The following is a 571189-nucleotide window of genomic DNA, read 5'->3' on the forward strand; positions in this document are numbered from 1 at the left end:
CAAGTCAACATCAATGGAGAATTGCTCTCAAAACATCATGTTATTGCAGATCTCAGATGCCACTGACAAGTGCTGATCCAATCTTTAGATTTACCTGATGAGCAATGGCCGCTATCACAATCGGACATCAAAACAGCTTTCAAAGCTATCATCACTTTTATTGTGAAGAAGACCCTAATTTCGTGTCACTTACGGACATACCACAGACGGTCCATTGTACTCTTGATGACCAGGTAGTGGACTCTCCCGTAGCAAACACCTCCACTGAAGATATCACTGATGCGATCGCCAAGAGGGCTCTCAACCGATCGCCAGGACCATACGGACAGCCATTAGAATTTTATAGGATCTTTAAGGACTTGATGCTACCGTGATGGACGGAAATATACCAGGAGCTACAACCCTTTATGATGGCACCACCACTGGAATTTCTGGAAGGTCTAATTATTTCGATAACCAAATCCTTTGGAGGCACGTGATCTGACAGCTGTCAGCTGATAACTTCACTCGTCTCAAATTTTAAGATTTTTACGCGCTCTTCGTAATACAGCTCAGATGAGTATTGTACTAGGTCCTGTCGCCCTCGCAGACGTCCTTGGGCGGAGATACTAACGTACAATCAATGATATGTGATTATAGAGACGTCATCACCATGCAACAGTTGTCGACTGCAGGTATCGCGTGAACCACATCTTCCACGTGAAAGTGATGGAACGTATGGCTTTTCCACCTGCCTCTCCTCGTAATCACGAACCTACTTCGTGATGCTTCATCAAGGAAAATGGTCAACGGACGGGTGACGACACCAGTGATAATTTACACCATCGCACTAGGACCACTTCTCTGCGGCATGCAACGTCGTTTATCGGGGATCACCCTGAGGGGACACACATTCAAATGCGTCTATACAGACGAACTCGTCTTCATTGTACGTGCAAACAAAGTAGGTTCAAGAGGTAACACAATGGATCGAGTAGTATGGTAGTGGAGTGGCGGCCATATGAACGTCACCATATCCTGTACGATGACCACTGGAAGCGGACTTCTAGATGAAAGTATGGCCCCATTCAGGATGATAGAGATTCTGTGCTGTCTAGGAAGAGTTTTCACTCGAGACATCCATTGCACCAGATCGATCAATTTTTGGAGACTTCTTCAGAACATCTGGACAGTCATCCCAAGTCAGTTGTTGCAAGCAATGCACATGTTACAAACGGTTTGTTAAGATTTATATGAGATCCCGCATAACATAAATCACATAAATTTTACCTCTCTTTACAGAGTTGGTGTGTCGGATCCAAGCGATCTTCGGTTATCTTTTCAAAACTGGTCACATATTGGAGGGCAAGTATGACACCTTCATGCTCCCTAAGACAAGAGGGGTCTAGCCCTAGTCAATGTCCATGCACACACTAGGACTCTTTACATACATGAAAACTTGAAGTTATGGATCAACACCCTGAGTAGTATCACTGGGATTTTTGGTCGACGAACTTGCACCTAGCCCTGGCCCACATTGCACCAGTGCTACCACATATCAAACTTTTTCTTTTTGAGTCCCACTACGTGAGATATTTATCGCCTCTTAATGTGGGCTCACCCTCAGAATGCTGTCGAAGGACGTCACCCAGATGTTAGGTGGCTGGCGATGGGGCGTGCATTTCATCAACCGTACTTCACCACGGAAACAAACACTATCTGGTACATCTTCGTTACCAGTAAATACCTGACGTGACGTAAACTCCGTGCCATCACCCCTGTAGACACCCCCACCCCCTGCCTGCCGTGTAATACGGAAGACACGGACGAACAGCGTCTCTTCTGCGGCGCGGCGACGGATATATGGTTTCTTTTCCAGTAGATACTGGCTCTTTGTCTTCAAATGCCAATGCACATAATTGTTACCAATATGTTCCTCTATCTAGACGCATCATATTTCCCACCATCAAAGATGCATGCGGTCCCCTGCATATATGATATGGCTGTCCTTTACCTTTTCAGAGATGGACCCAAGAACGTGATCGATACTTGAACGTTTTTCCTAACACGACACAAAATAATGAGACAACACGTCAAATACTAGTCCACTTTTGCTAACTACTTAGGGAGCATTTTTTTAATATCCGCCCCACAGTTGGAACCTTCCCAGTGAGCGGGGTTGAAATGTGCAACTCTGTTCTCACGACCATCGAAAGCTCAGAGTTGCATCGAGATGGCATGTTTCCAACCGTCGTCTGGCGTCTTCAAAACGAGCGGCCACCGATTTGTTTTCGCACATAAGGAGCATCTTGGAGTTATTTTTTCCTGTTTTCTACGTTAATGAAGGCAGTTCTCTGTTATACTTTTACACTGTATAGTTTGAAAAAAGAACACAAAATTGTTTTATTAGTTACTTGTATTCTGCACTTTCTAAAAAAAAAAAAAGACAAGAAAGAAAGCGGTTAAGTGGGAAACCCGTGTTCGAGTCCCGGTCCGCCACAAATGTTCATTATAGTCAAACTGCGAAAACATTTCATGTCGATAGTTAAAAATATTATTGTATGGAAAGATATCAGCGATATTCCCAATCACGGGTTAATATTTCAAGAGAAGTTAATGTTCAGTAAGACCACGTTTTCTAATATGTTCAGCACCACAACCGAGTTACTGAAATATTCTGTCTGTAGCTCCATACGATACAAAGTCTGGAACACTACGGCAAATATTGAAGTCACAGAGAAAGTACCAGAAAAAATCAAAATTTATACACGTTAACCCACACTGCAGCAAATTTAAAGTTCACAAACTGTCAATAGCGCTATATTCTGTCAGTCTTCAAGTTCCACAGTGAAATTTTCTAAGTATTGTTGAACAAAACAGTACCAATAATCGTTCTTATCATAATAAATATTACAATAAATTGTTGGCTATTTGTCATTTAGTAAAATTTTTTGTCAATTAAAAGAAACCTGGTAATATACGGGGTGTCCGAAAAGTCTTTCCCTGATTACATATAGCCGGCCGAAATGGCCGTGCGGTTAAAGGCGCTGCAGTCTGGAACCGCAAGACCGCTACGGTCGCAGGTTCGAATCCTGCCTCGGGCATGGATGTGTGTGATGTCCTTAGGTTAGTCAGGTTTAACTAGTTCTAAGTTCTAGGGGACTAATGACCTCAGCAGTTGAGTCCCATAGTGCTCAGAGCCATTTGAACCATTTTGAACCTGATTACATAAATTGATAACTCAGGCTAGAAGTAAGATACAAATATGAAACTGGTGTCCAATTGTTTACAGTCTATCAAAGTTTTTTTCACACATCAGTAAACTTCCACATGAGCACCCTTGGTAGCACGTAGCACATCTAGCCGATATTCAATTTCCGTCCACACATTAGCCAACATCACTGGAGGGATCGATTTAACGACTGTGGTTATCCGTTGCCGCAGGGTTTCAAGACCTGGTACACGTGTTCGGTAGACCTCGTCCTTGACATAACCCCATAAAAAGAAGTCTAATGGGGTTATGTCGGGAGAGCGTGGAGGCCAAACCGATGGCCCATCACGACCAATCCACCGCCCAGGAAAGGTCATATGGAGATAGGCACGGACGTCCAGACCCCAATGAGGCGGTGCACCGTCTTGCTGAAACAAGACATCGGGGTGATACTGAAGCAGCTGAGGAACAGCATACAGTTGCAACATGTCCAGATACACAGCAGATGTGATGGTAGCCTCAGCGAAGAAGAATGTCCCGATAATTCGATCGTGCAATAGCGCGCAACAAACATTCACCTTTGGACCGCCTCTGGTGCACTCCATGACCTCGCCAGGGGGTTGTGAACCCCAAATGCGCACATTATTGCGATTCACTACTCCACTGACAACAAAGGTCGCTTCGTCGGGAAAGGCAATTCGTCCTCAATACGTGATAGCATTTCGACCGCAAAGTCATATCGACGTGTAGTCATTCGCCAACAAGGCCTGAACGATTTGCACTTTGTATGCACGAAACAATAAACGTTTGTGTAAAATGTCATGGAGAGAGCTTTTTGGCATCTGTAATTCACGTGAGGCCCTGCGCACCGATTTCTTCGGACTTCGCAGAAAATACTGCCTTACAGCTTACACCCTTTCTGCTGAGGTTCTTGGTCGACCAGACCTCGGAAGGTCAGCAATCGATCCTGTGTTCTTGAACTTCTCATACCAGGCTTTAATGCTCTTGACATCAGGTGGATTCCTTCCAAATGTTGTCTGGAAGTGTCTCTGCACTGTGGTTGGTGATCGTGTCTCATGGTACCACAGAACACACTGTGCCTTCTCCTGATTGGCTAACATGGCTTCTTGGGCACTGCATCTCATCCTCTACTTACGTACTGCGAACCTAAAACAGAAAAAAACTTTGATAGTTGTAAGCAATTCGACACAAGTTTCATATTTGTATCTTACTTCTAGCCTGAGTTATCAATTTATGTAATCAGGGAAAGACTTTTCGGACATCCTGTACTATCATAAGAATGGAATATGGTATGAGATTTCGAAAGGTTGTGAATTACTTTTTTCGAATTGTGCTCAGAAATCTCCTAATTGGCACTTTCTGCCCTCTAAATTAATTACTGTCATAAAGCGTCCAGAGTCAATAATTATGTTAAAAACATGCAAATCTATAAATCCAATGCCATGTTAATTTAAATACGTACGAATCATATGGCATATGGTTGCGTGTTTGTGTTTCTATTCTTAATTGCTTGGGAATTAGTGGCTAAAATTCATTAGAGGTGTTGTATCTGACTGCTAATTAAGATAGCTCTCTGCAGACCATTAGACGGCGCTTGAGGAGCATTATCTATTGATATCTTCCTGGTCCCTGAATGAGTCTGGCGGATATTCATGTTTTTCTGTTTTTTTTTTTCGTAGCCCAACTGGTGTTGGTAAATATTATTGTTACAACTTCCTTATAGCGCCAATTTTTCTCCAATCTCACTGTCCAACACTAAATGCCGCTACTATATCACAGTCAGCGTTAGGCTATGAAATTCTCGTTCTCAACCACGCGACCACCTCTCTTTCCTGTTCAACCCTGCCGATATCGTCCCGGTAGATGACACCGTCCCCCATCTACCCTGCCATGCTCGACATTGTTTTGTCACGTCGTGAACAGAACCAACTGGCCACGCACACTATACCACTAATGAACTACACTTAATCCCAACTATCCTGCGCTGCAGTGGTATTGTAGGATCTGCAGTAGAGATAGGAAAATACTAGAACGGTTCATACATACAATACCAAGAACAAAAATTATCTGCACAAGGACTTAAAAGCACTTACTTTAGTTCAAAAAGGGGTCCACTACTCAGGAACACTCTTCTTCAATAATTTGCCAGCAAACATCAAAAATTTAGTTACAAATAAAGATCAGTTTAAAAGGAGCCTAAAAGACTTACTAGTGGCCAACTCCTTCTATTCCATTGACGAATTTTTTAATAGAAACAAATGATGTATTGTATATACTCATACTACGAGGGCAGTTCAATAAGTAATGCAACACATTTTTTTTCTGAAACAGGGGTTGTTTTATTCAGCATTGAAATACACCAGGTTATTCCCCAATCTTTTAGCTACACAACACTATTTTTCAACGTAATCTCCATTCAATGCTACGGCCTTACGCCACCTTGAAATGAGGGCCTGTATGCCTGCACGGTACCATTCCACTGCTCGATGTCGGAGCCAACGTCGTACTGCATCAATAACTTCTTCATCATCCGCGTAGTGCCTCCCACGGATTGCGTCCTTCATTGGGCCAAACATATGGAAATCCGACGGTGCGAGATCGGGGCTGTAGGGTGCATGAGGAAGAACAGTCCACTGAAGTTTTGTGAGCTCCTCTCGGGTGCGAAGACTTGTGTGAGGTCTTGCGTTGTCATGAAGAAGGAGAAGTTCGTTCAGATTTTTGTGCCTACGAACACGCTGAAGTCGTTTCTTCAATTTCTGAAGAGTAGCACAATACACTTCAGAGTTGATCGTTTGACCATGGGAAAGGACATCGAACAGAATAACCCCTTCAGCGTCCCAGAAGACTGTAACCATGACTTTACCGTCTGAGGGTATGGCTTTAAACTTTTTCTTGGTAGGGGAGTGGGTGTGGCGCCACTCCATTGATTGCCGTTTTGTTTCAGGTTCGAAGTGATGAACTCATGTTTCATCGCCTGTAACAATCTTTGACAAGAAATTGTCACCCTCAGCCACATGACGAGCAAGCAATTCCACACAGATGGTTCTCCTTTGCTCTTTATGGTGTTCGGTTAGACAACGAGGGACCCAGCGGGAAAAAACCTTTGAATATCCCAACTGGTGAACAATTGTGACAGCACTACCAACAGAGATGTCAAGTTGAGCACTGAGTTGTTTGATGGTGATCCATCGATCATCTCGAACGAGTGTGTTCGCACGCTCCGCCATTGCAGGAGTCACAGCTGTGCACGGCCGGCCCGCACGCGGGAGATCAGACAGTCTTGCTTGACCTTGCGGCGATGATGACACACGCTTTGCCCAACGACTCACCGTGCTTTTGTCCACTGCCAGATCACCGTAGACATTCTGCAAGCGCCTATGAATATCTGAGATGCCCTGGTTTTCCGCCAAAAGAAACTCGATCACTGCCCGTTGTTTGCAACGCACATCCGTTACAGACGCCATTTTAACAGCTCCGTACAGCGCTGCCACCTGTCGGAAGTCAATGAAACTATACGAGACGAAGCGGGAATGTTTGAAAATATTCCACAAGAAATTTCCGGTTTTTTCAACCAAAATTGGGCGAGAAAAAAAATGTGTTGCATTACTTATTGAACTGCCCTCGTATTAGTATTGTTATCTCAGCTTTAAAAAAATGATGTATTATATATACTCATACTATTAGTATTGTTATTTCAGCTTAAAAAAAATTGACTTGTTCCACATCCACGAGGAGTTCCTCAGCACGGATCTTTGGAACGAAAAACTAATCTAATCTAATCTATTTTAATAACTTTTTATCACTTCTTCTATTATATTAGCAATAAAAGTTGCTTCTTACGGTCTTACATTGCTTCCTCTTCACGGCAAACACTGAGAGATGTTGAGAAAGTAGAAGAACTTTTAGGCATTAAGTGTTCATTGGAATATACATATTCATCATACTGACAACATAATGTAGGATGTACAAGGGGAAGGAAAATTAGGATGTAAACTTCCTGTCGACAAGGTCGTTGAGGACGGAGCACAAGCTTGAATTAGGCGAAGAATGGAAAAGAGAATTAATCGTGGACTTTTCGAAAGAACTATTCCGGCATTTGCCTTAAAATATTTAAGGAAACCGCGAAAAGCTAAATATTGCTGGTCGGCCTAGGATTTGAACCGGCGTCGTGTCGAATATGAGCCCAGTGTCTTACCACTGTGGCACCACGCTCAGCCAGCAAACATAAAAAATTATAGAGGATCCTCTTCCATATCAGAATCTTCATTTTATTGTCTTTTTTAAATTTTGTTTGGTGTATTCAGTGTTCTGATAGGTTTGATGAGACTCGCCAAAATATCAAGTCCTGCACCAACTTCTTCATGTAAGGGCAGCACTTATACCGAACGTACTCAGTTATCTGTTGGACATATTCCAGTCTCTGCCTTCCCCAACAGTTTTTACCCTCTACAACTCTCTGTAGTGTCATGGAAGTTATTCCCTAATGTCTTGACACAACTCTTGTCATCTTGTCCCTTCGTCGAGTCAGTGGTTACTGCATATTTCCATCCCTGCCAATTCTGTGGCGAACCTCGTTCTTTCTTAATTTTATCAGTCAACTTAATTTTCAACATCCTTCTGCAGCACCACATTTCAAATGCTTCGATTCTCTTCTAATTCCCCCACTCCCCCCTCCCACATACTCACAGTCAATGATCCGCAACCACAAGAGTGTTATGGTGCAGACGTACATTCCCAGAAATTTCTTGCTCAAATTAAGGTCAATGTTTATTGCTAGCAAACTTATTTTGGTCGGAAATACACTCTTTGTCTGTACTGGTCTGTTTTTTATGTCCTCTATGCTTCGTCGGTCATATGTTACTTTGCTGCCAAGGCAGCAGAGTTCTTTTATTTCGTCTACTTCGTGCTTCCCAATTTTGATATTAACTTTCTCACTAATCTCATTTCTGCTACTGCTCATTACTTTCGTCTTTCTTCGGTTTACTTTCAGTCTATATTCTGTGCTCAGCAGAGATTGCATTCCATTCATTCTTCCTCGCTTTCAATGAGAATAACAATGTGATCAGCGAATCTCGTCAATGATCTTCTTTCACTCTGATATTTAATCCCACTCCTGAACCATTCTTTTATTACCGCATCGCTTCTTCGATGTACACATTAAACTGTAGGGGAGAAAGGCTGCATCCCTGTCTCCATTTTAAACCGAGCACTCTCTTCTTTGTCTTCCATTCTGATTGTTTCTTCTTGGTTCTTATACATATTGATTCTTATCCGTCTTTCCTTGGAGATTACACCTATTTTTCTGAGAATTTCGAATATGTCACACCATTTTACTTTATCGAACGCTTTTTATAGTACGAGGTCTCCTAAGAAGATGTCCTGATTTCTCTTAAGTGTTGCTTCCATGATCAAACGCAACGTCCCAACTGCCTCTCCGGTGCCTTACCTTTCCGAACTGGTCGTCATCTAACAGGTCCTCAAATTCCTTTTCCATTCTTACATATATTACTCATGTTAACAATTTGGATACAAGAGCCGTTAAGCAGATTGTGTGATAGTTCTCACGCTTTTCTGCTGCTGCTGCCTCCGGGATTGTATGGATAGTATTTTTCCGAAAGTTTGATAGTATATCCCCACCCTCATATACTCTACAAACCAACTTGAATAGTAGTTTGGTTGCCACTTGCCCCTATGGATTTACAATTCTGAAGAAATGTTATCTCTGCCATCTGCCTTACTTAATTTCAAGTCTTCCAAAGCTCTGTTAGACTGCATCCTCCTAATACTGAATCCTCTATGTGTTCCATCCAGACCTCCAGTTCTTTTTCTGTCACTTCGTCAGACATTTCCTACCCCTCGTAGAGTCCTTGAACGCACTCTTTCCACCTATCTACTTTTTCCTTTGTGTTTAGCAATAGAATTCCTCTTGCGCTCTTTATGCTGACGCCTTTTAATTTCACCATTTTCACTTTTCTTTACGCTAAGTTTGTTTTCCGATGACGTTTCTTTGTCGATTTTTTCACGTTTTTGCCGTAGCCATTTCGTATTAATACTGCGAAATGGGAGATACGATACTGCGTGAAGAGTTTGACAGAGCACTGAAAGACCTGAGTCGAAACAAGGCCCCGGGAGTAGACAACATTCCATTGGAACTACTGACGGCCTTGGGAGAGCCAGTCCTGACAAAACTCTACCATCTGGTGAGCAAGATGTATGAAACAGGCGAAATACCCTCAGACTTCAAGAAGAATATAATAATTCCAACCCCAAAGAAAGCAGGTGTTGACAGATGTGAAAATTACCGAACAATCAGTTTAATAAGCCACAGCTGCAAAATACTAAACGAATTCTTTACAGACGAATGGAAAAACTAGCAGAAGCCGACCTCGGGGAAGATCAGTTTGGATTCCGTAGAAACACTGGAACACGTGAGACAATACTCACCTTACGACTTATCTTAGAAGAAAGATTAAGGAAAGGCAAACCTACGTTTCTAGCATTTGTAGACTTAGAGAAAGCATTTGACAATGTTGACTGGAATACTCCCTTTCAAATTCTAAAGGTGGCAGGGGTAAAATTCAGGGAGCGAAAGGCTATTTACAATTTTTACAGAAACCAGATGGCAGTTATAAGAGTCGAGGGACATGAAAGGGAAGCAGTGGTTGGGAAGGGAGTAAGACAGGGTTGTAGCCTCTCCCCGATGTTATTCGATCTGTATATTGAGCAAGCAGTAAAGGAAACAAAAGAAAAATTCGGAGTAGGTATTAAAATCCATGGAGAACAAATAAAAACTTTGAGGTTCGCCGATGACATTGTAATTCTGTCAGAGGCAGCAAATGACTTGGAAGAGCAGTTGAACGGAATGGACAGTGTCTTGAATGGAGGATATAAGATGAACATCAACAAAAGCAAAACGAGGCTAATGGAATGTAGTCGAATTAAGTCGGGTGATGCTGAGGGAATTAGATTAGGAAATGAGACACTTAAAGTAGTAAAGGAGTTTTGCTATTTGGGGAGCAAAATAATTGATGATGGTCGAAGTAGAGAGGATATAAAATGTAGACTGGCAATGGCAAGGAAAGCGTTTCTGAAGAAGAGAAATTTGTTAACATCGAGTATAGATTTAAGTGTCAGGAAGTCATTTCTGAAAGTATTTGTATGGAGTGTAGCCATGTATGGAAGTGAAACATGGACGATAAATAGTTTGGACAAGAAGAGAATAGAAGCTTTCGAAATGTGGTGCTACAGAAGAATGCTGAAGATTAGATGGGTAGATCACATAACTAATGAGGAAGTATTGAATAGGATTGGGGAGAAGAGAAGTTTGTGGCACAACTTGACCAGAAGAAGGGATCGGTTGGTAGGACATGTTCTGAGGCATCAAGGGATCACCAATTTAGTATTGGAGGGCAGCGTGGAGGGTAAAAATCGTAGAGGGAGACCAAGAGATGAATACACTAAGCAGATTCAGAAGCATGTAGGTTGCAGTAGGTACTGGGAGATGAAGAGGCTTGCACAGGATAGAGTAGCATGGAGAGCTGCATCAAACCAGTCTCAGGACTGAAGACCACAACAACAACAACAACAACATTTCGTATTAGCTCCCCTGCACTTCCTATCTATTTCACTGCTGAGTTATATTGCTATATTCCTGTCTTATCCGAAACTTTCAGCACTGTCTACAACCCAACAAAAGGCATCATCGATGCTGAACACTCCATCTAGATCCTTCCATTATAAAGCCTGTTACTACCACGGAAGACATTAGCAGATGGTTTCAGGGCATATGATAATTCTTGCACGTTTCATGGTTCAACGACGGCTCGCTAGAATATCTCGGGCCTTACGCAATAGCAGATCAGATGCTGACACTCAAGTTTTGTGACGCAATTATTTAGACCTTTCCACTACATACATTGAAGGTATGAAGAAGGTGTTGTACCTCTAGGAACAGCATTTACGAACAGCTGGTAACCCAGAAAGCTTATTTCATAAAGTATGTTTTGGATGACTTCAAATGGTTCAAATGGCTCTGAGCACTATGGGACTCAACTGCTGTGGTCATCAGTCCCTAGAACTGCTTAAACCTAACTAACCTAAGGACATCACACACATCCATGCCCGAGGCAGGATTCGAACCTGCGACCGTAGCAGTCGCACGGGTCCGGACTGTGCGCCTAGAACCGCGAGACCACCGCGGCCGGCTTTGGATGACTTCCTGTCGAAAACATCCCACCTCGGAACACCCGCTGAATTTTTGACTTTACCGCAACACAGTACAAATACAACGCAGAATAGATAAGAACTTCGTAGATGGATAATAATACTGAGATTTTGGTCTTAATTGTAGCTAATCTTCCATAGTTTTTTTTTCTCAAAAGGTTTTAGCTGAAGATAGTATTTCTTTTCCTAGACATGTTTTGATCTGGAGAAATCACACTTTTTTGAGATGAGACAAACTATGTTTCTCATCGTGTGAAAAGTGTTGTGTCCATCAAGCGTCCAAGGATTAACATCGTATTACCACAAAGCAATTGCCCATGAACTTTCAAAGACTGTCTCATGATGCCTGATGCTTCAACACGGATAGCCCTAATACAAATTGGAAGACATCCCAATCTGTCACGTAAGACTTACCGGGGCCATATTATTTGTAAATCTGGCTAGTTGTATACTTCAAAAAGAACTGGCCACAAAATCGTATCGGATTCCTGGCACAGGCAGGAATATTCTTCAGACTAGGAGGTACGTCTTCGAACAGTTCAGACTGCAGGTGTAGTGACTGTCAAAGACAACTTCTGGAAGCCATACTATCTTTAAACAGGTAATGGCAAACCTACCTACAGTGGTGACAGAAATGAAATTATCCTCACTTCACTCTTATTACTATGGGTACCAGAGGTGTACTTTTTTCCGTTTGTAAAAATCCTCATGTTGTGCCTTCAGCACAACTTCAATGAAAGCACAATGAGTGTCAGGAACGAGCTCCCTATGTCCACTCAGAAAACAGTCTGATGGTGAGTAATGTGTATGAATTAAACATCTGAAACCTTATGTCTCTGAAAATAATTTCAACTGCCTCTGAGCTGTTTAACGACGTCCCTGCTTCTACAAAGACTCAGACATGAATTTGTGGCCCTTTTTTTAGCATACAGGTGTCCATTTTGTGTGGTTATATGGTTATTAGAGTGACGCTTCCAAACATTCTATGAAGTATGGACTTTTTTCAGAACAAAAGACGCCTTCTGTCCAGCAATTCATCCCGCGAAAATTCACACTACTCATCGTCATTCCCAAAATAAGAAAAATTGGCTGCAAGGCTGCATCCATTTCAACAAGACATTTTGAATTTAAAGCACATTTATCAAACACATATAGGAACTGATATGTCCTTCAATGAATTTGTAAAGATTTGTGGAGATTGCTCGAATCACACACAGTACAGTTTTCTTGTTACTGATATAACAAGAAAATTGAATGATGGTAGATATAGGCGCAACTTCCAAGAATTTCTACATATATAGCTATGAGCAGTTAGTATACATCACACCGTGAACAAGTTCACAAACATACCGGATACTCCATCTAAGAGGCTATATATACATAGACACAGAATACGTCTATACATAGATGAAGAATTTCAGCCTGTTGAACGCAATGTTAAGGACCTAGCGACATATATCCAGATCATTCTGAGACTGAACAGCGAGTTAGATGCTAGGGTTACTCCACTTTAAAAGAATATAAATGACTTAACTGTAAGGTTGATGGGATTGAAAAGAAAGTACATGACTTTACTGTAAAGGCTGACGGAATCTGGCGAAATGAATATAAGGTGTAGCTTCTGAAGCAGCCCTCTTAGTATATAGCAAGATGTTGACAAAGCATGAGGTCAGCGGTGGACAGTAGGCAGTCCTAGATAAGTTACAGCTGCTAAGGCCAGGCCATTTGGATAGAGAGCAGACACTGAGAGAAATCTGTAAACGATTTACTGGATCTTTCGACGAACTCTCAGCGAAATTACACAACGACAACGGAGTTGCTGATTTCATTAACCGCCACATTGACATTAGGATAGACAAAATATTTGATGTCAGTGGCGGAAAATCATACATTTGAGGCATGCAGCCATGATACTTTTAGAACCAATTGATATAGCGCTGGCCACAGTAAATATCCCTCCACTAAATATTTGTCCAATTCGACAGTTGCTGCATTTTCCGGGTTGTGACTTGCTAGAAGTTGACTGAAGTTTCACTGAACTCCTACCAGATTTTAGAAGTCTCATGTATCATGGTGGTAACTGGTTAAGACATGAGCTCTGTTTTTCTCGTTGAACATTCAGTGCTTTCATTTCTACATAGCCTTCTTGTAGCAGTCTTGAAATGTTTTGTCCTCTGAAAATCCTTGCCTTTGAATTGGGGGTTCAGTAATGTTGCCTGACTAATCATTTCGTTGCTGGAGATGACACCAAACCACTCTGATAACGCTTTAAGCAAACTATCGACCAGTGACTTTGTTTCTTGAGGATATTCTTTATTTTTGTCTTCAAAAGATTTTAATTACCATTCCTTTAATCTTGGCAAGATTTTCATTATTCAAAGAGCGACAGTTTTCTGTGAGGACACCTCTTCGGTTACCTCACCAAAAACTTTCAAAATCTGTAAAGCCTGTTGCCTTATCTCCCAGTCTGTATCTTTTTAGTTTAAGGTGATCTATTTTCCATCCAAAACAGCGAGGTAAGAAATTATGAGATCTTTATTTAAAGTAAGTCTTTTCAACATTTAGTAAGCAGTTCCACCTGATTGGGACATATTGTTACAACTTCATTTAGTCTTTTTTCATATTTTCTTGCATTTCAGCAAGTTTGCTTAAAGCAAAGGGTTTCTCCTTAAGAAACACAACTCATTTGTACTCATCAACAGTTTTCTGTTTAGGCTTCTGAACGGTGTGTTGTGCAGTGGGGTTTAAAGAATGTGTAAAGCATGGGATAAGTGGAAGTTTTTAAAGCATGGCGGTTAATTTCGTATCTGACGCATTTTCTGTTATTATGGAAGTCATATTAAAATTGATATTGCATTTGGGATAATAGACCTTACCTAGTTTGATATGTTTCCTGCAATCTATCTGTCTTCGAACTATGAGCACTCTAAAAGGTATGACTTTAGTTCACTCTTCTCAAACTAATGTTACTTACACTCGTCCATGCATCACACATAAGGCAGACTGCCTTTATGGTGGCCGAAAAATTTTTAATTTTTACTGCAAATCATTTTTAAAAGATGTACATCTAATGGCACATATTTACTTAATGTGAACGACTTTACAGTATTAAAAAAATTACTTATTCTTTGTTGTAAATGAAAAGCAGTTGAAGATGAGGGGACCATAAACGAGGTAAATCAGGACATGGTCGTGAACCTGACGACACTGATGAGCTGGATAGCGCTTGAGACTCAATTTGCCTTTTTTGGAGGAAACAGACGTCAGTGAGGACAGTTCACGAGAAATGATTTATCGAATTTCTGCACCGATTGATAGTGATCTTCATCGGCTTCCTGACCCACATTGTTCCAGAGGTACTGTAGGTTGCTTCGATTTTAGATATCTCTTGATCAGCCAGAAGCCATGACAATTATCCGTTGATAGTAGTGGCGTTTTCCTTTTACTTCCATTGTGGTAAAATGGTACCGAACATCGCCTGTAATTCTTCTAGGCGAAGACAATGGGATAACATATTGTTCTGCAGCACGGAAAGTACACTGGTAAAATTAAAACATTTGCTATTACCATAGCCATTTTACATTTCAAAAGCTTAAAGTGAGAACAAAGATACATGCAACACATTCTATAATCTGAAGTTATAGATAATGATGTAGGGAGTTGTGATATGCGAAACCTAGAGCCACAATCGTGAAGTTTGTATCATATACAAAATGGTGTCTACTGAGGTCGAAGTAGAGTGTGATTGTGAAGTTATCTGGACACGTTTAACAGGGCTATGGGAAATAAAGTTAATTTCGGGGTGTTATTACCGGCCACCAGGTTCCACCGTGACAGGTCTAGAATCATTCTAAGGAAGTCTACATTCTGTATGGCAGAAGTACCCGGATCCTGCTATATTAGTCGGAGGCGACTTCAACCTACCTAGTATAGAATGGGATGTCTATGGATTCATTACAGATGGTACAGACAAGCCATCGTGTGAATTACTTTTGAACACATTATCCGAAAACTGTCTTGAGCAGCTAAATCGACAGCCAATGCGTAATGGAAATATTTTAGATCTGGTAGCCACGAACAGACCAGACTTCATTAACGGTGTCAGTTTTGAGACAGGGATTAGTGATCATGATGTTGTCAATACGACTATGTTTACGAAAGTTAAAAAGTCAGTCAAGAAGGCTAGGAGGGCTGGCTCTGAGCACTATAGGACTCAACTGCTGTGGTCATAAGTCCCCTAGAACTTAGAACTACTTAAACCTAACTAACCTAAGGACAGCACACAACACCCAGCCATCACGAGGCAGAGAAAATCCCCGACCCCGCCGGGAATCGAACCCGGGAACCCGGGCGTGGGAAGCGAGAACGCTACCGCACGACCACGAGATGCGGGCGGTTAGGAGGGTATTCTTACTAGAAAGAGCAGATAAGCAGTTGTTAGCATCCCACTTAGTAAAGGAATCGACTTCATTTACTTCCGGTACGATGGACGTGGAAGAATTATGGGCAAATTTTAACTAAGCAGGTTTAGAAGGATGTAGGCTGCAGTACACACTGGGAGATGAAACAGCTTGTACAAGATAGAATAGCATGGAGAGCTGCATCAAACCAGTCTTTGGACTGAAGACCACAACAACAACATCTTGACACTTGTATCCAAGGTTCTCGGGTGTCCAGCCGGATCCGTTCGTCGAAGTTCCATGATATTTCGGCGGATAACCGTTCCGCCATCATCAGGTGGTGCTGATGGAATCACCACCTGATGATGGCGGAACGGTTATCCGCCGAAATATCATGGAACTTCGACGAACGGATACGGCTGGACACCCGAGAACCTTGGATACAGCACATTCGCCGGGAAAGCCTGAGATCTCATATCAACTTGACACTTGTTAAGATTTTCTTGTTTTGAACAGTTTTTATTCATAGGGTGACACTAGCGATATCTGCCACGGGTGCAACTTAGCCAGATGAAAGTAAGCAAGGGTTATAGGTCCTAGATTACAATAAAAATACAACAGTTTCAATGAGACGACTGTGCCTGTTTATTTATTAATAATTTGTCTAATCGTAGTTCTATATTTGAGACACCAATCACCAAATCATTTTCTAGTTGAAGTCTATTTCTCTTCTTAGCTTTTATGTTCACCATTAAAGAGAACACTAATTCACTAAGGTAGGAAGTGGCGAATGGCGCTAATAATTTCAAAGTTTCCTTTGCCAGCTGTGGATACTCTTCTTTTTTCTTCATCGAGAGGACGTCAATCCTTTGCGAATTAAATTCCATTTTAAGCATCCCATCAGCTGCTAAATCTGTAAGTGTTTCTTTCGTCATCGTGCTCAGATCAGCCAATTGTACTGGCATATCTAAAAAAGGATTTAGTATCCATCGATGATCGTTGTCAGCGTCAGAGTTCAGCTCTGGAAAGTAACTTAACAGTTTCTCTTCCAGATTGTGCAAGCTCTGTATCATGCAAGGAATGTGAGAACTTAGTACAAAATTCACAATTTTGATCACCTCTTTAAGCACATTTTTTTTTAAATTAGAGTTTAAAATTGTGGCTGTCAGAGCTTGCCAATGAAAAAAGCAGTGTGTCCACGAAAAATTTGGCATTATTGATTTTAATTTCGCGAAGAGCCCACTTTTACTGCCAGTCATAGCTTTAGCACCATCACCACAAATGGTGATATATCTTGTCCACTCAATCTCGAAGTTGCGATCTAAAAACATGTCATACGAACACTGGCCAGTAGGGCTCGCAGGGAGTGCTTTGCAAAATAAAATGTCTTCCATGATACTTTCATCTTTCATCTACTTCAAAGCGCGCAAATACAAAAATTGAGCACAATCTGAAACATCAGTAGATTCATTAAACTGCGAAGCAAAATGTGGGCTCGTCTTTAATTTTTCGACCAATTGTTCTCGAATGTCACCGGCCATATCGTTTATTCTGCGATCAGTGCTATTATCAGAAAGTGGTTTGCTTTTTATATCTTGCTTACCAAACATAATTTCAACCATATCAGCGCCGCTGGCAAAATAAGATTCTCTGCATCTTTATGCGGCTTCCCTGCTTTAGCGACTCGAAATGCGATTCGCTTTCTCGTTGACACTGGATGCCTAAAATCAGATAAAAAAATTGTTAAATCAGAAAAACGAATAAAAAGGCAGAAACATTAATACTATTTCAAATCGACAAATAACACTATTATTTTATTATTTGAATCATAGTAGTTTGCTGCTGTTTAAGTGGTTTCAGTTTCCTTTCGAAGAAACCCAACGGTTTATCAGCTTCCTTGGAACGTTTAGTTGAGATGTGATGCAGAAGCTTTGATGGTTTCATACTCTCACGTGATAATACTTCGACGCAAATTACACATTGATGTTTATTGTTCATGACAGTAAAACCATACTTCAGTTAACTGTCATCATAAAGTCTATTTTTTTCGATTTTGATTCGCTTCCTCCACTTGTACAAGACGTGGAGGGCTGCACATATCTTTTAAGAAACTTGTCCATTTTATGCTCGCTCAGAGCGAAGCGCGAATACAATAATCACGTCCGCACTTGATGGCGTACTCGGACAACTGATTGTAGTGACCGAAAACGCGCGACTATGCCCCCGCTGATCCCTTCTCATCCCTCACGCCTCTACCGGGCAAAGAATGTAATTATACCTCTGCCCGCAGAGCACTGCGACCTCTTTTCACATTGCGCTTGTTTTCTCGATCAGTATATTATCAATAGAAAGAAATGTAAATATGTTGCCTTTGAAATCGTTGACATACTTTTATTATGGATCTGGGGGGGGGGGGGGGCGCCTGAATACGAGGGTGAGTCAAATGAAAACCTTAAATTTGTAATAACAAATCGAAATTTCGCGCCGTTACCCTGTAAGTTGGTAAGCGTGCTACAAACAGCGTGCAGAATGGCCTGTAGGTCGCAGCATAGTACAGATGCACACATACCGTCGCAGTATCAGTATAAAGATGGCCACCCCACTTGCGACTTGCACCAGGGAAGAACAGCGTTCTGTTATTCGGTTTTTGCGTAGTGAAGGTGTGAAACCTATTGAAATTCATCGACGAGTGAAGGTTCAGTACAGTAATGCATGTTTGTCACAGCAGCAAGTCTATTAATGGAGTAGAAAGTTCGCAAATGGTGTGACTTCAGTGGAAGATGCTCCTCGTCCAGGTCAGGCACAACGAGCTGTGACTCCATAGAACATTGCAGCAGTTGAAGCCATAGTGAAGGAAAACCGCCTAGTGACACTGAATGACATTGCAGTACGTTTACAGATTAGTCATGCGTCATCACACCACATAGTGCATGATGTTCTCCAGTTTCCCAAAGTGTCTGCAAGATGGGTGCCATGGCAGCTGACTCCTGAAATGAGAGAACAACGTGTTGATGATTGAGAAGAACTTCCTCGGCGCTTTGAACGAGAAGCTGACGGCTTCCTTGCAAGAACCGTTACTGGGGACGAAACCTGGGTTCACTTCCACCAACCGGAAACGAAGAGAGCGAGCAAGAAATGGCGCCATTCCTCATCACCAAAACCAAAGAAGTTTTGAACAGAACCATCAGCAGAGAAGGTTATGCTGACTATTTTGGGATGAAAAAGGCGTCATTTTGGAGCATTACATGCCTAGAGGGAACACTGGCACCAGTGCATCATACACAGATCTCCTAAAAAATCATCTGCGGCCTGCAATCAAATCAAAGTGACTTGGATTGCTGTCAGCAGGTGTCCTTTTTCAACATGACAATGCAAGGCCCCACACTGCCCATATAACCGTTGCAACAATCGTAGACCTGCATTTTGAGTATCTTCCTCATCCACCATACTCACCAGACCTTGCCCCAAGTGATTTCCATATGTTTGGACCACTCAAAGACGCATTGGTAGGATAGAAGATCTGTTCTGATGAAGAGGTACGCCACGCGGTGCATGAGTGTTCGAGCAGACTACCAAAAGAATTTTTTTCTAAAGGAATGTGTGCACTTTGTAAGCGCTGGATGACTTGCATTGAGCATGGGGGAGATTATGTTGAAAAGTGATACAGCTCTGTACCACTTCCGCACAATAAATAATATTTAAAAAAAATATTTAAGGTTTTCATTTGACTCACGCCTGCGAAACAGGTCGTGTATTCAAACAGGTTGAAAATCAATGCTGTAAAGCATAGTTGGCCATCATTTTCATCTCATTTCGACGGACTCCGCTATATGTTTCAAAATATCGACATCCATGTTTTTATATCCCACCTGGATAGGCGGCGCGTGGATCTGCTCCTGTGAACTGCTTCTGCAAAATAGGCCGAGAGTGAAGGACGCGAGTAGGAGCAGAAAAAGGTAAAGTACTTCAGTACTGCCTGTAGATTTTACAAGTTTACTACAGGCAAAAATATGAGTACATAAATGGTTACTTAACTGTGGCTGAGATGAGCACGTAGGTGCGAAGCTGTACAGGTATAAAAGCTAACAGCTACTAGAAGTTACAAAGGCAAAATCTGTAGTGGCTCCCCCACCATGAAATAGAAACAATGTTACTTGGTCGCCTACTCGTGATCAAGTGGGCTGAATGAGGAGTGGCGCTCGTCGAGCTCCACAGCGTCAGCTAGAGGGCGCTGTGGTCAGCGTTGTTTGTCTGCTCTCATAGTGCCAACCTACAAGAGCACACCTACATTGTGGCATCGTAGCTATCGATATCACACGTCTTTCTTCTACGAACTTGGACACATGGCTCAAGCTAAGCGTACTCTCCAGTTCCCTAAATATAGACTCCACTGTCCTAAGTCATCAAAGAAGTAACAGATGAGGAGGTGGAGTAGTGGCATAAAAACACTTTGACTTATTACTGAGCATGCTACTCACACCCAGTACTAATGAAGACAAACAAGACAAATATATGTTCGTAAATATCAAATCCCTTAAGAAAAGTTGCCTAATGTGCATCTTCTACAGACATCCGAAAGTAGGCGGAATAACCTGTTTCAAAACTAACCTTTCAAAAATCGATTCGACTTATGATCATAAAATAATGCTAGGAACACTAACATAAGTACTCTGTCCTTCGCTGTGAAATTCAAATGTGTAGTTTCTTCTTCAAATGCAACAGTTTCTCAGCTTGCACCTACCCATAATGCAGCCTACAGTCGGGGCCCCATACATATATTTCCTACGAAAACCACAAGCAAAGAATTTCGTACCTGGAATATCAGCTCACAAAATCATTACCAAGTTAACTCAGTTACAAAGTAAATATACTCCCCAAAGATTGGAAACACGAAGGAAAAAACCTGCACCCTGGCTAACGGAAGAGGTAAAACAAACCATGAATGTCGGACACACTGCACATTGGATTCACAAACGACCTCCTACCCTTGAAAACAAAATTGATTGTATGCAGAAAGCGAACACAATCAATCAAACTGAGAGAAACGATGACTAAGACATGCCAATATATTAATCTCAAACATAAAGACCAAATGCTCTATGGAAAATCTTGTGTGATCTAGGGAAGAGTAGGCAAAGTAGAAGCTGCAGCTGATCCCATTGTTCCAGCTGAGGAACTAAACCAGTATTTGACTTTAGCGATAACCTTCATTGAACCATAAACAAAACATAGACTACTGAGTATTTCGCAGAGGTAAATGGCGGTAATTGCGAAAAATTCTTTCTTGAGCTGATAAAACAGTCGAAAAATCCTTCAGCTCAGCATTTACTGTACAGGACTGCGTTGCAGTCCAAATACTCCAGCTTATTGTTGATCCACTGCTGCTCATAATAACTATTGCTCCCTAGACCTCGAAGCTTTTTCCTGGACAGCACAGTAGAAAATCTCGTTCCATCAGAATACAAACACTAGCAACCCGATTGCTAACAAGGGAACATCCCCATCGCACCCCCCTCAGATTTAGTTATAAGTTGGCACAGTGGATAGGCCTTGAAAAACTTAACACAGATCAATCGAGAAAACAGGAAGAAGTTGTGTGGAACTATGAAAAAATAAGAAAAATATACAAACTGGGTCGTTCATGCCTAAGATAGGCAATATTAAGGGCGATGTCAGCCGAGGAGTGCCGTGGTCCTGTGGTTAGCGTGAACAGCTGCGGAATGAGAGGTCTTCAGTTCGAATCAGCCCTCGGCTGAAAATTTTGCTTTCTTTATTTTCGCAAAGTTACGATCTGTCCGTTCGTTCATTGACGTCTCTATTCACTGTAATAAGTTTAGTGTCTGTGTTTTGCGACAGCACCGCAAAACCGTGCGATTAGTTGACGAAAGGACGTGTCTCTCCAATGGGAACCGAAAACATTTGATCGCAAGGTCATAGGTCAACCGATTCCTCCACAGGAAAACACGTCTGATATGTTCTATACGACACTGGTGACAGCATGTGCGTCACATGACAGGAATATGTTGTCGACCCACCTAACTAGTACACTTGGCGAATGGGGAAAAAGATTCTTCTACCTTGCCCGATTTAGGTTTTCTTGTGGATGTAATAATCACTCCAAAAAAAGTGATGAAAACATAAGGGTTTGTCACATAAACTGAAAATAAAAAGTTAAAATTTTCGGCCGAGGGAAAATTTGAACCAAAGACCTCTAGACCTGCAGCTGTTCACGCTAACCACAGGACCACGGCTCTCCTCGTCTCACACTGTCCTTAACATTACCTATATTGCACATGGACGACCCAGTTTGTATATTTTGCTTATTTTTTCATAGTTCCACACAACTTCTTCCTGTTTTCTCGATCGATCTGTGTTCAGTTTTTCAAGGCCTATCCACTGTGCCAACTTATAACTAAATCTGAGGGGGGTGCGATGGGGAGGTTCCCTTGTAAGAAGAGTAGCTGTGTAAGATCTGTCTATGGGGAGAGTGAATGTAGACATCAGAAAGAGCTGAGAGTGCAAAATTTAAATGAGCAGATTAAAGAATGCAGAAACAACTGGAAGTATTATATCAAAAGAATGGAAGACAACAGATTAAAAAATTCGTGATAATTATTACCTAGGGGCAGAAGATATTTAGGAAGCTAGAGGAAAATCAACATTTCAGCCAAGAGGACGTAATAGGCAAATGCCTACTACATGCAGAGAGAAGAGGAAGAGATATCATATTAAAAATAATGATTTTTTAAGTAACTGTGATTTTAATAAGTTTTGTAATTACATTTAAAATTGCACACAAAACTCTGGTCTGAAGTAAGAGGACTCCCGAGAACTTTACCCTGTTCGGGTTAAATGAATAAATAAAAAATTAAGCATAATATACAGGTTGTCCGAGGATGAATGGTCAATATTCATGGGTATGACAGGAACGATAATTTGCAGCAAAAAGCTTCGTGTGGACATATGCACTCTCCTAAATGGTTTCCGAGATAAAACATATTTAATCTACACTGTTACTTATTTTCTTTATTATGCAGTACATTTTCATTGTTTGCAATGTACCATAGTAGTGTAGACGAATTTGAGATGAGTAATTTGGTACAGGACACATGATCTATCAAGTCGAGAAACTACCTCAAACTGGCTTACCTACATCTCAATGCAAGCGCATTGCGCAAGAATTTCTGTATTCTCTCGCTCTCTTCATGCAACCTAAAAGTCCTTGAGAAAAAATGAATAAGACCCTTTTAAAGGAAATTTAGTGTAGTCTAATTTTGTACTGCAACAAGTTTTCGCTAGAGGCTGCGGATTTAGTGACATTCAAGAAAAACATTCAAAAGTAACTTTAAATATGTTTCGTCACAGAAACCATTTGGAATAGGACATAAGTCCATACTTAGTTTTTCGCTTCAAATGATCGTTCCTGTCATATCTCTGAATACTAACCATTCCTCCTGAGACAAGATGTATACATGGACCATCATGTATGTTAAAATAGTGATGTGTTACACATGCTGTTACATTTAGTACCCAATCCACTCAAAGTAATTAAAAGATGCATAAAGGCAACCGACATACTGAGCAAAAGCAACTATAAATGCAACAGACATAGTGGAAGACATATTGGTACACCTAACAAGACCACTCACACAACAACAAAACATAAGAGCAACAACTCAAGAAGATTACAATTAGAACAGATCAGACAAGGATGCAAAGAGTTAAGAGTTGACTAAGGTGGAGACATGCTCAGTCAAGAAAGCGAATTGCAAGCTGTTTCACTGTGCCAAGCGCACAGAGAACAGGGTGATGCCTCAAGTCACCGTGTGGTCTGCTCCATGCAATTTCGTTCACGAGAGCTAGTTGCCTTGGTGGGGAGCAGTGAGCTAGTTCGTATCCAAAAAATGGTTCAAATGTCTCTGAGCACTATCGGACTTAACATCTGAGGTCATCAGTCCCCTAGAACTCAGAACTACTTAAACCTAACTAACCTAAGGACATCACACACATCCATGCCCAAGGCAGGATTCGAACCTGCGACTGTAGCGGTCGCGTGGTTCCAGACTGAAGCGCATAGAACTGCTCGGCCACACCGGCCGGCTTTGTAATCCAATCCTTAAGAATGGTGGAGAGCAGTTAGCTAGTGAGCTACCTTGCAATACGATCCCTGAGAGTGGTGGGGAGCAGTGAGCTAGTGAGACAGCCTACGGTCCAATCGGTGAGAGTGGTGGGGAGCGCTAAGCTATTGGGAGGGGAGTGCTGTCTGGATCACTTCATGACATGCTCCGAGTGCAAGGTGACCGAAGGCCACTGCTTCTATGATCCTTTTCAACACATTACGAGCACACTGCTAAGCCAAAGAATAAGAAGTAACAACTCACTCAAAAGCATGTAAACGTTTATTGAGCTTCTGAAATTTGAGATACTCATTTGAAATCAAAGACCGAAACACGCGGGACGTGTTTTCTGCTTTAATAAATTGGTCTGAAAACCGTGATTTATGTCTGCCTCGGTAGCTGCGTGGTCAATGTAGTGTACTGCAAAGTGAAGAGGCCCTGGTTCGCCGGCCGGAGTGGCCATGCGGTTATAGGCACTACAGTCTGGAGCCGAGTGACCGCTACGGTCGCAGGTCCGAATCCCGCCTCGGGCATGGATGTGTGTGATGTCCTTAGGTTAGTTAGGTTTAATTAGTTCTAAGTTCTAGGTGACTGATGACCTCAGAAGTTAAGTCGCATAGTGCTCAGAGCCATTTGAACCAGCCGGGCCCCTGTTCGATTCCCAGTAAAATCGAATTTTTTTCAACTCACAGACCAGGTGTTGCGTTGTGCTTACTTTCATATCATCATAATTAGCGTTGCTGTTGAAATGGCTGAATTTATACTACCCGACAGCCAATAAATTGGAAAAAATGGAGCTTTCTTTATTTCTTGTTTTCATGGATGAGAAAAGCTTTATGTACTAATAGGTTTTCAGATCCAAATGTGCACATGGTTTACAACACATTTTTTGTAGCTTGGGAAACGTTTTCTTAAGGATGTGATATTGGGCTCCATTGCACCAACCTAGAGCAGAATTTTCTTCCTGCTCATTACAGCCACCAGAAATACAGTTTGAAATCAGATGAGCTACCATACATTTTTTTCAAGTCATCCATTATCCACTCTGTAGAAAAATCTGGCTCTTTGAATCAATTCAGGAGCAGAGTGCTCATCTCTAGTCACGTGCACTATAGGACCCAATGGTGCTGCTGCCACTGCTGGTGATGACATGTTGAAGGTCGCTGCCGACCTGAACACACTGGAGGCTGTTGAACAAAGAAGAAAAACAATAAGAATCCCCAGACAAAGACATGGAACTAAACAAAGGCGTGGAACTAAACCACAGGTACTTATTTTTATGCTTAGTCTGTGGAGTGAAGGCCAATGAAGATATTGGTTGCTGTTTTTGCTTCATATTATTCCATTGACTGATCGTGATTGAGGCTGGTGGGTGAGAGGAGAATGCTGCATTTATATTGCTTCCTGAGGGACATGACATGGAAAAAACCTTAATTCAAATGCTCTGTGTGGCAGTAATATGAACTATATCAGTTGAGGACTCTGTACCAAGATGAACACATCTGGTTCATTTTGTCTGGGATTGTGGAATAGGACGATGTTGTCCCTTGTGCTGCAAATTGACTGGGCATTTCAAAAAACACAAACAGTTCTAGCACAGGCAGTTATCTCTATGAGTTGCAAAATGCATATTCAGCCTATCCTGCTGCATCTCCATTATTTTCTGAAATGTATTCACCCCAAACTCGTCCATTACTATCTCCTTCCATTCCTCATGTAGGAGGCTATGGATTCGGTCCTCATTTGTATTGTTTACTGTTAATACACTTATTAAATTTCTCTGTGTCCAACACCAACATATCCTCAACTGAACACATTATGTCAGTACCTTCTCAGGAGGTGACTACATGCTGAGACACTGCAGTAGCATAGTTCTGAAATGAGCTAAACTATCCAGCAAAATACTTACTATACCACAACATATCTCTTTTTTATTTGTCATCATAACACATTCACTTCATAGTGAGATCCTTCCTGTCCAACAGCTCAACATGGACTGAGCAATTTAGGAGTGGGAGCCATTTTGAATGCTGCTGTTGCCTGGCTGTGGCGTGTGTAACTAGAGCCTCAGTAGTGGTCTGATGTACACAACATGTAGATGCATGCCCAGTGCCTGGCAGATGCCATCCAACCCCCGCAGCATGCAGGTGCACATGATCGGTACTTCATGACCCGCCTGGCTGACATACACACGGGTGTCCCAAAATGGCAGTTAGTATGCTATACTTCATTCCACTCCTCTGTGCTTACAGCTGTTATGTCATGGGAAGGAGGGGCATTAGGGCACAGACATGAGCCCCATCCAAGTGGGAGACCCCTGTCCCCCATCAGAATAATCAAATTGAATTTAGCAATGTATTACCAACATTGATTTGAACTTCACATTATGAGATCATTCCTCTACAGCTCAGACATGGTTCTATTCTCGGCAATTCACAAGTGAGGGACGGAAGGGGATGTAGGAGAAGGAATAAGGGCTTGGGGCGGGGGAGGGCTGGGGGATTTCACAGGAGGGGGAAAAGTGTCTCAGAACCAAACTGGGGAGGGACTGACTAGAAAAAATACCCCTTTTCCCAGAGGTCTGGGGCCCAGGAGGGGGTGGGGGAGTGGTGGGAGGAGGTCACCACTTAGCAGAACAATATATTAAGGAAGTAAATCAATCATCTGTCACAGTTTAATTAATTTGGATATTAATTTGATGTCAAAAGTGTGCCTGAACCCCCTTTACCCTGCTACTGTAGCTCAGTGACCGATTCTGATGTCTTGCGACGTTTCTTGCAGTGTTCGGGCGACTTTTGCTTCCAGCAATGTGTGTCAGAGTCTGAGAAAGGGAGAGACTCACGTCATTCTGGTACAAAAGCCATGAATGATATAATGTGCTCATCAATCTCCATAACTCTCGCAGGTATCCTTGTGAACTTCGAGCATAGGTCTGTCCAGGTGGAAACCACATTTGTCAGTGGCACTACTGGCGGAAGGGTGTCAGTTCTGGGAGAGGGTTATGAACATCATCGTGTTAGGGAAAGGCGATTGTGTCTATTGTTGTTTGTGTCAACATGCCATAGTTATGTGATGCTGCATTGCAGGCATTTACTAAAGACAAGGCCATCTCTGCCGCAAACGGAACATGTTCAAGGTTGTCTCTCATAAATCATAACTGCTCGATATCTGCTAACAAAAATGTATGATGGGACATAGCGTCTGAGCTCTATTCGGACCTCTCTCACATCACTGAGCACCTAGTACATTGTAAATTATACTCATGTCTCGGCTACATGACTGTGGCCTTTTACATATAGGCTTAACACCGTGGTGATTTTGTCTTCCTGTACCTTGAAAGGCAGGTCAAAAACACACATCGTTTGAAGGCCAAGTCCAATGTTGCTCACGTCCACTGGCCTGATGTTGGCATTGAAGTGTCGAAATTTGAATGTATCTCGTTGCAGGTAGCAGCAGAAGTCACCTTAACGTACAGGGTGGCGCACGAAATGTGTTACCATTTTGTTTTTGAATATAAACTTTATTGTCAATACAAATGAAAGAAACATATACTACAATGAAGAGCCGTCCATGCACATTTGTTCTAACTCAGCACATGCTCAATATGCCCACCATTTCGTTTCCTAAATTCCTTCAAACGACCACTGAAGTTAGTAATTACCCTACAGCACATGTCTTCCGTAATTTCACTGCAAGCTTGAAGAATAAGTCTTCTGAGCTCCATTAAATCACGTGGACGTTTCGGGAACATTTTTTCCTTTAGTACCCCCAAAGAAAAAAGTCACATGGATTGAGGTCTGGACTATTGGGGACCCAATTTGGTCCACCATTGAAGCGACCTGGAAACCTGAGTGAAATGATCTGCATGTCGAAATGCTCGTGCAAAAATTCCAACACAGTGTTTGCAGTATGTGGCCTTGCTCCATCTTGCAAGAACCACTGCGTATTGAAGGGCAAGGCAGTAGAAAGAAGCTGTGGAATGAAGCTATTGCTAAGCATGCTCAAATAACGCTCGCTGTTCACAGTTTCTTCAAAGAAAAAGGATCCAATAAGTCCATGAATGGAAACTGCTGCCCACGCTGTAATCCTCGGAGCATAATGTTGTCGTTCATGAAGCACTTGTGAGTTTTCAGTGGCCCAAAAGCGTATATTTTGTTTGTTAACCAAACCGTCTAAGTGAAAATGTTCCTCGTCCGAAAACCAAACGTTGTTGAGAGTTTCTTCCCTATCCTCCGCCCACTGAGCAAACAACAGTATCAGCTGCTTGTGTTCTTCAGTGAGCTTCTGTGCACAGGTCATCTTATATGGGTGCATATGGAGGTCACTTTTAAGAATGCGTTGAACAGAGCGTCTGGATATTCCCAGTTGTACTGCTGCCTTTCTACACGATTTCCCGGGACTTCTCTGTACAAGGAACTCGTACCGCTTCAATATTCTCCGGTGAACAAACAGGCTTAGGCCGAGGTCACTTCGCTTCCAATACTGTTCCTTCCTGTACAAATTTATCATATAACCTGTGGATGTTCTTCTTGCAAGTGAAAAAGACGCAGGATCACATTCGCATTGTTGCTGCTCTGTCATGTGTAAGTGACATACTTTGTTAAATATCACGATGGGCACCAAAAATGAGTCTTAAACTCAACCTTAAGAAACCAAACGTCATCCTCATATCAAACCGAATGTTGATCAGGGAATGTAATGAAACAATTCGTCCTATGTTCCTTTTATCCTATCAAAAAGATTTCCAGATAATCTTGAATGATAATTCAAACTTGGAACAACAAGCTACCGTAGCGTATTGGAACTCCATCTTACGTACATACATTCTAATAGCTTAAACAAATATTTTCACTCAAAATAAATCAGTCCTTAGTGCTGCCTGAATCTTTGCCATTACATATTACGTATTTCAACACGGCACAAACAATGAAAGTTTAATAAGCGACGTGATTTTCACACACCGTGCCTCCCTAGATTTCGTAGTCACTGATGTTATCAGTAGAGACCGGCCTTGCCGTAGTGGTAACACCGGTTCCCATCAGATCTTCGAAGTAAAGCGCTGACGGGCTTGGCTGGACTGGAATGGGTGACCGACCGTGTCTGCCGAACGCTGCTGGCAAGGAGGGGTCCACTCAGCATTTGTGAGGTCAGCTGAGAAGCTGGCCCCTCCATATCCATGGAGCGGCCCCTCCATATCCACATGCAGGAACTCATGTCAGTTACAGATATCACGGAGGTTGGTCAGAACCGTAGGACTTTCCGAGACATATTCAGACGGAATTTAGTAGCAGTAGTAGTAGTAGTAGTAGTGTTGTATCTCAGTAACGAACTCGGAACATTTAGTACAGGAGAGGAGAATGTAGAAGAGCTGTAGCTCAGGTTTAGCAGAACAGTTGACCGTACACTTCATAAATATGTACCTAGTAGAACAGTTCGTGATGGAAAGGACCTCCTATGGAACACAGTTGCGGCGGCGCGGTTCTTTCCGTCCCTTTTGCGGCGAACTTGCACCTACCTGTGAACATTGTCTCAGCAGATGATCAGTAGGGAAGCCGAGCGAAACCTACTGTACTTCGACGTGAACCAGGCTGCAATTGGCCGTGCGGTTCTAGGCGCTACAGTCTGGAGCCGAGCGACCGCTACGGTCGCAGGTTCGAATCCTGCCTCGGGCATGGATATGTGTGCTGTCCTTAGGTTAGTTAGGTTTAATTAGTTCTAAGTTCTAGGTTACTGATGACCTCAGAAGTTAAGTCGCATAGTGCTCCGAGCCAGGCTGCAATTAAAGTCACTAATCTACGTTTCGGAAGAAAGTTTTCACACGAAATGAAAGGTTGGAAATTTTGTCCTCAAGTAATATGTTCTGAAACTTGGGCGAACAAGTATCACTGCCAAGCCCGTGATAGTCTTAATCAAGTCATTCACAATCCCTTTCACTCACGTTAGCAAGTTTATGGTGTTGCACTTCCCGAAAACGTAATAGCTACAAAAATACGTATTGTTTTTAATTGAGAATGCTCGCCAAATATTTTTAGCCACCGACCTGCTCAATACGCCACGCGGAATATATGTCTTTTTTCGTCACAAAATTCACTTAAAAATTCCGAAATTTCTACACACCCATCGGAATAATTATGCCGTCACTTTACCACACTTTTGATATATGTAACACTGCTAGATCCGGCAACTTATCATTTCCATCAGAACTACTACTACACACATCCCAACTGTTTCGTGGCTAGGCTCCGACTCTTCTCTAGAATACTCTGTCTTCTCTACCAGCAGAGAAAGGCGGGCGAAGAATATTGCTTTACCATTGGTCAGTTTACTCAACAGCCAATAGCAAAACAACATTCTCAAGCATCAGTCCGCGCTTTTCATCAATAACCAATCGCAAAATAGTAAACCTAACGACTGCACTTTTTACCGACGTAATATCTAATATGCTGAAGTTTTGTTTATGCATAAAGTTATTTACTATTGTTATTTATACCTGAATTAACTTTCCTTTACCATAAACTTACTTTACAAATCTATTCTACAAAAGTCCCCTTTGTCCACATCTATACTTCTTCAAAATGTCCCCACACTAAATCCCACTACATAACTCGTTAAACAATTATCTTCATATTAACCTTAAACCACACTCACACATAATTCATACTGCTAAAACACATTTATAACATTTTACATACACAAAAAGACATACTAACACTTTATGAAAATACTAGAACAGTTTATGAAGAACATTCTAGTACTTCAGTGCACTCTAGTGGGCACAATCGAAACTAAATCAGTCCCCTATCCAAAATAGTCCTCTATCGGCTGATACATAAACTACGTGAGCGTCCAGTCTCGTGTCACCATGTCACTATCCAGGTCCGAGACACATCTCCCACTTAACCGCCTCCAAGGCAGGATCGGTATATGGCGCTACGCCTCACAGTCATTATAGAGAAACTTCTAAAGAAACAGACGCTGCTGTGTGGTAGGTGTAAAACAAAGCGCAGGACCAGAGAAAGGGAGATTCTGAATGAAACGGATTTGGCTGTCAATAGGGCAATATGTGAAGCTTTCAACGATCATTTTAGCAGATTATTATCGAAAGATCTTTCACATAAACCAAATAAATTCTGGTCATTTGTAAAGGCTGTTAACAGTACAAAAGTTCGTGTCCTGACACTCATGCACGAGGCAGGGGCTGAAACTGAAGGTAGCGAAGCAAAATCGGAAATTTTAAATTGCGTTTTCAAATATTCTTTTACAAATGAAAGTCGTCGCGTATTGTCCCAGTTTAATTCTTGCACCACTGTACAGACGAGTGATATAGGTATTAGTGTCACTGGCGTTGAGAAACATCTGAAATCGCTAAAACTGAGCAAAACTCCAAGGCCAGATTCTATAACAAATTTGCAGCTGAGTTAGCTCCTCTTTTGGTCATATTATACTGAACGATTCTAGAACAAAAAACTGTGCGTAGTTGTTCGAAGAGAGCACAAGTCACACCCATCTACAAGAAGAGCAGCAAAAGTGATCACAAAATTACTATCTAGTATCCTTGACATCCATTTGTTTTAGAATCTTAGAACATATCGTTAACTCAAATATAATGAGGTGTCTCGAACGGAATAGTCTCCAACACACAACCAGCATGAATTCCGAAAACATCGATTGCGTGAAACCCGACAAGCACTTTCCGCGTATGACAATCTGGAAGCCTTGGATCCAGGCAGTCAGGAACCAGTATATCAAGCGAAATTTCTGACAGGATTGAGGATTTATTGGTGGGGCCTCAGAGAAGTGTATTGGGACCAATGACCACACAGACAGTATTAATTGTAACTTAAGACTTCTCATTGGTGATCTAGTTAGCTACGAGGTGCATCCAGAAAGTAAAGCCTAGTTTACACGACGAAATTGGGTTGCGCCACTCGTTGCGTGGAATGAGTTGCACGCAAGTGGTTTCATATATGACTGTAGACACGGCGACACCAGTATACACTTCAGTTTCGTCGTGTGGGTCCCTGAGTCGTGTCTGAAATGAAAGTTTTGGCAGCTGCACGTTGCACGAGTTGTGATGGAGTTAAAGCTTGTTGCGTGGAATCACTGCATAAGAAAAAAATAAGAGACTTATTTCGATTCGTGACTGGATGAAGAAAAGACGTCAGCTCGGTTGCTCAGCATCCTTGCTGAAATAATTTATAACGGAAGATCCAAGAAGTTCTTTTAATTGTCTTAGAATGTCACCAGAACTGTTCACAGTTCTTATAAATAGAGTTAATTATGCGATAAGGAATAAAGGTAATGTAATGCATGAAGCACTGTCGCCAGAACTGAAATGACATATTATATTACGTGCATTACAATCGAGAACACTCGCCATGCCGTAAGCTTTAGTTGGTGATGACACTATTCCATTAACACCAATAATTATTAACAGTAACAGTAATAATTATTAACGTTAGGAACAATAATTATTCGAAGCAGGACGCATTAAGAAGAGAATGGTTTGCAAACTACTCTCTTGAAGATAGATCTGAACAGTGGCAATATCTCAAAATTCTAACATATGTGAATGGGAAGCACTTCAGTGACGTTTTAATTAGATGAATACTGAATAAAGAATGCAGTTTCTTGAATTTGTATAGCCTTCCCTCCCGTCAACAATATTCCTATATGGTTCGCTAAATCGAACGATGGGATTTCAATCTTGTAGACGAGAGCATTGCCACAGCTAGAATTACGCTTGCTTGTATTTATCTTAATTCAGTTGTATATGCGCTCCTAACTCAATAAATTTTGCCCTACAGCTCATATATTCTCAAACCATCTAAGTTATGATCGCACATGACGGTCTCAGCGGCAGCAATATGTTACTTATTTTTGTAATCACGATCACTGAAATCCCACAAACACCCATGCAAGGCATAGACATCCAAAACGTGAACATTATTCTCCGTCCCGCATTCATATTTCAGTTTACCTACACTCTACGAACACACATAACCTCAAAACTCATGCCACTAGTGTCGTCAAAGTTGGAACAAGCCGAAAGTGTTTAGTTTCACCAACGAGATGTGCAAACGCGCGGCACGCATGCGCAGTGGCCGGTAGCGCAGTTCCCTGCTACCTAGGGCCTTCGTGTAGACTGGGCTTTACTGTGAAACCATGGGAAACTGCAACATGCCAATCAGAACAAGGAGCGTGGAATGCTTACTGCAGGTGTTGTGCTGCTCCATGACGATCCTCACCGCCATCCGGCTTGGCGCACAGCAGCTGTTCTGCAGAAGTTCGGCTGGGAACTGTTTGATCATCCAACATACAGTTCTGATCTTGCTCCCAGTGATTTCCATTTTTTACTTGCACCTCAAGAAATTCCTGTCATCCAGCCAGTGTTGTGACAGTGCCAAAGAGCTGAAGACGACTGTCACACACTGGTTTCATTCTCAGGCAGCAGACTTCTGCGACACAGGAATACAAAGCTTGATCACACTATGTGACAGGTGTCTCAATTCTGTTGGTGACTATGCCGAAAAATAGCTCAAACACTGCTGTACATATTATCAATAAAGTTTTTCATGTAGCTGTGTTGTTTTTGTTTTTAAAAAATAAGAAAACTTACTTTCTGGATGCACCTCGTGTAATGAAGTACTGTTTGAAAAAAAAAAAAACTGGACAAATATTCAGTCACACCGTCATAGGATTTCCGAAGAGTTACAACTTGCTTAAAATGTTAAAAAAACGTAATATCATGTATTTTCAAAAAAGAAAAACGTAGTGCCCAGCGACTACAGCATCAGCGAGCATTTGGAATCAGCTAACTCGTAGAAATACTTGGGTGTAACACTTTGTAAGGATACGAAATCACATAGGCTCAGTCGTTGGTAAAGCAAGTGGCCAAAACACTAAGGAAATGTAGTCTTAGAAGACTGCTTACAGATCTCTCGTGCGACCCATCCTAGACTATTGCTCAAGTGTCTGGGACTAATAGTGGATGTTGAATGAATACAGAGATGGGCACTCGAGTGGTAACTGCTTTGTTTGACCCAGAAATGCTTAGGAAACTGAACTGACAGGTGCCTGATAACAAACGCAAACTAACTCTTAGGGATAGTTAGGACAATATTAGATTGATTCAGATCCGGATCTAGCGGAGGGGGGGGGGGGGGGGAGGGCAATTTCAGGGAGTACCAAATTCATATTCTTGAAGAACAAAACCACGTTTCATAAAGTGCTTAGCATCCAGCACACTTTGGTCTAGCGATTATTCATACGATTTTGAAATGCATCCCTGCTGGTTTTTGAACATATTCTAGGTTGATTTCTCAACGAATCGTAAGTTGATTTTTGAATGCATTCATAGTGTACGTGATGTCTCTGCCAGGGAAATCCCCGTCACATCAACAAACAAAAAACTTTCCCGCAGACAAAAAGGAACGGGGCTATACGAGATGAGCTGAATAAACCCAAACGGGTGAACGCCAGTCGCTGTTCATGTGGATGATTAGATGTGCAAATGGTCAGCGTTGTTGGTAAGTATTAGTGAAATCCGTAGATTCACACTACCAGAGTGGAAATAAACGACTAACGGGAATAACAAGTAAGAAAGATTACATGTTGTCTTCCTGGTGTATCCAAGAAAATGAAATTTTTGACAGAAAATTTTTGCCAGATCGCTACACTACCAAGGGTCAGTTGTACAGTCCTGGTTAGCAGCCGCTTAAGTTCTATTCTCGGAACAGTGCAGAAAACGTGTTGTACGAACACATAATAAAGCCTAACCGGAGAATAAAAGCGAGATAACTAAACCGGTGATTCAGGCAGGGTTAATGAAGTTAACCAGAGAATAAGTTTTAACAATGCCATGAATAGTGACAGAATTAGTGATGACAAGACTGTTTGTCAGAATGAGGAAGGAGAAGAAACGCTTGAGAAACTGGAGTGTATGAGTGAAACATGAAATTATTTCCTAACACAAAACTTTTTCCTTGTAGTAGGTCTAAATAGGCATCTGGCATTGGAACTTAATGAATTATATTATGTCGTGTTATGTGTGTAAATGAGGTAGATAAAAATGACCATTCGTGGCAAAATAGTCTCGCTTATTTGGCGTGTGTTACAATTGCTGCACTATTAGAAAGGCCTACTTCGTTTTATCTAGTAGACAATGACTAAATAGAAGCAATCAAATTGAGAAACCACACTAATCATGGGTACTATTATCATTAACAGCTTTTTCAGTATTAGACAACGACATTTTTATTTTTCTTGTAGCAAAACATTAGACGAACTTTGACAAGGTGTGATGAGGTGTAAATGCCGTGTAAAGATGCAGCAAGATGACAGAGAAAAAATTGTGGGACTAACGATTGAAGAAATGTGTACTGCCTTGCTTGTTCTTGTCTTTACTTATTTTATGTTTCCTATGCTTAACCTTACGACACACAAAAGAGAAGGTTATTAGTTAATAGGCAATAAAGAGCGCTAATTTTCTGAAAAGTTCTTATTCTCCCGGTTACAAATAATCTCACACAGTATTAATTGTGATTTTTCTTAAGAGGGAGGGGGGGGGGGAGGGTAGGATGTCATATAGGCCGACCAGGAGCAGGAGAGGCACCAGAGGACATTTTAATTCCCACTGTCATGAATGTATGTTTGATGACCTCCATTATAAAATATTCCACACAGCGAAATACAGAGCCGTGCGATAGAAGAATGGTGTGTGAAGAGGAGTGGCATTGCACTTTGGCACACTTACGACCAAATAACAAGTCTTACATTTCTTCGAACATATATGTTTTATGTATCAAACTCTTCAGAAAGATGTGCGATACAAAATGAATATATTGTTGAAAAATCTATTTTTTTAAATTTATGATGTCCTATCTCAAACGCTCGAGCGGTGAGCGGCGAGGAGGGAGGGTGCCACTATCAATTTTTGCACCGCTTCGGGAATTTTATAGATCCGGGGCTGGATTGATTACCACGTTCACACAAGCATTTAAAGTTTAAATAGTCATTGCTCCTGCAGTCCATAAGTGTATGGAGTGAGAAGAAGCCCTAATAACTGTTATAATGAGAAATACCCTCTGCCATAAACTTCATGGTGGTTTGCAGTGAACTGTGTAAATTTACTAGCAATTTCGAACTCCAAAGTGAAACGTTAATATTGAGTAATGTCGGCGGCCGTCCATGTGCAGAGACATTTGCGCAGATGTCGGATGTGGACCGGCATAGACCTTTCAAGAACATCGTCTGTGAATCTGCAAATTGATTTTTTTGTTCAGCCTATTTCTCGACGTGTGTGAATTATAAGCTTGATAATTTCCAAGAAATCTTCGGTATCGAAGTCGTACCCTCAATGCGAGCGATATTTATCGAACATCCGACTGTGAGGCACACTGAGTAAGTGAATCATTGCTTTTCTTTTAAATTAATTCATGGGAGAAGGTAGGTGGTTCATTTATAATAGAGTCGCACGTTCGATATATTAATCAATATGGGTCTACCTACGTTCTCCCATGATGTAATTGAAAAATAAGGACATTGATCCACATACCTCACCCATGATGTAATTAAAAACCGCGACTGTTAACAACTTTATACCATATTTTTCTCTGTCAATGCGCAAAACAATATCCAAACTTCCTGCTCGACAGTTGGGCACACCATATATGTCACCCGCAGTGACGGTGCGATTTCGATACCCAAGGCTTCTTGGAAACTGCCATAAGCTCTGTATATACCTGAACGCTTTTATACAATACTGTCAAACAAGCTTTTCTTTTTTGCCTGCGCCATTATAGAAGGTATATGAAAGATTGTAATAGTCTCATCACTTTGCAGCATTGCCAGTTGCAGAGCGTGCCACATGCGGCGGTGCCACATGCGGCGCAACTATCGCCAATGTATGTAGTTTGTCTACAAATGATATCTCTGCTTTGTTTGTAAATATTGGAGGATGAAGAAAGTACATGTCAAGCGCGGGAAGCATGGAGATATGGGGAAAGGTAAACATAATCGCAAGGTTAAATCGAGAGAACTTGCCAATATAGACGATTCAAGTGATGTCATCGCCTCGAAACTGAAATTAGAAGATACTTCTTCTGACAAAGGTATTATATGCTTGTTGCGAACTTTTAAGTTATGCTATCGCAAATTACTTTAGTTCCCGTCACACCGTGAAGTTTAAACATATTAGTAATCATTAGCGTTGCAGTAAACTCTTTTGAAGTGCAGAATCTATAAAAAGAAGTGTACCTAGAAAACTATTAAAATAACGGAGATAGATGTAGGGTAGTACCATACTTGTTTTCCACAGACACGAGTGCATCTTCGGTAGAAATGCCTAAAATGTAACTTACGTTATCATAATAATGTTTTAGGTAGTAACACCTCAGAAGATGAATGTTCCGAAACTTACTTGTCTGAAGCACCCTTTCCAGTTGGTATGTGGGATATGGAACATTGTGATCCCAGAAAATGCAGTGGAAGAAAACTGTCTCGCCATGGATTGATCCAGACTCTACGCCTGGGACAGAGATTTAATGGCATTGTTCTCACTCCTGTAGCGGAAAAGGTGCACACTTACATCTACACATTAATTTTCGTATTTTTGTTTGAATCATATGGCCGGCCGGTGTGGCCGAGCGGTTCTAGGCGCTTCAGTCTGGAACCGCGCGACCGCTACGGTAGCAGGTTCGAATCCTGCCTCGGGCAGGGATGTGTGTGTTGTCCTTAGGTTAGTTACGTTTAAGTAGTTCTGAGTTCTAGGGGACTGATAACCTCAGATGTTAAGTCCCATTGTGCTCAGAGCCATTTGAATTATATGTGATTGTTTGACATTACAGTCTGTTGCTCCTGATGATCGACATATTGTTGCTGAAAACGGTGTGGCTGTCGTTGACTGTTCCTGGGCAAGACTGGAAGAGACCCCTTTTTCTCGGATGAGAACTGCCAATCCTAGGCTCCTGCCCTTTTTAGTTGCAGCAAACCCAATTAACTATGGCAGACCATGGCAGCTCTCCTGTGTGGAAGCTCTGGCAGCAACATTTTTTATCACAGGTGAGAAATGTACAAAAACAAAAAGGTAAGAGAGAGAAATAGCAAGAAAAAGACCAGAAATATTAATGGGAAAAGACTTTGCATGATAATTCGTATTTTCTGTGTGTTAGAGATGTATGAAGGAAGGAACTGTTAGGTCTGAAAGCTAGGATTGCATATCAGTAGGTTTATCTGATTTGTTCAATTGTCAGTGGGTAGTACTAGAATTTTGCATGCTGAAGGTAACTAATGCTAATTGTCTCTCGTAATTCTGTTATTCTCTAGAGTGTATTCTCTATTTGATGTGTATGACATGTTTAAACTAATGATATATGTTTAACAGTCAGTATACAGTGATTAGCAACTTCGATGCACTAAGAATGTTGTCACTGCGTTATTGCCATTTCTTGATTTCATAGATAACATTATTGTGCATTGACCCATTGCAGTTATTAATATCTGTAATAATACAGCAACATACAGTAGGAAATGATGGTCTCTATTCATGCTCATGTTATACTAAATTTGTAGTGATAGTTACTTTTTGTAGTATGTTATCAGCATTTAAAATTTAGAAAATTAAGGTTTTAATTTGTTTATTCATAGCCTGCTAATTGTATCAAATTGAAGGGAAGCACATTGTCTCCTGTCATATTCTGGCAAAATGCCAGTGTTGCACACTTCTTATGGTAATTCAAGTGACTCATATGATCACATAGTATTGGACCAAATATTTTAACACTGCGTATGTCAGCAACTTGATCATGCTAAGTACAGGTCATGATGATATATCCTGCATGTGCCCTTTTTGAAACTATAAAATTTGCTGCATTTTTGCCTGCGTTGGTCAAGTGTTTGATCGGAGTGAAACATGGGACAACATCCAGACTGATGCAGTGTTGAATGAAAGCCAGATTGCAGAGGAGTTTCGACTTCATTAGTTGTAGTTTTTCAGTTTTACTTAGTACCAGTGCACTTGACACAAATATGGCTGATGTAATTTGAGTGAAGTTGTGGACAGGATGCTGTTGCAATAAAATGTACTTTCTAGAATTATACATACATCCAGTAGACTGGCATGGACAGTTTTCCAAAAAGATTTGACATTCGCACAACATGATTAGGCTACCTTCTTATTGTCATGATGTAGACTATCCATTCATTACAGTTCCTCAGAACTATCATGTCCTTCTTGAGTAGTCACCAGTAGTTCACTTTATGCTTCTGGAGGTTTTGTTCTTTTACCCTGACACCATTGATATTCTATTTATCCCCTGGAGATAAATAAAAATACCTTTGTTGGAATTGAAATCACCCTTTAACAAGAGCAAGTGAAATTAATTTTAGTGAAAGTGCTTTGTTATGGCTCATATCTGTGTTTCAATGGAAGCAAATTGTCAAAATGGAAAGAAGCCCTCTCTCAGCATCAATGTTTTTCAAGCCAAGTTGTGTAACTGTTCATGTAGGTACAGTCACTGTATGTTATTAGCCGTGACTGACATTTTAACATTTGTTCTGATTTTTTAGGAATTTCTCATCTCTTTTTTGCATCTATTTCAGGTTATAAGGATGTAGCATTATTATACCTGAGTAAATTTAAGTGGGGTAAGCATTTCCTTGAATTAAACAGTGAATTGCTAGAAGCATATGCATCTTGCAAGTCCAGTGCAGAGGTAGTTGCAGTACAAAATAAACACCTTCAAGAAGTCGAGGAAGAAAGACAGCAAAGACGAAGTAATTATAAAATTCTCTGTGCTTTTCTCTCTCTCCCTCTCTCGAGGTCCGAATATGTGACTGTCATGTGTTAATCTCAAAATTCTTTCAGGGATTTCTGATTATCCACCATCCACCAGCAGTGAAGATAGTGATGTGGAAAGCAAATGAACTGAGTTGTGATGGTATTGACACACATGCTTGTGGGTTTACAAAGTTTGTTGTAATAAATAAATGAGCATATGTTAAATAATTTTCAATTAAAATATTTTATTTTATTATCTTTTCCTAAATTGCTTTGGTGATTCACATAAAATAAGTAGGTTACAATAACAGTTTTCAGTTTACTGAGGGTCAATTGTATAAAGCATTTAACGATGGGTTAAGACTGAAAATGACCTTAGATCGAGCTTAACCTGGAAATCTATATCACATAAACATTAATCATAGATCATATTGCTGTGAAGTTGGAACATATTTGACTGACAAAAATTTTCGATTCAAAGACAGGTTCAGCTCTAGTCGTCAGTTTGTAATGTAATGGCACTATGGCTCATCACTTTTGTTTTTGGCAGGTAGCAATTGCAATAATAAAAAAGTTGTTATTAACACAAAAAATGGCAAGTAAATGTATGACTACGCTATTCCCACACAGCTAGTGCTCGAAATACTTTTTTTGGGATCTGGAAGGTTAGGTTAAGGAAATTACCAGCTACCATGTCTTTATGATCAATTTCATAACAGCTCTTGGGAGGTGACACATAATTCATGTGATTGGTTCAGAGGCATTTTATAGACACTTTACAGTGGAGTAAGAAAGAAAATTCGAAATATTTGCAGTGAACAATATGGGAATTGTGGCAGCAGCCAGTAACAATTCAACATCACTTATATGTGTGCTCTTTCAGCCTGAGTGGCAGGAACAATGCAGTTTGTATTAAATTTTTAACTACCGAACATGTCCTTAAACTGCTGTGACAATTCCATATGTTGTTGATAAATAGAACATAAGTAAGTATTTGGAAATATACTAACCACATAATACTGTCATGTTCATTTTGGTGGCTCAGAGATTGTGTTGTTAACTGCAGCGCAGATCATCATATGTTCGAAGCCACGTCAATTCTTGAATTTTTTTTCCATTTGTGACTACTTTCTCAACTTTATTAGTTGTAAAGATAATCATAGCAACATTACCATGCCATTCCATACCGTTGAAACCATACCATACTCTCAATTTTCTGAGTGTTCTGGACCACTGTCGGCAAACTTCTGTGTGCAATAACCGTATGCAATGTGAATTATATTGTTTCCTTTCATTTACTTTACAAATATGTGAGCATTCATACGTGTCCACTGAGGACAGGGATGACAAGAGCCAACGAGCTCCTCGCAAGTCCTGTGTAAGGGTGAACCCACTCTTGGAGTTAAATTAACAAGTCATTTAAGCTGAGGTTTCGTTTGGAGAACAGTACTGCAGAGCAGTTGGAACTAAGGCTCAGAGACTTTATGATGAAACCAACCAAAAGAAACTAACTGCTGGCTGCAATGTATATGTTGCTGTTAACCTTAAGATTTTACTCCACAGAAACCTTTCAAATAGTGGTTGGGATCTTTTTAAAGAAGGCATAGCAATAGTTTGCAGAGCTGTCCATAAGGTATCAGCCTTGCGAGAGAATTAAAGTAAACAACTACTTCTTTCCATGCCTTTACCTTGTTGGCCACAATGACTTTATCTCTTCCACATTCACGGGTTATTGCACTTACTAAAAAAGGCTTATGGCCAACTGTATAAACAACACTGACTGGAGATCAAATTTGACATAAGATCAGAAACTAAACTATGTTCAGGACTCAGCTCTATTGTATAATGCCAAACTGGGCTCCAGTGAAGCAGGTTCACATTTGATATTAGGTCGAATGTAACGTGCTTGGCAACACGGCTAAAAATGGCTATCAACACAATTATTGTGCTTCAACCACTGATATTTATCTTACACTGTAGATGTGCAGTATTTATTCTTGAATGTGTCCTACTACAAACGTGAGCATGTTATATGTACGATAAATATCTGTGATTGACTCACAATAATTGTGTCGATAGCCAATTTTAGCCGTGTTTACAGCATGCTACCTAAGTCAAGATCAAATGTGAACCTACTTCACTGGAGGTAAGAAGTGAGTCCTGAATATAGTTCAGTTTCTGATCTGATGTCAAATTTGATCTCCAGTGAGTGACGTTTAGACAGTTGGCTGTAAGCCTTATTTTAGTAAGTGCAATAAGCTATGAATGTGCAGGAATTTGCATCTGATAGTCTCTCTAATAGAATGTATGTATTTTGTGTATGATATTAATGTTACTGAGAGAATAATTTCATATTTAAGTTTGAAAAAAAGAAAATGGTTGAATTGCACTTACTGTGTTATCTCTTCCTCTGCATGCTGCTGTTGGTTGTTTGTTTCCATTGGTCATAGGCAGTCGGTTGATAGTGTACAGTAACTAGTGAGACTTGCTGAATATAAAGGCTTGTTGTGGTGGTCGATACGAATTCATTCCTTTTGTTTTCAACTAATCTGGCTATTATGGATTATCAATTTGGCTACTGGTTTTTGTATTTATTTTTTGTTTTGCATGGGTTTTTTAATTATGGCAGGATTTCTTCGGATATTGTGTCATATTCCAATGTTATGGTTTGGTTGTAAGTTGACAAAGCTAATGAATGTGAACGGAGGAAAACTGGCTGTGGTAATGGTCTTGTCTGTAAGGTAGATAGATGTCTAGGTTAGGGTGAAATGTTAGTTCTGTTGTGGGTTAGCAAAACAGTGAAAGAGAAGTAAGAAAACTGGTTGTGGTATCAGGCTGATCATTAGCGTAGCTTGATGTATAGGTTATGTTGAAATGTTGCAGTGTAGTTGTGAAGTGGTTATGCCAATGGAAGTGGTTAGAGGAAATGTGGGTGTGATGATGGTTTGATCCTTACCATAGCCCAGTGATCACTTCAAAAACTTTGCAGGGTATTTTCGAAATCTTCTGATTTCTGATGTTCTGGCTTTGCAGGAACCTAAGAGTTGAGTTTACATTTTATAGACTATTCTGTTTTATTTGACAGCATTCTGCACATTGTATTCCATTATCCCACCATGTAATTTCATACGCTCCACATCATGATGATGATTATTGAACACCTTTTTCTCATTGGTTCTACTATCTTGTCCAGTCACCCAACTCATCATTTGTCACTGCTCAAACAGTTACCAACTGTAGTGTGCAGTAGGAACGCCACTAATACTGTAAGTAGACTGTTACCAAGAAAAATAATTGCTTTTTGTTCCTACTAATTGTTTATTATGATCTTGTTTTAGTTTTTGGCTTATTATATCGTCAAGAGGTGACATTCTGTCAAGTGTGTACTGAGGATACTAGGCAGTTGTCACATAATGATAGCCAAATAAACCGAAAACTAGTTCGTAATGAACAACTGTTAGTGGAACAAAATTCAGTTTGTTTGCATTTCAGCCTGAAGTATTGTGTGTCTTGAGTTATTTGTAAGAATGATAAAGGTAAATTTCGTCAACAGTGCTAATAGGATTAGGCATATGTTCTGTATTTATCTATTAAACAATAGAACATCTAGGGTGGTATATGAAAATGAAAAGACTGTTACACACTGAGCTTTCAGCCAAAGCCTTCTTCAGAATCTGTCTTCTTACTACTGGAGGTGCTACTCCCATGATTGGAAAGATTTCGTCACCTGGAGTTGGTCTTAGGCACCTTGTGACTATGCGGCCTGGCTCGTGAAGAGCCAAATCAACTTGATTAACAAGTGCAGAGTTCCTCTAGACTGAAGCATTGTACTGTTAATTAAATGATGCACAAATATTATACCTAGATCAGAATTACATAGTCATTGACAGCTAGTTGTTTACAGGATAGTTACCATAGCAAAAACAAATACCAAGCAAGGTGATACAGTGTTTAGCACACTGCACTTGCATTCGGGAGGATGACTGTTGAAATCTGCATCCAGCCATCCAGATTTAGGTTTTCCGTGATTTTTCTAAATTGCTCTAGGGAAATGCCAGGGTGGTGCCTTTCAAAGGCCACAGCAGGTTCCTTCCCCATCTGTGAAATATTCCAAATTTGCACCCCATCTCTAAAGACCTCAGTGTTGGCAAGACATTAAACACTAATCTTCCTTCCATCCATTTTTGCAACAGCCAATCAGAGAATGAGTTTGTTCATAACTTCTGTTACGTTCATCATTATTAGACTGCTCTGTTAACTCAGCTGCCAGGTGCCACAGGCAGTTGCAGATGACACTTGTGGCCGGTAATGTAACAGTTGTGATTCATTTGTATTGTTTTTGTTGTTCTTTGTATGGCATGTTTTGCTTATGCTGTAGAATGTCCTAAACCAAATATGAAAGTTAGCAGAAAAGTGATGAGACTCTTGCCAAACACCTAAGCAAAGGGGGTGCAGACAACTATAAATGACTTAATAATTTGCTCAAAGAATAAGTCCACGAGCTATATGGGAGACTAATCATTGGATTACCATACCTTTTTTCCCCTCTTTAGGTAACAGATAAGACAGCTTAATATTTGAATATGAAGAAAGTAACCTCAAGGTACTCTAATATTAGCGATGGTCTGTGGACCAAAATTCCAAACATAAGATTCTGCTAGATATTATAACTTATCAGACTAAGTTCTTTGTAAGATGTAGACAAAACACACACAAGAGCTCAGGTGCAGATGCAGTGAGACCTTAGTACCTGGACATGATAGTGGCCATGTGTGTGTGAATTTTGAATGTGTGTGTGTTTTGTCTACATCTGACAGATTACTTAGTCCAATAGCCGATAATACGTAGCATCCTTTTTTTCAATGTGCCTCTCTGCCACAGAACAACACCTTTATGCAATGAGTCCCAACCTGTCCATTTCATGTTGTTGCAATTTAATCCCAGATTTCCCCTTGTTTGGGAAATAAAATTCTCGTTTTCATAGCTTGGCAGCAGATGTCAAGAAAGTCAGCCACTTCTGAACACAGTATAAAAGACTGGGAGTGTTATGAGCCATATGGACCTTGATGTGTCAGGATGGGTAAATACCCCAGACCCAGCTAACTCCACACATTAGTAGTATGATTAGCAGTAAATAAAATTGCTGGGCATTTTCTGCTAACTCTGTTAGGAAATACAGGACCATCAATAGCAATAACTTAATCTCATCACCAATTATTGGACAAATACTTCTATTTATTGTAGATTCAGCAACAGCTATAATTCAAGCTTATGTTTTCTCAATCCTAAGAACTTTATATTCTAGGAAAGTATACTAAACTTACATTAACAACTCACTCAAACTACCCATTTCTCCTAGTTGTTTATAGATCTTGACCATTAACAGGAGCAATTGGAGCAATAGTACTAGTATCATGATTAGCAAAATGATTTCACCTATTTAATATTAATCTATTTATCATTGGTTCTGGAATCTAACAATGATTCAATGATAACGAGATGTAGTAAGTGGAGGAATATACCAAGGATTACATACAGAATTTGTCTCTGTTGGATTATGATGAGGAATAATTTTATTTTTTGCATCAGAAATCTTATTTTTAATGTCCTTCTTCAGAGGCTTTTTTAGTAGAAGATTAGCCCCAACAATTGAACTAGGGATATTATGACCACCAATGGGAATTCAACCTTTCAATCCTGTACAAATTCTATTACTTAATACGGAAATTCTTCTTGGTTCAGGAGTAACAGTAACATGAGCACACCAAAGACCTATAGAATCTAACCAGACCCAAGCACTATAAGGATTATTCTTTAGTTTACAGTTCTATTAGGATTATACTTCACTTTACTTCAAGATTGTGGGTACTGAGAAGCACCTTTCATCATTGTAATGCAGTCTATGGATCAACATTCTTTGTTGCAAAGGGAGACCACGGGTTTCATGTAATTATTGGAACAATTTTCTTAACATGTTTACTTCAACATTCAATAAATCAGTTCTCATGAAGACATCACTTTGGTTTTGAAGCAGCAGCATGATACTGACACTTTGTACATGTAATATGACTATCCTATATATCTCGATTTATTGATGAGGTAGATAACTGTTTTTCTAGTATAAGTAGTACATTTGACTTCCAGTCAAAAAGCTTGATGTAAATCAAGAAAAACAATCCTAGTATTATCTACAAGAATTTTCATTAGATTTATTATTCCAATAATTGTTATTTCTATAAAAAAACTAATTAATGGCCGAGAAAAAAGCTCACCACTTGAATACGGATTTGATCCAAAAAGATCAGCACAAATGCCTTCCCCTCTTCAATTATTCCTAATCACCATAATTTTTCTAGTCTTTGATGTATAAATCGCATTAATTCTCCCAATTGTAATTGTCATAAAAACATCGGACATAATCTGAACGGTATCAACAGTATTCTTCATCCTAGTACTCTAACGCTGTCTTGGATGAGAAGAGACAGTGCGGTGTTGGGGTGCACGACTTGCACGTCTCTTCCAGTTGACTTACACATTGTGCGTACAGCCGATCCTCGTCTTTGGGTTATCAGCTACGTCGCTCTTGCTGTTTAATTCTTCTCCGAAGACTGTATCAGATTAAGGGGAATATTATTAACCAGCTCTATATTCTTGCAATAAATTATGTACTCGTTGGCTCTTGTCAGTTAAACAACAATATATTTTCGACTCTTGTCCCAAAGTAACAATTATTATGTACAAACTCCAGCAAGCCAACTGGTTCCAGGATAAATGTTAGTATCTACTATACATTCATACAGTTACATATGTTCTGCCTCATGCAGAGCTAAGACATGAAGTAAGACTTTCTATATAACACACTCTTCATCTGTCCCTCTAACAATCCTCATGACACCACACACCATGGAACTTGTCCAGATTCTCTTTGACTTTTTAATATAACTTCTAGGGCACTGCTTGTAACCGCTTGTCGGGGCCATTCATGTGACACCGCTCCTGGCTCCTCATGACAGCTGTCCTTCCCGCACACACAGACATGTGTGGTGCGGTAAAAAGGCTCTCTCACTCTTGTCATTAAAATATCGGACGTTTGAGACGGTGGAGAGCCAAGTGTTTGTAGAATTTACCCTGAAATTCTCAAAGCACTACAAGTGGAAGGGCTGAACCAAAAACTTCAAAAGTTCTGTGACAGTCTAGGCTGCATCTTCCTGGATTGAGACCTGTAGAGTCTTCCTAAAGGAGTCAGGTGTGCACTACACATAAAAGGCTGCTGCCCAGGTAGCTGATTGTTGTGGATTGCACATAAGAGCTTTTTCTTTTTTTTTAAATTAGGTGATTCCCCATCCATTACAGATAACAACAGCTATAGGAAACCCAGAAGTCTCAGTGTAAGTTGAAAGAAATCCATCCCACTGGTGAGAGTATTAAAATCTTAGTGGTTAACTGCTGAAGCATTTATAACAAAGTGACAGAGTTCGAAGTGCTCCCAAAAATCAGTTCACATAACACTAGATACAGAAAGCTGATTGAAACCTGAAAGTGATAGCAGTGAGATTTTGGGGGGAAAATTTGAGTGTATATAGAAATGATAGGCTAATGGGAAATGGAAATGGTGTATTTGTTGCAGTAGACAAGAAACTTAAATCCAAATAGAAATTGAAGCTGCATGTAAGATTGTCTAGGCAAGACTTAGTGTCAGAGGCAGGCATGAAATGGTAACTGGATCCTTCTATCACATGCCAGAGCACCTGCTGATGTAACTGAAAACTTTAAAGAAAACCTCAGTTCACTTGTATGTACATTTCCCAAGCATGCTGTAATCATTGGTGGAGACTTTTGTCTTCCAAAAACCAGTTAGGAAAATTACAGTTTTGTTTGTGGTGGATGTGATATGACATCCTGTGAAACATTACTAAATGCCTTATCTGAAAACTAACCCCAGTGATCATTACATGGTTGTGGCAACAATGATTACCAATGTACAAGGGACAGCTAAAACAAGCAGAAAGGTATAAAAGTTCAGTAAACCAGATAAAAAATCAGTAGTGTTATATCTAAATGAGGAATTTGAAACCTTCAGCACAGGGCAGGAGCATGTACGGGAACTATGGCTCAAGTTTAAAAAAATAGTTGACAGTGCACTGGATAGATATGTACCCAGTAGAACAGCTCATAACGGGAAGGACCCTTCTTGCTATACAGTCACTGTAAAGAAACTTCATAAATAAACAGGCTACTGCATAATGGGTGTAAAACAAAGATAGGTACATGCTTAATGAAATGCATTTGGCTGTCAAGAGAGCAATGAGTGAAGCCTTCAGTGACTACCGTAGAAGAATATTATGAAATGATCTTTCACAAAACCCAATGAAATCCTAAAGGCTGTTAGTGGCACCAAATTTAGGTGTAGTCTCTAGGAAATGAGACAGGAACTGAAATTGAGGGGAGCCAAGCAAAGATGAGTGAAATCAAGCTCAAGGGCCTAGTGGAATCCCTATCAGATTCTATTCTGAATTTGCAACTATGTTAGCCCCTCTTCTAAGTATAATCTGTTGTAGATCTCTCAAACAAAAAAATGTGCCAAGTAGTTGGAAGAAAGCACAAGTCACACCCATCTACAAAAAGGGTAGTAGAAGTGATCCACAAAACTACTGTCCAATATCCTCTACATCTTCTTGTTGTGGAATCTTAGAACGTATTATGAGCTCAAACATAATGAGGAACATTGAACAGAATGACCTCCTCCATGCCAACTAGCATGGATTCCAAAAACATCAATCAAGTGAAAACCAATTTGCACTTTTCTCAAATGACATACTGAAAGCTTTGCATCAAGGCAATCTGAAAAGCATGTTACTCAGTACCACACCTATTCTTATTGTCAAAAGTTCAGTCATATGGTGCATCTAGTGACATTTGTGACTAGATTGAGGACTTTTTGATAGGAAGGACACAGCATGTTATCTTGGATGGAGAGTCATTAGAAGCAACTTCAGGTGTGTCCCAGGACATCCATGGTGCAGATTAGGTGGCAGGTGCCGTTGCTGATAGCTGAGACTCGCAAAGGGAGCCATCTGTGGTTTGGCGAAAGGGGGGCACGAGTGGTGGTGGTTACTGACCTTGGAGTGCCGGGATGGCATATACGAAGCATCGTCAGTAGGAGATGGTTGGGCATGTGGTGCGGTAGCTACGGAAAGCGAGCGATCCCGCGAAGTGGGGACATGGACATCCGAGCCAGGCCAGTGTGATGTGGGTGGGGCCCCAGTGGGAGACGGCGACCGTGGGCATGGCGTGGCGTGCGGTGACGTCAGGCATGTAAGAATGTGCAACCCAATGCATATGAGCTTTCGGAGTACAGTTCTCAAATTGCGTCTGCACATCGAACCAACTGGAAGGTGACTGCTTAACCAGAGGGTGAAACACAAGTTCCTTCTCATGATTATCATTTACTATGTTGGTTATGGACGTGCACTGTTCGGGCGGCAGGCTCTGCTGTGTAGTAACATTTGACAGAGGCCATGTTGGGCCGTCAATGGTTAATTGGCAGCTGCCTGGCGTGGCAGGGGCCAGAAAATTGCTCATTAGGGGCACTATTAAAAACAAAAGCACAGTTGCTAGGGTGCGACGCACTTGCACAAAAACGACACTGGTAGATCCATTGTTTTCAAGACGGGGGATGAAAGCAAAAGTGAGGTAGAAATGAAAGCTGCAGGATCCATGCAAGACATGTTTGAGTCAAGTGAAATCATAGGCAATAGAGAAACAGTAAAGTTTGCAGTTAATTTTGGCAAAACTAGAGAAAATGGAGACAGATAACAATAGTAAATTTTGTGCAGTTAATGATCAGTTAACGGAAATAAGAACAGATAACAACAGCAAATTTGCTTCATTACAAGGACAACTAAATGACTTGAAAACTGAAAACAATAGTAAAATGGACGGGGTACAAGATCAGATAGGTCAACTTAGGAATCAAGTTTCAGAGTTAAAAAATGGATTGTCAGGGGGTTAAAAAGTGTGAATGAAAAAGTTGATGTTTCAGGAAATAATAAATTCATTGTTTTATAAAATGAGTTTGTAGCCGAGACAGCAAAGCAATCAAATAATGTTGATAACATCAGAGTTGGACAAAAGGCTGTAGTGGAAAAACTGTGCAAGTTAGGAGTTACCACCCTACAAAATGTCGCCAATTTAAACCAAAGAATTTTAAATGTAGAAAACAATGTGCAAACAGTTAAATTTGCTAAAACATTTCTTGAAGGTGAAGCTCTAACAAGTGTAAATTTAAATTTGAGTAAGTGGGAAACATATCAGAATTTCGAGAAAAGTTTTTAAATAAATTTTGGTCAGAATCAGAACAGGGGAGGATAAAAAGTGAATTTTTGAGTTGTCCTAATTATAGGAATAGGGACAGTATTTTGAAAGAGCTTTGTAAGAACCAACTTAAAAAATTAACACATCTTGTTAAAACATTGGACGAAATGACCTTGATTGATGCATTTAAAAGGAGATTACCAGAAAGACTGCAGTGGGATTTGGTACACGAGCCTGAGGATTGTCTTGAACAGTTTTTATGATATGTTGACAGGCTGGATAGTGCAGTAGAAAGAAGTATGTACCATAATAACAGGAATGACAGAATTCACTTGGCTCAAACATGTCGTGACTAGATCCTGCAGCTTTCATTTCTACCTCACTTTAGCTTTCATCCCTATTCATTTTGTTAACAAACACACAAGTCTACAAACAAATTAACTTCACAAATAATTGGAACTTGGCTTTCCTTTTTGATGTCCCTGGATTTAGTTGTAAAGTCCTCTTCACTTTCATTTGATCTGGTCCATCATTATTGGTAGTACACCATCACTGTTGGTATAAAGATCCTTTGTTGGACACCCTTCAGTTTTGTTCCATGTGATCAAAAATTTATTCATAGATAAATTTCAAAAATCAACTAAATAAAACAATTTCTGCAAAGATAAAACTTCATTATTGGTCAACTGATCACGCATGATGCCCAGCCTTATTATCTCCCCCCAACTTCCTACTTCAATGTATTGTCCACATTAAAGTCTTTATGAAGATTTGAGAGGAGAGAAGATTACAACGAACTTTCATGTTTGTCTAGGAGTCTGATTCGAAAGCTGAAAATCTCACATTTTAGTTCCTCACAGTTGCAATGAAGTAAATAAATTTGGAGACTGTTGTTGCAGAATTTTTGTTTTTATGTAAATATGGGAGTAATCACTGAAATGAAGTGTCAATAGAGAGAAATTGTGAACATCACCAGGATAGGAATAATGGGAATAACCATGCGCATTTTAATGGAAGAAACAATCACAGAAGTAACTATTTGGGATATGGCAGTTTGACTCAATGTGAAGGTCCACAGTTTTGGGGCGAGGAAACATAACAAGCACAGAATGCCTAAGTTACACTTGCAATTAGAGTGTAATAATGGTGTTAATGATATGGCACATGTATCTGAAATTGAACAGAAGGAATATCAGACTTCTCATTTATGTTTTGATCAAAAGTTCTGGGATACCATGTTTAATTATGGTGATGTAAGTGCTAACGACAAGCCAGAATGTGAAAGTAATGAGAATTTTGTTGTAGTATGCACTAACGATTTCTTCTCTTGTCCGGAAAACTGTGTTGTTGATGTACGTAAATCAGGTGATTACCGTATTGGATCTGAACTAGGTGGTATTTTTGATGTAGATGTGAATGAGAGCTGTGAAGTAACTGAGGTTGGTAAGTCTGAGACTGGTGGCTTATTGCAAATGAATGTAGGTGAGAAGTGACTTTGATGGAGATGATGATGATGATTATGAGTATCTGGTGGAGTTTAAGAATAATGAAGTTTCAGAGTTATTTGTAAATTATGTTGGCAATACAGGTAAGGTAAGTGATGTATGTGATGTTGTAAGTGAGGGTCATGGAATACCAGTCCAGTGAAAACACTTTTTCATTAATGTTGTGCAGAGTAATGATCCAACAGTAAAGGCGAAAACTTTCTGAAGTTTGTTTGGGACCAGATTTATGATAACTTAGATAAAGGTGCACTGTGGTTAGTCAGAATTTGTATCTCAATTGGTAGAATGAAGTGAAAGAGGATCTGAGCAGGAAGTGTAATTTTGACAGTAATGTGTTTTGTGTACCTTCTGTAACAAGTGATGTTAGCTGTGCTACGGAATCTATTCACTGTGTTCAATCTTTACCTGTGTACACAAGTAATCAAAGTAATGTTATGACACATGTAAAGTTGATAAAACCTTGTGAAGACAGCGTGGGTATAGCATTTGATGAAACAAAGTCATCTTTTGCATGAAGTGACAACAGTGAGGATGATTCAGATTTTAGATGTCCTTACATTAAAATTAAGATTGATCAGTGGGAAGGCAACTGTTTGATTGGTACAGATAATCCAATTTGTTGTATATCTGAACAATTTAAAGACAAGATCAAGTATAGTAAGAATTTTATGTAAGTGCCCATCGGAGGTGTAAGGATAAGAGGAGCTACAGGTAAGCAGAGCAAATTGCTAAATTCTCGGATACTTTTAACTTTTAGTATAGAAGACAAGACCTCTGAACATGGATGCTTAGTGATCCCTAGCCTGGATTATTCTCAGTATGGATTGGATAATGATAGTCGAGGCTTGTTTTGGATGGAGTGCTAAAGAGTTATTTATTTTGGAACCTAAGAGTAATACTTATGTGAAAACTAATTTCTGTACTTTAAACTATGGGAAAAGTTGTAACTATTTGCAAACCATTGTGAACTGAGGTGAGTACGTTTATGAGCATTTAAATTTTGACAAGACTGAGGATCAGGATTTTGAAAGTGTAGTAGATTTTAAAGTAAGGAAAGCTAAAACTGTTAATGACCAATAACAGGAACAACTTAGGAATTTGTAATTGGAGTTTAGAAACGTGTTCAGTGAAAGACCAGGGAAAGTGAAAGACTGTCATGCATGCTTTATCTTAGAGATCATCAACCTTTCTTTCTCAAGCCATATAGTATACCATTTTCAAAAAGGAAAGATGTAGGCAAAGAAATTCAGAAAATGGAAACATGGGGAGTAACTGAGAGAATTAGGAGTGATTACAATAATCCTTTAGTTGTGATCAGTTAGAGAAATGGTGGAGGGAGAATTGTTTTGGACTCTAGACACTTTAATAAGTTTATTCTAAAAGAGAATGACCATTCTGAGAACATGAACGAGCTGTTACATAAATTTGATTATGTAAAATTGAAGAGTAGTTTCGACTTGACCTCCGGATTTCACCAGATTCCACTTGAGATTAATTCTATAAAGTATACTACATTTTTGTATGGAGGTAAGTGTTTTCAATACTGTGTGGTGCCATTTGGGCTAAATGTATCAGTAGCTGAATTCATAACAGCTCTGGATTCTGTCTTGGGAAGTGACGTCAGTTCAAAATTAATTGTGTTTGTTGCTAAATTGAAAAGATTTGGGAACAACATTTGGATATGTTAAGAGATGTGTTTTCAGAATTGTAATCAGGAGGTAGGACATTGAAAATAAGTAAGTGTAAATTTGGTGTAGAAGAAGTAAAATTTTTAGGACATGTATCTGAGAAAGGAATTGCAACTGATAAAGAAAAACTTGATGCTATTGTTAATTTTCTTGCAGCTTAAATCATTTTTTGGTGTAACTGGGTTCTATAGGAAATTTGTAGCAGAAAAGGTTTGAATGCATCATGCCTGTGTGAACTTTTGAAGAAGAATACTGTTTGGGATTGGAATCAGAAATGTTGGGATGCTTTCAATGAGACCAAAGGACAGTTGTGTCCAAGTCAGGTATTGTTCAGACTGGATGTGTCTCTTCCTTTTTGTATTATGACAGACAGTAGTGATGGTTTGGGTGCTCATTTATTTCAGGAAGTTGAAGTTGGAGGTGTTATTGAACACAGATCTCTTGCATTCACTGGTAGAGTATTGCAGAAGCATGAAAAGACATACACTGTAACTGAGAAAGAACGTTTGGCTGTACATTGGGCATTCAACAAGTTAAAAAATTATCTATTAGGCCACAAAGTCATTATCTATACTGATAACAAAGCATTTGTTATCTCCAGGAGTGTAAGCTGTACCGTAACAAAATTGCTTGTTGGGCCTTGTTTTCACAGTAGTTCAGTTATGAAACCAGATACATTAAGGCACAGACAATGTAGTTGCTGATTCTTTGTCTAGGCTACCTTTGGTGAATGAATCATCTAACAACTTTGCAGGAGGAGAGAAAGAGTTTAAAATTATGTACTTGAGAGGTGTGAAAGGGGGAAAAGAGATCTTGAAAATTTGCGAAGACATCCGTAGGTATCAAAATCATTATCGAAACTGGAAATTGGTTAAGAGCATGTTGGATAAGAAAGGAGGAGAAAAGATTGAACAATATTATAAGGTACACAAAGGTATTTTATTCAGGAGACATAAGACTGACTCAGATGTTGGCCGGAACAGTGTATTGATACTTAAATTACTTACACACATGCGAGTTTTGGTCATTTTGGATCCACCAGTGCACCCAAAAGATTCAGGACACCATCTATTTTTATATCATAAGAAGGAGAGTCAAGAAGAAGAATGCCAGTTGTGACAGATGTCAAAGAATGAAAGTAAGTAACGAAACAAGTTTCTAACCGCTGCTTCCCTTTCATGTCCCTCGACTCTTATAACTGCCATCTACTTTCTGTACAAATTGTAAATAGCCTTTCACACCCTGTATTTTACCCCTGCCACCTTCAGAATTTGAAAGAGAGTATTCCAATCAACATTGTCAAAAGCTTTCTTTAAGTCTACAAATGCTAGAAAAGTAGAGGTCAAATGTAAAACATAGTGCCCAATAGTAACCTAGACCTCGTATCTGTGGATGTCTGTGGACCTTTGCCTAAGTCTAAGAATGGATTTTTTTATGTTTTTGTGTTGGTTGATGTATTTTCGAAGCTAATAAGTGTTTCCTCTTAAGAAAGCTACCACGAAGCAAATTATTTCTAACAATGTTAGAGAAGGAAATTTGCTACTCACCATGTACTGGAGATGCTGAGTTGCGATAGGCACAACAAAATGATTCACACAATTACAGCTTTCGGCCATTAATGCCACTGTCACCAAAACACACACACACACACACACACACACACACACACACACACACACGTCTGCAGTCTCAGATAACTGAAACAAGTATGATAACACACATTTTCATCAGGTTGGTATTCCAAAATCAATTTTATCTTACAATGGTTCTCAGTTTACATCACAAGCTTGGAAAGATTTTGTTGATCATGCTAAAATAAGGCACATTCTAAACTCTGTGTACCATTGTGACGAAGCAAGCTGAAATAGATTTACTTCCCCTCTTGTTTTGCCATCTGCCTCCTTAGAATTCATTTGTTCACTTTTAACTAAGTACTATTAACGTACATGAGCATAATCTGCATTTTCATAAAAAAGAAAGGATGGCCCTCTGTTTTAAAGAATATAACACGAGATCTAATTTTGTACGTAATTTTATGTGTGTAATTGATTTTCTAATTTATTTCAACTATTCATAGTTAGTATCTTTCATTTTAGGGTGAAATCAGTAATTGTTTTGTAACTTAAATTCTATTGTTGATTTATAAACAAATATAAATTATACAGGGTGTTACAAAAAGGTACGGCCAAACTTTCAGGAAACATTCCTCACACACAAATAAAGAAAAGATGTGATGTGGACATGTGTCCAGAAACGCTTAATTTCCATGTTAGAGCTCATTTTATTACTTCTCTTCAAATCACATTAATCATGGAATGGAAACACACAGCAACAGAATGTACCAGCGTGACTTCAATCACTTTGTTACAGGAAATGTTCAAAATGTCCCCCGTTAGCAAGGATACATGCATCCACCCTCCGTCGCATGGAATCTCTGATGCGCTGATGCAACCCTGGAGAATGGCATATTGTATCACAGCCATCCACAATACGAGCACGAAGAGTCTCTACATTTGGTACCGGGGTTGCGTAGACAAGAGCTTTCAAATGCCCCCATAAATGAAAGTCAAGAGGGTTGAGGTCAGGAGAGCGTGGAGGCCATGGAATTGGTCCGCCTCTACCAATCCATCGGTCACTGTATCTGTTGTTGAGAAGCGTACGAACACTTCGACTGAAATGTGCAGGAGCTCCATCGTGCATGAACCACGTGTTGTGTCGTACTTGTAAAGGCACATGTTCTAGCAGCACAGGTAGAGTATCCCGTATGGAATCATGACAACGTGCTCCATTGAGCGTAGGTGGACGAAACTAAAATGAGCTCTAACATGGAAATTAGGCATTTCCGGACACATGTCCACATAACACCTTTTCTTTATTTGTGTGTGAGGAATGTTTCCTGAAAGTTTGGCCGTACCTTTTTGTAACACCCTGTATAATAATTATGGATGTTTGGAGGATGAAAACCTAGGATTCTTTAAGTATTTATTTGGCTCTATTCACAAACATGTTAGTAAAACCAGCCCTCATTAATTCCAAAGTAATTAACAGTTTTGTCAAAAGTATTGTTTACATAACTATATATGTTAATTTCATCATTTAAACAAATAATTCGGCTTAAAGCTTGTAGTAGAAGAAACTGTTAGAAGGAATGAATTTTTTTTATGTATTCAGTTAATTTAATGAGTTAAGTTGTAATTGTAATTTTTGTAAATTTAACTTTGAACAGTGTGTAGTTTCAGCACCTATTATTGTGAGGATATATGAGGGCCAGTGCACTGGCCATATATAACTGTATTATTGGGCGGTTGTAAACAGTGAAAGTAAACTACTGTAAAAGGCAACTGTGCATCTGTTGGCTAAATCGTTTACTGTAGACAGTAGACACCACCTATTTTTTCAGCCAGTACGTCGACACCGAGGACAACAAACAAAGAGATAAACAAAGTAGGCAAGAGTCATCACACCATCCATCGAATAATCCTACAGATAGATATATGAGAGAAATTGGAACACTGTTAAGAACAAATTGTAGAAATAATCATACTAGTTGGTTAGATTATATCAGTGATTTTGAGGATATTATGAACAGCTTAAAACATTCTTCAAGAGGTTTTTCATCATATGGAACATGTTTAATCACAGACGAGCTCTCTTTAGTTCTGAGAATGTTGAGTTTCCACCATGTAAAATTCTATCACTGCAAGAGAATGAAGAGTGTATCAGGGAGATGATGAAAAAGCAGGGCTTAGGAGGAAGCAGGGACATGGTGGTAAAGACAGATTTTCTAACTTTGAGGTAGCAGATCTTGTTTTTGTGAAAGACAAAGAGAAATCTAAAATGTTGACATCTGAGACAAAGAAATTCTTCGATATTTATATAGGACATTCGAAATTCTTGAAAATCCGTATGATAATGCATACAGACTTGTGTATCCTTAATCTAAGAAGGTGTCTGGATTACGCAATATCACTGACCTGAAAGCTTATAGACAAGATAACCTAATTTTTCTTTCTCCTTTGTCAGGAATGTAGTATGTAAGAGAATGTGATTTCTCAAGTACTGTATTGTCTATTGACTGAGTTTAAGTCGATGCTGCATTATATTTGCAGATTCATACAACTATATAATTCTGTTACGCAATAAATTTGTGCTTTAGATTTTGATACATGTATGCCATGTGACTAAATGGGTAGATCCTTTTACAATTTTGAAATGTGACAATTCCATTAAATATCTAGTGATAGATTTCTAATTTTACAAGGCTGTTAGTGTTAAATATCTTGTGTATTCTGCAGAAAGTGATTTAATTGTCATGAACTCTTTTGGGTAAAGTCATGGGTGTTGTGGTAAATTGAGTGAAGACTCATTTTATTGATGTGTACTGTAAATATTAGGAATAGTAGCTTCAAATTTCACATGTGCAAACCAAATACATGTGTATGTTAAACATAGAATTCTTATGTCAGTACATCATGGACTATGGTGCATACCTCATTTTGCAGGCATTTGTCAGATGCTGCGTCAGTGCTGTCCAACTTGTCTTGCTTGTGTACATAATTTCTTTTAATCTGCTAATTGCTAAGTAAATGTTACTTTGAGATATCTTTAGTGTATATTACCTTACTAGTTCACTTTTTTCATTGCATTTAGCTCTGTTTATTAATGTACTGTATCTGTGTACACTTTTTAATCCATTCTGACGTAAACCCTGAATATCTATTTTTTTTTTCAATATAGATAGGCAAAACATATGCCATGTGATGTGAGGGAGGTATTGGACAGCACACTTAATACACAACACAATGTTTCAGGGTTCGATGTGGAAACTACACAGAAAGTTATCTCTCAGTTGGAGCATGTGATAAGAAATCTAGGGAGGAAACTGAAAGATGTGGGTAGATACACTCCCACACTCCTGTATGGCTGCACCCTTGTTGGTACGGTCTACTTTCAAGAGATCATAGAAGCTGTGTAATGTACTCGAGTATCTGTCAACTACATCAATCTTGTGACTGAAACTTGTAAATTGCTAGCCAAGAAATTAACCTGTACACAAAATTCTTGTATTTATATAAGTTTCAAGGGACTAGTTGTTTAGAAAAAAAGTCACTACTATGGACAGTGTTATTCCACATAAATGTATCTTTTTTCAAGTGGGAGGATTAACTTCCCAACACATTATGTAACTTTAAATCTTGTTTGTTTTGGTCTGATGTTCCATGACTAATGATTTGTTATGTGCAACAAAGAAATGTGAAACTTAAAAAGTTCAGGAGTATATTTTATGAATCATGTTGTACAAAATAATTATCAGAATCTGATAAAATTAAGGACTGTTAGGTTAGTAGTCATACATTTCAATGAATTTTGCAGGTTAGTTTGTATGAACAATTAGCAAATAGTGTGGAAGACATTTACATTTGTAATCATAAATTGTGTATAGATTATACAACAAAAGTATACATTTCTGATTTCACACACTGATTTTGGTCCTCATGCTCCTAAATTGTCATCATTTCAGGCTATTAATGACTCTGATCCAGTATTTATCCTGAATAATGCATTATTGTATCTCATTGGAACTTGACTTGTGTGCAAACTCATGCTTAACTCTGTTTTGGGTAACCCTGGTCATCATGACTGTAAGTGTGTACTCAAGGAGAGAGTGCAACTATTGATTGAGACTAGATGCTTCCTCTAATCATTCTTTCCATATGATTGAACTTATTGATATATGATTATGAACTTTATTCATTTTGCTGTGTCAAAACATTTCTGCTGGTGTGTACCCAGTGTGGTTGGGATTCATGGGTCAATCCCCACATCGTAAGCATAGGCCCTAATATTTTTTCATTATTGTCTCTTTTTTATGAGTCATCATATCCTTACATGCTCTGGTTTATGTGACTGATTTTATGCTATACTCCTACTTTTAATCGAGTATATTCTTTTGGTCTCTACTCTTAGGCTCTGAATTGTTTTTTCTTCTCTTTTGATGATTTTGAAGGTGTGACTTTATAGATGTAAACTTGCAATTTCTGATTCTAATATTTTACTTGCTAACCCATACTTATATTCAAAGGGAAGTGATGATCATACAACCCAAAATTTTCTTGCAATTTTGGAGTTTAACGTTGATAATCCATATTTAGTCTTTTGGCATCATTTTGTACACCATTTGGCAAACCTTATAGTAGGCCACAAAATACTGTAAACACATTGTTTCCATATTATGTGAGGGGGTGTTGTAATGGAACATACTCCTCTAGCATTACTTTTTCTCAACAGTAGTTGTCGATACCAGTATTATTTTTCGAATTTTGGACAGGTCAGTGTTATTTCAGTGCTTTTCTGGAAACTTTCAGAAAATTTTATGCAAAGTATGTTATATTTCAAAATTCATGGAAAGGATTCACTTTATAAAATATTTTAGTTTCTATGTTATAATCAATAAGTACTAGTTCTGAATATGCAGATAAAATTACTTTTTTAGAATCATTTGAAATTACAAATTATTGGCACTCTTAAAATTTCCATTATTAATTATGCAATCCTGTACTACTAACTATATTTATTTCTGGATTCATTTATGAAATAACAACCGAAATGAATAATGTAACAGAGTCTAGAAGAAATTAATTCGTTAAGAAAAATTGTTAACCCTTTGGAATTGCGTTATTTCCCCAGATTGTGAGATTCGTAAGCATGCCTCTGATGTGACTGGACATATTTTTGTGTGAACACTGTAATTTCGGCTTTGTTAATGTGAAAAATCAAAACACTGTACGATATATTAAAGTGTGAGAAAATATATTTACGTGAAAACCAACATTCTGCAACAATCTTCAAATTTATTTAGTTCAGTCGAACCATGAGGACCTAAAACGTGAGATTTTTGGCTTCAAGAATCAGACCCCTACACAAGAAGAACTGGAGCCATCTCTACATGACAAGCTAAGTAAATGTGAAAGTTCATTGTGGTCTTCGCTCCTCTCAAATCTTCACTAACGATTTTAATGAGAACAATAGATGGAAGTAGGAAGTAGGGGGGAAATTACAAGATTTTCATCTAGTTTTGACCAACACTAGCTTCTGTAGGAATATGTGACACTTTTTTAAACAACCTGCATGTGCATACCATTCACTTACCCACACTCCGTTTTTGCTGGATGACCATAATTCACAAAGACAGATTCACGACTACCTTATCATCTATAGGCCACATCAAGACAGGCCTGTTGTATTACAAGTTACAACATTACGAACTCCTGGATCATGAATCAGTTGAAGAACACCAAACAAAGAGCTTTTTGTTCTTCCAGTATATGTTTATCTACCTTGTTCAAATTAATATTATTAATATTAATTAATTAATTAAATTATTAATATTAATTCTTAAAGACAGCTCTTAATCCAACCTTTGGAAATGGGCCCATTTCAACTCCAAAGCTGATAGTGTAAAATCTGACACAGGAAGCAGTTTTATTGTTTTTGTTTTTAAACTAAATCGTGAATATATTTTCAGGCTTTTATGTTGAAATTTTATTACTGAAATACTTGTAAATTTCAAAGGCTAATTATTCCTTCTTCAGTTCATGATCAACATTATTTCACGTAAATGATCAGTAACCAAACATAATGGAAATAAAGCTATTTACATATTTTCTGTATTAAGCATAATCAACATAAATTGTTCAAACTGCAATTCTGCTCATAACTTAAGTAATTAGATTCACAGAAATTATAAAAGAATACATTGTACTGTATGATCTTCTCACAACATAAGTTTAGAACTACATTTAAAACAAAAATAGCAATTTTTAATTAAATGAACTGTTAGAAGAAGCTCTATCATATAAATATCACTATATAATTTCACAGTATTTCTATTACAACAGTGAGTGACATAATAACAGTAACAATAGTTTTTCTTACATTATTGAGTCAGTCCATTATAATGTCCTAAATGATAAACATGATATAACAGTGGATGGAAAATATCTCAAAAGTGATACATGCATTACGCATGCCATTTGCATGTGCAAAGGACAGGTTTTTCCTTGATGTACTTGCATGGTACTGTGTCACAGTAGATTCTCAGAATCATCCAGTAGCAGGGACTTGTGTTCTTGTAACCATTCATTTATATTATGGGCTATTGCTTTACATCTCTCTGGACCTTGCAAAAATGTTTTATGGTTGCCTTCCGCATATTTTATATCAATGGGTCCAGCCGTTAGCTGTCATTAAAGAAAAACATATAAATTGCCTGACAATGGCTTAATATCTCTTAATTAAAATATTAGGTTTAAATATGAATATCAACTGAAACACAAATTACTGTAACCAGTCAAGATTTGTATTTTGAAGGATTTTTATCTGAAACATCAGGTGGCTTTATTTCAATAATAAGCAAAGATGAATTGTATGATAGCAGAGTACAAAACGCTATATTAGTACAGACTTCAAAGTTACGTTCATGTGTGATTGCATACGTGAACAGCAATGCAAATGTAAATATCTACCACATACTAATTTCCCATTCGTGTTTGCATTATATCCACTCTCTATAAACAGCTGCAGAAATAGCTCTGTACAAGAAACATGTCCAGTTTGATTTCAGACAGTGTACAGACATCACAAGAATGTTTTAAACTTCACTGAGCAATTGGAGATTGTAATACTAAAACTTAATACATACATATACAGGTAAGTCGTGTAGAGATTTTAATACTGACTTCAACTCAGATAGCACTAATGAAGGGCATTTAGAGCGACTAAAGTCCAGCTGTGGCTTATTATCCATAGTAATACTCTCAGCAAGGATAGTAAGTCATAGCATAACAGCAATTGATACTTTATTTTGTGAATCCTACAGTAAATGGTTTCTCTAATGGTCTAATGGCAGCAATGAAGTATCACCATAAATGGGGTTTAACTAAGAAGAGAAAAGGACAGCTTCATGGAACCATAAATGCTGACTCAGTAACACTTTTCTGAGGATGTTTACTGGATGAACAATGGAAAGAAGTTTGCCAAGGACACATAGTATATGATAAACCAAGTTATTTTCTAAAACTTTTCTTACAAAACTATGTTCCTGATTTATGGACACTAATATAGATAGCTGAAGCCCTGTTGAAAAGTTGTTCCTGTCTGGCCTATGTTTGGCAGTAAGGGCAACTGGTTCATAGGGATGATTGAAGGATTGGGGGCATGAGTGGATATGACACAGAAGATCTGTTTGCAGACTTGGTTTGGAGACAGTCTATGTTTGAAGGCCTTAGTAAGACCTTCAGAATACTGAGCAAGAAAATGCTTGTCACTACAGGAGTGACAGCTACAAGGTTGTACGGAAGAAACTTTTTAACGTAGAGGAGAAGGCAGCTATCAGAATGGAGGTACTGTTGACGGTTAGTGGGATTCCTATGGACGTAAGTTTTTAATAAGCCATTACAGAGGAGGAGGAGGAAGACCATATTAAGCAGATAGGGGAGTAGGTACTGATGCAGTAGAGGATTCAGTTTAGAGTGTCTTGACCCTGGATCTGGATGATAAAAATAGCATTAATGAACTGAACAAGACAAAGGATGTATGATCTTGGGTGGCTAGAAAAGGTTCATCTAGATGACTCATAGACAAGTTTGTAGAATGCATCTGTGAGCCATCAGCTGTAAAAATACACCTTTATTGTCTAGTGGTTGCGATTAAATAATCATCTTCACAGGAGGACTGTAAAATATAGAAACAGAAAAAAAGTTGTGTACACAAACAAAAGAAGCAATCAGTCACGAATACACTAGCTTCACAACTACAATCATACGTACATACAACTGCTCCATAAACTCAGATGAACTAAAACTGTTTCTTCTGATGCAAAAGAAATAGTGTATAAAATAAAACTTAATCGTCAGCTGTTGCAACTGATTATTTCAAACTCAACAATGTATATATTAAAGTTCAATGTCAAATACAGTATTGTCAAAGATTATGGGGCAAAATCATAATAACAACAACAACAACAGTATTATTAATAATAATAATAACAATAATAATAATAATAACAATAATAATAAGAAGAAGAATACAAAGACACAAATACAGACATTAGACCATTCTTGCATAGACCGCCAAATAACCCACAAGTCGAAACAACAATAAAAACTATCAACACAATCATACACAACAAAATAAATGAAAACACAACTATGGAAGAGTTACAACTACTGGTTTATATAGGAGCACTCACTACATTAAATATACACACTAGGCAGAGATCAGAACCAACCAACACACAGAAGAAACCCACAAAACCAGCATGGCAACACAGGCTACAGATCAGAATAGAAAAACTGAGAAAAGACATCGGACAGCTAACACAATTTATAAGAAATGAAATGTCAGAAAAAAAAACGAAAAAGGTTAGGTAAAATCTTACAACAAGAAGCAATAGAGCAATTAGATGAAAAGAAGCAGAAATTACAAGCATTGGCCAAACGACTTAGAAGTACAAAAAAAGTGAAAATAGAAGGAAACAAAACGAAACATTCAACACAAACCAAAATAAATTTTACCAGACAATAGATAACACACACATTAAAATAGACAATCCACCAAACATTACAGACATGGAACACTTCTGGAGCAACATATGGTCAAACCCGGTACAACATAACAGGCATGCACGGTGGATACAAGCAGAAACAGACACATACAAGATGATACCACAAATGCCTGAAGTGATAATTTTGCAACATGAAGTCACCCAAGCAATTAATTCTACTCACAATTGGAATGCCCCTGGAAAAGATTAAATAGCAAATTTCTAGCTGAAGAAGTTCACCTCAACACATTCCCATCTAACTAAATTATTTAACAGTTACATTGCAGACCCATACACATTCCCTGATACACTTACACATGAAATAACTTATCTGAAACCTAAAGATCAGGCAGACACAACAAACCCAGCTAAATATTGCCCCATAACATGCCTACCAACAATATACAAAATATTAACTTCAGTCATTACACAGAAATTAATGACACATACAACACAGAACAAAATTATAAATGAAGAACAAAAAGGCTGTTGCAAAGGAGCACGAGGATGTAAAGAGCAACTGATAATAGATGCAGAGGTGACATTTCTAGCTAAAACTAAACAAAGGTCACTACACTACACATACATTGATTACCAAAAAGCTTTTGTACCCCACTCATGGTTACTACAAATATTGGAAATATACAAAGTAGATCCTAAATTGATACAGTTCCTAATATAGTAATGAAAAATTGGAAAACCACACTTAATATCCAAACAAATTCAAATAATATCACATCACAGCCAATACAGATTAAGCGTGGAATATACCAAAGAGACTCATTAAGTCCTTTCTGGTTCTGCCTTGCTCTGAACCCACTATCCAACATGCTAAATAATACAAATTATGGATACAATATTACTGGAACATACCCACACAAAATGACACATTTGCTATAAATGGATGATCTAAAACTACTGGCAGCAACAAATCAACAACTCAACCAATTACTAAAGATAACAGAAGTATTCAGCAATGATATAAATATGGCTTTTGGAACAGACAAATGTAAGTAAAATAGCATAGTCAAGGGAAAACACACTAAACAAGAAGTTTACGTATTGGATAACCACAGCGACTGCATAGAAGCGATGGAAAAAACAGATGCCTGTAAATATCTAGGATACAGACAAAAAATAGGAATAGATAATACAAATATTAAAGAAGAACTAAAAGAAAAATATAGACAAAGACTAACAAAAATACTGAAAACAGAATTGACAGCAAGAAACAAGACAAAAGCTATAAATACCTATGCTACACCAATATTGACCTACTCATTTGGAGTAGTGAAATGGAGTAACACAGACCTAGAAGCACTCAATATACTGACACGATCACAATGCCACAAATATAGAATACATCACATACATTCAGCTACAGAAAGATTCACATTAAGCAGAAAGGGAGGAGGAAGGGGATTTATCAATATAAAAAGCCTACATTATGGACAGGTAGACAATTTAAGTGAATTATTTCTAGAACGAGCAGAAACTAGCAAAATACACAAAGCAATCACTCATATAAATACATCGGCTACACCACTGCAATTTCATAACCACTTCTACAACCCTTTAGATCACATAACATCAACAGATATGAAGAAAGTAAATTGGAAAAAGAAAACACTACATGGCAAGCACCCGTATCATCTAACACAGCCACACATCGATCAAGACGCATCCAACACATGGCTAAGAAAAGGCAATATATACAGTGAGATGGAAGGATTCATGATTGCAATACAGGATCAAACAATAAACACCAGATCTAACAGCAAGCATATTATTAAAGATCCCAATACCACAACAGATAAATGCAGACTTTGCAAACAACAAATAGAAACAGTAGATCACATCACAAGCAGATGTACAATACTAGCAAATACAGAATACCCCAGAAGACATGACAATGTAGCAAAAATAATACATCAACAGCTTGCCTTACAACATAAACTTATAAAACAACATGTTCCCACATACAAGTATGCACCACAAAATGTGCTGGAGAATGATGAATACAAATTATACTGGAACAGAACCATTATAACAGATAAAACAACACCACATAACAAACCTGACATCATACTCACCAATAAAAAGAAGAAATTAACACAACTAATCGAAATATCCATACCCAATACAACAAATATACAAAAGAAAACAGGAGAAAAAATTGAAAAATACAGCCAACTGGCTGAGGAAGTCAAGGACATGTGGCATCAGGATAAAGTTGACATTATACCAATTATACTATCAACTACAGGAGTCATACCACACAATATCCACCAGTACATCAATGCAATACAGCTACATCCAAACTTATACATACAACTACAGAAATCTGTAATTATTGATACATGTTCAATTACCCGAAAGTTCCTAAATGCAATATAACATATACCGTACAGTTAAAAGGAAGTCACACTTGATCAAGGTCTGCTTCACTTTCCATTTTTGACCAGACATAACGTCTGAGAAAAGAAAGAAAATAATAATAATAATAATATATAATTCAGAAAAATATAGGATTCCACTTGCACACATTATGAACACATCAGGGTGGTATCTCTTATTTACCCAAACAACAGCTGCAATAACACAATTGGCACATTGAACTCGCATTTGGGAGGACGACGGTTCAACCCCGCGTCCGGCCATCCTGATTTAGGTTTTCCGTGATTTCCCTAAATCGCTCCAGGCAAATGCTGGGATGGTTCCTTTGAAAGGGCACTGCCGACCTCCTTCTCCATCCTTCTCTAATCCAATGAGACCGATGACCTCGCTGTTTGGTCTCTTCCCCCAAACAACCCAACCCCAACCCAACACAATTGGGGCCACCACAGACATCAACATTCATCAATGCAAAATCAAATTTTACACCATTACAAACATCAGGATCATGCAACATTTGCTGATAAGTAGAGATAGTGATAGCAATCTTAATGTGATTCCTACATCATAAAGTTGTTTGTAGATGGTTGGATGCCACCTATACATATGATGAACAGATTGCACTATCTATTCAGCACCCACAGGGGTGGGGGGTGGGGGGGGGGGGGAGGGGCAGGTCTTCTGTGATGAGCATGAATAAATAACTTTTCAGCTTTTGGTATGACCAATGTGTAGTTCATTTTTTTAAAATTATGTGTACACAGTACAATCATCCATTAATGTAAATTAAACAATCCTACCATGTCCTTTAATCCAAATACATATAATGAAGATTTAATTTGTACCTACATCTAGTATGAATACAACAGGAACAGATGAACTTGTAGTAGCCAAATAGCACTACACAGTGTCAGACAACATTAAAATCTTGTAAGCAACAATGGGTATATGAATAAAACAGATAATGTACCTTATTTTTGGAATTTCAAGAAACAGTCTCATGTTCACATGAATGAAGGGGGTTGGAGAATATACTTCAACTGACAATTTTCTTAGCTTGAATAAAAAGGCAGAGGAAGTTGCTCAACATGAAGAACATTCTCCAGTCCAAGCTGCTGGAGAAGGTGGTCACACTTGTGTGAGGTGTGCTTCGTTGTGTGAATGAATGTGTGTGCATTTACTTTTCTGATAAAGCTTTGGCCAGAAGATAATGTGTAAGTGTCTCTTCATTGTGCTTGTCTGCAACTTAGTGTATCATCTTTATGGTAAGCAGCAATCTATCTTTTCTTCATATTGTTAATATTCTCCCATTTCATTTGAATAAAACTAGATTTGTTTCTCATAACCAGAGAACGTTTTCTGGACTCTGAGGTGAGCTTTGTAGCATACTTCAAGCTGAATAAGTTCTGTTGATGTTAAGTTTTCCTGAGTTTGTTTTTGGTAAAAATGGCAGAATCTATGTTGCTCAGAAGGCGAAACATGATATACATATTCCAAAGAAACACTGAAGAGAGAAACTGTAGACATTTATACAGGTTTAACAATAAAAACATTTTTTGCCTGGGGAACTTCCTTCCTAAAAATCATGAAAGAAGAGGGGGTGACCTTTTAAATGAAGCAAAATTGAGAACATTTTTGTCCTATTTAGCGCACCCATGTTTTCAGACAGGTGCAGGGAAGACTGAGGTACACACAAAGCAACCGTGTCACTGACATTTTCAGATGTTTTTCATCATGTTTTCTCACAGCATAGATCTTATATTTTGTTATGTTGGAAAAAGTAGACAATAATAATAACTGATTTGTTACAAACCTAGCAATCTGTTTCTCGTAATGAAATGACACTTAAGTGACGCACCTTATTTAACCAAAATTATTTCGTGTTAGAAAACCTTGAAAGAGTTCTGGTTTGGAGTAGATAAAAAATGTGATGTATTCTTAAGATTTCATTCACATAATGTGACTGCATAACTTAATAACAAAAAATATTTTCAAATGTCAAAAATTCTGTAACATCATCCACAATCATCTTAATAATTTGTTTCTGCACATAAAAGTAAAATAAAAACATAGTGCAACTCTTCCAGAACACATTGATGCCATTTACATATTTGTACACTGAATAGTTTGCCTGTTTGAGTAAGCTGAATGAAATGTTAGATTATGCATATGTTCTGTCCTGGGTGTGGCAAGATGACACACCCCATGAACATTCTCAAGGAGGAGGGGCAAGTAGAGAAAATAACTCCATCATTAGAGAATATGCTCTGAATTTTTTATTCATACAAAATTGAGAACTTTCTCACAGAATGTTCTTTTGCTCTGATCATCTCCTCCTCACTACCACTACTTATCAGAAACTATCATGGTCCTTCTGTAAGCCGTGGCATAAAATTTTATTTTGTATCGATGAATACTGATATTCATGGTGGCCAGAACTTGGTTACTGTAGCCTTTGTTTGTGCTGATAACAGTAACACTGCCAGAATTACTGCTTTGGAAAACTTTCCTCTCTGAGATGTCATCACCTCCAAGATTTTAATACTGTCTGAGACTGTGTAATCAAATACTGCTACTATTAGTCCATCCATTACTGTCAACAAACCTTTGTGTATTCCTTCTAGACTTAGTTGCAAGTTGAGTCTTGGTGATATGTTATGAATTTGGATTGAGGAACATTGAGATAATGCTAAATTTGCTTTAATAAGTGGCAGTACTGTGTATACATCAGTTGAAAATAAAGATTAATATTTAAAGAATCTTTACTTATGATACACACCACCTCAGTCATTGGTTTGTATTGTACATCCAAGAATCATAGTCCTTCAAAGATGCATCATTTGTTTGTTGTGTGTTACTTTTGCTCCTCATTATCAGGATAGCTGCCACGGGGCTCAGATCCTACTCTTGGAGGATAATGTATTTTCAGAATGCTTTGTGTTGGCTATCATTCTTCACAGAAGCCCACTATCTTTACTGGAAAACAAACAGTATTTTTAGAAGACTGCAGACATTGTGTTGGGACAGAACAAAACTGTACAGTTTGTCTTCTGCCAGCCTTCTCCAATTCCATAATTCCAACTTTCTCAGATCGGTCTCCACATAATTCAGCCATCATAATCTTGGTTTGCCCACTGAGTGGCTAGCATCTGGTTTTGCAGTTAGCAACTTCTTTGGCACTTGCTCTTCTTCCAGTCTCTGCTCATCTCAGCCACTGCAACCTTTGTGCCTTTACATCTACAGTGATTGGAGGATTTTTATTGGGTTGATACAGTTCCGTATTGGTCCTAATTTTCCAAGCACATTTTTCACATACTGTCCCATATTCCTTTTGCAGTACTTTGCATTTCCATGCATCCAAGGCATTTTTGACCTGGTGTTGGTTTTACAATTATTTTGTACAGTGTCATCTTCAGCTGTCTTGCAATGTTGAGAGGATCACAACATGTTAAGGAAGCTGTAATAGCACCTGTTACCTGTAGCTCTTCTCATGTTTACCTCTGTTGGTACCGTATTATGTTCCATAACCATTCCCATCCCCCCCAAATACAAGAAACAGATTTTAGATTACCTGAAGGCTCAGGATGTTAATTTCATCTCCACCACTAACAATGTTGATTATCTGAGTATCAAAGCACAAAGTTCAAGAGCACTGTACAATATACTTTAGACAGGTATGTGTTGAGCAAAGTTGTGAGAGATGGAAAAATCCTGCTGTGGTCTGCCAACCATGTTATAAAACTGCTGTAAATGCAAACAGAGCTTCAATACAAATTTAAACATAGCCAAAGCCTCACAGAAAAACTAAAGTTATACGAACCCAAAATTAGTTGGTTGGTTGGCTGATTTGAGGGAGGGGACTAAACAGCAAGGTCATCAGTCACATTGGATTAAGGAAGGAAACAAATGGAAGTCAGCTGTGCCCTTTGAAAGGAACCATCTCGGCATTTGCCTGAAGCAATTTATGGAAATCATGGAAAACCCAAATCAGAATGAGCAGACACACAAAACTATTGGCCTATATCTCTGACATTGATCAGTTGTAAAATTTTGGAACATATTTTATGCTTCCATAATTTGACATCTTTGGAGACCAAAATTTGATCCGAAGGAGCCAACATTGGCTCTGAAAACAATGACAGCTTGCTCTTTTTGTCCATGAGACCCAGAAAGCAGTATATATAGGCACCCAGGTAGACACTGTGTTGCATGAATGTGGGGAATATCAGACCCGCTGTAGGATCAGATTGAGGAGGTTCTAACAAACAGAATACAGCCTGTCATTCTTAGTGGGAGAAGTATTCAGTTGAAAAATTAACTTTGGTCATGCTGTAGAGAGTGTTATAGGACTATTACTTTCCACAATAATTATAAATGACCTAATTGATGAGGTTTCCCACAGATGATGCTCTTGCATACAGAGAAGTTACAACTCTAAAAAATTATTGCAAAATTACAGAAGACCAACAGAGGATCAATGCTTGCTGCAGGGTGCGTCAATTGATCCTCAACACAAACAAATGTAACGTACTGCATACACATAGACAGAAAGACCCTTTGTTATATATTGCACAATTGCAGAACAATCACTTCCATAAAATACCTAAGAGTATGTGTACAGATTGATTTGAAATGGAGCAACTACATAAAATTAATCATGAGTAAGGCAGATGCCTGACTGATATTCATTGGAAGAATCCTCAGGAAATGCAGTCAGTCAACAGAGGAAGTAGCTTACAAAACCCTCATTTGAATAATACTTAAATATTGTTCATCAGCATGGGATCAGTACCAGATAGGACTGATGGAGGAAATAGAGAAGATCCAAAGCAGAGTGGCACTTTTTGTTACAGGTTCATTCAGTAAACACGAAAGCATCACAGATGACCGCTGCAAGAGAGACATTTTGCATCATGGTGTGGTTTATTGTTAAAGTTCCGAGAGCGTTCCTTCCTTGAAGAGTCAACAAATATATTGCTTCCTCCTACATATATCTTGCAAAAAGGCCATGAAGATAACATTAGAGAGATTCAAGCCCACTTGAAGGTTTACTGGCAATTGTTCCTCCCATGAACTATTCGCAACTGGAACTGAGAAGGGGAAAGCAATGCTGGTTCACAAAGTTCCCTCCACCACACACTACAAGGGGGCTTGCAGGGTATAGATGTAGATGTAGATGCACTTAAACTGTGTCAAAATTTTCAAATAAATTGGCACCTCTCTATCTTTCGGTGCTGAAGAAGGAAAAAGAGCAACTTTGATGTTAGAAGAATGTTTAAGGAATTAAAAGAGATACAGCAAAGATGACAGTATGTCTGAGAAATATATATTTCTCTCACTGTACACTTGACAATGAAATCCAAGCTTGGTAATACTACTGACTTGCTTGATTTCAATAAGGGGTAAGACTGGCTTACTTCTTTTATGTAATAGCAATGTACTTTAAGTTGATCTTCCTGTTACGTAGCAGTGGCAACTGATTTGTAGATATATGCTTTGTTGCCTACTAGAAGATGAGAAATAACAGTTCTCATTTATGACAGCACCTAGTGAATTAATGAGAAAAAGAAGGAAAATACAAGGGTGGTCCAGAATTTAAACATACAAAGGAGTACTGTTTTGTATTAATTCGATGTAGTACTGAACATACTCATGCCATTTATTCAAAACGGATAATACACTTTTTTAAGAGAAGGTAAGAGCTATTTTTTCCAGTGGCATATAAGTTTTCATCTGCACTCCTGACACAGTCATCAATGCCTAATATATCTATCTCACTGTCATTGATAATACTATTTCCATAGGTGTGTTACTTTGGAAATGAGGTAAAATCCATTGATGTGAGATCTGGATTATCAACAGATGCATCAAAATTTCACACACAAAGATCAGCAACATCTCTTGTGTAGCACAGTGTGAACAGTCATTGTAACACTGCAAGGAAACTTTCATACATGCCAATTTGATTTGGTGTACCACAAGGAAAGATCATGATTCCACGTTCACATTATTATACAGAGGTGGCATGAACACACGGCTGACTTCTAGACATACTATACTATTTACTGATGACTCCAGTATTCTGATAATATCAGCCTTTTTATTCTATGAGACCTATTGTATGAAATATTAATGGTTTTTCCCCATTCCTGTTACGTACATAGTCAAATGGTTACATGTCTCTGTGCACAATGTATGTAATCTAATTTTGACATTGTGGTCACTGTAGGAGAGATATTTAGGGTGTTGTAGTATATTACTAGATTCCTCTCTTAATACATGATAATCAGGCTTTTGCAGGATAGCTGGCAGTCTAACTTCAAGTGCCTGCCAGTTCAGGTATTAAGGGCAACTCCTGTGAATCAGACAAATTTTGTAATATTCATATTGTCCTACTTTACCTGCATTCAGTATCCCCCTGTTAGTCCTGTCTGGCAAGGGCCCCACACACTTAAGCAATACTCTACAAGGAGTTGCATGAGTGTTTTGTGAGCAACATTCTGTACAGATTGATTACATTTTCCCAATACCCTAACGATAACTTAAAGTATGCCACTTGCCTTGCCTATTACTGAGCCTATGTGATCATTCCATTTCATATCCCCACAAATTGTTGCTCTCAGGTGTTTGTAAGAGTTGACTGATCCCAGATGTGACTCACTGAGATTGTTTTGTGAAGTGCACAATTTTGTATTTCTGAACAATTAAATCAATCTTTGCACCATTTTGATGTCCTATCAAGATCTAACTGGATAATTGTGCAGTATTTCATCACAGGTACCTGTATCATATGCAGAAGGCTTCTCTTAATATTGTCTGCAATGTCATTAATGTACAACATCAACAGCAAAGATCACAAACACATCTCTGGCGCATGCCTGAAATTATTTCTACAGCTACTGATGACACTGTATTCAAGGTAACAGCTGCAGCCTCTCTACCAAGAAATCTTCAAGCCAGTCACAAATTTTGTTTGATACCATATATGAACGTACTTTTGTTAGTAAGCATTAGTGGGGTACTGAGACAAACATTTCTTGGAATACAAGAAATACTGCATATGTCTGGCTGTTTTCAACCATGGCTCAAGATTTTACACAAGAAACACTCGACTTGTTTTTCCCGACTGATGTTTTGTAAATCCATGCTGGTTCGTGTAGTGGGGATCTTTCTGTTCAGGATATTTCATCGCATTTGACCTCAGAATATTGTTTTAAGATTCTGCATTGGTCTGATGTCAATGGTGTTGGATGGTAGATTTGTGGATCACTTCTGCTACCCTATTTGCAGACAGGTATGACCTGTGATTTCTTCCAACTTCTGTGCACTAATTTTTGTTCATCACATCCGCAGTAGGTTGTGATTAAAAAAGGGGCTAACTCAACTGCAAATTTTGTACAGAATCTGACTGGAATTCCATTAGGCCCTGAAGATTTGCTTAATGATGGCAATTTCAATTCTTTCTTAGTGCCTATATCACTCCTCTTTCAGTGCTGCAGTAATTAATGTGTGGCAGTAATCTTGAATTTTCCTTTGTAAAAGAAGATTTGAAAATGGACTGTAACATTTATGCCTTTGCTCTGCTACTCTCAGTTTCAGTTCCTGTCATCCATGAGTAACTGAAATTAATATGGTGCCACTGACAGCATTTGCATGTGACCAGAATTTCTTTAGGTTTAGTGAGAGGTATTTTGATAAGATTCTGCAATTGTTGTCACTGATGACTTTGTGCACTGCTCTTCTAACAGCAAAATTTGTCTCATTTAATATCTCTTTACATATACTCACATACTTTCTTTTATGTGTATTGTGCAGCAGTTGCTGTTTCTTGAGAAGTTACTTTGCAGAGACCATGTAACGTAGAAGGCCATTCCCATTACAATCTGTTAAATTAGGCACATTATCTGTATAGAGCCCAGTCAAGTATTCTTGTAATCTTCAGCCACAGTTCCAGTTTGCACTCTCCTCCCCAGAGCTAAATGCTTCAATTTCCTTGTTGAGATATGACAGGCAAGTGTCTTTATCTAGATTACTGAATATTTAAACCCTTCTACTTTTTTTAGTTGCCCTTTGTAGTTTGGTAATCATTGTTGCTACAACTGACTTATGGTCACTGACACCAGTTTCAATGTGGTCATTATCAAAGAGATCTAGTCTGTTTGTTGCCATTAGTGGACATTTGAACTATCTTTTCTAGCTAATTTTCAGATAAAGTATTGTTTCAAGGGACGTCTCTTCATGCCCAGTGCTCACAAAACCACAATTAACTTAATCTATTGTTGCATGTCTAGAGAACATATGTACTAGTGAGCTGAAGGTTCCTCTAGAGTTCTCAGTTACATCTGGAGGTTACTCTGGCCATCAACAGAAAGATCAAATTACACACAGCCTGAAAAAAAAGTGAACCACCAAGAAGTGGAGGAGGAAATGAAATGAAACTTCACAGCTTTCAAATAAAACAATTGTCTGCACCTGTCACTTTTTTTTATTTCATCCCAGGGCACATTTTGAGAATTTACACACTCATCTTCAGATGGAACAATGGTATTGTGTTAATATTTGCTAACTAGATGCACCTAGTTTTTTGTTGTGGTTTCATTTCACTACAAAAATGTATAACAGGCATTTGTTAATGTAATATGGCACTAAGATTATACATTTTAATAGTGATAGAGTTACTCATAATCTGTTCCAGAGCACAGAACCCTGAAGTTCATCATAAAAAAACATCTTTAACTAAATTTTTTCGCATAACATGAACCAAAAACATAAAGAAACGAAAGATTATTATGATGTAAAGATATAGTGCCTTGACTCAGACATCATTCATTACTAATTGACACTGTGAATCATAGGTACCTATAAAGGCCCATCCATCCATGACAGTCAGTCTGTGCAAATGTCTGTACATGCAGTAGATTGCTGTAAATGTGGTATGATCAGGCGACACAAATTCCAATCTACTGCTTGCGTGCCATCTATTGATAGGACTGTTTCTGAACACAACTTGAACTGTTTGAACAGTTTACGTCACAGTTTGGGAAATCTTGAGTTCTGTTCGATCTTTCAATTAGCCCATGATGTAGTGGCTATTGTTGGTACTATGTCCGTGGCCAGTCTTAAGTCTTTTTAACACGCTGTGGATTTTAATGATAAACATAATTGTGAAAAACAGACTAAAATATCTTCTAGGGCACATGTCATATGTAGCAATGGCGACTAATAAATAAATATGAGACTGCAATCATGATTCTATCTGATTTTTGAGCTTTCACTTGTCTTATGAACTAGTGATGTCTGATGGTACTATCTCCAAGACTGGTCTCATCATTGTAATTTATTCTCGCGACAGCTAATTCAGTCAGTTTACCACAATACGTTTCATTTGTTACATATAGTACAGAAAAAACTTGTGTGAGGAGAGCAATTTCTCCATGAGTGATTGATAGTGACATTAAGATTCCTGGAAATAGGAGCTACAAGAATCTAGAATTTGCTACTGCAATTTCGAAACAAGCATTGAGTGAAATTATACCCAACATAAGTGAGGTATTCTGAAGGATGATTTCATGAATGTATGTAAGGTACTGTACCTCAGTTCTGACATGTTACAGATCAAATTTTTACAGTTTGAGACACACTAAATTCTTAGAAGTTACACGTGTGGCCAATGAACTATAGCTGAGTTTGTTTCTAAGTCCAGATTTTCAATTTCCTGCCTGAAGACTATCAGCAACTTTTGCACCAGAATATAAAATTTCATTCTGAACTCTAGACAGGGATTCACAAAAATCTGGAAAGTTTCACTTGTAGTATTGTGGCAGTGAATTCTGTTGTTCATCTTTAAATCACTCTTGGTATGAAACACAAATTATTTTTTCTTCACGTACAGGTCCACAGCCTCGATGTACATCTAAATGATGGAACCATGTTAACCACTGCTGGCTGTCAGTTTTATTCCTTTAGTGCACCATTCATAAAAATTACATTACTGGCCAGTTTCAGCCCTAGGCCATTATCAGATGTATGATATTGGTGTTGTGTGTGTCACATTTGGATGCATTTTGTATTAAAGGAATAAAACTAGCAGCCTTCAGTGGTTAAAATGGTTGCATCATTTAAACCTTAAATTATATTAGGAAGTAAAAGAAATGTAGTAGTAACTGTGTCCCTGAAGGTACTGTTCCAAGATGTCACAACTCACATTAGATTATGGCATATGACAGTACTGAGTGAAAGTATGCTAGCAATCCCCTAGCACCAGAATGAATACATTTTGTCACTTTGCTTAGCTCTTTGTGGTAAACAGTCCACAATGATTTTTTAAATTATGTATCATTTCTCTGTATAGGGTCAACCACTCATAATTTCTGTCTTAAAGAGTTATAAGCAGTTGCCTTCTTATCCCAATTATTGTATTCCCTACTTTTAATTTTCCATAAACCTGTACACTGATGAGCCAAAACATTATGACCACCTACTTAAGTTTGTTTGCCCATCTTTGGAACAAAATACATCACTGCTTCTGCATATCAGGGATGCAACAGTTTATTGGAGGTTTGTGGAGGTGTGTTACATTAGACATCTATGGACAGGTCATGTAATTCACCTAAATAACGCACTGCTGAATTGCTTATGTGGTAATGGCACCCGATAGCAACCCAAATGGATTCCATAGGATTTACATCAGGTGATTTTGATCACTGAAACATCAAGGCTCCTCAAACCGCAGTAGCATGGTTCTGGCTCCAAGACATGGACAATTATACTATAGAAAGATGACATCACCAACAGGGAAGACATCAAGCATGAAACACTGCAGGTGGTTTGCAGCTGTCAACCTGTATTCAACTGCTACAACAGGTCCCATGCAAGCACAAGAGAATGTCTCCCCTAGCATAATACTGATGTCACCAGCCTGTGTCCATGACATGCTGCATGTTTCAAGCCCCCTTTCATCTGGATAACAGCATTTGTGGAGTCAATCATCTACCTGATGTAGCAAAAATGTGATTCACCCGAAGAACCAAAATGTTTACACCGACTGACGGTCGAATCCCAATGGTCACATGCCCACTGAAATTGCAACTGACAATGTCAACATGTTAACATGTAGGAGTTGTTTGCTGTGGAGCTCCATGTTCAAAAATGTGCAATGAATACAGAACACTTATGCATGCACCAGTATTGTGCTGTATTGGCAGAGATGCCACAGATCACCATCCATCCTACTTTACAGAGCAGGCATGCCTCTGAACCCCACATTCTGTGAAGAGTCATGGACACCCAGTAATTAAGTTCCTAGTGGTAGTTTCACTGTTCTTCTACCTTTTTCCGTAGAAGCTCATGACAGTAGCACATGAACATTTGACTAGTTTTGCAATTTTCAAGATACTCATAGACAGGCTCTGCACAATAACAATCTGCCCTTTAACAAAATTGCTTATCTTAATGGATTTCCCCATTTGCAGTGCATATCTTCTCTAGGGTGATCCTCCATTCCTGTCTGTTCCGCTTACATACTTTTGTTACTGCGTCATATGCCTGCAACACCACCAGGCAGCATCCAACATTGCAGTAGGCAGTGGTCATAATGTTTTGGCTTCTCAGTGTATGAGGCCTATATATTTCTATAAATTCAGCAGTGAACTACCTAGATCACTGATGTGCATCTGACATTTTAAAATTCACACTGAAGATACTGACAAAAATACCTGAGTGAACAAACAGGTGAATGTGTCTGCACAAATGTGATTTGAACCCACAGATTTGAGCAGTTTCACTCAAACCTCCAACTCCAATTTTCAGGTTTACACACGTCTCACCTCTGTGCAAATCTCCTGTCCACACACAATGATCTTTCTACACTGATGTGATGTGCACAGACATTTGTGCAGACAGGTTGTTGCATGTGGGTGAACTTTAACAATTATAAAATTGTTTCATTCTTTACAATAACTTGTTAAAAGTAATATTAGTGCAAATACATGACAGTAAAGACACAAATAAAAATAAAATTATAAACAAAAAGTATAAAACATACAGATTTAGTATCAACACAGTCTAATTCTTACTGTTTCTGTACAGTGCTTTGGGTATTATCTTTTGTTAAGGTCACTCAGGAAGTAAAAAGCGGGAAGAGTTATCATGCATCATCTAGTACATCTGTGAAGCTCTTAAAGAAGCTCACTGCCATTACCTCAGCTTTTGATTTAGTGTGTTCTGTCCATGTTTTCTATTGTGAATGAAAATTTCCAATCGTTCATAAAGTCTCAGTTTGAGGCTTTTGTTTATGTTTGTGAAGAACTGGAAATTTTCATTCACAATAGAAACTTCATAAAATAAACAAAGGCCACAAACTCAATTTTTATGAAGATCTGGAAATTTTCATTTACAGCAGAAAACATGAACAGAACACACTAAATGAAAAAGCTCAGACAGTGGCAACTAGCTTCTTTCAGAGCTTCGCAGATATATTAGACAATGCAATACAACTCCTTCACTTCCTAAATTCCTGAGAGACCTCACTAAAAGATAATTCCCAAAGCACTGTACAAAAATAATAAGAATTAAACTATGTTAATATTAAATTTGCAAGTTTTATATTTTTATTTTTTATTTTATTTTTATTTGTTTCTTTCCTGTTATGTATTTGCAAATGGTAATACTTTTAACAGGTTGGTGTAAAGAATTAAACAACTTTATAGTTGTTTTGTGCCATATGTTACTATGCCTAGTTAACTAAAGTATTGGAATTTAATAGTTTTAGTAAAATCAATCCAGGAGTTTTGCTAGCTTTTATTCTATCTATATGTACATATATAATTTTATAATCTAATTAAGCAGAATAATATTTTTGTTATAAAGATGTGTTGATACAAATTATAAGATTTTGTCCATGCTGTAAATATGTAATATTTTATACTGTTCTGCTCTTTGATAAGTCCTTTCTTGAATGTGATAATACGGGCACTAAATAAATAAATAAATTTATGGTAATTTATGATTTGATTCCCCCCAAGAACCATGGACCTTGCTGTTGGTGGGGAGGCTTGCGTGCATCAGCGATACAGATGGCCGTACCGTAGGTGCAACCACAACGGAGGGGTATCTGTTGAGAGGTCAGACAAATGTGTGGTTCCTGAAGAGGGGCAGCAGTCTTTTCAGTAGTTGCAGGGTCAACAGTCTGGACGATTGACTGATCTGGCCTTGTAATCGTTATCAGGAGAAAGAAAACTGACGTTCTACGGATCGGAGCGTGGAATGTCAGATCCCTTAATCGGGGCAGGTAGGTTAGAAAATTTAAAAAGGGAAATGGATAGGTTAAAGTTAGATATAGTGGGAATTAGTGAAGTTCAGTGGCAGGAGGAACAAGACTTCTGGTCAGGTGAATACAGAGTTATAAATACAAAATCTAATAGGGGTAATGCAGGAGTTGGTTTAGTAATGAATAAAAAAATAGGAGTGCGGGTAAGCTACTACAAACAGCATAGTGAACGCATTATTGTGGCCAAGATAGACATGAAGCCCACGCCTACTACAGTAGTACAAGTTTGTATACCAACTAGCTCTGCAGATGACGAACAAATTGAAGAAATGTATGATGAAATAAAAGAAATTATTCAGATAGTGAAGGGAGACGAAAATTTAATAGTCATGGGTAACTGGAATTCGGTAGTAGAAAAAGGGAGAGAAGGAAATGTAGTAGGTGAATATGGATTGGGGCTAAGAAATGAAAGAGGAAGCTGCCTGATAGAATTTTGCACAGAGCACAACTTAATCATAGCTAGCACTTGGTTCAAGAATCATAAAAGAAGGTTGTACACATGGAAGAAGCCTGGAGATACTGACAGGTTTCAGATAGATTACATAATGGTAAGACAGAGATTTAGGAACCAGGTTTTAAATTGTATGACATTTCCAGGGGCAGATGTGGACTCTGATCACAATCTATTGGTTATGAACTGTAGATTAAAACTGAAGAAACTGCAAAAAGGTGGGAATTTAAGGAGATGGGACCTGGATAAACTGACTAAACCAGAGGTTGTACAGAGTTTCAGGGAGAGCATAAGGGAACAATTGACAGGAATGGGGGAAAGAAATACAGTAGAAGAAGAATGGGTAGCTTTGAGAGATGAAGTAGTGAAGGCAGCAGAGGACCTAGTAGATAAAAAGACGAGGGATAGTAGAAATCCTTGGGTAACAGAAGAAATACTGAATTTAATTGATGAAAGGAGAAAATATAAAAATGCAGTAAATGAAGCAGGCAAAAAGGAATACAAATGTCTCAAAAATGAGATCGACAGGAAGTGCAAAATGGCTAAGCAGGGATGGCTAGAGAACAAATGTAAGGATGTAGAGGCTTATTTCACTAGGGGTAAGATACATACTGCCTACAGGAAAATTAAAGAGACCTTTGGAGAAAAGAGAACCACTTGTATGAATATCAAGAGCTCAGATGGAAACCCAGTTCTAAGCAAAGAAGGGAAAGCAGAAAGGTGGAGGGAGTATATAGAGGGCCTATACAAGGGCAATGTACTTGAGGACAATATTATGGAAATGGAAGAGGATGTAGATGAAGATGAAATGGGAGATACGATACTGCGTGAAGAGTTTGACAGAGCACTGAAAGACCTGAGTCGAAACAAGGCCCCGGGAGTAGACAACATTCCATTAGAACTACTGATGGCCTTGGGAGTGCCAGTCCTGACAAAACTCTACCATCTGGTGAGCAAGATGTATGAGACAGGCGAAATACCCTCAGACTTCAAGATGAATATAATAATTCTGATCCCAAAGAAAGCAGGTGCTGACAGATGTGAAAATTACCGAACAATCAGTTTAATAAGTCACGGCTGCAAAATATTAATGCATATTCTGTACAGACGAATGGAAAAATTGGTAGAAGCTGACTTCGGGGAAGATCAGTTTGGATTCCGTAGAAATGTTGGAACATGTGAGGCAAATAAGTCGTAGGACTTATCTTAGAAGCTAGATTAAGGAAAGGCAAACCTACATTTATAGCATTTGTAGACTTAGAGAAATCTTTTGACAATGTTGACTGGAATACTCTCTTTCAAATTCTGAAGGTGGCAGGGGTAAAATACTGGGAGCAAAAGGCTATTTACAATTTGTACAGAAACCAGATGGCAGTTATAAGAGTTGAGGGACACGAAAGGGAAGCAGTGGTTGGGAAGGGAGTGAGACAGGGTTGTAGCCTATCCCTGATGTTATTCAATCTGTATATGGAGCAAGCAGTGAAGGAAACAAAAGAAAAATTCGAAGTCGGTATTAAAATCCATGGAGAAGAAATAAAAACTTTAAGGTTCGCCGATGACATTGTAATTCTGTTAGAGACAGCAAAGGACTTGGAAGAGCAGTTGAACGGAATGGACAGTGTCTTAAAGGGAGGATTTAAGATGAACATCAACAAGAGCAAAATGAGGATAACGGAATGTAGTCGAATTAAGTCGGGTGATGCTAAGGGAATTAGATTATGAAATGAGACACTTAAAGTAGTAAAGGAGTTTTGCTATTTGGGGAGCAAAATAACTGATGATGGTCAAAGTAGAGAGAATATCAAATGTAGACTGGCAATGGCAAGGAAAGCGTTTCTGAAGAAGAGAAATTTGTTAACATTGGGTATAGATTTAAGTGTCAGAAAGTCGTTTCTGAAAGTATTTGTATGGAGCGTAGCCACGTATGGAAGTGAAACATGGACGATAACTAGTTTGGACAAGAAGAGAATAGAAGCTTTTGAAATGTGGTGCTACAGAAGAATGCTGAAGATTAGATGGGTAGATCATATAACTAATGAGGAGGTATTGAATAGGATTAGGGAGAAAAGAAGTTTGTGGCACAACTTGACTAGAAGAAGGGATAGGTTGGCAGGACATGTTCTGAGGCATCAAGGGATCACCAATTTAGTATTGGAGGGAAGCATGGAGGGAAAAAATCGTAGAGGGAGACCAAGAGATGAATACACTAAACAGATTCAGAAGGATGTAGGTTGCAGTAAGTACTGGGAGATGAAGAAGCTTGCACAGGATACAGTAGCATGGAGAGCTGCATCAAACCAGTCTCAGGACTGAAGACCACAACACAACATGATAAACAATGTAAGATAGTAATGAATGATCTCTGAGCAAGACAGTATCATCTGTACATCTGTTACATCAGTATAATCTTTGGTTTTGTTTTGTTTTTGGTTCATGTTCTGTGAGAAAAAATTAAGTTAAAACCGTATTTTTATGATGATCTACAGGGTTCTGTGCACTGGAACGTACTGTATGTAAATCCAACCCTATTTAAAATTTTAACAAAGGAAAATAACATTGGGTTATGGCATGGTAGTAAAGGTGTTAGGCAAAATCACACACACACACACACACACACACACACACACACACACACACACACACACACACACACACACACTACTGTCTCTGGAGGCTGAGGTGCCTGTCTGTGACTTAACTTCTCAGTTGTTTAAAATTTCTAATCTTACTGCCATATTACACTGACAAATGCTTGTTATATGTTTTTGTAGCAAATGAAACCACAATAGGCAACTGACTGGATACAGCTAACAAATATGCAACACAACATCAATATTCCACTGAAGATGAGTGTGTGTACTCTTGAAATGCATCATGAGATGAAGTAAAAAGAATGACTGACACGTATAATTGTTTTATCTGAACATTTATTGCCAGATTGTCAGTCGCAGTTCATAAGTGATTCTAGAACTCTATTATGTAAAAAATGCAGATTAGTCATCTCAAGACTTGCAGTATTTAGCAGGTAGTTAACACATAATGGCCCCAGGCTGTTCTTTACATCTGCCGCCACCGACATTCTGCTTATGTCATCTGCTCAGATTCCCTGAGCGCCATCCAGAGCCTCAGTGATCCGTACCCGGTTCACCCTTTCGTACACCGGATCCAACGCTCTCTTCAGCAGCTGGTGGACGTCGGTTCTCCAGTTAGCTTTATGTGGGTTCCTGGCCATGTCGGTATCCCTGGGAACGAAGCTGCAGATGCCGCGGCCAAGGCTGCGGTCCTCCAGCCTCGGACAGCTTTTTGTTGCGTCCCTTCGTCCGATTTTAGCAGGGTGATTTGTCGGCGCATCTTATCTCTGTGGCATGCCGATTGGGCTGCACTTACCGACAACAAGCTTCGGGCCTTAAAACCTCTTCCCGTGGCTTGGACGTCCTCCTCACGCCCTTCTCGGCGGGAGGAGGTCGTTTTAGTCCGGTTAAGAATTGGACACTGCCGGTTCAGCCATCGCCATCTGCTGACGGCTGCGCCGGCGCCGTTCTGCCCATGTGGGCACTTGCTGACGGTTAGACACATTTTAATGTCCTGTCCAGATCTTAACACACTGCGCCTTGATCTTAACCTGCCAAATACTTTCGATGCCATTTTAGCGGATGACCCACGAGCAGCTGCTCGTGTTCTTCGTTTTATCAATTTAACAAACCTCGCTAAGGACATTTGATGATGCTGTTTTTTAATCCTATGCCTGTCAGTCTGTCTTTTATCGTGTTTTCCCTTTTAGTTGTTGTGGTCAACTTGTGCCTCGCGGTGTATTCTTAGAGTAGTCAGGGCGCTAATGACCATTGAAGTTGTGCGCCCTAAAACCACAAAAAAAAAAAAAAAAAAAAAAAAAAAAAAAATAAATAAATAAAAACATAATGGCCACTTAATGTACAATTTATAGACAAGTTCTTGTAGTTTCAAAAAGTTCTGAATGTTATGCAAATTTGTGGAACATTTTCTTTGTGTGAAAATCCATTATATAAACAGAAGTGTAGTGCTCACAAATTTTCTTGCAAAGTATATGCATTCCAAAGCACCAGAAGAATCAACATTATGAAATGTGTATGAGCCTGCATGTCATGATGAGATCCTAAAAAAGATCAGAGCACAGCAGAATCAGGGGGGGAGGGGAGGGGGGTGGACAAGTGGCAAGTGTAGTGGTAGGTGTGCTACAAAATGATGAGATAGTTTTCAAGTGATGTTTTCTGTTAGCATATAAAGAAATATCAGCATTGAATTATGGAACAATAGCTTGCTTATTCAATGAAATCTCTGCAGTTATGGCTGAATGGGGTGAAATTTGATGGTGTTTTACATATAGATGCTGCTCAATATATGAAGAAGGAAGCCATAGGTATTTCTGTAAGTTTCCCAAACTTGATATACTTAACTTGTATAGTACATGGTTTACACAGAGTATGTAAGCAGATATGTACATTGTATTCTAACATGGAAAAATTGGTCTCAGATGGCAAAAAGGTGTTTGTGAAAGTGCCAGCAAGAATTGATTTGGTCAGAGCCAAAAATCCAGATCTTGCTCTTTCACCTGGACTCATAGTCAGTTGTTGGGGGACATAGTTGGAAGCAGCAGCATATTATTCAAACAATTTTGAAAGTTTTAAACAAGTGACTGATGAACTAAATAAGGATGATGCTTCTTCAATTGAAATCCTTCCTAACATACTCAATGATATTCACTAAAAAATGAATTGTTTTACATATCTGCAAATTCAAGTTTTTTGATTCACTTTATCAAAAAATTAGAAACATCAATCAACTCATTAACTGAGGCATTTAAAGAAGTGAATGACACTGAGAAAAACATTAATTCAATCAAAAGTCCAAAACTGGAAGCTAGAATTTCAAGGTACGCTAAGAAAAATTGTGGATATCATAGTGTGTGTAAAATAACCATGATTTTGGAAAGGAAAGTAGAGTTTGGTGAAATTGGAAATGTGTATGTCAGTGACATTCCTTTGATGAATTATGCAATACTATCATCATGTGTTGTTGGAATATGCTTTCCCAGTATCATACATTATTTTGAGACAAGTGACATTGGTTTGTGGTTGGATACTTGGAGAAAACTTTTGTGCCTCACTGTCACGGTGAGTTGTTTCAATCCTCCATTGCATCAGCATGACTGGTGATTGATTTTTTAATATGAGTGTTTAAAGTTTTGTAATACTGAAACTAAATAATTTTGCATTTTTATGCATATTTTTTATATTTTTCCTACATATTTTAAAGTTTTTTAGCACATAAAAATCTGCTCTCTACATATTATCATCTAATTAATTTAAGTGTGTATGTAATGTAATGTCTGTCATTTACTTTTTTTTTTAATTGCACTGGTCTCCACACAAATAGCAAACTTTTCTCTGACAAGTCCAGCATTATTTCTTGGCTCAATACAATATGAAGTAAATACTGGAAAACAGTATTTCCTGTCATTGCACTAAAAAAAAAAAAAAAAAAAAAAAAAAAAAAAAAAAAAAAAAAAAAAAAAAAACCATAACGCATTTTGTGAATTACTGCACTGCAGAGATCGTCACTGACAATCTATCCCTAAGCAAGAAGTTCAGTAATTGTTGCTTTGCATTTTACAAGTTATTTATGTTTTAAATTTCTTCTTCAATAGCGAGTATGTTGGGTACAAATCTAGGTTGGTGCATCAGTTTGTAGAGTTTTTCCATAAGTTTAATAAATACTACAGAGATTTTAGTCATCAATAATTTATTCTCCTTCACTATTTACAACAGACTGCCAACACTGGGGTAACTTTTTGATTCCGTGACTGTAGCAATGACATGGTTTTGTGATGAAGAACTCGTTGAGCTATGTTCAGAGCACATTTTCATCCAGAAAGGAATTTCCTTAAAGATTGTTCAATAAAGAGCAGAAAAGGTGAAAACCTGTGGCACTAAATTAGGTGAATAAGGTGGGTGAGGAATCACTTCCCAATCCAACGCCTGTATATTGTTTTTTGTCTGTCTTACCCGTACACCCAGTTTTTATGCCTTACCCACTGCATGAAAATGTTGCACAATCATAGAAAGATCACAGTTCATCAGTTTGCTAGTGCAATGACATGCATCATTGTGGATTAATGTGTTTAAACAATCTTCTTCAAATCCTGAAGGTGCTCTTGAATGTGGAGAGTCAATAATGTCAAAACCATTTTCTTGACATGCACGGTGCAAATGCTTCTGGCTGCCTCCTCTGTTGTCATCCCTCTATTGAGCTCTAACAGAGGAATATTTCAGAAATGTTCCAATTTCTCCACTTAGCACTCCATTCTCTAGCATCCACAGCTCTACTTACTATCTCCAAATGTCAAAGTTCAAATAGCAACAATGAACCACAAGTAAAAAATGACAATCTATAAATAAACCAATACCAACTGAAATACCAATATGCAAAACAGAATTACTATGAACTTATGCAACAACTTAATATTATTGCCATTTATGACTACATATGCTGTAGGCTACCCGCTTCACCACTAGCACACTTTAGTCCAGAATATATTTTTGAAAATAACAAAAAATATTATGTCCTCCAATCAGTATTTTTGGTACCCAGCATCCAGACAGGTTGCACTAACTAAATCTGTCTATATGGTGAGTGCTATCCTTACTTAGATTTACGTATTCATTAAATTTTCAGTATAAACAGATATGTGTTGATGCTTAGCAACTACTTCCTCTATTTCATCTGGAAAATTATCCACAACCCAAACTTTCCCATCTGCAGTATGTAGAATTGAATAGGACAATTTTTATCACAACAGTGCTACACTTGAGGTCAAATGAATTATGATACATGTTAAGACAATAGAGGAAACAGTTGTTAAAACACATATTCAATTTTTAATAAACTTAAATTTTCATTTTCTTCTTAATACTTTTAAAACAAATTGATATATTTTTGTAGAAAGTCTTGAAAGTAAAAATAAATACGTATTAAGAAATTATGTAACTGATGTAAGCATTTCCATTTGGCACTACTTCAGCAGCTTGCAGAAAAATATAGAATATATGAGGTTTCACAGCAAGACAAGAAATATAGGAATGCAATCTCATGTTTCAGTTCAAAATTAGTTACCAGCTGAGGACACTTACAATTTACAAATTTCATTTACTTAATGTTATTTAACAACCATTGTAATTAAAAATTTGAGCCTACCTTTTGAAAATTATACCGTTTGTTTATTCTGTGCTTAATGATCCCATCAGTTGCTGCTATGAGCAGGAGAGGTGATCTTAGTACTTTGTCAGATGGAATACTGTATTCAATAATGGCTTTTAGAAGCCAGTGACAGTTCTGAAGAGCTGCTTGAAGGTCTTTGGGATGGTGTGGGCCAACAAGGTGAAGACAGTACTCAAGCCGTGCACACCAGTCAGGCAGAGCAAATAGTTTTGATTTGAGCTATAACAAAAAGTTAAGTCCTAATTAAATATTTTGTCTTGTTGCCAGCTATAACAATTTCTTACTTATGAATGAAAAAAGAAATTGTGGATGTTTTACAAAGGATATTTTTTAAAAAACTAAGATTCATTTTCTCATAAGAAGAAAAATACTGTAAATATCAATTAAATATATTTTTTCTGCATTCTACAGACTTATCTAAATTTCTACATAATTCGCTTTGTTGTTCAAGCATTTGTCATACTGCTCATCAAGGTTTTTAAATTCAGTATCTGAGAAATCTGCCTTGAGTAAAGAAACCCAATCCATGTCTGGAATTTTCACTTCTTCATCATTTCTGAACCACTGACCACCAAGGAATTCCTTTAGGTACAGAAACAAGTTAAAATTACTAGGTGCCAGGTCTGAATTGTAAGGTGCATGATCCAATTTTTACTACCAAGAGACATGCTCAGACCTTGTGTTTGTGCAGTTTTGCAGAAAGGTGTGGCCTTGCTCTGTCATGCAGGAGCATCCTACCAGAAGACAGGTGGTCATGTCACATGGCTTGTTTTGTATGGCACAATGGAGTTTCTTGCACTCAATAATAAAATTACAGAACATATCTCACAATCACCCTGGCAACTCAATTTCCTTCAACATTATAAACATCTACAGCTCAGCACATAGGCAGATGAAACAGCTAGCTGCATTTGGCATCTAAATGTCTGGAAAGCATGCTGGGTACAGACACATGCATACACTGTGGCGATCATGTCATTCTCATTCTCAATATCCCTCATACAATATTTATTTCCTGACGATGTACTGAGGGGAGTTCACAGCAAAAAAGGTCACCCATTTGGCAAACAAAGAGCAAAGCTCAATTTTTTTGGAAGCACTTGAGAACAACAAACACCTAGCAAATGGCCTTAAATTGTAAATGATTAAAATGAGCTTAGAGTAGCCCATAACATTAAGAAAGCATTCACTAGAACATAAATACTTCTGAGCTAAGCAAAGGACACTTTTACTTAACAACTTAATGAGCTCCAAGAATAAAGAGCATCCAGAGCTGTATGTTGACTTGCAGCTTCTAATAGAGTGAGTCCTTTATTGCTCTTCAGTACTTCCCCAGTCCAGAACTTGAAGCTATCATATCAACCATTTATCAACATTCCCCTTACTGTCTTTTTGAGTTACTTGTCCACTTTTCTTGCATTTAAAACTACTCTAAATTGTAAAACAAACTGCTGTTTCATTGTTTGTACATTATCTGGGTGGTTCTATTAAATCTTCATATTTGTTCATTAAATCTACAATATCATCTGTAATTTATTGCAGCAGTTAAATCATCAGATACTAATTTTAATTCAGATGTAACCTATGATAGAAAAACGTCATGCATGACCAGGAGACAATAAGACCAATAACAGGTCTGAAGATAATACATTGTGAAACCATCAATAGCAGTCACCACCTTCTACTAGGTAGAGGGATTAGAGAGGAAAAGGTAGCATAAAGACAGGAAAGATTACAAATGTGGAATTTCAAAGAACAGAAAAGCAAGGAAGAATTATTTCAGAAGATAGTAAAGAAAAATGTAACAAGAGATACAATACTGTCAGTAGAGGAGGAATGGGGAAAGTTCAGTATAATGATGGTGGAAGAAGCAGAAAAAGAATGCAGAAAAAACAGTCATAAAAAAAGGCTAAACGTATGGGAGGAAAGTATTGGGACAGTATGGGTTGAAATTCAGTGCAAAGACATGTGAAGTAATGGTGACAATAAGGAGTAAGATGAGAGTAGCAATTGATATAAGCACCAGAGGACAAGTACTAGAAGAAAGTGGAAAGTTTCAAGTACCTGGTGAGTATAATAAAAGACAGTCCAAGGAATGATAAGAAGATTAGTCAAAGGGGAAAGCAAGCACATGGATTCCTGCAGAGAGTAAGAAGCCTATAATGGAACAAGATTGTACCACATAAAAGCAATCAAAGCTCCTGTACACATGTTGTGTGAATCAGAAACGTGAGTAGTAAAGGAAAGGAAGATCCATAAATAAAATAAAAATAATCTCTTGTTTAACTGCCTGTAATTCACTTTATTGGCAACTGACAAAATATTTTCGTAAGTGATTGTCATTGTTGACATTTCATTGCTAATATATTTGTCTTTGTTGTAATCTCATTTCCCAATATTCTAATTTTAAATTTGGTCTGTCAAGAGGCCCATGTATTTCCTTATCTCTTCCTTTCTTGAATTCTCTTTTAATAACAATTGATTAATCAATGCTTAAGACTATAATTTTATTCTGTTTTGTTATTAAATCATATTATAATTTTATTTGTTCTCACATGCCTTGAACTCAATAGTTATTAAATCCACATATCTGTACTTACCTTGTCTTCATCAAGATTGGAAACAAAGTGTGATACTGTTTGTGTCAGAAAACCAACTTCCAAAATCGAGAATGTTTTAAAACCATTTTCCAGTGGATTCAGTAAGAAATCTAGTGTAATCAGAAATACTGTTTCTTCAGATGCTTCCAACTGCCTGGCCATTTCAATACCAATGGCAACGCCCGCAGAGTAACCAAGAAGTATATAAGGACCAGTTGCTTGCACTGCACGCATTTGCTGCAAAAGGATAGACATTGGAACTGAGCTTTATTTATTTGTATTTCATTTGTAAATATTATTTGTTTCAAATAGAAAAGAAAAGAAAAAAAAAAACATTTGTCTGCAGAAGGCGAACTGCCATGTTCTTTAAGTCCAAAAACCTTTGTCCTCTGTTTCAATCCTGCATTCATGTTAGTGCTCTAAGACTTCAAGGCACATAATGATTCTACCATTTCTCTGACATCTTTCTTTCCAGCTTGTATCACTTGACATACAAACTTAACTAAAGTGAAGAGCCAGATAGAATTAGTGATAAGCAATGTACTGGAAGGTAATTTAGCACCTACATGGCACTGTCCTAGCTCTTACAACTGACAGTTCCTTCCTCAGGGGGGAGAGAAGGATAGGTCATAGAAGCTTAAAAATGAAGGGTCCAGGATGAGATGGACCCATCTATTGCAAGGATGAGGTAAAAGTCAAATCTTTGTCTCCCTCATCCTCACAACAGATAGGTCTCTCCTGTCCTGAGGACCCCTTCCTTCTCCCTAGGAAAGGAACTACTAGTTTCAAAAGCTAGGAAAAGTGTCACTTACTTTTATACGTGACTATCAGCAGTACTTGTATTTCAACTCCTGTAAGTAAGTACTGGGCAACAATTATGTCATATACTTTTATAGATTTTTCAAATGATTTTTTTTTATTTTCAGCACTATAGTTGGCTACTACTCTGCTCCTTGTTCAGCTAAATACTTGTGTCTCACAAATGGTCTCACTGTTGTGAGGATGTAAAAGAAAGGGAGATGGGGAGGGGAAGAGGGGGAGGTGAGAGAAGGGGAGAGGGAGAGATAAAGGGAAAGAAAAGGGGTGGGGGAGATTTTTGATTTGCCAGTCAAGTTGTATGAATCTTCCTCCTAATACCAGCACTTCAGAAACCCGCAAGTAATTGGTTCTCTCAACCTCTTCTTCCCCCCAGCTTTTGCCTATTCTTGCTTCTCTTTTTTTCTGCCTTATTTCCTGTATTACCTCTTCTGCGAGCTGTGCTGTTCCCTCTTTCCAATCTAACATCAGACTTATGGCTCACTATTATTAAATATGTGTTGTTTTAATGTATTTGTTAAATTTGTCAGTAAATTCATTAAATTATTTTGAAATTACACAGTAGGACAATCAGCAGCATTAAACATTTGAAATTTTGTACCTCTAGTTTATATATGAATATAATAGAAAGAAACATTCCACATGGGAAAAATATATTAAAAAACAAAGATGTTGTGACTTACCAAATGAGAAAGTGCTGGTAGATAGACACAATTTAAAAAAAAAAAAAAAAAAAAAAAAACACACACACACACAAATTTCAAGCTTTCGCAACCCACGGTTGCTTCATCACAAAAGAGGGAAAGAGAGGGAAAGACGAAAGGATGTGGGTTTTAAGGGAGAGGGTAAGGAGTCATTCCAATCCCGGAAGTGGAAAGACTTACCTTAGGGGGAAAAAAGGACAGGTATACACTCACTCACTCACACACACACACACACACACACACACACACACACACACACACACACACACATCCATCCACACATATACAGACACAAGCAGACATATTTAAAGGCAAAGAGTTTGGGCAGAGATGTCAGTCGAGGCGGAAGTGCAGAGGCAAAGATGTTGTTGAATGACTGCTAATTTCAAGTTGCCGCCTCTCATACCTCACCTGTCATTCAACAACATCTTTGCCTCTGCACTTCCGCCTCGACTGACATCTCTGACCAAACTCTTTGCCTTTAAATATGTCTGTGTGTGTGTGTGTGTGTGTGTGTGTGTGTGTGTGTGTGTGTGTGCGAGTGTATACCTGTCCTTTTTTCCCCCTAAGGTAAGTCTTTCTGCTCCCGGGATTGGAATGACTCCTTACCCTATCCCTTAAAACCCACATCCTTTCGTATTTCCCTCTCCTTCCCTCTTTCCTGATGAAGCAACCGTTGGTTGCGAAAGCTTGAAATTTTGTGTGTGGAAGGAGAGGTAAAGACGAAAGGATGTGGGTTTTAAGGGAGAGGGTAAGGAGTCATTCCAATCCCGGGAGTGGAAAGACTTACCTTAGGGGAAAGAAGGACAGGTATACACTCGCGCATACACACACACATATCCATCCGTACATACAAAGACACAAGCAGACATTTGAAAAAATGACCAGCGTTTTTGTTTGGTGAGTCACATCATCTTTGTTTATATATATATATATATATATATATATATATATATATATATGTTTGGTGAGTCACATCATCTTTGTTATATATATATATATATATATATATATATATATATATATATATATATATATATATATATATATATATATATATATATATACACAAAGATGATGTGACTTACCAAACAAAAACGCTGGTCATTTATATATATATATATATATATATATCACATAAGATTTTTTACAAGTGTGCTATTTCTATCTTACTCACTGTGACATAAAATGTAGCAAGCTCTATAAGTGTTGTGCGTGGTGATCCATAAGAAAGTTGCAGTCCATAGACTGTTCTCTTCATGCTCTGTGCAGTTTCTTGTAAAAGTCTGCAAGTTCCATCGATTGGATGCACAAAGAACATGGGTGTTGCCTGACAACAAGTTTCATTGGCAAGCATCACCAGAGTCTCTTCTGGAACAAGTGGAGAAGCACTGAAGTCCAAAAGTACAAACTCCTTTTCAGCTGCATTCGAATGTTTGTCTTCTGTCCTTTCCATTTGGAAATGCTCCATTTGTTTTGGTGCATCGGCTGCACTAATGGGACTTGTTCTGTCACTTGGTTCTGATGTGTATGCTCTGTCAAAATCAAATAGATTCTGAACAGTGAGAGTGCGAACTTCCTCTGCACTAAGGGATTTTCCATAATATTGCTCAATGCAGAGACGTATCTCTATTTGCATTAATGAGTCCATGCCAAGTGATTCTAACGTCATGTCTGGTGATAAGGTGCTACTGTCAGGTAGTCCTGGAATTGAAAATAGACATATGAAAAGTTTTACCTAATCTTACATTTCACATGCATTTTCAGAACACTGAATGGAATAGGATATTTGACTATTATCTGGAAATAGTCTTAAATGATTAATTATGTCATTTTATTCTGCTAATGTGCTTTTTTACCTCTTAAATTTCAGTATTCTTTTATAAAAACAGAAATGAAATTCAAATAATTTGAAAGCCCCCTAAAACACTCAATTCGAGTCATGTGATGCCTGTGACATCACTGGCTAGCTCGCTGCTCCTACTGTCATAATGCTACCTCACAATGATGCATTGTTTTGCAATCTACGTTTCATAAAATGTGTTACAAATGGTGTGTAGTACCACACTGTACAAATACATCTATAAAAACTCCTGAAATGTGTTTTTGAGTTTCACAGAGAATGAGAAGATGTGTAAAATGGGGCTGCACTGTACCAGCAAGTTGCCACCATGTTGACACACAAGTTTAGAAACTTAATTAAAAATTTGTAGTACTGTGAAGTTAATAATAACTTACCTCTGAGATATGTTCTCCCACTGTTACACTGAAGGATAGCGTCATTCAACAAAATTATACGCCTAGTGAAAATTGTCATTTAACCCAGCCGTACCTTAATTATTTGATAGGTCAGTTGTTAAGAGTGATAAACCATCAAATTTTATAAGATTATGTCCATAAGTCGCTGGTTTGAATCTAACCTTAATGAACATTTTAACTTATTTGTAAAATGACTCAATAGTCCTCTCATGTGAAAACCAAATCACTATTACAAAACTTCACGTTACCAATCAGAAACAGAATATCATTGTGTTTCCCTTGCTTTTTCATGTGCTTACATTTGCAATCACTGTTCACAAACATCTTGTCCAACAAGATATTTTCCAGTTAATGTGACCACACAATTTTACCTTATTAGAAACAATGTTTTTATCTCTGTACTATACAGCTAGGATCCTTATTGTTTAAACTTTTGCACTTTCATCATCTTACATAAAGATGAAGTAAATCTGCTTCAGACACTAACGTTAGTTTACACTCACAAACATCACAGCCTAAATGTTTGTGTCACCTGCATGCTGTACACGACTTATATCTCTCCATATAACCTCACCATCCTACACTTCATTGTACTGTGAGCGTATGGTGATATCTTCACTATTAGCAATGCTTTCCAAAAATGTTTATTTGCTTGTTCACAAAGTAAATGCGCTTATTCTCTGTTGTCTATTTCTCACACTAGGACTTATGTGAAGTTACATGTAATATAAACCACAATCAAAACAACTGCTACAATAAGTTCTTGTTAATGCTATTTTAGTATTTTCTGTAAAACTTTTAAAAACATATGACTCTTCCAGGACTTTTTTATTTTTTTCATTTTTTGAATGGAAAATGGGTTAGATCATGGGATGGCGGAGGCAAGGTGGGCAGGGGTCGCAACCCGAGGCCTGGTCACAATGTCTCCTCCCCCACATTCCTGGGAATGTGTTACAAGGAATGCAATGTTTTTATCATTTTGGATGTTTATTTCCATTTATTTTTATTTCATTAGTTGTTTTTTTGTTTTTTTATTTATTTAATTATTTCTTTTTTTAAGCAGAAAGTAACTGAAAATTATAAGAGCACTCGTTGTGTTGAATTGGGGACGCACATAACTGAAAACATTATTGATAGTTGCAGCAAAGAGCAAAAAGAAACACAGCAAAGTGTGAGGCTAAGGAAGCCATTAAATAAAATCTAAGGTTGTAATCTGTACCACCATTAACCGGTACTACATCTTCCACCGGATGTTTTCTTTCTTTTTTTTTTTTTTTTGTCATCCAGGTTCACCACGGTGGCTGTAAATATGTTCCCAAGTATTCACCCTCTGCAGGCCTCGGATTAGTGTCTCGAGTTCCGAGAACAGCTTATGTCGTGGGAGTTGGTCTCTGGTGCTGGTACGCAATTGTAGTCACTTCCAAACACCAGATGGTCATGGTGGCCTTGGAATAGTGGGGCTATGTCTTCTGCAAAGTATTGTGAATGTTCGTGACGTATGTCCATCCTGGAAGGTGCGTAGGTATTGATAAGGTGGACACCCAGTACTGTGAGTGCCATTCCTCTCACCCCAGGCAGAAAGAGGATATCGTCCACCACTATCCCTTCCCAAAGAAGTACAGCGACGCCGCTGCCTGTGGGGGAAGCTGGAGAGATGCAAGCGTCATAACCGGACATGCCTGGGAAGTCGACGATGTACACCTCCTGGAGAAGGGCTATATTGATGGAAGCAGAATTCAGCATATCCAGAGGCAAGGATAACTTCACGCATCCATATAGTGTTGATGTTTATAGCACCCGTGTTTGCCCTCAAACTCTTGTAAGGGATGTGTGCACATGACGTCAAGTTGTCTCATCGCTGACACTGTTGGTGGATAAGGGTGATCAGTGGTGGGGCAAATTCCCTTGTGTGTTGTCCAACATGATGGTCAAGGAGTTTTCCTCACCGTCGTCCACCCAGTCGCCATGAGATATCATCGGCTGTTGGAGGCTGTTGGTGGTTGGTGGAGCACTCGGCACAGACTCCTTCAGTGCTACTAGCTGGTAATCGACAGTGATTGTCTGCATGTGATCCTGCTGTTCTGTGGGGTGGGGGGGGACTGAAGCCATCACCATGGCGATCTGTTGGATGGGATGTTACTGTGGCCTCTGTACCACTGGTTCCATCGTCGGATTGTACACAGTCCATGTCAGACGTTTGATGCAAGCATTCGTCCGATGGAGCATGTCGCCGTCTCTTGTGTTTCTGCAGGGAACACTGTTTATGGACGTGTGTTTCAGTATCCGAATGTGGGTGGATCTCTTCAGCTGCTCCGGTGCCTGGAAGAAAAGCCACTGTTGACACCATGGGTCAATGTCCTTCTTGTCATCTGTGCTTTCTTGCAAGGTTGGTCGGTGATTGTCCTCAGGAGGGGGCGCCATTGTAGTGGCTGGATCCGGTATTGCAGAATCTATCATGGCCTCGTTATCGGGAGTGGCTATCAGATGAATGTGGTCGGTATGGGAAAGGGTGGCTGCGTGCAATCCTGGCATAATTGAGAGGATAAGTCTTCACTATAGAAGGAGTCATAGATTCACCTGTCGGGATCTGAGCAAGCCACCTTCAGAGACAATCCGGCCTGACGTGTCCTTCTTGGCCACAACCAGAGCAAGTGCATGGCTGTCCATCATACATAATAATCGCCCTAAATCCGCCGATGACAAGACAGGATGGTACAGTTCAATTTTGATCTGTTGTACCATGTTAAAAACCTGGTACATTGTATAGGTGGTCCATTTTTTGGCCATGTGGCTGACCACTCTGCCGTAAGGCTGGAAAGCTGTGGTGACTACATCTGGTGGTACTTCAAACGGGAGTTTGAAGACTTGTATCGTACAGTGGCCAAGCCCCGTGTGATCAATGGAGACTGTTCCAATATGACCATCAGAATGTTTGAATTTAAGATCATTTGCATGTGTTCGCATGATTCTGTTGCACACCTTGTCACTTACTAACAAAACGTAGACAACACTGCTTGTGATACAGAGATGGATACCAATTATGTTCTGTGGTTCAATTTTAACATCGTCACATAGAAAACATTCCACTTCAAAAGCTCGTGGCTGTGCATGATCGGGTTGAAAACTGATCTTGATGGTGGTTTGTCTGTATGAATGTGCCATATTACATATTTAGTGATGGACTCTAAACTAATGATGACGAAGTAGTAAACAACTTCGGGCACTCAAGACTGTGCGGATGGGACATAAACAGGACGTCCTTGCCGCAGCACTGCGGAAAGCAGACTGGATTCGAACATGTGACCTCTGCATCTCCAGTCAGATGCACTATCCATTGTGCCACCGAATGCCTGTTCTGAGCAAAAGTGCATGTTCTGAGCAAAAGCTCTGCTGAGTGTCTTCTACTGAGGAAATCAGCACTAAATTTTACCAAGAATAATTTTATTATGCTTTGGGTTGTAGCTCATGACTGACAGTTGACAATCTAGTCATAATATATGGACCCATTTGCAAAAGTTCTACAAGTCCTTAGTTTTGAGCAAGTTTAATGAAGTTGCAGGGACCAATGAAAAGAATGTCCATCATTGCACATATCGCCGCTCTAAATGGATGGAGCATAAACGTTTCAGCTTTTGTAAGGCTTCCACTATCAGCGACCACAAAATTCGTTTCTATTGTTACTTAAATGTTGTAATTGTGTTTCTGCAGAACAAGTATTTAATGCTCCGATAACACACATATGGCTTCAGCTTACTCCTACAGAGTGTATACACGGACAAGGAAATAAAATTCCCGGATTTCCTGGGCACAAATAGAATTTTCTGGAGTCAAGTGACTGTATACTTTCCCTTTGAACCATAAAACTTATCAATCCTTTGAATGGTTAAGGTTTTACACATCAGTGCAGAACTCCCAGCACTTTAGAAAACATAAAATGGCAAAAAATTAGTTTTGGAAAGATCTCTGACGTGCAGCCACATGTACCCTGCATATTTTCATATTATGATATGCTGCACATTTCATATTATGAAAGTATAAATTTAATTCCTCCAAAAACAGCACATCAGTTTTTGAAGCATTGAAATCGAGATTGGGACACACTTTTATAAGCCAATCATAGCTCGTGTCACATGATCTCACCAGGCGATGACAGCAAGTATTCATAGCATACAACACATGATGTAATCAGCCAGTAGCAACATCACTGTTAAGTAGCGTGAATGCACAAATAGGAAAAGTTAATGATATAAATTAATATAAGTAGTGCAGCTACAAGCAAAGCTAAACTTTCATATATGATATTCACCTCAAAGATTAATAAGCTACAAGAGAAGCTAAGCTTTTACAGTTGATACTGGTCTTTTCTGCATGTGTTACACTTTAAGATACATCACACAAAAGTGCCAGTAAAATTTTAAATGACAACATAAATGTATGGTCTTTTGGGCTCAAAATTCTTCTACGTGGCTGGTCCTCAAAGTATTAAATTTTAAATGAAAAGCAAATGCTCTGTGATTTAAGAAATTCATCACACATGCTCACACATAACATAATTCATCTTGCGTATAAGGAAATCTACTTTGAAAGTAACGCTTTTCAAACCACCATTCGTAATATTTTCCTGCAATGTGTTAGAAATAATTTCATTTCAGCCGTTACTATTGCACACCAGAAAACATGTGTTACTGTGTGTGCACAGCTACATTGGCATAGGAAGCCTGTATGTTCAAACATATGAAGCATTAATATCGTACATTACACCATAAAATAAACAGGACATAAGAGGATACTGCAAGATCATCGAAAACCATACTTAAATGCAAGAGCATCAAAAACCATACTTAAATGCATAATTCGGTTTAAAGTGTAAATTCATATGTAAACCTCATAGTAAGCTTTTCCGTGTGGTTTTCAGGACATAAATTTTCTTAGAGTTCCAGTACTGTATTACCTGATGTTTGATTCTTTAACATGGCATAATGCTATACATGCCAGAGGATGAGGATATGCAGTTGAAATTCAGTGAACAGTTAAAACTAGCCAACAGTGTGGAATGAAACACTTCATTTCAAATAAATTGACTACCTCAGTGGAAAAGATTAACAAAAGCCAAATTTCTTTACCATCTCAGATCTTTAGATCTGTGCCTCGGGACTGCAGTAGGGTTTCATACAGAGGACATGGTGATCGTCTTGTGTGTTTTGTACTTTTGACGAAGGGTCATAATCCTCAACTTAAGTGTATGATGTCTGACACAAAGGATACGAGTCAGGCCAGAGTAGTGTTTTATTAAATTTTCTGATAATCCCTCTTTCTGCACAGATGTACAAATCCATAAACAAGCCTCCTGGGCTCTGTCTCACTAGCTTGTGCTTGGCATTATAGTGCTCTCAGTTTGTCTTCTGGACATCCCAGGAGCTAGCTGTTTTGCTTCCTTGTCATCCTACAGTCATCCTGAGTGTTATCTGTTTAAAACAGGAAAAGCATATCCACTGTCATTTTGGCTTTGCAACTGTGAATCAGACAGAATAACATGAAGCCTATAGTGTCTTGCTTCTCAGTTTTATATGCAAAGGTCACAATGTGCAGTTTTGTGTCCCAATCTCTCTGTTTACCGTCAGCATACATCAAGAGCACATCTGCCAAAATGCATTTAAAGCATTCTGTGAAGCATTTCATCTGCAGGTAGTTGGCATTTGTCAGTCTGTGGATGATGTTGCAACATGAAATTCCCTCTGATATTAGTTTCACCTGGAAAACTTCTCCACTATCAGACATCATCACACAAGCTGCTCCGTGCTTCAAAATAATGTCTTTTACAAGAAACCTTTCAATTTCCAGAACATCAGCTGTCAGCAAAGCTTTGGTAACAGCATAGCAAGTAAGGTAGTCTATGACAACAATGATTTCCAGTTGCTGACTTAAGAAAAACCCCCAAAAGGATGATTCCAATTTGGTGGAATGGTGCTGTTGCACACAGAATTAGTATTAAATGCTTTAGAGATAATTGCAGCATATGCTACCATCACTGGAATTCCTTGCTGCAGCTCACATAGCATTTAATGTATCAGCAGAGACCTGTCTAGTGATCTGATCTGCATCTGATTCGGTCTAGAGTCTTCATGAATCCTAGGTGACCAGATATTGGTGCATCATGGAAATACTTCTAGATAGCTGGCCATAGATGAGCTGGGAAGACTAGCAATCATTTCTGCCCCTTCATATCATAGTTCCTCATATACACTGTTCCATTTAGTAATTGAAATCCTCCTGTGGTCATTTCTTCCTTCTTCAAGGCTTCTATGGTTTTTAGTAATGCTGGAACATTCTTCTGTTCAGCTGGCATGTCTTATAATGCAGTAATGACTGAGATTTCATCCACGCTGTTGTGTTCTGCCAAAAGATTCCCTAAAAAGCAGTTGACTTCTTTGTGTTTGCATCTGCTTTTGTGTACCACTGTGACATCCTCCTGAAGCCTCAGTGCCCATCTCACCAGATGACCTGACAGATCTTTCAGGGCAGTTCATCTTGAATATGGAAGAGAACTTTGAAGCATACACAATCACTTTTATGGTACATGCCTGAATTTCCACTAGAAGTGCACCTATTTCATAACCAATAGTACTGATATGAAGTTCTGTCTCATAATTCTCATCGTACAATGGTAGGACTGGGGAAGACGTTAAAGCCTCCATAAGGACAATGTCTTTCTGATATCTTTTTCCAGGAAAATTTCTCATCTTCCTGTAGTAGTTCTTGCAAGGAACATGTCTTAGTACATAAGTCCTTTACACATTTCTGGTAGTACATGCACATTCCAAGAAAATTTTTCACATCACAAATGTGCTAAGGAGATGGAAACACTATGACTGCTCTTATTTTCTCTGAATTGGGATGGACTCCATTGTCATTAACTAGGTGCCCAAAATTTTTATTTGTTGGTTGATGAAGAAGCACTTTTTCATATTCAGGCCACTTGGTCTGCCCTTTCTCCATTCTGGTGTTGAAAACATGCAAAATCTGGCACTGGAGGGTTAACACTCACTGACATTTTACCTCAGTCAGGCTAGATCCTGTTGAGAGTTTGAGAGTAGCTTCTTCCACTACTGATGTCTGTAGTGGTAATGGAGAATGATTCTTCATCAGTGGCACTAAGCTGGCCATCCTGGACTGGTTTTGCTGTTCCTGCACATATATCTTTATGGATGAGTGGTGACTCCTGGACCACCTAGCTGCACAGATACATAGATTTGTTTTGAGAGCCTGAGAAACTTTTTGCAATTGCCAAAACATTCATAGTTGAACTGAGCATCTAGACTGATGATGGCAGAGTAACAAGATCTTTAACAGCAAACTACTGCCCAGAGCGAACTTTGTTAGGTACACATGTTGGAATATCTTTGTCAGTCTGGAGCTCTGATCTTAAACAGTCTAAGACTGCATGTGAGGCCTGCAAGAAGTCCCACCTGAGGAAAACATTATGACTACATCTGTTAAAACCATGAATTTGAAGGTCAGTGTTCTGTCATTGATAGTTATTCTTCTAATACATGTTTCCCATTTGCAACCTTCAGCATGATTATTTTCATATTGCAGAACATAGTCTTCTTCAGCAAGTGATAGCAAGTATTCAACATTACAGAACAAGATGCACCTGAGTCGACTCGTGCCCAGATTAGTTGGTCACCAGTGATGACTTCGATGAGGTTTCCTGATGTCTTGTTAACTATTGCCCATGGAGGATTTCAATCTGTGATGACCTCACCTCCATAGAGGCATTTAGTTTTCCTGGCATTGGCAGCTAGGCACGAGGCTGGTACCTCTGTACAGTGATGGGGAACGGCTACAGCATGCTGAGGAGTGATCTTGTCCAGGGTCTGGCAACAGGCTTTCATCCCATAGGTCAACCAGAATCATTTGCAATTGACTGGCTTGTATAGGACTTTGGTGGTGATTAACATCTTGTGGTGTACTAGTGATTGAACACTCCATTTTTTTCCTCTACAATAGCATAGATCATGCCAAGACTATTGACAGAGGAAGATATCAGCATGTTGTTCTCCATCCTCCAAATATCTGTTCTTTTGTGAAGTGTTATGCTTGGTGGAGAAGGTGGATGTGCATGTTTGTTGGATTCTGGGTTGCCTGATGGCTGCCAGCATAAGTCTGAGTTCCAAATTCCATTCTTCATAGTGCACTTAACTGGTGGTAGGAATGATAATGATCAGTACACCTCTGTTTCAACATTCTCTATTTGTTCCTGACATAGGGTGTTGCCATTCATGGCTTGCATATCTTTTTACTCAGTCTGACATTTCTGGCTGCCATAAACTGCTACATCTCTTATCTTAGTACATGGCTTACAAGAAAGGCAAGATCATGCTGTTCTTCCACAGCTGCTATAAGGACCACATTTGGGAGTTGCCCATACATCTTTTGCCCGAAGAGACTGGTACATGACTTCTGCAAATCCTTTCATCAAATGTGAGATTTTGTTGGTTTCTGTCATATTTGGATTCACAATGTGGCATAGTGCCAAAACACTCTGTATGCAAGAATTGTGTTGTTTGCTAAGCACACTTCCTACTGATTGTCACCAAATGTTTTCTTTAGTTCTACCTGGTATTTGTTCTACCTAATGAGGTTCTCTTCATTGTTCTCATGCCAACTAACTGGACTGTGCTGTCCAAACAAAAGTGCTCATTTGTTAGGCAAGTCCCACCACCCCACCTGATTTAACTGGCAATGCAGTCAAATCTTTTCAGCTGTTTTATCGGGTCCTGACCACTGTTTCTAAAAAACACAGATGGACACCTGATGTGTAACTGATTTACTGCTGTTTTGGAATCCACTGACCTCCTGAATATGTGGACCTTAAGAGCACAGTACTGCTTATACTCCAGTTCCTCCACATTCAGGTGAAGACTTTAACACTGGCTAATTAGAACCTTGCTGCTGCTACAGATGTTTTTTACTATCTGGTGTCTACATCAAAATCACATAATAACCACAATCAAGTCCTAATCAGAAAACAAGTTCATCAATGAAACATGACACTCAACACTGAAAGTATGTTTATAACATATAGCAATGTATACAGAGATCAGGATTGCCTCCCTGGAGAGAGAGAGTTCTACTACTTATGCAACAAATTTTCCAGAATATGCAAGCATCACAAACATGAGAAATTTGGAGAACCATCTAGAAATGATTAATACTAAATATGAAATTTCTAATGATATTTAGATATGAACTGGCAACCTGCAGCACACCACCCATCCATAGTAAATGCCGCTCTACACAATGCATGCAGTACAGTGCGTGGCAATAGGATATTACTTTTTTTGTAATTTTACACTTCTGAACATTTAAAGCAAATTGTTAATCTTATGCACTATTTTGAAATCTTATCAATATCCAGTTGAATACATATGCAACTTTTTCAGAGTGAACTTCATTATAGGTGAAAGTGTCAAGTTCACAAAGTGCTGTGAGGTTGCTACTAATATTGTCTCAAAGCTAGTTATCATACAGCATGAACAGTTAGGATCCCAAAATACTTCCCTGGGGCACACCTGAATTTACTTTTACATCTGTTAACTCTTTTAACACTAGCACTCCCCAAGTCCCATTAACAAGTCTATATTAGATGATGATAAATAGCTACATCTTCATAAGTCTGATGTTTTATTACTTTTAATTTGATTGGATGCATAATAAATCTATTCGCCAACTGGCACCAGAACACACACATAAAAGATGGTTGTAATTAGGAAGATCATCTTTCCTTCTTATCCTGTGCGGTAAGTCTCTCCTGATCCACAGTTCTGGGTGATTTTCCTGAAATCTACCCCTTTTCCTAGAACTCTCCAGTCCTTTTCTTTCACCCCACTTCTTTCCCCTTCAACCCTTCTGCCTGAGGAAGGAGCCGCTGGTTCCAAAAGCTTGCCTAATTACAATCCTCTTTTATGTGTGTGTTCTGCTGCCACTTGGTGAGTAGATTTTTTTATCTATCCAATTAAATTAATTTGTCAAAAATTAATTGTTTTCATTGTTATGTTTTTTTATTTTTGCCACATCTGACCAGTACAAGTTCCTTTATTCCTTTTCATATATTTTCATTATTTCTATGAAATTTTCTGCATCTTGCCTTCATTTTTATCCAAAAAATAAAATTTCATTCATTATATGTTGTTATACTTTAATTACAGCATGTCCAACACTGTATTCTTCCTATCAGGAAAACCTCAATCCAATCACAAATTTCACTTGATATCTCATATGATCATACTTTCAATAATAAACATAGATGTGGTACTAAAGCTTTTCGGAAATCAGGAAGTACTGCATCTGCATATCTGCCTCGATCTATGGCATTCAGTGTCTCAAGTGATAAACAAGTAAGTAAGGTTTCACATGATCAATGTTTCCAGAATCCATGTGGTTAGCATGGAGGAGGTCATTTTGCTTTAGATAGCTCAATGCATTTGAGTAAAGAATTTTTGTGTAGGTGCTACACAAATGGATATCAAAGACATTGGATGGTAGTTTTGTTGATCATGTCTGCTGTCCTTCTTGCACATGGGTGTGACCTGTACTTTCTTTTAAGTACTGGGAAAGGTTATTGTCCAAGGGATCTACAATGGAATGTGGTTAAAAGGGGGCCTAACTCGGTATTGAAAATGATATCGATTCCGTCAGGCCCTCGATTGTTGTTCAATATTAACGATTTCATCTGTTTGTCACTGCTACAGACACTAATACAACTCATCTTTCACAAAACCAATAGAAATCCTTGTCACATGTAAAGACTATTTGAGGCCCCAAAGTTAGTGTCCAGTCCCTAGAAAATGAGACAGGAACTGAAACTAAGGATAGCAAAGCAAAAGCTAAACTGGCTAACTTTGTTTTCAAACCCAGGAGAAATGTTCCAATTTAACTGTCATACCACTGAAAAATGAACAAAATAAGTATTATCAGTGTTGGTGGTGTTGAGAAACAGCTGAGATCATTAAAATGGAACAAAGCTCCAAGGCCTGATGGAATCCATATCAGATTCTGTACTGAATTTGTGGCTGAATTATTCACTCTTCTAACTATAATATATCATAGATTCCATGAATAAAAAACCGTGCCTAGTTTATGGAGAAAAGCAAAGGTCACATGCACCTACAAGAAGTGTAGTAGAGGTGATCCACAAAATTACTATCCAAAATCCTTGACATCGGTTTGCTGTAGAATCTTAGAACATATTCTGAGCTCAAACATCATAAGGATTTTGAACAGAATGACCTCCTCAATTCCAACCAGCATAGATTCCGAAAACATTGGTCACATAAAATCCAAGTCACTTTTGTCACCTGATGTTTTGAAAGCTTTGCATCGAGGCAGTCAGGTAGATACAGTATTTCTTGATTTCCAAAAAGCATTTGACTCAGTACCACACCTATGCTTATAGTCAAAAGTATGGTAAGTATGGTCCTATGAGCTATTAAGTGAAATTTGTGACTGCACTGAGGACTTTTTGCTAGGGAGAATGCAACATGTTATTTTGGATGAAGATGTAGAAGTAACTTCAGTTGTGTCACATAGGTAAGTGTGTTGGGACCTTTGCTGTTCATTTTGTATATCAATGAACTTGCAGAAAATATTAATAGTGACCTCAGACTTTTCGCAGATGATGCAGTTATCTATAATGAAATATTGTCTGAAAGAAACTGCATAAATATTTAGTCAGATCTCGATAAGGTTTCAAAGTGGTACAAAGATTGGCAACTTGCTTTAAACGTTCATAAATATAAAACTGTGCACTTCACAAAATGAAAAAATACAGTACCCTATGACTATAATATCAATGATTTACTGCTGTAATCGGACAGCTATACAAATATCTAGGCATAACACTTTGCAGAGATATGGAATGACCACATACGTTCAGTCGTGGGTAAAGGAGGTGGTAGACTTCAGTTTATTGGTAGAATACTAGAGAAGTGCAATCAGTCTACAAAGGAGATTGCTTACAAGTCACTCATGGGATTGGTTTTAGAATATTGCTCAAATGTGTGGAACCCATACCAAATAGGACTAACAGGGGATATTGAATGTATACACAGAAGGGCAGCATGAATGGTCACAGGTTTGTCTGATCCATGGGAAAGTGTCTCAGGGATACTGAGGACATTGAACTGGCAGAATATTGAAGATAGATGTAAACTATCCTGAGAAAGTCTACTAACAAAGTTTCAAGAACTGATTTTAAATGATGACTCTTGGAATATACTAGGACCCCTTTGTATTGCTTATAAAGAGATCGTGAGGATAAGATTACAATAATTACAACACACGCAGAGGCATTCATACACAGAGGCAGTCATCTATCATGCTTCATATGCAAATGCAACAGGAAGAAATCCTAATAACTGGTACAATAGGACAAACCCTCTGCCATGCTCTTTACAGTGGTTTGCAGAGTACAGATGTAGATGTAGATCTTTGCAGTGGTGCAAAAATTGAATGGAGCAATATCACTGGATTGTCCTTTGTAAAGGAACATTTGAAAATAAGAGTTCAGCATTTCTGCTTTTGTTTTGCTACACTCAATTTCAGTTCTACACTCATTCATGAATATCTGAATACTAACTTTGGTGCCGCTAATATGGTTTACATATAACCAGAATTTCTTTGGGTTTTCTGAGATTGATTGATAATATTCCACTAAGGAAGTTGTTGAAGGCTTCACACATTGCCCTCTTGACAGTTAAACATGTTTCATTCAGTATTTCTCTATCTGTTGGCCTATGCTTTGTTTTACACCTATTAAGCATAGTCTTCATTTCTAAAGATGTTTCTTTGCAGTGACTGTATGAGGTGTGATTAAAAAGTAAAGGGACAGTTTGTTTTTCTTAAAGAATTTTTATTTATTCATCAACATCAACTTTGACCTCTTCAATGCAATCCCCCCCCCCCCCCCCCCCCCCCCCCCCCCCCAGATATAATACACTTGTGCCAGCACTTTTCCCAATTTCAGAAGCACTCTGGAACTCACTTTTCATTGTGGTGTTCAGCTTTTTCAGAGATTCTGTTTTTATGTCATCAATGGTGGCCAAAGCTGGTGGCTGGTGGCTGAAGAAACATAATGATTTTGTTTTTTGCCAAAAAACCATGAACAAGTATTGAGGAGTGAACAGAAACGTTATCATGAGCAGTTTAATCAAAATTCTTGTTATTTTCTTTGGGCTGCTTGATGCAAATGGTGCATAGCTTCTAGGTAATATTCCTTATTGACCATACAACCATAAGGCACTATTCCATTTTAATCAAAGAAAACAGTGAGAAGAACCTTCACATGTGATCAAACTTGTTGAATTTTTTTCTTGACTCTTCAGGCAGTTTCCACTGGGACGAATGGGCTTTGGTTTCAACATCATACACGTATACCCACATTTCTTCACCTTTTATAAACTTCTTTAGAAGTTCTGGATCACTGTTAACTTCATTCAACAATTCGTTTGTGATTTCTACATGAAAATGTTTTTGGTCAGAATTTAACAATTTTGGGACACATTTTACTGATACATGTTTCATGCCCAAAATATCCCAAAACTTTGATTGGCCTGACACAAAGGATATGTTGACATTATCAGCAATATCTCTGATGGGGATTTTTCAGAACCATTTTCTTTACTTCTTCCACATTGTCATCAGTAATTGATGTGCTATGGCACCCAGGGTGGTTGCCTTCTTCAGCATGTTCTCAACCATATTTGAAATGTTTATACTGCTTGCAAACTCTTGTCTTACTTATAGCCTAGATTTTCCAAAAGCCACTGTCAATATTTTGAATGTTGTGCTGCACTTTATTCCATTTTTCAAGCAGAATTTTTACTCACAGTAGATTTACCAAAAGCCACAGTCAACATTTCAAATGGTGGCTGAATGTTATTCCATTCTCCACAGAAAATTTAATGCAAAGTCTGTGATCCATCTTCTTTGAAAGTAAAAATTTGGCTAGCACTCAAAAACACATGTAACCTTTTTGATTGTCAACAATAAACTGAATATTCAAAACAGTTGAAAATCCAAACATACACCAGGAACATGTTTACCAACAGGATAAAAAAAGCTTTTTTGAAAGTCAAATGTATAAAGCCTGTGAAATCAAAAAAAAATTCCATTACTGTCTGATTACACCTCGTATACCATGGAGGGTCCATCACACCATGAACTCTTCTGCTATCAATCAATCAAGTGCGAAGTCACCAGTGTCATCAAAAACAGAAGCAGTAGCTCATCCCTCATGCAACAGAAAAGTAACTCAGCATTTTTTTTTATAGTGAGTCAGGTAAGAGTAAAGCAGTCAAAGCTAAGTGAAATGTCTCTCTTGTGTATCCAAAATGAGCCTCCAGTGCTCCAAGTAGAACTAACAACTAGAGTATCAAGAGGAAAGGCCCCGAACAAATATCATACAAATGCAATGTTGGACAAGACTCGAGCATTGTCTGTTTTTCATCAAAATATAAGAGGCTTGAAGAATAAGACAAACCAACTGCTAATACATTTAAAAAGTGAAGAATATGGAAGTGAACCTGATGTACCATATTTCTCAGAACATCATGTTATGAACAGAATCCAAATGTCACAGACTGAAAACTTTTGTTTAGATGCTCATCACTGTAGATCCAGTATGGGAAAGTGTGGAGTTGCAATATTTGTCACAAATAATGTAGTGTATAAATATCTAGATTTAAGCAAATACTATGCTGAACACCACTCAGAGGTGTGTGGTGTCAATATAACAGCAGATAATACGACAGTTATTGTGCTGTCAATTTACAGGGTACCTGCTTTCTGAGACTTATTGAATCACTCTTATTCCACTTGTCTATAAAAACTGAATCATTCATTACAATGGGTGACTTTACTATGAACTTTTTGACACACTGTAGAAATGGAATAGACGTTGAACATCTGATGTTCTCTTACTTAGTATCAATGGTATACATTTCAACAAGAGTACCACACAGTTCTAGTACACTAATAGATAACACATTTATAGATAAGGACATATTTGATAATTAAGCTGTGAAAAATATTACAAATTGCCTCTCTGATTATGATGCACAGTTCCTTACCATAAACACAAGGAGAAGTTAATTTCATTTAGAAAAATATGAGGATTATAAACAGACACACCATGGAAAACTTAAATCATCATCTATAGCTTGTGGCCTGGTGTCCTGTATATGATGCTGTTGATGATCCCAATACGGTTAGGCATTACAAACTGTACGATACAATTCTTAACAAGATGTTATCAGCATTGAAGAACATATTCTTGAAGGCAGAAACTGGTAACTCAAGCAATAAAGTAAAAACTATCTTGAATTTTGTAAAGAAGGAGAGAGGGAAAAATGCACTTTACATTGAAAATGTCTAAATACAGAATAGAGGATCATCTTGTTAGTTATCCAAAAATTGTTGCCGATATATTCAACAAACATTTTTAGCACAACAAATAGGACTGCATGACTCCATAAATCAAGCCATGAATTTTACGCATGCTGAGTGCAACATATCCAAATAACTACAGCCACTATTCTGGAAACTGAAAAGTAAAATCCCTGCTGGATGTGACAACAACTCTAGCAGATTTTTAAAATCTTGCTCTAGCTATGTAAGTAAAATCCTTGACACATTTTTTATGCATTACTTAAACAAGGAATAGTTCATGAAGAACTTAACCCATTACTGGCCAAAGCTCTATCGGATCATTTTTTGCAAACTTTTATACATGAATACGTTACATTGAGTGATTAATTGAATAAAAAGTTGTTTTGAAAATTTTCAGTTTATTAGAACAAAAACTATAGACCGTCCCATTTTTGGGACATTGGCCAAATGTGCTATCCAAATTCACAACCTTATTCTCCATGCATAATATTGTAAGAAACAACACAAACAACAAATAAAGAATGTTTTAATATTATTGAATGTCTATTCAGTATGAAATGAAGCAAAACACTTGTCGTGTACACCAACATTGCACCTATCACAAATTTTTGTTGTTTTTTTTCTTGCAGTAAGCACATCTCTTCTGTGTTTTACTTGGCACAATGAAATGATTTCCAAGATCTAGTCGTACATCTGTGCTCACCCATCCTCCCATCAATTTGCTTCCTTGTGGTCCTCTGCATTTTGGTACTTATCCTGTTTTCTTTGATAAGTAAAACATCACTATTCTCCGTCAGACATCCAAAAGTGAGAGCTTCTCTTTAGAGTTAGCAATTTGTAATGACGCCATATGTTTACTACGCAGATATCTATCATATGTATGGATAATGGCCACCACCATTTCTTTGACCTTATCCTCATCCTATGAAGTGATATCTGCTTGTCCAGTAGCTCTACGCCACCCATATGGGCACATCAACAATAAATGATAGTGTAACATGCCATTGTCCCATTATTGGGACGCATAAAATATATCGATATTTCACTTACTTGAAAAAATCTGAAGTATATGTAATCTTACACGGACATCCATATGTTCATAACAAACATGCCCAGACAACTAAGTCACAGCTCATTGTCGTCCAGGAACTACCAGCAGGCATAGTGTAACATGCCATTGTCCCATTATTGGGACGCATAAAATATATCGATATTTCACTTACTTGAAAAAATCTGAAGTATATGTAATCTTACACGGACATCCATATGTTCATAACAAACATGCCCAGACAACTAAGTCACAGCTCATTGTCGTCCAGGAACTACCAGCAGGCATACAGTGCTGCCAAGTGCGAGAGCAAAAAATCGGGAAGTTTATAATTTTCCGGACATGAAGTACTTAGAAAAAAATTATTTATTTTACATTTACAGGCATTATAGCAGTTAGTTGAACCTACAGGTGCAACAATAAAGGCTAAAGGCTCCATTGCTTACATAGAAATAAGTAAAATATACGCGTCCCAAAAAAGGGACAATGGCCAGTAATGGGTTAAGTATACAATTGTAAAACCTTTGTATAAGAAGGGAGATAAGATGAATACTGCAAAATATTGGTCAGTCTCTCTACTGACAAGTTTTTCCAAGATTTTAGAGAAACTAGTGCATGTAAGTATTGTTACGCACCTTAGTGAGCATAATATCAACAGTAAAAGTCAGTTTGGATTTCAGAATGGGTTTTCAACAGAAGGTGCAATATTTGCATTTGCTGCCAATATTTTGGAGCCCATCAACAAAAGTATTTGTAACCTAACAATATTCAAGAAAGACAGTAATAATAATTCACTAAATTACATATCTACATCATTAACATTGATTTGCAGCAGGATTTTGGAACATATACTGTGTTCAAACAAAATGAATTACCCGAAGGGAATGGTCTATTGACACACAGTTAACACAGATTTAGAAAAATTGTTCTTGTGAAAAACAGCTAGCTGTTTTCTTGTATGAAGTTTTAGTGCTAGTGACACAGGATTTCAAATTGATTCCACATTTCCATATTTGCAGAAGGTTTTTGACATTGTACCTCACAAGCAGCTTGCTGTCAAATTGTGTGGTTATGGAGTACCATCTCATTTATGTAACTGAATTCATGATTTCATGTCAGAGAGGTCACAGTTCATAGCAGCTAATGGGAAGTCATTGAGTAAAACAGAAATTATTTCTCGTGTTCCACAAGGTAATGTTATTGGCCCTCTGCTGTTACTTATATATATAAATGATTTAGGAGGCAAACTGAGTAGCAGTCTTAGGTTGTTTGCAGATGATGCTTCCTTTATCGTTTCATAAAGTCATCAGAAGATCCAAACAAAGTGATATGATTTAGAAAAGATATCTGTATGTTGCAAAAATCTGCAATAAGGAAAAGTGTGAGGTCATCTGTATGAATGTTATAGGGAATCTGTTAAACTTTGGTTACACAAGAAATCAGTCAAATATAAAGCCTGTAATTCAACTAAATACCTAGGAATTACTGTTACAAACAACTTAAATTGGAAAGAACACATAGAAAATGTTGTGGGGAAGGTGAACTAAAGACTGAGTTTTATTGTCAAAAGACTTAAAAGATGCAACAGATCTACTAAAGAGACTGCCTACACTACACTCGTCCATCATCTTTTGGTGTACTTCTGAGTGGTGTGGGATCCTTACCAGACAGGATTAATGGGGTACATTGAGAAAGTTCAGAGAAGAGCGAAATGTTTTGTATTATTGAGTGGTAGGGGAGAGAGTGTCACTGACATGATACGGGATTTGGCGTGGACATAATGAAAATCAAGGCATTTTTTCATTGTGACAGAATCTTCTCATGAAATTTCAATCACCAACTTTCTTCTCTGAATTAAAAAATATTTTGTTGATGCCACCCTACCTAGGGAGACACTATCATCATAATAAAATAAGGGAAATCAGAGCTCGCATTGATAGATATAGCTGTTTGTTTCTTCTGCGCACTGTTCAAGATTGGAATAACAGAATTATTGTGAAGTTGGTTTGATGAACTCTCTGCCAGGCACTTAGGTGTAATTTGTAGAGTATCCATGTAGATCTAGATGTGGATGAACAAAAGCATTTTACTGTGTCAGTCACTAAGGCCTTTAAACAAATCTCCATACTTAGGTATAAGTGGTGCGCGAGGGAAGTAATTTGATTCGTATCTTTCAAACAGAAAACAAAAGTTGTACTGATTAGTTAAGAAAGTATCTCAACATCATCAGAATGGGGTACCATCAATTGTGGAGTGCCTTAAGGCTCAGTTATGGGCCTCTACTTTTTATTAATGATCTACCACTTTGTACATAACATTGCAAATTTACCATATTTGCCAATGACACTCTGCTACTTATTAATAATTCATTAGAGAAACTTGAGGTTTCAGCTAATAAGGTTTTCAGGGATATTGTGAACTGGTTTTACATAAATGGTCATTCTGTTAATTACAATAAAACAAACCATATTGAGTTTCATATAACCTCTAAAAATGAAGAACTTGGATAAAACTTGATGACCAGCAGATGCCTATAGTGCATAGTTCAAAATAGCTGGTCTTGCATAGAGGTAGCAAACTAAACTGGTCAAATCAAGTTCTGGATCTGTGCAAATGACTGAATTCTGCAACTCACACTGAATGCTTTATTTGCTTTTATAGAAATATGGAAACTATTCAGTCTGCTTATTATGATTATTTTCATGCCATTATGGCATATGGAATCATATTTGGGGAAATCAGTCACTGGCTAGAAAAGTACTGTATAAACATAAGAGTCATGAGTGGAGTCCACCCTAGATCCACATGCAGAGATATTTTTATAAAAAACCTGAAATCCTCACAGCCACTGCACAATATATGTTCTCCATGATGTGTTTTGTAATAGAAAAATACCCTTTTTAAACCTAATAGTATGTATCATAGTCATGATACTAGCAGAGGAAGAGATATCTAATCTCGAGAACACAAGACTGAGCATAGTACACAAGGGGGCCATTTCAGTAAAAGCTTCCTTCATTAAAGCTTCCTTCACAAATTGTTTCTTATGTTACATGTCTTCACAGCATAGATCACCAAAACACAAAATAAATAAAATAAAATGTAACAATATTATGAAAAAGGAAGTTGGTACTCACCATATAGTGGACATGCTGAGTCAAAGATAGGCCTATCTGTGACTCAGCATCTCCGCTGTATGGTGAGTAGCAACCTTCCTTTTCATAATATTGTTGCATTGCATCCTGGATTTTCCACTGTTTGAAATAAATAAAATGACTATTCTTCGAAATCTAAGCCATAGTTCTTAGCTGCAAGTTCCTCTACAGAGCTAAGTATTTCAAGTTCCTATTGAGGTATGACACCACTGCCTCTTTGTCAAATCTGTTGAACATACAAACTGTACTGCTTGTTTTAGTTTCCCTTTGCAATTTGGGAATCATTGTAGTTGCAACCATCTCATGGTCACTCATACCAGTTTCAATGTGAACATCCTTGAAGGGGTGATGTCTATTTGTTGTTACACATACAATAGATTTCCATCATGAGTGGGCTTCTGAACAATTCCCTTTTTTATTTAATGTTTTGACATTAAGAGTTTTTTTTACTACCACACCATTAATATCTAAGAAACCTGTATGTGACAAATACAGTAATAATATTGTGTTCTGAACTCACATATTTGCTGGGATGACACAGAGAAAATACTATACAATGTGCAATATGTGAAAGTAAATTTGTTAACTAACCAAGAACTTTAGTAATGTTGGTCAACAGGTCAGCACTTCTTTGATGTCCTCTGATGGAAGAACAAGTATTGATATCATTGCTGATCACCATGCATCTTGCTACACTTGCTTCAGGGTTCAGCATTAGCTTTTCAAGTTCCATCATGCAAGAGGCTATTGTCTGGTGTTTTACTCCATATAGAAATTCAATATCTGCTGCACGTCCAACATCAGCCACTGGTCCCCACTGAATAGATAAGCCAGGGAATCCACATTCTCTGCGGGATTCAACCTAAGTAATGAAACAGTTGTAAAGAATTAAAAATTTGGTGATAATTGTTCACTGAGACATATTCTATTCCTTTAATGAAATTGATACTGATTATATTTGATTAACATGTAAAAGTAAATGCATTCAATTGGATGCCATGAATGTGATCATAAGACACATGAGAGGAAAAGTTATTCAATAGTTTGTAGACTACCAGTCTGGCTCAATGTCAGGTGTATACAGAATAGTTCACATCAGTTACACAAAGCCCTTTTCAACACAGATAGCATTTTAACCCTTCAGGCAGGAACTCAACAGCATGTACAAGGTTCGCACAGGTTCCAGATACCCTCCTGGTAGCCATATGTCCTGCTCGCCTCCACTTCATTTGCATATCGACATAATTTCGCCATCCACTCTGCTCTGTTGCCTCATCCATTTCTTTGATTTCCTGTCTCTCCTATTACAGCATGCACCTCATCATTGGTCACTGAGCAATATTAAAGTTTTGAGTGGTTTTGCATGAAAAATCCATGTCTCACTGTAAGATGTGCAAGCTGGTAATACATACTGATTGCAAACTTATCTTTCCAGACTCATCAGAAGCTTGATGAAATAAGCAGTGCAATTGATATGCAAGCCAGAGACATAAAAAGGAATCCACCAGGCTGGTAGCCACATACCATTTATTTTTATATAGTCTAGGTATGTATTTATACATTATATTAGTTGAGGTGTCAGTGGTGTGTGGAATGAAGTCAAGGTTGTGCATTTCATTCAAATTCAATACAATGAACAGCTTAACATTCTTATATTACAATGGAAATTAATTATAATATAAACTAAAATATTATTTTTAAGAACTTTTGTGAAGTTACTCTTCAATGGAGGACGAGGAGTTGCCCAACTTAAATTTCTTCAATTCAGTCTTAAACTTCATCATGCTTCATTGTATATATATTCTGTCATGTTGTTGAATACCAGTGTACTCACACAGCTGACCCTTTTCTTTAATAATATGAGGCCCTTTGAAGTCTTTGTAGAGTTTAGTTTTCATCCTACGATTCTACATCTACATATATACTCTGCAAGCCACCATACAAAGCAAGGCGATGGTTACTTTAAATCACAACTAGTCATTCCCTCCTGTTCCACTCACAGGTAGAGCAAACAAACACCAACTGTCTATATATCTCCTTGACCCAATTTCTCATATCATATCATAACTTCGAGGTCCCTACACCAAAAGAATGTTGGCGGCAGTGGCAATTGGATCATTCTGCAGTCAGCTTCAAATGCCAGTTCTCCGAACTTTCTCAGAGTGTGCTTCAAAATGCATGTTTTCTTCCCTCCAGGGATTCCCACTTGAGCTCCCGAATCATATCCGTAACACCTGCAAGCTGACTGAACCTACTGGTAACAAATCTAGCAGCTAATCTTTGTGAAATGCTTCAATGTCTTCTTTCAGTCCCACCTGGTGCGGATCCCAAACATTCAAGCAGTACTCAAGAATAAGTTGCACCAGCACCCTATATGTGGTCTGCTTTATAGATGAACTACACTTTCCAAAAATTATCCCAATAATAAAATCATATTTCCCTGGGGCAAACACTTTTCCTTATATTTTTTAGGAAAAGAAATACTGGTCATAACTATGGCTCGAATGAGAAGATTTTAACCTTACAGAACCTACAAAGGACTAAACTACACTTAAAGGGCTAAATGGTACAAAAGAAGTAGGGACTAAAACATGGTTTTTAAATTGATTTTCCAAGGTAAATTAATAATGTGAATTTGCACACATTAAGGAAAAATATAGTAACCACATTTATACACTGTACTGAAATCAAGAATGTGTATAGCACAGTGTTGCTTGTCTTTATAACTCGATAATGAGACACTATTGGTGGCACTTGAGTTAACTTATTTTTGTAGTTCTGAAGGTATAAGAAATATAGCAGATGATCTCTGAGGCGCAGACGCATCTGGAGGAAATACCTTTTTCAGTGGGTACAACACGCATTATTATTTTATAGAATAACAATATAATGAAAAGGAAAATTGCCACTCACCATATGGCGGAAATGCTGAGTTGCAGGTAGGCACAACAAAAAGACTGTCACAAATAAATAAAGCTTTTGAGCAGTAAGGCCTTTGTGAAAAATAGACAGAAACCACACTACGAGCAGCAGCACCAGTGTGTGATGGGTGGCAACTGGGTTGGGGTAAGGAGGAGGCTGGGGCGGGGAGGTCAGTTACTGTCCTCACCCATCCAGCCCTTTCCCTGTTCCTGTTCCAGCACTATACAGTTGTTGTTCCACCATCACACCCAGTCTTTTTACTTCTCTCCTTTTCCACTACTCCCGCCCCCCCCCCCCCCTCTCCACACCTCTCCTGTGCCCACCATCTAACCTGTAGCACTACAATGTCCACCACCCCTGCCACACTATCCTTCCCCCTCTCCACCCCAGCCTGCTCCTTACCCCCACCCAGTCACCAGACGCTCACAGTGTGGTTTCAGTTGCCTGAGACGCGTGTGTGTGTGTGTGTGTTGACAAATGCCTTACTAGCCGAAAGCTTTATTTATTTGTGACAGTCTTTTTGTTGTGCTTATCTGTGACTCAGCATCTCCCTCTATGGTGGGTGGCAACTTCCTTTTTCATAATATTGTTACATTCCATCCTGGATTTTGCATTGTTTTATTTTATAGAATATTCTTCTGAGGAATCCTGGATGTGAAGAAAGTGTCCACTATTACCCTGGGGGGAGAAGTTCAAAGATGTATTGTACTGTGGAGAACCGACAAGCAGCTGTGTCAGTGAAATATGTATCATTAACCACTTGTGCTGTAGAGAGACCTTACTCAGGCTATAAAAATGTACTAACAGGCAATATAAAAAGTTTCACTACACAAAACATATAATTGTTATTAATTATATACCAAAACATAATATAAAACTTCTTGTTAGCTGTAGTTTTAGGCCACAAGTTCTGGTCGTACATAGGTACACATCTTACTGTGTGTGTTTTCATGTGAGTGACACATGAAAAGACTTTTCACAGTAAAAGACTTCTCAATAAAATATTATAAAAAGAGAAAATAATTGTAGCATGAGTAAATATCTCAATTGTTTATGGATTTTTTTGAGTGCTAATACAATGAAAAGTTAATTATTTATTTTCCATAAAGAACTAGAGTCACTATGTCAAAATTATAATGAAATGTCCTATGTTAATATTAGTGTTCTTCATATTTTATTTATTTTATTTTATACATAAAGTTCTGTAGGACCAAATTGGGGAGCAGATCTCCATGGCCATGGAATGTAGCAATATATGAAATTACAACAGAAACATAGTAAGAGATAAAATAAAATGTTCATGAATCCTCAAAAGATGACAAGCTATACATTTATATAAATGCACTCAACAAAGTGACACAGGAATTAGCTTAATTTTTCAAGGTACTCCTTGACAGAATAGAAGGAGTGACCTATTAAGAAACTCTTCAGTTTGGATTTGAAACTGTTTGGATTACTGCTTAGATTTTTGAATTCTTGTGGTAGCTTATTGAAAATGGATGCAGCAGAATAATGCATGCCTTTCTGTGCAACAGTCGAGATGCAATCCAAATGCAGATTGGATTTCTGCCTAGTATTACCTGAGTGAAAACTGCTAATTCTTGGGAATAAGCTGACATTGTTAACAGGAAATGACATTAAAGAATACATATATTGAGAATCCAATGTCAGAATACCCAGCCTAATAAATAGTGGTCGACAAGAGATTCTCAAACTTACACCACTTATTGCACGAACCAGCTGTTTCTGAGCCAAGAATACTCTTTGAGAATGGGAAGAGTTACCCCAAAATATAATACCAACATGTTAGTGAATGAAAATAAGATAAGTGGACTACTTTTCATACCAACCTACCACTAACTTCTGAAAATGTTCTAACAGTAAAAATGGCAGCATTAAGTCATAGAACAAGATCCTGAACATGGGATTTCCATGACAGTTTACTATCTATCTGAACACTTATAAATTTGAACTGTTCAGTCTCACTAATCATATGCCCCTTCTATGCAAGCAGAATATCAGGTTTTGTTGTGTTGTGTGTTAGAAACTGTAAAAACTGAGTCGTACTGTGATTCAGCTTCAATTTATTTTCTGCAAACCATGAAATTATGTCTTAAACTGCACTATTTGAAACAGTCCCAATGTTTCACACAACATCCTTTACTACCAAGCTAGTGTCATCAGCAAACAGAAATTTAGAAATATTTTAAAATCACCTGTAATACTAGAAGGCATATCATTTGTATAAATAAGGAAGGGGAGTAGTCCCAGGCATGATCCCTGGGCACTCCTCATTTGACCATGTCCCACTCAGACTTCACATCATAGCCATTCTCAATACTGTAGAGAATGACCAGTTGCTTGTTCTTAAAGTAAGAGGTGAACCAATTGTGAGCTACCATAATGGTACAACTTCTAGAACAATATTAGTTATTAAATCAAAAAAGATGCCTAGTGTTTGAGACATTTTGTTTAATCCATCCAGTACCTCAAATAGAAAGGAAAATATAGCATTTTCTGTTGCCAAACCACTTCTAAAACCAACTCTACATTTGACAGCAACTTATGTGAAATGAAATGATCCATTATTCTTACACACAGCCTTTTCAACAACCTTAGCAAGGACTGATGACATAGAAATAGGTCTAAAACAGTTTACATTATACCTTTCTCCCTTTTTATAAAGCAGCTTTACAACTAAGTACTGCAATCACTCAGGAAACTGATCATTTCTAAGTTATATGACGCCCTTTAGTAACTAAGTTTTTATTTAATTCACCACTATGTTCAGAAAGTGATTGTCAACTTCTGTACCTAAATCTGACTTATCATAACAGAAACATTTTTACTATGTACTATCTTTACTGACTTTGATATCATTTTAATTTTACCCTGTGAATTAGCTATTCTATTTGCTTATCACATACAGTTTCCCTTCCTAGTAACATTTTTAAGTGCCTTACTCTAGAGGAAACACAGGTAACCATGGCTGATAGTTGCACAGTCGGCAGTGCAGACATGGGTAGACTGGTAGTGGGGGTGGGAGTGGGTTTATGGGTAGGCACTATAGGGGAAATGCTGAGCATTGTAGGGTAAGTGCCACTCTAAACTGAAGCCTATGCTTACATTTTTTGTAAATATTAAGTGAAGCCCCTTCACACCCACAAGTGCATCGTGACCATTCAAAAAGATCTGCCATCTCTGCATTGTTTAGTATCTAACAAGAATTGTACTGAAAATGCAGCAATTTGTTTTCTCTTGGCTTGTTAACTATTTGTAACTTTCAGCGAAGCACCATGAGTGGCAAATTTTGAGTAAAACCTACACATTTTTCTTGTTTCCGTATTAAAATTTGCTTCTTTTGTCAAAACACAGCAGAGTTTACACAGTGTCATTGCTCTAACATGTTGTGCAGATGCAGTTGTGAGAGAATTCTGAAAGAGTGGTTTATTAAGTCATTAAGTGAGAAACTGAGGAAGGTCACTAGCTCATTCAAAAAACATATCCTCATTACAAAACAAGCTTGTAATGTCTTCATTTGCGTTGTTCCAAAACTCATAGCATTTCTCATTTCACCAGCTACTGATAGTAGAAAATGAAATTTTGCATAGCTACTGTATGGTAAAATACTCTCCTCTTTGTGTGCTATTATTTGGCAAAATATCATTTCAGTATCTCACACCATTTATGAAATATGTGGAATGTTATGGATATTTCACTCTGCTTTTATCACTGGCATAGCATGATACCAAATGAGTGTGCTACATCAGATCAAGATTGTGACCTCCACCCAAGTCTAAAGAAAAATTTGATATGTTATCTAAATTTCACATGCAGCAACATATTATGTAATTTGCACCAAAAGCAAAATCATAGTAACCACCATTTTTCATTGTAAACTTTTTCAAATTTCACACAGTGTGTTGCTTCCATGTAAATATCACAATACTTATGACCATTAATGAAATGATGGGCACATCATCATGAACTTGAGATATTAAGCTATAACTAACTCAAAAAAAATTTTTTTTCTTCAGATAGTTTCTGTAAAATCTTGAGACTGCAGGGCATGCACCTCAATTCTATAATTGCCACCCAGCCAAAAGGTGGCAAACACTTACATCATGAACTTGCTCAGCACTTCTGATGAAAATTTGTCACTGCAAATCAGCCACCTTATCTTGTGCAGACTACACTGTTTGTAATGGGCTACTGTAGCTCAATTGTGACTACTTTTAATTTTTTTTTAATAATTCCCACTTTGTTCTACATTATATTATTATCCACTAGTCAGCCACTCATGCTGTCTTTTACTGCTAGTACCCAGTTTTGAACATTCTAATGAAAAACAACTTTCAAAGAGCATGACAAATATGTTACTGAAAGCATTTTATTTATCATTTATTTTATCATAACTACAAACATCCTGCCTCTCTTGTTTTTTAATGATGCTTAAAAACTCTCTGTCGCCAATGGATTCGCTTTTCCACATAGTTTGTAATTATATATAACATCTGTTTGAGTACAAAAACCTTATCATGATAAAATTTGTGCATCATTGTCTCAAAGCCCATTCACTCTTTTACTAATAGAATGTCCATCTAGCAAGGAAGTATGAATAAAAATATTGTCTATTGTTGTGCTACTGTTGCCCTGCACCCTGGTTAGAAAAAATACAGTCCAAATCAGGTCATATGAACTGGGAGATCATTCAACATTCTTTTTCTTGCACTGTCACACACAAAATTAGTATTGAAGTCACCACATCCAACTAATTTTTGGTACTTCCTATAAAGTGAATCAAGAACCTCCTCTAGCTTGAACAAAAGTGCTCCAAAGTCAGAGGACCTATAAACAACTATAATTAAAAGTTTAATTTTACTAAATTCAACTGCCCCTGCACAGCATTCAAATCCCTGTTCAGTGCAGTGCTTTGATACATCTACAGACACAAAAGGATATGACCACTTCCCCACTTCTCAAAGAAATCCTTGAAGAACGGTCAGCTACTCTGTATTGTGGTAAAGGAAGCCTCTTAATTGTTGTATTATTTAAGTGGTGCTCTGGAAAATCCAGGAGTCATGAGATTGCAGTCATGTGTGTGAGTTGTGTTAGTGTGAGTGTGTATGTGCGTGTTTGTTGTCTAATTTTGATGAAGGCTTTACTGGCCGAAAGTTGTATTTGTGACAGTCTTTTTGTTGTGCCTATCTGCAACTCAGCATCTCTGCTACATAGCGAGTAGCAACTTTCCTTTTCACAATGTTGTTAAGTGTTGCTCTGACATACCAATAATGTCAGAGTCAACATCTATGAACAGTTCACTAACTTTATCTCCAATATCTCTTATATTTTGATGACATATGCTATTTTCTGCACAACTTGGATACCTGACCTTCTTTGAAGGTGGGTCCTATGTTAAAGAGACTTTCTTTAAGTAGGAATACCTATCAGCTTACTTCAGTCTAAAAAAGGTACAGATCTAACAGCAACTATTAAAGAAATTTTCCCATGGGTGATTCCACCACTGCTCACTACACCGTCACCTATAAGCTTTGCCAACCTCCCCTTCCCATACACATTGAGGTGCAGGCCATGGCTAGTGAAACCCAATCATTCATAGACTCAACTGGTACCACTACAATGTGAGCCATGCTCTCCATCATCAGTGCCTTCTGAGGTCTGCTGTATGTTTCCTACACCCACAGCTACAAGAGGCTCCTCATCTCTAAACTCTCACAGTTAGTAAAATCTACTGCTGCAAAATACAACTGACAGGATATCTTCTCCTCCTTGTAGCATTCTTACCAACTGTCAGTTCCCATTCCCCATCACCCTTCTTCCTCCTCATCTTATCTAGTTACTCCTTTGTGTTTTGTAACTGCAGCGGCAGTGCGCTTATCCTGGCGTCACGCTGAGGAGCTCTAGGCACGACGCCAACTGGGTGGGCGGCCTAACAACAAGGGGACTGGGCACTCGAGATATATCAAGATATTAGAGTCTGGGATGTTTGGGATGGGTCATTCATACTGACCCAACAGGTTTATGCTCCTGCTCCTCTATTAGTTATTTCTGATAAATATTCTGCATTTCCAGGAGAAGATCTCATTAGAAATCCCACTGGCTTGCCCATTGCATCCCTTCTCTTAGTGGAAATACTATGAACAAATCTCACACCATAACCCACTACTCACAAACCTACAACAAAGCCCACACTTCTCGTACATGGTAAGATGTTAACAATTACTGAAAAACTAAACACCAACCTTCCATAAGTTCAGTTACTATGGTAGAATGATTTAAAGAACTAACAACAGTAATTTCAAAATTTGCTCTTGGCTAAGAAAGCAACTATACAACTAAACCACAACTAATATCAATACCACAAAAACTTGACACAATTTCTTGTCTAAAACCAAACATTTAAGTGTCCACTGAAATAACACTCAATGAAAGTAAACACAGTGAACAAAAGTTTTTATAGAAACACTTTGCCATAAACAGCAAGAAACACTGGCTGAAAATTACCATACTACATTTAATAAATGACTACATTAAGACTCAAAAAGGCTAAAATAGCAAACATTCAAAAATCCATGATGGGATGTAACAATATTATGAAAAGGAAAGTTGCTACTCACCATATAGCGGAGATGCTGAGTCACAGATGGGCACAACAAAAATACGGTCACAAATAAATAAAGCTTTCGGCCATTGCGGCCTTCGTCAACAACTGACATAGACACATAGACACACACACATATACATGCAAATAAACACAAAAGCGCAAATGCAACTCACACACATACGACTGTAGTCTCAGCCAACAGACACCAATTCCAGTTGCCTGAGACTATGGTCATGTTTGTGAGTTACATGTGTGTGTGTGTGTGTGTGTGTGTGTGTGTGTGTGTGTGTGTGTATGTGTGTGTGTGTGTGTGTGTCTCCGTCTACATCTATTGTTGAAGAAGGCCTTAATAGCTGAAAGCTTTATTTATTTGTGACAGTCTTTTTGTTGTGCCTATCTGCAACTCAGTATCTCCGCTATATGCTGAAAGGCTAAAATAGCTTGTTTAAACCCGAAATGGGGTATTCCAAGAAAATAAAGGGAAGAAACTCACTTTATAAAAATTTAAAAATCTGTGCCCAACTCATAAAAAAGAATATACACAAATATCTGCATTGTGAAGCTCTTATCAAAATATCAGCCTTTTGGGAGAGTCCTCTGCAGGATGTTTTAGAATAAACACCAGATATAATACTTATAATATGCTTCCATATTCTGAAAACCATAACCTGTAAGTCAAATTAAAAAAGAGTATTGTGTGTGTGTGTGTATGTGTGTGTGTGTGTGTGTGTGTGTGTGTGTGTGTGTGTGTGTGTGTGTGTGTGTGTGTGTGTGTCTATATATATAGTGATGTCCACAATAGCAAATTTATAAGTAAAACAATAGGAACATTTGTATGTCATATACTTACGAGATGCTCTACTGCAGAATTGGCAAATGCATAATTTGATTGCCCAGGAACACCACATGGTCCAGATCCACTTGAGAAAAATACAAAGTACTTAAGATCAGGGCATAGTGTTCTAGATTCCATATCTAACCAGTATGCTGCTGAATATTTGGGTTCCCATACTTCACGGAATGTTTCCGCTGATTGATTTTGTATGAGGCCATCTCTTAGCACCTGTTAGCAAGCAATGGAGCAGATTTGTTAGCAACATGATCAATGTAAATTATATTCTGTGAGTACATATTGCGCAAATTAAGCCAATAAACATTGACAATCCTGGGAAGGTTTTGAGGCCACACTTCGCTTGAGAAATGATGGTCATGCAAGAAAAATTAATTTCAGAATACTTGAAATTGGAAACTCATCCTAAGTCAGTAAAGAAGTATGTTATTGCACTATTTTCTATGAATTAAATGAAGATGACACTTACTCTCATGTATGCCACAGTATGTATTCATTCAGTCACTATGTTCAACAAATCCAAACCCATGAAAGAGGAGAGCCTTCAGGGAAGGGGAATGAGATAAGTTAAAACAAAGTGAAGAATTTCATTAATAATTAACAACTGTTAACTGACTATTGGCAGTTGTTGGCAGTTGTTACAAGGGAGGCATTGTGCATCATGGAGAGATTTACTATTGAAAGTTCGAGAGAGCACTTCCCGGGAAGAGTTGGACAACACGTTACTTCCCCCTACATACATCTTGCATAATGATCATGAGGAGAAAATTCGAGAAATTAGAGCCAATAAAGAGGATTACTGACAGTCATTCTTCCCACATGCTATTCGTGAGTGGAACATGGTTGGAGGGCTCAGTTAATAGTACGAAAAGTACCCTCCACCACACACCATTAGGTGGCTCTTGGAGAATGATGTAGCTGTAGATGTTGATAAACTGTGCTTATTCAAGCTATTTTTCATGCTTATTCAAGCTATGTTTCACATAGCAAAACTATCAGGAAAGGAGCAATTTTGAAGATTCTCATTGCTTAGAGGAGGGACCTGTTTGCGTTGCAAACTACCCTTTTCACATGCAGTAACCAAAGCAATATGCCATAAAATATCACTCGTAGGTACTAGAAATCAGTTTCCACTAAAGGAGATGATCTCTCCTCCTAGATTATACTCAGATATTCAAAAGTCATCTTAGTGTTTCTGGATCAGAAACTGACCAACTGCTTCTTGCTTACATTTATGCCTATTTCACTTATGTTTATCACTTCTCCATTGTTGCAAGATGACCTGAAGAATTGCACAATCTCATAACTGCTTAATTCTGCAAAATAGCATTAGATTACATCTAACATTAGAATGAATTTCTGTCATATGTAATCATATGTAATTTATATGTATTATAAACAACAGGGATCCCAGCACACTTCCGTTTGACACTTTTGACAATATGTCCATTTTCTCTTTGGTATCTTTGCTGACACTTACCCTATGGTTCTGACCTGTAAAAATATCCTTCCTTAAGCTCATGTCAAATGGGAACTTATTGGAGACATTTCCAACAGATTTAAGAACCTTGCTCTGATCACTAGTCAGTAAGGTAAAGTCTGCATGGAAATTATTTTTTCTCTTGTGCTGTGTTTGTCAAATACAATAAAACTAAACTGATTTTCTTAGTTGCAACAAATACCATGTTTGGAGTAAATTTTTGGAATCTGGGTGTGACAGTTCCAATATTTTTCAAAATATCTTATAAGATATTCAGTTATTTGCTTTACATTGCTCACTTTTGTTGAGATAACACAAAATGAGAGCTGCTCATAGAGCACACGTGATGCATACTAACTCATGAGACAGGAAGATGGATTGAACCCATGTGGTGGACTTGCAACAATTAACATTAAGCAGTAAATCTACTGGAAAGTAATTAACATTAAGCAGTAAATCTACTGGAAAGTAAGTGTGGCAGTTGCAATATCTTTGAAGAGATCTTACAAGCAGCTCAGTTATTTGATTTACATTTTATCTTTATTGCTCATGTTAACACAATACAAGCTTTGCTTATATAGTTTACAGTGAACTAGGTTTTGAGACAGTAAGATGAGCTAGACCTGGATCGAATATGCGTAGCGAATTAACAACCATGGCTGGTTGCACTGGCCAGCCTGTGTGTGGTTTTTTGGCTGTTTCCAATGCTCCCTTAGTCAACTGACGGGTTGGACCCCAATTTACAACTCATAAAAAATAATACACAAACAGCTAAAATATGATTACACACAGAACAAAGTTTACACAATTCACAAACAGCGGGCACAAATGATTTCCCTCCCTTAGTTAACTGATGACTGCAGCAACAGAAAGGGCATCCGGCTGCAAATTTAAATAAAATAAATTTGCCAGACCTTGAGTACAGTGGACACTATACAATGCAAAATTAATGCTACGAAGAAGAAGAAGAAGAAGAACAACAACAACAAAAGCAACAATGTTGCTTAAGCAAGATATGAGTACAGAATGTGGGTCTCCCCTTGTCTTCAAATTTGTTCCCTCACATCCTGGGGTCTGAGTGACCTGCCCTTCCTTTTTAACCTCCCCCAACCTATCCTTCTTTCCTTTATGGAGAAGGAACTAACAGTTCCAAAAGCAAGGGTGGTTTTGTGTTCTTCTGTCTTTTATCTTTGTCCACTAGCAGCACTAAAAAAGATTTCTGGTTAATTGTGGGTTAGAAGGATGAATGCTTTTGCTGGACCATTAGTTGTGGTTAAATGTCTCTTCCCTCACCCCAATTTAATGTAGTGTTCACTCAACAGAATGTAGAGGACTACAGGCAACACATTTAACTATTTAAGTCTTGGACTAATAGCTGCTCAGGTTGAAGCTTGTTTCTTAAAAACCTGTCTTGGATTAAAAATGTGTTTTTGTGTGTTGTGCCTCAGAAAGAAATGGTGTATAAAATGAGTGAATGTGCCAGGCTACAATAAATAGTTTTCAATGTATTTATGTCACATATCCTAAAAGATATTGTTCAGCTTCTATGGGAGTTTCTCTGTATGGAGAATAAAGGTTGCAATATTTATGACCGATGCTGCCATTTATCCAAAACATATTAAACTTTTTCATGTCTTGTATTCTGGAAACGTCAGTATTCAATTCATGGTTATTTTAGAGATCTTTTAAAACTATTTTGACTCTTAAATTTTTCTAGTCATAAAAACATACAACTGTATATAAGCATTCTACGTTAAGAGAACCAGATGTGAATACAATAATTAAAACGACAACGGAGGTTTCCAGAATATTCTGAAGCGCACATTTAGATTACAGGTAGTAGTTGAAAACATGCCAGAATTTAGTTCTATGAAGATCGTTCTAGAGTTCAGTTCACAATTTGCATTCCCCAGAGACACATCATTTCTACTTGATATTATTTTTGCAAACAATTCATGGTTCTTTAGTTCTCTGAAAATTCACATGAACTGAACTTATTTGTACAGGTGCTCTCACTTTGCATCACGTGTAGCATGGTGTGATTTTCTGATATGGTTTGGTGGGAAAATGTGAAGTCACTGTTAATGTGATCTCCTTTTGTGACATTTTACTAATTTCCCATGTTATTAATGAGTAAAACACGAACTAATCTCTAAAAAGAAGTGATGGTAATAACTCCAATGTGCAAATCAACACACATCCTTTCTACAGATAAAACCTGTCATATTTCCTGGGCAATAAGCAACATTTCAATAGAGAACCACAAAAAAACTGAGTATATTACATTTCAAATAACAACTCGTCAACTGCTAGAAGAATGCACAGTAAGTCACACACAATTTCCAACTTTTACATCTCAGCAAAAGAATAAATTTGATATTTATGTGAATTAGGCAAGAGAATGGTTACACTATGCAGCACAGATACTTGGAACACATTCAGCAGAGGATGAAATTTTCATAATTCACTTCTATCTGTCTGGCACTACTGAACCCGTTCAAGTTCAAGTTTGAAACTGTAAGAAATTGTATTAAATGGAAATTTCATGAGCTGTTTAACTGACATCATTCTGTGATACTAGTGTATGAAAATTATCAATTTGACATTGATCTATCATTGAGCTATCACCATAGATGGTGCTCTGAGCAAATAACAGATTTAGAGTGTAAGTGCATGCAAGCAGCACGTATGCAATGGACTATAACATGCATGTGATGTCGGAGGTGGGTCTTGTATAGAGGAGCTCAGTTCACACCTGAAGTGGCCATAACACTCTGCATCAGCATATAGTGGCAGAAAGGTACCAACAAACAGCAGTTACCTTAAAATTTAATAGCAACATCTATATGCCACCAAACTTACACGTGTCACATAAAAAGACATGAAAATGCAACATTGAAAGGCAACTGTCAAAACAGTTATTAGCTCAATTTTTGGAATAAAAGTGCACTATGGCTCACCACTAAAATGAAATAGAAAAGCAACTTCTGCTCTTCACTGTGCTAATCTCTTTCTTACAGTACTTAGTATAATATGCTCTGTTTTGAGTAAGTTATTTTTTCTGATTTATGTTAGACCAGCACATCCTCCTCTCTTAAGAGAGTCTCCTTGAAAGAAACGAATATAGTTCTTATTTAAGCTTCTGACTTTTCAGAGTTTCAATCCAATATGTTTCTGTATTGTCTTATGGAACCAGAATATCATTGTATACATAGTATAAAAATATGCTTATCATACCTGGTAACTATCTATCATGCTGTAAGCGGTTTCACTTAAGAGAAAAAGTGTGTTACTTACTACAGCCAGGTGAAATATTGCAATGACAGTGCCCATTTTATTTGCCTGGTTTATAATACTTTTTGCTCCATCATTTGTGCACATATTATCCACAGCAACATGCACTGCCACACCCTTTTTCCTCAATCTTTCCAGACAAAGCTGCTGATATGCTGTGCATGCACCTCTTCTAGATGTAATGACCAACTGTCGTAGGCCACGTGAAACTAGCCAGTTTGATAGCTGGAGGCCAACTCCTCCAAGACCACCTGTGTATTGCAGTTTTGTAGATAATTTTGCTACAAATATGAAGTTACTATACATGTAAATGTCTTTATTTTTGCTATAGTTATATACCTGTAACAATACAGACTGCATTATGAGTGAAGCTAATCCTAGGTTTTGCCTGTACCATCAAGGGCTGGGATATCTTGGACTCATTGTGTTTTTCTTCTTCCCTGATGCAAAGCAGAACTTTTCCTATATGATGTCCACTAGCCATGTACCTGAAGAAAGATGGCAGTAAATGCATTACAAATTATAACAAACAGCATTTATGAATACTGAGGTATTTGTTTGTTGTAGTGATTGGACTTGACACTGAACATTTTATCTGAACATACAAAACTAGTCTACTTTAACAAAGAAAGATAACAGGAAAGTATACAGGTTAAAATTATCAATTGATGAAGGAGCTGAACAAAATTAACATACTAATACAATGAATGCATTCAAGCTAATCTTCCCTTCCTTAATTTCGTATAGGTTAAAGCTGGTGTTAGTGGATGACAATGAATACAATTTCAATAAGTATCTACATGTCCCACAGTTTTTACCCTTCACTTGAGTTTCCTTCATGCACTATTCCCAATGTTCTTTCTCCTAGATTTGAATACCAATATCCCATGAAAATTGCACCACCCAGAAAGAATGATTTGAATGAATCCAAACAACAGAGAGTGTGCAGAAAAGTGTACCAGCAAAAGTGATGAAACCTGCATCAAATGGCATACATGTATGCCAATCAGCATCTACATCTACATCCATACTCCACAAGCCACCTGACGGTGTGTGGCGGAGGGTACCCTGAGTACCTCTATCGGTTCTCCCTTCTATTCCAGTCTCGTATTGTTCGTGGAAAGAAGGATTGTCTGTATGCTTCTGTGTGGGCTCTAATCTCTCTGATTTTATCCTCATGGTCTCTTCACGAGATATACGTAGGAGGGAGCAATATACTGCTGGACTCGTCGGTGAAGGTATGTTCTCGAAACTTTAACAAAAGCCCATACCGAGCTACTGAGCATCTCTCCTGTAGAGTCTTCCACTGGAGTTTATCTATCATCTCCATAATGCTTTCGTGATTACTAAATGATCCTGTAACAAAGCGCGTTGCTCTCCATTGGATCTTCTCTATCTCTTCTATCAACCCTATCTGGTACGGATCCCACACCGCTGAGCAGTATTCAAGCAGTGGGCGAACGAGTGTACTGTAACCTACTTCCTTTCTTTTCGGATTGCATTTCCTTAGGATTCTTCCAATGAATCTCAGTCTGGCATCTGCTTTACACATCAACTTTATATGATCATTCCATTTTAAATCACTCCTAATGCATACTCCCAGATAATTTATGGAATTAACTGCTTCCAGTTGCTGACCTGCTATTTTGAAGCTAAATGATAAGGGATCTATCTTTCTACGTATTCACAGCACATTACACTTGTCTACATTGAGACTCAATTGCCATTCCCTGCACCATGCGTCAATTCGCTGCAGATCCTCCTGCATTTCAGTACAATTTTCCATTGTTACAACCTCTTGATACACCATAGCATCATCTGCAAAAAGCCTCAGTGAACTTCCGATGTCATCCACCAGGTCATTTATGTATATTGTGAACAGCAACGGTCCCATGACACTCCCCTGTGGCACACCTGAAATCACACTTACTTCGGAAGACTTCTCTCCATTGAGAATGACATGCTGTGTTCTGTTATCTAGGAACTCCTCAATCCAATCACACAATTGGTATGATAGTCCATATGCTCTTACTTTGTTCATTAAACGATTGTGGGGAACTGTATCGAACGCCTTGCGGAAGTCAAGAAACACGGCATCTACCTGGGAACCCGTGTCTATGACCCTCTGAGTCTCGTGGACGAATAGCGCGAGCTGGGTTTCACACGACCGTCTTTTTCGAAACCCATGCTGGTTCCTACAGAGTAGATTTCTAGTCTCCAGAAAAGTCATTATACTCAAACATAATACATGTTCCAAAATTCTACAACTGATCGACATTAGAGATATAGGTCTATAGTTCTGTGCATCTGTTCGATGTCCCTTCTTGAAGACGGGGATGACCTCCACCCTTTTCCAATCCTTTGGAACCCTCACCTCTTGTGTGACCAGAAACATCAGTGTTATGCCAAAGTCATTCACTGAGTAGCAGTACTGATGATGTAATAATAGTATTGAACCAAAATGCTGCTATAATTGATGCTGTTTTATTGCTGTAATTTATAAGTAGCAATAGGCCTATTTTAGCACAATGACCATCTTTAGGCTACTGTATATCCATATTGTATTGTGACGCTGTCACTGTCTTATAATCTTATTGCTGCAGAAGGAACTTCAGTTACAGATTAATTTTATTTGTTAGTCATTTAATGCAATTTTCACTTATGATTGTTGTAGATGGGAGATGTCTGCTTAAGTCTTCTGTTGGTGCTATATGCTATTGTAGTTTTTACAGCTAAGATTGACAGCTAATCTAGCATCACATTTTTACAATGTATAACCCAATCAGAATTTAGAGCTTCATTCCATTAACATTTGGTTTCAGCCAGGTTCTTGTCCCTAGTATTATGTGGGCCTTATCACCATTTATAAGTAAGACTAGTTCTGGGTCCTTCCCATAAATGCACCTCCTGTTAACTAATACTATATTAACGTTTTCTTTCTCCACTCTGCCAAAACAAATGCTGATCTCTTTAATTAATGGGAATACTAATATTTCCTATATGACATCAGAATGTATCTTCACAGGGCCCAAAAAAACCCACATGTGCATGCCACACATACACTACTACCCTAGTACTACTTCTTGCATATAGAACACGCTTGAAGCCTGTCAACTGAGGCCAACAGAGCTTCCAGCTGTTTACAGGGAGTGGCCAATTCCTTGTGCATCCATAAACAACAGGTGCACTCCCCAGCCATCTCTAATCAATATTTGTGTATGTCAAAAGGAATATAACATTAATCCAAGCAGTCACTGGATGCTATCTAAGTACTGCTGCTATGCTATTTCTGGTTTTTAACAACATTCCAAAGTCAGCTCACAGAACAAAAATTCGCTAAAATTGAAGCAAAAACTAAGAATAAGGTAGTACACACTAGTCAACATAGTTAAAGATTCAAATACTATTCACTTCTTTGCAGAAGAATGGGGAACAAAAATATAGCTAAATCATGTGTATAAACAGAAACTGCTGCTGCTCTTGGCACATATGTTCAACTCTGTGGCAACAGCTGCACTGAAAATGCAAGTACTGTACACAATGTTTGCAAGATTTGTAGAACTGGGGCACAGATTGGTTTTTGACCAACATCATACACAAAAATTTAAGCAAAAATTTTTCAGTGAATGAATGACGGGTTCTTTTTTGATCTGCAAATTCACCAGATATATTGCTAGCTGAACATGTCTGCAATATGTTTAGCCAAAAACTTGTTTGGCATGATCCTCTTGCAGTTCCTGTGTGTAATCAACTCTCACAGGTGAATTGTGTAGAGGGAGATTCCTCAGGAACATATCTAAGTCCTCTTTGATTCTTTGTTACAATACTTGAAGATTCAGATTTCAACATGTGGAGACTTCACATAATACAGAACTCTCAATACCTGCTGTGATATATAGTTTGAACATATTAATTATGTTTGCACAGTAATGTATTAGTGTGTAGTATAAAGGTCATTTCAATCAATCCTTCTTGGTATTGCAGTTTTGAGAAACATTAGTGTGCATGCAAGGAAACTGATGTCTGGCCATTAAGTGCATATGTAAACTAAAGCTGTCATCAATCCAAAAGTTGGTTTGCATGCAGTTATTTATTAGACATGTTCCCATTGGATATGGTATGACTTTGCTTTCCTGCAAATTTTTAACTGGCTTTTCCATCCAGTTATTTGGAGACTTACAGTTAAAAGTGGACTCTGAACCACAGTGTAGCTCATCATAATTTGTCTTATTAACAAATTAGTGTTGGAAAAAGTTCTGAGACTGACTAAGGATCAAACTCTGAACTTTTGACTTGTAGCCTGGATCTCACCAACTGTACCATGAAACTGTAATTCAGTGGACACTAAAATGATGGAAATATGTTGGTGGCATGGTTATCCTTGTGATGCAAAAGATTAAGTATGTGGGTAGCCAAGCAGCTACATTTTAAATGTTTACAGTGTGTTCTTGTACGTACTATGGCCTATTATGCAACTGAATTGTTAGTTTAACTGAACTTGTAACATTTCAAGTTTAAATAAATGATTATTGTAGAATCATCATCATCATCTTCTAGAACAGTTTCCAGACCCAGGTTGGATCTGTTTGGAACATAAGCCTCAACATCTAGTCTTGTTTTACTACCATCTTTCTGTATTCACCCTCGTCCAGTTCTCTTTTCTCTACACTGTCTGTCCCTTGGCCTTCCTCTTGATTGTTTCCTCTGCATCTCTATTTCATGTATCATCTTAGGAATATTCTCATTTTCCATTCTTTTTAAATGCCCCAACCATCTTAGTCCTCATGTTTCTATTCTTCTCTGCAAGGGTTTCTCTTCACTATTTCCATTACCCTTTCAGTCCACATCCTATTTTTCATTGTTACTCCTAGCCTACTTCTGATGAACTTTATTTCACATCACTATAGTCTGCTGACATTTCTTTCTTCATTACCCATGATTCTGATGCGTAGGGCAGTATTGGGTTGCAGTAACTTCTATATATTACTTCCTTGACTTTTTGTGGGATATCTTTGTTCCAAAATAGTCTCCTAACACTTCACAGGAATGCTTCTGCTGTCTGCCAAGTTCACTAAGCTCTTTCTCACTTCTTCCATTTTCCTATGCGTACTATGAGTACTTCACAAGTACTCAACACATTCCACCTTCTTCAATTGGTCAGCTTCAATACTTATTCTGCTAGTTGGTCTATCTTTCTTTCTAGTTGTAACCAGAATCTCACATATGTTGACACTAAAAGTCAAATCATATGTCTCACATTTTTCTTCTCAAGCATACAGCAGTTCCCGAATCTCCTCCTCTCTGTTTCCCCAATCATCAAGCCATCAGAAAACACTGTTGCTTTCATCTTGTATTTTCCAGTTTTCTCTGCCTCCTTAGTCAATATCTCATCCAGGACCACAGTGAAGAGGAGAGGTGGCAATGCACTGCCCTGTTTCATATCACTTGTCTGTTGGAACAGATCTGCCCTTTCGTTTCATATTTTTACACAACTCAAACTTTCACAGCACATCTCCTCCACTCTGCTTGTTGTCTCCTTTTCCAAACCCTTGTTTTCTACTGCTTCCCAGACCTTTCTTCTACAGACGCTATCAAATGCCTCTTCTATAGCAAGAAAGGCTATCACAACATCTTGCCCAAATTTATAGTGATGCACCTGAAACTGTCTCACTGCAAATATGAGGTCAGTTGACCACCCAAATATGAAGCCATGCTGTTCCTCTCTGAATTTTGTCCTTATCATCCTTGTTCAGATTCTACTCTCCAGGATCTTTTCATATATCTTGGCACACTGTGATATCAGTGTGACTCCCTTATAGTTTCTACAATCCTTCCTACTCCCTTTCTTGAATACAGGAACAATTAATGCCCTCTTCCAATCTTTTAAATCATCTTTTCATTCCATACCACCCTCCTCTCACAAGATACAGCCACTGTTTCCCAACATCCCCTGCTGCCCTCACCATTTTGACACTTACTTTGCCTTTCCCTAGTGCCATTCCTCCTTTCATTTTATCCATTGCCATTTTCATTTCTTTCTGTCAAGTCTGCACACCTTTTTGTGCAAGAGTAAGTGACTTTAAATCCTTGTGAAGATTATTCTTATTTCTAGTATTGAATCCATGAACTGAGCCATTGATTTGAAAATGTGATATATTTTTAATGAAACATTTAATTAAGGAATGAATATATTAGGAAGCAGTAGTTAGTATCCCTAGTTCCCTAAACAGGCCTCTGCAGGGTGTTCTCAAATTCACACCACATATAACTCTAATTGCACGTTTTTGTGCCCAGGAAACATTAGCTTGGCTTGATGAATTACCCCAAAAAATAATCCCATATAAAATTATGGAGTGAAAGTGAGCATAATATGCCAGTTTTTTCATTTTTATATCCCCTATGTCTGACAGAATTCGCATTGTAAATAGAGATTTGTTTAGACGCTTCAGGAGTTCTGTGGTGTGCTCCTCCCAGTTGAATTTATTATCAAGCTGTAATCCACAGAATTTAACACTGTCCACTTCCTCTATCTGCTTGTTATCATATGTTAGGCATATACTCGTGGAACACCACTTACAAGTTGTGAACTGCATGTAGTGTGTTTTTGGAAAGTTTAGTGACAAAGAATGGTCAGGAACCACTGATTAATGTCCGCAAAATGTTTTATTAGTCAACCTTTCTAAGACTACACTTGGTTTGCTATTTATTGCAATGTTTGTATCATTGGTAAACAAAACAAACTTGGCATCTGGGTTGTTACTGATATACACAAGAAAAAGTAAGGACCCTAAGATGGAACCTTGTGGGGCCCTACATGTAATTAGTTCCCAGTAGCTTAACATATGTCTCTTTCCTAATAACACCCTTTGTTGCCTGCCAGAGATATAAGATTTGAACCATTTTGCAGCATTTCTTGTTAAGTCATAATATTCTAATTTACTTAAAAGGATATTGTGATTTACACAGTCCACAAATCACACATCACAAAATATACCAGTTGCCTGCAATTTTCTGTCTAATGTCTTAAGTACATTTTCTCTGTAAGTGTAGATAGCCTTCTCAATATCAGAACCTGTTAGAAATCCAAAATGTGCCTTTGACAGTATGTTATTTGTGATAAGATGGTTATAAAGCCCACTGTATCTTACCCTTTCTAAAATTTTTGAGAATGCTGGCAAAAGTGAAACTGGATGGAAATTTGATGCTATTTGTTTGTCTCCCTTCTTAAACAGTGGCTTAACTTCAGCATATTTCATCCATTCAGGAAATATTCCACCAATAAACGACTGTTTACACAGATAGCTTAATATGTTACTTAACTCAGAATCACATTCTTTAATTAACTTTGTTGATAATTCATCATACCCACTAGATGTTTTTGATTTTAAAGATATTATGATGGACATTACTTCTGCTGAGATAGTGAGGGTCAAATTAATATTACGGAAGTTACTTTAAATGTCTTGTGTGAGGTATCCCAAGGCAGCATCTACAGAACCTGACAACCCCATATTTTCAGTAACAGTTATAAAATGTTTCTTAAAAAGTTCTGCAGCATCTGTCCCCAACGTATCATTTACTGTTATTGCTATTTGCCCCTCTTCATGTCTGGTTCTACCAGTCTCCTCCTCCTCTATATCCCATATTGTCTTTATTTTGTTACCTGATATGAATATCTTTTCCTTGTAATATATTTGCTTTGATGTCTGTATTACAGCCCTTAATATTTTGCAGTATTTCTTGTAATGTGCTATAGCAGACAAGTTGCAGCATTAGAAAATTGCAGCAAAATGCAGGAAGATCTGCAGCAGATAGGCACTTGGTGCAGGGAGTGGAAACTGACCCTTAACATAGACAAATGTAATGTACTGCGAATACATAGAAAGAAGGATCCATTATTGTGTGATTATATGATAGCGGAACAAACACTGGTAGCAGTTAGTTCTGTAAAATATCTGGGAGTATGCGTACGGAATGATTTGAAGTGGAATGATCATATAAAATTAATTGCTGGTAAGGTGAGTGCCAGGTTGAGATTCATTGGGAGAGTCCAAAAAATGTAGTCCATCAACAAAGAAGGTGGCTTACAAAACACTCGTTCGACCTATACTTGAGTATTGCTCATCAGTGTGGGATCCATACCAGGTCGGGTTGACAAAGGAGATAGAGGAGATTCAAAGAAGAGCTGCGCATTTCGTTACAGGGTTATTTGGTAAGAGTGATAGTGTTACGGAGATGTTTAGCAAACTCAAGTGGCAGACTCAGCAAGAGAGGCACTCTGCATCGTGGTGTAGCAGGCTGTCCAGGTTTCGAGAGGGTGCAATTCTGGATGAGGTATCGAATATATTGCTTCCCCCTACTTATACCTCCCTAGGAGATCACGAATGTAAAATGAAAAAAATTCGAGCGCTCATGGAGGCTTTCAGGCAGTCGTTCTTCCCGCAAACAATACGCGACTGGAACAGGAAAGGGAGGTAATGACAGTGGCATGTAAAGTGCCCTCCGCCACACACTGTTGGGTGGCTTGCAGAGTATAAATGTAGATGTAGATGTAGCATCAATGTCAGAACTGTTTCAGATTGACAGATACACTTTTCTTTTTGTTTTACAAGATGCCTCTATTCCTTGAGTAATCCAAGGCTTCTTTGTAGATTTTGATCTAACCTTGGTTAATTTTGGGGGAAAACAGTGTTCAAATAAGTTAAGCACTTTATTAGCAAGAGTGTTATATTTTTCATTCATGTCATGAGCACTGTAAACATCACTTCAGTGAATGTCTCTGAGGAGTGTCCTAAAATAATAAATGTTTGGCTTATAGATTACCCTCTTGAGTTCAGATTTAACAGATTTTATATCCTGTTCGGTATAAACAATTAACAGAAGGAACTGCATGTCATGGTCTGGTTTTGTAATATAATTTTGTTCATTGGACTTTTCTCTAAAGATATTATCAATGGCTGTTTGGGAGTAATTTGCTATCCTAGTTTGGAACTTTACAGTGGGAATTAAGTTGAATGATAGCATTACTAAATCAAATACATTCTTATTGGGAGAGTCTTTAAGGCAATCTACACTGAAGTCACCAGCAACCACTATTTCTTTGTTTTTGGTTATGGGCCGCTACAGCTTCAATGTGATTTATGAACAGATTAAAATTACCTGCAGGTGCTTGATATACACTTAATATTATGAAGGATTATTTATGAAATTCTTCTTCTGTTGCACATGCTTCCATATGCTGTTCTAGGCAAAATTTATGAATGTCTATGTTCTTAAATTTATGACAGTTCCTAATGAATATGCAACTCCTCCTTTCTCCATTTCTGCTCTAAAAATATGAGATGCTAACCTAAATCCTGTAACACTTAAAAGTTCTATACCAGTGGTCACACGATGTTCAGAGAAGCAGATTATGTCAGCTGGGTTTGAGGACTCTTAATTCATGTATGCAGATAATTAATTCATTAATTTTATTTCTCAGTCCTCGAATATTCTGATGCAATAAAGATAGCTGATATTTCACAATGACTGAGCTAAAATTGGGTAGAGTTGAAATTACCACTGATGCTGAAAATTCTTAACCAACAGCTGTGTATGCTGATGTAATAATCTAGAATTATGTTTTTTGGTTTCTTTCTCAAACTGAAGGTTTGTCTCAATCATAACCTCTCTTAAATCTTGGTTTCTTTCTGTCCTCCCTACCCTAAAAAAGGGCCTTTTCTGAACCCTATAACCACTGGTATTTTATCACCCATGACAGTGCCTCCCCCCTTTAACTTTCCTGCTATTTTCCCAGCCAGTTTACCCTTTCCTCTCCTGGTGAGGTGAAGGCCATGCCTAGTATTCCCACTTATTGAGAGAATCAACAGGAACCACAACAAAATGTGACCCTGCACCCAATATAAAGCAGCAGTTCTAGCTCAAAATTAACTATCCTGATAAAGGAGTTCAAATGAGGTCGGTCATGGCACCCAAGAACAGGTACAAACTCAGCAATAGTATGCTTCAATGTTGATGCAATCTTTGCCAGGTCACACTCTATACTGTACCCAGGATCTCTGTCAACACTATTACCTGGCCCACTCACTATAACCATGGTGTCTTCCTTCGTGAAATCTTTGAAAAGTGATCCTAAATTCTCTGTCACCTGCTCCAAACCAGCATAAGATTTAAAAAAAAATTGGTGACCTGGTATTCTGATCCTAGTTCATCCTACAAAAGTTGGCCAACACCTCTTCCATGGGAACTACCTAACAACAACACTTTCTTTCTCTTTACTGATTTCCCTACATTCTCACTTTTCAATTTGCTGCTGAAAGATTTTTGTGCCCCATGTACACCTGCAACTGCTTGTGGCTCACTAGCTTCTAACTGAAGCAATAGGTCAAATCTGTTTCCCATATTTCACCACAAAGCTGTCAGACAATGTTCTAGGCCTGTTCCTCCTGTTGCCTGTTGCCACTTCCCACCTCTCATTGCCGTTCTACCTCCTTAACCTGTCAAGATCTCCCCTGGCCTTGTCTTCCTCAGCCCAAAGGGCAGCAATTTTCCCCTCCTGTTCTAGTATCTTCCTGTCTCTACTACATATCCAACAAAACCACTGATGAGTCTCATTTACTGCCCCTACTTCCATGCCACTACAGTCACCCACATGGAAAAAACTACAGCACCTGTCACACCAAAGCCCCATCCTAGCAGGTCTATGGCAAGTCAAGCACTTTTCACTCATGATAAACATAATAGTTTATTAAGAATAAGTGAGTTGAATTACAGATAAACACAAAAATATGATTCCACAAATTTGGTCTATATGCAACTGTATGTAAACAAAAACAACAGTGCAAAGTTTCTGAAACAACAACTTAAACTTTATCGATGGAGAGAGCAAAAAACAATTAAATGAAATTGTGTAGATTTGCTGTGACAAAATGTAAAGGGAAAGTATGACTATAACCCAACTGTACAATCTTTTCACATTTTATGCTATATTACGTAAAGAAAAATGAAACTCTAATTCTCCTTTCCTGGTTCTCTGTCTTCTTTCATTCCTTCGTGATTCTTATACTCATCCCTAGCAGATGGCGGTTGCCATCTACTGCCCCAGGAGGTGGTAATGTTACATCTGTTACAGCCCTATTTGTTTCATAATTATAGAGAATGTAATCCATCAAAGATTTCAGCAATAGATTCCAGCTGTACCATGTTACTTTGTGGCTCTCTTTCTTCCAAAATCAGGAGTTATATTTCACTACACCATTTCTCTTGCAGAATTCCAGCACTCTCTTTCCTTCTTCCTTTCTATTTCCCTATCCTTCTTCCTTTCTACTTCCCGATCCTTCTGCTCCCAGGACATTTTCATACCCTGATCTTTCACTCCCTACATGTGAATTCAAGTATCATTTGTCCATTCAACTGCTTTCATAGTTCTGCTTCAAAGCTTTCCTCCTCTTGGTAATTATAAAAGTTTTACTCAAATTGTAACTGAACTGTAGAATACAGTATGTAATTGTTACTGTATAATCAAAATGTCAAGGCCTATATGTAATGACACAACATGTATGAATTAAAATATATCATATGTCTAAATAAATAAATAAATAAATTGCTTCAAACATTTATTAACTGCACTTAAGAATTTTATCTGTTGGTGCTGTGGAGAAATATCTACAGAGGAAAAATTCACAGTTCAAGTGAAGTGAGATTGTAGTAAGAAGGATGATCAAAAAGGTATATTTCTTGTCAGGAATATTTCAAGCACTTTCTCATGTGACAACTGCTTCACTAATTTTAAAGACTTTCTAAATCTAACAAGTGACTATGAAATAAAATTACATTCTTCACCCGAAACAGGGCTATATATTCATCAGCAAAGAATTAAGGAAACTTTCTTTTTAATTAACTCTCATAAAAGCAACCACACAGATATGCCAGTGTCTCAATGTGACAAAAGACAAGTTTAAGATACAAGGGGCATGTTAAAAAAAAGAATGGCAGTTGGCTGGGTACTGAGACATTCACACTAAATGACAATATGAGGCAAGAGACCAAGAGGAAGACTTGACAGACAGGTGGATCATTGGAATAAAGGATAGTGTGAAGAAGATAGAGGCTGCAGATGATGATGATGATGATGATGAGTGTGAGAAAATGACAGTTTAATTAAACACTTTCAGTACAAAACTGTGACAAAATTTAAGTAAATAATCATAGGATTCACCTAAAAGCCTCTTCTGCTTGATTTCTTGAAAACACTTTCCTGGGTAAAGGCTTTACAACACCTTTTCTTAATCCTTCCTCCATTAACTCTTTCAGCTGATACAGTTCATCATCATGATGAGATCCAAAAAGTACATCCAGACGGACTCCATGAAATGAAATATTTTTCAGAAACACACCAAGACCTACAAAAAAGTCACTAACTTAAAAAATTAGCAAACAACTTAGAGTTTATTGTAAAAAAATATGCAATAAAACCACTTTTATATTGTTAACAGAATTCTCTGTGTCACTGAGATTAGCTGTTAGCACCTTTGACTTCTAATGTTTGATTTTGTTATATTATCATCATAATAAATAAATACACATTGTGCTGGCTAATTGCACGTGATAAAAGTTAGAATGTGAAATGTTCGAAGTTTCATTGTGGTAGGGAAATCGTAATAAAGTGATAGGATTATTTCAAAAGTACTGAGGGTGAGTTTAAATGAAAAAGGGTTTGAATACTTATGTTCATATGATTGTAAGATAGTAGTCAATGAATTAGTGAATGTTGTAACAGGTATTTGTATTATTACACACACAAAAGATGGTCACACATCAGGTTAATACAACCAGTGAAAAGTGATATGATTTTACCCATTTACACTGGAGAGAAATTGAAGTAGAGGTATGTGTCACATGAAGAGGGAGCACTTTTGCAAAATCAGTGAATGCAAGCAAATGGCTGTGATATTGTCAGTCAGACTCGTCTCTGCAAGACATGTCACACATCAGATCTTTCACAATTTCATCACTGTCATATGATTAATGGCAGATGCAACAACTGAGCTCATCAAGAACCACTAGGCCAAGGATCTACCATTTCCCTATGAGTGTCTCAATTTGGGTAAAACTTCTACTGTCAGGGTCGGTTGCTGCAGTCAACACAGTATGGTTGAAAGGGGGTCTCATTTAATAGTTCAGTATGTAGACGCATGCTGATAAGACTGCAGATCATTTACAAATTAAATGCTGCATGAGAAACTTATTGTTGTTTTATCACCATTTTTTGCCAATTCTGTGGAAATACGACAGTCCAGCATTGCAGAAGCCGCAGGCAGCAGATAAGTCAGTTACAGTAATGGGACTCTTTATACAATGCGAGGCACACAAAGGCCAATACTGTGAACCTGCCAGCGCAGCAATAAGACAGGGATCTTACAGAAGCAGTTTCCCCAATGGTGGACAGAAATGTCTGAAATGCGACTGGAAGCAGTGCAGCGGCACAACAGATGAGCCGCTATCTCATATATATAGCTGTGACTTTTCAGCAGAGGTATTCACAGCCCAGCAGATTGACTATGATGAGGGGGACCCACCAGGCATCTCCACACTAAGGGTTGGCAAGCAGCCCACGAGCCCAGCCAGCTGCCAGCTGCTCTACTAGAGCAAAGCTCACCTTCTGGAACTTTGTCCTCGTACACTGGTGGGCCACTCCAGGCTGCAGCTTGGGCATGTGATGATGTGATGTCATGCAGAGAGGGAGAGACAGGTCTGGTGAGGCAGTATGCTGACAGAATTGAGGCATAAGCCAATATATATATATATATAGACATGTCTGCTTGTGTCTGTATGTGTGGATGGATATGTGCATGTGTGCGAGTGTATACCTGTCCTTTTTTCCCCCTAAGGTAAGTCTTTCCGCTCCCGGGATTGGAATGACTCCTTACCCTCTCCCTTAAAACCCACTTCCTTTCGTCTTCCCCTCTCCTTCCCTCTTTCCTGATGAGGCAACAGTTTGTTGCGAAAGCTTGAATTTTGTGTGTATGTTTGTGTTTGTTTGTGTGTCTATCGACCTGCCAGTGCTTTCGTTCGGTAAGTCACCTCATCTTTGTTTTTTATATATATATATATATATATACACACACACACACACACACACACACACACACACACGAAAGCGCTGGCAGGTTGATAGAAACACAAACAGACACATACATACACACAAAATTCAAGCTTTCGCAACAAACTGTTGCCTCATCAGGAAAGAGGGAAGGAGAGGGAAAGACGAAAGGAAGTGGGTTTTAAGGCAGAGGGTAAGGAGTCATTCCAATCCCGGGAGCGGAAAGACTTACCTTAGGGGGAAAAAAAGGACGGGTATACACTCGCACACACACACATATACAGACACAAGCAGACATATTTAAAGACAAAGAGTTTGGGCAGAGATGTCAGTCGAGGCGGAAGTGCAGAGGCAAAGATGATGTTGAATGACAGGTGAGGTATGAGTGGCGGCAACTTGAAATGAGCGGAGATTGAGGCCTGGTGGGTAACGGGAAGAGAGGATATATTGAAGAGCAAGTTCCCATCTCCAGAGTTCGGATAGGTTGATGTTGGTGGGAAGTATCCAGATAACCCGGACGGTGTAACACTGTGCCAAGATGTGCTGGCCGTGCACCAAGGCATGTTTAGCCACAGGGTGATCCTCATTACCAACAAACACTGTCTGCCTGTGTTTATTGCTGGTCATTCCCACATAGAATGCATCACAGTGTAGGCAGATCAGTTGGTAAATCACGTGGGTGCTTTCACATGTGGCTCTGCCTTTGATCGTGTACACCTTCCGGGTTACAGGACTGGAGTAGGTGGTGGTGGGAGGGTGCATGGGACAGGTTTTACACCGGGGGCGGTTACAAGGATGGAGCCAGAGGATAGGGAAGGTGGTTTGGGGATTTCATAGGGATGAACTAACAGGTTACGAAGGTTAGGTGGACAGCGGAAAGACACTCTTGGTGGAGTGGGGAGGATTTCATGAAGGATGGATCTCATTTCAGGGCAGGATTTGAGGAAGTCGTATCCCTGCTGGAGAGCCACATTCAGAGTCTGGTCCAGTTCCGGAAAGTATCCTGTCACAAGTGGGGCACTTTTGTGGTTCTTCTGTGGGGGATTCTGGGTTTGAGGGGATGAGGAAGTGGCTCTGGTTATTTGCTTCTGTACCAGGTCGGGAGGGTAGTTACGGGATGCGAAAGCTGTTGTCAGGTTGTTGGTGTAATGGTTCAGGGATTCCAGACTGGAGCAGATTCGTTTGCCATGAAGACCTAGGCTGTAGGGAAGGGACCGTTTGATGTGGAATGGGTGGCAGCTGTCATAATGGAGGTACTGTTGCTTGTTGGTGGGTTTGATGTGGACAGACGTGTGAAGCTGGCCATTGGACAGGTGGAGGTCAACGTCAAGGAAAGTGGCATGGGATTTGGAGTAGGACCAGGTGAATCTGATGGAACCAAAGGAGTTGAGGTTGGAGAGGAAATTCTGGAGTTCTTCTTCACTGTGAGTCCAGATCATGAAGATGATCTGGTAGTGTTGGTAGTATTTTGATTTGTAGGCACCCGACTTTCAGAAAATTATAATATATTAAAGGTGATGAACCAGAAGAATCATTAGTTCAAAGCTTTCCACTGTGAAAATTGAAATCCGATGTTCTGTAAAGAATAATGTAACTTGATACATCACATATTCTTACTTAGGAGATGTGCATGTACAAGTAAGGGATTCAAACAGGAAATTGTCACAATTAGAAGCTACGATAAGTCACCTGTTTTTATGAGGACTGCAACAAGTATCTACTCTCCCAAATTATAATATTATGACAGTTAACTATGAAAACAGAAATTACTTAAAAATCTGAACAAAGTGATGAAGTTATAACTTAGAACTTGACACATGTTAAGAACATAGAAAGTGTTTAAAAAAGTAAGATTGCTATTTTATCTTCTTCTGGCATTGAAATTACTAACACCAAGCAGTAATTATACACAGTGAAGAAGCATTATTTCATACATAAATCTGCCTCCTACAAAATCATTGGTTTATGAATAATTCTGTTGCTTTAATCATGAGATTGATAGAGTTCTGATCAACAGTTGCATCTTGCAGAACAGGTAAGTGTGAGCTCTTACTGTGCATTTGTTTTAATGAACAGAAACAAATTTTACCTAGTTGTTTGTCTGTATACAGATCATATTGGCCAATTTCAATGAAACGTCCATATTCAGCAACACATCGAACTGAGGCTTGTAGTTTATCTCCAGAAAGAGAATTGAGAACAAGATCCACCCCTCTTCCTTGAGTTTCCTTCAGAATATGTTGTTCAAAGCTTGTATCTCTTGAATTTGCAAAGTTGCATTCCTTAAGCTGGGATAAAAAAGAGAAAACAAAGTCAACAGAAGCACAAGCATCTCTTGAGAGTTACTTTTATATACTGCCAAGAAATAATGCATTTATCAGTACAATAATTTTATCACTCCAAGTCTTGTTTATCATGCATAAGCTGACTATAGCTCTTACCTGTGGGAATATTGAACAAAGTGTTTGTTTTTTATGATGGTTACTAACTGTAGTATACACAGTACAATTCATGTGCAGTGCAATTGAGATAGCTGCCTGCCCCACACCACCACTACCTGCATGAATCAGAACAGTCTCTCCATGTTTCAGCCTTCCTCTTATGATGAGAGCATAATATGCCTGAAATAACAAAAGAAATGCTGGGAAAGTGTCCAAAAGCCATTCATTCATTTATAAACCAAGAGAAAATTACAAAGGAAGGTGCATATTGTACATACAGTTTCATGAAAGTTATTGTGCTTTTATTTTTCTTGCTTTGCACATTGACCTTGCTGACTATCAGGATGATAAAGTTTGTCTCATATTTGAATGGCTTTTATGGAAGTTTCAGCTTAAAAAGTACTGCACATATAAATAAATCTCTTCATGATCATATTAGTAATTGTTTCTACAGCTACTGATTTCTTGTACTTTGAATTATGCATTTATTTTTAATGAGTCAAGAAACACATTTAAAATAAACAGACTAAGGAGAAAGGTAGATGTTCAATTCGTTTATAAGCTATAAATGTAAATCTGGTAACTGAAAAATGAGTCCATACACATCTTACGTTAAGCAGGAGTTGATAAATTAAGAGATATTTGCCAAATATGGACTGGCAGGATGTACAAAGTATATCTGTACCATTGTTACAGGCTACTTTGAAAATTGTAATACTAGAAAATATAACCCATGCTGGTAGATTAAATGCTTCTCAACTGTGGATTACATGGTGAATTAATACATGTTCTTGAACCACCACTTTATTTACTTGATTGCTAGGTTGTTCTTAATGATCATTCTTATGAACACCTCATTATATTAATTCATTCAGTCAGTCATCACGTTTCATATAGTATATCCTAAAAGAGAGCTTTGAAATGGATCATGGTACCATGTACATAATTACTGTAATATCACAACCTAGTTTTAGTAGAACTTGGAATAATTTGTAAGGAGTCACAGTGTAACATCGCTTTAAGTTACCACTGGGAAGTAAGCATAGTGTGGCATCATATAGGTCATAGCAACATGTACACAAAGCATTTGCAAGATGGGCTAGCCATATTCAGCAGAAAACTGCACTGTGCCATGATAATGGCCAGAGTGGGCAGAATGGTATGACCACACCATGGTAAAACTCTTGTTATGAGCTACATGACTGAGTGTGGGGTTTTAATGTAACAAGTGCACACCCAAGCCATATAAATAGCAATGAATTTCTAGGTAGATTAATTGGTAATCCAGCAGCACCATTATCACACCAGGGACATATCAGATGACGAGATGACTGCATAGTGCCAGCTCTAGCCATGGGTTCAAGACCAGGTTACGCCAGGTGCCACCTGCAATGGGTCTGCTTGCGGGACTTGCTCCCAAAATACAACTAATTGACCATCTGTGCCTACTGTGTCTGATTCCTGCCAGGGAACAGCAGGCTGTGTCCCACATGTGGCACTCATCCTATGCCTTCACGATGGGTGCAAGCTCAGCCTGAGTCATCTAAATGCGGGCGTCCAGCACTGCAGAACACCATTGAAGCACAACATATAGTGCTGCTGACATGTAGACTGTGTCAAACTGTGGGGTCATCGCCAGTCACTCTACCTAACATCAGCATCATGAAGTGCTGATGCTCTTCCTACTTGCCAGGGTGGAAGCTGCAGCATGTGAGCCTTCACCAAAATGGGTCGCTGCCAACCAGCCTGCAACAACACCATTCACCCTACAGAGTGCTGCAGGCACTTTTGATTATATATTGTCAGCTGTCTGAAACTGAACTGATAATTAGTTAACATTAACAACTATAATCTCTTTGTAATCATTCACACTATTTTTTTAAAAAAAAAAAAAAAAAAAAAAAAAAAAAAAAAAAAAAAAAAAAAAAAAAAAAAATGAAATGACTACTGGCCCCCCCCCTCCCTCCTTCACTTATCATTTCCTACACTTCTGGAAATAATTTTAAAATGTGAAAAATACCAAGTTACACCTTGGTTTGGAGTCAGTGTTAAACTATAGGTCCCACAATAACTGGTAGAGTAAACTGGTTCAGAGGTTGGAGGAAGACAAATATATACCACCTCTAACAAGACTAAATCAGTTAAGTATTGCTGTATGCATACCAACATTTATGCCAATGATACATTCACTTAATAATGTTTATACTTGGAAAGAGCAACAGTTACCAACACGCCATATTAATAGATGTTCATTACTAAGAAAAATTAAATGTGCTGCCCAGCTATCAGGCGTCTCCATTACTGATTATACAGGATGTTCATTTTAACTGAAGACATTGAAATATCTTGAAAACTACACATCAGATCAAAAAGAGTTATAATCTTTTATTATTATTATTATTATTATCTTGGAGAGTGACATCCAATGATACCACACTCAGCCCCCCCACCCCACTCCATGCATGGGTGGTGGGGGTCAACTTTGAAATCTTCAATGGGAACCCCCATTTTTGTTGCAGATTATGATTCTTCTGAAAAATCTACATATGTTTTGTCTGAAGCATTTTCTGTGTTTTGCCACAGATGGCGCTGTAATTGGAGGAATAGAAATGGGCACATAATCATAATTTATGACATGCTAGTCAATGAGCCTTGAATATTGAATGGCATTTGAGACCCCACCTCCATGCTGCAAGGGTAGGACAAGCCAGTATTTCATAACTTCTAATTGGAAACTCCATTCAAAACACTGTATTCCTCCAACATATCAAAAAGGGGACTACTCAATGCACAACTGTGGCCATGGCTAGAGGTAAACACTACTCTACTTTTCCATTTAGAGTAAGTGTTCAAAAGTAGTTCTGCAAAATTCAACACACTAAGTGGTCTGCTTTTCAAATGAGCATACATAAAACAGAAGCATACCTGTGGAAATGACAGCACAAGCATTTCTGATGCAGTTGACCATGTCTTCACGGCCTGTTGGCACTTGTTGGTACACATTAGCTTTTAAATATCCTCACAGAAAGAAATCTAGCAACATCAAATCTGGCTACCTAGCAGGCCAATCAACAGGACGTCCGATCTACCGACCAGTGTAAACACGGTCTAATACCTCCTGTGCTTCAAGTGCATAATGCGCTGGACAACCGTCATACTGAAACCATATAAGTTGTCAAATGTCAAGGGCAACATCCTGCAATAGTTCCAGTAGTTCTTGTTCCAAAAACCTTTGATATTTGTGTCCATTCAATCTGCCATCAATAAAATATGGATCAATGAGTTTGTTACCCATGATGTGACACTATACATTAACTCACCAAGGTCATTGATGGTCAACTTGCCATAACCAATGGGGATTGTCTAGTCTGAAGTAATGCATATTATGCTGGTTAATGCTACCATGGTTTGTAAATGAACTCATTGGAAAATAGTACCTCGGCAGAGAATGTGGGACTCGGCTGCATTTGTTGCTGTGCCCACTCACAAAACACTACCCGATTCTGGAAACCAGTGCCAAGAAATTCTCGATGCAGTGACACATCACTATTGTGACAATACTGCCTATGGACATACCGGATTTGTGGTGTAATTGCGAGTTGCTTATCCATGAGTTATGGTGCACTGCTGTTTGTACAGCTATTTCATTATCTTCTCCTGTAACATGTTTCCTTCATTTCCTTTTGCTGGTCTGTATGCTGCCATCCAACATACAGGTGTTCACCACCTTGTAAAAGAAAGAATGAGAGTGAGCTTTCTCTGGAAAATTCTCAGCATATGAGACAACTGCATCCTCAACAATTCTCCTACATGTTTTGCAGATCACAATCATTTCAATTTTTTCTTCTGCAGTTACAACATTCATCATCCACTTGCACGTCTGTTCTCCAAATGATAAGAAGGTGTGCAGCCAATAAACAATGTGCAAGTATTGTAAAGTTTAGAACTGCTATCTGTTGTACATCTGAATGATACGTGAGCTCCGTTCACAGTGTGCTGCCTGTTACGATACTCCGTGCTTTGCTACATGGCCATGTTAGATATATTGCAGGACTACAACGTTGTGAATGGGGTCCCACGTGCCATTGGATATTTGGGGCCATTGAGTAGCATGTCGTAAATTATGAGTGTGTACCCATTTCTATTCCTCCAATTACAACACAGAATGAAGAAAATGCTTAAGACAAAACGTATGTAGATTTTGCCATTGAAGATTTCAAAATTGTCCCCCGGGATGGGGAGTCAAGTGTGTTATCATTAGATGTCCCTGTCCAAGACAAACAAATTGGAATTATAACTTTTTTTGATCTGATGTGAAGTTTTCGAAATATTTCAAAGTCTTCAGTTAAAATGAAGGCCCTGTATACAAACAAACAATTTGTAAAAATGAGTGCCAATGGAAAACTTTTTATGTAATTTTAGGTTTTCCTGTGTAGAAAAGCCTTGAATATTTCTCAATTATTTAGCCAGGTTGTGTTGTTCAGAAGGTATGATATTTTGACAAGCTGACTTCTTGTCATTTTCAGGCAATCCTGATGAATGATTGACTTCTGCTGGGTGCCGCCTTTATATTTTCTGCCCCCACCCCCTCCAAGTGGCCACCTCTGGGTGTGGATCTGGTGCTGTGTTTGGGGAAGCAAGACCTCGGTAGTCGATCCAGGGTCCTCTGTAGCAACACAGCTGATGTCAGACGTGGATTTCTGCTGGCGTGTCACCAGTGAATCCTCATCTCCTTCAGTTGTTATGACTGGAGTGGATTCCAGTGTAGATTGCAACTGTGCTCTGGTCATGTTCAATGCTGGATACTAAGCCTTGCTTCATAAAAAGCCATTGTCTTTATTTGTTAGTCCTTCATGTAGTCAGATGTCTACAGCCTCTTTTAGAATACAATCCCAGAATGTGTTGGACTGTTGCAACAACTTGATGCATCATAATTCACAGCATGTCCAAGGCAGATGGGTGACCTGCCACAGTGGACTTTGTCAGCTGTTCATGATGTTTATGCTCAGTGCATCTCTCCTGTACCATCCAGACTGTCTGGATACATATATTTTCCCACACTGGCAAGGGATGCATTGGAATCCCAGTTTCTGGAGTCCTAAATCACTCTTGACTGTTCCCAGTAAGGCTATCATCTTGGCTAGTGGGTGGAATATGAACTTTGAGCTGTGTTTCCAGGGCATTCTTAGGAATTTTGCTGATGTATCCCAGTGTACAGGATAAATGCCATCACGACAGGCATCTATTCACCCTCAGCAAGCTTCACCTCAAGTTCTTTGATCCTAAGGTATGTTGTATCTTGTAGTGGCTGTAACCATTCATATGGACTACAGACTTTAAGTGCAAGAAATCAGCTGTTAGACAGTCACTGTCTGAGAGTTCATGTGCTATGTGCCCTAATGTGCTAAGGACATGTTCTTGTTGTGAAGAAGCATGACAGATGGAGGCATACAAATATATGGTAGTATGTGTCAATTTATCATAGACACTGTGTTCTAGTGTTCCATCTGGTCTTTGATCGTTGAGTACATCCTGAAGTGGAAGTTGTTTGTTTTTTTCTATCTCGATCATGAATTTTATGTTCTGTAGCAATGACATCATGTGTTTTAGGAAGTCTTATTGGTGATGTCATCCATGCAGCCACGTTATGAATGTATCATCTACAAACCAGGAGAAACATGAGTGCTTGCAGACTGCTGACTTGAAGGCTTCATCTTCAGGTGCCTCCATACGCATATTGGCCACTACTGGTCACAGTGGGCAGACCACTGGTGCTCTATCTGTTTGTTCATAGTAATTTCCATCAAACAGAAAATAGGTTGACTTTAGGATTGGTTCAAACAGTTTCATTTGTGCTGGTCCACACTTTTCTCCTATGAAGCACAGGGAGTCTCCTATATGCGCCTTTACAAAGAGAGCTACATTGCCAAAGCTGACCATGAGGTCTTCTTGGCCCAGCTGTAAGTTCTGGAGATGCTTGATGAGCTATGGATTCCCAGTTTCTTACTTTATTCCTGATGGGAGCTGTTGAAGATAGACTACTTCACAGTAGCTTACAAGACAATCCTTATAACTGCAGAAGGAGGCAAAATGTACATTTTTCTGTTGTGAATTGTGATTATATAAATCTCTGTTCAATTGAAACTGATTTTTTTAACAGCAACAAATAGCATTGAGGTGTAAACATTTTGAAAAGAGGGTGTAAGAAATCCCTGACATTTTAAGGAGCCTTTGTAGACTTCATCTCACAGTATTATTACCGCTGATTTTTTCTGAAGGAATACTTTCTTCACAGTAGGTGCACATACCAGAAGATAATTCTGTAAAACAACAGGGAGTACAAGTATTCCATGTAGGCTAGCTACAGAAAGTATATTCATGTCATCATCTAGCATTACAGTTAAGATTAGCCTCTTAATGACACTGAAAAGTAATTTATATAGATTAAGAAGAGGAATGTAGCTAGTTCCGTAACTTGTGGGATTCCACATGCTACATTCTCCACTCAGTTCATACCCATAAAAGACATTCTGAGTTTGAATTTATGCCTCTCATGCAACTTGTCAGTGTGACCCTCCACATCACATCATGAAGGTGATGTTTATCCATGTAAGAGGACTGCATTGCACGTCCATACATTGTATTAGTTCACAAGAGATTTCCTTCTGGTGTGTGTATAAAATATGATGACATGGAAATAGGAGAAGTTGAGAGTGTAAAATTCTTGGGATTACAACTTGATAATAAATTCAGTTGGGCACAACATACTAACGAACTGCTGAAGCGCTTAAACAAGTCTGTGTTTGCAATGTGAATGATGTCAGACATAGGAGATATAAATATAAAAAACTGGCATATTTTTATTATGTTCACTCCATTATGTCACATGGTTTCATATTTTGGGGTAACCCCACAAACAGAGAAAAAATGTTTAGAGTACAGAAGCGTATAATAAGAGTAATGAGTAGTGTAAATCCAAGAACATCATGTCGAAAACTATTCAAAGAATTGGGCATATTAACCTCAGCTTCTCAGTATATTTATTCCTTAATGAAGTTTATTGAAAATAATACATCTCTTTTTCCAAGTAACTGCTTAGTACACAGTATCAATACTAGGAATAAGAACAATATACATAAAGATTTAAAATCATTTACTCTTGCCCAGAAAGGAGTCCAGTATTCAGCAACGCATATTTTCAAGAAGTTACCAGTAACCATTAAGAGTTTAGTTTCAGGCAAGGCATAATTTAAACATAATTTAAAAGAATTTTTGGTGCCCAACTCCTTCTATTCCATCCATGAGTTTCTCAACAAGTGCAGTAGACCATTTTAATGAAAATTTATTATACTTTAATTTTTGACAATACTTGGTTGTAACAGCCAAGTAATTACCTACTGTGTGAATGATGGATGTATCGAAAGCAGATGTGTAAGTCTTAAGTCTGTAAATAGTGGAAGTTTAATTTTAAATTTCATACATAATCTGACTGTTCTTAACTGAGGATCACTGAAATGAATAATTTACTTTAATTTTTGACAATACTTGGTTGTAATAGCCAAGAAACTAGCAAATGTCTGAATGATGGATTTAATGAAAGCAGATGTAAGTATTAAACCTGTAAATATTAGAAGTTTAAATTTAATTCATGTACATAATTTTACTGTTTACTGACTGAGGATCATTAAAATTAATAAAACTCAAGTTTTTCTAATTACATTTTTTTAATGTGTTTATCTGACGTGTTCCATACTCAGGAGGATTCCCTCTTTTATGGGTCTATGGAATGAATAATTAATCTAATCTAATCTAATCTAAACATATTTCTCATTACAGTTGGAGGAAGGCAATGGCAAACCACCTCCACTAGGACCTTGCCTAGTACAGCAGTGCAGGTCTCCCGCATCGCCCCTATGCTCCTCGGAATATGAGACCTCATCATCATCATCATGGTTAAAGGCTTTGTCAAGGCTCATAATATATCAAAATGGTAGATTTGTGCTGTTTGACATCCTCAGCAAATCTTATAAAAGAATTCTGCTTAGTATGATAAAAGCTACAGCATTTTTGTTGTTATTTAACTTTTACTTGAAGAATTTAGCTAACAGATTATAGTCATTTGAAATTTTACTCTCCACAATTTATTTCTTGTTTGACAGGATAATTACAGACCTTTCATAGGAAACATTCTCATGCATCAAAATATGTATTAACAATCAAAAGAAACTGATTATTTACCACCACAGTTTTCTTTTCCCATGGAGTAATTAAGTTATTCAATAGCTAAAGCTCTGCAATACCTTTCCAATAAATCTTGCATTTTGCACTTAAAGTAACAATTTTTTATTACCACTATTTCTTGTTTAATATGCTACCACCACAGACTCATTAGAGATGAAGCACTATTTCATTAGTTTGATAATGACAGAGGACAAAACTTGTGAAAGTAATGTTGGGTAAATGCACATGTCTTTCATCCACAGAGTTTTATGAAAATTGTGGAAACTCTAGTCAAGTCATGTTAGTAGAACCTTTTCCTTGAATATGATAAAATTGCTTCTTAGTGTTATGATTTACATAGTGTTTCGTGGAAATCTGCTATTAAATTGCTGTTAGTGGAAAGTTGAACTCTAACAAATGAGATATTGTGTGGATATGTACAATTAGTTTCTTTTGTCATGAAATATTTCAGTACATACAAATAGTCATCTTCTTGCCTGAGTAGAACTCTTACTCTTGGAAGATACAGATGACTCTTACCCTTGGAACATACAGAGGCATTTCAGCAGTATTTTTTCCCATACTCAATACATGAATGAAAATGGAAAAAGCCCTAGTATGTGGTACAATTGGAAGTACCCTCTGCCATGAACTTCATACATGAAGATGTAGTATGGATGTCAGATACATTTATGGTTAAGTCCCAAATTATGAAAGAAACACTGAAAATGAACGAAATTTTGTAACTTTTCTTGAGTATTCAGTGGTATTTCAGCAAGCTGACTTGTTGCATGTTATGTATCTCCTCCATCCTGCTGTCAAGTTTGATCTTGCAGTGCTTGGACAGAGCTCTACTCGGAATGTGGAAGGGAGGTGCACCGTTAGGACACAAGCAATGAACTTCAACATTGTGCCACTACTGTTGGGCTAGGGAGTCTGCTAGACTCGAGAACATGCATGTACATGACATGGTCTTAGCTCTTCATTTGGCATGGCATTAGCGGATATTTCCACAGATTTACATTGAGCTTTGAGCACACTCAAGGCTGAGAACCCTTACTTAATTGGGAATTGCTTTATTGCTTTATTTATTTCAGATTTCAAATGGCCAAACCAATGCAGATTCACTTAGCACACAATCCCAAAATGCATTAGCCTACTGTAGCAAATTTGTATCCTTTGGAGAAAGCTTTACAACAGCTGACATTTTAGAGATTTCTGCCCTGAATATCTTGCTTGTGGTGTAGGCATCAGGCATTTGACTTTGTATTTCCAAAGTATTCTTCCAATGTTCACTGTTGTGTTACTGTTAGCTGTCTATACACGTGAACTTAAATAAACTAATTAGCACACTTTGTAATGACATTAGTTGACTAAATTAATGAAATTGATGTACCTGAAAGGAAATGATGAAGAAATATAGTAAAATATTAAATCTTTGTTTAAGAAGTTGTTAATATTTATAAATCAAATACTCTTACGAAAAGTTATTTCATGTATTTGGTAATAATAACTGCAATATTTTGGCGTGTTTATTATTGTCGAATGATTGCAATGAGTTATAAATGCAAATTCTGTACCACTCCATCGAAATCTAATCAACTCTTAACTGTAAACTTCAAAATTACTGTTATAAACAATGAATGTATTCAACGTCTGATTTTTTAAGGATCAGTGGCACCCCTGTCATGGGTAGTGTTGTCTCTGATTTTGTAAAGTCAATGTTATGTCATCAACTTCGAATTCAGTACATTTTCATTTCAACCACATTATTTAGTAGATCTGATGAATCAAGACAAGCAGGTCCTGACATTATGGAGACCCTAAGACTTTCTTGCAGGAAGATATAATTGCAGCAAAGACAAGTTACGTACCCAGGCTTGACAGGAACATTTATTCTCCATAATTTTTATTGAGTTCCGTGGGACAAACTGATACTACAGTCTTTGTCTTTGACACGCTAGTGCAAAAGTCTAACAAATTCAGTTAAGTAAAACATCCATGCATTTTACACATTTATTTGAGTATATAAGCTGGTTTCCAATTTATCCTTTCTGTGCCAGATAGGTCCAAATTCAGATTAAAGATTCTAATATTTTACTATTCAAGTCATTTCCCACATTCTCCCATTGATTGTGTCAAGGCTTGTGTGTATCATGATACATTGTGTATTCTGAAATGTCTTAGAGGGTGTGCAAAATGTACTATTTTATAGGTTGTAAACTTCATTAGAGATTTTCACAAATTTTGGCATAAGTATCCTCCTTCAATCACATCTTAGTTTCAGTGTGTGTTTACTTGAGTAACTTATTTCATAGGAAATTGTGAGCTACAGTTGAGTAACTTATTTCATAGTAAATTGTGAGCTACAGTTGTATAGTCTGCAAATTTTGGTAGCAATATCTTTTCAAGAAATTATTTCTCCATAAGCCGCTAAGCAATTAGAGCAAAATTTCCACTTTTCCCTGCTTATTGAGCTGTTTCTTCCACGTCATGTTTGACATTTTGTGACTGCAATGTACACTTCTCTATTACAAAGCCATCTGCTATGGTGTAATAGTAAGTTTTGTGTAATTTATAAGTGCCTTATTGTGTTCCATTTAGTTTCTCCTTCAGCAATGCTCTACATAGTCAACATCTGTTGCACATTTTAGTCCTAGTCACAAACAATAATGGTTCATGCAGCTCGAGGCGCAAACTGGGGTTACAGTGTTTCAAGTGAAAAGCAACAGTTGAGGAATGAGTGTAAATTTACTTTTGTGCTTGAAGAAAGGGTTTATGCTGTAAAAGTATGCTTCTAACAACAAACAGAACAAAAATTCACTAAATAACTTGCTAAAATCATGTTTAAAGCTTGCATTGGCTACAAGATTCACAGCAGATTGCTCAGAACACCACTGAACACTCACTGCCTGTCAGAGAATGTGTGACATAGGTGAGCAGAACCACCCTAAACAAGACCACTGTCATTCATGACTCCAACTGTGGCTCTGTTTTAGACATTGTTCCACGGACCTGTTAGCAAGCATAACTTCAAAAAAAAGTTCAAGATATAATGTTATTTTAAGGAGTCTGTGAATTTTATTCCAGATTTTTCTCTTGTTATAATGCAAACCACTTTCATTGAGCACTTTGAGTTTCACATCTTGTATTCCTTGCAGCATAACACAGCCTTAAATCAAAACTGAATCAGCAAGGCTTATTCAGAGATACCTATTTAATGTTCATGTAAGCACTGCACCAGGTAGAATGCAACTCCACTGTGAACATTGTTATAGGTATGAGATTAGTTGGTCGCTGTCTGCAGTCAGCTGGAAATCACTCTGACTGATGTCAAGTGACTGGAGGCTACTTTGAACAGGTGTATTAGGTAAACTACTGAGAGTCATGTACCAGAGATATCAAAGGTATCTCAAGTTCTATCATTTCCCATGAATATTGTCTCCTCTAGAGGAAGTATGGGATCTAATACCGCTAGTCCACTTGGCTGTGGCTGACATGTTAGCGATTGGTCTAGGGGGAATGTGCAAGGGAAGCTAACCAACAAAGTTGAGGTGTTGCCTTCCACTGAAATTGTAACTGATCCAATGGAAACACACTTCACCAGCTGGGAAGCCTGTGTCAGGAAAGCAAGTGCATAAGTTTGAGAGTCTGTTAATCATGTAATAACTACTAACAGTATCCGTTATGAGGCAGGAAAAAATGGAAAGGATCACTTTGTGCACTCTCATTCAACATGCTGAAGAGAGTATTCCAGCAACCTTTCATAGAAGAAGGTGCAACAAGCTACAATTTGAGTTACACGCTGGAATGAATGCTACCTGTTGTCTGGGGTCCAAACTCATAATTCCTTCATTTCAGTGACTGGTAGAGAAAGTTTAGAAGACCAGCCTTACCCATAGATTTTCAATGAGCTCACTTTGCAGTATTGTTTCCCAAAGTGATCAGATCCTCTTGTTTTAAAATTTAGGAGAAGACTTGAAGGTTCTGTGGACATCATGTCATATGGTTGGAAACTGTAAGGTCTTCCTAAATGGATCAGAGGTGCACTACACAGCAGAGATGGTTGACAGTGTATAGAGTGCAGACAAGGTTTGTTTCAGCGTAGGTGACTCCCCATGCTCATATCTCTGAAATTGAATCCCTTGTTCTCCAGCACATGAAGGAGCATTCCAAATGTCACCTCCATAAATTATCCAATCTGCTGATATTCTACTGCCACCTCGGGGTACCACTATCCAATCCCTATTATATCCACAGTGTTCCTCCTCGTCCACCCCTCATTACAGCTAAACCCTGCCTTGCTGACCTTTTCAACTTGCCACATCCCCTAAAACTCCCTACCAACCCTCCAACAAATCCAGAGCCTCCCAACACTGTTGCTAAGCTTTACACCAAAAGCCTCAGCTCCACAGAAGTTTCAGTCCTATACAAAGGCCTCACCTTTTGCCCTACAACCAAATTTAACCATACTGGTCTTGTGAAAGACCTATCCTCCTTCTCCTGATCCCTGCAATGGAGGCACTTCTTTGCTGCCAATCCCTCCAACCAAAACCACCCTAATTCCAATGTTGAACCCTGCCTCTTCCAGTTCGTACCATCATCCGGTCCCCCCCCCCCCCCCCCCCCCTTCCCACTTAACCACCTGCTGGTCACCTTCCAGGAATTCCTTACCTCCAACTTAGCCTCACCATCCTTCTCCAGGCCCCTTCCTCAGAACAAAAATGGCTCTGAGCACTATGGGACTTAACATCTGTGGTCATCAGTCCCCTAGAACTTAGAACTACTTAAACTTAACTAACCTAAGGACATCACACACATCCATGCCCGCGGCAGGATTCGAACCTGCGACTGTAGCGGTCACGCAGTTCCAGACTGAAGCGCCTAGAACCGCACGGCCACACCAGCCGGCTCCTCAGTTGAAGAAAGAATAGCCATGCACAACCTCAAAACAAATCCTGACCTAATCATCCTACCTGCAGACAAAGGTTCCATCACTGTTGTCGTGAATCACAGTGACTACCTGCAGACAAAGGTTTCATCACTGTTGACATGAATTGCAGTGACTACCTGGTACAAGACCTCCACCAATTGTCTGACTCATCTACCTATAAAATTTGGTGGAGTAATCCCATCCCAGAAGTCCAATGCAAACTCCAATCCCTACTGAAAGCCTCAGACCCTTCCCAGAACACTTCCTGTGAATCAATTTCCCTCCTTATCCCTATTATGACAACCAAACACACAGCTTGTACCTGTTCCCCAAAATCTACAAACCCAACAATCCTGGTCGCCCCATTGTGGATGGTTATTGTGACCCCACTGGAAGAATTTCAGCCCTCACTGACCAACAACTCCAACCAATTGCCCATAATCTAGCCTCTCGTGTCAAAGACACTAACCACTTGCTTCACTGGCTCTCCACCATCCCCACCCCTTTGATCCCTGGATCCCAACTCGTCACTGCTGACACCACCTTCCTATACACCAACATCCCTCATGCTCATGGTCCTCCAGATTCCAAACCCACTACCTCATTCCTCATACATCTTGCTAACTTTATCCTGACCCACAATTACTTCTAATTTGAAGGGAAGACATATAAACTAATTCATGGCACAGCCAGGGGTACCTGCATGTCATCCTCCTATGCCAGCCTTCTTATGGGCCATCTAGAGGAGACCTTCCTAGCCTCCCAAAACACAGAACTCTTATTCTGGTTCAGGTTCATTGATGACATCTTCATGATTTTGCCACAAGGCCAAAACACCCTATCTCCATTCCTTCACGACCTCAACACCATCTCTGCCATTCACGTCATGTGGTCCTCCTCAAACCAGCATGCCACCTTCCTAGATGTTGACCTTCTCCTCTCTGATGGCTCCAAATGCACCTCTGTCCACATTAAACCCACCAACTACCAACAGCACCTGCACTTTGAGAGTTGTCATTCCTTTCACACCAAAAAAATCCCTGCTGTGTAGTCTGGCTACCCAAAGGCATATCTGCAGTGACAAAAACTCTATTGCTCAGTATGCTGAGGGTCTCACCAAGGCCTTCACAGATGGGCACTACCCCCAGACCTAGACCGCAAACAGATCTCCCCTCACAACTTCAATCCTACCACCACCCCCGAAACCAGCCATAAAGGAGTGTCCCCTTCATCACCCATTACCACCCCAGACTGGAACAACTGAACTACATCCTTCACGAGGGCATTGATTACCTTCATCATACCCCAAAATGAGGGACATCTGACCTGAGATACTTCCCACCCCTCCTAAAGTGCTGTTCTATTGCCAACGCAATCTCTGCAACATCCTGGTCCATCTATATGCCATTCCTAATCTGAAACTCTTGCCACAAGGACCATACTCCTGTGGAAGACCCAGGTACAAAACCAGCCTAATCCACCAACCCAGCACTTCCCATTCCAGTCCTGTCACAGATTTATCCTACCCCATCAGGGACCGGGTCACCTGGAAAAATAGCCATTCATTTAGCAGCTCTGCTGAAATCATTGCACAGCTTTTTATACTGTTATGACAATCAACCAGTTGTCCACAAGGATGAATGGCCACTGCCACACTGTGGCCAAGAACAAAGTAGACCACCCTGTGGTGCAACATGCAGCTGAATATAACACACTTGATTTCAATGGATGCTTCACTACCCAAGCCATCTGGATCCTTCCTTCCACCACCAACTTTTCTGAACTGCACAGATGGGAGTTATCCTTAAAACACATTCTCCCCTCCCGTAATTATCCCAGCCTCAACCTATGGTAACATACTGTCCTCACACCCTCAATCCAGCAGTTTCACCCCCTTGTCATATCATCTCCTCACCATTCTAGTCTCCCATGCTATTTATTTACAGCCCTCTGCCAACGCATCCACCTGTCGCTCCCCCCTCCTCTCCTTTTTTGTTCCTTTTTTTTCCCACCTCCCTGCCCCACAACCACCTGATGCTGTGCCTGTTGGCAGTCTTGACCCTGTACAGTCCACCAGACAACATTCATCTTTCTCCCCGACTGTACACTACTATCCCTTCTCCTGCCCCTTCCCCACCCCCTCCAGGTTCTTGCTTGCATCTCACAAGACGATGTATTCCAACACGAGATGCTGGAGATGGCAGTCGTGTGTGTGTGTGTGAGGTGGACTTGTTTGTGTGTGTGTTTCAATGTTGAACGTGTGAGTCTCTCTTTACTGATGAAGACTGTGGCCGAAACCTATATGTGAGTGTCTCTTAATTGGGCCTGTCTGCAACTTGACATGTCTTCTTTATGGTAAGTAGCAATCTATCTTTTCCTACATTGCTGAAAATCAAAGATCGATCAGTTACATTATTCTCAAAGAATTTTCATTCTCACAGATAGGAAATCTAAAGGGTTAATGTCTTAGTAAACTGCAGGAGGATCCATGGTAGGCTTCGTACTTTGTATCATTTATGAAAGGTAATAATGCAGAGATATTATAAGGAACAGTTGATTGAAAGTGGCACTGTATAGCAACAAAATCTAAATACACATTGGAATTTAAATTGTAATGATAGATTAGAGACCAGCACTGGTGGTATATTAATTGACGTACAGACTTCAATAATATCTAATTAAATTATTACAGATTCCAAATGTGAAAGTTAAGCATCAAAGGTGGGTCAAACATAGTGATAGGATGCTTTTATAAACTGCTTGCTTCAGGAACTAATGGCAGAGTCCTTAAGAGATAACTTGTAGAATTCCATCAATAAGATTCCTGATGATGCTACTATAATAGGGGGGAGGCTTCAGTTTGCCACCTACAGAACAGGAGAGTCATGAAGTCAGAACTGGCACCAGAGACATGGATTTGCATGACATTATTTTGATTGTCTGGTTCAAAAAGTGCTTTGAGCAGATAGTTTGAGAGCCAACTCATGTAGGTAATGTGTTAATGCCACCTAGCAATCTGAACTTTTTGAATAAGTTAATACAGATGAGGCTTCAGTGGTCATAAGGCTGTGATAGCATCAGTGACTATGGGTGTTGCTACAACCTGTTAAGGGGACCACAACCTGCCTATCTAACCTATGTTAATTTAGGCAAGTATATGACCCATTTCTGAAAAACTATTTGAAGCAGGACCTTAATATTTTTACTGTATGTTACATGATGCTAATAGAGTCAACTGTACTAAAATCTACTTTATCCATTTTATAGTTTTTAAGAAACACTTTCTTTAAATTTATTAACAAAAAATATTAAGTTTTTTTCTGCAGAAAATATTTTTTGTGCACTTCCTAATGGGGAATATTAATGAATGTAGTACCAGAGGTGGCTTTTTATGTTATGCAGAGTCTCTGAAAATTTCACTCATTTATCTATATAGTTTCTGATATAATGGGGCATATGTACTGAAAATTATAGTTTGTGGGAAACTGACTTTAAAGAAAAAACTTTTGAAATTTTTTACGTACAGTTAATTAAAACTGTCCTGCTGCATATGATGGCCCTTCTTTGGCCTCTAGCAGGTCTTCCAGCTTCTTTTTCACCTACCTGGATGTTTGTCTGGCTTTCTTGGCCATATTAGATGCAGACCTGTCTGTATTGGCTATCCTCATTTTATCACAATGTTGCAGCCCAGTGATCATATTTTCACCAGGACTAATTCTCAGCTTTTTCAGTACCCAACATTTCCAACATAATCACAATTGAATGTAATAACAGCATCATAACTCTTAGTTTCATTGCATGCATGCCTACAAATACAGTTTTAGGAAGGGAGTTCCAAATTATGCTGTTGAAACATTCATTTGGGTTCTGTGTCTGTCAATGCAGACATTTTCTTGGAAGGTCAGGGTGACCCAAGTCTCTGAAAATAGGTTTAATTGCTGTAATAACAGCAGCAGGAAGAGAATGCTGGTGATAATAAGATTCTCAAGTTGCCTGAGCCCTATTGTATTTGCACCACCTCTTGTACAGAAAGCTTTCTAAACTTGTTTCCTCTAAATTGTTGTTTCTTGAAAATACCTTTACGTTTTGTTATCTTCAATAAACACAACAAAACACACGTGTTGTTTACAAACAGCAGAAAGAAAAGAATACCGACCATTGCATTCCAAGCATAGCCAACACACTCAAGAATAAAAAAAATCCCGAACTTGCAATGTAGGGAATATAAAGATCTAAAATATATGCAGAAAAGTGGGTGACAGAAAAGTGGGCATGGGACATAAACACACGTGGTAGGAAAATGCTCTTTAAATGCTCAAAAAAAAATTTTTTTCAGCAAAATCCTCTTCAGAGTACTTAAACAAAACCTTAATATATCGAAATACGTTGAAAACTTAAAATCGATATTTTTCGACCTGAACCATGGCGTGGTCCCCTTAAGAAAGGTAGGAAAATAATTTTACTTAGCAAGAATAATGGAATACAAACTGCAGAGACTATCTGGGTAGTCAACCTCAAATATTCAGTGCTGTGTACAAAGATTTGGAGCACAAATGCATAAAATTGAAAAGCATCATTCAGCACACATGAGACAAGTATTATCTGAGCAAGGTTTTAAGGGATGGGAAAGACTCGCCATAGTTTAATAGCCATGTTGGAATGTTTCTATCTAAACAAAGAAACATTCATCATAGATTTACAAGAAGTCAAAACATTCTTGACACACAAAAGTCAAACAAAGCAAAAATGAGCATACTGAGAGCAATGGGGGAAGTGGTCAGTGATTTTGAAAGTAATATTTTGCTAACTAATCTTACAACCCTATGTAAATTCAGTAAGCAGAAAGTGGCTGAAATCATCTGCTCAGTCACCCAGTGACCATAGTGGCACCAAAGTGGAAGCTGACAGGGAGAAGGCCAAAAATACTGAATGTGGTCACCCGAAACTGTTTCACTGCTGAGGATGGGCCCTCCTTTGATTCTTCACAGGGACATCAAAATGGCAGATACTGGGTTAAAAATAGAAAGTAAACTACAGTCACTTAGCAATGGAAAGGCACCTGGACCAGAGAGATACCCGTAAGATTCTACAGAGTTCATGTGAATGAACTTGCTCCCCTTCTAGCAGCAGTTTGTTGTAGATCACAGGAGCAATGAAAGCCACCTAGTGACTAGAAAAAAGTGTAAGTCAGTTCCACATTCAAGAAGCATGCAGAAAATTATGGGCCTACACTGAGAAGTCAATCAGATGTAGAATTATGGAACACATTTTATGCTCACGTGTTATAATTCTGAAGAACAAAAATCTCTTCTAGCAAAATCAACACAGATTACACAATGAGCAAAATAGATTCTGCAGGCAGAGATCTTGCAAAACTCAGCTGAGAGCCTGTTCACCATGGACATCAGCAATCAGCTTAATGCAAAGCTCCTGATTTCAGGAAGGCATTCGATACAGTTCCATACTGTCATTTTGTGAAAAAAAAAAATGAGCTTTAAAAAGTATCAGACCAGATAATTCAAGACTTTCTGGACTCAGTGTCTCACTCTTAAAGGAACAAAACTGACAAATTTGAAGGCAATTTCAGAAGTACCCCAAGAAAGTGTGATAGGATATATACAAACAATCTAGTGTAGTGTTTTTCAACCTTTGTTAACAGTGACCCCAAGAAATCAAAATATATTCTCTCTTTGCTGTGGTGGAGGAGGCCAGCGAGTTGACAGTATTCAGTGGTCATAAAGGCGCATGGTTTTTCTTGCTTCAATTAGTTGCCACAGTATGCCACTGAGTATGGACATCATTAACATGTCTTTGCGTTTTGCACTAAGTGAGCATAAAATGGAGAAGTTTCTCAAAAGATCTGTGCAGCCATCCACATCTCGCACAAGTGGCAGTGGAGGAAGTCAATTTGGAGAGAGAGGTTGGGGGGGGGGGGGGACAAACAAAAAGAAAGGGGGGGGCACACAGACTGTATGATGACAATTATTTGAAATATAGTTTTACTGAATAATAAACCTCCATGTGTAATATGTGTCAAAGAATTGTCAAGTGAGAGTACAAAACCATCAAAGCTTATGTGCTACCCATCAACTAAGCATTCCAAGGATGCTGATAAGCTATTTGATTTCTTCAAAAGGAAACTGAAAACCCTTGACCAACAATGAACTACTATGTTTTCAAGTTGCAAACTAATATTGCAATTTGTTTATTAAAGGTAATTTTACTGATTGTTCCTGATTTTTTTCTGATTTAACAATATTTTTCTCTGATCTTACGTATCCAGTGTCAACAAGAAAGCATTATTAGCTAGCTACCGAGTTGCACACAGAGTCACTAAAACAGGAAAACCATATACAGGTGTCAAAAATCTTATTTTGGCAGCAGCTGTGGATATGGCTGAAATTATGTTGGGTAAGTAGGAGGTAAACAACAAGTGAGAAAGTATATCCCTTCTTTTAATACCACTGAACAAAGAATAAATGATATGGCCAGTGACATTCAAGAACATTTAGTCAAAAATTAAAGAAGAGCTCACATGCTGCTTTGCAGTTTGATGAATCTGTTGATGATTGAGATTTTGCACAGTTTATGGAATCTGTGTATTACCTTTCTTATCATGGAACCCCTAGTATTCAGACATGCACTGGGCTGGTTGTTTCATTTACTTTCATTCAGTTTCAAAAGTAGACAACATTCCTTTTTAATTAATTGCAAGAATGTTTGGTGTATTTTATTATAAATTATTATTCTATTTTTTTTAAAAGATACTTTTCAACTAATTTATAAATTACTAAATCATATGATTCTCTTCACGGCAGTCAAGTGTAACAACACAAAATAAATGAGAAATGAACCAGGCGACAAGCCACAACAATTTCATGAGAATCCCGATCAAGCCAAATAGCTACGAAAATAGAAACGTGTGTTACTTACAATCTGAAGTGAGTTCAAGCATTTTAGATCCACTCAGTATGAACTGCTGTACGAAGTGCCTTCTCTCATTGCTGCCAATCCTAGCAATCTACTGTTTCGTTTGATACACAGTTATTGAAATGCATTCTAGTAACCATGGTGTGAAGTCTTGCACATGAGCTGTGTATATGTTGCTGCAGCCACTTTGTATCACATTTCAACAAGAGCATCTTTTAAATGTGCTTCCATGAACTGTTGTAGTTCCATGTGATATTTTTACCAAAGCAGATAATCAGCACAAAAACTAAGTTATCAATAACTCCACAAGACGGTAGCCTCACATCAACGTTCCCACCCAGAAGTTAATGTAGTCCTTCCCCTCTACCCGCAAGCCTCTCAGAGGTCAACTCATGAATACGGTCAGTACAGGACTTATTGTTAGTGACCTTTGCTGCTGTAGTTACATTTCAAAGATGTCTGAAGAGTTCAGCAGACATTATGCCACTTCTCATCGCTGCAAGTCTTTAGCGTATTTGAAGTGTCTGACAGGTCTAAATTAGAATGAGATTTCACTCTGCAGTGGAGTGTGCGCTGATATGTAACTTCCTGGCAGATTAAAACTGTGTGCCCGACCGAGACTCGAACTCGGGACCTTTGCTTTTCGTGGGCAAGTGCTCTAACATCTGAGCTACCGAAGCACAACTCACGCCCGGTCCTCACAGCTTTACTTCTGCCAGTATCTCGTCTCCTACCTTCCAAACTTTACAGAAGCTCTCCTGTGAACTTTGCTGAACTAGCACTCCTGAAAGAAATGATACTGCGGAGACATGGCTTAGCCACAGCCTGGGGGATGTTTCCAGAATGAGATTTTCACTCTGCAGTGGAGTGTGTGCTGATATGAAACTTCCTGGCAGATTAAAACTGTGTGCCCGACTGAGACTCGAACTCGGGATCTTTGCCTTTCGCGGGCAAGTGCTCTACCATCTGAGTTACCAAAGCACGACTCACACCTGGTCCTCACAGCTTTACTTCTACCAGTATCTGCTAGTTCTGCAAGGTTCACAAGAGAGCTTCTTTAAAGTTTGGAAGGTAGGAGACGAGATACTGGCAGAAGTAAAGCTGTGAGGACCGAGCATGAGTCATGCTTCGGTAGCTCAGATGGTAGAGCACTTGCCCGCGAAAGGCAAAGGTCCCGAGTTCGAGTCTCGGTCAGGTACACTGTTTTAATCCGGCAGGAAGTTTCAGGTCTAAATTAAATTCAGTACCAAATCTGGACATAAACAATTTTGCAATATGCTTTCACAAAATCTCATCACTTCCATGTGACATTTCTACCATAGTTGATGATCATCACAAAACACATTTTGTTGGATATGCTGCTAATTCTGGTTGCAACATTCAAAGTTATTACATTGGAGTCATACCTGCAACCGTGTCCGCCAAGGAAGACTTTGCATGATCCACAGACTGAAAATCAGTGATCTAGTGGATAATGTTGGCAACTCCATAAGGGTGTCTGGATATATTATGGTTGTTTGTAAGAAGGTAGAAATGTCAAAAGTCTATAGTGAACTGCAGGAAGACCTAAAGTGAACTGAAGAATAGTCCAAGGACAGGTGGGTTACACTGAATTTAAATGAATGTAACACACTGCATACACATAGGAGAAGAAATCTGCTACTGTACAATTACAATAAAATTGCTAGAAACAATAACTACTGTAAAATTTTTTTGAGGAACCATCTGAAGCGACCTGAAGTGAAAGGACCACATCAAATAAATAATAGGAAAAGCAGATGTTCAGCTCAGATTCATAGGAAGAACCTTAAGGAAATATAACTCATCCATTAAAGAAGTGGCTTATAAAACTCTTTATTTGACTGATTCTTGAGCAATGCTCAGTATCATGGGACCCTCTCTAGGTCTCGGAATCCTTAACAGGTCAGATTAATACAAGAAGTAGACAAGATCTACACAATAATGGTACATTTCATCATGAGATTGTTTGTTCAGCACAAGAGCATTACGGAGATGCTCAACAAATGCCAGTGGCAGACGCTAAAAGAAAAGTGTCATGCAATACATAGAGGTTTAACACTGAAATTCTGAATGTGTACACTCTGGGAAGAGTTTGACAACATATTCCTTCCTTCAACATGTCTCATGAAAGGACTATATAATGGTCTGGTCAACAGTCCTATCTCTGCCATGTAATGTAGAATTTGATACTTGTATTGAATTCATGACACAATCTAATGAAATTAAAAATTAAAACTTTGTATTAATTGTGCATCTAATAACATAATACAATCTTATATCTTTTATAAACAGAAATGAAACATGACATTGCCATGGGATTTGATTTCCGGAAAACAGTGATTTTTTTAGTTTTAAATTTAATTTGAAATAAATATTACATTAGAAATTATAATTATTGTTATATTTGTAACTTAATTCTCAAAACCACTGCAAAAAGAAATGTCAAATAGTGGATATTGACTCCCTGACCAGAACGTCAATTGTCTTTATACTACTGGTGTATTGCAAGTGTTTCTTTGTATCCTTTGTTCTTGTCCAAATGCAGTGTGTATTATGTTTTGGTGCAAAAGTAGTGATGGTAGTAGCAGTAGTAGCCAGTGGGAAGGACTGTGTTATGTTGGAAGTGCATTTTACCAATAAAAGTGTTTGAAAAAAATATAATCCTGCAACAACTTATTATTTATAATGTATGGAATTTAAAAACCTGAGGAACTTTATTGAAACCATTGCAGAAAGGAATTGTCAGCTTAGACTACTATTCCACAAATGTTGATTAGAAGAATCTAAAATAATTGTTGGAAATGAGCTAAGTTAACCAAATGTTTATTAAAATTACAGAAGACAATTAACTGATCTTTTCTCTCTTTATGCGTTATTCAGATAAATAGTCATTAGATATAAAATTTTGAACAAAAATTTTATCAGTTTATTGAGAGAAGTCATAATTACAATGAAAAATTCAAGAAATTACAGCTAATATGGAGATTTATTGATGATCACTCTTCTCATGGACATATATTAACGAAACAGGGAAGGGGGTATTAGACAGTAGTAAGAGAAGTACCTCTACCACATACTATCAGATGGCATGAGGAGTATAGATGTAAAAGTAGATGGAGAGGCAGATCACTGTTTGTTCAATTGCACAGATTTTTAATGAAGGAGGAATTAAGAAAATTTTAAAAAAATTCAAATCAATTTGATCAGCATACACAAAATACCCAACAAATGGGTAGTGTACTGGACATCAACTAAACCAACTAAGCAACACACAAACAGACAATAGCTATCAGGTTACATCTCACAGAAAATAATATTCATTATATGGGTATGCAGACCAGTATTTAAATCATCTCAACACAAAAAGTGAGATCAGTTTGACTCAGTAAGGTACCAATTTCATCACAAAATACAATGCCTTTATGCCACACAAAATTCGCACTGATACTTACTGTAGTGTAGACAACAGGTACTGTAGCTGCATCCTCTAAACTCCATGACTGTGGAACATCATAAACTTGTTCAGCAATAACATTAGTTGCAAAGCCTTGGCCAGGAAGAATGCCCATCACTCGTCTACCATTTCTGTTTTTCCCGGAGAATTCCAGACCAAGTATGCTGTTCTGAAAAAGCATTTGAATGATAATTTATTGAAAAAGAAAACATAGCTGTTACATATTATTATTATTATTATTATTATTATTACAGAAATAATTAATACAGAGATCACTTAATAACAATATATTTCTGTGTTCCTGTTATCTTCTGCCAAGTCTCACTTTCCACAGTTATCCTCTTTGTGTACACTGAGATACACAGTTATTTCACTGATGTGGTCACTCCAGTAATGTTGTGGTCTTCCACATATACATTTGCTAGATAAAATTTAGCCACTGTCTAAAATCAGTGTTAGGAACAAGTGGAAGAAGAGAACACTGGTAGAGAGTTTAGTGGTGCTTGGTAGTTACTGAGGACCAGAGGAGCATCAGATGCAGAATGTAGTGATGCAGGGCCTAAACTGTATCACCAAGGAATTTTCTGCCTTCACAATATATATATTAAATAAGTGTAATTATTGGTCCATGATTGTAATACTATTATCTGTTTAGTTCATATACAAAGTATTTGCATTGTTTCTTTTATGTATGAGGAGAGCAGACAGCTAAGCTTCATGCAGCTTGAGCATCACGCATCACTGGACACAAATCTTAGCTTTTTGACAGCCATCAATCACAAGAAGCTGAAGGACACCAAATTTCCTATAGCCAATTTGGTTTCTCAATGTGAAAAGTGAATTACTGTTGAACTAAAATTGTATTCAGTCCCATTTTGAGTCTTGTATTGTACAGATATTTCCTATAAGAACTCTGCTCTTGGCCATTTTAATAGTCCATGGTTCATTTATTATGTGGTTAAGTCCATGTAGAAAGTACAGTGAATAAATAATGGTCATGTGTTTTATTGAAAACTGATTACCTGGTTTATGAAAGTAATTCCATTCCCATACCTGAAAACAGACAAGTTGTGTTTGCTGTGATTACTAGATGAATGATATTTGCTTGAATATAGTGATCAGAAGCTAATTTAACAGAAAGTTATTAAAAATGCAACATATATCCCCAGTCAAAAAATATTTGACAACTTGAATTAATTAAGAATAATATGTGTCTATCACATGAATAGATATTACCACATAGTCTAAACTGATGAAAAATGTATATTACAGTTAGGCCAAAACTACCTTGACTAAATATTTTCAAGTGAAGTTATGATAACAGAAATGATGCATCATTGATACTCTTGAATATCAGGCTCAAACATTACTGGTGCCTGTCAGGATAATGGTGACAAACAGCTGGGATTGTAATGATTGCTGGAAGTTATATTCAAGAGTTTCTTCGTTTCTACAGTTTTATGTAAGCTTTAATTAGCCAAATAGACATAATTATGAAAGGTCAATATTGAAAGAAATAGAAGTGCTAAGTCTGATACAACAATTCGTATGGTGTCTGATCTGCTTCAACACTAAATTTAATTGATAATGATGTGCTTTATTTGTGGTTCTCCATGCTAGAAGTACATTTTACACAACATATATTAATGGAAGAAGGATGATGTCCTCGTCCTGAATCCAAATAATACATCAGCCTAATAAGATATTTAAGATTCTGAGGGGCTAGACACATGACTCATGAAGAGGTTGGCATCATAGTGTGCCATTCGAGTGCCTGTGACAGTAACACAATTTATTATTAGATGATACCCTCAAAGGAGAAATCAGTGTAGATGCTGATGTTTTTGCTCTTGTTTACCAGGAAGGAGGTAGTGGGTTTGGAATCAATCAACGTTGGGAGTGGTAATGTTTGACGGTGTAAAGACCAGGGCCATTGGTGAAGATGCACAAGCAGTCCTACACCTTACCCCACCCCTACTCTACTATCCTGTCCCCTCTGCACACCAGGCCTCCTCCATAGCCCCATCACCCATGCCAGATTGCTGCTCCCAACAGGTGCAGTTGCTGGCTGCAGTCCAGCTATAATGGCCAGAGACAGTGGTCATGTGTATGTTAGTTGTGCCTGTATATGTGTTTTCTACTTCAGAAGGAGGCCTTTTGGCTGAAAGCTTAAACGTATAGCAGTCTTTTCGTTGCACTCATCTGCAGCTCAATATCTTCTCTCCTATCCTCTTCAAAATACTATTGATATGAATGAAATTAGCATCAAAAGTAATGAGCAGAGCACCAGATGCTAAACAGAAAGGAGAGATGGACGCTTGAGACATAAACAGATTAGTGTCCTTGATATTAGATTGTAGGTTGTAGGAAATAGTTTGGAGGTATTGCTTCACAAGAGCAAAGGTTCATTTAGTGAAGCTGCTGTAACAATAGGATGACCTCATGGATGGATGATAGTGTATGGATTTAGGGAAGTACACAGAAATTGGGTGCTTGATATGGCAAAAGTGAGGAGAGAAAGACATTCTGGAGAGAGCTTTCTGGAATATCAAGAGATTGGAGGCCAGTTGGACTTCTGGGATGAGGTCACTGCAACCAGACTGGCAGATGGGAGTACCACACAAATTAGTAGTGTTCTTTTCCATGTAATAATCAAGGTTCATAATGAAAGTGGTGGAGTTTTTAATGCAGATAGGATGGTTAAGACAGTGAATAGCTGTTCTTTCAGCTTTTGTGAGATTGGTCTTATTGTGGAAGCATCCACAGAAAGAAAGTGAGTGAGACTGGAGGCCAAACATCCATACAGGATTCTGATGGATGGTTAGGTGGAAGTATGAATGGATAACAGTTGAATGGCGATAAAACTGAGATACCCAGTCTTCAAAGTCAACACTGGGCTGATTCTAGTCTCTCATACATGTGGAAAAGAAATGTTTCCATTGTAGTAAAGGGGGAAAGGAGAGTGTATTTTTGATAAACCCACCATCATTACATTTGGAAATGGGACTACTGCTAAAGGCTTTGTAGAGAAATCTTACTTCTTTATCACTAGGAGTTTGGAGGCCATTTTGAGATTTGTCTTTGAAGTCTGTTTGGGTTCTGGTTTACACTGGATAAAAAGAGGAACTCTTGGGATTTGGTTCTATGTGTAATAGATTAGCAAACAAGACAGGATTAGTTGGTTATAAGAGGGTAAAGGGAATGTCTGATGGACACAGATGAGAAACATTATAGTGCATAGGGTTATTCCAGGGTGTGAGAAGTGGTTAATAGGGTAGATACTTTTTAATGTTGTTTTGTATTGGTTGATGTAATAGTTAAGAAGTAGGCATATTTAAGGGATATAGTAATTAGGAATTGCAAAGCAGAAGAATTTTATGGAGAGACTAAAATTAGATCAGGAATGTAAATTTCAAGGTGCTATGATTTTGAAGTAGTAAACTGGTGAGAGCTAAGGGTTCATGAAGTTTGAGCAGATGGAGACTATTGTGAAAGGAAGATTCACATCCAGACAGGGAAATTAAGTGACCAGGCCGCTGGACTATGGAGATGGGGTGGGGAGGTTTACATGATTTAATAACAATCCAGTAACATTACATGAGACTGATTTTTTGCTAGATACAGGGAAATTTTCCGGTGTTAAAGGAAGTAAATGGAAGGACAGTTAAAGTTTAATATTACATCAACAATGAGTCCATCAGACATGGTGCACAACCTTGGATATGACAAAGATAAGCAAAAAAATCAGTCACATCCTTTTCAGAGGAACCCACCTTGTATTTAAGTAAAGGAAGAAGGAAACTCATGGAAAACATAAATCTGCAGAGCCAGATTGGCGGACTGGAATCACATTTCTCCTGAATGTGACTCCACAACCTTAACCAGAGCATCACCTCATTTTGTCCATAGGTAGGAGCAAGGATCCATGGTATGTGCCATACAAAAGAAAGTATAACTGCAAAGCTAATCAAATAAATGAATGCGATGTAAATATGAATAATATGTGAAAAATGTGTGTGTTTTCATACATAAAGGAAAAACAAAGAAAAAACAAACAAATCAGGTACAATAACTTGGAAAGTTGTGTTGAGAGACAATAGTGTGTGTGTGTGTGTGTGTGTGTGTGTGTGTGTGTGTGTGATTTGTCTGCTCTCTCTCTTATTGTAAAGTTTTGTTTTAGCTCCCTTGAGTTGCTTTGGGTACACCAACATCATTACACAGGAGGTAAAATGTTTTGTAGTTAATCTACTTCTACATGTTGCTGTATAGGTGATTTTATTATTTTTATATAAAACTAAATAAATTATTCTTAAAAATGCTATTTCATGAAAAGCTCACCTGTTCTGATAATTTTCCTGGGAGAACATTAATTGGGAGTTTTCCAGTTGCCATCATAAGGTCCTTGAAATTCAAAGCAGAAAAATACACAGAGAAAGAATTTTCTGGAATGTCCCTGTTGAACAAAATACCTTTTGTAACTTCTCAATGGACAATATTTTCTGTATAATCACTCACACACACACACACACACACACATACACACACACACACACACACACACACACACAAACACACACACACACACACACACACACACACTTCTTAAAGATACAAATTAATGACACATTAATTAAACATGATATTTGTGCTAAATGATCTCTACATACATAAAATATTCTTGCTTTTTTTGGTGTTTTTAAGTCACAACATGAATATGTTGCTGCTTTTGGAAAATTTTGTTTATGTAAGAATAAGTTGTGAGTTAACCTCTATAGCTGAACAGTAATGTGTCTGACTGCTATGCGGAGAAACGGGATTCAATTACTGATGCTGCCAGGGAAATTTCCTTTGTAAGTGTTACTTGAATGAGATATAATGGATCCAAGATATGGAAAGTTCACATCTTGTTGGAGAGTGATGTGCTGATCACATGTGCCTCCAGATCTCATCTAAATGATGCCTTAAGACACAATGACACAGTGGCAGGTCAGTATTTTGTTGCCCTTTTGGTCAAGTCACAGAGTTACATTAAGAGTAAGTGAAGGTCTTTGTTGACAAACAAGACTGTCACTGCTTTTATTATTAAATCATTTGGACTACTATTGTCTTCAAGGCTACATTAACAAGCAAGCATACATTACCAGCAATACATAAGAAATGAGAGTGTCTGTGCTACCCACTATTTAATGGAGGCTGTCGACATGTATCTGCTTGATAAAATTCCAGGATTTTAGACACCTTGTATGAGTAGTACTACTATCATACACAAAACAAAAGTTAATATGATTGGATAGACAAAAGCAATCCGTTCACCAACGGCAGCAGGAGAACTAGTAGCTCTTTCTCATGGTAGAAGGGTTAAAGCCGAAGGAAGACAGATGAAGGAAAATGACTGGTGAGATTTAAGAAATGGGAAGAATGCTTAAAAGTCGCCCAGATGGGTAAGTCTATCCAATTATACAACATTTTAAAAAAACTTATTACTTCCATTGACATAAAAAATGAAAGTTGCTACAAACATATGTATTAAATGTTGTTGTTCTTCATAACGATACCAATATGCACTATTTTACTGCATATCACAATAGATGTGACTGTAGAGGCACCTGCAAAGAAAGACAATGAATCAGGAAACAGATGTATTTTTTTTAAACTTACACTTTATTGCTGCTGAGTGGTGGCTCTGCCTGCAACCAACATAGACTAGACAAATTTCCAGGGTTTTGTATGTCAATGTAAGCATATTCTGTCATTACTGATTTTGGTTCTTGGGGTTGCAAAGTGTATCTATAGCTTCCCCAGCATTGATCTTTATATACATTCATTGCCAATCCTAATGCAAGTTGGTCATTATAGAATGGAAGATTAGGATCAAACTTGGGAACATCAGGATCAAGCAGCACCAGACATCTGCAACAGACAAAATAATTCATTCAAATAAATAAATATGAAGCTTTGTAAATACTTCAGCAGCAAAGGAGATGACTCAGCAGAAAGCAGAAACAGTGAGTTGCTGAGAGGTGCAAAAAGTAAAGAAAACTTATCGGCTTACACAGTAATTCTTTCTTGGGTTAGAGTGAGAAAGGATTATTCCAAAATCTAGCAACTTTTCTTTCCTTTTTGTGTCTGACTTCTTTGCAATGAGTGGTTTCCTTTTCTCTTGAAGTATTTACATTCTACCAGGACATATCTACTATAATCGAGAGGCTTTGAAGTGTGAAGATATAATATGATGACAGAAATGACAACACTGAATTACACATGTTCACTGGATTCAGTTCTCTGACCCTTATTTTTCAGTTGAATTAGAGCTGTGTGTTGTTTACTTTACTTTGACGGTCACAGCATGAACAACTTCAGTATTTTTACCATAGACTGATATGTATAAATTAAATATGTACCCACTTTGCGTAAGCATGATTAAACCCATTATATATTCCTGTTAGTGCTATGATCATTATAGGCAGTTATTGATAGACTCTGCAAATACTGAAATAAGCCAAGCAAAATAAAGATAATGCAGATGGCTGATCAAGTTATATCTGCTCATTTTCATAACTGTATTTACTTTATGATCAGCCATACCACCACCAGCTGTTCGGTTCTACTGGACCACATTATGAACTGTACCTTGACAATACAATCTCTGTCCAAAAATTATACACAGGTAAGAATTTCATCACATTCTTCTTTGCTGCATTTCCCAATCAGAACCTGATATCTTTAGCATTACTGAACTTGCTGACAAAAATATTTTTCTGCACTATTTCACTAAATGGCTGACAAAACTGTACAGGAGAAAAGGCCAATTAGTAGTTCTCTCCCTCTCTCTCTCTTTTTGTTTTTCATAATTTCTCAGGAGAGCAGTGTACCGATCATGTCCCTCTCCATATCCGCATCTCCGTGACGTCTATGGGCGGAGGATGATAAGGTAGCCAGTCAGTACTGTTGGGCCTTCACGGCCTGTTTGGGCAGAGATTAGTTTAGTTCAGTGTCCAGTGGCTGACAGTCTCAGAGATCCTCATTGTTTCACTTGACTTTGTGCGCAAAAGCTGCCATACAGTGATAATTGGTGTCCACACAGTGCAGAATAATGCAGTGCTTTAAACTGTGAAAACAAACTTCTGCACAGCTGAAGCCTGATTTTGTAAACCATTACCTCTTTAACAGAACTGCTTGTAAGTACATTTATATATATACACACAAAAATATACTTAAGCAACAATTAGTGTTTGTTTGAGTTAGTTTTAAGATCACCAATGTGAATTTCCTGGGTACCTTCAGCAACACTGAAAGTATATAAGAAAAGTAGTAGGGTGCATCTATTGTAATTGCAACCAAGTTGATTTACAAAATGCATTAGAAGGGATTATGATAGAGAAAACGTAAGTAAACCAGGCCTCCAAAATATGAAGTGCCACCAAAAATATTCGAGAATTTCACTGTAAAAATCAGAATATTAATGTCGTCCATCACCTTCAAAGTAGTCATCTCAGGCATTCATGCAGTCATCAAAGTGTTATTCCTATTTCTGGAAGCACCCCTGAAAGTCTGCAAGATGAAGGTTGTTCGGGCCTCATTGTGATTCCATTTGGATGTCTTCAATCGAGTCAAAACATCCCCCTTTCAACATGATTTTCATCTTCAGAAACATGCAGAAGTCACATGTGGCTACATCTTGTGAGTAGGGAGGATGGGAGACCATAGCAGTGTTGTTTTTGGACACAAACTATGTCAAAACAAGTGATGTGTGCATGGTTGTGTTGCCATGGTGCACCAACCAGTCTTTCTGTTTCCACAACTGTGACAGTTTGTAGAGAACATTTTTCCTCAGTCATCCCAAAACCTCACAGTAAAACTGCCCATTGATAGAATGACCAGTTGGAATGAACACCTTATGCTCTATTCCATGAACATTGAAAAAAATGATCAGTATTGACTTCATGTTGCTGCAAATTTGTCGAGCTTTTTTTTTGGCCTAGGAGAAGATGGTGTTGTTCATTCTGAAGAGTGCTGCTTCATTTCAGTATCATAACCATAAACCCAAAATTCATCACCTATTATGACTCTGCATAAGAATTTTGACACTCTTGACATTTTTGTTGCAGCTCAGTTCATATTTGGATACTGAGGTTTCGTTGGTTGATGCTGAGAAGGCGAGGGACAAACTTCACTGCAATTCATCTCGTGTTCAGTTCTTTGGCTAAAATCCATTGACATGCACTATATGACAGCCCAAGTTTGTTACAATCATCTTGAACTGTCTGCCTTAGGTCTTTGTTTATCATGCTACAAAATTTCATGATCATTTCTGATGTTGACAGTCATCCAGAATGTCTGTCATCTTCTACAGATTCTTGGCCTTTCTTGAGGCACACAAACCACTCAAATATTCTTGCTTGACTCAGTGCACTCACACCAACTACCTCTGTCAGCATTTGGTAGGTTTCAGCTCCTGTTTTCTTCACCTTGGTACAGAATTTGATGCAAATCCATAGCTCCTTAACGTTACCGATTTCACAATTCACAGATGCACTGAAACACTTCCTGATATGCACCACTACAGCTCATAAGTGTGTGCACCAAAACAACCCACAAGTGCAGGCACCAAAATGATGTGATTTTGCACCACAGCAGCTACGACATATACCTTGAGACACCTAGCAGTAGAATGTCATATTGCTACTTATTTGACTGGTATAACAAAATTCTCAGATATATTGGATAGCACCTTGTACATGTTGTACCTTGAACAACCCTCCAGGACAAAATTAAGGAAATTGATACAGGAAAAATCAGGCATCTTTGCATCCTTTCTGTGGAAGTCTGTTAATTTTCAGATTACTATTCTTGTTTAGAAATTTATATACTGAAATGCTTAAATTTTGTGACATATCTTTTCAAGAACGTGGAAGACAGTTTACACATATTTCAAAATATTGTATTCAAGTGGAAGTACATTCATATTCATGTGTTAAAATGTTGGCAGTTAGAGAACTGAAAGTCTTATGAAAAAAAGGAACTATATTTAAACTACTAGCTAGTATGTTGTTCTAACTTACTTTTCAATACACTGAGTAACAAAATTATTTGTGTATTTAATTTCCTAATACAAGATTTAGTCCAAAACAGTTATACAACATTTAGTCCAAGACCATTAGCAGAAGTTAGCGTGATCTTATAGTATTTATTGTAAGTGGCTGATGCTAATGTAGGTGGGCTTAACATTGTGTTTCCATAATATTTCATTGCTACCCAAAGTTAACCTGCTTTCTCGGGAAACTTCAACCACAACTACAAATTTTATACAGCAAACAAAATGCATCCAGTCAGTTATCTTTCCACATCCACATGATTCTACATAATATACAGCCACGGATCTACTATATTTGTGAACTGCAGCAAACCCCCCCCCCCCCCCCCTGCCCCTTTCCTTGAGCATTTGAGATAGGATGTTAAATTAAAAAAAAAAAAAAATTGATTTTTCAAAAATATGTTCATTTTATAGTGCACATCTTTCTGAAAAGTTTTATGTATAAAACACATAACTTCAAGGAAATGTAAGACACGTTATTTGGCCATAAGTGTGCCAAAGTGCAGTGCCACACCTCTTTACACAGTATTTTTCTACTGCACGTCACTGTAATTCACTTTCTGGAATTCAGACTTGTAATGGAAGCCATCAAACCTGTATTCAGGACAAACCCTCACAATTAAGAGTGAGTAGGATTACTTATAACCAGGACAATAAGGAATCTTCAGAAAATATGTGCTCTTTATTGCCTATTAGCCAATAACTTTCTCCTTTGTGTGACACAAAATTAAATAGAGGAAACATAAAACCAGTAAAGACAAGTGACAAGCCAGACAATATGCATTTCTTCAATCCTTATGTCCCAGCATTTTTTTTCTCTGGTCTTCCTACAGCCTTACACAATATACTTTCCTTTCTGTGAAAGAATCTATTACCACAAATAAATTCATCAATCGTTTTGCTAAATGAAAAATCACAATGTTGTCTAATACTGAAGAAGCTGCTAATACAGGGAGTACCCAAGGCTGGGGTAGTTTCACTATTTGATTAGGTCTATTTTGTTACTGCCTGCTAGATAAAAAAAATAGGTTTTTCTTATATTTCAGCAATTATAGCACACGCCAAATAAGCAAGACTGTTTTGGCACAAATGGTCATTTTTATCTACCTCATTTACATAGATAACATAACAGAATATAATTCACCAAGTACCAATATCAGATGCCTATTAAACTTATTACAAGCAAAATGTATTATGTTAGGAAATAGTTTCACATTTAATTCATATGCTCCAGTTTCTCAAGCATGAGATTGAAAAGAAGTAGTACGAAATCTTAATAGAAATATGGAATCATCATATTCTTCCATATAATTTGTGTGATGTCCCCATTTCATCTCCTTTCTTGTTCTAACAAACAATCTTGTCTTCACTAATTCGATAACTACTCCTGCCATTGTCAAAACATATTCTCTGGTTAATTTCACTAATCCTGCCAGAACCACCAGTTCATTTATCCCACATTTATTCTCTGATTAGGAATTATTATGTTTTCATACAATGAGTTTCCTGCAGTATTTCAAGAATAGAACTTAAGGGGCTGCTAATCAGGGGCTGTACAACTGGCCCTTAGTAGTGTAGCAATCTGGCAAAAATTTTCTGTGAAAATTTCATTTTCTTGAATACAGTGAGAACATTAACTTGTAACCTTTCTTACCTGTTATTTCTGGTAGTCATTTATTTCTGCTCTGGTAGTATGAATCTATAGATTTTGCTAATAATCATAAAAATGGTGATCACTCGCGCACCCAGTCAACAACATAAACAAACAGTGATTGACATTCAGACAGTTGGGTTTATTCAGCTCAACTCATATATCCCCACCCCCTTTTGTCTGCAGGAAAGTTTTTTTGTTTCTTGATGCAATGGGGATTCCCCTGGCAGAGACATTATGTAGAGTATGCACGCATTCAAAAATCAACTTATGATACATTCAGAAATCAACTTCGAATGTGTTCAAAAATCAATAGGGATGCATTTCAAAATCATATGACTAATTGATAGGCCAAAGTGCACTGGGTGCTAGGCGCTTTGTGAAACAAGGTTTTTTTCTTCAAGAATATGAATTTGGCACCCCCTGAAATCACTGCCCACAGCAGATACCACAGTTTGATCCTCCCTAGACCTGATAATATACAACAGTGAATAGTCTCCAACTTAATCACAATGTTTAGTTAACATCTGTACATTAAAATTCATAAAAGAAAACCTCAAAAGTAGCTGCAGTTAGCCCATTTTATGGTACTTTAAATGCACTATGTCTGCCCCTTAATGCTTCTTCTATGTGGTCAGTAGTAAGCTACCCTATTTTGCTGCTGTTATTCCATCCCAGAGAGAGAGAGAGAGAGAGAGAGAGAGAGAGAGAGAGAGAGAGAGTCAGAGACAGAGAAAGAGAGAGAGAGAGAGAGAGAGAGATATAAGAGTGACAATCTGAAGTAGACTAGCACATTTTGCCAGATGTTCACTTAGAAAACACATCAACCTTATCTTTTATTTTTATTTATTTCGCCTTCAAGCATATTGGATGCTACTGATGTTAATAGTCTGTAAAAATTGAGTAATAAATAAGGGTACATATAATAATAAAGAAAACAGTTAAACCATGCAGATGTGCATGCAATCATATAAAGATTATAGGTTAAAATTTTAGATCTCCCTTTGCACAATCAAAAAATTCTTCTGTGGTGTAGGAAGCCTTGTTTTTAAGCCAATTTAGCAAAATATTTCTAAATGATTTTAAAGAGATAGTGTGTGTTTCTGGCAGCAGTGCACTGAACACTTTTACTCCAAGGTATGTGCAGCGGATGATGCTGAGGGAATTAGATTAGGAAATGAGACACTTAAAGTAGTAAAGGAGTTTTGCTATTTGGGGAGCAAAATAACTGATGATGGTCGAAGTAGAGAGGATATAAAATCTAGACTGGCAATGGCAAGGAAAGCGTTTCTGAAGAAGAAAAATTTGTTAACATCTAGTATAGATTTAAATGTCAGGAAGTCGTTTCTGAAAGTATTTGTATGGAGTGTAGCCATGTATGGAAGTGAAACGTGGACGATAAATTGTTTAGACAAAAAGAGAATAGAAGCTTTTGAAATGTGGTGCTACAGAAGAATGCTGAAGATTAGATGGGTAGATCACATAACTGATGAGGAGGTACTGAATAGAATTGTGGAGAAGAGGAGCTTGTGGCACAAGTTGACTGGAAGAAGGGATCGGTTGGTAGGACATGTTCTGAGACATCGAGGGATCACCAATTCAGTATTGGAGGGCAGCGTGGAGGGTAAAAATCGTAGAGGGAGACCAAGAGATGAATACACTAAGCAGATTCAGAAGGATGTAGGCTGCAGTAGGTACTGGGAGATGAAGAAGCTTGCACAGGATAGCGTAGCATGGAGAGCTGCATCAAACCAGTCTCAGGACTGAAGACCACAACAACAACATGTGCAGCTAATGTGAGTCTTGTTAGTCTTGTAAAGGATTGATCAATCTTTTCTTTGTGACATGTATTGTGACAGTTAAATGATTGCCTTAATCTGTAGCTCTCGTGGTTTCCTTTTGTGTGAACTAGGCAGCTAAGTATAAATAATGATGGGACTGTCAAGGTACACTTTTTTTAAAAGTGCCCTACAAGGTACTTTGTTTTTAAAAATACCCACTACACTTTTTCTACTACATAAAAACTCGTTTGGACCCAGTGGAATTGCATCAAAGCAGTATGAACTATGTTATGTGGTTGTCAAAAAATACATAATATGAGCTGAGCATCATGTTTTGTCTCATGCATGATCTTAAGTTTATGTAACAGGTATATGACTCCTGAAAATTTAGTGTATATGGAATCTGAGTGGAGGTCCAAGTTAATTTGGAAACCAAGTGCACACTAAGAAGTTTAACCAACAAACAATCAGTGTTGGTATTGCATAAACTAAAAATTACATTTTTGTTTTTATTTTGATTTACAGTTAATTTACTGTCTGTAAACCTGGTATTAGAAATTCTTAGTTTGGCTTTGCTTTGTTCCGTTAGATCCTCTACGTTATTTCCAGTCACAATGAAAGTGACATCATCAGCATACAGAAAAGATTTAGAAGGCATGATGCTAGATAGGTCACTAATATGGATTATAAACAATAAGTAGAACCCTGAGGCATGCACCTTCTGCTTCCTACCGTTAAGATACTTTTCTATAATGGCGAGTCCTGTATCTTGAATACCACAGCACCTCAGTTTATCTTTTAGAATTTAATGACTCACAGAGTCAAATGCCTTCCTTAGGTGGATTAGTAGGGCATCAACATATGATTTTACTTCGAAGGCACTGAGTATTGTCAAAAAAAGATTTCAACTGCTTTCAATGTAGATGAATTTTGCCTGAATCCTGACTGACAAGGGGACCATGAGAAGTGTAAATAATGGATTTTGATGAGTCTCAGATATGTTGTAGAGGGACATTCCCTGAGTATGAGGCTATCCACTTTTTTAGCGATGGGCCTTGGTTTTCGAGAAAATTGATTTTGAAGTTCACTGCGCACCGTAATATGCGTAACGTTAGCCATGTTCCAACCAAGTGACTGTGGTGCAGTGATTAAGGTCTACAGCTACCATACTAGAGTTACCATGTATGGGTCCTTTCCATGTTTTTGCAAATCACAGTGGTGTGGAATGTTGAAAACTAGGACGTTGGTATATGTCACCAGGCTCAAACATTTCTTCAATTCCCATGTGGCTACAGATGTTCTGTTCTTATAAATATTATTTGAGCCTTTGATGAGTATAACAAAATCACTGGAAGACAGATCACCTATTTTTGAGTTTCTTAAGTTTATTAATTTCTGTAAATGATGCACCAAACTTGATGAACACCACTGCACACATATTTTAAGTTTTAATTATGAGGGAAGAAATGCCGCAACTGTGACTGTCATCAAGGATGATTACTTTCCTTTGTATGTCTAGTTTTAGGTTAGACTGGGATTCAAGTACATTGGCACATTTTTGCTGACCACATTCACCTTTGTTTTCTTATCTGCCTGTTATTTGGAACAAGTCGAACTATCACATGGAAATTTTAGTGTGTTCAGTTCTTTTTTTACTTCATAGCAGTTGCCCACTAAATTTTTACTACTCTCACACTTTTTCTGGTTTTCCACTTTCTTGCAGTTTGCATCAATTACCATATTTTACAGACTATAAGATGCTATGGGCTATAAGAATCAGCATTTTTTAAAAAAATAACATTTTTTACCATTTTTCTTATTATATTACAAAGCCAGGCTTAAAAAAAATCTTAGTTCATAAAACTGAACTGATCTTTAAAATCACTGTTTTTGAAACCTGTAGCACAAACCAACTCCACCCTTAGTTACCACAAGATACCCCAAGTGAAATTCCTTGACATTTCCCTGATTTCCAGACAAGTTTTAGCATTTCTCCCTGACAAATTTTGAGATATCAAGGGTAAGTAAAGACATAAAATGACAAAAAATGTAAGGACTTCTGATTTCTAAAGGTGTGAGCAAAAATCTTAAGTACTTAAACCAATGTCTTTTGTAATGAACTGTTTTTTGATGGTGACAGCACACCAAATGGTATATATGTTTCATTAATACCACTGATGTTTCATTTCAACAAAACAAAACACAAAACTTCCTGGCAAATTAAAACTGTGTGCTGGACCGAGACTCGAACTTAGGACCTTTGCCTTTCACGGGCAAGTGCTCTACCATCTGAGCTGCCCAAGCATGACTCACACCCTGGGTAGCTCAGATGGAAGAGCAAGATCCATACATTGGTATCTGTTTTAAGCCCATAAACATGTCGAGTTTTGTGCCTATGAACTACGAATTGTGTACAGCATTGGTTTTCTGTTATCATTTGAAGAAAACTGCTGCAGAATTACATCACATGCTTGTTGAAGCTTTTGGCAAACATACTCTTGGAAAAACACAGTGTTTCAAGTGGTTCAAAAAATTCGAAAGTGGTGATTTTGACGTGAAAAGTCACAAGTGTGGGAAACCACCAAAAAAGTTCATAGACAACGAATTGCAGGCCTTATTGGATGAAGATGTTGCTCAAACTCAACAGAACTTCATGGAATAATTGAATGTGATGCAGAAAGCTGTTTCTCTTCAGTAGAAAGCTATGGGAAAGATGCAGAAATTGGGAAAATGGGTTCCACATGAACTGAATGAAAGACAGCAAACAAATTGAAAGACCACTTGTGAAACAATGCTTGCCAGATACAACAGCATGTTGTTTCTGCATTGAATAGTGGCAGGTGATGAAAGATGGATATATTTTGAGAATCCTAAGTGTCGTAAATCATGGGTGAATCCACGCAAACCATCGACATCCACTGCAAAACCAAATTGCTTTGGAAAAAAGACAATGCTCTGTGTTTGGTGGGATCAGAAGGGTGTCATCTATTATGAGCTGCAAAAACCTGATGAAACCATTAACACTGAATGCTACCATCAGCAAATGATCAATTTAAATAGAGTATTATGTAAAAAATGACTGGAATATGAAAAAAGGCAGCACAAACTCATATTGCTCCATGATAATGCCCCATTACACACAACAAAATGGGTCAGGGAAACAATCAAGACATTCAGTTGGGAAATGCTAGGGCATTCAGCTTATTCTCGAGACTTGGCATCCACTTATCATCTATTTGCATCACTGGGACACGCACCCGCTGAACAATGCAGCGACTCCTATGAAAATGTGCAAAAATGGCTCACTGACTGGTTCACTTCAAAAGAAGGACTCTTTTTTTTCCCTCCATAATATTATGAGAAGGAAGGTTGCTACTTACCATATAGCTATATGGTGAGTAGCTACTTTCCTTCCCATAATATTATTAGATTCCATCCTAGATTTTCCATTGTTTTTTTGGCACGGCATTCATAGCCTGCTGGAGGGATGGGAGAAATGTATAAGTAGCAAGTCATCGGCATATACATAGTGTGCCTCACTAAAATGCATTTATATTTGTTATTATTGCTTACCTGATTTTCTCCCCTCCAGGTTCATTTCTAAGGCATTTAACTGAACCCACTAAACCATTTGATATTTTGTCTTCTGAAATCAGAACTATATCATGTTCTTCACTTGCAATACATTGCTTTAGGTCATTCACCCACAAAAACTGGTCATCACTTGCAATGGTTAGTGTCTTCAATTTTGGTTTTGTGGTTTCCTACAAAAAAAAAGGACAACAAGTACATCTTACTAAGCACAAACGCATGCATTTATAGAAATAACCATCTATGCCAAAAGTAACCAAAAAGTATACTAAACTAAACCCAAAAATTCAAATTTTTGGGTGAATATATTTCTCCTGCCAGTAACTTGGGCTGCTCGTATATGCATGTACTTTAATCATGTACTTGTTAAGTCAGTCAAACAAATAAAGCAAGTGCATATGAAATAAGAAAATACTGGCATAGTAACTGAACAACTGCATTGCCATATTATATATATTTATCTCCTGTACCAATGACATAAGTACATTGCTAATTTTCAGAGAACAATTCTGAATTAATTATTGGAAGATGAAATACTTTACACACATCTTATTATTGCACATTCATTTGGTGAACACTTACCTGAAGCACTACTACAGAACTTAGTGCACTGAGTAAAAAGTCTCAAAGCTTAGTGAACTACACACAACTTTTATGGTCTGCAGAAGAACTAGTGTAACTGATTTCCTGGTTGTAGCAAAGCGGTGGTGGTGGTGGATGGGGGAGGTGGGGAGGTGGGGGTGTGTGTCTTTATGCAAAGGATAATGGTGAGGAGTATCACATAGGTGTCTATGTGGCTCTGTACAAGCCCTAATTTCTATATTCTTATCTTCATGGTCCTTATGCAAAATGTACTCTGGCTGCAGCAGAATCATTCGGTAGACAACTTCAAATGCCAGTTTGCTAAATTTTCTTAGTAGTGTTTCGCAAGAAGAACATCATTTCTTCTCCAGAGACTCCATCTGAGTTCATGATGCATCTCCGCAATACTCACCTAATGATCAAACCTGTTCTTGTTGTTGTTGTTGTTGTGGTCTTCAGTCCTGAGACTGGTTTGATGTAACTCTCCTGCTACCTTATCCTGTGCAAGCTTCTTCATCTTCCAGTACTTACTGCAACCTACATCCTTCTGAATCTGCTTAGTGTATTCATCTCTTGGTCTCCCTATATGATTTTTACCCTCCACGCTGCCCTCCATTGCTAAATTTGTGATCCCTTGATGCCTCAGAAGATGTCCTACCAAGTGGTCCCTCCTTCTTGTCAAGTTGTGCCACAAACTCCTCTTCTCCCCAATTCTATTCAATACCTCCTCATTAGTTATGTGATCTACCCATCTAATCTTCAGCATTCTACTGTAGCACCACATTTCAAGAGCTTCTATTCTCTTCCTGTCCAAACTATTTATTGTCCATGTTTCACTTCCATACATGGCTGCACTCCATACAAATACTTCCAGAAACGACTTCCTGACACTTAAATCTGTACTCGATGTTAACAAATTTCTCTTCTTCAGAAGCGCTTTCCTTGCCATTGCCAGTCTACATTTTATATCCTCTCTACTTCGCCTATCATCAGTTATTTTGCTCCCCAAATAGCAAAACTCCTTTACTACTTGAAGTGTCTCATTTCCTAATCTAATTCCCTCAGCATCACCTGACTTAATTCGACTGCATTCCATTATCCTTGTTTTGCTTTTGTTGATGTTCATCTTATATCCTCCTTTCAAGACACTGTCCATTCCATTCAACTGCTCTTCCAAGTCCTTTGCTGTCTCTGACAGAATTACAATGTCATCAGCGAACCTCATAGTTTTTATTTCTTCTCCATGGATTTTAATATCTACTCCAAATTTTTCTTTTGTTTCCTTTACTACTTGCTCAATATACAGATTGAATAACATCAGGGACAAGCTGCAACCCTGTCTCACTCCCTCCCCAACTGCTGCTTCCCTTTCACGCCCTTCGACTCTCATAACTGCCATCTGGTTTCTGTACAAATTGTAAATAGCCTTTTGCTCCCTGTATTTTATCCCTGCCACCTTTAGAATTTGAAAGAGAGTATTCCAGTCAACATTGTCAAAAGCTTTCTCTAAGTCTACAAATGCTAGAAATGTAGGTTTGCCTTTCCTTAATCTATTTTCTAAGATAAGTCAAAGGGTCAATATTGCCTCACATGTTCCAACATTTCTACGGAATCCGAACTGATCTTCCCCGAGGTCGGCTTCTACCAGTTTTTCCATTCGTCTGTAAAGAATTCGCGTTAGTATTTTGCAGCTGTGACTTATTAAACTGATAGTTTGGTAATTTTCGCATCTGTCAACACCTGCTTTCTTTGGGATTGGAATTATTATATTCTTCTTGAAGTCTAAGGGTATTTTGCCTGTCTCATACATCTTGCTCACTAGATGGTAGAGTTTTGTCAGGACTGGCTCACCCAAGGCCGTCAGTAGTTCCAATGGAATGTTGTCTACTCCCGGGGCCTTGTTTCGACTCAGGTCTTTCAGTGCTCTGTCAAACTCTTCACGCAGTATTGTATTTCCCATTTCATCTCCATCTACATCCTCTTCCATTTCCATAATACTGTCCTCAAGTACATCGCCCTTGTATAGACCCTCTATATACTCCTTCCACCTTTCTGCTTTCCCTTCTTTGCTTAGAACTGGGTTTCCATCTAGCTCTTGATATTCATACAAGTGGTTCTCTTATCTCCAAAGGTCTCTTTAATTTTCCTGTAGGCAGTATCTATCTTACCCTTAGTGGGATAAGCCTGTACATACTTACATTTGTCCTCTAGCCATCCCTACTTAGCCATTTTGCACTTCCTGTCGATCTCATTTTTGAGACGTTTGTATTCCTTTTTACCTGCTTCATTTACTGCGTTTTTATATTTTCTCCTTTCATCATTTAAATTCAATACATCTTCTGTTACCCAAGGATTTCTACTAGCCCTCGTCCTTTTACCTACTTGATCCTCTGCTGCCTTCACTACTTCATCCCTCAGAGCTACCCATTCTTCTTCTATTGTGTTTCTTTCCCCCATTCCTGTCAATTGTTCCCTTATGCTCTCCTTGAAACTCTGTACAACCTCTGATTCTTTCAGTTTATCCAGGTCCCATCTCCTTAAATTCCCACCTTCTTGCAGTTTATTCAGTTTTAATCTGCTGTTCATAAACAATGGATTGTTGTCAGAGTCCACATCTGCCCCTGGAAATGTGTTACAATTTAATACCTGGTTTCTAAATCTCTGTCTTACCATTATATAATCCATCTATACCTTCTAGTATCTCCAGGTTTCTTCCATGTATACAACCTTCTTTTATGATTCTTGAACCAAGTGTTAGCTATGATTAAGCCACGACTATCACAGGAGCCTTTCGTTGAGATCTTCCACTTGGCTCCAAACTGAAGGATCCCAATTAATTTTGCTAATGATACTGTGAACTGTTGCACTGTGAATTGTACACTGCTTGTACACCATGAGTGAGGCCAGCAGTCTTCACCACATCCACCAGCTACCCATAAGAACTGATGGGGATGGCCTCAGAACGCAATTGAAAGGTGTCATTGGTGCTGATGTTAACCACAACTTGCACACAACTGCACCCTGCACTCTCAACAGCCACAAGCAGGTCCTCCTTTACATCTTGGGTGAGGCTCCCTGACAGACATATCCTGTGCCTACTCAGATCCCGCTGAAGGAGCGAGCACCTGCCCACTCACAGAGTGAATGGGCGAGGCCATCAGGCAAGCCTCCACATTGACTCCATGCCTAGAGTGACCACATCAGGTACACTGTAAAATGCCTTGGGAGCAGAGCTCTTGTGCATAACTAATGACACATGAGTTGTCCCAGATGATGCACTAGGTTCTCCGCACTGCTGCACCCCAAGGTAGCAGCCTGAAGATGGCTGCCCATGACCAAAAGTATCTTCAGCTGTTTGCGAACTGTGAAAAGCTCTGCCAGCAACACAGCTTGCACAAATCCTATCCATCCTAGTTATGCTAACTTGAGAATTAACTATACAAGCATACAGAGAAAGCTAAATACATAACTCATTACCCTCCTGATGTGTCATGACGGACACTGATGACTCACTGAGCTGTGTAGCTGGCCATTCAAAAGAAATGACAACTGTGCTACATACTTTGAGAGTATGCACTTCATAATTACTGAAACTCAAGATTACACCTCTTAAACACAAGGGATTTAAGAATTACACTAAGAAAAAACACAGAAAAGCTAAATAAGTAACTTTCTGCTCTGGTGGTATGTGACAAAATTTGCTATGTAGATAAAATGTTGCAAAACTGTATCAGCAAACTTTGGATTAAACTGAACAGACCTGCTGCAGGAACTGTTGATATGATCTGTGAAACTTACAACAGACATAGATCAGTGTCATTTTGAGACACCAGTAACGATGTAATTTTGGGACACCAGCAAATGAAGCGATCCAAATGCTTAAACAATTTGTCTCAACAGCCTAATAGTTGTTAATTGCAAAGGGCATATGAAGATTGAAAATTTTCTGGTAGTGGGATACTGATTCTAATTGTAAGTTATTGCACAAACCATACAGCGAAAGGATCTTCTGCTCTTATGGATGTATGAAAATAGAGAACAAATATAGTGAAGATCACAGTAGTCAGAACAATAATCTGAATAATGTAATCTAAGGTGAAAGAAAAAGTTGGCAATTTTGCCTATAGGATTACCTGAGGCAGTATTGTAATAGAAAACTTGTTCATATTTACAAAGAACAGGAGAAAATTGTTCACATTTTTATATTAGAACAAAGAACGTACAGACAGCATTTTGACTGAGTGTGGCTGATTTTTGCTACATATTATGAAAGTACAAGTAAAAGTAGGTGAAGGTAAGGAATTAAAGTACATTCACACACACACACACACACACACACACACACACACACACACACACACACACCATGAGTCACTTTCCTGTCCATGCCCATATGAAACCTGTATGAACTCTTTTCATATTACTTTATTTGTATGGTCCCTATGCAAGACATACAGAAGAGGCAGCAGCATTAAGACACAACCATCCTGGAAAACCAGTTCGCTAAATCTAAATAATATGTTTCTGCAGGGAAAAATAGCACCATTATTCCAGAGATTCCAATTTAAGTCTTTGAACATTCTCATTGAACAGTTGGATGGGCTGTACTGAGATTTTACAATACTAGCAGCATTTCTCTGAACTCATTATTCAATGCATGCTCCCATACATAGTCCACGAGGACTCCAAATGTTACAGGTATATTCTAGTATTGATCACACTAGCATACTGCAGATGGTTTTCCTTAAAGACCTCCCACATTTTCTCAGAACCTATCATCTAATCAAATTTCTCATTTGGCTTGCCTGTGACAGATTTTACACATTCAGTCTATTTCATATTGCTTATCCATTGTCACCACCACCACCACCACCACCACCACCATCATTATCACTAGCCACATGATACACACTGATGGAAAAAAGCCTACTCTAGACTTTCCATATATTACAATCCTCAACTACATGCATTTGTGTTTTCTGTCCATGTTCCACAGAGTCTTCTATCCACTTTCCATTAAAGGGGTTATCTCAGCCTTTCCTTTATTTCTTGGAATCCAGCAAAAGCTTCATTGATTCGTCTAGCACACATTCTACCTCTTTAGGTGGTTCTACTGTCTGCAAGGTAATGCTTAATAAAGCAAGCTGTGTTTTAATTAGGTGATTCTTTGAGCCCATGGTGATTCTTAGAGATGATTCTTTCTTTTAATCATCCAGCTTAAAATGTACTCCAGGATCCTGTGACTGATGAACATTAATATTATTGGTCTGTAGTTCTACATAAATGTTATGTTAACCTTTCCACACAGGTAATCTTTCTCCAGGCACACAGGGCTGTTCACTGCATAAGATATTCTCTATAAATGCAAGCTAGGAAATGGGCTATATTCCAAAGCATATTAAATGAAAACTAACATGAATTCCAAATTAGCCTGGTGTCTAGTCTACTTTGATTAGCCTTAAATGTTGTTTTATGCCCAATGTCTTTATTGAAATCTTTCTAATGTGTGAGTGTATGCACTGCCAATGTGTTTATTGAAATTTTTCTAATTTGTTAGTGTTTGCACTGGTCAAACTCAGGTAACGGAGAATACCAAGATATGAACATTGTTTTTCTGCTATGTTTTTGGCTGATCTATCTTTTCTTCATGTACAACCCTTGTTGTGAAGGTATGATCTGCCATTAAGTTTTCTCTGTTAGTTTAACTCTGTTATTCTTTATAGTGAAGTACTTTACTTGGCACATATTTTTACAGAGTACCGGTATGTCTTATATTGGTATCATCTTTAGCCATAGCTTCTCTGCATTTGTTGGATTTGATATAAATGTTTGCAGGTCATTTTTCAAATACATTATCAGTGACTGTGCATCAGTTCTAAGATGGAGCTTTCATAATCCTGAATGTTGCTTTGAACACCATAATGCTTTATTAGATATGGTTTTACTAGAGTTGGCATACTGTTGCTTTCCTCTGACCTTTTAACCAACTTACCCAGAAAGTTGTAAGAGAACCTACAAATTAATGAGGACTCTGAACCATGGGGCAACTGAAAATTTTTCATACACACTGTAGACCATTAAAATTGTAACACTAGGAAGGACAGCAAATAATAAGAGATTAGTTCAGTAGCTCTAATGCAGCAGGGTGTCAAGTCAAATGGAGTTTGGATGACAGATATGGGTATATCATTCTGTGCTGCTTTATCATTCTGTGCTACTTCAACTTTATGTCTGAGTTCATCTACTGTAGTGGCTGACAAGTAGTAGCACGCCAGTCATTTTGTGACCCACAACCACATGTTTTCATTTGGTGAAATATCTGGAGAACTTTTTACTCAGAGCAACAGTCAAACACCCTCTGTATCAAGGTATGTCAGGATAGCAAGAGCAACAAGTACTCTTGTGTTATCTTGCTGAAATATAATACCATTCATACAGACACAGTATGGTCAAGGCCTTACTACATTAGAAATGTAATCCCTCATGTCCAAATTACTGGCTATGTGAACTAGAAGTGGTAGTATTGATACCCAATGACATCCTATACAATCACAACAGGTGTTGGGCCCATATGATGATGACTTATGCAATCTGGCAAAATTTGTTCTTGTCAGATCCTGCACAGATAGATAGGTCAAATGTGCTGCTGTATATAAATCTGGAACTTGTATGAAAAGACAATGTGGTGCCATTCACATGCCCCACTACATTGTTGGCTGCACCAAATGTCAGTGTACATGTCTCTGTTGCCATACCAATGTTAAGTGCCAACATTGGTCACCAAACTGACTGTTCATGATAACCCAGATTCCTTCACACAGTCTGTGTGGATACTTGCTTTGGTGCAGACAAGATATTTTCCTGACTGCACAGCCATGTAACATATTCTCAGGCACCAGTCACCTGGGGCCATTGATATCCTGCACAGCAAAGAGTATGGCCCTCCTGAATCCATCAGTTCCATAACTGCATGTGGGCTCCCTATAAACATGAGCAGCAATATGGCAGAACAATAAATTGCAGTCACAATTGACCACAATCCTGCTGCTGTTAAATTCTGACAAGAGCTGTTAGACATTTCTCCTTGGGGCATAATGTGATTTCACAAACAACCAACATTCAAATTCTGAATGAGAAGTCAACTGCTTAATCTTTCCTAACAACCAGAATGTACAGGGCTATTACAAATAATTGAAGCGATTTCATAAATTCACTGTAGCTCCATTCATTGACATATGGTCACGACACACTACAGATACGTAGAAAAACTCATAAAGTTTTGTTCGGCTGAAGCCGCACTTCAGGTTTCTGCCGCCAGAGCGCTCGAGAGCGCAGTGAGACAAAATGGCAACTGGAGCCGAGAAAGCGTACGTCGTGCTTGAAATGCACTCACATCAGTCAGTCATAACAGTGCAACGACACTTCAGGACGAAGTTCAACAAAGATCCACCAACTGCTAACTCCATTCGGCGATGGTATGCACAGTTTAAAGCTTCTGGATGCCTCTGTAAGGGGAAATCAACGGGTCGGCCAGCAGTGAGCGAAGAAACGGTTGAACGCGTGCGGGCAAGTTTCACGCGTAGCCCACCGAAGTCGATGAATAAAGCAAGCAGGGATCTAAACGTACCACAGCCGACGGTTTGGAAAATCTTACAGAAAAGACTAAAGCAGAAGCCTTACCGTTTACAATTGCTACAAACCCTGACACCCGATGACAAAGTCAAACGCTTTGAATTTTCGGCGCGGTTGCAACAGCTCATGGAAGAGGGTGCATTCAGTGCGAAACATGTTTTCAGTGATGAAGCAACTTTTTTTCTTAATGGTGAAGTGAACAGACACAATGTGCGAATCTGGGCGGTAGAGAATCCTCACGCATTCGTGCAGCAAATTCGCAATTCACCAAAAGTTAACGTGTTTTGTGCAATCTCACGGTTTAAAGTTTACAGCCCCTTTTTCTTCTGTGAAAAAAAACCTTATGGGACATGTGTATCTGGACATGCTGGAAAATTGGCTCATGCCACAACTGGAGACCGACAGCACCGACTTCATCTTTCAACAGGATGGTGTTCCAGCGCGCTTCCATCATGATGCTCGGCATTTCTTAAACAGGAGATTGGAAAACCGATGGATCGGTCGTGGTGGAGATCATGGTCAGCAATTCATGTCATGGCCTCCATGCTCTCCCTACTTAACCCCGTGCAATTTCTTTTTGTGAGGTTATGTGAAAGATTCAGTGTTTAAACCTCCTCTACCAAAAAACGTGCCAGAACTGCGAGCTCGCATCAACGATGCTTTCGAACTCATTGATGGGGACATGCTGGGCTGAGTGTGCGAGGAACTTGATTATCGGCTTGATGTCTGCTGAATCACTAAAGGGGCACATATCAAACATTTGTGAATGCCTAAAAAAACTTTTTGAGTTTTTGTATGTGTGTGCAAAGCATTGTGAAAATATCTCAAATAATAAAGTTATTGTAGAGCTGTGAAATCGCTTCAATCATTTGTAATGACTCTGTATATGGCATTACTGCTAATTACTTTGAGCAGGTCTATTGATATTCTAATCATCACCAAGTGAGGTGGTGCACTGGCTAGCACACTGGACTCACATTCGGAAGGATGATGGTGCAAACTCGCATCCAACCATCCTGATTTAGGTTTTCCATAATTTCTCTAAATCGCTTCAGGCAAATGCTGGGGTGGTTCCTTTGAAAGGGCATGCCCGATTTCCTTCCCCATTCTTCCCTAATCCAATGGGACTAATTACCTTGCTGTTTGGTCCCCTCAGAACACTGAATTTCAGAACACTGGATTCACAGTCCCATATTTACTCATTTACTTACTTAAGTTCCATCAGATACAACTATTCTCCTACCTTTGTTGATGATATTTTTACCTTTAGTGGCCTTCATTCATGTAGTAATATGATCCTTGCTAATTTCTGTCTCTTTGACAACACTTTCAAAAAGAATGGGTGTGTTGGTAACCAGAAAGTTTCAGTCTCTCTTTTTCATGTGGACTCTAAATTAGATGTTTGATGCAGTTGTCTGATGTTGCATTCAGTATCAGTTTTGCATGACAGTGTTCATTACCATGAGTAACATATTTGTAATTATTGAAAATGATACTAGGAAAAATGAAATCAGATTCAAGTTCACTTATTGTGGTGACTCTTCTCCACGCCAGTTCATATTCAGATTTATTTTCTATATCATTAGTCTTAATTTTTGTATTTCTTGTTAAAAAATTACCTAATCTATCCCTACCAGATGTAGTCCACATGTTAGCTTGAATTATAATTTATTTTGTGTAGAAAATTATACAATCTAGTTCCCCTATACAGCATACCACAGCAAACACCATGGATATTCCATTCTCTCACTCTCTCTCATCAAAAGTTGAAATGTCAGGATAAGGATTAGTGGCTCACACTTTTAACAATCTACATATTAAAACAAATATGGCAAGTAGTTATCACAGACAAATAAGCTGACTTCTTTGATGTATGTAACTATTCTCTGGAAAGGGGCCAGTAAATATCAGTAATAGAACATACAGTGACTCCTCAATATGTAATCAGGTAGACATTTTTAGAGAAAAAAATGATCCAAATTAATGGTATCCTGATGCTATGGCTTAATAAGTTCCACAAGGATGGTAATGATATAATCAATATTATGTATCTTGAATGGAAAATACTAGCTTGGCTTTAGAAATTACTGATTGTTTCATACTTCATTTCTCTGTGGCATACCGTATATCAATTGAGTGGCTCTTCTTTTTAATCACATATTCATGTCCTTGTCCATTTAGATTAGCAGTATAACATAACCTCACAGGACAGTCAGAAAGAGCAAAAATTATCAATTTCAAATAATATATTAAAACTACTCATGAAGTGCACATCGGGATTATTCTCATGAGAAACTAAGTAAAATTGTTACTTATTATCAAGTTATAATTTATTCAGATATGTTTTGTAGACTAAATTAATTATAAATTGTTCCAAAAAATTATCTCACAATGAATGTGAAAATAGAGATTTCTTTCCAAGTTTTGTTAGATTTTTCTTAAAGATTGATTCAACTGTTTTTAAAGATGTTAGTAAAAGACTAAATACTGAGTTTTTAAAGACATGCATCCTTATGTAAGAAACATGGCATTTTATACAGTGTTCATTTCATTTTCATACTTGTATATTCAACATATAAGACCACTTTACTTACTTCCTTTTGGAGCAAGTATATGTATGTTCCATCACTTGAAGAAATTCTTGATAGCACTTTCATATCTGTATGAAGACTATCAGTGTTTGAAAGTAGAATCATGAAACCATCATGTTTCATTGTCACACTTCGTTTCTGATCTAAACTATCAGTTAGCACTAGATCATAATCATTTATTGTTGGTTTACTGCAGACAGTTATTTCTGTACCAAGTTTTGTGGCTACTTCTGTAGAATTTGTCTCACAAATCAGATATAGTTTTGCCTAAAACATATTGACGTATGTTATTATTCATAAAACTTATGAACTTCCACACATACACACAGTTTATTTAGATCAGATGGTGGAATTAAATGACATGATAATGAAATAGTTCCACAGGCTTCTGCCTTCACGTAAAAATGAGCAATATTAAGAGACACAATTACTGGCCAATATTTACGTTCAGGAACTGAAATATTTACTACTGCTGACACAAACATAACAGTACCATAGCTTTTGGAACTGTTAGTACTTTCTTCCTTGGGAAAGAGAGGACAAGGTTGGAGAAGGTTGAAAAGGAGGGGCAGATATCTCAGATGCCAGGATGAGATGGACACAAATGTTGTGGTGACAAGGGGAGGCAAAGATCTTCATCTCTCTTTGTCCTCAAAACAGGTGGTATGCTCTCATTCCAGGATCTGAGTCAACTGATCTTCCTGCTCAACCTTTCCCAATACATCGCTCCCTCCTCTCCAAGGAAATGTTGTTAGTGAAACCAAAAGCTAAGGTAGCATCATGTGTTTTTATGTGTGTTTGTAAGAAGTACTATTTCATACCTTCTCATAATTTTACAGTCAACAATAGTATTGTTATACAAATCAACCCAGAACTGCACTAAAACATTTTGAAAAATCATGAAAAAATACAAATTTTACAGTAATTCTGCATGCACTGGTTCTCCTAAATACAAGGTCAGCATCAACCACTGAGCCATGTGATTAAGCTGTACTCAACTGGACTTTAAGAAATTGTAAAGCATGATTACGTCTTTTTGCCAATTGACTTGGCACTTATGTTAAAAAGTTATCTAGCTATTTTTGAATTTCTCAAACAATTTCCAGTTGGTTTTGAATGTCATAAATCTGTTATATTTTCCCATTGTTTCTTTCTTTCTTCTTATTTATTTTTTTACAGAGAAAGTTATTTCATGATTCACAATTTGCTCTATAAGTCAGCTATCTATCAGCTGGAGAACATTGTTCTCAACACTTTTCAGTGTATTATTATCTTCAGTGATAGGCATTGATGTTATTCTTACATGTTTTCTGATTTTGTTTACCGACCTATCACTATGTCATCATCATTGCCTTGCCTTATATCTTTGAATCCAGCAGTGAATTTCCTTAGTACATATGCTACTCATTTTCCTATTCTCTATTTCATTTTCATCACCACAATCACCATTAGAATTATGTCTTTCATACCAGTCTGTTTTTTTGTCTGTGTTAGGTCTCAAACCTGATGTTAATTTCGTTTTCAGATATCTAAAAACTTTAGTTCTGAAAATTTTATACGGATCAACAAAAGCACTCAGGGCCATTTGTACCTTTTAAATACTTCTCTTGCATATATGAAGGTGGTTTGAAAAGTTCTCGAAATCACCATGAGACGTCAGCGCTAGCGCAACGAGTTGTTCACGTGATATTCATTGGACTGTTGCCGGTAAACACATGCTACGTCAGTGCTCTTGGAAGAGGGCTGTGGTGGTGACATGGCTCTGTGGCCCATCTAGTGATTTGTGAAGATGGAAAAAAACGAGATTTGAGCAGTGATTAAGTACTTTGTAAAGAACGGTGTGAAAGCATAGGACATTCATGCCAATTTCCAGAATACACTGGGGGACTCTGCTCCTTCATATTCAACTGTTGCCAAGTGGACAAATGAATTTAAATTAGGTTCGGAGAGCTTAGATGATGATCTGTACAGTGGTCGGCCAAGATGTGTCACTCACTACAAAATCATTGCAAAGGTTCACAAAAGGGTCTTGGAGGATTGCTGACTGAAAGTGCGTGAAATTGCTCACACTTGCCAGATGTCATCTGAAAGGGTATATCACATTTTAACTAAAGAGTTAGAAATGAAAAAATTATCTGCAAGATGGGTGCCGCGACTCTTGACGCTGGATCAAAAACGCATGAGAATGGACATATCAGAATAATGTTTAGCCTGTTTTAGGAGAAACAAACCAGATTTTTTGTGCCAGTTTGTGACCACAGATGAAACTTGGGTGCACTACTATACCACAGAGACAAAACAACAGTCAAAGCAGTGGAAACATGCTAATTCTCTGACATCAAAGAAAATGAAGACAATTCCGTTGGCAAGAAAGGTCATGGCATCAGTGTTCTGGGATGCGAAGGGGATTCTGTTTGTAGATTATCTCCCTGCTTGGCAAACAATTACTGGACAATACTATGCTAATCTCCTCGACAAATTGCAACAAAAGACATGCAAAACAGGGCCAGGCTTAGCAAGGAAGAAAGTCATCTTCCATCAAGACAATTTGCACCTGCACACGTGTGCCATCACCATGGCAAAATTAAATGAACTAAGGTATGAATTGTTGCCACACCTGGATTATTCACCTGATATGGCTCCATCAGTGTTGCTCTCTTCCCAAAACTGAAAATTTTTCTTGGTGGAGGAAGATTCACTTCAAATGAAGAATTGATAGCTGGAGTTGACAACTATTTTGCAGGCTTGGAGGAAACTCATTTTCAAAGTGGGATCAAGGCACTGGAACATTGTTGGACCAAGTGCATTAATCTACAAGGAGGCTACATTGAAAAACTAAAAAAGTTTCAGTGATGTAAGTACATTTTTTCTACTCCGTTCCAAGAACTTTTCAAACCATCATCTTATCAAGTTGTCCTCAGCTGCCCTAAGCATGAAAACTCATCATTTGATTGTACAGATTCTTTCTTAATTTGTAAACTTTTCTTTTTGTTATGTTGCTTTTATATTATTTTCATCTTATTTTAACTGATTTTCTTGCACAACATCTTGAACATGACAAAAGTCACCATATGCTGGGTTCCATGACTGCTTCCAACTATTCAAAAGGCTCACCAAACCGAAGTAGTTGAGGGAAGGTTTTGGCTGTATCAAGTCAATAGAAAATTTTTTGGAAATTTGAGGTAAGGTCTTACGGGACCAAACTGCTGAGGTCATCGGTCCCTAAGCTTACACACTACTTAATCTAACTTAAACTAACTTATGCTAAAAACAACACACACAGACACACCCGCACCCGAGGAGGACTCAAACCTCCAATGGGGGGAGCTGTGCAGACTGTGACAAGGCACCTCAGACCGCTTGGCTACCCTGCACGGCTCAAGTCAATAGAGATAACTGCTTTAGTCAGGAAGCTGTCCAAGAGAATGTTGTTGCTCCATAACAACAACCCTACTTATTTATTCCTCTGATGAAGAAACCATTGCTCAGTGGGCATTTCCAGAATAGCAACAAGTTGTATTTTGAAAGGGAACATTTGCTGAACAGCTAAAAGGCAGACTTCTACAACTGAGGTCTGTGCCATGTTGTTCATTGCTGATAACCATGTGCCCCATTGAAGGGTCAATATGTAGACAAATTCCATCACCAACTTTCATAGCTACAGATTTATTTTTCAAGGTCATAATGACAACTTTATGACTAGTTCTCATGATTACACAGCTACACAGCACACACCTACAAATATACTGATTATTTAATAGGCAGTTACCCAGGCTGGCTGAATGGGTAAGAGGAAAGGAGTGCAGCAAATGGGAGAGGTATGAGTGTGTGGAGCAAGAAAAAGTTAGGTAGATTTTGGAAGGCAGGAGAGGGTGACATGTTGCTCTCAGCATCAGTACCAAAATTAGGATTGAATTAAAGGGCAATTATCAGCAAACTGAGAAGGGAGGATGTGAGACAGAAGAATATGTAGATTACATTTACAGGAAACAAAGTACAAGGGCTGAACAGGGGAAGCATAGGATGGAAAATCACTGAAGAGGAATGGATTTAGTGTAAATTTAGGCCAAGGGGATAGCAAGAATGGGAGGTGAACTGGAGGGATATTTCTAACCTATGTAACTCAGAGGAACTGCTGCTCTAGAGGTGAGGAGGGGAAAGACAGGGAGGGAGTTGCTCTAAATGAAATGTATACAGATGCAGCTGTTGAAATCATTGATTTTTGGAATGTGGTATGTTCAGCAACTGGGAGAAACATCTTCATCAACTAAGTAGTTAACCATATGGGTAGCCACAGTTTGGCAGTGGGCACGCTTCAGGTAGACAGCTAATTTAACTTTCATACTCACACAGAATACTGTACAGTAATTGCAGGACAGTTGTAATATCATATGGTTGCTTTTGCACATGGCTATACCTTTGATAAGATAGGAAATGCCTGTGACTGGACTGCAGTAGAAGATGGTGGGTTGGTGTATGGTGCAGGACTTGCACCTATGTTGCTACAGCAGAATTACCTGTTGAGGGCAAAACTGTGAGTGGGAATGACATAGGGATGGATTAGGATATCACATAGGCAGAATGGGGATGTTGTTGTTGTTGTGGTCTTCAGTCCTGAGACTGGTTTGATGTAGCTCTCCGTGCTACTCTATCCTGTGCAAGCTTCTTCATCTCCCAGTACCTACTGCAACCTACATCCTTCTGAATCTGCTTAGTGTATTCATCTCTTGGTCTCCCTCTACGATTTTACCCTCCACGCTGCCCTCCAATACTAAATTGGTGATCCCTTGATGCCTCACAACATGTCCTACCAACTGATCCCTTCTTCTAGTCAAGTTGTGCCACAAACTTCTTTTCTCCCCAATCCTATTCAATACCTCCTCATTAGTTATGTGATCTACCCATCTAATCTCCAGCATTCTTCTGTAGCACCACATTTCAAAAGCTTCTATTCTCTTCTTATCCAAACTATTTATTGTCCATGTTTCACTTCCATACATGGCTACACTCCATACAAATACTTTCAGAAACGACTTCCTGACACTTAAATCTTTACTTGATGTTAACAAATTTCTCTTCTTCAGAAACGCTTTCCTTGCCATTGCCAGTCTACATTTTATATCCTCTCTATTTTGACCATCATCAGTTATTTTGCTCCCCAAATAGCAAAACTCCTTTACTACTTGAAGTGTCTCATTTCCTAATCTAATTCCCTCAGCATCACCTGACTTAATTCGACTACATTCCGTTATCCTCATTTTGCTTTTGTTGATGTTCATCTTATATCCTCCTTTCAAGACACTATCCATTCCGTTCAACTGCTCTTCCAAGTCCTTTGCTGTCTCTGACAGAATTACAATGTCATCGGCGAACCTCAAAGTTTTTATTTCTTTTGCATGGATTTTAATACCTACTCCGAACTTTTCTTTTGTTTCCTTTATTGCTTGCTCAATATACAGATTGAATAACATCGGGGATAGGCTACAACCCTGTCTCACTCCCTTCCCAACCACTGCTTCCCTTTCATGTCTCTCGACTCTTATAACTGCCATCTGGTTTCTGTATGCTGATTTTGATGTTACTAAATGTAAGGGTAGTGTTGCAGATCTGGAAAACTTACTCTTAATAAGACAATACAATTTACATCATGTCAATAACAGGCCCACAAGAAACAAAGCATGTTTAGATAACATCTTTGTAAACTTCAAGACCACTGAAAACACATGCGATGTTGTAGTGCCCCCATTCTCTGACCATGACTCTGTATCTCTAAATTATGCAAGTAAAATTCCCCTCAATAGGAGCAATGCAAACAGACATGTCCCAATAGTTGTGATTACCAGACCTGTAACTGAGGATAAAATTAACACATCTCATAATTCCCTTGCTGACAGAGACTGGTTTGGCCATTGTAGTGTCGATGGATATTACACATCAAGTAATGACCTGCCAGCCAAAATAATATTTGATAGATTTTTTAATGCATTCTTGACCCTATTTAACCATAGTATTCCCATAAAGAAAATCAAAATAATGGACAGCAGCCACAAATCCATATCTCAAAACAGACAAAATATATGGTACACTACACAGCTGACAGATCTAAAGAAACAAGTTTTGTTACTGTACAACATATACAATAGTATGAAGTCTGACTATGGCAAATCAGCCTATGTGGAATGCAGGAATGAATACAAAAAAGACATCCTGCAAGCCAAAAAAACCTACAATGCCAACAGCATACATAATTCCACCAATAAATGCAAAACAGCTTGGAAAGTAATTAATAGTGCTGCCACAGATACTAAAAAACATTCAATGAGTTTTTTATTAATTCAGTGAAAGAAATAGGAGACGCAATTATCAAACCAGACATTAGTCCATCAGAGTTACTCTCCCAAAATTGGGGTAGACAGTCACTAAGTACAAGCATGCTAACCTTCTCCGAAGTATCACCTAGATTTGTACAAGGGGTCATAAAACAACTGAAATCATCTGATAGCTTAGATATATATTGCATATCATGCAACCTGCCAAAAAAAGTGTATGATTGCATTCTGTACCCTTTAACCCATTGCATAAACAAGTGCTTACTTGAGGGATATTTTCCTGATGAGTTAAAACTGTCTAGGATCGTCCCAGTATACAAAAAGGAAGATAAAGGCTCTCCATCTAGTTAAAGGCCTGTTTCAATAGTACCCGCATTCTCCAAGGTAATAGAATGCATCATGTACCAACAATTATCAGCTCACTTTGAGAATCTAGGAATAATTAATGCTACACAATACGGGTTTAGGAAGAATTTGTCGACCATTGATGCAATCAACATGGTAGTCAGTTACATCCTCAAAGTTTTTGAGAACAAAGGCTTTGCTCAGGTCTCATTCTGTGACTTAAGCAAGGCCTTCGACTGTGTTGAGCACATGCCACTACTAGAGAAACTAGAATTCTACGGCATCAAAGAAAACAGTCTCAGACTATTAAAAGCTTATCTCAACAACCGTAAACAGGTAGTTTGTGTTGGTAAGGAAACGTCAAACATAGAAAATGTTAAAGTAGGTGTGCCTCAGGGATCTGTACTGGGCCCCTTCCTGTTTCTGATAATGATCAATGACCTCACCTCATTTATTAGATCCACCACTGTATTGTATGCAGATGATATGACTTTTCTTCATAGCAGTAACAATCTTAATGATCTTAAAGCCTGTGCTAAAAACACACTCACTCACACAACATATTGGTTCAGAGCAAATGGTTTCCTGCTAAATGAAAATAAAACTCAGCAGATAATCTTCTCTCTAAGAGACAAGCCACTATCTGATAACCCTAGTTCTGTTAAATTCCTGGGAGTTTATGTAGACAAAAAGTTATCCTGGGGCCAACATGCAAACTACACTCCTGGAAATTGAAATAAGAACACCGTGAATTCATTGTCCCAGGAAGGGGAAACTTTATTGACACATTCCTGGGGTCAGATACATCACATGATCACACTGACAGAACCACAGGCACATAGACACAGGCAACAGAGCATGCACAATGTCGGCACTAGTAGAGTGTATATCCACCTTTCGCAGCAATGCAGGCTGCTATTCTCCCATGGAGACGATCGTAGAGATGCTGGATGTAGTCCTGTGAAACGGCTTGCCATGCCATTTCCACCTGGCGCCTCAGTTGGAACAGCGTTCGTGCTGGACGTGCAGACCGCGTGAGACGACGCTTCATCCAGTCCCAAACATGCTCAATGGGGGACAGATCCGGAGATCTTGCTGGCCAGGGTAGTTGACTTACACCCTCTAGAGCACGTTGGGTGGCACGGGATACATGCGGAAGTGCATTGTCCTGTTGGAACAGCAAGTTCCCTTGCCGGTCTAGGAATGGTAGAACGATGGGTTCGATGACGGTTTGGATGTACCGTGCACTATTCAGTGTCCCCTCGACGATCACCAGTGGTGTACGACCAGTGTAGGAGATCGCTCCCCACACCATGATGCCGGGTGTTGGCCCTGTGTGCCTCGGTCGTATGCAGTCCTGATTGTGGCGCTCACCTGCACGGCGCCAAACACGCATATGACCATCATTGGCACCAAGGCAGAAGCGACTCTCATCGCTGAAGACGACACGTCTCCATTCATCCCTCCATTCACGCCTGTCGCGACACCACTGGAGGCGGGCTGCACGATGTTGGGGCGTGAGCGGAAGACGGCCTAACGGTGTGCGGGACCGTAGCCCAGCTTCATGGAGATGGTTGCGAATGGTCCTCGCCGATACCCCAGGAGCAACAGTGTCCCTAATTTGCTGGGAAGTGGCGGTGTGGTCCCCTACGGCACTGCATAGGATCCTACGGTCTTGGCGTGCATCCGTGCGTAGCTGCGGTCCGGTCCCAGGTCGATGGGCACGTGCACCTTCCGCCGACCACTGGCGACAACATCGATGTACTGTGGAGACCTCACGCCCCACGTGTTGAGCAATTCGGCGGTACGTCCACCCGGCCTCCCGCATGCCCACTATATGCCCTCGCTCAAAGTCCGTCAACTGCACATACGGTTCACGTCCACACTGTCGCGGCATGCTACCAGTGTTAAAGACTGCGATGGAGCTCCGTATGCCACGGCAAACTGGCTGACACTGACGGCGGCGGTGCACAAATGCTGCGCAGCTAGCGCCATTCGACGGCCAACACCGCGGTTCCTGGTGTGTCCGCTGTGCCGTGAGTGTGATCATTGCTTGTACAGCCCTCTCGCAGTGTCCGAAGCAAGTATGGTGGGTCTGACACACCTGTGTCAATGTGTTCTTTTTTCCATTTCCAGGAGTGTATATTAGTAGTAAGCTATCTAGAGTAATTTATTTATTAAGGCAACTCAGAAATTGTGTACCTGAAACATACATCAGATCATCTTATTTTGGATTTTTCCAAAGTATAATATCCTATGGCATTATCTTGTGCGGTAACTGTAGTCATATACATGACATCCTATTATTGCAGAAGAAAGCCATTAGGATAATTACAAATTCTTCACATAAGGCTCACTGCAAACCCTTATTTACTGAACAAAAAATTATGACAGTAATAAACCTCTATATATACAATGTCTTAGTCTTTACAAAGAAGAACCTACAAGATGTGAAATGTAGAGAAAATGTGTATTCTTACAACACAAGGGAAACACATATACATGCCTTACCACAGATGATCAAAATCAATAAATAGCTATGAAGTCACAGGGCACAAACTATTTAATAAGCTGCTACATGCTGTATAGGATCTTCCTGAATATACATTCAAAGAAAGACTGCATGAATGGTTTATTGCCCACCCATTTTATGATATCAATGAATTCTTCAACTGTAAAATGCAGTGATCCAACAGATGACCCAATGTACATTTATTGTAATATAAGCTAAAATATTTCAGTAGGCAATACCTTATCACACTGTATTATAAATTGTAACTTCATTTGACATTGTCAATTGCTGTAATGGCCTAAAGACAATAAAATCTTTATTATTATTATTTATTATTATTATTATGTTAGATTGGTTACTGATGCTACAATGGCTGGTCATCAAGATTTAAGTGAGTTTGAATGTGGTGTTATAGTCAGTGCATGAGGGGTAGCAATGAAGTGAGGATTTTCCTGTATGACCATTTCATGAGTGTACCTAGAAAATCAGGAATCTGGTAAAACATCAAATCTCTGACATCACTGCAGCCAGAAAAAGATTCTGTGAGAATGGGACCAATGCCAACTGAAGAGAATCATTCAACATGACAGAACTGCATTCCTTCAGCTAACTGCGGCAAATTTCAGTGCTGAGTCATCAAGAAGTGTCAGCATGTGAACCATTCAGTGGAACTTCATTGATATGGGCTTTCAAAGCCAAAGGCCCACTTGTGTACCCTTGATGACTGCATGACACGAAGTTTTACACATCACCTGGACCCCGCAACACCGACATCGGACTGCCAATGACAGGAAACATGTTACCTGGTTGGATGAGTCTCATTTCAAATTGTATTGAGCAGATGGACCTGTATAGGTATGGAGACAACCTCATGAATCCATGGACCCTGCGTGTCAGCAGGGGAATGTGCAGGCTTGTGGAGGCTCTGTAATGGTATGGGGCGTGTGGAGTTGGAGTGATATGGGGACCCTGATGTGTCTAGATATGAGTCTGGCAGGTGACACGTTTGTAAGCATCCTATCTGATCACCTGCATTCATTCATGTCCATTGTGCATTATGACGGACTTGGGCAATTCCAGCAGGACAATGCTCCACCCCACATTCCCAGAATTGTTACAGAGTGGCTTCAGGAACACTCTTCTGGGTTTAAACACTTCCGCTGGCCACCAAACTCCCCAGAAAATGAACATTATTCAGCATATCTGGGATGCCTTACAACGTGCTGTTCAGAAGAGATCTCCAGCTCCTCGTACTCTTAGGGATTTATGGAGAGGCCTGCAGGGTTCATGGTGTCAGTTCCCTCCAGCACTACTTCAGTACCAGTTTCTTTGGCTCTTCAGTGTGTGTGTATGTGTATGTGCATGCGTGCGTGTGTGTGTGTGTGTGTGTGTGTGTGTGTGTGTGTGTGTGTGTGTGTGTGTGTGTGAGAGAGAGAGAGAGAGACAGAGAGAGAGAGAGAGAGAGAGAGAGAGAGAGAGAGAGAGAGAGCGAGAGAGAGAGAGAGAGAGAGAGAGAGAGAGGAGTGAGTGTGTGAGTGAGTGTGTCTATATATCAGCATGTAAAATTTAACAGTGTTAACAATAACAGTCATGAAAGACATTGAACACAGAAATATTAAATCCATTCTGTTATGAAAAAGGTCACTGCTTACCCTAATCCATGTAGTATCAGAAAACCATTTTGAAACTGCTGAACTATATTTAGCTTTATCGCTCTCTGAGAAAACAGCAATTTTAAAGTTAGCCTGTCTAACACAATTTTCAACAAAAATTTGCAGACAAAGGCCAAGAGCTGTAACTGTATCTGTTAGAAAATTGTGATATGGTACGAAATTTTGGTAATTGCACAATGGCTCTTCATTTGGTGACTGACGTGGTACTGCTGCTGTCTCTGCACCAGAGAACTGCATCCCCTCACAGCCAACAGTTTTTAATGTTTCATCAACAACGACATATAGGACTTCACCTGAAATAAAGGAATATTTCTGTACATTGCACTTGGTATTAAATGATTACAATTTGTTGTACATAAATCATATAACATCACTGTTTAATTTCCCCTTAAACTGAAAGAATATTAGTTATGAAATACACAGAAGAAATATTACCTTACTGTATTATTAACAAATTAGGTGGATGCAAAGTCAGTACAGCTATAGAACAAACATAGAGAGGTGAAGATGCCAACCATCAGCCTGTTTATGGATACAGTGGGGAGGGGGTCAATATTCCTGGGGCCCACTCCACATGGGGGCCCAAGTCCTCAAGGGTTTGGACCCTCAGGGTGCTCAGTTGGCAAATACCAGACTAATATTGTAACATAAATTTTGCGTCATATTTTATTTTAAAATGTTTCCCAAGATGGAAAACATGCATCAGTCATCGCTTCATAATTGTCAAGTCAGCAAAATTTACTTACACCTCCACCTACGTAAGGTTGCATGTGGCAGTTCACTATTATGTCAGCCGTTCTATGAATGAATAAAAGAATACATGCACTGTGCACTTTCTAATGGAAGAGTGTAAGTGCATGGATGTCACATGTTGAGAGTTACATTATTAGCAATAATGGTGCAGTGTTTCTAGTGTCATGTGACTATTGTTTGGTACTGTTACTGATGAGCACTGCATGCTTCAAGATGTTTTTAACAAACCAGTATTTGAAGTCAATAAAAATTTACCAATAAAAATATTTTATTTAGAAACTCCAAATTTTTGCACCCCTGACAAAGTAAGACGATTTTTGCTGGATTTCTTTCACCAGTTACCAGTTCATTTTTTAAAAAGTGATTATAACTGAGACTACAAAAATTGAAGAAAACTAGTTAATAGTACTGAAAAGCTGGTAGGTTTTTTCCATCCCTATTTTTTAGTTGTCTTCCTGTCAGTGGCAGATAGGATCTGCCTAATACCAAAGTAAAGAATTACTGTAATTATGCTGACCCTGGGATTCCTCTTGTTATTCCTCAAAAATATCTTGCTGTTCCTCAAAAGATCACCATCCTCCCACACACCTGATATCTATGAGCTGCACGCAGACTGAGGGTACTACTGGAGAGTAGTAACATTGCAACATCTATTGTTTCGAACATAGCCATACCAAGAGCTGACTGCAGTGTGCCTCCATCCCTTCTCAAGACCTTTGAATTTTTAACATGAACAGCAATTTGTTTCACAAACTTTTGACAGCTATGAGATTGGTGTGGAAGAGTCGAAGCTTGATTTAAGTGGTATTAACATTATGGAATTGAAACAGAAGTCTGGGGAATGAAGAGCAAAAAAGGAGAAAGAGGAGAAAGAGAAAACAGTGAAACAAGTTTATTCAGCCTGGTATTTGTTTCTAACTCAATGTACAGTGCTAAAGAAAACAATAAAAACTAGTCACCTGATGTTCAAGCTGCAGGAGTGGAAAAAAGTTCAAGCTTCCTTTGAAAATTACACTGAAGTTGAACCAGTAAATCTGTCTGGCAGCAACATTTTGGTCCTGCCTGAGATCAGTATTTGATGGTACATTTCAAAAGTCATCATCGCTGGAAATACTGCCAACATACATGAACTAACAGTGGATAGCACTCTATTATTTCCTGTGTGTTGATTCATTATACTGGGATTGATGGTGAGTGACCAAGAGCTACAGTGCACTTTCATGAAACCTTGTTACTTCCATGTGACTTTTCTACCACAGCAGATGATTGCCATGAAGCAGTTGTTGTTAAAACTCTACAAAATGGCCAAAACTTCTTTCCCCAACACCACCCTTTCCTTGCACAAATGTGTGTCCTTCTTTCCCTTTCCTCACAAATCTTTAAGAAGCTGAGCTCACTGAAATGTTAAAAGATTAAATAACTTGCCCCACTTTCTTTTATCTCCATGACATTCCTGCTCAGAACTCATCAATAGAATTCAAAAGTCTTTGTGTCATCTGTAACTGTTGTCACCCTAGGTGATCTACCACCATGTTGAACTAAACTAGCTATTATGAAGTGAATAGTTTATTATGAATTATGTCTCTTTAAAAATATTTTGATGAAATCTTGCTACTTCTGTGTGTCTTCTCCACCACAGCAAATGATTAGTATGAAGTATAAACTGAGTGAGTTGCCAACACTGCAGGAAATTTTCCCATTGCACTGTTCCTCACACAGGGCATCCAACTTATTCCTTCCTCTACTCACTGTGCTCACCTCATCTCAGGAATCAAAATAAACTGGAAAAGCTACTCATTAGTGCAATCAGTTATTGAGTTAATTTCCATGAATGATGAAGCATGATTTATATTTATAAGTGTGGCCTAAATGTTGATGATAAGTCATTTTTTACTGAGTGGTGTTGTGACACATAAACGCTGTCCAGGGCACCACATTTTCAAATATGTCCTTTGTAGTGATTGTCTTGCATTTTCATGTTTTTCATACTTTAAAATGCTTTTTTTAAAGAGAGATTCCTTCAACCATTTTTAGTGAAATTTGCATTTTTAGGTCATTTTTGCCAGTTGATTCACATTCTCATAAAATTTATTGTAATTAAGTCTCATTTCTAAAAGCTTGTTAATAATATTTATTCAAAACATACTGAAATAAAACACTGAACTACATTTATTGTGAAACTGCTACAGCTATTGCATCTAAGCTGAAAAAGTGCTGGACAAAAATGCCAACATCTTCTGAGAAATCTCATACTCTGAGGTACAAACTATTCCATAAATACAAATGAGTGGGATTTAACTGTCAAATCTTCCTCACTTCAAGTGTGCTCCTATCACATTAACTGATCTTGAATGTAGAATTTTGATGTATAAAATCCTGTAGGCTAATAAAAGATCTTTGTGTGTGTGTGTGTGTGTGTGTGTGTGTGTGTGTGTGTGTGTGTGTGTGTGTGTGTGCATTGTCTATTTTTGACAAACACATTGTTGGCCAAAAGCTTATTTTGTGACAATCTTTTTGTTGTGCCTATGTGCAATTCAGCATCTCTGCTATATAGTGAGTAGCAACTATCCTTTTCATAACATCTGGTCACAGTGATGTGAAATACAAGATGAGTACAAACAACTTAAGAAAGTTCCACCATATGTGTAGGAAAGAGAGAATCTTATTACTGTTGATGCTGGAATGCTGTGGTAGGAGACATGCAAGAAGCTGAAGTGACAGGAAGGCATAGATTAGAAAACACAAATCAAATAGGAAAAAGACCTTTCAATTTCTGCATGGAAAACAAACTGATGATCACAAATACATTATTTCAGAACCATCCACAAATAAGTTATACATGGATAAAACTGTGGGGTACAGGATGCTACCAAATTGATTACATAATGGTCAGAAACAGAGAAACCAAATCAAAGAGCGTAAATCTGGTATATGTAGTGATCAGAACATAATTGCATTGCAATACAAAATACAAGTGAAAAGACAGTGCAAATTCAAACCATCACTTAGTTCCACTAAGACAGACATAGAGGAACTAAGTGAAAAGTTTAAGCAGACTGTAAATCATTGTCTGGAGAGCTGTGTGCCTAATAAGTGGATAAAGGATGGAAAGACCAGCCATGGTTTTAATAATGAAATTTGGAAAATGCTGAGGGAGCAGAGGCTGTTGCACTCTTGGTTCAAAAGAGAATACACAAGTGATGACAAGCAAAGATTGGTAGAAATTCATGCTTCTGTGAAAAGATCTGTATGCAAAGCATACATCAACCACTATCACTCCTTAGCAAAAGATCTGCCAGAGAATCGTAGAAAATTCTAGTCCTATGTAAAATTGCTAAGTGGGTCTAAGGCTGCGATTTAATCCCTTGTTGACCAGTTTGGTATGGCAGTAGAAGATAGCAAAAGTTTTAAATTTTAGGTTTAAGAACACACTGCTGTTCGTGGTATGTTGTCTGATGTGACAGTATTTGCCTATCGATATTACAACAACCTCATTGCAGAGTAGCCTGCTGCCATGTCTTTGGAATGCCATCTATACTTACCATGGCAACCAGAAGCTTCTAAATGGTTCCCCAACAGCCCAGAGAGGGCAACCCCTGTATTGTCGAAACAATTTTTATTTATCTCATATGTTTAATATTTTTACGTATTTTATCTGACAATAGCTGTTCAACCAGCTAAGTTCCATGTATTTTTATTTTTCATTCTTGTCATTGTTCTTTTAATTACAGAATTTTTCATTGTTATTTGACTTTTAACCCATTGGTTAGTGCTGACATCATTCTGTCAAAACTGGGCGGAGCCTCCAGTACATAAGTAAGATGCGCACTGCTCTATCTAGCAGTGATTTACCACCAGAAGGAGGCTCCTGCTCGTACAGCACTTTGGTAATTCATCGTTTTTTAACTTTGTAATTTTATATAATTTTCTTTAATGTATGTAGCCCTCTGATCAGACTTTGTATTTGACTTGTAGGTCTGAAGATGACCACAGGTGTGGTCAAAACTGGTTACCAGAACAAATAAATTTGTAATCAAGACTGATTTTAATAGTAAGTATTAGTAATAAAATTGATCACTGTCTGCTCCCACGATGTATTCAAAAGTGATTAACATTTTTTTTCTGTTACTGTGGTAGGATTCAGTGAGGGAGACTTCAGATGGCATAACACCACAGTTTTCCAGGAATATTTTTTGGTTTTTCTGAACCATATGTCTTACTCAGATCAACTAGAGTGGCTTCTGCAGATACTTTTGATTCAAAACAGGTTCACTCAAAAGAAATAATGTTTCCAACAGCTTTGATTGCTGACAGTTGGGGCCTGAAATCGTACTGAGACTCCATTGAGATATTATTATCTGACAAATGCAGACATGTTAGCTATTGTATGCAACATTCAATTATTTTAGAAAATACTGTAACCAAAAAAACTGTACAATAATTATTAGTGCAAGACTTGTCCTCCTTTTTGTGTATTGGAATGACCATTGTCTTTCTAGACATTTTGGAAAATTAAAATAACTAAGGTACAACTGTACAATGTACTAAGAGAATGTGTCTGCAGCTCATGGTCTTGCTGTAGCATCCTTGTTTCCTGAGCATGGGGGATTTTCACCTGCCCCGAGATAACTGGGTGGCGTTGTGTCGTCTTCATCATCATCATTCAACCCCATTACAGTCGGAGGAAGGCAACAGCAAACCACTTCCATTAGGACCTTGCCTAGTATGGCAGTGCAGGTCTCCCTCATTGTTCCTCTACACTCTGTCAATAAGCATGGAACTTCATTTCCATTTCCACTAAGAGGATGTGCTCTGACCTTCTTTATGTTTTTAATTTCAAAGTTTGACTGACCAGAAATGTCTTCAAACTTCAAACAGCTCAGTTTTGGCAATGATTTAATGAATAATGTACTCATACTGCTTTCCAGGTACAAATTTTTGTAGAAACAGATAAAAATAAGTAGAGTTAGCATCTGGTTTTACCGGGAGGCAGTAAAATGGCCTTTGCATCATTAGCAGAAGACATGTTAATAGTAGGAGTAATATTAACTTCATTTGTAGCTTTTTCACACTTTCTTCTTCTACTTAATTTTGCATTAATGGTACTACAAGGAAATTTACATTTATTATAAGATTTTTAAATGTAGTCATCAATTGCCCTGCATTTGGCTAATCCAATTTCTGTTCTGTTTTGTCTTTTGAGGGTAATGTAAGCTGCTTCACCTAACACTACCACTCTTATGTGTGGTTTGGGCCTCGACCTCCTTACTTTAGTTTTGTTACATTAAGAAAGAAAAAAAAGCTGGTCAGTGTTTGTTATTCCATGAGAGAGAAGCAAAGTAGGCTTTTGCGACTGCCAGCCAGTCAAGTTTCAGCAATGAAATGTGTTCCTGTAACAAGCATATATATGTCAGAGGCTGCCTCATATCCTGTAGCCTGTCTTAGAATGTCTTGGACCAGTTACAAAAAATGGATCACTAAACCACAGATAGTTTGTTATACAATTCTATAGAAAGCACTTGATCTATATCTAACTGACTGCTTCAAACTGAAAGTTCTTTGCTTTTCGTAACCCAAATATTTGTGCAATGGAAGTTGTTCCTGATGTAACGTAACATATACTTCACTCTTCAACATAAAATTGCTTTAAATAATCTATGCCTTTTACATCACTTGTTTTACTTATATGAGCATCATTCAATAAGTAATGCCCCACATTTATTAAAAAACCATTAATATACATAGACAAACATCCTTGTTGGTGCTTCACATTTGTTATTTGTCCTGTGCACCGGTGAAGTTTTGAACTGTTCAGGCAGATGGCAGAGCCTAGTACAGCGTCAAAATGGTATCTGCATCTACATATGACTCACATTCCAAGCAGTGTGCTGTTACAGAATTCTTGTGTGCAGAAAAAGAAACCACGGTGAACATCCATAACTGTTTGTGTGCAGTGCTGAATCATGTGGATGCCATTATCTGTGCCGACCAGCACATCACAACTCAACAATTGGCTCTATGGTTGTCAGTCAGCATTGGAAGTGCATCTGCAATGATCGAGACTCTCGAATATTCAAAGAGGTGCTCATGATGGGTTCCACAAATGCTCACAACGGACCACAAGATTCAAAGAAAGATCATTTCATCTGAATTGTTGGAGAATTTTGAGACTGATGGAGAGGCCTCTCTGTCACAGATCATTATGGGGGACGACTGGGTGCACCATTTTGTACCTGAAATAAAAAAGCAGTCCACAGGGTGGCACCATTCTCATTCACCACAAAAGAAGAAATTCAAGACAACCTCTTCTGCTGGAAAAGTCAAGGTGACAGCCTTCAGGGATTATGATGGTGTCATTCTCATGGATGTGATGCCAAGAGGGTCAACCATCAATTCAGAGACGTTTTTGAAGACTCGAATAAACTCAAGAACCGTTTCCAATATGTTCGATTGGACAAGAATTCAGCAGAAATCTTGCTCCAACATGAAATGCACGCCCACACACAAGTCTGAGAACCCAGAAACACATTGCCAAATTGGGCTGGACATCATTGCCTCATCCACCCTACAGTCCAGACCTTGCACCCTCAAGACTTCCATCTCTTTGGGCTGCTTAAAAGCTTCTCTATGGGGAACACACTTTGAAGATGATGAGAGTGCCAGTCACGCAATGCAAACATGGCTATGCCTACAGGGCAACAGCTTTTACCAGCAGGGAATACATGCTCTTCCACGATGTTGGCATACAGCCATAGAACGTGATGGAGACTACATAGAAAAATAGGACATGGGCAAGACATGTTGATGTATATTGTCACCAAATTCTGACTCTTAACAATAAATATGTTCTGAGAAAAAAATTTGGGGCATTACTTATTGAATTACCCTCATATTTAATTTATCAGTTTCCATCATGTCATTTAAGATTTTACTTTTTGTTTCATGTTTTGAAATCATCCACTACATTACTAACACTTGTTGGAAGTCAGAACCACCTCTTATTCTTGGTGATGTAATAAGTTTCTGAGAGGCAGCTTTCATGAGCTATTCTCATGAAGCTTGGTATAAGATATCAATATATTATAAGCATGATTTATGTCTGAAGAGAAAGTGCAACCTGTGGCAGTGTCCAAATTCTATTCTGAGCCATTGAATCATGCTTAAAATTTGACTTCAGTATAATTTGAAACTGCATAAATAATAATTCGATATAACTTTTATGTTGAATTATTATTTATGCAGTTTCAAATGTATGGCTTTACTTGATGGCAGAAGAATGATATCACAAGCCACCATTATGAAAGTGTGTGCCTTAGCTGAGGGTGGCAGTTTTCAATTGAGCTACAACCGCTCTAGCAGAGTGATGCGAGTGACAGGTGATGGTTATCCTAAACAGGTTAGGATGGCACTGTGTATAATCAGTTCTGAGCAACAATAGGGTGGTAATACTGATGGCAGTCCCATCTAAAGGAAGCAAATATATGTATTTCTTTGAGCTAGAGGATGATAATAATAAACAAACACTACCCAAAGTTTTCATTTATAATTAAAACCTTTCATATCACATCAAACATTAGTACTTGTAATGCTGGACAAAGTAATAGCACACTTCATAATAATGCATTATCACTTCAATGTGCAATGGTCATTCAATAATTAAAGAGGCAAATTGGTCTTGAGAAAAAAGTGTTTATTTAAAAAAAAAAAAACAATACTTTTTCTACTTTTCAACATAATCCCCTTCAACATTTATGCACTTGTTCTGACGGGCTACAAGCTGTTTTATTCTGGCTGCAAAAAACCCTTGAACTTGAAGTTTGAACCAATTTCCCACTAACTTTTTCATGTCCTCATTTTCCTGGAACCTCTTCCCATGTCATGCCTCCTTCAGAGCACCAAACATATGGAAATCACTAGGTGCTAAATCAGGACTGTAAAAGGGATTAGGCAGTACTTCCCAGCCCATTTTGTCGATGGGTTCTCAGGTTAGTTGAGCAATATTATAAACGAGCATTATCTTGCTGGAAAACCACACCTCTCCTCTGAGATCCATGACATCTCTCTCTCATCATTGGCTTCACCTTGTTTAAAAGAAAATCTGAGTAATATCGTCTGTTCAATGTACACTGCCCTTCAAGATAATCACAAAAAACTGGGCCTTCAGCATCCGAAAACACCATCAACACGACTTTTCCTGCTGAGGGTTGGGTTTTGAATTTTTTTCTTGGCAGGTGAGTTGGTGTGCTTCCACTCCATGCTTTGTTTTTTTATTCTGGCTCATATCAGTGAACCCATGTTTCATCATAAGTTAAAATTTTGCTGAGGAAGTGCTCACCTTCTCTTTCATAATGTTCCTTTAGCTCTGTGCACACTCTCAACCTTGTTTCCTTGCACAGCCACATCAACTCCTTTGGGACCCATCTTGCACATGTTTTGTGGCACTTCAGCTTGTTACAGATAATGTTATGAACTGTACCAGTACTAACTTGAACCTTATCAACTATCATTTCCACAGTCACACCGCAATCAGCATGAATAATGTCAAAAACTTCCTGGCACATTAAAACTGTGTGCCGGACCGAGACTCGAACACAGGACCTTTGCCTTTCGCGGGCAAGTGCTCTACCAACTGATCTACCCAAGCACGACTCACGCCCCGTCCTCACAGCCTTACTTCTGCCAGTATCTCGTCTCCTACCTTCCAAATTTTACAGAAGCTCTCCTGCGAACCCTGCAGAACTAGCGCTCCTGAAAGAAAGGATATTGCGGAGACATGGCTTAGCCACAGCCTTGGGGATGTTTCCAGAATGAGGTTTTCACTCTGCAGTGGAGTGTGCGCTGATATGAAACTTCCTGGCAGATTAAAACTGTGCGCCGGACTGAGACTCGAACTCGGGACCTTTGCCTTTCACAGGCAAGTGCTCTACCAACTGAGCTACCCTAGGACAACTCAACAACTCACGTCCCGTCACGCCCCTCTGGTGGACGGGACTTTACTTGCGGCCAGGATGAATTTACTGTACCCCTTGCCACCAAACTTCCCAGATTTAATCCAAATGTTAATGCTCTTGGGTGCATGTTGATACTGACCTTCTGGTTTTCAAATGCAGACTTCTCCACACACTGACCAAAGCATCAGTGTTATCCAGTGATAGTTATTTTACAATATAATGTGGCACTGTACTAAGGAAACTACTGCATTAACTGACTCTGGCGATGGAAGCCTATGCAACTACAATATGTACTTTGATTTGTTCCACATTTCATAATGTTTTCTTTCTTGATGGATTAATGGAACATGAATGAATAAATGAATGAGAAATGTAGTTGTGCTTCTCTTGGAAATGACCCACATGAAGAAAGTCCTAAAACAGAAGATGAAAACATCACTCAAGTGCACAATACGTTAGCGTGCCGAGTGATTTAAATGTCTTGAATAGCTCATACCATACATTTAACAGAACAAATAATATTGTATAATGTAATTCAACAGATAAAAATTTTTTATCTATAAAATTACATTACATTTTCAAAAACTGATAATTTTCATTGATAGATAATTCAATGATTTACATGATGAATTCATTATGAGAAAGCTTTGTGGAAGGCTATAATAAAAACAAATTTCTCAGCAACATAGGAGTGTCGTTTAAAGTTATTTGATAATTTGACTTGTTATTGTGTATGACATGAGGCTCAATTACTTTACACAAAAAATGAAATGGCAATCAAGCAGGTCAGTAGAGGCCACTGACTCTGAACCAAAACTTGCAAAGTCCATTTCATCCACCAGGAAGATTATTACTAGTGTTCCCTCTTAAGAAAAGAGAATTATTCTTGCAAAGGACAAAACTAGGAAATGCTATGGAAGTCTTCTGGATCAAATAATTCAAAAACTTAAAGAAATTAAAGCAAAAGAAAAGAGACTAAATATTAACAGTCTTTGAATACCAACCTGTCTGACAAACTTTCTGTGGATCAATAATCACCTTCTGCAGTTTTGTTGGAAAACAGATATGTGAGAAATACCTGAAAGCACTCTTCATCAAGGCTGCCTGCAGAACGGAGTCCATCAGAGCAACCCAGTTATTGGTAAAATGAACTTTGGCTCCACTATCTGCAAAAAATTTGTTTAGTTATCTGCCAAGTATCAACTATGATTTAAAATAAGAGAGAAAAATTATTGCGGAAGAGAAAAAAAGTGTAAGATAACATTTCTCATCAAAATGCTTATACATATGTAGTTAAAGAAAGTTCTTATATGCTGTTTTATGACAAACACACTTCAAATATTTCAGATAAATTTTCATACCATCTATTTCCAACATTCCCTTAAAGACTCCTGTGTATTGATACCCATGTAAACGCAAATCCAAATACGCTTCCTTGCTATTGAGTAATGGCACAGTACTTTGTTTACCAGTCTGGGAAGCTTTATTCAGGCAAATAAATTCCTTCTCTGGTTTCTGGCAGACAAATATCTGACCAGACACAACTATTTGGTCACTTTCACAAATAATGAATTGTCCTTCTGTAAAGATCATCTCAACAAAGAAAGTGAGTTTCCCTGGAACAAAATATGCATTGTTTTAGTTTTTTATATTATTTCCAGATAACATTACTGAAAAATTTATCTGTGTACCTCATTGTTTGGTTTAAAAAAGTTACCATAAAATTCAAATATGAAATTCATTTACAGTCAATCTACAGTTCTGCTATCAACATTTGCTTCAAGTTAGTGAACATCCTTATAAAATCATGAAAAGTCAGGAAAGAATAACACAACAATATGGAAAGGATAGATTGCTACTCAGCAGATAGTGAAGGCATCAAATCACAGACAGGCAGAAAGAAAGAGAGTGCTAGAAATGTTTCATCTTTCAGACAAAGTACTTACTCAGAAGTTGGAAACTCACACACATTCACACAAGAATAACTCATGTACACAGTCACTGTCACCGGGCACTAAAGCCCGACTGTGTCTGATGCAAGCAGCAACCCAGCTGGGGTGGGTAGTGAGGTTAAGGACGAGATGTGGGGAGGAGAGGACGAGGGACAGCAGTGGAAGAGGCTAATGCTGCCTATGGGGGCAGGTTACCTCTTGTTGTAACCTGAGATGAGCAATACCCTCCCCATTATCCCCTCAACCCCTCTGACAGTGGTATTCAACCGTCCACCCAACCTACACAAGATCCTTGTCTGTCCCTATTCCAACCCTGCTCTCAACCTCTTGCTCCATGGCTTGTATCTCTGCACCAGATCTACATGCAAAACCTATCCCATACAACCTCACTAGGACCTACTCCATCTCTGTCACTGACATTTCCCACCTCATCAGAAGAACGGCTACCTGTGAAAACAGCAATGTGATCTACCAATTTAGCTGCAACCACAGTGATATATTCTACATGACAATCACAATAAATAAGCTGTCTGTCTGTGTGAATGGCCACCACCAAACTGTTTTGGTCAAGAGATACCTGGACCAGCCAGTTGTTGAATATGCCACCTAAGATGATGTGCTTCACATTGTTTGCTTTATAGCCTCTGCATTCTGAATTCTCCCAATGAATGCTAGCATTCCTTAAATGTGCAGGTGGGATCTCTCCTAACAACTTATGCTTCATTTGCATAACCCTCCTGACTCAACATTCAATAGTATCTCTCTCATCCACTGCCTGCTGCCTCCCTTCTTCTACTCCACACCCAGGCACATGTTCTATGCTGGAAATGCACTTTTCGTCTTCTCTACATCCCCCCCCCCCCCCCCCCCCCAGCACAGCCACATGATCCTGGACCTAGCAGCCCTATTCTCTCTCCACCATGTCCTTGCATGCTCCTACAGGCAGCATTAGCCTCCCCGCCCACACCCCTTCCTTAGCCCCCTTACCCATCTCAGGCACATTGCTGCTTGCATCAGACACAGTTGCCTTTGAATCTTAGTGCTCAGTGGCAGTGGCAATGTGTGAATGTGAGTTGTTCTTGCATGAATTGGTGTGAGTTTTTTACTTCTGAAGAAGGACTTGGTCTGAAAACTGAAATATTTCCAACATTCTTTTTCACTGTGCCTGTCGGTGACACAACCGCTCTGTGTGGTGAACTAAATCCATAATACAATCAATAATTCATAAACAATACTAAACACATTTAAAAAGCTGGTGTCTGTCGAAAATGAGAGCCATGAGATGATCAAGGGACACATTATATTAAATGGTGAATGAAGGTTTTCATCACAGAAACACTGTTTTCTGTATCTGAAGTCATACTATAATACATGAAAAGTTGGACAAAAGACATAAACAAAAACAGTATGTGTGCCATAACTAAATGTCAACCAACTATGTGACTACAGGACAATATATATACACAGAGGTGGAAAAAGTCAAGGGATAGCAATACGCACATCCACAAATGGCAATAGTATTGCATACACAAGGTATAAAAAGGTCAGTGCTGAGCTGTCATTTGTGCTCAGTTGAGTCATGTAAAAAGTATTCTGATGTGATTATAGTCGCACGATCGGAGTTAACAGACTTTGAATGTGGAATGGTAGTTGGAGCTAGACACATGGGATACTCCAAAATGGAATTCAACATCCTGAGATCCACAGCATCATGAGTGTGTCGAAAATACCAAACTTCAGGCATTACCTCTCACTCCACGGACAATGCCTTCACTTAAAAAAAGTGAAATTTGGTGTTAATAAGCTATTGCAGCAGCTGATCAACACGAGTGTCTTTGCTAGCAGCACGACATGACCTGCAGCATCTCTCCTGGACTTGTGCCTTATTGATTGAACCCTAGATTACTGGAAAACCAAGGTCTGGTCAGGTGAGTCCCAAGTTCAGTTGTGGCTTAGACCTCGTGAAGCCATGGATCAGAGTTTTCAACAAGGCACTGTGCAAACTAGTGGTGGCTCCAAAATGGTTTGGGTTTGTTTACATGGAATGAACTCAGGCCTCTTGTGCAACTGAACAGATCACAGACAAGAAATGCTTATGTTCAGCTACTTGAAGGCCTACTGCAGACATTCATGGACTTCATGTTCCCAAACAACGATGTCATGTCATCAGGCCACAATTGTCCACAATTGGTTTTAAGACTATTTTGGACAATTTGAACAAACAATTCGGCCACCCAGATTGACTGACCTGAGTCCTATTGAACATTTATGGGGCATAACTGTGAGGTCAGCTTGTGCACAACATCCTGCATAGCAACACTTTCACAACTCTGGATGGCTACAGAGGCAGCATAGTTCGATATTTCTGCAGGGGACTTCCAATGACTTGTCGAGTCCATGCCATATCGAGTTGCTGCACTGCGTCGGGCAAAAGGAGGTCCGACATGAAACTAGGAGGTATCCCAGACTTTTGACACCACAGTGCATAAATACACACACACACACACACACACACACACACAAACACAAACTCACACAAGGTAAAAAATAATAACACTCCATGAAGCAATTATCCTAAGAGGACCTACATCAGTAGATGTGATGTGTATGTACAGGCAAATAAAGGATTACAATTTCAGAAAAATTAGATGATTTATTCAAGAGAAAGAGCATCACTAATTGAGCAAGTGAATAACATGTTGGTACACATGTAATCCTTATGCAAGCAGTTACTCCACTTGGCACTGATCGACAGAGGTGTTGGATGTCCTTCTGAGGGTTATTGTGCCGAACTCTGTCCAGTTGGCATTTTGCATCATCAAAATTCCAAACAGTCTTAACAGGGAAGAGGTCCAGTGATCTTTCTGGCCAAAGTAGGGTTTAGCAAGAAAGAAGACAAGCAGTAGATACTCTTGCCATTTGCAAGTGGGCATCAGTTTACTGTAATGTAAGCTAAGGATGGCTTGCCATGAAGGGCAACAAAATGGGGCATAGAACATCACTGATGTACTGCTGTACTGTAAGGGTTCCACAAATGACAACCAAAGGGGTCCTGCTATGATATGAAATGGCATGTCAGACCATCACTCCTGACTGTCAGACAGAAAGGCAAGTGACAATGTGGTTGGTACCCATCAGCAGTCTGATGCTTCTACAGCCACATCTTTACTGACCATTGGGGCTCTGTTCAAAGTGGGACTCATCACTGAAGACAATTCTACTCCATTCAGTGATATTCAGGCCAAAGACATGTCTGTAGATGCCCCAAACAGCGGTGGGAACCAACTTGACTGTCACCTGCCATACTGCCTAATAACCAGAAGTGATATCTGGGGAGCCATTTCTTTTCATAGCTGAATCCCTTTGGTTGTGATCTGTGGTGCCCTTATAGCACAGCTATATGTCAATAATATTCTATGTCCCAGCCCCATTTTGTTGCCCTCCATGACAAGCCGTCCTGGGCTTACCTTTCAACAAGATAATGCCTGCCCACATGTGGCGAGTTTCTACTGCTTGTCTCCCATACTTGTAGAACCATAATTTGGTCAGCAAACTTGCCGGATCTCTCCCCAACTGAGAACTGAAGATGACTGGAGCATTATCGGCAGGGTCTGTAACCATCTTGAGATTCTGATGATCTACCACATCAACTTCACAGAGTATGGCTTGATATCCCTCAGCAGAACACCTGCAAAGTCTGTCAACCAATAACAAGCTGAATAACTGCTTGCATAAGGACCAGAGATGGACCAATGTGTTATTGACTTATCCAATTTGTGAAGCTCTTGCTCTTGAATAAATCGTCTAATTTTCCTGAAATTATCATGGTGTGTGTGTGTGTGTGTGTGTGTGTGTGTGTGTGTAAACAGAAACTTGCAACTTCTAGAACCTTCAATACAATAATTTAAAATTAATGTAAATAACAAATACTATCCTTTTGTAACACTAACATAATGAGTTCCAAAAATGAATACTTTTGTTGAAATCTATGTTTCAATCAGAAAGCTGATGTAATTAAAATGTTATTCTTCAAGATGGTTCTTGTACAAACAGCTTTGTTATAAGTAGAGGTAAAGTGTGCCAACTACATTCTGAAGTTCACATGTTCTTCAGCAGTTGAGTTGTTTATTAAGATGAGATTTGTTAACTGTTACTCTGATGCATGTTTTCATTATGTTGGTTTTGAAAAGAAGTATGGATGGATATTAATGTCAAGAATTAAAATGATGAAGGGTGTTTCATTCAGCACATGAACAAACATGCTCCTATGGAGAATGACACGGATATGAACTGCAGACAATGTACTACAGAGCCAGAAAACATATGTAAAAAGATTCTAGTTTTTGTAATCATTTCTTCTCAGTAATACTGATTTAATACAATACTGGTTTCTTAAGATGTACTAAAAACACCCTTATAATAACTGATATTCAATCTTTTGATTATCATTATTTTTTTAAGAGATACATCCTTGTCCAGGATGAATTATTATGATATTTATAGCTTATCTGTAAAGGAACATCACACATTCATTTTGTGTTTATAGTTTAATGTATAGTATTACACATTGTATTGCATACAAAATGTCAAAAGTACCAGTGGAAGGAAACACAGTTGTCCTCTGAAAGTGCACGTTGTGAAAAATGACTGGCAGAGTTTCATACTTGAAGCCTTTATGTGCTGCCAACGTCTTCCAAGCGAGAACCTGGGAAAATATGGAAAATATTACTGTATTGTAAATATAGGTATAGTAAGTACTGAGTGGAATATAAATAATAGAAGGTGTAAAGGTAACAACACAAAGTATCTCTTTGCGTCAGAAGGCACATGTTCCTGGGGGTGCAGTTTTTATTTTTTTCTGCCAGACCATATTTCCTGCCTTCCTTCCAACCAGTCCGAAACAACTGTGGGCATTCAGTACCACAGATATTTGTCATTTTTGCTGCCACTTGGAGCCAATACATTGTGGCACAAATAAGAGAGTTTTGTACAAAGGCACCATGTTGTCACCAGATCAGCTGCTTGTAATGACATTACAATGGGTCATTTCAGTGATCTGCTGTGTACGGTTGTTTGAAAACAAATTTATAATGTCATACTATGATCAATTACACTGGGGAACAGCAATTTTGTTGTCCTAGATCTGTGACTTTTATTAACTAACTTTTGGCCTCTGAATTCAAAACTGTTAGCAGTTTTTCTCTATCACATCAAGTTTTTAAACTACAGGATACTCTCTCTTTACCCTAAAAGTCATTAAAATTGGGCATACAAAGGAAAATAAAGAGGGTACTAACCAAATGTAGTAGAATATTAGAATATATTATTCATTCAGAGATAATTATAATATTTAAAGTTACATTGTGTTTATACAAATAATAAAAACAAAGATATGAGGGTACAAATTTTCACTTATAACTTTTCCTACAATGTTCCATCTGGGGACATTCTTGTTTGATGCTCCAACACTAGTCAGCCATCATACTGACATCCCATCAACCTTGATAACTTGCCTCCATGATCCTCAAATCTTGGTGGAATCGCTCACCCTGTTCATCGCTAACAGCACCAAGATTTTCTGGAAAGTTAGCAAGATGGCTATGTAAGAAATGCAGTTTGATACTCATGTTACAGCCAAGCTTTTTAAAGCTCCCTAAGAGCTGTTGAACAATTTTGACGTAATTCTGGGCTCGTGTATTTCCCAGAAGTCCTTGATGATAGTTTTGAATGCCAACCAAACATCATCTTCTCATATGACAAGCTAGGAAATGCCGAAATGACATACTAAAAACAGCCCCCTTCAGTTTTCTTAAAGAAGTATTCAGATAGCAAAGAGATAAAGTTAAGGTGTTCTCACCAATAGGTTCATAAAAAAGACTCAGAACATTGCTGAGTTTTCTGATAAATCCTTTTTCAGATCTAACAGAATATCCATATAATGGAAAGTCCAGGATGGAATAACATACTGTTAGAATACCCATATACACAAATAAATCTGCACAGATACATTGCCCTGGCTTACAATAATGGGGTGGGACTGCTACTTGGCTGGGAGAGAGGGCGGGGGGAGGGGGGGGGGGGGGGGGGGGGGGGGGGGGGGTAGCCGAGGCTGGATTAAAGAAGGTAGCAATGACAATTCTGATCCATTTTGTTCAAAAAAGCTAGAGTTGGGAGGACAACTCCCAGCTGTAGCCATTCATTTAGGTGGACAGCTGGTTAGTGGTCATGTCCAAATAAAATGCTATATACAAGTTATAGCCAAGCTGATACATAACATGGCTGCTTGGACAGGTGGCCCTGCCTCTGATAAGATAGGTTATGCCTGTGACAGGACTGGAGTTAAAATGTACTGGGTGTGTGGATAGTAAAGCCACAGGAATTAGACTTGGGAAGGTGGTTAGTAGGCTATTCCTCATTTTCACAATATGTAGTTGAAGGCCTTGTAGAGAATATGATTTATGTGCACTAGTCCATGGAGATATTGGGTAATGGAAGGAGTGTTGCTTTATGCACCTCATTCATTAGAAACATTGGAGGATTAGGGGCTTATGTGGCTATGGCATGGGTAATCTGTTTTTGGGGTAACGCCTCTCTGTGAAGGCCTTAGTAATTACCTTGAACTTACTGACTGATAAATTGCCCATCATTGCAGATGTGCTATCAGTGGGTGGCCAGGCTATGTCAGAGAGACATTTTGGCATGGAAGGGATGACACCATTTAAAATTAAGGTAGTGTTGATGGTTAGTAGATTTGATACGGACAGAAGTGTTTATGTTTCCATTGGAGAGGTGGAGGTCAACATCTGAGAACTTAGCAGGCTAGGTTGAGGAGGACCAGTGAAGCAGATGGTAAATGAGATGATATTGAGGCTCTGTGGGAATAAGGATAAAACGTCTTCACCTTGTATCCAAATCATGAAGATATCATCAACAAACCTATGGCAGACAAGTGGTTTGAGATTTTGGGTGACCCTGCAGGTTTCCTTCAAACAGACCATAAACGTGACACCATAGGAGGGCATTAGGTGGATGCTCATGGCTGTACCATGGCTTTGTTAGTATGTCATCCCTACACTCAAGAAGTAGTTATGGATATGAATGTAGTTATGACAAGTACAGATCCAGATAGTTAGAAGATGATGATGAAAGTGATTAGTATCTTTGATATGATAAGGTAGGCTGAAGGCAATGGGATGGAGACACTGCTCAATAAGAGCTGAGATTATTTCAATGGGAGCCCAGCAACCAGTTAAAATGGGCATCCACAATCGTTAGGTTTATGAGTTTTGGGAAGCATGAAAAGGCAGGTGTTCTTGGAGGATCTGGGAGATATTCTGGGATGGACCTATGAGTTTGTGTAGGGATTGGAGGTTATGCTGGACTTCTGGGATGTCACAATGTAGCAGGAAGAGTCAGATAGCTGACAGATACCTTCTGTCAGATTATCTCTGCAGTTAATCACAGCTGTGGGGAATCTTTTGTCTGGAGTGAGGATGATAAAATCAGAGTCTGATGTAAGGTTATGGCTGGGTATAATTTAGTCCATCGAGAGGTTTATGCTATTTGGAAGGGATCTAGGAAAAGAGAATGAGGTCATGGAATTACTTGAAGATGATGGGGGGGATCTGGTTAGGAGGGAGTGGATGATGATCATGGCTGGACAGAGGTATAAACTGGAGAGGCAAGATATCTCAATTAGTTATAAATCATGTGCTACAGATGAAGATAGTCTATTCCTTTGAGAGAAATTCTTTGTTAAAAGAAACCTATTATTAAGTACTCCTTCAAAGAGGATTCCATTTAAACTTTTTACGTACTTTGGAAGCTGGTTAAACAGGTTGATACCCATATGATAGGGGCTGTTGTCTGAACCTTTTGTGTTATGCCTTGCTAGGTGTTAGTTATAGTCTCTCCATGTGTTAGAAATATGTTTATCTTTCTTTAAACTATTGTACTGCTCATGTTTTAAAATTAGTAGAATACGTTTAGGAATATATATAGATCGTAATGTAAGTAATTTCTTACTCTAGAACATCCTCTTACATGGCTCATTACATCTGAGATTGCACAGAATTCTAACTGCCTTCTTCTGACGGACAAATACTATATTTATTGGCTGCAGCACACCACCATACTTCAATTTCATATGTGACATATAATAGATACTGAAATGTGCTTCCTATAAATGGATCAATAAGCATGTACATCTACTTTTAAGCAACTAACAATTATGTGCTTATTATATGCTGGGTGCCAGACACCTTAAATGATCATCATTTCCTGGTATGGGCATACATGTGTTCAAACAAAAATTTGTGATGTATTGTGATGGGGATGGAAACATGCATATTATGAATGGAAAAAAAAGAATGGCAGGTCAGATCTGTGAGTTTTCTCTAACTACCTGAAGAGATATTTCCTCCGAAAGAGTTTACTCACACAGATCATGTATAAAAAATATGACATAATTACAAATGCAATTACTCATTAAGTTAAATAAATTAATGGCTAACATGACTTCTGCAGTGAAGGTGTTTCACAGGTTACAAAGCTGAGGGCCACATTACTCTGATCATGGGACAGAACTAACTGGTCTACTGTTGCCAGGCCTACTTACTGAATCCTTTACTCTGCCTACTGCATTTGTATCTATCTCACCAACTCAGATGCATTCTGTTCAATCGTTCAGCACTGTCAATTGCTCGTAATGTAGGAGGTCACATGTCCTTCAATAAAATCTTAATCTTTTACTCCCACATTCCAAAAATGAACGACAAAATGTTCTCTTTCCACACAACAAGATCACATCATCTGCCTCTCTTTTCACTTGGTTTCAAAATAAGGCAATCTTTTGAATTTGCTCTTCTAGGTGTGGCCAGAGCGTACTCTGTATTTGGTAATATTCAGTGACATTTGCAGCAATTGCTGTCTCTCCCTTTCACTGTGTAATGGAATTGGGTAGTTGTTCTCACAAATTTCATGCCATTTTCCACCAGCACATAGGAATTTTCACAGTAGCCACTTCTGGTCTCTGAAGAATGCAGTTGTATGCAACAGATTTTGCTGCCACGACAAATCTCCACCTTCAAATGTATGGGCCCTTCACGCAATAGACTCCACAGCTGGACTTCTGATGGATAGTGCATTTTCCTGTCATAGTGCTGATAACATGCAACTGTCCACAACTCTGACTAACTAACTCTCACATGCAATGCATAATTAACGACAATATAATATCAGCTTCTCACTTGTGTCTTCCCTGGGTTATCACTACAATGCACTAGTCTAATGTTCTAATGACTTAAAGTGTGAATCTCCCACTTCTTTATGAGGTGACTTACTTGGAATTTTGCAGCCCCTCTTCTTTATGGGATAGTGGTCTGCTGGAAAATCTCTTGATTTTTTTCTCCATTGAATAGTGCTAGGTACAGGAACTTTTAAGCCCCTTTCTACTTATAAAATGAGTAGACATACAAACTTTCCTTTTCACCAGTTAACGATGTATTTGACTTTCATGCACAATATAGTTCACACTTTCAACATACATATGTAACTTTCTGTAAGTACCTTGTACCATTGTACATTAGAAACAAAATGAATTCCAGTTAAAAGAAAGTTGGCTTGACTACCATGACTTTCTTAAAATGAATCAGAAAATACGTCTTGCCTCTACCAAGGCTGAGTCAAGAGTCTCTAAGAGTACTTTTTCAACTGTTCTTGTTTCACATAACAATAGTCAATGACACAATAAGGACAGAGCGGCATAAAAACTCCATGATTCCTCCTTACACATGCATTAAGAACTCTATGGACACCCAACAGGTACTTGTCGGTGCTGTTCAACTGCCGTGTCTACCTTCTTCCCCTGACTGATTTTAAACCTGCACACACAGACATGTGACATGCAGTAGGTAGGATTCTACCATCCCACACTTGTATTTAGAATATCATGTCTTTGAGATGGTAGACGGCTGAGTGGTTCTAGAATTTACACAGAAATTCTTGAATCGCTATATATCCCCCCCTCAGATCGAACAAGCGATATTTTATTCATAATCATTATGCACATAATATCACTCACAATAACATCTCGTATCTTAACAGTATACATTTTTTACATATGTTTTTATACATATCTCTTCTTTCCATAACAACAATCTTTCCCTTATTGTTTCTCTATTCTTTTCTTATTTTACTTTGTTATTAAGACATGAGCATACACTAGAGGTTTTAGTCAGATTCACTAATATTTAGGAATTGTGAGGACTTTTTTTCTTTTCTTTATTTTCTTTTGCAATTGAAATCTTCAGGTGTTTATGACACATGAGGTAATCTATTTTCTATTCTTATCTTTTTGTACTACCTTTTTACTAGTATGTTCTATTTTCATTTGTTGTAGCTTGGAGGAACTCTGGGCAAAATGAAAGTGTCCTTTTGACATTCATTTACTTCCCCAAAACATAATAATGCTAGTTGTTCATAGAATTTACACTTTCCAGAATAATTCCTATAAAATTTGTGACTTTTGTCATGATACTGTCCCCTTCTCCTAGGATCAGCACCCATTCCTTGCTTGCGGGTTGACCTTATGAGAGCACTTCCCCTTTCCATTCTGGTAGGTATGCCCCTTATGATACATCTTTATTTTTTAGGCCATAGATCATCTTATCTCCATGTAGGTACATACTTAGTGATTGCCGGGTACACCCCTCTTATCCTTTCTGAGTAGGTCTCACGGTTCATTACCCTAATATACATTTCTATTTCTTCCGGTAAAGATATAAATCTATCTCAAACTTTGCATTCATTCTTTAATATATCATTCACTCCCCAGAGTCCTCCTCTACTTATCGACTTCTATATTTCCAATAGATATTATGTCTATATATACTACTTATGTCTTACTATACTTCAATTCATCAAAGTTTTTATTGCACTGACATTTCTCATGCCTTTTTTCTTATTTATCCATTACTTATTACTATTTTATAGTTGTTCATTATGTATGGGTGCCTCTCCTTACGTATATTCAATGTAGAACCATCAAAACTCCCCATATATGTGTGCGTAATTCCCTATGTACACACCTTTTCCCCAACACCTGGCAGTTCTCACATTGTGACAGGCTTTGTCTTATAATTATTAATGTGTAGAAGTGTATATTTGTGTATATGTGCATGTGTCTTTGTTTTGTCTAATTCTTTGGCCTTCTTATTTAAAGATAAGATGTAGGTTATTAGTAACCATGGAAATAAGGAAGGACTTCACCAACAGAAGTTTATGAACATGGGAAGAGTGAAAAGAATAGACAGGTCCTCAAGGTGAGAAATAAGAAAGGAAACAATAGATGTGGTTGCTAGGATTGAATAAGAGAAACAAGATAGCCTCAAAGACAGGAAATTCTTCCCACCCCCCTTCCCCATGATCCCTACCTCTCAGGTACTTGAGTGAGACGCCGGAGGAGGTTTGGTGTTAAATCATCTCTTACAGAATGGACTTATCCCACCTTCACCTTTTGAAGTCCCCAAAGAAAATCCTAGTAGCCCCATGGAAACGGCAATTGAAGAAGAATTTGTTTGTGAGGGTTGTTTGAAAGGTGTGATGTGTGTTTTGTGTTAGTCATGATTTACCTGTTCTTGTAAATCAAGCTTTCAAAATTAATACAAACCCTCCCATCTATATCACATCTCATAAAAGATATAAACTACTCTATACAAAACAGAAAATCTATACACTACTGTATAACTATTATTCAGTCAGTCACATCATATTACATTTCCCACAAATATAATACAGTAGTCAATTTATTTTGTCTAGACATCACTTTTCTTTCTGTGATTCTCTTAAGATGTTTTCTATTTCATAGTCACATCAGGTTTTCTAATCAATAAGAATACATGATAGTTTTAGCTTATAAAGGAATTCAGTGCAGGAAAAATAGTTTACAAAAATCACCAAAAATAAATCAAGATCTGACAGTCACTACTCTGCTCATTAACTCAGAATGTTAATGTCCCTGGGGGATGGATGACAGAATAATTTAAGATTTTAAAGCAATTTGGTGCAGAAAACTATTCGGAAAAAAAAACACTGAAAACAACCTGGGTTCTGATGGTCGTCATTCTGCCTGTTAACTCAGAATATTAACATTTCTGGGGGATGGATGACTCCGCCCGGGTCCCATGGATCTGATATCAACTTTTCTTGAGCACTGGCAGACTAGTGTTTCTCTTGAAATTTCTTTTAAAAGTCTCCCCAAGATGAAAAATTCTCAGTATTTACTGTACCCCATTCTGAGGCTTCCCCTAGAAGGTACCCCACAGCAAATTCTTGATTATGAGAACTCTCAAGAAACATAAAGTGAAGACCATTTTCCGCACAGTGGGAAAAATCAAAGACCTTCACGGTTCAACCAAGGATCCACTAGGTCTGACGGCACCTGGTGTGTACAAGATTGGATGCGAATGTGTGATGCAATATATAGGACAGACGCAGCGTTGCATCTCACAGCGCTGCAATGAACACATCAGGCATGTACGCTTGGGTCATCCAACAAATCTGCTATGGCAGAACATAGTACTGATGAGAAGCACACCTTCAATTTCAAGGACAGAAAGAAAATATGCAGTACAAACGGATTTTGGGACTCAGTAATCAAAGAGTCCATAGAAATATGGTTACACGACAACCTAATCAACCACGACAGTGGCTACCATCTCAGCACATGCTGGGAGCCTGCAATCAGAAAAATTAGAGAAGAATGTTCCGTTCCACCAAGGGCCATGGATGTAGTAGACAGAGATGGATGCCGGGACATGAACCCCGTACACACGTCTCCCCCACCACCGGCCGCTCCAGGTGCATCGGGTGATTCCACGGATGTCTGATTGGCCAGTGACAGGAAGCGGAGAGTGGTCCAGCAGAGATATCAGCCCACAAACAACAATATCCCGACACTTCACCTGAAGATGATGGAGACACATTCCATTGAAACGTTGCTATGAGACAACGACGCAACTCGACTGACAACCCATGAAGACTTCATAGATGAAATTCACCGAGAAAGCCTGCACTCACATATTCTCCCCCATTTGCTTCATCTGGTTCTACTCAACCCAACAAGCCACCTTCCTAGATGTTGACCTCCACCTCAGAGATGGCTTCATCAGTACCTCTGTCCATATCAAACCTACTAACCACATGCAATACCTCCACTTTGACAGCTAGCCAGCCACGGTCATCACATCTGCAGTGATGAGCAGTCCCTCTCAAAATATACCAAGGCTCTCACTGCATCTGCAGTGATGAGCAGTCCCTTTCAAAATATACCAAGGCTCTCACTGAAGCCTTCACTGACCGTAATAATCCTCCCATCATTGTACAAAAACAAATCTCCTGTGTCTTATCTTTCCAGTCTCCTACCACCGCTCAAAGTCCCACAGTCCAACCACAGAGGAGCATTCCCCTCGTAACTCAGTACCACCTGAGACTGGAGCAACTGAATTACATTCTCCACCGGGGTTTCGATTACCTCTTGTCATGCCCTGAAATGAGAAATGTCCTTCCCACTCCTCCTACAGTGGTATTCTGCCATCCACCAAACCTACACAATATACTTGTCCATCCTTACACAACTCCTGCTCCCAATCCCTTACCTCATGGCTCATATCCCTGTAATAGACCTAGATGAAAGACATGTCCCATACATCCTCCTACAACCACCTACTCCAATTCAGTCACTAACATTACCTATCCCATCAAAGGCAGGGCTACCTATGAAACCAGTCATGTGATTTACAAGCTAAGCTGCAACCACTTTGCTGCATTCTATGTAGGCATGACAACCAACAACCTGTCTGTCCGCATGAATGGCAACCAACAAACTGTGGCCAAGAAACAGGTGGAACCACCCTGTTGCTGAACACATTGCGAAACATGATATCCCTCATCTCAATGACTCCTTCACAGCCTGTGCCATATGGATTCTTTCCACCAACACCAGCTTTGCTGAATTGCACAGGTGGGAACTTTCCCTGCAAAAAAATCCTACATTCCTGTAACACTTCTGGCCTTAACCTTAGTTAGTCACTGTCCTCACCCATCCAGCCCTCTTCCTGTTCCCATTCCAGCACTACACTGCCGTCATTTCACTGCCACACTCAGTCTTTTAATTTGTTTTTATTTCTCTCCTTTCCTCTACTTACTTCCTCCCCCCCCCCCCCCCCCCCTCCCCACCTTCTCTCCTGCCCTCCATCTAAACTGCAGCACTTCACTGTCCCACCACCCCCCACCACACTATCCCTCCCCCTCCCTGTCCCATCTTCCTCCTTACCCCCACCCAGTCGCCACTCCTATTACGCACTGGTGCTGCTGCTCACAGAGTGGTTTCAGTTGTCTGAGACTGCAGACGTGTGTGCAAGTTGTGTTTGCCTGAGAGTGTGTGCATGTGTGTATGTGTGTCTACTGCTGACAATGACCTTAATGGCCAAAAGCTGTAATTGGGTAAATCTTTTTGTTGTGCCTATCATGACTCAGCATCTCCTCTACATGGTGAGTAGCTACTTTCCTTCTCTAATGTTATTACATTCCATCGTGTATTTTCCATTGATTGAAATATTTATAAATGGTAGTGTCATCGATATACTAACATATAATATACATTATTATAGTTATTCTAAATGTCATCCATGGTAAAATTTTCAGGGAAATTCAAGTACTATATCTTGGGTACTGAAGCTACAGAAGAAAATTGTTAAATATATGTGTACTGCACAACCAAAATAATTTTGTTGTCCACTACTTTCAAATCTACAACTTTCAACTGATCCCTCCCTTATAAATTTATGACATAATAATCATATTGCAAGGCAGACTAAAGTTATATGGAGAAAACCAATTTGGCCACAGGTACAACACAAGAAACAAAGATAACTTTATACATCTTATTCACCAATTGAATTTTCATGAACAGACTTCATTGTGTATGGTGATGAAAGTTTGTAACAAATTAATAGACAAAAACATACTTAGTATTCTGTGAGAGAAAGATGATTATTCTTTAGAAGAATGAACTGATAATGTAACTGAGATGTACCTTGGTGTTAGGTTTATTGGACAACTTCTTTTGACTGTATCAGTATTAGACTATTGATGTTAGGATTAATTGTACTCAGATTGTGTAGAAATTTTAGCACACATTGTGTTATGTCTCCTGTACATGAATCATTGTTTAGATACATTTGTCTGAGAGCAGTAAACCATGATCCACATTTCAGATGTAATGCCTGCAAAGCTGATAGAACCTACAAAGAAAAGTTTCACAATAGGCATCAACCTGTTGAAACAATTGATGGGTGAACTGCTGTATGTCAGTGTCCAATGGACACAATATTCCAGCAAATGCTCATGTTGCCGTCATCAGATGCACTGATGAACTGTTCATCAGTGCACCTGACGATGGCTACATGGTCGTTTGCTAAAATATTGTGACTGTTGTACACTGACATTTGGCAGTTCACCTATGAAATATTTTGGCATGAAATATGTCGGGAGAAGATGAAGAGTCACAGGTATCAACATGACTGGAAGGAATTTATCACTGTAAATAAAAAAAAAAAAGGTCATTCAAGCCACAGAAGTTTATTTAGATTCTTGGGAAAGAATTGTTTTCCTAGCAGAATCTCAGGAGATGGAGCTAGATTGCCTGGCAGAAGATTCATCAATAATTATATACTGTGACTGTGGGTTTGAAATGAGAAATCCTATCCCATGGCTAGTGTGATTGTAATTTCTATTGATATTTACACAAGAGGATACATGAAGTGTTTGATCCCAGTAGAAACTGGACTAGTTTTTTAACAAAATGAATGTGGGTACGAATTCATGTAGTCAGAAAAAATGATAGTAAATTTAGGGTCTTGAGAATTTTGTATTCGTGGTGATGAAAGCATTTTACCATATACATTTTACCAATAATGGATATATATTACAATGTGATTTACAAAAGTTATAAGTCCATCACATCATTGTCTTTTAATGTTAACATTACATACCAGTGCGGAATTGTAGCAGTTGTTCGTGTTCAAGTGAATGCTTACACAGCTCAACCATTACTGTCGTAAAATTATATGTTGGTCTCACAGTACACATCGGTTTTGTGTATGGCACCCTCTAAGAGCTGCGCCTGAAGTTTACAGTTTTGACGACATTTTTTGTAATATTTATGTTGTATAGTAACTAAGTAGTAACATGAAATTATTATGAGTAAAACTACGTAAATTTACAATTCTTAATTTTTCTTATGTCTGTAATGCACCAGATGTTTAAAATTACTATAGCACGTAACAGTGACAGTTTACGCCTCATGGGCTAAAATTAATTATAAAACTGATATGGCTACGTACAGTACGTTATAGGAAGTATTGCATATTTTGTCATGTTGGGACCTGTCTTAACTTAATTAGTTGTTACTTGACAAAAGATATAAAGTGAACTTTACTTACAAAATGCACTTTGTTGGCGCTAGTAGCACTTGTAAGCATCATTTCAATATGTTGCACTTAGTGGCCGAGAGATAAGAACAATATGATAAAGCATGATCTTTTGAACACTTATTTTGAAAAATGACAGTTTTATGTATTAATTGTTGCTAATATTTACCATCCTGAGTTTGTGTGTTATTCTAATGCAGTAAGTTATGTAAATATAGTGTTATGAAAGTGGTACTCATTTAGATCTTATGCAAGTGGCTGCTACATAATGGCGTGAGGTTGCGACTGATCTTTGAGACCCCCTGGGTCGAATTTTTCACTGCTTTCAAGTAGGCAGTTTTCAAACAATTCCCAGAAATGGGCATTTTTCATTATGACCTGATCATTCATCAGGTTACATTTAGCATTTCTTTGGTGCCAAAATATCTCCATTTCGTCAAGAAGATCGAAGAGTCCACCCTTCTCGCCTCTATGTAGCAACCTTACAATGAAGATCTTTTGCCACCAAAGAAATGCTAAATGTAACCTGATCAATGATCAAGTCATAATGAAAAATGCCCATTTCTGGGAATTGTTTGAAAACTGCCTACTTGAAAGCAGTGAAAAAGTCGACCAAAGATCAGTCGCAACCTCACGCCGTTATGTAGCAGCCACTTGCATAAGATATAAACGAGTACCACTTTCATAACACTATATTTACATAACTTACTGCATTAGAATAATACACAAACTCATGAGGGTAAATATTAGCAACAATTAATACATAAAACTGTCATTTTTCAAAATAAGTGCTCAAAGGATCACGCTTTATCATATTGTTCTTATTTCTTGGCCACTAAGTGCGACATATTGAAATGATGCTTACAAGCACTACTAACGCCAACAAAGTGCATTTTGTAAATAAAGTTCACGTTATATCTTTTGTCAAGTAACAACTAATTAAGTTAAGACAGGTCCCAACATGACAAAATATGCAATACTTCCTATAACGTACTGTACGTAGCCATATCAGTTTTATAATTAATTTTAGCCCATGAGGCTTAAAGTGTCACTGTTAAGTGCTATAGTAATTTTAAACATCTAGCGCATTACAGACATAAGAAAAAGTAAGAACTGTAGTTTTACATAGTTTTAATCATAATAATTTCATGTTACTACTTAGTTACTATACAACATAAATATTACAAAAAATGTCGTCGAAGTTGTAAGCTTCAGGCGCAGCTAATAGAGGGTGCCATATGCAAAACTGATGTGTACTGTGAAACCAACACATTATTTTACGACAGTAATGGTTGAACTGTGCAAGCATTCACTTTAACACGAACAACTGGTATGTAACGTTAACATTAAAAGACAACGATGTGATGGACTTATAGCTTTTGTAAATCACATTGTAATTATACTCTTGTATTTGTTTTAGCATTGATAATGACCTGACACAGGTCGAAATCTGATCTGCATTGTGACTATAAATGTCATATTAAAGCAACTTAATTCTACAACTGATTGCTGGTCTATCTAACCCAAGAAGGAAAGTTGCTACTCACCATATAGTGGAGATGCTGAGTTGCGATAGGCACAATAAAAAGATTCACACAATCATAGCTTTCAGCCTTAAAAAGATTCACACAATCATAGCTTTCAGCCATTAAGGCCTTTGTCAGCAGTAGACACACACACACACACACACACACACACACACACACACACACACACACACTCATTCATGCAAGCGCAACTTCCATTGCAGCTGCTGCCAGTAACAGCGATAATAATGATGATGATGATGATAATTTATAGAAGTACAAGATAGATGTGTTCTGGGGAGAGAAAATCTAAGGAGACTGACTGCACCAGCTAAGAATACTGGGAAATTATGAAGGCATACAGGGACAATGGTAATCCTTATTGTTGCTGTAGTAGACATGTCATCAACTGTCTTCTGGAGCTGGAAGGTGTTACTCATTTCTGTAATATAATGCATGAAGTTATTTCAGAGTCAGTTTCCTGCTACAGAGAAGGACTTCAAGAAAGTAGCTGAACAATGGTGTGGAACAAAAAGGATTTTGCTCTGATGGGAACAAGTGTTCATGACATGTTGTTCAGATAAAAGTGTTAAGGTTGAGGAGGGATACAAGGGTCAATGTTGGTTGATAAGGCAGTAGAGAAGGCAGAAGGTATGGAAATCTCTGTGTTAGTCTGCACACAGCCAGGATAGCTGTGCATGTGACGGTCATATAAGATCAAAAAGTTAAACATCACAGATATAATGAGCACAGCATTCATAATCAGTTCCATGCACCATGAGCTTTCCTAAGAAAGGTCCTGCAGGTTAACATTGCTGTAATCAATATCTGGAAGTACAGGTGTTAGTCCAAATTTATTTTTCAGGTCAAGAGGGAATGACTGGAAGAGATGCTGATGCCTTCCTGCACATTACAGTTATGTGCTCGGTCCAACTTAGATTTTCACCTATTATGCTATTAGGCTCTTTGCTGAAGGAGAGAAGTTGGTATTTGTCCTATTTGGGGTTAAAAGATGGTAAGATTTCCCAGTATTTTGTGGTAATGAACCTAGAATGACCAACCACTACTACTTGGGTTTTGGGTAAGTTGAGTTTTAACCCCACATGCACACAGGTTGGTATTGGGATACTCAAAAACTGTCTTCCGGTTTATTTGTTTTGCACTTAGATACAAATGGAGGCACCAGCATACATGTAGTATTTGCTGTAGGACAAAACTGATGACACATCATTTACATACAATAAAAAGAGTGTAGTACTTAACACCAAATCCTGGGGGTTGCCTGATACTGCCTGCACCCATTGTGACTTTGTGGTGCGAGACATGGCACATTACTGTCGATATGTCAGGTATGAATGGAACCACTGCAATGCACAAGGTGAAAAATATAGGCTGTTAAGTTTGGCAAGCAAAATGTCAAAGCTGACAGTCTCCAAGGCTGACAGTCTAAGAAGCACATGATAGTTGTCTCTAGTGCATCCATGGCAAGCTTCAGGTCATCTGATACTTTTATTAATGCAGAGGTGCTGTGATGTTTATGAAAACCTGCCTGGTATTTGTCTATTAGGTTGTTTATAGTTAAGTAGTTTGTTAGTTATGTATTCTAATGATTTGTATAACACAGAAAGAATGCAAATAGGTTGATAATCAGTAGATGCTGTGGCAATGTCTTTTCTAGGTAGTGGTTGAAGACATCTTTTATAGTGGGCAGTAGTGGGTCAATACTAAGCTTAATCATTTGGACTGTGATGCTATCGTGTCCAGATACACATGATGTTTTTTTTTTATTATATTACAAACAACATGCTTCAGACAGAACTTTTCATGAATACAATCGTTTAAGCCCATAAAGCAATCAAACTTGTAAAAAGGTTTGAAATTACATAGCTACTTTGTAGAATGAGATCAAATAAGGGTTTTGTATCTGTAAATGTAATGTCATTATCATATATATTCATTAAAAATTAAAATGTTTTAATTGTGGTACTATGCTTTGAACATTTAGTTGACCTCTGATTAAAATAAAATTACATCTTAATGCTGAAGGTACTGAACTGAGTCAGAAGCTCACTTAAAACATGATTACTGGAAAATAATTGAAGTCTTGAAGGCATTATCAAAATAAAAAGAGAATAAAAAACAATAATATGCTTTTATACATATAATTCTTTGTCTGACAACACAGAGAGGTGGGCCATTTTCAATTATGAGAAAACATGCTATACAAATGGAAACAGTATTTCATCACTATATGTTTTAAGTTAAGCACACAGAGAAAACATAGATAACAATATGCCAAAAGAAAAACCAGAAACGTTACTGAATAGCTACAGAACATTAACTATCATGAAATAACTAATGTCAAAATGAAAATGACAGAGATGAAGAGAGAAAACCAACACCATGTAAAGAAGATATTTAAAAATGAAATTGTAATGCTAGTAAATCTGAATAAACCAGTGTTATTAATAATGAAATATGAAATGAAATTTGTTCCCTTGCACCAAGGTGATAAGAAAGAAAACAGAAAAATTTTAACAGTGATATGAGCAAGGCATACACTACTTGTTCCCTCAAATGTCCTTTAATTTTTATGAGTATATTACCAGATATCCTGTTGCTGGGAATAATATTCTTCCATCAATTGTATGACCCTTGTACCACTCATCTTCATGCTTGTTCAGATCAATCTCATACGTGTCGCACTGTTTATTTAGAAAATCCTACAGGAACATAAAAATATGTCAAATGCATGAATTGCACTTCAGTTTTTAATTATAGTTTTTTTGTGTTACAATCTTACCTTGTCAGAGAAAATTGGTACAAACCACTCTTGATCATGGTTCCATACTGTTAGAGGTGAAATATGTGGTGTTCCAGCAGGGACTGGGTATTCAATATGAGGGTAGAGTTTTGTAAGACATATTTGTGACCCAGATAAATACAATCTGGAATAGATTTCATAAAATTGTAAAGCAAGTTGTATTGTTGTTTTGGGAAGTGTAGATGAAACAAAAATGTTTCCATTAGTCTAAGCAGTTACTGAAACCTGTTTTGTAATTTGATGAAATAATAAATAGCTCAAAAAAGATTATGCACCACTCTCTGCATTGCATAGGACTTGTAATTTTGATCAGAAACTTCTTCACCATGCTTTTCTGACCACAGGGAATTACTACACTAAGCCACCCCTGTACTGTAGGCGAAGTTAGCATGAATTCAAAATGCAGTTCAGTAGAGAGTCTCCAACTGTGAATAGTCTGTCAACATATCTTAAAGAATCATTTCAAATTTAGACCATAAATGCATTGTCATTTTATGGTAAGATGGGTTGTCAGCATGGAAAGCTGCCCATGGTTGTCCACAATCATCAAAACCAGTTAATAACTACTATCTGAAAATTATAGTATAGATATGCTAAGGAGAAAATAACAGAATTGTGTGATGCCTTTTTGGAGACAACCGTGAAGGCAGTGTCAAACTAGACAGTATACATACAGCTTATTAAAAATAATGCATTTTGACATGATTAGCCATCATCAGATTATCTAAAAGAAAAACATGGGCTAATTAAATAACTACCGTATAAGCGTTATAAGGCTTGGTTCCAAGCTGCACTAATCATTTAATTAAAATAGTAAACAACACTCCCATAAAACTGTCAAATAAAGTTAATTTCACTGGCTACCAAAGCTCTGTGTCATTCACATACACATAAAACAATCTAAATGAAAATCCAGCTGTCAGAATAACTAAAAGAAACTGTTGGAACTTCACAGAAAAATATCAGAAATCAAACCACAGCCACTAAGGAAATGACTGACAAACTGGTAGGGGAAACCAATGAAGAATTACAAATAGCTTTGAACTGTTATAGTGGCAAGTAAAGCACAGCATAAACCCATGCATACATCATATTGGCCTGGATGCCAAAGAGCTGGACAGTCTAACCATCAGTGGCACTAGAATTACTAAATGGCAGGTGGCCACATATAGCCGCACTAATATAACAAAAGCACAACAGATGGTGCTAGTATCTTAAGTTACACACAAGGTTATCATGAAACTGATTAACCTACACTTGATAAGCAGGATTAAATAAGATTAGACAGTGACAGTCTACACAAAAAAAGACTTCGCATAATAGGTACGCCATTTCACTTGCTTCATTGGCTACTAATCCTAATTTCATGAGAATCCCCTTTGTAGGAAATCTTTCATACAAGTTAGCCAAACTTTTTAAGAAACAGGGTGTAGAAGTTATTTTTGCTTTGGCCAATAGCCTACAGAAGTGCTGTATCCACAATGACCAGCTGTATAAAAATAAATTTGCTGGCTCAAGTGCGTACAAGATCAACTGCAGTGAATGTGATTCTTCATATATAGGACAAACGGATAGGATGTTTAAGACTAGATTGCAAGAGCATTTACTGAATAGAAAAGGGCTCCTTAAACACCGCACTTAAAAGTTAGTGGCCATCAGCTGCCAATACTAAGCAATCCATTGTGGCTGTGGGTTGATTTCCGAAATTTTTCCATCTAAGTTCCCACAGTTCCTTTTAGTTATTCTGACAACTGGATTTTCATACAGATGGTTTTATGTGCATGTGGTTGACAAATGAGCTTTGGTACCTAGTGTAATGCACTTTTTTTGGCAGTTTTATGTGAGTGAGGCTTACAATTTAATTAAATTATTGGTACAGCTTAGAACCATGCCTTATAATGTTTATAGGTTAGTTATTTAATTAGCCTCCTTCTTCCTTTTAGATAATCTGATGATGCCTAACCACAGTGAAATACATTATTTTTTAATAAAAATAATTTTGCAACTGTGACTCTTTTATTTTCAATACAGTGGTTGCTGTATAAATCAGTCAACAATACATTGGAGTGAATAGCATACAACTGCCTCCACAATCACTTTGAAAAAATAAATAAATTAGTAGGAGCATGGATGTGGCCAGATACCAAAGAACATCTCAAGCACGCTGTCTCACAAGTTTACCAGAGAGCTAGGACAGTCCTGTTTTGGGCTGGTATCATGTACAAGTGTTAGACACCTCTCATCACTACTGAGAGTAATTTTAGCGCTGTGCTGTATCAGAAAAAGATACTCAAAGCTATTTTACAGTGCATAATGGGTTTATCTTTCAAGGCAATAGTGAATAAGTACACCGTTTTCACCCCCTGAACATCTTTTTCTAAAAGGAAGTAATCAATCAAACTGAATGTCCTATGGCATCTTCTGGTATGAATCTGATTAAGCAAACTCAGGACAGGTTGAAACTTTGGGTGCTCCACTGCCAGAACACTCCTTACACAATGGACAACCTCAGGAGGGCTACCATCAAAGAGTGGGACACACTTGAGCAGCAACATCTTGACCAGTTTGTGGACAGTGTGCCAAAGTTGATACAAGAATGTTAAAATGCAAAGTGGGGAGCAACAGTATATTGACTGTTACACAGCAGTATATTTTGATTTTAGCAATGTGTAAAGATATCCACTTTTGTAAAGGTTACCTTTATTTTTGCCAATTTTCTGTTTTTATTTCATAGAAAAATTTGTTTTATGTCCTTTTGAATTCAAGACAATACACACTGACTGTTTTCATGTAATGTTATGATCGTTATTTGATTAGAAAGTTAAAAAATAGTGGCATTAACAGACATCTGAATAACCAAACATTGCCCATTTCCCAGCAAAATAGCCTTATTTCAGTAGTAACACCTACATTGCATACTGGTGACCAACAGCAAATAAGTAGCACTGCTGAAATGGTGGGCCAATGTGAGGGAATGACAGACAGATTGATCATGCAAAGACTGTGACCTCTCAACTATGATTCAAATAAAGTCTCCCTCAACATATGACATGGTGTGCTGAGTAGCCCTGAATACAAATGTGAACATTTAAAACTTAATAGAGATGCTTATGGGTCAGATGGGGACACTGGGAGCAGGACTGAGTACAAACAATATAAAAATTAAATGATTTAAGCAGCACATGCCTCTTGCTAGTGTAGTGCAGTACGTAAAGGAGTGAGTGGACTGCACAATTGCAACCTGCTACCAATATGAGCCTTGCACCCAAGGTGGCTGCTCATTTTTGGTAGGATGGTTGCACCAGTGAATTGTGAGAATGAAAGTGTATACGGTGGTAGTTCCTGAGAGCAGTTATCACACACAAAAAACTAAGGCTGCAGCTGTAATTCAGTAAGTTTCAGGAAATTTGCATCAAACATTTATAAATTCTATACATAAACCTTCCTCGTGAATCAGTGTATCTATCTGTGAAGATCTTATCAAAATCTGTGAGCTTAGCATTCATAATAGGCAGAAAAATTTAATTTATAACAAAAACAAAGATGCTGTGACTTACCAAATGAGAAAGTGCTGGTAGATAGACACAATAAAAAACACACACACAAAAATTTCAAGCTTTCGCAACATAAGGTAGCTTCATCAGGAAATAGGAAAGGAGAGAGAAAGACGAAACGATGTGGGTTTTAAGAGAGAGGGTAAAGAGTCATTCCAATCCTGGGAGTGGACAGACTTACATTAGGGGGAAAAAACGACAGGTATACACTCGCACACACACATATATCCATCCGCACATATACAGGCACAGGCAGATGTATGTAAATTCAAAGAGGTTGGGCAGAGATGTCAGTCGAGGCAGAAGTACACAGGCAAAGATGTTGTTGAATGACAGGTGATGTACAAAGGGCGGCAACTTGAAATTAGCGGAGGTTGAGGCCTGGTGGGTAACGGGAAGAGAGAATATAATGAAGGGCAAGTTCCCATCTCTGGAGTTCTGATAGGTTGGTGTCAGTGGGAAGTATCCAGATAACCCGGACGGTGTAACACTATGCCAAGATGTGCTGGCCATGCAGCAAGGCATGTTTGGCCACAGGGTGATCCTCATTACCAACAAACACTGTCTGCCTGTGTCCGTTCATGTGAATGGACAGTTTGTTGCTGGTCATTCCTACATAGAAGGCTTCACAGTGCAGGCATGTCAGTTGGTTATTCACGTGGGTGCTTGCACATGTGGCTCTGCCTTTGATCGTGTACACCTTCTGGGTTACAGGACTGGAGTGGGTAGTGGTGGGAGGGTGCATGAGACAGGTCTTACACCGGGGGTGGTTACAAGGGTAGGAGCCAGAGGGTAGGGAAGGAGGTTTGGGGATTTCATAGAGATGAACCAAGAGGCTACGAAGGTTAGGTGGACGGTGGAAAGACACTCTTGGTGGAGTGGGGAGGATATCATGAAGGATGGATCTCATATCAGGGCAGGATTTGAGAAGTCGTAGCCCTGCTGGAGAGCCACATTCAGAGACTGATCCAGTCCCGGAAAGTATCCTATCACATGTGGGGCACTTTTGGGGTTCTTCTGTGGGAGGTTCTGGGTTTGAGGGGATGAAGAAGTAGCTCTGGTTATTTGCGTCTGTACCAGGTTGGGAGTTTAGTTGCGGGATGCAAAAGCTGTCTTCAGGTTATTGGTGTAATGGTTCAGGGATTCAGGACTGGAGCAGATTCATTTGCCATAAAGTCCTAAGCATGAAAGGAAGTGCTCCATTGCAGCAAGGCCCTGGACGTGCGGGATATTTGTGTATAAGGAAGTGACATCAATGGTTACAAGGACGGTTGCTGGGGGTAACAGATTGCGTAAGGATTCCAGGCATTTGAGAAAGTGGTTGGTGTCTTTGATGAAGGCTGGGAGACTGCATGTACTGGGTTGAAGGTGTTGATCTACGTAGTCACAGATATGGTCTGTGGGGGCTTGGTAACCAGCTACAATGGGGCGACCGGGATGTTTGGGTTTGTGAAATTTAGGAAGTAGGTAGAAGGTAGGGGTGCTGGGTGTCAGTGGAGTCAGGAGGCTGATGGAGTCAGGTGTAACGTTTTGTAGAGGGCCTAAGGTTCTGAGGATTCCTTGAAGCTCTGCCTGGACATCAGGAATGGGATTACCTTGGCAAACTTTGTATGCAGCATTGTCTGAAAGCTGACGCAGTCCCTCAGCCACATACTCCCGACGATCAAGTACCACGGTCGTGGAACCCTTGTCAGCCGGAAGAATGATGATGGATCGGTCAGCCTTCAGATCATGGGTAGCCTGGGCTTCAGCTGTGGTGATGTTGGGACTAGGATTAAGGGCAGAGATGTCAGTCAAGGCGGAAGTACAGAGGCAAAGATGTTGTTGAATGACAGGTGAGGTACAAGCGGTGGCAACTTGAAATTAGCAGAGGTTGAGGCCTGGTGGGTAATGGGAAGAGAGAATATAATGAAGGGCAAGTTCCCATCTCCAGAGTTCTGATAAGTTGGTGTCAGTGGGAAGTATTCAGATAACCTGGACGGTGTAACACTGTGCGAAGATGTGGTAGCCGTGCACCAAGGCATGTTTAGCCACAGGGTGGTCCTCATTACCAACAAACACTGTCTGACTGTGTCCATTCATGTGAATGGACAGTTTGTTGCTAGTCATTCCCACATAGAAGGCTTCACAGTGCAGGCATGTCAGTTGTAAATCACATGGGTGCTTTCACACATGGCTCTGCCTTTGATCGTGTACACCTTCCGGCTTACAGGACTGGAGTAGGTGGTGGTGGGAGGGTGCATGGGACAGGTTTTACACCGGGGGCGGTTACAAGGGTAGGAGCCAGAGGGTAGGGAAGGTGGTTTGGGGATTTCATAGGGATGAACTAAGAGGTTACGAAGGTTAGGTGGTCGGCGGAAAGACACTCTTGGTGGGATGGGGAGGATTTCATGAACGATGGATCTCATTTTGGAGCAGGATTTGAGGAAGTTGTGTCCCTGCTGGAGAGCGACATTCTGAGTCTGATCCAATCCCGGAAAGTATCCTGTCACATGTGGGGCACTTTTGGGGTTCTTCTGTAGGAGGTTCTGGGTTTGAGGGGATGAGGAAGTGGCTCTAGCTATTTGCTGCTGTACCAGGTTGGGAGGTTAGTTGCGGGATGCGAAAGCTGTTTTCAAGTTATTGGTGTAATGGTTCAGGGATTCAGGACTGGAGCAGATTTGTTTGCCATGAAGACCTAAGCTGCAGGGAAGCAACCGTTTGATATGGAATGGGTGGCAGCTGTCAAAATGGAGGTACTGCTGCTTGTTGGTGGGTTTGATGTGGATGGATGTGTGAAGCTGGCCATTGGACAGATGGGAGTCAATGTCGAGGAAACTGGCATGGGATTTGGAGTAGGACCAGGTGAATCTGATGGAACCAAAGGAGTTGAGGTTGGAGATGAAATTCTCGAGTTGTTCTTCACTATGAGTCCAGATCATGAAGATGTCATAAATAAATCTGTACCAAACTTTGGGTTGGCAGGCTTGGGTATCCAAGAAGGCTTCCTCTAAACGACCCATAAATCTGACGCGAGCAACAAACTGCTGCATTGGGTGATGAAGTTAAGGAGGAAGCATGGAGGGGGGAGGGGGGGGAGGGGAGGGGGGGACTTTGGATTGGGACAGTGGGGTAGGAGGGTAGGTGCAGGGGAAAATCCTGTCCTGCCAGGTATGGAGTCTGGAGGATGTGTTGGGGGGTGGGGACAGTGCGAGGGAAGTGGGAAAAGAGCAAAGAACAGTAGGTGCACTGCTGACATAGAAAGCTTGTGTAGGTTAGAGTGAGAGCAGGGAGGGAACAGGTAGGTGGAGAGAGCAGTGATTAACAAAGTCTGATGTTGGAGGGGAAGGAGGGTGGGGGGGGGGGGTGAGGTGTTACAGGAATGAAGTGTATGTTGTAGGGAGAATTCCCACCCGTGCAATTCAGAAAAACTGGAGTTGATATGAAGAATCCATGTGGTACAGACTATGAAGCAGTCAGGTTGGGTAGTATATTCAGCAACTTGGTGATCCAATTGTCTCTTGGCCACAGTGGCAGTTGTCTTTCATATAGGCAGACTGCTTTTTAGTTGTCATGCTCACATAGAAAGCAGCACACTGCCTGCTTTCACAGATAGCTGTGTCTTCGGTGAGGTAGAAGATGGCTGTGACAGGACTGTAGGTGGTAGTGGGAGGACGTATGAAGCACATCTTGCATCTACATACATCTGTTGCAGGGATATGAGCCATGACACTAGAGGTTGGGAGCAAGTGTGGAGTATGGACGGACAAGTAGATTCGTTGGACAGCAGAATACTACTGTGGGAGGAATGTGGAGGATAGTGGGGAGGGCATTCCTCATTACAGTGCACTCCTGGATGGTACTGGATCATGAGAGTCATGCTCCTCTGTGGTCAGAAAATGAGTATGTGGGAGGTAGGAGATGACTAGAGAGACAAGGCATGGGAGATCTGTTTCTAGACAGGGTAGGGGAATGTTTGTGGGGCAAGGTTTGAGGTTAGGAAATTCTGGGAAGTCAATAGGGGGGTTTGGGGGCAGTAGAGATGAACCATAGTTGGACGGACAAGTGAACTGAGTCAGGTAGGTTCAGTATTGGTTTGGGATTGAGTCTGATTGGCGGGATTGGTGGGGAAAATGTGTTTCCATTCTAGAGACATGGCAAAGGAGAGAAAGTCTTTAACAAGTCAAGCTTGATTGAATTTGGAAGTGGGGCAAGAGGTAAGGCATTTGGAAAGGACTGATTATTCTGAGAGACTGAGGCTTTTAAAGGACAGGTTTCTTACTGTGTTTTGGGTCTCTTGTGTTCTGGATTCTGTAAGGTGGTGGGTGGGGGTTTAGGATGGTTTTTGGATGGTGTGGTTCAAGTAGAAGGTTTGTGAGGCAAGGTTTAGCAGCTATGAGGTCCGAGATTTTATGGAGGCTCTAGTAGATTTAGTAGCCAGTGATAGCCCAACATGGAAGTAGGAAGCGAACAGGTTTGGGAGTTTTTTGAAGTGATGTTGTGCATAGCAATTTGAGGTTGCAGAGCAGGAGAATTTTATGTATGAAGAGGTGGTATTGCAAGGAAGTTTGTGTCTGTTTTGTATGGTTCTGCAGGACTAGGTTGGACTGATAGAAGTTGTACAGATAGTGGTAATTGTGGTAGGAGTAGATGCAGACAGAGATTGATAATTTGACAGTCAGGACATTTAGGGCGATTTCACAAGCTATCACAAGGTAGACAACAATGCAGGAACAGTATGCAGAATTAGGTTCTGGCTAGGGATGGGCAAACATTCCTGTATAGGTGCAGATGGATGGAGCAAGGATCCATAATGGACAATAAAAAATGCATAAAATATGTGGGAAAATCACAAAAGGAATGAAATGGATTAAATAGAGAAAAAAGGTGAAACCTGAGGAAGAAGAGCCTACTGTGAATGACAAAAATGAACTAAAATTGACATGAAAACACAATGAGATCAAACAGAAAAATAAATACAAATATCGTAATAGTGGGATGTGTATTTGTGGACAGAATAAGAGTGAAGAGCGGTGGCAGCAAATATAACTGGATTAGGTGAGGTCAAAGTTTGCATGTTACAAAGGAGGAAAAGAGAGAGGGCAGGATTGTCTTTAGGTCCATCCCACATCATCTCTGTATGTCTCCTAACCACTGCCACTCCCTGCATTCCTACATTCTACATGCTCTGTGAACTCCATAAACCCAATCTCCCAGGATATGCTATTGTGACTGGTTAGTGTGCTCCTGAAGAGAGAATCTCTGCTCTCATGGACCAACACCTTCAGCCTATTACCACTAACCTAACCTGCTATATAAAAGATACCAGCCATTTTCTCCATTGACTCCCCACAGTTCCTGTCCCTTTATCACCCAGCACTCTGCTCATGACTGTCAGTGGCACCTTCTTCTGCACTAACATCCCTAATGCCCATGGTCTTGCCACCATAAACACTACCTTTCCCAAATCCCAACAGATTCCAAACCTACAACCTCCGTCCTGATCACCATGATCACCTGTATCTTCATCTACTATTACTTCTCCTCTGAAGGCATCCGGCCGGCCGGTGTGGCCGTGTGGTTCTAGGCGCTTCAGTCTGGAACCACGTGACCGCTACGGTCACAGGTTCGAATCCTGCCTCGGGCATGGATGTGTGTGATGTCCTTAGGTTAGTTAGGTCTAAGTAGTTCTAAGTTCTAGGGGACTGATGACCACGGATGTTAAGTCCCATAGTGCTCAGAGCCATTTGAACCATTTTTTTGAAGGCATCCCCTACAAACAATTCCAAATTACAGCAATGATACCCACATGGCACAATCCTATGCCAGCCTGCTCATCGGCCATCTAGGGGTTACTAACACTCAGAATCCCAAACCCATCACCCAGTTCTGATTTGCTGATGACATCTTTATGATCTGAACCGGCGGTAAGGACACCCTGTACAAATTTCTCTGGATTCTTAACACCACCTCCATTTGCTTCATTGGGTCCTCTTCAACCCAACACACCACATTCCTTGATCTGGACCTGCACCTCCAGGGTAGCTACAACAGTACCTTCCACCCACATCAAACCTACCAACCATCAACAATACCTCTACTTTGTCAGCTGCCACCCAATCCATACAAAGAAGTCCCTTTCACACAGTCTAGCCATCAGAAGTCATCAAATTTGTTGTGCTCTTGAAATATGCCAAGGGTCTCACTGAGGCCTCCACAGACAGAAATAACTCTGTCAACCTTGTCCAGGAACACATCTCCTTTGCCTTAAATCACCTGTCACTGACCACTTTCCACATACCCAATGGCTGGCAACAAAGGAGCATACCTCTTGTGACCCAGCATCACCCAGGATGGGAGCAACAGAATTACGCTCTCTGCCAGGATTTTGACTAAAGCCTATCATGCCCAGAAATGAAGAATATCCCACGCTCTATTCTCCACATCCTCCAACAGTGATATTCTGCTGACCACCAAACTTATGCAGTATCCTTTTTCATCCCTACTCCACACCTGCTTCCAACTCCTTGCTCATGGCCTGTATTCCAGAAATAGACTGAAATGCAAGATTTGTCCTACTCATCCTACCATTCCACCTACTCCAGTCCAGTCACAGGCATCTCCTATTTCATCAAAGGCATGGCTAACAATGACAGTGGCCATATGATCTGCAGGCTAAGCTTCAGATAGTGTGCTGCTTTCTATGTGGGAATAACACCTAAGAAACAGTCTCTCCATATGAAAGGCCATTAACCAAACTGTGGCCAAGGCACCTGGGTCACCCAGTCACTGACTATGGCACCCAAGACGGATTGCTTTCCTTTAATTATTGCTTCAAAGTCTGCTGCACCATGTAGATTCTTCTTACAAACAACAGCTTTTTGGAAATGCACATATGGCATCTCTCCCTATGACATATCCTACATTCCTGTAATGCCCTTGTCTCAACCTTCGCTAGACCCTGTTCTCCACTTATCTATCCACTTCTCTATTCTCACTCCAGCAGTACATATGCTTCCTATCCCAGAAATGCACTTTCTATTCTTTTCTTCTTCTATGTTACCCTTCCCTTCCCTGTCTCTTCCCCCACCCCCCCACTCAACACCACCACACCTTCCCAACTCCACACCTGGCAACCATATCCTGTCCACACCAAGCCCCTACATGGTCTCACATACAGGACACCATCTTCTCTCACCTCTATGCTCCTACCTTATTATTTCAATCCCTGCCCCCCTCCATGCCACCTCCTTATCCCCACTAACCCCCAACACCCACCACAACAGTTTGTCACTCATGTCACACGCAGTCATGCCCCTGAATATGGAGACAGTGGTTACTTGTGTGTGTGTGTGTGTGTGTGTGTGTGTGTGTGTGTGTGTGTGTGTGTGTGTGTGTGTGTGCATTTTCTACCTCATCAAAAAGCTTAAACATTTTAGCAGTCTTTTTCACTGTGGCTGTCTGCGACACAATGCCTTCTCTAAGTGGTGAGTAGCAAGCTATCTTTTTCATTTTCTCATTGTTCCATCCTGGACTTTCCACTGTTTGATAATCTAGTAGAAAGTAACACATTTTTGATTTGCCTAGTACTTTCTGATGCTGGCCACATAACTGATTAGACTGGGTTTTGATCACCTGAACAATTCTGAACAGCAAGAAGAAAGAGAAGGAGAAGGAAGAGTACCAAAAAAAGGAATAAAAGGATGAGGAGAAGCATTAAATAATGTTTTATTGGCAGTTTGGTCTTTAGAAAAGGAACACAAGCTCAAACGGGGCAAGTATGGGAAAGGAAATCAGCATGTCCTAATTAAAGGAGCATTCACTTCAGTCAATTCAGGGAAACAACAGGACACTTAAATCTGGATCGCCACAAAGGATTTGAACTCAGATCTACCACCTAAATCTGAGCCTTAACCAGTGTGCCACCTCACTACTTCATATCAAATTTGTGTCTCTGAGACATGATTCAAACATTGTGGTCCTTAAGTGCCACCTCAAAGGGGTGGCAGGGAGAGGGGGGGGGGGGGGGGGGGACTACAGAGATGTAGAGTTTACATTAACAGGCAAAAGCAGTCACTACATGCAACATTTGTACAGTACACCAACAATAACTTACATTTTCTGTTCATCTGCTTTGAGTAATAATTAGAATTCCACTACTAGTAGACACATATAAAAGTATAAATAAACTAGTCTATCTTTCAGAATTAGAAGCTACTCCCCAGCAATAATGGAAACATACGTGAACCACAATTCATGAGGTGCAGGAAATGAAAGAGCAAGCATTAAGAAACTACAAAAACTAACTTTACTCTAAAAAACACAAAACAATAACTATAATAAAGGCACATTGTGAAACTAATAGGATAACTTTACTCTAAAATGAAAACAAAACAAAATGGTACCTAAAAACAGCTGTCTGTCTGAAAATGATCCTCTCTGTATACTGTTGAAGTTGAAAACCTACAGCTGTGTAAAATTCAATACAGTACTGCCCCATCCTATGTATTCTACCATGTTTGGATCCACCTTGTCTTGCTGTCCACAATGTGGTTGAGATATTGCTGCTCAAACCTATACCACCCTATGTGTTGACCATTCTGAGATACCCAGTATGTGATGAGTGGGCTTGTGACAACTTACTGGTCCCAAGCAAACTCAAATTAATACGTGTCAGCGGGTACCATAGGCTATTTCATTCCGTTAACTCCAGCCACCTAGAGAGAGCTGTTTACACAGAGGGTGCAGTATGCTGGTGCATGGACACCTTGAAAGACAGACCCATTGCTGAAATGTGGACTTTAAGGCTGAGCAATATATTAGAAGATCCTGATGACTATAACAGCCCAAAAGAAGAGACAATTGCTTACCTGCAATGCACACCAGTAACTTATCACCTCATAACTAATCTACAATGACCATCAGGCATTAAACATATTATCAACTTATGAATGAAGAAAACCCGATGTCCTTGGTAAAGGTTATATTCCAGGTGCTCCCTTGGCTACTTCTTCATGCACCACAGTGATGGAGAGTTTGCACTATTGTTCATAATGAATGTCCAGGGGCAAATTTAATTATGTAACACTAAAATGCATAGTAAAGAAATACATACTGTAATGCAATAACACATATTAAAAAGAAAGTGGTTTCAGTGAAGTAACTAATACATGAATGAAATCAAATGAATTATCAGTGGACTTACTGGTCCATTACTTCTAAAGTCGCATTCCCTACCTCAAGATCTTATTCTGAACATTTACAGTTTCTTGTTTAACTTTACCACCAGTTTACACAACCATAAGTCTTGAACATAAACTTAGATTATTAGTGGGTATTAGGTGTTTCAGTATGCTTAGTCTCTTGAAAAAAAAAAAAAAAAAAAAAAAAAAAAAAAAAAAAAAAAAAAAAAAAAAAAAAAAAAAAAGAAAAATAAAATTGGCTGCTGATGTGATACCACTCACCTTCCCAGAACAAGAGAATACTGCAACAAAGAGTTGTCATTACGTGACATTGCACTTGCTATTGTCACAGAACCAGGTAGTCCCCCACGCATTACGCTTTGCAGTATTCCTCGTGGAGCTATTTCTATTACAAATGCATTGTGTGGTACCATAGACAGTGCATCTGCAAATAATACTGGTGACATCATGTTATGTGTTAGGTATTCCGCAGAACATTCTTTAACAGATTTAGAATCCCATTCATTCTTAGGTACACTGGAACAAATCCATTTCTCTGAACATTTTCTTGGTTTGGGTATCACCTGTTCAGATGAAAGACAATTATAACATTGAATTACTAAAAATATGCTAGAATATGTTAAAGATGTCAGTGATCTTACATAACAAAATTAGTTGACAGAAGAACATCCAAGCCTACAGTTTATTTGGCTCTATTAATAAATAAGATTTATCTCTACCAATAATCATTTCAGTCTACTTCAATGAAAACAGATGTCACTAGAAGTGATATTGTATTCTGGATCAAACGGTAGTGACATGACAGAATTTTGAACATAATAAAGAAATCATGGACTCATCTTCATGTATAAACATTGCAAGGCAGACACAGTCTACACAAGTTTAATTCATAACATTCAGAACAATTTATTTTTAATCTGGAACTGAAATATATAAAAACTGTTTTAGTGAGTGACAGAAACTGTCAAACACATTTACCACATTCTGAAAACTTGTGGCAACCTTTGATAGTGAGATCCATAACATATTAAATGAAAGTTAAAAAATTATTCAAACAACAGGAACTAGTCACCACTACAGACAAAACTGAAATATTTAGTAGCAGAGGACTTGTGGTCAGATATTTTCTGTTGGTGAATGAAAATAATCATATGTATTAGATGAGACTATCTGTGTAAAATTCATAAGAACACAATACACATTTATTTCTTTGGTTCGTGAATCAAGTAATTGTTGTAGCCACTTACCTTTCTCATATTCTGCAAGAGTATATTCTCAGCAGACTTTATGTATCTGCTATGAAATGCAATTCCACCTGCTTCAATCTCTTTCACAATCACATCCTGTCTGCTGAGCTGCTTCTTCAACATTGCAATTTCTGAGCTTGGGCCTGATAATGCAATATGACTAGAACTATTGTAGCATGCAATATCAACACAGGGAGGGATGATATCTTTTGCTTGCTCTGCAGAAATTCCTGTTAAATAAAGTTGCATCAGTTATTGTAATGCACAAAAATAAGAAAAAAATAATTATCAATTTTTGCAGTATATAAAATGCATAAGACACATGCTGAAAATCACCTCTGATACATTACTAGTGCGTAATTTAATGATACACATTACTAGCGTGTAGTTTTATGAGACAGAGAGGGAATGTCTGGTGCAAACTGAGATTATTTGATATAGCATATTGATGCCATTTCAAAATTTTTGTAGGAGTATGTCAGGAAGTTTCCTCTTTCCTCTATGAACACATTCCAAATATAATCGTGACTCTTTCAGTCATAAGTGGGCTGCAAGACTCTGTTGGCAAAGTGTTACTCACTTATTCACTCACAATATATGTTTTCTGAATAAAAATATACATAATTAAAGCACATGTATATAAATAGATTTAAATTAAGTTATGTAGAAACATGAAATAGCCAGATGTATATTTTATAACAAACTTCCACATAATATAAAGAACTTAAAAAAATTGCCTACTTTTAAATGAAAACAAACATGTCATCTGATCTCAGGCTGCTGTTATAGTGTAAGGAATTCATTAGATGCAAGAATACAAGTGGCTGTATAGTTTCAATGTTCATAAAGACATGGCCCAGATGGAAATAGTTCAGTTCAATTCTTTTATGTCATGTGGTTGTCAGCCAAGAATGCATCCCCCTCAAATTAATTTCTGATTGTCTGGAAGTTTAGTAATGAGAATTCATAACTTTGTTCTTTAATGAATGGCACATTCTCCAAAAAAATCACATGTTTAATTAAAGGGTGCTTTGTGGAATTGGAATATGATGAAACTATGTCCTCTGGTGAATATGAAACTAGTCTTACAATAACTTGGATGATTGTATCAAGGAGTGTATAATCTCTAAAGTTTGTCAGTTTTTAATTTATCTCTAAATTTTGCAGTGGACTTCGCTTTGGAGAAATTGTATTATGTACTAGTTGGAAAGAATGAAGTATCTATGAAAAGATTTGTGCAGTTCTTTACCTATGACCCAAAAAAATCGATAAGTAAGAATTAATTTTGTGTACAGTTTATTTAATTTTTGGGTTCTTTATTTCTTAGTTTTGAAGCTAGCTGAAAAGTTCTCTTCATTCAGAATGTCAAGCAGAAAGTAAATGCTGGTATCTTGACCATTAGAATATCCTCCAGAACTCTGACAATGAAATTCAAAATTTTGTTTACCTTGAAACATTCATAGTACTACATACTATAGTATTGTGGTGGCCATAGACTGCCAGTAACTGCCACCTCCAAAGTGCAGAGTGAACAGTCTTTGGGACTCGTTGGTCTTTGGAGTGGTCTTGGTAACTCGGTGATGATGTTGGTGTTGTGATTTTCTGTATTGTTTTCCTTATGTTTTGTGTAATTATATGAATTTTAATAAAAGTGCCTGATCATAATAAGTTGGAGTTTCCTGTGTGCAGTCAGTTGCTATAGCCAGAAAACCCACATTAGTGACCCCGGGTAGTGAAAATACATTGCATTTGCTTGCTGTGTATCACCAGTTTTATACCAATAGACAATGTCACAACCTCCAGTTTTTCCAGCACTGCAGGATGCTGTGACCACAGAATGGACCTTCGGCTGTGAAGTGCAACAATTTACCCCATGTGCTATTAATGCACTGGGAATGTTCATGTCTCCGGTGTTTGCTTCGACTGGCCAGACGACCCTAACCTCCACCAGCACACCACACTGGGCACTGAACACATCGGTGTGGTTGCCTTCTATGGCATTCTACACTTGACAGGATGCTCCTCCAGCACAAGATTCCAGAAAACTGCTGACTGAGTTTCTACCACACCGCAACATGAACCATGCAGCTGTCAAGTTTTGGGGTCCACACACATGGCCGCCCCCTCCTCAGAGCGGTCTGTTGTTTAATGTGTCCCCCTCTGCACCAGTCGAAGGGTCACTCATGCCAATAGCACCGGGCCATGCATAGGGCTATCTATCCTGCAGCCCCATGCATACCTCAGGAAATGTGCCTGCCATGGTTCTCCCCTGTCACTCAGTGCTCAATTACAATTTCGCACCTCTTCTCAAGATTTTGTCTGCATCGGCCATAGATCCTTCCATGCCTGGCGCACCATGCTCATTTTGTGGCCGTACAGATTTCCTGCCTACAAGGACTGGACATCACATATCACCTGCACAGCTTCCGGTTGTTCAATGCACCACATCACCCATCACTGAGGCACAGTTCGCATCAGTGAACACTGTGCAGAATCCCCGTATGATTTGTGCCTTTCCTACATCCCAGCAAGTACTGGCCCCTGGTCGTTTTACTAAGCTGCTGCCATTACAATCAGACAACAGCACTCATTTTGTGTGTTTAGTGAACCACTTGCCACACGACCCTGATCTCATCAGTGGCTTGCTGCTGAACCCATCCAAGAGCAACAAACATGCTTCTGCATGTGCACTACTTGTCAAATGCCTTTCTTGTCTGCCAGCCAATACTATTCACAACATTATTTATGACGAGATGTTAGGTGACAGGACCTCCTCACATTTGCGGCGAAGCTTGCGTGCACAGGTCAGCACCGAGATCTTGCTGAACTTAGTGCTCTACGCACTGTGGTTGGTGAAGCTGCAGCAAGAACTACAATTACATTTACTTCCACATACTGCAGCATCACTTGAGAATAAACTATGACTGGCAGACCAGGCATATGCTATTATTCAGCACCACCACATTCCTTCGCGCAGCACTGCCAAGGCTGGCAATTCTGTGACTATAGTTCCACTGTCGGGCAGTAGAGGCTGGGCACATGTGTACAGCAGACAGAACAGCAGCCATCCAGTGGCCATGACCAAGAATCGCCAGCTTCTCCCTGCTCCAACCATAATAGCCCCTGCCCGCCCTGCCTTCCCCTTGCCTGATGCTTTGGCTGGCGGGATGAATACAGTTGGCTCTCGCATATGCTGAATCCACTCCACTTCCAGGGATGCCACTTACAATTGCTGCCCACTCTGTGCATTCCCAAATGCCGCATGTGGACTGCAGTAGATGCCACGGTTCGCAGATACGTGGAAGGGCGCCCACAGACATTGCATTCTGTCAGACCCCCACCTCAGGAGAACATCTGTATGCCTTGGATTTAGGTTAGGACCAATATTTTCTCATTGACACAACAGCAGATGTTAGTGTCATACTTCCCTCATTTACTGTAAAGGACACAACATCAGCCAAATTGTTTCTTCAAACGGCAAATAAATCGCAACTTCATGTTGATGGTTTTGCCGAGTACCTATTGAACTCATACCTGGGAAACGGTTCAATTGGTCCTTCTACATGGCTGACATAGAAGACCTAATATTAGCCATTCCTTTTTCACTTTGGATTGTCTCCATACCTGCAGTCAACTGCATCATTGCACCATGCTTTGTCTACTCATATTGTGTGTTTAGTCACCTCCTCGGCTCCCCCTCCCCATCAGCTTCCCAATGATTTTGACATGGCTCTCATCGAGTGCTCTCCACTGGTGGACATCCTTGCAACTTCCATCACCCAGCTTCAGTCTGAGCACTCTGCAGTCGACAATCTCCATGCTCGCAATGCCAAACTGTTCTGCGCCGTATCATTGGCTACCAAAGCCCTCACTGAGGCATGATGCCTTGTACAATGCCTGTCAATGCTGCATTGCATGGAACTTTGACCCCCCCCCCCCCCGACACCAGAGATGCACCTTGTGGAACTTTGTCACAGCAAACGTGGACATCTTCTCCGGCACATGAGGTTAGTGGCTCTTGTGTGCTAACGATTCCCGTTTGCAATGGCCCCCAAGCATGTTCGCCAGCCCAGCTGAATGCTATCATGAATGGAACGGCACACAAAATTGTCACAACAGATGGGCCACCAGTGTGTCATAAAGTGCGCCGACTGCTGCCACATAAAGTATGCCTTGCTAAACCTGCAGTGGAGGAACTTCTGCAGGCAGGCATTGTTCATCCGTTGGACAGTAGCCCGTCTTCACCCATACATTTAGTTCCCAAAAAGGATGGCACAGTGCACCTCTGTGGCAGTTATTGCAGCCTCAATGTGTGGACTGTATTAGACAATTATCCAATATGTCATATACAACACTTCGCGCAAGTACTTAGCAGGGCACACATCATCAGTGTCTTGGACTGCTGCAAGGCGTATTTACAGATACCCATGGAACAGAGAGACATACCAAAGACAGCGCTGATCACACCTTTCAGCCTCTACGAATTTTGTTACATGTCTTATGGTCTCAAAAACTTGGCAATGTTTTATAGACTCACTTCTGTTTAACTGCATGTAATGTTAACGCATATCTCATTGACATACTCGTTTTTTTCCTCCTTTGACAGAGATCTTGAACTCCATCTGGCCATGATACAAGACTTATTGACATGTAACGGAGTCGTGATCAATAACAACAAGTCACAACTTTGATGCACCACTGTCACTTTTCTGGGATACACTGTCTCCTCTGCAAGTATACGCCCTCCTCAGGAATAAGTTCACTGCATTTGCAATCTACCTCACCCAGTGTCATTTGCAAATTACACCAGTTGTTAGGAACTATCAATTTCTACTATTCTAACCTGCTTGTGGTGGCAGTAATTCAAGCCCTCCTGACTGATGCACTAGCCAGGAGACAAACCTTGGGCAATTGCCCGGTACAGTGGTCTGACAACATGGTGAGAGCTTCTGAAGACCTTATATCAGTGTTAGCATGTGGCATCACTCTCGCCCACCATTTGCCAAACGCCTGCATCTCTATTATAGCGGATGCAAGCGATTTTACAATCAGTGCATTCCTCCAACTGTACGTCAGTGACATGACTCAGCCACTTCATTTTTTTTCCCAAAAAGCTATGTACGGTTCAACGTAAATGGTCAGCTTTTGACAGAGAACTGATTGCGGTTTATGAAGCTGTAAAATATTTCAGCACAGACATCGAAGGAAGGAACATCACAATTTTCACAGATAATCTCCCCCTAGCAGAGGCTATCCCTAACTCCCCTGTTAACCTTCCCTCACGTAGGTTTAAGCAGATGGACTCAATTTGCCAATACACAAGAGACATCCATTACATCCGAGGTTTAGAAAATGTGGTGGCTTTCTACCTATATGTACCAATGCAATTTTGACCCCATTAATTTTGACAAATTGGCCCACTTGCAGGACTATGATACCAAATTGCACAACCTCCAACAGGACCGAGATACTTCCCTCCAGGTCATTTCCTGCAACCAGCCAGGCTCAGTCAGGCCACTGTGGATGATATGTCCATGGGCACTACCTGGTCTATTGTGCTCCCTGCACTGCATCACCAAGTATTCACTGCATTACATAACCTTTCACATCCTGGAGCTAAGGCTACAATGCGCCTTGTTACAGGATGCTTTGTGTGGCTGGGTGTGAAGAGGAATTGTTGTACTTGGGCTCATGTCTGACAATTTCAGGTACATCCTGTCTGTCATAGACTGCATTATACATTGGGTAGTGGCAATACCCCTGCGGGACATTACAGCGGATTCTGTAGCACGCGCATTTGTATCCTCCTGGATAGCTCAATTTGGCTGTCCTTCTTTCATCCAGGGAAGGCAGTTTGAATCCCTCCTGTTTAACAAACTCTGCCTGCTCTACAGGGTGGATAAGTTCCGCACTACAGCTTACCACCCACAAGCAATGGACTGGTCGAGAAGTGGCACAGGACTCTGAAAGCAACACTCATGTGCCACGGTGGTGAGTGGTCCGACAACCTTTTCTGGGTTATGTTAGAAATACGCATGGCTTACAAGACAGACCTCCAGGCTTCACTTTCAGAGCTCCTGTATGGTGAGACCCTAATTTTCCCCACAGAGTTCATCAACAATTAAGCAATTCTTGACATATCCGACCTCCTTGCTCTGAGCATGTCTGGATGCACATAGCTGCAATCTGCATGCCAACTCCACGACCACACACCTATCCTCAGGTCTTTCTGCACTCCGAGCTGGACTTTTGCAAGTTCGTTATGTTACGGGATGACACAGTCAAACCGGTGTTACAGCTGCCTTACTCTGGCCCGCATTGAGTAATGGCTCACACAGACAATACTATGGACATTATCATCAATGGCTGTCAGCAGACAGTTTCCATTCAATGAGTGAAACCACCCTGGATGATTGAGGAATCTGTACCATACTCTCTCAAGTTGAGTGTTCCTCCGTCATGTAATGACCCCGATCTCATACAGAACGTCCACTCCTCTGCGCCCCACCATGATTATATGTTCACCGAGTCTACACCTGCGGTTAGCTCAGTTGTTGCGTATGATGATACTCTACCCTCATTTCACTCAGGCACTGTGTGTGACAATCCACAACCTCAGCCCCAAACACATGTTATGTGTGACATTACCCCGTCGCAAGTGTTGGCACCCAATAATGCCCCCACAGAGTGTTTTAGTGTTTCTCCTGAACTACATTATCCCCCCCTCCCCCAGTACTCCCTATATCCACTGTCGACAAAATTTGCATCTCAACCAAGCCTCTGGGTACCCATGTGATGAGCTTTCCTTGCAGCTCCACGAGGGAACCATCTTCATCCTCCGCATAGGGATCACTTCACGTGAGTCCACACACATGTCACATATCACCATTCTGTGCACAGTCCCTATCCCAAATGGGGTGGACATGGCTGGCATAGCTGCAACATTCAGCACCAATGGGATACTCAAGATTCGCATTCCCCTCTCTCCCTCTACTTCAATGCTGACATCCTCTGTGCCAGTCCAGTTCACGCATGCTGGTCGACCAGTCCCTCCCTCCCCACTGGATGGCGGACTATACCAACGCTAGTCCACCCTGCTAGTCCACCTCTATCAACCAGCAAGCATTCCACAACACCACTGCACAGGAAGACACCCACATACTTCCCCCAGCACTCCGCTCTCCCGGAAGGGAATGGGGGGGGGGGGGGGGTTTGGATCAGTGGCTCTGTGGCGCCAATTGACTGCCAATAACTACCACCTGTGAAGTGCAGAGTAAATGATCTTTGGGACTCGTTGTTCTTTGGTGTGGTCTTGGTGACTCGGGTGATGATGTTCATGTTGTATTTTTCTGTATTGTTTTCCTTGTGTTTTGTGTAATTATACAAACCTTAATAAAAGTGCCTTATCATAATAAGTTGGAGTTTTCCGTGTGTGGTCAGCTGCTATAGCCAGAAAACCCACAGAGTTATATTCTGAAGCAACTCTGTGCATTCACAAACAACATTCTTAGCCAAGAAAAGGGCAGTTGGAATTATCTTTGGTGTCAGTTTACAAATTTCATATAATCTTTCATACTCACAAATTCTATTATCATTGTATCTATTATACTGATACAAAAATTTGTGGTGTACCATCAAGAACTTTGCGGTCTTCATGTTGTATGGTAAGTTATGATACATGGTACGTTGTAGAAAAAAATCCATCATTTTATTGTAGTAATATTTGTTTACTGAAAAACTACAAAGTATTCATTTGTCTCCTCCTTTTGTTGCATGCACATCACAGAAATTTGGTGAGCACAAACAGCTGGTCTTCATGTAGCAAAGGACTATCACATGGCCAAATTCACTAGCCACCTGGTGAATGACCATCAACCACAAGAAGAATGTCATTGTACCACATCTCCTGCAGTGATTATGATAGTGTAATGAAAATAAATGCATGTTATATGACTTTATTGAATGAAATTAATGTTTTAAACAGTCTCTTTATGGCCACAAACAAACCAAATTCTATTATATTGCAGTTTTTAACATTCCAAGATTTTCAAGACTGTTTTATCTAATTTCAGTAATATAAATGTGACATAAAGCCATGGAGGAGAGAGGTGACCAGTATTATAATAATCAACAGTACTCCATTTAGACTGACTGGATCACAAAGGCAAAAGTCAAACATCAGGCAAGAAATGACTTTATTGCTCGTATGATGCAATGTGCAATATTTACTTCGTCAGGTATCCAGGAATCATTACTGCAAGTAGACATGGCATTTCAAGATGTATATGAAACAAACATTTGCAGACTAGTCTGCTCCAGCGGTTGAGGTTTTTTACTTAATACCTCATTTCACAACTGTAAATAAGTACTTGCTTAATAAACTGACAATAACTCCATTGTACACACATCAAAGAAAGTTTTGTGTCACCTCAGTTCCAAGAGTTCTGGAACCTGCACATAAAATTGGAAGAGAGATCAACATAAACGTCATTTCCGCCCTTCTTATTGCTCATGAAAACCACACATTTCATGTTGTACCACCACACAGCGAGACCTTCAGAGGTGGTGGTCCAAATTGCAGTGCACACCGGTACCTCTAATATCCAGTAGCACATCCTCTTGCATTGATGCATGCCTGTATTCGTCATGGCATACTATCCAAAAGCTCATCAAGGCACTGTAGGTCCACATTGTCCATAAAGAGCCCTTTTCAATCTATCCCAGGCATGTTCGATAGGGTTCATGTCTGGAGAACATGCTGGCCTCTCTAGTTGAGTGATGTCATTATCCAGAATGAAATCATTCACAAGATGTGCATGATGAGGGTACGAATTGTCATCCATGAAGATGAATGCCTCGCCAATATGCTACCGATATGGTTGCACTATCGTTTGGAGGATGGCATTCACGTATCATACAGCTGTTACGGCACCTTCTGTGAAACATACACACATGCATATGACCACCACAGTCTCTGGCAGCTGAAGCTACAGTTCTTCATTGGTTGAGGTGGCAATAGGTCCATAGACGCAAACGATTTGAAGAATAGTCTCACCATTAATCTCAGTGATCACGTAATTCACTCTATCTGAAGTGGACATGGTCTTGGTAATAAGGTGTCCCCTCCTGTTATGAATTAGTGGAGCTGTGTCAGCAATACACAAATTAGTGTCCAAATTACTCTGTAATACGAAGCATTAAGACTTAAGGACAGTAGTTGCTTCACCTAGGAGCCTCATTTGATTCACAGTATCTTCCATTTGACATTCTGCATTTCACGTTCCAAACAGCTGAGATGTTCTTCCTTTGTGGTTGTTTTGTTGTTTAATTTGATTAGCTGATTTTTTATACTACCTCTCCTCCCCCACCCCCCACCCCCTCCAGAATCCATAGGGCTTACTGATGTTTCAGTGCGAGAAGCTGAGCCTCTGGTTCTACTTGCCTGGGTGAGATTCCTATGAAATTAAGACATTTTTGTTCAGGGAGAGTTTGGACCATATCTTCTCCTGCTGGTCCATTATGGGTTGAGAAGAGGTGGAGCATTTTATAAGAATTAAGAGAGATTTGGATGAATAAGAGTTTATACATATTCCCCTCAGGAGATGCAGGTGAGGAAGAACAAGTACTCATATAGGGCAGGATTCTTACCAGAGCATGAAAGGGAACTACCTACTACCACAGCCATCACATTACATGTTAATGATGCTCATCAGAATATTGTTAGCTGTGCAGTCTGAGGCAGCTTGCCATGGTTAGCACAGCTCCCGCCGTCGGAGGTTCGTGTCTGCCCTCGGGCATGGGTGTGAGTCTTGTCCTTAGTGTAAGTTAGTTTAATTTAGATTAAGTAGTGTGTAAGCCTAGGGACCGATGACCTCAGTAGTTTGGTCCCATAGGAAGTTACCACAAATTTCCAATTTTTCCAGAATATTGTAGTAGCCGACAGGCATCTTTGTATGAAACAATAAGGAACTAAATTAATGCCACTCTGCTCTGACTAAGGTGCGGCACAGAAAATCAGCATCATACTCAGCTGCTATTCTAAGCATTCTGAGCAGGTGATTTTTGTCATGTTCTTGGTATTTATAGTCTGAATGGCAATTTTGCTTTAGAATGACTTACTCTGCACAATACTGGCAGCATTCTGTGTTCTTTGTTCCACTTTATAGTGACAAATTCTTCTCCTTCCATATTAGCTGGATTGACTTTCTCCACTTCTATTTGAGCCTGCATTTTTCATCATGGTGTATGGTTTCCACGGACATTAACTTTTTTTAATTTGGAACTTTTATGTTATTCATAGCTTATGGTGTCTCTCTGTGGATGTCACATTTTCAATCAACACCATGTCAGTATCTATTCATTTGTGTTTTTATATTTTTGGGATAGTGCCAATAATAGCATTCTCAAAAAAAAATTTTTTTTCAAAGTCTATAGTGATCAAAAGACATGTGGCCTACTCACAATGTCTACAGTATAACCAATGGGAAGCTCTAAAAATATGAATCCCACCTGGTGACTGAGCTATTTAGGTTTCAGTACATTTAAACATAAAAATACAAATAGCTGTGACAGTTATTGATTTATTATGTTTATTTTGCAGAAGGTTCATCTAAGTATTATTACCAACTATGCTCTAGTCCTAAACCTAATTAATGAAATGTGAATAAGACTCACTGGTGTATACTTGGGGTATTCTGGACCTCAATAGGTATGTCATTAAGACACTAGCTGTAGTCACTTGCTATCCTGCTCTAGGAACTCACTGGCATGTATTTTTCCTGCTAGTAATATAACTGAATCTTGGTAACAACATGTAATATTTTGCCAACTGTATGACAGATGAATTACTTCCTGACTAGCACAGAACTGTCCTGCTAAATCCACTTAATTTTTTGTGACTTTCCTTTGAATAACAGGGATAATTTTCATTTAATGTGTGAAGTGATGTTATCAATTTATGGTCTGGATGTCAGAAAAGTCACTCCATGTGAAAATTGCAGCTAATCTTGTCTTTTACATTCTGATTTATCTGTACTGGCCACCACTGGAACAATAAGGGAGACACGCAGGTTGCTTTCCTTCACTATCTCTGAGGTACAGTGGTCACCTGTAAAATAAAGGCTGCTATGGCTCATGGTTCCAGCCTCACTGAAGGTCAGCTTGTTAGCCTTTCTGTGACAAAGCTACAAGCTGCCAGATCGAAAATCAATAAGGAAATCTTTAGGAGTACTTCTCCACCAAATGTTGTTTTGCTACTGCCAGAGCCCCACAGTGTAAAGGCCAAAGAGTTATGATACTGCACAAATGATAATGTCTCTTTCCAATTCTACTGACATAATTTTTGCCAACTGTGAATACATATTTATTTATAAAATGCCACATTTCCATTCTACTTGTTTGTGACAATTACAGCAAGTAATCATAGACTGTTTTGAAGTCCAAAGTGAGTAACATCTTAATAATTGCTGCTGATATAGTCTCACTCATGCTATAGAGACTTCATGTTTTATTGAAATAAGCTTTCATTGTATGGTTATCACGGTAAATTGCATTGCATACATATTAGTACAGTGTGCTTTCAACAGTATTTTCCATTGGTTTATTGAACACAATAGTAATATCAGAGAAAAATTAATTTATCAATTCCCTGTGGGAATTGATAATATTCTGGGATATAAGAAGGAAGGGTCATCTGAAGCAGAAAAGTTTAGTAAACATGGAATGGCCATCTGAAGCAGAAAAATTTTGTAAACATGGGCTCTAAAATGTGTACCTTAAGAGTTATGAGCAATTCTTCACCTTCAGGACTTTAATTTAATCTATTCTGCTGCAAGTTCTTTGTCTTCCATATTCTGGTATTTGATAATATGGACCAAAAAATGAAAGAAATATCCTGTAAGTATTGGCTCTAAAGTGCATACCTTAAGAGTTATAATCACTTGTTCACCTTCACTATATCTCATTCTGTATTTAGGTTAAAACCAACAGTTGAGATCGCAATAATATTTGTTTATTTACCCTCTTCAGCTTATGTTAAAGCCATCTACAGAAATTTTGGCCCCCTATGATTGGTGCGAAGGGCTCCCCGGTTTTCTTATGATACCACAATTATACACAGGACAGTGTATTATTGTGGTATCATGAGAAAACTGAGAAACCACCAGCATCAGGACAGATACAATTTTGGTATCACGAGACAACTGAGGAGCCACCAGCACCAGCCATAGGGGGTCAGAAATTCTGAAGATGGCTTTAACATAAGCCAAAACTTGTAAATAAACAAATATTATTACAATCTTGACTGTTGGTTTCGACCTAAATATAGCACCAGGTCACTGTACTCCATCAACAATGTTGTCTAAATTTATATCTTGTACTGAACAAGTGCTCACAGCACATAATGTATGCATTTGAGAACTCATATTTACTAGACTTTATTGTTCATGTGAATGTCTCTGTCACTTTGCTGAATACTGACCATTTCTCCTGGGACACCATGTATGTTCCTCCACATTATTAATCCGAGAATGGTTAGGTAGTTTACTGATTCCATGCCTGTGGAAACCTACTAGTTCTGAGTTACAGATCAAAAGAATAAGTGCATGAGGAATGAGATCCTGAGTAAACATCTGGACAGTTTTGCTTGGAAAACAGCAGAGTTGTTATTGTGTAGTAGTAACATATGAAGCAGTTTTTTGCTCATTTTTCTTTAGACTATAACCAAAATGTGTCTAAGTTGTTAGCAACAAATACCACCCCTAATGGACACTCCCCTGGGATGGAAGTTGTAGGGCACAACAGCCTTTTTGGTCATCACATGAAAAATACTATATTCACACAGCACTTTACTTGAATATATGTCTTTTGTTAGGGCTCACCTGCTACTCTCTTCTTAAGAAATCAATATACAAGTATGATAACTTTTCACCAGCAATAATAGTGCACAGGAATGCTCAGTGAGTAGACTGATGATGTTCAAGCAAATATGCAGTAATACTCATCCCTGTAGTTTTTGTTGCTTTGAATTAAAGCATACAGTACTCACAAACTCGACTTCAGAACTTTACTTATGGAGTAAAAATCTCACACAGTGGTTGAATTGCCACAATTCATCACAAGTGTCAGTTATTGGGACCTTCTGGATGTTGTCAATCAAAGGAAATCCTCTTCTGATGTAACCTATCCAAAAAGGACTTGCTCCACAGACTATAGAAAGAATTTGAGCAGCAATCACTGCTTCCACATCTCTAATAAGCCCAAAGTGAACAATAAGTCACAAATTTATACTTTTTTCCACTTGTAACTCTATTTTAAAACTCTTATGTAATGTTCATATGTTTCAATAATGCAAAACCCAATACAGAACTGCAAGATAAATACGAGAACTTTAAGCCAAAAAATGACAATAAATACTCTCATGTGCCACAGTGTGGTCTCCAGCTGAGACGGCATTTGACATGAGGTAACAGGAACTTTGTGGCTGGCAGCTGGTAGCCAGTGGTTGCGGTAAGGCTAGGAAACTCTCGAGTGTAAACTGTTCTGATTTTGAAACAGCTAAGAGTTGTTTTGTGGAATTATTTCTGGAGGTTTTTGCTATTACTGGTGAGTTAGGAAGTGAAGCAAACTATCTTTGAGATACCATCAGACTGATAATTTAGCAGACAGCTGAAATGTGGTTTCAAAAGTGGGAATGAGGAGACTTGAACTCATGACTGTGTGTCTACATTTAAGGAATTTTCATGTTAGACCATAAGCTGATACAGCACTGTGACAGCTCAAGATGGAGACAACACTACCTCCAAACAGATCTGCATCTTACATTGCTACAAATCGTGTATATGGCCAGACTTAGAATTCTGAAGTGCTGCTGGTTTTATGGGCTGCATGAAGTGAACAACTTGGACTTAGCCTCTGCAGCGACCAGGTTTTATGTATAATACTAGACATCAACATGACAATTAAAGAGACTAATTCAACAATTTCCAAATGACCCACAATTGCAGAAGTTACAGTAGGAAATAACAACAATCTTCAGGCAGTGCAGAGGGCAACATTCATCTTGAAGTTACCTGTGATGACAAGAACAAGTAAATAACTGTTAATGATGTTGCCTATGTTCCAGGCCTTGTATATAACTTGCTGTTGATTAGTCAAATGATGAGATGTGGATTGTAAGTGTTGTTCAATGATGTGCAGTGTGGTGTACATAATAAAAGTCATGTTACTCTCTCTGGAAGACCAGTCACAACTGGAACTCAGGTAAGTGGCATGCACTGATTAGATGAAGTTTGTTGTATTCAAAGTGCATCCATGAAAACAGCATCACAAACAGTAACCTACAGAGTAATGGCATGCGCAACACTCAGTGGGTGGCAGCACATGACATTGAAGAGGCAACACAGCTGACACAAGCTGCTGATAGAGATGCTGTTTCTCTTGAATTGGAGCAAAGTACAACTGAGCAGGTAGAGAATGGAAATGTATGCACAGTCAGAAATTAGAAAACCATCATGTGAAAGGAAACAAAATTTCACATATTTTAATGATGATTTTGCTTCATTTGTTAGTATTTATGAGCCAAATTTGTATAAAGAAGTGGTGAGTCATGGTAATTATGAAAATAGAAGAAAGCCTTAAATGATGACTGTAAGTAATTAATTGAAAATGAGACACTGACTTTGACTGATTTATGACCAGACAGAATGGCAATCAATTCAAAATGGATATTCAAAGACAAAGAAACATCAAATAGTGAAAGTGAATGTTTTAAGGCTCATTCTGTTACAGAATGTTATACCAGATACCATGAATGGACTCTGATGAAACCTTCTCTCACCTTAAGCTAACAGCTGAATTTGATCCTGAAACTGACCAGACCAACGTTTGGACTACATTTGTATAAAGTGATCTTGATGAAGAAGTTTACTTTTGCTGGTGTGAATGATACATGAAAAAGAGGGAGGAGATGTAGGTTTATAAGTGGAAGAAGGAAATTCATGGTCTAAATTTGGCATCACAGGTTTGGTATCAGAAGACTGATGTAACATTATCTAAAAATGAACCTAAATAAGTTAAAATATGACTATCCTGCCACTTCTAGTTCCAGCACACTCAGTCAGGCACTACTGATTCCTCTTTCCCCACCCTTAACCTGCTATTTCTCCCACTTTCCCACCTCATACCAGATTGCTGCTCCCATCTGACGCATTTAAGCTGCATTCTGGTCAGAGCGTCCAGAGCTAGTGGTCATGTGTGTGAGAAGTATGCTTGCTTGTGTGAATGTGTGAGCGTTCTTCTTTCTAGAGGAAGGCTTTCACTGAAATCTTACTTGTAACAGTTAATTCAGCATGCCTTTCTGCAATTCAGCATGTTATATTCATGGTGAGTAGCAATCTATCCTTTTCATAATGTCTTAACTATTTCTCTTAATTACTTTAAAATTGCAGAATAACTTTTATTCCTAACATGAATCTTATGTCTTTTCAGTGGCCTCTGCCATCATTAATTTTACTCTTCTAGATAAAGATTCCACAAAGGATAAGTCAGGCTTATGTTTATGTTACATCTGACATATTGTTGATTTGTAGTATGATATACCCATAGATATATTAGAACTATTTAATATTATCTTACATTGGCCAGTTTTCATTAATACAACAGGCTAGCAATGTTACAATTATACATTCTGTTCTCATATGTGTATAGCCGGTTAAGCATCAGCAGTGCAACCAAGCGATGGGAATTAACATCTCAAGAACTTGTGGGGATTTCATGAACATCTGAATTTTTTTTCTTTACTTAATCATTGTAGACATAGTTTTTTAAACTTTGGTCTGTTTTGTAAATATATCATTGAATAAATAATATTTGATAATCTGGCAATGTGGTGAATGTGAATTTCATTTGTAAACTGGAAATGTGGTGAATGTGAATTTCATTTGTCAAAGTCAACTTTATAATCTGCTTTGATAGCACAGATGGCAGAGCACCTGCCTGTGAAAGGCAAAGATCCTGAGTCCAGAAAATAGTTTTAATCTGCTAGGAGGTTTCATATCAGCTCACACTCTGCTGCAGAGTGAAACTCTCATTCAGAACTCTATAATCTCTCAAAGGACCAAGTAGAGTAAAATCCAACATGAATATTCCTCATTACTTTTCCAAGAACTAATTTTTTATGTTCTTGTACCTTATAATTTAGGCCTTCTGATTATTTGTAACTGAATGAACACCAAAATGGAGAATAAAAAAGTGGACAAGATTAGAACTGAATGTGCACCTGCTGAAAGCATTGCTCCACCACTGAATTCCTTATTTCTCATAGCTTCTCCCCTGTAGTAAGCACTAAGCACTGCCTGTTGAGCTGTTAAGCAACCATCTGCATAGCCCGCTGCAATTTCCCCAAGTGAATGCCCTATGAAGCCATCTGCCTCCACTCCAGCTGCTCTCAGTAGAGTGACGAAGCATATCTGGAAAACATAAAAAGATTGTTCCTTAGTGTTGGTAACTATGATTAGCCTGTTCTATCAGATGAGCACAAATAATGTTAAATTACTTTCTAAATGCAATAATCATGTATTAATAATGGACTCAACAATCTCATTTTTGTGACCATATGTTTTTGTAATACACAGTGGCACTGTGGTGTGTACAAACAAATGACAAATCAGGAGTATATAGAACTAATCAGTTTATACACAAAATGATTATATGATAAGCAACATATAGTGTTGCACCAATAAAATGACGAATCTGGCCAAAAAATGTACAGCAAGTATCAATTGTGTAAGAGCTTAAAGTGTCACGCTGTGGAAACTTGAGACATATGTTTGTGTCATACACAGTGTTGCTTGATTATTGATGTCAAATCCTTCTACAACTGCAATTTTGTGCAAATAAGTCAATAAGAAGAGAATAGGACAGTACAACAAACTTAAATGCTTTGTTGAATGCAATACAGACCCGTTATTCAGACACTCTTGAAGACTATAAAAATATATTTCCAAGTGTGGGAAAATTTAATGTTACTGACAGGTACTTAAAGGAGATCAGATCTTTCCACTATGAAGCAACAAAAAACACCAGGAACAAGGTAATCTCAGGAAAGACTACAAAATACTATGTGTGGCAGAAGATGACCCTCTAACAAGTATTCAAGCCACGTCTTTTTCTTTGTCATTTTTAATGCATAAAGCCAAATAAAACATTATTAGAGAAAAAATTCATTACTGTTTTTTGGTAACTATCTTTGCTTGAAACCGGTACTTCAATGATCTTTGCTGACTTTTTATTCAAGAATTTTCTGCTTTGAGTAGAGAAATTACAAATCTGCAACAAGTGCACCAACTGTGTCTGGGCGATTTCATCTGAAATTACACAAGTCAAGAGTGAATGTGTCACATCACTATTTCAAATTTTGTTTTAAAAAAAATACATGATGAAGTTCCACATGATACCTCTCCAAAACTACAATAACTTGATTTTCAGATGACTTGTTCAAACGCTACAGACCTCTAAATGGGAGTATTTGTGAAAATGTCAAAAGGAAGGTTAAAATTGAAAAACTGTAATAAAGAAACCAAAAGTGATAGACATCTGAATTTATTTTCAATAAATACTGTGTTCCCAATACTATGAGACATAATTAATACATACACACTTCTTAGCCTCTGATTTCAAAGTTTGAGAATATGAATAGCCACAGGATGTTAATTGCCTTGGGAAATGAAAAAGTGGAAGGACTGCTAACTGTCAGCTATGACATTAATGCTTGAAAGTCTTAAACTATTGAAAAACATTTGTACATAAAGATTCAACAATCTGAAATTTTTTGGTTCTTTAGAAACAATTTTCTTCAAAACCCCCATCCTAAATTGTATGTTATTTAGTCATCATATTCAGGAAATGTACACTCAGGCAGGGCAATACTTGTTTGTACAAAATGTGATAAACTTTTTAGGTAGACCTGGCTCTACTCTCAAGGTTAAAAACCATGGACACTTAAATATTTAAACTGATCTCTGATCTTAAGTAAATGTCATGCAAAACTGGTATTTATGAATCAAAATAATTACTTTACAACATTATAAGTGAGTGGGGAAAAAATCATAATTTTGCTTGAAAGCATTTTATAACAAAAATGAGATACTGAATATTTATACCCATTTTTCTTTTTATGATATTATTCACAAATTATTATTGTCTTCTGTCATGATTTTACTTCTTCATGACTTTCCATGAATTAATATTGCCTACAATGTAGCAATCAACACTGCACTGTTGAAAAGAGTTCATTTGTTTTTTCATCTGCTTCCATTGAACTTGTATAGTCAGGCTGAATTTGCATACAGACAAGGAAGATTAAACAAGACCAGTACTTGGGAAATGGAAAATGCACACTGATCTTTTGATGATGGCCATGTGACAGCATTAGCAGGATCACAAGGTGTCATAAAGGAGATGGTTATATCTTGCAGCTCATGAGAGACACTTATTATCTGTCCACCCACCACTAATTGTCATACACACAATAAATGAAGTGGCTCACTACAAAGTCTTCTAATGTGCACTGGAAAAAACAGAATTCCCTTAATATACTTTCATTTAGAATTAAGAGTTTCATATTTGTTACTAATTATATATAAAAACAAAGATGAGGTGACTTACCGAACAAAAGCGCTGGCAGGTCGATAGACACACAAACAAACACAAACATACACACAAAATTCAAGCTTTCGCAACAAACTGTTGCCTCATCAGGAAAGAGGGAAGGAGAGGGGAAGACGAAAGGAAGTGGGTTTTAAGGGAGAGGGTAAGGAGTCATTCCAATCCCGGGAGCGGAAAGACTTACCTTAGGGGGAAAAAAGGACAGGTATACACTCGCACACACGCACATATCCATCCACACATACAGACACAAGCAGACATATTTAAATATGTCTGCTTGTGTCTGTATTTAAATATGTCTGCTTGTGTCTGTATGTGTGGATGGATATGTGCGTGTGTGCGAGTGTATACCTGTCCTTTTTTCCCCCTAAGGTAAGTCTTTCCGTTCCCGGGATTGGAATGACTCCTTACCCTCTCCCTTAAAACCCACTTCCTTTCGTCTTCCCCTCTCCTTCCCTCTTTCCTGATGAGGCAACAGTTTGTTGCGAAAGCTTGAATTTTGTGTGTATGTTGGTGTTTGTTTGTGTGTCTATCGACCTGCCAGCGCTTTTGTTCGGTAAGTCACCTCATCTTTGTTTTTATATATAATTTTTCCCACGTGGAATGTTTCCTTCCATTATATTGATATTTGTTACTAATGTTGATATGGTGTGTATAAATCCAGTAGCATCTCTTATATCATCAACAGCTTCATGCTAGAGATCAAATCTTGTTGCAATGTGTTTACAGAGTCCTACTACCCCATCACATGCACTTTTCCTATGACCTGTTGCTAAAAATATCCATTTTCTGCCTAAAGTCTTGTACTACAGTGTTGATCAAGCTGATAAAGCTGAAAGCAGTTTTTATAATGAGATGCTGCACCATCAGTCACATACACATGATTGGGAAATGGATGGCCCCTACGAGCTACGTCATCAATTATCAGTGTAGCATGCATTTCCACTATCAAGAATGAGATCACCACTGACAGTAGCAAAACAGTGTGATGTTACAAGGAAGTGAGCAACACAAGTGAATATTGATACCTGTAATGTGCGCCAGTGGTAACTTTGAATTTTGTTTTGCAAAGCTGTAGACCATTTCCCAGCAAAGTTGAAATGAAGAACTAATGTGTCAGTATTCTGAGATGTAGCCGACTTTACTTCTGCTATGGCCTGCCTCTGAGTCCTCCAGATATGATGGTGAACTACTGCTTTTACGACCCAATGACTAACCTCTGTAACCAACTTCTCTGGCTCTACTGTCTTCTTCGACAACTCTCTTCCTTCTCACAATGCAGAGGTTACATCATTGTCAGTATCCTGAAGGTGTAATGCTTCAACAGTCATCACTTCAGTGCCAGGATGCATTGCACACTCCTGCAACCAACATTTATCTTGAAGCTCTTGACATATACATGAAAACAACAGGTCCAACTCTGTGTACTTCTCTCCTGTGACACTGCTTATGGCAAAACAAACAAGTTTCAAATTAGTGCAGTAAATGCCTGTGCATACTCTCCTCACTGGCTGGCATTTTATCCATTTTGGTCATGAAGAGTAGAGTTTTGTGAGACCGATTTTTAAATTTGGAGATATGCTTCTCTTATTGATCTTATGATATATCTGTTTTACCTTTCTAACTTTTTCACCATTTTCACTAACAGGGATAACATCAGCCTGGTTAGAACTTTGCCTGCTGCAAACTTTTTCATCATTTACGTAATATTCCAGAGCAACAGTTAGCATATCATCTTGCAGTGGATGTCCCCAGTAAGAATCTGGGCATGCCCAAGTACCTTTCTCATTCTTTATTTAAAGAGCTCTTGAAATCAAATAATGTGAGGAAGTGAGTATGCACTTCTTTATCTGCTGCTTAGAGTAGCTACCTGGTATCAGAATCGGTAATTGTACCTTCTCAGTATAGATGGCTGCAGAGATAGCAGTATTTAGGTTTCGAAACCACACATCACATTTCATGCACATATTATTATCTTCATTTTCTGCACCAAGTGCATCTACATTATACACCTCACAAAGTTTTGAAGATGTTGCTTGTGTAAAACTTGTTTCTATTTCTTCCACTTGTCTTTTACATACTGTTTTCTTCTTGTGCATCTTACCTTTCCTGGGCATTTAAGAGGGGGGGGGGGGGGGGCAGAGAGGGGGTACAGTAGGGGCTACAGCAGAAATCAGCAACTTCACACCCAGGAATATGAACATCTGGACTCTCTTCTTCAGTTTTATATTTGGGTGATGATGACTGTTCTGTTGGGTTGCCACTAAATTTCTTCTTATAGTGAGTGTAGCAATTCCTGCACAATGGATGTGATGGTAATACCATTACTTGAGAACCAAGATATTTCTGCAGTACCTCTGACAGATTTCCAATAACTGTGAAGAGTTTTTCAAATTTCTTAAACACCACTTTCTTGGGACTTTTTTCACTGTCCACACACTTCACTCTTTCACTACTGCATTTCCTCACTGACATTGTATCTAACAAAAAGTTCAAACCAAACACAAAACTCGATGCAGAATGGTTTATGTACAAGTTCTCACTCATAGTTATAACCACAAGACCACTGCAAACAATGTTGCCAACATGCATATTTTACATTAGAAATTCAGTGATGTGAAATATGAAGAATGTTGAAAAATTTGTACTTCATTACACAGAAAAATATTGCTCACTGTGTTTACACTGACTACAAACATATTAACCAAACAATATTTTGTGTAATTCTCAAAAGTTTTTGGATGGTGATTTTCGAGTAAATAATTAATAAAAACTCATAAAAGTGCAATTTTTTATATTTTTAGTAATAAATATTCACATAACACATATAGCTGCAGCAGAGAAGATACTTTTTATAATTACCTCAGTAGCATCTGGTAATACGATAGAAAAGAGGGTGTTCTATGACTTTCAAAACCGGAAAAAAATTTAAGTTAAAAAATTAAGTTGGATATCATATTTTCATCTTAAATTTGTAAGTTAAAGGAAGCCCATAAGTGAATGGGTGTCAAATAAATTTCAACACATCTGCCTGGTATACAGTACTTTAAGTTTTATAATATATATATATTTATCTACTGTTTTAAGAGCTATTTACAAAACAAAGAGTGGTAACATTTACAAAAATTAAGATAAAATGAAAATACTTTATTTCTTAATACTTATGATACAGAGGTCTAATATATATTTTTCCAGAGAAATTCATTACCACGAGTTGACAAGACTGGCCTGATTTGAAATTAAATCACCCGCCTTAGTTGTTAATGTGATTACCAAGCAGTCAGTGTCATGTTAGTTCTATTCAATCACTGAGTGTACCTTGTAAGGATCCAATGTCAATATTGCAATTGAAATGAGTTTGCAAAATTTTCCGAAAATGTCAAGCAGAAATATGGAATAGAATACACAATGAGAAAAGTACCTTCAATATGTTTCACTGAAGTAAACAGAAGTACATCAAACATACTGGACAATGAAACTTATTTTCTACTGCTGTCTAAAAGAAAAGATGAGTATTAAAAATTAATTCTCTTATATACTTCCCTTCCCTGTTGGAGTTAATAACTGCCAAAATAGTAATGTGCTTTGTAGAAGGGCGATTTCATTTAGGCCTATCGAAACTTATGCAACCTGTAAAGCTAACTGTATAATTTATGGGAGTCTCATATACCATCATGAATTTTGTTGCATGTTTGAAAAATTTTAAATAGTACTATTTATCGAGCAGAGAGTGTTAATAAGATCTTGTTGCATGTGTGGTTAAATATCCTTTAAACATATCATATGCTAATTAAAGCATGTTGATACAACATCCTGTGTCTTACATGATTAACACATGCTATATGGTGTATCTTAAATGATTACCAAACATCTTAAATAATTTGATTCTGATCCTGTCAGAACTGTGCAAACTTCCACAAATGGATATATTATTGTACATGATGATAAATTGGTCCTGTAAAATATTCTATTTCATGCTGGACCAAACTGATTTTGGAATGGGCACCAAAATCCAAACTTAACCAACAGAATTTAAGTTCATATGACAAACCCATGAGATCTGATTTTGGATAGGTCTATGTCATAAGACAGAAACTTAATTTGAAAATAATCACTTCTCTGGTGCTGTGAGGAATACTGGACTTACACAGTATCATGTACAACATATTTTACTGTTCATCTAGACCAAATTTGTTATTCAAATGACCAGCTTTGGTTTCACATGAACCATTGTAAGATCTGTAGATAGGAATGAGACAACTAACCAACATGCAATCTATGACTATAGCCTCTTGGTTAATTACACAATCAAAATTGTGTAAGGAATAACTCAGTAACTGGAGATATTAAAAAACTGACCAACTACAAAGTTAATGGAAGTGAAAATTAAAGTATTAGTCATTTGTCGTTGTAACAGTTTACTATAGTAGCCAATTTTGTTATTTTGTATTGTTACACTGATTGTGATGTGATCGTAGTAATGATGGATAGGAGAATATTTTTCCTAGGAAGACCAGATAAGCAGTTGTTAGCATCCCATTTCAATGAGAGAACAAGCACCCCACTTCAATGAAAGAACATCAATATGATAGGCATAGAGGAATTATGGGCACAGTTTAAACTAAGTGTAAATTGCACTCTTGAAAAGTGTGCTGAGTAAGTTGATAAAGGACAGAAAAAACAGACAGTGGTTTAATAACAAAATTCAGTGAAGGTTGAAGAAGATGAGACTGCTGCATTCTCAGTTCAAAAAGAACATGCAAATGATAACAGGCAAAAGTTAATAGAAATTTTTTAAAAGAAATAGAAAGAATGATGCATGAAGCACACACCTTCTACCACCATTCATCAGCAAAAGATCTTGCTGAGAACTCATGAAAATTTTAGTTATATGTAAAATTGTGAAATGGACAAAGGATTCCATCAAATAGCCTATAAAGACTCTAGCATAAACTCTGGCCAAGAGTGTGTGACAGCGATTGCAGCATACACTGGTGGTTGAAAACGATTACTAACAGACTGGCATATGTAAACAAATGTAGGATAGTTTACTTGAAAGATAGTTTCCATTTGTTCATGAGCTGAAAATAGCTGGCAGGGGTGTTATTTGTGCCATATATGGTTGCAATAATTCTGGGCAATAAAGTGATCAAAAGTCTTTCTACAGAGTCCCAAGGAATAAATAAATGTGAGTATTAATGTAAATCTGTGGTTAGTGTCTTCCAGTGAGTTAGTTGTACTTCTAATAATTGAGAAAGTTGTTATTTCTAACTTGGCTTTTATTATTTTTAGATGTAAACAGTGGGTTATTCATAGTAGGAGGGCAGATGTTGACAAAATATTTAGAAAAGAAGACCCAGAGCATTTAAATAGGAGTCATGTAGTAGGCTCTGATCATTTCGTAGAGAAACAAGAACTTACAAAGTCAAGGGTAAGAATTGTCTGTAAAGCAATAAAATGGCTATATTTAATAACTGTCCAATGATTTGTTATATTACTGCTGCTACATGTAACATTTTTTCTCCTCATTTCAGTATTTGGCCTGGCTCTGTTCCTTCTGTTTTGCCTCACAGAAAAGAAAATAATTTCAAACCAAGCCCAAAGAAGAGAAAGCAAGAAGAGAAAGTATATATGATTCATTAAATGCCATCTTGTGTCCATTACTTTACATATGAGAGCTAAATCCAAGACATCTCATACTTCATTTCATGCGTGTATTACATGCTAGTTGTTGTTGTTGTGGTCTTCAGTCCTGAGACTGGTTTGATGCATCTTCCATGCTACTCTATCCTGTGCAAGCTTCTTCATCTCCCAGTACTTACTGCAACCTACATCCTTCTGAATCTGCTTAGTGTATTCATCTCTTGGTCTCCCTCTACGATTTTTACCCTCCACGCTGCCCTACAATGATAAATATGTGATCCCAACATGACCTACCAACCGGTCCCTTCTTCTTGTCAAGTTGTGCCACAAACTCCTCTTCTCCCCAATTCTATTCAATACCTCCTCATTAGTTATGTGATCTACCCACCTAATCTTCAGCTTTCTTCTATAGCACCACATTTCAAAAGCTTCTATTCTCTTCTTGTCCAGACTATTTATCGTGCATGTTTCACTTCCATACATGGCTACACTCTTTCCATACTTTCAGAAACGAATTCCTGACGCTTAAATTTATACTCCATGTTAACAAATTTCTCTTCTTCAGAAACGCTTTCTTTGCCATTGCCAGTTTACATTTTATATCCTCTCTACTTCGACCATCATCACTTATTTTGCTCCCCAAATAGCAAAACTCCTTTACTACTTTAAGTGTCTCATTTCCTAATCTAATTCCCTCAGCATCACCCAACTTAATTCGGCTACATTCCATTATCCTCATTTTGCTTTTGTTGATGTTCACCTTATATCCTCCTTTCAAGACACTGTCCATTCCGTTCAACTGCTCTTCCAAGTCCTTTGCTGTCTATGACAGAATTACAATGTCATCGGCGAACCTCAAAGTTTTTATTTCTTCTCCATGGATTTTAATTCCTACTCCAAATTTTTCTTTTGTTTTCTTTACTGCTTGCTCAATATACAGATTGAATAACATCAGGGAGAGGCTACAACCCTGTCTTACTCCCTTCCCAAACACTGCTTCCCTTTCACACCCCTCGACTCTTATAACTGCCATCTGGTTTCTGTACAAATTGTAAATAGTCTTTTGCTCCCTGTATTTTACCCCTGCCACCTTTAGAATTTGAAAGAGAGTATTCCAGTCAACATTGTCAACAGGTTTCTCTAAGTCTACAAATGCTAGAAACGTAGGTTTGCCTTTCTTTAATTTTTCTTCTAAGATAAGTTGTAAGGTTAGTATTGCCTCACATGTTCCAACATTTCTAGTTGCTAGCAGGCGATCAAAATATAGTTATCTTTTCGAGCCACTAGATGTCACTGCTGTGTGCTGTCTCATGCAGAACTAATGCATTCTTGCATACGTTTCTACTATTATATTTATAGGCTATTTGTTTCTGTTCAGTCACTCATTGATCAGTCTGGTGTGACAATAGAGAACAGAAAAAGGAAAGCTGAAGTTTTAAATTTTGCATTTAAGAAATCATTCATGTAGGATGATCATAGAAACATACTGTTGTTTGACCGTCACATGGATTCCCATATAGAGGACATAGTAATAGATCTTCCTGGCATAGAGAACCTACTGAAAGAGTTGGAAACAAATAAGTCACCACTTGCAGGTGGAATCCCTGCTCTGTTTTACAAAGAGTACTCTATTGCACTGGTCCTTTGTTTAGCTTGCATTTATTGTGAATCTTTCATCCTGCTCAAAGTACCAAATGGCTGGAAAAAAGTGCAGCTGACTCTTGTGTATGAGAAGGGTAAAAGAACACACCTGCAAAAGTCGAGACCAATATCGGCAACAACTGTTTGCTATAGAATTCTAGAAGATATTCTGAATTTGAACACAAAAAAATCCTTGAGACAGAAAAGCTTCTGTCTACAAATCAGCTTAGATTTGGAAAACACTGCTCATGTGACAATCAGCTTGTCCCTTTCTCACATAATATACCATGAAGCATGGATAAAGGGCAGCCAGCAGATTCCATATTCCTAGATTTCCTAAAAGCATTGACACTGTGCCCAACTACAGACAGTTAACAAAAGTCTGAGCATATGGATTAGGTTCTAAAGATATGTGAATAACTTGGAATGGAAATGAAATGAGTGTATGGCATCATTGGCTGGGAGGCCCTATCCAGGGATGGGTGATGAGGATGAAATGATGATGAGGACAACACAACACCCAGTCCCCAAGGGGAGAAAATCTCCAACCTGGCTGGGAATTGAACCTGCGCCCGCTTGAATGGGAGGCGAACATTTTACCACCCAGCTAAGCAGCTGAACAGTAACTTGAAGACTTCTAAAGAATAGAATCGAGTATGTTGTCCTTGACAATGAGTGTTCATCGGAGACAAAGGTATCATCTGGTGTGTCCCAAGGAAGTGTGACAATGCTGCTCTTATTCTTTATTTACATAAATTATCTGACAGACAGGATGAGCAGCAATCAGCTACTGTTTCCCGATGACACTTGATGGAGTACAGGAAGGTGTCATCCTTCAGTGACTGTAAGAGAATACAAGACAACTTAGACAAAATTTCCAGTTGATGTTATGGAACAACAGCTTATTCTGAATGTAGAAAAATACATTAATGCAGGTGGGCAAAAACAATCCCATATTGTTCAAATATGAAATTCGTAGTGTGCTGCTTAACACAGTCATTCCGACTAAATATCTATGCATAATGTTGCAAAATGATATAAAATGTAATGAGCATGTAAGGACAGTAGGAGGGAAGGTGGATGGTTGACTGCAATTTATTGTGAAAATTTTAGAAAATTGTAGCTCATCTATACAGAAAAACACATATAGAACACTAGTGCAGCCCATTCTTGAGTAGCGTTTGAGTGCTTGGGATCCCTTGCAGGTCAGATTAAAGGAATACACTGCAAGATTTGTTACCAATAGGTCTGATCCCATGCAAGGATTATGGAGATGCTTTGTAAACTGAGATGGGAATCTGTGAATGGAAGATAACATTATTTTTGTGAAACACTATTGAGAAAACTTAGAGAACTGGTGTTTGAAGCTGAAAGCAGAATGTTTCTATTGTTGCCAGCATACATTTTGTATTATGACCACAAAGAATAGATAAGAAATTAGAACTCATAAAGAGGCATGTAGGCAATTCTTTATCCCTCATTTTATTTTTGAGTGGAACAGGCAAAGAAGTGACTATTAGTGGTGCAAGGTACTCTCTGCCATGCACCATATGTTGGCTTGAGAGGTATGTATAAGTTTGTTATTAACTAATAACTGTGTAAAATCATAGTAAACAATTAAGAAAGGTTCAGAATAGATTTAATGATACAAGAACAGCATCATTTAAACCACGATTAAATAGTTAAGGTGATTTGGCTATTGAAAATGATAGAATATAAGCCACTGCAGTAAGGATTCTAAATAAGGCAACATGTGTAATTTCCAGAATATTGGCAATCCAGAAGAAAGGCGCCACAAAAAACCAAGAGTTATCACTGCAGGATGAGGCAGATTTTTGTGCCTGAAAGCCCTGTGAGAAAGAATTTCCACTGCCAGAATGTTATGAATTGTCTTGCAAAATGTAAATACCAGTAACATAATTGTTTCATCTCAAACTATCATAAATAGACTGAATAAAAGAGGCCTTCATGCTGGCTGAACTTTAAGGCTCCCAGCTATTCAGTATGAAAATCATGCATGATATGTTTTGTGGTGCCAACAAGATCAAAATTGGACAATGGATCAATGAGATCAAATCCTCTTTACAGATGAATCATGCTTTGGTTTGCATTTAGATTCAAGAAGAGTATTCATTAGAAGGTGATCAGGTGATACAGAAAGGCTTTGGAATGTACAGGTGATCCATAAATTTCAAGCAGTTTCTATCATGGTCTGGGGACAAATAGCAAGCATGGGAAAATGAACCTTTTGGAACACACTAAGCAAATCTCTATATTTATAATGTTTTGCAACCATTGGCACTTCTGAAAACTGAAGAGTATGGGCCCTGATCTATATCTCTGGGATAACTTTCAAAGAAAAGCTTTAGAAGTGTGTGTGTGTGTGTGTGTGTGTGTGTGTGTGTGTGTGTATGTGTGTGCACCTGGATCAGCTGTATGCTCAGCTTAGACATCACTGGCAGAACGTTCTTCAAGATGAGATTTCCCATCTCATTTCACCAGTATCAAGGTGCTGAGTTGTATGTAACTCAAGAGGAGATGCTACTACTTACTGATGGAAAAAACATACTGACAATGCTCTACCCCACACATCCAGAATTGCTATAGAGTGGCTCCAAGAACACTCTTCTGAGTTTAAACACTTGTGATGCCCACCAAACTCTCCAGGCACAAACATTATTGAGCGTATCAGGGATGCCTTGCCTCCACCTCTTTGTATGTTACGGATTTATGGACAGCACTGCAGGATTCATGGTGTCATCCCCCCCCTCCTGCACAACTTCAGACATAAATTGAATCCATACCACATCTTGTTGCACACAATATTAGGCAGGTGTATAAGTTGATTTGGTTCTTCAGTAATATCAATATGCTAGAAGACAATCCAGTGAGGAAAGAGATCACACATCTAGGAACAGGATTTACCAACAACAGATAGATGGTGAACTCTATTACACATTTTAAGCAGCAATTAAGTGCCTTTCAATTCCAACCCTTTGATGCATGAATGATACATATACTTCAATAAATAGCTGCACCAGAATTAATGAAGATAATAACAGAAATACTGAAAAAGTGGAACACTTCTGGGAATTTCTAGAGGATGAAATGCTAAAGTTGCAAGGAACAATATACAGTACCACTGGGCAACATCAATCTGCAAACAGTAAGTGAGAAAAAAATTGTAGAAAAATGGTTGGAGAATATCCAGCTCATGAAAGAAGAATGGTGAAAGGCCCATAGGACTGTGCAAAGCATTTAACCTCAAGTTCCTGTCCACAACCTTTAAAAAGTCACAAGTCTAGTATCTGGCTGTTCATTGGCCACTCTTGTTTCCAACATAATGTCCATGAACAGTTGGGTAGTGTGCTCCAAGTTCAGAGGTGCTCCTCCTTCAGAGACTGTTTATGCATCTTGCTAGTACATCTTATCTTGTGGACACCCTACTGATCACAAACAATCTGTTGACAGACTAAATGCTGACAGGCACCAGCAGGGGCACCGTAATCACTGATAGGCAGTGATAACACTTCACATTAAGCAGCCAGCAACCTTCATTGGTGCCTCAAAATCCTCCAACCACGGCTCTCCCAGGACTCCATGCATGCAGCAGCAATAGTGGTGTTGCAATAGAGGCAACTAACTTGCATTCATGCATCCTGTGTCTATCAAGCACTCATGGATTTTCCTCCGTCTACTATGTAATTAAGTCATGGTTCAACCTCCAGCAGGCATCTGTTCTCTCAGGTCCGGCCAAGCTCCAGCCATCTTCAGCGGACCAGCTGTTGGAGCTCTTCACTGAGTTTATGCGGCACCATGACACAGCTCCAGCAGCCGCCAGTGATGACACTTAACACTGAGCAGCCAGCAACCTTCGTTGGTGCCTTCCAAATTCTCTGACCATGGCTTTCCCAGGACTCCATGCTACTGTACCAGTAGTTGTACTATAAAATGTCAAATGTGTACTTGTGCTGGTGTGATCAATGGACTGACGTCACTACAGACTTTGATTATGTTACTTATTTCTGATCAAAGACAATCATTTCCACTGTTACTCACATGTCCTATTTGGAAATTAACATCTGTTTTGATGCTGCAATAAAAGTGTACATAAATGTAGCCTGGAGTCATCACTGATCAGTTGTTTGCATGCAATATTTCCAAAGAAATGATGCAAAAGTTTGTGACAAGGTAAAAACATCATTTCACAGTGTAATCATTTGGTCTTACATCAATCAGACTCAGCTCTCACCATGTCCCACCTGATTGCTGCCTTCTGTCTGAGCCCAATGCTGCCCCACTCACTACAAGAAGATGCATCTATGGTTGGCCATCCCTGCAAGTGTGAAGAAATACTTTGAGCCTCTTCTTCTGGGTAACTCATGACAATGTGTTGTTTTTCTCATGCTTTGTCATTCTTCTTTTCATTCCTGTGATGTACACCTTTCTCAGGCTTTTGCACATGCTTCTTTTGTTGCATTTCATTTGTATGGTATGGCTCCTTCTTGTTCCCCTTTGCGTATCATCTTTTCTGTTTCTTCAGGACAATGGTAGTGGTTTGATTCTTGTCTATGGGCCCGCCGATGTGGCCGAGCAGTTCTAGGCACTTCAGTCTGGAACTGCTCAACCGCTACAGTCGCAGGTTCGAATCCTGCCTCAGGCATGGATGTGTGTGATGTCATTAAGTTAGTTCGGTTTAAGTAGTTCTAAGTTCTAGGGGACTAATGACCTCAGATGTTAAGTCCCATAGTGCTCAGAGCCATTAGCCATTAGTCTTGTCTATGGCCCTATGTCAGTTTCTGTTACATGGCATGTTTCACATACCCTGAGGATGTTTTTCTCTACTGATCTTTTCTGTTTACTTGCTCCTATACTCATTGTCTGATCCACCCTTCAGGCATCATGCATGCTCAGCCCACCCACACTCATTGTTTCTGTGCTGTGTATCACATTTTTGGACCTTATGGATATTCTTGATTTGAGCATCCATAGTGCTTCCATCACTTTGTTCCAGCTCTGCCCCCAAGGCCTATTCTTTCCCCTTTTGTTTGCTGTTTTCAGGCTTTTCTTTTCTGACGATCCCCGCTCCACAAGCTTTGTGGTTGTTTCACAGTTGTGTTTCCGGTAGCAACATTGGTCAAGTCTTGCCTCCCGGTGCCACTAGTGACCTGTCAGCCACTGTACTGTTGTACTGGCAGCCACACTGGTTGAGCCCTATCTCCCAGCACGTCAGCATCCCACTTGGAGACTGTCACTCCTATGGTGGCCACACTGGATGAGCCATGTCTCCCAGTGCCACCACTATCTACGACGATCCCACCACCACAATGGCATTTTTGCTCCACTGGTTGCTCTTGTGGCTTCTACATCTCATGTACATGCACCTCACCAATTGGCTCTAGGTGATCACCTGGTTTGCTTTGCATGGGCTACCAGCTTGTTGTCCCTAGCACTGCTTTCACTCCTTCTGGGACCCACTTCACCACATAGCCATGTCAGTGTGTACCTCAAGTGCCATAGTTCTCCTGCATGTTTTTCTTTTTCCTTTTTTCTTTTCCCCTCCATTTCACGCTTGTTATACACAAAAAAAAGGCAATTATTAAGCAAACTGTGACTAAAAGAGTTTCCAAAGTTAAATTTTTAGGTGAAATACTGAAATCTTTTGAAATTAAAACAAGCATAAGGCAGAGAGATGGACTGTCTCCATTATTATTAAAATGCATTTAGCAGAATGTAACATGGGAAAGGAGGTTGCAGAAAAAATGACTAGAAATTTCATTTAAAAAAACTGCATACATGACAACAATTAAAGATGCACTAAAATATATGGATCAAAATATGGAAAAATAAGGATAGTTAAAGAATTTAATTACTTGAATGAAAACAGCACTCCATTTTCTTAAGAAGAACTGCCCAAATAATAATAATAATAATAATAATAATAACATTAAAACACAGTTTCATCCAAGAGATATTTATGATCTGGTCATAGTTCACAATCTAAATTTGAAACAGAAAAACAGCTGTTATATTTCAAGAACCCTGATAGATCATGTCATCACAAACATACCTCAAATTTCATGTATCAAATACTGTAATTTCAGCCCATGACACCCTGTTATTAGAAATAATGGACAACTCAGAACTCAATGATGTCACTTCTATGAAAGTAAAGCAAGCGAAAGAAACTAATATAAACATATTAAATGTTGTGCTTGTATCAGAAAAAGGGAGTTATTTGTATGTGCTGCAATTCAACTACATGCCCTAAGAAAACAAAAATGTAATGAGGAAGTTGGGATAGGACTGGATCACATCAAACATATAAAGAGCAATAGAGAAACTGAAGCTTCTGTACAAGAGGTACTAAAAACATAAAAACCAAACCAACATTGTGGTCTATGGGAATAGAAAGAGAGCTATCACTGTTATCTAATAACAGTGCATAATGGTCTGAAATTACAGTATTTGATACATGAAATTTGAGATATGTTTGTGATGACATGATCTATCAGAGTTTCTGAAATACAAATTCATGTGACTGTATTCTTCAATTTTTCTACATAATCAACATTTCAAACCTCTGCTAGACTCATCTTCAGCCTCATGTGGTGTTCACAGTTAACTGAATACTCAGCTAACAGAGGACACTGCAAGACCCTGAAGATGATTGCAGCAAAGGGGTTGAAATACTGAACACGTAAAATAAATTGAAGACTACTGTGATATGTTCTAACAAAATAAAAAAAATTACCTGCAATGGAAACACAATACTTAAAAAGGAATAAAAGAATTTTTCAGATACACATTAAGTCAGTCCCATTTCCTATTAGCACTACGCCGCTGTAGTAACACTCGTGGAACAAAATGCCACAAAACAAAAAAATAATAGAAAAGAAAGTAAATGTAACACTATGTTTATTCCTTTATCCTACTGAAAAGTGGGAAGTATCAAAAATAATGAGCAGAACGAAAAAAAATATAGAAGGTTTGGATTGTGTATCTAGCACAGTATTTAAGCACTGCCTGTAGTATTTATTACAGCCACTGACCACTTTTTAATAAACTAGTTTATGAAAGAGCCAGAAAAGTGATTCATATGCAGAAGTATGACCCAGCAAATTGCAGACCCATCAGTTATAACCCCAGTATTTTCAAAAGTAATAGAGACAATATCAAAGACAGATGGTCTACAACATGGACAGGTATGACATCCTAATAAATGCTTGTAACAGTTTCCATAAATGTGAGACCAAAAGGAAGTTTGTTGTTTGTTCCTAGATCTATTCAAACCTTCCAGTTATGTATATCATTATATGCTGTTGCAGAAACTTCATCAATACCATTTGAGAGAAAAATAGCTGACATTATACCATAGTTTATGAGAATAAACAGAAGACTATGTGTTTATATGAAACATAAAATGGAAAAGAAAATTATAAATAATATCTGCTCTAAAATACAAGTCATATATGGTTTGCCTGAAAGATCAATAATGAGTCCACTACTTTCCATTCTTTACACAAATTATAGGAGTATGACAGAGAGTGGAGATTTCATTGTGTATGCTGATGCTAGCTTTCTTACCGTGAGTAGTACCACTGAAAATGAACTGGAGAAAAGGATTTCTCTGAATATAGAAAATGCAACCCAGTATTTGAGTAGTACAAATTTGTTCATAAATGGAAAGAACTGAGGCTCATGTAGGTCCATGCTGACAGAAATGGCTACACTGAAAATATCAGCCTTTGAGTTTGATACACAGACCTACATAGACAAGCAGTTGCAAATTCTTGGGAGAGATGGTCGACAAGTACTTGTCTTGGGAAAAACACACAAACAAAGTAGTGCCACTACTATTTTTTTGGCATTCCTGAAGAAACATCTCTACCATAGCTAATGCAAGAGCCATGGAAGCAGGTCAGATCAGAGCCTGACAAACACAGCTACAACAGAATCTACTTGCTCACATGGCAAGCAATGGCTCCAATGTATGAGGGTGATTAGTAAACACTGCAAATGAGTGGAGGAACCCAAGGCTTAATCATCATCATCATCATCATGTCCTCCTTACCGTGTCCGGCGACAGCAACTCCATCAGTTGTTTAGTCCATATTGTGGCAGGCTCAGATGTGGCTTGCAAAACTGAGGTTTGCTTTTAAAATCTGGTCACACGGAATGCAATGCAGTTGCCCAGTGGAGTTATGCGTATAGATGTAATTAGGCTTGGGCGTAGATTTGCAGAGCTTTCATTTATCGTCCAGGTTCTTTAGGCAGATATGCTCGAATTGTTCCTCACTCTTGTGTACAGTTGAGCACCACTCTGATCAGTGCAATGCAAGCTCCTCCCAACATTTGGTCGGAATGCCACATGCTGTGAGGTGGCGTTTGGTGGTGTCTTTATATTGCAGGTGTTGGCCACCTTGCTACTGCTTTCCAGACAAGAGCTGTGAGTAGAATACTACTTTGGGAAGTCTATTGTCGTCCATGTGTATGATATGGCCACTCCATCTCAATTGGTGTGTCATTAAGAGAGCTTCAATGCCAGGCCGTATCACGCGATGCAAAATCTCCGTGTTTGGAACACAGTCTTCCCATTTCATGTGGAGAATTGATCTTAGACAGCAAAGATGAAAGGTGTCTAGCCTCCAAATGTTAGCTTTATAACAGAATCTGGTTTCTGAGGTGTAGAGTAAAATTGGTAATATTATTGCTTTGTAGACCGCAGTTTTAGTTTGTAGTCTGAGATCATGTGATTTCCATACTCGGAGATTCAGTTTGCCATAAACTGAGGCTGCATTGTCTATATGAGCTGCAATTTCTGTTGTCAGGCTGTTGTCACTTCTAGTTTGGCCACCTAGATGTTTAAAGTGTGACACATTTTTCAAATGTTTGTTGTTCAGCTTAATACTGCAGTCATCTGCATTGGGACCCCTAAGTGGTTGTTGAAGGACTTGCGTCTTGGTGATTCTTATGACTAAACCAAATCTTCTTCAAGAGTCATTTAGCAGGTTCATGTATGTTTGGAGATATTCAGGAGAATTAGCCATCATGCATACGTCATCTGCGTAAAGAATTTCTAAGATAGAAATTTAATATATGCGACTTTTTGTTCTGAGGCGAGACATGTTGAAGACACTTTTGTCTATTCTCGAGTCAAGACCCATTTGCCCACTGCAGGCTTTGATCACATGTCTCATAACAGCTGTGAAATAAAGGGAGAAGAGTGTGGAAGCCAGTACACAGCCTTGTTTTAGACCGCATGTCACAGGAAACTGGTGTCAAAGCTCATTTTCATGGCGGATTTTTGCCATCGTGTTGTCATGAAACTGTTTAATCAAATTAATAATTTTGTCAGGGCAGCCGGTTTTCTTTAGTATAGTCCAGAGAGCATTCCGTGGGACTTGGTTGAATGCTTTTTCGAGGTCTACAAAGCACCTGAACAGAGGCTGATCCTGCTTTAAGCTTTTCTCTTGCATTTGTTTGACAACAAATATGGCATCCACAGTGCCTCTGTTCAGTCAAAAGCCACACTGGGTCTCTGGTAGCACTTTTTCTGCAGGGTGCATTAGCCGGTTGTTGAATATGTGAGCCAGGACTTTCTCTGCTGCTGATAGAAGAGAGATTCCCCTGTGAGAACTGCAGTCAGAAATGTCACCTTTGCCTTTGTAAATCTTGCAAATGCAGGCATCTTTCCAATCTTGTGGAATTATTTCGCACTCCCAAATCATTGAAACTAGAACAAACAGTGGGTTCATAATGTTTGGTCCACCATATTTATAGAGTTCTGATGGTAAGTTCTCTAATTCTGCTGATTTGCTATTTTTCAGCTTAGCCAATGCTGAAATGAATTCACTGAATGAAGGGGCATCAGCAAGTTGTTCACCGACTGGCAGGCCTTCAGGTAATTCTATGTATGGAATATCAGTTGTCTGATGGTTGGGATTAAGAACATCATCAAAATGTTCTGTCCACCAAGCAAGAATATCACTCTGTTGCGTCAGCTGACAGGTTTTATCTTTGTCATTAATATGTGCTATCTTCCTTGATTTTGGACCAAAGATAGTATTCAGGCAATCGAAGAATCTGCCCGTTTGGTTTGTGTCAGCATACGATTGCATTTCATTGGCACTCTATGTGCTTAGGGGTAAATGTGTGTGTGACTAAAGCAAAGAATTAGCAACAGAGTGAAAACTTATCTCACACAATTGTATTATCATATCTGTCATGTGTCTTCCATATTGTCTTTGAGGGAGTGCACCTTCACTTTCAGGTTGTATGTGCTACTTCGCAGTTGGCAAGATCATGACTGTGAAGAGATGCTCTGAAACCATTAACAAGCTCTGCATCTGAACTGTCAAACCAAGCTTGGTTCTTTTTCTGAGGTTTTGCCAAGACTTCTGTGGCACATCTGTGCAGTTTGGTAGCATATACATTCCAGTGCTCATCTATCAGACTTGAATATCAAAAGCCCATCAGAACTGAATGCATCATCCAGTTTTGCTCTCAGTCTGATAGCAGACCAAGATTTTGCTGGATAATTTTGATGGTATTTGTGTAACACTTGGGTATGGTGCTTTCAAAGTTATATTTAATTTGGACCTCACAAGTCGATGGTCTGTCCAACCCTGAGTGCCTCTCATAGCATGTGAGATCAGTACTTCACCAAGATCTTTTTTCCATGTGATCACATAATCTAGAAGGTGCCAGTGCTTAGATCTTGGGTGCATCCACGTCGTTTTATATTTATCGGGCATCTGAAAATGTGTATTTGTCAAACAGAGTTCAAATTCAGCACATAAAGTCAAAAAATCAAGACAATTTGAGTTGCATTTTCCAATTCCGTGGCGACCAATGACTCTATTCCGGGCATTGAAATCACTGCTAACCTGAGCATTGAAATCTCCAAGCAACAGGACTTTATCTGCAGAAGAAATGCCCTGAAGTATGTATCAGAGATCTTGGTAGAACTTGTATTCCTCTTCATCAGGAGATGGCATACCCATCATTTTTAATCAGTGTCTGCCTGCCAGCAGTCCTGAGAGAGTACCTACAATGGCATATCAGTCTTACGAGCCTACAAGGATATTCATCATAAATTATCCATCACAATTTGAGAAGAAGAGTGATGTACAGACCTAAAATGCTACAGGGAAAAATAACCTTTACTGCCCATTGTTAAAACTGTCTGGGGTCAAAGAGCAGTTTGATAAACAGCAATACAATTTTTTGATCATTTGCCCAATAACAAAAATGTCTGACAGGTAGTGAAGTGAGTCTTAAATTTAATTTAAGATCATATCTCCTGGACAACTCCTTGTATTCCAGTGACAAATTTCTACTTAAAAACTGGTAGCCAGAAAAAAAAGGTGCAGCTGCACGAGTAGCAAAGAAATGATAATGTGTTAATTAATGCTAACACTAATCATGTATACATATCCTGACCTATTCCACATCATTTTGGTAAAAGAATTGTTCAGATGATCTATAGAACATGTAGCTAATAACTAACATGTATCAAGAAGTCACCACCTCTGGACCCTGTCACTGCTAGCTGCATCCCTGCTGCTTGCACCAAGTCTGATGATGTGGTTTTAGCACCCTCCAACCGGCAGTCTACCTGGGGTCTTACTTCACCTGCCACCAGCTTGTTACCTTAGGACTTGACCATTCAAGCCCAGGAATGGGCAGCCACTCAGCCATCATCACTTGTACAGGTAAACTCCTTGCTACCTGCCTCTGTTCATGTGGGTGGATGCTGATGCTGCTGTGAGCCATCTCATCCACAGTGGAATCACAGAGTGATGTGGTATGCCTCAGCACAACTCAGCAAGTACACATGGGTAGCCTTTAGTCTGCTGTGGGGATAAATTGCTTACCACCAGCAGCTGAAATTAGTGTTTGTGGGATCATTGCAATCATCACTTTACCGGTTTCATGATGTTGCTGACAGCTGCAGGCCTTCATAGGCTGCCTACAACTTATGACCTGGAGATGGTGTATTCTCCAAGCCTCAATGTAACTGCTGTAGTTTATTGAGCAGTAAATTATTATACTAACACTGATGTTTTAATGCTGACATGCTGAATGACTACCAGGCATCCACACACCACTTCACTGCTATCACACCCAGGATGGTGTACTACAAGCTTCCTGACACTAAAAACTCAGTACCACCATTCCCAGCCATACTCGAGAATGGTTACACTCAAAAAGCAAGCTGTAAGGTGTATTGCACAGTCACTCTCTCTCTCTCAGAATGGTTACACTCCAAAAGCAAACTGTAAGGTGTATTGCACAGTCACTCTCTCTCTCTTTCTCTCTCTCTCTCTCTCTCTCTCTCTCTCTCTCTCTCTCACACACACACACAACACGATGTACTTGAAGGAACACTGAATAAAGCTCTGCACTTACTTAATACTAAAACTAGAATGATCGCCATATGACACATAAAGACTGATACTAACTATTAACATATAACGACCTTACAGAAGCAGTGTGTATTTCGAACAGTTATCTCCCACATGATATAAAGGATATAAAAATATTTTCATAATTTAAACAAAAACTAAAGTCTACATACTATGACATGTCCCTACAGCATAAAGAATACCTGCACAAACATCACAGCTACTAAACACAAACTCTATGTGCTTAGGGGTAAATGTGTGTGTGACTAAAGCAAAGAGTGAAAACTTATCTCACACAGTTGTATTATCATATCTGTCATGTGTTTTCCATTTTTGTGTATTTAAATATTCTCATTGTCAAACACGAAACAGTACTATACATTCTGTGAAATAAATTGAGGCAACATGAACAATACAAAGGGAAAAAATCTCCAAGAAGATGAACTGTATGTGTATACTTAACTATTTATGGGATGCAATTGCATATATGAACTTTTTGTTTTTGTAGGTAGCATGACCATTTTATGTAGCATATGTTGTGAATATCTGTATAACCATAACCAGTCCAGTAACACGAAACACAGCAGCTTCTTGCTTCTTCATAAACTATCATATCTGATTTCAAGTAAAATGATCTAACGACAAATAAGTAAATAAAATAAAAATAAAACAGCAAGAATTTACATGAACTAAATAAACTTACTAATTGGAAACAGATTTAAGTATAGTGGTGATGTAAGACCATTTGTGAGAACTGAAAATGTGAAAGAGGCTGACACTTCACTAGGTTGCAGAAACAGATACAGTTTTTGGCAGCTGGCTATTTTGAGAGTTCCAAAAACAGGTGAAAATGAAGGAGAAAGACTACTTACTGTTACAAATCTAGATTTCTAAAATATAGTTTTTCAACAATTTGACTGTTCCTTTGCTCCAGTTTTTCTTGTTTCATTTGGTAAAACGATAAGTTCTTTTTTCTTGACGTATATGCACAGTGACATAATTTTATTTCTCCTAATTTACTACAAAACCCAATTGCAACTCAACACTCACCTGTACTGTAACAATGGAAATGAATGCTTTAGTGTGATCTGTGTATGTATCATCTTCATCTTCGAGAAGTTCAAAAAGATCAATTTTGAATGGATAAAGTGACTCAGCACACTGTCTTATGACATCTTTTAAGATTGATAGCTGCAGAAACACTCGCCCTGCAGCTGGCCATTGGCTACCAAGTCCAGAAAAAACAAACCACACTGGTTTGCTCTGTTTGTTGCAGATCTGTTAAGGCATATGAAATGAAAATTAGTTGGTGGGAGACCTGCTACATAATATAAGTTCATAGTGATACATATTCCATTATGTATTTTCTAATTTACTTACAAATGTCAGTCACAAGAGATATGTGGCAACATTTTTGATCCATGAAGTAGTAGTATTAACACAATGACTGGAAACACTGACTTACTGATGCAGGATCTGAATACAAGACTGTTTGTGAAAAATTGGTATTTTCTTCATGGTGAAATTAAGTTTTGTTTCTTCATAAACAATACCCCACTCTTTGAATGTGTTTTTATATTCTGTTTTCTGTGTTGATGCAATTCATATCATAAAGTTTATAGTGACTACAATCTATAGAACAAGTAAGAAACTAACTAACAACAAAGAATTTCGTTTACCTGTATGTCTTGTAGGTTGTTACCACTGGGATTCATCACTATGTAGCCTCTCCATTCATGTCCTATGATATTCATTGAGTGTATTTCTTGTATAAGTGCTTGGAATGCACGATTTTTATCCTCATCTTGAAGCTGCTCATGTAAAACAGAACATTAAATACCTGGCTTGAAAGCTATCCTGGTTAAGATATTTTACTCTTATGGTTTTATTAAAAGATGTTTAGCTGTAACTTTACTTACATTAAACAACATAATATACATGGTCATTAGCTACAAGCATCATTAAAGGTTAATTATAATAGTTTTTGTGTACATTAGCAATTCTGACAGAATTAATTAAATTAAAATAATTTCATTGTATGCCTGTACTAAAAGTTCATTTTTCAAATTTCACATTCTTAGCGTAAGTGTCAACTCATTATAATGAGATTTTAGAGGGGTTTGGATTGTGCATGAGCTTTCTATGCCTTGTTAATTGGTGAATCAAAGTAAGAACAATACACATGAAGATTCCCAGTAGATTCATTACGTAGTAGTAATGTATTCGGCAAGCTTAACAATTGCATCCCATTCGCATCCGGTGAGTACATCATATTTGTCAGTGTTTCAGTAGAATATAAATGAAACATCATTTCACTGAAGGAAATAGAAGGGATTAAAGCAATGTGATGGCATTATGTAAGGATTATGCTTAACAACAAACCCTGTTTCCTGCAAAAACTTTTTTAGTAAGCATTTGAATTTCCTATAGAATAGTACCTTATTGGTCATTTTCTAACTTTTTCTATACATTGTAATAGCACTTGTTTGGGAAGTACACATTAAGAACTATTTTTTCCAATATTATTATTTGATTTATTTTGATTTGCAGTGATTCAGTGTTTACACTTTCCTGTGAAAAAGTCCTGTATGTAGTTTCACCTTTAACATGATATTATAATTTTTATGTAAATATCAAATATATGCTATTCTCTGTTGTCTAAAACTTCTTCACAAATGATGAGACCTACCAGATATATAATCAAGGCAGCATAATGAGTTGTAATTTTTGAAACAGTAGCTTACATGTGTTTCTGGAAGGTTATTTTCAATGGTCTTAATAATCTTATTGCTGTCAGAAAAGTTTCCCAAGAAACACCTTCATTACAGCATGCTTCTGGGTGTTATGCCAAATCATTTCCATTCTATGCACAATATCTCAATAGGTCTTCCCCCCATGAACCATGGACCTTGCCGTTGGTGGGGAGGCTTGCGTGCCTCAGCGATACAGATAGCCGTACCGTAGGTGCAACCACAGCGGAGGGGTATCTGTTGAGAGGCCAGACAAACGTGTGGTTCCTGAAGAGGGGCAGCAGCCTTTTCAGTAGTTGCAAGGGCAACAGTCTGGATGATTGACTGATCTGGCCTTGTAACAATAACCAAAACGGCCTTGCTGTGCTGGTACTGCGAATGGCTGAAAGCAAGGGAAAACTACAGCCGTAATTTTTCCCGAGGGCATGCAGCTTTACTGTATGATTAAATGATGATGGCGTCCTCTTGGGTAAAATATTCCGGAGGTAAAATAGTCCCCCATTCGGATCTCCAGGCGGGGACTACTCAGGAGGATGTCGTTATCAGGAGAAAGAAAACTGGCATTCTACGGATCGGAGCGTGGAATGTCAGATCCCTTAATCGGGCAGGTAGGTTAGAAAATTTAAAAAGGGAAATGGATAGGTTCAAGTTAGATATAGTGGGAATTAGTGAAGTTCGGTGGCAGGAGGAACAAGACCTTTGGTCAGGTGACTACAGGGTTATAAACACAAAATCAAATAGGGATAATGCAGGAGTAGGTTTAATAATGAATAGGAAAATAGGAATGCAGGTAAGCTACTACAAACAGCATAGTGAACGCATTGTTGTGGCCAAGATAGATATGAAGCCCACACCTACTACAGTAGTACAAGTTTATATGCCAACTAGCTCTGCAGATGACGAAGAAATTGAAGGAATGTATGATGAAATAAAAGAAATTATTCAGATAGTGAAGGGAGACGAAAATTTAATAGTCATGGGTGACTGGAATTCGAGTGTAGGAAAAGGGAGAGAAGGAAATATAGTCGGTGAATATGGATTGGGGCTAAGAAATGAAAGAGGAAGCCGCCTAGTAGAATTTTGCACAGAGCACAACATAATCATAGCTAACACTTGGTTTAAGAATCATGTAAGAAGGTTGTATATATGGAAGAACCCTGGAGATACTGAAAGGTATCAGATAGATTATATAATGGTAAGACAGAGATTTAGGAACCAGATTTTAAATTGTAAGACATTTCCAGGGGCAGATGTGGTCTCTGACCACAATCTATTGGTTATGATCTGTAGATTAAAACTGAAGAAACTGCAAAAAGGTGGGAATTTAAGGAGATGGGACCTAGATAAACTGAAAGAACCAGAGGTTGTACAGAGTTTCAGGGAGAGCATAAGGGAGCAATTGACAGGAATGGGGGAAAGAAATACAGTAGAAGAAGAATGGGTAGCTTTGAGGGATGAAGTAGTGAAGGCAGCAGAGGATCAAGTAGGTAAAAAGACGAGGGCTAGTAGAAATCCTTGGGTAACAGAAAAAATATTTAATTTAATTGATGAAAGGAGAAAATATAAAAATGCAGTAAATGAAGCAAGCAAAAAGGAATACAAACGTCTCAAAAATGAGATCGACAGGAAGTGCAAAATGGCTAAGCAGGGATGGCTAGAGGACAAATGTAAGGATGTAGAGGCTTATCTCACTAGGGGTAAGATAGATACCGCCTACAGGAAAAGTAAAGAGACCTTTGGAGATAAGAGAATGACTTGTATGAATATCAAGAGCTCAGATGGAAACCCAGTTCTAAGCAAAGAAGGGAAAGCAGAAAGGTGGAAGGAGTATATAGAGGGTCTATACAAGGGCGATGTGCTTGAGGACAATATTATGGAAATGGAAGAGGATGTAGATGAAGATGAAATGGGAGATACGATACTGCGTGAAGAGTTTGACAGAGCACTGAAAGACCTGAGTCGAAACAAGGCTTCCGGAGTAGACAACATTCCATTGGAACTACTGACAGCCTTGGGAGAGCCAGTCCTGACAAAACTCTACCATCTGGTGAGCAAGATGTATGAAACAGGCGAAATACCCTCAGACTTCAAGAAGAATATAATAATTCCAATCCCAAAGAAAGCAGGTGTTGACAGATGTGAAAATTACCAAACTATCAGTTTAATAAGTCACAGCTGCAAAATACTAACACAAATTCTTTACAGACAAATGGAAAAACTAGTAGAAGCCAACCTCGGGGAAGATCAGTTTGGATTCCGTAGAAATACTGGAACACGTGAGGCAATACTGACCTTACGACTTATCTTAGAAGAAAGATTAAGGAAAGGCAAACCTACGTTTCTAGCATTTGTAGACTTAGAGAAAGCTTTTGATAATGTTGACTGGAATACTCTCTTTTAAATTCTAAAGGTGGCAGGAGTAAAATACAGGGAGCGAAAGGCTATTTACAATTTGTACAGAAACCAGATGGCAGTTATAAGAGTTGAGGGGTATGAAAGGGAAGCAGTGGTTGGGAAGGGAGTGAGACAGGGTTGTAGTCTCTCCCCGATGTTATTCAATCTGTATATTGAGCAAGCAGTAAAGGAAACAAAAGAAAAATTCGGAGTAGGCATTAAAATCCATGGAGAAGAAATAAAAACTTTGAGGTTCGCCGATGACATTGTAATTCTGTCAGAGACAGCAAAGGACTTGGAAGAGCTGTTGACAGGAATGGACAGTGTCTTGAAAGGAGGATATGAGATGAACATCAACAAAAGCAAAACGAGGATAATGGAATGTAATCGAATTAAGTCGGGTGATGCTGAGGGAATTAGATTAGGAAATGAGATACTTAAAGTAGTAAAGGAGTTTTGCTATTTGGGGAGCAAAATAAGTGATGATGGTCGAAGTAGAGAGGATATAAAATGTAGACTGGCAATGGCAAGGAAAGCTTTTCTGAAGAAGAGAAATTTGTTAACATCCAGTATTGATTTAAGTGTCAGGAAGTCATTTCTGAAAGTATTTGTATGGAGTGTAGCCATGTATGGAAGTGAAACATGGACGATAAATAGTTTGGACAAGAAGAGAATAGAAGCATTCGGAATGTGGTGCTACAGAAGAATGCTGAAGATTAGATGGGTAGATCACATAACTAATGAGGAAGTATTGAATAGGATTGGGGAGAAGAGAAGTTTGTGGCACAACTTGACCAGAAGACGGGATCGGTTGGTAGGACATGTTCTGAGGCACCAAGTGATCACCAATTTAGTATTGGAGGGCAGCGTGGAGGGTAAAAATCGTAGAGGGAGACCAAGAGATGAATACACTAAGCAGATTCAGAAGGATGTAAATTGCAGTAGGTACTGGGAGATGAAGAAGCTTGCACAGGATAGAGTAGCATGGAGAGCTGCATCAAACCAGTCTCAGGACTGAAGACCACAACAACAACAACATCTCAATAGGTAGCCCAGCTGTCTTCTTCAAATGCTGAGAGTTTTGCTGTTAAGCATACTCGGCAACTGGACTTCAAACACAATCCTGCCCTCCAACACCTATAAGAGCATTCCAGATACCAGTTCCAAAATTTGTCCAACCTGTTGACATCTATTCCTGCCTTGGAGCATCACTAGCCATCAGCATCCCAACCATTCACAGTGACTACCCTTATCAACTCCTCATTGTATCCATACCCTGCCTAGCTAATTGTTTCAATGTGCCACATCCTCCCAGATGCTCCAAACACTGTACTAAACTCACAAACCAAACTAACACAAAACACTGTTGTTAAATTTCCACCAAAAACCCAAAAACTTCAATCCCACAGAAGTTGCAGTTCTATTCAAAGGCCTCACCAGATGGAGGTTTAATCATGCTAGACTTATTAAACACCTACTCTCCTTCCCTGATCCCTGCAGTGGAAACACTTCTTTGCCACCAATCCCTCGAACCAAAGCCAACATAATCCCAACATAGAAGCTTGCCTCTTCCTGTTCATACCACCCTCCAGCTGAGGACCAACCCCCCCCCCCCCCCCCCTCCCACCAACCAAGCCCTGCTCATCTTCTGAGAATTCCTTAGCACTGCCTTGGCGTCACCATCCTTCCCCAGAGCTCTTCCAAAGAAAACTAAACTGTCAGCAAAAGAAACGACAGCCATACTCACCTCAAAACAGATCCTAACGTAACTATCATCCCTGCAGAAAAAAGCTCCACCATTGTCATGGTGTATCACAGGGGCTATCTGACAGAAGGTTTCCACCAACTGTCTGACATCTCCAACTAAATGCTCTGACACAGTGATCCCATCCCAGATGTCCAATATAATCTTCAGTCTCTACTGAAAGTCTTAAGCCCATTCCAGAACCTCTGCCCAGAATCTATCTACCTCTTCACCATGACACTATGCACATCCATCCTCTACATACCCCGCAAAATCCACAACTCCAACAATCCTGGATGTCTCATTGTAGCAGATTATTGTGCTCCTGCTGAAAGAATTTCCTCATGTGTTGACCAATACCGCCAATCAACTGCACAAAACAAGGCCTCTCTCATCAAAGACACCAACCACTTCCTCCACCAATGCTCCATCATTCCCACCCCTTTATCTCCTAGATCCAAACTCATCACCCTTGCTGACACCTCCATATGCACAGTCATCTCACACATCCTTTATCTTCCCACTATCATAAACTACCTCTCCCAACATCCTTCAGCCTCCAAAGCCACTAACTCATTCTTCTTACACCTTATCAACTTTATCTTCATACACACCAGCACTTCTCCTTTGAGGGGAAGGTATATAAATACATCCACAAAACAGTCATGGGCACCCCTTGGTACCCTCCTATGTTACATTTATATGGACCATTTAGAGGTACATGCATAGCCTCCCAAAACAGCAAACCTTTGTCTGGTTCAGGTTCACTGATGATATCTATATGATTTGGGCTCAGAGCCAAGACACACTATCTCAGTCCTTCACAATCTCAATACTTTCTTTCCCATCTGCTTCATGTGTTCCTCCTCAACCCAACATGTCATTCTCCTGGACATTTACCTCCACCTCTCTGGTGGCTCCATTCACATGTCTGTCTATATTGAACCAACCAGTCACCAACAGTATCTGCATTTTGACAGCTGTTACCCCATCCACACCAAGAAATAACTGGCCACCCATGGATGGTGTACCTGTAAGGACAAGAACTAACTTGCCCAGTATGCTGAAGGTCTCACAAAGATCTTCACAAGCAGGCACTACCTATCCAAACCCAGTCCTCGAACAGGTTTCCTGTGCCATATCCTCACCCACCTCTAATCCTCTCACCACCCCCAACAATCAGCCATAAAGAGCTCCTCCCTCATCACTTAGTATCACCAAGGACTGGAATAACTGAACCACATCTTTAGTCATGGCTTTCATTATTTATCATTGTGCCCTGAACTGTGGCACATCGTAACCAATATCCTTCCCACCATTCCTAAAGTGATGTTCCATCACCCACCCAGGTTACACAACATCCTAGCCCTTCCCTATGCCACTTCCAATCCCAACTCCTTGCCACAGTTATTGTATCTCTGTGGTACACCCAGGTGCAAGACCTATCAAATCCACCCACTCAACATTTCCTACTCCATTTCTGTCACAGGCCTACTTTAACCCCTTAAGAGGCAAGATCATCTGTGAAAGCAGCCATGTTGTACACCAACTCTGCTGCAATCACTGCAGAACTTAAATTGTTGACGTAACACCCAACCAATTGCCCATCTCAATAAATGGTCACCAACACAAATTTTGTAAAACAAACTGCAACTCCTAGCATAATTGTAAGCTTTGCAGATATTGTAGGATTTTACCAAGCCATCAGAGCCTGATAGTGATTCATTTTGTGGGGCAATTACCATATAATGCTTATATGCCAACCATATACTGGCCTTTGATCAATAGTTACTTCATATCAGAATCCTGAGAAAAGGTTTGAAATGGCACTGAATAATACATTCACTGTTACTCTGAGTGGTCTGCAACAGTGTATCCGTGGATTCACCCCTACAAAATAGGAGCCAAGTGGAGTCCTTGTGGCACTGCATTGTAAACACCACCAGGAGATTACCTTCTGTTCGCAACAAAAATGTACACATTATTGAGACACTGTGTAACTAAAAAACATGTTTTAATTAGTTTTGAATCATTCTTCAAAATGTGGCAAAATTTTGTTTTATGAGGTTGTCTTCACTTCCATTTACACTGATTGTTCACTTTTTACACTTTCACTTTTCTAAATTATATTAAGGTTTTGGACTCCAATATAGCTAAAATCATACACAGAATACCATAATATGGTTACAGGCAAACAAAAGTAATTTGGCAACTGTACTTTAGTCAGCAGGGTTTTCACAGCCACTTGATTGCGTCCAGATACACAGATTACTTTAGTTAGAGGATATATGAAAGAATCTTTTCTCTGGGTTGATTGTGGTCTTCTCAGAATTATATGTGAATTTGATCCACCAAATCCAAAGGAATTAACAGCAATTAAGTTACCATGCCATTTAAGTCGCTCAGTGACCACCTAAAACAGAAACCACCTATCAATAAACCAATTACTGTGCAAATAAAGACACTACATACACAAGTATTACAATAAAATAGCAAAATTTGTAATTTTTCTTTAGCTGGGAGCTAGCTGTATAAAGGTGGTGGCACTGTCTTCTCAAGCATTGTAAATCAGCAAACACTTCCTCACTAGCTACACAGATGAAAGAATGGAACTAAAGGAGAACAATATTGCAAAAGGAAGAATATATCACCACAAAATTAAGAAAGCATCAGGCATATAATGTAATGAGACTCCACATTCTAAGTTTCATCAATACAAAAATAAAGAAATCATGCAGCTACAAATAGAGAGATGTTGAATTGGGTGTCAATGAAACTGAACCTGCCCCATTCTGGATCTGGCAAAAAGACTTAATTCAGCAACTTTTCCTTAAAAATCCCATTTCTCCCACAATTTTCTCTGTTCCCTGATCATGAGATGTGAGTAAGTTACACTGCTCTTAACAGCCTTTGACACTTGTTTACACCTATTCCTCATTTTACATACTTCCAGCTCTCAAGATAGGAGTTCTGCTTCCATATCTTGAGATCAAGAGCCATCTCATGCATGCTGCTGCATGATAGACTTCTAAACTTTTGCTAATATGCTCATATAACTTATCAACTACATAACAGTCATTATTATGTTGATCCTACGACATGAGATTCAACAAAATTGACTCACCTTCAGTCTTCCATCTAAAAGAGCTGGCACTTTAGAGTTTGGATTTTTGTAATGCAGGTTGGGAGGAATTTCATTATTTTCTAGAACTAATAGTGATTTGATTACAGAACATATTCCTGAAGCTGCTTCTGTATGGCCCATATTTGATTTGATAGAACCTATCAACAAAGGAGATGATCTTTTCTTCAAAAATAAATCTGCTATTGCACCCAATTCTTCAGGATCCCCCGCCTGCAAGTATAAAAGGTACTTTACTTTTAACACATTTGTTAATCTTCTCAGTTTAAAAGAATTACGGATATAAAACTACATAATGATTTTACAGTAATATGTGTCATGCATTTACATTATAAGCTATATAAATTATAATCAAGAGGAAAAATATGTAAGTCCCCTAGAGTAGATGACATTTTCTTAGAATTATTAACAAGGAACCTCTTGAGTGAGAAGTCAGAAGTTCAATATTTAGTAAGACTCATTAGAAAGTGTTGTGTTAACAGTTATGACAGGAAAAATATCAGCTGCTAATGGCTCATCAGCGTATCAGAAGGGCGGCAGAAAATGAGTATCCAGAAGATGCAGAGATCAGTCTTGTACAGGATGTATGTACTACATTTCACAAAATGGACAACATCAACATTCAAGAAATATTCAAAAGGAACCATTGACTTGCACCATGAATACTGCAAAATGGCACCCACAGTGATCACAAAGGTTCAAACCATCAAGACTGAAGACAAGCTCCTTAGGACTTACAAATCATGCAGGACATTCAGCTAGGTATGCACTCTTAAAGAAAGCATATAGAATCATGAAACAATCTGTCATGGAGCTTATTGTGAAACCAGCTACCCTTTAGGTTAGCTGCATATAGTGCAATAATCTGTTTTAAACACACAAAAAAACAAACATCCAGAGACTGAATTTATACAGTGGTTCCAGGTGGTATGAACTGCAAAGTAACACACTTTTCAGGAGGGATACTTTCCTTTAAAGGAGTATGATTTTTATATGCAGACCAGAAATCAAGCAGAAGCAAGTTATTTTGACCAGCTGTTGGCCAAAGCAGTGCTCACACCACAGTTGTAGTTCTCGTATGACCATTTTCCCATTCTTGCTTACTGCTCTTGCAAGATCGCACACATGAGAAAGAATTGTAGAGGGCAGATCACATCCAACTTTTTGCAGCATAATAAATAAATTCCCAGCCAATTTACCATCAAGATTAGCATACAGCATAATTGTACAAGGATGCATTAAGGTATTGATGTTAGTTGATCTTTACAAGATGGCTGCAAGTGTAAAAGTTAAACGTGTCTTCCCAAAAAAAGTCAATTTTGCTGTGAACACTGTGAGGATGACATTAGCAAACTGAATGAATGCTTAACTAGTTTGCAGTTTATTATCAGCACTTTAAAAACAGATATTGTGAGATTACAGCTCAAAAAAGTGAACTGAACATACTGAAACTTCCACATGAAAGTACGACAGTTACATGAAAGTGGACAAATGTGATGTGCAATAGCAGCAAGAAAAAAGTGCTAAATCAAAAAAAAAACTGTGAAAGTAACATAAGCTTAGTATCTGAAAACTCAGTTCAAGTTCTTTCTACCAATGATTGTGAAAGTGCAGGCCTATGCAGTTCTCATCAACAAGTTGAAGAGGAAAAGGACAATGTGAATAAAGCAGAAGAAAATTTACTAATGCTGACAAATAAGAAACCAAGCATAAATGCGGACAATGCAGATCTCCCGACCCAAAGTTGTGCTGAAGCAGTTAGTGAAATGACACAAAATTAGTTCCAGATTGTAAACTATAACAGCGAACTGTTCATGCTTTCAAGCAGCCACTGTCATGGTCTTGCAAATAAATTAAAAGAAAAATCTAATATATATTCTTGTGGTATAGTGTAACCAGGAGCCTCATTTGGGGAAGTTAAAAAAATGATTGCATCTACAGCAGTAAAAAATCTACACGATAAAGACTTTGTCGTACTTTTGGGAGGTTCTAGCAACTTGTACAAAAATGAAGTGGTGATTGCTACGTGCAATCTTAAACAATGTCTGAAAAATCTCACACATACAGCTGTCGTAATTATGAAAATTTCACACCGCCATGATATTGTGAGGAAGACGTGTGTCAAAGTGCCAATAATCAGTTTGCTAATATCTACACATATTTTAGAAATGTGTTGATGTGAGTAATATAGGATGCAGATTCCACATACAACATGGATACACATGAATGACTTGGGTAAAGATATCTGGTGAACCTGATAACCAAGGAATTAAAAAAACACCAAACTAACTTCAAAACCAAACCCATAGTCACAATGCCATCATCAGACCCACCAGGAATGACGAAAACACCTCAAAAAATGTAGATGCAATAGACCAAGCAGTAGGAACAAAACATGCAAAAAAAATGCAAGGCGTCAGCACAAACAACAGTGGATGGTGAAGTGAAGTTTGTTAGTTACATGTTCCATTGATCAATCTCACAGAAACCGTTGTGCTGTGGAATGTGTCAAGTGCATAAGAAATGACATATGAATCGAGATTTTTCTTTGTCTTCTTTTTCTTTTTCTTTTTTATAAAAAAAGCTTAAAATTTTTATTGCCTACCCCATTCCCTTAAATGGCACAAATTCCTAACCTTATAAACATATACCTACAAGATGCGCGACTATGAGCCTCACACATTATTCTAACCACTTTCTGTTGAGCAGTGCATACTTTTTGTCCGAAGTGTTGAGTTAGCCCAAAATATTATTCTGTATGACATCAGCGAGTGAAAGTATGAAAAGTATGTTAGCTTGCTGATGTCCATATCTTAAAAATTAGCAATTATTCTGATTGCAATAGTTACTGAACCTAGTTGCTTTAGACGATCCAAAATATGAATTTTCCACTTAAGATTCTCATCTATATGTACACCCAAAAATATTTATTGAAGGAACTGTACTCCTTGCAGTATAAAATTGGATGTACTGTGCTTTTTTTTCCCAAAGTTCAGAGCAAGCCCATTTGCAGAAAACCAATCAATAACTTTTTCAAAGGGAGTTATCACCCCACTTCCACACTGACATATTTTCCAAAATATTTGAAAAAGTACTCAAGAGCAGGGGTCAGTAAACGGAGTAGAATGATCCAAATTTTTTGACATGCATAATCATGAAAATGTAGACCAGAGGAATCTATTGAGATTCTCAAAAAATTAAGTTTAGCTACTTTTCTTTTTTGTATAATTGCTAATCTTGGAAACAAATGAATCAACCTCTTGACGTATTTTATTTCCACTCAGTAATGAATTTTGGAATCATTTCCTGGGGTAATTCATCACTTAGAATCAAAGTATTGATTGCACAAAAGCAAGCAGTAAAATAATACATAGTGCTCACCCACAGATGTCATGTAGGTACCTCTTTGAAGAGCTACACATTTTAACTCCACTGTCACAGTACTTATATTCAGCAATGAAATTCATCACAAATAATCCATCATATTTGTTGTCCATACCTACAGCACTAGATGGAAAACGACTTTTCTCACCTCTTTTTTCAAAGATGTCACTGGGTCAGAAAGAAGTTCCATATGCAGCAGCAAAAATCTTTAATCATTTGCCACATAATATAAAATCTCAGACAGGTAGCAATGCAAGTTTTAAGCCTAACTTAAAATCATTTCTTCTGGACAACTCCTCCTGTTCCATTGACTAATTTCTACATAAAAAGTAGTAGTCAGTAACAATGAAAAAAACTTGTTTTTAAATGTAGCTGCATGATTAGGACCAAAATAATAATGTGTTTATTATCGTTAATGCCAATCAGTCATACATATCGTATAAACTGCCTCATTACATATCAATTTGATAAAATAATTGTTTATATGATCTATGGAATACATAACTAAATACCTAAGAAATGCAGTGATATCTTTAGAAAAAACATGGTAAGGAAAAAGCCTTGATAACATACAAGCTGTAGGTGCTGCAGCTTGTGGCATTGATTTAAGAGTTATTCAGCACATGTGTCATGAAGGAAAATCCAAAATGTTTGATTCTCCCAATAAATACTAAAAAATACAGCTCTTTATCAAATTAAACAACTTTGATAAAGACATTATCAGATGGACAGTCTCTGAATTTTACAATAATGACAAGTATCTAATATCAAAAAAATTGAGACAAAAGTTAATTGAAAAAATATATTTTACTGGATCTGAAAGATATGTGAGATTATTGTGTACATAGTTCCGCGTAGTCAGCACATACACAACTTTCCCACTAGAGCGCGCCCCGCTAAGCACAACAGCGCAGGCACAGCGCTTGTCCGTCTCCGCACTACGAGATGGCTCTGCCATAAAGACGGACCAAATTCTGCTTCCGCCGATCCGCGTATTAATATGTAATGCAGCCAACGAGATTGCTGCTAACGTAGAACCTTTTCTCCTCGTGGATCACACTCGTGCAGTGATACCTGAATGCGCGAGGAATTATAACGAGTGTACAGACCTCCGATTAGTCAGTCTGCATTTGTCTGCACCAGTCTGCATTAGTCTGCATTTGTCTGTACCAGTCTATAGTCAAGTTTCAGTCTGCGCCTAATAAGATTATCATATTCCTATACATAGCCATGAAGAGAAATGTATAGACACTTTGTCAAGTATCAGAGATATGTGAGAATAAGATTAACGTACCAAGACCAAACGAACTTCAGATTGTCAATTGTAAACAGCATCCAGAATCAAGTTACATAATGTCTATGCTTTTTATTATTTTAATAAATGTGTGTGAAAATTAATCAAGTTCTGTTTAAAGTTGGTCACCGTCAATCTGCTACGCTAAGCGTGCAAGTGGTATTTCTATCGTCTGACCTAACGGCAGAAGATAAACATGCCACGATAAGACCACGAGACATATTGCTGACACTTGCCTACTTTGTTAGAGCGACAAGTCAAATAATCTGATGGTGTGTGTACCGAAGGTCTTACAGTACGCACACCACATTGGCGATGAGGTACTAAGGAAACAGATGATTTCAGCACAATTACAGAAGACCACATGTGAGCCTGAAATAAAATAGATTACAGTGGACTTCTGGAAGATACATACTTGACTGCTAACCTGCTCTCTTGCAGCTAAAATATCATTATTGCAGTAATCTAGTTGCACTTGGAATTTTCAGATAACCATGGAGCTCACGGCGCAGATCGTAAATCTCATGGCACAAATACAACAGACGCAACAGGCGTTGCTTACAAGAGTGGAATGTTTGGAGTCGCAGCCTGCTGTAGCGTCTCCGCTACAAATTAAATTTCCGCCACCACTTTTCGCAGTTTACAACAGCAAGGAAGAAGCGTGGCCGGTCTATGCAGCACGCCTGGAACAGCACTTCCTCACACACCAGATATCAGGTGATGTAGAAAAAAGATCTTATTTTTTGGCGAATTGTGGCGCAGCTATCTACAACCTTCTCTTAAAACTGAGTCTGACTTGTGAACCGACAAATTTGTCATTCCCAGCTATTAAAGACTTGCTCGAAAAATACTTCGACAAGCAAACGCATGTCGCTGCTGCAAGGCATAAATTTTACTTATGCAAGAAAAAGGCACAGCAGACATACACGGAACGGATTACACAGTTGGAAGGATTAACTACAAACTGCAAATTTATTTGTGAAAACGAAAAGTGTAAAAGTACTATGCAGATTCTTTAATACGTGATATGCTCATAATGCATTCACCAGACGAGAAATTAAGGAAAGAGCTCCTTAATTTAATCAATGCATCCTTGCAAGATTGTTTACCAATCATTCGAGCACATGAACAAAGCCAAGCTTCTGTGAGTGTGGCACAAGACGACAGCTGTGACGTGTTCGCGACACAGGCATGCGAAATTGGGCAACGCGGCCTGTGTACCCAAGGCCGTAAACAGGACAGCAAAGCTAGGCTCACATGCCCAAACTAAAAGACTAAAGTTGAAATCATGTCGTAAATGTGAAATCGATCATCACAGAGACAATTGTTACTATTGTAACGCACATTGTGACTTTTGCAAACGTAAAGGGCACAAATCAGAAGTGTGTAATAAGGAAAGTGTACAGTCTAGAAATAAGTTTAGCAATAAGAAAGTGCTTAATTTTAAGAAGTATACCTCCAATGCATGTGATGATATGAATAGGCAAGACTATATTCAGGTTTCAAAAGTTAAACACAAAGTTAATGCTATTGTACAAAACAAGAACAAGTCTTTGTATGTCACATTACTGGTGAACAAAATACCTATCAAATTTCAGATTGACACAGGATCGTCGATCTCTATCATAAATCTGCACACGCATAAACGACTAAGTTCTCCTAAATTGCAGCATTTTGAAAGCTCGCTGTACAGCTACAGTAATGAACAAATTCCAGTCAAAGGTGCACTGATGACGGATGTAACTTACAAACAGTTTACCAAGTCAGCTACTTTAGCAGTAGTTAACACCCATAAGGCATCAAACTTGCTGGGTCTGGATCTATTTAACAAATTAGGCTTCACAATCCATGCGAAACATGTCACACATGAAGTTCCGAAAGGAAAATAACAAACAGTGTTTCAGAAGTACGACGATATTTTTTCCTGCGCGACAGGCAGTGTAACGGCTTACCAGACACACATTACACTGACACCGAATGCAGTGCTGAAGTTTTGTAAAGCTAGAACTGTCCCTTATGCAATGAAAGACTTGACCATTTAGAAGGCAATGGTATTATCGAACCAGTCACATGTAGTGCCTGAGCAACACCAATTGTTGTCGTAGAAAAGCCAAATGGATCATTACGTATCTGTGGAGATTTCAAGAATACTGTCAATTCACAGTGCATTATAGATACATACCCGATTCCAAAACCGGAAGAACTGGTGTGTAAATTATCAGGAGGTGTGTATTTTGCCAAACTGGATTTAAAGGAAGCATATCTGCAGATCCCTTTAGACAAAAATACACAAAAGTTTATGGTCATAAATACTCCATTTGCAGTGTACAGATACAAGTGCTTAGCATTTGGTATCACTAGTGCACCAAGCCTCTTTCAACGTTACTTGGAACAATCAATTAGAAACTGTCCTAACGCAGTTAACTATCTCGATGACATAATCGTCTCTGAAAATTTCCACGAGATTTACTAGATAACCTGGAAGAACTGTTCAAGGTTCTCAGAAAGGCCAATCTCAGGTGCAACAAGGACAAATGTATATTTTTTGTCAAGAAAATTCAGTATTTAGGACATATATTGTCAAATAACGGAATCAGTCCAACACCACAGCATATAGAAGCCATACAGAAATTGCCAGCTCCGAAAGACTTAAAACAACTAAGAGCTTCATTAGGCCAAATTAATTATTACTGGAAATTCATACCGAAAGCAGCTGAAATTTCCGAACTGTTGCGCAGATTGCTTCGCAAAGGAGTCACGTGGAATTGGTCCAAAGAATGCTAGTACGCATTCGACAAACTGAAACAAAGTTTAATAGACGCAAAATGTCTTACAACATATGAACCACAAAAGTTGATCACTATTGCAGCGGACTCGTCAGATTACAGGATCGGTGCAGTCATGTCCCATAAACATCAAGGAATTGAACGACTGATTGCATACGTGTCGAAAATATTAAACTCAAGTCAACGAAACTATAGCCAAGTAGAAAAAGAGGAACTCGCAATTATCCTTGCAGTGAAGAAGTTTCATGACTACATATACGGACGAAAATTTATTCTGCTCACAGACCATAAGCCATTGGTGACAATATTCGGACCACATAATAGTGTATCCACTAAGACAGCACAGCGTTTACGACATTGGGCATTGCTACTGTCTACTTACAACTACGAGATCTTATATAGATCGACGGCAAAACATGCCAACGCCGATGTACTTTCACGTCTACCGGCAGGGCAAGATGAACATTTTGACAAATCAGAATGTATGTTTTCAGATAGATGTAATCAGTGAGGACGTCATGAAAAATTTCCCCGTCAATGCCACCTTAATAGCTAAGTTAGTGCTCAAAGATCCAGTGTTATCAAAGATAAAGCAGTATATTCTTACGGAATGGCCAACCGATAAGAACATGTTAGCTCAGACAGAAGTGAAATCTTATTGGAACATGAGACATGCTCTCACAGTGCACAAAGGTGTCATATTAGTTCACAGTGAAATGGGAAAAACAAGAGTAGTTATACCCAAAGTTCTGAGTGCTAACAATGCTACACCAATGTCATTGGGGCATAGTACGCATGAAACACATGGCCAGAGAACATTGCTACTGGAAGAACATTGATAAAGATATTGAAACAATGCTTTCTAACTGTCAATTATGTCAGATGCATCAATCAGCTCTGCCAAGACAATATTTTCCGTGGCCACAGGGAACAGAACCTTGGTCAAGATTACACATTGACTATGCAGGTCCTTTTCTTGGAACTTCTTAGTTAATTGTCATAGATGCATTATCCGAATTCCCTTTTTTACTACAAATGCATACAACTTCTTAAGTGAAAACAATTCAAGCGTTGTCAAAGATCTTTTCAACTGAAGGATTGCCTCAAACCATAGTGACCGATAACGGCACACAATTTACGTTCAGGAATTCCAGTCATTCTGTCAGATGAACAGAATTGCACATTACAGGATTGCACCATTTCACCCTGAGGCTAATGGACTCGCCGAACGATTCATATGAACGTTCAAGGCACACATGACAAAGTTGGTGCAACAGTACAACAAAGAGACTTCCTTATTAATTTTTCTGTCACAATACAGAGCTACTCTGCACGAGGCACAGTAACCAGCAGAAAAACTGCATGGGCGACAACACAGGACTTTGATGTCTCTCCTAAAACCCACAATGCATCCAGAAAATGATCAACGAACATTGAAAGGACGATGATTCCACGTAAATGACAAAGTCCTTGTAACTGTCTACAGTCGAGGAATGCTTACTTGGACACAAGGAACCAATGTAGAATGCATTGGCAATGTCATGTATAGAATCAGAACGCAAAGCGGCATAGTTATTTGCCATACTAATCAATTACAGCAGCAAAAACAGCAGTCACATATAGGCAGAACTCCTAGGCTATTTCATTTTACAGACTCAGAAGCTGATGTCAACCCCGAGCAGCTCGCAGGGTTCCATACGCCGTCACCAGCAGCTGCCGCCGCCGCAGCGAATGCAGATGCAGCACCTTCATGGGCAGCCGACTACACCAGCCGTCCACAGCCGTCATCCCCAGAAAAGATGGACGTCGAAGAAGAATTACATTTAAGCTATGACCAATGTACTGATGTTGAAATGCAATTATGTAACAAAATTTTTGCTTCTCCAGTTCCCTGTTCCGTAGGTTTTGAGTGGGTTTTCCTAGCGGACCGCGAGCGAATGCCACGGGGAGCAACATGTGTGCACCCACAGACATACGCACGCCGAAAAGCAAGGAAGCAGAAAAACATCATGATGATTCAAGAACAACAAACAATGAGAGCAGCAAGAAGTAAACAAATAAGAAAAATGCAATGAGGAAGATGACAAGAGTGAAGACAACTGACATGGATGCCTGACACATTTTACACTTTTATCTCAATTTACTGTGCAGTTTTTATATCAACATTTCATAAGTAATAATTTAATAAAATATTGTATTGTAAATAAATTGTATTATTAGTGTTATATATTTATTTACAAGCAAAACCCATGTACAGCAGATTTGATTCCACAGGGAATTGTTGTGCTCAGTGACTGTAAAATGATTTGGCAAACACGTTTGGTGTTTACTGCAATCAGCTTATAGTAATCTTGCTTTATTGCAGATATATATTTCAGCTATCTTATAGCTGCCATCAATACGAGAGAAGGAAAGCTGTTACTCACCATATAGCGGAGATGCTGAGTCGCGATAGGCACAGTAAAAAGAGTCACACAATCATAGCTTTTGGCCATTGTCAGCAGTAGACACACATACACACAACTTGCACACACATCTGCAGTCTCAGAGAGCTGAAACTACACTAAGAGTGTGTGTGTGCATGTGTGTGTGTGTGTATATGTGTGCATGTGTGTGTGCGTGTGTGTATGTGTGTCTACTGCTGACAAAGGCCTTAGTGGCCAAAAGCTATGACTGTGTGAATTTTTTTATTGTGCCTACCGCGACTCAGCATATGGTGGGTAGCAACTTTCCTTCTCTTGCATTGTTAGTTTGCATCGTGGATTTTCCATTGTTTGATTATAGCTACCATCAATGAGTTTAGCCCCTTTGTGAGAAAAGTTCTAGGACTGTTTTCTTTATTTCTGAGACTGCAACACTAAAAAGGAGCAAATGTTATTTTTATGTTACGTGGTCTTTGTGTGTTCTTCAAATGACTTTGGCCATGTTTCCACACAAACTCACTAGGTGCCAGGGCTGTGCTTAGCAACACACTGTTTGGTTTCGTGGTACATTAGTTATGGTGACAAAATGGATGCTGACTGTGAGCAAGTGTGAACATTAAGTTCCGCATTAAGCTTGGGAAAAATCCTAGTGATCCATGGACAAGAATTGAGCAAGCATATGCAGGTGAGGTGCTTTCAAGAAGTTGTGTTTTTGAGTAGAACAAAAGGTTTCCTAAAGGCAAAGATTCAGTACAAGACAATCGGAGAGCTGTTCATCCATCTACAGCACATACCGATGCAAACGTGAAGCATGTATGGCAGTTCCTGCAAGAAGACAATCATGTAACTGTGCATGCAATATCAGAAGAACTTAATTTGAAGTGGGATGTGTGTCATTAGATTTTACCCACAAATTTAGGGAAACGGAAACTTAATGCAATACTTGTCACTCATCCACTAAGAGACAAACAGAAAGAGGAAAGGCTAAGAATTTCTGCTGAACTATTGGATAAAGCTATACGTGATCCCACATTTCTATCAAAGTTTATTGCTGGGGATGAAAGCTGGTCCTACCAGGTAAAGACAAAGAATTTCTGCTGAACTACTGGATAGAGCCAGACGTGATCCCACACTTCTGTCAAAGATTATTGCTGGGGATGAAAGTTGGTGCTACCAGTATAACCTCACATGAAATTTTGAAGTGCTGAATGGCAATGCCTCAATCACCTGCCATGAAAAAAGTCAAATGACAACCTTCAAGAACAAAGACAATGTTGAGCACACTCTTTGATAGTAATGGGTTAGTCCACCATGAGTATGTTCCTCCAGGTCAACCAGTGAACCAAATTATTTACATCAAAGTCTTGAAACATTTGTAATAATGAGTTTGATGTCACTGCCCTCATCTGTGGCATTCTTAGGACTGACAAAGCTTTTTAAATGTTTTCAAATTCAAATAATGCATACTTACATTGCTTCCATAATGATATGACTGACATAGCCTAAGTAAAAATTCCACCACAAAAACGTAATGATATTGATTTTTACCAATGCAGAAACTATTACAACAAGTACGAAAGGTGCATGCACCTATCAAAAGCATGTGTCTCACGTTTTCCAAACAGAGCACTAACAGGAGCCCACTTGTGTGGCTCATGTGAGCTATAGATGAAGGAAAGAATTTCATGGGCATGTTTTTATCTCTCATAAAGGCTTGGATGCGATCAAGCACGCACTTCTCTTATGGAAACTGTGGTCACGTAATATCATGCATACATCTCTTTAACTCTTGTTTACATACCTAAAAAGCCATAAACAATGCATAAATGTAAACTATCAAAATGAGATGAGAAAGTCTTTGTTCAGTCTATGACTGAAACAGTAATGTAGGGAATGCCACAGGGCCATTTTCTTTTCTTCTGTATGTAAATGATAATTCCTACATAACTTTCAATGCTGATGATATCTGAATGCTGTTTTATGGTGACAATGTGGAGAATATAACATTTTTTCAACATGGAGGGCATCAGAAGTGATTAATTATTTTAGTACTCAACGCCTAAATGTCAACATAAAAAAGTCACAGTTACTGGAGATCAAAGGGGGCAAACTAATGCCACAGATGTGAAGGAAATATTTGTGGAAAGGCCCAGAAGTCCACACCAAAAATCAAAATTACTGGCCTTCAAAGCAGGCAACTAATGCCACAGCTGTGTACGAAATATTTATGGAATTTCATTTACAGACAATGAACTCTGTAATTTCCTTGGACTATACTCGGAAGGCAATCTTTGATGGGAAGACCATGTTAAATTTGTATGTAGGAAAATAAGCAGTGCGCTGTCCTTCCCTTGCCAACTGTCGAAATCAGTGTGTAACATAATGTGAAAACAGGATACTTTGGGGTAAATTTCCCATTTATACGTTATGGGGTAGAGCTATGGAGGTGTGTCACTGATGTGCACTCGAAAGAATGCTGGCGCTATGAATAAGAGCTGTTAGGGTGATACATAGTCTCTTTATATAGAAAGGCTATCGTCATACGCTCATCAAAATTAATATGCTTATCACATATTTGTAAGCCATCAGGGTGACGAATGCTAATGGTATGACATACAACCCAAGAAATAAGCATGGTTATCACAGACAAAAATTAAATGTAATAGACCACTGTCCATACATCAGAGCCTCAACGTAGTACAACAGATTGCCAGAATCCATAACATCACATGTTGAAGAACCATTTCGAACCAAATTACATTCTCTTGTAAATGACTGTATACACTGAAAGAATTTTTAACTATGTATGTTATGTATGTTTAAACACGTGTATTGTTGTGGTCTTCAGCCCTGAGACTGGTTTGATGCAGCTCTCCATGCTACTCTATCCTGTGCAAGCTTCTACATCTCCCAGTACCTACCGCAACCTCCTTCTGAATCTGCTTAGTGGGTTCATCTCTTGGTCTCCCTCTACGATTTTTACCCTCCACGCTGCCCTCCAATACTAAATTGGTGATCACTTGATGCCTCAGAACATGTCCTAATAAACGATCCCTTCTTCTAGTCAAGTTGTGCCACAAACTTCTCTTCTCCCCAATTCTATTCAATACTTGCTCATAAGTTATGTGATCTACCCATCTAATCTTCAGCATTCTTCTGTAGCACCACATTTCAAAAGCTTCTGTTCTCTTCTTGTCCAAACTATTTATTGTCCATGTTTCACTTCCATACATGGCTACACTCCATACAAATACTTTCAGAAATGACTTCCTGACACTTAAATCTATACTCGATGTTAACAAATTTCTCTTCTTCAGAAACGCTTTCCTTGCCATTGCCAGTCTACATTTTATATCCTGTCTACTTCGACCATCATCACTTATTTTGCTCCCCAAATAGCAAAACTCCTTTACTACTTTAAGTATCTCATTTCCTAACCTAATTCCCTCAGCATCACCCGACTTTATTCGACCACATTCCATTATCCTCGTGTTGCTTTTGTTGATGTTCATCTTATATCCTCCTTTCAAGACACTATCCATTCCATTCAACTGCTCTTCCAAGTCCTTTGCTGTCTCTGACAGAATTACAATGTCATCAGCGAACCTCAAAGTTTTTATTTCTTCTCCGTGGATTTTAATACCTACTCCGAATTTTTCTTTTGTTTCCTTCACTGCTTGCTCAATATACAGATTGAATAACATCGGGGAGGGACTACAACCCTGTCTCACTCCCTTCCCAACCACTGCTTCCCTTTCATACCCCTCAACTCTTATAACTGCCATCTGGTTTCTGTACAAATTGTAAATAGCCTTTCGCTCCCTGTATTTTACCCCTGCCACCTCCAGAATTTGAAAGAGAGTATTCCAGTCAACATTGTCAAAAGCTTTCTCTAAGTCTACAAATGCTAGGAACGTAGGTTTGCCCTTCCTTAATCTAGCTTCTAAGATAAGTCGTAGGGTCAGTATTGCCTCACGTGTTCCAACATTTCTACGAAATCCAAACTGATCTTCCCTGAGGTCGGCTTCTACCAGTTTTTCCATTTGTCTGTAAAGAATTCGCATTATTATTTTGCAGGTGAGACTTATTAAACTGATAGTTCGTTAATTTTCACATTTGTCAACACCTGCTTTCTTTGGGATTGGAATTATTATATTCTTCTTGAAGTCTGAGGGTATTTCGCCTGTTTCATACATCTTGCTCACCAGATGGTAGAGTTTTGTCAGGACTGGCTCTCCCAAGGCCGTCAGTAGTTCTAATGGAATGTTGTCTACTCCGGGGGCCTTGTTTCGACTCAGGTCTTTCAGTGATCTATCAAACTCTTCACGCAGTATCGTATCTCCCATTTCATCTTCATCTACATCCTCTTCCATTTCCATAATATTGTCCTCAAGTACATCGCCCTTGTATAGACCCTCTATATACTCCTTCCACCTTTCTGCTTTCCCTTCTTTGCTTAGAACTGGGTTTCCATCTGAGCTCTTGATATTCATGCAAGTGGTTCTCTTATCTCCAAAGGTCTCTTTAATTTTCCTGTAGGCAGTATCTATCTTACCCCTAGTGATACTCGCTTCTACATCCTTACATTTGTCCTCTAGCCATCCCAGCTTAGCAATTTTGCACTTCCTGTCGATCTCATTTTTAAGACGTTTGTATTCCTTTTTGCCTGCTTCATTTACTGCATTTTTATATTTTCTCCTTTCATCAATTAAATTCAATACATCTTCTGTTACCCAAGGATTTCTACTAGCCCTCGTCTTTTTACCTACTTGATCCTCTGCTGCCCTCACTACTTCATCCCTCAGAGCTACCCATTCTTCTTCTACTGTATTTCTTCCCCCATTCCTGTCAACTGTTCCCTTATGCTCTCCCTGAAACTCTGTACAACCTCTGGTTTAGTCAGTTTATCCAGGTCCCATCTCCTTAAATTCCCACCTTTTTGCAGTTTCTTCAGTTTTAATCTACAGATCATAACCAATAGATTGTGGTCAGAGTCCACATCTGCTCCTCGAAATGTATTACAATTTAAAACCTGGTTCCTAAATCTCTGCCTTACCATTATATATCTATCTGATACCTTTTTGTATCTCCAGGATACTTCCATGTATACAACCTTCTTTTATGGTTCTTGAACCAAGTGTTAGCTATGATTAACTTATGCTCTACCAGGCGGCTTCCTCTTTCATTTCATAGCCCCAATCCATATTCACCTACTACATTTCCTTCTCTCCCTTTTCCTACTACCGAATTCCAGTCACCCATGACTATTAAATTTTAGTCACCCTTCACTATCTGAATAATTTCTTTTATTTCATCATACATCTCTTCAATTTCTTCATCATGTGCAGAGCTATTTGGCATATAAACTCGTACTAAACACGTGTATACCTATATAATATGTACTATATCTTTGTAAACAATATCAAACAATGTAAAATGCAGGATGGGATGTAACAATATTGTAAAAAGGAAATAGGCACAACAAAAAGACAGTCACAAATAAAGCTTTTGGCCAGTAAGGCCTTCATCAAAGATATATGACACACACACACACACACACACACACACACACACACACACACACACACACCACACACACACACACACACAAATGCAACTCACAAACACATGACTGCAGTCTCAGTCAACTGAAGCAACCAGTGACAGTCATTCTGTTGTGCCTATCTGCGACTCAGCATCTCTGCTACATGGTGAGTGGCAACTTTCCTTATCATAATTTTGTAAACAATATGATGTTTGCAAAAGTCATCCTGTGATGACTACATGCATAAAGAAATGTAAATAAGAAATAAAAAATGATGAAGTTGAAAAACATTTTTAAATGATACTCTGCTGTTTTCTATGTTGTGCCATTAACTTCTCGGAGGACCCTAACACTTTTAAATGGTAAGAGGCATTTCACATTTTAAAAGTCCCATATTTTAACATAAACATCACTGAGTTTCCACAAAATTTAACAGGACAAACTGACAAACTATATACTTCAGGGCAGCTTGACACATTAAAACTGTCTGTCAAAGCAGAAATGTAACACAGAGATTGGTATTTCATGGTCAATGTTCTACCAATTGTTCATGAAAGGTAAAATATTTTGTTAGATTCCTGGTGAGGCACACAGTTTTAACTCCCAGTTTAGTAAATGTCCCTTTTATGAGTTAAAGTTTCATGCCAGAAACAAACGCAGCTATTGTTAGTTAAAGCCCAGTTTAAAGTGGGTAGTATGCTAACTTTACCGACAGTTGCAAAATGATTACTCTACACTCTAAGACAGAAAAAATCCTGCACCATGAAGGAGTTATCCAAATGGGATGGAAATCGGTAAATGTGATGCACATGTACAGACAAACAAATAATTACAGTTTCAGAAAAATTATGTTATTTACTCAAGAGAAAGAGCTTCACTAATTGAACAAGTTAATAACATGTTGGCCCACCTCTGGCCCTTATGCAAGCACTTATTCAGCTTTACATTGATTCACAGAGTTGTTGGATGTCCTCCAGACTGATGTTGTTGTTGTTGTTGTGGTCTTCAGTCCTGAGACTGGTTTGATGCAGCTCTCCATGCTACTCTATCCTGTGCAAGCTTTTTCATCTCCCAGTACCTACTGCAACCTACATCCTTCTGAATCTGCTTAGTGTATTCATCTCTTGGTCTCCCTCTACGATTTTTACCCTCCACGCTGCCCTCCAATACTAAATTGGTGATCCCTTGATGCCTCAGAACATGTCCTACCAACCGATCCCTTCTTCTGGTCAAGTTGTGCCACAAACTTCTCTTCTCCCCAATCCAATTCAATACTTCCTCATTAGTTATGTGATCTACCCATCTAATCTTCAGCATTCTTCTGTAGCACCACATTTCGAAAGCTTCTATTCTCTTCTTGTCCAAACTATTTATCGTCCATGTTTCACTTCCATACATGGCTACACTCCATGCGAATACTTTCAGAAATGACTTCCTGACACTTAAATCAATACTGGATGTTAACAAATTTCTCTTCTTCAGAAACGCTTTCCTTGCCATTGCCAGCCTACATTTTATATCCTCTCTACTTCGACCATCATCAGTTATTTTGCTCACCAAATAGCAAAACTCCTTTACTACTTTAAGTGCCTCATTTCCTAATCTAATTCCCTCAGCATCACCAGACTTAATTATACTACATTCCATTATCCTTGTTTTGCTTTTGTTGATGTTCATCTTATATCCTCCTTTCAAGACACTGTCCATTCCATTCAACTGCTCTTCCAAGTCCTTTGCTGTCTCTGACAGAATTACAATGTCATCGGCGAACCTCAAAGTTTTTGTTTCTTCTCCATGAATTTTAATACCTGCCCCGAATTTTTCTTTTGTTTCCTTTACTGCTTGCTCAATGTACAGATTGAACAACATCGGGGAGAGGCTACAACCCTGTCTTACTCCCTTCCCAACCACTGCTTCCCTTTCATGTCCCTCGACTCTTATAACTGCCATTTGGTTTCTGTACAAATTGTAAATAGCCTTTCGCTCCCTGTATTTTACCCCTGCCACCTTCAGAATTTGAAAGAGAGTATTCCAGTCAACATTGTCAAAAGCTTTCTCTAAGTCTACAAATGCTAGAAACGTAGGTTTGCCTTTCTTTAATCTTTCTTCTAAGATAAGTCGTAAGGTCAGTATTGCCTCACGTGTTCCAGTGTTTCTACGGAATCCAAACTTATCTTCCCTGAGGTTGGCTTCTACTAGTTTTTCCATTCGTCTGTAAAGAATTCGTGTTAGTATTTTGCAGCTGTGACTTATTAAGCTGATAGTTTGGTAATTTTCACATCTGTCAACACCTGCTTTCTTTGGGATTGGAATTATTATATTCTTCTTGAAGTCTGAGGGTATTTCGCCTGTTTCATACATCTTGCTCACCAGATGGTAGAGTTTTGTCAGGACTGGATCTCCCACGGCCGTCAGTAGTTCCAATGGAATATTGTCTACTCCGGGGGCCTTGTTTCGACTCAGGTCTTTCAGTGCTCTGTCAAACTCTTCACGCAGTATCGTATCTCCCATTTCATCTTCATCTACATCCTCTTCCATTTCCATACTATTGTCCTCAAGTACATCGCCCGTGTATAGACCCTCTATATACTCCTTCCACCTTTCTGCTTTCCCTTCTTTGCTTAGAACTGGGTTTCCATCTAGCTCTTGATATTCATACAAGTCGTTCTCTTATCTCCAAAGGTCTCTTTAATTTTCCTGTAGGCGGTATCTATCTTACCCCTAGTGAGATAGGCCTCTACATCCTTACATTTGTCCTCTAGCCATCCCTGCTTAGCCATTTTGCACTTCCTGTCGATCTCATTTTTGAGACGTTTGTATTCCTTTTTGCCTGTTTCACTTACTGCATTTTTATATTTTCTCCTTTCATCAATTAAATTCAATATTTCTTCTGTTACCCAAGGATTTCTACTAGCCCTCGTCTTTTTACCTACTTGATCCTCTGCTGCCTTCACTACTTCATCCCTCAAAGCTACCCATTCTTCTTCTACTGTATTCATTTCCCCCATACCTGTCAATTGCTCCCTTATGCTCTCCCTGAATCTCTGTACAACCTCTGGTTCTTTCAGTTTATCCAGGTCCCATCTCCTAAAATTCCCACCTTTTTGCAGTTTCTTCAGTTTTAATCTACAGGTCATAACCAATAGATTGTGGTCAGAGTCCACATCTGCCCCTGGAAATGTCTTACAATTTAAAACCTGGTTCCTAAATCTCTGTCTTACCATTATATAATCTATCTGATACCTTTTAGTATCTCCAGGGTTCTTCCATGTATACAACCTTCTTTCATGATTCTTAAACCAAGTGTTAGTTATGTTATGTTGTGCTCTGTGCAAAATTCTACCAGGCGGCTTCCTCTTTCATTTCTGTCCCCCAATCCATATTCACCTACTATGTTTCCTTCTCTCCGTTTTCCTACACTCGAATTCCAGTCACCAATGACTATTAAATTTTCGTCTCCCTTCACAATCTGAATAATTTCTTTTATTTCATCATACATTTCTTCAATTTCTTCGTCATCTGCAGAGCTAGTTGGCATATAAACTTGTACTACTGTAGTAGGTGTGGGCTTCATATCTATCTTGGCCACAATAATGCGTTCACTATGCTGTTTGTAGTAGCTTACCCGCATTCCTATTTTCCTATTCATTATTAAACCTACTCCTGCATTACCCCTATTTGATTTTGTGTTTATAACCCTGTAGTCACCTGACCAGAAGTCTTGTTCCTCCTGCCACCGAACTTCACTAATTCCCACTATATCTAACTTCAACCTATCCATTTCCCTTTTTAAATTTTCTAACCTACCTGCCCGATTAAGGGATCTGACATTCCACGCTCCGATCCGTAGAACGCCAGTTTTCTTTCTCCTGATAACGACATCCTCTTGAGTAGTCCCCGCCCGGAGATCCGAATGGGGGACTATTTTACCTCCGGAATATTTTACCCAAGAGGACGCCATCATCATGTAATCATACAGTAAAGCTGCATGCCCTCGGGAAAAATTACGGCTGTAGTTTCCCCTTGCTTTCAGCCGTTCACAGTACCAGCACAGCAAGGCTGTTTTGGTTATTGTTACAAGGCCAGATCAGTCAATCATCCAGACTGTTGCCCTTGCAACTACTGAAAAGGCTGCTGCCCCTCTTCAGGAACCACACGTTTGTCTGGCCTCTCAGCAGATACCCCTCTGTTGTGGTTGCACGTACGGTACGGCTATCTGTATCGCTGAGGCACGCAAGCCTCCCCACCAACGGCAAGGTCCATGGTTCCAGACTGATATCATGCCAAATTCCGTCCAAGGGGCATGTTAGATTGTCAAAATCCTGAGGTGGTAGGGGGCCACTGCCCATAATACCCCAAAGATACACAACTGGGGAGCACAAAGACAAGCCGTAGAAACTATTGCCACATGCAGGTGGCCTTGTCATGAATGGCAACAAAATGGGGTGTAGAATATTGTTGAACTACTGCTGTGCTGTAAGGGTGCCATAGATTACAACCAAAGGGTTCTGCCATGAAATGAGATGGCTTCCCAGACCGTCACTCCTGGCTGTCGGGTCACATGGTGAGAGACAGGAAGGATCCCACCACTGTCTGGGGCATCTCTAGACAGTTCCTTGCTGGTCATCAGGGCTAAGATCAAACTGGGACTCATCACTGAAGACACTTCTACTCCTGTCATTGAGATTTCAGGCTGTAGACACATTTGGAGAGGTCCTGGACAGTCTTCCATACAGCCCAACAACCAGGAGTGATGGCCTGAGCTGCCATTTCTTTCCATAGCAGGACTCCTTTTGTTGTCACTGTGGTACTCTAAAAGCACAACAGTATGTTGATGATACTGTATGGCCTGTTTTGTTACCTTTCATTGCAAGCCATCCTGGGCTTACATTTCAGTAAGATAATGGATGCTCAGACAAAGTGAGAGTTTCCACTGCTTTTCTTTGTGCTTGCCACACCCTACTTTGGCCAGAAAGGTCACTGGACCTCTTCCCAATTATGAAAGTTTGGAGCAGTATGGCCCTCCAACCAGCTTGGGACTTTAAAGATATGACACACCAATTGGACAGAATATGGCATGATATCCCTCAGGACATTCAACAACTCTATCAATCAATGCGAAGCTGAATAACTTCTTACATATGGGCCAGAGATGGACAATGCGTTAATGACTTGCTCAATCTGTGAAGCTCTTTCTCTTGACTACAGCATCCAATTTTTCTGAAATACACTCCTGGAAATTGAAATAAGAACACCGTGAATTCATTGTCCCAGGAAGGGGAAACTTTATTGACACATTCCTGGGGTCAGATACATCACATGATCACACTGACAGAACCACAGGCACATAGACACAGGCAACAGAGCATGTACAATGTCGGCACTAGTACAGTGTATATCCACCTTTCGCAGCAATGCAGGCTGCTATTCTCCCATGGAGACGATCGTAGAGATGCTGGATATAGTCCTGTGGAACGGCTTGCCATGCCATTTCCACCTGGCGCCTCAGTTGGACCAGCGTTCGTGCTGGACGTGCAGACCGCGTGAGACGACGCTTCATCCAGTCCCAAACATGCTCAATGGGGGACAGATCCGGAGATCTTGCTGGCCAGGGTAGTTGACTTACACCTTCTAGAGCACGTTGGGTGGCACGGGATACATGCGGACGTGCATTGTCCTGTTGGAACAGCAAGTTCCCTTGCCGGTCTAGGAATGGTAGAACGATGGGTTCGATGACGGTTTGGATGTACCGTGCACTATTCAGTGTCCCCTCGACGATCACCAGTGGTGTACGACCAGTGTAGGAGATCGCTCCCCACACCATGATGCCGGGTGTTGGCCCTGTGTGCCTCGGTCGTATGCAGTCCTGATTGTGGCGCTCACCTGCACGGCACCAAACACGCATACGACCATCATTGGCACCAAGGCAGAAGCGACTCTCATCGCTAAAGACGACACGTCTCCATTCGTCCCTCCATTCACGCCTGTCGCGACACCACTGGAGGCGGGCTGCACGATGTTGGGGCGTGAGCGGAAGACGGCCTAACGGTGTGCGGGACCGTAGCCCAGCTTCATGGAGACGGTTGCGAATGGTCCTCGCCGATACCCCAGGAGCAACAGTGTCCCTAATTTGCTGGGAAGTGGGCGGTGTGGTCCCCTACGGCACTGCGTAGGATCCTACGGTCTTGGCGTGCATCCGTGCGTCGCTGCGGTCTGGTCCCTGGTCGACGGGCACGTGCACCTTCCACCGACCACTGGCGACAACATCGATGTACTGTGGAGACCTCACGCCCCACGTGTTGAGCAATTCAGCGGTACGTCCACCAGGTCTCCCGCATGCCCACTATACGCCCTCGCTCAAAGTCCGTCAACTGGACATACGGTTCACGTCCACGCTGTCGCGGCATGCTACCAGTGTTAGACTGCGATGGAGCTCCGTATGCCACTGCAAACTGGCTGACACTGACGGCGGCGGTGCAAAAATGCTGCGCAGCTAGCGCCATTCGACGGCCAACACCGCGGTTCCTGATGTGTCCGCTGTGCCGTGCGTGTGATCATTGCTTGTACAGCCCTCTCGCAGTGACCGGAGCAAGTATGTTGGGTCTGACACACCGGTGTCAATGTGTTCTTTTTTCCATTTCCAGGAGTGTAGTAGTCATTTGTTTGTCTGTATATGTAAATCACATCTGCTTGTTTCTGTCCCAATTGGATAATTCCTTTGTGGTGCACCATTTTTTTTCATTTTTTATTTCATTTTTATTTTATTTCTTTATTTCTTTATTTTGAGCAGTGTATATCACTTGCACCTTACAACTCAGGTAAGAGTACTTAAATGAAACTAATGTAAAATTAAGTAAACACACATAAGAAATCTGGGAGTCAAGAAAGCAATAAGCAAACGAAGGAAAGAATAGTGTGTCACAGAATACAGATCAGAAGAAGACAGACATCAAAATACACTATCAAAAAGGAAAAAAAGACTCTTAAGGCATGAAAACAGAGAAAATACAAGATAAAAACTGACTGAAATACAACTGAAGGAAAGATGCAATTACACATAAATGAAGACAGAATGAGAATTGCAGAACAAGGTAGGTCACTCAGTCTATGAACTAGTCTTAGAGACATTTCTACATTTTTCCCTTCTTCCATTTTCTCTCTGCTGTGCAAGAAGGAATATCTGGGCTGAATTAGTTTTTTCTACTTGTGGAGGTACCTAAGCAATGATGTCAGAGAATACATCTTTGATCTGACTTTTCCCAGCCTGTAACTTAAATATTTGAATGGAATACTGATATATCATCTTAAGTTTAAAGAGTGGCACCTTACATACTCTAAATATAATTACAAATACTTTACAGAATTGATACCTTTGTGCCTGTCCCATGGGCTTCAATATAATCCACACTTGCTGGGTCAATAGCAGCTGATCGGTAGGTCTCCTCCAACAAGCGTAACTGCATTTCTCTTGATGGATAAGATATGCTTGTGGTTTTATGCCCATCAGTGTTTGTGCCAATAGCCACAATTTCAGCATAATGACGATAAGCAACATCCGAATTTTGAAGAAATATTGCTGCTACTGCTTCACTTCTTACATATCCATCAGCTTCAATCAAAACAGAGATTAAATATTAGCATCAAGGATAATTACATGAAACTGTATATCCCTTCCAACAATTTCCACAGCATCAAAACTGTTAAAACTATAAAATTTGAAGAGTATAGGCACTAATATTTTTCTGTGCATGAAAAGTGAGATGTTTCATCTAATAAGAAATACTCCAACAGGTTAAGACATATTACTCATTTTGCTTCATTTAGGAAATACATAGACCATATGTATACTGACACTGTTCCAAACATATACATACATCCTTCATTTCACAGCCATTGGCCAAACTTTATCTCATTCAGTTTGTATTTACTGCCATACTTCTTTCTAAACTTCCCAAATTTCCAACTTACCTCAACTGCCTCCTCCTGACTGTCTCTGAAGATATCAATCTAGTAATGATCAAAACAATTGTCACTCAAAGTCTCAAAGTAATTATTCAAATAACCATTCTCTCTAGAAAGGAAGAGTCATATGGCATTGTTGGCAGGTAGAAACTGAGAAGTTGGTTCAAATACTTTATTTCAAGCAGTTTATATGCCTATGCATATGCAATTTGTACGCATTTAATGGCCTAACTCCTTTCAATTTTCCAAAGTTTTCTAATTTATCTCAGCTGTCTTCTCATGACTATCTCCAAAGACGTCAGTCTTGAAACAATTGTCATTCAAAGTCTCAAAACAGATCCTGAAATAACCATTCTCTCCAGAAAGGGAGAGTTGTATTAGGAGTACACTGTTAAACAATGTAAAATACAGTATGGAATGTAAAAATATTAGAGAAGGAAAGTTGCTACTCACCATATAGCAGAGATGCTGAGTCGCAATAGGCACAACAAAAAGATTCACACAATTATAGCTTTCAGCCATTAAGACCTTTGTCATCAATAGACACACACACACACACACACACACACACACACACACACACACACACGAACACAACTTGAACACATATCTGCAGTGTCAGACAACTGAAAACACACTGCGAGCAGCAGCAGCAGTGCATGATGGGAGTGGCGACTGGAATGGGGGTAAGGAGGAGGCTGGGTCAGGGAGGGGGAGGGTTAGTATGGTGGGGTTGACAGACAGTGAAGTGCTGCAGTTTAGAAAGAGGACAGGAGAGAAGGTTGGTAGGGAAGGGGGGAAGGTGGTAAGTAGTGGAAAGGAGAGAAATAAAAAGAAATTATAAAACTGGGTGTGGCGGTGAAATGACTGCTGTGTAGTGTTGGAGTGGGAACAGAGAGGGGGGCTGGAGGGGTGAGGACAGTGGTTAACGGAGGTTGAGGCCAGGAGGGTTACGGGAATGTAAGATGTATTGCAGGGAAAGTTCCCACCTGTGCAATTCAAAAAAGCTGGTGTTGGTGGGAATGATCCATATGGCACAGGCTGTGAAGCAGCCATTGAGATGAGGGGTATAATGTTTGGCAGCATGTTCAGCACCACGGTGGTCCACTTGCTTTTTGGGCACTGTTTGTCGGTGGTTATTCACATGGACAGACATATTGTTGGTTGTCATGTCCACATAGAATGCGGCACAGCGGTTGCAGCTTAGCTTGTAAGTCACATGACTGGTTTCACAGGTAGCCCTGCCTTTGATGGGATAGGTGATGTTAGTGGCTGAACTGGAGTAGGTGGTGGTAGGAGGATGTATGGGACTAGTCTTGCATCTAGGTCTGTTACAGGGGTATGAGGCATGAGGTAAGGGATTGGGAGCAGGGGTTGTCTAAGGATGAATGATATATTGTGTAGGTTTGGTGGAAGGCGGAATACCACTGTAGGAGGGGTGGGAAGGATAGTGGGCAGGACATTTATCATTTCAGAGTCCATCTCTCTACTTACCCCAACCACTCCCTGCACTCCCACCTTCTACATGCTTCCAAAAGTACATAAACCCAACCACCCAGGACGTCCCATTGTGGCTGGTTACTGTGCCCCCACTGAGAGAATCTCTGCTCTCATAGACCAACACTTTCAACCTATTACCTGGAACCTACTCTCCTATATAAAAGATACCAACCATTTCCTCCACCGACTCTCCACAGTTCCTGTCCCTTTACCACATGGAGCCCTGTTCTTCACTATTGATGCCACCTCCCTTTACACTAACATCCCTAATGCCCATGGCCTTACTGCTATCAAACACTATCTTTCTAGACACCCTATTGATTCCAAACCAACAACCTCCTTCCTAGTGGCCACGACCAACTATATTCTCACCCACAATTACTTCTCCTTTGAAGGTATTACCTACAAACAAATCCAGGATATGGATATGGGCACCCACATGGCACCATTCTATACCAACCTATTCATGGGCCATCTAGAGGAATCCTTCCTAAAAATCCAGAATCCTAAACCCCTCACCTGGTTCAGATTCATTGATGATATCTTTGCTATCTGGATTGAAGGTGAGGGCACCCTATTCACATTCCCCAGAACTTCCTCCCCCGTTTTCTTCACCGGGTACTACTCAACCCAACAAGCTACCTTTCTAGATTTTGACCTCCACCTCAGAGATGGCTACAACAGTACCTCCATCCATACCAAACCTACTAACTACCAGCAATACCTCCACTTCGACAGCTGCCACCCATTTCATACCAAAAGTCCCTTCCGTACAGTCTAGCCACCCATGGTTGTCGCATCTGCAATGATGAACAGTCCCTCTCAAAATATACTGAGGGTCTCACTGAAGCCTTAACTGACTGTAATTATCCTCCCATCCTTGTACAAAAACAAATCTCCCATGCCATATCTTTCCAGTCTCCCACCACCTCCCAAAGTCCCACAGTCCAGCCACAGAGGAGTATTCCCCTCGTAACGCAGTACCATCCAGAACTGGAGCAACTGAATTACATTCTCTGCCAGAGTTTCGATTACCTCTCGTCATGCCCTGAAATGAGAAATGTCCTGCTCACTATCCTTCCCACCCCTCCTACCGTGGTATTCCGCCATCCACTGAAACTACACAAAATACTTGTCCATCCTTACACAACCCTTGCTCCCAATCCCTTACCTCGTGCCTCGTATCCCTGTAATAGACCTAGATGAAAGACATGTCCCATACATCCTCCTACCACCACCTACTCCAGTCCGGTCACTAACATCACCTATCCCATCAAAGGCAGGGCTACCTGTGAAACCAGTCATGTGATTTACAAGTTAAGCTGCAACCACTGTGCTGCATTCTATGTAGGCATGACAACCAACAAGCTGTCTATCTGCATGAATGGCCACTGAAAAACTGTGGTCAAAAAGTAAGTGGACCACACTGCTGCAGAATGTGCTGCCAAACATGATATCCCTCATCTCAATGACTGCTTCACAGCCTGTGCCATATGGATCGTTCCCACTAACACCAACTTTTTTGAACTATGCAGGTGGGAACTTTCCCTGCAATACATCCTATGTTCCCATAACCCTCCAGGCCTCAACCTCCATTAGCCACTGTTCTCACCCATCCAGTCCCCTCCCTGTTCCCATTCCAGCACTACACAGTCATCATTTCACCACCACACCCAGTTTTTTAATTTCTTTTTATTTCTCTCCTTTCCACTGCTTACCCACCCCCCCTCCCCACCTCCTCTCCAGCACTCCATCTAAACTGCAATACTTCACTGTCCGCCACCCCCACCATACCACCTCCCCCTTCCCACCCCAGCCTCCTCCTTACCCCCACCAAGTCACCACTCAAATGGCTCTGAGCACTACGAGACTTATCTTCTGAGGTCATCAGTCCCCTAGAACATTGAACTACTTCAACCTAACTAACATAAGGACATCACACACATCCCTGCCCAAGGCAGGATTCGAACCTCTCAGCCACTCCGGCTCACTGTATGGTGAGTAGCAACCTTCCTTCTCTAATATTAGTAGAATGTTAATGTTGTTTTAATGTTTATGTTAATTTTGTTTTCAGACAGGTTTCTTTTTTAGTGTCTGTGTGCATCATTGTCATCTGCAATTAAGTTGTATGCTATTATAAATTTAATTCTGCTGTTGTCCTTGGATCAATATGACATGACAATAAATTCATCTTTCTATTACTAATTTAAATGTAATGTCTGGTGGTTTTAAATTTATGTATTTGATTTTGTTCATGACTACTCCCTATAAAACTCAGAACTGTTGGAAAAACATTACTCCACTTTTTTATAGTTGAAATAGTTACATTTATGTTCCTTGGTTCATAACAACCCAATTGCTTTCCTACTCATTTCTACATTTCTTTCATTGAGTTTCATATCCTACTATATCCAAATCCATGTGCATGTCAATATACACAACAATGGATGTCCCTGGTTGCTTTTGCAACAATAGACATTATACTGCAGTAAATAATGGCGTATTGTTACCACAGTAAAGTACTGCCTAGCTGGCAGTGAATTAGAAACAGCAGGTAATGCATTTGGTAGTTGGGAGGATGTTTCAGAAGATGAAAACCATACTAAGGAAGACAGTATGCACATAACATCATAATCAGAAGATGCTTCAGGTAGTGAGGTTAGCAGTGATAATTTGCAAACTGTACAAGTAGTTAAATCTAAAGACAAGAGCATCTGCATCATTTTGCCACCTATTTCACCCACAACTGTGCCTATGTGATCATTCCATTTCATATCCCTAAGAAGTGTTACACCAAGGTATTTGTAAGAGTTGGCTGAATCCAATATAGTCACTTGCCGATATCATACTCATAGGATACTACATTTTTTTTCATTTGCTGAAGTGGACAGTTTTGCATTCCTGAACATTTAAAGCATGTCGCCAATCTTTGCACCATTTTGAAATCTTATCAAGGTCTGACTGAATATTTATGCAACTTCTTTCAAACAGTACTTCATCATAGATAACTGCATCATCTGCAAAAAGTCTGAAGTTACCATTAATATTTTCTGCAAGGTCATTGACATACAACATCAACAGCAAGGGTCCACACACACTTCCCTACGGGAAACCTGAAATTACTTCTACATCTGATGTTGACTCTCCATCCAAAATAACATGCTGTGTCCTCCTTACCAAAAAGTCCTCAATCCACTCCCCAATTTCACTTGATACCCTGAGATTTCCTTTGTAAAGAAGCATTTGAAAATGGAATTAAGCATTTCAACTTTTGCTTTTATACCCACAATTTCAGTGCCTGTCTCATTCGCTAGGGACTGGACCCTAACTCTGGTGACACTAACAGCCTTTACATATACCAGAACTTCTTTGGATTTTGTGAAATATCATTTAACAATATTCTGCTACAAGTAGTCACTGAAGGCATCACGGATTGCTCTCTTCACAGTCAAACATGTTTCATCCAGCATCTCTCTACTTATTGCCCTACACTTTGTTTTATACCTATTATGCAGTAATCTCTGTTTCTTTAGTAGTTTCTTTACAGTGACTGTACACCATGGAGGGTCCCTCCCATTATGAACTCTTCTACTGGGTACATATCTATCCAGTGCATGGTGAACCACTCTTTAAACTTGAACCATAGTTCCTCTACACACTCCTGCCCTGTGCTGTAAGTATCAAATTCCTCATTGAGGTATGACACTACTGTCTTTTATGTAGTTTCTTGAACATATATATCTTTCTGATTGTTGTAGTTGACCTTTTTGCTTTGGTAATCATTGTTGCCACAAACATGATATGGTCACTGACACCAGTTTCTATGTGGACATTATCAAAGATGTCACATCTATTTGTTGTTAGGTAGTCTTGAGATAAGGCATTTAGTAATGTTTCACATGGTGTCTTAGCACACTCACCACTAACAAAACTGTAATATTTTGAATTAATTGTTGGATGACTAAAGTCTGCATTGATGATTACAGTACAATTTTGGACTTGCGTACAAGTGAAATGATGTTTTCTCTAAGGTTTTCAGTTACATGAGAAGATGAGACTCATGGGTGATAGAAGGATCCAGTTATCAATTTATGCCCATCCCTGATGCTGAACAATCTCACATGCAGCTTCAATATTTAAAAATAGATGCTCCTCACTGAAGGAAGTTCGGACTGGAGTACCTCAGGGCTCGGTCCTAGGTCCTTTTCTGTTCATCATTGCAAGTAATGACTTACCTTACCATGTAGGAGCGAATTTAATTGTGTGTTATGCAGATGATACAACATTGCTCAATACACATCATGACACAACAGAACTGCATCAAGCAACACAGGAAAAACTAGAACTAGTAATGGGTTGGTTTTCTTCTAATGAACTCCTGTGTAATCCTGATAAAACACAAGAACTAATTCTGGGTTTAACTACAGCTGTTGAAAGCAAATCAATAAAATTGTTAGGATTCCACATTGATTCAAAATTAAACTGGGAGGAACACATTAGCCATATCTGCAAGAGAATAGCAAGAGTGTGCCATCTCATCTGGAGACTGACAGATGTAGTCACTGATGAGTATCTAAAGGTGGTATATTTTGGCCTCTTTCAGTCACCCATTTCTTACGGCATATTGTTATGGGGACATTCTTGCTTTGTCAGTGAAATTCTGAAAATTCAAAAAAAAAAGTTAACAGAATAATAAGCAAAGCTAAGCCCAAGGAACACTGCCGTCCCCTCTTTATCAAGCACGTGATATTAACTGTTGTGAATCTATACATCTACACAGCACTGCTTTATGTCAAAAGCAACTTAAATGAGTTCAAGACCAGAGAGAACATACATCCCCACAACACCAGAGGCAAACTGGACTTCGGCATACCAAGACACAGACTCACAAAGACTGCAAACTCACACAAAATAATGAGTTTAAAACTCTTCAATAAACTTCCAGCATCTGCTCAGTCACTGACCAGTAATATTTTCAAATGTAAGGTTTATGACTGGTTACTCAAATACCCATTTTATAAGATAACAGAATATTTTGAAATAATCATTGACATTAGTATATAAGAATATTTCTAAAAGAAAATTAATTAAATTTTAAAAACTTTACTGTAAAGTTATTGTTAATTGTATATTTAATGTTCAGATCTATTCCGATGTAAGTGGTCAATGGTGAATAAACTGAATACTGAATATGGATCTTGATGGATTTGAGTTTCTCACCTGCTGTGACACAAATACCACTTCCATTTACTATTTGCCTATCATTTTGATATACAATTAAATTTTCCCCAAAAACTCACTGCTATCAATTTCAGATTTCAACTACCTTCCTGTACCTAGTACTATGTGAGCTTCCCTGCTCTTCAGGAGCACTTTGCTCTGGCACTTTGTTGCTAATGCTTTGGCAATTAATCAATAGAATTTTAATACTCTCACTATTGGGAGGCATTTCTTTTGATCTTACCCTGATACATCTGGATTTCCTACAGCCACCATTTGGATGGAGAATTACCTAATCTAAAAAATCCTTGTGTGAATCCCACACACAGTCAGCTACCCAAGGATCAGCCTCTCACATGTAGTGCACACCTGACTGCAGTTCTCAACCCTATGGCACTGATCCAGGAAGTCACAGCCTTCTAGCTTGTCACAGAAGCTTTGATGTCCTTCCATTTTACTCAGAACCAATGTGCCACAATCAGTTCGGGAAACAATGCTGTAAATTGTGAGCTTTGTTGAACCCTCCATGCACAAGGCTGGTCTTCTCTGTCAATTGCTGGAATGACCCAAGTATGACCTCAGAACACAGATAAAACATATCATTTGTTCCAGCATGCTGACAGTCACTGGAATGACCCAAGTATGACCTCAGAGCCCAGACAAAATGTATCATTTGTTCCAACATGCTTGCTGGAATAGCCTCTTCAATCTGCTGAATGAGGCTAATAGGCATACACACCGAGTGCACCTGGTGTCCTTTTCTGTCCCTTGCTGCCATTTCCCTAAGGGGTACCATCATTTGCATATGTTTGAACTACCAACACTTAATAGACCCCTACCCTTTTGCATTTTATCACCTTGACATAGAAAAAAAAGGTTTCCCCAAAAAAGTGAAATGAGTCCCTCTGGCTCAGTTTCAGTTTAAGTGTAAGACAGCACCTGAAACTTGTTGGTCAGGGAGGCCAGTACAACATTCTGAGTCCTACCTGGTTCCCATCCCTCCTGTACAGGATGCCTAGATCTACAACTGACATGCCACTCTCAGTCAAGTGGACAAGTAATGACAGATCCTAGACTTTTTGCAGATGAGATAGGATCTACAGGAAAGAAGAATACTTGAGGTACCTCTGGTACTGGTATCACAGGCTCATGACTATTGGGAGCTCTTCCAACACATCAATTCGCAGCAGCTGCCAATCATTTGACAGTAGTCAGGGTTATTTCCAGCTGCTTACAAATGTCAACCATCTCATCCCATGTTCAAGGACAATATTCACAGTGGGGCTGCATTTAGCTAGTGCAATGTACTATGGGACAGTGAACAGATAACTTTAAATTAACCCCACTGATTGTCATTCAATCTGTTGATCTAAAAAGTTGCTAATCCCCTATAAGAATTGAAACATATACAAAAAATGTGATTTCTTTTCAGGCTACACAAAAAACTGGGGTAAAAATTACTAGTTCCCTAAAATATTTTGGAGTTAATTATAGTTGTTAGAAAAATTAAAAAGAGAGTTAATTTATGATAAATGTAGTTAATATATATGGCTACTCCTCTTTAAGGGAAAACTAGATATAATACAATATGTTAGTTAGAATATCTGCAACAGTAACTTATTTATAAACACAGTTTTACAACAAATTACTCATAGATTATGCAAAGGACGATGGTAGTTTCCAAAAAATTCTCAAAAATGCCATTTACTTGCATTGATATACAATGAAATTCGGGGGTGATGTATTCCTTGACAGTAATTGTGAAATACAAATGCTGATTTACTACAAAATAAGTTACTTATTCAAAACATTCATACCGGTAAGTTTTGTAAGCGTTTGAAAATTCTCAAAAATAACCTAATTCTCACAAGCTTATACAATGAAAATAGAGAACAGTTGTTTTGAATGATGGCAGGCCTACCGTTCTCCAAAATTTTAAAAGATCACAACTACGTTTAAGCGTACAAGTGACAATAACAGTAAGAGTTTATCGCAGCACTCATGAATGTTCGAAATTTCGCAATATACCACAATACAAATGGGTATTGAGACAATCAGTGAAAAATCATGCAGAAGCGATGCACACAGTAAAATATGTGAAATCTAGGACTTCAAATACAATACAAATTGCGGTCTCACACAAAGGAAAAATCCGAATTCAGCTTTTATACATAAATAAATATATGTATCGCACAGATTTTTCATTTAGCTGCTTCTGTGCACCCTTGTTAAATGGCTTGCCAAAGAAGAATACTGCAGCATGAGTTTATCTCGACCAAAATCACTAAAATGTGCAGCATCAACAAAGCATGCCTTCTGCCTGTTACAGCTAACAATGCCACACTCATTCCACATCAAGGAAAGACATAATGAAAGAAACACCTGTCCACCCAGATACGCTACGTCCAGAGTAAATGATATCAAATCTGCTTTTCACGTGATTATGAACAAAACTCTCTGCAGTACTGTGTTGCAAATGACCAATATTAAGGTCAGAAGAAAGTGCAGTGACAAATGGGAAACTTTAGGTGGAATTGCAGTAGAAGGCTATATTGGTGTATTATTGCTTGCTATCATTTCTATGAATTGTATGGTGAATCAACAAGCAGCTTATGTGATCCAGAATCAGGTAGAGCAATTTTTCTACCCCATTGACATTAAACATGTTTTTTTTGCATTCCTTGAGTTTATGTTTTGATCACAAGTCTTATTGATGGGTGTAAAGTGCAAATGACAAACTAGTACCTATAAGGTGCTTATGGGAGCAGTGGTGGAAATAGTTACAAAATTATATAACTCTGGATCAGATGTGATTGTCCACTCAAACAATATATTTCATGCAAACCAGCCAAATATGGGATTCAAACAAGATATTTAAAACAATCCAGGCAAGTATGGAGTATGGGATAAAGATATGGACACTGTGTGACCATTCTAGTTTGTATGCTCGAAAATCACAAACTTATTCAGTAAAACCACCTGGCATAGCACTTAAGAAAAACTGAGGTTAGCATGATGTCATGGATCTGACATATGGCTTAGAGGAAAGAATGTTATGTGTGAAAATCCTGTATGCTGGATCAAGCACTTCTCAAAAGAAAGATTATAATGTTGGGTACAGTTAGAAAAAAGGCCAGAACTGCCTAAGTTATCATGCACAGATGTTCACAGTTCAAAATTCTGTATCACTGAGATATCACAGTAGTATCCTACAACCCAAAGAAAAATAAGAACATTGTACTGATGAGACCAACGCATAGCAATAAGGAAATAACCAGCAGAAAATTTAAAAAGCCAAAAATATATTAGACTACCCACCATGAAAGGTGCAGCTGACATGCTCGACCAGCTTATTGCTGGATACACATGCAAGAGAAAAATCAATCATTGGCTGGTAGTTGTATTCTGCAATATGCTTGACTCTGCTGCCTACAATGCTTTTGTACTGTGGAAAGAAATCAGCCCACAGTGGAAAAGAAATACACTTAACAAAAGAATATTCTTTGAGGACCTAGGAACAGTTCTTGTTATTCTGTACACTGAAGCCAGGAAATGGTTGTGATGAAATGCAACACACACTACTATTGTGAGAAAGATACAAACATAGGACCAGTTTACAAAGGGCGTTCAAAAAGTTTTGCGCAGTCATCTCCAATTTTTTTATTTTTTGCAGGAGGAGAATGAAATTTTTTGTGAACATACTTGGAACCTTTAGCTATAAGTTGGTATATAAAAGTTTTTTATTTTATTTACAGGTGAGCCACAATGGACTGTGAAGTAGATATCAGGTTGTGACAACAGTCGGTGATGGAGTTCCTCTTCAAGACCGGCGATGACACTGCCACATCGATTCACTGGAAGTTGATCCCTGTTTATGGGGAGGACATAGTGGATCGCAGCAGCATCCAGTGGTGGTTGCAGAGATTTAAAGAAGGTGATTTCTATCTACTGGACAATCCATGATGCAGTAGACCATCAACAGCAGTGAGTGATGTGAATAAGGAGACCATTGATCAAATCATCCAAAATGTGTGACAACACAACAGCTTGCTGAAATGATTCATTTGTCATTGGGAAGTGTGGTATCACTGGTACAGTTACTAGGGTACAGAAAAATTTGTGCACGTTAGATGCCTAGGTTATTGACAAGAGAAATGAAAATGATGAGGAAGAATGTGTGTGAAGGTCTCATGAAGACCTTTACTGAAGAGTGGAAACAGTGTTTTGATGACGTCATTACCCAGGATGAAACATAGTTGTTTTTGTCTGAACCTGAGAGCAAAACCCAATCCATGGAGTGGTGTTATCTGGGTTCCCCTCAGAAGAAGAAACCAAGACTAACAGCAGGCCAAAAGGTGATGGCCTCCTTCTGGGATCAGTGTGGTGTCATTTTTATTGACTTTTTGAAATCTGGCTCCACAATTAACTGGGACCATTACTGTTTGTCATTGGACAAGCTGTGACATGCGATCGAGACCCACAGACCACAGCTTCAGGGTCAGCTTGTCAGACTACACCATGACAATGCCAAATCTCATAAAGCCCTTATGATGCAGAAGAAAATCAGGAAAATGGGTTGAAAAATGTTCCACATCCTCCCCACAGTCCGGATTTGGGTCTGTCTGATTTTTACCTCCTCGGTCACCTGAAGGCCCACCTGCAAGGTAAAACATTTGATAGTGAGAAGACCTTACTTCCTGTGTTAAGTGATGGTTTAAAAGTCAATTCCCAGAATTTTACCAAAGTGCATTTACATCATGGAAAGCACATTGGGCCAGATGCGTCACAGCTGATGGAGGCTACATTTAGAAGGTTCAATATATAGCTAAATGTTCCAAGCATGTTCAAAAAAATTTCATTCTCCTTCTGAAAAACATAGGACAGGTGTTCAGTGTCAAAGAAAGAACAGTGTAAATTCTTCAACAGCGAAGGTGATGTTGCCGCATTATCAAAACATGTACATAAAATGTGTTGCAGAGATGTCAGTTATTACTAAACAATCATAATAATTGTGAATTTCCTCCAATAATTACAACTTCACTAACAACATGGCAAAAATTATGATTTTTTTTTTCAATTTTTTGTTGATTTATAAGTCTAAGTGTATTAACTACTCAAAAGGATCTACAAGAGAAAATTTCTTTGCAATCTGAATCCTCAAAAATATTTCTTTTCACATTTTTTGTAAACAGTTGGTACACTAGTTCTTTTCTGCCTTCATAGAATTCTGAAGACACCAAGTACCATATATGGTATATGATTTCACTCATCGCCATTTACTAGTCACATGATTACTCTTCCTGGTGACCTCCCATGCAGGTGTCTTTGTTTTGTTGTGATGAAAAATTGAAGTCAAGCTCTGTTTAGTGAATAATGTGTATGTGTGTGACATATTAACAAGCGTTTGTTGTTCAATGTAAACAAATTAACATGGGATGCTTTTTAGTGCATATAAATCATGTGTTGAGGAAATATATTCAAAAGAGTTTGAAATAAACAATTAAGCAATTTCTGGTGCAGCAAAATGTGTGTGGTGAAGATACCAGGACTTGTGATACTGTTGAGAAACCAAGAATTGTTCAAAAATTTAGGGAGGAATATTCAAAAGCACGGCCCTGTTTACTGCACTCCTTCATATCTGATTCACACATTCTCTGTAGTGTGTGTGGTTGGGATTTTTCAGTTGCACATGGTGGAAGAGACAATTGCCACAAACATGTGGCTAGCAAAATTCATTCATTTAGATACAGTGAAGGTGATGGACATGAGTAAGTATTTAACAATTTTTACTTAATCCTTGGAAAATGAAAGTTTGATAACAAATGCAGAGTTGTTACTTACAACATTCCTTGTTGAGCACAATGTGCCTTTGGCATGCAGTCACCATGCGTGACGTTTGTTTGATAAAATACAAAAATAGCCTCCAAGTACAATTGTGTGAGAACAAAAACTGGAGAGCTAGTTAAAAGTGTGGCTTCCACATTTGAGGGAAAGGTAATGAAATTAATGAGACCCCAGCCCTTTGCCCAGGCAACAGACAGCAGTAACAATATGAATGACAAAAAGCTCTATCCAGTATTTGTGTCACTTTTTGATGCTGAAACTGTACAGATTTCAACTGCAATTCTCTCAATTTGAGAATCCAACAATAATACAGGCAGCAGTGGCTACTATGTAAGAGCACGAGAGCACATGAGCACCCTAACTGTTGACACCTTGCAGATTTATTAGTTTTTTTAATGCTGTTAAATGTTATGAGGATGCAATAATCTGAAATACATGGCAATAAATCTACTGTGCAATGTTACATTGCTACTCCTCTAGAATCCATGAAACTTGGCATCAGGAATGTAAGCACACCTTCAGTTGTACAGGTTTTAAGGAGCCTTTCATCATATGCAACAGCCATAATGTAATTGCCTTATGGGCCAAATACATACGGATCTGATTAACAATGAGCACAGCCCACAGTGTGCACAGTTAGCACTTACCACTCAACTACAAGTTTATGTCAATGCCACCAGATGGCAGCACACTGCAGGAGACTTTATCCCCATTCGCTTGGCACAAATCCCTCTAGATAGTAGCATACCACCTCTGATATGCCAGTTCACTCACTATATAGTAAACATAGATCAGATATCAGTATACATTATAGGAATAGTGATATGAAACCCATTTTTTTGGAAATCTGAATGAGATGTATTATATTTAGTTTTGGACTTTATCATACAGTAATCCATTTGGGCAGTGAGAACCATAAAGCACATCATTGTAGACTGTCAGGCTGTAGCATTTATTTATGATTATGACTTCTGTTTGTCTTATGGTGGGTCACACTGTACATATGAACTTTCGAAAACATTTTCTCACTGGTTTCTCTGACATTCACTTAAAATTGGGATCAATGATGGTGTGCTTTTGGCCCTTACATTTTTCAGCACCTCATTTGTATTCTAGTCAAGTGACCATCTTGGTAGACAGTACTACTTGAATTTAATCATTTCCATAAATGGCAGTACATGTTTGGAGTTGACTGTTTACTATGCAGTAACCGGCTTTAGTGTGCAGTGTCAAAGTGAACTCTGTTGAATCTGTTTTAAGTGCTAAAAGAAAAGAAAATTACCAGGAAAAGTTAGTCACAAAGGAAATTCCCATAACAGGCATGTTGACTGGGAAAGTGATGAAATCAAATAAGTGTGACTACCAGCAAACATTTAGCAATGAAGTGTATAATAAGCACAAGCTGTTGCTTGGGTGCAACGTAAGAATGTCTCATTTTCAGCCCGTAAGTTACTTCGTTAACTAGTATTTGTGTAAGGGATCTCACACAATTGTTCAAAAAAAAAAAAAAAAAAATAAAAATACACAGACACTCCCACTTCCACAAAAATGCAAAACAGAGAGTAGCAAAAGCTTAACCCTTTGCACTCCATAAGGCAGACACAGGGTGGCTCCACGTGCTCTTATTTAAATCGCCGCCGCCTAGGCAGCAGTGCACCGCAGAGATTTGTGCGGATCTCTTTGTGGAGACAATGTGGCCACTGGCCAACAATTGGGGTATACATTAAAACAAAATGTGTGCTTTCGTTCATATATTTACGTAAGCTTTTACAGTACAAAACTTTCCATTGTGTGGTATTTTTTGAAACACTCTTCAGGGTGGAGTGCTGGGTTTTGTGAGCATGTTTTGCAGTAATACACAGTTTCATGCCTGCCACCTTTCTTTTTTCTGCCTGAGCACACTGCACAATCCTTATGCTTGTTCCCAGGAAGCTTGTTGATAATGTGCAACTTTCCATTCAAGCATTCCTCGTCATCAGAAGTTGAACGACGTCCTCGTTTCTGTCCTTGAGTTCTTTCTTCGGCAACTAATCCTCTTATAACACTTTTACAGAATGCTTTGTGAGACAGTATTGTCAAGTTGTTTTCTCACAGTGGTTCTTGTATAGTAAATAGCTGTTTACAAGTCCTACCTCCAACAGCCAGAAGTATAGTTTTCACCACCACTTGAGACTTTTCATTAAAAACCGTAACTGAAAATAAAATGGTCAGATCGATCAACTCCACCCATCTTTGAAGTATAATCAATAATCACATTTGGTTTCTTTATTTCATCCCTTTCCTTTCTGTTTCTTCTTTCTATAAGTGACACTGAGTTATTGGCTTTTGTAGAAAGCATGAGAACTGTTCATTTATCTTGCCATGCCAGAACCATCATTTTGTTGTTGCGGAGGCATTTTATTTCATGCTTCCTTAGACGCAGAGCTCCTTTCTTGATTGCAGCTGGAAGGTTTTTGCGATTGGCCTGAATCGTTCCTGTGAGATGCATGTTCTGTTTCAACAGCTCATCAGCTAATGCAACACTTGCATAAAAATGGTCAGTGTACAAATGATACCATGATTTCCCTGTAGCATTTCTGATATTAGCTAGTAGCTGAAGAACTATTCTCTCAGAAAAATTCAAGTGTGGACAGATCAATGACTCAGTTGTTACAGCGCCAAAATAGGGTATCAAACTGCAGATATAACCATTTGATGAATCCGAAATTACATAAACTCTGAGTCCCCATTTAGTTGGTTTTTGAGGATTGTACACGACGCTTGAATGATACTGTAGATTCATCAGCAGCTAAATACTGACATGGCCGATAAATTTCAAGAAACGTGCCAGACAAGTAATTCAGTACATTTGTCACTTTACTCAGACGTGACTGAACCTGACTGTTGACATGCGTAGCACTCGTCGGATTAGAAACATGAAGTGCCCAGAAAATTTGCATAAATCGTTGGTGACTAAAACAGTCTGGAAAGAAGTTGGATGATTGTAACCATTATCTTGAAAAAAAGTCCTGCAAGTTCTTACACTTTTGTAATGCCATATTCAGTAGCACACCATGGAAGCATTTCATTTCTTCCATGGTAACATTCTCCAGTCCCACAATGCAGAATGTTGTGGAAGTGGTGTCACTTTACATATTTTTTATGTAGCATACCTATTCGTTTCATCTGCCATTTGTTGAAATAGGTTATCTGTAAAAATTAATTGAAAGAATCCGACGGGCAATGATGGAACAGAACTACTTTCTGTTATAAAACCACACTTTGATTCGTCAAAAGGAAAATCTGTGAAGTTAGTGTCAGTGTCAGTGTCGCTCCACAATCGCCACGAATCCTCTGCTGAATCACTAGAAACATGCACATTGTCAGTGTTTTCCTCGTCATTGTCACTCGAATTGTTTTGAAATGAATCACTATCATAATCAAAATCATTTTCACTCTCGTTTTCACTTATAGATTGCTCTAAAAGATCTAAAATCTCTTCCTCAGAAAGGACTGTATGTGAAGAATTAGCCATTTCGAGCGTGTGGACTTGAACGTAATAATTACAATCTTTGACTTAACACAGCTGCTACTGTTCGGCACCGAGTTAACACTAGTTCTCCTAGATGGCAGCACACTGCAGCAATAATGCCTAGTAGACTCAAAATACGTCTGAGAGCTTTGGAAAGTCGTGTTGAATGAGGCTCAACATCGGAGCGGAAAACAAATTTCGCGTTGTCGAGTGGCATTCAACATTGGAGTGGAAAGGGTTAAACATTACTTTGTTCTTGCCCTACATTGTACTTAAATACATATAAAACATCAAAATTCCACAAAAACAATTCACTCTTTTTTCAGACATAAAAATATGGAAATGTCGTGTGGCTAGGGCCTCCCGTCGGGTAGACCATTCGCCTGGTGCAGGTCTTTCGATTTGACGCCACTTCGGCGACCTGCGTGTCGATGGGGATGAAATGATGATGATTAGGACAACACAACACCCAGTCCCTGAGCGGAGAAAATTTCCGACCCAGCTGGGAATCGAACCCGGGCCCTTAGGATTGACAGTCTGTCACGCTGACCACTCAGCTACCGGGGCGGACTTTTCAGACATGATATGTATATCATGTGAAAACCCAAACTGTATACTCACGAGGCACCTCTGAATACAAGCAAAGGAGTATTCACGGTTTTGGATAATGAACTAAAGAAGAGGGAGATCTATGTGATGAATCAAGTACTATGACTGGTGTTTACAAAGGTGTAAGTTCCTTTATCTGCAAAGGAAATACTAATATGTACATGCAAGGTTGAGCTTGTCATCTGGTACACTTAGCTGCTCAAAGGGTCTGTAATGGTCTTGTAAATATTAATATTTAACAGTTTTTAATTAACATTTCTTATTAGAGTTCAAAGAGACAAAATCCTTTAAAGCTATACCAGTAAGTCTTTGGTGAAATGCCACACAAAATATTGAAATATGTTTCTACTAGGTGGTTTTCTTTGCTACAGTGTGTATTAAGGTTCTTAGAACTTGGGAATTCTTTAAAAATTTTCTTCTGTGAATCATATCTCGGTAAGGCCATCTCAAAATTTCTAAAAGTTAAACTTTATCTTTCATTTCTCAGCTCTGTTCTTACACTTCTCAACTCCTTAAATGTATTCCTCCAACAAGAGGCCCCACTTATTCATAAACTTCATTCAAAATTAAACAATCTTTTCAGTGACCTTATTGTTCACTTTGTGAAAGCATCCTCAGTTCCAGAGTCCAACAGCAATTTGTTTCATGTGAAATTTGCGTCTATTAACCAAAACAGCCTTGCTGTGCTGGTACTGCGAACGGCTGAAAGCAAGGGGAAACTACAGCCGTAATTTTTCCGTAGGACATGCAGCTTTACTGTATGATTAAATGATGATGGTGTCCCCTTGGGTAAAATATTCCAGAGGTAAAATAGTCCCCCATTCGGATCTCCGGGAGGGGACTACTCAAGAGGACGTAGTTATCAGGAAAAAGAATACTGGCACTCTACGGATCGAAGCGTGGAATGTCAGATCTGTTAATCGGGCAGGTAGGTTAGAAAATTTAAAAAGGGAAATGGATAGGTTAAAGTTAGATATAGTGGAAATTAGTGAAGTTCGGTGGCAGGAGGAGTAAGACTTTTGGTCAGGTGATTACAGGGTTATAAATACTAAATCAAATAGGGGTAATGCAGGAGTAGGTTTAATAATGAATAAAAAAATAGGAGTGCGGGTTAGCTACTACAAACAGCATAGTGAACGCATTATTGTGGCCAAGATAGACACAACGCCCATGCCTACTACAGTAGTACAAGTTTATATGCCAACTAGCTCTGCAGATGATGAAGAAATTGATGAAATGTATGACGAGACAAAAGAAATTATTCAGGTAGTGAAGGGAGACGAAAATTTAATAGTCATGGGTGACTGGAATTCGTCAGTAGGAAAAGGGAGAGAAGAAAACATAGTAGGTGAATATGGATTGGGGGGAAGAAATGAAAGAGGAAGCCGCCTTGTAGAATTTTGCACAGAGCATAACTTAATCATAGCTAACACTAGGTTCAAGAATCATGAAAGAAGGTTGTATACCTGGAAGAATCCTGGAGATATTAAAAGGTATCAGATAGATTACATAATGGTAAGACAGAGATTTAGGAACCAGGTTTTAAATTGTAAGACATTTCCAGGGGCAGATGTGGATTCTGACCACAATCTATTGGTTATGAACTGCAGATTGAAACTGAAGAAACTGCAAAAAGGTGGGAATTTAAGGCGATGGGACCTGGATAAACTGAAAGAACCAGAGGTGGTACAGAGTTTCAGGGACAGCATAAGGGAACAATTGACAGGAATGGGAGAAAGAAATACAGTAGAAGAAGAATGGGTAGCTCTGAGGGATGAAGTAGTGAAGGCAGCAGAGGATCAAGTAGGTAAAAAGACTAGGGCTAATAGAAATCCTTGGGTAACAGAAGAAATATTGAATTTAATTGATGAAAGGAGAAAATATAAAAATGCAGTAAATGAAGCAGGCAAAAAGGAATACAAACGTCTCAAAAATGAGATCGACAGAAAGTGCAAAATGGCTAAGCAGAGGTGGCTAGAGGACAAATGTAAGGATGTAGAGGCTTGTCTCACTATGGGTAAGATAGATACTGCCTACAGGAAAATTAAAGAGACCTTTGGAGAGAAGAGAACCACTTGTATGAATATCAAGAGCTCAGATGGCAACCCAGTTCTAAGCAAAGAAGGGAAGGCAGAAAGGTGGAAGGAGTATATAGAGGGTTTATACAAGGGCGGTGTACTTGAGGACAATATTATGGAAATGGAAGAGGATGTAGATGAAGATGAAATGGGAGATAAGATACTGCGTGAAGAGTTTGACAGAGCACTGAAAGACCTGAGTCGAAACAAGGCCCCGGGAGTAGACAACATTCCATTAGAACTACTGATGGCCTTGGGAGAGCCAGTCATGACAAAACTCTACCATCTGGTGAGCAAGATGTATGAGACAGGCGAAATACCCACAGACTTCAAGAAGAATATAATAATTCCAATCCCAAAGAAAGCAGGTGTTGACAGATGTGAAAATTACTGAACTATCAGTTTAATAAGTCACAGCTGCAAAATACTAATGCGAATTCTTTACAGACAAATGGAAAAACTGGTAGAAGCGGACCTCGGGGAAGATCAGTTTGGATTCCGCAGAAATGTTGGAACATGTGAGGCAATACTAACCTTACGACTTATCTTAGAAGAAAGATTAAGAAAAGGCAAACCTACGTTTCTAGCATTTGTAGACTTAGAGAAAGCTTTTGACAACGTTAACTGGAATACTCTCTTTCAAATTCTGAAGGTGGCAGGGGTAAAATACAGGGAGCGAAAGGCTATTTACAATTTGTACAGAAACCAGATGGCAGTTGTAAGAGTCGAGGGGCCTGAAAGGGAAGCAGTGGTTGGGAAAGGAGTGAGACAGGGTTGTAGCCTCTCCCCGATGTTATTCAATCTGTATATTGAGCAAGCAGTAAAGGAAACAAAAGAAAAATTCGCAGTAGGTATTAAAATCCATGGAGAAGAAATAAAAACTTTGAGGTTCGCCGATGACATTGTAATTCTGTCAGAGACAGCAAAGGACTTGGAAGAGCATTTGAACGGAATGGACAGTGTCTTGAAAGGAGGATATAAGATGAACATCAACAAAAGCAAAACGAGGATAATGGAATGTAGTCAAATTAAATTGGGTGATGCTGAGGGGATTAGATTAGGAAATGAGACACTTAAAGTAGTAAAGGAGTTTTGCTATTTGGGGAGTAAAATAACTTATGATGGTCGAAGTAGAGAGGATATAAAATGTAGACTGGCAATGGCAAGGAAATCGTTTCTGAAGAAAAGAAATTTGTTAACATTGAGTATAGATTTAAGTGTCAGGAAGTCGTTTCTGAAAGTATTTGTATGGAGTGTAGCCATGTATGGAAGTGAAACATGGACGATAACCAGTTTGGACAAGAAGAGAATAGAAACTTTCGAAATGTGGTGCTACAGAAGAATGCTGAAGATAAAGTGGGTAGATCACGTAACTAATGAGGAGGTATTGAATAGGATTGGGGAGAAGAGAAGTTTGTGGCACAACTTGACTAGAAGAAGGGATCGGTTGGTAGAACATGTTTTGAGGCATCAAGGGATCACAAATTTAGCATTGGAGGGCAGTGTGGAGGGTAAAAATCGTAGAGGGAGACCAAGAGATGAATACACTAAGCAGATTCAGAAGGATGTAGGTTGCAGTAGGTACTGGGAGATGAAGAAGCTTGCACAGGATAGAGTAGCATGGAGAGCTGCATCAAACCAGTCTCAGGACTGAAGACCACAACAACAAGGTATAGAAAAGTGACAGTGAGTTGGTTATTAGGGCAAACACAAAGGATTACATAAAGGAAGTTTCTCTAGATGAAACTATGATAAAACATTCTTATTCCAAAGTCAGACTGTTCTATATAAAAATGTTTGAGCATGTTGTCAACAAATGGCCAGCTGAAGATAAGTTTTTTATGACATGCTGATGTTGCTGATAATTTCCAATGAAAATTGAAGAGTTTTTCATCTATAGAATATACAATTGACAAGTTTTCTACCATGCTATCAGAAGAAATTGAATTTTTGGAAACAGAGTTCAGTCATTACCAACTTGACGCATTCTCTTTTGAAAAGAATGAGAGGACTGACACAATTTGGTATGAGATTTCAAAACTCACTGATGCTTTAGGAATAATAAAGTACCCTTCACTGAATAAGATGAAATGGCCATTCTTCTGGTACCACATAGTAACTACCCAGTGGAACAAGTTTTTAGTTTGGTGAGGTAGGACAGGACAGAATTTCATGCTAATATAAACATATAACTGTTAGGTGCTCCATTAGTGTAAAAGATGTATATGATTTCAAAATAAAAAGCATGTCACCAGTGTACTTTTAACAAACAGGAGCTGCTAGCAACTAGAGCATTCCATTCAAAAAATGATCCTTCTATTTCTACTTCAGATATATAGTGCAGGTCTGATATGATGTCAAACTCTAGCAGGTAAAACAAACACGCTCCGTACATATCAGTCTTCGAATATACCACATTTGTTTAAAGTGTGCGTTTATTTTTCCAATAATATCTGATTTAGCAATGCATCACAATGTCCTGCCACTACCGTCCATGTATCCTCCTTCGCCCTCACCACCACCTGCACTAAACTTGACATCTCTGTGTGCAGTTTTCTTTAATCAGAACACTATCAGAACTGTCAATGGTTACTCTGATATGCACAGATCAAACAACTCTATGACTGACAGCAATGACACTAGTGACTTTTTATCATTTGGTATTGATGGTGAATGAGAGCTAATTCTGGCAAATTTTCCTAAACATGCTGAAAATTTGAGTGTACAGCATAATAAATTGTGCCATTAGAGCATTATGCATGTGAGAGGGTTATTGTCATGTAAAGGAGTGAACTTCATTGACAACTTTGTCACTTGGGAAGAATGTTGGTGGGTAAACAACATCACTTCCCTTTCCCCTTCAGTTCATCAAGAGCTAATGACACTCTTGAATTGGTTCATATAGACATCTGTTGGCTTATGGGGAGGCATTGGCTTAGAGGTGCAAGATATTATTTGCTTTTGAAGGGTGACTGCAAAGGTTAGCAAAAGCAGAGAGAAATTGGTCTAAAATTTAGAGTTCTATGAAGTGAAAATGAACAAGAAATTATGAATACTGATTTATATATATCTAAAAACAAAGATGATATTAATATAATAGAGGGAAACATTCCATGTGTTTTTAAAAACAAAGATGATGTGACTTACCAAACAAAAGTGCTGGCAGGTCAATAGACACACAAACAAACACAAACATACACACAAAATTCAAGCTTTCGCAACCAACGGTTGCTTCATCAGGAAAGAGGGAAGGAGAGGGAAAGACGAAAGGATGTGGGTTTTAAGGGAGAGAGTAAGGAGTCATTCCAATCCCAGGAGTGGAAAGACTTACCTTAGGGGGCAAAAAGGACAGGTATACACACACACACACACACACACACACACACACACACACACACACACACACACACACATATCCATCCGCACATACACAGACACAAGCAGACATAAAGCTTGAATTTTGTGTGTATGTTTGTGTTTGTTTGTGTGTCTATTGACCTGCCAGCACTTTCGTTTGGTAAGTCACATCATCTTCGTTTTTAGATATATTTTTCCCATGTGGAATGTTTCCCTCTATTATATTCATATCATTAATTTGAATACTGATTTAGATACATATCTGAGTGGAAATGACATGACACATCAAAGAAGCACTGTGTGGACACCACATCAAAATGGAAGAGCTGAAAGTGAAATGCACACCTTGATTGAAGCTGCTTATTCAATGATTTCAGAAATGCCCAAAAATTTCTGGGCTGAAGCAGTTAACATGGCAGCTTATGTACTAAATCAAACTGATCCTAGTCTTGTCAGAGGTAAAGCTCCTCTCCTTTTTCACTCCATTTCACACCCTCTCCACCTCCCTGCTCCACAGCCTCCTGACACTGTGCCTGTTGGCAGTTCGGTCCCCGCACACTCCGCAAGACAGTTCTCCTCTCCCCCCAACCCTTACCATGTTATCCCTTGCCCTTCCCCATCCCCTCCAGGATGCAGCTTCCATTCTACATGACAGTTGCATTCTGGTCTGAGCTGCCAGAGATGGTGCTCATGTGTGTGTGAAGCGTCCTTGCTTCTCTGAATGAATGTGTATGTGTTTCTCTTTCTTTTTCTGATGAAGGCTGTGGCTGAAAACTAATGTAAGTGTCTTGTAATTGTGCCTATCTGCTACTTAAAGCATCATCTTTACAGTAAGTAGCAATCTATTCCTTTTCTTGATTTGATTAAAAAAATTACAAAATGTGTCAGGTCAGTGAATCAAGAAATGTAAAAAGTAATAAATCAAGAGAGAACTATAATAATGAGTGTTACAGGAACAATATAATTAAATTTGCTAGACATAAAGGATAGTGTTAAGTCAGTCATAAAGGAAAAGAAGCACCAGATAAAACAGCTGGGCTGTGTATAGTGTCGCTGCCATACATAAAAAATTGTATGTATGATAACGGTGCTATACACACCTCAATATTTGTAATGAGTGGCCCTTGGTCATGTAATTTCCAGAGATGCACATTGGTGGCTCTATATTTTAATTTTTAAAATAAACATGTTTTAAAGCAAAATAAAACTTGTTTAAAATGAGTTAACACTCCCATGATATTTTCATTCATTCCATACAGTGTCTCCCATATTTCATAGTTATGACTCCATTTTTATGAGCGCAGATGAAAAAAAGTTTTTAAATGGCACCAGAGGATCATCAGGTCAAAATTCTCACTCGCTTACATGAAATGCATACAGAGTATGAATAAGATATCTTCATAAGGATGCTTATTTATGCACATGAAATTCAGTGCTGCCAACTAGTATCATGTTTTTATACATGACAATCAGCTGTAGAGGTATCTTTGAAAGGCTTTTTGTCAATACTTTCTGTATCTGAAAAAGTGTAAAAATATCAGACAGTTGAGCATTGCAGATGAAACTGCCTGAGTCATGAAGGGTAAATATGTAACCCCCAAAAGTCTCAGAGATGAAGCAAGAACCTCCGTACGTCAGCTCATTCCCAACAAAATGCACTGACTACAGCAATGCCCTGTGAAGCATCTCGATGCCAACTCAAATATAAAATTTATATATCAATCAAACAATGGAAACTCCAGATAGGCATAACAACAATAAAGGAAAAGACCGGTTGCTACTTACTGTAAAGAAGACACATCAACTTGCAGACAGGCACAATTAAGGAACACTCGCATGAAGCTTTTGGCCACAGCCTTCGTCAGTGAAAAAGAGACACACATAGCCTTCATCAGTAAATAAAAGGAACACACACACACACACACACACACACACACACACACACAGGGGAAGGGATAGTAGAATATGGGTGGGAAGAGAGATGAATGTTATCTGGTGGAGTGTGCAGGGACTAGACTGCCAACAGGCACAGTGTTAGGACATTGTGAGGCATGAAGATGGGCAAAAAAGAGCAGAAAATAAGAGGAGCGGGGAAAGACAGGCCAACACATTGGTAGAGGGCTGCAAATAAACAGGGTGGGAGATGAGAATGTTGAGAAGATGATAGGAGAGAGGGGTTGGTAAGTGTTGGGTGGAGGGTGTGGGGACAGTATGTTACCACAGATTGAGGCTGGGGTAATTGTGGCAGCAGAGGATGTGTGTTAAGGATAGCTCACATCTGCACAGTTCGGAAAAGCTGGTGGTGGAGGGAAGAATCCAAATGGCTTGGACAGTAAAGCAGGCATTCAAATCAGGCATGTTATGTTCAGTTGCATATTGTGCCACAGGGTGGTCTACTTTGTTCCCGTAATCATCCCAGCCTCAACATATGGTAGCATACTGTCCCCACACCCTCCACTCAACTGTTTCCACCTCATCTGTCCTAGCATCACCTCCCCATTCTTATCTCCCACTTTATTTATTTACAGCCCTCTGCCAATGCATCTGCCTATCTTTCGCCACTCCTCTCCTTTTTTTTTTCTCACTTCCTGCCCCACAACCTCCTGACATTGCACCTGATGGCAGTCTAGGCCCTGTACACTCCACCACACAGCATTAATCTCTGCCCCCACCCATACGCTACTATCCCTTCCCCCTCTCCACCCCCTCCAGATTGCTGCTTCCATCCCATGTGATGTTGCATTCCAGCTTGAGATGCTGGAGTTGGCAGTCATGTGAGCATGAGGCATGTTTGATTATGTGTGTGTGTGTGTGTGTGTGTGTGTGTGTGTGTGTGTGGGTGGGTGGGTGGGTGGGTAGGTGGGTGGATGGGTGGGTCTCTCTTTTACTGATGAAGGCTGTGGCCAAAAGCTTTATGTGAGTGCCATTTAATTGTGCCTGTCCGCAACTTGATATGTCTTCTTTACAATAAGTACAAACTTATATATGAGTTGTTCCAGCAAAAGCTTCTAAATGTTGTTTGTTACCAGTTTTATTATCAACTTTTGAATCATTTGAGTGGGCCACAAGCAGATAGCATTGTGCATGTGAACAACTGAAACAGTAATGGAGAAACCTCCATCTCAGTGAATGCAAACAAAATGTCTGCAGTTGCACAACACATTTTTCACTTATGAAGATGTAATCAGTTCTATGCTGCTATGAAAAGGAAAATGAAGAAGGAGATAAATCTCCCAATCACTTATCAAATGCAATAGCTTAAATTCAGACACTCATCTGCCTGTTTCCCCAGTTCAAAATTGGTTTATGGAAATTAACAGTGCATCTATTTTGTATTATGATGTCAAGAAAAACAGTGCTGTTGTGAATCATATCTTGAGGGCATTGCCAAGAAAAGCCCTAATGAAATTTGTTCTTTCTGATTTGATTTCCTGTAAGATGTGCTGGGTGAGGTACAAGAGCTATACATATTTTAGATAACAGTGGTATCAGAATAAAAACCATATTTTCATTAGCTTCTTATTAGCATTAGCAGATGCAGGGAAATTTAAGAGAACTGAACATTTCTTTCCAATATGTGGAAATTGCTATATGTCCTGAGACGGGGACTTTAGTGTGATTAAGAGAGTCCTGAAAAAAATGGTTGTTTATTATTTATAAAATATCAGATATTATTAGCAGACAAAAAACCAATTCGTCATACAGAAATATATGATTCAACAGAAGCTACAGATTACAAAACTTGATGGTTGGGCTATTGGAAGAAAATCACATTTTTGAAGCAACACAGAAAAATCCATTGCCATGAAAGGGTGAGATTAAGTTTCTCATCCACCATTTCATTTATAAGTTAAATGTATGGTGCAGTGTGATAGCACTGCATTTGTTGCAGCATATATTCAGATTGACTCATTGTCAACACGATGCTGTATGGCTAACAGCACCTGCCTACCTTCTGGAGAACATCCACGTCAAAAAGGCTAAGATCGAAAATACTGAAAAATACTTTCATTTCTGTAGAAAAACACGCACTCTAAAAAATTATTATTTTGCCTTTGCCTACAGGTGTGCAAATAGGTAGTGACAGCAAGTGTGACAAGTGCAATAGACATATTGAAAAGTATCCCAGAGACATAAAAGAAATGAATTAATGATTAAATTAACATAATACTTTTGTTTAAAATATCTTTTTTGTTTTAACAAAAGTATGTAAAACAGTGAGCCTTTTTTCAAAAGAACATAAGTCTTTGAACTTAAGCATCAACAATCTTTCTTTTTCAATAAAATAATTTTGATTCACGTATACACACTTTATGTGCATAATAAGACTACATCTTTAAGAAAAATGCTGTAACTGAGATTTGGTAGTACAGAACAGTTTTCAAGTTTTCTCAAAGCTGTGTTTATTGGACTAGGCCCTTTTGAAAAAGAATGATACAAATCCTCACTCAGTTATACCATGCAGGGAAAACTTACAGCATGAAAAATGGAAAGAGTTTTACCAAGGACAAACAGTAGACGAAAAATAGAAGCTTTCCTAAAACTATTCTTAAAACATCATGAACCCAGTTTTCCTTCACAATAGGTTATCAAAACTTAAGGTGAAGGTTAAGAAAAAGATATTTGATATATTTAATCAAATTACTTGTGATACAAAAGAGATGGACTAGCTCTAACCAAAACTTAAAAGTGCACTATATTCAGTAATTCAATTCTTCAGTGTTTCATTATAAAGGCAAAAACTGTCCATTATGCACAAAAAATTCAAAATTCCAAGACCAAGGCAAGGATGTTTTGTAAGATTATTGGCATTAAACAAATAAACACAGCAAGGCAAATTATATTCAACTCCCAGATGACAGTAGCAGTGAGACGAATGATAGGAAAATCTGATCACTGACTACTAAATGTGACAGATTTGTGGACAGTGATGTGAACAGGGAATCTTCTGCTAAATAGGTTGTGTGTGAAGGATAAACTCTTTCATTCTCTGTATGGCCTCTGAGCTAAAGCACAACTAGCTGTTTATTTGCATGAAGCAGTGAGTGCTATCAATAGTGGATCTCTCTTTGATTCCATATTTCTCAATTTCTGGAAGGTCTTTGACATAGTTCTTCACAAGAGACTTTTAATCCATTTATATGCCAATGGAGCATCATTTCAGTTGTGTGATAGGATTCATGAGTACCTGTTAGAAAGGTTACAGTATGTAGTAATCGATGGAAAATCATCATGTAAAACAGAATTCCCAAAGAAAGTGTTACAGACCCTCTACTGTTAATTATCTACATAAAGTATTTAGAAGACAATCTGAGCAGCTCTCTTAGATTGTAAGTGATGCTGTCATTCACCATCTACTAGAGTCATCATAAGATCAAAACCAACAGCAAAATGACTTAAACATATTATCCATATGATGAGAAATGTGGCAAGGAAAAGTGTGAGGTCAGCCACATGAGTATAAAAAGAAATCTGTTAAATTTTGGCTACACAATAAATCACAAAAATTTAAAGGCTGTCAATGTGACTAAACATCTAGAAATTACAATTCAAATAAATTACATTGGAACAATAACAAAGATAGTGTTGTGTGGAAGGCAAACCAAAGACTGCCTTTTATTGGCAGAACACTTAGAAGATGCTACAGGTCTACTAAAGAGACTGCATGCACTACACTTGTTTATCCTCTGGTAGAGTACTGCTTAGCTGTATGTCCTTACCAGACAGGATTGATGGAGAACATCAAAAAAGTTCAAAGGGCAGCTCATTTTCTGTTACTACAAAACAGAGCAGAGAGTGTCACAGATATGATAAACAAGCTGGAATGGCAGTCATTAAAATAAACACATTTTTCATTGAAGCTATATCTTTTCATGAAATTTCAATCACCAACTTTCTCCTCGGAATGTGAAAATATTTTACTGCCACCAGCCTACATAGGGAGCAATGTTCATCATAATAAAAAGAGAAATCAGAGCAGCCTACATAGGGAGCAATGTTCATCATAATAAAATAAGAGAAATCAGAGCTCATAGAGAAAAATTTGATTGTTTGCTTTTCCCATGCAATGCTAGAGAGTGGAATGGTAGAGAAATAGTTTGAAGGTGGTTTGAAGAACCTTCTGCCAGACACTTAATAGAAATGCAGAAGAGTCACATAGAGGTAGATGTAGATGTAAAAACAAAGTATTGATGTAGACATTCTTAGCAGTCTTTCTATTATGATTTCTAATTCTAAGTAACTATTATGTTGTGTGCTTGAATAAATTGTATTTTCATATGACATTGGGTAACTCTTGAGTTCCTGAATCGTGTTGGAATAATTGCATCACATACCAGAAAAACTGAGTAGTGCCAAAATGATAAGATGCATCATGTGTAAGTTCCTGTATCAACAGAACCGCACAGAATCTCTCATGTACAAATGCATCACATTATCAGTGCCTATCATTACAAGCACTAACTTCAGAGTGACAAAAATGATCCTTAGTCCAATTGCAATGAAACACATGCCCTTCTGGACAGATAATCCAGTACTGTGGTTCACCCAACTTGGGAGCCAATTTGTCTTGGCCCACATCATCTTGTATGAAACTAAGCACTGTTATTTGAAGGCTACACTTATCTAGCAAATGGCTACTGAAGTACAAGACATCCTAGCTTCCCCACCAAGCACTGAAAAATATGGCTCTATCAAGCATGCATTTGTAATATGTATCAGCCACTTCATGTCTTTGCACACTGGCAGGTAATGCAACTAACAACAATATTGTGTGGAATATTTGGCTGTCGCAATTATATCTGGATGCACAGAAAATAAGCACAGTTTGCGCTGATGACCTCAACACTCTCACTCAGACCGCTGACAGAATAATCGAGATCCATCCATTGGTGGGCATCACAAATGTCTTCACCAAAATAGAGACCTCTCTGGAAGCACTGGAAGCACAAGGGGTTGTACCAACTAAGCAGGTTGTGGTCGTCCAAATACTGTGTTTCACATGTGTGTCTTGATGGTGATTGTCTTTCAGTAGAAAGAAGTGATCATCTACCAGGGAAAATGTCACCTAATATCATAAAAAAATTTGTAGTTGAAGCTCAGTAGTGGCAATCCACCTGTGCTGAGGGAAACACTGCCGGAAATCAGTAGTGATGGTGACTGATTTCAGATCAGACAGCCATCAACTGCTTATAACAGAGCACTGTACTGAGCTGCAATTTCTCAATGACACAGGAGCTAATTTTTCAGTTGAACCTTCTTCAACTTTTCCACAGCAGAATACTGATGACAATCACCTGTATACAGCTTAATTTACCTTCCATTAAGAGTTATAGTTATATCAATTCACCTCTAAAGCTCCATCTGTGACAAGAATTCATATGGGGATTCATTGATGCCAACATGCTGTTCCAAATTGTTGGAGCATACTTCTTATCTTTTTACAGTCTCCTCCAAGACCATTGCAATCAATGCTTGCTTGATTCTACAGCACAGTTGTCTAGTCATGAGAACCTACACCATGCCAACGGGGTTGGCATCAAAATGATTGCAGATGATTTGTCATAAAATGGCCTCCTTTGTCAATTCCCTGCAATCGCCTGCCCATTGTCTACTCCAGCACCAGTAGGACACTCAATGGTACATTACATTGCCACTACACCAGGATCATCTGTTCACATGTGGTCTCACTGTTTGCACCCAAAAAAACCAGACTGTGAAGCAAGAGTTCTGTTTTATTTAAGCACAAGGGATCTGTTGCTCTTCAAATTGTAGCTGGGCCCCTCCATTCCATATACTACACAACAGAATTAAAGGATAATTTTTTTGAAACCTGGTAACTGTCTCCCATAGCATGGTGTATGTTTGAAATTTGGCTCAAAGGTGCTTACAGTCTTCCTCTTAGTTTAGATTAGATTCAGTTGTCGTTCCATAGACCCAAAAAGTGAGATGGTTCTTGTGGGTGTGGAACATGTCAGAAAGTATATCATAAAAACATAAAACATTTGAATATAATACTTACTACCCTGATCATTTGTCAGGAGATTGTCAAAATAGGGGAATACAATGCGGTAAACTGGCGCAGCTAATATTTACAGAATTAACATGCTATCAGAATGAAACATTGTTATGCACTATTAATAAATTTATCATACACTAAATACCTAAGATTGACTGTTGTGACCAAGTGCTGTCAAAACTGAAATCTAACAGGTATTTTTACTTAAGCTGGCTTAACAGTTTCTGTTAAGATATTCATCTATAGAGTAGAATGAGCTGCCTTAAAAAAGTCTTTCAAATTCTGTTTAAACCATGCTTTTATCATCAAAAGAAGGGGTGAAATGTGGGTAAGAGGGGCTGCGATGACCTTCCCATCATGAGACATGTCCACAGTCTTGTTGAGTAGAATTTGTGGTGAAATTTGGTCCCAATGTGGCATCATTAACACATCTTATGTGCCATATGAACTTCTGCGTGGCCTTTTCTTCACATGTGTCAACACCTCGCTGCTTGAACTGTCGTCGACCCAAAGGGTGATGTTGTAGGACAGTACACTTTTGCACGAATGGGAGGCAATTATGGAATCTTGAAACGGTGATCCTTTAATTATGTTATGCATTGTAGTTCCAAAGAAGAATAATGGGTGGCGCCAATGTGGTGACTATCGTCAGCTAATGCCAGAATGACATCTAATCCTCATCCTGTGTCACATATTGAAGACTTTGCTATGCACATTCAAAGTAAGATTGTTTTCTCCACAATTCATCCCTGCTTTTTATGATATACCTACTGCACCATAAGATATATCTAAAACTGCTATTTGCACTTCATTCTGATGAATTTGTGCAAATGTCATTGAGACTGTGCAGTGCTGCCTAGACTTTCCTGCTCTTCAAGGAGGAAATAACTAGAGATTTAGTGTTCTGTTATTTCTACACTGCTATCCATTTGTAATGTTGCTAGTGAAGTAGATCATTCATGTAGCACATCTACAACACCTATTCACTAGACTACAAGAACATGGCTTAGTGATTAACCCACAAAAAAGGTGTCTTCAGATTGATAAAAGTGATATTGTTAGGATATTTATCAATGCACAAGGAATTCTGCCAGCTCAAGATGGAGTGGAAGCTTTTTCTCAGTTTTTCCATCATACTATGATATGAGAATTGTGTTGTTTCTTGGGCTTAACTAATGTTTACAGGTGTTTAGTGTGCAAACATGCATTGTTAGTAGCAACTGTCAATGAGATACTAAAACGTTTCACCTAAATCTGGAGACACACTACAGTGGACTGGTGAAATAAAAGCATCCTTGGTCAAAGTAAAAGCTGCTATTGCAGGGGCTGCATTGTCAGCTCATTCTCTTCCTGATGCACTTCTCTCAGTTAAGGTAGATGCGTAATCAACTGCAACTGGAGGCATGCTACAACAGTGTGTGCAAAATGACTGGCAACCTCTAGCTTTCTTCAGCAAAAATTATCACATTCACAAGAAAACTAGCCAATGTATGATCTATACAGCATATGGCCAAACTATAGCAATTGGGTACATATTTGATGATAGGCATTTTACACTTCTCACAGACCACAAGCCGCACATATTTATTTTCTGTCAGAAGACAGACAAGGCATCACCACACCACTTACAACACTTGGACATCATTGTGTAATTTACTACAGAGATTAAGCATGTTGATAATGAGTGGAATGGACCAGCAATGCACTATCTTGCGTTGACTCCACCACGAAGGAACTTGAATTGCAGAACTTGCCATTGTTCAGAAAGGAGACAACAAGCTGAAGGCTTGCCCTGAAGCATTGTCAAGCTTACAGTCCTGATACATCTGAATAAAATGTACAAATGTAGTCCTTCAATGTGATGCATCAGCACCACAAGCATGGATAAGAAGATACAGAGTGTACAATCCACAAAGTTTTTGGGCATGCACATTGATTAAAACTTAAGCTGGAAAGACCATCTCAAGTACTTATCCCACAGGCTCAATTCGGCATGTTTTGCATTGAGGATATTATCTAGAGTATGCAGCATAGACTATACTAGATTAGTGTATTTTGCTTACTTTCAGTCCATCGTGTGTTACGGCATAGTGTTCTGGGGTAAAACTAAATCAAGCTTAACAGATATCTTCAAATTTCAGAAAAGAGCTATACGAATCATAACACATAGCTCTCCAAGAACTCATTGTGGGCCCCTTTTCAAAGAACTGCAAATACTCACAATACCATCACTGCTTAAAAATTACCTTTTTAGCAAAACTTTCTATGACGTAGATGAGTACTTTGATTGTGTGTAAATTTATTGCCAAAAATTTTAATTTATATGTCTAAATTAGTACTTTTAAAAAATGCCTTGAAAGTGATACTCCATTATTATGTCTGTAGTACTTGTACTAGTATGATAACTTTGTTGTGACAATTCCTACATCATGTAAATGATTTACAGGAAGATAATAAAATGAAAATGAATGAATGAAAATGAAATGACAATTCATTATGACTGATTTATGCAACCAAGTAATTTCTTCTCTTTGCAGCTTCTCTCATCCAGGAGTAAAGGCTACTGTGTGACTGGTGAAGAAGAAATTTATTTGGTCAAACATTGAACAAGATTGTAAGGTATTTGTTCACTAGTGCAATAAATGTTAGCGCAACAAAGTAACTCGGCACATACTGGCTACGCTCGCTACCATCACCTCACTGAGTCAAAGCTATCAGCATGTCCACATTGACATCACTGGATCTTTGCCACCATCAGGGGCAACCAATATTGCCTGACAGTAAATTACCATTCTCTTGTTGGCCTCAAGTCGATCCTATGAAAGACACAATGGTGGCAACTGTAGCCATGACCTTCCCTCAGTGACCTGATCCAGCACTTGTGCAAATGTGTGTCACTATTCACCAGGCCAAGTAGTTCCAGTCTTTTCCCTTTGAAGCACTCTCATCATTGCTCAGCACGAACCATATTCAAACCTGCTGCTAATGGGTCTTGTGGAATGGCTTCATTGGCAATTAAAGTCCTCCGTCTAATGCCATGTCACAGAGCACTGGACAGGCAGCTTACTTATTGTTCTACTAGGCCTATGGACAGCATTCAAAGAAGATCTTGATGCAACAATGGCTCAATTACTGTATGGGCAGACTCTACAACTATTGGGAGATTTCTTTACTGACACTTCAAACAGTATTATTGAAGGCAAAGATTTTGCACAAAACATTCTATCCAGCAATCACCTGCGTTCTGTGACTTAAAAGTCACGCAAATAGATTTCTATGCAGCATGATGCTATTCAAAAATCTCTCCAACCACCATACAATGGTCCATGAATGATATTAGCACAGCATCAAAACATTCGATATCAATATCAATGTCTCTTTCCTCATCACAATGTCCTTTGAAAGACCAAAAACTCCTCCATTACTGTCCTTGCCTCCAAGTAAACCACAAGTCACAACTAGTTTTGAGAAATGTGTAGTTTCAATCACACATACTGTTGTGTTGGTACTTGGGGAGGAGTGATGTCAAAAGTGATGTGAACAGTGAATCGTCTGCTACGTAGTTCATGTGTGCAATGTAAACTCTTTGATTCTCTGAACTAAAAACAAAGTATTGATATAGATGTCCTTGGTAGTCTTACAATTATGACCACTCATTGTAATTTACAATTATGTTGTGTACTTAAATAAATTGTATTTTCATGTAACAGATTATTCCTAGCCATAGTTGTAAACAAAAGGAAAGAAAAGGTCTATCATGGGACATAGATTAAATTTACTTATACAGGCATTGCATTTTCTACCATCAGATTTCAGGTTTTCCAGACCACCTGTTAGAGAGATTGCACAAATCATTAGGTCACTATAGGGAGTAACTCTTTTGGGTGTGGTGGTATCTCAGCCAAAGTACTAAAATCTTGTGCTGACTTAGTAGCACCACCCTTGGGTTACCTTCGTAATTAGTTGATGTGTCAATGTCTATTTCCTGAAAAGCTGAACTATGTAGTGATAACACTCATTTATACTTGTGAGAGTGTATTATAAGTAATTGAGCTCTAATTGTGAAGCCATCTCTTTCCTTCCTATGTTCTCAAAAGAGTTGAAGGTGGCTTACAACAGAATGTTGAACCATCTGTTTGAGACTAACTTTTTAATGGCTTCTTTAAATACTTCCATTCTGAGAAACCAAAATATGATTTCTGAACTCAGTTCTAGTAGAACTAAACAAGAAATATTAAAAATAGCCAAAAACTTTGATTAGGTAGAGCTTAAAATTCTACTAACGAAACTGAAATTGTATGGTATTAAATGTCTTCCATTGCATGAATAGTTGTTACTTCAACAACAGAAAACAGAGGGTCACATCAGAAAGTTACATGATGGGTATAAGATTAAATTCAGAGCGGGGAACAAATTAAATACGGTGCGTGGCAAAGTTCCTGACACACATAAATGGTTTAGCCAGAACATTTGAGAACTATTCAAAAACTGTAATGTTTGCTAATGAAAAGTGTATTGAAAAAGGGCCTGAACACATCAATAGCAGACTCAGACAGAAGACTATTAGAACATGCTCACAACAGGTTAACAGCAAATAGCTTAATATTTACCCTTACAAAAACTCATACTACACAACACCAAACAAACAATAATGGCTTACAGTAAAAGTAGGAGAGATTAGCCAGCATACTCTAGATGAGTGAAATTCTTGGCATCCATATGGATACTAATCACGCTGGAAGCAGAATCAAAATGTTCATTTCCGTCTGGATTGTGCTTAGAAGTCTCTCTCGCTCACTGTGTTGCCCTGCAGGCTGGACTGCTAGCATACTTTTGCTCATTATCATCCTTATACATAATATTCAGGAGCAATGCAGCTAAGATGTAAAAAGTATTTGCTTTACAGAAGCATGAAATAACAATACTGAGTGAAGTTGAACACCTTCTAGAAATTTCTTCAGGGACCTAGGGATTGTTACATTTACATTCCGATTCATATACTCCCTAACTGAATTAGTCCTTAATGTTGTTGTTGTGGTCTTCAGTCCTGAGACCGATTTATGCAGCTCTCCATGCTACTCTATCCTGTGCAAGCTTCTTCATCTCCCAGTACCTACTGCAACCTCCTTCTGAATCTGCTTAGTGTATTCATCTCTTGGTCTCCCTATATGATTTTTACCCTCCACGCTGTCCTCCAATGCTAAATTTGTGATCCCTTGATGCCTCAGAAGATGTTCTACCAACCGGTCCCTTGTTCTTACTGAGTTGTGCCACAAACTCCCCTTCTCCCCAGTTCTATTCAATACCTCCTCATTAGTTATGTGATCTACCCATCTAATCTTCAGCCTTCTTCTGTAGCACCACATTTCAAAAGCTTCTATTCTCTTCTTGTCCAAACTATTTATCGTCCATGTTTCACTTCCATACATGGCTACACTCCATACAAATACTTTCAGAAATGACTTCCTGACACTTAAATCTATATTCGATGTTAAAAAATTTCTCTTCTTCAGAAACGCTTTCCTTGCCATTGCCAGTCTACATTTTATATCCTCTCTACTTTGACCATCATCACTTATTTTGCTCCCCAAATAGCAAAACTACTTTACTGCTTTAAGTGTCTTATTTCCTAATCTAATTCCCTCAGCATCACCCGACTTAATTTGACTACATTCCATCATCCTCGTCTTGCTTTTGTTGATGTTCATCTTATATCCTCCTTTCAAGACACTATCCATTCCATTCAACTGCTCTTCCAAGTCCTTTGCTGTCTCTGACAGAATTACAATGTCATCAGCGAACCTCAAAGTTTTTATTTCTTCTCCGTGGATTTTAATACCTACTCCGAATTTTTCTTTTGTTTCCTTCACTGCTTGCTCAATATACAGATTGAATAACATCAGGCAGAGGCTACAACCCTGTCTCACACCCTTCCCAACTGCTGCTTCCCTTTCATGTCCCTTGACTATTATAACTGCCATCTGGTTTCTGTACAAATTGTAAATAGCCTTTCGCTCCCTGTATTTTACCCCTGCCACCTTTAAAATTTGAAAGAGAGTATTCCAGTCAACATTATCAAAAGCTTTCTCTAAGTCTACAAATGCTAGAAATGTAGGTTTGCCTTTCCTTAATCTTTCTTCTAAGATAAGTCGTAAGGTCACTATTGCCTCACGTGTTCCAATATTTCTACAGAGTCCAAACTGATCTTCCCCAAGGTCGGCTTCTACTAGTTTTCCCATTCGTCCGTAAAGAATTCGCGTTAGTATTTTGCAGCTGTGGCTTATTAAACTGATTGTCCACTAATTTTCACATCTGTCAACACCTGCTTTCTTTGGGATTGGAATTATTATATTCTACTTGAAGTCTGAGGGTATTTCGCCTGTCTCATACATCTTGCTCACCAGATGGCACAGTTTTGTCAGTACTGGCTCTCCCAAGGCCGTCAGTAGTTCTAATGGAATCTTGTCTACTCCTGGGGCCTTGTTTCAACTCAGGTCTTTCAGTGCTCTGTCAAACTCTTCACACAGTATCCTATCTCCCATTTCGTCTTCATCTACATTCTCTTCTATTTCCACAATATTGTCCTCAAGTACATTGCACTTGTATAGACCCTCTATATACTCCTTCCACCTTTCTGCTTTCCCTCTTTGTTTAGAACTGGGTTTCCATCTGAGCTCTTGTTATTTATACAAGTGGTTCTCTTTTCTCCAAAGGTCTCTTTAATTTTCCTGTAGGCAGTGTCTATCTTGCCCCTAGTGAGATAAGCCACTACATCCTTACATTTGTCCTCTAGCCATCCCTGCTTAGCCACTTTGCACTTCCTGTCAATCTCATTTTTGAGATGTTTATATTCCTTTTTGCCTGCTTTATTTACTGCATTTTTATATTTTCTCCTTTCATCAATTAAATAAAATATTTCTTCTGTTATGCAAGGATTTCTACTAGCCCTCTCCTTTTTACCTACTTGATCCTCTGCTGCCTTCACTACTTCATCCCTCAGAGCTACCCATTCTTCTTCTATTTCTTTCCCCCATTTGTGACAATTGTTCCCTTATGCTCTCCCTGAAACTCTGTACAACCTCTGGTTTAATCAGTTTGTCCAGGTCTCATCTCCTTAAATTCCCACCTTTTTGCAGTTTCTTCAGTTTTAATCTGCAGTTCATAACCAATAGATTGTGGTCAGAGTCCACATCTGCCCCTGGAAATGTCTTACAATTTAATAACTGGTTCCTAAATCTCTGTCTTGCCATTATATAATCTATCTGATACTTTCTAGTATTTCCAGGATTCTTCCATGTGTACAATCTTCTTCTATGATTCTTGAACCTAGTGTTAGCTATGATTAAGTTACGCTCTGTGCAAAATTCTACCAGAAGGTTTCCTCTTTCATTTCTTTCCCCCAATCCATATTCACTTACTATGTTTCCTTCTCTACCTTTTCCTACTCTCGAATTCCAGTCACCCATGACTATTAAATTTTCATCTCCCTTCACTACCTGAATAATTTCTTTTATCTCATCATACATTTCATCAATTTCTTCATCATCTGCAGAGCTAGTTGGCATATAAACTTGTACTACTGTAGTAGGCATGGGCTTCGTGTCTATCTTGGCCACAATAATATGTTCACTATGCTGTTTGTAGTAGCTTACCCACACTCCTATTTTTTTATTCATTATTAAACCTACTCCTGCATTACCCCTATTTGATTTTGTATTTATAACCCTGTATTCACCTGACCAAAAGTCTTGTTCCTCCTGCCACCAAACTTCACTAATTCCCACTATATCTAACTTTAACCTATCCATTCCCCTTTTTAAGTTTTCTAACCTACCTGCCCGATTAATGGATCTGACATTCCACGCTCCGATCCGCAGAATGCCCGTTTTCTTTCTCCTGATAACGACGTCCTCTTGAGTAGTCCCCACCCGGAGATCCGAATGGAGGACTATTTTACCTCCAGAATATTTTACCCAAGAGGACGCCATCATCATTTAACCATACAGTAAAGCTGCATGCCCTTGGGAAAATTACGGCTGTAGTTTCCCCTTGCTTTCAGCCATTCACAGTACCAGCACAGCAAGGCCGTTTTGGTTAGTGTTACAAGGCCAGATCAGTCAATCATCCAGACTGTTGCCCCTGCAACTACTGAAAAGGCTGCTGCCCCTCTTCAGGAACCACACGTTTGTCTGGCCTCTCAACAGATACCCCTCTGTTGTGGTTGCACCTACGGTACAGCCATCTGTATTGCTGAGGCACGCAAGCCTCCCCACCAATGGCAAGGTCCATAGTTCATGGGGGGAGGTTGTCCTTAATAACAAGAGTGAATTAGGATGAAATTCTGTAATACAGATTGTGCATCATCAGAGATTAGAATCGTCTTTTATTCTCTGATTAAAAGTCTTTAACAGTTTGCTCAAGACATGAAGTAGGGCATAGAAAATCCTCAAATATTAAAAAATAAAGTAAAAGGACAAACACTTCATCAGCCACTCCTACAATTTACCAGAAATATCACTCAGACCCTAGGATGAGAAGGAAGTGCCTGTTGTAAGTAGGTGTGTGTGTGTGTGTGTGTGTGTGTGTGTGTGTGTGTGTGTGTGTGTGTGTGTGTGTGTGTGTCTGGGTGGTAATTTATCAGCAAGTTGGTCAAGTTGCAAATGATTCAAGCCATTCTCTGTACCACACAATATTCCACTACTGTACACAGCATCTTACTGTAGAAAGAACCTTATGGTAATAAATATAGTGACAAAAGGCTGGTGAGAGTGACCAGCATTCAGCTTAGGGCTATAGAAATCAATCCCAATCACTTGTGGCTTAGCTGCCTGGGGCACTATTCAATACCAGTCTGGGAGCATTTTGAATGGATGTAGAAAGCATTTCCTTCATTCCTGCTATTGCTTTGAAGAGTGTGCTTTACAACAGGGCTTGGGTATTTTCAGCATGAGGTAAAGGAGAAATATCTCCTCCAGGCAGTGTAACATTGTGTGTTTTAGGTAAAAAATGCACTCAATTTATAATATAATCCCCCTTTAAGGTCAATATAATTTCTCATAAGTAGATTCCAACTCCGAAGTGCAATCCAGAATGTCTTCAAAATACTCACTACAATGAGGCACCAAACATTAGTGGTTCTAAACTATGTAGTGAAATGCCGAATCCACTATAGAGGTCAATACAATGTTTACAAACTTTTAGTTGACCTGGTCTTCATTTGCAAGTATAGTTTGAGTTATTAGATCCACTCATGTTACAACTATGTCTGCCTAATTGCCTCTATTGAGGTGCAATGACACACAAATAAGAAAGTGAATTAGTTATATACAAATGAAATAATCCACAGATAAGTAGAACAGATTTAGTTGCTCTGCGTTATTAAGTACAGAATACTTAGGTTTTATGATTCATTTCAATAAAGTTATTTGCAAAATTTCTATGTGAATCCACTGAATACTCTCATAATTGTATGTCTTTCCACAATGTAGTTCTCAACAGAATTTGATCACCTAATATGGCCTCTTAACAATGTAGTTATTACAGAAGCCACAAAATTGTTATTGTTGTGGTCTTCAATCGAAAGACTGGTTTGATGCAGCACTCCAAGCTCATCTATCCTGTGCAAGCCTCTTCATCCCTGGAAACTACTGCATCATATATAATACATCTGAACCTGGTTACTGTATTCATACCTGGGCCTTCCCCTACAATTCTTACCCCCCACCCCCCCCCCCACCCCCACCCCCCCAAACTTCTTTCCATTACCAATCTGACAATTCCTTAAGAGTCAAAATGTACCCTACAACCAATCTCTTCTGATCTTTGGTTTCTTCTGTGCCACTATATTTCTAAAGCATCTACTCTAATATTGTCTGAACTGCTTGTTATTAATGTTTCACTCCTGCTCAGATATACGCTCCACACAAATATCACCAGAAAATACTTCCTAATGCTTAAATGTATACAAAATGTTAGCAGATTACTCTTTTTCAGAACTGTTTTTCTTGCTATAACCAGCTTCATTTTATATCATCGCTACTCAAGTCATCATCAGTTACTTTGCTACTAAAATAGAAAAACTCATCTACAGTAGAACCTCGCTTAATGAGCACCTCCCATAATGTGTAATTCGCATAATGAACAAAATAAATTGTAAAAAAAATTACTTGCTTAATGAGCAACATTTTGCATTATGAGTGATTATGATTGAGTGTGGCATCACTACCTGTTCATGCCTGGTAGGGGAAATGTTAAATAATATGAACACCTTTCATTAATGGCAGCAGCACATGAACAATGTTTTTAGTATGTGCTGCAGTCTGAGTTTAGCACTGTGTCTGCTATTATCTTAGTGCAGGTAGTGATCAAATATTTTTCTAAACTTGTGTTCACACAGTGTTTCTTTCTGTGCATATTTTAATAACCTTCATAGAAATGTCCCCAAAGATAAAGCCACAAGAAGACAAGCATAAGAGAAAGAATATGACCTTAAAAATAAAATCACTGAAAAACGTGATTCTGGTGTGAGTGTTGCTGATTTAGCACAGCATACAATCAGTCTAAATCAACTATTTGCACTATCCTCAAGGAGAAGGACTAGATTAAGGAGACAGGTGCTTCAAAGAAAGTGATGTTAAAAGGTTGCTCCTTATATGGATAAGCAAAAAGCAATTGCAAGGTGACATTATTAATGAAAACATCATTTGCGTGAAGGTGAGAATGACTTTTGCTGACCTAGTTAAGAAGACACCAGGATGATCAGCAGCCAAAGAAGTGTTTAAGGGAAGCTATGGGTGGTTCAAGAAGTTTAAGAGGAGAATCAGCATCCACATTGTTGTGAGGCATGGCAAAGCTGCCAGCTCTGACACAAAGGCAGCAAAGAACTTCATCAGCAACTTCAAGATGCTTGTAGATTCTGTGGGTTATCTGCCACAACAAGTTTTTAATTGTGATGAGACAGGTCTATTCAGGAAAAAGATGCTGAAGTGTACCTTTATAACAGCAGAAGAGAAAGCATTGCCCAGTCACAAGCCAATAAAAGACTGTCTCACACTGCTGTTCTGTGCCAATGCAAGTGGCAATTTGAAAATTAAATGCTTGTTGACCATTCAGAAACCCTATGAATCTTCAAGAGGTGTAAAGTCTAAAAGAGCAAGTTTAATGCGATACGGAGGTCCAACTACAAGACTTGGGTGACACATGATCCTTTTAGTGATCACATCAATGAACTGTTTGATCCTTCAATAAAAAAATATTTGCTTCACATGTATGGGCCATTCCATGTCTTGCTTGTTATGGATGAGGCTCCTGCCCATTCCCCAGGCCTACAAATTCACCTCTATAAAGAATTTCAAATCAATCAAGATCCAATTTCTGCTGCCCAACACCACTCCTTTACTCCAGCCTATGAACCAGCAGATTATTTCTAACTTAAAGAAGCTCTACACTAAAGCACTCTTTGAGCATTGCTTTGAGTTGACTGAAGCTACCAATAAGACTCCCAGGGAGTTCCAGGAATATCACTTCAAAATCGTTGCCTGTGTCAGGATGACCAAAAACGTATGAGAAGGGGTTACCAAGAGAACTCTCACTTCTGCTTGAAAGAAGCTTTGGCCAGAGCATGTTGATGCTGAGGCATTTGAGTCAGTACCTGTGGAGCCTGTAGTCAATGAGATTGTGTCTTTGGCCAAGAGCATGGAACTAGAAGTGGATAACAATGATATCGATGAGCTTGTGGAAGATCACAGCCAAGAAATAATGACCATAGAGCTTATGGAGTTGCAGTGTGTTTCACAGCAGGAAGTTATGGAGAGGAGTTCCCCAGAGGAGGAGGTGGAGGAGGCAGTAACAGCTAATCATTGGTCTTCTGGCACAATAAGAGACATGCTGAAAGCATGGGAATTGGTTGCACTGTACACTGAACATCATTACGTCAATAAAGCAGTGGTTACATGCATTACAAATTTAGCTGACAATAATGATGTGTCACATTTTTGCCAAGTGTTCAAGCATTGGAAGAAACAAATGATTATAGAAAGCTTCTTAGTAAAAAAGAATTAGTTATGTATCGTGAATAATAAAGTACATAATATATCTAAAAACAAAGATGATGTGACTTACCAAATGAAAGTGCTGGCAGGTCGACAGACACACAAACAAACACAAACATACACACAAAATTCAAGCTTTCGCAACAAACTGTTGTCTCATCAGGAAAGAGGGAAGGAGAGGGAAAGACAAAAGGATGTGGGTTTTAAGGGAGAGGGTAAGGAGTCATTTCAATCCCGGGAGTGGAAAGACTTACCTTAGGGGGGAAAAAAGGAAAAAAGGACGGGTATACACTCGCACACACACACATATCCATCCACACATATACAGACTTTATATGTGTATCTGTATATGTGTGGATGGATATGTGTGTGTGTGCGAGTGTATACCCATCCTTTTTTCCTTTTTTCCCCCCTAAGGTAAGTCTTTCCGTTCCCGGGATTGGAATGACTCCTTACCCTCTCCCGTAAAACCCACATCCTTTCGTCTTTCCCTCTCCTTCCCTCTTTCCTGATGAGGCAACAGTTTGTTGCAAAAGCTTGAATTTTGTGTGTATGTTTGTGTTTGTTTGTGTGTCTGTCGACCTGCCAGCACTTTCATTTGGTAATTCACATCATCTTTGTTTTTAGATATATTTTTCCTACGTGGAATGTTTCCCTTTATTATAACCATAAAAGTACATAATATTGTATGTATAACTTTCCTTGAATAAATGGCATGAATAAAATAAAATTTTAGTACTTTTTCTGCATGGAATGCATTATCGTATTTTGTATTACATAATTTATGAGATAAACTGTTTCAGTTAATGAGTTTTCACACTGTGAGTAAGATTCTGGAATGAATTATGCTTGCTACACAAAGTTCCACTGTATTAATTTTAGTGTCACATTTCCTTATCCAATTTTCTCAGCATCACCAGATTTGATTCGACTACATTCTATTACTTTTAGTTTATTTGTGTCACACACACACACACTCACACACACTTGTGCACCTACAGTATGCAGCTGGACACAATGCAGGCCACCAGATGAACTGAAATCCTGGCACTGTGTCCAGTTTACACAATGTAGAATTACGGTGCCATTGGCATCCCTCATAGTTTTATTTCTTTTCCCTAAACTTTCATTCCCTTTCTAAATTTCTTCTTGGTTTCATTTGTTGCTTGCTTAATATACAGATTAAATAATATGGGGGGATGGGTTACAAATCTGTCTCACTTCTTTTTCATACACTACCTCTCTTTCAACTCATTGTGTCTTATAACTGCTGTATGGTACCTGCACAATTTTCAAATAATCTTTCACTCCCAATACTTTATTCCTATTACCTTCAGAATTTCAGAGTGCATTCCAGCAATGCTGTCTAATGCTTTATCTAGACCTATAAATATAGGTTTTCCTTTATTTAATCTAAGACAAGTTATAGGGTCAATATGGTCTCACTTGTTCCTACATATCTCTGTCACTCAAACTGATCTTTACATGAGACTGGCCTCTACCAGTTTTTCCATTCTTCTAAAAATAATCCCTGTCGCTATTGTGCAACCATATCTAATTAAGTTGATGGTTCGTTAGTATTCATACTTGTCAGAATCTGCCTTCTTTGAAATTGGAATTATTCCGTTCTTCTTTAAATATGTGCCTGTGCGTCATTATAATGCTCCACTAACTTAGGATGAACTTTCATAATCCAAAACAAAAAATTTTATGATAGCATGATATTACAATGCATCTATTTGAACAAAACACACAGAAAATAACTACCATTACTTTCAAATGCTTAATAAACAAAAGTATTCTGCAGACAAAACTGACAACTGATATACACTGAAGAGCCAATGAAACTGATATACCTGCCTTATATCATATAGGGCCCTCATGATCATGTAGAAGTTCTGCAACATGATGTGACACCATGAATCCTGCAGGGTTGTCCATAAGTCCATAAGAATATGAGAGACTGGAGATATCTTCTGAACAGCACATTGCAAGGCATCCCACATAAGCTCAATAATGTTCATGCCTGGGGAGTTTAGTGGCCAGTGGAAGAGTTTAAACTGAGAAGAGTTTTCCTGGAGCCACTCTGTAGCAATTCTGCAAGTGTGAGGTGGTGCATTGGAATTGCCCAAGTCCATCAGAATGCACGATGGACATAACTGGATGCAGGTGATCAAACATGATGCTTATGTACATGCCACCTGTCAGAGTCAAATCTAGACATATCAGGGATCCCATATCATCCAACTGCACACACCCCACACCATTATAGAGCCTCAACCAGGTTGAATAGTCCCCTGCTGACATGCAGGGTCTGTGGATTCATGAGGCTGTGTCTGTACCCATACACATCCATCCCCTCAATAAAATCTGAAACAAGATTTGTCTGACCAGGCAACATGTTTCCAGTCATCAACAGTCCAATGTTAGTGTTGACAGGCCTAGGTGAGGCGTAAAGCTTTGTGCTGTGCAGTCATCAAGGATACACGAGTGGGTCCCGAAAGCCCATATCAACAATGTTTCATTGAATGGTTCACATGCTGACACTTGTTGATGGCCCAGCATTGAAATCTGCAACAATTTGTAGAATGGTTGCACTTACGTCCCATTGGACAATTCTCTTCAGTCGTAGTTGGTCCTGTTCTTGCAGAATCTTTTTGTGGCCACAGCAATTTCAGAGATTTGATGTTTTACTGATTTCTGATATTCATGGCACACTCGTGAAATGGTCATATGGGAAAATCCCCATTTCTTCGTTACCTTAGAGATGCTATGTCCCATTGCTCGTGCACTGACATAACATCATGTTGCAACTCAATTAAATCTTGATAACCTGCCATTTTAGCAGCAGTAATTGATCTAACAACTGCACCACACTCTCCCTCTGTTGGTCCATCATGGCTAGGAGACATCAGCTGGTAAGTAATTTTCAGTATTAATAAACTTCACCAACAGCTGTACACTTTAAAATATTTTATTTTATTCTGAGAGCAGCCAGTATCGGCATTTCATTTTTCACTCTTCAGGCCCCACATACTTTTACGCAAATAACAAAACTTGTTGTATAGCGCCATGTCTTCATATGAAGCAACTGTAAAATGACTGGAATTCACAATATCCAGTGATTTATGGCGCTATACGACAAGTTCGTTTATTTGGTTAAAAGCATATGGGGCCTGAAGATGACAAAATGAAATGTTTGCTTTTAGAATAAAATAAAATATCTTAAAAGTATGCAGCTGCTGGTGAAGTTTATTGAAAAAAAAAAAAGTGTCAGACACTTGTTGTCTTTTATACGCATTGCTGAACATAGCACCATATTCTGCCTGTTTACATATCTCTATATTTGACTATGCATGCCTACACCAGTTTCTCTGGCACTTCTGTGTGCGTTACAGTAGAACATTTACGATTGCAACATAAAGAGAATTTCACTGATATACATGTCATTCTTATAGAAAACAGAGAAATTTTATCCTTGCCTTCCACTAAACTTTGTATGGCACTGACAGAGTAGCAGCCATTATGAACACAGAAGACCTAAGAACTAATTTAAAAGTGATGGCAACAGATGATTCAATAGAGATACCGGGTTAGGATGGTCACATTGATATAGAAAGAATGACAAGGAAATGGGTTGAGCAGGAATCTACATACAGTAAGTGAGTAATGAAAAATTGCACTGTATTGACTATGTACAGACAATAAATTCTGCATTTTAAAAATATGGAAATGGAAATAAATTTATGAAGTAACCACTTGGTATGAAAATGAACACTTAGTAGATTGGTACTAATGAATCATTCTCTTATAAATAGAAACTATCAGTCACCTTTTGGGAAATAAATTTTATCGCATTCTGAAATTAGTGAACTACATAAAAATGGATGACCTCCTACATAATCTGACTACAGACTGAGAACTGAGGTACCCATGACAAAAGTATAACTTGTCTAAACATTAGTGTGGAATGAACAGGAAAGGGAAATTAAATAGCAAGTTAGAGAATTAGTTTCCTTAAAAAATCAATTTTTATGAAGCACACATTTAACATGGATTAATAACTTGGGAATGCACTTTTCCTCCCTTTGTATCGGCTATACAGTGAATTTTCTCATAACAACAACAGTACACACCTGCTTCATCAAAACTGCTGCAACTGCCTCGTTGACTTATTGCATTGACGAGCTGTAGCATTGATGAATAAAGAGGGTTGAGTAGCAGGCTAGAGCCCACAACCACTGCTGCATCACATGATCCATTGTAAATGCTGGAGGTAGCTTTTTCTAGTGCATAGGTACTGGATGAGCAGGCAGTATCAAGTATTATGGATGGACCTGTACGAGAGAACATAAAAGAATTGTAACTATTTTGAACCATAATATGAACTTTGGACATTTTAAAATTGATTTAATGAGGAAAGGTGAGGACAGACATAATATTATTTCCATAAGGGCTGAGTTAGTCTAATATACTCAAAATGCTAGTTACACTCTTAAAAAAGCCAGAGCACTGAGAAAAGAAGCATCACTTTATAAAATTGCATTGAAGTTTGAATATTTCTTGCCTTTTCAATTTGTCACACATTCACATCTCAAAGCAAAGTTATGGAATCAGAACACAGAGTTAATAAGATCCAGGATCAGTATTTGAAAGACGCAAATACAAACACCTGTCAAGCTATTTTGGTACCAGTTGTTCACAATTTCCTTAAATTACTTCAGGTGAAAGACACAGCTGATTATTTATATTGTTTTTATCTTTATAAACTATCTAAATAAAAATAATGTTAACAATAGAAATATATTAATGAATTACAAAAATATCAGCTCACAGCTGTGCTCTGAAACAACACTTCATTGTTCATAATATTACAAACATTAAACTCAAAATACACTAGAAAACGACAAGTGGTGAATGCTTTTGTACCAAGCAATATTAACATATTGACTGTGTTGATCACCAGATTCTCTTGCAAAAAGCAAAATTAGCAGGAATAAGTGGTGTTGCAGGCAATTGGCTACAGTCGTACCTCCAAGACAGAAAACAAAAAGTTGTGTTGAATAGCTCGGGTGGAGTGTGTGACACTTCCTCAGATTCTGAATGGAGTTCCATTACATGTGGAGTGCCCCAGGGCTCAATTCTTACGCCACTATTATTCCTGATTTTTATAAATGATCTACCATCATGTACAAGCCCGCCGTGTAAATTTACATTATTTGCTGATGATACCACAATTTTTATGAGCAGTAGAACAGACAACAATCTTGAGGAACTCATTAATCACATACTCTCAGATATGATTAATTGGTTCAAGGTGAATGGTCTCTCATTAAATTCCAGTAAGACCAGCTTTATTCAATTCCGTACAAAAACAGAAAAAGAGAGAGAGATAAGTGTGACACGTGGAAATCAACCAATAGTTAGAATGGAAACAACAAAATTTCTTGGAGTGCACATTGACAAGAAAATGAACTGGTCTTCACATATTATTGATCTCTGTAAGAGGCTTAGCTCTGCTACCTATGCTTTACGGGTTGTCACTACATGTGTTGAACCTAACACTGCAAAAGTGGCATATTATGGCTATTTTCACCGTCTCATTGAGTACGGAATTATTTTTTGGGGCAACCAGCCATTAGCAAGGAAAGTGTTCATTGCACAGAAGTAAGCTTTAAGAATTATATGTGGATTGCGCCCAAGAGACTCTTGTAGAAATAGTTTTCGTAATCTTAAAATTTACACAACTACAAGCCAATATATTTTTTCTCTCATCTGTTTTGTTTGTAAAAATATAGATATATTTCAACCAAACAGTAATTACCATGAGCATAACACACGGAGGAAGAATGACATACACAGTGAACTCAGAAATTTGAGCTTGGCACAAAAGGGTGTCCACTACACTGGAGCAAAACTCTTCAATGCTCTTCCTCCCGAAATAAAGACAAAGATTCATAACAATAGTGATTTTAAGAAAGCTCTAAAAATATTACTTCTAGTAAAAGCTTTTTACAGTCTAGATGAATTTTTAACTAAATAAATTGTAATATTTTAATATTATATAATACAAGTTGACATAATGCCACTATGAATTTTATTTAACCTGAGCTCTGTATCTGTGTGTGCTCCATATCTGTTTTCTGTAGTGTTTTAATGATTCTAAGAAAATATGTATTTTCTTTTTCTGTATTGCTGCCCAAAGAATTTACTGTATAAATTTTTATATAATTATGTACTCAAATTTCTGTATATGCTATAAGATTATCAGATTGTATTGGTAAAAAACTGACTCGTTCCACGTCCTTGTGTATCCAACACAGTTGGACCTATGGAACACGAAATAAATCAAATCAAATCAAATCAAATAGAATATCTTTGAAAGTTTTCAAGGTGGCACCACACCATGTTATGCCATTAGCAACATTTAATGGCATTCCAATTGTACTACTTTATGATTCACAGTCCTTGGTCTCAATTATTAATCAGCCTACCTATCTCTGACTGGGATCTCGACTAAGCTGGGGACCTACATTCAGCATGAAATTCCAGTACTAGGCCATTAGTTCTGGAATTAATGTGTAGGGAAGTAACCAGAACCCTTACTTTCTTGTAGAGGCCGAACCCTGAGTGGAAAATACTTTTGGATTTTCTGCCCAACACTGTGTTCAAGCAATTCACAATGCCATCCTTTGAGCAGAGATGAAGTCTTCGTCTCTTCATGATGCTCTCATATTTACTCCAGACCTGTTTACGCCACATCAATAGAGTCAGCAGAAATTTTTCAAAGCCCACCTGACATCTTTTGCACTGAAGAATGAAGTTGAGAAGAACTTGATTACTTAGAGGCATTACTATTGCTGTCCCAGATGCCTTATAGAAGATGAGCATCATTTCTAGTCATCATTTTCAAACCAGATAGTGATTTCTGCCTTTGTAGGGATTTCAAAATCAGTAAATGCTTGGTCAACTATGGACTCATACTCCCTTCATGTCCTGATTAATTATTTTCAAAATCAGTAAGAGGTAACTATTTCTGAATGATTATTTTTTGGAAGCTTATTTTCAGCTCCTTTCAGATGAGGCTTCTAAAGTTATTCTGATATTAAATCTTACAAATAATTCTACACCAAACTATTGCCAAGATTCAACAATGCAACAATTAATTATCTGGATGATCTAGTAGAGGCAGGAACATATATTGAAGCTTGACAAAGTATTTTCAGTTATTTTGTAATCCGGGTTAAAGTGTGACTTGTCAAAACGCTCCTTCTTTCAGTCTTCTATTAAGTATATAGGATATACCATTAGCCTGAAAGCCATTAAACTGATGTCAAAGAAAGTGGCAACTTTTTCTCATATTCCAGTACCCAAGAATGTAAAGGATCTGCAGGTTCTTATGGGCAAGTTTACATACTAAGCCTGATTTATTCCCCAAATTGCGGTTACAGCTCATCCATTGAATCAACCATGGAGAATGGGGATCCCTTCCTTGTGGTCCACAGACTTCCAACGAAGAATATTGTAAGCTGAAGTGAAGTCTCCTAACTGCACCATACCTAACAGTGTTTTAGCCATGGATGCCTCACCATACAGCATCAAGACCATTCTACTGCATAATTACCCAGATGGTCAGGAAAGGTCTATCATGTTTGCCTCTAAGATGCCAACCACAGCATATAAAGCTCATTCACAGAAAGAGCAGTGACAATTACACAAGGGGCAGTGAAATGAAAACTGAACACCCACCACAACAGGACCACAGAATGGCTCCATTCAAAAGTAATCATCATATGCATTAAGACATTTATCACACTGGTAGATGAGACCATCAGTTCCTGTTTCATATAATGCTGTCAACTGCTGACAGACCCTCAAATGCACCTGCTCTTCCACTTCCTCATCTAACTAAAACCAACATTCACACATCTTTCTTCAGGTCACCAATGATGCAAAAATGACAGGGCGAAAGATCTGGGCTGTATGGAGGATTTTGATGTTGTTTCCCAAACAAATCACTGATGCATTAGCCTTCATCTGATTGGCAGTGTAGGAATGTGCATTATCATGCAACAGGATGATTCCATCGAACAGCATTCTGACAGCCCAAGGGCAAACACCAAAGCCAACAGTGGAAACATCCCATATCTCCCCTGCCAAAGAAATCCAAAGCTGTAACTCTTCAGGTTTCCCCAGTGAGATCTTGACATGTGGAATAATCGGGTCTACTGCCAGATGTTTGTGTCACTCTGTCACAATATTTTGGCCACATAACTCGTTGCCTTCTTCAGGTGCTACCTGAGACTGCCGTATTGGAGGATCTTGTCCAGTATTTATGCTCAGAGGGCACTGGGTGCTCTCTTTGCCGTCCGCGCCTGCCTGGCGCTGCTTGTAATGTGATGTCTCTTCCCCGTTGCTCCCTCGGACATCCGCACCTGGCTTGGTCACCATCTGTGGCAGCTCTCTGAGGCCTGTCCTGTGTCGGGCATTCCATTCACAGTCTGCGCCCGCCAGGTGCTACTCCTGAGGTTTTGGCCACTCCCTGGTGCTCCCACAGATGTCCGCACCCGGCTTGTCCACTATCTGTGGTCGTGGCAGCTGTCTTGGGCTGGACCCGTGTTTGACGTTCTGTTCGTGGTCCGCACCCACTTGGCGCTGCTCCTGAGGTGTTGGTACTTCCCTGGTGCTCCTGAAGAAGTCAATGAGTTACGTGGCCGAAATATTGTGCCAGAGCGACACAAACATCCAGCAGTATAGACTTGATTATTCCACATGTCAAATCCAAAGCTGTTCACACAAGTTGCGGTAATGTCAGAATGAATTCCTTCTTTGATTTCAGGGGACCTCTGCTGGTTGACTCTCTCGAACATAGAACCATAATCAATGTGCAGATTATGAAAACACTTTGTCAGGGTCTATATGCGGGGGGGAGGGGGGGGGGGGACAACAACCTGGATTTCCTGGTTAAAAACCCACTTTTTCCCATATGAAAATACACTCCTTCCAAGGTGAAAAATACATTTTTTCCATTATAAGTGACAGTATATATTCCCTTGGACTATAAAAATATCAATTCTTTGAGTGATAAAGGTTTTCTGCACCAGCTTGGAACATTATACACCAGCGCTAAACTTCATAGAATGAAAAAACTTGACAAAATAAAGCTTTGGGAAGATCTGTGACATGCAGAAACATTTACGCTGCGTGTTTTCAGATTATGATACACTGCATATTTCTGTTCTCCTATTATGAAAGTATAGATTCGAAACAGCATGTTAGTTTCTGAAGCATTGAAATCAAGATTGAAATGGGCTTTTGTAAGCCAGTCATAGCTAATGTCACATCATCTCGCCAGCCAATGACAGCAGATATTCAGAGCATAGGACACGTGACGTTGTAAGCGAGCAGCAATATCACTGTTAAGTATTGTGAACACACAAATAGGAAAAGTTAATGGTTGAAATTAATGTACATAGTGTAGCTACAAGAAAAGTTAAGCCTTCACATATAATATTGGTCTTAAAGATTAATAAGCCACAAGAAAAGCTATGATTTCACATATAATATTGGTCTCTTTTTTACGTGTGTTACACTTTAAGATAAATCACACAAATGTGCCAGTAAAATTTTAAATAATGACATTAATATCTGGTCTTCTGAGCTCAAAATTCTTCTGAGTGGCTAGTCATCAATGTGTTAAGTTATAACTGAGAGTCAAACACTCTGTGATTTAAGAAATTCGTTGAACATTTACACAAGTAATATAATTCATATTGTGTAAAAGAAAATTTACTTTGAAACTAACACTTTTCAAAGCACCATTCGCAGTATGTTCCTGCGACCTATTAGAAATAGCTTCATTTCAGCAGTTGCCAGAGGTGCCAGAAAACAGGTGTTACTGCACGTGGGCAGCTATGATGACATAGGAAGCCCATTTGTTCGTACATACATAGTATTAAGAGATCTTACATGACATCATAAAAGAAGTAGAACACTACAAGAGCAGTGGAAATTTGTACACCATACTAAAATGCGTAATTTGGCCTAAAGTGCTCATTCATATGTCCAGATTCACAATGAAGTAGGCCCAATCTGATATTAAGATTTCAGTGTGGTTTTCAGGATGCAAATTTTCTTGGAGTACCAATACTGTATTATCTCATGGTTGGCCCTTTATTACGGCAGAAGATGAAAATGTGCTCCTGAAATTCAGTGAACAGTTGAAACTAGCCAATAGTGCAGAATGAAACATTTTGTTCCTAATACATCGACTGCCTCTAGGGAAAAGTTTAATAAGAGCCACATTTATTTAGCAAACTGACAAAGATAACTTAATGTTCTGCAAGGCAACTGACTGCCAAAAATGTGGAAATAAAATGAAATCAGGAAACTGAAACTAATGACATATGTTAGCCTTCCACAATTATGTGAATGTATTTTAATTCACTTGATAGCTCCCAACCAAAGAAATCTGTTTTGTTTTCATTTCATGTGAGAAGTGTAAATGAAGAGGAATCAGCAAAATCATTAAATGTAAACACGACTTACATGGGAACTAACCCTCTTCCCACTACAAGCTCTGGTTGCTTGTTGCTAATGCTGATACAGGTAACAGCCACACTTCAAGTAGCCAGAAGCTGGAGAAGCTACTGCCCATATGCAACTCAACTGCACATGCACATGAGTCCATGGGCAACTGCTCAAACAAACAAGGTAAACAGTTGTGATGTCACGTTTGTCAGCAGCAGTTTATTGTTATGAAGTATTCTGTAGTCTTCATCCTAAAGCCTTTGACACATTTTGCTGTTTATCAGTTCTTACCAGTCAAAACTACAAAAATTTTACTGAAGTCTGAAACAATGAAAAATTGCTGGAATTCTAAAAAATTCCCAGGTTTCTCCTGGTTTTCTCCCAGATGAAAAAATTCCTGGTTTTTTCCCAGATGTCCCAGAGCATATACACACTGTTTGTGGAATCTGTGACATGCTACAAAGTCAAAACACTGAGGGATGTTGTCAGGTGGAATAATCTTGTTTGACTGGAAAACAATGCAATGTCTTCCTTATAGCCTAGATCTTCCACTGTGTGATTTTCACATCTTTGGTGACCTGAAGGAGACATGTTTGATTACTTTTGAATGGAAATATTCCATGACGCAGTTGTGGCAGGTGTGCAGTTTTCATTTTACTGCCTTTTATATTTGGTATCCAGAAATTCTGCATTTTCTTGTACGGCCATAAATTTCATCTGGTAACAGATCATAAACAGTTTTGTCCATAGTTGACCCTAAGTCAAAGTTGTCTGAACAAACATCTCAGAGCAGACAACACTGGGCTCTTTTCTTATCAAATTACTAATATTCCATTTACCATTGTACATCAACTCAGCATGTGTATGCCCAAGCTACACCCAAGTTACCTGTGAAGACCACATGAAAATTCGCTTAGTAATTTTGGAGAAGCATGTTAAAAGAGACAGACAGACCTGACAGTTTTACGGATTTATTATTGTATACATTAGCACAATCGGTGGAAGAGTTTCATATCACTTCCAGAAATGTCACAGCAGCCACTCATAAGGATCCACTCTTGAGACAGGTTTGCCAGTTTGCACAAACCAGCTGGCCACGTGCCCTTCCTTTGGCAACCACCATGGAAATTTGTTGATTCTTTTTTCTCAATGCCATGACCTCCATCTATTCAAAGATGTCCTACTGTTGAATCTGTTGAATCAGGATGACCACCAGTGTCAAGAAGTAATTCCTGAGGTCCTCACTTCCATACACTGCAACGTCTGCATCAATCACATTGGGGCATTTACAGAATGAAGAATCTTGGCCAATGATATGTGTATTGGCCACTTATAGATGAGGATATTGCATGAGTGGCTCAAAAACATCAGGGCTGTCAGTCACAGCAAATGGCAGCACCACAAACCTACCAGCTGTGGCCTAAACACCCAGCCAGTTGTAGGAATGGGTGCACGCACATTCTATGGGGCTGTTCTGTGGGGCCACATGGTCCATTTCATCAGATGGGTATTCTCATTTCCCATGTGCAAGTCAATACCACTAAGCCCCTCACAACTATTTTTTCTATAGGGGAGCCCCACGAACAACTGTTACAGATAATGGTCTACAGTTTATGTCTGTGAGTTATTAATGTTTTTTTTTTTTTTACCATGAATAGAATTAGGCATGTTATCACACACTTATGTTTCACCCTGTTCTAACGGCATGCCAGAAAGTTTCATGGAAATGTTTAAGATGTGGATGGAAAATATCTTGATGTCCACTACTATTGATTGCGCACTGGTCTCCATTTTGTCTTGCCCTGGGCAACTCCAATGCAAGATTAAAGCCCACAAGAGCTTTTCTATGGATGCCCTCATTGTTCCTTCTTAGATTTGGTGCAGCCTCCATCAGTGCAAGAAGAGGAAGAAACAAATTTTAAAGTGGGTGTCCCCATCTGGGCAAGCACATTCAGACATACACTCAGCTGGATATGTCACCCTATCTTCACCGTTGGACTGTCAGCCAGTCTTGGTGCTTTTAGGAAATTTGTGGTAAGGTCTTATGGAACCAGACTATTTAGGTCATTGGTTCCTAAGACTACACACTACTTAATCTAATTTAAACTAACTTACACTATGGACAACACACACACCCATGCCCGAGGGAGGACTCGAACCTCCAACGGGGGGAGCCGCATGGACCGTGACAAGCTGCCACAGACTGCATGGATACCCTGAACGGCAGTCTTGGTGTCCAAATCTCGATGTATCCTTCACAAGTACCAGAACCAGCTCCATTTGTGCTTTATGGGGCAAGCTCCATCTCCAAGCCAGCCACATCAGAGAGGCAGCCTACATTACCAACTCCAAGGACTGACAAAAGCAGACATAGTGTCCAGTTCTGAAGTGACATTCCAGGCAATGGACACTTGGCATTCCCACTTAATCCAGTTGCAGTACGTCACCTCTGGCAATCTGGAACCAGATGGCATACAGGAGGATCTGTAGTCTGCACAGGGTCTGATGTCAGTCTTACAACCCAGTCATGAACCAGAAGCAAAATGAAAGTCTGAGCCACCACTGCTGCTTGCACGCCTGGTACTGGATCACTCATCAACCTCTTGCAACATCAGGAGCCACACCCAAGCCTCCGCAGCAGGTAGCGTTACACACACTCTGTTCTCCCTCACACTGGCCAGGGGGAGGGGGGAATCTTGTAATACTGGTGGACATATCAATGGATCAGTTGATATAACTATGCATACAGCCAGCAAGATCACTAGCTGTGATGAGGAGTTATATGTCCACCGTCATCAGGTCACATGGTTACACAACAGCAGTAGCAATGGATATCAAGGTCTCACTTGCCACAGGTCACTGATGTGTACTATATGCTCTCTGGTAGATTTATTTAATATGACCTTGAAATACTTGGCTATTTTCTTGATATTTTGCTGCACTGTCATAACGGATATGTGTTTGTCATACATCTTGCATTAACTTCTGTGGCTATTTTACAAGTTGCTTATTTCTTAGCACTGACAACTCTGTGAAAACATCACAACTCTGTCATTAAGTGAAGGCCATCGACCACTGTGTTGTTCGTGGTGAGAGGTAATGCCTGAAATGTGGTATTCTCAGCACAATCTTGACACTGTGGACCTCGGAATATTGAATTCTCTAATGGTTTCTGAAATGGAATGTCCCATGCATCTAGCTCCAACTACCAACCCATGTTCAAAGTCCATTAATTCCCACTGTGTGCCCATAATCACATTGGAAACCTTTTCACATGAATCACCTGAGTACAAAAAATGGTTCTGTCAATGCATTGCCCTGTTATAGCTTGCATACATGATGACTACCACCATCTGTATATGTGCATATTCATATCCCAGGACTTTTGTAACCTCAGTGTAGATAGTAATCTCAAATAATGGTAATGTTACATGAAATATGACTTCTGTGTACCTTCAGTATGGATCTATGAAATGAAAAGCAAATATAATGTAACATCATAGGTGATTGTTGTTCAACAAACATTATTAGATGAATTATCATATCAAGAAATCCATTGCTAATAATTTGAGTGGAAGCTGCTACCAAGCTAAAGGGCTAAAAACACAATAAACTGATGCACATTTTTGGATAGAAGTATTTTAGCTGTTTCCATAGTGAGACTTCTTTCCCAGTTCACCTGATAAATTATTAAATTGGCTTGTAACACAAGTAATGCTGGATATAATTACAGTACTACAACATTAAACAAATTTGCTCCTTTCATAGCAAGTGCTCATTGACATCTGTAACTGTCCATTGGCAGCAAGTGTATTTCATGAAATTAGAAATGACAAAAGTAAAGCCCCTGTTCAAAAATTGGATAAAGCATACATAAACCGTTACAGGTCAATATTATCAGAGATCAGTAAAATTCATAGACAAAAATAATTAATTCCCTGCACATAACACATATGTCATAAATCTAGCTCAGCAAAGACTGCCTAATTTGCTATCTTACCTGAAGTTTTAGCTGCAATAGGCACCAAAGAGCACATTTTGGAAATATTCCTAGAAAGCATTAAATGTCATCGTCCACTGGAATATGTAGGTATTAGTGGCAGAGGGTGTGATAGATAAAATCATGCCAAGAAAATTGATAGCAGTAGTTGAGCTTGTTCCAAGAACCAAATAATGTAATGTCCTACCACTTGTAAAAGCAGAATATTAAATACAGCGTTCCTCAAGGCTCCATGCTAGGAACAATACTATATTCACATTTTGTATATGACCTAGAATCAACCAACCCATTACATTTGCAGATAATACACAAGTGTTAATGAATGGAAGGACCAAAGAAAAGCTGAAATATGAAATTAAAAATTGTGCTACACATCATATTGCATGAGTGTCAAAACTGCAGCTCATGAGGATACATACATCTGGTGATGAATGTGTTTCCAGTTCAGGCATGTGATCACTAAACAATGTGTTTTTGTATATGCACAGATCTTAAAATATAAAGCAGAACTTAACCTTCAGTATTTATTGTTTAATGAGTGAGTGAATTCTGCACTTTTCTAACTAATTGATGCTGTAAGTGTAGAAGTAAAGGGCTTATTACAACTACTGTATCTCTTTCAAGTTAACTGTTTAGTGTCAACAGTCCTTTGTTTGAATTGAATTAATAGGAAACATTCCATTTTTGGTGAACATAAAAAAACAATTTTACATGTGTTACGCCTATTAATTTGCAAAGGTATTTAGTATATGGTAAGTTACTGCTGAAGAAAAAAAAAATTACATTTCATTAGAATATTCTACTGTGTTAGGTTAGGTAACAAATATTAACTTCTCAACTCTTTGCACTCATCATGTGTGTACTGAGTCTGAGTAACAGAAGTAAACACAAAATTGCTGTCAAACATCAATATTTCCAAGGAAAGTGGGAATTGGTGACTGCTATGGACTTTGAAATAATATAATTAATTCAGTAGGTAGTAACGCTGTTAGTGTACCAAAGTTATACAGCACCATCATTGTGAACAATACAGTCAAAATATGAAAACTATGAGCAACTGATTAGACAAGAAATGTTGATAGAACTAAAGTTGGAACTAGAAATGAAACAGTGGTTCAGGCTATCTGTGTTGTCAGAGTTGATAGCTAAATATCCAAAACCTTTTACTCAAGGCAATTTCATTAAAGAACATCTAATTAGTTGGAATGTGCGAGATCAGGGCTGTATGGCAGGTGATCGAACTGCTCCCAATCAAATTGTTGTATAAGGTTTTGTGTGACACCAGGAGACTGGGGACATGCATTGTCATGAAGCAATACAGTGCCTTGACTGAGCATTCCACACCTTTTGTTTTGAATTGTGCACCAAAGTTTTCTCAATGTTTCACAGTATTGTACTGTGTTGATGGCTTCAGCTCTCAAAAGGAAGCAAAATTCTCTCTCTGTCCCAGAACATAGCACACTTGATTTTTTGTGCCAGCAATGGTGTTTTCAATTTTTATTTTTTGGGGGACTGTGAGTGCCTCCTCTCCACTGGCTATTCTTGTGATTCTGGGGTGACATGACAAACCAAAGTTTCATCATCAGGCAAATTTCTGTTTAAGAATTCATCACTTTTATCACTGTACTGGGTAATAAATAACAAAACATTTCCAAGTGAATTCATTTTGTGAATTCCCGCAAGAATTTGTGGAACCAGACAGGAACATTTACGAAATTTGTGGAAACTCATAATAAAGCATTCTTATTGTTAACCACCTGTTTTCATAAATTTTATCATTCACTTTCTCAACCAAATCATCATTAACAACAGAAGGCCACCCACTCCATGCTTTGTCATGAACACTGATTTGTTCATCACTGAACTATTTCACCCACATTCTCACCATTCCATTAGTCATTACATTTTCACCATCAATCTCTACAAGATGACAATAAATTTTAGCTGGATTAGTGTACTTTGCATTCAAAAACCATGTTACACAATGCACTTCATAGTTAGTGGGCTCAGACATAGTCTTAAACACTTTGAACAATCACAAACAAATGCAAATACATCACAATCTGGCTGTAATGGTATCAGTGAACAAACAATGAACCAGAGAGACAAGTGCAAAAGTGTGGAGCTGTGATACTAGTGCTGCTGTGGTGGTAGAACAAAATGCTACGTACTTTCTGGACACACTTTGTATTTGCTGGAAAAATCTGAAATCTTTTCAAATTTCCATTGTCTTCAAATACAGTTCCAGGAAAAAATGTCTGATCCAACTGACAATTTAAGCATTCAAATCATGGCAAACTCATCTAGTTGCAAGATTTTTTTTACTTGGCTCTAATGAGAGTATGCATAGTGGGGACATTAATTCAGTCAGTTGTATTTCTTTATCCTTGTAAAATGAATTTCAGCATTTTCAAAGATTTATGGTAACCAATCTGAATGTATAAAACTAACACAGGACAAGACATATTTAACTGTGTTTCCAAAATTCTACAAAAATACAACTTTACTCTGCCAAAATTAGAGTTGTAACTACAGATGAAGATACTTCTATAATCAGAAGGAATAACAGTTTTTTTCACATTGCTGCAAAAGGGACAAAGACAGATGCAAGATTCATCATAGCACATTACACACAGAAAAGTATGAGCATGGAAAATGTGTTGACACGTGCAAAAAATGAAAATAAATAAATAAACTGGATTAAATCTCGAGGCAAAAATGAGTGGCAGTTCTCTACTTTCTGAAGTGGAATAGAAAACAAATATTCTTGTGTGCCCTACCAATATGCAGACAACCAGCCAATACAGTATTCCAAACAATCATGGGACTTGACAGAAGAAATATGTTAGTTCTTAATAATTATAAATAAAGGCACAAGCCTGTTTTTTATATTGTATGATTGCAGGTTTATCCTTGATGAGCAAAATAACAAAATAGTTACACGATTTATATTTAAATCTACATGGGAAATATCAGATTATTATAAATATGTGTAAGTAAATTAAGGCATTCAAACACTAAGTAGGGTAATTATTTAGAAAACCAGTTGAAGACTGAAGATTTGACACAGTTTCTAACATGCAACATGTCGAAATCCAATTCGTGTAAGATTGTAATGTACCAGAAATAAGTGGAAAATGGTGAATCTAATAATTTCATTTGAAAGAAAGTTTTGCAGATTTGAAAACTTGGGAAGACAAGTTTTCTTACCCTTTTTTCAATAAATATTGAATCAGTGCATAATTACATGTAACTGTGATCCAGTGTGATTCACATTTAAAGGCAACTTAAATGAAATGGTGTTTTACCTATGTTTACCTGCACCAGATTGAAAAATACCAGAAAATTCATATATGACATTATATCTATGTTTGGAATTACTTATCAGTATGCATATGATACTTAAAATCACATAGGGAAATTGCTCTCTGTCAGATCTAGAACTACTGCAATACAACTCAGGTCAATTTTCAACTAATCATTGCATGTAAAATTTCTCATGAACTACAAAATATAGCACCACCAGTGTCAAGTGGCAGGAAATAGTCTTATTGTTTTAACAGACAGCCTTGTAGGTAGGGCAAAGACAGCTATGAGTAATCATCTTAGGTATTAATGAACTGCTTCAGCTGTATTTAGTACTTCATTTTTAGATTACTACCAGTTTTGTGGGACTAAAGCCACATCTTCAGGTGAACAAATAACTAAAAAATCAGAGATAAAAAACTCAGGATTTTGTAAACAACATTCGTTGCCTATCAGAATGAAATACCGCTAGAAGGCAATATGTCGTGGAATAGCTCTCCAATACGGTGGAGAGGTCCTAGACCAAATGCGTCACGTAAAAATGATGGGTTTGGTCTAGGGCCAATCCATCATATTGGAATCTGGCTGTTTTATTCCACGACACACTACCTTTTAGCGGTGTTTTGTTCTGACAGGCAATGAATTCAGGGTACAAAGTTCTGAGCTTTTTAGCAATAATGTTCACATAAAGATGTGGCTTCTAGGCCCATGAAACTGGTAGTGATCTGAAAATAAAGGACTAAATATGGGTGAAGCAGTTTATTAATGCCCCAAAACTTAATATTTTTGCTGTTGTTCCCTTTTTTCTACTGTACACCGAAAATAAACCAACATTTCTATGCAAATGAAAGAGATGGTTTTAGGTTATATTTTGTGACAGGAAGAAAATATAAATCTTACTGTTATTAATGCTGCTTACGTATTGCAGTCTGGCTTCATGTTTGACATGCCTGCATTACAGACTGGTTTCCTAGGAGGTTATTAATAAGCACCCAACAACATCACATGTCTCAGTATCAGTGGCGTAGCGTGAGGGGAGACTTTGAGACTTAGTCTACCCTGTTTTCATGTTCAAAAAAAATGCAATAGTAATTCACAACAAAAATATAAAAAACTTTCTGCTAAGAACTCTAAATGCGCGAAGACATTGGTTTTGTAGCCCGCACCGCATCCTGAGTATTGGTGTATTTGCCTGCTTGAGACTCGACTGCTCTTAGTCTCTGCCTCCATTCCCTTACCTGGCTGTGTTAGTGGCATTCTCAGCTCCCCACCACTTTCCCTCTTCCACGAAGGCCGGTATGCTGCACTTGCTAGCAGGTATTGAGACTAGTCTCTACCGCTTCTATGCTGGCTTTTAACATGGACGTGAACAGTCGCACGGTTTGTGTTCATAGTCAATCTTGTGTGATTTTAGTGCATATTTTTGTTGTGTTGCCACCACGAGTGAGCCAGCAACTGAACATCTTATAGAATTTTTATTAAAGATGCCTTTTTCTACATTAACGTACCATATGAAAAAAAGTGCAAATTGAAGGACAAATGACCTACTCCTATACTCAGTGTAGTTTTAAGTGAAGCCAAACAAAAACGCACTTTTCAGACAGCCTGGTACAAAAAGCATACTTGGCTGACTGCGAAAGCAGTTAATAACAGATTATATTGTTATATATGTCTTCTGTTTGGTGGTGAAAAGGAATGGTGCAATGAGGGCATTTGTACAATAAAGAACTTTGACAGGAAAGCACCAAAGCATCACATATCAAAACGTCACCTGCAGAACAATGAATCATTTCAGTTATTGGGGAAAAGTAGAATTGATCACGCCCTTTCTGAAGCTGCTCGTCTGACAGCAACAAAATACAATGAACAAGTTGCATCCAACAGGACAGTATTGGCTCATCTTACTCAGACAATTGTATTTCTTTCTAAACAAGAGCTAGCCTTTCGCAGCCATCGAGAAGACAAATCCTTCAGCTTCAAAGGTAATTATCTGGAATTGTTAGACTTACTAGTTCAAGGAGAGCAGTTAATCCGAGACCATCTGTCATCATCTTCAACCTTTAAAGGAACTTCTCCAGATATACAGAAAGATGTAATACAAATGATAACACTGGCAGTTAATGAGAAAATAAAATCTGAAATTCAGAACAGCAATTTCATTTCAATTCAGGCTGATGAAACATTAGACGTGTCATGCAAGAGTCAAATGAGTATAGTATTCAGATACTGTATTGCAGACAAAACTGAGGAAAGATTCGTTGGATCTTATGATGTTTCTGGAGATAAAACTGCTGCAGGTTTGTCAAACATTATTCATGCAGTATTGAAGGAATGGAACTTGGAAAAAAAAGTGGTTAGTCAAACATATCATGGTGCTTCAGTAATGGCGGGCAGAGAAAGAGGACTACAAAATTGGTGAAGCAGTTCTGTCCCTATGCGGTGTTTATGCATTGTTACGCACACCAGCTGAATTTGTTACTGTTACAGCCGGCCGCGGTGGTCTAGCGGTTCTAGGCGCTCAGTCCGGAACCGCGCAACTGCTACGGTCACAGGTTCGAATCCTTCCTCGGGCATCGATGTGTGTGATGTCCTTAGGTTAGTTAGGTTTAAGTAGTTCTAAGTTCTAGGGGACTTATGACCACAGATGTTGAGTCCCATAGTGCTCAGAGCCATTTGAACCATTTTTTTGTTACTGTTACATGCTTCCAAAATCATACGACAAATACACATGTTTGTAAGTGATCTTACTGCACTCTGTTCGTTTTTCAGCAAATCATCAAAACGAACTGTACTGCTAACTGAGAAAGGATTTAAACTGCCACATGCAAGCAACACTCGCTGAAACTTTCGTTCCAGGGCAGTTTCAACAATATCTAGTCATTTCTCAGAGCTATATAGTGTTTTAAATTATATAATTTATGATTCAGACTCTCAGTGCGACCAGAATCTTTGAGCTGTGTTGTGGGAATGAAACGACAGATGGATGATCCTACGTTTGTCTACTTGCTTCGTTTCTACTGAGGGTACTTCATTTATGACCATTTCTTTAATGTTCTTCAGTCAAAATCTGTCAGTATAACTGCTTGCCACGACAAAATACACTCCTGGAAATGGAAAAAAGAACACATTGACACCGGTGTGTCAGACCCACCATACTTGCTCCGGACACTGCGAGAGGGCTGTACAAGCAATGATCACACGCACGGCACAGCGGACACACCAGGAACCGCGGTGTTGGCCGTCGAATGGCGCTAGCTGCGCAGCATTTGTGCACCGCCGCCGTCAGTGTCAGCCAGTTTGCCGTGGCATACGGAGCTCCATCGCAGTCTTTAACACTGGTAGCATGCCGCGACAGCGTGAACGTGAACCGTATGTGCAGTTGACGGACTTTGAGCGAGGGCGTGTAGTGGGCGTGCGGGAGGCCGGGTGGACGTACCGCCGAATTGCTCAACACGTGGGGCGTGAGGTCTCCACAGTAAATCGATGTTGTCGCCAGTGGTCGGCGGAAGGTGCACGTGCCCGTCGACCTGGGACCGGACCGCAGCGACGCACGGATGCACGCCAAGACCGTAGGATCCTACGCAGTGCCGTAGGGGACCGCACCGCCACTTCCCAGCAAATTAGGGACACTGTTGCTCCTGGGGTATCGGCGAGGACCATTCGCAACCGTCTCCATGAAGCTGGGCTACGGTCCCGCACACCGTTAGGCCGTCTTCTGCTCACGTCCCAACATCATGCAGCCCACCTCCAGTGGTGTCGCGACAGGCGTGAATGGAGGGACGAATGGAGACGTGTCGTCTTCAGCGATGAGAGTCGCTTCTGCCTTGGTGCCAATGATGGTCGTATGCGTGTTTGGCGCCGTGCAGGTGAGCGCCACAATCAGGACTGCATACGACCGAGGCACACAGGGCCAACACCCGGCATTATGGTGTGGGGAGCGATCTCCTACACTGGCCGTACACCACTGGTGATCGTCGAGGGGACACTGAATAGTGCACGGTACATCCAAACCGTCATCGAACCCATCGTTCTACCATTCCTAGACCGGCAAGGGAACTTGCTGTTCCAACAGGACAATGCACATCCGCATGTATCCCGTGCCACCCAACGTGCTCTAGAAGGTGTAAGTCAACTACCCTGGCCAGCAAGATCTCCGGATCTGTCCCCCATAGAGCATGTTTGGGACTGGATGAAGCGTCGTCTCACGCGGTCTGCATGTCCAGCACGAACGCTGGTCCAACTGAGGCGCCAGGTGGAAATGGCATGGCAAGCCGTTCCACAGGACTACATCCAGCATCTCTACGATCGTCTCCATGGGAGAATAGCAGCCTGCATTGCTGCGAAAGGTGGATATACACTGTACTAGTGCCGACATTGTGCATGCTCTGTTGCCTGTGTCTATGTGCCTGTGGTTCTGTCAGTGTGATCATGTGATGTATCTGACCCCAGGAATGTGTCAATAAAGTTTCCCCTTCCTGGGACAATGAATTCACGGTGTTCTTATTTCAATTTCCAGGAGTGTAGAACTGTTTTGAGAAACTTACAACAGTTAAGAACGGAAAAATTCGTTCATGAATGCATTAAATGCAGCTTGTGTTTGAATGACAACTTATCATTCTGTAACAGTCAAAGGACATCTCTCAGGGCACTAACTTAAGAGATACTTGATTTGCAAATTGTTCAGGTGGAAAGAAGATTCCAAGACTTTCACCAAATTCATTTTGTTGAACTTTTGAACAAAAAGTGTTTCCCGAACTATCAAAAAGAATTCCCAAAGTTGAAACTGCATCAGTTATTAGAACAGTACCCTTTTTTAAACAAGAACAACTTGAAAATGAACTGTGTAACATGTATGCTGATGAGGAAAAACACTTATCTCCAAGAATCCTCTTAAAGTACATTGGCAACAATGACTTAGACTCTGTTTATGAAGAAACAACGAAGTTCCTGCTTTTGGTTTTGAACCTACCTGCAACTACAGCAAGCACTGAACAAAGCATGAGTACTCTTAAACGAGTGAAGAATTATTTAAGGAATTCCGTGTCCAACAACCAGCTGTCATGTTTGAGCACATTATCAATAGAAAAGACACTACTTGGAGAGCTATCCAGTGATCAGATCTTTGTAGACCGAGTTTAGACTTCTTCGTGGAAAGAAAAGACAGGTGAATTGCACTTTTGTACAATGAAATATAAGTGCTTCTTCTCTTGCTGCTGGAGTTCTATAAATTTGTCATCGTTTCTTGAACAAATTAGTTATTATTATTATTATTAGTGGTACTGGTGGTAGTAGTAGTTGTTGTAGTAGTTTTTGTTGTTTTATTTGATGCATTTTGTTTCATTTGTTTGAATTACTGTTTATTGTACTATTTTGTCTCCCTATAATAAATGTAGAGTCTCCCCAACCTTTAAAACCATGCTGTGCCATTGCACAATATGAAGATAGAGATCTTTCCTCAGATATTCTTGCTAACACCTCTTCAGTTGATGTCTTAATGATCTATATCATGCACCAAGATGCTCTTCCCTCAATCATCAACAACACCAGCATCTGCTTCCCAGTTTTTTTCATTTGGTCATCTTCAGTTTTGTGGATTATCATCCTTAATAACAATATCCATTTCAGCATGAAATAATCTCCTCTACAGTCTTTCCATCAGCAGACATTGCACTGATGAGTAATATTTCTTCCAAACTGCTGAAGGTCGTCTTCATTACTACCATTATCTTACCGATACCTGTATTAAACAATGGAAAATCCAGCATGGAAAGTAACAATACCATAGAAGGAAAGTTGCTACTCACCATATAGCAGAGAAGCTGAGTCATGTTAGGCACAACACAAAGATTCATACAATTAAAGCTTTTGGCCATTAAGGCCTTTGTCAGCAGTAGGCACACTTGCACAAACGCACACACACACACACACTCACGTAAACGCAACTTGCACACACCTCTGCAGTCTCAGAGAGCTCAAAACACATTGCGAACAGCAGCACCAGTGCATGATGGGAATGATGACTGGATAGGGATAAGTAGGAGGCTGGGGCGGGGAGGGGGAGGTATAGTATGGTGGGAGTGATGAACAGTGAAGTGTTGCAGTTTAGACAGAGGGCAGGAGAGAAGGTGTGGAGGAGCGAGAGGGTAAGGAGCGGAAAGGAGAGAAATAAAAAGAAATAAAAAGAAATTAAAAGGCTGGGTGTGGTGGTGAAATATGGCGGTGTAGTGCTGGAATGGGAACAGGGAGGGGGCTCGATGGGTGAGGACAGTGACTAACAGAGGTTGAGGTCAGGAGGGTTACGGGAATATAGGATGTATTGCAGGGAGAGATCCCACCTGCACAATTCAGAAAAGCTGGTGTTGGTGGGAAGGATCCATATGGCACAGGCTGTGAAGCAGTAATTGAGATGAGGGATATCATGTTTGGTAGTGTGTTCAGCAACAGAGTGGTCCACTTGTTTTTTGGCCACAGTTTGTCGGTGGCCATTCATGCAGACAGACAACTTGTTGGTTGTCATGCCTTCATAGAATACAGCACAGAGGTTGCAGGTTGCAGCTTAGCTTGTAATTCACATGACTGGTTTCACAGGTAGCCCTGCCTTTGATGGGATAGATGATGTTAGTGACCGGACTGGAGTAGGTGGTGGTAGGAGGATGTATGGGACATGTCTTTCATCTAGGTCTATTACAGGGATACGAGGCACGAGGTAAGGGATTGGGAGCAAGGGTTGTGTAAGGATGGACAAGTATTTTGTGTAGTTTCAGTGGATGGCGGAATACCACGGTAGGAGGGGTGGGAGGGATAGTGGGCAGGACATTTCTCATTTCAGGGCATGACGAGAGGTAATCGAAACTCTGGCAGAGAATGTAATTCAGTTGCTCCAGTTCTGGATGGTACTGCATTACGAGGGGAATGCTGCTCTGTGGCCAGACAGTGGGACTTTGGGAGGTGGTGGGAGACTTGAAAGGTAAGGCATGGGAGATTTGATTTTGTACAAGGATGGGAGGATAATTTTGGTCAGTGAAGGCTTCAGTGAGATCCTCAGAATATTTTGAGAGGGGCTGTTCGTCACTGCAAATGCGATGACCACGGGTGGCTAGGTTGTACGGAAGGGACTTCTTGGTATGTAACAGGTGGCAGCTGTCGAAGAGGAGGTACTGCTGGTGGTTAGTAGGTTTGATATGGATGGAGGTACTGACATAGCCATCTCTGAGGTTAAGAGCAGCATCTAGGAAGGTGGCTTGTTGAGTTGATTAGGACCAGGTGAAGCAAATGGGGGAGAAGTTGTTGAGGTTCTGGAGAAATGTGAATAAGGTGTCCTCACCTTCAATCCAGATAGCAAAGATGCCATCAATGTATCTGAACCAGGTGAGGGGTTTAGGATTCTGGGTTTTTAGGAAGGATTCCTCTAGATGACCAAAATCATCCTCCCATCCTTGTACAAAAACAAATCTCCTGTGCCTTATCTTTCCAGTCTCCCACCACCTCCCAAAGTCCCACAGTGCGGCCACAGAGCAGCATTCCCCTCGTAACTCAGTACCATTCAGGACTGGAGCAACTGAATTACATTCTCTGCCAGGGTTTCAATTATCTCTCGTCATGCCCTGAAATGAGAAATGTCTTGCCCACTATCCTTCCCACTGCTCCTACCATGGTATTCCGCCATCCACTGAAACTACACAAAATACTTGTCCATCCTTACACAACCCTTGCTCCCAATCCCTTACCTCGTGCCTCGTATCCCTGTAATAGACCTAGATGAAAGACATGTCCCATACATCCTCCTACCACCACCTACTCCAGTCCGGTCACTAACATCATCTATCCCATCAAAGGCAGGGCTACCTGTGAAACCAGTCATGTGAATTACAAGCTAAGCTGCAACCTGCAACCTCTGTGCTGTATTCTATGAAGGCATGACAACCAACAAGTTGTCTGTCTGCATGAATGGCCACCGACAAACTGTGGCCAAAAAACAAGTGGACCACACTGTTGCTGAACATGCTGCCAAACATGATATCCCTCATCTCAATGACTGCTTCAAAACCTGTGCCATATGGATCCTTCCTACCAACACCAGCTTTTCTGAACTGCGCAGGTGCGAACTTTCCCTGCAATACATCCTGTGTTTCCATAACCCTCCTGGCCTCAACCTTCGTTAGTCACTGTCCTCACCCATCCAGCCCCCTTCCTGTTCCCATTCCAGCACTACACAGCCGCCATTTCACCGCCACACCCAGTCTTTTAATTTCTTTTTATTTCTCTCCTTTCCGCTCCTTACCCCCTCACCCCTCCGCACCTTCTCTCCTGCCCTTTGTCTAAACTGCAACACTTCACTGTTCGTCACTCCCACCATACAATCCCTCCCCCTCCCTTCCTCAGTCTCCTCCTTACCCAAACCCAGTTGTCACTCCCATCATGCACTCGTGCTGCTGTTCGCAGTGTGGTTTGAGCTCTCTGAGACTGCAGACGTGTGTGAAAGTTGCTTTTACATGAGTGTGTGTGTCTGTCTGTGTGTGTGTGTGCATGTGTGTATGTGTGTCTACTGCTGACAAAGCCCTTAACGGCCGAAAGCTTTAATTGTGTGAATCTTTTTGTTGTGCCTATCACGACTCAGCATCTCCGCTATATGGTGAGTAGCAACTTTCCTTCTCTGGTATTGATACCTCTATTACTATCATTAAAAATAGCATGTAGTAGGAGTGATATTTTCTGTATAAATGGAATCTCCCTTCATAATTAAAATCTCATTTTAAAACTTCCTGGCAGATTAAAATTGTATAAAAGCTTGAGGCTCCAACCTGAAACCTTTACTTTTCACAGACTAATGCTCAACCGACTGAATTATCCAGGTCTGACCCACAACCCATCCTCAAAACTTCACTTCTACCAGTACCTCTCTCTTATTTCTTAAACTTTGTAAGTCTCCTACATACCTTTCAAGACTATCACAGCTAGAAGGAAGGGTACCGCAAAGCAATGGCTTAGCTGCAACCTAATGGATTGTTTCCAGAATGAATTTTCACTCTGCAGTGGAGTTTGTGTTGACTTGAAACTCGTCTTTACTGCAATCAGTAGCTATCTCCTCAAATCAGTGTACAGTCCTCTGCAGAGTGAAAAGGTCATTCTGGACAACTTAGGTTATTTGAAACATGCAACACATGTTTCTTGCTTATTTGCTTACCGGTTTTCTAAAGATAAGTTATGCTAATGGGAAGCCCTGGTGGACTGTAAATAATGTTGGAGCAAAGGTAACACACCTAACAGTAGGGGTAAAAAATCAAGGTTGCTTCAGCTGGTCCTCCTCAGCTCAATGTGCTGGACGCTGACCTACACATTTCTGATGCTCCAGCCATACTAATGTCTATATCAAGCCCACTAACCATTAAATACACCTGCATTTTGATAGCTACAATCTCTTCCACATGAAAAAAAAATCACTCCCATATAGTCTGGTCACTAATGAATGGCTCTTCTACGGGTGACAACAATTCCCTTATCCAGTATGATGAAGATAACACTAAGATCTTCACAGACAGCCACTATCTCCCTAACCAAGTCCGAAGACAGATTTACCTGACCATATCCTCACACACACATAATCCTCCCACCACCTGTAAGAACCAGCACCACCTCCATCACCCATTATCATCTTAGATCAGAACAACTGAACCATATACTTGCAAGAAGTTCAACTATTTATCATTGTGCCCAGAACTGAGGAACTTCCTACCCACAGGCAGCACTCACTCCCAGCCCCTTGACACATGGGTCACATCCATGTGGAAGACCCAGTTGCACGTCCTGTCTCATATACTCTTCCTGCAGATCTTATTCCTGTCCCATCACTGGCTTATCCTATTCCATCAGTGGCAGGGCCACCTGTGAAGCAGCCATATCATATACTAGCTTTTCTGCAATTTCTGCATACTATTTTATGTGGGAACAACCACCAACCAGCTGTCCACCCAATTGAATGACTAACTCCAAACTGTGGAAAAGATACGAGTTGACCACTAAGTGGCACAACACTTTGCTGTGGACAACATGCTCAGTTTCAGTGGCTGCTTCACAACCCATACCACCTTGATCCTTCCCACTCAATGTCAGCTTTTCTAAACTGCAAACATGGGAGCTGTCCTTGCAACACATTCTTCATTCCTACAATCCTCACGTCTTCACTCTTCACTAGCCCCCGCCCCTTCCCCCCATCCACACCCACCTCCTACCTGCTCCAGGTCACTAACTTTGTTCATCCACCCACACTCTATTTTCTGCAGTCTCTGCTCCCTCTATTCCATCACCCACTCCAACCCTCCATATCACCATCACTGCGCACTGCACTAATTCAGCAGTGTCACAGCCCATGTTGCATTGCTATCCTATGTACCTGGTGCCTCCCTCCGAGCTGTCAACCACACTTCCCCGAGCCTCCTTCCTGCTTCCTTTCTCTCATCTGACACAACCCCTCACTGCAGTCCAGCTGCAGAACTGCAGCCCCAGCACTGTGCATTCAGCCTGCAGACTGTAGCTGTACAGGTACAAGTTTTCAGTAGTCTTACTATTCAGCGAGCTGTTACCTTTGATCCTTAATTATTTATGTGGAAGTTAGCTATTTTCAATTTTTACCAATGGATAGTAAGTAAACATACATACCTACGAAATATTTTCAATATTTACTGATGGATAGTAAGTACAAATACATACCTTTGAAATCAAAGATGTATGATATTCTGTTTGCAATAAGACTTCTGAAAGAATGTAATGCCTCTGTTTTGTTGAACGAACGCATACCAGAAAACCAGTAAAACTCAGCATCACAAGAGCACATTGCCACAAAAACTCCAGTACGAGAGCCTCGGAGTGTTAGAGGATTCACACCTACAACAGGAGGATAACAGATCTGAAATAAATCTTATTGAAGAAAAGCTTAAACAGCACATTTGCCTGTCAATGTGACATGTACATAATAAGAATATTTTGGTAGAAAGATATGTGAACAAGATTATTTTGTTGCTTTTTATACTGTAGTTAGTTACATACCAGCATCAATTATAGCTTCATAAACAACCTCAGTCATGATTCGAGCTTGTGGATCCAATTTATCGACTATTGCAGGGGGAAGATTAAAAAATTCTGCATCAAACTTTGCAAGGCTGTTTAGCTTGCCTGTACAACGTTCCTCACCACACAGTCCTGTGAAATAATTGAAAACTTGGTTATTGAATAGCAAATGTTTTCACATTCTCTCTGTAAGATAATATCAATTGCAATAGTTTTCTCATGTTATTTCTATTTTAGATACATTGCATAGTATATAGATGTGCCCCAGTTGTCTGTTACTTTAATTTTTACTTATATGGTTTACTTCAAACAAGAATGCCATTATTTGCCACACATAGAAGTGTGGACAATTAACAGGCCCCATCCCTTTTGCACTTGCTTCCTTCTGACAAAGTATTATTGTGAGTGTTACAAAATTTTAAATAAGCAAATTGTAACCTTGACAGTCTCCTGTACATCAGACACATGTTCTGAAACTGCGTACATTATGAGATGAATAAAACACATTTCACATTTCACATGACACAGCTGGCTTTTGTTGCTTATGGGAATGGGAGTATTGCACTCAGTTCTCTCTGGCCCAAGTCTCCCCTGCACAGCTCCCCTTAACCTACCACTGGGACACAACTTACAGTCATGTCCACCAGTGATGACAGATCCTGTACTTCCTACAGAGGAGCCAGTATCCATTTGGAAAGGATGGTACTTGAGGCTGATACGTATCTCTTAGTAGCCTACCCTAAGATACCCATTTGCAGCAGCTTTCAATACTATAACAGATGTCAGGGCAATTTCCATACGTTTATAAACAACAACTAACTCATTCAATGCTCAGTACTAGCATTCCCAGTTGGGCTGCATTATCACTGATGCAATGTTGTAGAAAACAATAAACAAAATAACTTCAAGTAAGCTTGCTGACACTCTAATAATTTTGAGTTTGTCACACTATAAGTATTGCAATAACCCTTCAAGAACACAACCAGTTAACACCAAAGAAGGTAATTTCTGCTTAATAAGAAAAAAAAACTTGGGGTAAAATTTGCTGCTTCTCTGGAGCTACATGGGATTTTGGATCATGAACTTCTGTTTTGTTGATATGATTCTCTCTAACAAACATACCTAACAAACTGACAATAAACACTGATTTTGAAGGAATAAACTAAATGTACTACAATATTACTGTTACATGAGAGCATGCTGAAAAGGAATGCCTCTGAATTTTTTATTCTGTTCTCAATACTGGTTGAGATGTTACATTTCATGTATATTACTTGGTCAACTTTCCTGCTTCACTGACACAAGTTGCAACCCTCCACCACTAGAGGGCTTTGAATTGTAGTATGTAACACAGCAGTGTGTAAAATGACTAAGTCAGTGCTTGAGGAACAGCATGTTGTAATTGAGTTTCTAACTGGAGAAAATGTTTGCCCACATGTGGAGTACCCTCTCCTTCATCATGACAATGTCAGACAACACACAAGTACTGCAACATCCACAACAGTCTAACACCTTGTGCTTACTGTCATTGATCATCTCCCATACACTTCTGACTTGATCCATTTGATTTTCATCTGCTTCCAAAATTTTAAGAACACCTTCAAGGACTTCACTTTGACAGCAATGAAGGGTACAAGTGGAGGTGAGGGTGCAGCTTCATGACCAAAGCAAACATTCTAAAGTGATGTCATCAACAAACTGGTCTGTTACTGGGAGAAATGTGTTTGTCCCGAGGGTGACTATGTTGAGAAATAAATATGCAGACATGAAAAATAAAGATGTAGAATTTTAATAAAGTTTGTTTTATTTAAAAAGTTTTAAGAGCTAAAAATCCTCTGGAATTACTTTTCAGCATGCCCTTGCAGTATGTGCAAAATACACTATTAACAGACAGCAGTAGAGCAAAAGAGCTACATTTACATCATAGAGACAGTACATAAAATATTAGATTCTCAATTTTTAAACCAAATTGATATGACAAATGTGATCTTTCTTGTACACAAAGCAAAAACTGAAAGTCACATTACATTTGTAAATAATAGTGTAAAATGCACAGATGTTGCGTTAGCTTGACTTGCAACACCTCCTGCACTATCGTGACAAAGACAAACAGTCTAGTGTCAGTTTATTGCACTAAAAACAGAAAATTGTGGAACACAGCAAAGCACATCTTTTGCAATTACTTTCAAGAAGATTAGCAGAAGAGCTGGATGAAACTACCATACATTATCACTGACACGCATTTGCGCCAGAATTTTAAAAACGTATTCTGAGTTCACATTTATGTAGACATTATTCCTGTACACAATATGGGAATAACAGGGGAAGAAATCATAATATGCCACAGTGTGAAGTACCCTCTGCCATGCTCTTCACAACTGTTTAAAAACTGTGGGTGCAGATGTAGATCCTCTTTTTTCTTGTCATTACTGAAGCTAAATATAAGATAGTAAAATTAATAGCCACACCATCTTCCATTCTAATGCTTTTGAGCTCATCGTTTGCATACATTACTATCTGGGGAATATTTAAAATGTTGTGCTACACTTTGTACTTTATTCCAAAAACTGTTTCACCAAGTGAAACAAAAATACAGCTATCACAATGTCACACTGCTAGCCACAAAGTAAAATCCATAGACTGTATTATTAAATATCTAGTATGTATTGACCACTCATGAGCAGCTTCATATTACCACTGCAGTGCCAGTATGATCTCCTGTTGCATTTTTGTGCTACAAAGCTCGCTGGCTACACTTTTTGCCAGTCTGGCCCCACCTTAGTCTGGCCCCAAGTGGCCATCTGATGGCAGCATGCAGGTCATGCCCAGGAGCTGTTTCATAAGGAAGACTGTATGTGACTGATGACCAAAAGACAACCCACATACCTCAGTGCTGATAATGAGAGAGAGCCAGCTGATCTCGCTTCTCCTGCTTGTACAGTGGTCTCTCCTCTGTGGGGGTCAGGGCACCCAAAAAGGGGAAAGAAGGGGCTATTAGTGGTAGGCAATTCCAATGTCAGGTGCACCAAGGCTTCTCTTAGGGAAATAGCATTCTGGTAGGGAAACAAAACAAATAGGTACTTTCTTTGTGTCCCAGGAGGAATTGTCTGTCAAGTGGAAGAGACCATCCTAGAACCACTTGAGATCACAGGTTGCAGTCAGCTGCAGACTGTTTCTCACAGAGGGACTAATTATGTCTTTTTGGAGACTGGTAGAGGTGGCGAATGCAGCTTGGTGAGACCTCCATACAGCTGTGAGCAGAGGTAACAAAACACTCAGCAGTGCAGTCAAGTTGTGTCCCACTTTGGTGTGTCTACTGTCATACAACTGCAGACACACTTTTGGATAGGATTGCTTTCATTATATTAGGAGAGTGCCACAAGACAGGAGTATGACAAACACATCGGTGCAACTCTACCATCTTTACGTGCCATTCTAATGCGGCAGCAGTGGTGTCACAAGCCGCACAGTAGCGGCCATGCATCTGTTGAATGGCATGCCCTTAATGTAAGTGAATGCAGTGCTTGTCAATAGCATGTCTGTAGTGACACAATAGCAGGGACACAAAAGGACTCAGCATAGCAGTCGAGTTGTGCACCACTTTGGTTTCTCTACTGATGCATGTCTTCAGATGAACGTTTGACAAGGATTGCATTCATTAAATTAAAGGTGTGCCTTGGAGATGTGCATGGCCAATGAGTCGGTGCAATTATGCCATCTAAGGTGCAGTTCCAACATGACAGCTGTGTCAACACAGGCTGCACAGTAGTGGCCATGTGTCTCTCCAGTTGCACTCCTTAATGTAATGTAACTGAATGCAAACCTTGTCAAAGTAGAGACTGTAGTGCGCAACAACAGAAACACCAAAGCACTAGTCAGAGCAGCGAAACCACATGCTGTGCACTGAACACTTTTACTTTTTTTATATGTACTACTCCTTTCTACAGTATGAAGGTAGTTTACATATTCATCACAATCCTAAATATTTAGGGCATGACTAATGCCAATGTACATAAGCAAGTGGTCTACCCTGAAATATGAATCAAAACATACTGCTCTTACATGCAAGATGCCATAAAGATTAATAGTTCTCTAAACAGTTTACTATGTTCATCCTGTTTTATTTGACAGTCAACTTGTCTAGAATTCTTAAAGTCAGTATTCATCATCAATTGGCCACTGCAATGAAAGTACTTTACAAATCTTTAAATGTGTGGAAAGTGGCAGAAGTGAAATGTTAACAAAATTTTGCATTTTATTGATGTAAAGAACCATTCACAAACAAGTAGACATTTTGCAAAATATATGTTCATGTTGTTCATAAGGTCGCCATAATATCTATACTAAGACCCATCTCAATTTATTTCCAGTTTTGTAGAAAAACAGTCATACTGTGACACTGTGTTACTTTCTGATGTAAGACAAGCCAGGATACGGAATACTAGTGCACATACTTGCTACATAGTCTTTATTTGTAGTTTGTCCAAGTCAAGTTTAATGTGGACTCCATACCACACTGCTGCTTGGCAGCATTTCAGCATTCTTTGCAGATGGAAAAAAAATCAGGTTGTGAGCAGGTTTTAACGCAATACCTCTGTGATCATTCAACAGCCTTTCTATGGATAAGTTCTCTCATTATATTTCATCACAAGTTCTGTGTAAATGTTGTATGACACCTCTTAGACACCAGCAATGAAACATTTACTCAGTTCTTTGATTACAGATGTTGACCAATCCTTTGACAAACATACAGACCTACCATGCCAATTACAAGCGGAACCAGGTTTACAGTAGATTTGCTACTGTCAATTTACCCTTTACAAAACACATTGTCAGGTCTTTATATAAAGTTGATAGGTTCACACTTTCAAAGGAAGAAAAGACCCCAGTAACTTCCAAAACTGCATTGGATATACCAACTGAAGATATAATGAGGTGTTCCTTTAATTTGTCTGCACGAATGGTTTCTGCAGTTTAGTGTCTATAATGATCACAAAAGCTGATACACTAGCCCTGCCATCTTCAATACAATATGTATATGTTTGGTTAATAAGCATACATTTGTAACAAGGAACAGCATGGCAAAAACTTCCGGTCAAAATCTCATCAATCTGCTTCATGTCATATCAAAGACAGCAGACAGAAAGCAAAAATTTTATATTCTGCACTTAAAAATTTATCTACACAGTAGGATACAACCATTATCAGTGATTCAGCTTGACACAGGCTCATACATGACCTGTATAGATATTAGCACCCTTGTTATTGAAAAACAATTAAGACTACCAAAAGTGAACAAGCCACCAGGCCTCAATGGGATTCTAGTTAGATTTTACATTGAGTATGCCACAGAATCAGTTCCTTTCCTCACTCATTTTTATTGAGAACTAGCTGTTACTTGTAGCTGCAGTTAGATTTTACATTGAGTATGCCACAAAATCAGTTCCTTTCCTCACTCATTTTTATCGAGAACTAGCTGTTACTTGCAGCTGCCCTCTCATATGAATAGTTTTGTTATAATGGGTGACAGTGAATAAGTAAGATATTTTACACACAATTACATCAGCTGCCCTCATGTGTGATGTGCAACCACTTCCTACCTCTCAGCTGCCACAAAGCATGATGACACAGCACACCCAACGTCATTGACAAGCAGTGCATGTGCAGCTGTATGGTGCTAGTGAAGTAGCTATACATTATATGCAACATGTATATTATGCAAGACAGTTAAAAATATTAACAGGGTCTATGTTCACTGATGTCAAAAAAAGATGCTCCATTCCCCACTTCACCATCTTAGAAGGTCTACATTTTTTCTTTTTTTCCCCTTCCCCTTAAAACAGCCGGTGTCCTTTTTCAGGGTCCAAGTCATCTCCATACCAAATTTCATTACAATCAGTTCAGCTGTTTAGTCGTGAAAGCATAACAGTGTTGATTTTGCATTTACTAATGCAAGTATGGATTAAACATGTTTAGGACTATGAAAACATTGTCTTGATTACACTGAATCATATTATGTAGAACATATCTGCCAATAAAAGCATTTTCACAAATATGATACAGTTCAAAAGTCAGAGAGGAAATAGCTTTTTCAAAGAGTAAATGTTTTCCCCTAATTTCCATAATATTCTTGAAAACAATAAACATCTCCTACAACACACTTTCTAACATAGCCTATGATCTTCCTCAGGGTTCAAGCTATCTCCCTTCCAAATTTCATTAATTCGGCTCAGCAGTTTAGTTATGAAAATGTAACAGGAGGAGTTACTTTCACAATTATAATATCAGTATGGATAGTATGGATTCCTTGTACAGGAATATCCCCAAGCACTGGAAAAGAGCACATGTTACTCCTGTTTACAAAAAGGTCAATACAGTAAATAGTATGCACAGAATTACAGACAAATATTGTGATGTTTGTCTGCTGCAGGATCCTAGAGATTAGCTGGGGTGTGGATATTCTGATCTATTTTATTTAAATTTGTGATACCTCATGACCTATGTCACTGACCTAGTGCCAGCATCATCCTTATCAGTGATATCACTGCTATCAGTGATGTCACTGCTATCAGTGATGTCGTCATCCTTACCAGTGTGAAGCCATGCCTGCCCCCTGCCTGCTCCCCATTCCATCCTTATCTGCAGCCAATAATAATGCAGCATTAAAAATTTCCAAGATGGTGGAAACAGTCCAATCGCGTTAGTGGAAAAAATTGCACCCCATCCCCCTTATCTCAAACCAGTCACACAGTAGAATATTCTTGTATTCTTTATCTCCAGTCAATCATATTGCTGAAAAAAACCAAGATGGCAGAAAGAGCCCAACTGTGTTAATAGGAAATTTAAAGCCTCTCCCTCCCTCTTTTCCCCTCCCCTCCCCCATATCTCCAACCAATCACAATACAGCGTTAAAAATCAGAGATGGTACAAATAGATGAATTGTCTGCTCTATATTCCCTCTTTTTCTAACCAGTCAGCATGTACTATTTAACTGACGTGTAAAAATGGCCCCAGGTATGAAGTAAAAAATAATTTGTTTTATACCTTATGCCCCCTTCTAGAAATCACTGAAAGATAAACACTAAACACAAATAGCAAGCTCTAAATGGTAAACACTAACCTATAAATGCTAAACAATAAATGCTAAATGCTTAACAGGAAATGCTAAATGGTAAATGCTAAATGTTAAATTCTGAACATTAAACACTGAACCCTTAATGCAGAATGCTAAACAGTAAACTATAAGCACTAAGTGCTGAACGCTAAATAGTAAATGCCAAATGTTAAATGCTAAACATTTAACACTGCATACTAAACATCTGATGGTAAATGCTAAATGGTAATTGCAGTAGCCACCAGAAAGATCGCGGGAGGCGCACATTGGCACGGCGCGTCACGGACGGTAGTTGCCGCAAGTAGAGTCCCGTCCACCAGAGGGCACGCGAGAATTCGGACGCGACCTCTGCCGGCATAACAACAACAACAACAACAACTCCGGCAGCACGGGCCGCGCCCAGTCAGTTAACATCGGGCATGCCTAGGACACAGTCCCGGTCTACGCTAAGTAAAGTGCGACGTAAACGTGAACAGTGTTACTACAGTAATTGCTTAACTGGAAACACTGAACAGTAAATGCTATTAGGTAAGTGCTAAATGATAAACACCTAATGCTTGATGCACAATGTCTGTTGATTACTGACCATCACTGATCACTGATCATTGACCATCATTGATCACTGACCATGAATGATCACAGGCCATCAGTGATCACTGCCACCAAATTGTATCAACATATCCCAAAGTGTATCAACTTGTATGAAAAGTGTATCAAATCACCCCTCAAACTTATCAAAGTGCATCACATTGACACTCAGACTGTATCAGCTTGCCACAAAGGTGTATCAACTTGAACCAAAAGTGTATCAAATTACCTCTCAAACTATATCAACTTCCCTAAAATGATATCAATTTACTTCTCACACAGTATCAATTTGCTCCTCCCTCCAAAAACGTGTATCAACTTGTCTCTAAGAGTATATCAAATTCCCTCTCAAACTGTGTCAACTAACCACAAAAATGTATCAAATTACCCCTCAAACTGTATCAACTTGCTCCCAAAATTGTATCAACTTGCCACTTAAACTGTATCAAATTGTTCCAATAGTGTGTCATCTTGTTCCCTAAAAGTGTATCAGTTACCCCTAAAACTTTATCAACCAGCCCCAAAAGCATATCAGACTATCCCTCAAACAGTATCAACTTGCCATCCCCCCCAAAAGTGTATCAATTTGTCTCTAACAGTGTTTCAAATTATCCCCCAAACTATGTCAACTTATCTCAAAAGTGTATCACCTAGCCCCAAAATGTATCAAATATCCCAACTGTATCTAATTATCCTTCAAATTGTATCAACTTGCACCAGTAGCTGGGTGCATAGAAGACTGAACACAGCATTACAATGCCTACACCTAAGTCTTAATTCATAGCGCATAACCCATCCAGGCAACAAAATTGTAATATGTTACAGAAGGACAACAGTTTCCCTCCCTCTAATAACTGTCATCCATCTGGCATTAGAACACTGTTTGAAAACCCAGTAACACCTGATTCTTAATGGCTAACATCATAATATATTACTCAGGGACTACAGTTTCCCATGCTACAATCTTCTGTCATGGTGGTACTAGAACGATTGTACAGTTGTGCAGTCTTTCTACAGGAAAAAAAAAAAAAAAAATGCTCACTCTCCTTTCAAAAAATCTCAGAAAATCGTACCTTCACAAGCTATTCTTAAAGAAATCAGTATAACTTATTTTTTAAATCTAGGAAGTCAGAATCAACCTATTTTTTGTGAGATACCATACTTGAGAAAGCACACTAGAGCTCTTAGACTAGTTGCAGACATCACTAATATGTTAGACAGCCTATGTGCTTTTTAAGCCTGACGACCTCCCCCCCCCCCCCACCCCCCCACCCCCCTCAGAGACAGGTATTATTAGTATTATCATTATTATTAGTCACTATAAATTTGATTCTCTCTCAAGCTGGGAATGAAGATAAAAAAGGTCCTCTCTCCTCCAGTTGGGTCTGGTTCTTTGAGTGTAATATACTATGTAAAGTGCATCAAAAACTTTTAGTCACTTACTAAAATCACATCCTGCAGTGGAGATGCATAAAACAATCGTGCCAAAGGTGTCGTCAGTAGTAAAAATTAAAATACCACCTCCATCTGTACAGCATAATTATGAAGAGATGGTCGATGGGAACACGGCATATTATCAGTACTTAGCCTATGAACTAGCATGAAGAGGGTGTGGAAGCACTAGGACAGAGAGTTTCACTGAGAGAGGGCACTTGTGGTATGCGCGAGACACTCACACACATTAAAACCCAGGGATACATAATCATGCGCGTCAAAATTTTAAAGGTTGTGCTAATTCAAATCCTCTGTCATAATAAATAAAACATATCAGAACCATTTAAAACACCTGCATAAAATAGAAAATATGAACACCAATTTGACTGTGTCCTATTCTCAAGCAGGTGTTCATATTTTATATTGTATGTCGGTGTTTTAAATGGTTCTGATATGTTTTATTTATTACAACAGAGGATTTGAATTAGCACAACCTTTAAAATTTTGACACGCATGATTATGTATCCCTGGGTTTTAATGTGCGTGAGTGTCTCGTGCATACCACAAGTGCTCTCTCTCGGTGAAACTGTCTGCCCTAGTGCTTCCACACCCTCTTCATGCTAGTTCATAGACTAAGTACTGATAATATGCCGTGTTCGCATCGACCATCTCTTCATAATTATGCTGTACATATGGAGGTGATATTTTAATTTTAACTACTGACGACACCTTTGGAACGATTGTTTTTATGCATCTCCACTGCAGGATGTGATTTTAGTAAGTGACTAAAAGTTTTTGTGCTTGTAATACTTTGGTAATTTTCATGGGTACTTAAAGCTATAAGTGTTTGTTTTTTTTTTTCTTCAATCTCAGTTATGTTGCTGAGTTTTTTTGCTAATGAAGGTGTCTTTCTGTTTAGGTGTATTTTTGCTTCTGATGAAGGTACATTTAGATATACTGAAACCATAGTCAAGGATTTCAATAATTCTTTATCCTGCAACTGTTTGGCTGTTATCATTTACCATGAAGATTTTCAGCAGTTGCTGCTTCAGCCATGTTTAAAATTTTGACACTGTCATTGATTTTGTTTTTTTTTTTAGGAAAAACCAGAGTATCGCAGTTATTCACAGGTGAGTACAGAATGTCTACGGAGACCTGTCAGTGAACAAAAGCACTACGAGTCCGTGGGCAAGACATCTGTCATCATCTGTCATTATCACAACAAGGTCGTGCAAACCTTTCTAATCCCTACGTACCTTCAAGGTATTGAAGAAACGAATTCAGCATGTCCATCGTCACAAAAATGCAAATGAACTTCTCCTTCTCGATGACAACGCAAGGCCTCACACAAGTCTGTGCACCCGAGAAGAGCTCACAAAACTTCATTGGACTGTTATTCATCCATCCTACAACCCTGATCTCGCACCTTCTGACTCCCATCTGCTCAGCCCGTAGGGAGATTTTGATGCAGCAAGACAATGGATACAATGTCGACCGCCGGCTGGTGTGGCTGAGCAGTTCTAGGCACTTCAGTCTGGAACCGCGTGACCGCTATGGTCGCAGGTTTGAATCCTGCCTTGGGCATGGATGTGTATGATGTCCTTAGGTTAGTTAGTTTTAAGTAGTTCTAAGTCCTAGGGGACTGATGACCTCGCCACTGCATCATGTTGTGGAATACCTGTGCGACCCTCCAGCGTGGGGGAACAGGTCCTCGTCTTCTTTCGTGAAGTTCTGATCGCCTTTCGCAATCTTGCCTTCATCAGATTGGATTCTTATTAATTTCAGTGCTTTGGGTTGTCGAAGTTGCTCTGCATCCTGAGCTGAGATTGGTATGTTGCTTGCCTCACCTTAGTGAGGCAGTTTGACTTTGTTGCTACTGCTGGGTAGCTCTTCTTCAATCCTGTTCTGCGTCGATTCGACGGTGCAGCAGGTCAGGCCAGCGAAGCGTTGCCCGCCAGTGTGGCCTGTTGCTGAGCTCGCGCACCAGGGGATTTGGTGACAGTTCGGCTTTTCCATAGAAGCTGGCCGCCAGTTCTTTGTACCGCTGTCTTAGCGGTAGAAAGTCTGCGAGCCTGTGCACCCAGACGTTAAGTCCCATAGTGCTCAGAGCCATTTGAACAATGTCGACCAGTAGAATAGTACCATGCGGGCATACAGGGCCTCCCAGTAAGATGGTGTAAAGCTGTGGCATTGAACGGAGATAATGTTGAAAAACTGGATTTTTCAGCCAAAAGAGTGGTGAATATTATGGTGTATTGGAATCCTCAATAAAAGTAACTTGTTTTCAGAAAAAAAATTTTCGCACTATTACTGAATGCCCCTCGTATCATGTATCACTATAATTATTTAAAATTCGTAATACATTTGCCTCAGTTTTCTTTTCAACTTCATTTAAGGACACATTTTCTTGTTATTTATGCTTTTTCGAATTATAATGACAGTATTTACACACATTTATGATTTTGTTTCTTAGTAGTCCAGTAAATATCATGTTACTAGTTATATGTCCAGAATTTATCTCTGTTTCAGATTTTACCTGACCATAACAAAAACAGCTAACGGAGGAATTTCATTTTGGCCTAGTGGGAGATGTGAATTCAACCAAAACTGAACTTCTTTCTTTATTATGCTTGTGCTGCAGTCACTGTGATGTATCCCATTTAATAACAACCAGCTTTTGGAAGAATTAATTACAGGCATTAACAAAGCATTTAATTTCAGTCACAACATACCTTCAAAATAACAGTGACACCTGATCATGTATTCTGCGTCCTTCACATTTTTGTCAGGCAGTGTATCTAAAAGGTATCCAACATTCGTATCGTACCAGCCCAAAACATGATTGCCCCACTACCCTACTGAACTGATGGAACATCATGCCTTAGATGCATATTGGTACTTCATCGTCTTCACACACTTCTATGAAGACTATTCGACAAATCTTGCATTCGTCAGACCGAGCAAGGTGGCACAGTAGTAAGAGACTGGGCTGCATTTGGGAGGACACTGGTTCAAGTCTTCATCTGGCCATCCAGATTTTGGATATCCATAGTTCCCCTAAGTTGCTTAAGGAAAATGTTAGAATGGTCCTTTGGAAAAACAAAACGACCTATTTTCTTTTGCATCCTTTCCCAGTGTGGTCGCCGGCCGCTGGTGGTCAAGCGTTTCTAGGCGCTACAGTCTGGAACCGCGCGACCGCTACAGTCGCAGGTTCGAATCCTGCCTCGGGCATGGATGTGTGTGTTGTCCTTAGGTTAGTTAGGTTTAAGTAGTTCTAAGTTCTAGGGGACTTATGACCTCAGCAGTTGAGTCCCGTAGTGCTCAGGGCCATTTGAACCATTTGAACCAGTGTGGTCTTCATTGATACCAGTTCCATTCTACCAGTTCCCTTCATCAACTTTGCACACACGCTGCTGTGAGACGTGTAATGTTGCTTGTAAAGGATACACACAGAACAAATTGGTCATGTGGAGGTGGCTGTGTACAGTCTGAGTCAACAGAGCCCTCCCAGTTGTCCCCAGAAAAGCACCACCCATTTCAATTGCATACTTCGTAGTCCCCGATTACAGCGGAGCTAGTGTAACAGAGCAGGGTGGAGCTGCATGTCGGGTAGTTTCTGCAGCGCTGCTTCGGGCCCAGGTATAGTGGGACCAGGGGACCTAGTATCGGTAGGCGAACACACTGAGTGGCATTGTTTTCGAATGTTATTTTGTAAGCATTTTGCAAGCGATACAGCAAGGTTCTAGCGAACTGTGGCGTTGTTGTCAGTTCTCGTGCCATCCAATCAAATGCAAGCAGCTACAGATCCGTGCATGCGCACTGCAGCGTGCACAGCACCATGAACCTGAAGTGGCTAACAGCCGATATGGACACGCTATTCTTCACAGTGCCGAAAGAGTGTGTTTAGAATAAGTGGACGGCAGCGTGGAGGGTAAAAATCGTAGAGGGAGACCAAGAGATGAATACACTAAGCAGATTCAGAAGTATGTAGGTTGCAGTAAGCACTGGGAGACGAAGAAGCTTGCACAGGATAGAGTAGCATGGAAAGCTGCATCAAACCAGTGTCAGGACTGAAGACCACAACAACAACAATAGTATTGCTCGTATTTCACAGACGACGTGTGTCCATGCATGCATAATAACGACAGGGTATTTGACTGTGTCATGGAAATTGTCATAAATGCCATATCATTCATTTTGTTCTCATTCACATTGACATCTTGTTTTGGATTTTACATTTCGGAATATGAGTTAGGGATCGCGTGTAATACCACATTGTACAAATACACCTATAAATACATCCGAAAAATTGTTTAAGAGAGTGTGAAAGAATAAGAAGATGCGTAGAATGTGATTGTAACTCGTCCCTGGAGATTCAAATGATAAACTAGCCTTCTTCCCTATATGATACATCAACGATTTGGGTCTTAAAACCAAAATTTAAGTAATACCTTTTTGAGGGCAATGGTGATTGCAGTTATCGAACTTGTTCGTAGTTCATAACACATATCTGATGAATCAAGATGTTTCATATATGATGGTATAGTCTAAAAATATTATGATGGGGATCTTTCATCGCTGTCTACTGTTGTTAAGGATTCGTTCGCAGGTAAATACTTGTGACAGGCAAAAGTATAAAGGTGATTGCTGCTGGTTGCTAGTTTAATTTGCCATAATTTAAGTTGTTCTCTTAGATTCCTGTCTAAGCACACACTCGGAAATCGCTTTGTATTTGGAAAAAATGGTGAACTATTTGTGACAAGAAAAAATATAAACATAACTGTCGGTTGTTACATGCACTACAGTTTCATCTTTTATTTTTTACACGTATGGAAGTCACAAAATCAAAGATACTCATTACTGAGAAACCGCGCTCTTACATGTAGATAACAACATATATTTCAGAAAAATACTTAACTTTCATGAATAACAAAGTCTCAGATGTGTTACAGACATGGAGAGGGGAAAAAAAATTATACCCAGCCCGATGCGAACCTAAGAACTTTAACACTACAGATTCTTGCTCTTTTGTGGTGAGACTTTATTTTTATTGTTTATACTTCCTTTTATTCTTATTTTTGAGGGCAAGTGTTCTACAGGATGAGCTATCTCTTTTTTGTTGAAAAAATTGAAATAAAAAAAAAACATGAGCAGGACTCGACCTTGCGATCCACTGATTATGGAACTTTCTTTCCCCCCTGTGGCCTTAACTTTTTTTAAATCTCTTTATTTTTTTTATTAATAGGATGTAGAGCAGTCAGTGTCAAACTCATTCAGGCAGAATGGCCGGGGGTTGAAACCCAAGGCCAGGCCACAATGCCTTCCTCTTCCTGTCCTTGAACTGCTCCCCTACAGTTTTTTTAAATTTTATTTTATAATATCCTTTAGTTTAACTGTGGTGCAGAAAGGCAGGTTAAACAATATATCTTTAATCTTACAATGGTGGTACAGAAGGCAACTAACCAACAAAAAAAATTAAACAGAAGATAAAGGCCACCCTGCTGGAGGAACCAACATTAGACACAACACCAACTGCTCCCATCAAACAACATGTCCATGGATCCTTCTAGCCCATCATTTATGCCGGGTAAGTCTTCATGAAGAAAGGGTTCATATGATTCTTTCACTTGTCCCGGTCCACTCTGTAAAGTTAACATGCACGTAAGGTTAACTTCTCATACCCAGCACACCCTGACTGTACGGAGGGTCCATGAAGACACTATACAGATATTTAGTAAGGTATTGGCTGTACTGCGAGGGGCATCATAGACGAGTGAATCGTTTCAATAGGAAGGTCCAAAAATCTAAAAAGTGTCCGTCATCATCATGGTAAAGGTACAATATGTTCAAGCCCTTGATCCTTATCGCCGGCTGCAGTGGCCGAGCGGTTCTACGTGCTACAGTCTGGAACCGCGCGACCACTACGGTCGCAGGTTCGAATCCTGCCTTGCGCATGGATGTGTGTGATGTCCTTAGGTTAGCTAGTTTTAAATAGATCTAAGTTCTATGGGACTGATGACCTCAGAAGTTAAGCTCCATAGTGCTCAGAGCCATTTGAACCATTTGATCCTTATCACTGCATTCATCGTAGTATGCGCATAAAATATCTGAGATAAGAAGGGATGTGAAAGTCACTGCTGTAGGGGTTGTTTGCTGCATGAGGGCCAACATCAGTCTCGTCAACCTCCACACCCCCATGGCAGACCCACATTCCAGACGATGTTCATCCGTATCAGGTAGATGGCACTGGCGACATAATGGAGAATCAGCCATATGTATGGAATGGAGTCTCTGGTAACTCATATATTTGTGATTGACCACCAAATACCTGGCTGCTCTGCCATCAGAATCGTGAAGAGTGCCAGGCACTGAACACCAGACCACTGCATAAGTATCCGGGGGTAGACGGCTTTCAATTGGATTTTGGGGATGGCCTCACATCATATGGCAGCAAACACCATCGGCCCTCTGCAGTCGCTCACTTGTCAGATCAGCCTTGACATAATTGAAGTCCACAAAAAACTGCTTTAGGTGAGATAGTAGTGACGAAATATACGCCACAGAAATTGTTGGTTTGAGACAAATGGGAGCCAGTTCTTCAATCAGAGTTGCTGTAAAGCTGCGCTGGCAGTGGTTCCACATCTTCGTCATTGTGGTGACACACAAGGCAGCTGCCCAAACTGGCAAACTGACCATTCCGAGATCGCCCTTTGTGGTAGGGAGGGTGACCGAGCTGTATCGCACTTTGATGATCATTCCTTCACTGGCAAAGTAACCAAAGAGTGCTCATAAACTGTAGGCTATCATATTTGGCATCAGGAGTACCATGGCCACATGGGGTATTCTGGATGCCAGATAGATATTGACATAAGCCACTCACTGTACCATGCTCAAAGATCACAGCAAGTTGCTACAGACATCTGTATCTATGCCTTCTAGGAGACAGTATAGGTAAGGTGTGTCAAGTTTTAAGATAACTGTCAAGTGTTAAGATAACCCTCAAACATTTGATAGTATGCCAGAATGGGTATGGGGTGAAGCTCCTTTCTGGCAAGCTGTTGCTGAAGACCATTACACAGCACTTCTCCAAGTTGAAGTGACTTCCGGTTACAGCATTGTATTGGGCAATTCAGTCCAATAATCTTTGGACTTCGGTTGGCGAATGCACTAAAAACACCAGATTGCCGTATATGCTTGGCAGACAAAGCTATGGTCTCTCAGCAAAAGTGCCTGCAGCTGGCATCATCATGTAACAGTGGCTCCATGGCAGTGGCATACATAATCACTGACTGGGGGCAACCTTGACTCACAGAGCAGGTGATAGTGGTCTGGCCCGCTATACATCCATTGATTGTAACCTGTGAAGGCATGCCGTGCAGAGGGCTCATGACAGTGTTTATGAAAGACTTGGGGGAAGCAAGCTGTCACAGCACCTTCTCCAGACAATCGTGGCATCCTATCAAAAGCTCCACGCACGTGACATGCCTCCACCAGTGCGATGACACTGCAGTAATCACTGAGCACCATCTGCATGTTGTCATTACCGCCAACACATGTCTGCTCGGTAGAGAGGACTTGGTACAACACTCTGAATTTGGGCAGACAGAATTCTCGTTAAAATCTTGAAATCGCTGTTGTGCATCGTTAAAGTTCAGTAATGGTTAATTTCCTGTCAGGCAGATGGCTTGGGAACCAATATAAGGATGCTATCGACAAGGGTTACTGGCATCCGCACTGCAGGGTCCATCAATTCTTAGTACATTGTAACCCACCGGGGCATCATAACATCACGGAATGTACGATAGAACTCTATCGGGAGACCAGCGACGTCCTCCGCCGTTATGGAGTTCATGACGGTCGCCTCTGCACTGATACAGAGGGTCCAAGGTAGCATGCAGAGGACTCCATCCATCACTGTAGCATCCTGGTCTTCTGCAGCGTAGAACCGTCGGTAATAATCCAAGAAAGCGTTGGAAATATCCTTTTAGGCCGTCAGGCGCCATCCATCTGGCATATCCAGCTCAGAGATCAATGCTCTGTGACATCTGCGACGTCCATGTACCAGGGCTATCCACAAAGTACGTTACGTTTTGGAATTAAAAATAAATAAAGTATCGGAAATTTTTTTTATTATATACAGATGAAAGCCACACTTAAATACTACTTTTCTACATAGTTGCCAGTTAAATTAAGGCACTTATCGTAGCGATGGACGAGCTTGGAAATTCCTTCGTCGTAAAATTCGGCCGCCTGCGCCTTCAACCACGTGGTTACCTCTTCTTGAAGCTGTGCGTTGTCATGAAAACGCTGCATAGCCAACCACTTCTTCATTGCTGGGAATAAGTGGAAGTCGCTCGGTGCCAGGTCGGGACTGTACGGCGGATGAGGAAACAACTCCCACTTAAAAGATTCGAGAACTTCACGAATGGCATTTGCCGTGTGGGCCCGGGCGTTGTCGTGAATCTTTGAGCCCAACTTTCCCCTGCGCTAGTTTTGTATTGCTCTTCTGAGGTTGTGCAGAGTTTGGCAATACCTTTGAGAGTTTATTGTAGTGCCTCTTTCCAGGAAATCCACAAAAATCACACCTTTTCTGTCCCAAAAGAAGAGGTAACCACGTGGTTGAAGGCGCAGGCGGCCGAATTTTACGACGAAGGAATTTCCAAGCTCGTCCATCGCTACGATAAGTGCCTTAATTTAAATGGAAACTATGTAGAAAAGTAATATTTAAGTGTGGCTTTCATCTGTATATAATAAAAAAAGTTCCAATACTTTATTTATTTTTAATTCCAAAACGTAATGTACTTTGTGGATAGCCCTCGTATAATGTGATACACGGGTGGTAGTTCACCCACGATCTGGTCTTGACTACACATGCACACAAGCGTACCCTCGAGATGACGTTGTGTAAGCGTTGTGATCTCTGCTTGCAAGCTCTGGACCTCAACCTGGTGCCCTGGCAACAGTGGCTGGGCGGATGTCTCCTGCAGCAGCATAAAATGATGTTCGACGGTGTGCCGCTGCCAAAACAGAGCCTCTCGACTGTAGTTCATCAACACACACTGCATTGCAGGTTTTGCACACCACTGGATCGTGGAAGGAAACATTGGATGCCGCCTCTCACAGTTCTTCCAGGTCTCCTCTATCTTCCGCCTACACTCTGGGTCGTCAAGGAGCACTCTGTTCATGTTCCATGTGCTCCTACTCCACCACACCCTCTGTTATGGGAGGGAGATAATGTACAGGTAGGCATCATGGTCTGTAAAGGCTGCCGGCCATATCTCAGCACCAAGCATTGCTGCCGTATGTCTCTGGGAGACACAGATCTGGTCAAGGCGACTCGCTGAATGCCCGGTAACTTATGTGTATCCCTGTCTGTTGCCGTGGATACTCCGCCATGTGTTGACGAGGCAAAAGTCATTGTAGTTTTCTGTGGTATTTGATCCTGTGGTGACAGGACACTACTGAAGTCGCACCCTAGGATGATATGATCATAGTGTCCCTCGAATAAAGACGTGACCTCCTCCACAAATAATCTTGAACGGTCTCTCCTCTTGTCTGTACCACAGGGGGATACACATAATCCTGACGCCCTGATACGTGATAGCAAGTCCTCATATTGTGGGTAGGTAGGTCACACCATCGATCACTATGCCTTCCTTGACGAGAATGGGCCGGCCGGAGTGGCCGAGCGTTTCTAGACGCTACAGTCTGGAACCGTGTGACTGCTACGGTCGCAGGTTCGAATCCTGCCTCGGGCATGGATGTGTGTGATGTCCTTAGGTTGGTTAGGTTTAAGTAGTTCTAAGTTCTAGGGGACTGATGACCTCAGAAGTTAAGTCCCATAGTGCTCAGAGCCATTTGAACCATTTTTGACAAGAATGGCCATACCACTGCCGTTATCCATGCATGACGCCTTATAAACGTCGTATCCATAAATAGGAACTGGTGGACGCGCACTTCCTGGAGGAGTGCGACGTCTAGATCAGCCAAATACAAGAAGTCACGAGACATCTACAGCTTGAACTCAGAACTGATGGTATTGAGACTGATATTGCAAATCCGGTAGGCCTGGCACTGGAAGGTGGTATTATTGGCGTTTGTTGCAAGAGGTGGACATGGGAGACGGGAAGGAGGCCCCGCTGTCAAGAATGAGTCCCCTCCTATATCCAATGACATTTAACTGTCGTGATGCGAAGCAATTGCAACCGTTTTAGCCATTAAATCTTCGACATCGACGGCCCACGTTGACAGGATTGTGTTGCGATCAACCCTCGGAATTAACAGGGCGGGTGAAGGTTGCCGTACGTCCGTAACAGGGTCAGATACTGAATCCATCTGCTGCCCTTCATTCAAATCCGCTTGTGATCGAATCCTGCCAGGGAAACCGATAATCATATCTTCTTGCTGGGGATGGTCGTCTCCGTCGAGGTCTTCATCTTCTGTTGGCTTTTTCCTGCAGGTATCGGATGGTGTCAGTCGACGTTTCTTCCGTCGCTTTGGAGGCCATTGTTTTTGGACATAAGTGTCGGTATCCGACAATGACTGGGGTCGTTGCCATCGGGGTCAAAAGCGTCGGTTCTCACAACCGAATCTGCGGCAGCCAACCCCTTCTGTCGGGTCGTTCCCTCCTCGCATTGCAAAGCTGATACCAGGACCAGCTCTGGCAGTGCAGAATGTCCGTCTGTACGGCCCTGCCGCCGCATCGGAGGCTGCTCAGTGTCGACTGAAGACGACGCTTCTGTCGACGGTCGATTATCAGATGGAACAGTTTGAATGGACCCCACGTATGTCAATGGGAGCACCATTAGATCGGGTGACATCTTCTCCGCCCCACGCACCCCACGTCGGCAGTTGCTTGATGTGTTATTGAGTACAGCTTGATCTGGAATTCCCTCTTGCCTGCATCCCGAACAGGCTGTCATAAATTACGATGGCACGGTATCCGCCGATGTTAAAATAGGACGAGACATTTTTCTACTTTAGGACCAGCAGCATAACATATCTCTGTTAACGACATAATTATTAGAGTAGATGCACCAAATAGCGTTAGTAAACGAACAATAGAATTTAGCCACAATACTACTTCAAAAACTTTATTGAACTTTTAGAATACGAAAATGAATAAATCGGAAGGAACATACGCAACAACCAAAGACCCTCGTAACAAATATTAGCTAATAAAATAATATCGCTGTTTATCTGCACAATCTTTTTAAGCTTTGTAAAAACTGTCAGATTACTGTCACATCGCATTTAACATTTTATTTTCAACATATTGACATCATTTACCTCTACATCATACTCCGCAAGCCATCTAATGGTGCGTGGCGGAGAGTACTTTCGGTATCACTATCTGATCCCTCCAACCCTGTTACACTCACGAATAGTGCGTGGGTGAAAAGAGGGGGGGAGGGGAGAATGATTGTCGGTAAGCCTCTGTCTTGGCTCTAATTTCTCGAATTTTCTCCTCGTGGTCAATACGCGAGATGTATGTGGGGGGAAGTAATATGTTGTCCGACTCCTGAAAAGTGCTGTCCCGAAATTTCACAAGTAAATCTCTCCGTTATGCACAACGCCTCTCTTGTAGCGTCTGCCAGTGGAGTTTGTTCAGCATCTCCGTAAAGCTCTCTCGCCGGCCGTTGTGGCCGAGCGGTTCTAGGCGCTTCAGTCTGGAACCGCGCTGCTGCTATGGACACAGGTTCGAATCCTGCCTCGGGCATGGATGTGTGTGCTGTCGTACTTAGGTTTAAGTAGTTCTAAGTCTAGGGGACTGATGACCACAGATGTTAAGTCCCATAGTGCTCAGAACCATTTGAAAGCTCTCTCGTCAGCTAAACGATACCGTGACTAAACTCGCCGCTCATCGTTGGATCTTCTCTATCTCCTCTACCAGTCCTACCTGATAGGGATCTCAGATAGATGAACAATACTCAAGAATCGGTCGAACAAGCGCCTTATAAGCCACTTCTTTCGTGGATGAGTTACATTTCCTTAAGATTCTTCCGATGAATCTAAGTCTGGTGTTTGCTTTTGCCACTATCTGTTTTGTGTGGTCATTCCACTTAAGGTCGCTCTGGGTAGGTACGCCTAGATATTTCACGGCAGACGCTGTCACCAGCCGTTTTCATCAATAGTGTAGCTGTACAGTAGTGAATTTCTTTTCCTATGCATGCGCAATATGTTACATTTATTTACGTTCAGGGTCAAGTCTTGAATCCAATCGCAAGTCTGCTCCGATACTCCGTAAGCTCGTACTTTTTTCATTAAACGGCAATGCGGGACGGTGTCAAATGCTTTACTGAAATCAAGAAACACGGCATCAATCTGAGCGCCGTTGTACACTGCGCTGTGGATCTCATGGAGGAACAGAGCGAGCTGAGTTTCGCAGAACCTCTGTTAGCAGAATCCATGTGGATTTTTATAAAGGAGATGTTCCTTTTCTAAAAACGTCATAGTTCTTGAGCCTAAAACGTTCCATAATTCTACAACAGATTGACGTCAACGATATAAGTCTACAATTGTGTGGATCTGCTTTACGGCCCTTCTTAAAAACGGGAATGAACTGCGCTTTTTTCCAGTCGTTAGATACCTTCTGTTGCTCCTTAGATACCTTCTGTTGCTCAAGCGATCTTCGATAAATTACTGCTAGAAGGGGACTAAGTTCTTTCGCATAATCTTTGTAGAATCTTATAGGTATCTCATCTGGTCCTGATGCCCTTCCGCTACTAAGCGATTGTAGTTGCTTTTCAATTCTGCGATCGGTTTTCTCTATATCTGCCATTTCGATGTTCGTACGATGACGGAAAGGAGGAACACTGTTACGATTTTCCGCGGTGAAACAAATTCGGAAGACCGAAGTCAGTATTTCTCCCTTCTCTCTGTTATCTTCCGTTTCGGTGCCGGTGTGGTCGCTGAGAGAATGAATAGATGATTTTGACCCACGTACTAATTTTACATACGATCAAAATCTCTTAGAGTTTCTACTCAGGTCGGCTGTCAACGTCTTACTTTCAAAATCATTGAACGCTTCTCTTATTGCTTTCTTTACGCACATTTTCGCTTCGTTCAGCTTTTGTCTATCAGATAGATTTTTACTTCCCTTGAACCTGAGGTGAAGTGCTCTTATTTCCGTAGCGCTTTTCTAACATGGCTATTTTCCATCTTAATAAAACAGTGACAGCTATAAGACAGTCCACTACCGACGTAATATGGACGTCACATTAATCTAGACGTGAGTACAACACAGCTGGTTTAATATAAGTGCCATTCACTTTCATACATGTTCTCACCAAAATTGTAGTCGCAGGTACTTGAAAGTGGCGATAAAGCCGAAAAAGTTTGTCTTGAATAAAGATTACTTATTATAAGCAGCTATGAATATCAAGAGCTCAGAAGGAAACACAGTTCTAAGCAAAGAAGGGAAAGCAGAAAGGTGGAAGGAGTATATAGAGGGTCTATACAAGGGCGATGTACTTGAGGACAATATTATGGAAATGGAAGAGGATGTAGATGAAGATGAAATGGGAGATATGATGCTGCGTGAAGAGTTTGACAGAGCACTGAAAGACCTGAGTCGAAACAAGGCCCCCGGAGTAGACAATATTCCATTGGAACTACTGACGGCCGTGGGAGAGCCAGTCCTGACAAAACTCTACCATCTGGTGAGCAAGATGTATGAAACAGGCGAAATACCCTCAGACTGCAAGAAGAATATAATAATTCCAATCCCAAAGAAAGCAGGTGTTGACAGATGTGAAAATTACCGAACTATCAGCTTAATAAGTCACAGCTGCAAAACACTAACACGAATTCTTTACAGACGAATGGAAAAACTAGTAGAAGCCAACCTCGGGGAAGATCAGTTTGGATTCCGTAGAAACACTGGAACACGTGAGGCAATACTGACCTTACGACTTATCTTAGAAGAAAGATTCAGGAAAGGCAAACCTACGTTTCTAGCATTTGTAGACTTAGAGAAAGCTTTTGACAATGTTGACTGGAATACTCTCTTTCAAATTCTAAAGGTGACAGGGGTAAAATACAGGGAGCGAAAGGCTATTTACAATTTGTACAGAAACCAGATGGCAGTTATAAGAGTCGAGGGGCATGAAAGGGAAGCAATGGTTGGGAAGGGAGTAAGACAGGGTTGTAGCCTCTCCCCGATGTTGTTCAATCTGTATATTGAGCAAGCAATAAAGGAAACAAAAGAAAAATTCGGAGTAGGTATTAAAATTCATGGAGAAGAAATAAAAACTTTGAGGTTCGCCGATGACATTGTAATTCTGTCAGAGACAGCAAAGGACTTGGAAGAGCAGTTGAATGGAATGGACAGTGTCTTGAAAGGAGGATATAAGATGAACATCAACAAAAGCAAAACAAGGATAATGGAATGTAGTCTAATTAAGTCGGGTGATGCTGAGGGAATTAGATTAGGAAATGAGGCACTTAAAGTAGTAAAGGAGTTTTGCTATTTGGGGAGCAAAATAACTGATGATGGTCGAAGTAGAGAGGATATAAAATGTAGGCTGGCAATGGCAAGGAAAGCGTTTCTGAAGAAGAGAAATTTGTTAACATCCAGTATAGATTTAAGTGTCAGGAAGTCATTTCTGAAAGTATTCGTATGGAGTGTAGCCATGTATGGAAGTGAAACATGGACGATAAATAGTTTGGACAAGAAGAGAATAGAAGCTTTCGAAATGTGGTGCTACAGAAGAATGCTGAAGATTAGATGGGTAGATCACATAACTAATGAGGAAGTATTGAATAGGATTGGGGAGAAGAGAAGTTTGTGGCACAACTTGACCAGAAGAAGGGATCGGTTGGTAGGACATGTTCTGAGGCATCAAGGGATCACCAATTTAGTATTGGAGGGCAGCGTGGAGGGTAAAAATCGTAGAGGGAGACCAAGAGATGAATACACTAAGCAGATTCAGAAGGATGTAGGTTGCAGTAGGTACTGGGAGATGAAAAAGCTTGCACAGGATAGAGTAGAATGGAGAGCTGCATCAAACCAGTCTCAGGACTGAAGACCACAACAACAACAAGAAGCAGCTATTTGGTGCATCTACTCTAATAATAAGGATGGGACATGTTGTTAAGTTCAATGTACACCTGGTGCACCCCATTCAGAACGCGGTACATCGTAAAGAGAGCCTATTTTTTCACCGTATGGGTTATCACGGTGCCATAGGGTCTCAACGTTGCGATTACCGTCTCTGCTCGCACCTCAATCGGCAACTCGACCGCACCATCCTCTGGCCGAGACTTCATGTTCCACTTTCACAGGGCCAATGTGTCCAACCGAATACCTGAACTGAAGGTGGCTCGTCCTTTTGAGAATATTTTCACACGCCTCGTCATCCACTAGTTACACGTAGACCACGCTGCTCGCTATGGAGAGGTGAATCCCTATTAGGTCTTGGTAATCGATGTGAACGTCATTTCGTAAAAACTGTTCAATTACTAATGCTTTCGGCCGTGCGTACTTGTTCGTAAAACTGAACTTCAATCTCGATTTTCGTTTTCAATACGTCACGGTGCGTCGAAGGAAGGAGCTGCACGGACCCGGCTATAACCCTATAACACCATGTCCGAACTGCTGCACTGCCGAAATCAGACTGTGCCTTAACCACTTAGCCTCAACAACAGGTACGCAGTGGGTGTTCTATTCCTCTTCATCTGAATGGAGACGGACGCAAGTTGATATTGTTGCCGAAAGGTGCGGGCATAAGCCGTAAATGCATGAAATTTTGGAAGGTCTCCACTATCAGGCTTCACAAAATTCCTTTTCATTGTTATTTAAAAGTTGTAAACGCGTTTCAATAGTTAACCCATAACTCACGAGGCGTGGTCTCTCAGACCGCGCGAACATTTTCTAACTCGCTCCGCAAGGTTAGTTTTGACGGAACGCTGCGGTGCCCCCCCTAACCTCCTTACATCGCGAGCACAACAATGTTTTACAGTCGGCTTCATTGTTGCTTCGTGGTCTACGAACCTATTTTGTGCAGTGCAGTTCAAAATGTGCTCACAGGAGCGTGTCAATTTTAACGATCCTAAATTCAATAAAATTGTTAGTCAGTGGATAGAAGAAGACGTGAGTGATGTAGATAAAGGCGTAGATGATGATTTTGCAGTCGCCAGTGATCACAATTCTGCTAGTGAACAAGAATATGTTTCAGAGGAAGAACTTCAGGAGAATGGTGATGGGAATCTTTCTGTTTCTTCTGACTTATATGAGAAGGTATCAGTTACACAGAGAGATTATTACTACGGCAAGAATGGTTTCATGTGGTCAAGGGATTCTTTGCAAAGTCGATTTTCAAGAATACTGAAGCAAAACATTGTCTTGCAGCTGCCTGGTCTTCGTCCTGCTCCCAGAGCTCTCGGGTATCAAGTAGAGCTTGAAAAAATATGGGACTTACTAACTGACGACAAAATGTTGGAGAGAATACAATGATTCACAAACATCAAACTTGTAGGTGAAGGAGATAAGTGGAAAAGTGCAAATGCTGCAGATATGAGAGATGTGGAAATGACTGAACTGAAAGTATTCTTTGACCTTCTCATCCATACATCTGTATTTAAATCTGACCATGAAGACAGTTCTGCTATTTGCGTAACAGATGGAACAGGAAGGAACATTTTTCGTTGCATCATGAGCCTCCTTTCCAACCGTCGTTTTGATGACCGTCAGGATAGAGCTGATCGAATGGCAGTTGAACCAACAGCAGCAATATCTGCTATTTTTGCAAAATTTGTAGAAAATTACCAGACGGCTTAGACTATAGGTACGTGTGCTACAATCGATGAGATGTTGGTGCCTGTTATATCCTAGCCAGTAATGCCAACCGCGCCCGCTGCCAAAAGGTTGGCAGCATCAAAGTCAGGACGCCGTCCGCATAAGCAGCGCTAGCGATACAGGAAATCGCCGCAAGTCTGCGCGCGCCACCGCTGGCTTCTGGCTTCTTAAGCGCTGGAGTCGCGAGCGCTAGGACAGTTCTGTATTCGCCGCTCAGTTGTGTACTCGCCACCGAAATGTGTACTTGCTAGTCAGTTGGGTGTTCATCGCAGCAGAGTTGTTGTTTGTCGTCAGCCGACGCTGACCTAGCCGCTCCGACTCGAACTAGACAGATTTCTGTAGACACGGAGTTCACGACCTGTTTCTGTATCTTCGTTAATAAAGATAAGTACCGACTTTTATTTAATCTGTTTGGGCTTTCATCTTTCTGTTCACTGTTCCAGCGGACCAGTCGGCCCGCTATTAAAAGTGTGGCGGTGACTTCGTAAGCCGTTTCTACGGCGAATTGCTTGTCGCTACGAACACCGCCACAAAAGTGCCCTTCAGAGGGAATTGTAGATTCAAGGTCTACATTCCCAAGAAACATTAGATATGGAATAAAAATTCAGAGCCTAGTTGATTCTAAAACACATTATTTTCTGAATGGCTATATTTACACAGGCAAGAATTATGATGGAAGGATTCTCGCAGCAGAGGATAAAAACTATACATTCACTACCCAAGCATGCATCCGACTTTTTACACCAATCAAAAGAACCCATCGAAATGTGATGACTGACAATTGATATACTTCTGTGGAACTTGCCCAAGTGATGGAAAAAAAATGGGTTGACGCTGGTTGGGACAGTGAGGAAACCCAAAAGAGAAATACCGACGAAATTTCAACCCAACAGAAGACTTCCTATAGGCTCCAGTCAATACGGGTTCACAAAAAGCGTGATACTAATTTCGTATGTTCCAGAGAAGAACATAGCTGTTGTGCTGCTGTCCAGTATGCATGATGCGCCAGACACAAATGAGGAAAAACAGAAGCCAGAAGTTATTCAGGTTTACAATGAAACTAAAGACAGTGTAGACAGCCTTGGTTCAAAATGGTTCAAATGGCTCTGAGCACTATGGGACTTAACATCTATGGTCATCAGTCCCCTAGAACTACGTAAACCTAACTAACCAAAGGACATCACACAACACCCAGTCATCACGAGGCAGAGAAAATCCCAGACCCTGCCGGGAATCGAACCCGGGAACCCGGGCGTGGGAAGCGAGAACGCTACCGCACGACCACGAGCTGCTGACTAGACAGCCTTATTGAAAAGTGTTCCATCTACAGTTCAGGAAGGAGAACTTGATTTCCCATGGTAGTAGTTTAGAGAAGCGTAGATATTAGTTGTGTCATTGCATACGTATTGTACAACAGCTAAGAAGATAATAAAATTGGAAACCGGCTGAACTTTATGAATAAACTTGCAAAGCAGCTTGTTACTACTCAGATGGAAAGAAGAATTGAAAACATACACCTTTCACTTGCACTGAGGGCTTGTATTGGGGGAGTTCTGTGAGTTAGTACGGAAACTGTATCAGTGGATGCTGCAGTCGACCGTCTTGACAAGAAGAAGACTTGCAAGCTTTGTGATCCAAAGAAAAGAAGGAAAACTGCGTTCGTGTGCAAAATGTGCAAGATTCCAATTTGTCTTGAGTGCTCCAAAAAGGTGTGTGTAAAATGTGTTTCAGAACTTCAGCTGTGAAACAACAGTTTCTTCAGCATACAGTAAAATTTTCAAAATACACATTTCTTCAGTGTTTCAATAATATACTTAAAATGTTGTTTAAGATCAGAAGTATTCTGATTGGTAATAAAGAAAAACGTATATTCCAGTATTGAATGTCTATTCTGCAGACTTTCTTTTCGTACCTATCGATTGCAATTCTTATGTGCATGTTTATAGTCTTATGTGAAAATTTGCTTGTTAGATAGAAACTATAATATTTCAGAAATCTACATTCAGTTCTATAACACTCCCTTTTCACTACCATTTTAAGCAAAATGCACAACAGTGCGTGATTTTGTGTCATAAAAAATAATTTACTGCAGTCTTTATGTAGTGCAATAAAATTAACAAGGAGAATTTAAATAATAGTAAAAATAAATGTTGTGTAAGTTAAATTAATAATTTCGGATTATTTACTCCTTAACCTCGATTTCAACATGGGGGTTCCAGAGACCACACGTCATAGGATATGTAACAGAAAAGTCACTTCATGAGTTAAAGGTTAATAAGTAAACCATTTGTGGGAAAAAGCACGCAAAGTCACTAGTAACTTCAGCAGCCGGCCGCGGTGGCCGTGCGGTTCTGGCGCTGCAGTCCAGAACTGCGGGACATACGGTCACAGGTTCGAATCCTGCCTCGGGCATGGGTGTGTGTGATGTCCTTAGGTTAGTTAGGTTTAAGTAGTTCAAAGTTCTAGGGGACTTATAACCTAAGATGTTGAGTCCCATAGTGCTCAGAGCCATTTGAACCATTTTAACTTCAGCAAACACTCATGTCTTAACGCAAGCAGAGCTGACGTCTTGAAACTAAACGATTTTTAAACTCTTAATTACATAAAAATAACAGGCATTTTGTGAAAATATTGACGGAAAATACTTTTTTGGTGTTACAATCATTCACAGTAACAACAATACGCACCATATTTCTAACAAAGGAAAACAGTCTTTTGTAAACTCACTTTCCATTCAGATGTGTCCTGCCGATTCTTCAGTAATCACTACAGCCGAAACTCAATATTTCTAAAATAACAATTCTAGCTGTAGACAAATTACACTGAGCAAACCAATGGCCACACCAAAGCCTAACCACCTCTCGGCACAGTTGCCGGTAAATCGGCGGGCGGACCGATTGGTAACTGGTCTCTCTAGCTTTTAATAGCAAATTTTGCTAACGAACCGAAAATGATGTCACTACCGAGGCTAATCTACAGCAGTGATCGGTATGGACTGAACAGAATAGGGCTCCAAGGAGCAGGCTCGCTCGCTTGACGGCATGGATGGCAAATCTTTCTCAAACAACTTTAAAGAAAGTACTCGTTAAAAAACTTGGTTCTAGCGCATCTCACAGCTTTACACGTCAGCTTCGCGATGAACTGCTTGTCATTTCATGAATCGTCATAGTTACTGTAGTATTTCAAAATTAAGCAAGCTACTGCAAGAAAATCGAATAGTTTGCAATGAAAAGTAGAGATCGCTATGAACTTGCGTTTGGTGCAAGTTAGATCATACCTTGCTCCGTACCAAATTTAGTTAACATATTGAACTATTTTTTAAACTCGGGATGGAATCTATAACTCACTCCATTCTCGAGAAAATGTATAGTATACAGTGCACTCCGTTCCGCTCGCATGGACAGACGATAAATAAGACTAAAATATTCAAAACATACGTGTATCTCATGTAGGGTTTGAAATATCGATCGAGATTTTGGCAAATGATAGCAGGCAAAGATAAGAGTAGGTTGCTATTCATAACACCCTTGCTTCTCACAAACGGTTTGAGATATGGAAACGAGATTTTGCCAGTTAATGATAGCACGAAAAAGAAGCGTAGGTTGCCATATGGTTACTGTGCGTAATTTCCTCATCTAGCGTGATATACAATACTGGTAAATTACACACATTTTTCAGTGGGATAATACATACATTAAACAAAGTTTTGCGTCACCTCGGTTCCGAGAGTTCCGGAACCTGTACAGAAAATTGGAATAGAGATCAACAAAAACATCATTTTCGCCCTTTTTATTGCTCATGAAACCTACACATTGCATGTTGTACCACCATACAGCGAGACCTTCACAGGGGGTGGTCCAGATTGCTGAACACACCGATACCTCTAATACCCAGTAACACGACCTCTTACATTGATGCATGCCTGTATTCATCATGGCATACTATCCACAAGTTCATCAAGTCACTGTTGGTCCAGATTGTCCCACTCCTCAACGGCGATTCGGCGTAGATCCATCAGAGTGGTTGGTGAGTCACGTCGTTCATAAACAGCCCTTTCATTGTATCTGAGGCATGTGCGATAGGGTTCATGTCTGGAGAACATGCTGGCCAATCTAGTCGAGCTATGTCGTCATCCTGAAGGAAGTCATTCGCAAGATCTGCACGATGGGGGCGGAATTATCATTCATGAAGACGAAGGCCTCGCCAATATGCTGCCGATATAGTTCCATTATCGGTCGGAGGAAGGCATTCACGTATCGTACAGCTCTTACAACGTCTTCCATGACCACCAGCGGCGTACGGCGGCCCCACATAATGCCACCCCAAAACAGCAGGGAACCTCCACCTTGCTGCACTCGCTGGACAGTGTTTCTGTGTTCAGCCTGACCGGGTTGTCTACAAACACGTCTCTCACTATTGTCTGGTTCAAGGCAACGGTCCATTCAGCATGTTGTTGGGCCCATCTGTACCATGCTGCATGGTCTCGTGGTTGCAAAGATGGACCTCGCCATGGACGCTGGAGGTGAAGCTGCGCATCATGCAGCCTATTCCGCACGTTTTGAGTCGTAAACCGACGTTCTGCGACTGCACGAAAAGCATTATTCAACAAGGTGGCGTTGCTGTCAGGGTTCCCCCGAGCCATAATCCGTAGGTAGCGGTCATCAACTGCAGTAGTAGCTCTTGGGCGGCCTGAGCGAGGCATGTCATCAACAGTTCCTGTCTCTCTGTATCTCCTCCATGTCCGAGCAACATCACTTTGCTTCACTCCGAGACGCCTGGACACTTCCCTTGTTGAAAGCCCTACCTGGCACAAAGTGGCAACGCGGAGGCGATCGAACCGTGGTATTGACCGTCTAGGCGTGGTTGAACTACAGACAACACTAGCCGTGTACCTTCTTCCTGGTGGAATGACTGGAACTGATGGGCTGTCGGAACCCCTCCGTCTAATAGGCGCTTATCGTGCGTAGTTGTTTTCATCTTTGGGTGGGTTTAGTGACATCTCTGAACAGTCAAAGGAACTGTATCTGTGATACAATATCCACAGTCAACGTCTACCTTCAGGAGTTCTGGGAATGGGGTGATGCAAGACTTTTTTTGATGTGTGTGTCATTTTTTAAGGGTTATTGACAGCTGGTGATACGAGAATTGTTACAGGTTCCTAAAAAGTTGAAGACGTTTTCGAGGCATGGCTCTGACGTTCACAACAGGACTGATAAGCACTGTTAAATAGGATTCACTACCATTTTGATGTCAACTACGAAAGTGTAGTGGGGCCACATTGCATCCAGCCATGACACATGAGCACGTTTTGAAGATGATTTTCTATATACTGTGAATGATTTACACTACATACAGAACTTTACAAATGCAGTCGGTAAAGCTGACAGAAAACACATTCATCTAAACTGCTCAGAAAATTCTGGTACAATGTTTACGTCTATGAAACATTTTCATTCAGTGATCCTACAAGCAGTTCCTCACAGGAAATTCAATGTAATCGATGTTGGGTATTATGGCAAGGAAAAAGGTGGTAGATTTCTTTCTTCTACTGTCTTTCACTTGATGCAAGAACGTATGTTTGATGCACCACCATACTTGGGGACTTAACTGCTGAGGTCATCAGTCCCCTAGAACTTAGAACTACTGAAACCGAACTAACCTAAGGACATCACACACATTCATGTCCGAGGCAGGATTCGAACATGTGACCGTAGCGGTCGCGCGGCTCCAGACTGAATCGCCTAGAACAGCTCGGCCACCGCCAGACTCTCCACTACCAAAGACATCAGGTATGTTGCCTCTCGTGTTCATTGAAAATTAGGCATATCCATTGTTGTGGCATTTTACCAACTCTTACATTCGATGGGTCTTAGATTCAGGGGGCGCGCGGAGTGGCCGTGCGGTTTGAGGCATCATTTCACGGACTGCGCGGCCCCTCCCACCAGAGGTTCGAGTCCTCCCTCGGGCATGGGTGTGTGTGTGTGTGTGTGTGTGTGTGTGTGTGTGTATGTGTGTGTGTTGTTCTTAGCATAAGTTAGTTTAAGTTACTTTAAGTACTGTGTAGGTCTATGGACCGATGATCTACGCAGTTTGGTCCCTTAAGCATTCACACAAATTTTTTAGATTCAGGGAAAGAATATTTCGACAAACGCTTTTCCAAACTATGATGACTAAATAAATGTGGAGCAGATTTTGGAAGCCAATACAGACTCACCAGAATTTGCTGACATTAGTGTGAAATTTGTATGTTCTCCGCAACATTGTCACTGACCTAGAAGAATCCCAGAGAGTCGATGAGCAACATACAGTAAAAAATCGAGCATTCTATAGAAGGCACTTATCAGACAGGACAGAACTTTAACAGAGCTTCAAATAAAGCTGTCCAAACGAAACGGTTATGAAGACGTATTTTTCATGTAAAAAAACGGTTTTGTTTCTCAGCTGTGATACTTCAACTTTATTATCGCCTATTCCTTTTCGATAATGAAAGAAATAGAAGATTACGGAAATATATGCTGTACTCGTAATTTGTAAATGTGCTGCAACCTCAACAGATAACTTGTCCGAATTGAATCAGTTGTGACAACTTGTTTCGCTGGTTTCATGAAGGACTCCGAGTAAAAACAACTGGTATCAAGGCTTCCGCTGATCCCATTTGCTCAACAGTACAACAAAACAAACACAAGCACTAGCAACAGTAGTGACTCTGCTACCAGCAGGAACAACCGAATGCTGTCGGCTTTGCCCGAATGCAGCCGAAGTCACTCGAACGATCCAGTCATCACGCTGTCAGAACCAAAACATGTTTCAGTCGCTCAGCGCCGCTCTGCTCCACGGCGCACTGCTTGCAGCGCCACTACACTGAAGCGCCAAAGAAAGGGGTAAAGGCATGCGTATACAGAGATATGTAACCAGGCAGAATACGGCGCTGCGGTCGGAAGCGCCTATATAAAACAACTTAGTGTCTGGCGCAGTTGTTAGGTCGGTTACTACTGCTACAATGGCAGGTTATCAAGATTTAAGTGAGTTTGAATGTGGTACTATAGTCGGCGCACGAGCGATGGGACAAAGCATCCCTGAGGTAGCGATGAAGTGGGGATTTTCCTGTAAGACCATTTCACAAGTGTACCGTGAATATCAGGAATCTGGAAAAATATAAAATCCCCGTCATCGTTGCTGCCAGAAAAAGATCCTGCAAGAACGACATCTGAAGAGAATCGTTCAGCGTGACGAAAGTGCACCCTTCCGCAAATTGCTGCATATTTCAATGCTGAGCCATCAGCAACTGTCAGCGTGTGAGCCATTCTCATGAAACATCATCGACAGGGTTTTCAGAGGCAAAGGCCCACTTGCGTACTCTTGATGACTACACAACACAAAACTTTACGCCTCGTCTGGGCCCATCAGCACCGACTTTGGACTGTTGATGACTGGAAATTAGTTACCTGCTCGGACGAGTCTCGTTTCAAATTGCACCGAGCAGATGAAAGTGTACGGGTATGGACACAACCTCATGAATCCATGGACCCTGCATGTCAGCAGGGGACTGATCCAGCTGGTGGAGGCTCTGTAAAGGTGTGGGGCGTGTGCAGTTGGAGTAACATGGGACCCCTGATACGTCTAGATGCGACTCTGACAGCTGACACGTACGTGAGCATTCTGTCTGATCACCCGCATCCACTCATGTCCATCGTACATTCCGACAGACTTGGGCAGTTCCAGCAGGACAATGCGACACCCCACACGTCCAGAATTGCTACAGAGTGGCTTCAGGAACACTCTTCTGAGTTTAAACACGTCTACTGGCCACGAAACTCCCAAGACATGAACGTTATTGAGCACATCTGGGATGCCGTCCAACGTGCTGTTCAGAAGTGATCTCCATCCTCTCGTATTCTTACGAATATATGGAAGCCATGCTGGAATCATGGTGTCAGTTCCGTCCAGCACTAATTCAGACATTAGTCGAGTCTATCCCACGTCGTGTTGCGCCACTTCCGCATGCCCGCGGGGGCCCTAGACGATATTAGGCAGGTGTACCAGTTTCTTTGACCCTTCAGTGTACAATCACGTGCACCGAGCAGTACTGGTTTCACAATCGCTGCTCTGCTCGCCACGCCGCCCTGCTATGATGGTACCGCGACACTGTACTACAACCGTAGCCTCAGAGTGCCTGTTGTATTTGTTGTTGTTGTATTCAGTGTGAAGTCTGGTTTGATGCAACTATACACACTAGTCTGTCCTGTGCAATTTGCATAAACAAAAAGCCTCCACACTCGATTCTTGAAAGACTCGAACTATGTGTCGTACAGTGATATATTTTGCATGACCAAGTGGTTATAATTAAAGTGCAGATAGCCACAGTGGTCCAGTGTGGGCTCTTAACCATCGTATGACAGCAAAACTTGGTAGATAGACTACTGCATTAATGCAGAACTGATTAATGCTGGAAAAAATATGAGTTCCAGTTTTGGCGACCAGGTGAAAATCTGCTGTTGTACACTGTTTGTATGATAGTATGACAACCATGCTGTCATTTGATACGCCATAACATGAGCCAACAGTATGGCTATCGAGGAGAGAGACTGTGTGCTCTAGTTAAACCGTTTTATGTGAACAGCATAAATATGATGTTACACTGAGAGAGTAATGCTGATTGAAATGTCTGAGGAGAGGCCTGATATCATTTAAAGGTTTAAAGAAGATGATAATGAAATTGGAAAACACGATTGAACTTGGTGTGGCACCTGGAAGAGGAGGGTGTCCTATCCCAGAGGAAATTATTGACGAGGTTGCTATTGCTGTAACTGATCATGCAGCTTGAGCCCCAGGTAGTGTTAGTGCTCGTGCAGTGTCTCGAGAATTATCCATCCAATAGTCAACAACACAGGAGTTTTCGCACTGGTATCCATACGAGTATAATTGTATGAAATACTGAAAATCAAATTTATTTTTCCCCAGAAGGCTATTAGATGTGCTGGCCGGTGTGGCCATGCGGTTCTAAGTGCTTCAGTTTGGAACCACATGACCGTTATGGTCGCAGGTTCGAATCCTGCCTCGGGCATGGATGTGTGTGATGTCCTTAGGTTAGTTAGGTTTAAGTAGTTCTAAGTTCTAGGGGACTGATGACCTTGGATGTTAAGTCCCATAGTGCTCAGAGCCATTTGAACCATCTATTAGATGTGGCTGTGCTCTGGGTTGACTGTTTCGTAGTGTACGGGGTGTCCCAGAAATGTAGCGACAAACTACAAGGGGTTGTTGAGAATGTCTTGATAGACAAATTGATGATTGGAACCCATGTCCAGAAACATCGTTCAACGATGCTACAGAGCGTCAAAGCTACAGGCGCCAGCGCCTGCGATTAGGCCACCTCTTCCGCAGCAAATGTGACTTTGTACGCTGATGGACCACAGACAGAATGTCTCGCAATGTTCTTTGTTCTTCAGTGATCAAAACTGAATGCCATGACCACCAGTGGAGAAAATGGAGCCAGCTGCTGCGTAGAAACGTCTTGTCTCCCGTGAATTCGATGCTCTGCTCTGTTGCCCTGGTGGATGACAGTTACGGACATGGGTTTCCATATATAGTTTCTTTTTCTCCTGGAACCCTCTAGAATCTCCAGTGTTTTTCAGCATGTACGAGAAAAATGAACTACAGAGGGAAACCCATGTCCGGAACCGTCATCCATAAAGGCACAGAGCACTGTATTCATATGAGGCAAGGTCTGGCTATGTAGCAGCTAAATCCGTCTTCTCCACTGGCGATTGTGACACTCAGTTGCGATCTCCTAATAACAAACAACATAGTGAGACGTTGCTCCTACGGTCGGTTAGCATACAAAGTCAGCGGCAGTCGCCACCTGTACAACTTTTCTGCAGCACCTTCGGATGACGTTCCTGGATGTGGTTTCATATCCTCAATTTGTTCCTCAAGATACCCTCTACAACTCCTCGACTTTGTCGCAACATTTCTGGGTCATCCTGTGGATACTGCAACTTGAACCATCTTACTGCAATCAAGTCTTGCTCTTCTTCTACAATCATTAACCAACACAGTTTCGTACACGGTCAAATTTTCGATTCTTCGATGCCTCAGGTCCTATCAACTGACTCATTCTTTTAGTCCAGTTGTGTCACAAATTTCTCTTCTCTCTCATTCAGTTCAGTACCTCTTCATTAGTTATTTGATTTAATCATCTGCCAGCATTTTCCCATACCACCAGATTTCAAAAGCTTGTATTCTCCTTTTATCTGAATTGTTTATCATCCATGTTTCACTTCTGTGCAGGGCAACAGCCAGACGAACATCTTGAAAAACGAAATCTTGCCCTTTAAATTTAAATTCTATCCTAATTAATGTCTCTTTTTCAGAAATGCTTTCCTTGCTCCTCAGTCTGCGTTAGTTCTCTCTACTTCGGCCATTGTCTGTTATTTTCTGGCCCAAACACCAAATTCCTCGGCTGATTTTAGTGTCTCATCCTTTATCTACACTACTGGCCATTAAAATTGCTACACCACGCAGGTGACATGCTACAGACGTGACATTTATCCGACAGGAAGAGTATGCTATGAGCCGGCCGCGGTGGCCGTGCGGTTCTAGGCGCTCCAGTCCGGAGCCGCGCTGCTGCTGCGGTCGCAAGTTCGAATCCTGCCTCGGGCATGCGTGTGTGTGATGTCCTTAGGTTAGTTAGGTTTAAGTAGTTCTAAGTTCTAGGGGACTGATGACCACAGCAGTTGAGTCCCATAGTGCTCAGAGCCATTTGAACCATTTGAACCATGCTGTGATACGCAAATGATTAGTTTTTCAGAGCATTCACACAAGGCGCCGCTGGCGACACCTACAACGTGCTGACATAAGGAAAGTTTCCAACCGATTTCTCATGCACAAACAGCAGTTGACCGGCGTTGCCTGGTGAAACGTTGTTGTGACGCCTCGTGCAAGGAGAAGAAATGCGTACCATCATTTTTCCGACTTTGATAAAGGTCGGATTGTAGCCTATCGCGAGTGCGATTTATCGTATCGCGACACTGCTGCTCGCGTTGGTCGAGATCCAATGACTTAGCAGAATATGGAATCGGTGGGTTCAGGAGGGTAATACGGAACGCCGTGTTGGATCCCAACGGCCTCGTATCACTAGCAGTCGAGATGACACGCATCTTATCCGCATGGCTGTAACGGATCGTGCAGCCACGTCTCGATCCCTGAGTCAACAGATGGGGGCGTTTGCAAAACAACAACCATCTGCACGAACAGTTCGACGACGTTAGCAGCAGCTTCGACTATCAGCTCGGAGACCATGGTTGCGGTTATCGACGCTGCATCACAGGCAGGAGCACCTGCGATGGTGTACTCAACGACGAACCTGGGTGCACGAATGGCAAAACGTCATTTTTTCGGATGAATCCAGGTTCTGTTTACAGCATCATGATGGTCGCGTCCGTGTTTGCTGACATCGCGGTGAACGCACATTGGAAGCGTGTATTCGTCATCGCCATACTAGCGTATCATTGGTTACACGTCTCGGTCACCTCTTGTTCGCAGCGACGGCACTTTGAACAGTGGACGTTACATTTCAGATGTGTTACGACCCGTGGCTCTACCCTTCATTCGATCCCTGTGAAACCCTACATTTCAGCAGGATAATGCACGACCGCATGTTGCAGGTCCTGTACGGGCCTTTATGGGCTCAGAAAATGTTCGACTGCTGCACTGGCCAGCACATTCTCTAGATCTCTCACCAATTGAAAACGTCTGGGCAATGGTGGCTGAGCAACTGGCTCGTCACAATACGCCAGCCACTGTGGTATCGTGTTGAAGCTACATGGGCAGCTGTACCTGTATACGCCATCCAAGCTCTGTTTGACTCAATGCCCAGGCGTATCAAGGCCGTTATTACGGCCAGAGGTGGTTGTTCTGGGTACTGATTTCTCAGGATCTATGCACTCAAATTGCGTGAAAATGTAATCACATGTCAGTTCTAGTATAATACATTTGTCCAATGAATACCCGTTTATCATCTGCATTTCTTCTTGGTGTAGCAGTTTTAATGGCCAGTAGTGTAAGTCTCAAGCGATGCCTAATTTACATCAATTATCCTTGTTTTACTATTGTTGACGTTCATCTTACAGACCCTTTTCCAAGACACTATCTATTAACTTCAACTGCACTTTCAAGTGATAGAACTACAGTGTCACTGCCAAACCTCAGAGTCTTTATTTCTTCTGCCTGAAATTAGTCTTCCTTCCCATTTTTCTCCTAGGTTTCTTTCAATGCTTGCTCAGTGTTCAAATTGAATATGATAAATAGGCTACAACCCTGGCTACTCCCGTCTCAATCACTGCCTCCCTTTCATCTTCATGAATTTTTTTATTCAATTGCATTTATCACAATAGTTTTTGGACAAGATAACTGGTTTCGGCTATGCAATAGTCATCTTGATAATTTCTCATTTTGCTGCCTTGCAATAAGTAACTAACATGTAAAAATAACATGTTTCTGATTTGTTGCAGTGCAACAGAATGAGAGATTTTGAAGATTTCTAATGCATAGTCGAAACCTGTTCAAAAAACTTTGCAATCCTCATAATTAAATAAAAAAATATTTAAACCATATGATAGCTCTCAGCGTGGTCAATTAATCGACTCCTTTAACTGCAGTCTGGTTCGCAGGCACTTGCAGATAACTTTTCGCTTACTGCATTTTATTCCTTGTATCTTCAAAATTTATAGAGTAAATTGTAGTCAAAACCTGTTTCCAAACCTACAACTGCTATAAACGCAGGTTTACCTTCCTTCATTTTGTACTCAAAGAAAAGTTCTAGAGTCAATATTGCCTCGCGTCTTCCTATATTTCTCTAGCACCCAAACTGTTCTTCCCTGAGGTCAGCTTGTGTCACTATTCCTTTAGTTAGTGTCAATAGTTTGAAAGCGTGATTTATTCAACAGACTGTTCGGCAACTTGAATTGACGCTTCGAGGTATGTGGACAGATTCAACAGTTTTTGAAGAAAAGACCGACACCTTCCACAATCAATCACCGAAAAAAATTCGATTGTGAAAGTAGAAAATTTGTGCCAGACCACGAATCGAGCTCAGATCTCCCTCTTCATCGCCCTCTTTCTTTTTGACAGGAGTGTGAGGTAATAAGTAACTTTCTGGCAGATTAAAACTTTGTACAGGTCCGAGACTCAAACTCGAGACCTTTGGCTTCCGTGGGCAAGCGCTCCACCATTTTTTTTAACCCTGACCACTTTTTTTTTTTTTTTTTTTTAGCCCGAGGTGGGGTTTGGGTGCAAAGAGGGCAGGGGTCACCTTGTGAGGCCTGGCCACAATGTCCCGTTGCTGCCCTCCCGGAGCCAAGGAAGGAAAGGGGTCTTACAGGATCAAGGAAACTTTATTTGAACTAATTTAAATTTTTCTTTTCACCAGATCCTACTAACGCCATAAGAAACTTTCAAGTCGTCTTCTCGCAAATTAATGGAGAGGGTCACTCTCTAAACTCTTTTCTCAGAGGGTCAATCATGTTCTGTGAGTCGTCTTCAAGTGTGCTTTCTGATACTCACAACGCCCAAATGGGCAGGAGTGTGCTCGAATAATGCCCCTAAATAATTCGCTAGTCGTGTCCAGTACAGTACAAAGCCGTGGAACGCCTCATGATTCGTCTTCAGGTGAAACCATAAGTCGAGATCGCTTTCGGGCGCGGCTTGCAAAACGCAATGCAGCCCCATGCCCTTTGGCCAATTGACGGCGTTTCTTCTGATGGTGAGAAAGTAAACAGTGTCTGGGCGTAGGAATTCGTCTGACATGATAGACTCCGGATGTCAGCTCAACAATAGGGCCAGCACACGTTGTACAAGACCCCAGCAGCTGCCTGTCGCAGCACATGACAAGTGGTGCGCGTCCTAGTCAACGACTGTGCAGTGTAATCACGAAAGGTTGTCCCTAAGATCGATGGAATTGAGGCGCTGGCATGTGGCTAATTTTCCATTCACCACCATGTATCAGAAGGAATGAGCGTATGTGGGGAGTTATTGGGTGTGGACGGCCCGCCACACGCTGGTCCAGCAGATTGTCAGGTACTACTGTTCAACCTGGTTGAAAGGTTGTCGTACTTGATAGAAGCAGTAGTTGTCTCCTGTGCTCTGCACTCTCATCACTGGTAGATCTTCGATCACGTAGCTCAGCTGGACCAAGAAATCTCGAATGCGGGAGGAAGACAGAGCCATGTGGCCCACGAAGACTGGTGGTCGATGATCTCGAGGCGAAGTGATCTGAAGTAGTGTCTCCACCAAGCTGATGCGTCGTGTCATCTGTAGGTACAGCGCCCATGCGCGGTTGTGGACATGAGTTAACCCCACACCTCCTGCGACCGGTGGCCTTGTTAAAATAGTGTAGCGAACTATGAATATTTGACTTAAGCTCACAAAATTTCCAAATGCCACTTGAAACTATGGACCATGGTGACCGTTAAGGGAAGAATGTGTGCAAAATAATTAAGTTTGGACGCTAGGTTATGTGTTGACATAACATGTACAAAGAATCTGAGCCATGTGACGGAATTTGCTGTCACGGAGCAGTGAATGGATCCATTGTAGAAGCTGGCAATATGTGGCCATTGCAGTTTGGTGAACAGTACTGAAGACCACATTCCCAATGTTTTCGATGTGGGAACCATCTGGAAGGGGATCGCTGTCGGGTGGAGAAGTCCTCTTCTGACATCCATGTAAGTCATCTTGTGCATGTACGACCCTGCCTGATTCCGTGCCTCAGTGGCGCAATAACTAAAGCGTGGCTTGGATTTCGTCGGTCGACCGCGCCAAGAGCACCACGTCGTCAGCAAAGGCACCACATGAGAAGGTCATATCTCAGATCCAGATGCCTTCCACTCGTTGGCGAAGGCCATGTAGGACGGGTTTGAAGGACGCCGTGAATGATAAAGGACACCCCCGTCACACACATAATCTGGGAGCGCACCCTGTAAATTAAACGTAGGATCACCCTTGCTGTGAGACACCCATGCAATCAAACGTGGCGCTAAATAAATCGTGCTAGATACGATCAAATTTGTGATCAAAATCGACGACGACAAGGGCGCCTCGGAGGCAGCAGGCCGCCGCCAGCGCCGTGACGTCGCGGTAGGCATCAAGTGCCCTTTGGACATTGTCATCACGCAGACTAAACACGTCTGGTCAGGATGGACCATGTGTCGATTGTGGCCTGAAGAAGTGTGTGAAGGATACAGGCGAAACGTTTGTAATCCGCATTTAGGAGCATAAGAGGATGATAGTCACGACAGTGGTGTGAACCGCTTGGTTTTGGAACTGCCATCATGATGCCTTCTAGGAAATCCGCGGGGACGATAAAATCGTAGTGGAGGATGTCTTGAAACATCTGAATCCACTGAGCCCCTGAGGATTGAAGGAACAGTAGAATTGTTTCGATGAGGCATCTGATCCCAGTGATTTGTTTGGGGCACCGCACACACTGGTCACTCTTAAGTCTTCAGCAGTTATGGAAGCCAACAGGGAGTCGTCCTGGGCCACTGCACTGGGGATAGACAAATTGTGCAGGATGCCTTCAGACTCGCGGACCTTGCATAAAACGTCCTGTAATGCTGGAAGAACGCTATCACTTCTTAGACGGATTAGGCGAGTATTGAGACAATTAATCAGTGTCTGCCAGTCTCTTAGTGGTGGCTGTGTCATTATTTCCCTCAGCACTGTGTGATGAAAGTCCAACATCGCCCGATGCCAGCAAGCTCTGTGATGGCCATATCCCACGAGTGTCCATCAGAGGGCCAACTTGGTGCAGTCAGTCCACCAATGTAAGGTGGAAGGGTGTGCATCCAGACTCCAGAGGCAGCAACCCCACGTTGCAGCATCTCCTGCCGACATGCACACTCATACAGATAGGAAATGTTCAGCGTCCATGCACCACAGCTTCGGCATGCGAATTGTCAGGGAAGTGTGATTGAACAGATGTATGCCAAATGTTTTGTGAAGGCTGCAGGCTACCGTTTCGTGTCCCTTGTCGCAGCTCATAGTCCTTGGGAGATGTATATCCAGTTGAGGAAGCTGGTGGAGTGGTCAGCGAAGTACGTATAGCCAAGGCTTTCCCTATGATGGAGATGCGACGTGTCTTAGAGCACTAGATCCTGCACGAGAGCCTGTAGTGCTGGGCAGACAGAGTAGCGTGGCATTTGGTCTGAGGGATTCAGGAAGCTATTAAAATAGCTACCTATGATATAGTGCTCCATATTCCCGTGCAGAAGCAGAGCAATTTCGTTGGAATAAAAGGTGATCCATTCACTGTGGCGAGATATCTTGGAGGGTGCGTATACATTGACAATACAGACTGCCCCAACATAATGGCCAAGCCTCATGCAGATGGCATATACCTGACATCTGATGCCTCAATGCCGTGACATAAAAGAATAGCGGTTGCATTGCTAAATGGAATGCTGTAGGTTGTGTACCCATAAATGTCCAATTGCACTTCTGGGTCGAGTTCTTCAATGAAGGTGATCTCCAGGTCTGTTGCCTGGAGTATGTCATACAACATGCGCATTTTGATCACAGAGTGTACGCTGTTGACATTGACCATACCCACTAGTAGGATTGGGACATCTTAAGGTACAGTATGTAGGTGCAAGTGGCAGCCGCTTGGTGGTAATGGAGCCATTTGGCTACCCAGCCTTGTGGCAGCCGTGTTTAATGTAGCCCTTTGCGAGTATGAGTCTCCCACAGGTGGGGCTCCAGCCCCGTGCGGTGGAGGAGCGTCAGTGGTGTCTGGTGCGTCTTCTGCCTTCTTTTTGGCAGCCTAGTCATCCAGGGTGGAAGTGCTCGGTGGCTGGATATTGTGGCCAAATGGCTCCATCGCCTGGTCTTCATCTTGAGGAGCATTCATCATAGGATCGTCTGGGGTGGATGAGACCGCTTTCCTGTCGGCGGCGTTGGACGCCCACCTTGATAATTCCGTTGGCAATGACAAGTCAGAGACAGTGTCTGCAGCTTGCTTCCTTTCCCCGCCACATAGTCGTCATCCATTGAGAGGCAGCACATTTTATGATGCTTCAGCACCATTGTTTCTAAGACGATGTGTCAACTCCCGTCAAATCGTCAAAAGGGCTGGGGTCAGCACCTTCGGCTGTGAGGCCGACGTCCAGAACCGGGGCCCCTGGTATGACGACATTTGTGGTGGGCTGCTGCCATGGTGTCATCAGTGGCTGAGCTCATGTTTTTGTGTGAGGTTGTGTCATGAGCATGGCGTCTGTGCACACCAGCCACACCACTTCCACGTACATAAGAGGTTACACGTTCAGCACCACTGTCTGTATCTGTTCTACACGTGGCACCTGGACGAGGTGGTGCTGTAGGCAGTCTCATCAGACGTGGCCCTCCGGTCCACAGCTGTAACATGTCCTTGGTTGTCCATCATAGATAATGACGGCTCCGCAACTGCCGGTGAACACATACGACAGCACATGTTTGCAGAGTTCGAAGTGTGCCTTTCGGACGCCACTGAGAACGTATTATGTTTCAAGGATGTTCTATTTTTCTTCTATGTAGCTTAAGACCATGCCACACGGCCATAACGCGTCAGTGACGAGCGCGGCAGGGTCTTCGAACGGCAGTTCGAATATGCGCATGGTCCACGGTAACAATGCTGATGTTACCGTCAGCTTGGCGAAAACGGTAGTCGTTGTTGGAATGTCGGACTAGTCTCGTTTATTCTTTTGAGGCAGACTGTACTGGAAATGGTAGACAGGTGGATGCCTATCAGCTCGTGGGAGTCGACATTCATGTCGTCTCTCAAAAACTGTTCGATTTCATAAGCCTTCTGACGTACGTTGTATTCCTCGAACGTGAGTTTCACAGTCGCCTGGAGGTAAGAGAACGCCATATCTAGCAGAGCCCAAAATCACAATTAACGATTGCGGTACCTCGCGCAAGCGAGTAAACAAACACGTGTGCGGAGCGCTGCGCGGCGCGCCGTACATCCGACCCGTGTCGCGGCTGAAACCCGACTCTTCACTTCAGCAATCCAGACATGTTCCCGTCCGACCCAAATTCTCAACTTGTCACACGTTAGTAGCGTACACTAGTCTGTTCACCTATTTGCTCACAGCTAGTCCTGTAGCAAGAGGTTCGGACCCTGTTGCGCATCCTTACTGAAGTTATCAAAGCAGTAACACTTGCAGAAAGCACATTACGGTTGCAGCTGTGTGCTGTTTGTGGCGAAATGACGATTTAACAAACTTTTGGAAACGTTCGCTCGTGCGTTGAAGTCGTTTTATAAATTTCGTGCTTTAGTTTTCAGCTGACGTTTCTTATTGTTTCTAGTGAAATATTTTACTAAAATTTTCATTCACTGTTTTAACTTTGTTGAATGTTCCAGTGGCCGTTTGAATTTTGGGTTTTAGCTAATAAATTTTGTGAAGTTTTGTTGGTATTGGTATTAATTGTGATATAGTAGTATTAATAAAACTTGTTGCTTTGTTAGTAGAGAGAGAATTTAGAGACCGCTATTGTCAGTTCTATAAATAGTTCTACCGGCGTAACTGAACTTAGGCAACGTAGACGTTTAGGTTTTTTCAGTAACTGTAAAATTTTACAATGAGTGAGAAGTGTGGGCTCTGTCGTAGGTTTTGTGAGTAGTGTGTTATGGTGTGGGATTATTTCAAACTATTTTCATTAGGGGGGGGGGGGGGGGGGGAATGCAGTGGGGAAGCTAGTGGGTATTCTAGCGAGATCCTCTCCTGGGAATGCAGAATCTGTAGTAGAAAGAAGTTGATAGAGGAGCAGGAGCGTAAGATCTGTGGCCTTCAGAGCGGTTCTATGAGCTTCAGTCCGGAACCGTGCTGCTGCTACGCTCGCAAGTTCGAATCCTGCCTCAGGCACTGATGTGTGTTCAAATGGCTCTGAGCAATATGCGACTTAACATCTGAGGTCATCAGTCCGCTAGAACTTAGAACTACTTAAACCTAACTAACCTAAGGACATCACACACATCCATGCCCGAGGGAGGATTCGAACCTGCGACCGTAGCGGTCGCGCGGTTCCAGACTGAAGCGCCTAGAACTGCTCGGCCACACCGGCCAGCCATGGATGTGTGTGATGTGCTTAGGTTGGTTAGGTTTAAGTAGTCCTATGGAACTAGAAGTGTAACTAAATAAAAAATAACTGTTCGCTTTCGATTTCTACAGGAAAATGTAGTCGTTCCATGCAAGGAAAACAAGAAGAACTTGGCGGGAATGTCTCATTGGTATAATGACTGTCAGTTCTTACTCGCCTGACAAGTGCTAGAGGACGCATGTGGAATTTTTTAAATCCCAAATCACAGTAAAATATAGTATATATTAAGTGTTTCAGGTACGGAAACTGAAACAGTATGCTGTTCTCCGAAAACGATCTGGTAGTGATACTGTATTAGCACAATGCCTATGTGGCTTGCTGCCGGTCAGTGGATAGCAATAACAGAAACCGACAGATGGTAAATATTTGTTCGCGTCTATGTTGCCCGACTTGCCACCTCTTACGTGATGGTCCACGCCGCACCGCTACTTGGTCGCTGTTGCAATACTGTTTATTCTTTGTGTTATTCCGTCCCTATTAAAACATGTTGTTAAACCGTACATAGCGGTAGACCAATTTGGAGACGCTCTGTCGAATGAACACATAAAATTCCACTGTCAAAAAGTATGATCCGACATTAGGCAACAACTTCAGAGTTTTCTGTTGGGAGAACATGTGGAACGGTGCATATTGAGCTTCGAGAGTTGGAATGATATGCTGCTTGAGTAAAAGAGGCAGCCAAATTCACATATAACACGCTAACGTGCCATCAATCCCTGTCTGTATATCTACCGGAAGAACGGGCATACTGTCGCTAGCCTACAGCACAAGATCAAAATATAAACATTACACACTTCCTCCAGCCCAGGCAAATTGAGCAAGTCGGTTGTTTATTTTGCATTAAGTGTGGTCTAGGATGGGCCTTAGACGGCTAATAAAAGCACGATTTGGTCGTGAGCGGTTCCTGAGAAAATCCCGAAAAACCATGAGTTTTGAGTGCCAAAAGTACCAACTACAGGTATGTCCTCTTTCATAATTCCTATTCATGGCAAATCGTCGAAGGTTTTGTTCTTCCGACATTATTATCCGTTACCGACATTCAGAGGTTCAGATTTACTGTAATTATGCGCAAGACTGCAGCAGAAACCCGATTTTAGCCGTTTTTCGACCGTGGGTTGGAATATTTAAATATGTAACCATAGGAAATGGTTCAAATTTTAACTGTGCATTCTTTAGGTATTTATCAAGAAACAGAATTTTTCTGTCGTCAAATATCTTTATCCAGTATCAAGATAGACCAGAAGAAACATGATTTTTGAGTACCAAAAGTGCCAGTGGTGGGGATGGCCACTTCTTTCATTTATACTCATGGTGAGTCGTCAAAATTTTTCCTATATATTCTTTAGATGATATTCTCAGTGAATTGTGAAAGTTTTGTTCGATGTCGTCATCCAATCGAGATCCAGATGCTCAACCTTACCATACTTATGCATACAAAATATGTACATAATATCTGGTCTGAAACGTAAATATAGTTTCAGCTAGCGCGGTGAAACCATAGCGATGGTTCTGGGATCATAGCAAGAGTTCTGAGGTCTCCAAACTTTGCTTTTAGTTCCCATTTTATTACCACTAAAACTATGTAAGGTGCTGTCTCTGTATAATGGACACTTCACGTCCTTACAAGCTTTCATGACATGGAAATTATTCGATAGTGCTACCAGGTGGCGTAAGCACCTCTCAAAAATTATTTTGTCACAAGAAATTCTTTGTACTTTCAGATCAAGCACCACATTTTGGATGTACGTATGTGTAGAATAAAAATGTTGTACATTTTTATGGAAAACAAGTGTACTGTGAGCTTGTGTAGGATATGAGATGAATTTGTGTTAACCTTATTATGATGCAAACTTATTTGTTGTTTGTATGTATCAAAGTATGTAAATGTATCGAATTATATAAATATACTGACACAACTGTGCTAACCAACAGAATTCGTTTGAAAAAGATGGGAACTAGCTGAAAAATGCTCCCATTGGAGCACCAAAATGATGAATATGCTCCTTATTAAAAGACTCAGACAGAAAAGTGAGACAGAAAAGTGGAGCAGAAAAGTGGGGAAACAACTGCCTCAATCCTTATTCCTGTTTCCTCACCAAAATTTTTGGCATGCGACCATATTGACACTTTTTTGAGCTGAAAGTAGCAGAAAGACAGTAACAGTGGAAGAGAGGGAAGACAGTGTACTGCCAGTGCGAGAGAAAGAGGGTGGGGACTGTGATAGTGGGACGAGAAAGTGGCAGTGAAATAGAAAACAGAAGGAGAGAGGAATGTAGATTACAGTAGCTGCAGCCAAAGACACAGGAGACAGTGATGGTCAGTGAGAGATGATGGCAGTAAAAGAGAAACACAGGTGCATGGAGATAGTCGTAGTGCTAGTAAAAGAGAGAAGAGACAGTAGAAATGAAAAACAGAAGCGAGAAGTCGAGACCTTACGTAGGCTGGGGAAAGGGGGTGGGATGGGGGGGGGGGGGTTCTGGAAACCCAAACAAACCATCCCCAAGGACATGTGTGGGGAGGAGAAATGGTGGTTGCAGAGAAAGACAGCATACCATAAGCGAGAAAGGAGGAGATGGTGGCAATGGGAGAGAAAAAGAATGGGACAAAGACAGTGGCAGTAGGACAGAGACAGTGAAAGCGACAGACAGGGAGACTGTGGTATAGAAGAGCAAGGGAATGGGATGTACACAGTGACAGTAGGAGACAAAGACAGGAGAAAGTACTAATGGGAGAAAAAGGAAACAGTGGTAGAGAGACATGTATGGAGAGTGGGGTATTTTGAGTATGATTTAGAACATTCGGTGTTAAAAGAGTGTGAATAACTTCGCATACCAAAATTTTTGGTGAGGAAGGCGGAATGAAGATTGAGATAGCTGGACTTCACTTCTTTGAAGTAGTCTTTTGAAGAGGAGCATATTTGTATTTTTTGTGCTCAAACAGGAGCATTTTTCAACTATAAATGCAGTATATTTCACAGACATGAACGAAACAGGTAAGTATTCTATTGGAGTGGCAATGCATCTCGACACATTCACAGCTTCCAATGACTGAAGAAGACGACATTGTTTTATGAAACACAAAAAAAGCCCAGTCTTAGAGAAAATCTACTGCAGATGAAAGGCTTACCAGTCCCCCAGCGGCACCCTTTGGAAGTCACCATGTTCTCGCCACTGTACAGCTTCTGCTTCAACTCCTCTATTGAGTCACATTCCGGGAAACGTCCGGACATGCCGGAGATGACGAGTGTTGGCCTCTGAGGAGTATCCATCTGCAAAAGACAATAGGAAAAGCAACTGTTAACAAATTGCTCTTCTGTCACACCGCCTATTTTATGTTATTAGCTTAAAAACTTCACAACGAATCACATTAACAGATGCATAGCATTATTTCTTTTTATTCATTTTCAAATATGAGCGATATAATTATACATTATCTGATAAGAAGCATCTTGATACTCGAGAGGCGGACTCGCAAGTATGAATGGAGTCTGGGAGTATCGTGTTGTGAGTAGAGAAGCAACACCAGATTGGGTCAGGAGAGCTTGAGGACTTCGTAAGAGATCTAATCATTAGAGGTCACCTGAGTAACAAATCCATCAGGGACATTTCAATCCTTCTAAAGCTCCCCTATTCGACCCAGGCGGAGGGTGGTTGCATTTTTGTAGTCAGTAATACGCGACGCTTGAGGTTGTGTAGAGATTGGCATCACTGGACAATGAATGTTTGGAAACGAGAGATTTGGAGTGACGAATCACGCTACATCCAATGGAATGGTGTTGGTTTGACGAAAGCCTGGAGAGCGTTACCTACCATCATCTGTAGTGCTAGCAGTGAAGTACGGCGGAGGTGGTATTATGGCGTGGGGCTACTCTTTGTGATTAGGATGTGGCCCTCTTATTGCACTTACAAAACCGTTAAATTCGGAAGGATATGAACAAGTTTCCCAGCATTGTATACTGCAGATAGTAGTAGAATAGTTAGGAGAGAATTACTTTTACTCAGGCTGACAATGCAACCTGCCATAAAGCAGCATCTGTGAAGCAAAGGTTTGAGGACAACCATATTATTGGAATGGACTGGCTTGCCCAGAGCCCCGACCTGAAACCAATGGAACACCTTTGGGATCAGTTAGAACATCGATTTCGCTGTAGACCCCAGCGTCCTTTGGTTTAGGCTCTTGATGAGGAATGGGTTGCCAACGCTCCAGATATATCCACACATTTTTTGAAAGAGCTCCAAGCAGTCATAAAATCGAAGGGTGGACACATTCATATTGATATCTACTAATACGTGTCTAGATACTTTTGATCACATAGTGTAGATGCGCAAATACTCACTAGAAGCTTCATGATCTGGCTAGACAGTGGGAAGTGACTGTCCTGTCAATCCCAATTACAGTGTGTCACCAGTATTTAATAATAATAACAATAAAATACACACACCAAAAAAAGTTTTGCATCACCTCGGTTTCAAGTGTTCCGGAACCTCTACAGAAAATTGGAATAGAGATCAACAAAACATTATTTCTGCCCCTTTTATTGCTCATGAAAACTACAAATTGCATGTTGTACCACCATACAGCGAGACCTTTAGAGGTGGTGGTCCAGATTGCTGTACACACCAGTACCTCTAACATCCAGTAACTCGTCGTCTTCCGTTAATGCATGCCTGTATTCGTCGTTGCATACTATCCACATGTTCATCAAGGCACTGTTGGTCCAGATTGTCCCACTCCTTAACGGCGATCCTGCCTGACTGTATCTTAGGCATGTTCGATAGCGTTCATGTCTGGAGAATATGCTGGCCACTCTAGTCGAGCGATGTCGTTTTCCCAAAGGAAGTCACTCACAAGATGTGCACGATGGGGGCGCGAATTCTTGTCCATGAAGATGAATGCCTCGCCAATATACTGCCGACATGGTTGCACTATCGTTCGGAGGATGGCATTCACATATCGTACAGCCATTATGGCCCCTTCCATAACTACCAGCGGCGTACGTCCACTCCACATAATGCCACCCCAAAACAGCAGGGAACCTCCACCTTGCTGCACTCGCTGGGCAGTAAGTCTAAGGCGTTCAGCCTGCGTCTCCGACGATTGTCTGGTTGAAGGCATATGCGCCACTCATTGGTGAAGAGAACGTGATGCCAATCCTCAATGGTCCATTCGGTATGTTATTGGGCCCATCTGTACTGCTCTACATGGTGTCGTGGTTGCAAAGATGGACCTCGCCATGGACGTCAGGAGACAAGCTGCGCATCATGCAGCCTATTGTGCAGTTTGAGTCATAACACGACGTCCTGTGGCTGCACGAAAGCATTATTCAACATGTTGGCGTTGCTGTCAGGGTTCCTCCGAGCCATAATCGGTAGGTAACGGTCATCCACTGCAGAAGTAGCCCTTGGGCGGCCTAAGCGAGGCATGTCATCAACAGTTCCTGTCTCCTCCAGTCCGAACAACATCACTTTGGTTCACTTCGAGACGCCTGGACAATTCCCTTGTTGAGAGCCCTTCCTGGCACAAAGGAACAATGCGGACGCGATCGAACCGCTGTATTGGCCGTCTAGGCATGGTTGAGCTACAGACAACAAGAACCGTGGTGGTGGAATGACTGGAACTAATCGGCTGTCGGAACCCATCCGTGTAATAGCCTCTGCACGTGCATAGTTGTTTACATCTTTGGGCGAGTTAAGTGACGTCTCTGAACAGCCAAAGGGACAGTGCCTGTGATACAATATCCACAGTCGACGTCTATCTTCAGGAGTTCTGGGAACCAGGGTGATGCAAAAAATTTTTTCATGTGTGTATGTAAAATATTTTAATACAACAATAATAAATTGCTTAGTTACCACGAAATAACAACCTCACAAAAAAGTGAAGCATCCAGAAGACATGGTCGGATGTCAATCTGAATTCGTACGCATGTACACCATCAGCACGGATGTATGAGGAGCTTTCACTAAGTTATGTAACTATTTTTCCTATTTTTTTCGGGATCTCGATACACCATATTATTAGGCACTCTTTCGGCTACAAAACCCCATTTTTCAACAGTCTCCATTCAATGCAACGGTTTTATGCCACCTTAGTGAGAGGGTTTGTATGGCTGCATGGTACCACTCTACTGGTCGACATCAGAGCCAATGTCTTGCTGTGTCAATAGCCTCCCCGACATCCAAGTATTGCTTCCTGTGGAGTGTATCCTTCGTTGGGCCAGACAGATGGAACTCGGAAAGTGCGACATCGAGGCTGTAGGGTAGATGAGGAAAGCAGTCCAACGAAGTTTTGTGAGCACCTCTTTCTTAGGTGCGCTGTGACTTGTGTGAGGCCTTGCATTGTCATGGAGAAGTTCGTTTGAATTTTTGTGGCGACGAACACGTTGATGTCGTCGTTTCTTCAATTTCCTGAGATTAGCACAATACATTTCAGAGTTGATCGTTGCACCTTGACGGTGGACACAATACAGAATAACCCCTTCAGAGTCCCACAAGACAGTCGCCGTAACTTTACCGGCAGAGGGCACGGATTTGAGCTTCTTCTTTGGAGGCACCACCACATGGATTGCCGTTTTCTTTCCGTTTGGAAGTGATGAACCCTTACTTCATCGCCTGTGACGATGTTCGCCAAAAAATTATCACGATCAGCGTCGTAACACGCAAGAATTCCGCACAGATGATACTCTCTTGCTCTTTACAGTCTTCTGTTTGGCGCCGAGGAACCCAGCGGAGCACACACCATTGGGTACTCCAACTGGTGGACGAACGCTACCAACGGAGAAATCGGTCAAGTTAGTGCGACCTTGTTGCGATGATGATAGACACTTTACCCAATGACTCGCCGTGGCTTTGTTCACTGCTAGACATTCTGCAAGCACCTATGAATATCTTTCATCCTCTGGTTTTCCGCCAAAAGAAACTCAATGGCAGCTCCCTGCTTGGAATGCACCTCCGTTACGGACGCCATTTTGAAGGCTGTGTATAGCGCCGTCACCTATCGGAACTACGTTAAACAATAGGATCTGAAGCGAGAATATTCCTCTGTGCCCCACTAGAAATACCGCGTTTTTTCACCCGAAAAAGTAATGTGTTGCATTACTTATTGGTCGCTCCTCGTAAATAAGTAATACTATCGGCAGGCATATAAATGAACAGAGTTGCTACTCTCTGTAACAGCTAGAATGGCCACCAGAGTACATTAGTGTTGTTCGTGTTTAGCATTGTTATTAGGCTGATACGGTACATAAGGTGTATGGACAGTATCAGGTGTTGACTGATCACTGCGATGGACTCGGAGATGTCACATACTCGTATGAGACTGCATTATCAATACCTGAGGAAGTAGGTAAGGGGCCTCACCGCCAGCAAGGACATCATAACCCCTTTACATCTGGGTCTACCATCTGAGAACAGTTACCAGACATCCTGAAACATTCTTTCGTCCCACACCATTGATACGAGACTAGGTTCAAATGGTTCAAATGGCTCTGAGCACTATGGGACTTAACATCTATGGTCATCAGCCCCCTAGAACTTAGAACTACTTAAACCTAACTAACCTAAGGACAGCACACAACACCCAGATACGAGACTAGCAGCAGCCGGACTAGAGAATTACTGTTCCTCACGTAGCCTGGTATTAACACCGCAACAAAAATTGCTGTATTTCGAGTAGTGTTGAGACGGAAAGCATAGACTGTTAATGAATGGCGTTGCCTTGTGTTCAGTGACGAATCGTTATTCTGCAGTACCCCATATGTTAATCGTCAGCAAGTATGTCGGCGACTTGGAGAGATGTCACATTCTTCCAAAGTTTAGGAGAAGTATAGTTATGTTACTCTTGGTATCAAGGTGTAATGAGCTATTGGGTATGACTCCAGGTAACAGCTGATACTAATTGAGGGAACTCTGACGATAGAATGGTGAGTCACAGATATCCTGCATTCTTGTGTGTTCCCTCCCGTCCAGTAGTATCATGGTGCAATTTTCAATTTTTAATCAGGACAACGCTCGTCCAAACGTGGCACGTTTCTCCATGAAATGTTTATTTGATGTTGAGGTATTCCTGTGGCTAGCAAGATCTCTAGGTCTGTCCCTGATAGTACATGTGTGGCATCAGCTCAGATGTCAAATCCGTCCTATAGCGACCCTCATACCCATAGGTACTTCAAGGTCACTCACCGGCATTGCCGGTAAGTGATCATTTCAAATGGTAGAAAAAATCCGAAAAAATATTACAGACATCAGTTTTTGGTCTAGAATATGGTGGAGTATTTTCCAAGAGAAAATTCTTGCCAGCTGTTAGGAAAAAATAAAAACTAACGTTATAAGAAATTTTGAAGAAAAATATTTTTTTTACTTAAACCTGTGGAGAAAAAACACATATTTGGACTGAAAATGGTATATGAACATTCTCAGAGTTTTTAGATGCATGTGATACATATTTTATAGTGATAACATACAAGCATTCCGAGATAAAAAAATAAAATGACGTAATAGGTGTGGAACTGTTCCACATATATATAGGAAAATGTTATCACTGATGAACTTGTGTTCTGTTGGACATTGTAGAAACGTCCTGCAATAAATTTGTTAAGAAACCTATTAAATTAGCTTTGGTAACATCTGAGACATCATTATTGCATCGTGTCACGTAAGATCGTATTTTATTTGCGAGAGACTCCGTAGGCGACATTGCACAAGTACTTGTTTGCCGCCACCAGGATTTTAGTTCCGGCGGCGCGCCGTAATACGACCGAGAATATTTCCTACATCCCAAATTTTTTATTTGCAGCTCTTACTGACCTTTCGTCACTGCAACCATCACTCAAACGCCAATGAAGGTATACAAAAGTTAACTGTAGATATATTCAGGTCAACATTTCCAATGAAGTCGAGGAAAATATATTTTTACACATGGTTTTATGAAACTGAAGTGTTATCGAAGTATACTACAACACCATTATCCTCAGCATGAAGTGAGTGCATTTTACACAAAACTTCTTTCTTGCTGCTACAGTGTCTCAAAATTCTATTAAAATTTTTTTCTTATTATTGTAGTTACTGAATCTAAAAAAAAAGTGAGCCGAGAGGCGAAGAAAGGAGATCTCTGAGCCAGAATAATTAATTCTTTCACGGAGATCACTCTGTATTTTTCTATCTTTGGATACTCTCCTCCTTCGTAGTACAGTTCCATGCACTAGTTTTTCATTACACTCGTCAAATTTCGTAATTTACGTTTTTAATTTACAGTATCAAAGCACATACACCTAGAGATTTTGTCAGTGTTACTGCTGTGTTAATACGGAATAGAGGTGATTTGGATATACCACAAGGTTTCATTGTCATTTTATGAGCCTGCACAAAATTTATATCATTCCTGGTTGCTTCACTGTTGGACAGATCAGTAAAAACTCATCAGTACGTTCGATATGACAATTTTATGTCTGTTTTTACGCTCAGTGACTGGAGTAGCACTACATGTGGAGCCCCTGCTTTTGCATTTCGCTGCACTACCAAATACACGTCAGTGCAGCGTAAAACAACATGTGAACACACGATACCGCACAGAAACCCGGACGCTGACCTCCTGCACTGCTAACAGTGTACATGAAGCAACAGAACTACGACACGGGCGAATCACAACGCTTAGCGCTGGCGGACTCTAGGGGAACGGCGTGGTCTTAAGGTGTCTAATTTCGTGACGACTACTCTAGTGCCTGTATCCAGCGTACCAATGACCAGTTACAGGAGCTGTGGCCCAGTTTGCCTCAGAACTGGGTACAACGGCTTAAGACTCACTTCCCAATGAAATCACTGCATGCGCTGGATCAAAGGGGGTTGCAATATGAATCTTACAAGTAATTTCACCAGCCGCTGTGGCCGAGCGGTTCCAGGCGCATCAGTCCGGCACCGCACTGCTGCGACGGTCACAGGTTCGAGCCCTGCCTCTGGCATGGATGTGTGAGATGTCCTTAGGTTAGTTAGGCTTAAGTACAGGGTGTTTCAAAAATGACCGGTATATTTGAAACGGCAATACAAACTAAACGAGCAGCGATAGAAATACGCCGTTTGTTGCAATATGCTTGGGACAGCAGTACATATTCAGGCAGACAAACTTTCGAAATTACAGTAGTTACAATTGTCAACAACAGATGGCGCTGCGGTCTGGGAAACTCTATAGTACGATATTTTCCACATATCCACCATGCGTAGCAATAATATGGCGTAGTCTCTGAATGAAATTACCCGAAACCTTTGACAACGTGTCTGGCGGAATGGCTTCACATGCAGATGAGATGTACTGCTTCAGCTGTTCAATTGTTTCTGGATTCTGGCGGTACACCTGGTCTTTCAAGTGTCCCCACAGAAAGAAGTCACAGGGGTTCATGTCTGGCGAATAGGGAGGCCAATCCACGCCGCCTCCTGTATGTTTCGGATAGCCCAAAGCAATCACACAATCATCGAAATATCCATTCAGGAAATTAAAGACGTCGGCCGTGCGATGTGGCCGGGCACCATCTTGCATAAACCACGAGGTGTTCGCAGTGTCGTCTAAGGCAGTTTGTACCGCCACAAATTCACGAAGAATGTCCAGATAGCGTGATGCAGTAATCGTTTCGGATCTGAAAAATGGGCCAATGATTCCTTTGGAAGAAATGGCGGCCCAGACCAGTACTTTTTGAGGATGCAGGGACGATGGGACTGCAACAAGGGGCTTTTCGGTTCCCCATATGCGCCAGTTCTGTTTATTGACGAAGCCATCCAGGTAAAAATAAGCTTCGTCAGTAAACCAAATGCTGCCGACATGCATATCGCCGTCATCAATCCTGTGCACTATATCGTTAGCGAATGTCTCTCGTGCAGCAATGGTAGCGGCGCTGAGGGGTTGCCGCGTTTGAATTTTGTATGGATAGAGGTGTAAACTCTGGCGCATGAGACGATACGTGGACGTTGGCGTCATTTGGACCGCAGCTGCAACACGGCGAACGGAAACCCGAGGCCGCTGTTGGATCACCTGCTGCACTAGCTGCGCATTGCCCTCTGTGGTTGCCGTACGCGGTCGCCCTACCTTTCCAGCACGTTCATCCGTCACGTTCCCAGTCCGTTGAAATTTTTCAAACAGATCCTTTATTGTATCGCTTTTCGGTCCTTTGGTTACATTAAACCTCCGTTGAAAACTTCGTCTTGTTGCAACAACACTGTGTTCTAGGCGGTGGAATTCCAACACCAGAAAAATCCTCTGTTCTAAGGAATAAACCATGTTGTCCACAGCACACTTGCACGTTGTGAACAGCACACGCTTACAGCAGAAAGACAATGTACAGAATGGCGCACCCACAGACTGCGTTGTCGTCTATATCTTTCACATCACTTGCAGCGCCATCTGTTGTTGAAAATTGTAACTACTGTAATTTCGAAAGTTTGTCCGCCTGAAAATGTACTGTTGTCCCAAGCATATTGCAACAAACGTTGTATTTCTATCGCTGCTCGTTTAGTTTTTATTGCCGTTTCAAATATACCGGTCATTTTTGAAACACCCTGTGGTTCTAAGTCTAGGGGACTGATGACCTCAGATGTTAAGTCCCATAGTGCTTAAGGCCATTTGAACCATAAGTGGGTACATACTGCCAACTTCTTTGGAAACTTGACTTGATTTTGTAATCACCAAAATAACATCATTTATTCTCTCTACTGAAGAAGTTTTTGGTGTTTCACTTTTTCTGTCTGGTAGTGCATCTGAAATATTTAAAGTAATAATAACAACAGTTTGTTTACGTTAACGAATAGTATATTGTTTTGGCGTAACGTCCTAGAAATTGCAGTTTAGAAAGATACAGTGCCGTGCGGGATTAGCCGAGGGGTCTGGGCGCTGCAGTCATGGGCTGTGCGGCTGATCCCGGCGGAGGTTGGAGTCCTCCCTCGGGCATGCATGTGTGTGTTTGTCCTTAGGATAATTTAGGTTAAGCAGTGTGTAAGATTAGGGACTGATGACCTTAGCAGTTAAGTCCCACTTGAACATTTTTGAAAGATGCAGCCTTTGGATATGTCCGAAAATTTGAGAGATATAAGGGGCGATCAAAGCACCATCATGTGGGTAATGGATTAGTCTAGCATTCTTTTCTTTTGGACATTGACGGAAGTAGATGACGCAGGGGGTTATTTTGAAAATTCTGACAACATAGGAGGAAGTGCTGCAGAATCTGAAAGGATTCGAGAAGGTGAATTTGTGGAGAAATGTTTTGGCTTCTCACAAGTAGACAGATTAATTAAAGCTGCCACAATCAAAGAGAAAGAAGACCTCATAAATATAAGTGTTATTTCCGCAGAAGGTATAGCATTAGACAGACTTGAGGTAGTGTGGGATTATTGGAAGAACCAGATCCTGAAACTGTGGAAGAATCTTAAGGACAACCTATAATAGATGTTGCAGTTTTTGGTGAAAAAGTTCCTTGTTTCCTTGATAGGGGTTCAAATGTACGTGCGGTGTCAAAAAAATTTATAGATGCTGGTCCCGTTCAGAAACAAATAGTGATTATCCCCGTCTCTAGAATAAACACTGCAGTAGCCACAGGTAAAAGAAATAAAGCAGTAACTCAGGAGGTCATGTTACCTGTAAGGACTCAGGGTGAGCAACTGTGCCAGAATATCCTGATATTTTTGGGTTAAATGTGGAGATGTTTGTTGGGGAAGATTTTTTCAAAAAATACAAAGGGAAGGTCTTTTTTTTGGGTATAACGAGTCTGTCCTTACCGTAGATGGAAAGCGTTTGACAGTGCTATTTGCAGGAAAAATCGACATCCGGGAGGTGAGCAACGTGATGTACCTATGTATTGCTGCAGGAAAAAAGAAGATATCGTGGGTTACAATGCGTGTGGAGCAAGGAAGAAAATAGTCCCCGATGAAATAGAAAACATCAGGGTCAGAATTGAAGAAAAGTAGAGGAGTTAGTGGATTTGACAGAAATACAGAAATATGATGGAGACAGAAGTAACTAACTGGCCTTAGGGGACGAGCATTCTTTTCAACGTCAGGTGACTGACGAACACCAGGCAAGTAGTCGTGGGTCAGTGACTGTTTAGAATATTCAAAATATTGGGTCAGACTAAATATCTTCTGGCAGCTTTCGGGTGTAAATCTGTAACAGAGGCAGTCGCCAAAATTGCCATCACTAACGTCGGGATATTAAATGTTGACTTGATAGCCATTTTGTGTGTTCTAAAGACAATAAACCAGCTTACAGAAAATTGTAAACATTTTTCAAACGAGTCATACAAGAATCCCGAACGCCCGGTAGTTTAACTAACTTTCAGCTGCTGCCCATGGACTGGAGTTATGCGGCCTTTGCGTGGTGGGTATTTAGTCGAATTTTCGTCAACGCTGCTTTTGTCGGCTAAACCAGTATCTACCACTGCAGAGTGAAGGGGCAGACAATTTGAAGCCTACCCAGGTGGGTGAAATCATTGTTTAAAGGACAGCGGGGGACCAATCCGTCCCGCAGCAGTCTGTCTGCTGTAAGATCCTAAGGCGTTTTATAAGTTCAAACATCACAATGTTCGTGGGAAACACAGCTGTTCTATTCACAAACGATATCTTGAAAACAATAGATGCAAATAAACAAGTATGTTCTATCTTTCTAGATCCGCCTGGGTAGCCATGCTTGTTAGCAAGCTACTTCTGGGATTCGAGCAAACAGATTTCAAGATCACACGCACTGTGGCGCTAATGTCTAGAAGAATGGAGTTCAGGGATAAAACGTCTATGGCACTACAGTAGATTCACTTGTCAAGAGTAGTCGATTGAGGCAAGGAAGTCGCTATTGTAAAGGAAGCTTTGCGCCACTCTCCACTGCCGCAGTCGGTCCTTCGTGGGGACTTGCGACTGAAGAGGAGGGGTAGGGAGGGAAGGGAGGGGGGGGGGTAATGCAGAGACAATCTCACGAGTATCCCTCTTACGCTCTGTATACAGCCTGTACGAAGGAGAAACGTGGTAAATAGTAAGGAATAGTGTAAGGTGACTGATATATTGGTTCCTGTCTAGGAGCTGTCTTGCTAAGCTACTTGATATCTAGCGCTGTAGATCTCGCTCACCTCTCGGAAGCTTTCAAAACCTAAACAGCGTGTGGCCGTGCGGTTCTAGGCGCTTCAGTCTGGAACCGCGTGACCGCTACGGTCGCAGGTTAGAATCCTGCCTCGGGCATGGATGTGTGTGATGTCCTTAGGTTAGTTAGGTTTAATTAGTTCTACGTTCTAGGTGCCTGATGACCACAGATGTTAAGTCCCATAGTACTTAGCGCCATTTGAACCATTTGAACCTAAACCGCTGAATGTTGCGCCAATAACTCAAACTCAAGATGGGAAGGAGAAAATGTCGATATACTAGTGTAAAATGAGATACACTACACTCATGCTCATAAATTAAGGATAATGCTGATACATGGTGAAACAACGCTCTGGTGGGCGGTTTTCGGGTTTAAATCACTTCGGGGTATAACAATGCGGTGCATTTGACGTGCGGTCGTAGCACGGTGGCGCTGGCAGCAGTCCACATGCGCAGAGGTGCGTTGGTGCATGTCAGAGTACGGTGCAGCGAGTAAGAGTGCAGACGTTTTCAGACGTGCTAATGGTGACTGTCTGTTGAAAATGGCTCAAAGAACGCATGTTGATGACGTTATGAGAGGTAGAATACTAGGGCGACTGGAGGCTGCTTCAACACAGCAAGTCGTAGCACGGGCCCTCCGTGTGCCACAAAGTGTGATCTCACGATTATGGCGACGATTCCAGCAGACACGAAACGTGTCCAGGCGCTACAGTACGGGACGTCCACAATGTACAACACCACAAGAAGACCGATATCTCACTATCAGTGCCCGCAGACGGCCACGGAGTACTGCAGGCAGCCTTGCTCGGGACCTTACCGCAGCCACTGGAACAGTTATCTCCAGACACACAGTCTACAGACGACTGAACAGACATGGTTTATTCACCCGGAGAACTGCAAGTTGCATTCCACCGACCCCTGCTCACAGGAGAGCCCGTAAAGCCTGGTGTCAAGAACACAGAACATGGTCATTGGAACAGTGGTCCCAGGTAATGTTCACGGTCGAGTCCAGGTATAGTCTGAACAGTGATTTTCGCCGAGTTTTCATCCGGCGTGAACCAGAAACCAGATACCAACCCCTTAATGTTCTTGAAAGGGACCTGTATGGAGGTCATGGTTTGATGGTGTGGGGTGGGATTATGACTGGTGCACGTACACCCCTGAATGTATTTGACAGAGGAACTGTAACAGGTCAGGTGTATCGGGATGTTATTTTGCACCAGTATGTCCGCCTTTACAGGGGTGCAGTGAGTCCCACCTTCCTGCTGATGGATGATAACGCACGGCCCCACCGAGCTGCCATAGTAGAGGAGTACCTTGAAACAGAAGATATCAGGCGAATGGAATGGCCTGCCTGTTCTTCAGACCTAAACCCCCTCGAGCACGTCTGGGATGCTCTCGATCGACGTATCTCTGCACGTCTTCAAACCCCTACGACACTTCAGGAGCTCCGACAGGCACTGGTGCAAGAATGGGAAGCTATACCCCAGCAGCTGCTCGACCACCTGATCCAGAGTATGCCAACCCGTTGTGCGGCCTGTGTACGTGTGCATGGTGATCATATCCCATATTAATGACGGAGTACCAAAACAGCGCCGTTTTGTAACACATGTGGTTCAGGATGGTTTTCTCAACTTACCACCAATACCATGGACTTACAGATCTGTGTCATGTGTGTCCCCTATGTTTCTTTGCTGTTAGCGCCAGTTTTGTGTAGTACCACGTTGTGTGGCACCACATTCTGCAATTATTCTTAATTTATGAGCATGAATGTATATGATCAAAAGTATCTGGACATCCCCAAAAACATACGTTTTTAATATTAGGTGCGTTGTTCTGGCACCTACTGCCAGGTACTCCATATCACCGATCTCAGTAGTCATCAGACATCGTGAGAGAGTAGAATGGGGCGCTGCGCGGAACTCGGACTTTGAACGCGGTCAGGTGATAGGGTGTCACTTGTGTCACACGTCTGTACGCGAGACTTCCACACTCCTAACCATCCCTAACTTCCGTTGTGATAGTGGAGTAGAAACGTGAAAGGACTCACACAGCACAAAAGCGTACAGGCCGACCTCATCTGTTGACTGACAGAGACCGCCGACTGTTGAAGAGGGTCGAAATGTGTTCAAATGGTTCAAATGGCTCTGAGCACTATGGGACTCAACTGCTGTGGTTATCAATCGCCTAGAACTTAGAACTACTTAAACCTAACTAACCTAAGGACATCACACACATCCATGCCCGAGACAGGATTCGAACCTGCGACCGTAGCAGTCGCACGGTTCCGGACTGCGCGCCTAGAACCGCGAGACCACCGCGGCCGGCTCGTAATGTGTAATAGGCAGACATCTACTCAGACCATCATCAAGTGCCAGGAATTCCAAACTGCATTCGGATCCATTGCAAGTACTATGACAATTAGACGGGAGGTGAGAAAACTTGGATTTCATGGTCGAGCCGCTGCTTAGAACCCACATCATCACACCGGTAAATGCCAAACGGCGCCACACTTGGTGTAAGAAGCGTAAACATTGGACGATTGAACAGTGGGAAAACGTTGTGCGGAGTGACGAATCATGTTAGACAATGTGGCGATCCGATGGCAGGGTGTGTGTATGGCGAATGTCCGGTGAACGTAATCTGTGAGCGAGTATAGTGCCGCCTCGCGGAATTAGCCGAGCGGTCCAGGGCGCTGCAGTCATGGACTGTGCAGCTGGTCCCGGAGGAGGTTCGAGTGTGGGCATGGGTGTGTGTGTGTTTGTCCTTAGAATAATTGCCTGCACGTAGGCCCCAGCCCTCTCTCCTGCATCCCCGGCCTCCCTCACCCCCAACCTACTCTATTGTCAGGAATTTCGAATTTTGGTGGGATTTGTAACGTTGGCGGGAATTTCGAATTTCGGTGAGAATTTCTTTGCCCCAGGGCTGTGCTGACATCTCACCCCACCCCCACCCTGGAATTGGCGGAAAATTATAATTCGTGGTGTCCTTTCTAGGAATCAAACCCTGGTCCTCTTGGAAGAAAAGCCCAAGTGCACCCCCTTAATACTATTATACCACCAGAGGCACTTAGAATTGGCAGGAAATTAAAAATGGCAGTGTCTTTTCCGGGACTGGGACTCTCATTCTTCTGGAAGGAAAGCCCAAATACACCTCCCAATACATGGAAACTGTCCAGATGCAGGAGAGGAAGGTTAGGTCAGTGTACTTTACTTATTTTGGTCAGGAAAATGAAGTAAAGATAGGTCCTAATTACGTAATTAATCATAAAGATTGGGCCAAATTACACAACTATATGTGTTGCGCTACACAAGGACAGAGTAAAATCGCAATACAACTCAAAAACTGAGGATACCATACAACTGGTGCTATCCTGCTTGGAAAAAATTTCGCAATACCGCTCGAAACTAGAGACAGACACACTCAAACTCTACCCTTCACCTACAAGCTGGGGGGAAAAAAGGGCTGGTATGTAAGGTACTACCTTTATTCTTTTTTGCTGGAAATACGTTGAACTATTGAGATGCTGGTGTTGGATATAGAGGAGTTTAAAAAGTGTTTTAGCTGTAAGCATACAGCTGAGGACATTATTGTTTGACGTCTGAGTTCGCTACATATGCATGCTGAACAACCACCGTTAAGCCCAGGTAACCGAAGCCAGTATACGATACCACAACTGATGGAAGAAATGCGTCACAGTTCTAATAACACTTCGAAACTGTCGTTAAAATACCAGCACTCGTAATGAACGGATCATAATGCAACACATGTACTGGCGGAAATCGTCATCCTAAAACACTGCAGAGGGGGCGGTAGAAGAACATGTATTCTCCTCGATGTACAATCACAAATTGTCGAAAATCGGTGCCCCTCATCCATCCCCTCTCTCCCTCCTTCTCCCCCTCTATCCATCCATCTATGGGGAGGACGCAGGCTTTCTCAAAGAGAGTGTCTCGTAGTTTTTCTGCGGCCAACAGCCATCCCCTCATCATCGCTGGTCAGACCAGGCCCTCCGCTACCTTCTGCGGTCACTTGCAGCACACGGCCGGGCTTGAGGCGATGGTCTTAGACAACACAAAAGGGAAATTCAGCAGCACAACCACGCCCCTCGGACAACGCTCCACATGACTTTTTGAAAGTCCGATGCTTGCGAAACATGAAGCCTTCCGCCTAAAGCGGCAGCAGCCTCACACCACAGTGTCTTCAGTACAATGCGCTCCAGCTAGCACGTTGCTGGGTGGTCACCACTGCCGACGCCGACGAAAGCTACACATACACTAGAGCATGACACTGGCATCCCTCAGAACAAAAACTGTGGTAAACGAGGGCTATCCTGGATGCGTGCTGTTTGGCCAAGCCATTCCAAGAACTGGACTGTAACATTTGTATTTAAAATCAACTCAACTCCTATAATGAAGCAACAATTAAAAAAGGAAAACGCAATCGTGACGATAATAAATGTCCTCTTCCTACGAAAATAGGCACAGTGCATTTTATTTAGTTTTATGAGCTAAACGGGTATAGCTTTTATGCTAACTGCAGGTTACAATTCGCATCTCATTTTTTTGTGACATCCAACTAAGTGCATCGCCACCAATCACAAATGATCAAGAGAGACATATCCACCCTGCTTAATATCAAGAAAAAATAACTTCGACTATTTTGCTGGGAAAATTACCGGTCGCCGCAGAATGTCCTCTTTATCTCGAAACCGTCATCAAAGTGAAGAAAAAGCGAGAATTCGAACTCCAAAGAAAAAAAAAACATCTATATTAAGCAATTTCTTTAAGCTAGATGAACAAATTACATGAACTGAGAGCGTCTCCTGCATTCAATGTCTGTAAATAATATGTCATGCGCGTGCGTATTACAAAAATTTCAGACAATCTTGCACACCATTGGATCACATGTCGAAAAAAAAAAGACGTTTATTTTACATTTGACAACAGGCTATAATTCAAGAGGACATAGCTGTGACAGGTCCCGTTTTACCAATGCGATGCTATATTACACTAGCATTTACAATTCTTCATTATACTAGCATTTATGAAACAAATCGTGAGAGCCTGTCTTGCCCTGTGTAGGTGGGAGATTGAAATATCGTTAAAAGATATCACTGCAACGTAAAAAAAGCCTGTCAAAAATGATTCCATGGTGCCCTAGCCACCTCCTGGACCCACCAGACAGCACGTCATTGATATCAATTTGATATGCTAAGTAACTAAATTAATCATGAGTCTCACTTTGCGTGACGAGTAATTTTTTTTCAGTAGTCGGATTACATTCACTAGGTACTTCGAATGGGTATCCGTGGAGGGAAAATGATGTTCCTTTCGAGGAACACTATTGAAAACCGACATTTGAAGCTGACCGCAGAGGGATTCTACAGCCTACAGCATACATTTCACTTAATGACCGCGCTATTAAAAACACAATCGTAGTGACTATGTTATCATCACCCTGCATAAAAAGCGGTCTTGAGTCTACAGACACACACATGAGTCGTTGAAAGCGTTATGCTTTCTGGTAGAAAGGCTGCCTGCGATTTGGAATCAAGTATATCCATTTAATCACATACTTGCGTTGGATCCTGTAGAGACGTCTTTTAACGACTACGGCCACCGGTAAATCATATTTGTGCCACTCTCGTATCTCGTTTGCAGCTTTGTCCATATCTAAGACCTGCATCTCACGGAGAAACAGGACGAGCTGAGTTAATGTGACAGGACCGCATTTTGACCACTCGGTGGGAATGGGAACATGTTGTCGTAGCTCCGCCAACCGTGTACAATGTGTAAGGCCAGCGCCAAAAGAAGATTTCCCCTGCAACACGAGGCAGTAGAACAGATAGCATGAACAGTTACGGTGGTATCTCTTGTTGGGAAAATTAGGAAGACTCCACATCATACAGGGCATTGAGGAAGGACGAAGATTTTGCTACAACTGTTCGCTCGACGAAAGATCCGTACCCAAAGACTGGAAAGTTGCACACGTCACGCCAATATTCAAGAAAGGTAGTTGGAGTAATCCACTAAATTACAGGCTCATATCGTTAACGGCGATATGCAGTAGGCTTTTGGAACACATATTGAGTTCGAACATTATGAATTACCTCGAAGAAAACGGTCTATTGACACAAAGTCATCGTGGGTTTAGAAAACATCATTCCTGTGAAATACAACTAGTTCTTTATTCAGATGAAGTGTTGAGTGCTATTGACAAGGGATTTCAGGTAGATTCCGTATTTCTGGATTTCCGGAAGGCTTTTGACACTGTACCACACAAGCGGCTTGCAGTGAAATTGCATGCTTATGTAATATCGTCTCATTTACGTAACTGGATTTGTAATTTTCTGTCAGAGAGGTCACAGTTCGTAGTAATTGACGGAAAGTCATCGAGTAAAACAGAAGTTATTTCTGGCGTTCCCCAAGGTAGTGTTATAGACCATTTGCTGTTCCTTATCTACAAAAACGATTTGGAAGATAATCTTAGCAGCTGTCTTCGGTTGTTTGCAGATGACGCTGTCGTTTATCGTCTAATAAAGTCATCAGAAGATCAAAACAAACTGCAAAACGATTTAGAAAAGATATCTGAATGGTGCGAAAAGTGGCAGTTGACCCTAAATAACGAAAAGTGTGAGGTCATCCACATAAGTGCTAAAAGGAACAAACTTCAGTTACACGATTAATCAGTCTAATTTAAAAGCCGTAAATTCAACTAAATACCTAGGTATTACAATTACGAACAACTAAAATTGGAAGGAACACACAGAAAATGTTGTGGGGAAGGCTAACCAAAGATTGCGCTTAATTGGCAGGACACTTAAAAATGTAACAGACCTACTAAGTAGACTGCCTATATTAAGCTTGTCCGTCCTCTTTTAGAATACTGCTCCGCATTGTGGGACCCTTACCAGATAGGACTGACAGAGTGCGTCGACAAAGTTCAAAGAAAGGCAGCACGTTTTTTACTATCGCGAAATTTTGGAGAGAGTGTCACAGAAATGATACAGAATTTGGGCTGGACATTATTAAAAGAAAGGCGTTTTTCGTTGCGACGGAATTTTCTCAGGAAATTCCAATCACCAACTTTCTGCTCCGAATGCGAAAATATTTTGTTGGCACCGACCTACATAGGGAGGACCGATCACCACGATAAAATAAGGGAAATCAGAGCTCGCACGGAAAGACATAGGTATCCATTCTTTCCGCGCGCTATACAAGATTGGAATAATAGAGAATTGTGAAGGTGATTCTATGACCCCTCTGCCAGGCACTTAAATGTGATTTGCAGAGTATCCATGTAAATATAGATCTAGATGTAGATGTAGTACATCTCCAAATTATATATAGGTACTGCAGCCCGAAGGAGATCTGCGTCTCTCAGGGTCCATTCATGTTTATTAACCAAACATCCTCTCCCACCTCGGTATTTTGTACCATCCAACAGAGAAACCCTATGAACTGTAAAAACTCCGCTAAAATCTTTCATTACTTGATAAGATATTACCTTGTCCCTGGCTTCTGATATATCTGAAACAAATATAGTCTGCTATCCGGTATTGATGATATTTGGCAATCCTATTAAATATACAGGTATTTGTTCATTGGAGCAGGTGGCTTCTTGATCGAAGTGGCTTCCACAGACCAGTGTAAAGTTTCATCACCTGTACTGTAGGAGGAGCATATCTAGCAGACTATCAGTCACACAAGAGAGTTCCTGTATTTCTCCTTCATAAGCAGTTTAATACATTGTTTTTTCTCGCTTGTAACACATCCACTCAGTGTACACCAACACACACTTTGTTTTTTCTACCATGATTTAGAGGTCCTTGTCAGCTGCTGCTCAGCCGCTACTAACTCGTTACAATCCTTTGGCTCTCACAGAAAGTTGAACATCACATGGCGTAAACCATACAGCTACCACAACACAGACTAGTAGAAATAAAACACAGAGGCGATGTTTCTTATTGAAAAAAATATGGAAGACATCGAAGATATGGAAACTGGAAGAGTTTGCGGTATTGCAGAGTGCTTCCAACAGCTATTCAAAGGTGATGACCTGTACAGTTAATCTTATCTTCCCCACTGACAGGATAGCGAAGGTCTCAGTGTTCCACTTCGAAAAGCATTGTTCCTTCATTTTGCAGTCATGTACATGATTACTGTTCCTGTGTTGACTATCGCCATAAGGTACTATTCACAACACGTGCGAGGTAGTACAAACAAAAAAAGGTACTGCGGAGTTATTGGGAGAAAAAATTTAAAAAATAAAAACATGTGAAGGGTATCACAGCATATGGAAATAGGACGAGTCTGCCGCATTGAGGATCACTTCCAAACAACAGTATGAAGGTGATGACCTCTACATTTAATCCCCTGCTCCACAGCAACAAGCTAGTGAGAGAGAGTAAGCATTAAGCAAACATTCTTTAAGCACACATTCTGAACCATATTGTCCACAGACAGGGCGTAGCCTAATGCAAGTACATGGTGAATACACACAAGTGGATGCTGAGACAGAAATTACGGAATTGGCAGGAGTACAAGGCAGGAAAAAAGTCATTGTGCCTTGAAGATTCACAAAATCTTTCACGATAACCTCAGAACCGAAGTAATTATGCAGTCTTATATTTTGACTTTTGATGGATAGACAATCTCATAGTATATAATAGTATCGAACAAGGGGTGAGATATTCTGAAGGGACGAAAGTCATGGTATGCCTCCTAATATCGTGTCGGACCTCCTTTTGCCTAGCGTAGTGCAGCAATTAGACGTAGCATGGACTCAACAAATCGCTGGAAGTCCCCTACAGAAATACTGATTGAACCATGCTGCCTCTATTGCCGTCCATAATAGCGAAAGAGTTGCTGGTGCAGGGTTTTGTGCACGAACTGACCTCTCAATTATGTCCCATTTCAGGTGATCTGGGTGGCCAAATAACTCGCTCGATTTGTCCAGAATGTTCTTCAAACCAATCACAAACAATTGTGGACCGGTGACATGGCCCAATGTCATCCATTAAAATTCCATCGTTGATTGTGAACATGAAGTCCATAAATGGCTGCAAATGGTTTCCAAGTAGCCGAACGTAACCGTTTCCAGTCAATGATCTGTTTAGTTGGACCAGAGGATCTAGTCCATTATATGTAAACACACCCAACGCCAATATGGAGTCACCACCAGCTCGCACAATTCCTCATTGACAACTTTGGCCCATGACTTCATGAGGTCTGCATCACACTCGAACCCTACCATCACCTCTTACCAACTGAAATTGGAACTCATCTGACCAGGCCACGGTTTTCCAGTCGTCTAGGGTACAACCGTTATCGCCACGAGCCCGGGAGAGGCACTGCCAGCGATGTCTTGCTGTTAGCACAGGCATTTGCGTCAGTCGTCTGCTGCCGTGGCCCATAAACGCAATATTTCGCCGCACTGTCATAACGGATATGATCGTCGTGCGTTACACACTGATTTCTGCGGTAATCTCAAGTAGTGTTGATTGTCTGTTAACAATGACAACTCTATGCAAACGCTGCTGCTCTCGATCGTTAAGTGAACGCCACCGGCCACTACGTTGTTCGTGGTGAGATGTAATGACTGAAATTTGGCATTCTCGACACACGCTTGACACTGTAGATCTCGGAATATTGAATTCCCTAACGATTTGTATTTGTCCAGGGCGTCTAGCTCCACCTACCACTCTGTAATCAAAGTCTGCTTATTCCCGGCGTGCGGCCATAGTCACGTCGGAAACCTTTCATATGAATCACCCGCCGGCCGTTGTGGCCTAGCGGTTCTAGGCGCTTCAGTCTGGAACTGGGCGACCGCTGCGGTCGCAGGTTCGAATCCTGCCTCGGGCATGGATGGGTGTGGTGTCCTTAGGTTAGTTAGGTTTAAGTAGTTCTAAGTTCTAGGGGACTGGTGACCTCAGATGTTGAGTCCCATAGTGCTCAGAGCCATTTGAACCATTTTTGAACCATGAATCACCCTAATACAAATGACAGATCCTCAAATGCACTGCCCTTTTATACTTTATGTACATTATACTACCGCCTACTGTACGTGTTCATACTGCTATCCAATGATTTTGTCACCTCAGTGTAAGACGACGGCGCAGTGTGTCATTATCAGTGTACTCTTGCTGACTTTCGTCGTGACGACGATGACAATGACGAGCAATTTGAGGGCTTCCAGACAGTATACTTCACAGACAGAGACAGCAAGGTCTCATCCCTTTTGTATGAGCTTGAGGTTTCGGAAATGAGGTTTTAGAATCATTATGAGAATCGTTTTTTTCCAACCCCCATGAACCATGTACCTTGCCGATGTTGGGGTAGATGCGTGCCTCAGCGATAAAGATAGCTGTACCGCAGGTGCAACCACAACGGAGGGATATCTGCTGAGAGGCCAGACAAACATGTGGTTCCTGGAAAGGGTCAGCAGCCTCTACAGTAGACGCAGGGGCAGCAGTCTGGATGATTTAACATCAGCCAAAACGGGCTTGTTGTGCTAGTACTGCGAAAGGCTGAAAGCAAGAGGAAACTAAAGCTGTAATTTTTCCCGAGGGCATGCAGCTCTACTGTATGGTTAAATGATAATGGCATCCTCTCGGATAAAATATTTCAGAGCTAAAATAGTTCCCCATTTGGATTCCCGGGAGGGGGATACTCAGGACGATGTTGTCATTAGGAGAAAACATAAATGGCATTGTATGGATCGGAGCGTGAAATGTTTGCTCCCTTAATCGCGCTAGTAGGTTAGAAAATTTAAAAAGGAAAGTGGATAGATTGAAGTCAGATATAGTGGGAATTTGTGAAATTCGGTGGCAGTTGGAACAGGACTTTTGGTCAGTTGAATACAGGGTTATAAATACAAAATCAGATAGGGGTAGTGCAGGAGTAGGTTCAGTATTAATAAAATAGGAAATCGGGTTAACTACTACGAATAGCATAGTGAACGCATTATCGGGGCAAGACAGACACAAAGCCAACACCTTCGATAGTTGTAGAAGTTTATATGCAGATGATGAAGAGATTGAAGAAATGTATGATGAGATAAAAGAAATCGTTCAGATACTTGCGGTAGATGAGAATTTAATTGTGATAGGGGACTGGAATTGGATACCAGGAAAAGAAAGAGAAGGAAAAATTGTTGGTCAATAGACCGCTACTGTCGCAGGTTCGAATCCTGCCTCGGGCATGGATGTTTGTGATGTTCTAAGTTCTAGAGGACTAATGACCTCAGCAGTTGAGTCCCATAGTGCTCAGAGCCATTTGAACCATTTTTTTGTTGTTGGTCAATATGGACTGAGGGGAAAGAAATTAAAGAGGAAGCCGGTTGATAGAATTTTGCACAGAGCGTAACTAATCATCGCTAAAACTTGGTTTAACAATAATGAAGAAAGGTCGTATACGTGGAAGGGACCTGGAGACACGGGAAGGTTTAATATTCTTTATCTACATCTACATTTATACTCCGCAAGCCACCCAACGGTGTGTGGCGGAGATTTTAAATTGTAAGACATTTCCATGAGCAGGTGGGCACTCTTACACATTTTATTGGTTACGAACTGCAGAAATTGCTGAAAAATAGGAAATTAAGGAGATGGAACCTGGACAATTTGAAAGAACCAGAGGTGACTGAGAGTTTCCAAGGGAGCATTAGGCAACAATTAACCAGAACAGGGGAAAGGAATACAGCAGTAAACGAATGCGTAGCTGTTAGAGATGAAATGGTGAAGGCAGAAGAGCATGAAATGGGTAATAAGATGAAGTCTTATAGAAATCCCTGAATAACGCAGGAGATATTGAATGTAATTGATGAAAGGAGAAAATGCAACAAATGAGACAGACGAAAGGGAATACAAACTTCTAAGAAATTCGATTAACAGGAAGTGAAAAATGGCTAAGCAAGAATGGCTAAAGGACAAACGTACGGATTTAGAAGCATACACCGTCTACAGGCAAATTAAAGACGCCTTTGGAGATAAGAGAAGCAGCTGTTTGAAAATCAAGAGGTCAGATGGAAAACCAGTTCCAAGTAAAGAAGGGAGAGCTGAAAGGTGGAGGGAGTATATAGAAGGTCTATACAAGGGAAATGAATTGAAGGCAATATTATAGAGGTAAGAGGACGTAGATGGAGATGATATGGAAGACATGATACTGCGGGAAGAGTTTGACAGAGCACTGAAAGATCTAATTCAAAACAAGGCCCCGGAAGCAGACGATATTCCGTTGGGACTACTGATACCCTTGGGAAATCCTACTCAGGGAGAAGAAATTAAAACCTTAAGGTTTGCCAAGGACACCGTAATTACGTCAGAGACAGCAAAATACTTGGAAGAGTAGCTGAACGGAATGGACACTGTCTTGAAATGAGAATATAAGATGAACACCAACAAAAGGAAAACAAGGATAATGGGATGTAGCCGATTTAAATCAGGTCATGCTGAGGGTATTAGATTAGGATACGAGACAAGGTAGTGGTTGAGTTTTGCTAATTGGGCAGGAAAATAACTGATGGTGGCCAAAGTAGAAAGGATATAAAATGTACTCTGGCAGTGGGAAAAAAGCGTTTCTGAAGAAGAGGAAATTGCTAATATCGAATGAAGATTCAAGTGTTAGTAAGTATTTTCTGAAAGTATTTATATGGAGTTAGCCATCTACGAAAGTGAACATGGACGATAAACAGTTTTGAGAAAAAGAGAGTAGAAGATTTTGAAATGCGGTGCTACAGAAGAATACTGAAGATTAGATGGGTGACCCCACGTACTAATGAGGAGGTACTGAACAAATGGGGGAGAAAAGACATTTGTGTCGCAATCTGACTAGATGAAGGGATCGGTTGGTGGTACATGTTCTGAGGTATCAAGGGGTCACCAGTTTCAATTTAGTACTAGAGGGAAGTATGTGTGTGGGGGGGAGTGGGGGGTTAAAAACCGCAGAGGGAGACCAAGAGAAGAATGCATTAACCAGATTCAGAAGTAAGTTGCAGCAGTTATACGGAACTGAAGACACTTGCATACGATAGAGTAGCACGGAGAGCTGCAACAGACCAGTCTTCGGACTGATAACAACAACAAATTGTTTTTTTTAGGTGGTCTGAGTTTGTTAGGAATTTAGAAATTAAACTGACACTAAAGATTCATCCCAAAGGATTTATTTCTATGGAGTGGGTAAGTTTATGGGATGAAGATTCTATTTTGTGTAGAATTTTTGAGATTTTTTATTGTATCGTTGCACGAATTTTTGTCTTTTGGAGGTCTGTGGGAATGATTGTATTTGGTGGGTAACGGGCTACAACTATTGCTAGTCGAATAAATTTGTTTTGTATATCTTAGATATGGTAGACGTTGGTATTGGTTGCCAATGAACAGATTTCAAAGCCATAAGTGAGCATACGTAAACGAAAACTTAAAAGATTTTCAGTTTAGTTTAGATGATGATGAATTTCCTTTGATTAACAGGTACGTTTGATATATGAATTGATTTCCTTTGTTTCAAAGACTTTCGTTGTGCTTTTGGAACGTCAATTAAGAATCCATGATGAAGCCAAGATACTTCATATTGGTCTTCCGTGGCAGGATAATTCCATTCATAATAATTACAATATCGTGGATTACTCTTTTTTTGGTAAGCATATCAATTGAGTATTGTTGATATTAATGTTAGCTTTCCAAAGATGAACCCAATTCTGGATTTCTTTAAGGTGTTGTTGTAATTTGCAGGTGATGAATTTGAGATCTGAGCTGCTCCTGTAAGTAGTTGTATTGTCCGCAAACAAGGAGAGTTTCTCACATGGTTGCTGCGGAATTTTGTTCGTATAAATAGAAAAAAGGGTTGGGCCAAAAACGGATCCCTGAGGTACTCCGGCTTCTGTTTCCCTCAGCAGGCTATTTTTAAATCATAGAAATTTTACTAAACGCTGTGTCCTGAGCTGGACGCTCTGATATACACAGGGCGGTGCGAAATAGTCTAAAAAGCTTGTAAGGATGATGCAGGGTAGGCTGTCCTCGTTAACAAAAACATCGATACGTTGGGCCGTTTCCGAGTTAATTAGAATTGAAGCTAGTAAATCAGGCCGTTGAGCGCACAATTCCAAACTTCCAAGTCAAGCTTTGTTTATAAAAAGCTCTTCACATACATATATTCCTGCAAACAAATATCGCCTGAAATCTTCACACCATTTTTAATCATGTATATGATAGTGTTTTCGATCCTCCCCCAATTTGGGGCTTCAGATAGCATCACACCCAATCTGGAGTTTCGGATAGCATCATCCAGTCGAATACTTCATATTTATTAAAAGTAATAGACCATTTCTCTAAGTAATAAAATGCTATAGGTCAGAGAGCCATTGTCCCTTCCTCAAATTTCGAAATCAAATTAATTATTTTTTGGTTAGAGTTCTCATTCTTTAATTTGTTCAAATTCATCTTGCCTTTCACTCAAACATCTTTAAATGTCAATTAATATATTTATTATTTCAGTTATCGAGACTTTATTCTTCTCTACGCTTTTTATATATTTTCTTTCGAACAGAGCCAAGTTTGACTACAGGAACATGAAGTACATTTCACTGACTGGACTATTGAAAAATTTGAAATTATTTTAGGTGGCCTGTCTTCAAGGTCAAAAATTGTTTTAAGGGAATCCAGAGCTTGAGAATTCTTTCAACTGTGGGCATTAACGACAGCCATCTTATTTTCGAGTGAGACGGAAGAGTCTGATGGTTGACATCAGCGTATAAGCAGAACTCTTCCACTTGCTCCGTCCTTACCGCGTATATTGAAAAATAACCAAATATTTTTATGACGATTATTTCAATGCCAACAAGTACGACTCCAAGGCACTTGATATGGTACTGTGAAGAATATGGGCAGGGCATCCAGTTCATTCAACATTTTTGTTAGTTCTTCTTTAATTTTGTGAAACGCATTTTGCTGACCGCGTCGATGAAGCCTTCCGAAGTTGGTATTAGCACTGTCTCCACAAAAAGCGATTAATTTATCAATTGGAATGTGCAGCTGTCAAGACAAAACTTTGTAACTGTCTCTGATGTTTCGTTATTTAGACAACCAAACTTTAACAGCTTCTGATGGATTCCGTCAGCTTCACTTCGATGCGTGCGTAGATGCCTATGCCGCAAAATGCAACTTCTTGCAACTGTTTTATGCATTCAGACAAGGGGTGGCGTGCGAGAATATTTTTAACAATGCCTGTAGCTTCGGTATCGCCTGTAGACTGCTTTGTGATTACTTTGGAGTCAAGATACATTGCGGTATTCAGTTTTACAGTACAGCAAGAGAACTGAAGGATTAATGATGCATGACAACTTTATAAGCTGTTGTTACTTCTACAGCAGTAACGGGCAATTCTTCCTGGGTATGTTCTTTAATCATGTGTGCATAAATAGGCTTTCATCTCGATGCTATCGCGAATCTGTTTGTATGATTCTCCGTCGAAATACCTCCGTGTGTTACTGAGGAGAAAGAGCAACAAATCTCACATAACGCTTCCTGATCCGTACGTCATTTCTTGACAAAAGACCACTCTTCAGTGTAATCATCCGAAAAGTGACATTTCGTGAACAAAGGTGTAGCAACAACGTAAATTGTTCAATAATGTCGAGCACATTCTTGAATAATGAATGAGATAAGATGCACGTTTAAAACTTACTGTAAATGCTGATTAGTATAACAGTGCTGAATCACACAACTTCATTCCATTTACTCTATTACAAAAATTAAACAAAAGTAGCAAAATGAAAAGACAATCCTCTATACATAAATTACACAACGACCTACACTTTCTGCTGTGTGTCTCTTTAAAAAGTTGTACGAATGTCACTGACGGTGCCTAAGACATTGAAAATATTTAACACACATAACCATACAAAATCAACAACGAATACACTAACAATTCATTTTTGTACTTTGAAAAAATAATGCATACTAGAATTTAATTTTCTAGTTTTCTACAATCACATCAAAGGAAGTATTGTTTAGTTTTTTAACCACCGGTCTTAACTCCAAAATGAAATGCACTAACGCATAATACAGTATCTGCCCCACTTAACGTAATCAGTTGTCTTTGTTTATTACATCTAAGATGTGCGTACGCGTTTTGCATTTGACAATGATTCGTTTTCACGCAGAAAACAAGAGCCAGAAAATAAGCGGTATATTGTTAATAATCGCCAATACGTTACAAACAAAAATGAACATTGGACGTTACAGCCGATGTATTTCTCCGCATACGTATTAAAAAATATGTCGTTTTATACGATAAATCGCAAAAACTATGTTGTACTAAGCAATTTTTTTAAAAATATAGAGTTTATATAGGATTTAGACGGGACCGTTAGATTTCGTACGTCTTCAAAATCCATATCGCTATAAACGGTATTGAATGTAAATTGTATCAACTGAACTACACACTTTTTTTTGTTTCTTTCACAAAATTGTATTTTTGTGTACGATCTGGGTATCTGGTTCCAATCCAATTTCTAGTACACAACTGATTCCAAAAATGCCAACCAAACAAAGATAGATACATTTCAGTATCTTAACATGGAGGTAAAAAACCTCCATGGTATCTTGGCCTATCAATTCTCGACTAAAACTGTAAATGTTATCTCTGTCGACTATTTTGACAACTACATCTGTACTGTACAATCTTTTGCAATTCATTAGAATAACGTTTATTTTTTTTACTATGAATTAACTGAAACTAGAGTAGAGTTGTGTACAAATGAATGGGTATTTGTGTGATTACGTGCTTATGAAACAACGCACCAAGATTCCCTTCCTACATAGAAACTGCAGTACTATCTAAAAGGGATGAATAACTGAACTGAGTCTGCTCATTCAATGTGTATCACCACATTTACTACTGAATGAGCAGACACTTTTTAGATAAAGCTATAAATTCTAAAAAGGAGATGAATGTTTGTGCCATCATTCACAAATAGGTAATCACACTCCAGTGCATGTAGATCCATTGTTAGAGAAGTGCTGCCCTAATGAACGTCATAGGAGTGTACAGTACAAATGCAACTGTGTAAAAAAAAGTCAACAGAGATAACTTTTATAGTTTCAATCGAGAACTGGGAAACTGCGAATTGGAATCAACTGCGTACTGAAAAATAAGCGTAGAATCCGAAACCTAAGTAGTACAAAAATAATGAAGTTTTGTGAACTACGGCAAGAAAGTGTTCCGTTAGTACAAAATAAATAAAAATAAGAGTGGTACAGCACTTGACATACCTCTGTGACAGATCGTAGTCCTCTCTCGCAGTGTACCCAGTTGCGCTCGCACGGCGCTCTTCCACCTACTGGGTGGAGGGGCGGCGGCTGCCGCCGACTTTATAACCTCTTGAAAATCAACTGCGCTGCCTTCCCAATAACAACCGCTCTGTAGTCGCCGAGGTTCCCACACCCAACTGTCGTTCATCCGAAACGTCTCAAACTGTGCGTTAAGTCCGCGGCTTGCCCGCCGCCAAGATGACGTAGCACCGCCTTATCGGCGGGGTCAAAGGTCACGCGCTCAGAGAGCTGACGTAAGTTGCAAACTCTATGTCGACAGATTCTAGATGTACCCTTGTCCATTTTTAAGCTACGCTACAGATCACTTTATTTGTGAAAATACATTGTACAATCTCCAATAAATTTAACATATTCACAAGTACCTTTACCTTTAATCCATACAAATACAGTTTCATTAACAGATATCTTACGTCTACTACGTGTATACAAGGAGAAGGGTGAGGGTGACATATATGTTGATTTGCCGAAGTCTTTATTTGCATTTTCAGTAATCGTGAGTACATACACTGATGAATCTCAGCCTCTAATGCTTGTAAAAGTAAAATAAAGGTTATTTGCCCAGTTCTCATGTTTTTTTTTCACATAGTCGATCAAGTGTACTTCACCTAGAACCCGCCAGTTGTTGTTTTAATCTTTTGAAGGTGACGAATAGGAATAATACCTTCGTACGATAGAAAAAACTGGTCACAATCTGTCCGTCAGATGCAGAAGGCTTGATTGCCCCAACACCCCTGGCATCCACCTACTGCTTCCATTACTCATTCGTCCCTTACGTGAGGTGGTCGGACGACATCGCATCCACAGCAGCCACCCGCCACACAATATTACAAGGATCATTTTTACAACGTTTAAAATTTTCCTGAACTCCTTTTTCGAATTAGCTTAGGTCTGCATTCAATAAAATTCGGTAATTTTTTTCCAAAGCTTTTTCTAGTTAAGTCTTCTCTCTTTCTTCTCATGTGTCTGAGGCGTTAGCTGTTTCACAGATCTTTAGTTATCGATTGCCGAGTGCCACAATGAGCACTTTATCTTTTTTTTTCTTTTAAGACATTCTGCATATGGATCAACTTCAAGGGACTAGGTCTCTTTAATTCCAATAATAATGGTATACTTTGAATTCAATCACCAGCTGCTGAAAGGAGCAGTCTCTCTACAGTCCTTTATCAATTTTGCAAGAATTTTGTAAACCGTTCAAAACAAAGACTTTTATGAAGGCGAGGTATTCTAGTTTATCCATTTACTACTACATGGCTACTTTAAGGACCGGTTTAAGGAAAATGATTAAGCAGATGAAATTTTGGGCAATTCGTAATAAGGAAAAAATAGAAATACATCTATATTTTACAAACCAATGTGAAGTACACGGCAGAGGGTACTTCCCAGTGTACCACTTATAAGGTTTTCTTTCCGTACCATTTACGTACGGAGCGCGGGAAGAATGCTATCTTAAGCCGCGTTTACACTGAAATAGGAACATGTTCTGCACCAGTGTTCACAAAATTATTCGCTGTTAGTACAGGACTACCGATGTTCGTTAACATGTTGCGATGACAGAAAACAGTTTCTGTTCTGTTACCACTAAATGCCGCTATGCAGCGCTAGTGTTTGTTTATGCTCTGATCTACTTCACAAACTGCACAACTATTAATTGATAATATGGCTGGCTTTGAGGCTTAGAACAAATATGAAGGCCTTGATAGGAATCTCCAGTTGCCAAAAATCGAAGAGTAACAACAAGCCTTTGCTTCATAGGAACTGCTTTTCTGCAGTTTGTGTCCTTCTGACCCTACTATCAGGCTTTTAACTTTGGAGATTCGATTTTAGGCTTTTAAGTACAAATGGACCAATAGATCTGTCGCAAAATTTGTCATACCAATATTTTTCTTGTTTTATTCTGCGTTCGGCTGTATGGAGCAGAGTTTGTTTCAAAGGTCAATAAAAAAATTTTTAGATTGCAGGAAGGACTGTCCGGTTATGGGTGTTTTTGCTAGGAACTGTTCACTTTGAAAGCATGAAATGTATTTGTCAGATGTTAATGGTTCAAATGGCTCTGAACACTATGGGACTTAACTACTGTGGTCATCAGTCCCCTAGAACTTAGAACTACTTAAACCTAACTAACCTAAGGACATCACACACATCCATGCCCGAGGCAGGATTCGAACCTGCGGACGTAGCGGTCGCGCGGTTCCAGACTGTAGCGCCTTTTTTTCTTTTTTTTTTTCGTTATTGATCGTTGTGTTTGGTCGTTGCGGACGTCGCAAGACATCCTGTTCAAGTTCGGTGGTTGATCCTTCCACTCAGTTTTTTTATTACAGTGGCCAACCGGCTCTCCGCTGAGCTACCGTGGCGGCGTGCCTAGAACCGCTCGGCCACTCCGGCCGGCAGATGTTAATGAAATTTTAATAGATTATAGGCACCTGTATTGGTAGTGGCAATCTCAAGTAACAGAATTTTTCACTGATCCAATGAAATGTTCATACGATTTTTCTAAAGTAGTTTTTTCTCAGCCCAGGATAAACATATAACAGAAAGCGTGGTTTTGTATTGGAAGTCTCTTTCGTGGCTGTAATAAGCTACAACCACTGTGACCGTCCAGCATGATACGGATTTCATGAAGAGTAATACTGAAAAGCCGCTGTGTGCATGTAGAATCTTGTGATTAGTGGCGAGCACGGCTGTGAAAGCAAAGTTGCCGCTTACCGTTACCTACCCGGGCGGTTGGGAAACGGAATGCCTGTGACCTTGCTTCAGTGTTGTTCGGAAGTCGCTACAAATGGATCATACAATTACAAAACTATCGTACTACCACTGAAAATATCATATATTTGTATTTTTCAATCCCTGCCCATCTATTACCATTTCGGCCTACAGTGGTAGTATTAAGTTGCCTATGTCCCACACTTTGAAAAAATTAAAACTATTTAACAAAATAAAGTAAAAATAAACTATGTCACTGCTAGAACCGTTTGCACTTGTCTGGATGAATCTGTTCACTGTCACTGACTTCAGTACAATCGTCTGATATAGTTGGAAACTTACCAACTTCATCTACGTCCTTCGGTGGGTTCAGACGAACAGTGTTTATTCTTTCATAGACTTGGTGGGCTAGAATGCGACGCAGCAGCCGCCGTACGCACTGCGATGCCACCAGAGTCCTAATCATTGTAGAGTAGTACAGTCTGTTTCTCAACTTGGTTTTCATTCTGAATATCCTGCAGAAAACAAAAGTTTAAAAAGAAAATTAATTTTAAAAAATAGTATTGAAAATTTTGAAATTGGTGCGTCTCATCTCTCACTCTTCCTTGTTCATTAAACAATGTCACTAGTTGCCGATAAGGATGGTAACAGTGACAGCCAAACAGCTTATAATCTTCTGGCAATAATGATTTTCATCGACCCGAATACTCGCCAGCATCATGCTGTGGAATGCGGATGTGATAGTGCTGAAGGGCGAAGTCCACTAAACTACCATATAAATGCACAGCGTCATCAGACGATATTTTCCCAATTTGAAAAATACATACAGTGTCCTTTAATTAGCCTGATTTTATATGATAATTAAAGTTCAGCGTCGAGGGTCGGCGCAGCCTGCTCCATGGAAGTCCACCTGCCGTTCTGGAGGCTGAAGATGATCCTTAAGGATGGAAACCGGTCACTCCGATTAAAAGAAATTTGCGATCAAGACTGTTTTTTAATTATCATATTAATATAAGATCGCTGATAATGTTTTCAAAAATTTCAAAAATTCTATTTATATACGTTTCAAGCATGACATGACACTTTTCCCTTCACATACACATTGAAAAAATATTATTTTAAAAGTTCGTACCCTTTGCAAAAATCTGTCACGTTCAGTTTCCGAAGAAAGCACATCCAAGGGCAAAGAGCATCATGCATCAACAAGTTTTTGCATTTCAAGTGGTTTATGTTGTTGAACAAGACCTGTCAGTGTTGTTAAAGTACGTGTAACTTCTGTCTGTCTAATGTAGACAAATGTTAGAGCAGAGGGTTATTAAATTTAAACCACATCTGAATTCCTTTACATCCACGAATTAAAAAGTTGCGGTACGAAAAGATTGGTCTCATTTTGAGCTTGTAAGCATCCATAATACTTCTACCCAGTCATTCTTTGTGAACACAATCCTGTTTCAAGTATATTAGCAAAATGTGTTTGAAAGATTTTCCATTTGTTTAAGTTTAGCGTTACAACTTTTGAAGACTGGAAGTAAGTATTCATTGTATTAAATTTGGGCGAAATCCACTTTAAGGAAACTAAACTACGCCCGAAAAGGACAAAGCTACGACAATACTTCAAATATGTCGGGGAAGTACACTGGTCTATACGCAGGAATCAAGGAGAAATGTGAATTTGCCACCTTTATACCATGTGCGCGACATTCACTATACTTGGTACGTGTCCACACTGCTGGGTGTGTATCAGAGGCAACAAATTTTTGTTAAGTAGTTCAGAAAGTGTACAACTTTTCGTCGAAATGGTAAATACTGACAGACATTTAGGTTCAAAAACAGTTGGTAAAAGTCTTTCATAAACCAGATGGTCAACCCGAGCTGATGCAGTAAGCGCCCTGCATGAAGGTCATAAACAAATTATAAAAACTTTGATATCCATCGCAGGAGGTACAGAACACGCAAGAGAAAGTACAGAAGAAGCCCTTAGTCTATCCAGAAAAATGGAAAGCTAGAATTTATTATACTAACGGAAATTTGTAGCTCTATACTGGAAAGAATAGAAAAAACAAGTAATTATCTACAGAATGCACGTTGTAACTAATTTCTTCGCTTCACTTGATGATTTTACCATGAACCTCAAAGATAAATTTGATGACTTCGAATCGTCCGCCAAAGAAAAAAATTCGGCATCTGATTATAAGGACATATCTCGAAGAACAAAACGTAGAAGCTCACGCCAGAGTTTGATTGCTCCGCACAGTCAGACCAACTGAATGAAAAAGAGAAATTCAAAAGAGACCTTTCTTCCCATAAATGACACACTGAGCGTTTATCTAAAACAGCGATTAAGCTCGTATGAGAACATTAGTCAACGTTTTGGTTTATTTTTTCACTTGAAAACTCTGAATTCCGAAGAGCAAAAAGGTGCAAAAAAATTGGCTGAAATTTATTAAGAAGACGTTAACGAACAAGAGTTGGAAAGGGAATTTCTGCATTTAACAGAATACTTGGAAATTGTTCATAGTAAAAATGGAGGAACTAATAGTATAAGAAAACAAAATTGAAGACACAGATCCACATGTAGAAATCGCGTTGAGAATCTCTTCAAGCATGATGGTAACCAACAGCAATGCGGAACGTTCCTTCTCCAAATTGAAAAGAATAAAAATGAATTAAGAAGTACAATGCTTCAAGAGAGATTAACCAGTTTATCGCTATGTCCATAGACCGTGATGTGCTCAAAAATACAGATGTTGAAGAAGCGATTAACGATTTTGCCCAGCTCAAATCTAGAAGGATACCTCTTCAATCAACATAGATTTTTAAGCACTAACCTGTGAATGCTAAAAGAGTTGCTTTTGTCGATTATACTATATTATCTACTCATTTAATATAACTGTAAAGAAATAAAAATGTATCTAGAACCTCTCTTATCTACTTTCTTTGCTTATTCTAACAAAATAGTGATCTCTCAAGGTCATAGAGGCCCCACTATTTCATTGTGTCCAGGGCCTCCAATAGGTTGAAGACCGCCCTGATGACAAAGGCATGTTGTTAATGTGATTCCAGGAAGAAACTCTATTAGTCGACTGGATATTGAACTGTGCTTTCCCACCGTATCATTTGCGCCATCTGAGCCAAAACCAGTGACGGTTTTTAATGGAATAGTATGCTGTACTAAGACATGAGTTAGTTTCTCTACAAGCTAGCACCAGTTGCCTCAGTTATAAGCACCATCGTTATTTTAGTCAAACTGAAGAACTTGCTCAAAATTTGGCCTTTCATTCTGACATAATAGCACACAACAATGCAAGCAGAACTGACCGTAGCAATATCGGCACTTTTTCATCTGACACAATGGGAAATTTTTCCCTTTGGAGCTTGGAAATAAGATCATTTTTATGAGAAGGTGCAATAACATTTTTTGCTCCTTTTCATAACATTTTGTGCTTTCTTACAACCAGGAAACGCACCTTTTAACAGAGCTGTCAAATGGCCAATTGTATTAAGAGGAACATCATGAGCTGTTAGGAAAGCAGCAATTTTAAGCTCAGCTTTACAATTTGGTGGTCGAGCGCTGAAGTGCCTTTAGACAAAAGATTTGAAAAAGTTGCGCATGATTTTTCAACGATATCACTCATTTTATTAATGTGCTTTTTTTTTTACTGCATTTGTTTCTTTAATGTAGTTAGAGTAGCTACTATAGAATCACTGCAGTGTTTGCATTCTGCCTTGTAGCAGTTACTAAGGTTCTTTGCTATCCTTTTACCAAATGCTGGATGCCCTGCGACATTGTTGGAGTCTGTGTTCTCACTTTTTAGCGGTTCACCTCTATCCATCTTCGTTTTCTTTGGCGCAGAAACACCGCACATCACTTCATCACTTCTTGACGTTACAATCACTTTAATAATTACACAAATTAACACAAAATGATAATGTAATATGCTGTTTGCCAAGGTGTGCTATGTACTGAAGAGCTGAGAATTATTGTTGAACAGCTCGCAGCACAGTCTGCTGGTGTAAGGAGCAATCATGCACTACAGAGAGCACCTAGCCGAAATCCATTGTTAGTTAAGTATTAAGCAGACCTGTAATGGACACACAGCACTAAAATGAATCTTACCGCCCAACAACGCTCCTGCGAGGCGCGTGTATCGGGAAGACATTCTTACACTCAACTAAATCATCTTAAAGAGAGCGTAGTTCATTATTGTGCACATACTTCGTATCCACTTGACAGTAACCTGATAATGTAAGCAGAGTTGATTTGTTTCGCAATGGTTTCTCGCTCAGAAAGTAAAAAATCCCAAGATTATCATATTTTCGCGTATAATCCTTCACTTAAGATCATACTCTATGTGATCAAAAGAAACCGAACACTTGGCTGAAAATGATTTACTAGTTCGTGGCGCCCTCCAACGGTAATGCTGGAATTGAGTATGGTGTTGACCCACCCTTAGCCTCGATGACAGCTTCAACTTCGCAGGCATACGTTCAATCAATTGCTGGAAGGTTTTTGGGGGGAACTGTAGCCCATTCTTCACGGAGTGCTGCACTGAGGAGAGGTATCGATGTCGCTCGGTGAGGCTGGCGCTAAGTCGGCACTCCAAAACATCCAATAAGTGTTCTATAGGATTCAGGTCAGGACTCTGTGCAGGCCAGTCCATTACAGGGATGTTACTGTCGTGTAAACACTCCGCCACAGGCCGTGCCTTATGAACAGGTGCTCGATCGTGTTGAAAGATGCAATCGCAATCCCCGAATTGCTCTTCAACAGTAGGAAGCAAGAAGGTGCGTAAAACATCAATTAGGCCTGTGCTGTGATAGTGCCACGCAAAAGAACAAGGAGTGCAAGCCCCCTCCATGAAAAACACGAACACACCGCCTCCGAATTTTACTGTTGGCACTACACACGCTGGCAGATGACGTTCACCGGGCGTTCGCCATATCCACACCCTGCCATCGGATCGCCACATTGTGTACCGCGATTCGTCACTCCACACAACATTTTTCCACTGTTCAGTTGTCCAATGTTTACACTCCTTACATTAAGCGAGGCGTTGTTTGGCATTTACCGGCGTGATGTATGGCTTGTGAGCTGTCGCTCGACTATGAAATCCAAGTTTTCTCACCTCCCGCCTGTCAACTGTCGTCGGTATCTGTCTGTCAACGGACGAGGTCGGCCTGTACGCCTTTGAGCTGTACGTGTCCCTTCATGTTTCCATTTCACTGTCACATTGGAAACACTGGACGTTTAAGAGTGTGGAAATTTCTCGTACAGACGTATGACATAAGTGACACCCAATTACTTTACCACGTTCCAAGTCCGTGAGTTCCGCGGAGCGCCCCGTTCTGCTCTCTCTCACACGATGTCTAATGACTGCTGACGTCGCTGATATGGAGTACCTGGCAGTAGGTGGCAGCACAATGCATCTAATATGAAAAACGCATGTTTTTCGGGGTATCCGATTACTTTTGATCACATAGTGTATGTCATAGAGGACTTGAAATTATGGTATGCGTATGACGTTTATGACACACCTGACAAGTCTGCCTTGCTTCGTGTGCATACTATTGTTCCCCTCTGTCTCCATCGTCCGAGAGAGAAAGAGAGAGAGAGAGAGAGAGAGAGAGAGAATCTCGGCATAATCACAGTTTTTACTTGAGGCCAGCATGTAATTGTGAGTTAAAAAATGCAGAAATCCTGGAACTATCGGAACGTAAGTGTGACTTGTGTTATGCCTTCATTTCATTGCTTCTTGTCTCTTTTTTGTCAGAATTTACAAAAAAATTACAATAAAATATGACCCCTAACAAGAATGCGTGATGTCTGTTCTTCGGACAGCAACTACATCTACATTTATACTCCGAAAGCCGCCCAACTGTGTGTGGCGGGGTGCACTTTACGTGGCACAGTCATTACTTCCGTTTCCTGTTCCAGTCGCGTATGGTTCGCGGGAAGAACGACTGCCGGAAAGCCTCCGTGCGCGCTCGAATCTCTCTAATTTTACATTCGTGATCTCCTTGGGAGGTATAAGTAGGAGGAAGGAATATATTCCATATCTCATCCAGAAGCGCACCCTCTCGAAACCTGGACAGCAGCCGGCCGCGGTGGCCGAGCGGTTGTAGGCGCTTCAGTCTGGAACCGCGCTACTGCTACGGTCGCAGGTTCGAATCCTGCCTCGGGCATGGATGTGTGTTATGTCCTTAGGTTAGTTAGGTTTAATTAGTTCTAAGTTCTAGGCGACTGATGACCTCAGAAGTTAAATCGTATAGTGCTCAGAGCCATTTGAACCATTTGAAGCTGGACAGCAAGCTACACCGCGATCCAGAGCGCCTCTCTTGCAGAATCTGCCACTTGAGTTTGCTAAATATCTCCGTAACGCTATCACGCTTACCAAATAACCCTGTGACGAAACGCGCAGCTCTTCTTTGGATCTTCTCTATCTCCTCTGTCAACCCGACTTGGTACGGATCCCCCACTGATGAGCAATACTGAAGTTGATGGACTACATTTTCTCAGGACTCTCCCAATGAATCTCAAACTGGCACCCGCCTTACCAACAATTCATTTTATATGATCATTCCACCTCAAATCGTTCCTTACGCATACTGCCAGATATTTTACAGAAGTAACTGCTACCAGTATTTGTTCCGCTATCATATAATCATACAATAAAGGATCCTTCTTTCTATGTATTCGCAATACATTACATTTGTCTATGTTAAGGGTCAGTTGGCACTCCCTGCACCAACTGCCTATCCGCTGCAGATCTTCCTGCATGTCGCTGCAATTTTCTAATGCTGTAACTTCTCAGTATACTACAGCATCATCCGCGAAAAGCCGCATGGAACTTGCGACACTATCTACTAGGTCATTTATATATATTGTGAAAAGCAATGGTCCCGAAACACTCCCCTGAGGCACGCCAGAGGTTACTTTAACGTCTGTAGACGTCTCTCCATTGAGAACAGCATGTTGTGTTCTGTTTGCTAAAACCTCTTCAATCCAGCCACACAGCTGGTCTGATATTCCGTAGCCTCTTACTTTGTTTATCAGGCGACAGTGCGGAACTGTATCGAAAGCCTTCCGGAAGTCAAGGAAAATGGCATCTACCTGGGAGCCTGTATCTAATATCTTCTGGGTCTCATGAACAAATAAAGCGAGATGGGTCTCACACGATCACTGTTTCCAGAATCCATGTTGATTCCTACAGAGTAGATTCTGGGTTTCCAGAAATGACATGATACGCGAGCAAAAAGCATGTTCTAAAATTCTACAACAGATCGATGTCAGAGACATAGGACTATAGTTTTGCGCATCTGCTCGACGACCCTTCTTGAAAACTGGGACTACCTGTGCTGTTTTCCAATCATTTGGGAACCTTCCGTTCCTCTAGAGACTTGCGGTACACGGCTGTTAGAATGGGGGGGGGGGGGGGCAAGCTCTTTCGCGAACTCTGTGTAGAGTCGAATTGGTATCCCGTCAGGTCCAGTGGACTTTCCTCTGTTGAGTGATTTCAGTTGCTTTTGTATTGCTTGGACACTTACTTCGATGTCAGCCATTTTTTCGTTCGTGCGAGGATTTAGAGAAGGAACTGCAGTGCGGTCTTCCTCTGTGAAACTGCTTTGGAAAAAGTGTCTAGTATTTCAGCTTTACGCGTGTCATCCTCTGTTTCAATGCCATTATTATCCCAGAGTGTCTGGATATGCTGTTTCTATCCACTTACTGATTTAACGTAAGACCAGAACTTCCTAGGATTTTCTGTCAAGTCGATACATACTTCGTAAGCTGAAGATGGAGGGGCGAAGAAAAGGAAGCTGCGTCGGGACTTTATGTGGAGTCAGCGACCTCGAGTGAAAATGTGAGCCGGTCGAGATTCGAAGCCGGGATCTTCTGCTTAGGGTCGTTTCACACTTGTCCGGCTACCGTGTGACGGGCGCCGGTATTCGGTTACCGGGAGGTACATCGTATGAGATGTTTCACACTTTCCCTACACCGGCTAAGCGGCACATGGCTGCTGCTGCTGCGGAATGACGGCAGCTGCCCCGTCACAGCCGGCTGCCGGTGACGGCAAACCTAGCCGGCCACTGGAGCGGCCGGTGGCTATGGGGCATTGCTGATGCCGGCATTTGACGAGTGATGCCTCAGAGTAAAATCGAGATTGGCATACGCCGTTTTTCAATTGGATAATTGTGTCCTTAGTCGTAACTCATCGTAACGGTACTACCGATATACGAACGAAGCCACGGTTAAAAGCTAGCCGATTAAATAAATAGACACTATTACTAATCGATGGATGACTTTCGAAAACGCGTAGCAATGAACAGCTATGCTTTGAAGAGACCCACTTTTCAGACACACTTTTTAGAAGAGTAATACTGTGTGTCAGTCTTCGTATATTTTTCTCAATCATTTGTTAAATGAAGTGTAAGTAAGACTCTCAACAGCTCAGCTTCAAAGAATCGGACATCAACAAAAACTGCTTCCGCGACACCTTAGTAACAGAAATACCTAGAATGTTTTGCAAAGTGCTGAACCATACGAAGACGATCTCCCTCATTTTGTAGCTTTAAAGGAAGAGCTACAAATCTGGCAACGAATTGGCGAAAATATGAAACAGTCTCCGGCAGAGGCCTATAAAAGAGCAAAGGCAGTGCCAGATATTGTAGTGTCAGTTGTGCACGTTTCCTTTAACATCAAAGTTTTGTCGTCTGCGGACATAGCTTCCCAGCGGGATGACAGAAGATCGTTTAAATGGACTGGCACTGATACATATCCATCAAGATATTACATCAACGATGAACGCAGAGGAAATGTTGGATATTTTCTGTAGGAAACACAAGAGGAAATTTTTATTGCATCATATGTAGTAATGTGTGTGATAAAATTGTACACAGTGTATCAAAATGAATCATTCGATTTGGAATTTCTATATTTCTGAAACTAACAAATATATATAATGAATTTTTTATTTTGATGAACGGGAAACTCAAAAACTTTTTTCACACCTTTTCATAGGTGTTCAATATGACCCCCCTTGAGATGCATAGCAAGTCAATGCGGTATTCAAATTGTTCTCACACTGCAGCGAGCATGTTTTGAGTTCCTGCTTCCACAGTGGCTGTTATACGATGTTTCAGTTCATTCATTGTTGTTGGTAATGGAGGTACATAAACGGAGTCTTTTACACTACTGACCATTAAAATTGCCAAGAAGAAATGCAGATGATAAACGGGTATTCATTGGACAGATATATTATATTAGAACTGACATGTGATTACATTTTCACGCAATTTGGGTGCATAGATCCTGAGAAATCAGTACCCAGAACAACCACCTCTGGCCGTAATAACGGCCTTGATACGCCTGCGCATTGAATCAAACAGAGCTTGAATGGCGTGTACAGGTACAGCTGCCCATGCAGCTTCAACACGATACCACAGTTCATCAAGAGTAGTGACTGGCGTATTGTGACGAGCCAGTTGGTCGGCCACCGTTGACCAGACGATTTCAATTGGTGAGAGATCTGGAGAATGTGCTGGCCAGGGCAGCAGTCGAACATTTTCTGTATCCAGAAAGGCCCGTACAGGACCTGCAACATGCGATCGTGCATTATCCTGCTGAAATGTAGGGTTTCGCAGGGATCGAATGAAGGGTAGAACCACGGCTCGTAACACATCTGAAATGTAACGTCCACTGTTCAAAGTGCCGTCAATACGAACAAGAGGTGACCGAGACGTGTAACCAATGGCACCCCATACCATCAAGCCGGGTGATACGCCAGTATGGCGATGACGGAAAAAAAGAAAAAAAAATACACGCTTCCAATGTGCGTTCACCTCGTTATCGCCAAACATGGCTGCGACCATCATGATGCTGTAAACAGAACCTGGATTCATCCGAAGAAATGACGTTTTCCCACTCGTGCACCCAGGTTCGTCGTTGAGTACACCATTGCAGGCGCTCCTGTCTGTGATGCAGCGTCAAGGGTAACCGCAGCCATGGTGTCCGAGCTGATAGTCCATGCTGCTGCAAACGTCGTCGAACTGTTCGTGCTGATGTTTGTTGTGTTGCAAACGTCCACATCTGTTGTGTTACAGCCATGCAGATAAGATGCCTGTCATCTCGACTGCTAGTGATACGAGGCCGTTAGGATCCAGCACGGCGTTCCGTATTACCCTCTGAACCCACCGATTCCATATTCTAACAGTCATTGAATCTCGAGCAACGCGAGCAGCAATGTCGTGATACGTTAAACCGTAATCGCGATAGGCTACAATCCGACCTTTATCAAAGTCGGAAACGTGATGGTAAGCATTTCTCCTGCTTACACGAGGCATCACAACAACGTTTCACCAGGCAACGCCGGTCAACTGCTGTTTGTTTATGAGAAATCGGTTGAAACTTTCCTCATGTCAGCACGTTGTAGGTGTCGCCACCGGCGCCAACCTTGTGTGAATGCTCTGAAAAACTAATCATTTGCATATCACAGCATCTTCTTCCTGTTGGTTAAATTTCGCGTCTCTAGCATGTCATCTTCGTGGTGTAGCAATTTTAATGGCCAGTAGTGTATGAGCACCCACAAGAAATAATCACATAGATTTAGGTCCGGTGACCTTGGAGGCCAGTAATGTAAGGCTGAATCATTTGGTCCAGTGCGAAAAGAAAGTTCTCAAGCAAGTGGAGATATGTGCTTCCACCAACAGTGTTCGCGGCAAAAGAGACCATACACCTTTTCCTGTGAAACTACACAAAACACATTAAATTCAGGAGAGTCCCTTTCATTCTGTACAGCTTCATGTGTTTTTTTATTTTAAATGGCTCTGAGCACTATGGGACCTAACTTCTGAGGTCATCAGTCCCCTAGAACTTAGAACTACTTAAACCTAACTAACCTAAGGACATCACACACACCCATGCCCGAGGCAGGATTCCAACCTGCGAACGTAACGGTGGCGCGGTTCCAGACTGTAGCGCCTAGAACCGCTCGGCCACCCCGGCCGGCTCATGTGGTTTTCCGTACCACATACTTTCACATTATGACAGTTCACCTTTCCTTATAAATGGAATGTTGCCCCGTCACTAAACACCAATCGTAGGAGAAAACTGTCATCCTCCATCTTGCGAAGAACTACATTACAGAACTCCACACCTTGTTGTTTGTCACCTATACGAAGAGCTTGCAGTAGCAGAATTTTGTGTGGTTTCCAGTGGCGTAGCGTGAGCGGATACTTTGAGACTTAGTCTCCCCTGTATTCGTGCTTAAAAAAGATGCAATAGTAATTCATAACAAAAGTATAAACAATTTCCTTCTAAGATCACTAAATGTGCGAAGACATCAGTTTTGTAGCCCGCGCCGCCGCACCCTGAGTGTTGGTGTATTTGCCTGCTTGAGACTCGACTGCTCTCAGTCTCTGCCTTCCTTCCCTGTGTGCGCCTGAGCGTTCTCGACTCCCCACCACTTCCCCTCTTCCACGAAGGCCGGTGCGCTGCACTCGCTAGCAGGTATCGAGTCTAGTCTCTGCCGCTTCTATGCTGGCTTTTAACACGGAGGTGAACAGTCACGCGGTTTGTGTTCATAGTCATTCTTGTGTGATTTTAGTACATATTTTCGTTGTGTCGCCAACATGATTGAGCCAGCAACTGAACACCCTATAGATTTTTTATTAAAAACGCCTTTTTCTTCATTAACGTACGAAAAAAGTGCGAATTGAAGGACAAACGACATACTCGTATACTCAGTGTAGTTTTAAGTGAAGCCAAACAGAAACGCACTTTTCAGACAGCCTGGTACGAAAAGTATGCTTGGCTGACTGCGAATGCAGTTAATAACAGATTATATTGTTATATATCTCTTCTGTTTGGTTGTGAAAAGGAATGATGCAATGAGGGCATTTGTACAATAAAGAACTTTGAAAGGAAAGCACAAAAGCATCACATGATAACGTCACCTGCAGAACAAAGAATCCTTTCAGTTATTGGTCAAAAGTAGAATTGAGCACGCCATTTCTGAAGCCGCTTGTCTGACAACAATAAAATATAAAAAACAAGTTGCATCCAGCAGGAGAGTATTGGCTCGATTTATTCACGCAATTGTATTTCTTTGTAAACAAGAACTAGCCTTTCGCTGCCATCGAGAAGACGAATCCTCGAGCAACAAAGGAATTGTTGGATTTACTACTCAAGGAGAGCAGTTAATCCGAGACCAGATGTCATCATCTTCAACCTTTAAACGAAATTCTCCAGATATGCAGAATGATGCAATAGAAATGATAACTCTGGCAGTTAATGAGAAACTAAAATCTGAAATTCAGAACTGCAATTTCATTTCGATTCAGGCTGATGAAACATCAGACGTGTATTGCAAGTGTCAAATGAGTATAATATTCAGGTACTGCATTGCAGACAAAATTGAGGAAAGATTCGTTGGATTTTACGATGTTTCTGAAGATAAAACTGCTGAACTTTAGTCAAACGTTATTCATGCAGTATTGAAAGAATGGAATGTGAAAGGAAAAGTGGATAGTCAAACCCGTATGATGGCGCTTCAGTAACAGCGGGCAGAGAAAGATGACTACAACAATTGGTGAAGCAGTTCAGTCCCTGTGCGCCGCTTATTCATTGTTACGCACACCAACTGAATTTGGTACTGTTACATGCCTCCAAAATCATACGACAAATACACGTATTTGTAAGTGATCATACTGCATTCCATTCGTTTTTCAGCAAATCATCAAAACGAACTGTATTGCTAACTGAGAAATGATTTAAACTGCCACATGCGATCAACACTCGATGGAACATTCGTTCCAGAGCAGTTTCAACAACATCTAGTCATCACTCAGGGCTATATAGTGTTTTTAATTATATATTTGATGATACAGACTCTCAGTTGGACCCAGAATCTTTGAGCTGTGCTGTGGGAATGAAACGACGGATGGATGATACTGCGTTCGTCTACTTGATTTGCTTCTACCGAGGGTGCTTTGTTTACGTTGATGATCTCTTTAATGTTCTTCAGTCAAAATCTGTCAGTATAACTGCTTGTCACGACGAAATAAGAACTGTTTTGAGAAACTTACGACAGTTAAGAACGGAAACATTCGTTGATGAATGCATTAAATGCAGCTTGTGTTTGAATGGCAACTTATCATACTGTGACAGTCAAAAGACATCTCTTAGGGCACTAACTTACGAGATACTGGATTTGCAAATTGTTCAGATGGAAAGAAGGTTTCAAGACTTTCCCCAAATTTAGTTTGTTGAACTTCTGAACGAAAAGTGTTTCCGAACTATCAAAAAGAAGTCCCAAAGTTGAAACTGCTTCAATTATTAGAACAGTACCCTTTTTTCAAACAAGAACAACTTGAAAATGAACTATGTAACACATACGCTGATGAGAAAAAACACTTATCTCCAAGAATCCTCTTAAAGTACATTGTCAACGATGATTTAGACTCTGTTTATGACGAAATAACGAAGTTCCTGCGTTTGGTTTTGACCCTACCCGCAACTACAGCAAGTGGTGAACGAAGCATAAGTACTCTTAAACGAGTGAAGAATTATTTAAGGAATTCAATGACCAACATCCGGCTGTCGTGTTTGAGCACGTTATAGCAATGGAAAAGACACCACTTGGAGAGCTATCCAGTGATCAGATCTGTGTAGACCGAGTTGTAGACTTATTCGTGGAAAAAAAAGACAGGCGCATTGCACCTGTGTACAAGAAAATATAAGTTCTTCTTCTCTTGCTGCTGGAGTTCTACAAATTTGTCATCGTTTCTTGAACAAGTTAGTTATTATTATTAGTGGCGGTGGTAGCGGTAGTGGTAATGGTAGTAGTAGTAGTTGTTTTATTTGATGTATTTAGTTTCATTTGTTTAAATTATTGTTTATTGTACTATTTGTCTCCCTATAATAACTGCAGAGTCTCCCCAACCTTTACAACCACGCTACGCCACTGGTGGTTTCGTGTGTAAACGTCGTCGCAAGTCACGCCAGACGGACATCGGGGGCATGTTGAGCTGCTGAGCTGCATGGCGAACGGATTTCTGCGGACTCCTTGTGAAACTATGGCGGATTCGTTCGACATCTGTGGCAGACACTTGGGTACGGTCCGGCGATTTGCCATTACACAAACAACCTGTTTCTCGGAATTGTTCATGCCATCGCCTAATGCTCTGTGCTGAAGGAGGATCCACACCATACCTAGTACGACACCACGCTGAACAGTTAATACTGACCCGCACTGCGCAAAATATAGAAAACAAAACGCTTCTGTTGTCCCGACACCATTTTTATTAGAACCGAAGTGGATGGGCAATTGCTGCTACCTAGCTGGAACCACGTAAAACTCGAGAGTTTGCTCTTTCCAACAGTACGTTGTTTACGCGTGTATCTCAAATAACATAATTATTATGATTTTTTAAAAATCGGATGATTCTTTTCGATAAAACTCTGTGTTTCTAAAGTGTGTACCATATGTGGTAAGAACTAAAATAAAATTAATTTCTGAGTGTGTATTTATTTCAAAATTAGACTCACAAAGCCTATAAGGACATGTTCTTCTAACTCTTGTGACTCTCCCCCCTCCCCCCCCCCCCCCCCCCCCCCCGCCCCCGTGCATCAGTGTGTGGCACACTCTCTTGGAATATAGTTGCCGTCAGTGAAGAGAGGAGCTGATTCAGAGGGATATGATGAAAATACGTCACCGAGGTCAAGAACAAAACTGTCAATAGCGTCCGAAAATCCAACATGATGATTTTATTCTGTGCAGAATAGAAGAACCATTCACACTTTTTACACGAATAAGGTATTACCCAAAGCTAAAAATCTCCAGCTAAAAATATAACATGATTTCCCAATATTGCAGTCTCTACTCCTTTGGTAGTAGTTAAACGCTTGGGATTCTGTTTCAGAAAACTTAAGAGAAAACCAGTGCTAATGGGGTCTGTGACAGCTACTGCATCCCAATGTAACTTACATAGAAGAATGAGAGACCTACGAACTTAGGACACAAGATATTTGTTATAGACGAGGCCTGGTGAGGACAGAATACACAATGAAGTGTGGGTGGCAAGAAAAAATGGTTGGTTCTTTAGAAAATAGCTTGGATGACTATAATCAGGACCAAAGATAAATCAAGAAAATTTATGGATGTCGTGGACGGTTCAAGACACCTCCTGAAGCTGGGAATCGTATGACAGTTTTACACATCGGGAAGTGATGATTTCTTGAGGGTGCAGAAGTTGGTTTTATAGCGAAGAAAGGAACCGGAGATTACCACAACGAAATGACCTCGTCTCACTAAGAAGAATGGTTCATGACAGTCCTTAGTTTATTGCCTCAAAGGTTAGCCATTGTTATAGATCAATTGCTGCCATACCATACGATGCTCGAGCCTTCAACTAAAACCTCGAGCATTTCATGGCTGGAATGTGAAATCGTATCGTGGAAAGCATCAAAGCACCTGGAGTTGATGATTTTAACAGATTTACTATGACAGAGCTGATACTGCTTGCCAGGCATTATTTTCGATCACCAGTAAAGAAACTAAACTATTTCGTTCAGACGTAAAACTTGTTTGGTTGCCAATGGCTCAATGCGAGATTAATGCAATCGATCTCACGTGGTCTCTTGTAGAGGGAAAAGTGATGTTGTTGTGATCTTCAGTCCTGAGACTGGTTTAGTGCAGCTCTCCATGCTACTCCATCCTGTGAAAGGTTCTTCATCTCCCAGTAACTACTGCAACCTACACCCTTCGGAATCTGCTTAGTGTATTCATCTCTTGGTCTCCCTCTACGATTTTTACCCTCCACGCTGCCCTCCAATATTAAATTGGTGATTCCCTGATGCCTCAGAACATGTCCTACCAACCGATCCCTTCTTCTAGTCGAAGTTGTGACACAAACTTCTCTTATCCCCAATCCTATTCAATCCCTCCTCATTAGTTACGTGATCCTCCCACCTTATCTTCAGCATTCTTCTGTAGCACCACATTTCGAAAGCTGCTATTCTTGACCAAACTATTTATCGTCCATGTTTCACTTCCATACATGGCTACAATCCATACAAATACTTTCAGAAACGACTTCCTGACACTTAAATCTATACTCACCGTTAACAAATTTCTCTTCTTCAAAAACGCTTTCCTTGCCATTGCCAATCTACATTTTATATCCTCTCTACTTCGACCACCATCAGTTATTTTGCTCCCGAAATAGCAAAATTCCTTTACTTCTTTAAGTGTCTCATTTCCTGATCTAATTCCCTCAGCATCACCCGACCTAATTCGAATACATTCCATTATCCTCGTTTTGCTTTTGTTGATGTTCATCCTATATCCTCCTTTAAATGCGAACATTTTTAGGTTAGGCTTTACCGTGACTGTTACTGACATTAAATGAAACAACAAGTTTACTGTTACCAGTCACCGTTTTATTTAACAGTAAACTTGTTTCATTTAATTATATCCTCCTTTCAAGACACTATCCATTCCGTTCAACTGCTCTTCCAAGTCCTTTGCTGTCTCTGACAGAATTACAATACCATATTACAATTTATTTCTTCTTTATGGATTTTAATACCTACTCCAAATTTTTCTTTTGTTTCCTTTACTAAACAAAAAGTAGCAACGTCGAATACGGCTGACCCATTAGGAAACGACAGACATATGGAAGCATTTAGCGCTTTATGGCGAGAAGCACTACATGCTGTTAACTCCAGAACTCTGCAAAAAGTATGTTAAAGATGCCACGAAAATTGATGACAAGTTCTAGGAGAAAGATGAACTGTCTGGAAATGTCCCTCTTATCGCGCCAGTCCTAATCAGCATAAATGACAGCAGTTCCGATTCGTCGGAAAACTGTGATTTTTCAGATGAAGAATGTTGGTAGGTGTAATTACTTTAAAAATGTGTGAATAATGTAAATAGCTCTTGTAAAAATAATGCTGCGTTCCTTCCGAGCCGCAACTCTTATGCCTGATCATGGCAACTTAACACCTGATCCGGTAGCACCGCGCCCGCTGCTAATCGCACGGTATAACACGCACGCAACTACTCCTAAATATTACTCTTTGTCAGCTCTGTATCACATTGCATGGTCACAGTTGCTGCAGCTTCTTACAGCCATGAAAGAGACCTTCAAAATAAACCTACACTTTCTGTTACATGTTTATCCTGCGCAGAGAAAAAGTTACTTCAGAAAAATCGTACGAATTTACGTTTCGTTGATTGAAAAATTCTGTAATTTGAAATCTCCACTACCTACATACATGCCTATATCGTGTTCAAACTTCATTAATGTCGGACAAATTCCCAGCTATATAATTTTAAAGCGACCAGTTCCTAGCGAAGACAACCAAAAACCGGGCAATTCTTACTATACAGGGTGTTACAAAAAGGTACGGCCAAACTTTCAGGAAACATTCCTCACACACAAAGAAAGAAAATATGTTATGTGGACATGTGTCCGGAAACGCTTACTATCCATGTTAGAGCTCATTTTATTACTTCTCTTCAAATCACATTAATGATGGAATGGAAACACCCAGCAACAGAACGTACCAGCGTGACTTCAAACACTTTGTTACAGGAAATGTTCAAAATGTCCTCCGTTAGCGAGGATACATGCATCCACCCTCCGCCGCATGGAATCCCCGATGCGCTGATACAGCCCTGGAGAATGGCGTATTGTATCACAGCCGTCCACAATACGAGCACGAAGAGTCTCTACATTTGGTACCGGGGTTGCGTAGACAAGAGCTTTCAAACGCCCCCATAAATGAAAGTCAAGAGGGTTGAGGTCAGGAGAGCGTGGAGGCCATGGAATTGGTCCGCCTCTACCAATCCATCGGTCACCGAATCTGTTGTTGAGAAGCGTACGAACACTTCGACTGAAATGTGCAGGAGCTCCATCGTGCATGAACCACATGTTGTGTCGTACTTGTAAAGCACATGTTCTAGCAGCACAGGTAGAGTATCCCGTATGAAATCATGATAACGTGCTCCATTGAGCGTAGGTGGAAGTTCATGGGGTTCAACCAAGACATCACCAACAATGCCTGCCCAAACGTTCACAGAAAATCTGTGTTGATGACGTGATTGCACAATTGCGTGCAGATTCTCGTCAGCCCACACATGTTGATTGTGAAAATTTACAATTTGATCACGTTGTACAGTACATACTGACGAAACTAAAATGAGCTCTAACATGGAAATTAAGCGTTTCCGGACACATGTCGACATAATATCTTTTCTTTATTTGTGTGTGAGGAATGTTTCCTGAAAGTTTGACCGTACCTTTTTGTAACACCCTGTATATAATCTAGCCTGCCCGGTTGGCCGTGCGGTCTAACGGGCGGGAAGGAGCACCTGGTCCCCGGCACGAATCCGCCCGTCCAGTCTGTGGATGGTTTTTAGGCGGTTTTCCATCTGCCTCGGCGAATGCGGGCTGGTTCCCCTTATTCCGCCTCAGTTACACTATGTCGGCGATTGCTGCGCAAAGAAGTTCTCCACGTACGCGTACACCACCAGTACTCTACCACGCAAACATATGGGTTACACTCGTCTGGTGTGAGACGTTCCCTAGGGGGCGGGGGGTCCACTGGGGGCCTGGGGCCAAACCGCACAATAACCCTTCGTTCGGTGTGGGTGGCGGAGGGGTGAAGAGGACTGCGGTAGTCGTCGTGGGGTTGTGGACCACTGCGACTGCGGTGGGAACGGAGCCTCTCCGTCGTTTCTAGGTCCTTGGTTCACATACAATACAATACAATACAATATATAACCTAAAATTTAAAAAATATATATATTGAACTTTAAAACCAAATTACTCCATATATCCTAATTCAGAATAGAACAAGGCAAATAGTAATGTACCTCATTTTGCAATAGGTCTGTTGATTTGTTTGTAATTAAAACCTAGACTCATGTCCACAGTAAAAAAAACCTCATAGTATAATGTTAATCAGAATTTAAAATACATATATAGAAATGTTGCCGCTAGTCCGATTAAAGCTATTTGATAGCTGACGTCTGTCAATTGCCGTTACAGTGTTGCCACATCCGCTGCCGGCACGCTGGCGATACAAAAACACAGCGGGTCGTTTCACAAATGCTACTAATGTGTAACGCGGAGGAATGTTGGAAGTGGCCGCCGGGACGTACGAAGGAAATGGAAACTGTTTTGCCTACAGCTGATTTTCAGTGACCAGTGACTGAACTGCGGGCATGTAGCCCTCAGTTTAAACCCATGTCCTAACCTAACCTTAACCTCTTGATGTGCAATGTGAGAAAACGGCAGTCAACTCAAGATGGTAAAATTTCAGTTTCAGTGTCAAGAAACAAAGTGTATGGTTATCTGAAACTGGCTATACGAACTGTCGCATTACCAACCAGTGAGCTGTCCTGGTTGGCACTTGGTTGCAGATTATAGGCGATACAGGCAGGTTCCACAAGAAAAAAGAATGATAGGAAGAAAAATAAGAGCAAATGAAAAAGTCAATACGATAGCCAAAAAACGCATCAAAATATCAGAAATAAAGAAAATTGCATTTAAACCAACTAATTTAATGAAAATAATAATGCAAGTATTTTGATTATACTTAGAGATAAAAAAATCACGTTATTTGATGAGATTCGAACCCACGACCTTCTATACGACAGGCTTATACGGTAACCACTGTACTATGCCATTTTCGTGCACACGTCTCTTACACTTAAGACTCTGGTGTCCCAGTAGCAACGCTGAATTGGGACCTTAAAAAATTCGACTTCATGTAATGTAGTGCGAAGCTTATCTAATATGAGCTGATCTCTGTAATTACAGTAACAGTAGATGCTACGCTGAATCGCATCTTGTGCGGAAGGAGACAATACTGTTTGGTTAGTGCTGTGTATGAAACACAGGTATATCATAAGAACCATTGTGCGTGTGTGTGTATGTGTGTCTGGATTTGTGTGCTGTTTTCGGTGTGGTTTCATGGTTGATGAAATACTAAATAAAAGACCCAGACTCATGTTTCGCGATCCAAACACATCAAGAAAGTAAGCTGGACATGTTGAACTTACGAACTGTTGTGGCAGTTTGGCAAAGGCGAACAGTTCAGGCCTGACGGAGAGCGCTCTGATTGGCGGAAGCCAGCTCCAACGCGTGAAGGGTCAACCGGCAAGTAATTTTAATCGGGCTACAGCTCTTGATGTGAATACACAATGTGAAATGTATGCTGCCAGTTCGCCGTAGCAGACGATGCAAATGCATGTGTAGAAATGTTCGTCGGTAGTTTAGACTGAGACGCGAACAACGAACATCGTTCCCAATGTGTTGATGATTATGGTGGAACAACGTTGCGAACAGAAACATGTTTTTAAACTCGCTGTAAACGACTCTTAATGACACTTTGACAGCCACGAGGTGGTCGGCGGGCACAGCAGAGCATTACGCCCTACTCCGTGATCTCGCCTGTAGCTACACGCTTCACGGCGTGTAGTACAACAAGACACTGGATGGTGTATATAGTTGCAAAAGAAACGAAGTTCAAAATGTTGAATAAGATATTGCACCTAATATCTTGCACATAGGCAACAGTACTGCATTACATAGGGTGAATCAAAAAGAAAGGACAGATTTCAATTGTTTATGCAGACAAGCTATGAAAGTTAAAAACACATTGCACATGTCTCTGGACAGAGGAAGGTTTAAAGTTTTATGCTCGCACAGGCACTACACCATACACCCAACATGAGCACCATATGATACTCGAGAAATATCGAAACGGTAGTCCGTTTCATTCCACACACGAGTCAATTGACTCGGCAACTTCAACAATTCGATTTCCTATCTCTTGAAGAGTAGTTGTCATAGGTGGAACAAAGGCTCTGTGTTCTCTGTACCCCAACAGAATAAAATCGCAAAGTGTGAGGTCTGGTGATCTTGGAGGCCAAAAAGCAATGAACAAGATCTTGTCGTCCTCATCTTCCAATTCAACGCTGTAAGATGGCGTTGTTAAAATAACGGCGCACCTCAAGATGAAAATGAGGCGGCGTGCCGTCATGCATGAAAATGAAATCAATGGAATCTTCATGAATTTTAGGAAACAACCAATTCTGCAGAATTTCCGGTTATGGCATTCATGTGTTTTCTTCGCAATAGAGAAAGGTCCATAAACTTCTTGAAATGGAACGGCACATAACACATTCGGTTTCGGCGAGTGGCTTTCATGTTCTTACATTAAGGCAATTTACTGTAACCGAGAGATGAAACGTCGATTCGTCCTAAAAGATGAGTCGTTCGGAAAAAGTATCCTCTACAGGTTCGTGGAGGAAAGAAAGGCAAAATTCGTACCTTCTATAAGTGCCGCTGGAACGCAATATCTGCAGTAACTGCAAATTGTCGGGCTTCATATGTAGGTGTCGTTTCAGAACACGCCTCACGGTTATTTGAGGGAGCTGAAGTTCCTAGTCAGCCCCTATTGTGGACTTCCGAAGGCTCCGAACAATGCTCTTCCCTTTGCATATGCAACAAACTCCCAGTAATTTTGAATGCCAGTCATAAAGCTGCTTGCGCAGAGGCGGCTTCTTATTGAATTGACTGCGGAATGCACGTTGCACTTGAACAACTGATTGACATCGCCCAAATCCCAGTTCACAAAATGATTTCACTTGTAGTGCGGTCGCCAGGTTGCTATAAAGTACCAACAGCACAGCTGTGTCTAAACTTTGAACCTTCCTTTGTGCAGTGACATGCTCAATTAATGTCATGTTAAACAATCTTCTTTGTAGACTGATTCGTATTTTCCTAGTATTAGACCAATAAGCCGAAGTCTGCCATGTGTTTTACCCATTGCTGAGGCTATGTGATCATCCGACTTCATATCCCTGCAAACTATTACACTCAAGTGTCTATATGAGATGGCGGAGTCCAACTGCGGCTCATTGATATTGCAGGCGTAGGATTCTACGCTTTCTTTTTTCTTTTCTTTTTTTTAAGTCTTAAATTTCACATTTCTGTACATTTAAAGCAAGGTGGAAATTACAGGATTGAAATCTTAGGCTGATATGTCTGAATATTTGTACAGATTTTTCAAGCAGCATTTCATTATAGAAACTGCACCATCTGCTAAAAGTCATAGGTTACCAAAATGTTGTCTGCGAGGTGACAACATACAACATGAGCAGCAAGGGTCCCACCACACTTCCCTGGGTGACACCCGAACATCAACCAACCGAGAAGTCCTCGCTACCAAGAAACCCCAACGTAGTCAAGAAACTGCGCTTAATGCCCTGTTCGATCGTACTTCCGATAATAAAAGTACTTGTGCTACTCAGCCGAATACTTTTCGGAAGTCAAGAAGTAATGCTTATTGATGACGACCTTGATCAACGGCTTTCAGGATGTTATGTGAGAAAATCGGGAGCTGAGCTTCCCCTGGCTAATATTTTCGGAATCCATGTTGCTTGACGCGGAAGAGTTCATTCTGTTCGGATATCTCATTCTGTTTGAGTTCCGAATGTGATCTACGATTCTACAGTCGTCTGATGTTCATAATAATGTTTGCTAGTTTTGTGGATCTCCCATGCTACTCTGCGCTTCCTTCCAGCTACCGTCCACATAATTTTGTTCGTAGGATCTGCAGTAAATTATGTTTTAAGTAGTAACCAGCTCAGACACAGGCTCTGTGTGGAGCTAGCTGTACAAATCCCGAGTCTCTGTCTGTACATTTGGACCGCTCGCTGGTTGTAGCAGACCGTGCGAGAAATGTAGTCCAGGAAAATTAGCCCGAAAAAAGGCTGCGCTAGCCAAGAAATATGCAAAAGCTGGAAATAATTTTAACCGATGTCAGGCATTCCAAATAAGCGTTAAATGAGCTTGAGACGATTCCTGGCTTGTGGTAATTTATGTGGGCCGAAAAAACAAGGAATTTTTGGACTTTTTTCAGTTTACACTTGAAAACGATACAGCCTACAGAAAATTCTCAAGCGCCAGCATCAAAAAGCATAAAATTTGGCGTAGATTACCTGCTTAAAAGTAAAATCAGTTCAACCGTTTAGACACAATCTATCGTCAAAGATAGCCAATTTTTACCAGCTTGGCGGAAAAGTGAATTATGCTCATGTTCTAACGCATGTAAATCAAAAACGATTTCTCCAAATGAAAAGTGCCATGCATGAATGTTGTAGAGCATCAGATTCTTCGTAAAAAGAGATTCCAAATTTTTAAATTCACTCACTCCTTTAAGGCGAAGATGCAAATAAAAACTGCAAATATTCGTAGTGGCACATACCTGCCGAGACGTTTTTGTGAAGTCAAATTGCTTTTGAACTCCAAGTCATCCACATTCGTCCAGATATTCAAATTTAAGGGCAGTTTAGTTAGTTACCTCTATTTATTAATTTAATTACTCAAGTAGGCAATTTAGAGTGTTTCGTGTTAGTTACTTGTATTTATGGTAATTACACAAGGAGTTTCCAATAAAACGGAAGAGAAGCATGGAAAATATTCAGTGGAAAACCTTCAGGGGAGTGCACTTCCGGAGGAAGAGCCAAGCACTGCCCCTACGACTCGTGAAGTGTACAGGCAAGATGAATGGTGAACCAGTCCTTGTCAGTTCTGAAGCAATTTTCGGTCAAATTCTTTTCCGTATGAAGTCATCACAACATCCCAAGTCATACCTTCCCTTTGATTTAGCCCCATATCCATTAACACATTTTGATGACGACGGAAAATGCGCAAGACAAGAAAATCGAATCAGACCTCTTTAAACTGTTCAGTCCAGCCAATATTAAAATCACAAGCAACCCAGACTTTGTCCTTGATGGCTGATTCCTCTTACACCGAGTTTTGTGGAATACTGATGAACTGTTTTCCTCCATACTTCAAAACCAATTACTCTACGTAAAAAATAAACCCTAAAACCACTTTGGGTCCTATTCACCTAACAATAAGTATTAGATGGATACACTCAAGAGGACGGTGAGGAAAGTATAAAATCTGCCCCAAGGGCCAGCGCTATGTAATCCGCTTCTGTTTTATTGAAGGAACAATGTTACCAACTATGCCAAAGGAACGTTTCTCATTAATCGAACTTAATAAGAAAGTAATTTTTGAGAATATTTCTCGTGGAGAAACAGCGGTCTGACTAAATGTACTTCAAAAATGGATTACAAACATTCTCGATCGTAAAAAACCATTTATTTAAATGGTTACCCACTTCGGTCAGTATGTGACCATGCTCAGACCCTTATACCATGATGGATGGCGGTGGCGGTAAACGGAGCAGGTGTTCGTGAACGTCACTGGCTTGACTAGTTTGAGAACTTTCATGAATATCTTGAGTAATTGACGTTCGTGGAGTCATAACACCTGCTCCGTTCTCGGCCACCACCTACCATCATGGTATATGTATCTGAGGATGGTCACATACTGACCGAAAACGGTAACCATTGAAATAAACGTTTTATTGCGACCGAGACCGTTTGTAATCCATTTTAAAGAGAAATGTCATATCTCTATGTTGATAGATAAATTCTGTGGCGAAGAAACTTCCTGGCAGATTAAAACTGTGTGCCAGACCGAAACTCGAATTCAAGACCTCTGCCTTTCGTGAGCAGGATTGGTGAAGGTTTATCACATGAAGCAGGCCATTGAGTACACAGACCGCTTTATTGCTGGCACAGCTATAGAAAAGCCGAGGCGGGGAGGCAACGCCTTCATTCTCTGGGGAGAAGCTGGTTTGTTGGTCCTGCTGACTGCTGATAATAGTGAACAGGAAGAACCAGTCACCAATATCCTCCTTACGTAATCAGGAAAAGGCAACCAAAACACAATGATTTACACTACCAAGACTTCTATGCACTCCGAAGAGACCAAAAAACCTGTGTTATTTCTTCACACCTTCAGTAACTGTGACACCACCTCTATATTTTTCTGCAGACCCAAATCAATTTTAGAAACACCTTTCAAAACAACACGTACTTCTAACACGTCGATTCAGACTTTACGGACCCCAAAGCTACTTCTGATAAGATCGCGGATACAGGAGTGAAGTTCATTGTGCGTTTGTATACGGGTGGCAGCTCGAAACATTTTAATGTAAGTGGTCTGCAATTTTTCCAGAGCGCTTTCTCGAAATATAATTACTTAATTTTGGCATAGTTGCCTCCCACCGAAGCCGGCGCTCGCCAGCACTGCCTTAGGGATCTACATGAAGATTCAGATCTGGAGGAACAATCAACTGGATCCACTGAAATGGAGATGGAAGACCAAAGAAAACAGTCTGATCCCCACGGCAACCACCCAACCACCAGTGCCCCAGGGACTGCTTAACACAACTTGCTGCACGTGCAAAAAGGGATGTCAAACAGCTTATTCTTTCAGGAAAGTGTCTATAAAATGCTTGGCTATAAGCAGCGATTGCAAAGGGCTTTGATGCGTTAACGCTCTAACAGAAGAGGACATCTTCCTTGACTTGACGCAAAACGACAATGAGACTGACATCATCGAGCAGGAAATCAATTTAGATCCCAGGTCAGAAGAAGACGAAGAATTGGCCGATGACGTTTCCTCCCCGGACTATATTCCCCGTAACGGGGATAAAAACAAAAAGTATAAAGAAACGTAAATGCAAAACAATACTTGCTTAATGAAAGTTTGTAAAAAAAATTACCTCATCAATGTTTTGTTGTAATTGAAGAATTTTTCCATTAATAAAACCTTTCAATTGATATGGGTTTTTTCACTTTTAAACCCGTTTATCGTCATCCTGGGATGGCATGGTAATTAATTAATATTAACACATAGAGCTAACTGTCTAGGTAAGTAGGCACCTAACTACATTGCCCTTAAATTTGAATATTTGGATGAATGTGGTTGAAATGGGTTTTAAAAGTAATTTGTCTTCAGAAAATAGTCTTAGCAGGAGTTTAGCACTAGGAATAGGCCTCCTTCCAGTTTTTATTTGTATCTTTGCAAAGCTGTGAGTGAAGTTTAAAATTTAGGAGCTCTTTTTTTACTCAGAATTAGATGCTCTACAACTTTCGTGAAGCATAACTCACTTTTCCGCCCAGTGGCAAAAATTGACGACCTTTGACAATTCATTGTGGCTAAACGGCTGAACAGATTTTAACTGTCAAGTACTTATGTTCTTTCAGTTTGGTGTTTTGGGAATTTTCTGTAGAATGCCGACTGGAGTGGCCAAGCGGTTCTAGGCGCTTCACTTTTGGAACCGCGCGACCGCTACTGTTACAGGTTCGAACCCTGCCTCGGGCATGGATGTGTGTGATGTCCTTAGGTTAGTTAGGCTTAAGTAGTTCTAAATTCTAGGGGACTGATGAGCTCGGCTGTTAAGTCCCATAGTGCCCAGAGCCATTTGAACCATTTTTTTTCTCTCTGTAGAATGTATCATTTCCGACTTATAAGCGAAAGACCGGAAAAGTCTAAAAATTTTGTGGCTTTTCGGCCCTCAGCATTTTAGCACAAGCCAGAAATCGTCTCAAACTCATGTAACTCTTATTTGGGACGCCTAGACGTCGACTGAAAGAATTTCAAACGTGTACCTATTTATTGTCCAGCAAAAGTCTAATCTGCCTACACTAAAGAGCCAATTCGATGACCCATTGGGCGTCTACTCTCTTGTAAATGATAAAACTCCCAGAGAAGTTGGCACCAACACTGATATTCTAATTTTATCGGAGGCAGCATGATCGATATACGCGTTCTTACTTGTAGGCAGCTGGGGTTCATAGGCCACCTGGAACTGTACGATCACAGCCAGAGTCCACAATACGGCAACATTCACGGAACTTTGGAAGACAGGGGCGGCTCGCTACACACAGCAAAAACGTTTTGCATCACCTCGGTTCCGAGAGTTCCGGAACCTATACAGAAAATTGGAATAGAGATCAACATAAACATCATTTCTGCTCTTTTTATTGCTCATGAAAACTACACATTGCATGTTGTACCACCATACAGTGAGACCTGCAGAGGTGGTGGTCCAGATTACTGTCCACACTGATGCCTCTAATACCCAGTAGCACGTCCTCTTGTATTGATGCATGCCTGTATCGTCGTGGCATACTATCCTCAAGTTCGTCAAGGCACTGTTGGTCCAGATTGTCCCACTCCTCAACGGCGATTCGGCTTAGATCCCTCAGAGTGGTTGGTGAGTCACGTCGTCCATAAACAACCCTTTTCAGTCTATCCTAGGCATGTTCGATAGGGTTCATGTCTCCAGAACATGCTGACCACTCTAGTTGAGCGATGTCGTTATCCTGAAGGAAATCATTCACAAGATATGCACGATCGGAGCGCGAATTGTCGTCCATGAAGACGAATACCTCGTCAATATGCCGCTGATATGGTTGCACTATCGGTCGGAGGATGGCATTCACGTATCGTACATCTGCATCTACATGGATACTCTGCAAATCACGCTTAAGTGCCTGGCAGAGGGTTCATTGAACCACCTTCACAATTCTCTACTATTCCAATCTCGTATAGCGAGCGTAAAGAATGAACACATATATCTTTCCGTACGAGCTCTGATTTCCCTTATTCTATCGTGGTGATCGTTCCGCCCTATGTAGGCCGGTGTTAACAAAGTATTTTCGCATTCGGAGGAGAAAGTTGATGACTGGAATTTCGTGAGAAGATTCCGTCGCAACGAAAAACGCCTTTCTTTTAATGATTTCCAGCCCAAGTCCTGTATCATTTCTGTGACACTCTCACCCATATTTCGCGATAGTACAAAACGTGCTGCCTTTCTTTGAACTTTTTCGATGTACTCCGTCAGTCCTATCTGGCAAGGATCCCACACCGCACAGCAGTACTCTAAAAGAGGACGGGCAAGCGTAGTGTAGGCAGTCTCCTTAGTAGGTCTGTTACATTTTTAAATGTCCTGCCAAGAAGACGCTGCCTTTGGTTAACCTTCCCCACAACATTTTCTATGTGTTCTTTCCAATTTAAGTTGTTCGTAATTGTAATACCTAGGTATTTAGTTGAATTTACGGCTTTTAGTTTAGACTGCTTTATCGAGTAACCGAAGTTTAACGAGTTCCTTTTAGCACTCATGTGGATGACCTCACACTTTTCGTTGTTGTGGGTCAACTGCCACTTCTCGAACCATTCAGATATTTTTTCTAAATCGTTTTGCAGTTTGTTTTGATCTTCTGATGCCTTTATTAGTCGATAAACGACAGCGTCATCTGCAAACAACCGAAGACGGTTGCTCAGATTTTCTCCCAAATCGTTTATATAGCTAAGGAACAGCAAAGGGCCTATAGCACTACCTTGGGCAACGCCTGAAATCAATTCTGTTTTACTCGATGACTTTCCGTCAATTACTACGAATGTGATCTCTCTGACAGGAAATCGCAAATCGAGTCACATAACTTAGACGATATTCCATAAGCCCGCAATTTCATTACGAGCCGCTTGTGTCGTACAGTGCCAAAAGCCTTCCGGAAATCCAAGAATACAGAATCGATCTGAAATCCCTTGTCAATAGCACTCAGCACTTCATGTGGATAAAGAGCTAGTTGTGTTTCACAGGGACGACGTTTTCTAAACCCATGTTGACTGTGTGTCAATAGACCGTTTCCTTCGAGGTAATTCATAATATTCGAACATAATATATGATCTAAAATCCTGCTGCATATCGACGTTAACGATATGGGCCTGTAATTTAGTGGATTACTCCTACTACCTTTTTTGAATATTGGTGTGACCTGTGCAACTTTCCAGTCTTTGGGTACGGATCTTTCGTCGAGCGAACGGTTGTATATACGTACAGCAGTTACGGCGCCTTCCATGACCACCAGCGGCGTATGTCGCCCACATAATGTCACCCCAAAACAACAGGGACCTCGACCTTGCTGCATTCGCTGGACAGTGTGTCTAAGGCGTTCCGCCTGACTGGGTTGCCTCCAAACACGTCTCCGACGATTGTCTGGTTGAAGGCATATGCGACGCTCATCGGGGAAGACAACGTGATGCCAGTCCTGAGCGGTCCATTCGGCATGTTGCTGGGCCCATCTGTACCACGTGGTTGCAAAGATGGATCTCACCATGGACGTCGGGGGTGAGGTTGCGAATCCTGCAGCCTATTGCCCACATTCTGAGTCGTAACACGGCGTCCTGCGGCTGTACAAAAGCATTATTCAACATGGTAGCATTGCTGTCAGGATTCCTGCGAGTCATTATCCGTAGTTAGCGGTCATCCACTGCAGTAGTAGACCTTGGGTGGCCTGATCGAGGCATGTCATCGACAGTTACTGTCTCTCCTCCATGTCCGGACGACGTCGCTTTGGTTCACCCCGAGACGCATGGACACTTCCCTTGTTGAGAGCCCTTCCTGGCACAAAGTAACTATGCGGACGCGATCGAACTGCGGTATTGCCCTTCTAGGCATGGTTGAACTACAGACAACACGAACCGTGTACCTCCTTCCTGGTGGAATGACTGGAACTGATCGGCTTTCGGACCCCCTCCGTCTTATAGGCGTTGCTCATGCATGGTTGTTAACATCTTTGGGCGAGTGTAGTGACATCTCTGAACAATCAAAGGGACTGTATCTGTTATACAATATCCACAGTCAACGTCTATCTTCAGGGGTTCTGGGAACCAGCGTGAGGCAAAACTTTTTTTAGATGTGTATAGTATCACGGTCGACTGTGACTCTGACTTGTGTAAAGTCAACTACACCAGAATTCTCTTCTTGTTTCACATCAAAAACCAAGATCTTTTACTCTGCAATAACTGCAGTTGTATGATGATCAGATTTTGATATGAACGAATCATTATTATTCTTTCCATTATGGAGACGTCATACGTATGGAAGGACATCTGATATGCACACAGAAAAGCGTAATTCTACGATTAACACACATGCGCATCAGCGAATCACTATTATTTCACTGTTTACATTTAAATGGCTGAAAATAGGTTATAATTAAAGTGCAGCTACTCACAGAGGTCCAACGTGGGCCGTAATTATCGTATTGCAGCGAAACTTGGTACATATTCTAATGCCTTAATGCGGAACTGATTTACTCTGGACAAAACAGTAGTTCCAGTCTTTGTTACCAGTGCAAATATGGCACTGTGACTGCAAGAAGGACGTATAGAAATGTTTCCATATGTAATGGATTAGAATCGGGATGTGTGCAGAAAAAGTCAAACAATTGAAAAAGGCATAATGCTGCTTTTATTATGAACAGCCGCTTACACGAATTTGTTCAATATACGCACAAGGGACGGCGACAAGATGCTGCATCCGTAAAACGACGTGATCAACAATTGATCGCAGCAGTTGAGGTGGAATCTGAGCTTCTTGTTTCCGTATACTGCCTTTCAGGTCTGGTAGAGACCGAACGTGTTCTTGGTAAACGCTTTCTTTTAGATATCATCACAGCCAAAAGTCACATGGATTCAGGTCAGGTGATCTTGCAGACCACGAGTCTGGGAAGCCTCTGTAGATAACACCTTCCTGAAAGGGTTGCATTAGGCAGATCTTTCTCTGGGTGAGCGACATGAGGTGTTGCCCCACATGAGGTGTTGCCCCATCTTGCATGAAAACAGTGGTTTCCACACAGTTGCGCTCTTCCAAACCAAGAATCACATGTTGTGTGAGGAGGTCTCCATAACGTCCAGACGTTACGGAACACCTCACAGATCCTCAGGGCGTATATCTTCAATGAAGAACAGACCGAGAATGAAAGTTCTTATGAATCCATACTACATACGTACATAAAGCGAGTGCAGTGGCTCTTCGTGCACAACATGCGATTTAACAGTAGCCAAAATTCGGCATTTCTGTGCATTCACTGCAACCTGTGGTGTAAACTGTGCCTTGTCACTCCATAGAATATTGCCCTTCCACACGTCATCAACTTTGGTACTTGCCAGAAACCGAAAAGCAAATTCAGAATGTTGCTGCGTATCATCAGATTTCGGCTGCACCGGCCGGATCTTGAACGGGTAACAGTATAATATAGAACGCAACACTTTCAATTACTGTTGATCATGAGATGGACAATTCTCGTGAATCTGCACGTGCACTAACACTAGCCGGGACTCGTGCTGCACCGTCAGTTACAGCAACAGCAATCTCGTCAGTAACTTCTACTACGATACGATGCCTTTCTCTTCTAGGTGTCACATCAGACACATCCGTGTTTTCGAATTTCGTTGTCATCTTTTTTAAACAAATTAATGACATCGGGTTTCAGTCGGTGATACTCTCTCAATGCAACACTGTAATGGCTACCGTTCACATAAAACAGATTCACTAACAGCGCGCAGTCTCTCTTCTCGACAGCCATACCGTTTACCCACGTTATGGCCTGTCAAATGACAGCGTGGATGTCATACCGTCATACAAACGGTGTACAGAGCCAGATTTGCACCTGGTGGCCAAAATTTGAACTAATTTTTTTCCAGTGCAAAGCGGTTCCGCAGTAGCGCATTAAGCATATCTACCAAGTTTCACTGCAACACGATAATTACATCCCACACCGGATCTCTGTGAGTAACTGTACTTTGATTATAACCATCGAGTATTACGAAACACGAAAACAATACATTGTGCAGGTTTGTAAAACAGTGCGGTTCAGTTTGCACATACATTTCACGTTAGATACAGCTTTTTCTCTCCGATAAATGTGAAAGATGTCGCTATCTTTCTACCATGTATCAAATCTAAAATGCGCCATTTAGTTTGTCACATTATTACACAATTGCTTACTTCACAAAAATGTCAATAATCCTTTCCTCAGAGTATACTGCAACAGATTGCGATATGTCGGATTAACAGAAAAATCTAATAATAATAATCGGTAGCAATTACTCAAAATAAAGTCTCAAATATTAGGGAATGTAAGAAAAATGGTACCATGTGAACCTTGTTTCTCTAAAAGTAATCGTCCAAAACGGTTTTTGGTACAATACATTTTCCCACGGTGTGATTAAAAATTAGTGTTATTAGAAGAATCGGGCAATAGGTTACTGCATAACATGTACGTCTCGTGAAATGATCATGACGAGAGAATCAGAAAAATTAGATGTCATACGGAGCTTTCCCGACAGTCGTTCTTCCCCCATGCCATTCGTGCTTGGGACATGGAAGGGGGAGGTGGAGGAGGAAGTACCAGAAGTACCAACCGCCACACACCGTAAACTGAGTTGCGGAGTGTAGCGATACACCTAGATGTAAACTTCTGCGTTTTCATCGCCAGAACACCACATTTTTTAAAATCAGATAAATCAACAGTTAAATTCCAGAGCCATATCTGTGAGCGCAAATTACGAAATTGCTTGGACTTAAGTTTTCAGCACAACTAACATCAAAATGGTATGTAGTTTTTATTTCCCTTGAAATATATTACGTTCCTTTTGCTATTGTTTAGTATTTTTCAGACTGTATAATTTTTTTCATATGCATGGTTCAGCCACATCAATGTGACCACCGCCTACGTTCGACTCTCAGATGGGAGGTGACAACGCTAGAAGTAAATAAATGTTAATATCGTGTGACAAGGGCCTCCCGTCGGGTACACCGTTCGCTGGGTGCAAGTCTTTTGATTTGACGCCACTTCGGCGACTTGCACGTCGATATGCTAGCAGTGGATGGTATATAAAGCAAGTCGTTGGGACCCTGGAAACAGTGCAGTCGTTGTCGTAACGCGGAAACGGAGCGATTTATCTGACGTCCAATTTGTAAATTGTGCATATGCCGCCGTGTTTAAAGTATACCGTGCGTGGCAAAATGGAGCTGTCAAAATCAGGCGCTGAGGCAAATGTGACGTACCACAGACCATAGATGACAGGGGTGAACGATAGCTGCAGAGACGTGTACGGGGTAACAGACCTGCAACTGTTGACGAACTGACCGCACAGGTGAATCAAGTGGCTACCAACAGTCTCTCCTCAACGATTGTTCAGCGAACGTTAATGTGTATGTGGCTCTGCAGTAGGCACCTGCTTTATGCACCCAGCGTGACAGCTGTTATCGGCGACGAAGACTGGAATTTGCACGCCAATACTGCAGTTGGGCGTCCACTGAGAGGCGATACGCGGTCTTTTCAGATAAATCACGTTTAGAGGCGACGAGCAGCCTTTTCAGGTAAATCACGTTTCATGCCCTATCGGACTGATAGCCGTTGGCGTGTACGGGCGTGAAACGTATGGACGCAAACACCTTGCAACAATGTACGAATGCATGCTTTCGCGGCGATATCCGTTAATAAAACATTCTCGGGTTTCAAGTCGCATCAAGTGGTTTACTGCCCACGAGCTTTAGGCAGAGATCTCCTCTGCCATTGTCAAGTGGATGACTGTCGTGTGGTTGTCATTGCCGTGCTTATATAGTCGCGCCATCGCTCGTGACGTCGCTCGTGACGTCACTGGTGCTCGGTCCCGCACCATATATGGTCATGTTTTGGCCGCGTGACCGCCAGGTCCGCTTCAACTCCCTCAACACCGGATGCCTCGCTGTAATCCGCCGTCTCTATTGAAGGTGTTGTCAGAAATTCTCATCTCTATGGCCACGTTTATCACGTTATCCCAGAAGCCATTAGTCCGTTTAATAACAGACGTCTCATCGAATGCAATTCGGTGTCCGTTTTCCGGAGCATGTTCTGCTACAGCAGACTTTCCGGGATAGCGCGGACGGTAACATCTTTCATTTTCCATGCGGCGCTGTTCAATAGTGCGAACAGTCTGGCCTACATAGAACTGCTCACATCAACACGGTATCTTGTAAATTCCAGGCGTTCTGAGGCCTACATCTTCTTTCACAGATTTCATTAATTGCTGGATCTTTGCCGGAGGCCTGAAGATTGCGTCTATTTTATGCCTCTTCAGGAGCCGACTTATCTTCCCTGTTGTAGAACCACAAAACGGCAAGAATGCAACCTGTTTGGTGCCTTCTTCAGAGGTCTTCTTCCTTTGAGCCTTGGATGACACTGCTTGTGAAATCTGTTTGTTGTTGTAACCGTTTTCCTTAAAAACTCTCTCTATGTTCTGTGATGACGTGAGGACGCCCATCTTCTTGTTGCCTACTGGGGGCTTCAGCATTCTTCGACCACTTTCCACAGATACTCACTACAGTAGCACGCCGTTTCCGAGATGCTCTCCCCCACACACTGTGCCACAATAATCTGGGTTTTGTCACAGCCGGTTAACTCGGTGGATTTCCCCATTTGCGCCACTTATCGTCGCTAGAATGATGCCCCATTCGTCGCTGCTCCACTAGTATACTTCTCTTACCACGTCACGCGCTCTCAGCGCCACCAGGCAGCATACGTCATTGCAGTGGGCGTTGGTCGTAATGTTTTGGCTCAGCAGTATAGATAGAGGGAAGCTGGCAGAATGGGAACAGTCCAAGGTCATACCCTAATTACCCTGACATACTTTCAAATCCGTATCTCTCTGTATCTATGTGGCCAACATGTCTTACTGCCGTGCAGAGGACCCGGGTTCGATTCACGGTACTGCCAGGGATTTTTATTTGATGGGCAGACTGGCACTGCGTGCACCCACCCATGTGAACCGATCTGAGAAGCTACATGACCGGGTAGTAGCGGCTCCAAGTCATGAGAACTGACAACAGGCGGGAGAGAGGTGCACTGACCCTAGACCCCTCCATACTACATCCAGTGACGCCATTGGTGGAGGATGACACAGTGGCAGTCGGTACCAACGAGCCTGCCAGTGCCCTGGATGGTGTTTAACGTTTTAGTTTCACACCCAGACTCTAGTGGTTAGCGTTACTGCCTCTGGATCACGGGATCCCAGGTTCGATTCCCGGCTGGGTTGAGGATTTTCTCTGCCCAGGGACTGTGTTTGTGTTATCCTCATCATTTCATCATCATCATCATTCGTGACAGTGGCTAGACTGGATTGCATAAAAAACTTGGACTGTGTAAAAATTGGGACTTTGTGCGGGCGCTGATGACCGCGAGTTGAGCGCCCCACAAACTAAACACCACCATCAACACCCAGACAACTATCCTAGGCCCTGAAATACCATACACTTGTAAACAGCCCGTCTTAGGACAGTTCAAAGTCACATCATATGACATTACAAGAGTACCAAATCGCCCTTACTATCCTGGTTTCGAGTCCCATCATGTTTCAGTTTCAACAATATTCTGCGAGTTTCGAGCATCACAGCGCATCGGACTATTGTGTCAAAAGTAAGATAGCTACATCAGTGTCCCCAGGACCCCGTAGTCGCAAGGTTCCGGGTTCGACTCCCGCCATGTGAAGTTTTCGTAGCTTCACCCGAAATTTCGACACAATATTTAAAGATTTTCGGAGCTACAGTGGCCCATTGCACCATCCCCATCTCCGTTTCTCCCCTCTCCTGTGCCACCCACAGCCACCGCCCCATGACAATGTGAATCCACCATGTCCCCGCAACATCATGTCACTGTCGTCACCCACACCACTCATGATCCCTCACGCCGAGGTCCAGCCACAGCTGGCGGACAGACGCTCAGGTATTACCCCCATGGCTTTAATTCAACCCTAAACGTTATGTGTGGATTTGACACATTTACACTGAAGCGCCAAAGAAATTGATATAGGCATGCTTATTCAAATACAGAAATATGTAAACATGCAGAAACGGCGCTGCGATCGGCAACGCCTATATAAGACAGCAAGTGTCTGGCGCAGTTGTTAGATCGATTACTGCAGCTACAATAGCAGGTTATCAAGATTTAAGTGAGTTTGAACGTGGTGTTATAGTCAGCTCACAAGCGATGGGACACAGCATCTCCGAACTAGTGATGAAATGTGGATTTTCCCGGTACCCATTTCACGAGTGTGCAGTGAATAACAGGAGTCTGGCAAAACATCAAATGTCCGACGTCGCTGTAGCCGGAAAAAGATCCTGCAAGAACGGGATCAACGACGACTGAAGAGAATCGTTCAACGTGACAGAAGTGCAAACCTTCCGCAAATTGCTGCCGATTTCAATGCTGGGCCATCAACAAGCGTCTGCGTGCGAACCACTGAAAGAAATATCGATATGGGCTTTCAGAGCCGAAGACCCACTCGTGTATCTTTGATGAGTGCACGGCACAAAGCTTTATGCCTCCCATAGACCCGTCAACACCGACACTGGACTGTTGATGACTGGAAACATATTGCCCGGTTGGACATGTTTCCTTTCAAACTGTATCACATTGATGGACGTGTACAGGTATGGAGACAACCTCATGAATCCATGGACCCTGAATGTCAGCAGAGGTCTGACCAAGCTGGTGGAAGCTCTGCAATGGTGTGGGACGTGTGCAGTTGGAGTGATATGGGACCCCTGGTACGTCTAGATACGACTTGACAGGTGACACGTACGTCTGATAACCTGCATCCATTCATGTCCACTGTGCATTCCGATGGGCTAGGGCAATTCCAGCAGGAAATTGCGACACCCCACACGTCGAGAGGTGATATCCACCCCCTCGTACTCTTACGGATTTATGGACAGCCCTGCAGGATTCATGGTGTCAGTTCCCTCCAGAACTACTTCAGACGTTAGTCGAGTCCATGCCACGTCATGTTGCGGCAGTTCTGCGTGCTCGGGGGGCCCTACACGATGTTAGTCAGGTTGTAGGGAAGCAGCATACTCACGCCTTATAAAATTCACATCAGTCTTTCCATTATGTGCCAGCCTAGTCCGCTGTAACTAGCTGTGACGTCATAAAAGTTGCGCAATACTTTAAAATGAAGTAAATAACCTGAAACGTTTCTAGCATGTCAGGAGTAATACAAAATCAATATGTGTTGGATACCAGTTCAATAACTTTAACCATTTTCGAAATTTGGATGTTTTTCTGTAAAAATCATTAGCGCAACAGAAAAGAGCTAGAAACCCAAAAATTTATATTTAGATTCCTTTTGCATAATAATTTAGTAGAAACAGTATTCTGGATCTCACAAATTAAAATTTTAGTTGAAATTCATGATTTTCCGGTTTTTGTCTTAGAAATTAAGGAAGCAAGATAGATTAAGTAGGCGAATAAATAAAGCTAGGATGTTTAAATTTAAGTAGAAGGGAGATCCGCTATAATCATAAAAATGTGAGAAGTTTCAACAGAATAACTATAAAACTATAGCTATAGCGTATCTCCAAAGAGCAAGTTCAGAGCTCGTCTACTGCGTGTAGTGTAATTAAATTCATTCTCTCGCCCAAAATATTTGACTTAGCCACATCAGAATTTTATTATGATTACTTACTTGTGTGCTGATTGCACAATTAAATTGAAAGCTTCATCGGCCATCAGCAAAGGAAGCAATGATTTATTCGATAACTTAAAGTGGTTCATTACTAGCCCAGCGGCTAGTCGGGAGAGCAGATTTGATCAGGCGTTCCCTTAGCCGTCCGCACCGCGGATTTATATGTAAGAATGCTGCGCGAGAAAGAGGAAGGCCCCAGTTCTCTCCATACGCTGATTAGCGCACCACCTGTGCCGGGAGTCGCGTCGCGTCGGTATCGCTGATATAAACAGCCTCGGATGCAGTAATAAGTTACTCGGGATATGCGTAACCATGAAATCGTTTTCGAGTGAAGTGTTAATTTTGGGATGACGTTAATGATCCATCTTTAGTTTGCGTATGTCGTATTTTCACGTGCCGCCGCAGGATAGACATTCTACCATTATTAGTGTGGCGTTTGATGAACATTATCATCAAATTATGGCGAGCATTCACTTAAACATTTAATTTGAACAGTTGTAGTTGCATCAGCGCATTAGACGCTGAACTGATCAGGTAGTTGGATTGTGTGGATTCTTTTTGGTCTGTGACTTTCAGAATATAGTGAACATTTTAGAGAGAATGGTTTTTGATTATGAATCCCAGACAATCTCCAAATTCCTCAGAGCTATAAGCTGTAGCTATAAATGTATTTCTCAGATGAAGTGGGCACTAGGAATTCTAATTACAGGCTTCACGTTTTGCTAATCACTTTCTGGTTGCCAATACTGTAGTTAGAGAGCCAGTGTTGAGAACGGCAAACAACAGCATAAATACAAAACATTTATTCAATTATTCCACCTGCAGCCCCACAAGGTGTACCAGTTCTTTGGCTATTCAGTGCAGATATTACTTTTATTTAGATACTGCTACTATGTTGTGAGCTATAGAGTTTGATTACATACATATGCACCATGTCTGTAATCGATTTGAAATCAAATGCAATAATATAGACACTTCATTTACTTTGTAACCTACCACTGTATCGAATCTGATGTAAGAACAAGCTGTCAGATTATAAGTTGGGGCAATGTCGTGTATTTATAATTTAATTCATATACGAATACAGCACTGTGTTTTATCCATAATTGGTTGTTTTGGAGGAGAGAATAACAGTATGGTTTGGTGATATGAATGTGCACCCTGTTTATAATCAAACTGGAACTGTTAAGTACTATAAACAATACATCCCCTCTTGATAGTAGCTGGCTAAATGTATATCATGTGTACAGTATGACTGCCTTAGTTATTTAAATAACTGCACCATTTCGTTTAAACACAGTCATAAACAATCGCAATAATGCTGAACTGACATACTTCACGATGCAACTATTCTTGAATTTAAGCACGATGAATAATATAGACACATCACGTGCACCCTAAAGGTAAAATTATCCTCTGTAGTGTCTACACAACCACTGCATCAAATAGACTTTCTGATACAGCAGTTCTAGACAACTAACCAAAGACCACACACACAGGAAGCATGCCACTCAGACATGAATTCATTACACCAAGAACTCTTATCACGATGTGACTACCATTCCATCTGATAGACAACTGCTTTTTTTACTGATATCTAGTGTTTCACACAGATCTCAGAACGATTTTTTACTGCGTTACTGTGAGTGTCAAGGCTGTAAAATTTCATAACCACGGAAGAATTCCCATACTTTATGATGAAATAAAAAATTACAGTCTCTGTGAGTACAAACTAAAAATGTGTTACTAAAATCGAAGCTCTATTTAGCTCTCAAAGCAGTTAATGGTATCCGACATGTAACAAATGAAGCGGATTAGGTGCATGCAGGATAGCCAATAGCAAAATACTGCTGGACTTAGAACAATTAGGACATTACGCTAGACACCCAGTAGTAAAGGAGTGATTTAAAATGGAATGATCATATAATGTTGATCGTCGGTAAAGCAGATGCCAGACTGAGATTCATTGGAAGAATCCTAAGGAAATGCAATCCGAAAACAAAGGAAGTAGGTTACAGTACGCTTGTTCGCCCACTGCTTGAATACTGCTCAGCAGTGTGGGATCCGTACCAGATAGGGTTGATAGAAGATATAGAGAAGATCCAACGGAGAGAGCGCGCTTCGTTACAGGATCATTTAGTAATCGCGAAAGCGTTACGGAGATGATAAATAAACTCCAGTGGAAGACTCTGCAGGAGAGACGCTCAGTAGCTCGGTAAGGGCTTTTGTCAAAGTTTCGAGAACATACCTTCACCGAAGAGTCAAGCAGTATATTGCCCCCTCCTACGTATATCTCGCGAAGAGACCAGGAGGATAAAATCAGAGAGATTAGAGCCCACACAGAGGCATACCGACAATCCTTCTTTCCACGAACAATACGAGACTGGAATAGAAGGGAGAACCGATAGAGGTACTCAAGGTACCCTCCGCCACACACCGTCAGGTGGCTTGCGGAGTATGGATGTAGATGTAGATGTAGATGTAAAAGGTGTCTAAGCCAACCACTGGCAGTGTAGACGTTGTCAGAAAAAAAAAGAAAATTGCTAAATTCCATACAAAATTCACAGCTCCCTGACGTTTCCTATCACAACTCCAAAGATATATATTTTTACATTCTGTTAATGTAGCGCGCTCATCCACGCTGACGGGAGATTGATCAAAATAGAGGCAAAACAGTTAGGAAATGAGTGTTGGATACTTCGAGAGGAATGGATAGCAGTTAACAAATCCTACTCCAAGTACGAAATATTATAATATTTATTCGTTGTACATGTGCTACGCCTCAAAAACATGCAGAATCAAAGGAGACAGTATAGGATTTAGGTGGAACTGGTATTTTGAACACTGATAGTCTTACAAGTTAGGTCGCAGCTCGTGGTCTCGCGGTAGCGTTCTCGCTTCCAGAGCACGAGGTCCCGGGTTCGATTCTCGGCGGAGTCAGGGATTTTCACCTGCCTCGAGATGACTGGGTGTTGTGTCGTCATCATCATCACTCATCTCCATTACACCTTGCGGTGCGGGTCTCCCGCATCGTCCCCTACGTCTGTTGCAGAGTATGGGGACTTCATCATCATCAGTGTTACCAGCTGAGCCCCATACAAAATTTCACAGCCATGAGAGGATTCCTATGACAAATGCTTTGCAACGAGAGAAAAAAAAGGGATTTAAACTGTCTGTAGACTGAGCTTTTGCCGAGGATGTCCCCTATTTTAAACCGATTTAGCCGTCGCATGAGTGCGTATGCTTAACGTTATTTTATTCCAGCGATGTTTCATTACTGATATTTGTTGCTATTGTTTGTCTTCCCCAGTATTCTTCTACGTAGTACCAAGAATCATATTTCATGGTCCACATCAAATTACCATACAAACAGTACTCTCCAGATCAAAGCGCAGACCGAACTACTTCGGAACACCTGTCTGTAGCGATCGCTAGCAATATGAGACTTAAATTATGTCTAGGTCATTAACGTAGATGCGTTAGTCTAGTGGTAATGTGTTTATTCTGCAGTGCATGTATCTGAGAGCTGATTGTTCTTGAGAAATCGGTATCTGGAGGGGGTTTTTGAAAAACCCAGCAATTCAACTTAATCAAGTAATTAGTTGTTAACAATTTATACGTCGTCACTTTCTTTTTACAGGTATAGGAGTGCGGCCTGATGATACAGATTTTTAACGTATGGTTGTGGTCTCCTAATAGTTTACCGCGGCCAAATTCTACCAATGGGGCTGGTGTTGATGAGTGGATACGATTGTCTGATAATGTTTATATGTTGTTTAGAGGAGGCTTAATAGATGCTTTATTAGCTTAAATAGAGATGCTAAAGTTTGTTTGATCATTTACTTTCCGTGATTAATTTTGTGGATTTCGTTGCCACGTGAATTACATGTTTTTGTGCAGCTGACCTATTTTAGTTTCTGATTTATTATGTATATAAATCATTTTATTGCTGATGCTAGGTCGCTGGAATGTGATTTGTCATCTTCAAGTTGTCTGTGAATGATTGCTTTCCGTTATCCCTTTATTGGGTACCGAATGCTGCGCTACTCTTTTTCCAAGACACCTGCATTCTCAAATGCCAGTGAGCCATGATCCATATGTATTTGGAATATCTCATTCACCTTGAACTCGAACTGCTTTCTCGCACTGAAAACCCATTTTTTACAGTTGTTATTGAACTGTGTTGTACTTTCCTATATGTCTTAACAATGTCTGTGTGCAGGGAATAAAAAGCAAATGGACAGCGTTTCTTAGCCCTGTAGAGCAATGTTTAAGTGTATTAAACGACAGCAAACAGTGGTATTCTGTTGGGCTACCTCTGCTGACATTTGCTACCACCTGTCTGATGATTCTTTTTTTTGTTTTTTCGAAGAAAATATTTGAAATTTAAAGAGAAGAGTGTGCACTTGGATGTAATATTAGCAGCTGAATTATCTAGGTAGTATCACTATTATCTCTGTTTTTGTATAGGATTCAGACTAGATGTTGTGTGTTTTGAGCACCTGTGTCTCACTGTAACGTTCATTTAACTAAAACAACTAAAACATGGGATCTGCAATTCTGCAGGTACATTCTTTGGGCGTTTTGAATTATTCGGAACAGAGATACAGTATATTGCTAATTCTTCCGTTGGATCTGGGAATGTCTATCTTTAGTTTTAAAATGAAAATAACTATGAATTCAGCGTTAAGTGTGCTGTCTCTTCTGCAGAATATCCCAAGACGTCTACATACGGAGGAATTTCAGTGTTAGATAAAATATAGTGCGTTTTTGTAACACTGCTATACGTCGTTATGGTAAAAGAAGTCCCTCGCTTTAATACGGACTTAAAATACGACTTCAATTATCCGAACACCTCCTGTTCCACGAATTTGTCTTTTCGTTTAATATTTGAAATGACTACTTTTCTGCTAGAATGCTTCGACGGTATGTGAACTGAATATATATAGGTCTACGGGAACCCAGTAATGCAGCAGTGGTTTGCCGAAGTGTACCGAAAGCTTATTTCGTTCTAGTGTACTCCTACGGGCCCTGGGTGTTCGCATATTTTCTATTCGTTTTATGTGTTGCTTGAAAACTACGTACCATTGATAAATGCGTAATTTTTAAAAAATAAGTTAGTCAGTGTCATTCTCTTTCTTTAAAAGACTTACCTTTAAAGTCATTACGCTTTATTCATTGTTGCTTTAGCATGTCACCAGTTTTGCTCTAGTGTGTGTGTGTGTGTGTGTGTGTGTGTGTACCAGATCGGCAGGTGTGTAGCACAGTGCACGGCTGAGAACGTTTTCACTCCTGGATACCGTTCAGTGTTAATGTCTCGATCCACTGTCGGACCTTGAGTAATGTGTTTGTCGCTTTCCATCTGTCGCTTTCACTGCAACCCATCAGTCTTCTTACCAGTAAGCTAGCAACGTCTGCATGGAATGCAGAGCACCGGCCCAAACCGCCTTCTAAATAGTTTTAAATCGTGTGAAACAGTATGCAGAGCTGCTCACTCTGCATAACTGTTTAAATCAGTAATGTTTTCTCGTGTTGCAAAGTGTTTGTCGTAAGAATGCTATTAACTTTTATAGCTGTAACGGGATCAGTGCTCAAAAAATCGATGCCACCAAAATCCTATACGTCCTCCACTCGTTTTGCGTGTTTTTGAGGTAAAGCGTCTGTACAGCGAATAAGTCTTGTAAAATTTCGTGCTTTGAATAGGCTTTTGTTAAGTGTAATCCATTGCTCTCCATGCATCAAGTTTTATTTCCTATTAGTTTTGCCTTTATTTTGATCCCTCAACCGTCTGTTTGCGCGTGAGCGCTGCACGAACACTTCCTGATCTCAAGGGACTTTTGGGTCCTATTTTAAAAAAAGGATAAAATATTCTGTTTCTCTTGCGCTTTGTTAGGCCTTCCGCGCCCCGTTTATTTTCAAGTGTAGTTTACGCGACGACACTGACATGCGCCACTCGTGTGAAGCGAGTCGCAAGCATATAGTTTGAAGTGTACACTTCGTTTCGTCGCTTTCTGAGTACCGTAGTCTTGTGTAAAATGGAAGTTTTGGCAGCTGTTCGAGTTGTGGCCGAGTTAATGCTTTTTCCATGAAATAGCTGCGTAAGACAAAAGATAAAAAAAATAATAATAAATGCGTTTCGATTCGTGACTGCATAAAGAAGATACGTGAGCTCGGTCGCTCAGTGACCTTGCTGAAGACCCTAGAAATTATTTTAAACATCTGTACTGCACTTTTTGAGTGGGTAGCACTTCTGTGACGTTTTGAATAAATTAATACTGAATGAAGAATTCATTTTTCCAGATTTCTGTAGCCTTTTCTCCTGGCAACTACTTTCCTTACAAAGGAATCGGCCAATTCGAACCACGGGATTTTAGTCTTGTAGGCGTGGGCTGTTCAGTAGAGAGTTGTTTTGCTTGTCTGTATTTCTTTTAATTCATTAGTATATTAACTCCTAAATGAATGAATTTTGCTTTGCAGCTCAGCTATTGTCCACCAATCCATGTTCAGATGACAGCCTAACACACAGCAACAGCTCGCTGCTTGGTTTTGTAATAAACATCATAAAAATCTCACAAAATACACAGAAAGCAAACATTTTCCTCCGTTCCCCATTTTATATTTCAGTTTGTTTACACTCTACCGACAATACTCATGCAACTAGTCTCGCCAAAGCTGTAAGTAGCCGACAATGTTTAGTTTCGAGCTGCACAAACGCACGCCGATCATGCGCAGTGGCCCTCAGCACAGCTGCGAGTTGTTTAGAAACATAAGATAGTGAAATTTATAGAAAGTTTTCGCATAAAATATTCTGTAACTTTCAGTCCCATCAGATCTATAGCTTCATGTTTCTGCATGACAAGCAATGGCAAGAAAATTGGAAGATAAGGAGTTAACGGAGTTACTCTATAAGTTTTCCACCTCTGATACTGATAAACCAGTTTGGGAATGCAGCGATAATGAAACAAAACACATTCTCCAGTAATTCGAACTCACCATTTTACAGGTCAAACAAACAGAAATGACACTTTTCCATATATCATCATCAACAGAACATTTCCACTTACTCTCCAGAAGGTGCAGAAATTCAGTTTGAAGATGGTAGTGATAACAAGAATATTTCCCAACTATTTTCAGAATAAAAGAAGAAAGAGGAGGTTTTCACTTTCAAATGAAATTCGAACCGAAAATCTTGAAGCTCATGACCAGATATTATTGGCAGTCGTGGAAAACGTGAAAACTATGCTGTTTACAATAGAGAATCAAGAATTCCTTCAAAGTGTTCCCAGTGTAAGATGTTATTACGTGTCAATGAGAGAATAAATTGTTATATCGAAGCCGGTTCTCATGACTCGGAAGTCCCTAATTGAAAAAGAAATTAAATAAAAGACCAAAAATATATAATTCTACAGGTTTATTTCTACTAAAGCGATTTCCACCCTGCCACAGTGACACAAAAAGGTGAGAGTTGTCAGCTTCAAATAACAGAAATTCAGGCCAAAAAGGGTCAGTAATATGTAAAAGGATATTTTATGGATATTTGATAGGAAATTTGTATAAAATTTAGCGGATAATTTTTCTTTCGTTGTGACAGTGATCTGTACAGTCAGTGACAGGTTGAGGCCTAGACAGCCTTCACTACTTGGTGTCTAGCGTAATGTCCTAACGGTTTTAAGTCTAGCAGTATATTTTTAATTGGCTATGATGGATACACTAATCAGCATATTGTGTTGGACAGTGCACTGTCACAATGACCCGTCCTCTTTTGTTACATGTCTGACGACCTAAAAAGTGCTTCGATTTTAGTAACACGTCACTAACTATACTCGCAATGAATGTAATTCTCGTGTGGTTTTGAAATTTTACATTGACGCCACTATACGCACTTGTAGTAATGCAGCAAAGAAAGTTCTTCAGTCTGCTTCCAATAGTAGATCTCACTGAAAAAAGCAACTGTCTATCTAATGAAAAAGTACTGCCACATTGTGATAGGAGTTCTAGATATAATGAAGTTCTGTGTGAGATGCATGCTTTCCGTGTGTGTGGTCTGTTGTATTTGTTTAGAATCGTTGTGTCTTGAAGTGTATATTACACAACGGTTGTGAAGCCATTGTGGATGATAATTTTTTCCGTCAGGGCGCAAGTGGTGTGCCTATGAGCTAAGTGTTATTTATCATGCTTAAATTCAACAATAGTTCCATCGTAAAGTATGTAATTTCGGCACTTTTGCAATTTTTTATGGTTGCGTTGAAATATAGTGGTGGAACTGTATAAATAACTACGGTAATCTTACTGTATATATGATATACATTCAGCCAGCCGTTATCAAGAGTGCAGGAACTGTTTATGATATATATATCAGCTCCAGTTTTATTACAAACATTGGGTAGATGTGCGTCACGAAACCATAATGTTACTCCTTTCTCCAAAACATCAATTATTTATGAAATTTAGTGCTGTATATGAATTAAAGAATGGATATGCGTCATAATCTGCGACTTACGTTGTAGCTTAACAGCTTGTTCTTACATCATATACGATACAGTGGCGGTTTACAATGTAAATGACATTTTTATGCTATAACATTTGGTTTCAGATGAACTACAAACGTGGTGCAGATGCATGCCATCGATCCCTGTAGCACATAACATGTTGTTGTTGATATTGTCTTCAGTCCTGAGACTGGTTTGACGCAGTTCTCCATGCTACTCTATCCTGTGCAATCTTCTTCATCTCCCAGTACTTACTGCAACCAACATCCTTCTGAATCTGCTTAGTGTATTCACCTCTTAGTCTCCCTCTACGATTTTTACCCTCCACGCTGCCCTCCAATGCTAAATTTGTGATCCCTTGATGCCTCAAAACATGTCCTACCAACCGGTCCCTTCTTCTTGTCAAGTTGTGCCACAAACTCCTCCCCAATTCTATTCAATACCTCCTCATTAGTTATGTGATCTACCCATCTAATCTTTGCTTTGATTTCCAAGTGTTGAATGTACAGGTTCGTCACGACAGGTCATTACTGAACTACCCATCGCCACGTCATCGGTTTGTTCGTAGTATTTTGCCATTCGGTCGGACAGCCAGGAGTGATCGTCTGAGCTGCCATTTCCTTGCATAGCAGGATTCCTTTGGTTGTCATTCACGGCACCCTTACAACACGTTGGTAGGTCGACTATATTCTGCGCCCCGTTTTGATGCCCTTCATGACAAGCCATCCTGAGCTTCCATTTCAGCATGATAATGTCCACCTGCACACAATGAGTTTCTACTGATTGTGATCCCCTGATGCCTCAGAACATGTCCTACCAACCGGTCCCTTCTTCTTGTCAAGTTGTGCCACAAACTCCTCCCCAATTCTATTCAATACCTCCTCATTAGTTATGTGATCTACCCATCTAATCTTCAGCATTCTTCTGTAGCACCACATTTCGAAAGCTTCTATTCTCTTCTTGTCCAAACTATTTATCGTCCACGTTTCACTTCCATACATGGCTACACTCCGTACAAATACTTTCAGAAACGACTTCCTGACACTTAAATCAATACTCGATGTTAACAAATTTCTCTTCTTCAGAAACGCTTTCCTTGCCATTGCCAGTCTACATTTTATATCTTCTCTTCTTCGACCATCATCAGTTATTGTGCTTCCCAAATAGCAAAATTCCTTTACTACTTTAAGTGTCTCATTTCCTAATCTAATTCCCTCAGCATCACCCAACTTAATAGGGCTACATTCCATTATCCTCGTTTTGCTTTTGTTGATGTTCATCTTATATCCTCCTTTCAAGAAACCGTCCATTCCGTTCAACTGCTCTTCCAAGTCCTTTGCTGTCTCTGACATAATTACAATGTCATAGGCGAACCTCAAAGTTTTTATTTCTTCTCCATGGATTTTAATACCTACACAGAATTTTTCTTTTGTTTCCTTTACTGCTTGCTCAATATACAGATTGAATAACATTGGGGAGAGGCTACAACCCTTTCTCACTCCCTTCCCAACCACTGCTTTCCTTTCATGTCCATACTCCTCTATATACTCCTTCCACCTTTCTATTTTCCCTTCTTTGCTTTCAGTGTCGAATGCGAGGCTTCCCTGATTACGAAAGTGCCATAGAATCCATTATTTCTTGTTTATTTGTGATTTTTAAGAAAGCAGAAGTCGTAGAAAGGATTAACGAAGAGACGGCGACGCCCCAGACAGCGCTGAGACACGAATCTGACTCTTGCCCGCCATTCGGTCGGACAGCCAGGAGTGATCGTCTGAGCTGCCATTTCCTTGCATAGCAGGATTCCTTTGGTTGTCATTCACGGCACCCTTACAACACGTTGGTAGGTCGACTATATTCTGCGCCCCGTTTTGATGCCCTTCATGACAAGCCATCCTGAGCTTCCATTTCAGCATGATAATGTCCACCTGCACACAATGAGTTTCTACTGATTGTCTTCGCGCTTGCCAAACCCTACCTTGGCCTGCAAGATCGACGGATTACTCCCCAATTGAGAACGTTTGGAGTATTATGGACAGGGCCCTCCAACCAGCTCGGGCTTCTGACGAACTGGCGCGCCACTTGGGGATAATCTCGCACGATATCTCTCAGGAGGACATCCAGCAACTCAGTCAATCAATTAGTGAAACCTTAAATTGTCAGGGAGGAGACGGTGGTCTTAATGCGGTCATTCTTGTGTAAGCCAGACTGCGGAACAGCTGACAATTTTGGAACCGTTGCATGTAGTGTTCTCACAATAATATCTGTTATACTACTGCAAATAATGAGATTAGGATCCAGCTTTTACTCATGCAACTCGACATTTTCCTGTATTACCATCATCCTGTGAGATTACGGTCTACAACATGGCTTGCTCAAGGTGATGTTTTTAAACTACGTACTGTTATTGGTTTGGTATTTACAAATGCAAGTTATCGTGTAACTACAGATAATGATGCTTTCCAGTGCTTATTCACCGCTTTTTCACATTTTGAACGATTTAAAGATGATTGCAGATAACTGTCGCACTTCGATTGTAATAGGAAAATTGCGGTCTAGCAATTAAAAGTTTTTTTGACTTAAAAAAAAATTTAACAAACTATCAATCGATGCTAAGCCGAAGAACTGCGTGCTTAAGAGGCATAGGTGGACCAACGCGTTATTGACTTGCACAATTTGTGATGCTCATTCTCTTGAATAAATCATCCAGTTTCTCTGAAACTGTAATAATTTGTTAGTCTGCACATGTTCATCACACTTACTGATCTCCGTGCCACACGGATAATTCTTTCGTGGTCCGTCGTTTCTTCCCCCGTTTTAGAGTCATCACTATTATACTCGAGGCAGTGCTCGGCCACAGCTGATTTGCTTGGTTTTCTTAAGTCGGTTGTGTCACTAGTGATACTTGCTCCTACACTCGATTGTTTTAACAGTCTGCACCACGCAAAACGTGCCACATTCGGATGGAATGCGTCAAACACGTTGTGACCCAGGGATTAGTCTGCCCTCTCTTAAGTAACACGTCAAGAAAATATAACTTGCTCTCTTTTGCATTTTCTGTCGTGAATTTTAGATTACGTCACTTTTCTTTCCATGTTGCTACACTAAAAATGGGCAGTCCGCATGTCGACAGACAACGTTTACTTGAACTTAGCGCATTCAGAGCGTTAATTTCCAAGTGTTGAATGTACAGGTTCGTCACGACAGGTCATTACTGAACTACCCATCGCCACGTCATCGGTTTGTTCGTAGTATTTTGCACCAAACAGGAAATAAACTGTACTGAGAGCGTGTCTAAAAAATTCAATGAAACAATCGTCGAACATTACACATGCGCACTGTTCTCTACCTCCACGCATCGACCCATCATCAACCGTCACGAAGAAATTCCGTACTGAAGTCTCGGATCCATAGACCTTGATCACTATCAGACTAAGAGAGCCTCTCCAAAGAAATGAAACGTCTACGAATAGTATTCCGAAAGAGTAGGTACTCATATCAACAAACGAATGGGCATTGCAGTTAAAATCAGCAACACAAAAGGAAGAATGAAATTACAATGAAATGGATATCCCTAGCTGCATACAGGCGTCGATATAAGTCAACGGGGACAGTTGAAAATGTGTGTCCCGACCGGGACTCGAACCCGGGATTTACTCCTGCTTACATGGCAGAAGCTGTATCCATCCTTTTTCTATCTCATTTTGTTCTATATAGTTCGTTGAATCGGGACATCCGATGACACCCGTCCATGTTCATCGTTGATCCGCTCACTCAGTTTTTTTATTGCAGAGGATAGCTAACCCTCTGACCGAACACGCTGAGTTACCGTGTCGGCATCCATCTGAGCCACCGAGGACACGGAGGATAGTGCGACTGCACGGACTTATCTCTGGCACGCCTCCCGTGAGACCCACATTCCCAACTTATTGTCCCGCACTATATTCATAGTGCCCCTGCCCATTATACTCATTACTCGCGGCGTGTTGCCGATTCCCTTAAGAGTTCGGGCACTGCGCATCCGCACAGAAGAAGATGGTCAAATAGCCGATGTCCGAAAGAACAGAAACCATCTTCAAATATACAAAAGGAAGAGATTGAACTGAGATAGAGAAAGAAAAGCCGCGAACCGTTTTTCTGCCTTATGCTGGCCCCATCTCCGGAAAGATTGAAATGCTTCTGGGAAAATATGTTAACCATTATATTTCTCTATCATCAACAAAAATTAAAACACGTTTTTGTAAGGATAAAGACAGACTGTGTCTTCGAAAGCCATGTGTCTATCGGTCTCGATGCAGATGTGGCATGTGTTATGTGGGGCAGATTATTACAGATTATTAAGTGAAAAAAATCTTTGTTATCGTTCCACTTGTTTATTCAATATGTCTACACATTCATTTCTCAATACAGTCAACCTGGCGACAAACATATTTCTCCCAACAAGGGAGTAGTTTGTTGATACCGTCACTGTAGAAGTCTGACTTTGTTAATATAGCTACAAGCTCCCCAACAAAGAGAAATCCTCGAAGGTGTTATTTAAGTTTTGGAGACAGATGAAAATGAATGAGACCATGTCGGCAATATATGGAGGATGATTGATGGCGTGTAACGAGGGCCTCCCGTCGGGTAGACCGCTCGCCTGGTGCAAGTCTTTCGATTTGACGCCACTTTGGCGACTTGCGCGTCGATGGGAATGAAATGATGATGATTAGGACAACACAACACCCAGTCCCTGAGCGGAGAAAATTTCCGACCCCGCCAGGAATCGAACCCGGGCCCTTACGATTAACAGTCTGTCGCGCTGACCAATATTTTTTTTTTTTTTTTTTTTAAATCTCATTTTGTTCGTTTTCGTTCGTTGCATCTGCTCGGGGCGGACGTCGCAAGACACCCGTTTCAGTTCGTCGTTGATCGATTAACTTAGTATTTTTATTACAGAGGGCAGCTAACCCTCTGACCGAACACACTGAGCTACCATGCCGTTATTACCACTCAGCTACCGGGGGCGTCGCATTGTTACAGATGTGCTCGTGTGTGGTCTGGCATTGTCATTCTGAAGGAGAATTCGATTCCGATGAGTCTTGTCGGTTACCATACGCGGCTGTCCACTCCTAGCTCTGTAGGTCACAGTGCGATTGAAACATAATTCCGCCAATAAATTCATTATAACAGACATCATACACTCCTGGAAATGGAAAAAAGAACACATTGACACCGGTGTGTCAGACCCACCATACTTGCTCCGGACACTGCGAGAGGGCTGTACAAGCAATGATCACACGCACGGCACAGCGGACACACCAGGAACCGCGGTGTTGGCCGTCGAATGGCGCTAGCTGCGCAGCATTTGTGCACCGCCCCGTCAGTGTCAGCCAGTTTGCCGTGGCATACGGAGCTCCATCGCAGTCTTTAACACTGGTAGCATGCCGCGACAGCGTGGACGTGAACCGTATGTGCAGTTGACGGACTTTGAGCGAGGGCGTATAGTGGGCATGCGGGAGGCCGGGTGGACGTACCGCCGAATTGCTCAACACGTGGGGCGTGAGTTCTCCACAGTACATCGATGTTGTCGCCAGTGGTCGGCGGAAGGTGCACGTGCCCGTCGACCTGGGACCGGACCGCAGCGACGCACGGATGCACGCCAAGACCGTAGGATCCTACGCAGTGCCGTAGGGGACCGCACCGCCACTTCCCAGCAAATTAGGGACACTGTTGCTCCTGGGGTATCGGCGAGGACCATCCGCAACCGTCTCCATGAAGCTGGGCTACGGTCCCGCACACCGTTAGGCCGTCTTCCACTCACGCCCCAACATCGTGCAGCCCGCCTCCAGTGGTGTCGCGACAGGCGTGAATGGAGGGACGAATGGAGACGTGTCGTCTTCAGCGATGAGAGTCGCTTCTGCCTTGGTGCCAATGATGGTCGTATGCGTGTTTGGCGCCGTGCAGGTGAGCGCCACAATCAGGACTGCATACGACCGAGGCACACAGGGCCAACACCCGGCATCATGGTGTGGGGAGCGATCTCCTACACTGGCCGTACACCACTGGTGATCGTCGAGGGGACACTGAATAGTGCACGGTACATCCAAACCGTCATCGAACCCATCGTTCTACCATTCCTAGACCGGCAAGGGAACTTGTTGTTCCAACAGGACAATGCACGTCCGCATGTATCCCGTGCCACCCAACGTGCTCTAGAAGGTGTAAGTCAACTACCCTGGCCAGCAAGATCTCCGGATCTGTCCCCCATTGAGCATGTTTGGGACTGGATGAAGCGTCGTCTCACGCGATCTGCACGTCCAGCACGAACGCTGGTCCAACTGAGGCGACAGGTGGAAATGGCATGGCAAGCCGTTCCACAGGACTACATCCAGCATCTCTACGATCGTCTCCATGGGAGAATAGCAGCCTGCATTGCTGCGAAAGGTGGATATACACTGTACTAGTGCCGACATTGTGCATGCTCTGTTGCCTGTGTCTATGTGCCTGTGGTTCTGTCAGTGTGATCATGTGATGTATCTGACCCCAGGAATGTGTCAATAAAGTTTCCCCTTCCTGGGACAATGAATTCACGATGTTCTTATTTCAATTTCCAGGAGTGTAAAATGCCATTTTGGTTTGTAGTGCATATTAAATTAGGACTGTGTGCTGCGTACTTATAGTCACTGTATACTTGTAGTTATTGTGTGCATTTGTGTATCTGCATCAAAACGAGATAAACTTTTATCGAGTAGCATGATGTATTTGCAGCATAGCATGCTCAGCTACTGTTTGCCATTTTTTCTTTAGTCAATGGCAGCATCTGGTTTGTCACGCCCCCTTGAGACTTTTATCTCGTTGCCTTTTACTAACTTGAAATAGCTCATGTTAGCATTATTTTTCCTTGAGAAACTGTAAACAGTATTGGTTTTGTGTACAGTGGCAGTAACAAAAAAAGCGTTAGAAAAAACCAGTTAAAGAATCAATCTCCCATGTATAAAACAGCTTTAAACATCTGATTACATAACAACTGAGTCAATGTGTTAAGTATTTGACTTTGAGCATTAAAATGACAAAAAGTATAGAAAAGATTTGAAATTATGCTTAAAATTTGTTGTAAGTCGTCAAGTGGTCTCATTACCAAATAATGGATGAATGTTGTTGTTGTGGTCTTCAGTCCAGAGACTGGTTTGATGCAGCTCTCCATGCTACTCTATGCTGTGCAATCTTCTTCATCTCCCAGTACCTACCGCAACCAACATCCTTCTGAATCTGTTTAGTGTATTCAACTCTTGGTCTCCCTCTACGATTTTTACCCTCCACGCTGCCCTCCAATACTAAATTGGTGATCCCTTGATGCCTCAGAATATGTCCTACCAACCGATCCCTTCTTCTGTCAAGCTGTGCCACAAATTTCTCTTCTCCCCAGTTCTATTCAATACCTCCTCATTAGTTACATGATTAACCCATCTAATCTTCAGCATTCTTCTATAGCACCACATTTCGAAAGCTTCTATTCTCTTCTTGTCCAAACTACTTATCGTCCATTTTTCACTTCCATACATGGCTACACTCCATACAAATACGTTCAGGAACGACTTCCTGACACTTAAATCTATACGCAATGTTAACCAATTTCTCTTGTTCAGCAACGCTTTCCTTGGCATTGCCAGACTGCATTTTATATCCTCTCTACTTCGACCATCATCAGTTATTTTGCTCCCCAAATAGCAAAACTCATTTACTACTTTAAGGGGCTCCAGAACGCCCTATACTTGCAATGTTAAAATAACGCTTATAAATTACATCTTTCCTCACAAAGTATTTGAGGTAGGAAGTTGAACTTTTTACAGATTATTTATTGGAATATGGGCTACAACTTAACACAGGGATTTTACAAAATTTTAGTTCAGTTATTAAAGATGATTTTTTTTCAATTGTAATGAAAATTCACAACATTTTTTTGCAATTTTTTATTTATATATTCAAAAATATACAGTTTTTGGGAAAAAGGCTGTGTTAAATTATGCAGAAGGTACTGTGTAACATTTACTGAAAGTTTGAAACAAATATGTTTGGAAGATCCTTAGAAAACATGTAATTAGTATGAGAAAATAAAAGTTTTGGGAATCGAGCGACAAAGATTGGATTAACTTTTTAGTGCATTCCAGGTCCATAGGATGGATTATCTTCATCCTCTGCAAACTCCTCCTCCAGCTTCCTCTTGTTCCTCCTCCTATTTACTCTTGCTTGTATTTCTAGACTCTTTACAGCCCTGTCTGCAGCCCGAAGGCGTTCCTTGTCTAAAGCAAGCATCACTCGTTGTTGTGTTCGTAGATTTTGCTACCATTTTCTTCAGTTGCAGTTACTGCAACACTGTTCCAAAAGGTGGTCATGTATGAACACTTATCACATTTCAGTTGTATTTCACTAGCAAGTCCTACATGCTTTATTATGGAGAGTTCCAGACCAACTTCACTACAATGAATACATCTTACACAGTTTGAAAAAATTCCTTTGAGAACCGACATATCAAATATTTCATTCACATCCGATTCGCCCATAAAACATTCATAGTTTTCACTCATTGAACCAAGCTTGTTCTGTGAAGTATTTTCTTTCCCACTTTGACTGCTATGGGCAGGTGTACTTGAGAGGTTAGGTTCACTCACTTGGTTATCGTCTTTATTGTTTACAGTTATAACACATACCTTTGGCTTTCCAACATTTCTCCTTTTCTTAAAAGCCTTCAGAGGATTTCTAATAACTTTACTTTTACTCATTATTATACTTCAACAAAACAGAGACTCAAGAAACAGAATTAATTACGAATATTTTCGAGATAACGACAGAGTAAATAAACATGAAACAATCGACAATCACACCAGCGATATATATTGAATCATCACAGGTTAGCCACAACACATACTTTATCTCACATCACTAAAATGTACCTGATGAACACGGACGTTAATAATAACACCATTTGACAGCAGTTTAACAGCGCCACAGTGGGTCACGCCCATGTAGAACACATTTAAAAAAAAATTAAAAAATAGTTGTAGTCTTCGGAATTGAATAAATTATATATCTATTAAAAGGTAATAGTCTGCAGATTCAGAAAACGCAAAAAAGTAAAAATTGAACTTTTCATGATTTTGAGCCTTTCCGGAGCCCCTTAAGTATCTCATTTTCTAATCCAACTCCCTCAGCGTCACCCGACTTATTTCTACTACATTTCACCTCGTTTTGCTTTTGTTGATGTTCATCTTATATCCTCCTTTCAAGAAACCGTCCATTCCGTTCAACTGCTCTTCCAGGTGCGTTGCTGTCTGACAGAATTACAATGACATCGGCGAGCCTCAAAGTTTTTATTTCTTCTCCATGGATTTTAATTCCTACTCCGGCTATTTCTTTTGTTTCCTTTACTGCTTGCTCAATATACAGATTGAACAACCAACCACTGCTTCCCTTTCATGCCCCTCGACTCTTATAACTGCCATCTGGTTTCCGTATAAATTGTAAATAGCCTTGGATGAATATAATCAGCATAATTTGCGTCCCATTTGATGCATATCTCCTGAACACTAAGTGTCGTATATTGATATAATTTTAAGGTATTTTCAGTAGTTTATGTGGACACTCTCTGCAAAGTGTGTTGCGACTAGAATTCGTAGTAAGGAATTAATAAATTAAAACGCCATGCCTGATTGAATTTTGCTTGCAGCATTTTAAGGAAATGCTAGATTTATCTGAATGTATATGACGTCATGTGTCCTGAACTGTGTGCCGTACAATTATGTAGGTTTGCAGATACTTTGAGTTATATATGTAGATACTGTATGCAAAGTGTGTTACCAACAGAATTAGTAGTAAGGAAGTAACAGATTAAAACGTCATGTCTGGTGCCGCCATTTTATACTGCATGGACAATGGGAACGTAGTAACTGTTTTCTTTCATCATTTTTCGGTAGGAGGGGAGGGGGAGGGGGGTTGTCAGGTAGCAAAAGTTTCGAGAAGGTTTGAATTTACTAGAAAAAATTGTTGGAAATCCATCCGTGTTCTCATTCTCAAATAATGGTAAGTCCGGGAATTTGCACGCCAAAAAACGTTGCTTCGAGACACAGTTATTACCTGTAGTAGTTACCTAAGTCCCAACTCCCAAGACATGAACATTATTGAGCTCATCTGGGATGCCTTGCAGTGTGCTGTTCGGAAGAAATCTCCACCCTTCGTACTCTTACGGATTTACAGACAGCCGTGCAGGATTCATGGTGTCAATTTCCTCTAATACTACGTCAGACAGTCGAGTCCATACCACGTCAGTTGCAGCACTTCTGCACGCTCTCGGGAGCCCTACACGATATGAGGCAGGTGTACCAGTTTTTTGGCTCTTCGCTGTAATATGGATAGTACAGATAATCTTTTCGATGTCACGATGACTTTACTTGTTGCTAACAAACCACTGCTTTAAACAGTTTGGCATCGTAATTGTAGGTATAGCTGAACTAATTTATAACATTTTTTACGCTTAGTTCACTTCATGTTCTTTAAGAATAGCTTGTTCCTTTTGTGCTCTGGTATTTTGTCTGACATAAGACACTTTGTGCGCTACTCTATCGACTTGAAGAAAAATATTTTAATTGTAGCGAAGCCGATATGCAGCAAGGAGAGCTATTTCATTTGTCTCGTACTCGATTTCATAATTTGGGTAACACTGTCCGAAATATCGCCACCTTTTTTCTTTCTAGTGAATTCGCACAAACGATTGAGAAAATGGAAACATGTACCTTTGAACTCTACACCTTCAGGCTACCATTCCATTCTTCTATCCAATACGCCGCGAGGAACAGATGTGAATGTAATCTCTTTGAACACGTGATTCCATATGCTTGTAGAAGCTAATTTTGTAACTTTAATCTTCGTTCCAAAACTTGCGAAGTTATGATTTCGAGTTGCAAAAGACGAAGTTGAGCGCGTTTAGAAAATAAAAAGCTTGTTGATAAAATTGTTCTTCCATTCTTAGTTAGCCTGAATGGTAGATAATGGGCTCTAACAGACACATTCTTAGACGTTATTAGACGCCGAGAAACTCTCAGGTGATGCTTTGAAGCAGCTTATATTCGCACCACATGCTCTGTAATAAATTTAAAAAAATACTAAATACAGAGTTTAACTCATACAATACGGCGTCTCTCAAGTTCTGCTTGTGACGTAAAACATAAAACCAATGCCGCATCTCATTGGCCATGTTTCTCTCCATGAGACTAAAGTCTGAAATGCCAGATCCTTCATTGCACGCTTTGCAGTGTAGTGGAACAAGGAATTTCACTCCATGACATCACCAGTTTCTTGTCCATTTACGTTTTCACGTCTCTCTAAGGGACGGATTGGATTGGGATGACCCAATGGCCAATGCTGCAGAATGGCATCTTGGAGACAGGAGAATGCCGTCATGTGTTGACGACACAGAGTGGAGTCAGAAGGCGTAACTCGGCTGCAAGAATAACTGTTCAGTATACTGATTCTGTGGGAAGTGTCCACCACTGTTAGGCTAGGCGCAAATTGAGACGCGTATAGCGCGTGTGGCGCGACGCAGCGCAGCGCGCGTTTTTGTAACATCACAGGTTCAAATGCGACCGCGCAAATTGCGACGCGACGCGACTGGGACGCGACACGCGCCTGCGCCAGGTCGCGCGGCGTTGTGGTTGAGGCACAGTTTCTCGCACCGCGCGTCGCGCTTGCCTCGCTAGCACCGTGGGAAATTTCAGGCGGGGAGCGGAAAAGTAGCCCGGCCGTATGCTCACATCGGAACGGCGTATATGAGCAGGGGAAGTACTGCCCATACGATAAATTTTGCATTACTATGAACTAAATTTCATTGCCTTTGGGTAGTGTTTCGTTTTTCGTTATTTAAACACTCCAGGTTTCTTCGTTAGTACATTATACTTTTCTGTTATGTATATCTGTATAGTTTTGTTTTGTTTTTCTTCTGTCAAGAAAAATGCATACTTCAGTAACTGATGAGCCACTGGCCGCTGGAATTGTATCTATGCCTCCGCGATGTTTTCAGATCGCAAGAAGGGACAGATGGCAGTGAATAAGGAAGCAAGGAATATTATAAAATCATGTGATTAAGAATCAAGGTAGAAAAGTAAAACAAGGTTATCTTCTCGCTGCCTTGTATGCTCGGATCTGTTACAGACGATCTGTTACAAAAATTTAGAAAGGGATAACCTCCACAGGTGTCATCCCTTTGTGCTCCTGGTAAAAAGCGTCCAAGATCTGAAGTATAGAAGTCTCACTGTGATTACTCTGATATGGATGTAATAATGTAAAACGACACACTGTACTACATGCATGTGAACATTACATTTCTACTGCAAGCCAGAAACAGTCCAAAAGCAGTTCAAAAATGGTTCAAATGTCTCTGAGCACTATGGGACTTAACTGCTGTGGTCATCAGTCCCCTAGAACTTAAAACTACTTATACCTAACTAACCTAAGGACATCACACACGTCCATGTCCGAGGCAGGATTCGAACCTGCGACCGTAGCGGTCGCGCGGTTCCAGACAGTAGCGCCTAGAACCGCTCGGCCACTCCGGCCGGCCGAAAAGCAGTCACAAATAACTATGTTTTAATTGGTTCGCCGTGATGTGAAAAAGCATTTCAATTGTTGCTAGCACATTATCAGCTTTAATAAACTAATTATACAACAATCTACACAAATGAAGAAAATGATCGGTATTATTATGAAAGTAGGAATATCCTAAAAGAGTGTCATGATTAGAAATATTTAATACTGCTGACAAAGGCAGATCTACTTTGATGAGAATGTTTTTCGAACTCCAGCTCACAAGACACACATGGCTAGCTTGTGCATTCCTGTCGCGCTCATTATCCTCCGCTGCTGACTATACACTGACCACTGTGTTGAGCGACAGATCAATTGTTTATTTTTCTCAATAATAACTATTTTATTCGCGATCACACATTGTCATTTTGGCAAGCCGTAGGTGAGTAACCAGCATCTGGCATGTTCCTATCATTCCGCCTGAAGGTAACGCTCGTCATTTTAATACTGCTCAGATCAAGAAAACGACTAAAATACTTTGGTATGTTTCCATTCCAGTCGCTTAGCGTTAAAGATACGATGGGTTACGGGGATTCTACCAAAATTCCAACAGAATTGGCAATCTATTCTTGTGTGATTTGTTAACCTTTTCTCATTCGAAGAAGCATCATGGTTTGTGAGTAAAGGTCACATTTCTCTTGGTGACTGGTTTGATTGTACTTCCTTTGTCACCGTGTAATTTGCCAAACTCATCTCACAGCAGCTATTGCAACAGAATTCTGAAACACGGAGTGCCTCATTAAACAAGTAATTGGCAATCACAGAGCTTAATAGCTTACCAAAAACCTCATAGTGTTGGTTTGCAGTAACATAAAAGAAGAAATTTCATGTTAATTTTCATACTAGGAAGCTCTTGTTTCGCTAGTTGTTGATAACTGTTAAAAAATTACAGTCACTGAAGTGAAATAAATAAAAAGGGAAGTATAAGTACTGATATATCGCCCTAGACAAGAAAGTTACGTGTGTTTAAGAATTGACAAAACATTCTCCTCCTTGTGTGCTATCATTCGCCAAACTTCCGTTTCGATTTCTCGAGCGGCACGTGCGTGTCGCGCTGTAGTGTCGTGTCACGTCACACGTGCTATACGCATCTCAATTTGCGCCTGGCCTTAGGCTAGAAGTCGCTGCAGGAGTCGCGCGGGTCCAGCGCATATTGCGACGCGTACACCACACTTCGCACGCGCCGACTGGCGACGCTCTGCGCTGACAGAACTGAAGCGCGAGCAACCTGTTATTTTTCACAAACGATTTTACAGAAACTATTGACTGAAAATATGATTTTTGCCTTACTTGTAGCGTTATATGTCATCTTCGTGGCGAAGTAATGACCATTCTTATTGTGTGTACACATTTTAGTAAGACACTACGCAAAACTCAAAAAGTTTGCAACGAAAATTAGGGGTTGCTATGATTTTGCGTTTGGTGCGTATTACACCATATGATGCTGCGTATGAAATTTAGTTAACATTCTGAAATTTTGTTTAGATTTAGGAGGAGGTCTCTATCTGCCTCCGATCTCGAGAAAATGGATCCCATGTAGCGCGCTTACCTCCGATCTCACGCCCGTGAGAATGAAATACTCGCAACATCTCTCATATCCTAAACCGCTCGAGACATCGAAACAAAAGTTTGGCGAATGATAGCACACAAGGAGGAGAGTGTTTTGCCAACTCTTAAACACACGGAATTTTCTTATCTATGGCGATATATCAGTACTTATACTTCTCTTTTTGTTTATTTCACTACAGCGACTAATTTTTTAAGAGTTATCGACAGCTAGCGAAACAAGAGCTTCCTAGTATGAAAATAAACATGAAATTTCTTCTTTTATCTTACTGCAAACCGACACTATGAGGTTTCTCGTAAGCTATTGAGCTCTGTGGTTGCCAATTGCTTGTTTAATGAGGCACCCGTTTCGGAATTTTGTCACAGTAGCTGCTGTGGGATGATTTTGGAAAATTACACCGTGACAAAGGAAGTACAATTAAACCAGTCACCAAGAGAAATGTGGCCGTTACTCACAAACGGTGATGCTTCTTCAAATGAGAAAAGATTAACAACTCTCACAAAAATAGATTGCCAATTCTGTTGGAATTTTGGTGGAATCCCCGTAACCTATCGTATTTTTAACACTGAGCGACTGGAATCGGAACTTACCAAAGGATTTTATTCGTTCTCTTGATCTGAGCAGTATTGAAATAAGCGTTTCTTTAGGCGAAATGATAGGTACATGCCAGATACTGGTTACTCACCTACGGCTTGCCAGCCTGACAATGTGTGATCGCGAATAAAGTAGTTGCTATTGAGAAAAATAAACAATTGATCTGTCGCACAACACAATGGTCAGTGTATTGTCAGCAGTGGAGGATAATGCGCGCGACAGGAATGCACAAACGAGCCATGTGTGCCTTGTGAGTTGGAGTTCGAAAAATATTGTCATGAAAGTAGGTGTGCCTTTGTCAGCCGTTCATTTCAACAAATTAAATATATCTAATCGTAACATTCTTTTAGGATATTCCTACTTTCGTAATAATACTGACCATTTTCTTCATTTGCGTAGCCTGTTGTATAATTAGTTTATTAATGCTGATAATGTGCATGGAACAATTGAAATGCTAATACGCATGCAACAATTGAAATGCTATTTCTCATCACGGCGCACCAATTAAAACATTGTTATTTGAGACTGCTTTGCCATTGTTTCTAGCTTGCAGTGGAAATGTAATGTTCACATGCATGTAGTACAGTGTGTCATATTACATTGTTGTTGTTGTTGTTGTTGTGGTCTTCAGTCCTGAGACTGGTTTGATGCAGCTCTCCATGCTACTCTATCCTGTGCAAGCTTCTTCATCTCCCAGTACCTACTGCAACCTACATCCTTCTGAATCTGCTTAGTGTATTCATCTCTTGGTCTACCCCTACGATTTTTACCCTCCTCACTGCCCTCCAATACTAAATTGGTGATCCCTTGATGCCTCAGAACATGTCCTACCAACCGATCCCTTCTACTGGTCAAGTTGTGCCACAAGCTTCTCTTCTCCCCAATCCTATTCAATACTTCCTCATTAGTTATGTGATCTACCCATCTAATCTTCAGCATTCTTCTGTAGCACCACATTTCGAAAGCTTCTATTCTCTTCTTGTCCAAACTATTTACCGTCCATGTTTCACTTCCATACATGGCTACACTCCATACAAATACTTTCAGAAATGACTTCCTGACACTTAAATCTATACTCGATGTTACCAAATGTCTCTTCCTCAGAAATGCTTTCCTTGCCATTGCCAGTCTACATTTTATATCCTCTCTATTTTGACCATCATCAGTTATTTTGCTCCCCAAATAGCAAAACTCCTTTACTATTTTAAGTGTCTTATTTCCTAATCTAATATTCTCAAAATCACCTTAGTTCGACTACATTCCATTATCCTCGTTTTGCTTTTGTTGATGTTCATCTTATATCCTCCCTTCAAGACACTGTCCATTCCGTTCAACTGCTCTTCCAAGTCCTTTGCTGTCTCTGACAGAATTACAATGTCATCGGCGAACCTCAAAGTTTTTATTTCTTCTCCATGGATTTTAATACCTACTCCGAATTTTTCTTTTGTTTCCTTTACTGCTTGCTCAATATACAGATTGAATAACACCGGGGAGAGGCTATAACCCTGTCTTACTCCCTTCCCAACCACTGCTTCCCTTTCATGTCCCTCGACTCTTATAACTGCCATCTGGTTTCTGTACAAATTGTAAATAGCCTTTCGCTCCCTGTATTTTACCCCTGCCACCTCCAGAATTTGAAAGAGAGTATTCCAATCAACATTGTCAAAAGCTTTCTCTAAGTCTACAAATGCTAGAAACGTAGGTTTGCCTTTCCTTAATCTTTCTTCTAAGATAAGTCGTAAGATCAGTATTGCCTCACGTGTTCCAGTATTTCTACGGAATCCAAACTGATCTTCCCCGAGGTCGGCTTCTACTAGTTTTTCCATTCGTCTGTAAAGAATTCGTGTTAGTATTTTGCAGCTGTGGCTTATTAAACTGATTGTTCGGTAATTTTCACATCTGTCAACACCTGCTTTCTTTGGGATTGGTATTATTATATTCTTCTTGAAGTCTGAGGGTACTTCGCCTGTTTCATACATCTTGCTCACCAGATGGTAGAGTTTTGTCAGGACTGGCTCTCCCAAGACTGTCAGTAGTTCTAATGGAATGTTGTCTACTCCCGGGGCCTTGTTTCGACTCAGGTCTTTCAGTGCTCTGTCAAACTCTTCACGCAGTATCTTATCTCCCATTTCATCTTCATCTACATCCTCTTCCATTTCCATAATATTGTCCTCAAGTACATCGCCCTTGTATAGACGCTCTATATACTCCTTCCACCTTTCTGCCTTCCCATCTTTGCTTAGAACTGGGTTGCCATCTGAGCTCTTGATATTCATACAAGTGGTTCTCTTCTCTCCAAAGGTCTCTTTAATTTTCCTGTAGGCAGTATCTATCTTACCCCTAGTGAGATAAGCCTCTACATCCTTACATTTGTCCTCTAGCCATCCCTGCTTAGCCATTTTGCACTTCCTGTCGATCTCGTTTTTGAGACGTTTGTATTCCTTTTTGCCTGCTTCATTTACTGCATTTTTATATTTTCTCCTTTCATCAATTAAATTCAATATTTCTTCTGTTACCCAAGGATTTCTACTAGCCCTCGTCTTTTTACCTACTTGATCCTCTGCTGCCTTCACTATTTCATCCCTCATATTACATTACTACATCCATATCAGAGTAATCACAGTGAGACTTCTATACCTCAGATCTTGGACGTTTTTTAACAGAAGCACAGAGGGATCACACCTGTGGAGATTATCCCTTTCTAAATTTTTGTAACAGATCGTACAGATAAGCGAGCATACTGGGCAATGAGAAGATAACCTTGTTTTATTTTCCTGCCTTGATTTTTAATCACATGATTTTATAATATTCCTTGCTTCCTTATTCACTACACTCTGTCCCTTCTTGCGATCTGAAAACATCGCGGAGGCATATGATACAATTCCAGCGGCCAATGGCTCATCAGTTACTGAAGTATGCATTTTTTTTGACAGAAGAAAAACGAAACAAAACTATACAGATATAAATAACAGAAAAGTATAATGTACAGACGAAGAAAGCCGGAGCGTTTAAATGGCGAGAAACGAAACCACTACGCAAAGGCAATAAAATTTGGTACACAGTGAGGCAAAATTTATCGTATGGGCAATACTACCACTGCTCATATGCGCCTTTCCGATGTGAGCATATGGCCGGGCTACTTTTCCGCTCCCCGCCTAATTTCCCACGGTGCTAGCGAGGCACGAGCGAAGCGCGGCGCGAGAAACTGTGCCTCAACCACAACGTCGCGCGACCTGGCGCAGGCGCGTGTCGCGTCCCAGTCGCGTCGCGTCGCAATTTGCGCGGTCCCATTTGAACCTGCGATGTTACAAAAACGCGCGCTGCGCCGCGTCGCGCCACACGCACTATACGCGTCTCAATTTGCGCCTAGCCTTACTGAAAATCAATATTGCGACAGCTTTCAGCTGCAGCTAGGAAGACCAGAGAAGCTGACCAGAGAAGAAAAGCAGGCCAGGTGACAACGTACATGAGCCAGGTTGTAACACAGAGACTTCCCAGAGACGTTTAGAGCAGGTGTCGAAACCTCTGTAGCAGTCCTGCCCAGTCCATATACAAAGAGAGAGCATAAAATAAAATTAAAACTGCTGTTCCAATTACAGAAGCAGGTTTGCTTGTACAATAACATGCTAAATGGTGTGAGGCACAGGGGTGCACACCCCTTTATTTAAAAGGCATGAATTTAATTCGCTTGATTATGTATTAAAAGTATTCTGTCAAGCCATCTGTCAAATGGTTCAAATGGCTCGAAGCACTATGGGACTTAACATCTGAGGTCATCAGCCCCCTAGACTTAGAACTACTTAAACCTAAATAACCTAAGGACATCACACACATCCATGCCCGAGGCAGGATTCGAACCTGCGACCATAGCAGCAGCGCGGTTCAGGACTCAAGCGCCTAGAACCGCTCGGTCACAGCGGCGCCATCTGTCACCACAGATAGATTGCCTGGGCACAGGACTATGAAATTGTGGTGAAAAAAAATTTTTTGGAGTTCACTATCAATTAATTCGCAAGTTCCTCAAAATGGCGAAGAACTGCAGAAGATCCAGTGGCTGTTGTTTTCAAAAATCCACTCACCTAGGCAAAAGATGTGCAGAGAGTCATTGGTTTTTCGAGCAGCCAGACATTTCCCGCCACCCCAGTAATTCCCACTTGCGTGTTGGCAGGCTAAACTGCCTCTCGGCTGAAAGCCTAAGTGACTGTAAGCATTCCTACCGCAACTCATGTTGGGAACAGCGACGTTTTGCTCTCAGAGGAAGCATACAGTGTCCGAGGACCCAAGTTTACAGAACTACTGAGAGACCCCATCTTGGCCTCAGTTTCTTGCAGTACTTGGTAGGCTTCACCTCATGACCAATAGTCATGCCATACTATAAGCCTTTTTGCGATTCATTTGTTCATTTCCACCACCTTGGAATCAACCATGCATAGCTACACTCAGTTTTTGTCAAGTCATTGGTGGTAGGAAGTACGTAGCAAAGCTGACTGTGTTTAAGATGTGAATAATCAGTTTGTTGGATGGTCTGTACCAGAACACTCTTTTTTCAGAGATCACGGTATAATCAAGTTCTAGACAGTGCTCGGTTATGGCTGGCTTAGATGCATTTTTCGTCCAGATGTGTGTCCGACGTTCTTAGCATCTGATATCCACTGCCCTAGTTGTTTGGCCAATGTACAACATGGCACATTGACAAGGTATATTATAAATCCCCGTTTCCCCAAACTGAGGTCTCTTTCACATTTCCCAGCTGTCCTCTTATTTTGATAGGGAACAGAACATGCTCTTGATGTTATGCTTCTTGAGAATCCTGTTGATCTATGCAGAAATAGGGCCAATAAGCCATAGTATTTGCTTCAACATGTTCTTCTTTTCTATCGTGTGGCATAGTACCTGACTGATAGTCCACCTGAATCTGTTTAACCGTGTGTCCATTTTTGAAGAAGACTGAGTGTGGATGCTCACTTTCTGATGTCAAACTATCTTGATCTGAGAAGGTGCACGCCCTGTGGACTAATGTCTTCACAACTCCATTCTTCTGTCCCGAGTGATGACAGTTAAGTCGCAAACACTTTATTGGCATCTCCTTGAAGGTATTCAGCAGGGGCGTATAAACTTCGCAACTACTTCTAGGAAAGTTCCTGTTTCAAGTTTCATGATCATAGTGGAGCCGGCAGCCAACACAATTTCATCAAATGTTGCAGAAGAAATCTGCCAGAGGACCAGATGGTCGATCACCAAGACGAAATCTTCAAAACGGAACGTTTCTAATCACAGGAGGCAGGCACTGAAGAAGCTCTGGGTAGACAACAGCATCATGATTTTTCCAGCAGACAAAGGGAACTCCGCAGTCAGTATACTGCAGATTGATTATGATGAGAAAGTTCACCAACTTCTAGGGAGCTCCGCATACAGACTTATGCAATGTGACCCTACAGATAGAGTGGACAAGAAGACCAGGGCTCTCGTGAAGGCAACAGTTTTGATGTTGACTCCCTGTTTCCCAAGTTACCGCTGAAAGACTCACTGCAAATAATTGCAGAAAAATTTGACAATGATGAGTGTGGCTAATCTGCCCTATGAGGGATCTAATACTGCCAAGATCTGCAGGATTCTCAATAAATATAAAATCAAATGCTTGTTCTGTCCAGCTACAAAATAAGAGAGCCACTGGTAAATGTGAAACGTTACCTTCGTTAAAAAAAAAATAAAAGAAAACAGGAATTTATAATACCTTGCTAGTGTGGCATGTCGTACATTGGCCAAATGACTATAGCCTGATTCACGAACGATGCTGGTTCACGCAGTGACGGCAAGGACAAGGATTGCAATGTTGCTGGTTCCAAGTGACAGTTGTGTTATGTGCGTAGACATGCTTTGCGCTCGAGGAAAGCGTATATCCTGTATATTATGTCTTTAGCTTCCTTATGTAGAATTTGTTGCTTACCATTACCATCACCGATGACGACTCGCTACAAATGGAATAAAAATTCACTACATAAATCAATACGATCGTGTTTAATACTTAACTTTGTTTAATGCTCACAGTTGCTACGACGATCTTAACAGAGAGCACAAAATGCTACTGAACGCTCATTGACTGTCAGAATTTGCGTGATGCAGGTGTGGAGGACTAGCCTAAACTCGACCACCATCGTCCATGACTCCAAATATAGGACAGTAAACATCAGATGCCAAGTACATCAGAGACACACCTAGCTGAGCCTGGTATCTAAATTATTCGTTGCCGAGCACTGTCTGGAGCTTAAATCATACCACAATCAATGAAAAAACAACGGTTCTGGCACAGACCTCTAGGTACTGGGACAGAGTTATGAGAGGGTCAATAGAGATGTGTCAGAAGCCTTGCGAATCGTGGTACTTGGTACCAACTCAGCAAAGCTTGGAATCCTGCACTGAAGTTGCAAATGTATCGGCCTAGAGCTCTAGCAGTACGGAAAGCAGCCCAGAACCATATCCAGGTCACAGCCACAGTCTGTCCACAGGACAATGCACCTGCCAATACTGCAATTCAACGAACACCAACACTCTCATTTACCACAATAATGTGTCAACGACCTGGGAGCCGAACAGCCTTCAGGGAGCTTCAGCAGCTTGAGTGACTGTTGCACTAACAACCGTTGGATTCTGGTCATCAGCCTCTGCTCCACGAGCTTCCCGGCGACATAGGAACACAGTGCTTCTGGAAACTCAGTGCTAGGTCATGGTGTTTCTGTCCCCAATTCCAGGCCATCGTGATAGGAACAGCTGGACCCTACTATGACACACATCTTGTGCCAGTCATCACCATACTGATGATGCAACTATATTTTCAATCTCTGAGCCACGAAACAGACTGCCATCTGACTGCTTGAGCCATGAGTTCTGTACAGCCCAACAAAGCCTTTGCCCTGAACCGTTCTCCAGCTTGCAGTTTCGTGTTCATCGCACGAGCAATCCTGCTAGGATCACCTGCCTAGATCTGGCTGAATTTCCACCTGGCTAGTCACCAAACGCCATCTACTGTCTGCCTGCTGCAGATGCACTGTTCTACTTTCATGTTTGATTGTTAATAAAGAGTTTGGCAATATGTTGAGTCCCTACATCGTTAGCACCTCCATCCACCTCCAGCAGTGAACCACTTGGCCACACCTTCCCAAAAACAACAGCGGAACTGTCTGTTGATGAGAAACTAGCAACTCAGGAGGCGATTGAGCATTTGCTGGATGAGGTAGCTGAAGTTCGAGCATGTAATGAGACTTTATGTAAGAAAACAGATCGATCAAAGGGCGAAAGAAGGGAAGAGTCAACTTCTATTGTGTCTCCATCCATAACTGATATGGGCATTACCTCATTGGTGGCCCTTTTTTGGGTAAGTCTGGAGAAGATGTTTTTGTCTTCTTTCATAGTCTACATTCAGCCGCACACTTCGGGAATTCGAGTAGTGAGCAGTTAAGTGTTGCTAATTTAAAATTAATATGGGATTGTAGAAGACATGTAATATGCAGTGAGAAGCTGTGGGATGCTCAGTCTTCTTCTGCAGACTTTCAGGAAGTGTTAGTAGATCATTACAGAAGAACAAATTCTTCTATGTATTATTGTGAACAACTTAACCCGAATCATCCCAGCATTTCCATATGGCAACGCAGCGCAAGCGTCGTCGTATACGCGAATCGGCGCTACACGCTTGTTGCGTCACAGATAATCGCATCGGAATTTCATTGTTGGAAACTCGAGCAGGCGTCTGGTACTAGCCTGCGTTGGTTGTGGCTTTGCCATCAGCGAGAGAAGACTTGGAAAATCAGCACGATGTCGGAGAAAGATAATCCCTCGTATATGACAAGGTAAAAGTTACTTTTGAATTATTTATTTATTCAATGCAATAATGATGCCTATTGGAGATTCTTGTTGAAACATATACCTTTATTTTAGTATTGTCGTTTTCAAAAAAATTGTATTTTAAAAGTAGTATTATGGTATACTGTATTTTTGTTGCCATATGGCAACGCCAGGTCAGACAGTGCTTTTCCCTATTGTTGACATTAATATTTTATGGTGTTCTGAATAGTTTCATTTACAACTGAAGCTTGATTACAATATATAGATAACCTTCTCTCTGTTTTCACGTTATTTTAGGCCCATTTCAGTGAAAGAAGCCCTTGATTACTTAGAGGAAATTATGGATGAAGATGACGAACTAACAGCATTGTATTTACACTACTGGCCATTAAATTTGCTACATCAAGAAGAAATGCAGATGATAAATGGCTATTCATTGGACAAATATATTATACTAGAACTGATATGTGATTACATTTTCTCGCAATTTTGGTGTGTAGATCCTGAAAGATCAGTACCCAGAACAATCACCTCTGTCCGTAATAATGGCCTTGATACGTCTGGGCTTGAGTCAAACAGAGCTTAGATGGCGTGTACAGGTACAGCTGCCCATGCAGCTTCAACACGATACCACAGTTCATCAAGAGTAGTGACTGGTTTATTGTGACTAGCCAGTTGCTCGGCCACCATTGACCAGACGTTTTCAATCGGTGAGAGATCTGGAGAATGTGCTGGCCAGGGCAGCAGTCGAACATTTTCTGTATTCAGAAAAGCCCGTACAGGACCTGCAACATGCGGTCCTGCTGAAATGTAGGGTTTAGCAGGGATCGAATGAGGGGTAGAGCCACGGGTCGTAACACATCTGAAATGTAACGTCCACTGTTCAAAGTGCCGTCAATGCGAACAAGAGGTGACCGAGATGTGTAACCAATGACACCCCATACCATCACGCCAGGTGATACGCCAGTATGGTGATGACAAATACACACTTCCAATGTGCGTTCAACGCGATGTCGCCAAACAAGGATGCGACCATCATGATGCTGTAAACAGAACCTGGATTCATCCGAAAAAATGACGTTTTGCCATTCGTGCACCCAGGTTCGTCGTTGAGTACACCATCGCAGGCACTCCTGTCCGTGATGCAGCGTCAAGGGTAACCGCAGCCGTGGTCTCTGAGCTGATAGTCCATGCTGCTGCAAAAGTCGTCGAACTGTTCGTGCAGATGGTTGTTGTCTTGCAAACGTCCGCATCTGTTGACTCAGGGATCAAGACGTGGCTGCACGATCCGTTACAGCCATGCGGATAAGATGTATGTCATCTCGACTGCTAGTGATACGAGGCCGTTGGGATCCAGCGTGGTGTTCCGTAATAATCTCCTGAACCCACCGATTCCATATTCTGCTAAGTCATTGGATCTCGACCAATGCTAGGAGCAATATCGCGATACGATAAATCGCAATCGCGATAGGCTACAATCCGACCTTTATCAAAGTTGGAAACATGATGGTACGCATTTCTCGTCCTTACACGAGGCATCACAACAACGTTTCACCAGACAACACCGGTCAACTGCTGTTTGTGTATGAGAAATCGGTTGGAAACTTTCCTCATGTCAGCACATTGTAGGTGTCGCCACCGACACCAACCTTGTGTGAATGCTCTGAAAAGCTTATCATTTGCATATCACAGCATCTTCTTCCTGTCGGTTAAATTTCGCATCTGTAACACGTCATCTTCGTGGTGCAGCAATTTTAATGGCCAGTAGTGTACACCCTCCTGAAACAGAAGATGGAGCTGTTAGCGAAGAAGATGACGAGGAAGATGAAGAAGGTGCGTTACGAGATAACGTGTGCCGTGGACAGTTAAAAGATAATTGTTAGATAGTTATGAAAAGTGGCAGCACTATTGAGACTATTGAACAAATGAAATCACTGCAAAACGTGGAAGCAGAAACTGGAATAGATGACAAAAGTTTAGCTGAAGTTTTAGAATGTTCTCAACAAACTGTGAGCACTAATAATGAAGATTTTATGAACAAACAATCTTGTAAACCTTCAGTGAAGTTACAACGTGTTCAGTCAACGAGGTCTACATATACAATTCCATCATTCAACAAGAACGCAGATTTCAAATGGGTGGAAGACGATAAACCAATTACTGCAGATTTTACTCCCGCTAACTACCAGGATTGTTTTGGAATGCCACCCAATGAACAATTGAGAAATTTTTTGATGACGCTCTATTACAACATATTTGTGATGAGTCAGGAAAGTATGCTTTATTTCTTCAGAAGCCTAATCCAAACATTACCTTGGTAGAGTCTGCCCCCATTAGCTGAATGGTCAGCGCAGCAGAATGCCACGTCAAGGGGCCTGGGTTCGATTCCCGGCTGGGGCAGGAGATCTTCTCCACTCAGGGACTGTGGTGATGTGTTGTCCTCATCATCATTTCATCCCCATCTCCGACACACAAGTTGCCCAATGTGGCGTCGAATGCAATAAGTACTTGCCTTCGGCAACCGGCCCACAGTGCTGTACATTCATTTCCATTTTTACTGTGGGAGAGTTGAAAGTCTTTACTGGCAGTTTACTTGTAACTGGATACAACTATCATCCATGTGCATGATCATTTTGGAGCAATGATGGTGATCCAAAGAATGAAATGGTCTCAAACGCTATGTGAAGAAACTGCTTTCAACAGATACTGCAGTTTCTTCACTTTGAGGACAGTCAGTAAAAATGAAATGAGGGGAATAAAATTACAGACGATCTGAAGGCAAATATGCTAAAATACTTCCATCCTGAGCAGAATCCTTCATATGATGAAAGTATGATAGCGTACTTCGGACGTCATGGCTGTAAGCAGTTCATAAAGGGAAAACCACTGTGATTTGGATACAAGGTTTGGTCTTTATGCACACAAGCAAGTTACCTAAAAAATTTCGAAATGTGTCAGTGTAAAAATCCACGAACAGCTCAAGAGTATGAAGAATGATTTGGAAAATCGGCAGCTCCACTTGTGACAATGATTGATGAGTTTGAAACAGATGTCCAGCAGCTCCCATACTCATTTTACTTTGATAATTTATTTACTGGTTTTCCATTGTTAGCGGAACTGAAATCTCGTGGTTTCTGGAACAGGAACTATCCGTGAGAACAGAATTCCAAGAAACTGCCCACTTGAAAGCAAAGCAGTTCTAAAGAAAAGACCAAAAGGATATGTTACTTCTATCAAAATGGAAGATACTGGTTTAATTGTCACCAAATGGTTAGATAATGCTGTTGTAAATGTTGCATCGACATCATATGGAAAGAATTCTGTCTCATTGGTGCAGCGTTATTCCAGAGAACAGAAAAAGAAAATCAGTGTCAGCTGGCCATGTGTTATCAAAGAATACAACAGATCAATGGGAGGCGCAGACCGAATGGACCAGAATGTAAACCTTTATCGAATCGGGAATCGTGGTAAAAAATAGTGGAGTTGCCTCTTTACACCGTTGGTTGATGTGTGAGTGCATATTGCATGGCAGCTACATAGAATTGCCCGTCCTACCATATCTCACTTAGAATTTTGCCGCCACATTGCCATCTACTACTGCAATCACGATGGAGAAAAATCCAAAGGCCCAGGACGCAACCGTGCATTACAAGATACACCTTATGAAAATCTACGTTACTATGGACTTAACCACTGGCCAGTTCCAATTGAGAAGAAAAGGAGATATGCTGGTGAAAACTACTCCATAATAGGTTGAACTGTATGTTCAAAGTGTGAAACTGGACGATACATAAAATGTTTTCAAAATTACCATTTAAAAATTTAAAAACGGTAGCCTACTAAACAAATGTAAAATATTATTGTATTTTCATATTCCATGCAAATAATGAAATTTCTCATATCTGTACGCAATGAAAGCTAGTATGGAATGAAAAATGCGTTGGAGTATTATTTCCTCTGTTGTCACCGCGTTTCCATATGGCAGTGCATTGTTGGGAGAAAGTGAGAAGTGTGAAAAGAAAAGTATTGATAGTTTTTAGCTACAGGCATCTCTCTAGTTGTGGTTACGAACATTTTTCGTATTTTTTTTTTCGAAAAAACTAATTCGGGACATAATGGGTTAATGAAATAGTACAAAAACAAGAAGAATCGCTACAAGATTTTGCAGACCACCTCAGAAAAGTCAACATTAATATACATAAATTGATGAATAATGATAGTGCCAATAGCATCATTCAGCAGGAAACAGAACAATCGGCACAAAACTCCCACACACCTGTGCAAAGTCAGTGGCAGACGTTTGTCCATACGGCTATGTAAAGAGAAGATTTCATATGTTTTTGTTAGGTACAGGATCACAATTATCTGTGGCTGGCCGGGGTGTATTTGGTGCCATGAATTTGAACCCATCCCGCTGTAATCTTAGTGTTGTTGGTGGTAACAGTGTTCACTTTGTTCACATTGTTGGGTTCCTGGGTGCAGAGGAGAGACCTTTGGGTGTCTGTGAAAATTCTACTAGTTTAGGCATAAGCTCAACGTATTTTTGGGCTAGATTTCCTAGTTAAACACCATGTCAAAGTCGATCTATGAGAGTATGTAATAGAGCTGACTGGGACACCATTTCGCCTCGGTTTTACTGCTGAAAGTCTCAAAATGTCGCATGGAACACCTGAGATGATGGGTAGGCCAATTAAACTGCATGGCATGGTCTCTTAGATTTGACTCACAGGACACAGTACCATCAGGTTCAGGAAGGCTACTTTGGATGAATGTATGAGTTGATCTGCCAATTAATACTTAGAGTGTAGTAGAACCCTTTTCAGAGAATGAGGAAGTCAATCAGGCACAATGTTTCATATGACATAGTTTACTTTTTGTGCAGGAAACTGACAGAAGCCAGGTGTGCCTGTCAATTTTTGGTTGGAAGAGGTTAGACAATCAAAAGATGTACTGACAACTAACTTACAAGCGTTAGAAAAAGACGAGTACACTAGGGATTTTGGCGTAAAGTACATGAAGTCAGGAGAGTCGGTCGATTTAATCTCAGTAAGGGGAAAGGTGTTACATCTGAGAACATGTGATACAGTGAACATGGAGAGATTATTGGAAGAATATGCAGAGTTATTTACTGTGCTTTGACCATTGCCAGCGTTGCCAATAATCCAGCATAGAATTCCTAGTGTGAACAAGCTGTCTGTATACAGGAAATCATATTGGATACTGCATCTTCTACAACCAGTAATGGAGGAGTTTACTTATCTACTGCTTCAGGACAGAATTATAGAAGAAAGAGCCAGTCCCTGGTCAGTACTGAAAATCATCATGTCAAAGAAATTTCTCAGATGATAAGAAGGCTTATAAATTTTGCTGTGATTATAGGTATTTAAGCCAGCAATCAACAATTGATGGATACCGCATGCTGACAATTATGGAGGCCTTAGATAATCCTTGGCAATGCGATTATTTTACCAACATGGATTTCTGAAGTGGATTCCACGAATTAGAAGTAGCACCAAAATACCAACGTAAAGAGTGTTTTCGATTCCATTTGGTCATTGCCAGTATCATCACATGCTATTCGGTCTGAAAAATGCACTGGCCAATATCTGACACTTGTTAGATGAAGTACTACAGTTTCTGAAACAAAAACAATGCATGATTTACCTGGACAATATCACTGTTTTCACCAAGGGCATCCAGTAGCACATGGTACATTTACAACAGGTATCTGAATGATTGCTTGTGGTATGAAAGAAAAGTGTCATTTTGTATTACAGGAGATGCACTATTTAGGCCACATTATTGGGCAAGGCAGTGTATGAACAAAACCACAAATGGTACAAGCCATGACGGATTTACAAACCATAACTATGGTAAAGGAATTTCAGTTGTGTATAAGGATCATGAATGTTTGTAGAACATACATTCCAAAATTTGGAGAGGGAGCAAGAGCCTTGACTCATTTGTTAAGAAAGGGAGTAAAGTTTCACAGAACTGCAGATTTTAAAGCAGCGTTTGAGGTAAGGAAAGGATTATTAACCACAGGTCCTGTCCTTGCTTTTCCTGACTGCTGAAACAGTTTCTATTGTCATGTGACTTGAGCAACCATGCTATAGGCTGTTTTTTAAGTCAAGAGCTAGATAGGAAAGAACACCAAGTATCACATGCTTCTTGATAACTCAGTAAAGTGGAGGAAAAACATTCAGCTATTGAAACAAAAAAATGCTTGCACTGATTTCTGGTATTACCTATTTCTGTTGTTATCTGAATGGGCAACGTTTTAATATCATAATGGATCAAGCTATGCTAAAATGCCCTCTGGGGCTAAAAGAACCAAGCAATTGTTTGACCTGCTGGCCTTTATGGCTAAGCTAATTTGATTTTGACATTGTACACCACCCAGAAAAATCTCATGGGAATGCAGATGGATTGAGCCAAAAGTACACACCATAGAAAGTACTGCGCTCAGTGTAGAAGAATAGCACTGAGCAGATACTGCTGACCCAGTCTGTCAGCAGTTCCTGAGGCAAGCAATTTGGCTCTGATGGCAGAATCCTGTACAAGCAAACACATTATGGCCTACACATAATTGTGCTGGTAAGTTTTCGAAATGAAGTATTGAGGTACATCACAATTCCATATCAGCAGGAAATCTTGGATGACACAGCACATAGCACTACATGTGGCAAATTTTTGGTTGCAACAAGGAAACAAAATATAGAGTGTTATGAAAATAATTGTATTCCTTGTGCTCAAAGAGCCAAGATGAATCATCAGTGAATCACATTACAAAGGTTACCTGAGGCGGATGGACCATTCCAAATGACTGGACTAGATATCTATGGCCCCATAGCATGAACTCTAGGAGGGAATTGATGTGTGTTAACTGTAATTGATCATTTCTCACCTTGCTTGGTCATGATCTCTGTATCAAGTCTACAGGCAGAAACTGTAACATAGGCAATGGTTAATCACAATTATTGAGATTCGAAAAGCAAGAGACTGTAGTAACTGAATAAGGCAATAATTGTACATGAAGTTATTGGAGCAGTTATGTCAACTATTCTACATAAACAATCCTGTTGGCAGAACATCCGCAACTGAGCATTACAGCAAAGGTTGAAAATACCGCTTCAGTTGTAAATTACTTTATTTTCACATGGCTGGTTTCGGACTGTTATAAGCCCATCCTCAGGTGTTGTAGTTGTGCTGTGGTCCCCAAGCGCTGCATGTACCAGGTGCGGTGTGCTGCCTATGAGTGTGGAACAGGGAGTAAAGTTTAACAGAACTCCAGATTTTGAAGCAGTGTTTGAGGTAAGGAAAGGATTATTATCCACAGGTCCTGTCCTTGCTTTTCCTGACTACTGAAACAGTTTCTATTGTATATGTGACTTAAGCAACCATGCTATAGGCTGTTTTTTAAGTCAAGAGCTAGATGGGAAAGAACACCAAGTAGCATATGCTTCTAGAGTTGTTTAGAAGCATATGCTACTTGGTGTTCTTTCCCATCTATCTTTTGACTTAAGAAACAGCCTATAGCATGGTTGCTCAAGTCACATGACAAATGAAACTGTTTCAGTAGTCAGAAAAAGCAAGGACAGGCCCTGTGCTTAATAATCCTTTCTTTACCTCAAACACTGCTTCAAAATCTGGAGTTCTGTGAAACTTTACTCTCTGTTCCTCAATCATAGGCAGCACACAGCCCCTGGTACACACGGCACTCGGGGACCACAGCACAGCTATGACACCTGAGGATGGGCTTATAACAGTCCAAAACCAGTCATGTGAAAATAAAGTAATTTACAACTGAAGTGGTATTTTCAATCTCTGCTATTCTACCTAAAAAGGTTATGAATTAGTGGATTACACCCACAAGTAAATTGCAGAGGAGTCCACAGGACAGTGGGGAAAATATTAAGTTGTTGCATAAATAGTGACCACAGCAACTGGGACACCCACCTACAATTCATCATGGGCACATACACCTCTAAAATCCATGGAAACTCCACTCTATTCCCCTCCGAGGCTGCTTCTGGCCAAAAAAATGCCCTGCACTTTTTAATTGTGCCAACCTACCCCAGAGAGGATGTATCCTCTATTTGAAATAGGATAAAACCTATCAACAGGTTGAATTATGCCAACTTACCCCAGAGAGGATATATCTATCCTCTTTTTGAAAATTTGGCAAAAGATAAAACCTATCAATAGGTTAAAAAGATGAAGACATAAAGATAGGAAGGCAACCACAACAAAAAGGCAAAATTGCTGAAGTACCATGTTGGGCAGTGAGTAATGTTAACTAACCCTTATATGCTGAAAGGAAAAACTAGAAAGCTCATTTCACATTATCAAAGACCTTAGCAAGTTACCAAGATGACATCACCAGTTAATGTCAAACTACAACTTTCAATCCAAAGCACAGTCATGTATATGGGAACAATTCATCCATTTCAGGGACCACCTAAATTACTGACAGCTCCTTTTGAAGGGGGAAGGTAGAACTAGGCAAGCAAAGCAGGATGTACCTGCTATTGTTCCAACACATTCATACACCTTCAGATCAGGAGGTGGCCTTCTGAGCTAATTTTTTGTGTCTTCTAATTAGTCACTGGGAATATTTTTGAGCATATGTTATGGATGTGTTTATGTTTGTATTGCTTTTATGAGACAGTCTCACAGAAAACACTTATGTTTAGCTAGTAGGTTAAAGGAATTTTCAGGTACAATTTTATTTGCAGTGTCAAGAGAGCCCTACTGTTAGAAGGAAGACAGTGATGTTCCATGGTGAAGCATGATTGTTGTTCTGTTAAATATGTAATTTGTGTAAAAGTAGTTGTGCAGTTTGCAGCAGGAAGTAGATGCCAGTTTTTGATTAGACTTTGGCTTTTAACTTTAAGGTTGGAGATTCTTTATAAATTATGTTTTCTAGATGAGTTCAATCATTTAAGATGATGAGTGGGATGAGGAAGTACTAATCTCAACTGAGGAATTGCTGGAGTGCACAACCAGGCAATTCACTGCCCCACAGAGTGAATACAGACAGTCCCTGAGTCACACTGTCAAGCACATACTGTTTCACTCCAAAAAGCATATGACTCGGTGCTCCAGGTAAGTTATTAGTAAAACTGAGTTCTTTCAAACCAGAGGCTCATGCTGGCTATTCTCAATACAAAAACCAGTAGTTGTTTGCGCGTGCTATGAACAAGGTTGTTTCAATTGTGCACAGTTAAAAGAACTGGAGGGGCAGGGATTGCTGATAAATAGTACACAATGTGGCATTTCAAGTCCCACTTTCTGGTTTCCTGCCTCCATCAGCAGACCTACAGCCCCAAATATAAATTGCTCTTTAATCTACTTACCAGACCTACCTTAACTTACTTAAGTGACATGCTTATAAGACCCTTCTTACTTCCATGGACCAGACAATAGCAGCACAAAATTGTCATGTGAGGACAGAGCACTTACTTGATTATGTGAAAATATGTTGGAGTGAACACTGCCACTAGCTCACCAGCATAGTAACTAATGCACCAGCTACCAATGAAATTCTGATAACAGTAAATATTGTGTACTGCCAGCTCAGACATGAGGTCACCCAAATCTTACCCTTACTTTCCTTCAACCTTTGGTTGTAGAATAGTCTTGTAGGCACCAGTGAAGAAGTGATTCGGCACAGTGAATGAAGTTAAGTTGTGAAAAAGGGGGAAAACAAAGATGGACCAAGAAACTATGATTCAGCATGTCAAGAATGACACAGTATACATAATGTAATACAAAAAGGAAAGAAGGACAAACAAGGAGGAAAAGCTATGAAATAATGTTTCACTCTGGCGCATGCAGTAGAATGTAGAGTGTAGAAATGATGAGGGAAAAATCAATATCTCTGTTGCACCCAGTTTCTTAACCAGTAATCTGGTGGTCTGGATTGATCTAAGGAGGGAGGAAATGTAACAGCCTAAAGTTCTGTCAGCATGGAAAGTGGCTCAAAACTGTAACCATATGGCAGCCAGAGTCTCAGCTGCCAGTTCAGCAATTCAGCAGACACCCACATTTCAGTACTGCCACACTCGAGAGCTAACAATCTGGAAGTAGAACAGTCTTCAGGGAGCTTTGGCAATTTGACTGACTATCACATTAACAACAGCCAGATCCCAGTTGTAATCCTCCACTCCAGAAGTTTCCCAGCAATACAAAAACATGACTGTTCTGGAAACTCTGTGCTGGGCATGGTATTTAAACCCAAGGCCCAGCCTGTCATGAACAGCATAGCTGGGACCTACTATGACATATAGACCTTGCCAGTTGTCACCATACTTATGATGCAGTTGTGTTTGTTATCTCTGGGACCTGAAGCAGCAACGACATATTCAGAAAGGAGGCCAGAGCAATCTTCAGCTTGTGCATTGGACCTCATCTGCATTTCTTTCCTGTTAAGGCATAGACTCACATCCATTGACGGTGGTATAGTGTTGCTCACAGAAAACTCTGTTACTCAGGTGGTCATTCCAAAATATCCCCAACATAACAATCTTCGTCTTCTGCATCAGGATCATTGGGATATCTCAAGCATGAAGATGCTGGCTTGCCACCATGTCTTCTGGGTCATAATTAATTGCAGGACTGAACATTTAATGACTGCTTGCTCTAAATCAGACAGTGTTATTCACCATGGACTGAGCCATCACAACCTTGGGAGCATGTTCATGTCAACTTTGCCGGCTCCTTGGATGCTTATCGGTTGATGATCATTGATTCTTACTCCCAGTTTCCATACATTGTCAACTCCTACTGAACCACGGTAGTGGTAATAATGTTGGGTCTCACTCAGATATTCTCCATGGAAGGCCTGACATCCACAACAGTAACTGGCAATGGTCCAGAATTCATCTCTCTGACTTTTCACTTCTTTTGTCCACACCATAGTATTCATTACGTTCATGCACTCCATTCCATCCTCAGTTGAATGGGGAGACAGAACACCTCATCTGCACTTCTAAGACACAAATGATGAAGTATGTTTGTCATGCCTCCAAGGATGAGGCTTTCATACTCTCTCTTAGATCCTACACATCCAAGTCCAACAGTGAGAAGAGGCCAGTGGAGCTACTGCATAACTGCCATCCATGCTCAGTGCTGAGTCCACCTCTCCACACATAAAGGTCTTCCTGGACCTCTCAACAATGCGATACATGCTTGGGATTTCAGTCTGGGCTCATGTGTTTGGTCACCAAGAGCATTAGAATCCAGCAGTCATCCGCAACCAGTGTAGTTGGTACATCTTCACATTCCAGATGGAAGGCTCAGTGGTGACCAATCACTGCAGTCAACTCCATCCCTGAGTGGAGGCTCGGCAGCTGCTACCTCCTTGCATGCCTTCAAGATTGTCTGCTTTTCCTGCATCTGCTCCTCCTTCCTCAACTTAGCCCTCGATGGCCCTACCAGTGATTCTGCCTCCATACGATACTAGACCTTGCACACCGTCCTCTGTTCTTATTTCCAGCCATCTCCAATTTCATCAGAGCCTGGGCATGGATGGCCATACAGAGCAGCTGGAGCTGATAAATGGATGGCAACTGCTGATTCTGCCAGAGCTGTCTCCCACCCCAAGCCCCCAGATGACTCCTTGGACCTGATTCCAGCTTTGGCACAGCCAGTGGCCATTTCCCACCTGTGGGTATCTGTCCACAGTGATGCCACCACCATCTGGGTCACTTTCAGCCCCATTCTTCTGCACAAGCCAACAGGGAATGATATGTGGCTCAGAGGCCACCCACACGCAGTGCCATGGAAGACATGGACATTGCCATCCTGAGCACCGAGCACCATCCCATGCTATAGAGGAGGGACACTTGGGTGGTACAGACTTACAGACATCCCGACAAGAGGAGGGGACTGTGGTAACTCATGGTTACCACCTCAATAGCACCTGCATCTCGACATCTGCCAAGCTTCAGCAGGACATGGAGTGCCAGCAGAACATGTTATTCAATCAACCCATAGAGGTGCACAGTGGCTAAGTTTGACCAACAGGAGGTAGCACTTTCAGATAGAGGAGACAGCCATGTATCAAGAGCAGTGTGTGCAGCTACTGCCTAGCACCAGCCTGTGGAAATGTCATGACATTCTACTTAACCCTGCAGTGGAGTGGCTTCTGTATCATTCTGTAACAGTTCATGTTTTTGTAAATTTCACTCTTGTATGTTAAACTGCTGCTAATGAGCTTATGTACAAGGATGATGTATAGAACAAGTTCATACTTTTAGTGCCATTTATAACTGTGTGTATTTCAGTGAGAATAAACATCTTCAAGAAGTTGAGATGGAAAGACTCTAAAGGCAAAATAATTATATCATTCTCCATGTTTTTCTCTCAAAGTCCACATGTCTGAATATTGTGTGTTAATCTCTAAATTCTTTCAGGGATATCAGATTTTTTACCACCCTGCAGCAGCAAAGATAGTGAAGTGGAAAGCAAATGAGTAGATCTGTGTTACGCATTTATGTATTTGCAAAGTTTGTCATTTTAAATATGTCTGTGTTAAATAATTTTCCATTAAAATATTTTATTTTGTTATCTATTTCGAAATCAGTTTGATAATTTGCATAATGTAAGTACAATAACCTGTTTCTAGTCTATTAAGCTGTTTTTAACAAGTGTCACAATCCATAAAGCTCCATGAATGCATATCTGATTGTGTATTCCATTTAATGTACATCTGTTGCGTATGATATTGTTATATTCACCAAATAAGTTCCTTGCCCACCACAAAGGTAGCGGAAAGTGAACCCCTTACCACAGAAAATTAGTTGCTCTTTTCTAGATAGCATGCTTGCACACTTACAGCTAAACTCTTCCAGGTCAGTAGTAAACTAGAATACAACTAATGTTTGCAGCACCATAAGTAACAAATATAACAATCATTTATAATAAGCATACACATCATAAATACTCATCTTTGTCATAATGATAAGGTTTAGCAACGTAGTATAATTTCTGAACACTGGTCTAATGTCACTCAGTGATTGTTGGCTAACTAATCTAATAATTGTTAAGACTGGACCACTCTTACACAGTTTATAGTTGAGTTTCAATTTATGACAAACACATTGACAATCACCACTGACCATCCAATGATCACCTGTAGATAGCTGTTGGGCTATGACTGTGGCAACTGTAGTTAATTGTTCAGCAACTTAAACTGGTCGGCAACAACTGATCTGCAACAACTGATTGAGTGCAACTGTGGATCTTCATTTATCTGTGAATGGGAGAAGAATCTCCATCTACAAACTAATTGGCAGAGGAAGCAAGTAGTCCCTGGTATCAGTGCCCTCTATGATGGCAGACATAACTATTGCTGTGTGGATCATACTCATTATAAGTCTTGTGGCAGGAGCATAATGTAGTTCCTGTTATGTGCACCATCTATGTTGCAACTGATCATACCATATGATGGCACTACACTGGACATCACCTGGTGTGTGGCACCTTCTGCAGGTATTTGTAATTAATGGAAGACACAGCAGATATTAATAGTTTTTCTGCCATTTATTGAGAAATTAATTTCATATTTAAGTTGCAATGAAACAACTTTTTTCTACTAATATCTGTTTGTAATGGTTTGGTTTTGGTTTTTGGCTTTGTAGATCGTCATCAGGAGACAACTGACAAATGTCAATAGGATATGCTAGACATATGCCACCTAATGAAGCCAAATAAAGTGGAAACAAGTTTGTATTGAACAATTGTTAGTGCAAAAAATGTAGTTTTGTTTGCTTTTTAACCTTAAATATTTTGTGTCTGGAATTATTCCTAAGAAGGACAAGCACAAATTTGGTCAATAGCACTAATAACTATGTCTCACTATTTGTAATATTTCACTTATGATAATACAGCATTCGCTTAGTCATGTACTACTGCAAAATAAGGAAAGATAGTGTGATACTAAGTTTCCTGGAGTTAATTCATGCCCTTGCTAATACTGAATTAGAATACCTATTTCTGTTATTTGCTGCAGAGGACAGTCATGTTATCAGTGAATAACCTCACTAGTTTGATAGATGGTCATAATGTATAATATGAACCATAATGGCGTGGTAAACATGCAAGATGTGACACATATTATTCTGCAGCCAGTATGTCTTCAGTATTATTGCCTCAAACAAAGCTCTGTTAACCAAAATGTGCTACCCAAGTGACTGGAAGGTAGTTGTTCACAGGAAAGCTACCATGGCAACAACAACTCAAAGCATGAGCTTGGTCATGCCTTCCGTTCTGTTCACTATTGTTAAATTGCTCTATTAACTCAGTTGCCTATTGCCGCAGATGGATGCAGGTGACATTACAGCTGGTAATGTATCAGTCACTGTGATTAATTTATGTTGTTTGCCTTGTTTCTCTTTGCAAGATGTTTATTTTATACAACAGATTGTCCTAAATGAAATGCAAAACTAAGAAGACAGATTGTGTGCACAGACAAACATGAATATATAACATTGCCCTCTCCCATGCTTGACTGTGGAGCACTTCATTATTTTGATCATGATATAAGTCCAGGAGCTGATAGGAAACTAATCATTTGGTTACCATATTACTCTTTTTTATGACTTACTACTTAAAGTGACCAACAAAGAGAAATTGCTGAAATAAACACTTTCTAATCTGAAAATGAAAAGAAGAAGAGAGAGCAATTAATAAAGAGGGCCATATCAAAAATTTCTTTATATTGTTTGTACAAATGTCAAAACCATTCCATAAATAATCTCTAACTCTATGTTCTTTTTCATCTGCACCAAAATTGACCTTGTACTATGTTTCTGGTATCACTGATGGCACTTTGAGTCCGAATCTGTTTTACTTCCTTTGAAAAATGCAGGGAGATACTTCTCAGCCATCTACAGAACTGTCAAGATGTTTATTTATAGAACTGAAGACTTGAAAAATGAAATAAAACCTCTCACACGCTAATGAACTTTGGGTAGATTGTTTCTCTGCTACATAATGATTTTAGATAGGTAGCAACTCTGTGTTTGTGTTTGTTTCTTGTTGCTTTGCCAAAAGAACAATATGTTGAAAAATATTTTGCAAAGAAAAGTTATTTACTATGTTCCTTTTTAAAATAAATCTTTCAACTTGTCCCCGTATTGTTAATTTCTATTCTTGTTGCCCATTAATTGTTTATTATTCTGACTCAAAGGCACAGCCTACAGACCCAAACCCAGGTAGAAGACATAAGATCACTTAAAATTTGAGTTTAAAAAAAGTAACCTCAGGATACATTGTTGGTGGTATGAGAACAAAGGTTCCAAAATAAGATTCTGCTAGACATGATCAATTATTGGACTAAGTCCTTTGTCAGACGTAGACAAAACACACACAAGACCTCAGACGCTGTCACAGCTGGGTCTTAGTGCCTGGAAATGAAAGTGTGTGTATTATGCACATGTGAATGTTTGTGTATTTTGTCTACATCTGATTAAGAACTTAGTGCAATAGCTGATAATATCTAGCATGATTTTTTTCAATGTGGTTGTCTGCCATGCAGCGCCTCCTCTATGTGCTGAGTAGCAATATACCAGTTTCATATTTTTGTTATTCCATCCAAGAGTTTCCAGTGTTTCAAAAATAAAAATCTCATTTCGAAGTTTAGCAGTCTGCTGTTTATGAACATGGTACAAAAGATTTGACTTGTTATGAGCCATACAGATCATGATGTGTCACAGTGGCAAGTGTAGCCTAGACCCAGTGAACTGCATGGGGCTTATAAGTCAGCAGATTCTGGGTTGCTGTTGTGACAGTGTTACTGCGTGTGGTGACAGTAGCTTGCTTCAGCAACGTTCCCCACATCTGAGATCAGCTGGTTGGAGTCCCAGGTTTGTTGAACAGAGTCCAGCGAATGACCATGACCATGATAACTTAATACTTTTATGCTAGGTGTTGTAACATGTAGATACAACTAGTAATGGCCTATATATCTACAGTGAGATGTCCAAAGATCAATTTCTTCGGAACAATGTCAACCCCAATGGATGAGCTCCTACAATTGCTGCTTTGGGTGGGTTGAAATCCATATTTGTCAGCTTCAAGTCAACTCTGCAAGTGATGGTCAGAGCTGGGAGTATGTTGCAGGGTAGCAGTTGGTAATGTCAGCTACACCCATGTTTTCAGTTGGCTGCACAACCACAAGCATCAAGGGTGACAGCAGAATGCTAAAACAGCAGAACCTTCTACCTCACTGGTCTTTCCGGAAGTATGTGACAGGCCTTTATAGAGCTGAGTACTATGATAAAGGACTATGAATTATGATATGAGAACAGACAATCATTTACCCATGAAGAATGAAAGTTTGAAAGAAGGCATTGTGTTCATTGACTAGTTTACAGGGGGATAATCAGTCAGTCAAAATTGTCAATATATTAGTAGATTTCTTTTTCATTTGAGGCATATTGACAAGAATAATTGATTGCTGTATTGAGAAAAAGTACTGTCACTAGCAACTGATTCTCCACTGTTTTACACCATGTAACTCCAGAGAGCTGACATAAAAACATAACTTAGAAATGCCTGTAACAATTCCAACATATATGATTCAGTATTTGTATAAAGATTACTGTGGGATTATGATACCCCTATTACCCCTATGGGTGGGGATTGGGGTGAGGAGTTATTAGAAAAGTGCAATCTGAGAGATGAAAAATTGGAAGTAGATCAAAGATGTTTTGTAGAAGGAGTTGTGTATGATGTAGTACTGAAATTTGAAGTAATGTTTCATGAACAAAAACAGCTCATTTATTTCTGGAGTATTTTTTTACGTTGAAATAAATATTGTTTTCAAAACTCCTCCAATTTTTATTTAAACCCAAAGTCTTGTGACAAACAAAATTTAGAAAAAAGGAGGAATGTGAGTGAATGAGAAGAAATGAGATGAAATACTTGCCCTATTACAAGTGTGAAAGTGTATGTTTCATTTCCACAACTAAAAAGTTGAACCATTGTTCATGACTTTTTGCATACTGCTTACTCAGGTAAAATTAGAAGGTTTCTAAAAATTCAGATGAAGTTGCAGGATGAAATTTACTTCAGATTCAGATGAAATATGTGTGCTAATATTTATGAAATGTGTTAAATATATGTTGAATATGTATGTGCACAGGCAAAAAGTTACTATATTTATGAAAACCATTGTATTTTTCCAGTGAAATACTTTCATAAATATAAATATGTAAGTACCTAGTTATGAGACTGTCACTCAAAGCCTCCTGTATGTGATTCTTAAGTGGAGGGGCTACCAATTTATTATCAAAATTGTAGGGGGAACTGCTACTTCCTTGCCTTATGTTTTCGGGGACCTGGTTGAAGCCTTTGTGCCAAAATGCAGATTGCAACTGAACTTTATACAGGCATGCAAAATATTCAGAAATTATTTTAATGTGTCAATTGCTGTGATTGTGTGCATCACAGTTTATCCACCATCACCCATTGTTTTGCATAGACATGTCAGCTGGCAGTAACCTAGTAGTCAAGCTTTATTTAATTTCACACCTACTAGAAAAAATGCAAAATATTATGCTTTCACCATAATATAACTACACTATGACTAAAAGGGTGTAATCTTAAATGTCTATATAGTTCCCTTTCATTATTTTGCATGATTTAGTACCACAGAAACTTTTTATGCTCAACCCTGAATTCCATATAATACCATACTGAAGATAATAAAACACATAATTATGATTCACAACGTTCATTTACTGCTGCAGATGGGCTGCTAGTCTCTAAAGTTGTATAGTCCATTTTCAGTGGTGGAAAAACACAAACATTTATTATCCTTTCCACTGGATAAAAATGGAGGCAATGTAATTTTCTTAAGTAGCTGGCATGTGAGGACTGACAGAAACAAATAAGTTTATTAAGATTTATAATTTATGCATGGGGGAATATTACTCTATTTTTCTGAACATTTTTATGAGAGCTGTTATGATTTAGTTAGAGAACAAATGGTATTTCAGGTTGATCATGAATAGCTTTATGATGTTAAGTGGAGTGACAGGTAAGCTTTCAAAATGAGAACAGTGATAATCTTCTGTCTTTTCTTCATGACTCAGATATATCACCTGTACTACTCAGTCTTCCATTTGTTTAACAAAATTACCTTCCTTACATCAGAGAGACCACAATTAAAGTTTTAATCCAGATTTATTTGGGCTCCGCTGCACAGAAGCAAAACTTCAAGGTGAAAGGCTTCACTGCCCATTGAGTTCAGTTGTACTCTGATCATTTACCAGGTAACATATTCAAGTTCGTGTAGTACTGCATAGCAGTTAGTGTGAGTTAGTAATTTAGTTTCCTAGTATTTTAGTATCCCTCTTTCTACTTCCTTTTAAACAGATCTTCTATTTATGACTTGGTACCTTTATCTGTTGCCTTCCAATAATCTCACTAGTTCATTATATGCTCTCTCTGAATCCTAATTCCTGATCCATTACATTTTGCCTCCTCTTTCTACAGCTTTCTGATCACAAGACAATATCAATCCATATGACATGCTTGACCACTCTTTATTAATTTAGAAGTTTTAACATCAAGAACAATCAGCATTTTGGAATGGTTCACACAAGTGTTTTGTGAGCAATCTCTTTTGTGGAATGCAGCATTTTCCCAGTATTCTACTAATGAACCAAAGTCTGTCATTCATTTCCTGCAGCTGAGCCTATGTACAATTTTAAATTTTTAAATAAAGTTGTCGATATTTACATCACTTTGAAATCTTATTAAGATCAAATTTTTTCCAGATAGTCCTACATTATGTATAAGTGCATAGACTGCAAAGAATGTAACGTTCTATTAATATTGTCTGCCAGGTCATCAGTATACAACATGAACAGTGAGGTCTCAACCCACTCCCATAGGCACAGCTGAAAGTTATTACTCTCTCTATCGGTGTCTCTCCATCCAAAATAAAATGCCGTGACCTCACTACCAAGGAAATGTCAATGCTGTCACACATTTGGTTTGATATCTCCTATGAATTTGTGACCTTCAGTCCAAAGACTGATTTGATTCATGCCAATCTTTTACATTCCAATTTATCCTATGTAAGTCTCTTCATCACTGCAAACATTTATTTGAACTTGCTTACTATATCCAAGACTTGGTCTACCTCTACAAGTTTTACTCCCCCATCTCCTTCCTACTCCCTTCCTTACCAAATTGATGATTCCTTGATGCCTCAGGATGAAATCAGTCCAGTGATTTAGGATGTGATGCAGAATGTACATACATACATAAAATGATTTTTACAAATATGTTTGCTTTTTGCTCACTTACACAAATATTCCAAAAATCTTTTAGCAGAGTTAGCCCCTCTTTTGACCACAACAGCTCTTGACCATAAAGCTGAAGATCCTTGAACAAAAAATTGTGCCCAGTGGTTGTAAGAAAGCACACATTACACCTGTCTACAAGAAGGGCAGCAGAAGTGCCCCATGAAGTGTGTTGGGACCCTTGCTGATCACATTGTATATTAATGACATGTGCCAGATGGTATAGTAACCTCAGGCTTTTGGCACATGAGGCAGTAATCTATGGTATACTGTCTGGAACATTCTGCCCAAATATTCAGTTAGATCTTGATAAGACTTCAATATCGTGCTAGGACTGACAATATGTTTAAGAGTTCAAAAAAATAAAATTTTGCACCTCAAAAAATCAAAAAACTGAAGTATTCTGTGACTACAACATCAGTGAGTCACAGTTAGAATGGACCTGTACAACTCGTAAAAATATATCGGTCTAACATTTTGTAGGGATATGAAATAAAATGATCAAGTAAGTAAAATAGGTGGCAGACTGTGGTTTATTGATAGAATATTTGAGAAATGCAACCAGTCTACAAAGGAGCTAGCAAACAATACACTTGTGCATCCCATCCTAGAATACTGCTGAAGTGTGCTGGATCTGTACCAAATGGGACCAACAGGGAATCCTGAACATAAAAAAAGAACGACAATGAGAATAGTCACAGGTTTGTTTGTTCCATGGGAGATTGTCATGGAGATGATGAAAGAATGGAAGGGACACACTGTTCAAGACAGATGTAAACTATCCCTTGAAAGCTTATTTAGAAAGTTTCTAGAACTAGCTGTAAGTGATGAAAATAGGAAGATCCTACATCCCCCTATGAATCACTCCCATTATGATCATGAGGACAAGATTAGAATAATTACACTGCAGACAGAGATGTTTAAGCAATCATTCTTTCCATGCTCTACAGGTGAATAGATCTGGAAAAAGTGCTAATGACAAGTACAATGGGAAGTACCATTTGCATGCACTTCACTGTGGTCTGCAGAGTATATATTTTAGATGTAGGTATCATCACATATGAAATTTCTGATCCCATAACTGAACAACTATTTGGGGACTACCAGTGGAGTTTCCACAGAAATAGATTCATATTAGATCTTTTATTGACTGTAAGATAAAAAATAAGAAGGTTTGGGAATTCAGTGTAGATATCCACATATTATTTTTAGATTTAAAAAGTGCCTACGATAACATACACTGCCAGACACTCCTAAATATAATGAGGGAATTTGAAAAATGCTCAAAGCTAATCAAGTAAATTAAAATATGTGTAGATTAAACTGAAAACTTAGAAGGGTACACTGGACTGAGACAAGGGAATGCTGTCGCACCTATTTTATTTAACCTCTTAGAAAAGAATGATAAAAAAATTAGTAAAACTATTAGACAAGGTGTCCAAATGCATGAAGTGAACATTAGCAGACTTGCGTATGCAGATGACATAGTATTAATAAATATTTCCAAAGCAGAATTAATCAGAATGGAGAAAAATTACTTCAGAATTTCTGAGAAAACACGACTGTGTATTAATGAAGGAAAGTCAGAAAATGTGGTCATAAGTAAGAAAATTCAAACTGATCGATCTTTGGCTATACATGGATTCACTTTCAAGACAACTAACTCTTCAAGTACTTAGGGAGTCTTTTTAGTAACAACAATAAAACAGATATAGAAAAAGATGCCTGTATAGCAACAGCTAACAGGACACTACGTAGTTCTATCAAACTCTTAAAGAAAAAACCACTTGTATCAATCAGCTAGTATACCAGTAAATTATACAGATGTGAAGCATTAAAATTTAAAAAGAAAGATGAAGAAAAACTGTTATTATCTGAAAGAAAAATGCTAAGAAAATTTTTGGGATGGTATGTGATGGAAATAAGGTGGAATAGAGGATAAGAAAAAATGAAGACTTCAGAGAGCTGTATGAACATCTTAACATAGTTGAAGTGCTAGAGAAGAGAAAGTTGAACTGGGCCAGCCATATACCAAGAATGATGGAAAATAGATTACCTAGAATGGCATTTGGCAGAACATAGAAGGAATGAGAGGATGAGGAAGACCCAGAATTAGGTGATGAAGTAGCTTCTGTGTTACAATTGTGTAACACACAATTGTGTCACAATTGAAAAAAAATTAGAAACTGATCAAAAAAGTGTGTAATGTCTGATGGAGTGGGGGCAGATGGCTTCTGAGCCAAAACAATGATTAATGGGCAATCTCTTTGGTGTTTGGTAAATCTAGTTGTGTTGGCTTGCTAAGATAAGCGGGACTCTGCCTGGCTTGACATGTTTTTATCCTCTGGGATGTCCATTAGGTCTAAAACCAACACAACCCTCCCCCCCCCAAAAACAGCAAATAAATATGTTAGTGTGCATGTTAACTACATTTTAAATAAATAGTATTGTTGTTGTTGTTGTGGTCTTTAGTCCTGAGGCTGGTTTGATGCAGCTCTCCATGCTACTCTATCCTGTACAAGCTTCTTCATCTCTCAATACTTACTGCAACCTACATCCTTCTGAATCTGCTTAGTGTAGTCATCTCTTGGTCTCCCTCTACGATTTTTACCCTCCACACTGCCCTCCAATGCTAAATTTGTGATCCCTTGCTGCCTCAGAACATGTCCTACCAACCAATCCTTTCTTCTAGTCAAGTTGTGCCACAAACTCATCTTCTCCCCAATTCTATTCAATGCCTCCTCATTAGTTATGTGAGCTACCCATCTAATCTTCAGCATTCTTCTGTAGCAACACATTTCAAAAGCTTCTATTCCCTTCTTGTCCAAACTATTTATCGTCCATGTTTCACTTCCATACATGGCTACACTCCATACAAATACTTTCAGAAACGACTTCCTGACACTTAACTCTAAACTCAATGTTAACAAATTTCCCTTCTTCAGAAACGCTTTCCTTGCGATTGCCAGTCTACATTTTATACCCTCTCTACTTCGACCATCATCAGATATTTTGCTCCCCAAATAGCAAAACTCCTTTACTACTTTAAGTGTCTCATTTCCTAATTTAATTCCCTCTGCATCACCCGACTTAATTCAACTAAAAATAATATCATGCAGTGTTAATACTTTATTTTCAATAAAAATTCTTAACTGTGTGTACATTATTTACATTTCTTTTCAACATTGGTCCCATTGTAGAGAAGGGTCCAGATGTTTGCTTATTAACTTCGCTTGTGCATGGTCTTCAGCATCTTGAGTGGTAACTTTCACAATGGACATGTCATTCCATAGTGTCCCAAGCTTCTTTAAATAATATAACAACGATAAAACTGCCATAAACCTGGTTCAAACATCATAGTGGTTTACTAAACCTGGTCCTAATACAGGTGGTATGTAATAGTCTCCCTCCAACCTTAAAACTGACGTCAAGTGAGACCTCTGAATCCATGATCTGGCAATTTACCACTGAGATTCTGAGCCAAGTAATATATAATTAATTCTAGCATAATAGTAATACTAATCACAAAGTGCTGAAGTAGTGGTCAAACATAAATGCACAGGTTTCCAAAATTTATCAGGTACAATTTTGTTTCATTAACTTATACCCATAAAGGTTTTGTGATATAGCATGTTTTATACCAAAAACCTGTTTTGAAACCCATTTTATTTTCATGCAGATGAAACACAGAGTCATATGAAGTTTCTGGAACCCATAAAAGCATAAAGTACAGTTTCCAAAGTTGATTTATTCAAGCCTGTGTTACTGCATCAGGAATATTTGTTTGACACACTTTGTGTAGAGAATGTTCACAACATGTTTACGAAGTTCACACTTTGCTGTATAATCTCTGGAACTCTTGGAAGTGTTGCTCATGATTATTTTGTGTTTGTTTTTTGCACTCACTTTTTGTTTATTTGCTCATACACATTCCATGGAGCTGTAATGCAATTGCATCACTCAGATGTTGATGGGCCAGCATAGATACTACAAAGAATATAAATGGTGAGGAACACAATATTTAAATAAAACAATAATAACAAATACTGATAAAGATGTTATATCTCTTTCACATTATTACAGCTACAGGTGTATACAATTACAATTTTCAGGACTGTACCATTAACATAATAATGATACAATACTCTTGCTTATCACTGTTACACAGAAATGAACAAAACTTTTATATTGTATCTGTTTTTACTGAATAATTCACATAAGAGAAGAGGGACTTATCCCAGAGGTACTTTCTTGAGTTACATTTAAACTAAGATTTATTCTCTTCGTAATTTTGATATTTCTTGGTAAAAAGCTCTCTCTCTCTCTCTCTCTTCATCACACACACACACACACACACACACACACACACACACACACACACACACACACACACACAAATTCACTGTAGCTCCATTCATTGACATATGGTCACGACACACTACAGATATGTAGAAAAACTCATAAAGTTTTGTTTGGCTGAAGCCGCACTTCAGGTTTCTGTCGCCAGAGCGCTCGAGAGCGCAGTGAGACAAAATGGCGACAGGAGCCGAGAAAGCGTATGTCGTGCTTTAAATGCACTCACATCAGTCAGTCATAACAGTGCAATGACACTTCAGGACGAAGTTCAACAAAGATCCACCAACTGCTAACTCCATTCGACGATGGTATGCGCAGTTTAAAGCTTCTGGATGCCTCTGTAAGTGGAAATCAATGGGTCGGCCTGCAGTGAGCGAAGAAACGGTTGAACGCGTGCAGGCAAGTTTCACGCGTAGCCCGCAGAAGTCGACGAATAAAGCAAGCACAGCCGACGGTTTGGAAAATCTTACGGAAAAGGCTAAAGCAGAAGCCTTACCGTTTACAATTGCTACAAGCCCTGACACCCGATGACAAAGTCAAATGCTTTGAATTTTCGGCGCGGTTGCAACAGCTCATGGAAGAGGATGCGTTCAGTGCGAAACTTGTTTTCAGTGATGAAGCAACATTTTTTCTTAATGGTGAAGTGAACAGACACAATATGCGAATCTGGGCGGTAGAGAATCCTCACGCATTTGTGCAGCAAATTCGCAATTCACCAAAAGTTAATGTGTTTTGTGCAATCTCATGGTTTAAAGTTTACAGCCCCTTTTTCTTCTGTGAAAAAAACGTTACAGGACACATGTATCTGGACATGCTGGAAAAATGGCTCATGCCACAACTGGAGACTGACAGCGCCAACTTCATCTTTCAACAGGATGGTGCTCCACTCCACTTCCATCATGATTTCGGCATTTCTTAAACAGGAGATTGGAAAACCGATGGATCGGTCGTGGTGGAGATCATGATCAGCAATTCATGTCATGGCCTCTATGCTCTCCCGACATAACCCCATGCAATTTCTTTCTGTGGGGTTATGTGAAAGATTCAGTGTTTAAACCTCCTCTACCAAGAAACGTGCCAGAGCTGCGAGCTCGCATCAACGATGCTTTCAAACTCATTGACGGGGACATGCTGCGCCGAGTGTGGGAGGAACTTGATTATCGGCTTGATGTCTGCTGAATCACTAAAGGGGCACATATCGAACATTTGTGAATGCCTAAAAAAACTTTTTGAGTTTTTGTATGTGTGTGCAAAGCATTGTGAAAATATCTCAAATAATAAAGTTATTGTAGAGCTGTGAAATCGCTTCAATCATTTGTAATAACCCTGTATATATTTATCCCTAAGGTAAGTCTTTCTGCTCCCGAGATTGGAATGACTCCCTACCCTCTCCCTTAAAACCCACATCCTTTCGTCTTTCCCTCTCCTTCCCTCTTTCCTGCCAAAGCAACCATTGGTTGAGAAAGCTTGAATTTTGTGTGTATGTTTGTGTTTGTTTGTGTGTCTATCGACGTGCCAGCACTTTCATTTGGTAAGTCACATCATCTTTGTTTATATATACTGTGCTGGCACAAGACATTGTCCATCACAATGAAAGCTAACAAAGTTTCCATTGTCTTCTGTATGCCTGCTGATGACTCAAAGCTTCTCCCATTTGCTGAGTCATCTCCTTTAATTCTAAATTATTTACCTTTTGTCAGGACTTCCTTTACTGGATTTGGAGAAAGTGGTTGCAACCAGACACGTAGGAGATTACAGGTATGATGAAGTTGTTTCCTTAATTTCAAGCTCTTTGCAAAGGCATGGTGTACTTTGGTGTACACCACAAATTAATTTCACAGATTTTTTCTGAGTCATGATGCCTTTCTTAGTAATTGGTGTGCTACATATGCTCATACCTTCGGTAACAGCCTGCAGTGGGGCACTGTGTCGTGCTCTCTTGAAATCTAGAAATATGGAACCTGCCTGTTGCCCTTCATTCGTAGTTCACCCTATACCATGTGAGAAAAGAGCAAGCTGAGTTTTGCTCAAGTGATGTTTTTTAAAGCCATGCTGATTCATGACATAAACTTCTCTGTTTCAAGAAGGTTTATTATATTGAAACTGAGAATATGTTCAACGATTTTTTTGGATGAATTTGGGGAAAAAACATCATCTTATAACTGAGTAAATAATGTAACAGGATTTCCTACATAAACAGCATTGCATAGGAATACCTTTTGGCATTCAAAAGGCGTAAAACACCACTTGATGGCATAGTATCTTAGGACATTGATGGGACTTTTCATGGTTGGCTGTCTCTATTCATACAGACCATCCTATATCACCTGTTTCTTAGATACTGAGTTGGTGAAATTGTGTCTGATTGAATAGAACAGGAGGTTTATGCCTCTCAACAAAGTGTTTTCAGTGTAACACTCTTTGGCACTACCATAAATAGCCTATCCTCCACAGTAAGGAGTACCATCCAGTACTCCTTTTTCAGGCACAACTTTTCAGTTTTTTGGTTACTCCTCCAACCTTACTAAAGCAACATGTTTAACCTTTCTTATCATTATTTAAGTTTACCTGAATTGCAAATGAAGGATACCACTGTGTGTTTTTAAAAGTTTGGCAAACTTACTTGGGCTTACTATTTAATTGGACGGATAAAAAATCTACTCACCAAGCAGTGGCAGAACACACACATAAAAGAATGTTGTGATCAGCAAGCTTTCAGAGCCAGTGGCTCCTTTCTTTAGGCAGAAGTGTTGAAGGGGAAGGAAGAAGGGTGAAGGAAAAGGACTGGAGAGATCTAGAAAAAGGGGTAGATTTTGGGAAAGTCACCCAGAACCGCAATCAGGGAAGACTTACCATACGGGATTAGAAGAAAAGACTGATTGTTGGTGATGCATTGGATGAGGTTTGGAAACCTGAGAGCTTAAAGGTGGAAAACACAGTAATATACAAGACAGATATTACTACTACAACATCATGCATGAGTTAATAAGAGTGAGAAGCTAAGAGCATTTTATGTAATGGAGGTGGGAGGGAGTGGTGAAAAATAGATGGGAAAGACAATGAAAGATGTAGGAAACTAAAATGGAGTGAAGCAAAGAGTAGCAACAGTGAAGAAATACTGAGACAGAAGAAATTAACATAAATTAAGGCCAGGTGGGTGGTGAGAACCAAGGACATGTTATAGTGCTAGTTCTCACATGCAGAGTTCTGAGAAACTGGTGTCCGGGGTATGAATCCAGATGGTGCATGTGGTGAAACAAGCACCAAGGTCATGAATGTCATGTTGTAGAGCATGCTCTGCAACAGGATCTTGCGAATTGCCAGTAAACCCTCTGTCTATACCCATTCATCCTAATTGATAATTTAGTGGTAGTCATGCCGATGTAGAAGACTGAATAGTGTTTACATAATAGCTGGTATATGACATGTGTCACTGTGCAGGTGGCTCTCCCTTTGATAGTATATGTTTTGCCAGTTACAGGGCTAATATAAGTGGTGGTAGGAGGGTGCATAGGGCAAGTTTTGCAGTGGGGATAGTCACAGGGGTAGAAGCCATAGGGTAGGAAGATGGGTGCAGAAGGAGCATAGGCTTACAGGAATATTGCGGAGATTGGGAGGGAGATGGAAAGCTATTCTAAGTGGGGTGGGCAAAATTTCAGACAGAAAGAATCTCATTTCAGGGCATGATTTTAGGAAATCAAGGCCCTGTCAAAGTAGCTGATTGACACATTCCGCACCAGGATAATACTGAGTTACCAATGTTGTGCTCTGAAGCTGTTTTGTGAAGGGATCAGCAGTACCAGGATTGGATGTGATGGCCTGGGAAATCTGCTTTTTAACTAGGCTGGTGCGGTAATTATATGTAGTGAAGGCTAAGGTGAGAATGGTGGTGTATTGCTGTAAAGAGCCTGCATCTGAACAAATACATTTGCCTCGAATGCCAAGGCTGTATGGGAGGGAACATTTGACATGGAAAGGATGGCACTGTCAAAATGTAAGTACTGTTGTTTTCTGGTAGGTTTAATATGGATGGAAGTGTGTAGCTGTCCTTCAGTGAGGACGAGATCATCATCAAGGGAAGTGGCATGGGATTCAGAATAGGACAATGCAAAATTTAATTAGGAGAAGGTATTGAGAGATTCCTGGAATTTTAGGAGTTCAGCCTCACCATGAATCCATATGGTAAAGATGTCATCAATGTATCTAAACCAAATCATAATCAGTCAGTCAGGCTGTAGACTACATGAACATTCACCACCTGCCTTCGAACAGGCTGATGGGCAATG

The 571189-nt window shown here is 39.9% G+C and overlaps 2 protein-coding genes across 2 annotated transcripts; one reads left to right on the forward strand and one right to left on the reverse strand.

Moving 5' to 3' along the window:
- The first annotated feature begins 36841 nt into the window (after positions 1-36841).
- LOC126474108 (18S rRNA aminocarboxypropyltransferase) lies at positions 36842-39957 on the forward strand. Its single transcript, XM_050101533.1, has 5 exons — positions 36842-37063; positions 37334-37527; positions 37799-38012; positions 39552-39725; positions 39817-39957. The coding sequence occupies exons 1-5, from the start codon at positions 36910-36912 to the stop codon at positions 39873-39875; spliced, it is 795 nt and encodes a 264-aa protein (XP_049957490.1). The 5' UTR covers positions 36842-36909; the 3' UTR covers positions 39876-39957.
- A 20072-nt stretch (positions 39958-60029) lies between these two features.
- LOC126475487 (fatty acid synthase-like) lies at positions 60030-472303 on the reverse strand. The gene is made up of 35 exons (XM_050103394.1): positions 472129-472303; positions 443887-444028; positions 395675-395827; positions 395339-395512; positions 370932-371132; positions 324018-324256; positions 301198-301428; positions 300292-300486; positions 292865-292996; positions 292236-292463; positions 269105-269294; positions 252829-253058; positions 251843-252144; positions 238825-238969; positions 238628-238744; positions 222602-222710; positions 217415-217669; positions 217058-217219; positions 206329-206642; positions 195494-195757; positions 184668-184858; positions 174227-174478; positions 172907-173021; positions 168567-168737; positions 145011-145190; positions 144659-144857; positions 140686-140869; positions 128808-128956; positions 128472-128719; positions 123695-123907; positions 113889-114159; positions 92563-93089; positions 89866-90102; positions 87242-87484; positions 60030-61476 (listed from the first exon to the last, which is right to left on the reverse strand). The coding sequence occupies exons 2-35, from the start codon at positions 444026-444028 to the stop codon at positions 61321-61323; spliced, it is 7119 nt and encodes a 2372-aa protein (XP_049959351.1). The 5' UTR covers positions 472129-472303; the 3' UTR covers positions 60030-61320.
- Between the last annotated feature and the right edge of the window lie 98886 nt (positions 472304-571189).

This window comes from Schistocerca serialis, chromosome 4 (genome assembly GCF_023864345.2).
Source record: "Schistocerca serialis cubense isolate TAMUIC-IGC-003099 chromosome 4, iqSchSeri2.2, whole genome shotgun sequence".
Classification (NCBI taxonomy): Eukaryota; Metazoa; Arthropoda; class Insecta; order Orthoptera; family Acrididae; genus Schistocerca; species Schistocerca serialis.

What these genes read in the sequence shown, in the direction of transcription:
- LOC126474108 (XM_050101533.1), top strand. Translation starts at nt 36,910, where the DNA reads ATGAAGAAAGTACATGTCAAGCGCGGGAAGCATGGAGATATGGGGAAA. An exon ending in AGATACTTCTTCTGACAAAG is followed by an intron (nt 37,064 to 37,333) that starts GTATTATATGCT and finishes ATAATGTTTTAG; the next exon opens with GTAGTAACACCTCAGAAGAT. An exon ending in AGCAACATTTTTTATCACAG is followed by an intron (nt 38,013 to 39,551) that starts GTGAGAAATGTA and finishes CATCTATTTCAG; the next exon opens with GTTATAAGGATGTAGCATTA.
- LOC126475487 (XM_050103394.1), bottom strand. Translation starts at nt 444,028, where the DNA reads ATGGATACTCCTCAGAGGCCAACACTCGTCATCTCCGGCATGTCCGGA. An exon ending in CCTGGAGGGGAGAAAATCAG is followed by an intron (nt 174,479 to 184,667) that starts GTAAGCAATAAT and finishes TGTCTGTTGCAG; the next exon opens with ATGTCTGGTGCTGCTTGATC. An exon ending in ATTCTGCAGTAGAGCATCTC is followed by an intron (nt 114,160 to 123,694) that starts GTAAGTATATGA and finishes TTCATTACTTAG; the next exon opens with GTTGAATCCCGCAGAGAATG.